At 41.8% G+C, this 505,000-nt stretch overlaps 7 protein-coding genes across 7 annotated transcripts; 4 read left to right on the top strand and 3 right to left on the bottom strand.

The window, feature by feature from the left end:
• The first annotated feature begins 22,234 nt into the window (after positions 1-22,234).
• Positions 22,235-56,169, top strand: LOC145412059 (uncharacterized). Its single transcript, XM_080281977.1, has 14 exons — positions 22,235-22,292; positions 43,655-43,881; positions 45,599-45,845; positions 47,242-47,438; positions 47,929-48,288; positions 48,463-48,648; positions 48,773-48,778; positions 48,814-48,918; positions 49,882-50,062; positions 51,251-51,429; positions 52,098-52,237; positions 53,975-54,069; positions 55,061-55,155; positions 55,780-56,169. The coding sequence occupies exons 1-14, from the start codon at positions 22,235-22,237 to the stop codon at positions 55,957-55,959; spliced, it is 2,256 nt and encodes a 751-aa protein (XP_080138103.1). The 3' UTR covers positions 55,960-56,169.
• A 15,532-nt stretch (positions 56,170-71,701) lies between these two features.
• On the bottom strand, positions 71,702-77,811 carry LOC145412204 (uncharacterized). The gene is made up of 4 exons (XM_080282129.1): positions 77,618-77,811; positions 77,118-77,305; positions 73,698-73,877; positions 71,702-72,007 (listed from the first exon to the last, which is right to left on the bottom strand). The coding sequence occupies exons 1-4, from the start codon at positions 77,664-77,666 to the stop codon at positions 71,702-71,704; spliced, it is 723 nt and encodes a 240-aa protein (XP_080138255.1). The 5' UTR covers positions 77,667-77,811.
• A 5,437-nt stretch (positions 77,812-83,248) lies between these two features.
• On the top strand, positions 83,249-93,393 carry LOC145412112 (dehydrogenase/reductase SDR family member 12-like). The gene is made up of 9 exons (XM_080282030.1): positions 83,249-83,344; positions 84,507-84,589; positions 84,864-84,997; positions 85,289-85,384; positions 87,825-87,949; positions 90,322-90,457; positions 90,917-91,033; positions 92,221-92,323; positions 93,238-93,393. The coding sequence occupies exons 1-9, from the start codon at positions 83,289-83,291 to the stop codon at positions 93,357-93,359; spliced, it is 972 nt and encodes a 323-aa protein (XP_080138156.1). The 5' UTR covers positions 83,249-83,288; the 3' UTR covers positions 93,360-93,393.
• A 4,067-nt stretch (positions 93,394-97,460) lies between these two features.
• On the bottom strand, positions 97,461-97,964 carry Alg13 (Alg13 UDP-N-acetylglucosaminyltransferase subunit). Its single transcript, XM_080281978.1, has one exon. It carries the CDS (start codon positions 97,962-97,964, stop codon positions 97,461-97,463), a length of 504 nt encoding a protein of 167 aa, XP_080138104.1.
• LOC145412046 (EF-hand calcium-binding domain-containing protein 7-like) lies at positions 97,834-109,279 on the bottom strand. Its single transcript, XM_080281963.1, has 2 exons — positions 107,639-109,279; positions 97,834-98,029 (listed from the first exon to the last, which is right to left on the bottom strand). Exons 1-2 carry the CDS (start codon positions 109,277-109,279, stop codon positions 97,982-97,984), a joined length of 1,689 nt encoding a protein of 562 aa, XP_080138089.1. The 3' UTR covers positions 97,834-97,981.
• An 18,715-nt stretch (positions 109,280-127,994) lies between these two features.
• Positions 127,995-169,788, top strand: ATP7 (copper-transporting ATPase 1). The gene is made up of 26 exons (XM_080282165.1): positions 127,995-128,369; positions 128,732-128,873; positions 129,931-130,081; positions 131,666-131,905; positions 133,661-133,814; positions 136,638-136,808; positions 137,475-137,638; positions 138,662-138,823; positions 139,111-139,225; positions 140,238-140,371; positions 142,529-142,762; positions 143,631-143,771; positions 145,525-145,722; positions 146,553-146,729; positions 147,598-147,789; positions 149,369-149,528; positions 150,803-150,989; positions 151,983-152,160; positions 154,872-154,992; positions 155,450-155,637; positions 156,396-156,554; positions 158,592-158,741; positions 159,241-159,311; positions 160,161-160,319; positions 168,420-168,533; positions 169,521-169,788. The coding sequence occupies exons 1-26, from the start codon at positions 128,012-128,014 to the stop codon at positions 169,615-169,617; spliced, it is 4,317 nt and encodes a 1,438-aa protein (XP_080138291.1). The 5' UTR covers positions 127,995-128,011; the 3' UTR covers positions 169,618-169,788.
• A 6,908-nt stretch (positions 169,789-176,696) lies between these two features.
• On the top strand, positions 176,697-374,845 carry Myo81F (unconventional myosin 81F). The gene is made up of 40 exons (XM_080282157.1): positions 176,697-176,801; positions 227,546-227,652; positions 306,984-307,046; positions 309,697-309,949; positions 310,317-310,507; positions 312,360-312,572; positions 313,610-313,887; positions 314,070-314,205; positions 315,485-315,610; positions 316,544-316,661; positions 319,051-319,172; positions 319,847-319,992; positions 321,886-322,098; positions 323,225-323,394; positions 323,667-323,803; positions 325,603-325,751; positions 328,304-328,339; positions 330,392-330,620; positions 331,615-331,830; positions 336,215-336,335; positions 337,551-337,726; positions 339,768-339,960; positions 341,505-341,662; positions 341,924-342,148; positions 345,763-345,929; positions 350,292-350,489; positions 351,885-352,077; positions 354,196-354,357; positions 355,152-355,417; positions 356,067-356,223; positions 356,737-356,873; positions 358,472-358,674; positions 359,993-360,124; positions 361,932-362,098; positions 364,416-364,623; positions 366,764-366,909; positions 369,953-370,072; positions 370,256-370,495; positions 371,796-371,999; positions 373,663-374,845. Exons 1-40 carry the CDS (start codon positions 176,777-176,779, stop codon positions 373,879-373,881), a joined length of 6,720 nt encoding a protein of 2,239 aa, XP_080138283.1. The 5' UTR covers positions 176,697-176,776; the 3' UTR covers positions 373,882-374,845.
• The last annotated feature ends 130,155 nt before the right edge of the window (positions 374,846-505,000 follow it).

Raw genomic sequence — 505,000 nt, forward strand, 5'->3', positions numbered from 1 at the left:
GTTTGTTTCTGCCAGTGGGAAATATTCAGATAGCTGCAAAAACATGAAAATTTGTGCCAAGTTAGAGTGAAATGAGCATTACCAGACTTCAGCACAATCATCATCTTTCTCTCCTTCAGTGCCAACATAATATGCAACTCACAGACAATACACTCCGCCCACAGTGTAATGCCTCCTGCCACACCACAACACACATTTACCACAGTGTAATGCCTCCTCCCACACAACACACTCATATTTACCACAGTGTAATGCCTCCTCCCACACCATAACACACATTTACCCCAGTGTAATGCCTCCTCCCACACCGCAACACACTCACATTTACCCCAGTGTAATGCCTCCTCCCACACCACACTACCACAAAACAATCACCACATGTACCACAGTGTAGGGCCTCCTCCTACACCACAACACACTCACCACACTACCACAATAGACAATCCTCCAACATACATCTTTGGGGATACCAGGATTTCTGTAGTCTGTCAAGTGGGATTACAAACCAAGATTTACTAATACATAGCAAATATTCTTCAAAACAGCTTAATCTTGATCTAATAGGTTTATCATCTATTGACAAAGGAATTAAATTTATCATGAGAATTTCTCTGCTTGAAGGGAAGGTGGGGGGAAAGACTGTCAATACAGGTGAAGGGTGGGTCAGAGGCCTGTAATGATTTTTGGCACTATGACACCAGGGTCTCTCTCTCTATTTTATTTCCTGATAGAAATATTTGAGGTGGGAGCAAAGAACAAAGAATGAACAAGCATTAAGGGGGGAGAACTATCAGTATTATGCCTAGTGAAGTGGACATCATCATCATCATTGTAACTAATTATTTTTCAATCATCATCATAACCATTTTCTTTCTTTTTCAAGCGGTCATCCCCTACTCATTATTTTTTTTACATAAGGATAAAATGCATTGAACCCATAAAGCAAAGAGGAAACCCAAGAGAGAGAGAGAGAGACTGGCCAACTGCAAGCCCAATAAAATGGCTCATACACTCACTCATTCACCATTCAAATTCCAAATCTTCAGCACACACACACACACACACAACCGTGGGGACATCAAACATCTTTGCTCACTCCAGCACTGATATTAAAACAGTCATTTACATACATTTTCTCTCTCTCTCTCTCTCTCTCTCTCTCTCTCCAGAATCACAAACCACCACAACCTAAGCTGACAGACACCAACACCAAAATAGAGCCAAAAACCATGAAAAATCAACAAAGTAAGAGAAATACCAACAGCATAGCCTAATGAATCATAACTACACATCACAGAAATAATCACCATCAACAGCAACTAAACAAAGTGGAAGCATCAAAGTGTGAGAAATATCAACACCATAATTAAGCAGTGAACAGCCTTGGCAATCCTACTCTCCCTTATAAAACGATAGTAATGTATAAACAATTGGCTGTCATGTTAGAAAGCTTACAACTTTATACAACATAGTTTGCCTAAATATTGCATACTGCACAAAATAATCTGCTCAACATATAATGTTGCAGATTTCTGAGATGCTATGGGTTAATAGATGATAGAGACCTGACAGGCAAAGTAGTTCTTGTACATGCTTAGGAAAATATGGCAAACGACTGATAATGAAGCAATATATCAAAACAGGTCAGTCCACTGGGGACCTCAGGATCTTTCCATATCTATCTATCTATCTATAGCCCGACGCCCTAATCCATATAATTATTAAATTTCAAACACCTGAAGATGACATTATAATGGCACATTTTCTTATGCTATTACAAATAAGAATAGACATATAAAGATAATATATTACAATTCAACACATACATAACTATAGCCAGTTTATTTCCATCTGACAAAACAAGGCAACTTTTATAAATTCAGTAATAAATCATTGGTGTTATTCAATAGGCCTTAATGATGAGGTAAGGATGAGTCTCCTAGGTTACTACGGTATTCAAATTAACTCTCAAGTCTGACTACACTTGGCCATAATCCAAGCTAAGAGGTGATGAATCTCTATGGCTACATAAAATTTGATAAGCCTTAGTGATGAAGCAGGGATGAGTCTCCTTGGTTACTATTCAAATTAACTCTCCGGTCTGACTACACTTGGCCATAATCCAAGCTAAGAGGTAATGAATCTCTGTCAGGTGGAAGCAAACTGACTACAGAATAAATCAACAGAAATATACAGGCACCAAAAAAACATACCCACATCAATATATAAACATACAGTCAGCCACAGGAAAAAAAAAAATATTAACAAAAAACTAAACCGTATTAACGACAAATGTTTGTATATATGGAGGGAAAAATCTCAACTCATTAATCGCTGACCTAAATTTAGGGAAACAACTGGGGATGTTTAATGAAGGGAATCAACTCAGAATGACTGTTATTCTTGGCTATAAATGACGGTAAACAACTCAGGATGCTCATTAACCTTCGACATAATTGGTCTTTAACTAAGGATGCTTGTTAGTTTTAAATTGTCAGTGCTATTTAGGGCAATACATTTTTCTTTTTAATGCAGAGGAGAAACTGAAGGCTGCAATAAAAAGCACACAAAAGAAAGCCAAATGCAAGATCTCTTACATCTGAAATTCCTGCACACATTGCATTTAAAATTGGTGGTCACAGGCAGAGGGAAAGACAGACTGGAGATGACAATTTCAAAGCTGACCTGTTGCCAATTAAAATCAACTAAAGAAGGACAAAAGTACATATTTTTTTCAGCATATTTTTTTCCTGTGGCAGACTGTGTAGTAAATCACTATGACATGGTAATAATAATAATAATAATGCAAAAACAACAAAATGGGCATAACAATATGCATACAAATATAACAACCAACAACAATACCTCAGGAAGGATAATATATGCAAAACATCAATTTTTAGTGGTTGGTAAAAAAGCACTATGGCTTTTTGCGAAGTCCTTTTATTTGCCACATTTATTTATGAACTTTTGGGCTGATAATACCTGCTGTTGTGGTGGTCCCAGGCTCATTTTAATAAGAATCAGAGTCAATGCTGGAGAAACTAAATACTGGAATTTAATGAAAAAGAGGCAAATATGAGATTTTCGATGAGTTAAGCTCCAAATTACCCTTATAAGTTCTAAAATTATCTGTACAAAACAGATTATCGTCTAATAATCTTTTTCAGACGTGTGTCTATCTTTCACGAGTCTACTTTGGAAAATGACATTCATATATCTTTAGCAAAATATCTCAGCTCATTCAAGAAGCTAGGTGATCAGCACACACAGATAAGCTACAAACAACTGATGCTGTTTTACTTAGGGAGCAAATACTGTATAGGCAAAAATACTGAAACTTATGCTATATTGCTTCTGAGAAGTGGTTTGGTTACAGCACTACTACAGAGGAATACAGGACCACAACAACAGCAGTCCACAATTTACTAAACCATAATACAGGGCTGCCCATATATATCTGGTGTGTTGTCGGCTCAGTCTGCGGGTATGGGGAATGCAGTTTGCTTTTTTTTTTTTTTTTTTTTTTTTTTTTTTTTTGCGACTTTATTCAATTATGCTCAGTTTAACTGGGGATTGAACTACCATCTTTCCTTTGTAAATGCTGGTTGAAACAAGACTAATATGTTGCTAGTCATGAAGAAGTGTTTTGGGAAGGATGTTGGGCCACAGTGCTATCTGATTCTGCCAGTGAGGTATGGGTAATGAATCTGCATAAGGACAAAAATCTCTTGTCTCCTTGTGTCATGCCTCTGTGTCATATATGTGTCATGCTTTTGTGTCATGTCTGTGTGTGCCATGTCCCTGTCTGTCATGTTTCTGCATGTCATGTCTCTGTGGCAGATCAATTTGTATATGGATGGAGCTATAAGGAGATAATAGGCAGGGATGTGAATATATTGGAGTGTATAATGACAGAGGGTAAGGTGTGGAAACTTCCTGAACTGTTGCTTGCGATGATACCGTATTGCGAGGATGAATGTGAACTGCAAGGCTTGGTGAATGAGTTTGGGGATGTACATAGGAAACGGAATCTAAAAGAGAATGTATATATATGAGTAAAGTTATGGTCTTTGAAAGAAGTCACAATATACACAGTGAGACTGGATGGTGAGGAAACAGATAATGAGTGTGCATCCAAGTACTTCAGTGTGATGAGTAAGGATGGATGGAAGTGCTTGAATGGGTACAGCAGGGTAGAATGGTTGCTGGTTCACTGAAAGCTGTGATAAAGAGTTGGAAAGTAAGCATGGAAGTGAGGCTTGGATCCTGTTGGATGGACCCAAGTCAAAAGTGAGAGCAGCGGCAATGAAGGAGTGTGTGGAGTTTTATGGACTGACAGATATACAAATGAGAAAGTAAAGATGCATTGTGGTGCTGTTTGAAGAAATACTTTGAGATAGTTTGGCCATGTAGAGGATGGAGAATGAGAGAGTGATTAGAAGAAGGTATGTGTACGACGTGGAAGGGGAGGGGAGGAGGGGAGACCATGGCTGAGATGGAAGAATGGAATGGAGGGACACGAGGGAGAGGGGTGTGAGTTAGAAAGGCAGTCAAATGGCAGATGACAGTGCAACATGGAGTTAATCTTACTGTGGCCTCCTCTTATGGGACTGATATGTCTGGCAATAGATATATAAAAGTCAGAGGAAGTTAAAAATTTCTGCTTACTGAAATGAGTGACCTTTAAGCAATTACTGAAGCAAATGCAAGAGGAGATATTTAATTACTTAATAAAAAAAAAAAACAATAGATGCAAACAAGCAATCACTATAAAGTAAGAAAGGATTATGGGAAACAGAATATGATGCAGGGTAGAGATGACAATGCTGACTGAGCCTTCCCCATATCAATCATCATCATCAATATAATAATCATTCATTATTATTAAAATCATCATTGCAATAATCATCATCACCATCTTAACCTCTTCTTCCCACCTAAGGATGGGGCAAGGTGTGGTTCAAAAGCCAACAACAAAACAGATGGGATCAGACATGCTATATACGAACCACCCAGTATTTTTTTGCATGTGGCATATAACCAGGACTTACTGCACCTGTTTGTGATGTACAGGCATGTGCAAAGGTATGCCAACAACAGTCTGCCAGCACTAACTTGTATGTCATATTTATCACTCTTCCCCAAATGACTAGAGAGTTACATTCCTTCTCTTGCTTATTTTACTGATGCTTGGAACAGACACCTTCATATGGTACTGATCAGATATTGAAGTTGTCACATACCTAACAGCCTTCAGTTCCTTTACAATGCCCCTAAAGGAGAATGAATGTGGACTACGAAAGAATGTAGTCCTTACCACATAAAATATTTCAAAACACCTTCTATTCCTACAGCCGGCAGAGACGTGTCTACATACTTTTGCTCATGCTCAGGACGGGAGTCTTGCTAAACATTTCACAGCCTATGGCTGCATACAGCTGGCCAGTTGTCTATAGCCTTAGTCGCTTTAATCGAATCTGTCGAATGACTATGATGAGTGACAAGCCGTGGCTTCTTGCTACCCACGATATAAGTTACTACACTTGGTGGTAACATACAACTAGACAGTCACATGGTGGTGTAAGGAGTTACGGCACTCCCATAAGGTATTACATCAGTCAGTAGCTAGTCCCAGATCTCTTGCAAAGGGGGGAAACAAAAAATTGGCGAATGAATGGGTGCCTGTGAATGTGTGGTCCAGCATCTCATAGATGTGAACAAAATGTGCAATGTCCAACTTGCAATATCCACTTAAGAGCGTATGCCCAATCCTTGAAGCATTGCCTGGGCCGTAAAAAATAAAAAAAACAACAACCGTGATTACAACCCCCTCATAGAGCATTCCGCCCCCTTGCTGTACAGCCACAACGTGGCTATTGCAAGCAAGGGCTGAGTGCATGTTTACTTATATAATCATCCACCTGTGTGCCACTTATCCTTCCAACATATGCATTGAGGACCCCACACAATGGTGGGTTGTGTGTGCTGTAAAGTGGTTGACCCAACCACCCAGTCAATCCTCAATCCCCCAAAACCCCACTAGTAGCAAAGGGACTTGGGGCCATGCTACACAACAGTAAAATGGCAACTAATTCAGCACAAAATTTTTAAAGTTTATTTTTACGATGCAGACTTTTCGTTCATTTACTGCTGGTGCAAAACTTTAATCTCCTCAGTCTGATTTGGCACTCATTTTTTTACATTTGTACTGGTACTTAGCATTCTAACTTCCACATAGGGGATCTGATAGGGCCGAGGTTCGTAAACAATGAGCAATGCTGACACTGGAGGGTCGATTGGTGTGGGCGATTGAAATGGAAACCACAGCAACAATATACATGAGTACCTGAAACAACTGTCCACTGTGCATCAATTACAATACAAACATCATAATAATCAATCAATTATCATATGCATAATTCACTTGGATGTCTTTTAGGTGGCTCAGGAGGCTTGCCAAGAAATAACGTTAGGAAATCACCACAGCCACAAAGAAGACAAGCCACTTTCACTGAACTAACACCAGACAGTGTTCAACTGAGAGAAATACTGTACCAGCAGTCAAAGGCATCAAAAATAACACAGGGAACATTGCTATCACAAATTTCTTGCAGTATATCTTTCTAGCTAACACTTATTGCAATCCATCTACTATGCATATCTGTGTAATGTTTATCTGTGTACTTGTCTATCTATCTATCAACTTGAAATATATAATGCAGAACTGAGGCAATAGCTTAGCAAAGAGACATGCTAATCATGCAGTGCAATGGAAAGGTTTCAACCTCTGCTACCGGCATACGGTACCTGGGGAGCTTGCTTATTGTGCTCTTTTTACTCTAACCTGGCATAAAATAAGCATCTCGGCAATAGTTTATCAAGCAGAATGCTAGTCATCAAGCAGTGCAATGGGAAGGATGTATACCTGTGGTACTGTGTTCTTCTACCACTGGGCTACATGAAAAAAGCTTGTGAAGGGACAAATCCTGGGCCAGTTAAGGTACAAGGTTATGATAACTGAGCACTGACTAAAAAAATAAATGTTAAAAATAAAGATCATTATTATCCTTAGACCACCTAGCATCACTCTCAGTTGAATAAAACCATCTGGTGTTAGATGCAAAAAAAACAGTTGCTCTCCCACTTATGAACATCTGAGATATGAACTAGTGTTGTTGTGATTAAAGACTTACCAGCTTGAGATTTTACTAGGCCTTCTAATTAGCACTGTTCTTATGTTCACGGCCTCATAGTGCCAGGGATTGATTCCTGGCACTGCAGCATCCTACCCTACCATCATCATCATTGTCGCTGTCAACAATTAGCAAGCAAAATGAGTACCTAGATTAAGTTAACTGGCACTGTACCAGTATACTCTAGTGCTGGAAAGATCTAATTATTGGGGCTAGCACTGCCACTAATCCTAATTATCATCATCATTAGGCATTAGCCTATCATTAGCTATCATCATTAGGCATTATCATCATTATCAGTCCTAACTCCTTTTCCCACCCAAGGATGAGTGAGGAATTCTCGAATTCTCAATGTAAATTTCGTAAGTAGGGGAGCAACTGTTATACTCTGTCCATCTCACCTTGGCTTAGTGATTTGGAAAGGATGCAGAGCCACAGTATTGCCATCCTTGTCTTACTCTGCTTTGGGAATTAGGCTGCCAAAGGGCAAAACTCTCTGCCAAGTCAAGGTGGGCAAACCAAAAATTTGTAACTCACATTTCAGAAGGGTGGTTGTTGCTGTTGTTGTGGTAGTAGTTGCATGTAGACAGTAAATGAAGATGGATGGATTAAGGGAACCTCTTCACAGCTGTCAGGGGTACTTCCCTAGAGGTTAGAAGCCACTGTGTAGTGAAAGACAAAACTGAGCCAGCTGCAGCATCCCCAGTACGGCATCAGCAGGGGCACCCCCAACACAGCAGCAGCAGCAGCACCTCCAGCATGGCAGCAGCAGCAGGAACAGCTGGACATCAGGACAGCAGCACAAGTAGCACAGGTGAACCCTGAAAATATGGCAAGCTTTTAGGAGACATTCTTAGGTCTGTTGATAATTTACCCCTCTATCTGTGGAGGAATTCAATACAGATCTTAATTCCCCAATAGTACTGGTGCTGGAGTGGCATTAATAGGATTGGGGGGGGGGGCTGCCTGATTATATTAACATTTCTTAATTCCATCTCTATCCCCCAACAGAAGAATGATGGACTACAGAAGGGCAACCCAGCCTGTAGTCCACTGGGTTAATGTTCTGATGAGCCTGGGGTTGCAACTACTAATACTACTAGTATACAAGACCTACGATGAACTGATCCAGTTTGTCATGTCTAACTTAATTCCCTGGTTACAGCCCCTCAAATACTTCCTTATTCCTAGAAATGAGGATGGAGGAGGTGGACTGCATCTGATGGGTAACTTCATGACTGCAGTCTACTGAGTTCCCATTTCAGATGAGCCTGGGGCCATAACTACTACAGCTTGGGAAAAAGTGGCAAGTCTAATGCACAGGGAGAAAAAAATATATAATAGGCTTCTATCTATTATAATAATAATTAATAATAATAATAATAATAACAACAACAACAACAACAACAACCTCCATCATCATCATCTAATCCTGTATTGCCCCACGAGGAGCGTAGGAGCCCAGGGCTAGGCAAGTTGGTCCTGACATTTAAGATGAGTGACCAGCCTCACTCATCCCTAAGTGGCATTACATGAGCAATAAAACAACAATAATAAAAATAATAAAAATAATAATGACAATACTAACAACAATGTCTAAACCCTGACAGTCTTAATCCTGCAGGGAAGGTGGGATGCTATGAACAAATGGTCTTAATGCTGCCCTGTCCTCTGCCATCATATTGCCCTTCCCCAAATTCACACCATACCAGTATATAATAAAGATAAAAATTTGTATGAAGAAAACCTTATGATAAAAATTTGTATGAAGAAAACCTTGGGGCATATTGTTTTTGGGCTTAGGCTACAAAGCCTCTCAGCACCTCTTCCTAGACAACTTGTTTTGTATTACATCACAGGTTTTTCTTGCATATTATTTACATCATTTTTAAGGTACAGGAAAGGTACAGGAATGATTTAGGAATGGGCAAGCTGGGCAGTTGCCCAGGCCTCCACATATTTCATTGAAAAAAATAAAAATAAAATAAAATAATAATAATAATAATAATAATTTTGGGAACTTATGTTGGTAGCCTGTTTTTGCAAACAGTTTAAAATGGCACTGATAGAAAATCAGCAAATCTCTAAATAATTTCAAACTGTACAGGCAGCTACAGGAGTTAGCCTGCTAGGGAACACAAGTTGTCAAATATATGCTTATAAACATAAACAAAATGTTGAAATTATTGTTTATTATTCTTCAAATGAATTGTGCAATGTTATCAATGGCCATATATACATATATACATTTTATATACCCTGTATACATATAAATTATATATATATATCATCATCATCATCCAGACCTCCTTTCCCACCCTAGGGCAGGGTGAGGAATAGCAATGTCCAGACAGCTCAAATTTGCCCAATCCAATGGGCCACGCTTCCATTCACTTATCATTCAAGTCCCCAGAATCCTGGCTATATTGTATATGCCAAAAACATTCACCATGTTCTGTAGCTTCACATACACATATTCGACTGAGTCGATCCGGATGCTGTCACGTTAAAAAGGGGTGCCAAATCCCTGATCATGTGCTTCTCACAATATTCATCCAGCCAGCTCGATCTCTTGTCAGTCTCCTAGCCTCACCGACTTCCATACCTCTCTTCCTCACACACTCAACCACCACTCCTCCACCTTCATCTTGACCTACCTCACCTCCTCCCTCCTTCAAATTAGCTCAGATATAACTTTTTCACCATTCTCCACATGACCATACCATCTCAGTATACTCTCTTCGATTCTGGTGTCCACAAACTTTCTCACGCCAAATCTTTAACATTATTTCCTATTCCATCCACTCTCTATAAATGTTGTTTATAGAAAATTCTGGGAATTTTATGAAACAGGAGTCCAAAATTATATCTTCAGTATGAAGAAACAAATAAGGATAGATATGGTTATAACACAGAATGTAAAAAATCAAGAGAAAAGAGATTTGTTGGGCAACTGATATGGAAGAAGCAACAGTGAGGAGGCACATAACAACTACAGTATAAACAGGCAAGAAATGGTTATACAAGGTTATGCAGGAAAACTAAAAAACAGTTTGAGGAAGACATAAATAATAGTAGTGATCAACTGAAACTGTTTTACAGCTACCACCAAAGCAAAACCAAAGTTAAAGATAAAATACAGTCCACCATGGATGAGGTGATAATCTACACTATGTATATCCAAAGAGGATAAGAGGATGATAGTTGTGAAGTACAGTAGTCCCTCATGTATCCAACATGACAGAGCCAAAGGCATGACCGGGTAGTAGCAACGTCTGGATAATGAACAATATCCCCTCTACTATACCTATATCCAACATATACCCAACTTCCAACCTATACCACACCTAGCCTTTTTTAACAGTACCTCTGCTTACTTTGGCAGTGTTTTCTGGTCATTCAGTCACATTTAGACATCACAACACACATAGGAATATCGAAAATCATTTTAAACACAAAGAAAACCATGAAAAAAAAAAAAAAAAATCCTGACTCCTATATCCAGATCCCACCTATACCCAACTTCCAACCCATACCTAGCCTTTTTGAGCAGTACCTCTGCTTACTTTGGCAGTATTTTCCGGTCATTCAGGCACATTTAGACATCAAAACACACACAGGAATATCGACAATCATTTTAAACACAAAGAAAACCATAAAAAAAAAATGAAAACCAAAAAACACCCTACCTAAACACTACTGTATGTACAGCACCCCTCTTAATTTTGGCACTGTTTTGCGTTCATTCTGCCATATTTCGACATCAAAACACACATAGGAATATCCAAAATAAATTTAATCAGCAAGGAAACTATGAAAAAATCCATTAAAAGCCAAAAAACACCCTACATATACACTAATGTACAGTACCCCTCATAATTTTGGCACTGTTTTCAGGTCAATCTGTGATATTTTCACATCAAAACACACATAGGAATATCCAAAATAAATTTAAACACCAAGAAAACTATGAAAAAAACCTAAAGTTCCCTGCCAAGAAAACTTTTGATTAGGGTACTTACCACCCAGTGCACAGCAGACAGGCTTCATAACCCACACACCTCCAGAAGGTGTACAGTACAGTTGACTCATGTGGTCTAGTGGCTAACCTTCGCATTTAGCAATGGTCAAAGAACTCCTCCTCCTCCCCCACCTGCTGGAGCTGAGCGATGAGTGGTGATGTGCAACACAGTGATGGTGGCCTACCCGCCTCAGGAGACTCCGAAGACAGCCGCAAACTTACGTTCAACGGAGACTCAAGGGCTGTCAATGTGTTCAGTTGTGGGTTCAATGGTGAAGGCAGGAAACGAGATAGTGGTGGTGGTGGTGGTGAGAATGGACTGGCACTCGTGGGGACTTGAAGGAGGAGTTGATCCTGGTCTGAAGACAGGACCGACGTTTCTGCTAGAGGATGACAGTGTCCCTGACTGCCTGTAGTTCCATCGCCAGGCTGTGTGGCGCAAACTCCTTGTCACAGTGCGGGCACTCAGCGTACTCCAGCACCTCCTCAAGACTCGCACGCAGGGCACTGAGATGCGGGAGTGATGGAGTTGTGGGGGGGCTATGAGTCAGGGTCCTCATCCTCGTCTTTGTCGGTGTTGCTGTCCTCTTTCGTGCCCGCAGAGGCGATCTCATCAGACTCTGTCTGATAACCAGGATCACCGTCATCATTGTCCAACCAATCCCTCATGTCGTCAACGTCCACCTGCTCTCCTGCTGTTTGAAGAAGGGGGTGGGAATGATCCACATCAAACCCCTCAAAGTCGTGCTTGGCTTCGATTCCCTGGAGGAGATGAGACCAACCACTTTCAAGGGTTTTCACGGAGACTTCCTTTCATGCATTCGCCCAGCTGAACACTGCAGACTTCAGGTCATAAAGCCGAAGATACTGCAAGGTCTGCTCCCCACGTGTCCTAGCTCCCACCCTCGTCCTGCAGCACCACCATCACCTCACTGAGGAACCTCCACCAGTACAGTCTCTTGGCGGCCATGATAACACTCTGGTCCATTGGTTGAATAAGAGCAGTTGTATTAAGTGGAAGAAACATGCACCTAATGCACCTGGCATCAGCAACCAAATACTTCTCAAACGGATGCGTGGGGGCATTGCCAAGGAGGAGTGCCTTCATCTTGTTGTGAGCGATACCAAGGACCTCTGTTTGATAACGGATAACCTCCTTGACGAAGTGTCTGTGGAGTCAGTCTCTGAAGATCTTAGCAGTAAACCAGGCCTTAACAGAATGATACCACACAACAGGCAGGCTATCCATCAATCCACAGAGACAACGTGGTTGTTTTGCACACCCAACAATAACGGGTTTGAGGCAGTGCATCCCGGTAGCATTAACACAATACAAAACAGACACATAGTTTGAATAACTTGCAACCAGGCAAAGTCTTCTCCTCCTCTGCCACTGTGTTGGTGAGCAATGAGCGGTAGAATAGATCAGTTTCATCACCATGACAGAACTTGTCCAAGAGCAAGGCCCTCGTCCTTAATCAGGTGATGCACTTTCCGGTGAAACTGGTCTACATCCTCCACTGCCGCGTCCATGGCCTCGCCATGTGTCTTATGGCCTGTAAGTCTATGGCGAAGCTTGAAGCGAAAGAGCCATCCTACAGAAACCTTGAAATCGTGCACGTCGTGCAAACTTTTCAGCTTCAGCCTTCACCTCAGTCCCACACACAAGCACACTGGCAGTATGTTGCTGGCAAAACCAGAACAATGTCAACTGGTCTATAATGGCGTGCCAGGCCTGGACCATGACCTTCCTGTTGCCCTATGTGTGCATTCGCCGAAGTCATGTCCGTACTGTGTAAGCTTGTCTCGTGACTTCTTTATATCAAACAACGTTGAACAAGCTAGACCATATTCCCGCAGTATGCGTCCTGTGGTCCAGCCCACGTCAACCTTGCTCATTATCTCACACTTCTCCAGGGTCAAAACCTTCCTCTTCCACTTCACAGATGGTGGTGGGGCCATTACTACACACATGAGAATGCACCAGAGGAGGGCCACAACCAGAAGAAGGTAGGGGACCACCACAAAAGCAACCGCATTCACAGCCATGCTTGCAAATGTGACCACTCATACAGTGATAATTGCGGGAACTGAGGTGCGGGTTTGGAGGCTGGCAAGCAGTACACCTCACGCTTGCCTCCAAGCACAGAGGAAGCAAAATGTGGCAAACCGACATCTGCGTACAAGGCTCACTTCCATTTGCCCGGGCAAGGGTTATCATGTGAAGACAACAGTGGATGACCAGTACATCACCGCCTCAGGAAGGGTATGACTAATGCGATCTGCCAGGTGACTCTGACCATTCAGCAGGGAAGCAGAGAGGCGCATGTGGTGGGGCGTTTCACACAAATCCCGGAGGCCAGGGGACTCCTGCCATTCGGTGTAGAGGCGGACAGGCCCTTTAACCGTACCCTACATTTGCTTGTAGTTCATGGTCTGTGTTACATGTGTGGTGGCCGTTGGGAAACAACTCCCGGTGACCAGGCAACTTTGGACGTTCGGTAGAGAGGTGGACGGACGCTGTTACCGAACATGTAACGGTACTCATGGTTTGTGGTCTGTGTTAGACACGCAGTGGCAGTTGAGAAAGACCAATCCCGGTGGCCGCACGACTTTGGACATTCAGTGGGAAAGGGTATGGACATTTTGACACTGCTTAAAGGTTATGGTTGGTATTACCCGGGTGCTGAAGGTTCATATGGAGTTATCAGGCCAGCATGCAACTTTGACCTTTCAGTACTGGGGCAGATAGACATTTTAGCTCAGGTTGCGGGTTAGGCCATATTTCCCGGGCATGCCTAGAGCCCAACAGTCACAATACCGAATGTTTGAACATGTCGGCCAGCCAGCGGAAGTTCTCGGGGACTTTACATCCGGATAATAGCAGGTAAATTTGGATAATGGTTTAACTGAGCCAAGGTCCAGCATCCGGATAATGAACACGTCTAGATACTGCACATCCAGATAAATAAAGGATTACTGCACTTAACAAAAAATTCCAATCAGTTTTTACAGAAAAAAGATTTGAGAGATAATAGGGAACATGCATGCCCACACATATTAACAGAAAAACGAATATCAGAGCAAAGGGTAAAGGAAGAGTTGGGCAAATTACACAAAGGTAAAACAAATGGTCCGGACGAGATTTCAGGTTAGGTGCTACATGAATGTGCAAAAGAGTTAAGCAGAGAGATATAGCTATTTAATATTCAAGGAATCCTTAAGTCAAGGTAAACTACATGATAACTGGAAGAAAGCAAACACTGTTCCCATATTCACCAATACCTCTTACTAGTGTTGTAAGGTACTAGAAAAGCTGAGAATAATTTGGATCAACCATCTGGAAAAAATATGATAACAAAGACAGTTAGGTTTTAGAAAGGGAAGATCATGTGTTACTCATCTATTAAGCAACTATGAGTTGCAGAAACACTAGAGGCTTGAAGCTAGATTATTCAGTCTTGTCATTAAAGGATAATCAGTCACTAGCCATTAACACCAGCTTTTTTTTTTTAGCCATTAAACACCATCAGCTTTTTTTTAAGCCATTAAACACCATACATACCGGTGTATATATATATATATATATAAGGAAGAAGGACCCAAAAGCCAGAAGCATTCAACCCTAGTCACCCCTAGATCACCTCTACATATTAGCCTGATCTGTTCTCTCCAATGCATTCACTTCGCTCTTGAAAATGACTAATGATAGAATATTAACTTGCCATAGAGAAGTGCTATGCTTTGCCAGCCAAAGTTGTTCTGCCGTCCACCATCCCCTTTTGAGGGTGAGGGAGGGGATTGTGGGGCGTTTATATAACCAGGCAGATCCACTGCGGTATATCAGTTTTAGAACAAGAAGGCGTCCCTGCTGCTGTTTGTATATTCTCCCCTCCTCTACAGGGGACCGGGCCCTATATTAGCCCGGTTTGGGCGTCCCTCTCCAGTATCAAATATATACGTACAGCCTTAAGAGGACGTAAGCTTACCTGCCATGGATACGCCTAGCATCTGCATCATCCATTGCTCCGAACATCAAACGAAAACACAGAGAAAAAATAGCACTAACATATTCCCCAGTACTCCTATAATATGTAAAAGTACTCACACCGTTTTAAAGGTACAAAAACATGGAAAAGTAAGTAAATACGAGAGACGTCATACCTCCAAACACATCACCAGCTACGGGGCCGATAGAGAGAATAGGGTGACAAGTTTAATAAAATCTTCAGTAATTTAATTATACATTAATAATTAAGATGTATTGTTGCATTTATTCGGGAAAATTTTGTCGACTTTTCAGCTAATTCTTTGTGCAATATATTAATGTCATAATGTACGGGTAAATTTATAATTAGCGAAAGAACCATGACCACTGCCGACCACTGTGCTCTATAACATTGAGGGGCTGTCTCCTCAGCGAGCGTGTGGCTTACAGTCACCATATTGAAACACCAGCTCTGGTTGCCTCCATCTTAGCTTGCTTTCCCTGTCTCAGTGCTGCTTCTATATATATCATAATAAAATATATATTTATATATAGATTATGATTTTTCTGCTTATCTCAACGAATTATATGGGTACATTAAATGTACTACATTTAGCCAAGAGTATGAATAAAACAACGTCATAGATTGCTGCAATGTAGAACAGACCTTTTTTCTTTTTTGTGTTTCTTTATGACATCCTTAACCTAATATCTGTTTCATTTTGTTGATAAAGATAAAACTGAGGTCGATGGAGAGAGCAAATATATGAAAATAATATATATTTCGCCAACATAAAGCATATAAGCGCAGTATATAAAGTAAGTGTCATTATCTATCTGTGTATCAATATCTATATGTCTATCCATATACTGTTTCTGTCTATCCATATCTGTCTACCTTTCTATTTATCTATATGTATACTACTATATATGTATTTACCTAATTAGATCTCTCTCTCTCTCTCTCTCTCTCTCTCTCTCTCTCTCTCTTTAGTGATCAGCACTGAGTTCTACAACTATATTATAACTCTCTCTCTCTCTCTCTCTCTCTCTCTCTCTCTCTCTCTCTCGTCTTTGAACACCTATTTTTGCACCATGGATTTTTTTTTATATATGCGATGCGAATATCCTGTATGTTGCACGAATGTAAACAAAAGTAATGTTTATCAGCAATCTTATAGAATTAGCAACAGGATACTATATATTTCTTACATTTGAAATGTAGTGCTATCTCTCTTCGAAGAATCCCTGTGCCCATTTTTGCATCCGAAAGCTGCACAGTGGACGATGGTACTGTATTTTCTCACCCCAATATTGTCATCTTCCATCCTCTCCACATGCCCAAACCATCTCAATCTATCCCGCCTCATCACAACACCAGTACATTCCAGTCCCATCCTTCCTCTCAACTCTTCATTCACAACTCTCACCCTCCACACCCATTTGTCATCCTCCATCCTCTCCAATTGCCAAAACCATCTCAGTCTACCCCTCCTCATCACAACACCAGTACCGTACATTCCAGTCCCATCCTTTCTCTCAACTCTTCATTCACAACTCTCACCCTCCACACCCATTTGTCATCCTCCATCCTCTCCAATTGCCAAAACCATCTCAGCCTACCCCTCCTCATCACAACACCAGTACTGTTCACTTCAGTCCCTCTCTTCCCTTCAACTCTTCATTCACATCTCTCACCCTCCATACCCAGTTGTCATCCTCCATCCTATTCACATGCCCATGTCTACCCCTCCTCATCACAGCACCACTACACTCCAGTCCCATCCTTCCTCTCAACTCTTCATTCACACCTCTTACCCTCCGCACCAAGTTGTCATCCTCTACTCGTATCCCGTGCACATGCCCAAACCATCTCAATCTACCCTTCCTCATCACAATATCAATACTCTCCAGTCCCATCCTCCCTGGGAACTCTTCATTCACATCTCACCCTCCACGTCGTATTGTCATCCTCTGTCCCCTCCACATACCCAAACCATCTTAATCTACTCTTCCTCATCGCAACATCATAACACGCCAGTCTCATCCTTCCTGTCAACTCATTTTTCACACCCACTTTCCACACCCAGTTGTCATCGCCCATCCCCTCCACATGCCCAAACCGTCTTAGTCTACCCCTCCTCATCACAACACCAATACACTCTAGTCACATTCTTCCTCTCAACTCTTCAGTCGCAAACCTAACCCTCCCCCCCCAGGTCTCCCATTCAAGGACGCAAGATTAAAACAAGGAGCCATCGTACTGAGGAGGTTAAAATATACTGCAACGTACCACTGACGGCGAAATAAAGGGGAGAAATTCACAGATGGCCTACACCCTCCCCGTTCCACAGTCATGATGCTTTGAAGTTTTTAAAATACCTGTACACTGGAAAATGCAACATACAAGCACACACACCTTCCCCATTCAACAGCTTGGTCGACACTGACTATGTAAAGTCCAGTTTCTAAAGACTTGGGGATCGCATTCTGCGTGGATTTGGACATGACGTAGCATCTCTTCCTCAGCGATTTACTTTACCTATTGCATCTTAAAATCCTCGATAAAAACCCTTACGGAGCCCATCATAAAGTCTCTCTCTCTCTCTCCCTCTCTCTCTCTCTCTCTCTCTCTTGGATCTAGCAACAAAGACCTTGACTAATTGCAGTTGGAAAATATCTCGTGTGAATAAACCCGTCTGCCATTACCCTGATTAAAATGAAAAATACGGCATGGGATTGAACAGGACGTGGAAAGGTTAGATCAATGCATACAGTAGTAGTAGTAGTAGTAGTAGTAGTTGTTGTTGTTGTTGTTGTAGCAATAGTAGCAATAGTATTAACAGTAGTACCGTGAGAACCAGTATCAATTAATTGCACCTCACATCCTCCTAGCCCAGTCACAACATGGTTTTAGGCCGCTACACTCTACAAACACTCTTTTTACAGACCTTACAGAGAGAGTTTCTAGATGGCATCAGTTCAGCTAGGCCACCACACAGAACACTCCTCGTCACACTAAACATTAGCAGAGCTTTTGATGCCATACCCCGCCACAACCTCACAAACAAAATATTCAACACAAACATGCACTATAACACAAAAAGATGGCTGGCAAACTATTTAGCAGGAAGATATGCACATGTAACATTTGCCGGTCAGTCATCGAACATCAGAAACTTCACAAACGGCGTCCCCCGATCTGTTTTGTCCCCTACTCTCTTTAACCTACTGTATACATGCACGACATACCCACACCCCACACACCACAAATACACATAGCTTCCTATACGGACGACATAACAATTACATGTACATACCTAAAAAGCAAACACACACACACAAAAATCAATACATCAGATTACTGGCATCCTCCATTTAATAAAATATCTGTAACAGTTAGTCTTCAACACCTGCAGGTTGAAGTTTGGGGGGAAGCAACTCAGGGGAAGCGAGTTCCAGAGAGTTGTAGGTCGGGGGAAGAAAAGAATTCTGATAGGCAGACGTTACACAGAGTGTACAGTGAGGTTGGATGGTGAGGATATGGAGAATGTGAGTGCATTCAGGTACTTGGGTAGTGTGATGATTAAGGATGGAACTTTGGGGGATGAAGTGCGTGAAAAAGTACAGCAGGGAAGGAAGGATGTTGGTTCACTGAAAGGAGTGATGAGAAATAGAGAGGTGAGTATGGAAGTTAAGAAGTCACTGCATGATAGTATTGGGATCCCTACCCTGACGTATGGAAGCGAGGCGTGGACCTTTCAAGAGGGGAACAAGTCAAGAGTGAGAGCAGTGGAAATGAGTTACTTCAGAGGAGCATGTGGGGTGATATGGAGGGACAGGTTGACGAATGAAGAAGTGAAGGAACGTTGTGGGGTGGATGTGGATGTGGTTGAGAAGATTACGAGAAATACACTGAGGTGGTTTGGACATGTGGAGAGAATGGAGAATGAAAGACTGATTAAGAGGGTGTATGTAGGTGAGGTGGAGGGAGGGAGAGGGAGGGGTAGACCGAGGATGAGGTGAAGGGATAGAGTTGAGAGGTATGTGAGGGAGGGAGGAGTGAGCTTGGGGGAGGGTAGTCAAATGGTGGGTGACAGAGCGACTTGGAGGCGTTTTGTCTGCGACTACCCTTTGCGGGATTAGGGCGTAGGGCTATAGACATATATATATATATATATATATATATATATATATATATATATATATATATATATATATATGTGTGTGTGTGTGTGTGTGTGTGTGTGTGTGTGTTGCGTAGTGCGTACAGTCTGTAGGTACAGTACCTAGTGGACAGAACTTCCTAAATCTAGTGGCTCCACATCGGTTACTTTGTGGCTGACCTTCCCATACGGCCTCCCTCATGCATCACCACATGCACTTCGCCATCCTTCCTCATAAACTGTAACTTTTTTTTTTTTCCTTGGACGATCTGTTCACTTTAGCACACCACTTTGCCGTCTTACTTCTCTAGGACACCGTGAAAGCACCAACACTGGCCTCGTCAGATTCTGGTCGCGCTGATTGTTATAATGCAATAATTAAGAGGATAAAGTACCCAGATCCGGGGGTGGGTAAGTCCGGTGATGGGAATGCCCATATCCGTCCTGGACCTGACGTCACACCCGCGTCATGCCCCGCCCCCCATTGTGACGTCCACACTCACAGCAACAGCCCTGACTTGGCAGAGGATGGAAGGAGGGTATGTAAGGACTAGGGAGGGAGGAAGAAGGGAGGCAGGAGATGCAGGAAGAAGAGAAGAGGGAAAGAAGAAGGATGGGACCATCTTTACTGATCTTCTTTAGCTCAAATTTTGCGTTAGAATGATTGTTTATAGGCTTTTTTTTCGTTCACTCATAAACCCAATAAACATAAGAGAAAAGGGAATGTGTCACACCAATGAACTGTTACGAAGGCTGGTTTGTCCAACTAAATTACTATGATTCTTGATTACTACCAACTCTAATGTCTGCCTGACTGGTACTGTGGGGCTGGGACAGGTTCAGTGAATATTTTAGACTCATATTCTAAGCGGCATTGGAGACTTCGTAGCACATTTTTCTTAGTGATTTATTCTGAACATTCCACCTCAGTATCCTGTATATTCTTGATGCAAACAATGTCAGTATAAAAGCGACATAAAAAAAACATATAAGAATATGTTAAGGCGTGATTTGCAAAGTAATTGACTAAGAAAACTGGCGCTGCAGAGCCTCCAGTGCCACCAACAGTACAGTCTTGTGTCCGGACAGAGTATTCAGTTTCTCTTGTTCTTGTTCACCTAGAAGTATAATTGGGGGACCTGCATGACAGCTGACTACTGAAGAGCGTATTTTAGGCTGAGATTAGAAGTAGCAAAAACTTATTGTCTGCCTAAAAGGCCTTTGTGCAGTCGGTAAGCATAAAATCTAAACCATCATACCCCAACCTGCTATCACCTAGAACAGAAAAAGGGATCTGGATTTGTAAATCAGCAGTTGCGGGACCAGGGAAATGTTTGTTGGACGCTTTCCTTGTCAGTTACGATTACTCTTGACCGAGCTGGAATCTGGGACAAGCAACATGTCGTGCCAGGGAAAGTGAAGCCAAAGTTGTGCCAGCTCTGCGCTCCACTTGCTTTCGTGTGTTCCAGAATGTTTTAGCTGATTATGCTCGCCTCCAGAAAAGTTTCTCTTCCTCCCAGACGCTTTACACTGAGATATCCCATTGGCTGGAGGAACTGTGACCTCCATTTTGGTTGGCCGCCTCCCCGATGACGTCAGGGAATGTCGGTTGCTGGATTGCGTGATGTTTACCCACGTTTATATATTAACTTCTGCCTTTAGATATTGAACAAGAGTAACTCTCACTATCCAAGCAAAACGTGGTCAGATTAGTGGTACTCATGCTGTGGCCGTAAGCGGCAAATATGGCGACAAATTAAGCGATGTAATAATATGAGCCGCGGCTGTAGCAAGAGTGTTGGCGGATCTGTGGGGCTATTCATAAACTCTCCAAAACATAAGTCGTGTTTCAGAGTACGTGGTTATATCTTTGTTTTCACTCGTACAGCTCCAAAATACTTCATAACTACGCCTGTAGTGAACGTTAAAGTGAATAATCCGTGTAAGAAAAGCGATTTCTCCTGATAACTTACTAATGCGGAGACTTGCTAATCGTAAGAAATGGTTAGGATCCTTTATAAATAGAAGCACAGGAGCCTTGAGAGCCTTGAAGAGTTCCTAGTACCTTGGGAGTCCTGCACCACTACGCCACATCGCCACACCTCGGCAGAGCTATGTGATCTATTCCATCTAACATCAAAACAGACACGTTGAGCTGAAGAACATGGATCTTTTAATCGCGCCGGATTAGAAAGGAGGATATATCAATGTGTTTTGTGTGAGGTGGATCGTTAGGTCATGGAGGATGGCCCACTGACACAGCCAAAACATACCCCCACGGAAGTGTGTACAGCAAGGCTTCGATGTCTCTCTTTTTTTTATGCTTATCTTTTACTATTAATTCATTAGTGAATTGAAGAAACAGTGACACTCAAAATTTCATCATCACGTATAAAGCTGACTTGCCAGTTTCTCAAATACATAAATCAGCAGATGTATGGAAAATATTACATTTTAGGGTATCCCTGACAAATAGCGAAGGCCTCCAATAGTGTGATTGCGTGCGTGTGTTTGTGCCCAGCAGTTGATGAGTGGCTGTGCTAAGGAATTGTGAGTGGAATCAATCAAGTGTGGAATACAAACCTTTGTAGATTTTAACCAAGTGCTGGGAGATAAAGTAACCAATGTGAAGTGAAACAGAAGTGACATTAAGTTCGGAGTATACGCTTTTCGAGAGATTTACCAAGTTGCTGGGAAGGGTGGCAGCCGAAGTGAAGTAGTGGAAGTGTGATTTTTACCAAGTCCTGGGAAGAGAGAAGCTAAAGTGAAGTAAAGTTTGTTGTTAGGCCATAATGGTGTAGTGCTGTGCGTTTCACCTGTTGCTGTGGTGGTGGTGGTGGTGAGAGAGGGATAGTGAGTCACCATGAAGCCCCCTGGCCCTCGCTACATCACCCTATGCTTCCTCTTCATCGTAGCCCAAGGTAGGTCCGCCCAAGGTCTGTATATAACACGCCATACGCGCCAACGCATACACTAGGAGAGAAAAAAATATGAGCTCTACTTGCATTCCAAATCTATACTGCATTGTGAATATAAGTTAAACAAGAGAAATTAGACTTCATACATTTATACCAGGTTAGTTACAATAGGGTTAAGATGCACACACACACAAAAAAAAAAGAAAGAAAGAAAGAAAAAACTATCTTCATTCCATATTTTATCCACTAAAATGGAAATACACTTATATAAAGCGCAACTATTCATGTTGCTATCGTATTACAGTAGTTAAAATGGGTCTAGAATACGCACACGCCATGAGATGAAAAAAAAAAAAAATAACACTCTAGGCCCTGTCTGCATTCCACATTCTCTTCTGCAAAACAAAAACAATATGTTATAGGAAAGGACTATATAAACTTCGACCAAGATAGTTAGGGGAGTTAATTATGATTGATTAGTACACTCAGCACAGCACAAGCGTGTGTGTGTGTGTGTGTGTGTGTGTGTGTGTGTGTGTGTGTGTGTGTGTGTGTGTGTGTGTGTGTGTGTGTGTGTGTGTGTGTGTGTGTGTGTGGAGTAGTGAAGTGCCCCTAACCCCATGCATAAGATGACGTCTTTCTATATTCTATTTTTCCTCAGAATAGAAGTGTGCACTAATAGTGAAAGAATTAGTGATGGCTGTGTCTAATTTATGCAGTTAAAATTAATCTTCTCTTAGCCAAATAAAATCGCCTAAAGATAACAAAAAGGAGGATAACTAAAGAGAGGAAGTTGTCAAAACCTACCTTTCACCGTCCTACCCATACACTCCCTCTCTCCCTTTTGAAAACCATTGTACATACTTCGGCCCTGCCATGTGTTTACAGGCTAACGACCCCTGCTTTACCTTATACGGCCGACACACCTCCCTCCCTGCCCTCCCTGTCCTCCTTTACCCTGCACCCAACCAGCTACCGCGTCTCGTTTTCAAGGCGAAGATTGGGACTTAGCAAAGGGTGATTGTCTGCCTTGATGACCTTCGTTCTCTTCACGGATAAATATAGATTTTCTTATTCTTCTCCTCCTCCTCCTTCTCCTCCTCCTCCTCCTTCTCCTCCTCCTCTTCCTTCTCCTCCTCCTCCTCCTTCTCCTCCTCCTCCTCCTCCTCCTCCTCCTCCTCCTCTGATGTTGCCTCCCACACGTCCCTCTTCACCCCATATCATAACTGGGGACCTGAGTGAAAACTGGATTGCTGCGTGTCGTATACCAGGGGGAGATTATGACGATTCGAATTCCTACCGTAATGACGCTTGTGTACGCGACAGGCATCATTTCTAGGCCTTCATCTCCTTCGTTGTAATATGCATCATCACTCTGTGGCTAATATTGGGAACCTGGATGTAACTTCAACTGTTGCGAGTCTTGTTCTACGGGAAGATTGTGACTCACCAAAAGCTGATTGCCATATGGATTCTCGTGCAGTCGATAGGCTTTTAATTATAGTCCTCCTTCTTCGGCCTCTTATTAGCATTCAGGCGGCTGTGACTCACTTTCAGCCGCATAAAATCCTCTGGCATAAGTTGGAACACGATACTAGAGTCGTCCCAACCATGAGAGGGTTAATGGTGACGATACTAACACACTCGGGCTGTTATGACTCCCTCCCCGCTGAACGTAATCATGTGACTTTAACTGGAGTGATATATACACCAGGAAAACGCGCCACCATCAGAAGGTTAACTGCTGGATTTCCGTTTTAGCTGGCATTTTTTTTTTCCCCCCCTGTCAAAGTAATCCACCTGCTGATTTTCCCCCTTTAGAACGATGGGTTTTCTCTCTCTCTCTCTCTCTCTCTCTCTCTCTCTCTCTCTCTCTGTCTCTCTCTCTCTCTCTCTCTCTCTCTCTCTCTCTCTCTCTCTCTCTCTTTCTTTCTCTCTCTCTCTCTCTCACATTTTCTGTATGTGGATAAAGGAAAGGAATGTTAAGAATCAACAGGGTGTCTAAATAGCCCCAGTAAGACGGTCAATGCAACTGTTAAAGGAAAAATAACCCCAAATAGTAAGGGGTATTATACAGTACAGTTTTGTCCTTTCTGTAACAGTTAATCAGAATGAACCATCCTTCCACCCACCTTCCTTCATCCCGTCTTCAACAACCCTCCCTCCCCCACACACACTCCACTTTTCCTTCCCATGCATCCTATTTTGCTTTCCTTTCATGGAGATTTTCTTCTGTCCTGGAGTATGTTATTTCTCCATCTTTCCACGTTTTCCCTATGTGTTCACCATTTACTTCCATTAATATATCTAATTACCTCCATCCTCAACTGCTGATTTTCTCCCTGCCTCCTTAGCAAAATAGCATATAGTTACCCACACCTCCTGTCCAACTCCCTCTCATACGAACCAGCACCCTGTGCACAATTCTCTCTGCTTTCCCTTCACAACAACCCCGTCCCGCCCTCCCCTTCCCTCCCGTCCCCAGCGAACCACTCCTTCCTCTCCCCATCTCCTCTCCAACCTCATCCTCCCTTCCTCATCTCCGCCAACTCAGCCAACCACTCCTTCCCCTCCCCATCTCCTGCCCAACCTCTCCCTCTCCTCCCCTTCCCATCTCCTACACAGCGATTCGCTCCGTCCCTTCCCCTGCCCAACCCTAGCCTCCAGACTACTTACTTATGCAAACCGTCTCCCCTTACCTTCATCCCTCCCTGTTTTCCCTATCTCCTCAGTCAACTCCTTCTCCAAGACTTCATTTAGTATAACCCGACTTTACACCTCCTTCCCAGCCCCCCCTCTCTCCTCCCTGCTTCTCTCCTTCCCCTCACCACCACAGCCCCTTCCTCAACCCCTCCCTTCCCTTTGGCTCCTCAACTCCTCCTACCCCTCTCTAGCCAACCCCTCCCTAGTCAACCCTCCCTAGCCAACCCTCCCTCAACGCTCCACTTAACACCTTCATCCTCCACACCCCTCCCTCCATCTGTCACAGCCCGTAATTTGAGGCGTATTATAATTCCGGTGAGTCATTCTTCCCAGGCGGGAGATTTCAACACTTCGGTAGTGATCCCAATTGAGGATGTGGGAAAGAACGGGATGTGGGGTGGAGCTGAAGGAGAAATAGGAGAACGAGGAAAAGGAGACAGGAATAACTAATAACAGGAGGGACAAAGAAGGAGAAAAGGGATGGTGTAAGGAGACTGGAATGTATTAAGGGGAAGGCAATGAGGTTAGACAGAGAAATGGTGAAAGAAGGGAAGAGGATATGTTGAAAGTGAGACTGGTTCACTCAGGAGTAGCCTGAGGCTAATCTCTCCCTTCCCCTCCCTCCCCTCTCTCTCTCTATTTAACCCATTGGAGCCCAGTGTCCGCAGTACTGGACAGAACCGGGAATTTTCAAATCTTGATAAAGTAGGGAACCCCCGGGTAGGGACCTATGAGCTTCGCGACTGGCGGAGGGCGGTACGCTTAGTACCCTCCCAGTGCAGTGCCTCCCCCAGCAGCTCTGGGATCCAATGATATATATATATATATATATATATAGATAGATAGATAGATAGATAGATAGATAGATATATAGATATAGATATAGATATAGATATAGATATGTATGTATAATCATCATCTATTCCCCTTCCCCCTCTTTTTTTTTTTTTTTTCTTTTTTTTTCACCCCTCAGAAGCGAGTGTCCCCCGGATTAGGCTACTCAATCTCAGGATTTTAGGGTGATTGTAACCATTCGCGCTCGCCGCTAAGTAACATTTTGTGGGCAAAAAACCACAACCCATCCTTTGATCTAACCCATTACTGGCCCCATTCAGTTGAAGCACCTTAATCCACGAGTTCTTCAGGGGTCAACTGGTTATATGATTACCACTCAGTGTAGTAAATGAGTTACTGGATCACATGAAATTATGTGGCTTGTCACTGCTGTAGTGCCACCTGAAGGCATCTTTAAATCAAATGAGTGGATGATGAATTCCCCCGCCTACTTTAATTCCATAATCAATATTCTTTTATAATTAGTGTAGGAAAGGTGTCGAACACAGCATAAGGAAGTAACACCCATACCAAACAACACCTTGATATGAGAGGGGAAAAAACAGGAATTATGTCTGCAGAATTACTGAGAAATTATGAAGCTGTTGAAAATGTTAAGGTGACTGAAAGTGGAACAGGAAAAGAACTGTGATAGGGATGAGTATACGTGTGTGGGTGTGTGTATAATTATTATATATATATATATTTATTTATTTACATGTATGAGGGGGGGAAAAACAAATAAGTGGAAGTTACAGCAGAAATTGGGCGAAAACACGGAATGATAAATGAAGGTGGGGAGAGAGAGAGAGAGAGAATAGGACCAGCGGCGAGGTGGAGAAAGTATGAAATATGCTGGAGAAAGCTGGAAAAGGTAGGAGAAGAGATTACGGAGTAGAAAAGGAAACACAGGAGGTAAGGAGAGAGGAGAGGAGAATAGAAGAGAATGAAAGAAGCTGAGATTAGGAATTTAAATGAGGAAAAATAAGAAAAACGACGTACTGCCTTGCTGCGGCAACGTATTCTTCATTATACATTGGATACCATCACGCAGTTTTATTGAAGTTGCGGAAGACCTCTGTATGTAGTCTCTTTCGTTAAAAAAAAAAAAAAAAAAAAAATCTCCTGAGCTGAATTAAATCGTTTGATATTGGCAAGAATATTCATCATAGGACGTCATCGAGGTGAAGCGATAAAAGATTAAGACTGTCACTAGAAAACTTTGTATTTTTAATCATATTCCTACCAAGCATTAAGTTTGACCACTGCATTGAAAGCTCTACAGAAAGCGGATGTTATATACTGTATACAAAAAACAGACCTAGTGACCTTAGACTAAAGTAATTTTTCTTTTCCTTTGTGAGCCAAGAGCAATATGATCAGAGTTGTAGAGAGAAAAAAATGGTGCCAAGGCAGTGAGATAAATATGCCGTCAAAGGGCGGGAGTTAGACAGGCTAGGAAAACAAGGAAATTATTTTACCAGAAGCGGATTTTGATGCTATCTGGCGTCTTCATAAAGCCTCACGAGTTTAACCACTTAATTTATCCCCTTCAGTCTGAAAACGTATGATGTATTTGGTTCTTACAATGTACGGACGATTTACTCAGGAGAAATGTTTTTAGCTGGAGGTAATAGATATTGCCGTTATTAACCCCTTCACTACTAAGGGACTCTCCAAGGATGAATGTGATCGTCAGGTGGTGGCAAGATTAAACTGAAAACATCTGTATATGTAACCGAGTTGAAGGGGTTATTGGTGTATTCTTACTACTTCCAAACGATATTATTCATTTTAGGAAAGACTTTCAGAAATGGAGAGGTTGCATGGTGGTATGGTCTTCTTTTACCCATTCCATTAGTACAGATTCTTTAGTTGATTATAGTCGCTTGGTAACAACAAGAATAAAATATTAAATACGGTTCATCATCAGGCTTAAAGGCATGCGTTTCAAAATTCTTTTTTTTCACTCATCATAATACAGCTACCAAGCACTTCAGTACCAAACTAGAGTGTCTAATAACGTGTGAAGTACTATAAATCAATGTGATGTGTTTATCATAAAAATAATGTGTTAAGATCATGTGTAATGCGGATCCAGAATGTGAAGAATGATGAGGGAAATACTACGATTAGGGTGAACGTCTATCCCCATGACTAGTGTGACCTCTTTAATTATTTTATTTTTCCTAACGCCAGATTTTTAGTTTGGGAAAATTTTTTAGAACTGGAGGGTTAGATATAGCCTTCAATAACCTCCTTGCTTCAATAAAAGGCATGTGACGTTAGATGCAACAAAATGAAGAAAGGCGTCCGCGTGGTGAAGGGTGGGGAAAGCGGAGGTGAAGCAAGGAAGAGAAAGGGGCGAAGAGTGAGAGTGAAGGGGAAGTGGAAATGGAAGAGATGAGGGAAGGAGAGAGGAGAGACAGTAGGAATAATAAAGAGGGAAATGAATATGAGGGGGAAGATGAGGGAAAGGAATGAAGATTGAAGAGATGAAAGAGGAAGAGAGTACAGGGAAAATAGAGGAATGAAAGTGAGGGGAAGAATATCGAGTTTGAAGAAGGAAAGTGAAGATGAGGGAGGGAAGGAACGAGAAAGATTTAGATCTTAAAAAAAAGGGGGGGGGGAAAGGAGGGGAAGAAAAGTGAAGGGAGGTTTTAAAAGAAGTGGTTTTTGGAACAATGGAGGGAGAAAAAAATGAGAGAGAGAGAGAGAGAGAGAGAGAGAGAGAGAGAGAGAGAGAGAGAGAGAGAGAGAGAGAGAAGACGGAAGGTGAGAGGGGAGGGAGATGCCAAAGAGAAAACAGAGGTGGCACTGAGAAGACGAACAAGGTTATTGAGGCTACGTCAAGATGTGAAGGGAGGGGGATGCAGGTGCAGGATGTTGGAGAAGAAGGTGGGCAACTTAAGAGGAGGAAAAAAAAAGATAAGAAAGAGAGAGAGAGAGAGAGAGAGAGAGTAAATATAATCGTCTGGCTGCACAAATCAAAGCCAAAATAAAAAAGCCCTTGACCAAGCCTACTGAGAGTACTACCGCAGATGTACACAACCTTTATAATCTGGGTCATTTTGCTTCTTGTACCCTAAGTCCAAAGTTCCTTCCTTGACTGAATATTGTGCTTTTATTTATTTATTTATTTATTTTTGCACGTGGGCAGTATGGTGGAGGGATGGTCGTAGATATGCAGACAGACATGATGAATTCTGCGTCATAACAAAAATTACCACATCCTATCCTGGGGTGTGGGGGGGGGGGAAGGTCAGGATGATCATGGTGATATCTGTATACCTGCTTGTTTCTCTGTGTAATTATGTGTATGTATGTATGTATGTGTCACTATAGCCTCATATCTCCGGATTTGGTATAGCTTTATGCTCATCTTAGATATGTGTTATTTTCTGTCTGAATGCAGAAAAGTATCATATCTTGTTAGTTAATACTTTCAGTGCGACTACCTTTTTTAATTCTTTCTAACACTTTCTTCTGGATGTATCGTAGTGAACTAGTTATATCAGTGTACATGAGATGAGAGCAAGCGGAAAATGGCAGCTTATTAACTCCCTCAGGCTCCTGTGACCTACACTTAGCTGAATCAAATCATCTGGCGTTAACTAGAACAGAATATTAGTGAGAGCTGTGCCGACCATGAGAGGGTTAATAATTTGAGAAAGGATCTCTGGTAGTGAAGCTGTGCAATGAATATGCAGACCCGACAGCAAACAGGACGCGGGTGCACCTTAACTTGTTTTAGTGTCGGAAAAGCCCGCCCGGGGAATGTCATCGGGGTTTGGGGAATGCCAGGAGAAACAGTGAGGTGAATGGAGGCGGCCTTATGCAAGACGCTATGTGGTGGAGCCGCCTCTGTGGTGTAATGTGGAAGGTGGAATGTGCAGATGTGGGACACTGGTGGATCCGGGTGAGGTAATGTAGCATCACCAACCCACTTATAGGATGCTCTGATGTAATGTACAGTTGAGGACAGGTTCGTCTATCACCTTTTCTGATTCTCACCCTCCTCTGCTGGTTAATATTCCTAAGCTGAAAAAGGTTTCGTATGTTTCTCTGTACATAGATGATTTTTCATTTTGCTGCTACCAGATGATTTGATTCAGCTTAAGAGAGATTTAGCTTAAGAGACTAATTTTGGATTATTTTCTGTCTGTAGTATCAGTTTACTGTCTTCTTCGATATTAGTTATGTTAGATGGAAGTTGACAGTGTTTGTTGGGCACATGGATTACAGGGGGTTGGAGTGAGTGTGTGAGTGAGTGAGGAGCGGCGTGTTGTGGCAGCGGTACTGGTATGTAATTAGTTTCCACTGACTGTGAAGCAATGCATGTCTGTTGGCTTGTCGCTCTGGATACTGATTTAATAAGGCTTGGCTTGGCCTCTTCAGTCCAAGAAAGAACAACAAACAACAGTGTGTTAAGGAATGTTTAAGTCTGGCCGCTTTTTCCACCACCTACCCCCGTATTTCACCTTTTGATTCTTAACAGAGAGATTTTGTAGGTGGTGGCGACCATGATCCACTCACTTGATGTAGCGCTGCCACTACTTCTTTCTTAGCCTTTATCATTCTTTTTCTGTGCCTGTCCTCCTCTCTTCCTATTTCTCCCATCTTTCCTGTCACTTCTTATTGCTTTTCTTTCCTTTACAGGTGGCATTACATTGAGTGACAAGCCAAATGGTTTCCTGTAAGCCAAGAAACCATTTACAACTACGGCCATGTTTAATCGCACACACAAATCATTATTTTTAACGATAGAAACGGGCGCATCAGTGGAAGTGGAATGGTGCTGAAAAACTGTTGACGTGACTGGAGGAGAAATGAGGCAGATTTAAGACGCTGTATAACTTCCTGCTAGGACCTATTAAACTGACAGGATAAATGAATTACTTGCGTGTTCTCTTCTTTTATCCGCCAGTTTTGATGTTTTCCTCTCGCCACAAGAGCGAAAAAACTAAGATTACGCCAGGCACGGGAAAGGGAAGCATGATTGCCGTTGTTATAACAGTATTTAATGATCAATTTCTTGAAGTCAATCGAGATAAATGAAAGTTAGAATCACCAGTCAGTGCAGTACTGAATCACTAGTGATCTTTGACACATATTTCTCAAAGGACAGCATTTCTATTTTGATCGTCTCCAGACAGTTTAGGAAGTTCAGAAGCGTTGTGATATTGATGTATATGTTCTGAAAAGCGTTTGGAGTACCCTGAGATTTTTTTTTTTTTTTTTTTGCGAGGAAGAAGGAACCAAAGGCCGCGAGCCCTCAATTTTTGTTCCTTCCAAGAGAAAAACAAAATACAAGAGGGAGCCATAGGGAAGCTAGTGGAGAGTTAGAAATTACCTGAAATATGTATGTCAGTGAGGTGGAGAGAGGAGGACAGGGAGACCGAGGATGAGGTGAAAGGATGGAATGATGTACATGAATGAGTGGTGTGGGATGCAGAAAGGGCTGCCTGATGGCAGAGGACAGGGCGACGTGAAGGCTATTTGTTCATGGCCACGCCCTCCAGAATTAAGGTGTCTAACTGAAGACAGACAGATTTCCATTCTTCATAATGGTGAATGTGACCGTAATGTAACTCATGGGACATCAATCCCTCACGGTGTACATTTTTTCTGCAAACAGCGCTCCACTAGAAACTCACTGAATGGTATGTTATGTCCTGTAGGGACGGCTCAGTCATCTGGTGTGGGCATAGATGTGGTAGAGAGAATAGGAAATGAATCAATGATGCAGGACAAACACTGATAATGCTGACTGAGCCGTCCAAGCAACACACAAGAAATTGCCTGGTGGAAAGGAAGAGGAACGTAGTACAGCAATTGTATGGGCCACTCTGCATTTCATTTTCCGTCACCATAGACTGTACTTGCCAGTATAATGTAAACCACGGCGGCCGTCACTGCCTCGTGGAGAAAAGGATTCAAACCAGTCCTCACAGCCAGCAAATCTCCAGAAAATGAGTGGTTATTATGACATGAATAACAACTCACTCTGGTATTTATAATTTTGCCTGTTATAGGCGTGGGGATACAAGTATAAAGAAGCAGTCTTTTACACAACTTAAACACAGGACTCTAAATAAATATGGTCCCTGGAGCACACACTTATCCCGGCGACCTTGGCTTCATCACCCAGACTGGCAATTGTGGCAGCCAGGAGACGGTGTAATGTCTTCCCGCCTTTACACACTCACCACCCAGCAAGGTCGAGTTCTGCTCACCCCTGTACCTACGTCTGCGTCATGCACGTAACCTCACTCACTACTTCTGCCAGTACTGGTTGCTTGAGTCTAAAACATAATAACTAAACGAACTACAACGATATTAGTATGTTGTAAGGAGCGTATATATTTAGACCTGTCACACTGTACTGGACAGTTGGTGACGAGTAACATAAAGAAATAATGACAAGCACTAGAATATAGCATTCCTACGCGTCAAGATTTTGAGGATGATGAGAATCACAAACGGACCGTCTCAAGATGAAAGTTTCGAATGAGCTTACCACGTGCCCTGTATACAGTAATTATTGTTAAAGTTATGGCCATTGTGGATTTTCTTAAGAAAACCACCGTAGTCACTTCCAGCCGAAAGAACAAGTTTTGCCCGTAGAGCAAACCCGAAGTGCCTGTGCTTGTTACTTTTCGTTTTGCGGTTGCTGCGTGTTGTGGGTGAGCAGAACAAGATGTTGTGAGTCTGTGAGTGCTGACAGTTACCCCTCATCCCCGACCCTTGACTCCCCTTCCACTCTTACCCTCCATCTGGCCAAGGACAAAACACTCCCAAGCCATAATGTTATATCGTGATTTCACGCTGCCGTGAACTATTCAGATGGAAGAATTATACACACGTATGTTAAAGCTGTGTATTCATTTGAATATATCTTCTACTCTAAATTATGAGCCTGGAGTTACCACGTTTTATTTGCCATCGCGTTTTATATCCTACTTCGTACATTTTCCTTCATCCTTCCCCTTTTTTCTTCCTTCCCGTAACGCTCCTTCCCTTCCTCCCACCCCTCTTTCCCTTCACCTTTACCTCTACACCTCCCCCATCTCCCGTTAATGCTCAGCTCATCCCCTCACTCTTCTACTTTCTCCTCTTTCTTTTTTCTACTCACTCTCTCACCTTTCTCCTCTCTCGTCATCGTCTTTTCTTTCACCACTACTTTCCTTCTCCTTTCTCCTCTTCCCTTCTTTTTCCCACTCCATCCCTCCCAGAGATGGATTTAAATATAACTGCATACTGTACATCCAAATAAAAAGGAAAAAGAAAAATATATCATTAAAAAGACACGAATTAAAAGTACTCAGATATGGTATAATCAAATGGACTGATCCAGCACAACAACTACGGTACAGATAATATGCTACCGGGTATATCCGAAGACAATATAAAACATATCTCTTATAAACACACTGCCAGACATGTTGCCTTTACGAGGGACTGTTGCCATCTGTTGCTCAACGCTGTTCATCATTATTTCCGTTCCAAACATCCTAGAACCACAAGAGGTCCCCCTGAGCTGAATAGTCTGGCAGAAGCAAGATGAAAACTTCATAGACGTAATGATACTGAAGGAGTTTACTCAGTGTGAGTGAGTTTTTCGCACAAAACTAGGTGAGATCGGATGTCCGCAGCTCAGTAACAGCAGATATGCAAGAGGACCTCATCAGAATCTCTGCAGTTGGACTTGCCCTGAAAGACTTCGACTCTCAGAATGCTGCTGTCAAGCTGACAGCACCTTCAGCTAAACCAAGGAAGCTGAAATACAAGGAATGGCCATATGAAGTGAACACTGAATATGAGGAGTATCGTAATGCACTGTCAGTAATCTTTATAGTTATGAAGTAGTATTTCATTTTCTTTTGTGTCCAATAAACAAATAAGTCAAGTCATATATTTATTTTTGTGTTGTCAAATAATGTAATAAGGTTTTGAAAATTAATTGACACGATTTTTTTTTGTTTAGTCCAGTTCCTGTAATGTTCAGATGGTGTAATATTTAATCACAGCTCTTATAAATTTGAGTTATGCATTACAAACACAGTAAGCAAAACTATTTGTGCACACTGTACTTACTTTCCATGTGAACCACAATTGTTTAAGTAAAAGTTAAAAATCTGTGTAAATTATAAAACGAAACTTCCCATACGAAGACTTTTATGATACCCTCTTTTTTTTTTTTTTTGCTAGTAAAATTTCTGAGGTACTAGGCAGTGGCTGGCACGACAAATAATTGATTTTCATGCTTAAACTTCTCTCTTCCTCTTTCATCTCCTCCTCCTTCATCAGTGGCGTCACCAGGGGTCAGATTTTGCGGGGGCTGTGGCCCTGGTGTAGGTAGAAGGGGGGGGGCGAGCGAAGCGAGCCTATGCAGCTGGGGGGTATGGGGGGGCGCTGTAAGCGCAGTTTTAGGGGAATTTTTGAGGCCTATAGATGAAGAAAAAGTAAAATAAGGTCTCACAGGCTATTAATAAGAAACTTATAGGACACATGAATATTGATGGGCCTAATACTAGGTATCAGTAAACCTTATGATATAATGTGTACAAGGTAATTGTATAAAGCTTTTTTGCAGATAAGTTTTTCTTAAACTGCTAGTATTATGTGGTATCATAACGGTTTCTTAGACTTACCATATTAAATTTGATAATTCAAAGAAGCTCAATGTATATAGATATAATTGCCAAGATTTATCTTCCATTACCGGTACTGTGATAGGAAAACAAAGCCATTCACTTTCCCACTCTGTACGTTTAGGACAATATATTTGCAACACTGAGAAATAGCCTAGGCCTAGCCAATTTAAAAATAAATCAATTAAAAAAAATCCGGGCCTAAGCTTCATAAAATGACTACTGAAAAAGTTTGATATAGGGCTACTTACATGTCTGAATGGGTTCAGCTTTGGGGTTATCTGGGGTTGCTTCTGGCACCTCATTCCCAATAACAGCCACTTCTTGGCACTCATCTGAGTCATCTTTGGAGGTGCAGGTGCGAAAGAATTTCCTTATGTCACCTTGTCCCTGAGGATTTTTAGGTGACCTTTTCATCACCTGAGTGGCTGATGGCTGATATCCGCAAATGTATTATTGTAGAATAGCCTATAAAAGGGAAATGACATTCAGTTCTGACAGTCGTGTCGACTGAACAAGTACTGCCGACTCTTTGTATAAAGTATAGGCTAGATCTCATATCCGTAAAAACAAAAATGAACAGGTAAAGTGGGGTGGCTAGCAATATGCCGGAACGTAGTAACGTCTATACAGCCACTGAAACAAATACATTCAAATAAAACCGAAAACAACACAAGATTTAGCCACATTTCACAGACACTTCTCATTGTAAACAAACATTCCGAGTTTCGATACTCTGAACATTCGAATTTGTGAAAAATTGTATAGATCAGATATTTTAGACTGCATAATCCAATTTTAAAGCTCCGTGATTAATATATACCATATTATATATTGTAAATCTATAATAAGTTTGATAAATTTAATACAATCTTGCATTCTTTGTGCAATAAATATATTTCAAAGAAAACCAAGCTTGGAAAAAGTATATGGGAATCTAATATATTATAACTATTATGATTTGAGTCATAGGTTTACGTAAATTGTGAATAACTTATCACATTATATAGCTATAAATAATAGTGTATTAAACTAATATGGATGCACGAATAAAAGTGGATTGGCGGTAGGGGGTTGGGGGAAAGCTAGGTGGGTCAATGCCGAGCTGTAAGCATACTATGTAAACTGGTGATTTTTTATTATTATTATTTTGGAAGGCTGCAATTTTTGGGGGGCTGAGTCCTTGATTTGGGGGGGCTAAGCCCCCCTAGCCCCCCCCCCTGGTGACGCCACTGTCCTTCATATCTTTCTCTCACTTTATCGTTTGCCTCTGTCTTCTCTTACCCTATCTCACCCCCCACTTTTCCCCTCCCCTCACTCCCTCCTTCCTCCCTGTCATACCCTTATCTTCCCTCATCTCTGTCTCCCTCCCTCTCCCTCATTTCCATTCTCTCCCCTCCCCTTGCTTCCCTCGTTTTCACTCCTCTCTCTCCTCCCTCTTCCCTCTTTCCTTCAACCCTCTCCCCCCTCCTATCATGACATGTGGAGAGAGAGGAAAAAGGAGGGAAGGGGAGGGGGAGTAAGAGAGAGAAGGGGGCTGGGGGGAGTTGGCCTGAAAAGCAGTGAAGCCTGAAGCAGTCACGCACGCACGCACACACACACACACACACACACACACACACACACACACACACACACACACACACACACACACACACACACACACACATTACATACCGTACATACATACGTCATGCATACATACATGCATAATATACATACATACTATTTATACATGTATACATACATATATATTGTAACATGTCCACGCATACTGTTGGGTTCACATTACCCCCCCCTCCTCTCTCTCTCTCTCTCTCTCTCTCTCTCTCTCTCTCTCTCTCTCTCTCTCTCTCTCTCTCTCTCTCTCTCTCTCTCTCTCTCTCTCTCTCTCTCTCTCTCTCTCTCAAATATATTGATATGCATTTGATTACACACATGGACTCTAACATCAGTACACTTTTCTTGCAGCTACACATACACACACACATACACACACACACACAAAACTCGTCACACCGGTACATACACAACAATTTCCTGTAGTCAAACACCCAGACTTTCTCCCGATAGTCCCGTTACTCCATGTGTGTGTGTGTGTGTGTGTGTGTGTGTGTGTGTGTGTGTGTGTGTAATGTGTTTGTTTCGAAACTGTGAGGTCGTTTGAAAAGTAATGTAATAGCTTCGTGGCTTGCATTGTTTCGTGTACTTACACTAATTAAGATATTTGCACTTCATGACTGTGATTTGGTTGTTTGTTTGTTTGTTTGTTTGTGTGTGTGTGCGTGTGTGTGTGTGTGTGTGTGTGTGTGTGTGTGTGTGTGTGTGTGTGTGTGTGTGTGTGTGTGTGTATGCGTCCTAACCACAGTTTTACCTTCGAGTCCTACTTGTCAGGTTACCGTGAGCTCCGTCTGGACTTATGGCTACATGACTTGATGTGACTAAGTAGTGTTTACCTTCAATAAGTGTACCTTCAGTTAAGTTACCAGCACCATCAACCACGGTATAATTCTGAGGTTGTCCATGGAACCATCTAGTCTGTGGTAACTTTGTTTCTGAACTCAACAGTCGCTGAGTCTTGAGTGGCATTGTCGTATATAATAATCAGTCCTACATATGTAGAAGTTAATACACTCAGAATAATCTATGGGGCTTTAGAACAATCTTCCAACGATGCACTAGCTGCGTTAGTGAAGTCATCGTAATCGTGATGCTTTTCAGTCAGTAATATGACCAACGACCAAGGATGAAGGTCAACTAGTCGTACCCCCCCCTTCCTTCACCGTCACACGCCCACCCCGCCTCAGTGCCTGCGATGTGGGTGCATCCATTTTGAGTTAGAATGTGCTTCTTATTAATAACAGCAACCCATTCTTAACGATGAACGTGTAAATCATCGTCTTGGACGCACTGTAACCGACATCCTTGCAACGCTGGTCAGACGCATAGCTTTCCTGATGAAGCATTATTCATTCCCATACTATATATTTCTGATTCCGCTTTCTCCCAGTTCATTGATACTAACTATTCCTTTACTTTATGCTCATATTCATCTGCCACTACTTAAGTAGTTGCTTTCACTTTTACTCTTTCACTTCAAGTCACCTCCATATTACTTTTCTTTCACACTCCTCTAAGTTTCACTCTGCTTATTGCATCCATATGATTAGACGATCCTCCCTACCCTGTTATTATTATTATTGCAATGATGATCATGAGTGGATTGTTAGTACTGGTATTACTTGCTACTGCGGTGAAGACCATACACGGAAGCAATTGAGGGTAATTGTGTAGGAGAGAGGCCGAGTCGTTCACCCCCGGGCCACTGTGTTATGAATGAGGAAGTGACTAGAGAAGGGGGTGGGGGTACAGCCACTGAGGTAACGCTGTGCTGGGTGAGTAGGGGGAGGGGGGGAGTGGGCTGCTCAAGGCCCATGCTAACAGTCTTCTCGCCGCCACCTCCGCCTCTTCCGCTGTCATCCCATATCAGGCTCTTCTTATCTGCTCGTGGTCCCTCCTCACTCACCTTCTTCATACTTTCTCATCTCTTATTCCACCGTCGCCACTAATTATATATATTTTTTAAGCTAAAAAGACTCTAGTACCTCTATAATAGGTTCATTTTTACCTGTCTCAAAGTTTTATTATCTTGTATGTTGCTGATATATTTTTATATCAACGATGCAATAATAGCATACAAAATATATTAAGGTACCAGATACCGAAATAAACTAGCAAATAAGATGTGTCTGGGGGGCACTTTTACCTAGGAAAATACGGCTGCTTGATCACCTACCCTCTTATTACCTTCTCAACCTCCCTTCCTCCATCGCCACTTATCTCTTACTCACCCACTCGCTTATCACCTGTTCCACCTCCTCTTACGCTATCGCCAAACAGATTATATATCAGTATTCAGTATCCATTATCAAGAAGTGAAACACGCGAAACTAGAACATATGTCACGAAGAACACAGGAAACTCAGAATTAAATGAAACTAATATTACACTAGAAGAAATAACGGAGTGAAACGTGCGAAACTAGAACATGGTTGGTAACAGAGGAGGAGAAAATAACCCAGAGAAACACGTCAGCGAGAACGTGACGACCGCACAGCAACTTTCAAATGAACTTTTTTAATGAATATTCCGGGCAGGCGGAGGTGAAGGAACTGAGAGAGAGAGAGAGAGAGAGAGAGTGTGTGTGTGTGTGTGCGTGCGTGTGCGTGTTTTAGAGAGCGGGGAGAGAGAGACGGCTGTGATGGAGGTAATGATGGGAGGAGGGTTAGATGAGACAAGATGGGGCTGGAGGGAGGGAGACCTACGTGACACTGGTATTTACTGTAATCTGTATTTTCTGGCTCATATACTGATAAGATATGATGATAAATTTGATCTAATCACATAATGGTAAAGATACAGACATCATGATGCTTTAAAAGTACATGCGATCAAAACAGTAACACCCAGAAAAGGTCTTAATTTTTATAGCGTATGCACCAGAAAATGTCTTAAACTTATAGTGTAATCAGTAGCAGCAGCAGCAGCAGTAGTAGTAGTAGTAGTAGCAGCAGTAGCAGCAGTGGTAGTAGTAGTAGCTGCAACCTCAGTCTCATCAGAATGTGAACCCGGTGGACTGCAGGCTGAAGCTGCACTCCTACTGCATTTCACCATATTCCTTTTGGGTATTGGGAGGGAGGTGAGGGACGTTTGTATAACCGGGGCTGCCGGGCAGTGGAGTCGACGTTGTACTGGTGCCACCACGCCCACCCCAGCACCGGAAGCAAGAGTAAAGCACTGTTGTATAAGCAGAGTCTATTGCACTTGGCAGTCTCTATTGCACTGGCTTTAGGAATAACAGTTTCGTGTGGAATGGTTGGCCTGTGAGTGGCGTCTAGAATTTTGGCTTGAATGATAAGTCAATGGATGTTTGGCCCTTTTTAGTGGAAACTCTATTTGACTGTTCTCCAGCTCTTATATTTCTTCGTTTCTGTTTTTCAATCCCTTTCCCTGTATGCAAACTGTTAGTGTGAAAGAAGGCAGATGGTGCTGGTGAGCAGTGATTAGTACTTAGCTAACTCTTCCGAAAATCACGACTTTTAAGTGTATCAGTGACGTGCAAATTATTAACTCCTTCAGTTCAACGACGTATCTCGTCATTTATTCTTAGTATCTACAGGCAGTTAATTCAGCAATGGAGAGAGTTTTTTGACTGGAGGGGGGAAATATAGCTTTATAATGTAACCTTTACTAGTAATCGCCTGGTAGCAGCAGGGGAAAAAAAGAAAAAGAGTACGTCATCGAATTGAAAACATAAGGCCGGTAGAGTTATTTGGGGCGAGCGAAAGAGAAGAGAAGCAAGAGAGGGTGTGAAGAGAAACTGCCGTTAGATTCCCGCCCGCCGCCCCGCCCTCACCACAACACAGCACTGGCCTCGCGACCTTGCATTTTCTCTCGAGGTCACTTTGAGCCGAGCATAACCTTGTCTTGCTCCCCGCGAAGTCACTGTGGTCAGAGTTTCCCCCTTTCTCTCCCACAAGGAGTGCAAAGGAATGCAAACAGGAACAGACTTAATGGTCCCTTGTTGCAGAAAAGGCAATGATTGTGATATGTAATTCTATGGACTGATAGTAAGGATAGCAAAGAAGGTAGGCTCTTCCCCCCCCCCCAGACCACCAAGCTCTCCAGCCAAATTCGGCAGGAAAAAGTGAGAAGGACTATCACGCAGCTAAAAAAAAAAAAAAAAATGAGCCATGGAAATTTCATAGGAAACATTGAAAAGAAAAAACTATATTCTGCACTACCTTATCTACAAAGGAAAAGTAACGTTGTTCAGTAACACTATTGCACTGCTACTACAGTCTCCATGACCTGCAGCAGAGGGAGATCAGTTAGTTCATTCATTCATTCATTGCCAGACGCCATGTATCCCAAACGGGGTGGCCAAGGGCTTAGAGTAAATTGTTTTACAGGGAGGGGCACTAATCCTTCACCAACCCCACTCGACACGTAGGGAGAACGTTAGTTGAATCTGCATATTATTCAGCCATGAATGCGCGTTTAACCTAGGAAGCCAGAAATTTATCCAAGTGAAATTTCAGTGTTATCAAAAGACTTGTGTTAATTTTCAAGAGATTAACCCCTTCACTCTGCTGACGTATTAGTTTATTCTTCCCACCTCCAGACGATTTTATTCAGCCTAGGGGAACTTATCTTTGTGAAGGGATGAATGAACGCCATTTCTACCTCCTTCAGTTAAATGTCACTCCCAAGCTGAATAAAATAGCCTGGAAGTAGCAGAAATAAAACGTAAGTTCTACGTCACTAGACTTCACGGGTAAAAAAAATGGACCCTTGGGTAAGTTGAGAAATGAAGTGCTGCCTCCCCTACACCTTATGAAAGGAGAACCCCGCCCCACCAAGCACGTACACACACACACACACACACACACACACACACACACACACACACACACAATGTGCTGGGCAGCCGGTACACAGGTCCCCATGAACAGGATCACGGCCACAGGTTTACGCACGAGGCTACAAAAACGGCACAGTTATGTAGCGTCAGTGAGTACGAACTAGTTTGGAGGCTGGACATGGAACATCACCGACAGCTTAGATTCTTCTATTCACATAGTTTTTTTTTTTCTTTTTTTTAATACAACAGTCGCGGCCGACTTACAGACTCCTCTGAATAAACTTTTCCAACATCAGAATAAATTTTTCATGAGTAGTTACGGTACAATTTTTCCCTGAACAATTTATGACACTGTGAAATTAAGACACAATGTATTATTATGACTGACATGTCTACTGGCGTCTCTTATGGCAAGGTTGTGGACATCATAACTGTACTCAGTTAAGTTCATACTGACATTTCTGCCTTTCAACATGGCTGTCGCATAAGTTCGTATGCAAATAAGCACAACATCCCCCTTTTAGACTCCCGAGATTATGGGTAGACCTGAGGCTGTAAGTGTTAAAGAAAATCCACCAGCCTCATTTCCAGTCATCATGCTCTATGTAACTGGACGACTGACTCCTTTGTGGTGAAGATGCCAAGTAAATTGTATATCTCTCCTCTGAATTATATACTTTTTTTACTTGGAGTCAACGGTTTAGAGTTTTGTATGCAGCCAGTCCCTACACTTCGAGGTGTACTGGCCCAAACCTAGGCTACCGTATTCCGTAACATTTAATGAAGAATAACCATTACAGACCCTTGGTGGTATTACTTCTGAAGACTGCAACGTGTGCGGGCAAAGCAGATGACTGTTACTATGAGTGTATAAAACCATTGAGGAGGAGGCTACCAGTATGTCGGAGTCCATTCTCGCTTACGTACCCTCAGCAGGACACTGGGACAAAACTCTCCTGTTCTTTTCGTCGCCACAGCAAAAACCCGATTGACAGGTGTACTGGACAGGACTAGCGGCACGTCGTTGGCAGCGTATCTGTGAAGGCTTCCTCGGCCCGCAGGCACAGCAGATGATGCACTGTGAATGGCATGCAGCGGAAATATTATCCCCACACATGCAACTGACAAGAGTAGAATTCCTGCTCTGTAACCAGATAATTGTTACCTTAACAATGCGATCCTGAACTGAAGTTACAGTAGCTGTTCAGCTAGAGGACGTTGTTTTCAATATATTCTTGCCTTTGTAATACGACTGTACTCGTTTTAGTAGAACATCCAAGCAGTGAAGGAGTTCACTTCGAAAAGTCTTTATAATCATCTGCTGGTAACAAGGACATAACGAAAAATACGTCTTCTGACTGAAGCAGTTAAGGAAACTTTTATGCCGAAAAGTCATGTTTTATTCAAAAGGAAAAAGGTAGACGCGATGAAGAAAAAAAAAATGAATAACTGTTGTTTGCTGCTTCCCGCTCTTCCTTTCATTGTTCCCGTGGCTGCCTTATTAACATACTGGTCTAGTCCCGGCTCACCTGCCACAGTCATCCTCACACACATTTTAAGAACAGTCACTTTAGTAGAATTTCCATGTTTGTTCGGGTGACGATGACGAGGGAAGCTGCATGGTCCATCGGTTGTGTCACGAGATTAGATGTACTCAGGTCACCTGTTGCTGTAGCTTCACAAATAAGTTTGTTCCTGCATAAATAATGCCATACCCATACACATATTGCTGTACCGTCACAAATAATTCCGTTCTCTCACAAATAATGCTAGACCCACACACATATTGCTGTACCTTCACAGATAATACCATGTCAACACAAAGAATGCAGTGCCCTCACACTTAGTACTGTAACCACACAAATAACTCTATGCCCGCACAAATAATGCTATACCAACACATATATTGCTATACCTTCATAAATAATGGTTCACAATTTTACTGGGCCGTCAATGCAGTTATGTCTTCTTTGAAACGATCGTAGGTGCTGGGTTCGATGTTTGCCGATGTAGTTATCCATCCTGTAATAGCTATGATAGGTACTGGGTGCGATATTTGCCAGTGTTGTTACCCACTCTGTCATAGCACTGATAGGTACTGGTTACAGTGCTTGACTAAGTTATTATTCACTCTGTCATAGCAATAATAGATACTGGGTGCTGTTTGTTGCCAATGCAGATATCCACTTTGTCACAGCATTCATAGGCATTTAGTGCAATGTATGCCAGTATAGTGATCCATCCTGACATAGTACTCCAAAGTGACTGATCCATAGAGCATGTGGATAAAATAGATGGTAGGGAAACAGAGAAATGAGCTTAAGTTCTTGATCTCTCTCTGGTTTGCTCGCTGAAGATGGGCTGTGTGTACTTTGAAAGGTGGGAGAAATAAAGAGCTTGAATTTCTATGGAGTCCGAAATAACAGAGAAGTACAGAACTTGGGACTACGAGTAGGTAGCAACGTTAGAAAAATAAAGAACTTGGGTTATTTCTTGTGTTTCCTCCTATTTTTTTACTCAGTTAACGTGTACAGTCCACTCTGTCATTCTTTACCCAGACCCTCTCCCTGTGACCCCTCTTGACCCCTTTCTGTGAGTTGTCTTAAATCCCCCTTGTGACTCCTCGACCACTCCCTGTGACGTCTTGACCCCTCCCTGTTAACCCTCTTGACCCGTGACCCCTTCCTGTGTGCCCTCTTGACCCTCCTTGTTACCAGCTCTTAACCCCTTCCTTCTTACTCCCCGTACAGGCGCGGTGGGCAACAACTCGCCACCACTTCTGAAGTCAAGCAAGAAATGGATCGTGGGGGAGGACGAGCCTGTGGGGTCAGTGGTCGAAAACTTGAGGGCCTTCGACAACGAGCACGACGATATTACTTTCACACTAGTACCCCGCCGACCTTCCGACATCATACATCACTACCTTACCATCGACTCATATAACAGGGTCGTCATCGCTAAGGAACTAACAGGCCTGGTTAGTGTGTGTGTGTGTGTGTGTGTGTGTGTGTGTGTGTGTGTGAGAGAGAGAGAGAGAGAGAGAGAGAGAGAGAGAGAAATTCCAAGCCAACACTACTCATTTATATCTCTTCATTCTTTGTGTCATTTACGTGTGTCACCTGATCTAATATTACTGTTGTGCGATACTTAACCTCTTCATTGCGATGAGGTCTTATGACCACGCCAATCCGATGACGTATTTTTATTATATTCGTGCTACCTCCAGATGATGATCTTCGACCTAGGAATGGCCTCTCTTTTATTGAACAGATTAATGAAAGCTATATCTAAACCTTCCACAGTAATAAGAAGTGTCTTGGAGGCCGAGTAAAGTTGCCTGGAGATAGCAAGAGAAAAATGATAAATACGTCATCGTTCTAAAGGAGTTAAACAAAAAAGTTCCTCAGGTATCCATCTTCATTATGGTATGAAACATTAAAAGAACATTCAGAATTGCTTTAAATTTTCATCCGACCTAATTATCACCCGGGTATCCTCCGTCCACTTTCATCTCGCCTAATACTGCTAATCCTTCATCTTAATGCTGAGCCGTAGCAGAAGGCTAACATTGTCCTATGATGTTAGTCATGAAAAAGTGGGGTAGAATGGATGTAGAGTCAAAATATTGTTTTACCCTGCCACTGAATACGAGAAATGGCCAAACTGTTGTCTTATTCTGCCACTGAGTTACGAGAAATAGGCAAGGTATTCTCTTACTATGCCACTGAGTTACGAAAACAGTGAAAGTATTGTCTTACTGCGCCGCTGAGTTATGAAAACTGTCAAAGTATTATCTTACCGTGTCACTGAGTTATGAGAAAGAAGGTGCAAAAGAATAGCCACCACCTCCAAGTAAAGATAGGCGAACTCAAGTCCAGTGGTAAGAGCGTGATTTTTTTTTTTTTTTTTAATAGGGAGCTTCAAGTCAGTTAAGTTCGGGTAATTTCAGATCCATTCAGGCTCATGTAGATCAAGTCAAGTGTCGTCGAGTCCACTGAGGTCCATTCAGGTCTCTCCGGGTCCAAGTAGCTTAGTTTATGTCCATTCCTTCACATCCTTGAAGTTCAGTCTTTTATCCAGCATCACAGTTCGTAAAACTATTTTCTGTCGCGCAAGGCGACGAAGTCTTATAGTTAATCAGTCATGCTGAAAGCCATGGAAGGGACATGCTGCGAAGTGCATGGTTTGATCACTTTAGTACAAATCCTCTTTAAATTATGTACTGTGCATCATCATCATCATCAACAACTTTTTCCCACCTACAGATAGGGTGAAGTAGCATCTAGAAACAAGACAACTGAAAATATGTAATTGGAAGAATTGCTATCAGCAGTATATGCAGTAAATTAGGTAACTCAATCATTCTCATATCATTCAACCTCTCAGAATTCTGGATCTGCCTCACAGACTTAACAATCAACTTTTGGGGGATATGGGGAGTTCATTTTTCTTGATAGATGCATTTCACTTAGGTCAGTTCACTTATCGTTAAGCTAAAAAAAAAAAAAAAAGGAGGGGAGGGGCATTGTCAAACCCGTACCATGTGTTCCTCTGTGCATAATTCACCCAGTCAACCCGATCCCCTGCCAGTTCCCGAGCTTCATCAACTTCCACTGATCTCTCCCTCTTTTTTTTTTTCTTTTCTTTTTTTTGCCACTTATCATACACACCCATCTTCTGGCCCCACCATACAGGCTGGTGAGAGCAAGACAGGGTACATGGTTGGCGTGCGGCTGGATGATGGACACACAGCTACCACTACAGAAGTGATGGTCTTGGTGGAAAAGCCAGGCCTGGTGGACAGTGATACCTCAGAGACCTTGGGCCCGCCTTTACCCCCTGGTTTCGGGCAGCCAGGCGGACTGATAGACCTGCCAGGAGGGTTTGGTCGTCACCCTCTAGTGCCCGCAATCAATTTACCACCACCCATACCTGACTCCCGTAAGTTCACACACTACCAACAGTTGACCAAAGAACTTATTGCCCTATCCAAATAAAGCACATAATTTTCACCGTAGTACAGGTATGTATTGTTTTTTTTCACCATTGTTGTCCAACATGTTATATGCTGTTCTTCCTTTTCTTCTTTCTTCTTCTTCTTCCTCTGTAGTAGATCGGACTCGAAGAGTAAGTTTACTCGGTGACAATTGCTGACCAAGTAACTTACAACCGTGTTATTATCGCCTTCACTCTGATGACGTATATTATAGTCTATTGTTACTATCTCCAGACGATTTTATTCATATTAAGGGAAAGCTTTTGAAGTGGGAGTGTTAGCTATAGCCTTGATTAACCCTTCCACTACTACAGGGTCTTCCAAAGTTGAATTAAATCATATACAGGTAGGAAAAATAAGAAAGTACTGTACAGCACCGAAATGAAGCGTATGAATGGAGTTCTTAAACTTTTTTTTTTTTTTTTTTGACACATTTATGACAATCTTGCATTTCGAATTTAGAGTAGTGATAAAATACAAAGCCTCTTCAATAGAATCATATCCGTACAACAAAGATTATTTAATCATGCATTGCTGTTTTTCATTATATGACTGTGAACTGTGTACACTTTTGCAGGGAAAAAATGGCTATGGAAAATAAATATGAGTGAATCCGAACTCGCTGCACCTCTCTCCTCTGGATCCTCCATTATCCACTATCAGTAGTTGACCAAGGAACTTACTGCCCTATGTAAATAATATGGGGTACAATTACGTCATTTTCATCCTAATGCAAATATAACTTTCACCACATCTATTGACATCCTCATCCTCCTACTTAACCCCTTGAATATGGTGGTGTTTTCTGGTGGTACCTGCTGGCATGAATCGGACAATTTTGTTCAGCTTGAGGACGATATTATAATCAAGAAGGCTATCGCTAACCCAGCACATCGAAAAGTCTTCCTTGGCCCCAATGAAATCGTCCGGAGGTAGCAAGAATTATGCGTACCGCAATGGTACGTCACTGGAGTGAAGTGGTTAATCCCTGAGCTCCAATGACATAAAACTGAATGTAGTGTTAGGTGATAGCCAAGAATGAAATGAAATACTGATAGTGCTCGATCAGACTGAAGTACTGAATCCCTTCACTGTGATTTTAATTCTTGCTGTTTCCAAACAGATTAACTAACCTCAGGAGAGCCTTTCCAGCTTTAGGGTTATATATAGCTCATTATAAGTGACTGAAGGTAGCAAGACTGAACTAACCGAATGTGTCATAGGGCTCATTGGGTGAAGGAAGACCAAGAGGAAGTAACAGATAGGCTAGTGGACAAGTGGTTAAATTTATATCTTAATCAAAATGCAATTTACCATCCATCCATCTCCTTTCTCCTCCAGCTGGGCCTCCCATGCTGCTCATGAACAGGACGTGGGTGGTGGCGAGTGACGCGGGTGTGGGTACAGTGGTGAGTAGGGTTGATGTGAGGGACCTGACTGGCGCAGGATACAACCTAACACTGCTCGACTCAGCCCATCTACTACATCTCGACCAGGCCTCAGGACAAGCCACCGTCGCCTCACCACTCACCGGCAAGGTATAGTAGGCACCAAATGCCCCCCTCCCCTTCCCTCTCTCTCTCTCTCTCTCTCTGTACAACAAATTCTCCTAAGCTGACGAGAACACGACTCATTGTGTCATTTGCTCTGTTTGGCTCTGAAAATATACTGATAGTTGTAGCCTACTTCATGGCATTTGTGGATGATGTTACTGTTAAGGGATATATAGCTATATAATTATATAGCCTTTCATTTTCTCATTGTTGGTATTTTTGTTGAAGACTTACACATGGATTCAGATGCTGCAAAACCGGTATTTATAATTCTGAATTGTGTTCCATTCAAATTTGTGTACGAGTATGCTGTATCACTTGCCTGAAGCACACACACACACACACACACACACACACACACACACACACGCAAATAGATAATTGAGTCACTATATAATGTAATGAAAGAAGATTAATACATTGGACTTGGGTGGGTTGAGAATGATGATGCAGAGTAATATGTGTTTTGGTGTAGGTGGGGAACTACAAAGTGATGGTGAGAGTGGACAGCCCTCACGGTGGCGTGTCCGAACCAGTGGTGGTCAGGGTGCTGCCTCCTACACCTGCACCATCACCACCAGTTACAGCCACCTCCACTCCGTCCCGTCCCGCCCCTCCATCTGGCGGGGGCAACAACCGGCAGGACCTGCGTGTGGTGGGCGGCAGCGGTGGTGATGGGGCGGGGGCGGGTGTTTCTACAACACCCACCCCGCCACAGGAGTCCGATGTCAACCTGACGGTGATCCCCATCGTGGTGGTTGCAGGACTGTCACCGCTGTTGGTACTCCTGTATTGTTGCTTCCGCCGCTACCGTCGCATCAACTCTAGCATCAAAGTTAGTCACATCCTGTTCCTTCATGTACTACCTACACTGACAGTAATAAATTAATAATGTTAATTGACCGAGATTGATTCTGGATATAATTTATGATAAAACTACGTATAGATAAAGTAAATCCTCTGAACCAGAGAATTCAGTGTTTGCTGATGTGTTATGACTGCAAAACAGAAGGCTTCCGTGGTATACAGCGAGAAGGGTGAGGAGGCTGCAGCCACGGAGATCAGAACTGAGGGAGGCAGCGAACGAAGGGACAGGAGCCAGAGGCGAGGCAGCAGCATTCTAAGTCTTGCTGCCCTTTGGCGACGTAGTGCATACAGCAACAAATATGAAGATGGTCTCAGGGGTAGTAAGAGTGTAAGTATAATTTATATTTCGATGGAATGTATAAATTGTTTTTCACTGTGTATAATGCTTGGCTTTAAGAAATTAAAAAAAATAATTGTATAATCTCAGTCAGTACAAATGGAGATGCTGTGAGAGAAGTGTGTATGATGGTGTGCGTATGTGGGGTTGTTTCAGCAGCGGCGTGTGAGTGAGGTGGCCTCCAGCACCACAGATGCCTGGGAGTTTCCACGACACCGTCTCAGAGTGATGAGCATCCTTGGAGAGGGCTGCTTCGGACAGGTGAGTGAAGGGAAGAGTGGCCGGTGGCACGGAAAGAGTTGGTGAGGAGAAAAAAATTTGGAACAAGCATATGAGGCCAATCCAGTTCGGTTCGTATTTGCAACGACTTGTCTTTGCATTAGCGCCTCGCTGATGGTTTGCTCTGAAGTTTTAGTTTGTCCCTATGTGGTAGTTGAATTCGGATTTTTTTTTTCTATTATGATGCACTCTTATGCTGTACAGAGGAGTTTATGCTTCCCTGAACACTTGTGAAGACATCTGGCATCTATGACCTTTGATTACAATAGAAGTACTAAAATTCCATAAATGAAGGGCGTCTCATAGTGTCCTAACTTACAAATACCTGTTCACGTCTTGTACATGTAATTGTTTTCAGTAACTATCGATACTTTTTTCACGTCTTTTATAACTGTCTTCAGTAACTTACCAACACCTTTTCACGCCCTGTATCACTTTTTTCAACAACTTAACAACACTTATACACGTCTTCATGTTTGCACCCTGCTCCCCATTCTCCCTTGAAAAAATAAAAATCGTGAACGCCCGAGTAAAGTAAGTTTTCGGTAGGTGATATCTTCCAAAATATCGCATTTCATTTATACATCTGGTACTGTAAATAGGATGAAATGGCAAATCAGCTTTATACTGTAGGTTGCAATGGAACTGTAACAGGCAATTCTTCTGTAAATTACTATAGACATAACCCTTGTTGTCCAATGACGATTTTTTTTTTTTGTTCTTGCTATCTCCAGACTCTGTTTGTTACTTTAGCATAGACTTTAAGAACTGGAGGCGTTAGATACAGCCTTCATTAATCCGTTAAATGAAGGCCCTTCTAAGCTGAATAAAATCATCTGGTAGTGATAAGAATAAAATAAAAAACACATAATCAAAATAAGTAATTAATAACAAAAGTGAACGCCAAACAAGACGACATACAAAGAGAATTCCTTTACACCGCAGGTGTGGCGGTGCGAGGCAATGGGTCTGGGTGGGCAGCGGTCCATGGTGGTGGCGGCCAAGACATTGAAGGAGTCTGCTGGGGAGAGGGAAAGACGGGACCTCCTTCAGGAGCTGAAAGTTCTCAAGAGCCTCGCTAGACACCCTAACGTGGTCTCGCTCCTTGGTTGCTGCACGGAAAAGGGTAAAGATCCAGGGACATGTTAGATGGGATAGGAGATTTAGCAGCACCTTTTCAGTGATATATTGTGCATATTATACTACAATATTGTAAATTATATTCATCTTTTAATTATCAGCGTATAGTGCATTACATTCATGGGGATATGACACACAAGACTACAGCAATAAACTGATTGGAAAGTTCTGGGCAGTCGTCCAAGTTAATGGCCCCCTAACTATTTTCCTTCTACAGTCTCTGTTAATACCGTATATTGCATTCCATCTTTATTATTCACATTAACTCTTTATAAGGCCCCATATTCTCTCTCGTAGCTCCCATACCATCTCTGTTAGTTTTCATCCCCTTTGTCTTAGCTGCCGTATCATATTGTTAGTATCCATTCCATCCATTTTAGCTTCGGTACTGTCTTGTAGTCTCCATCCCCGTTTTCTTACCTCCCTTACCTTATCTATTAGTAAACATTCCATCTCTTTTAACTTTCATACCGTCTGTGTTCGTATCCATTCCCTTTGTGTTAACACCCATACCGTGTCTGCTAGTTTCAATCTTCTCTTTCTTAGCTTCCATAATGTCTCTATTAGTTCTATACGCCCCTTTCTCTAGCTTCAGTACCAAATATGTTAGTTTCCATATACTCATCCATACCTCCTATACCGTTTCACTGACCGGTGATTTCCATCTTTTCGCCATTTGTTCCTTTAGCCTTCCTGCTAGTTCCCCTCCTTAGCCTCCCTCTCGTCCCGTCACAAAACCTATCTTCCCATCCTCTTGGTTACTTCCTTTGGTCACATTCCTTCTCTGTTAGTTCCCTGGGTCACGTCCCTTCTCTCTTACTTTCTTAACTCACATTTCTTCTCTGTTAGTTGCCATTTCTTTATTGCTATTTCCTTCAGAACCTCTGCTGGTTTCCGTCCCTGATCCTCCCTCCCCCACCGTCACATACCCAGCTGTCTCAACCCTTTTATTTATTCCTTAGCTCACATCCCTCCTCTGTTAGTTCCCATCTCTGCACTATTTTTTCATTTACCTTATCTGTGAGATCCCATCCTTGACGCTCCTTCGCTTCCTGCCACAGACCCCATCTTCCTTAGCTCCCCACCTTTTTGCTTGTGCTTCATTTACCCTTTGTGACTTAATTCTCATGCCTGACTCACCCCCTCCCTTCCCTTCCCCACCTCCCCACTTCAGACCCCATCTTCGTAATCCTGGAATACATGTCTGGTGGGAAGCTGCAGAGTTACCTCAGAGCGTCTAGAGGTGACGCCGCCTACAACAACCTGCACGGCACCTCCTCACTCACCCCACGCGACCTCACACTCTTTGCCTACCAGATCGCCAGGGGCATGGAGTTCCTTGCCTCCAATGGGGTGAGTGACAACAAGAACTGAAAATAGAGCTGCATGATTTATCTACGAATTGTGTCATCTGGGAAATGAGTCAGCTACTTAGTTATCATCCAAAAGATCCACTTGCGTCATCAAAACACCTTCACTATTACCATTACACTAGTCCTCACTGAGACAACCCTAGCATGTATTCTATACAGACAGAGGGTACCGACGCCGAAGTGGTGGCATGCGAAGGTATGTGGCACAGTAAAGGACTGCTAGGCCTTAGGGAACGGAGTGTCACGGCTGTACCCAGAGCTGGATAAATTTAACAGAAATTGTTTTCCAAACTTGCCGCAGTGTTTTTAGAACTGTGTTATTAATTGTTTATTAGTATTACAACTATTGTAAATAGAAGTAGACCATAAGTCTTGCGTTTATATTATCTGTCTGTCTTACATGTTATAGCTAGTCCACCATATCTTGGTTGAGTTTTTTTTTTTTTCAGCTTATTTCCCGGAGCTGGATGGCAGAAAAAGATAAAAGTATTGCTCCACGTCTCTTCCATAGCATTTCTTTGAGAGTGTTAACTTTATGCTACAGCTCAGTTTTCAAGGTGGAGAGATGGCAGTTTTAAGCCAAATTAGCGTGCATGAACTACAATCATCACATCGTATCATAAATTTTGCATTCTGTCCCTCTTGCAGATCATCCACCGTGACCTGGCAGCAAGGAACGTGCTGGTGGGTGAGGAGAAGGTGTGCAAGGTGGCTGACTTTGGGTTTGCCAGGGACGTCGCCAATAACCATGTCTACGAGAGGAAGAGCGATGGCCGTCTCCCTATAAGGTATGAAGGATAACAAAGATATATGGGGATGGAGGGGAGTAGGTAGAGGGGATGGGGAGGAGTAGGTAGATAAGATGTATGACACTTTTCAAAAGAAGATTGAAAATCTGAAACACATAAGTAAAAGCTTTATAACTCATTTTCCCCTGGGAGGATAGAATTTCCTTTCCTTCTTTTCAGTGTGACTGCCTGTTACTTGGAATTCACTCCACTGAATTACTTCATATGTCAAGGATTAGTATTAGCACAGTGCTGGTGTCAGCTCAGTAATGAATATGGGTACTTTAAAGATTGGTCTTTTTTTTTTCTTTCATAATTTAAAAAAAAAGAAAATCATATAAACATTTTTGCTTTAGTGACTCGAATGAGAACAATATTGTCGGGTGTTAGTTTCTGAAGCCGTTTGACCACTGCAGTTTCTTTTAGCTGAACAAAATCATCGTATGTTAGCCTGAATAAAACATCCAAGTGAAGCATACGCAGCAGAAGAGTTAAAGAACGTAATGGCAGAGTGAGAGGAGGGGGTGAAGGCGAGATGTATAGAGGAGAGATACTGAGGTTGTTGGTGGAGGGAAGGACAGATAAATGTAGTGGAAGTGACAGAGGGACGTGGAGTGATTGGCATGGGAATGTGGAGGAAGAGAGAAGAGTAATAATAGGAGGTATTGAGAGTGAGAAGAGATCGTGCACAGAGAGAGAGAGGGGGGGGGGGGATTCATGTGCTCTGAGGGATCGTTTTATTTATTTATTTATTTTTTCGGGGATTATCACGCCCCAGGCAGAGCAAACCACGAGCAAAAATTAGCCGGAAATCTCTTGCCAGCATTATGTTTGTGAACATTGATCGTCCCTCCCTGAACGTCACAGAGTATCCTTACTTATACTTTTGTGATAGAATAGTCACGGACAAATGTTTGCATATTACGAAGCTGTATCTACTTCACACTTAGAGCATGTCCAAAGTTATGGAATACAAGGTACAAAGTGCAAAGAAGTGCAAGCAACAACAGACCCACTACTCCTTTGAGGCGAGATGTTGTACAGCAGGTTATAATTAAAGTAACTATTCCGAGTCAGAAACAAGGATAACAAAGCAGAATGGCTCCATGACTTTCCTCCCTGTTGCACCGTATTAAAGCCGAACGACTGTGGGAAAGAAACATACCAAACATCTCTCAACGTAAGATTATTAAACAGTAGAGGAGAGTGAGAAATACCCATAGAAGAGACGAAATATTGACTAACTCTTGTCTCCGATTGTACGGTACATGTGGTCACTGTTTTATGTCAGGGACGTGTTCCAAAATATCACATTTTCCATTAATTTGGTGATGTAAACTGAAGGAAATGTGAAATCTGTTTAATAGGTACGGTACAGTATCAGTGAAGATGTATATGGCACTATTTTTGAAGTTTTCCAAAGAATTAACTGCAAAAAATTCATAAAAACTGTGGCATATAACGAGGATTTTCTGTACCACGGTGCTGGTAAGGGACGCCTTCACGAAGTGTCACTGATGTATCGCCGGGAGGAAGGGGGTCATTACCTGGCTATTTAAACATCCCTCAATTCCTTCCCTCTCCTCCGAAAGCAGGATTGGTAACTACGTTAAAACAGCAGCTTCAGCCTGCAACCAACTGAGTTCACATCCAGATGATCCTAGGGCCACAATAACAACTGCACCGTTCAGTCTACGTGTCCCACCTTTTAATCCCTCGCATTACAATTTCCCACAGATGGATGGCGCCCGAGTCCCTCTTCGATAACATCTTCACCACCAAGTCTGACGTGTGGAGCTTCGGCGTGCTGCTCTGGGAGATTGTCACTCTAGGTAGGGGCTCTTATGATGTCCTCTTCGTTAATTTCTTTCTTTTCTTTTTTTTAGTTAATTTTCCAACTAACCTTTATTTATTATACTTCATTTTGACACTGAGGTTGGAAGGAGAGCTGCAAAGTACATCATACTTCCTATATAATTTTTAACACATTTTTTTCCCTTCCTTTAGTTATTATGAATGTATGCATAAACTTAGGATTTCTTTTAATGTTAATAATTTTTAGAAATTGAGTATTAACGCTTTTATGATATATTATAGTGAGTTTTGATGCCATGTTTGATTAATCATGTATTTGAAAATACTGATATTTCTTAGCTGTAAATATGGTGATGATGATAACGGTAGAGGTGAAAATGATCATGGTCATTATACTGATCATGATGATGTGGAGAAAGAGGAGAAGGATAATGGTGTGATGAGGGTGAGTAGGAACACGATGAAGATAAAGATGATGATGATGATGATGAAGGTAACTATGGAAGTTTAATTTGCAAGTAAAATGCATTACATTTCCCAAAGTTCGCTTTTGGTACACTATCCTTTTATTGGCTAAGCATAAGTTCCATTTTTTCTCATACATGTGTAACAGGCTAGAGGACACATTAGAATCAAAGTCGCCTCGTGCCGCAACCATGGTCGATGTCAAACAGAACGCATATATTTGCAGGGATGATTGCTTTGAAGTCCGGTGTTTCTACGCCTATCGTTTGATGCCTTCGCATCCATCTCTTAACACTTTGGGGTTATGAAATATTTTTAAAGGCCTGAATCGTAACTGTGGGAAAGGCGTCTCGAGATACCATACCTAGGCATGTGCATAGTAAGTTTTAGGCCACTCGACCCAGAAATAAATTTGTGAGGCCAAAGCTACAAATGTTGGTTTAAAAAAAAAAAAAAATCAGCAAGAAGAAACATAGAAAAATTATTTTCTCTTCTGGAAACAGTGCTGATGACGATGATGATAATGATGATGATTTGTTGCAGGTTCGACTCCATACCCTGGTCACGGCGCCACGGAGGTCATGAAGAAGGTGAAGGAAGGGTACCGTCTTGAGAAACCTGACCACTGCCGCAGGGAGGTAAGTACATTCTCTCTCTCTCTCTCTCTCTCTCTCTCTCTCTCTCTCTCTCTCTCTATCTATCTATCTATCTATCTATCTATCTATCTATCTATCTCTCTCTCTCTTTCTCCAAAGCCAAAAAGAGAGGCAAATAATAAACATTAATAACTACTACAACAACAACGTCATAAACTATATAATTTACAACAGCACTTCTCTATCTCGTTCTCGGCCTCCCTCTCCTTCTTCATCCCGTCTGGGGCAATATAAGGGTGTTGACAAGGGCAATGATGTGGTGGCAATATATAAATGCTATAACCAACGAAGCTGTCGCAGGAGCACAAAAGTAATCAAAACTCCCCTCAGGGGCTGTCAGTCTGGACCAAACTTGGGGTATTAGCTGTTGGAGCCCCGGTGGTTGTGTGTGCAAAGTTTCATAAAGAAAAAAAAAATCGTCAAGGTCTGGAGTGTTGTCCCTTACATGCATGCAAACCATATGTTAATAGTATGAGTATGCTTGACACTACGCATCAGCATCATTTTGCCCATCCAGATACACAAGATCGTGTACTGCTGCTGGGTGCATACAAATTCTGTGTTAACAGTACTGATGAATAACACTTCATCATTTTTCCCATCCAGATATACAACATCATGTACTACTGCTGGGACAAGGACCAAAAGGAGCGTCCTTCCTTCAGTGAGCTGGTAGTGACGTTGGAGGGGTTGCTAATGTCGGAGGTAGAATACATTCAACTCGACCGATTCCCCGATCACACTTACTACAACTTTATCACCGAGAAGAGTGATGAACTCTTGTAGACCATTTCCCAGATATCTCAGGAGTGTGTTTGAGTGTATTTGGTATTAGTAATTTAAGGTCTTTTAACTGCCACAAAGGTCAGTAAGACATTTTTCCTTCTCAGACTTGGATAGGTTATGGTGAGTTTGCCTAACACGTGGGACAGCCAGTTACAGGTGGTTGCGGACAGAACTGTTGGCCAAAACTGTCTGGTACATTAAGTTTTCCCTCAGCCATGCAGATTCAGAGGATAAACCATAATCATATACACGTATCACAGAGAGTTTATATTTTTACACTGAAAGGCAGACTATGTCGTAGGCTGCCCAGATGTGTTTCAGTGATCAGCAGTGCAATCGAAAGATTATATATTTCTTTAAATGTCATTAAATCACTGGCGTTGGAAACTAAGGTTATGATGCAGAAGGTATGTGCCACAAATGCTCTTACTTTAATGGTGGTGTACATAGTTGTTATAGCGTTATGTTAACAAGACATGTGATGAAGGTGTGCAACTTAAAAGATTTTATAAGACATGGATGTGTTTCTATATTATGTGAATTTATACGGTATATATAGTATAGTTCTTTCATCATGACACTTATTAGTAACAAAGATTCAGATACTATTAAGCTTAATGTATAGTTTAAGTATATTCTCAGTCACTGTATATGATGGATATTTTTTAATGTTGGTAATTTGAGCTGAAGAAGGTCTCGATTCAACCCTGACTGCGTGTATGGTTTGGACAAAAACAGGTTTGTGTGCTTCTTGATACTCAAATATGGAAGGTGACTATGCTGATCTTGTGTTATGAAGTTAAATCTGCACAAACTGTTATCATGCCACTGGCGTGAATAAGAGATAAGAACGAATTTGAAAAGTATTATAAATGTTAATGTACTCTGCAACAATCTTGAATCAGGTTGTTGTCTTTAAGTATAAACGGCTATTTTTTTTTCTACTGGAATGGTAAAATCTAGGTATAAGCAGCGTGCTTCATTCTTTAAATATATATTTCAAATGAAAATACTTATATAATCCTCTCAGTTTCAAACCAGAGACGTGTATGATAATTACATTGTTGCTGTGTTCCATTAAAAGGTTTTAAGATTCTCCTGTCCCCTCAGAGAAACATGGATGATTTGTGAATCTCATGCGGACATTTACTAAATGCTGTATATAGCTGAGAATGAGATAATTTATATATTTCTTGGTGCTATGAAGTCATATACTCAAGGTCAGAGTCATTCAGTATCTTGACCCAGAAGCCTCGCACATCCAGTTATCTTTGAAAGCTCCTCTTCTCACTAAATATCCTGGAGCATCCCCTGTCTGTCATCTCCATCTTACTCACGTCGCCCCTCAGGTGTCTGAAGGCCGGCGTGTTGTGTCTGGCGACACTGCACTTTTAAGGTGGCTAGTTGTAGTCAAACTCAGGATGCCAGCAAACTTAATAGCTGCTTAACCGCCTCAACCATAGGACGTCTTCCTTATCGTATCCTACCCACCAGACATAAGATTTGATAGTTTAGAGGATCTCACTTCTAATGATGGGATTAATGAAGGCAATATCTAACCTCACCAGTTCCAAAAGCCTCTCCCAAGCTGAGTAAAACTGGTGATGATAGAAAGAATATAAAGAAAAATACGCCATCAAACTGAAGGGGTTAACTTGATTATGGCACTTCACATCCCCAACAAGAGCTAGTTAAAAAGTTAGTATCTGATACTAGTGCACCAGAACATAATCACACTGATGTGCTGCACAGATTTTTTGTATATTAGAATATAATATATATTTTGTCAAATCTCTATCAGTAATTATATGATTTATGAACTTTTCTATTAGTATATCACATTTACACAGTGAAGAGTCAGGACGTGGTTTTTGAGCAGTGACGTCACACAAGGACATAAATATTCCCAGCCACAGTCTGACCTATAATAATAATGCGATCTACGCATTTAGTGTCACATTTTGAATATTGCACTTTCACTGACAGTCACTTGTAAGAGAGCTATAGCAATTTTGTTGACTTAAAGAATAAATCAAGGTTTGTAATATCTTGATAATGAAATAATAAATAAAAAACTCATTACTCTTCCATCACTTTCGCATCAATAATACTCGTAATTATTGCATCCGGTAGGGACCATTGTGAGGCTTGCAGGATCGGTCATTGAATTAGTCATATACTGTATATATATATATATATATATATATATATATATATATATATATATATATATATATATATATATACTGTATATATATATATATATATATATATATTCTTTAAGTTTCAATATATTTTGAGTCAGTCTCTGCAACGCGAAGTTGCGGTGCTTTAGGCATCCTGCATTGTCAGTCTTTATACTGTCAAATATGTCAAGCAGATGTATTGAGAAATACGATTTTAAGTCTGGAGTACGTGAGCCATTAGGAGGTATAATATCACAGTAAGACGACAAAAATAATTCCAGAAGTGACTGGTTGGACAGGTAAATTCTGAAGCACCATCACTGCTCCAGCGCGTTTAACTATGAAATCGTGACCCACGTGTATGTAACTGGCCTAACAGTAGTGCTGGTTCTGGGTACAAGCAGTGCAAGCGACTGCTTGGGGGGCCTCCCCTCTGTCTCTAGGAGACCCCCAATAAAAAAATAAATTTTTACGGTATCACAAATTCTGTCCAGATCAAAATGTAGTGGAAAATAAATAATAATAATAATAATAATAATAATAGTAATAATAATAATAATAATAATGTCTGGTATAGACCTGACTACGAACCAAGGGCATTGGAAAAAAACAATTACGGACTGTTGATTTCAGATAAAAATAAGCTGTAAGTTGCTCCCGATTCTGTAATTTCAATCAATGCTTGAAACATACTTGCTATACAAAGCACAATAAAAGGTATAGGTCCGGTTTAGCGTTTATCCGGGCCTAGTCTAGGGGGTCCCCCAATACAGTATAATGCCACTTACAGTCCCCAGAAGATCAGAAAGGACACTACTTAACAGCCAGAGTGGAGTAGCACCTGCTGTACATACACATCTGTAGGCTATCTACCCTCACCATTCCCTAAAGCTGGCCGTGTAGTCTGGGCAGCAGGTTTAAGAATTTCCTTATAATTGATAACATTATAACTGAAGAAAGAAAGGCCTCAAGCCCTTTGACAATGTGCCACTTACTTAGGTTAAAGTTAGTCCCTTCAACCCGGTGATGCTTCGTCTGTTTTATTCTTTCCGCTAACTGACGATTTCCTTTATATTAGAATACCACCCAAATAATCGAGGGGTTAATTAAGGCTATATCTAACCTTTCCTGTTCGAAAACTCTCTTCCAGACTATATATAATCATCTGATTGTATGGAGAATAAAACAACGTACGTCATCGGAGTGAAGAGGTAGAAAACTCAGAAACCACATCCTCACCAGCAACCATTATAGAACTCAGTAGTGAAGCACCATATTTTTATACCCAGTAGTGGAGTACAGTTTATTTTTGATGTAGTGAGCGTTTTTTTTTTTTTTTGTAAAGACACCTAGGGATAATGGAAAATCTGGGTAAAGTAGACACTGGATAAGCAAAAAGAACGCTTTATAAAGATGCCTATACGACTTTATATGTAATGAATATATAAATAAAGGTGAGTATGAAGGCTTCCCTAAATGCACCATTGATGCATCTGGTCTTAGTCAAGTCCACTGTTTATAATTACTGCACGTTTACTTACATGCGTTCCTTGTTCGAGAAAAATTATAAAGCATATTCTATTTATTGCTTGTTTGTTTTTTGAGTCCATCCTCCTTTCCATAACCCAAGATTTTGTCCTCTTATACCTTGATGAATCATGGCCGATATTTGCCATGACGATATTGACTAGAGGTATGTATTATGTATATGAATAATGTAAACAGCTTTCTACATCACGTAGTGTTACTTAAAACTAAGTTTTCCATCATTGCCATTTAGTCAACATGTATCGTCCATTCGAAAGTTTTTCAGAATCCTAATTCCATTTTCTTTTTCTTTTCACTTTATCAGACTCTGGTACTATGCCTCCATTTGCTGCCATTACAACTTCGACCATTTCTTCATCTCCTAACGTTATTTACTTCCTTCCAAAGCAAATCCTTACTCTCTCTCTGAAGTTCCCCTATATTCTTTCGTCCAGCTTTCATATTCCCCCCCTTTTCAATTCCAGTACCTTTCTCTTGGCTCTTTCCATTTCCTCCAGTACTTTCCTCACTACTGTAGACTCTTTCCTTGCAGACAGTACCCTTACATTACCTTTTTCTCTTTAACCTGATTTTTTACTTATTCATTCCACTACTCACAACCCTTTCTCCTTCAGCATGCCCACTCTCCTCATACTGCACTGTTCCTCGAGCACACGTAAGCACAGCTTCCTTAGTGTTCTTGCATTCTACTTCCACCTCAAGTAATTCAGCATCTCTCACCCTAAACCACTCTTCTTTTATTCTTCTTGGTATTACATCATTAGAAAATTCTCTCACTTTTACCATATCTTTCCCACACAGATTCTTCCTTTTGACAGAGCCACTACATAGGTTCACAACTGCCTCAGTCATTAAGTGGTCTGATATCTAACCTGCTGTCCTCCAAGAAAAATCACATCAAGTAACCTTTTGTTCACACCCCTATCCTCCAACATTTAGTTCATCGAGTGTCCATTGTTTTTATAGTTATGAATGCACCTGTTTTTGTTTTTTTTAATCATGTTTTTCCGTTCATTAAGCCACTTTCTAGACACAGCTCTACATGTAGTTTTCCACTCTCATTTACCACAGGCATCTTACGTACCCTGTTAATGCCTTTAATTCCTCTTCTCACGCCCTTGCTCACAAATTCCTCACTATTCGCCCCTTCTGTTCAGAACTTCCCATACAATCCCTTTTTAATGACTCTTAGAATCCTCCCCTTTCCTCAACCTTTCCCCTCACTGCCTGATCAGTGTCCGCTGACCATCACCCACTTCCCATTTTTTGCTGTCTTCCTAACCCACATCAACACACTTACCGCTTTTCACTCACACAGCTGCAAGACTTCTTTCTCATCAGTACTGGAACCACCTCATATTCTTTCATTCACTCTTCATTCTCCCTCTGACTTCCTCAAGCACCTCTTCCTCTTTCCGTTTTAGTTTCGTTTTAGAGCCAGTACACATCCAGTCAGATGTATTCTGTGCCTGTGGGATGAAGTCGAGAATTTCATGCGCTTGAATGGTAAGGTAATGGAAATGTGGCACTTTTCAACGATCACTCTGTTGAAAGTTCTTCTTTCATGATTTCTCTTTCCTACATCCGGATCATTCCCATCCCGATGATCATGCGACCTGCTGTAGAGTTTGGGTGATGATAATTATTAAAAGTGCACTTAAATACACAGGGCAGGGTGAAGAATTAAGATACAGAACTTTGGCAATTCATTTTTAATCACATTGCAAAATTACATATGAAGGCTAGGGTACAGTACATATATCACATTGTGAGTGGGGTGGCACCCCTGCCCTCCTCACGGCTCTCTTCACATCCTTGCTTTCATTATCCCGTACCACACGCACCAAGGTTATAATCATTATCACTAGTTTTATCGCCCCAGTTACACTACTATTAACCCTTAGGTTCCGATGACGTATTGTTTTTAGTTTATTTTGCTACATCTAGATTCAGGAAGATATTGCTGACTTTGAAATCATTTGAAGTGACGAGATGAGAACAGAAACCCTTACCCATTCACAACCAGATTTCTCCCCTTAAACTAAGTAAAAGTGCTTTAAGGTAGAAAAAATGGAATTGAAATACGTTATCGGACTAAAGGAATTAAGATCATCTCGATAAAACCTCATACCAAAGTTGTCTCTATTTCACCACCTTAGTAAATACAATATGTGAAGGTGTTTCTTTTACGATACCATTCCTGACCACGTAGCTCTTCCTCTGTCTCCCTCCTTCCTTCAGACTTGACGACAAGCTCTACAATTTTTTGTGCTTCCTTTGTTCGTCACTCGGTACCTAAAGTCGACAGTTGCGTATCGTACTGAAAGAAACACTTGGATGCTTTCCTTAACATTCTTTCACACGCACGTAGGCTACCTCTGAGCATCAAAGTAGATCATTTTCATTCATAGGGTATAGTCAAAAATCTGAAGGGGTTTTGCAGCCAGGGTCTTTATATCACATGCAGAAGGATATGTGCACAAGAAATTATGTCTTAATAAAACCTGTCACCCAGTAAATATGAAGTCGTCAGACAACCCTTTTAATATAAAGCACGACGTTAGACACTTTTCAGCTGCTTTAATAGAGTGAAGTTCAGTGTACATGTGATGATAAAATCATTGCCTGGACAGTGGTCTGTCTTCACTAAAACTCTTCTCGATTTCTCATTTCTCGAGTGTTATTCCTTTAGTAGCATCCTATAGAAATAGGGCTGATAATACATAAAGTATGAACATTCTCATTACAAGCTGAAAAGAACTTGTCGACAAAAAGTAATGCATCTGCAAGAAAAGTGTTTTCTCGGTAACAGACGAATTTGAAATAAATAAAATGAAATATTTCACAGCCGAATATAGCTGGCGTTTTAACATTCCATTGTTCGTTCAGTACCTCAGCACTTCGCTCATAAATGGGTTATTTATTATGTTACAATTAACTTATTCTTTATATTAATTATCACAATCCACGGGCATGAGTACAATCATTAGAACCAGTAAATTCAATTCTCATATAGACCTATGTAGTGGACAAGCATTGCTTACAATTAAAATGAAAACCGGCTTCTTTATCATTCAGCCTGAGTGCACAGTTTTCTTTAAACAGTTTTCCACGTAGTTACTGATTTTTTTTTTTTTTTTTTTGTTGTAGGTGGGGGCGCCCACCATCCACTCACTCGATGTAGTGCTGCTCTCGGGTGTCTGCCCTTTCCTCTCCTCCATCTTTCTTTCCATTCATCCTCTTCTGTCTTACTTTTCTTCATTCTTTCCTTGTCTTTCTGCCTACGGGTGACTTTACACTCCCTCTTCTGTCTTTCTTTCCTTCATTCTTTCCTCTTCCTTCTGCCTGTGGGTGACTCTACACTGAGTGACAAGCCAAATGGTTTCCCGTACACCAGGAAACCATTTATACGCTGGGTGGTAACCATATAAACTAAATTTTGGCACCTGGTGGTTTAGTGGGTAATTATTGCACTCAGTCTGATTGAGCCGGTGAAGGTTTATATCCAAGGGATGGTTGGGGTTGATTGCTCATTTATTGCCACTCAGGAATGAGTGAGGTTGGTCACTCTCATCCTAAATGTCGGGACCAACTGCCTAGCCCCGGGCTTCTAAGCTCCTCATGGGGCAAAGTAGGATTGGATGATGGATGGATGGATGGATTTTTTTTTTTTTTTTATGTACCTCAAGGTTAGGGTAAACGTAACTCTCTTTTATTCGTACTTGACAGCATTTTGGTGAGATCATACAATCCAAAAGAGTTTAAATATTAATGCCTAGCATTGTGGCAGAGGCCGCGCCATCATCCAACGTGGCCTGAGTTCAGTCTCATGCAATTTATTCCAGTGCAGCAATATTACAGTAATTATAACCTGGGGAGTATGAGATGATACTCCGACACATAACCTTACATATAGGCCTAAGTCAACATCCTAGCCGTCCCTACATTTTTTTTATTCTAGTCAGAGATGAATGCTTATAGCAAAATTTATACGTAAACCAGGGCTTGACCTATGATAGGACGGGCAGGGGAGCGAACGTCTCAGAATAGTCATCGACAGGTGTAAGAACATTCAGTAGCAGAGAACATTAAGGACATCAAGTAGACATATTGTATAACTTCGCTCGGGCAAAACACACACACACACACACACACACACACACACACACACACACACACACACACACACACAAACACACAAACACACACACACACACACAGTAAAAGCTGACGATCACGACCATCAAAGTGATCCTGACCGACCCGGTGAATTACACACACACACACACACACACACACACACACACACACACACACACACACAGCTAAACTGGTGCAGAATTCTATAACAAGACACCGGTGAATATACACGTATTAGAATAATTGAAATTTTGCCTTGCTAAGTACACTAAAAAAAAAAAAAAAAAAAAAAAAAAAAAAGTTTTGCACGAACCATCACTTAGCTAATACTCTACTGTACAAGATGCAGTACATAAAGGCTGCATTAATATTAAGCTGTGGCCCCTAGAACAGCTTTCCCAAGAGCAGTTTACCAATGATTTTCCGACTGAGCATGTAAGTACTCAAGATAATGAATAACCTAATAAATGAGCATAACTTTACTGAACCACTTCACCCCAATCACGTATTTTGTTATTTTACTGTTACCTCTAGACGATTTTGTTCAGTTCAGGAAGGACCTCTGGCTTTTAAAGAGGTTATTGGTGGCCATAACCAACCCGTCCATTTGAAAATATATTCAGAATTATATAAAACAGTCTGGAGACAGCGGGGATAAACTGAACAAGGCTTCCTCGGACTGAACAGTCTGATTGTAACCAAAGTGAAAAAGTTATGAATTACAGAGGCTACGGTTCTTGGATAACCCTGCCAGCATTCCCTCGTACTATCACCATGGATAACTTTCACCATGGCCAGTGTAGGTTCAAGGCACTGATATATAACAAGATTATCAACCTCACGGACCCTCTCAGCCTAAGGAGAGAAAAACAATGCAGCACATACTCATTTTGGCAACGATGGTTTTGTTGTAACTACCACCAAACGGAAGTTACTGGTGCACTAAAACTCGGACCCGGATTCACAAATAAACTTACGATCAAGTGGTTAACGATGTCTGCTGTCACAAAGGACGTGAGTTTGATCCCAGGCTGGGGCAGGGAACAATCTCATTTGAATTTCGTTGAAACAGATTTTAATGTGGGTCCACAATACCCACTGTCATGTTACCCCCCTGTAATACCATCACACCAACCCTAGTATGTATTCAATATGGACGGTGAATATTAGTGCCAAAATGGTGACATGTGAAGGAGCGTGACACGTAAAAGGACTATTGGGCCTCAGTGAGCGGACTGTGAAGTCTGCGTCGGAGTCGGACACAAAAATATGCAAAATGAATAAATAAATAAGTAAAAGAACGAAACATAGGAAGAATCAGCACTCCTTTCTTCCTGCAAAACAAACAGCAGCTGGAGATAATTTCTCTCTAATCTGTATGACATGTTTTTGCAGAAAGAACGAGAGGCATGGGAAGATTCTTCACTCTCCCCGTCCTTCCTGAGAAAAAAAAAAATCATTGTTACTACAGAATTGATCGTAAGTTACATGGTGATTCTGGTCCCTGAAAGACAGCACTTACACGTAATTTGTTAATGTAACAATAATGAGTGGGTTTCAAGGTTGTATTCTCGTCTGGCGTGGAGGCATTCTATCACCTCTTTCTTAGCGAGTTGTCTGTCTGTCTTACCCTAACAGTCTCTTGTATGCCTTCGATATCCTCTTTAATATCGACGTAGACTGCAGTCAGCAATGTTTTTACGTACCAAATTCAGAACTATACTGGTGACGAAGAGATGCTAGAGAACCTGCTTAGCTGACGGGAATACGTGTCTCAAGCTTGTCTACACTAGTACTCATTTAACTCACACATTCACGCGTTCAGAGCAGTGCCGGATACCTACTGGCGAATGTGACAAATGTTGGGGCCCCACCTTTGAGACTTGTGCCAAAGGCTTCTTAACATGAGTATAACAGAAACAATTGCAAGAAATGTGTCTCGAAAATATTCGTAACAGTATATATATATTAACCTCTGCTGGTATTTTATAAAGAACTGCTTTACTTTAAGAAACACAGTGAATTAGTTTATTGTATGTACAATATTGCTAAATATACAGACTTCAGTAGTGACATGAAGGATAAGTACTGTATGTGAAGATACAGATACAGCTCTCTTATGGCGCTATTATTATGCACAATACTGTACAATGTTTGAAGTTAAACTGAGATTCCGCGGTGACGCTTCTTTCATGATACTGTATGCATTTCGCACTGCAGTTCAGGGATGTGCTCCAAAATATCACATCTTTTCCATACATTTGGTACTACAAAGTGGGTGAAACGCAAATCAGTTTTATGGGTAGCAACAGAAAAATAGACACTGTTTCCACAATTTACTCTGAATCTAAGAGCAAAAAAGAATGTAAAAAAGGAAAGAGGGAGGGGAATTCACAATTAGGGGTTACTACATTTTTTTTTAATTATTATTATTATTCAGGTCTTAAAATGTCTCTGCGGTTGACAGCCCCTTTAAGTCATAGGCCCCTTGCAAAAAAATGTGCCAAGGACCCCACAAATGTATAATCCGACACTGACTTAGTATTAGTTAAGAATCTAGATTTCAAAAGCACGTAGGTTAAATATGGGACTCAGCGTACATTTTCTTGGCTTTCAGCACTGACTACATTCCCCCCCTCCCTCTGCAGAGGAAGAACGTATTTACTATCAATATTAGCGCTTTCATTGTGCAGTTCTGTGTATTTAAGTAAGTACACGATGTCACTATTGTTACAAAGTTCATTTTTGGCATAGGAGCTGAATAACAATTACGTATTATTATACAAACGATCGATTTTCAAAGCAGTTATCATGGGAAGGAAGAATGATCATAATCACAACAGTTTCAATATTTTCTACTGCAGCTTCTATTGATATAGACGGACTTCAGGTTATGTGAGCAAGTATTCATTGACGTGCCTGCTATTCAACTCGTGACACTGGCCGGTACATTATCACAACAACCATTATCAGGGCACTGACACATTGCTTCGTTTGCTTACTCCAGATCTCCATCCCATGCTCCTCAGCTTCAGTAAATGGATACGTGAGCTATCATAAGAGGACTTCCTTTTTTTTTTTTTCCCAAAAGAATGTGTGTGCCTGTACCATCAATACCTATTAAATATATATATATATATATATATATATATATATATATATATATATATATATATATATATATATATATATATATATATATATATAATTCCTTACGTAACTTTTTCCATGCCCCTTTCTCTCCGTACGTAAAGTAGTGCAGAGAGTACTAATTGTGTGACTCCGTCTCCGTCCATACATCTCAAACACATCGAAACAAAGATATCTTGGTGTTCCTTCTACCTGTCATTGCCTATATTCACACAATTAGAGGACGGGCCGCCACTCCCAGAGTGAATCAAATCGTCTAGCATTAGCCAGATATACCGGAATAGATAGATAGATAGATAGATAGATGTATTTATGTATATATGTATGTATCTATATAGCCTATATATAAAGATACTTCAAATCCTGAAATGAGAACTGTACAATGGCCATTATCTGGATACAACACCCATCCACCACTCCATTTGACAGTGAAGCCTGGCAAGCACTTACTGTTTATTTATTTTGCCTCCCAGTATTTTTATCTAGATTCACTATATTCGTGCGGTATGTTTTTTATAGCCACATTTTGACGAAACTTAATTGATATCGTCTAATGTTCCACACCTGGATATACGTGGTAAAGCCATCCTCTCCAAACGTCGGAACGAGGCGGTCGCAGCGAGCTCTAAGATATCACCCTTTGAGAGCGTTATCTGCAATTTTTTTTTCATCGTCTTTGGCATCTTTACCAAGAATATGGTGTCTGAATTCAATAGATTACGCTTATAACCCGAAAGTAGAGATATCGACGCTAGAGCAAGAGTTGGGGAAGTCGGCAGGAATTTTCAAATACTTTTCATTTTACATTGTTAATACACGATTTATAATAATGATTTTAAAGAAAAACATATGTGATATGTAACAATGAAACAATCTTCGAATTAAATTTACTATGTTTAATATAGAGCAATATCACTTTTCAGTAACTAAGTGTGAGTTTTTAACAATTAGAGTTTTAAATTGCTAAAAATACAGTACCTCAAGAAATGACTACAGAACGACTTGCGAAACGAAATCTTCATAAAATCATTGTGTTTATGTAACAGCGAAGGTGGATTTCCAATATGTATTGCCTAATGAATTTTTCATTTCCTCTCATTTTCCCATCTTACAGACTTTGACTGAATTATTGTGAGAGTGGTGAATGCTCCCTTCATTCGCTCCTACCCCTAATAAATGTATGTGGGGGGTGGGGGGTGGGTGGATGGAGTTCGCAGTTTCTGTCTGTTTTTGTTGACGGCGGTATGTCAAGTGCCAAACTTATCACAAGAGTGTTTATTGACGCTTGTGGGTAGTGGTCGGACTTCTGAGGTAACTCACGCCTATAAACACTACATTGCCTTTCTTTTGAGTCTCTGCAGTCTCCTCAGTTTCCCATATAAGTATGTGAATATGAGTGTAAAAAGGAAGTCATCTTAAGACACATTTTTCATAGGCAGTCTGAAAATTGTTGTTCTGAAGCTGAAGCTGCAAATGGGAGGCATTGTCCAAGGCAAACACAAAACATTAATAAATCCTGCATTCCGTAAACTATAATCTGTCTGCTGTACATCCTATCTGAAGAGCAGAATATGTACCATACAGGGGGAAAAAAAAATCCATCATAAATGATGGAAAATTAGCACAAGCAGCTGTTTTTGCAACAATGAAAAAGATCCCTTAGTCAAAAGCTCTAATAACCCATTACAGTGCATTAAAGCTGTATAAACACCTTTTATTTTTTTCCTATTGGTGAACTGCCTGAAGCATTACGGTTTACAAACTGACTTCTAAAGTTACACGGCAGTAACAGCTTGGACACTTGGACACTCATAAGACTATGGTATTTCTACTTCGCAGATGACACTGATGAATGCACACAACAGTAATCTCTACTTACAATAACTCTTGACTAATACCCACCTACAGTACAGTACGTAGTGATCTACCTAAACTCGTCTGTTAAGCTTCCTCCTAATAGATAGCTCACGAACTGAAGGTAGGCTAATACTTTGCTGTATAAATCCAGTTTTGACCTTGCAGTCTAACTACTTCAATCTAAGTATGTCAGCGCAGTACCGTAATCTATCCACTATACCATGTTTGGCAATGACTCTTCTACTGGATTCAACCCCTTCACTACGGTGACGCATTTTCTATTTTGCCCTTGCTAGTACCAAACGATTATATTCTACTTCGGAAGAATCATCTAGTAGTAAAGAGGTTTTATTATATTTTTCTTACTTCAACCGTCTCTCCCAGATGTAATAAAATCACTTTCATGTAGCAAGAATGAATATAAAATACATCATCGAATTCAAGGGGTTAATAGTACTGCGTGGGCAAACATTAATGCAAACTAACATGAAGAACACGCCACTGAACTGTCTACTCCACACTTTACGTAACAAGAAGCAGAATACTGTCCGTCCCTTAAGCTTTGATCTTCACAGTCCAGTGATTACCCGATTATTTCTACTCCCCGGACTATCACTAGGCTTCTATGTACTCCAGTAGTACCACTAATACATACCCTGATCGGGCCAGTCCTCTAATAAAGGCTTCAGATATCAGGTCATGATGTCTAACAAATGATATGTCTCTGCTAAATGTTGGCTGCTAAATAGTAATTGTTTCGCTCTAAGCGTGATATGCTACTTCCACGACAATACAGTGTTTGATTTGTTATCCGCTACCAGTTGCCATACACGTAAGATTTCACCACATTTCATTGCCAGCCATCATGGAATCATACTGGGCTGAGATTCACAAACAAACTTACGATCCATCCCCTATCTTAACAGTAGCGTAGCCAGAAGGGGAGGGGGTCAAAGGATCAGATCACCCCCCCCCCTTTCTAAGCAAACCATATGCCACAACAGGAGTTCCAAAGGGAGACGGTTTATTCAGGTCTGATAGTCTGACCATATATATATATATATATATATATATATATATATATATATATATATATATATATATATATATATATATATGGAGCAAGAGTGGGGAACTTCTGCAAGCTCCTTTCTTGTCTCTCCAGCAAAACATACAATTAGAACAGGCAATGGATCGCAGATTTTTTTTTACATCTCACCTTTACTACATAATACTGCTGACACAAGGTACGAGAGATGGCATTTAACATTGTAAACATCTGTCTCTAAACAGCCTACACATGGCTAGGTTTGTAATATTTTTGGTGTAGCAGTAACATCTATAACTGTATATAAGTTGATTTGACGCTAAAGTTACGATAGCATCCTTCCTAGGATTATTTTAATAGTTGTCACTGTATGCGTGGCTAAGTGTAGTAGCCTACTTATATTCAAGTAACAGCACCTGATCAGCATTCTCCACGAGTCTACAAGGGTTAGTTCTACTGTTCTAGAGCTATGTCAACTGAGGTATTTCTTACTGAGCAAACTGAAGTGAACCATAATCAACATTTGCACTACAAACTAACACTCACATCTACAGCAAAGTGCTGGATCAATGTAACAATAATGTAAATAGAGATCATAAACATCTAAATCTTATAACAGATTGTGCATACGCTGTGCTTAATGTACAGAAGGATTGGAGGTAGCACACGTAACACAGGGTTGCAAAGCAGACTGTAGTTGCTTAGAAATAACTGGAATATTAGGAAAGTATTGACACTTGGTAAGAATCAGTGCACCAGTAGAGGGAAAAAGCTTTGTCTTATATACTGGTTGCTTTAATTACTGCTTGGGTTAACAATGTATTCGTCAACAAACGAATGTTCCACAAAACATACTATGATCTGAAAAACTTTAATACTTATAAATGCGGTGTCAGCTGAGGTGCTGTAAAGTTTAGGTTTGATAAGGAACATGTTCATAAAACTTATGTGAAGAATTGAGAATATAATGAAATTCTACTTATATTAGCTTGCATGTCAGCTGACAGCCATTGCTTTGAAAACTGTTTTCCATTATCTTACATAATCAGTATGACAATAGGCTAATACAACTACAAGAGGGAGAAAGTTGATTATCGAATGGCAGTATAAACTAACAGTTATAGCTTGCATAAGTTCTCTCCACACAGCCCAGAGTAATCATCTACAGTACTCTTGCCCTTCCTGGGGTGAAGCATCCACCCCGCTAACCCAGTACTTAACTACATAACAAACATAAACTATATAAAACTACATAACATGTATACACCATATGTAGGAAATGCGGTAATCATAAATTCACTCTTATGGAAAAGATGAGTTCAGCCACAAAATGTCTCTTAACAAAATACTGCATCTGGAAGTCCTTAGTTATAAAGACCAGGTAATTAACTTTGTTGCATTGTTAGTTAATAAGGTTTAATGTCCTCCCATGTCTAAAATGTATAAGTAATTTAACATCTGACAAAAACTTTACGCCAAAAGTACTTTTCTATCTGTCCAGTAACTAACATATTTATTACTAACATTTGCAATGTCGTCATGGCACAAAAATATTCACAGTTACAGATAAAAACTATGCATGCATAGTTTTACTCGTATATCCAGAAAAAAAAATGTACCTTACTTGCAGGTCACTACTCGTCCTACAATCACTATGCATTTGTGGAGAGGACTGTCAGTTCCATGATAACAATATCACTCATCCATGTATAAGGACTAACAAATGTTTCAAAGTTGTATATAAACAATGTATAATATAAAAGGGATTACTAAAGACATATGGTACACAAAAATATGTCTCTGCACCAAGACACTAATACAGTGACGCTCTGCGCATGAGCTTATCACTGGTGCGCAGGAGCTGGAGGGAAACACCGAGGTTGTAGTTCTTGAGCTCGCTGTTGAGCAGCGTCTTGAGGACCACACTAAGGTCACTGGCCAACCGATGCCGCTGCCGGTGCAAGTTTTCAGTCAGAAGGGAATTGAGGACCTTGCTGACCATGGCCCCACCGGTCAGTTGTGACAGTCGGCATCTCACCCCCTCCAGTACCAGGTCGCTATTCAGTTCCCGCACCTCCAGCCGACCACGGTACTCCTTCAGCTTGGCCCGCAACGTTACCTGCACCACACACACGCACACACACACATTCACACATTGTAGGAACAATCGAGGATAAAAGTTCTCTTAAATGCGTCACCTTATCTCATACTCCTCTGTTGATAAATATTCTTAAGCTGAGAGAATTAAGTTTGATATGTTTTTCTACCCACTGACGATTTTCTCTTTGATATGCTATGACAGGAAGGAAAATAACGAGCAAGGTGCTGTGGAGCAGTAGACTAATTTTGTCCCTGTCTGAACCTTCATCACCCAGTTACACGCTGCTGACACTTTCATCACACACCGAATAAGGGTTTGGCCATCTTTATTAAGATTCATACTTGCTTTTAAATACGAATACATATGTGGGTTCCTAAAATCGAGCATCAAAACTTGTTTAATGCGCAGCTGTTTTTGTTGCTCTAGTCTGGTCTGTCTGGCCGAGCAGACCCATCATCTACAAGCAACCAGCTGCCTTCTTGTGGCAGACAGAGCCTCGCCAAGGTCGGGACAGGGTCCGTCCACATGGAGAGGTGCAAGAAAAATGGAGGAGACATAGTCCCCCTTCAGGATGACATGCATATAGAAGATATGTATGAGAGTCTCAGCCTCCGCCTGGGGGTTTCGTGTAAGGCCAACTACCAGGCCTTGACCCCACGTCACTCCCATAGTAATACCTCGCAGTACTAACCACCTACTACCTCTTTGGCAGATTAACGGTTGCTATACCTTGTCCATGGGTAACCGGGACTATGCAGAGCAAGCGCGTCCATCTTCTCTGAGCCTGCACATGCTCCAACTGCACACCTCATTAAAGTACATTTTTTTTTTCCCACAGGTATGATAAGAAATCCTAAACTCATAGTGAAGAGGAAATATAGTTTCGCTATCACTGCCATCTTGGCTGTATTTAAAAACTCATAGTGAAGAGGAAATATAGTTTCACTATCACTGCCATCTTGGCTGTATTTAAATAAATAAGGTGAGCAAGATCCGCTAGCAGGAAAAGGAAATTAAGAACAGACATTTGAACAGGGTGCCCCTTGAAATGTGCCGTATATCTATTCAACTCATCACTGAAGTTTTCGAAGTCTCAGCTCCATCCCCCAGGCAACGTGATTATATATATATATATATATATATATATATATATATATATATATATATATATATATATATATATATATATATATATTCGAGGGAAACAACCTTAATGAGTAATCATTTTCATTGGCTAAATTATACGGGAGTTATTACTAAGTCCAGGACATGTATAACAAGTAACGAGATCACTAAGACACACGTCATTCTGCATATGACGAAACTGCTTGTACTGTAGGCCTATCTGTTAAACTTTCTACAATGTGTTCATAGTCTTCCGATATGTTAAAATTTCTACATTAAGAAACCGTCAGCCCTTCACCAAAGTTATATTTCATAAAATAACCTACTGTAGGCATGCAAGGAAGAATTATGTTATATATTGGAAGCACGCCTAACCCATTCATTCAAGATGTCTGCTCTAAACTTAGTAAAACAATCTAGCGGTAGCAAGATTGAAATTAAAATGTCATGGTAATGAAGAGGTTCATACATTATTCCTTTGAGATCGAGGAGTTACTCTTAAGTTAAATCGTCTGGCAAAAGCCTAGATAGAATACCTAAATGTATCTCATTCAGGGAGAAAAATCCAAAGAGAAGCACCTACCCTGGAGTTGCTGGTGGTGAGGTTGAAGGGTCCGCGGGCTGAGAGCGGGATGACCTTGACCAACTTGCCCTGCAGGTCGTATTGGCCGTCCAGCATGAGGGTGTCATAGCTCAGGCTGATGGTTACCGTCATCAACTGAAGGTTGACTCGCACGTCCTCGATGTTGAAATCAGACAGACCCTGTGATATGTCATTTCGTCAGCACCGTCAGAATCAATATCTTGATTACTGGCCAACGGCTTCCCCTACGGTGAGTTATGGTAAACTATTGCAAATACACATTACTTAAGTATATCGCTTTGAGTTGAAAACTCTTGAAATTATTGTTATGAAACTGTACTATGATATACTCTGGAAATCATTATCCATCCTGCGAAGTAAAATGACAATTTTCGGCAGCCCTCCCTATACCGTTGCGCGAGATTCAGCCTATGTGTGTGTGTGTGTGTGTGTGTGTGTGTGTGTGTGTGTGTGTGTGTGTGTGTGTGTGTGTGTGTGACTTCCTCCTAGGCTATCTGATAATCTGAATGAAACTTCCCAAGCGAGTTCCTCTGGTTACTTCAAAGGCATTCCACAATATGCAGGTTTCCAACCATGATTTTTAGGTGGGGTCAGCACCCCTTCTCCAAAATAAAAATTACCAGTAATAGTGAAAGAAGGGCAGATATGGCTTTGATATTTGAGTACGTGTTGTACAATGGACTCTCATCCATGATGCAGTATTTGGGGAGCGTGACATTCCCGGTGTTTCTTAGGGGCAACCCCCTTGCCAAAAATAACACGATCAGAAATTGGGGACAATGAGCACATGGACTTCACAGAAACTTCCGAGGTCAGTTCGGTGGTTCCTTGATAATGTCTTCACCATATAAAATTTTCCACCATTATTCTCAGGGAGGGTCCGCCCCTTCCCCTTCCAAAACTTATAGAAAATACAAAATAGGCGAAGGATGGCAGATATCGCGTTGGTATCTTAATATATGTAGTAAAATGGGTTTCCATCTGCTAACTACCACCACCACCACCACTGCCACCACCACCGCCACCACCACTACTACTGCTGCTGCTACAACTACTACTACTACTACTACTACTACTACTTCTAATACGCCCTAGTGAGTGCATCCTGGGATACCACCCTTTCACATATGCCACCACCCCGTTCGTGCGGTTTTTACATAAGGATATTAGTTTCTTTTATGCTGCAATAATATTATTTTGTTATTCTTGCAAATCGGCACGCATATCGCAGAGCTGAGTATGCGGTTTCCATGTTTTCCCTGAACACACTGGAGGAAACTGCACACCTGAAACTGTATTACGATAATCTATCACTGTAATTCTCAACTCAAATGCATTTTGTTTCGATACTCTTCGTCACGTCAGCGACACGCAAGCAAGATTGGTAGAAGGCCATTGTTTCCCTTGAGAAGAGTTTGTGTTAGTGCGAACCTTGCTCTTCTGCACTGTCTAAAAGTTTATCCGCCACTTTTAAAGGAGATAGCTTCTGAGAGACAACTCGCTGCCATCTCTCTCCTGTTCAGGTGGATGCTTATACTACAGGCTTACATTTGACAAGTTAATTGTAACACTGCTTTTCTCATACCATTTTCTTCCTTTCTACATCCTTGATATTCGGTATGGCGCTGTGGCATAGATATGTATGATCATCACAGTGGAACAGGGATTCTGTGGTTACACAGGTCCTGAATGGTCTGGTTCCTTGTTTGAAAACTTCCTGTAGCTTAATATTCCTCGCTTATACTTTTGTTTTCAACTGCCAAGCTAAACTGAATAATAAGAAAAATACGTAAAACAAAATGTTTCTGATAACAGAAAACGGCTATGGAGACTTGTTTATAGTGAAAAATTCTTAAGATTTAACGCAGGGTTCTGTTGCATTAGTGATCTGGTATGATAATGTCCCTCCAGTGATAGTAATAACAGAAATATCTTGAACTATAAATCTATTGCAACTGTCATTGCAAACGCGTCTGAATCCTTGTGCTCCAAGGCAGACTCCAAGAAATACATTAGAGAATTTAGCCACATCACAGATTCGTCCATAAACAGGTAGGCGAAGTTTACTGAATATACACAAATGAACAGAACGCCAGTCTCAAGGCTATTTTCTACAGATTTTGGTTTCACTAGGTTTGTCTGTTTGTTTGTCTGTCTGCCTGTCTGTTAACAACTTTACACGAAAACTACTGATGCGATTTTGACTATAATTACAGTGATGATGGGCTATGACCTTCTCATCACATGATTAAATTTTGGGTCAAACTGGGCCAAGGCCCAGACTGTAGGCCCCCCCCCAAAAAAAAAAAAAAAGTAAAAAACAATATTTTCTTCGCCGTAAGTCCTTTCAAATTCGTCATATCGACATGAAACCAACACCTAAAAGTGCATCTTTCAAATCTGCATCCTAAGCCTCGTTACATCAGGGGGGTCACCCCCACTTAGCGGTAGGGGGGTCAATGTCAGGTGTGTCTGGCCTAAAATTTCAAATGGGCATAAAATCATAAATTTTCACCCAATTTACTCCAAATTTGATATGTGACATCTTTGACTAGATATCCTGTTCTGTTCAAACGTCAGCACTAAAATGACTGCCGAGGACGGGTTGGCTGTGCCTAGGCACCGCTTCTTGTTTAAGTTGTGTATAATATTGCCTTTTAATACCTTTAGGTTCACCGATACCGCCATCAGACACTTCACAATCAAATCAGAGAGAACATTAACTTGACAAAATACGGAAAGCAATATGATCCACGAGAATAATTAACTGCTGTGGAGACTTTCGTTAAAAAAAAAAAAAAAAAGTATAGAAACGACTTCAACCCTCTCAGCCCCGCTCTCCCTCTCCCCCAACCCCTCCCGCATAACGACCCGTATAGCGTGTGCGATGTATTTATCTTTTTTATCACATACAGATAACACATTCATGACAGTACGTATTTACTCTTCCTCATCTTTATTGGTTGATTGATAAAAAGTTCATTACCTGCATAAGTAACGTATTGGTAGTACTTGATTCTTTCAGATAATGGGAAGGCAGGTAAAAAGTGTAGGGTACAGCAGGGACTGATTCAGCATTTGTTAAAAGAGGGACTTCTTTTTCCCTTTACCAATGACGATGCTCACGCAATTAAAATTCACAGTAAGGAAAAATATTTACAGCTTCATATTGTGAACACCCATAACCACAAAGCATCACTGATGATGTCAGAGTTAATCGAGAAGAAACCGAAAACATGCATGTGCACACATGTTTTTATGCTTAAGTCCTGTATATACTATTATACAACAAACGGAACTTCCTAGACTTCTCTAGATATGCCACTGTGCTGCAAAATAACTTGTATGGCCTTTTTGAACCTAAATGAAGTGTGCTGAAGTGGTGTGTGGCACTGTTACCGTGAGAGCCATGGTGTGGAGCCTAACGAGGAAGGTGAGGGCGGGGTGGTGATGGTTGATGAGCTGAGTGTCTAGGGGTAGAGGGTCCAGCACCAGGCTCACCCCGGCATCCTCGCCCTTCATGGTCTCCCTCAGCGATCCCAGGATCGACCTGATGGCCTCCTCGCCCGCTGCATTTACCACTCCACCTACATACACATGCACACACAAACATGAGAAACAAATGTGAAATATTAGATATTTTTATATCCCAACATCACGTGACTCTTGTGTTTGCTGACATTATTCAATTTACAATGACACGAAGAGAAAACGCGGTCAATGAAGTAAATATTTTCGCTTCTTAGACTGGGGTGGAAAGACAACAATGAGCTTTAGTAATCCTTTCTTGCTCTGACAGGTAACTTCGCCTCCAGTCAACAGTCGTGAGCTTCTAAGTGTATGCATACCATTAACATTACAATAGAGGCAAACGCAGTTCCAAAATGAGAGGCTCTTACCCTCCTCTTCACCCGAGTGTTCACTCATTACTGTTGTGTCCCGCACCATCACTGTCCACTAACACATGTTTACTTTCTGGCTCCCTGTGTGCCACACTCCTTCACCACACAGCTCACTCTACACTCCCGTCACTCCCTTCCGTGCCTGCCTGCAGCCTCATGATTGGTGAGTGTGGTGGCGGCCCTGCACACTCCAGCACACCCTTGCCACACCACTCCAGAGACAAGGGAAGGAGGCACGCTGCGCTCTTCAAGTTGTAAGCGTGAGTGGAGAGCTGGTGGGTGCTATATTGATCGGCGTGGCGGCACTACTGACAGCGTCAGGGCCAGAGGGGGACACGTGACCCCCTTAGTGTGCCACAGCTCCGCTCACTCGCACACCTGTGGCTCATTCACACAGTTGGCCACGTTAATTCCTTGGCTGTATGCTGTACCACAAGCAGTTATTCGTAGACTGTGTCATACTAATATAGTTTAGTTTTGTGCCTTGATGAGAAACTTTTTTTTTTTTTCAATATATTTCTACAATAGCCATTTGTATCATCAGTGACTCATTCACCCATCTGTCTTGCTAAATTCAGTTGCACCACCAGCAATTATTCGCAGACTGCAACATTTGCCAAAAAAGAATAATTTTCTACCGTGATGTGAAACACAGCCATTTTTCATCAGAATCCCTCTACCATAGCCACTGCTCTATAATAACCACAGATCTGTATCACCAATGACACAGTTACCATTATCATGGCTTTTATCATCCGTTTTGATAACACCAGCATGGAGTAATTATGATTCTCTCTCTCTCTCTCTCTTTCTCTCTCTCTCTATTATATATATATATATATATATATATATATATATATATATATATATATATATATATACAGTATGTATATCACAAGCACGCATGCGGGTAGGAGCGCCTATGAATGCAAATACTTGCTTGTCAGGTGTGGATTAAACCGAAGTCCTGTGAATACATTGGACCTTGGATTTACACTGAAAAAGCAGCTGGTGCGAAGCAGGTACACATTCACTTATGGTGGGAGCTGAATGAATCATACGAGTCCACATCAAATTTTCAGTAACTTTTTTGTACCTCACTTCTGGTAGTACGAAAAAAAGTAATAATAATCATTATAATAATAATATTAATAACAATAGTAATAATAATAATAATACGGATGGTCATTCTTGTAAGGTGGAGTCAGGACTCAGGGGGCTTGCACAGTGAGTGTGTTGTCCATTTTCACTGTGCTTTTATCGTGTCCTTGTTTTCTGGACCCTGTCTTACACGTTTTAAGTTGTTAAAATATATCGGTTGATATCTCTAGATTGTTTTACAAGAAACCGATTACATAATATTGGTTGGAACATGAAATATGCATAATTCTCTTTCACATTTAAGGATATTCCTTAAAATAAGAAGACTCTTTGGCCAAGATTTTACTTTGCGGGATTTATGCGAGCACGTGTTAGGCGGGCACAGGCATAGGCATAGACACTGTGAGTGTTGCGCTGGTGTAAGTTGTACAGAAACAGTCCTGAAGGTGCGGGGTGTTTGTGGGACAAATTTAAGTACCCGTACATGGATCTGGCACACACACACACACACACACACACACACACACACACACAGTGGTAGCGTTCTCGCTTGCCATCTGGCAGACGGGAGTTCGCGCCTCGCTCAGGCTGCGAAAAGTTTCACTGACGAAGTGGGCGGTTACTGTCCCCCTTGAGCAAGGGGACGGGTGTGTGTGTGTGTGTGTGTGTGTGTGTGTGTGTGTATGTGTGTGTGTGTGTGTGTGCAGGTCACAGCCTTGCCCTTAGATCGGACTATATGAGCTCTCAGCTCTTCCGGGAGGGTAAAAGCTGACGATCACGACCATCAAGTGATTCTGACCGACCCGGTGAATTACATACATAAATGCATAAGCATACACACGTGTGCGTGTTCATGTATGTACCGTATGTATGTATGTATGTACTGTATATATCTATGTATGTACTGTATGCTTTGAGGAGAAGCAAAAATGAAGTAAGGAAAAAAAAAAGATAATGTTTGTGTAAGAGATTCTTGACTTCGCTCCACTGGGAGGCTTTGCAAAAACTACTTGCGAAGCAACAAGATTAGTGTATTATATATATATATATATATATATATATATATATATGCAGGGAAGAATGAATCAAAGGCCACAAGCCCGCAAACCGTTCCTTCCAAGAAAAAAAGAAAAAAGAAAGAAAGAAAAAAAAAAAAGAGCCAAATTCAAGATCCGTTCATTTCGGGATGCCTTAACCCTTTAACCGCGGGCATTGTTTTGCTCCGACTGGCCTCTCCTGGGCGGGTTCCAGCCAAATGTAAACAAACCTTTAAACCTTAATAACTCTGCACAGAATAAAGCTAGAGCAAAAAATAAGGTACCATTAGAAAGTACTAACCTTCAGCTTTGCAATGATGTAGGTTTCATGACTTTGTGGACTTTCACAGGACGGGCAGTGCCGTTAGAAGTGAGGGGTGTAAAATCACTATTTTACGCCCCACACACCAGTACCAAATGCCTACCACTCTCTGATAATAGTACTATAAACATATATGAACACTGCACATACGATAAACACCCACTCTGTGTTCACTGAACTAGGTAAAAGGCACTGTAATCGCCCGCACGTCACTGCGGCATCACACGCTCACTGACGTTTGGTTAGCGGCGATGTTTTCATTATTTCTAACTTCTATTACTATTTTACATATAATCTGGGCAATATACATTATATTTACACTGCACTTATTACTATATTGCGTCACTGTCACATCACAGAATTACAGCAGTGCCGCAGATTTTCTTATTACCATATCACTTATATACTGGCCATATTTACATAATTTTCTAGGAAAAGTATCTCTTATTACTATATTATACAATTATTGGTAAAGCACGTCCAAGTCGCATAACAGAATCACAGCAGTGCTGCAGATTTTCCTATTACCATATCACTTATATACTGGCCATATTTACATAATTTTCTAGGTAAAATATCTCTTATTACTATATTATACAATTATTGGTAAAGCACGTCACTGTCGCATCACAGAATCACAGCAGTGCCGCAGATTTTCTTATTACAATATCACTTATTATACTGGTCAATATTTACATTGTTTTCTAGGCAAAATATCCCTTATTACTACATTATCCCTTATACAATTATTGGTAAAGCACGTCACTGTTGCATCACTGTATATCACTGTCACTGTCAGTATTTACTCAGAGAGTGGTACTCGGCAAAGCACGGAGTCACACACAGAGCGACTTGGCATTCCTGACACTGGTGTGTGCTCATTTTTCTCGCCCGAGGCCTCAGTGTGGTGTTATGACACACTCTGCAGCGGCCCTGTGACAACCTGCCGCTTGCGGTGAGAGGCAATTTCACAAGCTGGTGCCGGCTCATGTAATTGCGGCACTCAAGACGGTCAAGTTGTGTGTCAGAGTGTCGCCTCGGGACTAATGCCGTCACCTGACCAAATTGTGCAAACAGCTGCTGCACGACAGTCTTGGAGAACTGTCTCAGGGATGGTTGCCTTATGCCCCCGACCTGTGTCTTGTAGAGGAGGAAGGCGTTGAGCATGCACATATCGAGCAAGTGGAGGCAAGCTTTCCTGTACCATCGGGTGTTTCTCCTGAGACAGTCTATCTCGCCAATCATCATGTCCGACTTATCAACAAGTCTCATGTTGATATTATAGTCAATGACGCCATCGGGCTTCATGATTGACTCTCCCGTCCTGTAGCTGACCTTCCCAGTTCTCTGCAATTCCCCCTTGTGGATGGTGCTGAGCATATTCACGACCTTCTTGTCGTGCCACCTGATCGCCAGAAGCTTGTCAGACTTCTTCAGGTGCACATCTCCCTTGGATGAGGATGATGCTTCAGGGAAACTTGGCCACTCTTTCTTGTGGCTCCGTACAGTGCCAACAGTGTCGATGCCATGTTCAGCCAGGTATTTGGCGAGTTTCGGTGCTGTGTAGTATTTGTCTGTGTACAGCACATGATTCTCACCATAATACCTCTCCATCAGCACTTTTACTACGGAGCCAGAGAAGCCAAGGGGGTCTTTCCTGTCCACGTCCATTGTGATTACAGAGTAGATAACGAAATCAAGGATATACCCCGTCTCACAGTCACACAGCACAGAAAACTTTATCCCAGAGCGGTGGCGTTTGCTGGGGATGTACTGCATGAATTTGAGACGTCCTCTGAGTGTTTCTTCATTGCTAGTGTGGGGGTGTCCGGAGGTGTGATGTTATCGAAGAGGATCTGGCAATGCTTGTGTAGTGATTGTTTTGTACATATATTTGTATTGTGTGGATATCATAATATAATGACAGGGGTGTAGAGTATTTGCGCAGACTGCCGTGCCTCTCATGGCAAGATATTTTCTAACAGGAAAGACTTAATTGGGTTTCAAAGTGTGGGCTGTGGGAGTGAAATTGGTGCGGCCAATGATGATGCATAGACCATTATTCTGTATGGTGTTCTGGATGTTGCAGTGGGTGTTAGATAGGATGGGGATCCATGCCGGAGAGGCGTAGGAAATTACCTTACTGATGTAGGCTACTGTTTACAAAGTTGGGAGAGCGTTTCTCTTTGCTGCCTAGTCTGTTTCCGTAATAGCTCTCCCTGTACTGAATCTGGGGATGTACTGCCTCTTGATGTCTAATTGCATGTGGTCCTTGAAGGCGATTCCAGTGCCATATTTATCTGGAAGGACCTTAATGACGCATGTCTGTGGCAATGGTACAATGTTAAATGTAATTGTTACCGGTGATGAGTGTAGTGATGGGTGTGGCTGGAGCCATCGTCAGCTTTTTTTCTCAACCCATATCTTAAGAGTGTTGAGCTAGGTTGATACTGATACAGTGCGCAAGCTGTCTGCGATGTGGTGTGTGGTTGACAAGGTACCGGTAATGCCATCTGTATATGAATCAATGTTTGTGGGCGGTTGAGGTGTAGGAATGTGACCCATGTATGGGTTTAAAAGTGTAAATGAATGAATGGAGCACTGTGGCACTCCGTCAGGGAAGTTTCGTGTTGGCGATGGCAACATGTGCTTTCTACCAGAGAAGTAATTGCCAAGTCAGCATTTGGTGTTGTGGAGAACTCTTTAGAAAAGACAATTTAATCACAAAAAACAACTCCACCCAGTCTTAACCAAGGGCCGATTGACTTTGCAGCAGACCATACAAGGGCGGATGAGAGAGAGAGAGAAAGAGAGAGAGATGGAACAAAGCTGTATAAACGACGTTGACAACTAAACTCGACTCTATTTTAGTTAACCCAAATATTTCAATGTTTACATGGTTTTCTCTTACGAAAATAGTTTTCTTCGTTTTTCATTTCATTTATTTTCGTAAGGTATTTAAACCTTCCTTTCATATCGCCTTACATGTTTCGCATCCATTAAATTTTAAACTCATTTACTTCTTATAGAAACGTTTTGTGCCCTTGCAACAGTTTTGTATGTTTTGTAAGCGCACAAGCGCAGTGTTACGTGACTTACGTGACGTTTCATTCATCGGAAAGGAATGTTGTAGTGGTAGGTGCTCGTCGCACTGATAACGATAACATTGTTCGCGACTACGGTCAAGGAATTTGTGGTTTTGAGAGCGATGTCTATCTATAGGAACACCGTCTGGTTCTTGAAAGGATTAAGAGAATATACTAGGTAAGTGGAATAACGTAAAATCAGCTTTTTTGGACATGTGAAGAGAATGGAGAATGAAAGACTGACGAAGAGGGTGTATGTAGGTGAGGTGGAGGGAGGGAGAGGGAGAGGTAGACCGAGGATGAGGTGGAGAGATGGAGTTGAGAGGTATATGAGGGAGGGGGGGGGTGAGTTGGGGGAGGGTAGTCAAATGGTGGGTGACAGAGTGACTTGGAGGCGTTTTGTCTGCGGCCACCCTTTGCGGGATTAGGGCGTCGGGCTATAGATAGATAGATAGCTTTTATGTTTAATGTTCGGTTGAACGGTGGAAATTGTAAGAAAATGCAGTAAGTAAAACGCACACCGCGTATGAACATTTATTGTTCATCAACCCCAGCCAGTCTGGCCGAGCAGACTAATCAAATTTCAACCTCCAGCACCAGTAAGCAACCACCGCTGCAGGGCCGCCCCGTGCAGCGAATCGATGCTCCCAGCGGTTGACATTGCCTCGCTACGGCGAAGCGTGGGGATCAGTGTAGAAGTTTGGTTCCGGGATGAATGCCGCATTTGTCTCCATCCAGTTAATAGGGACGGACAGTTTGCCACATGGGACAACCACAAATTAAGAAATTAACATTTACCAGTTTTAGATTTTAAATGAAGGGTGCCTAATGGGAGGAGTGCTAGTTTGGGGTCGTGTGATACTTGCCTAAGCAGCTGCACCTCCTCAACTTTGAATTTGAAATTGGTTCAAAAATGGTTGATGAATGTGGTGGTTGTTCATATAATTACTATACTGGGTATTTGTGAAGAAATTTTTCCAAAAAGATTATGCAGCTGCCAAATTAATAAGAGAGCTATCTGTCCACCTATAGCCAGACGCCATAATCCTGTAAGGGATAGCCGTTTGTCTTAGTGGACACTGAATATACAGTATTCCCTTTCCAAATCCGAAAATCTTGTCTGAGATGCTTCACTCTAGGAAGCTTTTGCAGTTGCTTGGATATAAGAATAATATTGACACAATTATTGGACAGACTATAAGCTGAATGTATTGTCCTCTAGTACTGGCTCAGTTGAATGAACTGTGATAAAATGGTTAAAAGTTAAGTTTATGAAGCAAATGTTGCTGTAGTCAGTTACCATACTTATAAATTTCCGGTACCCGGTATATTAATTTCAGATCTGGTTACCAGTCAGCCAGCAAGGACTTCAAACCAAGTGACTTGGAGGTAGATTGTTCAGGCCTTCATTACATCATCACTGGTGAGCCATGTGTGATATTGTAGTTGTTATTGTTGTTACTGCACTTAGTTATTTTCCCAAATGGAAGTATCAGAAACACAAGGAAGGTGGGTTGGCGGAGGGTTAGTGCCCCTCCCCGTAAAACAATTTGTTACCTCTGTTTTCATGCAGCATACAAAAATTCTTCCATCCTTAGCATGTTACAATATGCCACTCTACTTCTGTCATTATTTCTTGTACTGTATATTGTTTTCCCTGACACTCAGCTTAATAGTAATACAGTACTCTACTGCAGGAGCCAATAGTGGGATTGGAAAATGTATTGCCACAGAAATTGCAAAACGTGGTGGAACTGTGCACATGGTATGCCGCAATCCCACCACTGCAGAGGAAGCGAAAAATGAAATAATTGAAACTTCAAGTAATCAGGTACCGTACTTGACTTTTCTGAACATAGTGACTACTACTATAAGTTATTACAGGTATTTATAAGATGTTATTACTGTGATACAATTACTGTGGTACAGTATTCTTACATGCTCTCTTATAGCTGTCATTCTGTATGCCTGTAATATCCTTTAATCGATCCATTTTATATGGATTCATCAATGAATTAAATACTGTATGTGTAAATCCTGTTTAATTTTATTGCTTAGTTGTGGTTTATTTTTACCTAGATAACATAGATGTGACAGTTACACTGCATATGTTGATTTTCAGAATGTATTGGTTCATATACTGGACATGTCAAACACCAGGGCTGTGTATAATTTTGCGAAGGACTTCTGTGAAAATAATGATACTCTTCATGCATTGGTGAGTACTGTGCATCAGTCTCCATGCTGCGAACAGCATGGGGTGCCGTTCCAAAGAGGTGTTATATATAATGTAGTGAGAGTTGAGGTGGGTGGAGATCCTCCGAAGGAGGTGTTAGAGAGGAATAATGTTCAGTGGGCTCTAGTCCTGCCTCGTTGCAACCAGACGAAACTGCAGCCACCAGTTGCGATACTGATCTGAAAGGGTTCTTCGACATTTTGTATTGTATGTAATGCTGACCTGACTCTTTAGCTGCAAGATGCAGGTGAGCTTACTTAATAAAATTAAAGGTATATTTCCTGACAGCTGCATGTGGGTATATTTCTAAGACCCTAAGATCATTTCCTGAGTATTGCTTCCTGGGAAAATAGTTATTTTCATTTTTCATCTCTGTGCATATCAAAATCTCATTAGAGTAATACTGTGTTTTATTTGTTAATGATTTTCTTTCATTTCTTTTGCTGGTAAAAACCATTAAGTATGGTATAGAAAAATGTTTGGTCATCAGTTACTCAGTATTACTGTGCTTTTTTTCATTTAAAAAACAAATAATCTTTATAAAACAGGTAAATGAGAAAGTTTGTTATGGAAATACAGTCATTGATGATACTGAAAAGGTATAAGCAAAAAAAAAAATAAAATAAAAATAATAATAATAATAAATTGCCCTGGATAATTGACTCTTTCTTGGAACTGGTAGGAGATTTAGATGCCTTGTCAAGTGGTTATATCTGATAGGTGATTTCAGAAACCTAAGTACTATACAGTACATTTCTGAAACTTTGTTTATGTCATTCCTAAATACAGGATCATAGATCATTCCAAATCTTGTTTTTTATTTTTTCACTTGGCTGCTACTGTCTTGGTCCAGGTCTTTGTTGCAGCCTATCATTGGAGTAGCCTAGTGGGATGCCTTTATTGACTCAGTTGCCCCTCTGGTCATTATCCTTGATTGTGAATACCAGTTGCTAAATATGAGACTAAAGGATAGACTAGAAGACAGTGCATTTTTTCTGACTGTGGGTCTGAGTGCCTGTAAGGTTGCTGTCATCAGTGTTGTGGAACATGTGCTAGAATGGGGGAAAGGTCACCAAGGAAATCTGATGTACAATTTTCAATACAGTAATGTTCAGTACGACCTGGTTAATTCAGGCTAATTTAGGGGAAAACCAGTCCATATTAATCTATAATGTGGATAAACCTGGTTCCAGAAGAAGGGAAGCACACACTAGCAGGCAGTTGAAAGAACAAGGCTTTGTAAGTAGAGGTTTGAACACTCTGGTACAGTACTGTAGGTAACCTTTTTTTTTTCTCTCTCTTCGTGGTTTTACTGTAATGCACACAGACATCACCAAAAATTACAGTTCTTTTAAATTTACCATACAGACAATGGAGAGGTTAGCAAAACAGCAGTTATGTAAATACCTCATATCTAAGATAAAGCATGCATGCATTGGCTTGTTTCAAATCAGATTTGTGTGTACAAAGCTAATGTTTAGTGGGTTTCATTTGTCCAGGTTACATGGATTCAAGTTGCATAGTACCGAAGGTTAAACTTGGGAAACAACTGTGTATACGTATTACATTTTTTTGTAGTATTTCTCAATCTCATGATGAGCCCACATGACTAGTCACTCGCCATTTGCCAGGCAGCTGTCATCTTCATCTCAGACAGAGGGTTTAGGCAGTTATTGTCACCAAATCCACATTTAACACAATAATTATTTATAAAAATTATTATTATTTGACACCAGAATTGAAGACAGTGTACTGAGTTGGTATAGTCATGTTGAGAGAATAGATAACAATAGAGTGATGAAAAAAGTATATCTGAGTGAATCTGAAGGAGGGAGGAGGCGAGCCAAGGAGAAGGTGGAGGGATATGGTGGATGAGCAAGTGATGAAGAGAGGTTTGGAAGTCGGTAAGGCTAGGAGACTGACAACAGATCAAGCTGGCTGGATGAATGTTGTGAGGAGAAGTGCATGATCAGGGATTTGGCTCCCCTTTTTAATGTGACCATCCAGATTGACTCTTATCAGATATGTCTATGTGAAGATACAGAACGTGGTGAATGTTTTTGACGTATCAGATAGAGCCAGAATTTCTGGAGCTTGAATGATGAGTGAATGGAAGGGCGGCTGTCTGTGCATTGCTACCCGGTACTCCTCACCCTTTCCAAGGGTGGGAAAGGAGGTCTGGATGATGATGATGATGATGATGATTGGTATAGTAAATAGAAACTGGCACATTTGCTGTATAGATAGCAATAGACCTTAAATAGTTATTTTTTTCTGTAAATTGCTGTGGATAAGGAAGAGAGAGAGAGAGATTACAGGAACTCTCTGTATTACATTTTGTTCAGCAAAAGAACTTTATAAAATAATGTTTTAATAAGAGCTTTCTTTATTACATTTTGTTGATATTGCCTGTCATTCACAGATTAACAATGCTGGATGCATGGTCAATACTCGAGAGGTGACTGAGGATGGCATAGAGAAGAACTTTGCCACAAATACCCTAGGAACATATGTCCTCACTTCCACCCTATTGCCTGCTCTGAAGAGGTGAAGTTTATGTTTTTAGGATTACAGTGCCAAGACTACATTCTAATTTGTTTTTATTTCTTCACAAATGCTGTGTTGTTTGCATAATATTTCTCACTTCATCATTATTTATTTCTCTCTCATCACATCTACCCTCACGCAACATGCGTCTAATGGCATCAACTCCACAAGACCTGCACAATGTACACTTTTTACAACAGTCAACATTAGTAAAGCATTTGGTGCCATCCATTGACATAAACAGTCTCCAAAATCTACAACAGAAGCATGGAGAATAACACCAAATGCAGGCTTGTCAACTACGTATATGGTAGATAGACACCTCTTACACTCCATTGCAAGTTATCATGAACATGAAACTTTTGTAACAGAGTTCCCCAGGGATCAGTACCTTCAACTACAGTTTTCAACCTACACATACATGATATTCCAACACGCTTATCATTCACAAACTGTACCACATAAATAGTTAACTGTCATATCCATAGCCGCATAACCTGGCGTGTGTCTTTATCTGTCACAGCAAATGGGGATTACTTTGTAAAAATCCGCCGGAACCCCTCAAATTTGAAATCTGCTTCATGCAGCGAGAGTCCCACCACCCAAACACTGCAGTATGTCTTGTCACCAAAACACTGCTTTTAATAGTGCCAAATCTGGCAGTTATCCTTCTAATTTGTTTTCTGTATGTACCTATCTCTAGTTTTCTTCTAGTGTTCAATATTAAATATGTATATCCTCCACTTCAATACATTCCATGCTCTATTTTTTCCTCATGTATCTTGTCCCAAAATGGATGACATGTTGGTCACCTCCCCCCTTCCCCCAAGGCTATTGCCCTGCCTCTCCCACCAGTCCTCCACTACTGTACCTCTGCGTGGCAGGTGTGCATACGGTGGAAGTCATCCTGTGTTTTGTCATCCCTGTCCTTTCTTAATGCTGTACTGGCCTCCTGCCTTTCTGTTAGCATGTGTCTCAGTGGCACATCTGCCTGCCATTCTCTGAAAGAAGGAGGTACAGTGCAATATTGCCTCCAGTGCCACTGGACCATCTGGAATTTACTTTATCAAGAAATTCTAAGGCTACTCTCTGGTGAGTTTATTTCCCTAATGTCTTCGGTCACAAAGGCTATATGCCCTGCTTGAAGAATAGTCCCAGATAACATAACGCACGTAACAGAGCACTGCACAACACGTGCCACACTAAGATGCAGATGTAACAGTAATGATGTAAGGAAATTGGGATGACCGTGTAGGTCAGTTGCTGCTCGGCCAGGCAGACCGACGATTAGCAACAACAACGAGAACAACTTATTCAGAATTAGTATGATAAACTAAACTTTGTTCTCTCACTACCAGAAATTTGGTCAGTTTCCTTCAGATGGAATGAAATCTAACCTTTGTTGCCCCATGAGGAGGCTAAGGGCCTGGACTTCATAGTCCAGACACCCACCATTTTAAAATGTCTGTACTGCAATGGGATATATCTGGTTTACAATGATGATGCTGTTGAAAATGATTATTGATAGCTACCATTGACAGTGGGAGGTACTACCAAGATGATGAAATGTGAATGCAAGCTTGGCAGCTGGCAATGCAGTCACCACTGTTAGGCAGGGAACATTCAGCCACAAGTACAGTCATTCAGTGATCTTTCATCTGAGTGACTATATGGAGAGTCGAAGTCCAAGCTGAGAGTCTCACATTTTTACAAATCATACCGGTATCACTTATCTCAAATTTCTTTCTTCCCAACAGCTTTCAATAACTGTGGGGAATTAATTAGTTGGTTTGGCACTTGGTTTAGCTTCCTGTCTATAAAACACATCAGCTGGACCATGGCCATCCCCAATACTTAGGAGGTAACTTTTGATTTTTATTATTATTTTTTTGTCCAACTGGGCATAGGCTTCACAGCCTGCTCCCAAGGCCCAGTAGTACTCCTGCATACCACACACCTCCACGTCACCATTTTCGTGCTAATATTCACCTTCCATATTGAATACATGCTAGGGCTGTTTCATGCAGGACTGATGTATTGGTATTAGTGGGGGTACTTGTATGACATGTTGGCAGGTCTTTTGGTAGATCAGTAAAGTCTGCTCTTATTAAATTCAAATCCTTAAACTGTTCCCTGCTTTAGTGGGAATTCGAACCTGGGTCCATTAGGACTGCCGGTGACCTCTCTATTGATTCAGCCACCGATGATGACACACACATTAGGTTTTTTAGATTGCATCCAGATTTTCATAATGTACAGTAGTTACCCTACTGTTTAGCTTTTCATTCCAGTTTCTTTTCAGTTACAGGTAATAGTGAAGTTGATTACAAACTAGTCAATTCTTTCAGCTAACTGTAATACTCTCTTTTCAGGACCGAGAAGTCACGTGTAATAATTGTAACCTCAGGAGGAATGCTGGTTCAGAAGCTAAACATAAATGATCTGCAGTTTGAGAATATGAAACCATTTGATGGGACAATGGCATATGCTCAGAACAAAAGGCAACAGGTATAATGCTGCACTGGCTTATGACTTATTAGCTTGTATGTTTTTAAGACTCATCTCAACACAAACTTAATATACAGTACAATAGTCCACATCCCTCACTGTTGCTGATGTCCCAAGTATGACAGTCAGTAATAAGAATTTGAGTCATCATTCTAGTCATACTGTATATTTTTCTTTTGGCTTTGGTACCATATACTCTTATCTAGAATCCTGAGTAGATGAAAAATATATTTTGTCACTGTAGGAATGGTTTCATAACAGACAGTGTGTATACAGTGTACATGGTATGGTATTGCTTATTCATTATTATTTAGGGTACAGTATTTTGAAAAAGCTTTGGATCTAGAGGTCAGTCAGCTCTATCATATAGCCCTTCCCCCAAAATTGTCTGTTAGAATGGGAGTTTCCTGTACTGTAATATGGATGACTGTTAAAATTTCACCATTTTATGCGGCACAGGTGGTGATGATTGAGCAGCTAGCAAAACAGCACCCTGAGATCCATTTCTCCTGCATGCACCCAGGCTGGGCTGACACTCCTGCTGTTCGCACTTCTATGCCAGAGTTTTACAATAAGGTTAGTGCCAGGGTTCACAAACAAGCTTGTATGGTTTATACATGATTGTACTGTCAATTCAGTGCTGTATTTTTGTAATACAAGAAAAAGGTTCAGGTATTGTCCATATTGGGTAAAATACTTTTCGCTTTATAACCAGTTACTATTTGTTACAAGTCATACACATCCAGGGTAACTGAGTGGCAGCCTGGAAATAGAGTAGGAAGGGGCACACAGAGGACTTGATAATGAGATGGGATTTGGAGATATGATGGGATTAGATGGAATAAACTGACAGTCATGTGGTCAGAGTGGAAAGAGATGAGAGAGGCAGTCATCCTGTTGATAGTGGATGATAATCATGATGTTTCTTGAAATTGACCATTGACAATATCAGCTGTTTACATGATGCTCTTATTTATTTTCAGTGCAAAAAAAACTCTTGGGTTGAGTTAATTTTACATTGGTGCATGTTGTGTGGGAGGTAGGAAAAGTGATGTAAACAACAACATTAGCCTAACTGGCCTGAGCTATCACAGACACAGTCTGTATAATTTTATGTTTGTTCATGTAAATCATATATTTTATATTTATCTTTTTTATATGGCAGTGGGGGTACTGCATTCCATATTTACAAACTTTGACTTTTAAAGGCATTTGTTCGAGCTTGTTTATTCTTATGCCGTCAATTGTAAAGCTACCATACACTTCACAACCAAACTGCAGCTAATATGAAAGTGAAAGAATACAAAAAACATACCATAAGACTTTCCATACTAGTAAACCACCCTGGCAGTTTACTTATATTGGAGGCTGGTAAAGATCTGTGATAAATACAGTAACTCAGTCAAAACATATTCAAGCAAGATCAGGCAAGATCAAGTGCCAGTTTCAAACTTGTGTTCAATGAAATGTGCTTAATTGTTGTTTGGGGTTGCTGGATGTTTGAGGACCAGCTAAGTGGATTTCTACTTTATATTTTGTATACTGTATAAAGTGAGATGATGACCTCCTACCCCCTGGAGTCTTTATCAGTGTGTAAGTATATTACTGAACATGGTTATACGTAGGGGAAAGAATGAAATATGTCATTGCCTACCTGTTATGTGTATTATTTTAGAATGTGGTCACCTCTGTTTTTAGTTCAGGCAACAGTTGTTGTAAGTTGAGATAAAATAAAAATGTTAAGACATAACCTTGTGTGTTAGATGAAGGAGCGACTGAGGAGTGCTGATGAAGGAGCAGATACTGCAGTTTGGCTAGCTGTATCTCCAGCTGCACTACTCCATCCCTCAGGACTCTTCTTCCAAGGTACCATGCACTCTTATGGTCATCCAGGATAGTGAAGGTGGTTCTGTAATTTATACTGGACATTTATCAGGCACTTCAGTATTGGCTTATATTTTTTTGTTAGTATCCAAATGGAACCTTCATATTGATATACTGTGGTGATCCTTGTTTGTCTAAACATTTAGTGCAGTATAGTTTATGTGTCTGTATGTGTGTGTGTGTGTGTGTGTGTCTATATATACAGTATATATATACAGATAGATAGATAGAGATAGATAGATGGATAGATACATAGATATAGATATACAGATAGATATTGACTAATGTGACAGCAACCGCTGCTGCGCTACACTTCAAACTAAGGCTGCTAATCAAACACTAACATCTCCTACGAACTCCGAACATACCGTACAGTACAGTGAATGAGTTGACCAAAGTTACCAGCTAATGAACATTACAGATTTTATATTAATAATTCGGTATTTCGCTTGGTTAGGATTATGCATAATTTTTCTAATTCATCCTAATTTCATAAAAGAAGGTCATGTTATATCTAATGCAATAGTAAGTTTCTAAAAGCGGGACAATTAAGATAATTTGCTCAAAAAGCGGGTCATTCTAGTCAATTAAAAAAGCGGGACGGACGTCCAAAAAGCGGGACTCTGGTCACCTTAGTGATAACCTTATAACCAAATAATGGGATGATGTGGAATGAACTATTGTCTCTCAACCTATCTAGAGCCAGATGCCATAATCCTTTAAGGGTTGGCCACAAACAAATCACCTCCATGTTGGGTGGAAATATGCAAATGTGGGATCCATCCAGGAACCAAACTTCCACACTCCTGACTGGGGCTACACAACAACAACAGCAACAACATTGATAACAAAATTGTTAATAAACTTATTGTTGATGAGCTGTTGATGGGTTACAGATAGGCAACCAGTATCAACCCATCTGCCTCTGGCCTCCACTCGATCTAGTTCTGGTGATGAAGAACGACTGATGACAGCACTGGATGGCTTGGTCAAAAAGTTTGCTGAAGAAATACTGTAATATAGAGGTATGTTTAAAAGTGTGTGTTACACGTGCTTTAACATGTACTATGTTATTATTTTATTACCAGTATTATCTTTTTGTGAAAGCTGTGTTAACGTATTGTATAGTAGCAGTTTCAAGAGTTGTGTTTGGCTGTGCACCTGCAAAATGCAAAATGGGGTTTTATGCTTGCCTGTCATATCTTTTATGCTATTTCTCATATACAAGTATCTGTGCATTTGCTGATGTACAATAACTGTCAGTTCCGCATTATCTACCCCCTTTGAGTTGTAGGAACCTGGTGCCAGGCTACTGTAGTCCAGTACATTTGAGGGTAGCTGACCAACCTGCTTCCCGTGATGGCAGTACATGATTGATATGCCTGTCATATCATGGGGATTAAACTAATGCACACAGCTAGATCATCACACCAACTGGAGCACTGCAACCACTTAGTCACCAAATATGGTGGTCCATACATAATGCTCTTCTCCCTGTTTGTTGAGTGATTTCTCATGTTGCAGGGACAGCTCAGTCAGCATTATCAGTGTCTATCCTGCATCATTTTTCGTTTCATACTCCCACTGCCACATTCACACCCCCACTAGGAGCCTGAACTGTCCCTGCAACACATATGATACTGCCGGATGGGATCCTATGAACATACTACCAGGTTAGTTCCTGTTGCAGTGCTAGCTACAAACCACCCTGTATACCTGTATTATGTTTTAGAGAAATATGCAACACTGGTAGCATAGCTTCCCGTTCAGGCTGATATTGCTCTTCATTTGTTCATTGCAGTAACCATTTCAGACAGTAAGTGAGACTCTGTTTCGATTATTTTTCTGAACAGCTGCCGGGAGGGTGAACACGTGCAGAGTACTTGCCTCAGGTGAGTTACAGCTAGGCATTATATCATCAAGGGAGAACGGAAATTCCATCAGCAAATGGTTCGTTGTTTGTGTATGTGGGGCTGTGGACATAAGCTTAGAAAAGCTGTATGATCCTTTGAATTAGGTCCCAAGTGAACTTTCTTCATGAGTTCCGAAATCTGCCTTGTACTGTTTTAGTTTAAATTTAATTTTCCTTGGTCCCAAAATCTTGTTTTTCACAGTCCAACTGTACTTGAAATTTGTTGAATGTATATTGTAAATTTTCAAGCAGAAAATAACTTGTAAAGTATTTTTAAGAATGAAGAGAAATAGCCAACAAGTTTTTATCTTTTCTATGTTCACGGTTCTTAATTTTTCATTGCACAAACACTTTCACTTCTGTGATAATGTCCTCAGGCTAGAAATAATGCTTTAGGTATATATGGTATACCACATAATTATTTTGTAATGGCACTGCTTTTAACCTTGTCAACTGATAAAGAATTTAACATTATAACTGTTGTATACACGAATCTTACTAGTAGACATAAGGTACTGTATGGCCATGTGTTTCTATCTGACCTGTCAGTGAAAAAGAATGCTGTAATAAAATTATGTTCATGAATGGCAGTGTTACGGATCTTCCTATTAGCGGCATCATCATTAGCCTTCCTTCCTTCACTTTGAATTCTTGATTTAATGGTCCAGAACTTACAGCCACACAGCATCCTTCAATCATCTCAGGGAAATTGCATTTCCCCGAGAGACATGAGTTCAACTAGCCAGGCTGCTATGTGGCTATTACCTCATCTCTGTTAGAGTATCAATGCAAATACATCATAAGAACAAATAAACTATGCCTTCATTGTAATGCAGCCCCTGGCTAGCATCATAGTACACATACTTACTTCATGCACCTCACCTCACAGCAGAAACAGTTCTTCAACATAACCTAAAGAAAAGATCTCTTGGAGTGCCTAGTTGAAGTGGCTGGTTTCCTGTAGTTCACTGGTTCATATCAGATGAGCCTTGGACCACTATTACAACATTAGTACCTCTTGGTAGGTATGATGTACTTTTTCAGTGCTTTGTTTCTGTTTGTGTTATTAACTCTTTCTGTACAATGAAATATTTTTTGTTATTCCTGTTACAGGCAACTTTCATTTCAAGACCAGGACTTGCTGGCAAAATGCTACTTCATGTAAAACAACTTAAGACATACCTTACTTGCATTTTGGGGTTTACAGAATTTTCAGTAAAACCAGGTATTAATAATAAAACAGATTAAAATGAAAAGCAGCCTACCCCCCCCCCCATGTCTACCAGTCATTCATTAAAAAATCAGGGAATATGTCATATTTCATTATTATTGTGATATTTTACCAAGTCAGACTGTGTATAATATTGCAGTAATGGCAGAATTTACCTTAATGTCCCTGAACATGGGGAAAAAATCAAGGAACATACAAGACTTTGAAGGTGTTGATTTGGTAGAAGAAATGAAAACTCCACACAATGTTTTTTCTTAAATCGTGTTATTTGAAGAAAAATGTGTATTGTAAACAAAAAGACTTTTTTTTACATTGAGCTATTTCCAAGACATGTAATTTCAACTTGCGTAAACCAAGAGGTATCTGTAACTACAGTACAGTATATGCAGATATATTTTATACAAGCAGTCATATCATCAATCAGTCATTGTAACCTTATAATGAAAAAAAAAAAAGAAAAAAAAAAAGACTGCTCTTAATGAATGCTCTCAGCCAATCAAGTGCCAGCTAAGAAGCTTAAGACTCATATCTTCTCAAATGAGATCAAATGGGCTTTAGTCCAATTTACTGTATCAAGTTTTGCTATGCAGTATAAATTCAGAAACACTAGAAATGTCCCTTTTGCCTGTATCTTTTTATTTATTTATTTTTAATACAGTAAACCCTTGCTCATGTGTTCTTGGCCCTAACAGATTTTGGATGTAATAGACATGTTCGTGCATTCTCTCCTCCACCAACACAGTGGACTAGCCCAGCTGCCTGAACAAAAGCAGTTGCAGTAGATAGTTTTAACATGAGATACTTCCCACCAGAGTTCACACTAAACTTATTTCACACTAAATGGAAATAATTTATTTTTGGATTTTGACTAAATCGTACTCTGATGTTCATTTTCCTTATCCAGTCTTGACTGGTATCCTCATTGTGATAGACTAATTTACTGGTGGTGCCTCTTTACCTAAACCAACACTCATTTCCCTTTTTAAAACATTACAGTAGACCCTTGCTTTACTGTACCATGCAAGACTGGTTATCAGATTTAACAGATACTTTGATGGGCACCCAGACAAATAGTTGGACATATCCGATGCCATCCAATAAATGGGAAAAGCCAAGCGGACCTACTTTCAAGTATAGATATGTCACGTTTCTGTGTCATTTTATATATAATCAACTACAGCAGTATGACCAAGGCAAATGTTGGAAGATTTGGATTTTGAAGGGATTAGACTGCAACGATAATATAAATTTTTCAGTGTCTGTCACAAAACTTTTAATGATAACATATGAAAGAGTAGCTACAAGTTGAAGTACATAGGTGTAACAATTATTAAGCAAACAGTTCTGACAGTTTTTGGAGATCAGAAGAAACTGTCATGACATTAAGCAAACAATTCAGGTTGACTGGCTATTGCAAATTTTTGAAAATCAATAAATTGCCATGACACCATGCAGTCAGCAAACAATGAGGTGAAAGAGGCTGGGTGGTGGAAGGGAGTAACAGCATCACAAGGCACGGATGTTACCAAAAATATACAAATAGCTGAAAATTTGCATATGAAATTAATTTCTGAACAATCATAATTAGGCTTCATGTCAGTTACGGTTGCCTGGTGGGCATTTGGAAATGTTGATCATTGTTTATTGGTTAAATCTGAGTTTGAGTACTCGATACAACAGATACAAATCATGATATTGTACTGTAATATGTATTTATCATAAACAATTATTCTCATCCAGACTGCATTATTTATACTTACTATGTAAGGTGTTACTGGACAGTAGATATACAGTAGTCTGATTCGTCACATTTTGTTTACAAGGATATTACAGTAGGCTTACCATGTGTTTTTGGCAAAGATAAACTTTCTACTATTTTACAGTTCACTTGACTCGGTATGCAAGTAATAACATAAAAAAATAAAAATAAAAAATAACCAAACACTAACATTAAGTAAGAGAAAAGAATGCTGTTGTTAAGGAGTGACATTAATGACTGAATCTAGGTATTGAGCTAGAAGCTTGGGTTGTCCTGGGATATATGGCCTAAGCTTTGATACATCCATGTGTGCAAGTGTGCTATGCAGGGTGTTAGGGTAGCAGCAGTAGCAGAATCCACAACTAGCCAGCTCCTCTGCTAATTCAGTTTGGTGGTTGCCCATGAGAGTATCATTAACCACTGCTACCAAAGGTTTTCCTGCCTCTAATGCCTCAAGACAGGACCCAGCCCCAGCATGGCTCACCACCAGGTCTGCATTACTGAAGTCCTCTGCAATGGATGGCTTCAAACGGAAGTAAGAGAGCATAACACCGCAGTGCTTATCATCGGGTGGAGTGAAGAGTCCCTGTCCAATCTGGAGTATGACTCTGGTGTATCCCTTGTCTCGCAGCACTGTCAGTGTGTCCTCTTCCACTACAGCTTGGATGAGAGAGTCAAACTGAGTGGTGCCAACCGTGACAAACACAGATTTCCCTGCCATGCTTGTGGTGTTTGTCCTTATTCTTCTCCCTCCGTTGGAGTATTTACACAAACAGCATCACAGACCTGAGGGGTGGTAAGAGACTGCTGTAAAAATATGCTTCACCTGCCGTCTTTAATTATAAATTAATTAGAAACTTCAAAATGTAGTCTAGGTGAATTCTACTCTAAAATCTTCCAGAACTTAAACTGCTTAGAGAATAATGTAACTCAGACTGTCTGAGAAGTACAATATATTCATTCAGTTTAAAGTTATCATATATAATTACAGTAAGATATATCAAGAATACATACTTCCTTTTTTTATGCAGTTGTATGAACTCTGATGGGGAAGCCATACATAGTATTCTTATTTCATTTTTTTCATCAGTTGTCAGCATCTAAGTAATGATACCACAGTTAAGGATAATACTGTAGTCAATGAAGGAACATCTTGATATTAACTTGATCTGGGGAGAGGGAGGGAGGTACTGTAATCCCTCTGTGCTGGTAATTTGAGTCTTTCATGTTTCATAAGAATTAGCCTGAACAGTACCCAAGAACCAAGTTCGCCTTTTCCTTAACTGGGCCATCATCTACAGTACTGTATGTAGGCCAACCATTATTTTTGTGACTACCACTTTGTGTAGATAAGTACTGTACTCCAGTGCTTCTAAACCTGCCTGCCATGTGCTTTCTATATGATATTTGTTCTTTGTGGTTTGTGCCCTGTGTTTTGATAATTATGGTGACTATTAGATGCTTATCCATTTATTTCTTTCATTAGATGCTCATTCATTTATTTGTAAAGCTGTGTTAATACAGTACAGAATATTGTTAGACTGCAGACTTACGCTTCTTGGGATTCACTACTCTCATCTTGATGTGTAAGACATGCATTCCTTTGGGCTCATAGCTTGATCATGACCTAGAACTGGGAGTTGCAATAGCTTTCTGAGTTTGGACCTGTCTTCTTTGTGTGGGTATGGGGGGGGGGGGATATGCACATGCATGTATGGACATGCATGTCTGCATTTGTTTAACCAGCTGATCAACTCTGAGCATAGATTTGACAGTCTGAGGCTGTGAGGCCTGGTAATCTTCGTTTGTTGCACTCACCTGCACACATCACCACTCTACAGTAGTCAGTTCTAACAAATTCAGATAATCAAACTGTTCCCTATCCCAGCCTGGGATTGACATGTCTTCATGGGCCCCTTCTCCTTTCTTTCTTTGTACCTCCAAGAACTAGAGCAGGAAATCCAGCCTGGGGACAGCATGGCAATGGAGGTGGAGGGTGTGAGGGTAGGATTGCCTATGGTTAAATATTAATGTCCCCTCTCCCCTTGTAGGTAGAAATGTGAATGTGTGGTGGTGGTGGGGGGGGTAGGGAAGGAAGAAAGGATGAGGGGGTTGTTGGATGTAGCCTTGCATCTCTCCCAGTTTCCACTGCAGTATTCAAGTAGCCTAGTTTTATTGCTAAACATGTTATGATATATAGTACAGTATTTACACTGCAGCAACCACATCTGGCACATTGCTTGGGTTAGCAGCCCTTGCCTTCTCACTGTCCTATGATTCAATGGATCTGCCACCAAAGTTGGTACGGCCTTTATCCACTGAGACACCCCAGGATAAAGTGTTTTGTCCAGGGGGTTATACCCTCAAGGGGGGCACCATCCAAATTATTATTATTTAAAATTTATTCACATTCAGTTTCTTCGGACTCCATTCTGTTTCCTCACCCCTTAAATAGCTCTAGGGCTTCACTATCATTCTCAGTAATCTGTAGTCACTGGCATACAAAAATTTCCTAGGCTGGCCAACTCCAAGATTAATATGATAATGCCTCAAGTACAGTGAGTGTTTCAAAACCTTAACCAAATAATCTGGCCATGGGAGGTAAAAACACAGACTTCATACTATTTAAAGGGTTAATAATGTTAAATGTTCTATTTTTGTTTCAGCTTTATCACTCATGAAATGAACCTCGTATAGAATGACATTCTCAAACATGCCGGTGGACCATTACTCTAGTAACTTCATACTGTACATTCTCACTCACAGTCCTATGTTGCAAGTGGTGATCAGTATGTGAGCTAGACAGTGTATTATACATCATGCAATTCCAAGGAACACATGGAAAACACAGGAAGGCAATAAAAGTCATATTATGTCTACATACTGTACTCTTAAATTACAGTAGGGCAGTTGACGACTGTGAATAGGTGTAAAATACAGTAAGCCTAATGTTACAGTAGTATGCCTAATGTTTAAGTAGTAACATAACAATGCTGATTTTATTTAATACATGCAGCTACTGTAGCTATGTTCAATAAAAATTGTTTGTGAGGGTATCAGTACTCACAAGAAACTCCATACAAGTGAGCTAAATAGAGTATATATAATGAAAGACAAATGCTGTTTAAAATAGCTTCCACTGCAAAACTTGAAAGGATCAGTAAGATGGGGACCCACTGTACTAAGGAACTGTGAAAAGAAACACAGTATGTAAAGAAGGGATTCAGGTTTATTCGATCTGTTACTTCCACAGGCATCCTCAGTATGGTAACACCCTTTTCTGAATAAGGTACTGGTATTTTTTACAACATATGCTAATTCCCTTGCCCATTACTGAACTGTATTACCATCATGTAGCTGCCATACAGTAGTTATATAGAATGGCTACTTTTGTTTTAATACATAAAACAACTGCTGACATTTCTTAGCTTATGAGAAAGTACATACGGTATCAAATGAATCCTGTACCTATTAAACTTAAAAGGGAGGGGGGAGGGGACTACAGTCTCTTTATGCAAGACAGGTATCAAAACACTGATGCATGTGTGAAGGGCTTAGGAGACAATGAATGAGCCAGGTCAAGTACAGACAATACCATGTACTGCAAATGGAAAACTTCCACTAAGGCTATCTAACTCTTTAGTCTCTCAACAATGAGGGTCAATTTCCAAGCTGTATGAGAGTAGCAAGTTTAATTTTCAAGATATCATTACAATGAAAGAGTTAATGGAAATTTCCTAGCCACCCCTCAAAGGCTTAAGGTGTCTGGCTATAGATATATAGACAGATTTCTAACCCCTTCATTATGATGACTTATTCTCATGCAGAACAAGATCACTTAGTGCCATCAAGCTAAAGAAGATCAACTGGTGAAAAAAAAAAAAAAAAAAATTGTCATGACACGACTGAGTGCAGGTCAGCTGTTGTGGGTGTTCTTGTATTTATGAGTGATCAGCATCTATGATGCAGCCGTTCTATATTTTATGCAACCCACACACCCTGGGAAGGTCTCACCTGAGTAAAAATGTCTTGCATAATCCAGAACAAAATAAAAGACATACATACTCTGGCTGTGGGGGCTATTGTTTATAACTTCCTCAGCTTGGGAATGTATCCCCAACCTCTATAAAATTATATGGAGTGAGCCAGGCTAAAACAGTAATACTGTAGTAATATTTCCAGTGTCAGGAGTCTCCCATCTGGCATGGCACCGCTCACTTGATGTAGTGCTGCCAGCTTCTTCATTCACATTCATCACTGTTTTCCTGTGTCTGCCCTCCTCTCTTTCCATTTCTCCCATATTTCCTGTCACTTATTACCCTTCTTTCCTTTTCAGGTAGCTTTACACTGAGTGACAAACCAAATGGTTTCCTGTAGTCCAGGAAACCATTTACAATATAACCAACCCACACATGTTCCCTACGTCAGCAAATGGGTTGGCAGAGGGTTAGTGCCCTTCCCCATAAAAATGCCACCCCTTACGGGGTTATGGCATCTGGCTATTGATAGCCTAGGTAGATAGATAGACAGATTAACCAATACACAATCTTTCAGTGATGCAATTGCAGCCGAAAGGTTAAGTACAAGTACTGGATCTGCTACAGTATCCCACATGCTATGGGTATTAGAACCATACTACCTTTGAGGACTTTCTGGGTTAGGTTGCTTGGAGGGATTTATATTTAAAATTTTCATTACACAGCAATGCAATGATGACCCTTTATTATCCAGTTCTCAATAATAATAATAATAATAAAGGTTGTCAAAATAATAATACTAATAATAAAATAATAATAATAATAATAAAATAATAAAAACATGTTCTGAAATATACTGGATAATAAGATATTCAGTTGCATATCCTTATCAGTCCTGGCATTCCTTGTTGCTGACGGACTTTGTGCTGGGCAATTTAAGATTTCATTACGAAATCGAAGGCAAGAAAGCACAAACCTCACTAAAGCACCTATTAAACAGTATGGCAAGATTAGCTATTGTGTATATATATATATATATACCCATCCATCCATCATCCAATTCTATGTTGCCCCATGAGAAGCGTAGAAGCCCTGGGCTAGGCAATTTGGTCCTGACATTTAAGATGAGAGTGACCAGCCTCACTCATCCCTGAGTGGCATTACATGAGCAATAACCCCAACCATCCCTTGGATATATACCTTCACTGGCTCAATCCGATTGGAACGCTGTAATTACCCACTAAACCTCCAGGCGCCTTAATTTGGTTATATGGTTACCACCCAGCATAGTAAATGGTTTCCTGGTGTACAGGAAACCATTAGGCTTGTCACTCAGTGTACAGTCACCCATAGGCAGAAGGGAGAGGAACGAATGAAGGAAAGACAAAAGAGGAAGTGTAATGTCACCCATACGCAGAAGGACGAGGAAAGAATGAAGTAAAGAAAGACAGAAGAGAAAGGAAGGAATGGAGAGAGGAGAGGAAAGGGCAGACATCTGAGAGCAGCACTACATTGAGTGAGTGGATGGTGAATGCCCCCACCTATATATATATATACATACATATATCAGAGTGAGTTAGAGGTGACAGCTCTATAAACTAGTACTGTAGCTTATTATCAAATACCCAGTGGCAGTAGGTGGTACAGTGCATTCTAGTGTGGTCTAGGGGATGCTGGTTAGGAACTGAATTACTTGTGCAAGATCTGCCTTTGTATAGGGATGTACTGCAACAGCATGCATTACATATGCCTTAACCTATCTTTAGGTACCAATACAGCAGCACAGCACTGCATAATATGCCAATTACTGATTACAGAAAATAACTTTTGACTTTCATGAACGGAACAACATTTAAATTAGTACATGCATTAACATACTGTAATGTAACAAACTACTACTAATACCAGCAGTACATATCAGTACGTACAGTATGTATAAACTGTATCTAGTCAGGTACAGTACATTGGAGCCAAAAAAAATTAAAAAAAGAAACTGAACCAGTACTTTGTTATATTCAGCTGATTTAGCAATGTACCCTGTAGTGTTATGGATATCAGGTAAGTTCCTTCTCTACTTTAGACACTACAACACAAAATTGTTGTGGGCTTCTATAATGCTGTACTATGCCTGCTTTACACTTGCCCAGCTACAGTACCAAAAAAAATAGATAATTGCTCCTCCAGTTGGACTGTATATTATATAACCTGGGTAAATATGAACATCTAATGACTGCAGTCTGTGCTGCAATTTAACAATTGTAGACAGTACACAGTAGGCGGCAATGATGTCACAGTATACATTGTGCAGTCAATATGTGGTACTCATGTGCAGTTGCAGTTCATAATCCTTTTCCATGTCTGTTGTTCAAAACTAATGAAGCTGTTTAAAAGCCTTTTCAATCCACGCTAATATCTCTGTACTACAGTACTGTAATCAACCTGGAGAAACCTTATTAGGTTTAGACATGGTTTTGAGATAGTTTTAATGAACTCACTGCAACCGTACATGAAACAAGAATCAAGTAATCTTTACAGGAGAATATTGGCAGTATAGTATCACTACAAAGTACTGATTAATACTGAAACGCCCATAAAAATAATTTTACTTGGCCAGTCTCTCTCAACAGAGCACAAAATATGACCTATAAAATTTGCACACAAAAACTGTATTACAATGTGCTAGTTTGCACTAGTATGTACAGTATAGTCGCATCCATGAATAGGGATACACTTCAACCTATGTTGTCTATTGTAGTACTCACTGCTGATGGGATATTGGACTGTTCCACTTATTACCAGGTGCACTGGTCATCACTGTACCTATGCTGTGGTGTATGTTACACCACAAAGTATCGCACCTCATTTCACCACACACGTGGTTTCCTTCCTTCATGGCTTTTTCCACACCTAGTTCTCGGAATCAGTATCGCTATTGGTGTTGCTACTGATAGAATTGAATTTCTCTTCCCTCCTCACCTGTAGTGGTGCTGAAACCAATCAAATTTGAATACTCTGGCAACCTAGGCCTACCGGTGCTCTGCCCCCTCATTAGGGGGCTTAAAAGCAAGCAGGCGACCTCACTCGCCCCACTTCTCTCCCTCTCCACTTCACCCAGCTACTACCTGCCTCTCCGTCTCTCCTGGTAAATCTGGCTACATGGTACAACTTTACACATAAAATTACACAAACACATCAGCCCAGCACTCTCGCTTCTCACAAATTTATTACTCATTTTTATTCTGTAACTATTTATCCAGGTAATCGATGGCCTTGTACTATTTTGAAATCATGCAGTAACTCTGTATTGTTCCAAGTCAATAATCACTGTCCTAGCTATTTCTTCCCAGCACAATTGCGTTTATCTATCCTTACCATTTGTCCTGGTGTAGCCCCCTGGTAAAAATATACCCATAACTACACACTACAGTGATGACTCTAACCTACCTAAAAGAAAATGCCACACCAGTAGGCTTAGGTCCCCTAAGTATTCAAATTTGATTGGTTTAGGCACCACTACAGGTGAGGAGGGAAGAAGAAGTTCAATTCTATTGGTAGTGGCACCAATAGCGATGGTGATTCTGAGAACTAGGTGTGGAAAAAGCCATGAAGGAAGGAAACCACGTGTGTAGGTGAAATGAGGAAAATAACCATGAGGGAAGGAAACCACGTGTGTGGTGATATGTGAGGTGCGATACTTTGTGGTGTAACATATGCCACATCTGGTAGTAACTTTAGCTTCATATCCCATCAACAGTGGGCACTACAGTGAAAAACATGGGATGATGTCTGTCACTACTCACAGACATGGCTGTACTGAATGTGTGTAAAAATGGTTTCAAGTATTTTTTACATCATTTTCTGAACACCATGGAATATAAATGACTACCTGATTTATAAAATAATGTACTGCACTAATATGAATAAGAAATAATGCTTTGATTGAGTTATGGTATGTTGCCTAAATACAAGTTATTACAATATCGCTACTCGTAATTGAATGTCACTGATTAACTACCACAATATACCTTATAAACTATAATATCTATGCATGGCACCACATGTGCAGTTATTTGAAACATAATCAAACAAGGAAGAATAGATACTGTCTGCAGCAGCATTATTGGTTACTCTCTTGGTTTAAAAGCATTTATGTGGCATCAGCCTATTAAAATGTGAATGTGAAACGTATGGCATGACTGACACGAGTGACATACCAGTAAGAGGAAATAGCAATTTTAAGGAATGAATGTAGGTTGCACAGACTGGCTAGGATAAGAATGAGATTCATGAAAGATGTGGCATATGGACATATACTACTACAAGGTATATATGTTATGTAGCTACTATACTGCAGCCAAAATGGTAGAAAAATTAGTCTAAAATGGTATGGTTGTACAGAATGGATACAGTATGGGCAAAGTGTTTGAAAGGGTCTGAAGGTAGAAAAAGGCACAACATGCTAAGACAGAATGATATACAGTACTAAATGAGTTAGCAAGGTATGGAAGTTGAAGCTAAGGAATGGACAAAGGTTCAAAACAGATATGCATATGATGGTCAACAAAATGGCAGTACCACAGGTGTAAAAGTATGTAAAGTAAGAATATGAAACACACTAACAACAAAAAAAAATGTGCAGATAGTATTGTAAGGGGAGTCAGGATTTCAAAGAATTGATCTGTGTGTGAATGACTGGCTCACTTCACTAGGCATACTGTTTGACAGTTATCCTGCTTGCATGCTTTCTCTTTGTTTCAGAGTAGCTATTATCTTGCTCAATTTCTGAGGTGGAAATTAGGGCTGGGATGATGATGGTGCAGCTATCTCCTACAGAAGGATATGTTTCTTTTAGCTAAAACATTACTGATAGTCATAATTTGGGGCATATGATTTGCTGTCACAAGTCATTATGCCTTGGATGAACAATGAATGCTTGACAGAGACCTTCCTCTATAGTGGCTGGTTGCATACCATACATTGGGTTACATTCACTTGTGTGATATGCTACAAATTTACTGCTGTACTGCAAAACAAACTCCATAACTCATGTTAGATGAATGCAGTACCATACTGTATAGATAAAACAGATATACAGTACAGTAGTACCAGCATTTAAATACAATTTAAAAGATACAGTACAAAGATTCCTACAGTACTGGTATTTGAAAAGTGAACCATGCAAACAAGCCTGTAGTTGTGGATACAGTAATTACACCTTTTATCTTGCAGTGTGGCAATACAGTACTGTACTAATGCAACAGCTACCACTTTTCTTGCAAGGAAAGGTTACAAGCATTGTAGCCTTCATTACAGTAAACTGGGGTGAATTCAGATGCTTTTTGCAACTTTTTGCTTGCTACATTTGTTTTATTGTCTCAAGCAGTTAAGCACTGTACGGTACCCTATGATGGGATGGTCCAGTGAGGTATAAAATCATTACCATAAAAATAAAATAACTACACTTGATTGTTTTTTGTATATAATTTTACATACATGGGTGTCCAAAATGATCCTGAACTTTGGGTGAAACTGAACACTTTGACAGAGGTTGGACATCTATATAATACAGCTATGGACAACCCATGTGCCATCCTCCAGTCTTCTCTGAGGTGAAATCAGACAATTTTTTTATTTAAAAAAAAAAAAAGCCAACTAGATGATTTCCTCTCTCTTTACTTGCTGCTCTTGTAGGCTATTACGAGCTAAGGCAGATATGAAATAGCTATCTTAGTGGTGGCTGATGCAGTGGATTATTATGCCATAAACACCACAAATTTTTTGCTAGCCTATTTATAATTTTTTTATAATATAAAGGTGCACAAATTCACCAAGGTTGCCTGAAAAGAACACATACTCATTAAATACCCAAGTAAGCATATCACATTGAAAAAAATACAGTAGTGTATTACTGGTAACAGTTTCTTCAGTTCCACCATCATTCGGTCTAAATAATTTCATAAATTAATTTCTTGCAAGTGCTCAAGACTGTTTCTGCAAGAGGATGTTTCACAATTAAAAGAATTTTATGAAAAACTATATGCTCCATATATTCCTCCTTCCATACTTAGATACTACTCGGTAATGAGATAGCTACTACCACGGCAACATTATAAAAACATCAGGAACATAGCTATGCAAACAGACTTTTGCTTGGTACTGAAATGGTATAGGATATTCTGTACCGTATTAAAACTTTTTATTTGAAAAAAAAAAAAAAAAAAAAAGCCAAATTTAAAACAATTATTCTGAATTTACCCCAGATCATGATAGTAAAGCTTCACAACATTAAAGGTATTATAGCATTTCAAAATGTTATGCAGGACAAACTTTTATCAGTTAAGCAACAGAAAACCGATCAATGAATGCTGTTATCAAAACTACATGTGATATATTACTTTACTAATGATTCAACACAAACCATATTCCAGTCCTCCCCCATTCTTAGTGGCAGCAGCTGGTGGGCAATGATAGCTGATTTCCCAGCCACTTCAACAGTCCAGTCCAAACTTGGCCTATTGGTAGTAACATTGGTACTTTGGCTGCAGTCAACTCGTACTGTTACCTTGCTGTGCGCTTTGTTCTGGATCACTATGCTCCCTCGGTGCTCCCCAACATATTCATACTTTATCAGATCAATCATGTTTTTTATCTTAACAGGTTCAGAGTTCTCCATGATTGAGCGTACCACTGCCTTATCCAACAGGAGTCCACCACTCTTCAGTCCAGACACCTGCAATGTTGGCTGACAGACTTGACTCAGGACACTAATTGTAAATGGAGCTGCCTGATCTTGTCGACCAATTCGATTGTACCCCATTGCCTCCAATGATACCCACAGATCATCCGAGTCCCCACCATTATCTTCTGCCTCAAGCTGATGAAGAGCCAGGAATCCATCCAGGGTTAACTCTCCATCCTTAACATCAAAATTACTCTGCACTACAGACCACTCATCATCTTGCACCTCCTCACCAGAAGTTCGCCAATTGTAAAGGTTGAATTCCTGACGACTGAGATGCCCATTGTCATCCAGATCTACCTGGTAGAATATTTCTTCAAGTACTAGTCGGAACTCAGGAGTAAGTTGGACTTTGCCAGTACCAGTACCTTCGACAAGATCTATGAAACCTTCTGGGTCATGGGCCCTCTCCCTCAAGCGGCACCCACTTGTGTATGGAATGACTACATAGCGTCCCTCTTTTAGCGTATCTCGCCAGAAATAGGACCCATCACTATCTTTCTGATCGGTAAAACCTATGTAATTGCGCATTCCTTCTGGAGACTCACGGAAGATATATGCCAGGGTGTCCACAGGGCCTCTCCCAGCCTCCTGCTTCATGTAGCTCTTTGGTTTCATCCGCACAACTGTTGGTCCCATACATGACACTTCCATACTGTACTGATGTGCCAGAACATTCTGTTTGTCTAAATAAAAACATCCCTTCAGGCTTGCTTCATTCCAACCATCTAAGTCTAATACAGAGGGAGTTGGTGACTTTTGGTTTTGGCCTTCTAATTTTGAAAATTTCTCTCTCTTCTTTCTTGTAAATGTCTTAGTATTGATTCGTTGAAAATTTGATCTTTCCTCCAGTTTCTGCAGACTCAGTTGTTTCATCTCATTAATGGTATGTAGAATTGCTTTACACAGCTTACTGCAATCAACCACTCCATCTGTCACCACGCATGCTTCCTGAAGGATATAGTTCACATCAGCTTCACTAAGATCATGAATATGGTCACCACTCACAACCATACTCTTAAAATCATTTTCTCCAACTTTCCCATCAGCTGTGCCAAAAACCTTCATAAAGAGAGTTTCTACATCATCAATGACAATTTCTGGAAGCTGCTCACTCAGTTTACAAAACTGTTCAAAGTTAATACTGCCACCAGTATCATCCTGCCACTCCATTGTCAGGAATGTTGGTGTTGGGTTCAGTCCAGCATATTGTAAAGCTCTCTTTAGATCCTCACAGCTGGTCAAGTCATCAGCCACTGTTGCCTTCACACAAAGGTATGCCGCAAGAAGTTCTTTCTGTCTGGATTCTTCTGCCTCCATCTTTTCAACTACTACTTAGAACTTGGCAGTAATAAAAGTTGAGTTATTCAGTATTCAATACACACTCTGAAACAGTTTCCAGGAATCAGCCCATACATATATTTCCTGTACTAGAATCTGCAACATCAAAATGCAACATTTCTCAATTTCTACTGAACGTTAAACTTGGGTATTGAACCATCAATAGATGAATACCGGGCAACCTAGACAACAGCTGATGTGTGGATACCGGTGTACCGGAAATAGCCTCTGGAGTATGCAGAGATCCACCTGGCATGTGTCAGGCAAAAACTCTGGTGCCAAATACATTGAACTCAAGCCTCGATCAATAATCTTGAAACTTGTTATTTCTGAGCTTGATTTCATTTACTTAAAGAAGAATATCAAGTAGATGAACATACCGATGAGTGACAAGATGACTGCTATATTCCAGATTAGGTAAAAATCTAGTCTTATTCTTCTCCTAGGCACTCGTCCACCTCCATCTGTCATTTTTTAGGGAGGTGGCGTAAACACAAGCAACGAGTTCGATTTTCATTGAACCTGTTTGAATTGAATTTGCACGAGGATAGAATGCACGTCAGTACATACAGGGGGATGTAAATAATATTCCAATGTCCAGTAATATATAAAGCCACGGAGGTATACCAGCAATGTAGATCGGCCCGACAAGCTGTGAAACGGCCATACACCGACTTCTTTTCCTAGAAAAAGAGTACATATTCACTAGTGCAACTTATAAAAAAAAAGGATAAACATAAATTGAATATATTCTAGGGTGGCGCAAGTAAAGCATCTCATGTCATCGTAGTCAAGCTTGTAGTAACACAATGCTTATTTGTCTAGTTTTTGTGATATTTTGCCTTGTAAAAATTAAATTATGCATTAGCAGTTTGCAAGACAAATATTTTATTCATTCATTCACTCATTAATTCACAGGTATTATGGTAAATGGGAAGAAAATCCTAAAGGAACGACAATTGTTTGTGTTGTCATTGACGTCACTGACAGTCCACAGTTGGTAGTTTTGTGACGGGCTGCGGCAAAATACAAGCAAAATGAAAAGTGAAAGAAGGTAATATGTATTTCCTGTTTTCAGTAATATGGAGCAAGGTTTTGAATACAGGAAATAAGCGATACTTAAATGAATGGTAAACAAGTATGCTAGAAATAATATTGACAACTGGGTGTATGAGATGGAGTTGTAAACATTGCTGTCAGCACAGCATTCATAAGAAATGTACTGCACAAAAATTGCTGATGATTGCCTCTCTTGGTTACGGTAGAGTGTAATTTCAATGGCCCATACTTCACTGTGATGTGTGTTTTACTACAGATATACACTAAAAAGGGAAACAAGTCACACTGGCCCATAGGTCTTCCGGACTTGGACACTCCGGTGCCATATGCACGGAGTGACTTTATGCTGGAAGTTACCGTTCCCTTCTCCATTAAGCCTAAATTAACCTGACCTAACTAAACCTAACCTTATCCTAGATGAACCTAACCTAAATAAACCTAAATTAAACTAATCTTAATTCACGAAATGACTAATTTCACAATCTGCCTGTAGCATAAATGTATATCTTTATTTATATACCATATATCGACCTATAGTTACCTACAGGTCGATAAGACATCCAACTGTTTTCCTGACACATGTATATCGTACTATGTTGTCGATAAATGGCACAAAATTTGAGATAACATGCGGATACTTTCAAAATAGAAGCTATACAGCCACTCGGCGCATGTGCACTGAGCAGAATGGTAACTTCCAGCATAAGTCACTCTGTGCATACAACACCAGCCCCTAGTTTTACCAGTCCTAGTCACTGTGGCCTCCCTGATAGGTTAGGGGGAGCGCGGTAGCTCGGTGGTAGGGTGTCAGACTCGTAATTGTGAGGTTGCGAGTTCGTGCCCCGCCCGGTGGCTGCCGTGCTGGGAGGGGTAGTGCTTTCCTGTAACCCTAGCAGGGCTATATGATCTGATGAGATCTAGCTCGGGGATTAATCCCTTATCCCTGATAGGTTAGGTTAGGCTAGGTCATATATTTCATCCGTGGTTTGTATACATGGGGGGCTGGTGTGACTTAGGTGGGAGGCCAGAGTGACTAGGGCCGGTAAAACTAGTGGCCAGAGTGACTTGAAATCTGGTAATTAAGATGCGCTGTCTGTTATGATAATTTTTTTTTTTTTTTTTTTTTTTTTTTTTAAATAAACCTGGCTCTTTTCCTTATAACACAATAAAAAATACTGTACATAAAGAAACATTACCTACAACAAAAATACCATACTCACATGACATACATTGGATTCAGTGTTGTTTTCTGTTTGAACCTACTTACACATCAGGGTATCTCTGTTTTCTTTTGTAATGAATGCACTGTCCTCTTTACGTTGTTATTTTCAAGGTATCTTTTATTCAGTCTGCCTATATACATAATCTGTCTGTCTATAGCCAGATGCCATACTCCTGTAAGGGGTGGCTGTTTTATAGGGACGGGCACTAACCCTCTGCCAACCCACTTGTTAACATGCAGGGAACCTATATGGGTTGGTTATATGATGACCACCCAGTGTTAGAAATGATTTCCTGGCTTACAGGAAAGTTTTAGTCTTGTCACTCAGTGTAAAATAATCTGAAAAGGAAAAAAAGGTAATAAAAAGTGACAGGAAAGATGGGAGAAATAGGAAACTAGGAGGGCAGACAGAAAAAAGAATGATAAAGGTGAAGGAAGAAGTAGGCAGCACTACATAGTGAGTGGATGATGGTTGCCACCACCTACCACCTGCGTTGCCTTATTTATATTTTTGCAAATGTGACTTTCTCTACTGTACCATGGAAATGAAGAGGAAACTATCTAGAGGAGTCTGACAGGGCAAATTTTTGTCCAGGAATGTGGTTACAGTATTCTGTCTATCTGTAGCCAGACACCATAATCCCGTAAGGGGTTGCCGTTTGTCCTTGAGTTAGTTGTTTTACAGGGAGGGGCACTAACCCTTCACTAACCAGTTGTTGACATGCAGAGAACATCTATGGGTTGGTTATATGGTTACCACCCAGCATTGTAAATGGTTTTCTGGTTTAACCTACAGGAAAACCATTAGGCTTGTCATTCAGTGTAAAGCCACCTGAAATGGAAAGAAGGGAGAAATAGGGAGAGAGGAGGACAGACACAGAAAAAAAATGATAAAGGCGAAAGAAGTAGGCAGCACTACATCAAGTGAGTGGATGATGGTCGCCACCACCTATGGTCCCATGACTACAGTATTTGAGTGGTTTAAAGTTGTAAAAGTGGCACCCCTGATAGCCATAATTAGAAATCAAGTCAGTTTAATGGAGCTTGGAGGTCAATTACCGTGGAAATGTGGAATGTGGAAAATATTAAAAATATATGGAGTGAATGAGAAGCTGTTGAACACTGTGAAGAGTATATATGAGGGCACTAGGGCTGCAGTGCATGGGGATGGTGAAGTGAGGGAATTTTTCTATCTGAATATTGAATTTAAACAGAGATTTCTCTTGTCTCTATGGTTGTTCAGTTTGTATATGAATGAAATTATAAAAGATATACAAGTTAGGACAATGGATGTTGGAATGGCCCAAATTGGAGAGGACAGTGTCAGGAAATTTTCTGTTCTATTGTTTGCTGATGATACTGATTGTTGAGTGAAGGGGAAGGGGCACTACCAGGCTTGATGAATAAGTCAAGGAGAGTATATAAGAAACAGAATGTAAGGAAGAGTAAAGTTGTGGTCATCGAGAGAAATGAAGTCACTGGATAGTGAGGAATTGGAAAATATGAGTGCATTTAAGTACTTGGGTAGTGTGATGTGTAAAGGTGAAAGTTTGGAGGATGAGGTGCCTGAAAGGCTACAGCAGGGAAGAAAGGTTGCTGGGTCTTTGAAAGCAGTGATAAGAAATATGGAGGTGAGCATGGAAGTAAAAAAGTGGCTGTATGACAGGATTGTGATCCTTACTTTAACATATGTGTAGTGACAGGTTGAGAGGCATTTCTGCATTTTAAAATATGGGCAGAGATTTGCCTTACGAGGTAGAGCCAAGATCCTGGAAGTTGAATGATATGAGAATAATTGTGCGTCAGTTCACATGATATGGTACATTATTAATATTTTCCCCAGTTTGGTCAGTCTCTTTCCTTGATTTTGGATTCTGCCAACCCAATCTTTAGATGGGATAAAAGGCCAGGGTTGAAGATATCGTAAATGTTTTTTTTTTTTTCCAAGAGTGAAATTGCTTCATGTTAAATCATTCATAATTATGATACATTTGCATGATTTTGATGTTACTGAAGAACGCTAATGATGACTAACAGCATTTGCAATTCATTTTGTAAGAAGTCAATTGAGGTTGGAGATTTATTCTGTTGAGTTCGGGTAGGTTTGGTTGGCAGTTTCATATTTTCCGTTATTTTATTATTTTATAGTGAATATTGTGACATTCGAAAATTTAAACAGGTTGAAAAAGTGATTTTTGCTAATCAACACCCTTCAAATAGCATTTTTGCCTCTTCCATATTCAGGGTACCCCTGGAGGAAAGAGCATAACTTTGGGAAATGATAGATTAAGGGATTCTAAGCAAAAATTATTATGAGCATATGTCCAAATCTCAACCTCCCACTGTTATCCCCTTTCTCTCCGGGACATCATATATATATATATATATATATATATATATATATATATATATATATATATAGTTATAGTTATAGTTATAGTTATAGTTATGCGAATGAAATTCTTCAGCAGTGGTGCGCACGGCACTCTCAATCCCCAGTGGCTAGTTGTCGGAAGTTACCAGCTTAAAATTTTCAGTCTCAATAATAAATATTCTTGTCGCTCTGTACTAAAGTTATGACAGAAACAAACACTGAATTTTTACTCTAAGTACTTACTTATAAGCAATTATCAAGCGTATGACTCGAGGATTTAACAATGAATTCTTTTCTGTGGAGTGGGGAATGGCAGGTTGGGTGAGCAGTGCACACGGCATTCACAGAGCAGTGTGAGGCTCTCGGACGAGGTCTCGTGGTCCCTGTCACCAACTGGACTTCTAGCACATAGTTACGTCACCGTTTTCTTTGATAGTGCGCATAGTTCCGTCCTCTTTTATTACTTTTTGGAGGGTACACTCCTGCGCAGTGAGTAGCGCACACTAAGACTTCAGTTTTCAGTTTAACCCCTTGAATCCAGTTACATCTTTTTCACTTTACTTCTTTCCGTCAACAGACGATTTTGTTCAGTTAGAAATATTTTTCAAACTGGAAGAGTTAGATTAAGGTGGGATGCTTTCATAACCAGATATAATCGTCTGGAGGTAATCTACTTCCAGACGCCTTAATCCCATAAGGGATGGCCATATAGAAATCGCCTCCACGTCGTCTTGACCTCTGTCACTTAGCTGCCCTCCCTCCAACTCACACTCCTCTCATATACTCTATCTTCATCCTTCCTGATTATCCTTGGCCTCCCCCCCCCACATTGCACACACACACACACACACACACACACACACACACACTTAGTTTCTCATTCTCCATCCTCCACAAGGCCAAACCGTCTCAGAACTTAACTCAGTCACATCAGACCAATACCACAACAGTCTTTTACTAATTCGTTTATCTGTCTCTCCATGTAACTCCACATTCTTCTTTCATAACGTCATTTGTACAGTAGGTGTTGATGCTACTATTCGTACTCCATACACATGTACTAAAATTGTAATATATTTTGAGGATGCAGTAGTTTCCACCCGACCCTGACCCTTTTCTGCTTCCGGTATTTCGTTAAGGACAGTATGAAACAGTATATATCTGTAATTACTTCAAGTAATGTAAACTGTTTTATGTGACATTGCAAAATTTAAATCCTAAAGCCTTATGAACAGTGAATACCGATGCATATGACTGGTGAATAAGCCTGGTCATCCAGTAGCGCTATAAAGCTCATTAAACCTTATAGGTATTATAATCTTTAGGCTTGGAGAGTGAAGTTCATGTACTACGTGATTAGCTTACCTGTATCGGACATAGATAGTAAGCACTCAAGATGGTCTCGAGATAAGGAAAGTGATGAGTATTTTCAACAGCGACGTTAGCGGTAGTTTCGGAGGTGACTTTCTAGAATACTGTGTGTACAGTACGGTAGCATTAGTGAGTATGTACGGATCTCGTTGGATGTTAAGACAGAAATAAGTTTGATTAAGGTGAAAATGATCGTAGTCCTCCCTGAGGAGTTATAAGTGGATTTCAAGAATTGTCATCGGTTAACTTGTAACCTGCTAAAAAAATGAATTTGGTTGTAAACTTGTATCCTGTACGGAGGTACAAATTTATCGGGACTAGTCAGCCGTAATGCTGTCACATTAACGATGGATGGTAGTAGTCATTAATGATGGGCACTGTCTTAAATATGTGTAATAAATGTTCAGCTTAGTTGAAACCGATAAGTAACAGCTTGAAGTAACTAATAACTGACATATGTGACAGTAGTATGGTAAATAATGTAGTACCGTCTAACATTATTTAGGTACAACACTAAAGCCTTGCAGCAACTCATGGAGGTACCGGTAGTCGTTAATAAAGGACCGTCAAAAATCTGAAGTGCAATAAATGCTGAACAACTGAAACGGAAGTAACTTACCTCGGGATAACTAATAATTATAGTAAAATGGAGTAAGAAAAAATATGGGGGGTAATGGGGTAAGAACAAATCACCTCCTTAATACTTATCTCTCCCAGCAATTAATATTTTGATCTTATCTGCAGTTAGCTTACCTTTATACAACGTATATTATTTGCATGTTATTAAGTTTAACTTACATATATACGCACAGGGTCCTTTTTACCAAAAAAAAAGGCCGAAAAAAAATTACCAAAACTTGTAAGAACTTTGATTTTTTTCTTCCCACAATAACCCTGGCACACTCAGGGGTGAGAAGGGATCACCCCACCCCCCTTGCCATCTTCATGTCTTGTCATACCTCCCCATACCCCTCCCTTCGGGGGTAGGGGGGATTTTTTGTTACCCCATTGGGATGTGCTTGGATGGGGTGAGAACATATCAGATTCACTTATTTTTTCTCACCCCATACCTGATAAGTTTTTACCCAAATGTGAGCATTTCTTGCCCCAAATTGAGTTTTTATTGCCCCATTTTGTAATCAATATTATTGTTACCACTAGGTTAGCGGTAGTGTGGTACCCTGGGGGGGGGGGTTGTACAGGAGGAGAGTGGTAGCGTGGGAGTGTTGGCTGTTTGTGTGGTGTCAGTGTCTGACCCTTGCTGACCCGTCAGCTAGGCGTGTCACCGCCTAGGAATACATGAGAGGGAGTAACTCCTGATGGAGTGGTCCAGGGTGACACTAGGGGCAGAGTAGCTGCTCAAGTCGTACTGATCAGGACGACTACCACTAACACTCCCTTAGAATCCCATTAGAACTGCCAGAAGCATAAGGTGATTTGAATGTTGAGGTGATTGTGAAAGGCGGTGAGAGGGAAGTGCGAATGAATGGATTTAGAAGGGAAGTTAGAGTGAGTGGAGGTAGAAGAGGAGTGCGAGTGAGTGGAGGTAGAAGGGAAGTGCGAGTGAATGGAGGCAGAAAGGAAGTGGGAGTGAATGGGGGCAGAAGGGAAGTGGGAGTGAATGGAAGTGGGAGGAATAAAAAGCACACCTGTGTAAGGAATAAAAAGCGCAGTTGTGCAAGGAATAAGGTTTTCTTCAATTGAATTAACCTTATCATTTTTTTTTATATATGATGTAAAATAAAAAAATATATATAATATTTTGTAAAAAAAAAAAAAATGTCCAGATGTTTATTTCAAAGTTGGTTTTTTACCAAATAAATGATGTTTTTTTTCCTTACCCCAGTATTTTTTTCTTCACCCCTTTTCCGGGAAAGAAAAAAATCACTAAAAAATATTGATATTAAATTTGTAATACGTCCTGGGCATAAATCCTGCTTATGTTCCCTTTACTATTGGATAATAATTAAAATGGAGAGGTTATAGAGAAAATATAAGAACAAAAAATTGCACAAATGAAAGTTTATGATTTTGTCCTTCTCTTACCCCATCTTACTATAACTTTTATGACAGTAGTAAGTATTGTAATACCGTACAACTTTAAAAGGGACAGGATAAATTAGCTTATAGCCGTAGCAGAACGAATAACATCTGGACCACTGAGGTAATCAAGACAGGGTACGGGAATAGCTGCTGTGTGGAGATCTTAGGTCAGTGGTGGTTCAGAAATTGTAAATATGTCGAGTTGCTCGTCAGTGTTCGAGCAATGGACTGCAGCTCGTAAGGATACGTATGCAGGTTTGACTTGTGTGAGACAGATTGAATTTTAAATTACCACGTTCGTATTGTAAGGCTCCCACAGCACACGGAAAGCTACTAATAGCTCTCCACCAGTCCTGTCCAAACCTCACTCTGTAGTCGCCATACCTTTAGTTAAGAAAATTCTCTCTCTCTCTCTCTCTCTCTCTCATGCATGCACGCCTGTGCGCGTGAGGTCATGTCATGTTATAGCTAGGGTGCAAAGCAAATTTGTGTCTGGTCGTTCATTGTTTTCAGGTGCAGTTATCTGTTCTGATAACCTGCACTGGCACTTGCACAGATAAGTGACTTTGTCATCTGATTTTGGGTTGCCACCGGCAGCTCCTGATAACCTCCGTTATCGTTATCAAGAATCCATCATCCATGTCCTTACACATGTAGCAGCTGTCAGTCATACCTTTGTGGAGACTGGGGAGAGTTTTTGACTGAGGATTGACATGATTTACATTAATGCTTCCCAAGATGTTCGCATAATTGGCAAAAAATGACGGGCGATAAAAGAGAAATACGGAAGCCAAATCTTGTTAATCAAAGGACAGATGGTTTATGAAAAAAAACATTCTGAAAACTCACTGATAATGTTTTTCTTGCTGCTCAGTTTATTAACAAAGAAGGGATGATTAACAGGCCGGATTATCCTCGTTGGGGGACCTAGACAAAGCCAGATATGGGGGCCTCATACCCAAGGTAGGAGTCCTCATAGATTTTAATGGCCATCATTGAATCTTGTATGATTCCAGGTGCCGTAATTTTGATTATTCATTTATTTATTTAAGTTTTATTTTTTTTTTCTTCTGCGTGAGGGCCCTTTCAAGAGTGGGGGCTCTACGCTTCAGCCTAGTAGCCTGGTGGCTAATCTGCCTCTGACTGTCAGTAAATTTTGTATGATGCCAACTGCTGTATGCTTTATAATTTCTGTATTTATTGATTGATTTTTTTTTTTTTAATGGGGTTCCCTTCAAGGGCGGGGGCCCTAGGCGTGTGCCTACTGTTCCTGTAGGGAAATCTGGCACTGCCTGTGCAATGAGGGTAACGGAGCTTAGCATAGTGCCACCACCTACAGAGTCTGTTCAGTATAAATACTGTGTGTGTGTGTGTGTGTGTGTGTGTGTGTGTGTGTGTGTGTTTAGTATACCAGAGTTATTTGTATAGGCTTCGGTATGTGTAAGCCTATGTGTAAGCCTCATGATGATTACACAGAGGTCAGCAATACCGATATCATTCACTCTACTTCTGCATTAGGCTTCAAAAATTATTACAGAGGGCACCCTCTCAGTAGATACACACGTATATAAACACCGTGTGAGGGATATAATGGTGATGGTACTAGTGATGGTTGTGGTGGTGGTGATGGCAGGGGTTTTGGTGGTGCTTGGGATTGCAGGCGGTTTTTCTGATCGTGATTATGGTTATAGTAGTAGTTGTGGTTAAAATGTAATGATTGCGGAGGTGGTAGTGGTGAGTGGTGGTGGTGGTGGTATCATGTGTGAGGTGTGATTGGTGATGGTGAGGGCATTAGTAGTGATGCAGGCTGTGGTGGTGGTGACATCATATACAGGAAATGTGTTTCCAGACAACGTAAATTATACAGTTTTCCCATAGAAGAATGCTCTAGGACCTCCCTAAAAGGGGCCTGGACACGGTATCAACGCTCTTATGGTCGTGCATGAGTTGTAGTAATTTGGTATTTTATTGTACATGTGTTTTATTTATAGATTATTTCATTTTAGTGTCTTGTTTTTATTTGCAGAACTGTATCTATTTTGGCTTTCATTTTGTATAATGTGGAACAGTCGGTCAAAAAAGTATCATGCAGAAGGTGTTCCATGTTATCCTAGATGATCATAGTTTGTGTTGTTCCAAGCTGATCAATCTGTTATTAATCTTGCCATCTGACCTACGCCTTTAACCTCTTTTACTGAAAAAGCAGTAAGCCAGTCCTTTTTTTTTTTAAGCTTGGTTCAGATCAGATGAAAACTAACTGTTTTAGATATTATGTTCATACACAGACACACGGGTCAGACTTCGCCCTGTACCCTTGACCATTAACTGTTTGTTTTCTTAATATAACCCTTCTTCTTTGCATGACCCTCGACACTTCTACAAGTTTAGTCTTAATCGGTTGAAAACTAAGAGGATCTTGCTACCGTATGTAAAAATTTGACCTAGTCTTGTGACCTTGAACTTTGACCTGTTGTTTTAAAAAGCAGTAGGTTAATCACTTGGTTTACCCCTCCACGAAATTTGGTTAAAATCCAATAAAAAATGGTCAAGTTATTCTATCCACACACACACACACACACACACACACACACACACACACACACACACACACACACACACACGTATGTGAACACTAGTAGTAAATGTGTTATATCGCTAACACTACCATTTGGTAACTATTAAGAAAGTGTGTGTGTGTGTGTGTGTGTGTGTGTGTGTGTGTGTGTGAGAGAGAGAGAGAGAGAGAGAGGGAGGATGTATACTCCCTCAGTCTGCTATGAAGTGGTGTTAGTGAAGGGTACATGGTTGTTGTGGATCTTCCTACGCTCTTGGTTGTGCACGTTGGTAAACATACCTGTTATGATGTCGGTAGTTGTGGTAGGTTGGTAAGAACTGTATTTTGGTAATACTGGCAATAGTACTGTTGGTTATGATTGTGGTTATTAGGCATATTGGCGGTGTTCATAGTTGATTAATTGGTACTGATGTTTTGGTTTTACGTGTTGATGGTTATGCAGAGTGTTTAAGTAGTACTGTAGTGGCAATACATGGACCATAGTTGGGAGTGGTAGTAATGAGTGGTAGTAATGCATTTTTTTTTTTTCCTATAGGCACGTCTTTCGACAACGGGAGTGGTTTGTTCCTATTCTCATAAGCCACAATGCCGTTACCAGTACCACACAATTTACATTACCCATCTTCACTGGTGTACTAATCCTTACTCGACCTCACCAGCAAACATTTTTGACCGTCCTGTCCTCTGCACTTTTTTCTACCCATCCCATAGATCAGATTTTAGTTTCATATATTTATTTATTTTATTTACTGTGTGTATTTAGTTATCTTCAACATCCCATTGACAACATTTCCCCCAGACACGTTCATCTTCACAGGGTGTACTAGACCCACCCTACCCAATCATCCACAACAGTTATCCCAAGCTGGTATCCTAGCCTGTCCCCCCAACACCTTTGTGCCCACCCCACCCATTTTTTGCTCTACCTTCGAATGTCAGTGATATAGCTTGAAGTTTCATCTTTCTTCTTACTGTATCGTCCGACTTACGCTCCCATCATTACACGGTAGCCAACGAATAACCTGCTTCACCCGCCATGCTTCACCGTCTCTTCCCACCTACCGGACTCATTTCTGTTTGAATATGACAAATAAATTTAAGAATGCAAATTTCGACAGCCATGAGATCGACAAGAATTACTGTTGGTCCCCATCATTAGCATGACCTGAATGGATTTGGAGCCTGAACAAACGTAATGACTGTAGTTTTATGGTTGAATGGTAGGGTGTAAGGTATTGTAATTATGCTATTAAAAGTATTGATGGAAATGGTTGCTGTGAATTAAAAACTTTCCATTTTAGTAAGGGTGGTGGTTTATACTGCGATTTAATGATACATAAATGTTGGCAATTAAGTTGTGTGGTCCAAGACTGTTTTTGGTGAAGTATTTTTCCTTCTACAAAATGGACAGGATTTATCTTTAAAAGTATTAAGTCTCTGATGAAGTCACTGGTAAGAACAAGCAACACTATAAGCAACGATTGTTCATTGTGTGTGTGTGTGTGTGTGTGTGTGTGTGTGTGTGTGTGTGTGTGTGTGTGTGTGTGTGTGTGTGTGTGTGTGTTTAAGAGAGAGAGAGAGAGAGAGAGACTTTAACATGGTGTATGTAATTGAGTTTGCGCGTGTCCATTTATGTGTGTGTGTGAGTTGAGTTCATATGACATTAATACTCCACCAGTATCAAGGCCATTGGTTGAACTGTTGCCGCCTCACTGCTCACAGATTAGCAGATAGAGATGTCTGGTTCGAGATGGTGTTATCATAGGGTGCGATATGGGTATCCGTTGTCTGGTACACCTCGAAAACGTAGAAGGTAGTGCTTGAAGGCGCAGATAAGCCCGGTATTTATGACTGTCAGTTGTAAGGCATCAGTGAGGATAGGAAATGGCAGTACAGTACTTCATTTCAGAGTGCAAGTAGAAAGGCCAGACCCTTTTTTATTTTTTTTACACGAGTTTTAATGATACTGTAATACACCGGGGGTTTGCCTTCCCCTTTGCGATTCATTTTAATAAGTCCTGCATTGTCTGGACCATCACAGTGTCCTCCACTTCTTTTTTTATCCTTAATCCTGAGTGAACAGTTACGTCGCAATGTGCAAGTATGCGTCGGTATTGCCCAGACTTGAAGTTGCTCACCACCAGGATTCTAGTAAATAACCAGTCATTTTGGTAACATTACTCGAAACATAATGAAATGGTGTTTGTGTCGTGCTGAACAAGGAAGTGTTGCTGACGTATTTTGCACTGTTGACGTGTCCAGTGTGTAGGCTGACAGACATGTGTTAAGTGATGACTTGGCGTGACTTGAGATATTTGTTAACTCTCTCTCTCTCTCTCTCTCTCTCTCTCTCTCTCTCTCTCTCTCTCTCTCTCTCTCTCTCTCAAGCATTTGTAATTACTTTGAGGATTTTGGAAATAGGACATCGATAGTCCTGTTGTGCACTCAAACTCATACATATGCAAGTACCATTATTTAAAGTCGAGATTGGTTATAACCTAGATTACTGTGGCATATAAGCCGGGGGGGGGGGGTGCAGGGAGGGGTACGCATGTCAGAGTACCGGTACCGGCGTCGTAAAGCAACATTGTCTTCCAGCATGATGTTTGTGTTTGTGTACCGTGTTCTAGTAACTTTTCCCTCACTACATCGTGTTTGTGTGTTTCTAATTAACTTATACTCAGCTACCAGAACCAGACTCTCAGGAAAACAAAGTCACTGAGGACAGAACGGAAATGTTTCTGAAGTGGCAGAGGGCCGCTTAGGCAAGATGTGAGGGAACTCGCTGGAGTGCCCCTACTTGTACCGGGATTCGATTATACCTGTCGAGCCGACGAGTCTTGAAAGATTAAGACATGACGCAGAAGACACAACTCATATGGTTACGTTGGTAAGACTCAGTTCACATGGTCACGTTAATGAGGTGATGCTCAGCAAAGCTTGGCCTCAGGCTAGAGTATCTTGTATTACATGCAGTGTTAGTGCACGGGGGATTCATTAGTGGTCTGTTGTACGTTGATATTGGGCTGTCCGAAATGTAGAACGTGATGGTGGTATATCAAATCAGGACAGCGTCATGTGATCACATTCTTCCATCATCCTCCCTTTCACCTCAATTTTTGTGTGGACCTCAATAGAGGGAGGCGGGGAGTGCGGCTGTCCCTAACTCAACCACTGCCCTCGAGAAATGGGACAGTGGCTCATCCCAGCCTGCTCCGCCACTGTCGTGACTCATGACGCAGTAGGTCACTGTACTACATCTAACTAGGAGTATATAATCAGAATTGACATATTACTGCATATTGTGCCGTACCGTTAAATATCGTCAGGTGTAGTCGATTGGTAACGGCAATGGCCGGGTATTTCAGCACTTTCAGCATATCATTTCATATCTTGTGAATTAGTATATTATATATATCTACTGATGTATATTATATGGAAGGGTTAATTATTCGTATTCGAGAAAGTCAGACAGGTAAATGTGTGTAATCACTGTCTTTCAGCTTGTTAATTACTGGGTATTGAATTCCGAATAGGAAACTTAACACATGATCGCATCACCAATATTATTTTATTAGGGCCAATACCAAACGATTTATTCAGCTGAAAGTGAGCCCTAATACTTGAAAAAGAGCTAGTAGTCACCATTAACCTTCTCACGATCGGGACAGCTCTAGTAGTCTTTTCAGTGTAAACTGTTATACTCAGCTGGGAGTGAGTCATACGACCCCGAGAGAGTTGTAGTAGTTTGTTCCACCTAACACCAGACGATTACCCGGTACAGCGAGAGTGAGTCATACAAGCCTGTGAGTTACAGTAGCCTTGAGTATTCCAGCTAACACAGACGATTATATTCGGCTGAGAAAGAACCCAGAGAAGCAGAGTGAGTTCTAGCACTTTCTTCTAATTAACGCCAGGCGATTATAATGATCTGAGAGCGAACTATACGCGACCTAGAGAGTATATTATAATTCAGCTTCTGCTTCAGTAGAAAACAGTAGCCTCACGTCTGGCTGCCCTTCAACCAGATACCGACACATTGTCTTCGTTGCACCCTGTGACTTCAGAGCACACACACACACACACACACACACACGTCTGCCCACGGCTAGGACCTTTAAGCACAATATTATCTTCGTCAGATGGATTGTTTGTTGGACTAGGTCTACGCGTCTACTAGCCTATACATTACACAGTCGCGTAATTTATACATAGACCTATACAAGAGAGAGAGAGAGAGAGAGAGAGAGAGAGAGAGAGATTCACTGCAGGAGTTCTGTTGCAAGCGACATTCAGAGGTCATGCTACTGGGTTGTGCGTCACACACACACACACACACACACACACACACACACACACACACACATTTATATCTGTCTGTCTGTCTATCTATCTATCTATCTGTCTGTCTGTCTATCTAAATATATCTGTCTACACACACACACACACACACACACACACACACACACACACACACACACACACACACACACACATTTTCATCTGTCTATCTATCTAAATATATGCCTATACACACACACACACACACACACACACACACATATACGAGTATGTAAGGCAAATGATGGGGATGACGCGCGCCGGGATTTTCAATTGATATATATCTCACCGAATTCTTGGACACCTCGCCTGGCCATCATCAGGGTAGAATCACTGGATCCTATCGAGGAGCATACACCCGCTGTTTTACTTAAGTTATGGATCTTAAGTTTACACAAATATGTTTTTCAATCTATGTCCGAAGCAACAGTAAATGTAGGGTCGTAAATGAAAAAATATAGATTATCATAAACCAGACATATAATTTGTCATAAACCGTAATAGTGCAGTCATAAAGAAAAATTACCAAACCATTATTCTTATAGCTTGAATTCAGAAAATCACGAGCAAAAAATGCACAAAACCAATAAAGAAATAATACACAAAAAGCACTGCACAAGGGGAAAAAAAATCGATGGGAAAACCCAAAACGCTAAGCTCACAAGAGACTTGTACTGAATAGGGCTCGTAAAGGAACTGATACAAGGACAACAAAGGGCAGGTCAGACAGTGACACCAAAACAAAGATTAATGTATATTTCAAGCAGAAAACAAACGCTATCAAACCACTAGGTATTGTTTGCAAGATTTAATTCTGGATTAAGCTATTTAATTAAGTCTTTATCCGAATAATGCATCCCCCTGTGTCCCCAAACTACCAATAGCTAATTTTAAAATCAATCTCTGTGAAACGGTGATCATTGTTTAGTGAGTGATTCCTAACAGAAGAGCAGGACATCTTATGCAAAAACTTGTCAGACTCACTGTTTTGTTCAGTCCACCCCCACTATTTTGATCCTTCCAACTCCACTATATTTTATCCTTCTAGCCCCATTATTTTGATCCATCCAGCTCCACTACTTTCGTCCATTCAAGCCCACTATTTTGACCCATTAAACTCCGCTATTCTTATCAATCCAATCCCATCATTCTGATCCATTCAACCCCACTGCTTTGATTCATTAAACTCCACTATTCTGTTCCGTCCAACCCACTTCTGATCCATCTAACCCCACTATTCTTGTCTTTTCTAACCCCATTTCTGATCCTACTAACCTCACTTGTATTCCTTCTAACGTTACTATTCTGTCCTATCTAACCCGGCCTCACGATTCTGATCCTTCTAACCCAACTATTCTAATCCTTCTAACCCAACTATTCTTATCCATCTAACCCTACTATTCTAGTCTTTCTTACCCCACTATTCTGATGCCTCTGCCACTCGTCTCATCCATTTAACCCCACTACTGTCATCCATCTATCCTGGTATAATCCTTCTAATCCCCCTGTTCTGATCCTTCTAATCCCCCTGTTCTGATCCTTCTAATCCCTCTGTTCTGATCCTTCTAATCCCACTGTTCTGATCCTTCTAATCCTACTGTTCTGATCCTTCTAATCCCACTGTTCTGATCCTTCTAATCCCACTGTTCTGATCCTTTTTATCTTGCTGGTTTGATCCTTGTAACCGCACTATTCTGATCCTTCTAATCCTACTGTTCTGATCCTTCAAACCCTGATGTTCTAATCCTTTTAATCACACTGGTCTAATCCTTTGAATTCCACTGTTCTGATCCTTCTAACCCCTCTGTTCTGATCCTTCTGATCCCATGTTCTGATCCTTCTAATCCCACTTCTGATCCTTCTAATCCCACTTCTGATCCTTCTAATCCCACTTCTGATCCTTCTAATCCCACTGTTCTGATCCTTCTAATCCCACTTCTGATCCTTCTAATCCCACTGTTCTGATCCTTCTAATCTCACTGTTCTCATCCTTGTAAACCCCCACTACTCTAATCCCCTTAATCCCACTGTTCTGGTAATTCTAACCTTACCTCTCTGATCCCTCTAACCACTCTAACCTTACCACCTTTCAGAATCATTACTGTATTTACTCCCCTCCCCCCCTCATACTATTTACTATCCCACCCACCCCAACAATTACCAGCCATCTCTTTTAGCCCTGCCTTATACCATCACTGTCTTGAGCCCCATCTCTTTCTTGCTTTTTGTACTCTTCCTCCATGCCCTAGACATGCCTTCACTTTTCATACACTCACTGTACTCACAACCCTATACATCTGTGCAATCTCTCTCTCTCTCTCTCTCTCTCTCTCTCTCACACGCCTTGCAGCCTGCCTCTTGTCTCACCTCATTGCCACCACTCACTCTGTACTATACTTTTTCTTCATTCTGCAAAGTTTTTCATTACTTTATGCCTTTGATATTGTGTTTCACCTACCTATAGGTAAATAAATCGTCATATGAAGGTAGCCCCTTCCCGGCCACCCAAACATCACTCTATCCCCAGTTGTGGAAGTGATCATCAGATTTATCACTTTGTACACTATAATTAACCTTTTATTTTTATGCTCAGTGATGTACCAATAGGTTGTATATGTACTACAGTGAATGTTATATATGGTCAGGACAGAGTAAAAATTTTTCAAGTGGGCCAAAGGGAGGACATAGAGAAAATACTGGGATTTCACCATGTCAGTTACCTTTATACAGTAAGGTATCATAAGTTTCTTTGATGCAACTTGTGGTAGGCTAGATGGTAGGTGGTTGCGACCATCAGCTCCTCGTTTGATGTCGTGTTGGCTACTCCTTCCTTCACCTATATCATTCTTTTTCTATCTTTGCCCTCCTCTCTACCCATTTCTCCAATCTCTCCTTTCGCCTTTTATTACTCTTCTTTGAATCTTTCCTCTTTGGGTGGCTTTACATTGAGTGACAAGGCTGATAATTTCCTGTAAGCCAGGAAATTATTTACACCGCTGCTTGGTACTACAACCAACTCATGTTCCCTACGTGTCAACAAGTGGGTTGGCAGAGGCTTAGTTCCCCTCCCTGTAAAATAGCTAACTTAAAGACAAACGGCCACCCCTTATGGGATTATGGCCTCTGGCTATAGATAGATAGAACTTGCGCATTTCAGTTTGTGTGGTAAACTTGTCAGTTACGTTACCCATGCAGATTGAGGGCGTGTATTATACACTCACTAATGTCTAATTATTTTGTCTTAAGAGAGACAGTAGCTGTAGCATTGCTCATTATACTTCAGTAATATTTATGGGTAGTACAGATACAGTAATTTATTCTTTTGATGTATTTGAATTAGGACTGAAAATTTTTTGTTATCCTGTAACATTCATACACTGATTGTATGTGGTATCATTGCTAAGGAATCAGAAGTATATAGCCAGATATCATAATGCAGTAATGTGATTTTGTTTTTTTTTGTTTTTTTTGTTTTACAGGTTTGTGAAGGACCCGGTGACAGTGTTGTGACTCAGGTTGTTTAGTGAGCCTTTTGTACAGTACCTTATCACTGGAGTACATCACATCCAGAAAAGCTGTAGGCACTGTTAATTCTAAGGAAAATGCAAATTGAAATAACTCTTCATGATATGGATATACAGTAGTAAGTACAGCTTGTAAAATTTACTCAGTGCTGTTTAGTATCTCTTTCAAGTTTGTAGTTCAAGGAACCCACGGAGTGAGACAATGGCAAGTGTAACATCAGTGATAAGCATAGAAGGCATGACATGTCAGTCGTGTGTACGCAACATCGAGGGAGTTGTGGGTGGCATGCCCGGAGTTGAAGAGGTGAAAATAGATCTGACCAGTAAAAAGGGCATGGTGGTTCACAATCCAGTCCAAGTTACGGGGGCTCAGCTGGCTGAAAGGATAGACGATATGGGGTTTGAGGCCACAGTAATAGAACAGAGGGAAGTACGAGTAACTGTGGAGGACCCAGGACAGAGCCCCAATACCAGCACAGACCAAGTGGAAGTAGCTAACCTACTGGGAGAACCAATCAATTGTGTCTGTGGTGACCAGCTTATTCAGATATCTGTCAAAGGTAAGATGTACAGGCATTCCCCACATTGTCAGGGATGGGTGTTGATATATGACTAGTTTTTCCATACCTTTGGTACAGATAAGTTGAATGAGACTTTCAAAACTACTGTATAGGCGGTATTTAAATTTCCATGTGCATTTTTCTAGGTAATTTACTAAGGACTTAATAGTACAACATGAGCATAAACAGAGGTGACTTAAAGCAAGGACTTAATTTACATGTAATAAATGGAAGGGAATAGAGTGTACAGATAGTTCAGTTTTCATATGAAGATTACAATACATTGAATAATAAATGATGAGCATACTGTACTGTATGTAATGTGTTTGTTGGAATAGAAAGATGACCTTGTTGCACTGCAGGGATGACGTGTAACTCGTGTGTGAAAAACATTGAGGGTCGGATAAGTGAACAGGAAGGGGTGCGGTCCATCAAGGTGTCTCTGGAACAGGAAACAGCCACACTGATTATTGACCCAACAACCACGTCTCCAGAAACAGTTAGGTGAGGTCAGCCTTTCCATCATAATTCACATCATTCACTGGCATGTAGTGTTGTACCCTTGGTATAATCTATTATAAATGGATACCGGTATATGTAAAACATTGTAACTCACCTCCAGAACGAACCCTGTAGTTGAGCTAAGCAGTCAGGAGTATCACCTAACCAGCTGTGATCCTGACTTTTAACCTGGACTGAAAAAAGTCTGTAAGGCAGTACAAGTGAGTTGTTACACACTTAAATTGTCAGAGGCCAAGATTACCAGTGACTGCACAAATGAGAAACTTCATATACTGCAGTAAATTTCAGTAATGTATGTGCATGTATGTGCAGTTCTGTATATTTGTACACACACACACACACACACACACACACACACACACACACACACACACACACACACACACACACACACACACACACACACACACACACACACACACACACACACACACATCGCTCGCTGGTGCAGTGGTAACGTTCCCGCTTGCCAATTGGTGGACGGGAGTTCGCGCCTCGCTTAGGTTGCGAAAAGTTTCACTGACGAAGTGGGTGGTTACTGTCCCCCTAGAGCAAGGGGACGGGTGTGTGCGTGTGTGAAGGTCACAGCCTTGCCCTTCGATTGGACTATATGAGCTCTCAGCTCCCTTCCGGGAGGGTAAAAAGCTGGCGATCACGACCATCAAGTGATCCTGACCGACCCGGTGAATTACACACACACACACACACACACACACACACACACACACACACACACACACACACAGACATACCAGGTGGTGCTGAAGACAGTTACAAAAACAGTTTTAGAGGTGAATCCAGCAATGGGATAGTTGCTGGGATTGCTGCATCAGCTCCCCAGGGGAGTATCTTGAAGATGTTGATGGTGATAAGAAATTTAGATAAGCCTATGTGTTCATATGGCAGAATTCATGGAATTTTTGAGTAGCATTGTGTGTGTGTGTGTGTGTGTGTGTGTGTGTGTGTGTGTGTGTGTGTGTGTACACTTTATTGTATATCAGCACACCTGCATATGATTTGAACTCTCATATCATTACAGAGCAGCCATAGAGGACATGGGGTTTGAGGCACAACTTGTGCAAAGTGGAACATCAAGTGTGAGTGTGGGTATTGAGGGCATGACATGTATGTCATGTGTCAATAATATCCAGAACACCGTTGGAGCTAAGCCAGGCATCCTTACCATCAAGGTTTGTTTTTAGCAACATCGTGCAGGGTAACTGCTTTCAGGAACCTTAGTATACTGTATTCTAATTAGATAATGTTATATATTTATTATGAGTCTGAACTTTCTGAAAATTTTCTTTTGTGAGACATTTGCAGTTTTTCCCTCTTGACAGCGATGTTGCTGGCACCCAAGGAAGCTGTCAGTTTCAGCCACAATACATCCAAACCTTCTCTTATGCCATTTTTTTGAACATGGAAAAAACAAGGATGTTAATGGAAAAAGAGTCTGTACCCACCTATTATAAAATGTAGAATTATGCTCTACCTGGGTATGACACGTATTTTGTAGTACAAATAGGAGTTGGACAGCTAGAGTAAATGATATTCCAGAGATAAAGTAAGAGGAAGACATTGGCAGAGAGGTGGATGGAAGGGTTGTTGTTGTTACAGTTGCTGTTGCTTAACCCCAGTCTGTCTGACTGAGCAGACCCATTGACCACAGGTAAGCATCTACTTTTATGGGAATGTCCTAGAGGTACAGTGCAGTACACGTATTGTGTGGAGAACTGGCAGCTCCTTGTGGTAGACAGTGCCTCACCAGGATTAGGCCAGGGTCCTTCTCACAGCAAGGTGTAGAGATATATGTGGAGGTTTGGCTCCCATGTGGACACCGTAGCTGCCCCACCCAGGATCACAGTGCCACCATGTGTAGGCTTCTCTTCAGTGCATGGGTGGTGGAGTGAAACAAACAATGTGTTTGGATGGAATGGAAGAGGGTGACAGCCAACTGATCGGAATGGAGAAATCTAGAAGACTTATTTTTTTTTCTTTTCTGTTTTTTGTGGATGGGTGCAGAGTGATGTGTTGAGGGAACTCTTCTTATTTTGCTATCATCCATCATGATCCTAACCCTATCCTCTTTGTTATGAATGAGATAGACCTCTTTGTTTCTGACTTTGCCTAGTGTATGTATCCTTTGTATCTTCCTCCAGATCCTTGTTTCCACAGCTTTCACTAATGAGTTTTAATACTCATGCCATACAAATATCTTGCACTTGGATGTTGTAGATAATAACACACCCTCATGCAAACCTGTAACAACTTATGTTCACTAAAGTTTTTTGTGATATAACTGACCACGTTCTTCTCTGAGTCACTCTTACTTTCCAGTTCCTTTTTGCACTTCCTATTCTTTTGTCACTAAGGTACTTAAAATCTTACACAATTCAGGTTTCTTTTCATTCACCAATGTGTCACATTTGTTAGTCACCACAAACTTAACTGTCTCACAACACTTATTTCATTTTCAGACATCACCCCACACAGACACATATGAAATTAATTAGTTTATAGATATGAACATTCAGAGACAAAAGGTCTCAATATCTCTTCTGCTTTTGCCTTTCCATTGCTGGCTAGTATTCCTTGGCTGAGAGAGGCTTGGTATGTTTCTCTGCTCGTGGATGATTCTGTTTGATGTAATGCATCAGAGAAGTGTGGTAATGATTACTGCAGGTGTGAAGTAGATGCAGTGGAATAATAGGTCAACTTTTGACCCTTACTGTTCATGACTGTACCGTATTGTATTTCCTTATACCTCCTTACAGGTTAGCTTAGATGAGAAGAAAGGGTTTGTGACGTTTGACCCTGGAGTGACAAGTGCAGAACAAGTACGAGATTACATTGATGATATGGGTTTCGAGGCCACACTACTAGATGCTTCTGAAACTGATTACCAAGTACATTCTGAGAAATGTGTGGTGGCTATTAAAGGCATGACCTGCTTATCATGTGTCCACAACATAGAGGGAACTATTGGGAAACGTGCCGGCATCCTTACAATCAAGGTAACTGTGTACAAGTGTTTTGATCATTGCAACAAGAGGCAGAAACTGAACAACAAGTTTTTTTTCATTACAGTGCAAAATGTATATACTTTTGTGCAATACCCCCAGTATCTCTGAATGAATACAGTATATTTGTACTGTTATTCTTTTGACTGTCAAAGCAAATTTTACAGTTTAACTCATGAAGTGAAGTACATTCTATTGTAGGTGGTTTTAATGTTCACCACCACAACTTGTAGGTTTTCTGCCTCATTCCATATCTGTCTGATAAACAGGCTTACAAATTTTGTATCCTTAATGACTAGAGGAGCTGGTATAGCGCCATATATACATCCCTGAACTGGGTTGCTTGAAATTACAAAACTAGTGGATAGACTATCCTCCATCTAAATCTGCTAACCAATGTTCTGAGATCTGCTGGACAATACAACTTGCTTGAAACCTGGTTAGCATGTTGGTTACTGAACTAATGGATAAATCTCATCTTGTTGGTAAATCTCAATGCTTCTAGTGGCGGTAATTTGTTTTGGCATATTTCGTATGTACGATGCATTGGCACTTGACACAATCAGCAGTTGGACATATGGAGAGCTTTTTTGATTTTGATATAGCTCATATTATTGATGATGTAGAAAATTAATGTGATTAAAGACAAGCATAATGGCAAATAAGAGAAAACTGAAATACCTGTAGCAGAGAGCTTGAACTTATGATGTGGACCAAGAATCCCCAAAGAGGAGTGAAAGAGAGGAATACATCATGGCTGAATTTTAGGTAGCTAGCACCCTTCCATCATCTAATCATCAATTGTCCCATCAGGAATATAGTTAGTTGGAAGAAGATCAGGGAGCTGTTGCCTCTCCTGACATTGAGAGGGCTCTCCCTCCCTGCTAAGGGATATTAGTATGCGGCGTCTATTAGGAGTGTAATGCTGTATGGCAGTGAAACCTGGGCAGTAGAGGAAAAGGATGTTCACAGGCTCAAACATACAGAAATGACAACGATTAGCTGGATGTTCAGTGCGTCCCTGAATGCGAGACCTGTGGGGGCTAGGTTTACGATGGTAGAGTGAGGAGGGAGAATGGGACTGGAGTGTATTGGTATTAGGATGAGGAGAGGTAGAGTGAGATGGTTTGGGCATGTAGAGAGGATGGGGAATGACAATTGGGTACAGAAAATGAGAAGTGTGAATGTTGGGGGTACAGTTGCGAAAGGCAGACTGAAAAAGACCTGGGATGAGGTCATAGATTGTGACCTCAGGGAAAAGAGACTGAATAGAGAAACTGCCAGAGATCAAGCAGCATGGAGAGCCGCCATTAAGTGACCAAGGCTGACACATGTAAGCTTGTTGGAGCCTCTATAAACAAAATGAAATGATACACTGTATAAATGTATGAATTCCTGTATATATATATATATATATATGTATATGTATATTGTATGTATGTATGTATGTACATATATCGGATTGTTTGTTCATTCGTTTGTATCATTTATAAAGGTTCCAACTTGCATGCATTGGCCTCGTTCACCTAATGGCAGCTATCCATGCAGCTCGATTCTGGCAGCATACATACAGTATATAAAATTGTGTATGTGTTTGTATGCTGTGTGCAGTTTAACGACAAAAATGATTCTGCAGCAGGTGTGGAGTATACATGTGAATGAACTTTATCTGGCAGATACAAAGCATGAATATGTGTGTGAAGAGTATACAGGTGTTCTGTGTAATCTCAAACAGCTTAAATTTGGCAGGTAAGCTTAGAGAAGGAGGAAGGAGTTGTGGAGTTCGACCCAGGGGTAGCGAGTCCTGAGCTCATTGCAGACATGATTGATGATATGGGCTTTGAAGCATCAGTCAGAACTAACAGCACTAAAAGCAAGGAGCCTCAGCTAACCACTAGCAAAGGTAAGAAGCATTTTACCACAGAATAAAAAATTAACTTTTATTCTTTTCTGATAACCAGTAAATAATACAGCACAATACCAAAGACTTTTGGCCCCAGAACATTCATAAAGCTGACCATCAAGAGGCAGACTGAAAAAGACTTGGGATGAAATCATAGGGTGTGACCTTAGGGTAAATAGACTGAAATGAGAGGCTGCTAAAGATCAAGCAGCATGGAGAGCCACCATTAGGTGACTGAGGCCAACGTACATAAGCATGTTGGAACCTTGATACACAAATGTATGAAGGTATTACATGTTGAGACAAAGAGATAAGGGAGCAGATGCAAGCAGAGGATATAGTTACTCCAGTAAAAAATTATAAATGGATGTAGGTATATAATGTCCTTTGTTGTAGTGCTACCCCTGGTCTGTCTGATCAAGCAGACCCATCAGCTGCAAGCAAACAGTTGCCCTTGCAGGGCTGTCCCATGCAGTAAATTATTGTTCCCAAGTGGCTGACAGTGCCATGTCACAGTGAGATGCAGGGATCAGTGTGTAGGTTTGGTTCCTGGTGGACACTGCATTTACATCTTGCCACCCAGTTAACAGGGGCACCATAGGAGGCTCCACATCACCCAGTTATTTGGCTATATGGTTACCATCCAGCATTATTACTTGTTTCCTGAAGTGCAGGAAACCATTTGGTGTATCACTTGGTACAGAGCCTCCTGAAATGGAAAGAAGAGTAATAAATAGTGGCAGAAATTCTCTGAGAAATAGGATGAGGGGAAGGACAGACACAAAATAGAATAATAAATAACAAAGTCTGTCCAAAAAGAAAATAGTGCACCAGGTAGCTGGCGTAGCATGATTGCGATGGAGGCCCTGTGTAGCAGTGACTTAAGCTGTAGTTTAACTCTAGCCGCATCATGCCTCGTCACCTAGCCATTGAGGTACTGTACTGTACACGCGCTTGAGTGAACGTGTGTTTAGTGCACTTGACAAATTTTCTATCATCTGAAATTGGAGACCTTTCAGGATGGATTTCAACTTTGGGGGGAGGAGGGGAGTCAGCAGAGGCCATATCCAGAGAGTAGGGGGGCTGGGGGACAAGAGTCATCCCATGCTTCGCCAAAAAGTCACGAATAAGGAGTGACGTGTGAGCAGGTGCACTTCCTTCACACTGCTTTGCTCAGGTGCTTCAGGACATACAAGTAAAACTGTTTATTGACTGTCTGACCATGTGGAAGAAACTCATGATGAACGATGCCCCTCGAATATAAAAAGACAATCAACATCATCTTCACAATTGAGTGACTCTGCCATGCTTTCTTTTGGCCACGGTGACAGTGTTTCAGCCCATTGTGACGACTGACATTTTGTTTCAACATCATAGACACTTATGTTTCATATCCTGTAATGACATTTTTCAGAAAGTAAAAGTTTTTCCTAATTTGAAACAGTTTCATGCAAACATGTTGCTCTTCATAATCCTTCATTGTTCATCTTGCATCAAATCACCAAGTGCACTAACCACATGCTCACTCAAGTGCGTGTGCCTCGATGACTATGTGACGTGGCGTGATGTGGCTAGCATTAGACTAAAGCTCAAAGTCGCCGCTATGCAGTGCTCCTGTCGTGATCACGTTATACCAGCTAGTTGGTGTGCCATTTAAAAAGTTCAGGTTCTTTTTGGACAAACCTTATATGAAGAAAGAAGTTAAGCCTACATTATGTGAGTAGGTGATGGGCACCCCCCCCCATCTACCACCATCATGTCCATTGTAGAATAGATAACAGCTTAACAGCCTGGGTAACTGAATAGCAGTTCAGAGTTGGAGTGAGAGGGAGATGCAGACAGAGAATGAAATTGAGAATGAAATTTATAGAAGAGCTAGGATTGGATAAAACAGGCTAATAGGAAATACAAGTAGGTTAGAGTGGAAGAAAATGAAAGAGATATTTATCCTTCAGTAGGATTAAGGTGTCTGACAATAGATAGATAAATAGTTAGATAGGCTAACTCTTGGTGTCAATGATGATTACAATAATAATGTACCTATAACATCAAGATGCTGCATAGCCCAACCCAATCTTGTACTCACTCCACTTAACCCTTCAAGAGTACTTTGGGAGCCACTTGCGCTCACCACCACAGATAGTCACTGTCCTGCATATGCCCCCATTTTGACTGCTTGTAGAGATTACAGGTTCAGTACAATGCTATTTTTTTGTTTCAACAGCTAGATTTTCGCCCTTTTGCAGTTTACTTTCCTTCGCTCTGTGGCAGATTAAGACAGTGCTAGAACTTTCCATTCTCTCCATAGGACTTGTTTGTGACTAGCACCACAGTTTAGTGTTAATGTGTTGTTACAAGGCCAAGTTAAAGTAAAAATATTTTAGTTACCTTGACACTCAGACTTAACATGGCTCTGCTGGGGACCAATCCCTTATTCAAACAGTGATTGTTGCATTGGAAGAGTTTAAGTTACAAACTTTACTCCTGGTTGCTATTATATCTTCCTTTGGAGGGAAAGTAAGTTTTTGGCTGTTGAAAAACCAATTATATATTTGTAGAGGTACCAGGGACTGTGTAAGCTTGTTGTAATGGAGATGGTCAGATGTAGATTTTGTACAGTATGTTATAATTTGCTTTTTTGTGTATTTTTATTGGAAGTAAATATTCACCAGTATATCCCATTACTTATCATGCCCATCAGCCTGCCAGTAGTATCCAGTCAGTGTATCGGATTTTAGCCTGGAAATATCTCGCCATTACATACGCCAGAAAATAGAATTGTGTACTGTAATGTCTGTAACACCTCTGTATACCTTTTTTCAGTCAAATCTTCCAGGTTACCATCTCGTGAGGGGAGTATAACAAGTTCATGGAAGGAGAATGCAGCTTTTGAGGGCGATGAAACAGATCTTGACAAATGCTTCCTTCGCATCACTGGCATGACCTGTGCCTCTTGTGTTGCTGCCATTGAGAAGCATGCAAAAAAAGTTCCTGGTAAGTCTTCATGAATAATGTATTAATAACCTTATGCTCTTTAACATCTCAGTTACCGGGGGGACTAGGTTTATGACTGAAGAGTTGAGAGGAAGGATGGGACTGAGTGCGTTGGTGTTGTGATGAGGAGTAGATTGAGATGCTTTGGGCATGTGGAGAGAATGAAGGATGACAGTTGGATATGGTAAGTGAGAAGTGTGAATGTTGGGGGTAGGGTTGCTAGAGGCAGACTGAAAAAGATCTGGGACAAGGCCATAGTGCGACCTCAGGGATAAGAGGCTGAAAAGCAAGGCTGGCAGAAATTGAGCAACATGGAGAACCTGCATTAGTTGACCAAGGCCAATGCAAGCAAGCATGTTGGAGCCCTTATAAACAGTATGATAAGATGGTATATCTATATATACTATCTTATCACACTGTTTATATATATATGTGTGTGTGTGTGTGTGTGTGTGTTTGTGCATGTGCGCATGTGTGTGTGTGTGTGTGTGTGTGTGTGTGTGTGTGTGTGTGTGTGTGCATGTGTGCGCTTGTGTATGTGTGTGTGCATGCGTGTGTGTCTTTCCTCAGAGAGGTCAGAGATTCTTACCATAGACATCTGTTGTGAATGTGGTATGTTTGGTCAGGATGAAGATGAAAATTTTTTAATCTGATAACCAACTGCAGGTGTGCACAGCATATTGGTGGCACTGATGGCTGCCAAGGCAGAGGTACGCTATGATCCAAGTGTGGTACTACCATCCCAGGTGGCTGCCAGCATCAGTGACCTAGGCTTTCCCACGACGGTACTTGATGAAGATGGTGCTGGACAGGGTGACATTGATCTTGAGGTACTGTATTGATGGATGCTTTTCAATGCTGTATCTTATTACTTCTGTTTCAGTACTTTCAGTGATTACTTGCAGTGCATTTATATTGTTGAATATTGACTAGCTGACCACCTAATCAACTGAATAATTACCATATCAGCTTATGAATCTATGGAGCATTTGTAAAAATACATAATGATGCCATGCTTTCTCTTGAGAAATCCACTTATTGAGTTGGCCGTGGTACAACTGATGTTTTCTTTGGACTGATAGTTAAACCAAGTTCCAAAAACAGCTGAGTATTTCCCAGCAATTGATGGAATCAGTTGGGAAAAAGAAATCAGTGATCAGTAAAAAAATTTGTTACAGTACCGGTACGAGATTCACAGCTTTGACTTTGACTGTTTATTTGTGGCAGAATGTTTCATGCCTAAGAGTGATGATTGCGTGGCTAATTCTCAAACTTGTTAGCACACTTCATAGTCATAATAGTATATTGATAGTTGTGCAGCATAAAAAAAAGTTGAATTTTTCGTACGGTAACCTGATATATAACAGGCATGGCAATAAGTGTTACTATATAGCTAATGTACAGTAAGAACAAAACAAAACTGCATCTGACTTAAGGAAATTTCCAACTTACAGATGTTCGGCTTAAGAAGGTGTTATTTTAAGTAAAAATTTGGATAATAGTCAGTCAGTAGCTGGGGATTTCCAGTGTAGTGTTTGCCTACATACATTGATGAACACATAGGTTATGGGGTATTTAATTAGATTAAATGTCTTTCATCAAAAAGTGTTCGATGAAATTTATAATTATGGTCAGACAATGCTTAAACTTCCACAGATTTCTGATAAAATGTGGAACTTTCACCATGTGATATTGTTATTTCACGTAGATGATCAGTTTTTCACTTGAAAAAGCAGACTTCAGTCCTTAATGTATGGCATTCATCATGGTTTGTGCTGTTTTTACATGTGCAGTACATTATTTTTTCCAGTGTCTGCAGTCAGTGATCCTATAATATATTTTTTTCCCCCCAGATATTAGGAATGACCTGCTCATCATGCGTTTATGCGATCGAGTCGAATGTCATGAAGTTAAAGGGTATGAAGTCAGCAGTGGTTGCCCTGGCCACGCAGCGTGGCAAGTTCCAATTTGATCCTGCAGTCACAGGTCCACGAGATATTATTGAATGCATCAATGTGAGTCCTTTTTGGGCAGGGAGGGGGCAGTAGGTATGTCCATAAAATGTTGAATACTTGAGACAGTGTTCAGTACTGTATCTGCTGCCTTGCAAATATTTCTTTTTGTGTAATTAGTCCTGTTTACAGACATACCTTAGAGAATCAAAAGATATTGTTAGGGTATCACAGTAGAATTATTCATTTTTCACTGAATATAAAATTAATAGCCTTGCCCCTTTTTTTAGTAGCTGTAATTATTACCGTACAGAGGTATATTGTACTTCATTTATCATAAACTTTTGCAGGGCCTTGGCTTTAGTGCCTCTCTACTGACAAAGGACAGTAGCAAGGGTAATTATCTGGATCACAAGAAAGAAATACAGAAATGGAGAAACTCATTCATAGTTTCTCTACTTTTTGGTAAGTTTGCCTTACAGGCTTTAGTTTTGTTTACTTACATTACACTCACTTTGAAAGACAGTAGTCAGTGCTTGCATGAGTCAGTCCATACAATTACATATATTCATCCGAAGCTGTTTAAACGTTTTTTTTTTTTTTTTTTTTTTTTTTTTTTAGCACCATTTGATATGAACTGCATTACTGAGTATTTTGATGAATTGTATACTGTTATGTATTCAAGACCATCACAAATTGGTATCTAGTTTGCCCTTACCACCATCTCCTTTATGGTGGCACCCACAGGAAATTGCTATTCAGCCGTCCGTTGCACTATGTTGGTATTAGAAATAGTCATTATTGCTACTTTGCACAATATTTGCATGTTGTAAGAGACATAGAGATTTGTTAAATGATGCAAATCATTTTTTAAGTTGGTAGTATATGAAGGAAGTATGTACTAGTACAGTATAATGAACATATACCACTTTGTTGTCATGATATAAAAAAAAAGGTGAGCTGCTGTATACCGTACTGAATGTTTTTGAAGTAATTTTTTCCACTTTCTTCTGCCTGTGGGTGACTTTACACTCCCTCCTCTGTCTTTCTTTCCTTCATTCTCTCCCCTTCCTTCTGCCTGTGGGTAACACTACACTGAGTGGCAAGCCAAATGGTTTCCTATACACCAGGAAACCATTTACTACGCAGGGTGGTAACCATATAACCAAATTTTGGCACCTGGTGGTTTAGTGGGTAATTAAGGCGCTCCAGTTGGATTGAGCCTGTGTAGGTGTATATCCAAGGGGTGGTTGGGATTTATTGGTCACCTAATGCCACTCAGGGATGAGTGAGGCTGGTCACTCTCATCTTAAATGTCAGGACCAACTTGCCTTACCCCGAGCTCCTGCGCTCCTCATGGGGCAACATAGGATTGGATGATGGATGGATTAGGATGTGTGAAATGAAACTGCAAATCTTCAGTATTACATACAGAAGTAAAATAAAGCTGATTTTTAATAGAAAGAATGTATGACAGGTGTTCCAGCCATGTTGGTGATGGTATACTTCATGGCAATGATGCAGCACATGACCCATGAACAGATGTGCTGTGTGCTGCCTGGATTATCCCTTGAGAACCTCCTCCTGTTCCTTCTTGCAACACCAGTCCAGGTCAGTACTGTATTTAATACACATCTTCTTAACCCCAGCTGGACTGATGAGGTAGTTTACCTCCCTCGAGTCTGGTTTTATAACCATTGTTCCAGCTTGACTCATACAAACCTCCATTGTGCCTCATATGAATTTTGCAGCTCGGCAAGGGTTAAAGGACACAGCTACAAGGCTACCTTAAAAATGCTTTAGGCATTGGTCAAGGACAATGGTCTGGCATTGCTCTAGCTAAATCCAAAATGTTCATTGTGTCTCACATGAGGTCTGCAGCTCAACAAAGGTTAAAGTACAGTGCAACTAGACTACCTCAGCACACTCTAGGCACTGGTGAAGGACAAGAGACTGACAATATTACTCCACTCAAATCCACCAACACTCTCCAACACCAGCAAATATGAGCACAGGCACACACCGAACTTCATACTAAAGTACCTGTGCCATACACATCCTTCACTTTAGGCAGTGGAAAGTAATTTTCTCCCCCACTCATCAAACAGTATATACATCAGATCAGTGATATCCTGTGCCTTACTGATGTGGGCCCCATCTTATCTAGCACCCACAACATCTTGCATGTTTTTGTAATCTGATAATTTTGTTAATTTCTTGATCTGCGTGTTGAAACTACAATATTCGCAGTAAAATGTTATAATGAAAAGGGACAAGACAAAATATAATAAGTAAAACAAAAATGACACAGAGAAAAACTAGTGTTGGACCCCTTTATTTTTTGCAGGCCAATGGTTACTTATAAGAGCAGTGTCATTTACCAAAATAAATTCAATAAAAATGTTATTTGAATATTATCATATAATACTTGAATGAAAAGAGGGGTTTAGTAATAAAATAAAAGTTCATTTTGATTTGCTTAAAAGAATTAAGTGGTAATTCTGCCAAGAATTACCTCTGTTCTCCAAAATACTGGATCTGACCCTGGGATATATGTGTGTGTGTGTGTGTGTGTGTGTGTGTGAGACCCTGGGATATATATATGTGTGTGTGTGTGTGACCCTGGGATATATATATGTATGTGTGCATGTGCGTTCGTGCGTGTGTGTGTGCGTGCATGCATGTATCAATCATCATCATCATCATCCAGACCTCCTTTCCCACCCTAGGGCAGGGTGAAGAGTGGCAATGTCCAGACAGCCCATATTTGCCTAATCCAATGGGCCATGCTTCCATTCACTCACCATTCAAGCCCCTGGAATCCTGGCTCTATCTGATACACCAAAAACATTCACCACATTCTGTAGCTTCACATAAACATGTGATAGAGTCAATCCGGATGCTGTCACGTTAAAAAGGGGTGCCAAATACCCGATCATGCGCTTCTCCTCACAATATTCATCCAGCCAGCTTGATCTCTTGTCAGTCACTTAGCCTCACCGACTTCTAAACCTCTCCTCCTCACACACACATCCACCATATCCCTCCACCTTCTCCTTGGCCTACCTCGACTCCTTCCTTCTTCAGATTCACTCAGGTATACCTTTTTCATGACTCTGTTGTTATCCATCCTCCCCACATAACCATATCATCTCAGTACACTCTCTTCGATTCTGATGTCCACTGACTTCCTCACTCCACATCTTTCATGAATCACATTGTTTCGTATCCTATCCGCTCTCTGTACTCCACATACCCATCAACTGCAGGGAAGCAGCTGCCTCTGCAGGGCCAACCCATGCAGTGAACCGAATTAGGAAATAAGAGGGCAGACACAGAAACAGATTGGTAAATGTGAAGGAAGTAGGCAGCAAGTGAGTGGATGATGGTCACGGTAGAATGGGAAAGTTACTTATTTATGTATTTATTTACTGTATTTACTTATTTTTTAATGCTGTGACACAGGATTGGTGATGTTTGTGTGAGGAATATCCTCCTGTATCTTGCTGCACTGTTTGATTTTTCTCCTTTAGTAGAAGTTTGTGTTTGAATTTTTAAATTTGTCACCAACAAAATATGTACAACTGCTTGTTGTTTGCAACTTGCATAAGTAACTCTGATGAATAAGTTCCTGCCTCTTCCAGTAAGTGTCTGCTCCTTCACACAGCTCACCAGATGGTGCCTCACGACCCACTGTTTAAATATGTTATCTTTGCATTTTGTATTTCACTGGAGTAAATAAACCTTAGCCAGATTTCCATTTTTCAGTTTATTGGAGGACGACACTTCTACATCCAAGCCTTCAAAGCTCTTCGACATAAAACTGCCAACATGGATGTACTGATCATGCTGGCTACCACTATCTCTTATGTGTACTCTTTGGGTGTGGTTGTGGCGGCAATGGCAATGCAGCAGTCAGCCAGCCCCATGACATTCTTTGATACTCCACCCATGCTTCTTGTATTTGTCTCTCTTGGACGTTGGTTAGAACATATTGCAAAGGTATAGTAATTGCTTCCACATTCATGCACTGATCTGGTATACTGTATATCAGATTGTAATAAGTTACACATTATTATTGTATTTGTTTGGCCATGTGGAGACGAAGGAGGGTGAGTGACTAACAAAGAGAGTGTATGTGAGTGAGGTGGAGGGGGGGAGATGGAGGGCGAGTGACTAACAAAGAGAGTGTATGTGAGTGAGGTGGAGGGGGAGACCAAGGATGAGATGGAGGGATGGAGTGGAGAGTTATATGAGAGAGGGGTGTGTGAGCTGGGAGCAGGACAGTGTAATGGCGAGGGACTGGGTGGCATGGAGGCGATTTGTTTGTGGCCACTCCTTACGGGATAGATAGACACTATTATTTTATGTAACTATAAATGATAATTGTCTTAGTTCTGTTGCTAGTATGTAAGACTGTTTTTAAATTTTTTTATGCATGGATCATGTAAATCACTCAGCACCATGAAAGTTTAGTAGTGACAGTACAGGAAGGATGTGCCATACCAGAACTCTGTACGTATACATCTTATGGATATGGGAGCATCTCTAGGAGTGTACCAGTCCATCTGTCTCTCACCAGCAGTACTGTATTCAGAAATGAGGCCCTTCATTCTTGTACACTTCAGCACTTCAACAAGGTCTCATGTTAGGGCCATGAAGCTGCCGCCTCATGCTAGTAAGTTTTAATGATTTCAGCAGTGCTGTACAGTTATATAAGGGACTGATACTTCCACATCTGTCTGGTACTTTTGTACATGCTTTTAAGTATTATATCATCACTTAAAAATAGGGATAGTAATATGAGGAATAGCTTGTAAGATATGCTGTATATATGCTGTATAAATTTTATCATCATATTTGTGATCAGGGTAAGACATCAGAGGCTTTGGCTAAGCTCATGTCCCTACAAGCAACAGAAGCAACGCTTGTTACCCTGGATGAGAACAGTGAGACAGTCTCTGAGAAGGTCATCGATGTACAGCTTATCCAAAGGGGCGATGTACTTAAGGTCAGAGCCAGTGTTCAGGTGAAATAAAGATCATCATCATCATCATCATCGTCGTCGTCACTGTTGTCATTGTCAATTCTTTTTTTTCCACCCTTGGATGAGAAAAGTTAGAGGCCAGAGAGCCCCTCCCACCCCCCCAAATATGCAGTATACAATAGATAGATAGATAGTAGATAGATAGATATACTATTCAAGTACTCAGACTCCTGACTCCATCTCAAAGACATACACTTTGGCACATATATGCTTTGTACACTTTTCAGCTAAAGTCAACAACTGTCACTTCTCTTTGAAAGAACAGGGATGCCAAACTCTTATCATACATTCCTCCATACCAGATTCTTTCAGCCAGCTCGATCCACCATCAGTTCCCAAGCCTCGCCACTCATCACTATCCTGCCTTGCTTTTGCACTTAGTAATTTACCGTATCTATCCACCTTCTGCATGGCCCACCATACCATCTCCTGCTGTCAAACTTGTCTTGATATACCCATTTCACCACTCTGTTGACACCCATTCTCTCCACTTGACCATACCATCTACCACTCTGTTGACACCCATTCTCTCCACTTGACCATACCATCTAAGTACTGTACACTCTTTTTGACTCAGGTGTCCACAGATTTCTTCACTGCACATCTTTCTCAAGTGACATTATTCCTCTTCCTGTCCACATTCTGCATTTCATACACATTTGTCAGTAGCCCCATTCCATTTCTCTTACACTTGACCTTTCATTTTCATGTCATACCATAGTCTCACATCCATATGTTAAAGTAGGCACCAAAACTCCTTCATGCCAGTATGGTGTCCCCTGTAAACTGAGAAGTAATTGATGTTGCCTGTATATATAAATTGAGTCATATGCCCTATGTGCTGTTATATGTACGAGTATTTATCACTGTAATGATGCAAAACTTCATATATTTTTTTTTAAGTTGCATACTGGTGTAATTGTGCATTCCATTGGTCAGTTACTGCTTAAGAGACACAGGCCAGAGAAGCAAAAAAAGGGAATCGCAATAGCCTGAAGGTGGTTTTGCAAAACTCTTCTGATAAGTAGAGTTCAGTATGTAAGATTAATGGCTGATTGATGTTGCACTTTTTGTGGCAGAAAAAATATGAGAATACAACAATTGAAAATTTCCATTCCTACATTCAGGTAGAAGGTGTCATTGAATATCTTTAACAAAATCATATACATTTAGAATAGATATAATATCCAGCTTTTGTCCACAACTGTTGACACATTTTTGTCTCATGGTAATTTTGAAATATGTTTTGACTTTCTTGAAAGTTTTAACAGGCTTTTCACAATCACTTGTGGTGATAGTATAGATATAAAAGTGATGGTTTTCATACAGTAACTGCTGCACCAAAGGGAGTGTCTGTCATCATGCAGATTTGCTGTTCATACATTAAGATGTCTCTCCAATCAATGACTAAGAGTTACAGAATGGTTGTTTGTAAACAGACTCATGGACATGTCTGTTTTATCAAAGGCAGTGAACATTTACCATGAAAGAATTATTGATACAAAGCAATGCGCAAACAAGTCTGACTAATGAATATGTATCCCTGCATTGATCTGGATCCGTGTTGGAGCAGATCTGTATTATATGAAGATAAATTCATCAGTAAATCAACTGTTTTGCTTCATATTTCAAAATTGTTGTCTTATATCTTTTAGTAACTATGGTAAGTAATGTAGCTACTGTACAGTGCACATAACAGTTTTTCAATGTTTTGCAGGTAAAACCTGGTGAAAAGATCCCAGTTGATGGACGCGTAATATCAGGTCAGAGTATGGCAGATGAGTCACTTATCACTGGAGAGTCAATGCCTGTTGCCAAAAAGCTAGGATCTCAGGTCATCGGAGGATCCATCAATCAAAATGGCATGATTATGATAAAAGCCACACACATTGGCAATGACACAACACTGTCACAGGTAGGTAACAGAGAGTTGTATTATGTGCTTAAAGCTTTACTTTGTTGGGAGATCCATCTGTAACCAGTACTGTAAGCACAGTTTGGAAGATTAATTTTGAATGAATATACAGTGATCCCATGGTTATAGTGGTTTTCATTATCACTGCAGGATGAAAATCCACACTTCTGCCTTTATACTGCATTTTTCAGCTCAGAAACATTGTTATTGCATGCCTAAGCTGAGTTAAGTCCAAGACTTCTAAACATTGGCACAGCACATCAGCCTATGACATCATCATCATCACACCCACGCACACATGCACATGCACACACACACATGCACACACACACACACACACACACACACACACACACACACACACACACACACACACACACACACACACAGATTCGTTGGCAAAGTTCACTGTATAACTGAGGCAAGAGTCACTGGCAGGGTTAATGTAAATGCTGACACTGTACAGCCAAAGCAAAAATCACCGGCATGGCTAATGGAGATGTACATAGAGCATAACCAAATCAAAAGCCAGACATAAGCAGCCCACAGACTCAATGGCAGGGTACCACTGAACTGCAGATAACACCCAGTGCACTTGTCATCCTGCATTGTTAACTTTTTTGCGTATGGTGGAGGTAAGAATTTCAAATGCTTCGGTGATAAGAATGGTTGTGTGGCCCATTTTACTGATCATTGTGTTGATAATTCTCCCAGTTTTGTACAGTGTAGACATGTGTGTTTTTCTGTATCATGATCTAATTTTTTTGTTGGTTATAGAGTTAGATTAATATTGATGATTTGTTCCTGATGAAACTTGCATTCCTTTCTAGATTGTGAAATTGGTTGAAGAAGCCCAAACATCAAAAGCGCCCATTCAACAACTTGCTGATAAGATTGCTGGCTACTTTGTGCCAATGGTGGTGACTGTTTCAACTCTCACACTTACTGGCTGGATTATAGTTGGATTTGTGAATATAGAGCTGGTTGACAAGGACTATGTTACAAAGGTAATACAGTGCAGTGCCAAAACTACTTAAAAAAAAAAAAAAACGATATATAGTGAGCTCATAGTAATATAGAGTCCTTGAGCTTTGAGCCTTTTAAAGGAGATTCCCCATTTTGCAGTTTTTAAGGTCATTTCAAAATATAAATCATGGTGCTGTTGAAGGGCCATTTAATGAAGGGATTTTGAGGAATCTGATCAGTCACTGATGTGCAGTAAAGTTTTTATTTAAGTAATTTGAATTAGAATTTGATGTGACATAGGAACTGATGGGGGATTGATTTGGTTGGATGAAACATACATGGAAAAATACATAAAGAGGGTTTGACACTTGTTTTTTTTTTTTTTTTTTTTTTTTGTTTTTAATGAATACACAGCTGCAGAATTACTGTCTGCCTAGTCACTGTTGTTGTTGATGTTGGGTAACCCTGGTCTGCCTGGGTGAGCAGACCCAACAATTGTAGGCATGCAACTGCCCCTGGAGGGCCATCCCATACTGTGAATCTTGCAGAACTTGACACTTGTATCATTTATGAGGGCTCCAAAATGCATGCATGACATCCAGCAAAACTCTTTAGAGTTAATGACGTACCCTTGCAGTTCATTATTCCACTCACACATCCATCCCTCATACTTGTATTTTGTGCTGGTGTTAGAGTTGCATGATAACTGTTCTGGAATATATTCACTTCGTTATTTTTCTGTTTGAAAATGTCCTATGCTCCTCATGGGACAGTGTAGGGTTGGATGATGGGTGGATGGATGAAAAAGCATAAAATACTGTAGGTTATTGCTTGGACATGAATGTACTGTAAATACTTTAATGTTATTTTCCTTTCATTTCTTTATTATTATAAACTCATGCTTTTCAGGAGAAGGAAGGATTCACACGTACTGAAATCATCCTGGAGTTTGCCTTCAGATGTGCCATAACAGTATTGGCAATAGCTTGCCCCTGTGCCCTGGGCTTGGCCACCCCTACTGCAGTCATGGTTGGCACTGGAGTTGGTGCCACTAATGGTATCCTCATCAAGGGAGCTGAGCCATTGGAGAACGCTCACAAGGTGCTGCATTCATGAGTTTCATAGATTGCTGAATGTCCCTGAGAATATTTAAGGAGTTACTCACCTCTCTGGATTTGGTTCCCGAAAGGCTGTATACTGTATCCATGTCATGCCTACATTAGGCTCCCGTATTGTAGAAGTACACAAGTCAAAATGAAAATCACACTAGTATTGATTAACATAATCAGCCAACTTGTTGTTGTGATTCTCCCCATTCTGAACCTCCTTGATAATAGTGTGCTTGTAATTAAGACATAGATCATCATAATCTGACCCAGTGTTGCCCCATGAGGAGTGTAGGAGCCAGGGGCTAGACAAGTTGGTCCTGACATTTAAGATTAGAGTAACCAGTCTCACTCATTCCTTATTAGCATTACATGGGCTATAAACCCCAGCCACCACTTGGACACACAGCTGCACAGGCTCCATCTGATTGGAGTGCCTTAATAACCCACTAAACCACCAAGTGCCATAATCTGGTTATATGGTCACCACCCAGTGTAGTTAATGGTTTCCTGGTGTACAGAAAACCATTTGGCTTGTCACTCAGTGTAGAGTCACCCATAGACAGAAGGAAGAGGAAAGAATGAAGGAAAGATATATATATGTATATGATCATCATAATCATCATCATCTGGACCTCTTTTCCCACTCTAGGGCAGGATGAGGAGTAGCAATATCCAGACAGCCCAAGTTTACCCAGTTTAATGGGCCAAACTTCCATTCACTTATCATTCAAGCCCTCAGAGTCCTGGCTCTATCTGATATGCCCAAAAATTTTCACCGCATTCTGTAGCTTCGCATAAACGTATCCGATAGAGTCAATGCAGATGCTGTCACGTTAAAATGGATATATATATATATATATATATATATATACTGTATATTATCATCATCATCATCATCAACTGGACTTCCTTTCCCACCCTAGGGCAGGGTGAAGAGTAGCAGTGTCCAGACAGCCCAAATTTCCCCGGTCCAATGGGCCGCACTTCCATTCGCTAACCATTCAAACCCCTAGAATCCTGGCTCTATCTGATACCCAAAAACATTCACCACGTTCTGTAGCTTCACACAAACATATCCAATAGAGTCAATCCAGACGCTGTCACGTTAAAAGGGGGTGCTAAATCTCTGATCATGCGCTTCTCCTCACAATATTCATCCAGCCAGCTTGATCTCTTGTCAGTCCTCTGGCCTCACCGACTTCCAAACCTCTCTTCCTCGCACACTCATCCACCATATCCCTCCACCCTCTCCATGGCCTACCTCGCCTCCTCCCTCCTTCAGATTTGCTCAGATGTGTACATATATATATATATATATATATATATATACACATATACATACAGAGTATTTCTCTAAGTGAATGGATTAATCCTGAATTAGGATGATCTTCAGGGATATGTGTCATTAAATTTTCTAACACTGTACTGAATATGTATCACCAAACTAATATTTAGTGTTATACTTGATATAACTGCTGGCACCATACCTGCTTAAAATTATTAACTATTGATATAATATCTGATTATTAATTGTTGTCACACTTCATGATGGAATCTGTATTGTGGCACAGGTGAAAACGATTGTGTTTGACAAGACTGGAACCATCACTAGGGGGGCACCTACACTGGCCAAAATTTCCTTGTTTGTGGATGAGACTGTATGCACCCTTGCCCAGTTCATGGCTATTATCGGGGTGGCCGAAAACAACAGTGAACATCCAATTGCTACAGGTATGATGAAGGTTGAGACTTGTGAGTAACACTGAGACAGTTTGTGTGCTTGCACTTGGGTGATTTGTTATTGCATGGCAGCTTAAAAACAAGACAGTAAAGAACTGTTCAAGATGAGCAGGTGCTATAAGTTGTGTGAGGTTGAGATTGAATTTTGACTTCAAGTACTCCTGACTGAAGAATTTAATACCTTATGGTTTGTCACTGAATTTTTTTTTTTTTTTTTTTTTTTTTTTCCCCAAATCAACAGTCTCATTTGAAGGTACTCACCTGAAGCAAGAAAAATGTGGAAATTATTGAATTTTATATGAAACTAGAGGTTCCTGGATGAATTTTAACCCTTAGCCGGTGGTGGAACTATTTATAGACTGTGTAAAATTGACTGAAAAATTGCAGGGAAAATATGTATGTAGATGGTACCCCAGAAATTGTCCCCTGTAAATCCTAGCAGAAACTATATATAGATGGTAATGTGTAAGTGCCCTGGAGCCTCAGATATCCCTATCTGGCAACCTACACGTAGCGGGCGGCCTGTATAAGGGTACACATCTGGTGGCTCAATCAGTCTGTTGTCAGCTCTTAGAGGGGGTCAGCACCCTTATGTTTCTCCTGTAAAACTCCATTTATGCTTTGCTTTTGATATTTGGATGTCGTACTCAGAATCATGTACCACAGGAGGAACAAACCCATTAGAGGTTAGGGTAGGTTAGCAACAATTTAGTGAGGGAGGGTGGAGGGAAACCACATCCAAGTCACAAGTCCTGGACACAGCTTTGCCTGTGGGTGTGAGTGACTCCATTTATCCTACTTTTACAGATATGAACAAGAGATGCTAACAAAATTAAGGTTTTAGTATTGTAAGCATCTTTGCTGTGCTAATGAAATATAATAACTGTTCCACATTGCGTTAGAGTCTATATATAGAACATGTGGTAGAGTCTTTATACAGATTATGTTAAAACTTTGCATAATGCGGTGTAACTATATTTATGTTTCAGTCCTGTGGTCGGGAGCATCTTTATAAAAATGATTTAAATGTTTTTAGGTGCTTCTCACCAACTGCTGCCACCAGCTAAGGGTTAAATATGTTTTTACCACTCTTGTTTTCTTTGGGTTAGAACAGTAAACCTCGGAGCAAAAAATCAAAGTCTGTTGGAAGTGAAGTGAAGTAAGAGCTGAACACAAGCTATTGTGGTGTTAATTTAAGCACTGAGTGTGTAAAAGGATATAGATTCAAGGTATTATTTTCTTATATGTAATATGTATCATGACAGCCATCTCGAAATTCTGCCGGCAAGCCCTGGGCAACCTACATGGTCAGTGTGAAGGGTTCAAGGCAGTGTCAGGGTTTGGACTTCAGTGTACCATCACAGGCATTAATCACATCATTGAGGCTGCCAGATCCTCACAGATGCTTCTCAACGTCAAGAATCTCACTGTCAGCTACATTAATGAATATGGGTTAGTTATTTATGCATATGCAACTTTTCCCAAGTGATTTGGTCATGGAGTTATGTTTTTGTACCTGTACTGTATTTACAAATGTGGAGATTCAAGTGTATTATGTCAGGACAGTACTCAAATTATTTGTTTTGGTGACATATTAGGCATGAGTAGTTAACCTTTAAACTGAAGGAAACATAAAACCAGACATGCACTGTATGGGCAAAAAAGTTTTGTGTGTGTGTGTGTGTGTGTGTGTGTGTGTGTGTGTGTGTGTGCATGTGTGTGTGTGCATGTGTGTGTGTGTGTACTTATTCTGTATTATTTTATTTTTTAATTTTTCAATAAATAGAGGATGTGATGAGGTATAGTCATCCCCAGTTTTTCACTGTTTTGACTTTACTGATTTCATAGAATTGTTCACGAGTAAATCATCGCAAGCTCGTTAAGTCAATTGAATCTCAGACGATTTAACAAAATTTGTTGTTAAATAATCTGATAACAAGTAGTCTAATGTTTGATGATGTTTTGAGGCACTACTTAGTGTTTTATGGCAGTCACTTAGCTGAATGACTGCAAAGGCTCACTGAGACAGGTATCTCAATATCTGCAAAAAATGAGTTTGTGTGTGTGTGTTTACCTGGTTGTAATATACAGGATTTGAGCTAAACTTATGTTGTCCCATCTCCAAATATTATATTATCCAGTCTACTTTTAAACATTCATGGATGTTCTTTGCTTACACTACCTACTCTTTCAAGCTATTCCAGATATTGGTACTTTTGTTTGGGAAACTAAATTTTTTCACATCATTTAAACATGTACTCTTCATCAGTTTATATTCGTGTCCTCTTGTCCTTCCATCATCATTCACAAACAGGTCTTCTCTGTCCACCTTTTCTAGTTTTCTGGCTCCTTTAAACATTGTAATCAAATGTTCTCTCTCTTTATCTCTCACTGAGTGCTGTGAATGTTGAAGGGTACCAAAATATATTATAACTTTTATTTCAGCTTGACTGATGTACTGGATCAGCCACAGCAGAAGCGTGAGGATATGTTTCTAATAGGAGAGGTTCTCGTTGACTTCTCTAATGTACCCAGCAAAAATGTTGATGGCATCACCAGCTCCTTCTTTCCATCTTCATCTCCAGAGAGCAATAATGACAAGCAGTTGAAAGAGCCTTATCAGGTATTTAAACCTACACAGGTAACTGTCCGCCAGCAGTATTTAGCTCATTAATGGAGCAAAATGCCTCAAATATATGTATAAATTTTTAAAATCTTAGCCAGGGACATCCTTATGCTTTCAGATTTATCAGTTAATTGTTCCATTTCTTGTAGACTGACCTCGTCATCAACATCATACTCTCGACATGCATTGCTTCCTCCTTGGAACTTCCACAACAGGGAATGCATTAGACAGAAACTCTTCCAGACTAATTTGTTGTCATATACCTGTCTTGCTTTGTCACTCTTCTACCTCTTCTATGTTTCACTCACTAGTGTTCTCTTCAGCGCTTCTTCCATATCATGTATGGTTTTTCTTTCTCTTCCAGCATTATCGTTAATCTTCCTGTCAGAGAATTTCTTTAGTACCCTGTCAATATACGTTCTTTGAATATTCAGTATTTGTTCATCTCTATCCTATCGCTCATTCTTCCATTTACCACCATCATCACCTTCATCATCTGGACCTCCTTTCCCACCCTAGGGCAGGGTGAGAAGTAGCAATGTCCAGATAGCCCAAATTTGTCCAGTCCAATGGGACATGCTTCCATTCACTCATCATGCAAGCCCCTGGAATCCAGGCTGTATCAGATATGCCAAAAACATTCACCACGTTCTGTAGCTTCACATAAACGTATCTGATAGAGTCAATCCAGACGCTGTCACGTTAAAAGGGGGCGCCAAATCCCTGATCATGCACTTCTCCTCACAATATTCATTCAGCCAGCTTGATCTCTTGTCAGTCCACTAGCCTCACCGACTTCCAAACCCCTCTTCCTCGTGCACTCATCCACATGTCCCTCCACCATCTCCTTGACCTACCTCGCCTCCTCCCTCCTTCAGATATACTTTTTTCACCACTCTTTTGTTATCCATTCTCTCCACAGAACCATACCATGTTAGTACACTCTCCTCAATTCTGCTGTCCACAGTTTTACCCACTCCACATCTTTCATGAATCATTATTTTGTATCCTATCCACTCTCTGTACTCCAAATACATTCCTCAGCAGTCCCATCTCCACTGCTTTCACTCTTGACTTTTCATTTTCATGCCACATCATCGTCTCACAGCTATATGTTAAAGTTGGCACTAACACTCCTTCATGTAAGCTTCGTGCAGCAGCAACACTCAAGCCTCTGTTTCTTATCAAGGCCTTCATTGCACCAGGTACCTTCCTTCCTTGTGTCGCTGTACTTTCCACTTCTTCCATTTCAGATGCTTCTAAATTTCACTGTTACTGCACTTAAACCAATCATGTTGCTTATGCCTTCTGCTGTTCTGAAAAGTGTACAGGCTGGGAAGTTCCTTATCACTCTTCGCTCATTTCATTCTGAAAACAAAAATCAGTATTCATTTATTTTAAGATGCCTGGATACATTGCATTAACATATCAATGAGGTCATAGGCAGAGGCAAAGACAGGTTTAAGAAAAGAGTTTCCAAGTTGATTAGTTGTGTACAATACATGAAGGACTGGTGCTGGTTAACTCAAGCAATATATTTAGGCAAAAAGGGGTGAGAGTGTGTAGCTAGAGAGATACAGCATGCCTGTTGTAATGAGGGAGGGTTGCAAGCAGAGAGTTCAGAAGGACAGTGAGCATTGGAATAACAGTGGTGAGGTGGAGTCAGCTGCAAAGGAACATTGGTTCACTGCACGGCACAGCCCTGTAGGAGTGGTTGCCTACTTGCATTGATGTTTGCTTGGCTAGACAGACTGGGGTAGAACAACTGTATCTGGAAATCTGTGTACCCATATTTCAGAATGTCCTCTTCCACTGACATATACAGGTTTTGCTGTTTTCATTAAATATAATGCATACCGTATGTATTTTCAACATGCAGAGAAACTTAGCTTAAGGAAGTTGTAGCAGAAAAACTGTGGCACTTACTGATTTTAAAATTTATACACAGATACTTCATCACATTCTCTGTGAGCTAGTATGACCAAGAGAATGAATTCAAGAAATTTATAAAATCACCATAAGGTGGTTGATCTCCTCAAGTAATGGTTTACGGGTTAAGCTAGATGTACCAGAATGTCCTCTTCATGTTCTCAGAGAAGAGTTTATTGGTAAATATAAGAAACTGTGTACTTTTCAGTACAGTACATGTTTTAGGCATTACTGTTTAGTTTTACAAAATTGATTAAATTATAGTAATTCTTGGTGATAGGTGGGGACGTTCATCATCCACTCACTTGATGTAGTGCAGCACTCAGGTGAGTGCCCTTTCCTCTCTTCTCTCCTTCCTTTTCTGTTGTCCTTTCCTTCATTCTTTCCTTTTCCCCCCTGTCTGCGTGTGACTCTACATTGAGTGACAAGCCAAATGGTTTCCTGTACACCAGGAAATCATGTACCACGCTGAGTGGTAACATTATAAGCAAATTATGGTGCCTGGTGGCTTAGTGAATAATTATGGCACTCCAATCAGATTGAACCTGGACAGGTTTATATCCAAGGGATGGTTGAGGGTTTATTGCTCATGTATTGCCACTCAAGGATGAATGAGGCTGGCCACTCTCATCTTAAATGTCGGAACCAACTTGCCTAGCCTCAGGTATCTATGATCCTCATCGGGCAACACAGGATTGAATGATGAATGAGTAAATGAATGAATGACATAGTAATCCAGTTGTAGCAAATAAATGAACCAATTTATTTTTTATCCAAAGGTTTTCATTGGCAATCGTGAATGGATGAGCCAGAATGGGGTAAATGTACCAAAGAAAGTGGATGAGCAGATGAAAGAACAAGAGGAACTGGGGCGGACAGCTGTTCTTGCAGCCGTCAATGGTAAGTCCTGATGTTATTAATAAATCCATATAGCTCAGATATTCATCTGTCAGTGTCAAGCCTCCTCATCGCAGAGTTTGGTAGGTACAGTAATGAGTATCCACATGAATAGAGTGTCCAGTTTACAGTATCATACTGATGCATTTGGAAGTCAGTCATTTTTGGCAACCTGAGTACAGTAGGCTCAACCATAATGCACTTTCCCATGGTACTGATTGCCTATAACATGGTAAACTGTTGGTCAGTTTTAAACTTTATCACAGGGGTACATACACCGCAGTGTGGGATGCAAACCCAAATATGGCATTTCTGGCTCTGAACGGACGTACTCCTTTTCACTTATACATTTTTCCACCTCTGTTCAGGATAGTTTCATGTTATCTGAATAATTTCCATTCATTTTTCTTCCAAGATCATCCTTTATCATTTACCTCCTTTTTCCTCTTTTTCATTCCAGGCAAACTACTTGGTATGTTGTCTGTGGCTGACACAATCAAACCTGAGGCAGCGTTAACAGTATATGCCCTCAAAAAGCGAGGCCTCAGTGTCATTCTCCTCACTGGAGACAACCAGAAAACTGCTGCTGCTATCGCCAGACAAGTTGGCATCACTCGAGTCTTTGCTGAGGTTCTACCTTCACATAAGGTATATTTGTACTTACTCAGTAAAGTTGATAATTATAATACTTTATAAGTAAAGTATTGTATGTGCAATTTATTATTGACTATGAATTATTGTGCCCTTGATGTTTTCCAGTAATTCTGCACACAAATACTGAGTAAATAACTTTGCAAACTTTGGTCACCTATAGTCATTGGTCATTATATTCTGTACATCTCTGGATCATTAATTAAGTAGTACTGCATGCGTCTGTGGGCTTGAATGGTGAGTTAATGTGTATACCCCATATATATATATATATATATATATATATATATATATATATATACAGGCCTTGATGATTATAATTCTGAATGAAGAATTGAGTTGAAGGATGTGACTTGAATGTATTAGTGTTGCATCGAGCAGAGATAGATTGAGTTGAGAGGAAGGATGCAACTTGAATGTATTAGTGTTGTTTTGAGAAGGGGTAGATTGAATTTGTTTGGGCATGTGGAGAGGAGGGATGACGATCAGCTGGTTGCAGAGGGTGAGAGGTGTGAGTGGCTAGAGGCAGACTGGATATTACCTGGGATGAGGTCAAAGAGTTTGACATCAGGGATAAGGGACTGACCAGAGAGGCTGCTGGATCGAGCAGCATGGAGAACTGCCATTAGGTGACCAAGGTTGATGCATGCAAGCATGTTGGAGCTTTTATACCATAAATGTATGAAGTATTGGCACTTTTGAGAAGCAAATGTTCAACCATTATTATTACTATAATATTATAATTATGTTTGCAGGTGAAAAAGGTTAAACAGCTACAGGAAGCAGGGCAGAAGGTTGCTATGGTGGGAGATGGAGTAAATGACTCCCCTGCTTTGGCCCAGGCTGATGTAGGCATTGCTATTTCCTCAGGGACTGATGTTGCTGTTGAGGCTGCAGATGTTGTACTTATTAGGGTAAGCCCTAGGTTTTTGCTTTACTAATTACAGAAAAAAAAAAAAATCTTTTGATATGGTGCTGCAAAGAATATTCTGGAAAATCAAATATACCAGAGTATTGCACATTTCCCAAGTTACCTATTGCTGTCAATGTGATTTGTTTTTTGTAATATAATTTTGCTGCCCCTAGATTATTTATTCAGTCCAGGGGAGACTTTGTGCAAGAGGGAGGAGGTGTTCACTGTACTGTACAATATTCTGTACGGTATACAGTGGGTCCCTGAGTTTAGCGTTTGCTTAATTCTGGCCATACCACGCCAAACTCAATTATCGCCTAACTCGTGATATATGTTTACATGTAGATAGCAATGTTCCTTCTGACTCGCGACAATATCCACTCATATTTACCTCTTAGTCCAAGTTATTCTCTCATATAAAATATAAGCAGTCTGCTGGACAACATATAATTTTGGCGGTTTAGACTCGATAAACACCATTTGTAACACCCAGAAGAAGATATTTTCATGCATTAAAAGCGTCATGGCCACCATCCTGCTTCACTCCACCAGTTCCTTCTAACTCGTGGCAATATCCCATTTGCCTTTTAACTTTTCTTGAATGCCACTATAAGTAATTTATTGGATAACAGTAAAATATATACAAGGTTTGGAAACAATAAGGCAAACCCTAATTTACGTTACCCCTAGATGTGATACCGCGAAATAGTGATGGGGATAGAAATACCACCCTACCCTGGCTATCATAGGCCTCCCCTGGATCTTGCGATGGATTTTATTTATTTATTTATTTTTACCGATTTTAATTATATTTTAGGCTTAAATTTTGTGTTTAGGTTGATTTATAAACTATTTTTAGACTCAGATTATGTGTTTTAGTCATAGGTGGAGTGAACCCTGTTATTTGGAGTACGGATTCCCGCCCACCAGGCGAAGTACAAAACAGTGTGGACAGCCAGGCGACTCAACAAGGAATACAGTATTTCTTGTTTGACCGTTGAACATCTAACCTATCATGGAATACATAGCAATATTCATAAATAAATATCAGTAATTGAGAAAACCTTAAAGAGTATATATTTCATGCATTGATGAAAACTGTGACGTTGTTAATCGTGTGTTTACATTCAGGCTGTTCAAGGAAAAATGCTTTGAAAATACAAAGGAATTTCTAAATAAATGTTGGGAAATTTGAGAGAAGAAAATAAAGGAGCTCAGCAACCAGAACAGTGACAAAAATGACATAAAGAGGGTCCTATGAAAAGGCTAACTGGATCACATCGTCAATCGCATTCCCCCCAAAAAACATCACCAATTCTCAGTCACAACAGTTCACACCCTAGACGATTGTGCATCATTCATACATTCCTTTTATGCATAGCAGATGTTTGTTTAACTATCCTGGGACCGTCTGATGATGACATTGTGTACAATGCTGCTGCTTCTTCTCTAACGAGTTTGAATACGAGTCAGAGATCGCATTCTCTAGTGATCTTGACTGGGTACAAGTAAGACGGACTGGTTTGGGGCATAGGTTAGCTTCTTTTACAGCTGTCAGGCCATTTAGATTGCTTATAAACTTGTTTTTGGACTCAGTTGGGTGGGTTAAGGACTTGGTCGGGGGGGGGAAACCCAAGGCTCAAGAACGCATCTCAAAACTTTACGTGTTAAATCTACCCCGAGATACGATACCCTGCCTAGCAATGGGTTTTTACGTACGTAGCTACATTGTTAAATCAGAGTTTGCCTGTACTCATAATTAAAAAAATGTTTTCTTACAAATTCAATAATAACCATTCCGACTCACTTGACTCGGTGTGACGAAATACCGAACCAACAGTCATTTGCCAAATTGGCACTTTTAATTGGAAAATATATTAATTTTTCTTCACCACAGAGGTTCATACACATCATATTATCTTAAATCCGGTTAAAAATTATGCTAAATATAAATTAATAAAAAAATTAGGTTTCAGCTGTTTGTCTCCAAATTTGCTCTAGCTATTCTGCTGTATCTAATATGTAAAATTTTCTCTAGAATGACCTTGTTGATGTGGTAGCATGCCTGGACCTTTCCAAGAAAACAGTGCGTCGGATTCACCTCAACTTCATCTTTGCCTCCATTTACAACATAGTTGGCATCCCAGTGGCTGCAGGAGTTTTTAGACCTTTAGGCTTTGTTCTCCAGGTAAGTAGACTAGCTTCCTCTTATGTTTATTAGCTAATATTATCAGCTGTAAAGATATATAGCATAAGATATTACCTGTATCTCTAATTGTTTTCAGGTTATTCAGCCTTATATTCATAAATAATTGAGTAATGTTATTTGTATAGTGTATAATCTATTGTAACATTGGTACTTCCAGTACAGTACGTCTTCATTTTGCAATGTGGCAATGTTTGAAAAAATATATCACATAACAGTGTATTGCATATTAGTCAACTACAGCATGGATTCAGTCGTATTGTTTCATATCATATTGTATTGTATCATATCGTTTATAAAGGCTCCAATATGCTTGCATGTGTTGGTCTTGGTTGCCTGATAGCTGCTCCCCATGCTGCTCAGTCTTCAGATACATGGCATAATTGCATGGAGAAACAGCAGATATATATACCTGTATATACTTCATAAAATATAAATGAAAACTGAAAGTTATGTAACTGATTGTTGAATATTTTTTCAGCCCTGGATGGGTTCAGCAGCCATGGCCATGAGCTCTGTCTCTGTGGTCTTGTCATCTCTCCTCCTGAAACTGTGAGTGTTTATTGTTACCGTATCTGTTGTTTGCATCTTTGAATATTTCATTTTAAAATTTAAGTTTCAGATGTCTGCTTTTGCATAAAATTTACTTTTAACACATCCTTAAAGTCATACATAGTATATACCAGTTTGTGTGTGTGTATGTGTGTGTGTGTGTGTGTGTGTGTGTGTGTGTGTGTGTGTGTGTGTGTGTGTGTGTGTGTATATATATATATATAATATTTTGGTAGGTGGGGGCGCTCACCATTCACTCACCTGATGTAGTGCTGCTCTTGGATGCCTGCCCTTTCCTCCCCTCCTTCCTTCTTTCCTTCCTTCCTCTTGTGTCTTCTTTTCCTTCCTCTTCTGTCTTCTCTTCCTTCCTCTTCTGTCTTCTCTTCCTCCCTCTTCTGTCTTCTTTCCTTCCTTCCTCTTCTGTCTTCTTTCCTTCCTTCTTTCCTCTTCTTTCAGTCTACAGTGCCTCGTTTTGGCGAAGCACTGTCAGTTGCACGAGAACATCGATTTACTGTATAGGACAGCTCTGCAGGGGCAGTAGCCTGCCTGTGGTTTGAATGGTCTGCTCAGTCAGACAGACTAGGGTAGCACAAGAACAACAAAAACAACAGTATGAAAGCTTCCATCTGCAATTTTATTTTTTTCAAAATAATCAGCAGTTTTTATAATGTATGTATACGGTACTGTAATGCTTAAGTCTGTACATTTCTAGTTCCCACCAAACAGACACGGATGCAGTGTAATGATGATGATGCATTTTTTGTATCATTTGAGTTGCCATTCCGTGACTGGATAATGGCATTACACACATGAAAAGATACAGATGATTTATAGACTGTGATGCCATAGGTACCACAAACCAACACGTGATACGTTAGCAACACTGGACTACCACAAGGAACAGGAAGCCAGAGTTGGTAGTCTCCTTGATGATGATGACAACATCTCTATCCACCGTGGCCTTGATGATATCCCTGCCCCACCCACACCTTCATCTACACTTTCCAGGTATGTTTTCCATATTTCAAGAATAAATTGTTCCCTTGAAAGTCTGATTATAATCGTATAGTGCTTGTTACCCTATGGTACTGAACCCATTGACCACCTCAGATATATGAGACTTCTTTTTACTTGTTATTTAGTCAACATCCTTTTTACAGTTTGTAAGTACAAATTGCCCGTAATGTATATAAATGCTATAATTTGTGTTGCATTCTATGTAGCTAAGCTTGTTCCATTGTATTGTATGAGAGATTTTTCAGTGCTAATGTCAGCAGCAGTTAACAAAAGTTAGGATGAAACATGCTTATGTTGATGGTCAGAGTGCTAAGACCATTCTTATAAAACCAAGTATTAGTCCTTTGCTTTGTCTGCCAACTGAATACAGTGATATTTTTATGTGGTAAATACACTCCCCAGATACTCATTACCTTCTAACAAATGATGATTTTTTCAAGAATTGACCATCAGAATTTTTGATGATTAATATTTTTGATGATTAATATGTACTGTACATATTAGACTAAACTCTAATACCCAGTATATAAATTTTAGACTAAACTGATTACAGTTGTGCTAGTTTTTCTGTAATTATCATTATATTTGTAATTTACAGTCATCAGCTCTAATGCATGCTGCCATTATATGATATTGAATGAAATTGCTGACACGCAAAGTACACTACATCTGGCGTCATCACTTGCCGTGTGTGGTTTAGTTTCATGAATATAATGGCTGGTGAGCCCTCAGACTAAGTTTGGACTCTCTATCAGTAGACTTGCTCCCTGAATGATGTAAGCTAGTAGGTTGTGTCTTGTGATTGCCAAGATATTATGCTGGTGCATCATGTTGACCAGGCTGAGAGGATGGAGGTATTGTGCATTGACCAGGCCACAGAGTTACTTTAAGACTGTACAAGGTACTCATACTGGTAGCCCAAATTATTGTTTCTCCATCATAAAATTTTAGACTGTATTTGGCCCAAAGTTATATTGCCATTATGGGTACTCAAGGTCAGTGTGGTGAGATACAGGCATGAAGAGAAACATAAATTTGTTGTGGCATAATGTAGTTTTAAATGGGGTATCAGCAATGTGGTGAGATATGAGTTGGTTGCCATGGTAGCATACAGGTACCTGACCATGTCAGAGGTATAAATGTCCACTGCACATTAGAAATAACATTAACATGACATCTTGTTTTTACCAAAATGTTGCTTAATTAATGAGCTGACTGTACTTGTTGAAGTAATACATTATGGTAGTGTGCTGTCTCATGATTAAAACTACTGGTAATTACCAACAGTATTGGCATAGATAATTAATTTTTAAAGCATGTTTTGTCCTAAGTCTCAGTTATTATATGATTACAGTATATTGTTGTAGAATTAGTACTTGTGATTTATTATTATTATTATTTTTTTTTATGTAACCTAAATATTCAGATTCAGATACAGAGTTTAGGTGTAATAGATGTTCCTGAACAATCAGAATAACGATGATGATTACATGTAGCAGTAACTTGGAGGCTATAATGAGTCAGCATGTATTCAGAGTAGTCTGCACTGTAGAACTTAGAGGTATGCATGTTTTGCCATATTGCTCCACTTTCCCTTTGTAACGACCTCTGCATTACCTTTGAGACTTGTGTTGAAAGTCACTTCCACGAAGTTAACTTAACCTCACTTATCACCATAAAACTACTATAAAGTGGCAAGCAACCACCCCTTAGGAGTAATTGGGTTCTGAAGTCTGTGGATGTCAGGATATGGCAGATAGTTCTGTACAGATCATTTTTGATTTTTAAAACATCTTCTTGTCTGCAGATATTATTACAAGTTTCCTTGCCACAGCACAAGTGCATGCACAACCCTTTAATGCACTAAAACTGGCTTGCACTCTTTTATCCAGGTACTATTTTTCACATGAAAGAATAATCCTCTAGGCATGTCTGGTAGCACTGACTTGTACTCTCTTATGAGCCAAACAAAACACAAATATATGAATGTAAAATACAGTTTTTTCATCAGATCCTATCCCTTGATCCCAGCAAAAAGATGGAGTGAGGTTGTTGCACCAGGTTCATCTGGGTGTGAACCCAGTGGACTACAGACTTAAGTTTCCTTTCTGTATTACAGAATTTGGGAGTTAGGGTGTTTAGGCATACAGTATTTGTATAACTGGGCATTCCCACTGCCTGATTATATCAGTGCTACCATTGATGAATATATATATATATATATATATATATATATATATATATATATATATATATATATATATATATATATATATATATATATATATATATATATATATATATATATATATATATATATATATATATATATATCATCATCCATCATCCAATCCTACATTGTCCAATGAGGAGCGTAGGAGCCCAGGGCTAAGCAGTTGGTCCTGACATTTAAGATGAGAGTGACCAGCCTCACTCATCCCTGAGTAGCATTACATGAGCAGTCAACCCCAACCACCCCTTGGATATAAATCTTCACCGGCTCAATCCGATTGGAGCACAATAAACTAAACCACCAGGCGCCAAAATTTGGTTATATGGTTACCGTCCACCATAGTACATGTAAATGGTTTCCTGGTGCTTCACTGAAAACAACTATGCATGGTGACAAGAGTCAAAATAAAAGAAGACAGTGCACAACGGCCAAAACTTACGAGAGGCAAAATACGACCACACAGATTGGTGACCAGACACTTATGAAAGCAGCAGCTGGGAGGTGCATGAATGCTTCAGCTGATGGATCATTTCAGCTTTAACATTTCATATTTTTTAACGTTGACATGAACTTTGTAATTATGTAGTCAAGAATCCAGTGGCAAGTAATTGTTCATTTGGTAATACAGTACTGGTATATTGAAACGGAGGTAGTGGAAATAGTAAGCCATAATTTTGTACAGAGTGTTTTCATATTCAAAGGAAAGAGTAAGAAGAGAGAGAGAGAGAGAGAGAAAAAAAAAACATTATTGTCTGCACTGTCACCGATCACCATTAGCACCATTAGAAGTTCATTTAAATATAGAGGAGTTCAATTTTGCAAGGTTTTTGCAGTACCAAGTGATGTCTAAATTTGAGAATCTACTTCATATCAATCTATATATTATATAGTGTGTGTGTGTGTGTGTGTGTGTGTGTGTGTGTGTGTGTGAGAGAGAGAGAGAGAGTTTGAAGGTAGGAGGAGGCATGGAGGAACACAAGAAAGATGGCTGGATATAGTAAGTTAATGTGTGAGAAAGTGGGTTATGAAAGTTCTGGAAGCAAAAAAACAGAAATGGATGGATGAAGTATGTATGAAGGTGCACATGAAGACAATTGCACCCCATTTTTTCAGTTTGCTGGTTGAAAATTGACCCTAATCCATAATCATTGTGAAATTCAAAAAAAAAAAAAAAAAAAAAAAAAAAGGCTAAGAAACAAACCTATGTTGCTGGTTTTACCTGTGAGAAGGAGTGTAGAATTCTGAGAACTTCATTGATGAATGAATGGATGTGTGACTCATTTCACTGGGAACTGTTGATAGTTCTACTTTAATGCTCCCTCCCCCGCCCTTTTCTTTTTTTCCTGTAAGCCCTTACTCCAGTTTTAGTGGAAAATAGGATTGGAATGATGATGTTGATGTTGTTGAAATGTAATGTTCAATGTGTTATTTGTAAAAATGGATTATTATTGTAATTCTGCTTTATTAATCGGAAAACTGTTGTGAATCTTAGCAAATTCATTGCAGTAGCAGCTTAGGATGTGACGATGAGACTGGTATAACCAGTATTTAAGTAGCTAAGTCATTTTCCAAAATTTTCCAGAATTCTCTGATATACATGAAATTATGAAGACTTTTTAAAAATTCACTCCTCATGAGCTTCTGTGAAAGTAAATAATTTTACACTCAGTTACATTATATAAATAACAAGAGAAGTACTGTATATGAACTCATGTAAACCCAAATACAAACCACAGCAATAATAAACACCCAAACAGGTATGTGTTCATGCATGCGGAATCAGTCAGACATTGATATTTGTTGCAGTTGTGGTTTTTCGGAATATCTCACCAAGAAACAGTACAAAGTAAATGAACCAAATGAAATCACCATGGTTGTTAATGTTGTGTTACAAGGATGTCTTTTGGGGAGGAATATATGAGATAAATTATTATTAGTCAGTGCCTACAAGACTTAATCCTGTTGCTTGACTTCTTAGTTTGTGTAAAAATTGCTGTAGTGTACTAGAAACATTACTAGACAGCTTGTGTCTATAATATTTATGTTCTCAATTACTGAAAGCCACATTTTTCTTTAATTAATGCATTTTTTATTGTAAGGTGAGTACATTTAAATTATTTGCATGACTATAAAATTATGCATTGAATAGCATGTGATAGTGCATGAGACAGCTTGATTGTAGCTGAAGTGACATCATAAGCATCTTGCTCGGAGATGATGATGGCAGGCATGAGGTTTTTAAACCATTCATATTGAGTAATGGCTTGCATTTTGTCTGTGTTTGTATGTTTGTTTGTTTGTTTTGTATTCATTAATTTATCAGCACTTTGTCAGTCAGTCACCAAGTAAGCAATCCCTTAGTGAAAAAGCCTACTGACAATATGTCATCACATATCGGTACACTGATGAAAGTTAGAAGTTAAGACTATTCCCATCCCATTCATTACATCCACAGTGGCTTGATTAACAGTGCAGTATAATCAGCTAGATATCACTGATGTACTCTGTGGCTGCCTTTTTTTTTTTGACCCTGGGCAAAGGCTTCAGTGCCTATTCCCAAGTCCCAGTAGTCCTCCTTGGGGCCCAGTAGTCCTCCTACATCTCCACAGGTCACAGCTTCGGCGCTAACACCCACCATCCATATTGAATACATGCTAGGGCTGTCTCATACAGGACTGGTGTACTGGTATTAGCGGGGTTACTTTTATGACATGTCGGCGGGTCATCCGGTAGATCAGAAAAGTCTGCTATTTATGAAATTCAGATCCTTAACTGTTCCCTGCCCCAGCCGGCATTCGAACCTGGGTCCATGAGGACTGCTATTGTTATGTGTATGCATTTTTTTTTGTTTTTTTCATTAAGAATTTTGTCTTGGTAGCCACTGATTTTTTCCTGTGAAATTTTGACTTGAAACAGAATTTTTTAAGAATTCAGCAGTGTGCCTTTCCATCATATATGCCAACCCAAAGAAAATATATTGTTATAGGCAATTTACTTATTTATTTAGCTATATTCCCTGTTTTCGATAAGGGGTAAGGTGTTGCCCCTGGGTAGAGAATGTAGGTTTAGAGTGTGTAGCACTTTATGACCAGATGCCCTTCCTGATGTCTACCATTGAGACCTTGGGTGGACTTGAACCTCCGACCCTTTGGCCAGAGTGGAGTGCTCTAACCCACTGAACCACAGTTGCTACATTCTACAGCAACAAAATTATCAGTGCATTTAGCTTATACCCATAGGTAAAGGAAATTTACTGATAAAAGGATACATATGAATGAATTTAGATGAGGTGTGGAAAACCAAGAAAAGATATTATGGTATGCTAAGTGACTGTGTAAGAAGGTAAGGTATAGAAATGGGGGAAGTAAATTTATGAAATACAGAAATGGACTGATAAATTAGCACAGTATTTGGAGATGCACATAACAAGAATTGCAACTTCATTAACTTGACAGTTGATGGAATGGTCTGTACCTCCCAGATGTCATGAAAGGAACTTAATTCAAATAAAGCACTAAGTGCTAAAGGCATTAGCCTTTGGAGTGGTATAAAGAATACTGAAAGCTTGCATGATAAGTGAGTGGATATTGTGCTTATGCTGGTGTGACTTCGAGTTAGGATGATAAGTATATAATATAACGTGACTGGAAAGAATGAAAAAAGGAGAGTAAGGTCTGCCATAAACATAAACAAAAGGCAAATTACAAGACCCATAGAGCAAAGAAATGAGCAAAGAGAGAGATTTTGGGATGTTTCAGAAATGGGGATTAAATACCAGTACTGTATATACAGGGTAAATTCTCACCTTAAATGTCAGGACCAACCTGCCTAGCCCAGGGCTTCTATGCGCGTAATGGGGCGGCATAGAATTGAGTGATGGATGGATGGATGAAATACAAAAGATGACCAACACAGACAATATATACTGTAGTTGGGGAAAAAATTGCATTATAGAATGATTATGAGGAGATGTCTTTTTTATATAGAATTTGAACAGAGCTGGGATGATCCAGTAATAATTAAACTAATAGGGGGTCAGCTGTTTGGCCGCAGAAAACGGAGTCAAGCAGGCAGTAACTAAAACAAAAAATGGTAAAGCAGCAAGCCCATCTGGTATTGTGGCCAGACTATTTAAGGCTTCTGATCAGCCAGATAGTGAACTTTTCCCATATCTAGTAAACACAGTACTGTAGTATTTGGCTGTGAAATAGTGTTGAGTGTAGTGCATGACCACTTGGATTGCACACAGTGCATGTGTTGGTGGTGATCCCTGTATTTTGTTTCATTCTTATCTCATTTTACTTGCACATAATTCTAGCTATGGCTTCCAAGAAAGATGACTGCTAATCCCATGTGCAGTATAAAGAAAAGAACAGTGTTTCAAATTGCCGATGTTTGCATCATCAGAAGAATGGTTCAAGTGAAGACCAACAGGACAGATTTCCTGGATATATCATCCATTTTGTTTTGCTGAAAGATTGAATAATTATTTTTGTATTGATCGATTATTGTGTATGCCTGTTTGTATGTATTTAGTGGGTCTAAATTGTAAAGGGGAAAATTTGGGTTTACAAGTGGGGTGCCAATATCCCTTTTTATTTCCCTTTCTGTATTCAGGCTCTTAATCAAACAGCACACTTTTATCTGTGCGGGTGGAGTATATTGTGTTAACAATTTATTGAAGGTGTAGCCAGTCCTGAAGTTTATTTCAGTTCAGACTGATTATGTCTGTTTAGAATGGGATGTGAAAAGAAAAAGTTTTTTATTCAAAATTTGTAACTTGTGAAATTTTGAGATTTAACAAATCATACACCTCTTAATATTGATTTAAAAAACTATTAATCTGCAGTGGTTTTCATTTAGAGATGCTGCAAACCCCTCAGTGTTATGTATACCTTTTCAGTGTTCCGTGTGAGAGGTATGGCTTTTGGGATGTTTGTCTTTTGTTTGCATGTCATTCATCACACAGCCAACACACCCTTGAAGTTCGATCACCAACTATGCAATGCCATTGTTTCCCACTAGTATGTCTATGTCAAGTATGGGTGGCTTTGATCTTGGGAATATATCAATCGACTGATGCATAGTAGAGAATTGGAGAAGGATATTTCATGTACATGCAGTATGAATATTGTATGATCTGAGTAAATACTGTGTACAGTATATATTGAAATTGGATGTGTGTGTGTGTGTGTGTGTGTGTGTGTGTGTGTGTGTGTGTGTGTGTGTGTAATTCACCGGGTCGGTCAGGATCACTTGATGGTCGTGATCGTCAGCTTTTACCCTCCCGGAAGGGAGCTGAGAGCTTATATAGTCCGATCTAAGGGCAAGGCTGTGACCTTCACACACGCATACACCCATCCCCTTGCTTGAGGGGGACAGTGACCACCCACTTCGTCGGTGAAACTTTTCGCAACCTGAGCAAGGCGTGAACTCCAGTCTACCAGATGGCAAGCGAGAACGTTACCACTGCCCCAGCGAGCAGTGTGTGTGTGTGTGTGTGTGTGTGTGTGTGTGTGTGTGTGTGTGTGTGTGTGTGTGTGTGTGTGTGTGTGCATGCATGCATACCAAATCATTAAGCACTGGCAACATGATGACTCTATAGCCTCTCTGTTTTTAAATGTTGCTGCATAAATAGATTATATACAGGCATCCTTTCATTTGTAGTGATACACAGATTACTTATTTTTAAAGTAAATGATGCAACAACTGCCCTTTACCTAGATGACAGAATTTGCTTTTAGTGTTATTTTAGAGTATTGTACAGTATGGCAGATTACAGTGCCAACTTTGAACTATGGTGAGTAAAGGTGAAAATATAGCTGCCTTGCTGGCTGAGCCTGGCTTGCCTTCCCCAGAGTGAAAAAGAATCTGCAGGGCCTATACAGGTCACCCAAGCAAGAATGTGAGTGTGCAGGCATGAGGTACGGTGGAAAGTGTACCTGCAGCTATACCCAGACCCTCAAAGCCAGGTACCACATGTTGCTTACTCTGTTGCCACATACCCCCAAACTTCTTCTTACAAATACAGTAGACTATTATTGCTGTAAGGTGTCAATATACAGAAGTGTAGTATCAGAATTACTGTACAGTATTGAATGATTTAATCCATTTATGTTTGACAGATTGAATTTTGTATAATAATAATAATAATAATGATGATGATAGTCCTTTGTGGTATGTTTCTGATTCTGTCCTTGTTAGTTTATGTGAAGGACTGTGATTACATATGAATAATATTACTGTCCTCCAGACCATATAATTCATTTGGTACTGAAATAATTAGCTTTATAGACATTATCTGTTTAAGCAATTGTTATGATTAACTTTCATTTTCATTTTACTAGCACTGCTTACTTATTAATGCAACTAATCCAGTAATTCTTTATGAATAACATTACAGCTTACAACTTGCAGATTCACTAAGCAGTTGCCTGCACCCAATAGGAATGCAAAAATTTGTAGCACACATGGCAACATTGCAGGTTCAACGCCATGACTGGGGTGAGCTTGGGAGGTGAGAGTGATGGAGAGATGGAGGAGCTGTTGCCTAGAGTAGGAGAAGGGGGGATGTATGAGGATAGTTATGTTATGGTTGGTGGAGGTAGAGATGAGGGACCCACCCTTGTTCCATCCGAGTCACTGGTGGTACATCTCTGAATTCACCTCTTTGCACCTGCATGCTTGGACACTTAATGCATTTATTCACTTGCTTGTAAGTGCATGACTGTTTCTTGCCACCTGATATTACTGTTTGCTTCCTCTGAAGCACTTTATCACTTTTTCTGCACTAGTTTTAATCTTAGAAGCTTTCCATTGAATCTGCTTGCATTACTAATGGAACTTTGGCTATTTGCTTTCATGAAAACTTTTATTATTTGGAAATCTAGCTTTGCTTGCTAATTATAAAAATAAATGTATCATAAACTAATTTGTGTGATATTCCCACCTTGTGACAGGATATTCGGGTCTCTGCGAGGAGTAAGGCAAGGCCACCTTCCAGTTCCCACCGATGATGATGACACGGAAGTAGAACTGAAGTTTATTTCCACATGAACCTTCTTCATCACACCAAGTGTCTCTGGTCATCATAGCCAAGTGTCTCGTGTCTTCATATTAGTATGCTCGTTTGTACTGCAGGTTCTGTGAAATGAGTAAAGGATATATGATATGTTCATGTTATACAGTTTTTATACAGTGTTCACTGATAAAAATTTACAACAGTGTATATCTTGCAGTAACTTGTCTCTTTTTCTTGTTGGTGACAGTGCACACTTGTACAGTAATACTGTATACCAAGTGTGTGAATCATCTGTACAACTATGCACACTCTATCATAGAATGTATGGTGCCTTCTGATGTTATGCATGTATATTGCAATTAGTGTTGGGAATAGCAGCACTTCAAGTAGTGACACTACATAGCAGAGGTACTTTTTTTTTGGTAGTGAGTAGTCATAGTGCACTGCTTTTTAGCAAGAGTAGCAAAACTATAGTGATGCTACATTTCTGAGGTATGTCAAACACTACTTGTTACTTTCATTTGTGTTCTGTTAGACACAGATTGGACAAGTCAGAGTCAGGTGTGCACTAAATACTAGTGGGCAAGCAGTAGGGTTGCTATCTGGTTTTATTCATAACCAAGAAGTGACAAATTTGGTAGTGAAAAATTTACATAATGAAACAGCATGATTTACTGACAACCTTAAATTTACTAATGAGTGTGTAGGTGTTTGTGTTGTTCATAATCTTTCATCATTTGAGGTACTGCTATATATTTCCTGTCGATATTATTACCGATTACGGTAAATCATAACCAGTCTCCTGCTGTTTATTGCACTTTTAACATGGTAAACTTAGATTTGGTAATGAAGAGACTAATTTGGTATTAATTTGCATGAGGCTTAGTTATTTTTTTTGATATGCATATTCTTTCTGTTTATGAAATTTAAATACACTGTACAAGTAAAGGCACTAAGAGATTGCGACACCTGTGCATACCAGAGGGTCAAATAGTTGACTTCGACTTGTGACCATTGCCTTCAACAGATTACGCTCAAGATCAGTAGCTTCATTCCTGCCTAACCCTTAACCATTCCACAAGATTGGTTCAGATCAGATGCAATCTGTTTGAGTTTCTTTTGTGTAGTGATCTTTGTCTTCTACCTATCCTTGTGACATTGAGATTTGCCCAATTGTTCTCAGAATTGAAGTTTCATCCTGTGTTTGAAATGTGCCAGTGTGCTTGGGGGGAGGGGGTTATCACTTTCGACAGTGGTGGCCCTCCAAACAGGGAAAGGAAGGGGCGGAAGTGAGCAGACTGACTCTCGTATGGAGGGATGCTGTAATTCACCTCTGGTAAATATTTTTTAAATCAGGCCAATTTGTGCTCATATGGATTGGGTAATGGATACCAGAGCTTTATTTAAAAGCTGTGGATGCAATATTCCTATTGTAAGACATTTTTAAAAACTAAATATTTATATATGTGCTTTAAGGAAGCATATTTCTAAATTTCCCTTTGAAGCAGATTAAATAATATTCATTATTGAAGTATGCATATTTCATGTTTCAATAAAACTACAGTATACCAAATAATGAAGAATGGGTTTCTAAAAATCATCATTGTGGTAGGTGGGGGCGCTCACCATCCACTCGATGTAGTGCTGCTCTCGGGCGTCTGCCCTTTTCTCTCCTCTCTCCATTCCTTTCTTCCTCTTCTGTCTTTCTTTACTTTATTCTTTCCTCGTCCTTCTGCCTACGGGTGACTTTACACTCTTCTTTTGTCTTTCTTTCTTTCATTCTTTCCTCTTCCCTCTGCCTATGGGTGACACTACACTGAGTGACAAGCCTAATGGTTTCCTGTACACCATGAAACCATTTACTACGCTGGGTGATAACTATATAACCAAATTATGGCACCTTGTGGTTTAATGGGTAATTACAGCACTCCAATTGGATTGAGCCAGTGAAGGTTTATATCCAAGGGATGGTTGGGGTTATTGCTCATGTAATGTCACTCAGGGATGAGTGAGGCTGGTCACTCTCATCATAAATGTCAGGACCAAATTGACTAGCCCCGGGTTTCTATGCTTCTCATGGGGCAACGTAGAATTGGATGATGGATGGATGGATGGATAGGGTTTGGATGTTTCATGCATAACAGTGCTGATTGTGGCCAGTTACCAAACTTGTAGCAACACTTCACTCATATGGTATGGATAGACAGTGGCCAACCATCTGTTGAGGGGTAGTGAGATAAGACAACTTAATGACATATGTAAAGAGGAAAATAGAGTTATTATGTAGACTTATAATAGGAAAGGTAACAGAATTGTATGGAATGGTAGTAGAAATGCTAAAAATTAGGGAATGAAGAAATGGCAAATGTCATGTATAGGACGTGTTAAAGGGTGTTAGAGAGGGGTTTACCAGAAGAGGGCAATTTTGTGTTACTGTAGAAGAGAATGTTAACTAAGGATTATTTTAAAGTTATTGAAGAATTCCTGATCATTCCATTAATCTTTTAAATTCTGAGAACTTCATAATTCCCCTCCCCCCCCCCCCAATGCCACAGTGTTATGAGTTTTTTAGTCTTTGAATTTTTAGTTTTTTGGTTTAGAATTTCTTGTGAGGGTTATTCACACTAAGTTTCAACAATGTAAATCCTGTTATCCACCAAAATGGGTTCTTCCAGCTCATTCTTATAGTGCAAGGGCAGTAGTACTGACAAACCGGGAACTTCCATGTTTGAAATCGTTCTTCAGTATTTATCTTTGCTTAAATGTGTTGAAAGGTATTTAGAACAGCAGATAAAAGAAAATGAAGAGGTGTTTATGACTGGGAACATAATAGTGGTGATTTTCTTTATAATGTGTACTTTTCTCTTGTTTCTGAGTTTTACCAAAGTACATAATGCAAATACAGTTTTCAGCCATTTGAATCACAAGTATACACTGATGAACAACTTGTTATTTGTTGAAAGTTAAGTGTGAATGAGGATCAGACATACCACTTGTATTTATTCTCTGTGTTATACTGGTACTGTTTACTTACACATTGTATTTTAGGCATTCACATGCTTCCAATAATTATACTATATACTGCAAAAGATTAAATATTATGCTTACTTTATGTACTGGTATACTTATTAGATTAGAGAGGTGTAAGTCTGTCACACTGTCCTATTGTTTGTGTTATCAGAGAAGTGGCAAGCCTTTCAATGTCCTGTAGTTTGTTTAATTTTTTTTCAATGTCCTATGGTGCTAAATAGTGCTGTAATAAGCTCTTGATACTATACTGTACATGAATTTCAGAGATGAGTGCATTATGTATCATTCCAACTAGCCACTGTACTATCTGTAACAAACTTTGTACCGTAAGACTCAGTGACTTTAATATGCCCAAAGTACTTAATTCGTAAGATATGGTCTTTTTTTGTGCTAGTTACACAGGTTGAGTGAACAAAAAAATGTATATTTTATTAAGAAATTTCACAGAAACTATAGTTATAAAGTGTGTATTAGAATAGGAAATGAATGAAGGTATTTTTGTATGTCTAGAATAATGTATATGACTGGCAGAGTTCATAATGGATTATGGAGGAAAAGTGGTTTCACATTTCTTAATTTATACAGTACAGCAATTCCACATTTAGCTCTGTAGGTGTGTTACTCTAAACTGTTAGAAATGGCTTTACAAGCAGGTGATGCTCCAGCAAGAAATATTATCTTTTCAATTATTTTAAAAATCATACAAACAGAGACAAACCAGTATGAAACTGTAAATTATGTGATCAGCCCTACCTTTATGTATGAAATGTTCAAGTCCGAAAGTAATCTTAATATCTGATGCGTTGAGATATTGCTAGTGTATAGGCTAAGGTAATTGTTTAAGTCCTGATTATTTCAATCTTGATCATTCACTGTACATCCTGATCACTTAGTGAATAATGGAGTGTTATTAGAAAAGTTTTCCTTTACATTATTGACATGCAGTGTAAATGTTGTCAAATTAAAGCAGGTTAATTGAGGGATTACTGTACATTTTAAGTATGAGAACTGGTATTTGTAAGCAGTTTTATAAATTATACAAATTAAAACAAGTTTCATATGAATTCTATTTGTGTGTGTGTGTGTGTGTGTGTGTGTGTGTGTGTGTGTGTGTGTGTGTGTGTGTGTGCACCCATTGTATACATGTTACAGAAACCTCAGGGCTACATGGAATATGAGAGATGATGAAAAATGAGAAACCAGTACTGTGGAGTTTGAGAGATGTTATTGCAAAATGATAGACAACGGTAGTAAACTTGCCATGTGGAATATGAGAGCTGTTAATGAAAAATGACAAGATGGAGGTAGTATATGTTTTCATTTGTCTAATAACACCAACTGTGATGATATATGACAAGCCAACAAATAACCATGGGACATGACTTAAAACACCTAATGGAGAAGGCTCCCCTAAAGTAAGATAGATATGATCATGTCTTTCTGTGGAGAGTAATCTAGGATTAAGTGGTCATAGTCCCCAGTCAAGGAAAACCTGTCTACAACTCCAGATCCCAGAATTTGCGAACCTCACAAATGGTGGCTATCAGTGGCATGCTTCTTGGTAGTGGCTGTCAAAATGAGAACTAACATCTGACAGGATATCGAAGAAGGCTGGCCTCAGGTAAAAGTAAGACAGGGAATCCTGCAATAAGTCACAGTGGGTCCTTGTTTTATGCATGCTGAGGTTGCAAGAATACTGTACAGTATTTGTTACACAGCAGGCTGAAGTTATAACATCATGGTTGTGTAGAAAAAGACACTTGCTGCACAATTAAAAATCACCATCCAAAAAAAAAAAAAAAACTGTTTCTGTCTTCCACTCCACAGCTGTTGTTGATCAGTCCCATTCAGTCTGGCCAAACAGACCTATCAGCCACAGGCAAGCAACTGCCCTTGCAGGGCCATTTCGTGCATTGAACTAATGTTCCCTTGCAGTTAATGATGCCTCGGCACAGTGAAGCACGGGGAAGAGTGTGGAGGTTTGGTTCCTGGGTGGATGCCACATTTGTATCTTCAGTTAACAGGGGGGACGATATTTGGCTCCATTTCACCCCATGATCTAGTTGTCTGGTTAACACCCAGCATTGTAAATGGTTTTCTGAGGTACAAGAGTTTCCAGTCTTGTCACTCTGTGTAGAGCCAACTGAAGTGGAAGGAAGAGTAAAACCCTTGCTATACTGAATCCAGTTAACCAGAACTTCGGCTATGTTGGCCTCTTAAATCTTCCACCCCCTTCTGCATTTAATTTCACCTACAGGTTATGCACACTCAGTCGTGGCTGAAAACTGAGATCAAGATTCATACATCCATACTGTCATCCTCTTCCACCAGAATGTTATTGTGATCCAACCTCTTACCTTTAAAAAGGGATGGTGTAGGAGCCTACGATCGAATTTCCAGTAAAGTATAAGCAACGAAGGGAACTGATATTTACAGAAGAAAAGGTGATTATAACAACAGTTGCTTTAATGTAGGCCTATTTTTCCCAGCATAAATATGGTGTACGAAACAAAAAAAAGTTAATTTTTTTAAGGATATGATTATCACACACCCAAGATGACGCTTCTAAACAAAACGGCATTTTCATACCTACTCAGAGCATCTATTTGGACCTAACCTTCAGACCAAACTAACATCTCTTGGTTCTAATCTTGGCATCCTTCTGATGGAAAAGAGAATTGAGAAACCGACCCAAAGCTAACCAAACAGCAAAAACCATTTTCTAACGACTAAAGAATACTGTACTGAGATGTTCAGGTGTTATATTGGGACTGCTTGGTTTAATATGATTAATTAGGATAGATCGTTAGGTTGGTTTAATCAGATTAACTAGATATGCTAAAGCCAGGTTATTCCACTTGATGTAGGCTGCTTTCATCATCTTTATCATTCTTTTTCTGTCAGCCTTCCTCTCTTCCTAAGTCTTCCATCTTTCCTGTCACTTCTTATTACGCTCCTTTCATCTTCAGGCGGCATTACATTGAGTGACAAGCCTAATGGTTTCCTGTAAGCCAGGATACCATTTGCAATGACGGGGGATAACCACAACCAACCCATACTGTACGTGTTCCGTACATAAGGGAGTTGGCGGATGATTAGTGCCCCTCCCTGTAAATAACGGTCACCTCTTGCGGAATTATGGCGTCTGGCTTTAGATAGGTTATTTTACGACACTTCCTGGCCATCACTATTCAAATTACATGTTTCCTACAAAAAATTTCATTAAAATTGATATGACCTACGTAAAAAATAATCATAAACATACATATCATGTTAAAAACCATTAGCCTATGGGAACAAAAAAAAAAAAAAAAGAGAGACCACAATCGAAGTCATATTTTGAAGTGTTTTCTCACTATTTGCCAACATTTTGCTCTTATAACACATCCGCTGTAAATGACCCCGGGAGGGGCTAACGACCCCCCAAAGTTTAGGGGTAGGCTAAATATGAAAATTGAGGCAACAGTTAAGTATAAGGGTAAATAACTACGAAAAGATGGCCGCAGTAAAGCTAAGGATCGTAAACGAACGCCAGACAATCTTTTAATGCAATACATTGTAACGGCTTGTGCTGAAGATTTAACATCAAGGTGACTGATGTTCTGCGGGACGCCTTCCGGTACCTGTGTGCTGTAGGCGACTAATCTAAGAAAGACGCATCTGAACTTCACAAATCTAGATAATCCGCAATACCCATGATAGAGCTAATGCACCACATATGTAATGTGCACATATCGCAAGAAGGATGAATGCGAGTGATATAAAGTTAACGTTTATGACGTCACCCTTTGAGGCAAATTGACTAAAAACGTCCTAGGTGGCAACTTGGAACCTTTTCTCACTTTTCTGATCATACTATTCTTGTACAAGATATTATATACTTTGTAGAGTGCTTAGCAGATGTTGATATATGACAGTTAATGATAAGCAATGTTTTACGTTTTACAGTTATTTACATTTACTAAATGGAATAATCGACAACTGCAGTGTAAACATTAGGGAAAGAGCAACCGCCCGGGCTCAGTCTCTCAGTGATGGCCCAGCTGTGTGAGAGTGTGGTAGTGTGTGGCGTTCGCCCAGAGTGAATTGCTTATCTTTCGTTTTATTTTTTTTTACAATGATATTCGGAAATATTTATTAGTGAGGATTCCATAATTACTTACCATGGAGCGTATCTTCGGGGCCAATGGTAAGCATGCTTATTTTGTTTCATGTGAGTGCTTGCTTTGGTGTAAGGGAACATAAGGGGAGGTCCTGAGCTTCATCGATTTTTGAGGGGACAAGCGAGCTCTCCTGCCCTGCCCCGATTTTCCCCTTGGTTCTGGCCCCTTGAAGACAGTATACTGTATGTTATATTAGTTGCAGCTTGCATGACGCCTGGACTGATCATCCCAGAAGCATAGGTCGTAATTATTTGTAAAACGCAGTGATGAGGCTAGTCGACAGCATTGTATGAATATCCTTTGTTATACCTCCAGTGATAGAATATAGAATCCTGTGTAGGTTGCTGAATAATATAGCCGTATTTAGGTTAATGAAGTTTTTTCTTCGTAGGAAACTTCAGCACCCATTAACAAGAATATATACCGGTAGCATCTGTATTAACATGCTTTAAAGTATTTGTGTAAATTTTAGAGCTCATGTAACCAATCTTCAGTTATTTTGACTAGTTCAGTACGATTTAATAACAGCTTCATTGTAGCTTATCAAGGCGTTGTCTGAAAAAAAAAAAAAAAAAAAACGCGTCCGAGATGATAGGTAACGTATTTTTGTATCGGGCTAATTAATAGCCTGTTGACCAGATTTAATCGCTACCTGTATAAATCTTAACGGTTTTAATAATAATAATAATAATAATGATGATGATGATGATGCTACGTGATAACAGTAAAATCCATACCTTAACATAATGGACTTAATCCGCGAGCTGTCAGATTGAATATTGGCATTGGCCTTTATACTGTTATGTATATATATATTATGATTTTCGTATCATTTCTTCAGCAACTCCGTAACTCTCGTTTCTATTACTGTTTCACCCCTTCCCCCCTTTTTCCCTCTTGATGGTGAAACAAATTCATTTGAATACTTGGCGGTGGCCATTATATATATTCGCATCGTTTCGTAAAACAATCGTCTCACCTCTGGTATCTACTGCATTCCCCCCCCCCCTCATTTTTTTTTTCCCCATGATGGTGAAGTAAGTTCATAGCTGTGAAAACATAAATCAATGAGAAAGGTAATCGAGTGAGGGCTGCAATGATTTTGTGTCACCTACCGTTATAATTTATCGGTGAAATTATTACCAGTCCGCCTATCTCGAGTGATATTGGTAGAAACAGTGATGAAATGCCCCAAGGTAAGGTATTATATAATTTTCTAACAATGAACTTTGATGGAGAAACCTGCATTGACTAAGGGACTTGGTTTTGTATATAGTTTCTAGTATACCGGTAGGCTACCATAGGAAGCCATACTTCATGGATCACATTTACAGTTTCTAAATTTTAAGTAAAATAAAGATTTACGTTTCATGATCCCAGTAATAAAGGTTCCGTGCATTTTGGGAGTTCATTGAAGCATGCAGCCTTTTTACAGTTCTGTTAACGTTGATAGATGTCCATTACTTAATGTTACTAAGATGAATGCGATGGCTTAATGAAAATGTTTAAGAATAAAGAGGGTGATCATGCAACTAGGTAAAACGATTAGGTGATGTAAATAGAATACCAGTAATGTAATCTCGAAGAACGCCAGTTAAGAATGATATTAAGTATCAAAGGAGGCGAAAAACAATTTTAAGACAACTGCCTTAAAGGTAGACAGCACAACTGATTGTAATACAGGATACCATATGATACTTTAGGTTCTATACCGTAGCTGCTGGATATAAGCGAGCCATAATAGGCCTATACAGACAGCCCAGAATACCATACTGTACAATTGCCTTCACTTATAGGTACTGGGAAGAGTGTGAGAGCGGCAACAAGGTAATCGATGTACTGTACACTTGTGCTTTGTTACCCAGCGCGGTGCAGCGGCGGCAGCCACTGGGGGCGCATTGTCCCGTTTGTCACAATTGAAGAAAGCATAGCAGATCTTCTTTAGCAATTTATTTTTCATATCACACTTTTTAGTGCACCTACATGTGACCGGTACGTATGCAAGTAATGTATAAAGACTAATTACGAACAAAGACATCGAATTGAAGGGGTTATTTATTACAGTCGATTTGGCAGGAGCTCATGATTTCCGTTATTTCATCCTGTTTGATACTGTAAGCTTGTTTAGACCACTGCGAAGATACCCCACATACTGCTCTTTCAAGCCAAAATAATTATATATATTCACAATGCCTAACTGACTGCAATTTTTCTTAGCGTTTGCAGTATAGGTGGTCGGTTTAACATTGCCTCGACTTTCATTATTTAAGTCTCAAATGATCCTGATTAGCCTAGTCCGTTTGTTTTCATCTGCCAAAGATCTGTAACCTTTTAAGGTTCGTTTGGTGGCCAAGTGTAGTCAGGTTCATGGGTTGATTTGACAGGAAACTAAGGAGACTCATTCCTGCCTCATAGCCTAACTAAGGTTCATGGAATTTTATGCAACCACCACCTACTATTCAAGTTGTGAGAGTGGTTCAGTTCCCTCGGATGAAAACATTTAATTTTACCGGTACCGGTAATTGTTGTAACCGAATACATAGCGTAAGCCATGAAAAATACGGTAGTTTGTTTTTAAAGCTTCCTCCCCACGTTTCATGAGACTCCTTTCCATTCGTCTCCCTTCTGTGATTTCTACTCCTTTCCACTTCACTGTCATAAATCTCTGCCCCTTCCACCATAGTCCTATCGTCCGCTCCTCGCGTCACGTCTAGTGGGGCAAACCTTTCCCTTCACATCACTCCTGCCCTCTTCATCACCTGGCCTCATCCTCTTCGCTCCACTCCTTCACCCTCTTTCGTAATGATTCTCTCTCTCTCTCTCTCTCTCTCTCTCTCTCTCTCTCTCTCTCTCTCTCTCTCTCCCTGCCTCACCTCTCTTCCCCTCGCCCGTCAACTTTATGGAGCCAACTGGAAAATTTCATGAAATCAGACCTGAACTGGTGCGTAGCCGACGCTCTCTCTCTCTCTCTCTCTCTCTCTCTCTCTCTCTCTCTCTCTCTCTCTCATACGGCATTCTAACTACCGGGAGACAATTTTACACTGCTGAGGGTAAGTTATAGTAGCCTTAGAAAGGATGATAGGCTAGAGTCTCCTAGCCTGACGACAATACGGCTAAAATATCCACACCAGTAGTCCCTTTGTGCTATGTCAGTGCGTGGGGGTGGCCGGATATCGAATGTCTATAACATGAGAGCTGTTATCACGTTCCAGCAAAACTCTACGGTCCCGACACGCCACGTTTCCTCGCATCGCCAGTCATTGTGCAGAAAGGTATGGTACGGTGGCAGGGAGAAATAGACAGAGGAGGAGAATGGTGCAATGTCAGAGGAGGATGAAGTAGACTGGAGAAATGATTGGTGCAGTGACAGGAGGGTGAAGTAGACAGGGGAAATGAATGGTGAAGTGACAGGAGGGTGAAGTAGACAGGGGAAATGATTGGTGCAGTGACAGGAGGGTGAAGTAGACTGGAGAAATGATTGGTGCAGTGACAGGAGGGTGAAGTAGACAGGGGAAATGATTGGTGCAGTGACAGGAGGGTGAAGTAGACAGGGGAAATGATTGGTGCAGTGACAGGAGGGTGAAGTAGACAGGGGAAATGAATGGTGCAGTGACAGGAGGGTGAAGTAGACAGGGGAAATGAATGGTGAAGTGGCCAGGGAAATGAATGGAACAGTGACAGAGGAGGGTAAAGTAGAGGGGAGCAGTGACGGGAGGAGAACGGTGCAGTGACGGAAAGGTGAAGTAGATTGGGAATTAAAGTGAAGTGGTGACAGGGAGGTGCAGTGACTTCGTGAGAGAATGGGACGATGACAGGGGAGAGGAAAATTAAATACCGGTATTCGCAGAAAGAGAAATAGATACATGCAGTGTCACTGGTATGGAAACTAGGTGAGAGAAAATGCATATGGATAAAGCAGTGACTGGATAGGATGACAGGGGAGGATAAACAGGTTGAGGCTGTGGCAGGGAACAAACGTAGACAGTGAAAGGGACAGGAAGTAACAGAGGTAGTGACGGGGGAGAGATATGAACAGAGGTAGTAACAGGAAAGGGAAGAAAAAACAGAGAGGAGGAAAAACAGACAGGGAGTGACGGGAGGGGAAAATATAGATAATGACAGGGGAGGAGAAAATAGACGGGTGGATAGCATAACACGGACAGTAACGGAGGAGAGAAAAGACAGGGAGAGCGATACGGGAAAGAAAAGAACATTGTTGTAGTGGCAGGGAAGGAAAATAGGCATGGGTAGTGGCAGGGAGGAGAAATTAGACAGGGGCAATGGCAAGAGGGGGGAAATAGACTGGCAGTGACTAGGGAGGAGAGAAGAAACAGGAGCAGTGAACGTCGTGGGACATTGACGCTAAAATCTATATTAAGCGTAATTTGCTGTTATACTGGTGTTCGAAGTTAACGCTCTCATCGTATTTACCGTTCAACATGGAGTTGTAAAGAAACCTTGGCCACGTGCCTGCACACTGTCTGTGGCATAATCCCTGGAGATGTATTCTCATAGGATTATGGGCTCTCTGGCACTTCATCCTTGCGATTATCTTGAATATTTCACTGTAGTGTTCTCATTTATGCTATTTATACCCTTTTAATACCGACATAATGCCTAAGTGAAATGCAAAAGAATAAAAACGCGCCTTATGCAGAATCTTTTCTCAGTAGTGCCAGTGAGCCTTCTAAGCTAACAAAAATATAACCATAAGACCCTTCTTTGTTGGCTGTTTCCTCACATCCCTGGACACTACCGCTCCCAACAGTCTAGCCAACATTTTTCTTCCTCCTCCCTCCGTAACCTCTACACATGCTCACTGTTTGGTATGCTTGTCTCAGTTCTGTTCCCGTGTGCGGTATGGTGGGTACCAGAGCTGCGAATTTTAATGAAACGTAATTTAAATGTCAGGATGCTGAGCTGTGAGTAGAAACCAAACAGCTGACGCTCGAAGTACCAATATTTTCGTTGAAACATTGCAATTTGCGAATGTCTGTAAGATCGGTAGATACCGCAATGATTATTGTGTTTATATGACGATATTGCTGTATATCGCATGATGTGAAATGAAGCTCTTTTTGCTTTCTCCAGCGGCTGTATGATAGCGAGTTGTGTTACATGTCATTGTCAACACAAGTCACTTAGACTATACTTTTCCCAGTTTAACGTGGCGTAAAACTGCAATATTTATTATGGAAGCTAAAAGGTTACAAGAGTTGAACGTTATATTATGGTTCTAGTTACGAAGAAGTACAGTGGAAAGTACGTAGAGCCCTAGTAATATTTTGTTCTGCCACTGAGCCGCAGGAAATAAGCTGCAAAAGGACAAAGATCTCTGCCAGGTTAAGTTGAACGAATCATGCAGTACTTGGGTGTTGTATCGCATGTTTGGCTGTCACTCCAATATTATTTCCCCCCCCCCCATGTCATTGTTGATACTGTTGATTTTTATTAATAATCATATGATCGATTGGATACCACATTTGGGGTGGCGTTATGGTGGTGGGGGGGAGGGGAAGTGCTGGCAGTCATGTCTCAAATGACCAACCTGTAGCGCGAGGGATTTGTGGGGGGATGATCAGGAGGAGGTAAGGGTGGGAGGGTCCAGGGGGTAGAGGGAAGAGGGGGAGGGGGTTAGATGGAAGCTGGGGAAAGGAGAGTAGGGCAGAGGGGTCAGGAAGGGAGATGAGGGGAGAGGGTGGGGTCAGGGGGTGGTCAGGATATTATAGTAGAGGGGATCATGAGGAACGTGAGAATAGGAGAAAGGTTAGGAGTCAGGGGAGAAGATGAGAGAAAGAAGGGGCAATGTGAGAGTAGCAGGGTCGGAGTGGGGTGAAGGGGGAGCTGAGAGTAGAAGAGTGGGGACGGGGGGGGGGGTGAGAGTAGGAAAGGGGAAAGAGAACAGTACTGAGAGTGGGAGAGGTGGCAATAACGTCTGCATCCCCCACCACACTCCGGGTTCTTTGTTTAGCAAGGCGCACGTGGCCACCCCCTCACTCCCCCTTACTCGCTCACCCTCCACCATTCTATATGTTCTTCCCCAGCTGTCTCGCCTCTGCTGTCCCCCACCGCCCAATCCCTCCTCCATCCACCCTTACACACACACACACACACACACACACACACACACACACACACACACACACACACACACACACACACACACACACACACACACACACACACACACACACACACACACACACACACTCTCTCTCTCTCTCTCTCTCCTTATTTTTTTTAATCTGTTATTTTTACACACCACTTTATTTTGCCATCCTCACCGTCTTCCTTCCGTCTTCCTTCCGTCTTCCTTCCCTCCACAGTTTCATCCTTTCTCCATCTTCTCTCCTTCCTGCTTAAACCTTCAGTACCAGGGAACTTAGCTATATGTATATATAAAAAAAAAAAAACATTGCATCCTGTAAACAAGTCTCGATGGACACGAACTGATATCAGAAGTCGGTTTGTTTGGTCGTATTCTTCACCTTAATATTCTGCCTTGGTGGGCGTCAAGTCTTTTCGTTTTTCGTGTATCATATTTCAGTTTCCCTTCTACCAGGGTTTCTGTTGTGTGATTCCTTTACCTTCAAATTTCTCTTTTCTCTCATCAGTTCCTCTTTTTAACTTACTTGATATTCCTCTCCTTTCACATTCCCTAATTTCTCCTCTCCATTCTCCGTTTAGTATTACTCCCCTTTCCTCACATTCCCTCAGCAGCCATAATCGTCTCTCTCACGGTTTATCCTCCTCGTATTCTCCAGTTTCTCTAATGTCATTCTCTCCCTCACGGCCCATCCATCAGAATAATCCCCACCACCCTTATCCATACTCTCCCTTTCCTCCTCTCCTTCTCCCACACCCCACCCTTCGTTCCCAGTTATCTTCTTTCCACCTCTGTCTTTCCTTCTTACCCATTAATCTTCCTCCCACAATCCTTCCCCTTTCCCATGTACCGTATCTCCCCTGCCTCCCCATTTAGCCTAGCCAGTCTCCCCTTCTTAATAACTGATACGTAATTTTCACCCATAATCTTCCCTCTCCATTTAACCCCCATTCATTTCCTTTTATCATCTCACACAATCCCTCCTCCTCGTTATTTCCTTCCCCTCCCCATTTTATTCCCCATTCTGATTTGTCATTTATTCTCTCTCTCTCTCTCTCTCACTCAAATAGACTATTTCCCTGACACTCCCCCTTAACATGCCATTCCCATTCCTCCTCTAAATTCCCTTCCTTTTCTCTCTCTTGCTCTGGGACATCCTTCCCTGTCGTTCTCCTTTTCTAACATTTTCTCATACTCGTGGGTTAAAAAATTAGTTTAATTAGTTTTGCCCTAGCAGATGGTAGGCTACCTTATGTTACAGGCCAATAGGCCTCCTAGGCTGTATGTTATAGGTACATACCCGGTACTTCCTTTTTATTCCTATCCTCGTCCCTCCTCTCTGGACATAATACTGACGATCTCTCTCCATTAGCCGTCTCCTACCTTGGTGCCGTAGGTCCTCCCCATTCCTCGTGGGCTAGTTCCCTACATTCCTCCTCCCAGTAGTTCCCCCCCAACCTCCCATCATCAATACCTCCTCATCCTCTCCTCCCCCCAAGTTCCTGTTTATTCCTGCCTCTCCCTACCCCCCACCTCGCCAGCGGTTCCTCCTCAGTTAATCCGTGCCCCTGACGTGATGGCGGTGGTGGCTTGGGGTACCAGGAAGTGTCATTTGGCCGTCGTGTTGGCTGTCTTAGCCGGTCTGTGAGGCATAGGCTATGGAGGAAAGGAAGGCCAGGAGAGGATTTCGCTTGGGATGTTTTGGATACATTTTCTAAGGAGTTTATATCCATTCAGTATTGTGGACACAAAAATTGCACCTCGTAATCCAAGTGTGGCTTTACTAGCTTTGAGATCGATATAGGCCTAGCCTAATAGTTGTGTAGGGTTGCATTATTTTGGTTCTCATTTCAGTCTGCTACACATCTAGAAATAAAACCTATGATCTTATGCAAATATATTTTTTCATACACTACCATTCTTCTCTTCTTTTCAGGCTAGCCTAGTCTTCTGTAAAGAAAAACCACGATCTTATTTGTATTGTTTCATACAGTAATGTGTGTGTGTGTGTGTGTGTGTGTGTGTGTGTGTGTGTGTGTGTGTGTGTGTGTGTGCTTAGCATTGTTCGTAGATTTTTGTAGCACTCATTTACTGGTAGGCTATTGATTTATATATATATATATATATATATATATATATATATATATATATATATATATATATAAACCACATTTGTGTATGTACAATAAACATCAGGGACTTTTTGTTGAGTTAATGACCCGCTATATTTTTGTGCCATCAGCACGGCTATGTAGGGTATATCGTACCGTACAGCTGGTGAGTCTAAAATCTGTCTGTCAATCAGTACCGTGTAACATTACATCTTCGTAGTCTTTACCATGTAATAAACATCACGGGACCAAGGGCTAAGACCTGAGGCTCTCCGATACTTGATAGTCCACGAGTCTGACTTATATTAACTCATTCCTTCATTGTAGCCAAGAGTCTGCCCATTTAAAGAAATCCTTGATTATAATGAGCGCTTTCACTATTGAAATCAAGATCCATACAAACCAAGATCGAGACCAATAGTATTAGCTTCATGTCCATTCACGAGGAGGCATATCAAATGGTCGGAAAAGAAAGTAAGTTATTTGTCTTTAATTAATTTGATATTTTAGTACCGGTACCATGTCAGATAACGCAGCTGGATAGATTAATTGGATGAACGCGACTAAACTTGGATAAAAGGGTCGATGACGAGACAAGAAGTTAGCCTAATTGGAAGGGACTGAGAAGACTGAGGAACTGGATAATGTGGATAGAGAGGCGGGGAAGAATGGCCCGGTCAGTTACGCCAGTTTAATCCTCTTCCCTCCACTTAATACGATTGCCGTACTTCCTTTTCTCCTATAATTTTTACTCTTCTTTCATTATTTTTGAATTAAACATTTCCTCATTTTCACATTTATTCTCTTTTATGCCTACAGTACTTCCTTTCCTTTCATCCAGTTAGCGTATGCGACACTGGCACCTCCAGTTCAAATTCTCCATTTCTTCTCTTCCTCCATGATTTCTGGATTTCTGGTTTTTGCATCTTCCGTCTCATTCTTCCTCCTTACCCTTTTGTTTTAACAAATTCCAACACCTTACCCATCTCTCATTTAGTTCGTCATTCAGTTTTCATTTCGACTTCATCCTTTTTTTTTGTGTGTGTGTGTGTGTCAATGTTTTCATCATTTCAACCATCACTCATTTTATTTCAGCCATCATCCCATTTCTTCTCTCCTCATCCATTTCTATTCTCGACCAACTTTCATATTTATGACTGTAACCCTCTCACTGTCGCAACTCCTATCACTCACATTTGGTTGACGGTTACAGGAACCTGAGAATTATACTGGTGCTGTTAACATTCTCATCTTTGGGACAACTTCTCCGGTACACCCTATTCAATTCAAGCTAACGTAAGAGGATTGTAATAACCTAGAAGTGAGTCACAGGAGCCTGAGAGTTATTCTTTCCTCCTCCCCCCTCCCCTCTCTTTCTCCCGACACTCCAGTCAGTCACCTACCAGCACGACCCGCAATTAACACCCTCATCGCCGCAACTTGAGCCGCTCGTGTAATTGGTTTCTTCACAAGTCATTGTTCGCCCGGGGTTGAATTTGTCACTTATTTATGCATTGTTCTGTGTCTACCTCTTTCGCTGTCTTTCTTTCTGTCCTCAGTGCACAGTACCGCTCGCGCGCGCGTGCGTGTGTGTGTGCGTGTGTGTGTGTGTGTGTGTGTGTGTGTGTGTGTGTGTGTGTGTGTGTGTGTGTGTGTGTGTGTGTGTGTGTGTGCGCGCGGGGGGGGGGTGTTAATCCGCAGCACACGGAGGCCGGGTCACACAGCAGCTGTCAGTGTGTGGTGAAGGCAGGACAGTTCACCCCCGCACCTCTATTGCGGCAGCTTAGTACATACAAGTGGCGGTGGTGGACGGGAGGGGAGGGATGGTAACATTAGATCTTTACTGCCTTGCCCTCCTTCCCTCCCTCCCTTTTTTCTTTCATCTCTCCTTTCTTCTTCCTTCCCTCCTTTTCTTCACTTCTCTTTTTCTTGCCCTCCTTCCCTTCCTGTTCTTGTTCTTCTCTTCTCTCTTACATGCCCTACTTCCTCTTCTCCTTTATTCTTCTCTTGTCTCCCACCTTGTCTTCCTTTCGTTTCGCTTTCCCTCCCCCCGGCCTTCGTTAGCGTTCTTCTTCCTTCCCCTCCTTCATTCCCTCCTCTCCATCTTCCCTTCTGTCGTCCTTGCCCTCTTCCTATCCCTTCTATTTTTTTTCCCATTTCTTCATGCTCGTCCCGATCGTCGTTTATACATCGCATCTTCTCTTCATTCCTTCTTCTTATTTACTTTCTTGTTGCTCCTTCCATTCTTCCCTTCGCCCTTTCTTGCATATTTTACTTCCGTTCCTCTTTTTCTTCTTCTTATGCCTTCCTTTATTTTTTCGCCTTCCCTCTGTCTTTTCCCCTTTCCTTTTTTTCTCTTCCTCACTTTCCCAGGAGCCAGCTGTTCTCCTTTCGTTTCTCCTTTCTTCCTGCCCCCCTCCTTGATGCTTCCTTTAGCCCTCCTTCATACTTCCTTTAGGTCTCTTCCTTCCTTCTTTAGCTATCTCCTTCTTCCATCATCCTTCCCTCTTCCCTTCCTTCATATATCCTCTCTCCCTCATTTCTCCCTCTATCTTTTCCATCCTTCCTCCGTTCATCTTTCTTCTTCCCTCTTCTTCATACTTCCTCCTTCCCTCAGCTGTCTTCCCTCTCCTCATCCCACTGCTTCTTCTTCCCCCTTCTTTTCTCCAATCCATTATGTCACCCACCCTCCTGTCAGCATCCCTTTCAGTTTTCCCTGTCTTTCTCTCCACTATCCCTCCATTCTTCCGTCTCTCACGTCCCTTCAATCTTTATTTATTTCTTTTCATTTTTTTTTTTAAATTCCTGGCCTCCATCTTGTCTCTGAAGTCCCCTGTCTTCCTTCTTTCCTTCCTGTCATTTGATCCTCATCCTTTCTCCCTACCTCCTCTTTCGCATACCTGTTCCTCTCTTCCCCCTACCTCCTTTCCATTTTTCTTCCTCCTCTCACCATCCTTTCCTCCTCCCAGTTTTACCTTCCTCTTCGCTGTCAGGCACGTTCCTCCTCCCCCCTCGCGTCCCTTCCCATTCATTCTTCCTCTGTCCCACGTTCGTCTTTCCAAACCCCTTCTCTCATCAGCCTGTAACCCATCCTGTCCACATCCTTCTCATAACGGTGCCTTCTCCTCAGTTCGATGACACATTCTGTACCGTATTTCGTTCCTAGCTCCTGACGATATTATTCATCTTAGGACAGGTCTTTTGTAGTGAAGGGGTTAATGAACGACATATCTGACTCCTCCATTTAGAAAAATACCGGTATCTCGAAAGTTAAATGCAGTCGTCCGGTTTTTTTTCTTTCTTTCTTTCCCGTCGGTGGTTGCATTCTGCTTAAGAGAATTTTTAAACTGAAGGGGTTCGATGAAGCCATAGTTAACTCCTTCACTACCATTGCGATCTCGTTATTATTATTATTATTATTATTATTATTATTATTATTATTATTATTATTATTATCGCTTTGCCTCATTCTTCCATTTCTTCTCTCTTCCTGGTTCTGTAGTTGTTCGTTCATCTTCCAGCTCTCTTCCTAATTTCTTCCACCCTATCACATCATCACTTTTCACCAGTGAGCCTACTGTATGGTTTCATCACCCCCCCCCCTCTCTCTCTCTCTCTCTCTCTCTCTCTCTCTCTCTCTCTCTCTCTCTCTCTCTCTCTCTCTCTCTTTCTCTCGCTCAATCTATCACTCTATCTATCTGTTTCCTTTCCTCCCCTCACCACATTCTTCCCTCCCGTCTTCCGCGTTAGCCAGTATCAACAAATAAAGGGGACTGGCTAAAGCTTCTGCGGTTCACTCGTTTACATCATGGAATGGGACCTGTTAGTCAGTCATTATCAGTTAAGTGGCTAGTCAGTCGGTTTTGTGAATGATTTTGTTGGTCAGTCAGTCAGTCAGTCAGCCAGTCAATTAGTTATTTAATTAGTTACCGGTAGTTAATCAGTCAGTCAGTCAGTAAATTTTGTCATTATCAGTCAATAAGCTAATTTACCTACTCATTCACTTCTGTGTATCAGTGAGTCAATTGGTCAGGCATTCACTATTATGTTCCAGTTGGCTATCAGTCAGACGGTAAGTCACTCGGTTTGATGTATCGGTGAGTTAGTTGGTGATAGTCAGTTTAATAAATCAGTAAGTTAGCTGGCCTGTCTGTTAGTTTTAAGTATAATTCATTTAGTCAGTCAGAGGTATGTATCAGTCAGTCAGTTTCATGTATCAGCAAGTAAATCAGTTTTAACTCTGTTTCAGTTCGGATATGAGTTAGAGTGTAGCATCATCAGTCATTGAGTCAGTCAGTTTGCACAGGGAAAATCTGTTCATTCATTCCCTATCATCCAAAGCAACCACTATAGCTTATTTTCCCCCAGTAATCAGTGTCAGCGTTAAAAGGTTTAGAGAGAGAGAAAAAATAGACAAATGTTGGCGCTTCCCATTTCTGCCAGCGCGTTTCATTTTACGGTTGATTTCTGACAGGGTGATATATTGGGAAATGGGGGTCCGGTTTGGTATATGATTAACGTGGATGGAATGATTTGCTGTTGAAAAAGAAAGGAATGAAGGAATAGGTGAAAGGGAAAAGCAGGAAGGATTGAAGGAACATGTTATAGAGAAAAGAAGAAAGACGAACAGATGATGCGTGTTGTGAAGGAAGGAATATTCAGTATGGAAGCAGTAACGCAAACAATGTAGCTATTATGGAATAAGAAAAAGGTTACAGGAAGTCATAACCCTTACGGAAAAATAAGGATCGAAGGTGAAGATAAACGAGAAGAATATTTGGTATGCAAAAATGAAAGAACCGAAGACCGTAAGCCTAGAAGAATAAAAGGTGTATGAAAAGTTTAATGAATGGCGCTCATTTTTACACATCTCTTTACTGCAGAGGGTACTTTACAATACATGAGTCGGAGGAAGGAAGGGAAGACGCGAAAGGATGAAAGGAGTGGAAGAAGAGTAGACATACGGTACAAGAGACTACTGGGGGAAGTGTTAGGGGGTATAGAAAAAGAATTCGGAGGGAGTAGAGGGTGGTGAGGAGAGGGGAGGGGGAAAGGGATCAGGGACGAAATGGAAGGAGAAAGGAGGGAGGAGTGAGGTGAGAACCATGACTGAGGACGAGTGTGAAGGACAACAAGAAAGTACACAGAGAAGGGGAAAGAGAAGAAAGAGTGAAGAATTTGGGGGAACATGATAAAAATAGGTGAGATAGAGGCAAGCTGACTAGATAGATATACGGTAGTAGCCTACAGAGATAGTAAGGAAGTAAACAGCTAAATGAGACAGAACAAATCAACACTTAGAGGGTGAATAAAGGATGTGGACGGAGAGAGAAGAGGGATAAAGATTTTATATGGAACCTCACAAGCCTCTGTTCCTTTCATGGGCTTTGAGAGGGTGAAGTGGCGAGGAAAAAGAACAGAAATGAATGAAATTATTCGAACAGCGCCTTTGAACTGTGTGAGCGAGTTTTATTTTTGTTTTCGAAACGCTGTATCTGATGGAATTTTGTGTATTTTATCTCTCGCTTCTCTCCATGGGTTTTCTTTTGTAAATTTTGTGATCTAACTCATTCACCTTGATGACACCTTTTTTTTTTCTTTTTTTTTAATAATCTTAATCAGGCTGCCACCAATCGATTTTATTCATCTTTGGGAGAGCCTAAAATATTTAAAGTGTTAATGAAGTCTCCATTTATCCGTAACTCCTCTAGATCGAAAAGTCTCCAATACGCATCATAAAATTGTCTGGAGATTGTAAGAATGAAATTAAAAGGTCGTCCTGTGAGTGAAGAGTTAAAGTTTTAATTTAATATTTCTGAGGTTTCCATATCACCTCTTCATTAGTTTTGTCAGTTTTCACCTGTATTCACCTTCCTTTTTAAGCTTTCCTTTTAGCCTCCCATTTTCCTGCTATTCCTTTTTACGGTTCTCTTCTCACCCCATTGTTTTCGCTTACCCGTCTCCTACAGCTCTGTCGTTTGTTCCCGTTTCATTTCTTCTGCATCCCCCTTCCTCTCCTCCCGCCGTACTTCCATTTACTCCTCACATTTTTCTGTCTCTCCTCCCTCCTTTCATTTCCACTTTTCCTCTTCCCTTCATCGTAATTTTCGTCTGTACCGGTACCTCTTTTCCTCCGTCTTGACCCTCTCTCTCCACTTCATAACACTTGGAACTCGCTCTTTACCTTATTCTCTCATTACCTCCCACCTTTACTGTGTTCCACCAAATTTTCTCTGCGCCCTTCCCCCGTACCTTCATGTTTTGCTTCTTGTTTCCCCTCTGTACAGTACCTATACTCAGTTTTTTTAATCGAGGCGAAGATGCACTTGAAAGATTGGTGATTATTGGCTGAATGCAACATTACTTCATACTCTAGCATTATTAACTGAGAACAAGTATCTGAGAGGGAAATTTGGGTTAGTAAATATTTTTTTGGACATGTTGCATTCAGCCAATCATCATCAACCTGTCAGGTGCATCTTCGCCTCAGTAAAAAAAAACGGAGTATAGGCCTACCTCCTATTCACTTGTGGTTCATCTCTCTTTGCCTCTCTCTCTTACCCTGTACATCTTCAGCTCCCTTTTTCTTTTCTTTTCTATTTCATATCTTCTGTACCTTTTCCCTCTCACTTCTTCCATTCTCTTTTTCTCCCTCTCTCTTTCTACCTTCCTCAACCCCCTCTTATTTTACCCCCCCCCTCTTTACCTTCCTCTCTCCCTCTTTCTCATCCCTATTTTTCTCCCCCCACCCCCTCTGTCCCTCCTATCTCCCCGTGATTATCTTTCCCCTCTTCCTAATTAACCTGTGCAGTGGTGTTGGGCGGGCTGGGGCTGGTTATGCAACTCCTGGGCGTGTTGGGAGTGATCGGTCGTGTTTGGGGCTGTTGGTCATCCTGGGAACTCTTAGGCTGGCTGGGGTGTAATGATTGGGTCATAGGCGTGCGTGGGACTGATGGATAGGGGTGGGATGATTATATATAACTCTTGGGCGTGTTAGGGGTCATTGAGTGGGGCTGGGTTTATTGGTTGATTTGAACGTGCTGGTGAGTGTTGGGTGGGACGTGATAAAATCGTTGGACGGGGCGTACATAGAACTGACTGTTAGATGTGGGGCTGTTGAGGAACTGTTGGCCAGGACGCAGGCTGGGGGATGGGACGTATTTAGGATAGAAGAAAAAACTCCAGCAAGCGGAACAATGCTGGTCCCGCCCAAGGCAAAAGGCCCAGGTATCTCTGAACATAAGAGGTACAGTCTTGAAGAGGAAGGGACCGTCGGGGGTGGAGAAAGACTGGGGTAAGGTGAAACGGACGTATTTAGGAACTGTTGGACGAAGCAGGGCATGTTTAGGAACAGTTGGGCAGGGTGTGGTGGGGTTGGATGTGTTTAGGGACTGTTGGGCGGGCGGGGCGGGGTTGGGTGTGTTTAGGGACTGTTGCCAGGTGAGTGGGGCGGGGTGGGGTGTGTTTAGGGACTGTTGCCGGGTGGGTGGGGCGGGGTGGGGTGTGTTTAGGGACTGTTGCCGGGTGGGTGGGGCGGGGTGGGGTGTGTTTAGGGACTGTTGCCGGGTGGGTGGGGCGGGGTGCGGTGTGTTTAGGGACTGTTGGGCGGGCGGGGTGGGGCGGGGCGTGCAGGGTGCCAGTTTGCAATCAGCAGTTAATTTCCCGTGCTGCGCCTCACTTTAATTCGGGGGGCGGGGGGGAGCGGGTTTTGGCGAGAGGGTTGGGTGGGGGTGTGGTGGGACTGGTGGGGTTAAAGGTTCAGGGGGAGAAGGGGGAATGGATGAAGGGGGGGTGGGAGAAGCGGAAACAGATGGGCGGAGAGAGGGAGGTGGAGTGAAAGGATGAGGGGAGAGAGACTCGGGGAAGGGGGAATAGGATATGAGAGAGAGCTGGGCGAAGGGAGGATGCGCAAGAGAAGAGGAAGTTGGCGAGGGGAAGGAGAGGCAAAGAAGAGTGGAGAAGCTATGGGGAAATGATGAGGCAAAGGTGAGAGGGCGCAATGGAAGATGGAGGGGGGAGAGAACTTAAGGAGTGGAGGCAGAGGAGGGGGCAAGTGTGGAGTAAGGGACTAACGGAAGAGGAGGAGCGACAGAAGAGGGAGTGGAGGGAGTATGGGAGAGGAGGGAGCAAACATGGAGAGGGGTTGAGGGGAGAGGGACAAGGGAAGATAGGAGGGGGGATTCAGGGAATGAGGGGAGAAGAAGAAACAAAATTGTGGAGAGGGAAGAGTGGGAGTTGAGGTAATTAGGCCTTAGGGGAGAGGAGGGAGCAAACTTGCAGAGGGGAAGAGCGGACAAGAGAGGGGAGGGTGGGACGATGGAAAGAGGAGGAAAACTGAGAGTATTATTGCAGCGGAGGAAACGAATATGGAGAGAAGAAAGATGAGAGCGAGGAGAAATATAAAAGAGAAATAGGGCGAGGAAATGGATCTTTTTCATCATTATCATCATCTTTCCCTACATCTTCATTTCATTTTCGGATGGGTGTGTCATCATAACCACAATTTGCGTCACCATCATTATCCAGCAACAGTAAAAACAGCAACAGCCAACACTGCATCAGGTGCATAATGATGATGGATGCGCTGGTATTTTTGAGCTGTTTTTGTGCGAACTTGCCGTCATTCACGAGCATCAGTTCGTTAATCACCGAACTAGCGTGCGTTGGGCTCCGGTATTTTTTTAATGAATTGGGGCTGGAATGCTATTAGGGGTGGGTGAGTGCGGGTAGCTTGTGGAGTGTGGGTGGAACAGGGGGTTCGTGGGAATGTTTGAGTGGGTTGTGGGTGTGTTTGAGTGGGTTGTGGGTGTGTTTGAGTGGATTGTTGGTGAGTTTGAGTGCGGTGTGTGTGTGTGTGTGTGTGTGTGTGTGTGTGTGTGTGTGTGTGTGTGTGTGTGTGTGTGTGTGTGTGTGTGTGTGTGTTTGGTTGGTTGGTTGTCTGGTCACAAGTTAGGCTATATATCCTGATGGAACGGTGGATAAAGGGTGTTGTTATGTGGAGTGGTTCGTGAGCTGTTTAGGTTACTGAAAAACATTCGTGCTAAATCTAGGGATGTGAATATTGTGATGAGGGGCAGATTAATGGAGTGGCCATAGAGTGTGAGGCAGGTGTATTGTGCGGGATTTGTGGTGAGGTAAGGTAGGGGAGTTGCGAGATGTGAGTTGGAAGTGATTTGAGATGAGTTGTGGAAATGAGGCTTAGAGGCGTTCTCCATAAGCCCCCTTACGTACAATGTCGACTAGTATTTTTACTCCTGTTACTGCCAGACGATTTTTCTCCCAATAATAAACCCAGCACAGGTGATGGATTAAAAGAGACAAAGTGGAGAAGCCGGATAAAAGATGTAATAAAGAAAAGAGGAGTAAGAGGGAAGTGCAGTGTGGGATGAAAGAGAAATAAATGGATGGCGGAGCAAGATTTAAAAAAAAAACGCAGAAAGAGAAAAATTGGACTTAGCTCCTGTCGTCCGAGGGTTTTTATATTTAATTTTTCCTCTCTCCAGGTGACTTGATTAAACTTTGCGGAAACCTGTTGCAGGCATGGGTTTAGAAACAGTCTCCCTTAAACTCCTCCATGAAAAGTTTCCCAGAGTTGAATATCATAGCTGGTCATGTAGAGGCAAGAATTAAAGAAAAAGACGTGGTTGGATTGAAAGGATTAATGATGCTGGAGAGAGAAGAAGATACCTCAGCTTGAAAAGCAGTAAGATGGAAACACACACACACACACACACACACACACACACACACACACACACACACACACACACACACACACACACACACACACACACACACACACACACACACAGAGAGACGATTCAAGTAACATATGCGAGAAATATGGTTCCAGAGGCATAGGCTAATATGTAGATGAGGAAGAAGCGTTGGCGAAAGGGAGAAAAGGAAGTAGATCCATGGGAGTGGAGGAAGTGAAGACAGGGAGAGTATAGCAAGGGAGAGGAGAAAGGAATGAGACTGGAAAGAAAATCGGTAAGAGTAGTATAGAGAGAAGTTGTTAGAAAGACGTCTGACAAAGAGGAACTGAAGAAAGAGACACAAGGAAGTAGCTGCATGGGAAGCGAGGAAGCGAAATTTAGATGGATAAAGCTAGGGAGAGACGTAACCCAAGAACGAGGACGGAGGGAAAGCGACGAGCATGGACGAGCGATGTTGCTTGAAGGACAGACGACGCAGCAAAGTTGATGGAAAAGGGAAATGCAAGAAGGTAATGGAAACTCAGGAAGTAACGAGGAGAACAAGGCAAGGGAAAGGAGAAAACAACAGTGAGGTCAAAGGGAAAGTGGCAGGCATAGAATAGATTGATGTTGCTTGGAAGACTGCGAGAAAAATGCTGGTTGTGAATCTCGACCATAAAAGGAAAAGGAGAAAGGGGTACGAGAGGCGGGATGAAGAAAGGAACTGAGGAGGGAGGGGGAGAAAGAGAAAAGCTGAGAAATGGAGAGAGAAAGAAGGAAAAGAGGAGGAAGAGGAGGAGGGAGAGGAGTCGGAAGGAGTAAAAGGGAGGATGCGATAAAAAAAGTAAAAAGAGGCGGGACGAAGACAGGGACTGAGTAGAAGAGGGAAAGGAAGGGAGAGAGAAACCGAGGAATTGAGAGAGGATGAGGGGGAAGGAGAGAGAGAGAGAAAAAAAAAAAAAGGGAAAGAGGAAGGATACCATAAAAGGAGAATAAAGAGGCAGGGGATGCAGGGGGGAGGAAGAGACGGGTGGAACGGGGAAGGGAAGGGCAAGAGAAACAGACGAGTGGAGAGGAGGGATAAGATGGGGGAAGAATTCGAGGACTGGGAGGGAAAATTGTAACATAGGACTGAAGATGAAGAGAAAGAGGCTATGAGGAGAATGTACGAGCTTAATGACGGATGGAGAGAGAGAGAGAGAGACGAAGAGGGAAAGAGTTATGGGAGGAGGAGGAGAAGGGGAGGGCAACTCGGCTCATGCATATACAAAGTTGATGGCCCGTGGTCTGCTGGGGGTGGGTGGGGCGGGGAATATAAGGAAGGAAAGAAGGAAGGAGTGAAGAATGGGTTGAAGGAAATAGAATGTGAAGGAAAGGGGTACATAGAGGATTTACAGGAAGTAGGATGTGAAGGAGAAGGGTACATTTAGATTTTGAAGGAAGTAGGATGTCGAGGAAAGAGGTACTGAGATGATTTGTAGGAAACAGGATGTGAAGGCGAAGAGTACATGAAGAATTTAAAGGAAGTAGGATGTGAAAGAGAAGGTTGTGTTTAGGAGTATGAAGGAATGAAGGAGAGATGCATGGGAGAAAAACACAGAAATTTGAAATGAGAAACAGGGAAGATAGCTCAAAGGAAGCATGGTATGAAGGTGATGGGTTTGTGCAGGAAGGAAAGACGGAGGGAGTGAAGGATGATTGGAAGGAAGTAGAGTCTGAAGGAGATTCCCTAATATAGTCTAAGTCGGACAAAAAAAGGTTGAATCTTCACAGTAAATACAGTTTTATTTCAGCATATTTGTGGTTATAATTCTTCCACATAATGAAATGGAAGGATAACCTGTAGGAAATCAGATATAAAGGAGAGAGGTACTGTACACACGGTAAGAAGGAAGTTTAAACGCGTGGACCGAAGAAAGATGGGCAAGAGCCAAGAAGGAAAGGGAATGCATGAGTGGAAAAAATTGACGAAGGGAATGCGTCAAGGAGATATGAGTAAAGAAGAGGAAGTTACTTGAGGCTTACAGTACTTTTGAGAAGAAACGAGGAAACTGCAAATGAGACAAAAAATAAATAAATAGGTGAATCGTAACAGGAGGTATAAGAAGAGATAAAAATGAGAAGAAAGGAAGACGTAAAATAGATACCAGTACTTGTATGTGGATAAAATAAGTGAAGAAATAAATGCATGGGTGAGTCTAACCAGATAACATAAAAGAAAAAGAAAACGAGAAAAGAGGAAAAGAAATGGGGAAATGAATGGCTAAGCTGCGTGTGTGGATACAATGTACTCGATAGGCTTTATGCTCCAGTGCCCCCGGGTACAGAAGCAACTCAAACGTTACTTCCATCATTCTCCCCCACCTCCCCCTCTTCTTCCCATCATTATTGGTGCTTTACTTCGTCCCCATTCCTCTCCCCTCCCCATCTCCGCCGTCATCATCACCCACACCACTTCCTTCCCCTCCTCACTCCACCCCTTGCGTTTCTTCCCTCCTCCCCCTCTGCCTACCCCGTCCTGTCCACCGTTCCAATCTTCACCGTTCTTCCACACCTCCACCACCACCACCACCACCACCATCATCATCATCATCATCATCATCATCATCATCATCATTCTCTCTCTCTCTCTCTCTCTCTCTCTCTCTCTCTCTCTCTCTCTCTCTCTCTCTCCCCGTTTATTTCGTTTCTTTCATCAACTTTTTCTTTCTCCCTACTCCAATGTCTCGAGACCTCTTTTCCTTCGCCCACTCTGTCCTCCTTCCCCTTGTGACTGCTCTCTTCTTTCTTCGCCAGTCCTCTACCAACCATCCTGCCATTTTCAGTGCTCATGTTTCCTCTTTCCCCCCACCAGCCATCTTGGTGTCATTTGGCCTTCTGGTTCTTGTGTCTTTCTCTGCCTTTGTGTTATAGTCGTGTCTGTCTTCATTTTCTTTAGCTACGGTATTATTAACTTTTAGCTGTTGTGTGTGTGTTTTTCTGTCAAGAAACGGAAATAATTCTTGGCTGTGGCTATATTCGTTTTGTGTATTTTTTTTATTCCATGTTAGTTTATACAGAGAGAGAGAGAGAGAGAGAGAGAGAGCTACGTCTGGCAGTGAAGGTGTTATGAAAGTAAAAACATTTGCTTGAAGTGTTTCTCATAGTGGGGGACCAATTTGTGATGTGTTCCCCTTCACTTTCTCTGCCTCGGGATGGGTCGAGTGGGAGGGTTGGTGTGTAGGTACGTGCCCAGCCCACTCTCCTTACCACCTGACACAGCTGCTCTCTTTAGCTTCAACACCTGGACTCATCCCACCTCTCTCTCTCTCTCTCTCTCTCTCTCTCTCTCTCTCTTCGATTGGATGCCTTCACGTGGTGGCGATGATATAACTAGGCGGCTTCCCTGCCCGGTTATGCAAACATTTCCCAACTCCATCCCCAGTTCCCGAAGAGAGGAAGGTGGACCGCAGAATAATGACTTCATGAGAGAATTGGGGAAAGGAAAACAGGCAGGAAATACGAGGAGGAGGAGGAAGGTGGGGCAGTAGTAAGGAGGAGGGTATTGGGTAGGGATAGGGAGGAGGGAAATAAAGGGAGGAAGAAAATGTGGAAGGAGGAGGAAATTGGAGAATGACATGGTGAGGGAAATTCAAGGAGGATCATGATGGGAAAGGGACAAGTAGGAGGGAAGTGGAAAGGGAAGGAGAGACGTATCACGATGAAGGAATGAGGGACAGGGGCAAGCAGGAGGGAAATAGGAAATGGAGGGAGATACAAGGAGGAAGATGGGCAAGGTGTAAGGTAGAGTTGTTAGGTGGGGCAGAACAGGTTTAAGGGAAGGCTGTGTGTGACCTTTGCCGGTTTTTGTATCATCTGTACCACACTTCATTTTGTATTCAGGACATGCACGCGTTCACCGTAAGCTTCTTAGGACAGTCTACAAGTTTATGTAATATACGGCATGTTGAAGATGATCTCGTTCTGATCACAAGTAAAGTACTGTAGTTCTTTGTAACTTATTTCGTAACTTCACTAAGAATACTGAGATTTATTCACAAATGCTCTAGTATTATTAACAGTTATGCACCGAATGACTAAGAATGCCTCTATATTTATAGGCTTTCAAAATATAAAGAGGATTTAACCATTTGCGATCTAAGGTATATATGCAAAGCTATCAACTTATTATGTTTAACTACATAATTAATGCGTAATTCTCCCTCTGAATCGCAAGGTAGTAACACTGTCAGCCTCCTATGACTCACTCCCACATGAACAAAATTGTCTGGTAGTAACAGGAAGAGAATAATGTAATTATCCTGACCCCGAGAAGGCTAATGGTGGCGGTAAATTATCAGCCTACTTGACTCACACTGAGCTGAGTTAAATCGTCCGGTGGAAGCTAGAATGAAAGAGGATTATAGAGCTCACAGTGTAGACTCAATTGAACGCCAATTCCCTAATAATTATTCTTACTAGTCGAGTGCATTTCATTTTAAAATATTCACTCATCAGCTACGTACCCCCTTGTTGTTTTGCAGGCAGATTCTGATCCAGGACTGCTCCAGGCTTTAGCACTTTTTTTTTTTTTTTCCATTATTGGTGGCCGTGTCCTTGGCAGGTCACTTTGCAGATCTCTTGTCTTTCACATGCACAGCCGTGAGAAGAAACCCTGTCCCTCCTTCCACACAAATGTGCCCACGTTAGTCTGGTGATTTTTATCATTTGTCACGAGAAAACGCCTCGGATAATGACCGTTGGATGTCTTCGCAAATCACCCATAGGCTACACGCTGTACACAGTGAAAAGCACTATAACCTTATAAAATGTATAAAATAAAACATGCTATGCGTCACACTGGCTACCCAAAACACACTGTTGTCCTGGCATAGAGACCCAGGTGACTGCCCTGGTGACGTCAAAGGTCAAAGCGACCAGTCATATAATGACCTGCGCAAAACCTACCTTAGTTTGGTCCAGAGACGAGCACACTGAGTCTTTACGCTGTGATCGAGCTTGTCCCGACCTTGGGAATGTAGACGACTGCAACGTGTGCCCGTATCCTCCCTTCATGTTATTTCTTGCTGCCTTCCTTGCCATTGTTCCTGTAATGTATTACCATCTGAAATACTCCTTACCCATTTTTTACCTTCAGTTTGTAATAATACCTGTCAGGTTTTAAGATCATATTAATCAGGTACTGTCATGGCTTCCAGGTATGACAACCAGTTTTGTTCCTTCATATTTTTATCAGTGTTAATTAATTAAGATAATCATTAGTATATATATTTAACTGTTAACACTCATGCCAGGGACAACTCTGGTAGTCTATTACAGCTAGTATTAGATGATTTAATTCAGCTGAGTGTGAGTATGTGAACCTAAGGTGTTAATACTGGTTCAATTAACCCTCCCATGATCGAGATAGCACAAGTTTTCTATTTGAAATATTACCAGACGATTTCGTTCATCACTGAAGGAGGCACAAGAGACTATAAGTGTAACAGTTAACTTATTTCTGTTTATAGCGCTTCACCGTACACAGGACTGTAGTATTTTTAGCCACCATTAATTAACTGGAACTGTTTTTTATTATATTCAACTGATATTCTTTGTTTTATTTACTTCCTGATTGTTCCTTCCCTTGGGTTTCATATATTCTGTTTGTTTGTATCTGATATTTGTTGATGTACCGGGTGGCAGTGTTTCGACTTTCATCTGCCTCGCTTTCTCTTCGCCATCAGTGAAATTCAGAAACCGGTTCATGGGTTGTTTTTTTTTATTTCAGACTTTTTACGCTGTAGTCTAGATTCGATATTTGTTGGAGATATGCATTGTGTGTGTGTGTGTGTGTGTGTGTGTGTGTGTGTGTGTGATATAGGTGAGGCTTACATTCTCTCTCTCTCTCTCTCTCTCTCTCTCTCTCTCTCTCGTCGAATGAGCGAACTCCTCCCTTCATATGTGTCCACTAGGGAATATTTCATTTATGTCGCGCATTCTCTCTCTCTCTCTCTCTCTCTCTCTCTCTCTCTCTCTCTCACACACACACACACACACACACACACACATATTTATATATATGAGAGAGAGAGAGAGAGAGAGAGAGAGAGACTGACAAATAGATAGGAAGATAGATAGGTTAATTGACTGACAGGTGGAAGATAGATAAATAAATATGGATGGTGATGAAGAGGTTAAAAACATTATCTGTTGTCTATACTGGCGCGATTTCGAGCCTTGGTTGGGTTAGGGAGGAATTTGCATATTTTAAATTTGCTAATGTCAAACTTCACTGATCTGCCATAAACCCTTCGAGATGTTATTAAACACTCCCGTAAATGTCATTACATCAGTCCTGAATTACCGCCGTAGTGATGACGCCGAGGTTTAGCCTATGACGCTTACGAGCTCTTCTGGGCCTCAGGGGACGGGCTGTCAAATCCGTGGCGAGGATAATGAATGATAATATGATAACGCAGGAGGGTAGTTGCTTTGCGAATAAGCTTTTCTCACCGGAGAATGATTGGTATATCATATAGCTGTACCTGACGAAAACAACGACATTAAACCTTTGAAATAATGTATCTCTGTTCTTCCCGGTACCCTGTTGGGTTAAGGCACTCTAGCCGGGTGTTGACCATAAGGGTTTAAGTTCAAGAATTCACTCCTATGCAGTGTCTAACTTGAATATTGGAAGAAAGAAATAAGTACGTTTTCGGATTTAAGAGTTCAAGTTACGCTTCCAACTTCGGCATTGCAACATATGTTTTGAATGTATTAACGACAGTTGTTTCTGCACGTTGAGTATATTGCTATTAATAATTCTTCGATATCAGGAGCAAGAGAGGGCATGTGTATACTTTGTAAACATACTGATGGAACTTGAATGAGTAGACAAGCCTTCTCTCTTCTCATCTTTACTGTGTGGGACAAGAGCCACGGCCGTGTAAACAGTCAAGTGCAGGTTTATGTGTTTACTTTTTAACACGGCAATGTCTGTGCGTCAGCTAATGCTTATTTTTGGTAATGCAGTAGTAAACTCATGAAAGACTTTTACTGCTCTAGAATTTCCCTCATCTGCCGAAAGTCTGATGGTTATATGCTTAATAAAATACGCATCCACAGTGACGCAAGGGTTGTTTCATAAAACACTTTACTTAGTAGCTACAGTACACCCATAAAGTGAAATATTTATTTAATAGTGATCATATTCGAAAGTAACCAACGCTGCCTTGTAGATGCAGAGTTTTGCCGACATAGCATAGCAGATTTAACGCGAGACATGTTATATATACTGTACGCCGACTGGTGATGAAAATTTAAATGAATCAAATCTCCCTAAATAAATTCCTAAAAAGTAGTGTTCTTTGGTTGCACTTTGTACAAAGAAGTTGCATTTACAGAGCCGTCATTCATCTAACTTTAAAGTAATGACGATTATTGCCTGCTACTGAGCAACATTATTATAGGCGGTATAGTTTGTTCATGCATTTGTCCGACAAGAGGTCACTTCTTGCCATCCGCCCCCCTCTTGCTCATTCCTTTCATAAGCCTGTTTGAAAGTGACACGGAGGTCTTTACCACAGTTTAATATAATTTTATTGGACGTTTCAGTTACCTGATGGAGTAAAATGTCGTGACTGGTAGGTTAAAGATGAAGATATGAAGTAAAAGTCAGCATTTTATATTGAACGGGACACCATATGTTTGTATGTCATTGTATTTCAACCCTTTCGAGCAGAGATCAGGTACCGCCTACAGAGGCTTTGATACTACGAGTCAAAGGTAAAGGTCAGATGGCATCCCTGAATGAAACATATATATAAATATCACTCGGATCTTTTGTTCAGATGTGTTAGCTACCACTAGTGAGCCGTTACATTTTACTCCAAAAGGAATGAGAGACCTTTGTGTAGGCAGTTTTGAGAAGATGAAATATAGGGTAGCTAAAATGTTCGTTATATTTGTTCCGCCTGTTTATATGCTTAAGTTTTTCTCATTTTCCTTAAATTGCTTCCACTAATTTATTCTTTCGTTTCCAGTTTGTCAGCATTTTCGCCTCCCTCCCACTTTGATACGTTAGATTAGTTTGGTTGACTTTTTAATTTTTTTTTTACTCGTGGAGATCCAAAGATTCCTTGCTGAATTCAGTATAGAAGAGGAAAGTAATTCTTTATGCTTTTAGCTGATTACGTCCAGCATTTTCCCTCTTGTTTAGTGTGATAATTATTGTCACATTAAAAAATATATATATATTCAAAGCAGCCCAGGAAAATATGAAAGAAATCAAACAGGAAATATGGTCAGAAAAGCTAACATTAACGTTTACCAGAATATAGTTACCATCCATACTGTATATCTGTTATTTGTTACGTATTGGCATTTATCCCGGTAGTTTATCACCTTTTTCTCTTTGTGACCTAACTTGCCCGATGCTGTGTGACGTGGGGGAGTGTCGGGTTGTGTCGCCCTCAAACATTCAGTCTCCTGTGGGGGTGGGTGGGAGGAGGTTGAAGGGTGGGGGAGCTTAGCAGGGGTACTAGAGTGCAGTGAGGGGGGTGGCAGTGGAGAGGAGGGATAGACGAGGCTACTGAAAGGCTGGTGCGATACATTGACTCTTTCTTTCTACATTCCCCCCTCCACCTCTGAATCCTCTTTCCCCTTTCACCCCTCCTGCAGCCCCCACCCCTATCCACCCCAAGCAAGGTTAGGTCAAAAGGTCACGGGCTGGGTCAGAGGAAGGGAAGAGAGGGAGAGAGAGAGAGAGTTTAAAGGACCTATCTGTGGAAGTGGGTGTGGCTGTAGGGGGCGCCTGATGGTAGACTAGATGGGGTATAGGGCATAGGTTTACCAGCTGTATTCTAGTTGACATAGGGAACTTCGTAGCATATCATTTCTAGCGATTCATTTTACTTTATACTCCCCCTTATTATTCTCCTGTATGGTGTCTGGGTTTTTGATATTGACAGTTTGCGTCAGTAACGTACATGAAGACATTAAGGTGTAAAAAGCAAAAGAAAGTAGCTGAGGAAGACATTTTATGAAGTCTCACAATCCGTCGAGAATACGGCCCAGATGTTTGTATTGAATGAGATTGTTTGAATTCATTGTACTGAGCACTCTGTGGATTAATATTCCTCCTACTTTTATGCGTTACTTTTTGTAATATTTCTGTATCCTGCCCCCTCGTAATGTGAAATTGGATGATGATGCGTGTGGGTGGCTTGTGTGTAGGTGTGACTGTTTTTGTGGATGTGTTGTTTAGAGGGGAGAGCTTGGTAACGTGAGGGTGACTTTGCGTGCGGGCGTGTTTGCTGGTATGTGCGTGTTTTGGGGTCAGTATCGTGTGTGTGTGTGTGTGTGTGTGTGTGTGATGTGTTTCTGCAATCTCTTTTAACGACGACTCTTGTGTTTTACTGCACTAAAAACACCAATTTTCTGCACTGAAACGAATCGGTGGTAGGCAAAAGCATTGTAACCGATACTGTACTTGAATTATCATGCCTAGTCCATTTTGTACCATACGAGTGCGATGCTGGCACCACACATTTTTTTTATTTAATTTATGTACCGGTATACTGATATATAACTATTGTTGCTATTAATAATAATGATAATAATATTTTGTATTTATAATAAGATAATAATAATAATAATAATAACAACCGCGGGAGGGGGGGGGGCAGCCCTATTCGGTCCCTAGCCAGGATATGGGAGGGTCGGCGTCAGGAAGGGCATCCGGCCGTAAAACCCCGTCAAAACCATCGCGTCGCGGCGACAGTACTAATAATTTTTAATGATGTTCTGCCTTCAGGTGGCTGTACATTTAAGTGACAAATAGTTTCCTGCACTCCAGAAAACCACTTACCACATTAAGTGGTAGCTAACCATAGGAAAATTAATTGACGCCTGGTCGTTTGGTAGGTTAAGGCGCTTCAACCTTTGTGGCCCATGAGGGTTTGAATCTGAGGGTTGGTTTGGGTTTTTTTGCTCACATATTGCCATTCAGGGGTCAACGAGGCTGGTCACCCTCGCTCTGAATGTCGGGAGCCAAGGCGCTTTACCTTCAGTCGAGGCAGAAAAGGATTGGGAGGTCCGGATGATCGTGATGATGATGATGATTATATTTTTGATCGAAATGAAAATCAGGATGATTATTAATACCTTCTTATATAGCGATATACTGGTAACCTGTTATTAGTGATTATTATTGTTATTGTCCGTAAATACCGCTGATGTTATTTCTTTGTTGTGTTTGATACAGTATATGGCTCAATCACGGTTAATTTCCAATGTTATTCCTCTCAGCTGGAAGAGCATTAGTGTGTAAATATGGGTCCAGTCGTCCCTATGTAAACAGCGCTCTCGGGGGACGCAGCCTGTTTTAAAAGTCAAGTTGTGGTGGTGATGGTGGTGGTGGTGGTGGTAATGGTTATGGGTGTGTTGGTAATGACGGTAGCTAGTTGTGGTGGTGATGGTGGTGGTTGAGTTGGCAGTGGTGGTGAATATGGTGGTAATGTGGTGGTTACGGTGGTGGTTGTCATAGTAAGGATGGTGACTATGGTGTCACGGTATGGTTGTGATTGTTGTGGTGGTATGGTGTTATGGTACTGGTTATTATGGTAGTGGTTATAGGCTAATGTGCTTCATAGTAATGATAATAGTGATAATCATAATGATGGCAATTGGGATGCTGGTAATTGTGGTGGTGGTGGTGGTGGTGGTCTTGTGGTTGTTATGGTGAGGTGGTGGAGGTGGTAAGGGTGATGTTGACTACTGGAGATTGAAATGTTTGTAAATATTGTGGTAACTTGTGGGGGTCGTAGTTATGGTTGTGGTGCTGGTGATGTGATGGTGCTGGTGTGGTAGTAGATAGCATGATGGAGATGGTGATGTGATGGTGATGGTGTGGTAGAAGATGGGATGTGGTGTGATGATGATGTGATGGCGTTGGTGTGGGAGAATATAGGATGTGATGTGATGCTGCTGCTATGGTAGTAGATAACATGATGGAGGTGGTGACGTGACGGTGCTGGTGTGGTAGTAGATAGGATGGTGATGTGACGGTGAATGTGTGTGTGTGTGTGTGTGTGTGTGTGTGTGTGTGTGTGTGTGTGTGTGTGTGTGTGTGTGTGTGTGTGTGTGTGTGTGTGTGTGTTCTACAAAGATAAATGGTTGCAGTAGAAATGGTGGTAACGTGATGGTGGTGGTGTGGTACAGTGTTGGTGGTGGTTGTAATGGTGGTGGTGATGTGAGGAAGAGGCATAACGGTGCTGACATAATGGCAGTGGTGGTGGTGGTGATGACGGCAGTAACTCTGAAGGTAACAGTAATGGTGGCGAGACATGGTACTTGCGATGGGTCTGGTTCACGTGAAATCTATAACTTGCGTCCGTAGTGTCGTAGTGTAGCTGTGTCCTTTTGTTTGTCTGTCTGTCCAAGATCTGTGGCTACTTCTGGGTCATATTTTAAATAGCTTAGCCCATAGAGATTTGGTGGCATCTCTTCGTTAGCGATTTAGTTTGCATTAGCTGGGATGACTGGGAAGGAAAGAGTGTGAATAGAAGTTTATATACCGTCTCTGTACTTTATTTTCCCCCGTTTTAAGGCTGCTTCACTGTGCTTATTTCAGTTCAATTACAGGACCCCGAACTGTAACTGAAAGCATTTAGTCAGTCGTGAACACACATTATTGCGTCTGTGCCCTGAAGGTGAAATGTACAGGATTAATCCCCGAGGAATATTTTACGAAATTTACAAAAGCACGTAGAATATGCCCGACAGTCCACCTTACTTTGACGGATATATTCATCACAGTTGGGCTTAGAACAGTGTTGTGGCATGAGATCCCTTCAGTAGCATGTTTTCGTGATTAGGACTATATTCTAATGTTAAGTTCGTGTTACAGCTCAGTAGTGAAAGTTGAGTGATGTCGGTTTTAGGTCAAGTTAAAGTGGACAGAGTATAGTCGGTTTGATTCTGTTTATTAATGCATATTTAATTCAGCTTTTGTCTCGGGTATCTTACTGTGCTCATGTGATATATATGCGTTTTCATTTAAGTGCATTGGTATTTGATGTATCTGTTTGTCTGTGTCAGATAGCCTAGTTAGTTGATAGCTACTGTAAATGTTTATGTCTTCATCTGTTTGTATGCATGTAGTTTGTCTGTGGTATATCGTTATGAATATCGGTTTATATGTTTGTTTGACCTTATCCCCCTGCCTCACCTCCCATACTTCCCTGTCACCTTACCCCTTATTCTCCTATCACCCCACCTTATTCCCCTGTCACACCTCCTTATTCCCCTATCACACCCCTTTATTCCCTTATTCCCCTGTCACCCCACCTTATTCCCCTATCACACCCTACCCCTTATTTCCTTAGCACATCCCTCCTCCCCTTCAGTTACGGGCTTGGTGTGTTTACTTTGCCCCTCCCTTTCCCCCCAGTCCCCCTTCCCCGTCAAGAGCCATCAGTCAGCTCGCTGTGAGCTTATTTGACCCCACTATCACCTCGTTATCAGGGGGTTGCCGGGGGTGGGAGGTTGAAAGCAGCGGATAAGAATCGATGGGGAATAGACTGGTTCGCGTGGGAAGGGATTTTGGTTGATGGAGAAGATTAGCCTAGACTAAACGAGATGGGCATTAGATGGGATGGAAGAATTTAATTTGGATGATTCGGAGGGAGAGCGTGTGAATCCAAGTTTATATGGTTTATTTATCCTTGTTTTAAGTCTGGCTCACTGTGCACATTTCAGATCAGTTACAGAAGAGTAAGTTAAGAATTTAGTGAGCCGTGGATACATTATTTTGTGCGTCTGTGCCATGCTGCTTAAACGGGAAGGGTTTTGTTAGAAAGTGAAAGGATTTGAATTCGAATGGAAGGGATATGCAGTGAAAGGGTAAGTGATTAGTCTATGGGAGCGGAGTGATTTGAATTGGAAGGGAAAAACTGTGGATCAGAGAGATTACCTTCATCCTCCATCAGTTTCCTTCAGTTTTATTCATTTCTCCCCTTTCTACCTTACAAAGAGATCTGAATGCAACTGATGGAGGATTTAGTGGAGAAGGTAAAGGTATGAGGAAAAAGAAGAAAGATGAAGCAGAAGCAATAGGAATAAGGAATAGTATGGTGAAGTGAATATGAGAGAGAGAGAGAGAGAGAGAGAGAGAGAGAGAAATAACTATGTAATGACGTGAATGGAGTGTTTGTGTAACGTTATACCAGAAACATGACGGAGACGCAAAGAATGTTCTGCAGTGGAATGTGTGTGTGTGTGTGTGTGTGTGTGTGTGTGAGAGAGAGAGAGAGAGAGAGAGAGAGTATTGTTTGGGCAAGAGTAGCGCACCACAACAGAAGGTCGATTCACCCACCTTTCATTTCGTACCCACACCACGCCGTCTGACCACCTTTCTTTCTCTTTCACTCTGTTTTTTAGTCTCCAGGTTTATCTCTTCGCTTAATAAGAATCAAGAATTCTTTGTTTTGGTTTGTTTATTTTTTTTTTTCGTTCCTATTTCCACAGGTTCTCTCTCTCTCTCTCTCTCTCTCTCTCTCTCTCACACACACACACACACACACACACACACACACACATTCTTTTTTTTCTTACTCCCCACTGATTTCTCCCTGCCCCTTTCCAACCTCTCCTCCAACCTTCCTTACCTACTAGCCCTTCTTACACGTTAACTTGCCTTACCTCTATCTGCCTTCTCACCCTCTTCTGCCTCCCCATCCATCATCTGCCTACCCATCGCTCTCTTCCTTCATCGACCTGCTCCCCCTTCCCCATATATTCCTGCTTCCATACCTCCCTCGCCCTACCCACTCGCTCTCTACCACCTCAACACTCATCAGCTTCCCCATTTTCTGTCTCGTCGCGCTCTTCTGCCTACACACCCATTCCTCCCTCCCCACCTCCTCTGCCTATCCACTTCCTCCATCCCTGCCTTTTCCACCCTGCCTGTCTCTCTCTGTCTCTCTGTTCGCCTCGCACCTGTCTCTCCACTCCTTCTACCTCCCCACTAACCTTACCCACCCGCCTCGCACCTGCCTTCCCTCTCACCGTCTGCTTTACCCCTGCCTCCTTCCCCCTCTCCGGCTTGCCCGCCTCGCACCTGCCTACCCTCCTGACTACCACCTGCCCATCGTCGCGTGCCCACCCTCCCAGTCTGTCTTCCTGCCTGTCTGCCCATTATTGGTACCTCTACGTCTTCCTTTCCTCCTACCGTCTGCCTGTACGTCTACCCGCCTTTGTATCATCAACCTTTACCAGCCTTCCCATCCTCTGCCCCTACCAGCCTTCCAATCCTCTGCCTCTGCCTGCCTCCTGCAAGTTTCCCTCATCTCACACCATTCCTCACCACTCCTACTTACCTACCTTTTCTGCCAGACTGCACTTAGCTTATACTAATACTGTTGCATCTGATATACCCGCCAACCTTCCTACATAACACGTATCTCTCCTTTCACCCTCTTCCATACCACATTAATAATTTCAACCAGACTACGATCATATAGCCGGTAACCCTCTTTTCTTACCTTGTTTTTTTATGCAGGGAAGAAGGAACCAAAGGCCAGGAGCCCTATATGCCTGTTTACCGCCCTTGCATCTTAATCAAATTAATTTCCTATCACCTTCCCCACCACACCTGCCTTCCGTTCCGTTCCGTACCTTCTGACCTTTTTTCCTTTAACCAGGTTACCGCCCACGTCCCCATTTTTTAACAGTTTTTTTTCCTTGGCACCAACCCACTTAGCTCCTTCAACACATGCTTTTTTTTTCTTCTTAGACTGGCTTCCTTCAAGTGGTCTGATACAGGTAAAAAGAAACCTTACGGACCGAAGAAACTAGATACTGCCTCCATTAATATTCCAAAACTAACCCACTTACACGTCAACCCATTTCCCAGCAATACCCTTCGCCTATCTGTACCGTACCACACCAGCCCTACCCACCTACCTGTCTACCTGCTCGTCTGACTTCCTACCTACTCACCTATGTATCTAGCCTACCTACCCTCTTACCTACCTCACGCCATACCTCCCTCCCTTCCTACCTACCTGTCTTTGTTTTACTGACCTGACGATAAAAAACTTATGGCTTGTTCAGTGAAACTTGAGAGAAGCCTTAACTGTTCTGCTGTCAATAACGACGTGTGATTTTATTCAGGATAAGTTTCACGTCGTCTTTTAACGCCCACACTGTCTGGGATCACCTGGTTAGAATAGACAGTATGCGGACTTATTCTCTTTAGTCTTTAGCGGTGTCATGTGGAGAGGCACTGGAAATAATCTACTCATGTTACTATTTATTCTGAGGATGAAGGACGGAGTTAGTGACTGGATCGAAAGACAAGCGAATCTAATGCATCCTCTTATTTATGTTGCAGTCGTTTATTTCCAGCACTTTTGATAAATGTCGCCACCACCTTCTTATTTCTCTCTCTCTCTCTCTCTCTCTCTCTCTCTCTCTCTCTCTCTCTCTCTCTCTCTCTCTCTCTCTCGTTTATTTCTTTTCTTTTTTTATTATCCTCTCTCCTTCCGTCCCATCCACCTCATTCTGTCATTCTCCAAGGCTCTTTTTGTTCACTGTTTCCGCCCATCTTCACTCGTCACGTTGCTTATTCTACTGTTTCCTTTCTTCCCCTTTCCTCCTCCTCCTCCTCCTCCTCCTCCCCCCCTTTTTTTTTTTTCCTTTCACTGATTTTCCTCCTGTCCATCCACGTATTCTTGCCCCAGCTCTTCTCTTCCTCCTATCTTTTCTCATTTCTCTTCTTTGTCCTTTCGTTCTTCTACACTCTCCATTCTCTCTCCTTTATTTTCTCTCTTTTTTTTTTCTCCTATTGTTTCTCCTTCCATTGCCTTCTGTCCTCATTCCATCCGCCTTTTCTCCTCTTCTCCTCCCCTCCATGTTCGACCCTGACCTTTCCTTTTCCTCTAGCCGATTTTCCTTCTGCGTTCCCGTCCGCCTCCTCTGCCTCTCTCAGTCACAGATCCCTTACCCTCATTTTCATCTACCCCTCCTCTTCCCCCACTTCTCTTTCCTTTCCCCTCCGTGTCTCGTAACCCTTTTCTACCTCCACTTCCCCCTCTCCTCTCCCTCTCATATTCCCTCACTTCATCCCCCTCCTCTCCCCTCCCTTTCATACTTTCCTCTTCTCCCCCACTTCCCCGTCCTCTCCTCTCTCCCTCATATTCCCATTCTTCCCCACTTCCTCCCTCTCTCCCCTCCCTCTCATACTTCCCTTCTCCCCCCACTTCCCCCTCCCGCCCCACCTCGCGGTCTGGGTGTTTCCTGGCATTATTTCCCAAGTTTTTGCCTAATTTAGATGGGGGAGGAGGGAGTGGAGGGGAGAGGGGGGGAGAGGCAAGAGGAGTATGAAATATAAAAGTGTCCAGGTAAAAGCAGAAATCATCAAGCCAAATTGTTATAGGAAAAGCTTTATTTCTTGTCTCTAATTCTGTGATTTCATGATGACAGCAGTAAAGCAGAAGGGGTTTGAGGACAGGAACGGGAGAGGAAGGGGATGGAGAGAGAAAGACGGGGAGGAAAAGGTAGAGAAAGGGACCGGGGGGGGAGGAGTGGATAGGAGAGCTTGGGGAATGAACAGGAGAGGAAAAGGATGGAGAGAGAGAGGGAGAGAGAGTTGAGAATGAGAGGAGGAAATGCAGGGAAAACCAAGAGGTCATCGTTGGAGAAAGAAAAGTTGATATTTAGGGGAGGAATGGAAAAAACGGAGGAAACTAGAGAATAAAAGGGGAAGAAGAGAAAATTATATGTGGAAATAAAGGAGAGAAGGGGACATAGGAATAGAGAAAGCTGAGGAGGAAAGAAGAAAAGACTGAGATGGGATGAGAGGGGAGGGAAAAGGGCAAACTCTGAAACGGAGATGGGGAGATAGTCATACGTGAAGGAGGGAGGGAAGAAAAGACCTGAGATAGATGAGAGAGGAGGTGAGATGGCAAAATCTGAGTGATGAGTTGGAGATGAGGGAAAAAAAATAAATAAACAGAAGGAAGGAAGGAGGGAAAGACTAAGGTAGAATGAGGGAGGAGGGGAAATAAAGGGGATAAGTTGGAAATAGGATATAAGAATAGATACGAGGAAATGAGGAAGGAATTGTTAAGAAAGAATAATAATGGAGGAGAAATAATAAAATATTAGGGAGGCGTGAGTTGGGAGGGGGATCATGGCAGGGGTTAAAGAGAGAGAGAGAGAGAGAGAGGTGGGTGAGGGGTGGCGTCATCAGTGTGCAAGGTACGGTAATATAATTTTCACAGCGAGGGGGTGAGGGTGGGGGGATGGTGCCCGTGATGAGGGGAGGGGTGTAGGGGAAAGGGAAATTGGAGAGGAGAAAGATTATGGAGGATGAGAGAGAGAGAGAGAGAGGGATGTGGAGAGATTATTTGGAGGGGAAAGAAATGTGGAGGAATTTTAGAGCGGGAAGGGAGGAGGTGTAGAAGGATTTTGTGGTGAGAGAAGGAATGTGGAGGGATTTTTAAGGGGGTTAGAGATGTGGAGGGATTTTATGGAGGGAAGGGAGATGTGGAGGGATTTTTGAGGGGGGAAGAAATGTGGAGGGATTTTATGGAGGGAAAGGAAGATATGTGGAGGGATTTTTAAGGGAGGGAAGATGTGGAGGGATTTTATGGGGGGAGAAGTGACATGTATGGATTTTAGGGAGGGAAAGGAAGCAGTGTTAAGAGGAAAATATGCGGAGGAGTTTTAGAGAGAGAGGAAGGGGAATAGGAGGGGTACAGGTAAATGGAAATTGGTGAATGTAGAGAGAGTGAAGAATAATAGAAAGAGTGAGGAATAATAATTAGAGATAGGAAACGTAGAGTAACCCAAGGGAAGCATTAGCGGGGAGGAAGAAAGGAAGACTGTGATATACGAGAGGAAGAGAGTACACAAGATAGAGGAAGTGATGAAAGACAGGAAGAGGGGGTGGAGAAAGGAGAGGGTGGAGGGTAGAGAGGAGAACAGATATATAAGGAGGGAGCGTGTGTGAGGAGAATGAGGAAGCATGGTAGGAAATGAGGGATTAGAGAGAATGAGACGGAGGATGAGAGGGAAGGAAAGAGGGATGTGCAGTGGAGAGGAGTTGGCGGAAGGAAAGAGAGGAGTTAGGAACCTTGGAATGAAATAAGAGAGTAGAGAGAGATGAGGGGGGGAGGGTTGAGGATGGCGTGAAAAGTTAGTGGAGGAGAAATAGAAGAGTGGGCCATGGAGGGCAAGGAAAGAAATATAGGGATGAGAAGAAAGTGGGTGATGTAGAGGAGGGTAGGTGAAGAGAGGAGAGAGATAGAGACGGGGGAGGGGGAAGAGGGAAATGTAGAGGAAGGAAGAATGAGTGGGGAGAGAATGAGAGAGCGAGAGGGGAGTCAGCAGAGGAGGTGAAGAGTGGGTGAGGAGGAAGGAAGAGGTTGAGCGGAGAGAGGAAGGGGAGGAAAGAGATGAGTACGATTTTGCTGAGAAGAGAGACGATGTGTGAGAAGGAAAGAACGGGAGAAGTGGGAGAGAAAGGAGTGTGGGTGGGGAGAGAGAGAGAGTGGGAGAGATTAGGGTGGGAAGATTGCATTGGGTACCGGGTGGAAAATGTAAATGAGACAAGAGTGAGGTCAGGACGTGTGGGAGGTGGCAGGGGGAGAGAGAGAGAGAGAGTAAATTCGTGGAAATTTTATCGTTCAATAAGGGCAAGTGTAAAATAAACGAGAAAATGGAAAGACAAATGATGGCGAGGGAAGTGAAGGATATGGAAAAGTTGACCTTGATGAAACCTGCGGACGAAGAGAAATGAAAGAGAAATAGAGGAAAGGACGAGGAAAAGCGGAGAGATAAATGGAGGAAGGAAAAAAGTGTATGTAGATGGTAGAAATATTAAAGAGAAAAAGCTGGGGGTGGGAGGGAACGGGAGGGAAAGAAGATTCGGAGGGGTGAACCAAAAGAAGAAATGGGCGAAGGATAAAATATAGGGAAATTATGGAGGTAAGTAGAGAAAGCTTCAGGTGACAAAATAGGAAGGGAAAGTATAAGAAGCAGCAGAGAGGTGACCTGGAAGAAGAAATAGGCGAGGAAAAAAGATGAAGCCAGGAAGATTACAGGAAAGGTGTGGTTGAGGAAGTGTAGCGGAGGTGACGAGGTGACGCAAAACTGGATCCTTTAAGTGCCCCTAATGAAGATAACAAATTAGAGTTTAATTTGAGATGAATGAGCAAGAAATTATTGGCAAAAAAAAAAAAGAAAGAGGAGTTAAGAAGTAAGCAAATTCGCAAAGAAACTATATGCCTAAAATTAAAACGTGCTTTTATTAGAAGCCATACACAACCTTAATCACTCTCAGCTTCATAATAACCCGTAGTTGTGATGTTAGTACTGACGCGGAGGTGCTAACGAAAGATTAATAGTATCAGGAGGAATTGTGTGTGTGTGTGTGTGTGTGTGTGTGTGTGTGTGATACGTTTTTATATCGTGGTGGTAGTGTTGATGGCCATGTTGATGATGTGTGTTGATTATGTTGCCTTGTGTTCCGGAGTGCTCTAGATACCGGTATTATTATTGCCTCATGGTCACCACCTTAAACCCCGTGTCTATGATGACGTTTCAGTTTAATTCAGCCTCGCTTCCTTCAGCTGATGCTTTTTTTTTTTTTTAATAGTTTAGCAAAGGAAGGGCCCCTGACAGTGAAGGGGTTTAGGAAAGCCATATCTAACACCGCCATTTCGAAAAACGTCTCCTAATAAGAATAAAATCATGAGATAACGTGGGTAATCTGAGAGAGAGAGAGAGAGAGAGAGAGAGAGAGAGAGAACACCTTTATAGGGAAGGGGGTTGATGTATTTTTTTTTTAATCCCTTCAGTTTATAGAGTTCACCCTTGAGCTGAATCTGTTTGTCTTTTTGTATTAGGAAGTGATAGTATTAGATTTCCATTGTCGTCCTCTAACTTTTGCTCCAACAATTTTGTGAGATGACGCACCTTCATTGAGGCCTTGGACTGGATATTTACAACCCCTCAAGTATACACCTCGGTTCTCCAATACACCTTCTCTGCGATGGCCATAAAACTAACAAGGACATTCGACGCTTTCCTGTTTTCCATGAGGTGTAAATAATTGAGAACGTCTGCGAATGGTGCAGGGAAAGGGTTTGCCATAAAAGAATGTGCATGGGAGAAATGGGAGTAATGATAAGTTTAATCATCATCATCATCATTACTGCTCGAGTCGATGACGGTATCTCAGGGGTGCAATGCTGGATCGGACCATTTTTCACCTGAGAGAGAGGATATCCACAGTAGTTCTCTCACATTAACTTGACCCTGAGTTTCGTCCTTTTGTGCTGCATATTTCACGTGGGTCAGTGGAAGGAAAAGAAAGTGACACGGTTCTACATCCATATCATAGTCTTTCTTCTTGACCAGCATCATATTCTTGCGCTAATGTACGGATACAACTCAGCCTTCTAGGAGGGATGGCAATTTTAGGTTATGTTAGTATAAAAAGAGTATAGTAACAGTAAAGCTCTCCCACTTCTCTGTTTGCCTCTACCCATCACACTCATTTGTTTTTCGTGTTGGATAGAGGAACAACATGTAGCTATCATAACACAAGGAGAATGTCGACGCTCTTCCGTGTCATCTCCCAGTGTTACGAAGAAGATTACACTGCACTGGACTAGGCTATTATCCTTGTCGGGTCAAGGGAAAAGCGGCCCTAGGTTCTCCTCTCACATGGTCCGGCTGTTCCCTTGTGTGTGTGTGTGTGTGTGTGTGTGTGTGTGTATCGTGGGGAGGGGGGATGGAGTCACGCAGTGGTTGGGAGAGTGTAGTGCTCCCATACTAGCTCCACGGTCTCCACCCACACACACACTCCTTCCACGCACTCCACTCTTACACTCACGGCACTCACATAATCACTCCACCCACCTACACACACACACACACACACACACACACACACACACACACACACACACACACACACACACACACACACACACACACACACACACACACACACACACACACACACACACACACACACACACACACACACACACACACCATTTAAACTCTCATTCCACCCATACACTCACTTTTTCCCACACACATACACTCATTCATACACTCATTTCCCCTACACAGTTACCCTACTTAAACAGTTAATTCCTCCATACAGTACACTCACTCCACTCGCACATTCACATCATCCACACACTTCACTTATACACTCACTCTTCTCCACGCCCCACCCCACCCCCCACATCTACCCACACTTCACTTCCCTTCATGCGTTTCACGTTATTATTTGATCTCTTTTTATCCAACTCTTCCCTGCCTCCACCCTTCCCTTCCACTCTGTACTTCATCCACATCATTCCACCCCTTCCAAGCTGCCCTGCACGTTGTACTTAGCGTTATTATACCACTTAGCACCACTTCTTCTCCACCCAGTGCAAACATCCACCGTATTTTTCATGTCGCTGTTCCACTCACTGTCATTTTTCAACTCTACCGTACTTCATGCAACACGATCCACCGGTTACCCCACCCCTCCTACCTGCACTCCATTCCATCCTTTTATACACTCCAGTTCCTCCCATTCATCCCACTCCGTCTTACCGCCTTTACACCTCACGTTTCAATCTTTCCACCCACTGCTATCCACCTTTGCACCCGGTTGCCTGTCTTCCTCGCCCTTACCACGTCACATAGTTAGTTACATCCTTACCCCCAACCTCCTCCTTCGCCTCCCCAGAACGATGGCGTCTTTTCATTTTGCACTAACTATATCCAGAAAGTTTCATTCACCTCTGTTATTGCAGGGGTTTGAAGCAGACTGTTCATTCCATTTTATTCAGCAACTTTTTAAACTTTTCATTTGCTACGCCCAGACGATTTAATTCTAAGTTGGATGCCTCGTTGTGCAGGAGTTAGACATCCTGACCCCCCTGCGTCTCTGGAAGGTGTGTTTTGCGTCCCTCTCCCTGCCTGGGCGTGCAATTATTGGAGACCTTTAAAATATGCATCCTCGGTGGTCGCTGGCGTAGCAAGGAGCACGGAAGCACCCAAGGACTTGCAGAAAGTGGGGGGCTGATGGAGGAGGAAGATAAAGAAGAGGAGGAGGAGGAGGAGGAGGAGGAACAAGAAGAAGAAGAAGAAGAAGTAGAAGAAGAGGAGGAGGAGGGAGAAGTATGTGAGCGATGGGGAAATATGAAATTGAAGCAGAAATGAGGAGCAGAGAGAGTGGTGAATAAGAGGAGGGAGAAGAGTATAGTAGACAGGAAGAATGAAACTGAATCGAAAAAGAGAAGGAAGAGGAAGGAGATCAGTAGGAGGGAATGAGCAAAAGCAAAAAATTTGAGAGAATTAGAGAGTTGAAAATAGGAATGCTACTGGAAGGGTTATTGGTAAAAGAAGCTGAGGAAGGAATATATAGGAGGGGGAAAGATTGAAGTACCGGTATCGTATAAAGTAAGGGGATAATTAGGTTGGTAGATAGATAGATAGACAGACATACAGGTAGATAGATAGATAGATAGATAGAGAGAGAGAGAGAGAGTGAGTGAGTGAGTGAGTGTGTTAATAGTGAGTGAAGGCTCTTTCCGTGGTTGTATCGGGCGGAAGAGGCGAATTTTATATGGCCTTCCTCCCTGCGGATATGTTTGTGTTTTTATAAGTCTGGTCCGTCCTTCCGTCCGTGCAGCCGTCCGTATCATCCTTCCGCATGTTGTTGTTGTGGTAGTGGTGGTGGTGGGCCTTTCCTCCCACGCTCCACGCAACGTCGATTCCTTAGGTCGTGGGTCTGCCTGCGTTGGTTTTGTCGTGTGGCATTTGATCATCTTCCGCTCAGTGGTTGGTTGAAGGTTCCGTCATGCTCGACATCCATAGCTTTTTCTTGTCATACTGTACTCAGCCATGACTGTACTGTTCCCCCTGCTCACTCACACGCGAACGCATGCTAACGTGGCCACTCCCCCTCTACCCCACACATGGACGTATGCATTATACTGGTAGGCCTGTCTAGTGTATGAATATATCCCGGTATGCACGGTGAGTTAACTAGAGTGTGTCATTTATATACTCTCATATTTACTGACGCAACATGTCATTTTTATATTACATTACTTATTTGACATGTGGTGTACGATCCTCTAATACTGAATGTTGTACCTGTCAGTAATGATTCTGGCCAGGTACCGTTAAGCCCCTAGCACACTTCTCTTTTTTCTTCTATTTTTTTTTTCTAATAATAGGAGATGGAGGCAGTGGGGTGTACATCAACGATAATGGATGATGAGAGGAAACCTGAGCGTCATTACTGGGTGCGGCGTTCACACAGGTGTGAAGTAGCTATTTGTTATCGCCACACCACACCAGCTACTAAGGAGAAGAACAAGAAGAAAATAAAAGAACAAGAAGAAGACTTTTAACGTTTATCAGCTGTGCTAGGGTCATCAATATAGACATTTAAGGCTGAATCTTCCCCCTGACTGACATGCAGTCGTCCCTTTTACTCAGGGGAATCGAGCCCAGAACCTGTCTGTTGTGGTCTGAATGTGCTTTAGATTATACACCCGCCACCATCAACACCCAGGAGCATAAAAAGCGGTGGATCGTGGTGCGGGAGGGAGAAAGGACTCGGGGCGTTGTTACACTGAGGTCAGGCTGCAATTTGTCCGATCATGTAGGCCGGGTCAAAAAATAAAACACACACACACACACCATTCCATAAGGCGACGCTCTGGCATTCTGTTTTTTTCTGTCATCCACATTATATTGGACACTGGAAAATTGATTGCAAGAACGTAGACAAGAACACGGTATGCTCTTCCAACCTCTTCTCCAACCCACACGATGGGACAGCTTGCGTCAGAATATGTCAGGTTCCAACAATCGTGGGACGAGACCTTCGTGGCGAAAGGGGCTGTGGGGGGAGGGGAGGCTGTAGTGGTGTAAGTGATGCTTCAGCTAATAAACTTTGGGAATTTCTCACGTAGCGCCCCGGTTGGCGTGTCACGTCATCAATAACACAGTGTAGTCGGAGGCAAGTTCGCATAGTATTTCATATCTACAGCTCTCCGTTTTTGGGCTCACATTCCTAAGCTGAGAGAGACTTCATACGTTCCTCTGCTCATAGGTAATGTTTCCCTGATATACGTCGGGGATTAAAGTGACGGACATACCCGAAGTGTGAAATAGGGGATAGTGGAACGGTAGTCGAACTTTTGTTTCTGACCGTATATGATTGCGGCCCAGGCTGGACGCGGTAATAATAGTACCGTAACTCAACACACTGGCTCTGACAAGGGAGAGAAAGCTGCCCGTCACATTCTCATGGTAGGCAGTTTTTCTTGTGATCGACATACTTTCACAACTTGGAAATCGCTGTAATCTATCCACCCTCTCCTGCAGGTCGGCTTGAGAAGCATGTCAAAAAGTTTCTCTCCATCAAGGATTTAGCGTATAGTTGCTGTGTACAGTAGCCTACCGTGTACTGTGACCGCTACCACCCTGACTGTGCCGTAGCAGTACTCATCTAAATTAAATGTTGACATGAAGCCACTTACTTCACAAGGGCTGATAATGAAAGTGCGGCAGGCAGAGTGATGACTGTCTGAGGTCCTTATCACAGTCGTATCCTGAGGCTTGTACTGTACAGGAACGCCAGCTATAGCACAGCTGTATGTGTGAGGCGCTGCACAGAAGCTGACGGAGGGAGAGATTGTGTTTGAGACATTATGAAAACCGATATCGGTGATGAACGAAACTATGGAAATTGCAAAAAGTAACTTTGAAACGCTGTAAGAAAAAATTCAGCCGACGTCTAGAATATAGTACATCATTCACTGCACATGAGGTAAATTGTTGAGCAAAAAATATATGGGAATTTCCTAAGAGAGGAGTACATGGTAAGGGTGACAATTAATTCACTCACATGAGTTAAATAAAAAAAATTGCAACAAGAACATTCCGCCGCTCATTGTCATGCAGCTGGAACCACCGCTTGCCCGGTTAATAAACAAATTATTTACTCAGAGATTAGACTCGCCCTGGACACGCCCTCTGACGCTCATGCAAACACAGGCTCACTGGCTAGCTGGGCCGTGTCGAGAGTGAAATCAGCATTCTGGTGGTATGTGAGGGGGGAGGTGGAGGGGGAGAATTTTAATGCTTTGAACACTATGCCTGGCTGGCTTAATTGGTAAATACACATGAAGCTGATCCTACCTTTTGAATATATTATATGAAGTATATTACGTGTATGTGTGTGTGTGTGTGTGTGTGTGTGTGTGTGTGTGTGTGTGTGTGTGTGTGTGTGTTCTGGAACTAAATACTTGTTGACTGAATTTGGTGGCAAGTTTCTGCCATAAGGTTTTTATTTCGTGCATTCCGTTAGCCCTTATTTTCCAGCATCCACTTTTGTATTCTGTTGGCCTAAGTAGAAGACAAGCAACAAAATAGCGTTACTGTGTGTCATCGGATAATTTTTTTTTTTTTTTCTCTCACTCTGGAGTATTCGTTAATATGTATCTGCTCTCCACATATCCTAACCGTTTCACCGTTCTTTAACCTCCTCCCTCTTATACCATGTTATTTCTGTCATTTTTCTCGACGCACCATCATTTTTCTTTTTCCCCCGCTTTGTTAGTTAACGTCATCACTACCGTTTTTCAATATATTCCCTTTATTTCCTGGCCTCGTATTAATTCTTGCTGGTATATTCCCCCCGTCTTTACCTCACGTTTTTATATCATCCCACTTTTACCACTTCTTCCTCGCGTCTTTTTTCGTCCTTCATTTTTTTCTTTTCCACTTCCTCTTCCACGCTCCTCACCGCACTTCCTTAGGGTGCGGCCACATCTGCTCGCAGCGAGTCATCCGAGAAGAAGATAATGATGAAAAAGCAAAGCCCAGGGTAATGGCGATGCATTAAAAGAATCTCAACCTAGGACGGAACCCTGTGGCTCTTTTCCTCGTGTTGATCGCGTGTGTGAGGCTAGAATGTTTGCGTCCTTATACAGTCTTGAACCCCATTCCATGTTTTTCATTTTCATCATCATTTTCTCTGCATCGCTTTTCTGTTTCTTCAGTTCCTCTTTCCTTCTCACTGCTTCCCTTCTTATGTCTTCCCTTTCGGCCGCAGCCCCTTCCTTTATTTTCCTCTTCCTTCACCCCAACCCCCCATCCATCCAGTCACTTCATTTCATTTCCCCATCCTTCACTTCCTTTTGCACCGCCAAAGCTCCTTCATTGTTCCCTTCCTTCACGTCCTTTCTCAAAACTTTTCCATTCCTTTTTCCTGTTTTTTTCCTCCTCACACTCAGTTCCATTTTTCCTTCCCTCACCTCCCTTTTGTCCAACACTCCATTCCCTCTTCGTCAACTCCCATTTCTCCGCGCTGGCCTTTTCTTTGTCTTCTTCTTTTTTTTTCCTCACTTTGTCACACAGTCGGACCGTCCCCTTTAACCTCATATATTTCGCTTTTACCTCCCTTCACCTCCATTTTCCCCTCGCAGTCTCATCCTTTCCACCCTCACATATTCCGTTCCCGGCCCCACCCTGTCGTACTTTCTCTCCATCTCTTTAAAGCACCTCGCCCACTTGCTGCTTCCCCTTTCCACCCACAGTGAACAGAGTGGGAGGATGTGGGCGTTGTGGGGGGATGATTAAGGGGGCAAGGGGGGGGGAGAGCGGTGATAGAGGGGTAGAGTCATGTGGGGGGGGGTGGAAGGGGGATGCTTTTGACCGTTCCTGCCTTGTCTGAGTCTTATCTGTTCATCTCTGTGGTATTCCGGGCGATGGCAGGGCAGGAGTGACTTGGAACGGGGGGGAGGGGGATAGACAGGGTGGGAGGGAGAAGTGGGTGGACGAGATGGAGTGGGAAAGGAAAGGGCTGGACAGACTGGGGGGGGTGGAGGAGGCGGGCCTATTGGGGTGGGGAGGGGAGGAAAGGTTATAGACTTGAGTGAAGTGATTGCCCGGTGGGAGGGAAAGGTGTACAGTTAGACATTTTTGGGTGGGAGGGGGAGGACAAGCAGGGGAGGAGGGAGGGGTAGGGTGGGGGATGGGGGTGGGTAGCCTGCGACGGGGTATGGCAGGAAAGATGGGTGGAATGGATTTGCTAGGTTGGGAGAGGGGAGAGGAGAGCAGGAATCGAGGCTGGGGTAGGAGAGGAGGGAGGGAGGGAGGGAGGGAGGGAATGGACAAGATCTTGGGAACGAGTTGGGGGAGAAGAGGTGAACACTGGACATGTCTGGGTGGGAGAGGGAGGAGGAAGAGGTAGAAAGGCTGGGAGGAGAAGGGAGGGTAGAGCAAGGGGAAGACTACAGAGGTGTAAGGGAGATAGGAATGACATTCAAGGAAGTAGAGAGAAAAGGGGAAGAAGCAAAACAAAGAATAAGTGATGGGGGAGGGTGCAGGAGAGAGCAGGGGAGGGGTGGTAAACGGGGAATCAAAATGGAAGAAGGGTTGGGGAGGGGAAAGAAAACTGGGGGTGAGGGGGAGAAAAACGAGGAGAGAAGGAGGTACAGGCAAGCGGAAGAAGGGTTGGGGGAATGAGAAGAGCAAGGAGAAAGGGTGGATGAAGGTATATATAAAAGAAAGGAGGGATGATGGGACGGAGCAGAGAAAGAAGGAGTGATGGAGGAAGATTAAAGCAAGTAGGGCTGATGGGAAGGGGAGGCAGTAGAAGGGATGGAGAAAAAAGAAGGACAAGGAGGAGGAAGAAGGCGGCCTATGATAATGTCTATAGACTGAACGAGAATCATGAAGGTAGACGGTCATTTTAGCTAGCTACCCTAAGGCTCAGTTATCCCCCAGAACACGACCTGCAGTAATCGGTTTACATTCAGGACTCCAGTTATACTTCTGAGTGAACAGGAAGAAGAAGACCGAGTAAAACTTTTCGATTACACGCGTCATTAAGGCAGACAATCAGCTTTTTGCAGCATCCCAGTCTCCACCTAGAGTAGACACGCAACGATCGTACTATACTTCGAGATCCCCAGTTATATTGCTGGTTGAATTGGAAAAGGAGGGGGGATGAGGAGGAGAGGAAAGGGAAAGCAAGGGCTGTAAGGGGAAATGTTGAGGGGAAGTTAACCCCTTCAATTCGCTGTCGTATTTTCTGTTTTATTCTTGCTATCTCCGGAATATTTCATTTTGCACGTACAGGATGCCTAGTGGTGAAGAGACTAATTATTACCATGTCTTCCATCCCTAGTTCGAAAAGTCTGTACTATAAACAATAAAAACCTATGCAAGCAGCGAGAATGCAATTAAGAACGACGTAATCGGAGCGAGGAGGTTAACCATATTTGTCACCTACGTCACCAGCCAGCGTCATCATCAACATCTTTCCCGTTAACACTTTTTGAATGACATTTAAGTTAACGGTATCTTATTTGATTTCAGAAAAACCTCTCATACTGAAATATTAAGTATTATCTCCATTAAATATGCCAGTTCATGTAACGGAGTTCATTTTTTTTTTCCGCCGTTTCCCTTATTTTTTTTTTTTTTTCCCCGTCCAGATCGATATCGTGCTGAAAAATTAAATTCCCGTTTTTTCTCCTTGCCGGGTAAGGTTCAGGAAATGTCACCAGCCCACCTCATGAAGACTCCCGTAAATTATGTGTCAGAAAATGTCACACAGACTTGTTTCTTTTTCGTATACACTATTGTTTTTTTCATATTTATGTCAGTGATGCGTTAGATTGTGGCAGTGTTTTAATATGAACTGGTAGGTGTACAAGAAATATTATTTGATGTATATGCTCATTTTATTTTTCATACTGACGTCACTCATATACTGGAATGTGGTCTGTTTTAGCATTTGATAACGTAATATATTCGTTACAATAATTTTAGAGATGTTTTCGTCACTGGTGTGGTAAAATGGCACTGTTTTAAGGTGAATTGGTAAAGTAAAAGAAATATTTCCTGCTACACATTTTTTTTAAATATATATACGGCACGTCATTGTGGTGTTAGAAAGGGCACTGCTTTAACACGGACTGATACGGTGAATGAAATATTATTTCTGTCCACGTCACTGTTCCGGTAAGAGAGGACGTTTGGATTATCGAATGCAGTGAACGTTCAAGGTCAGATAATGTGTTCTCTCTCTCTCTCTCTCTCTCTCTCTCTCCATATTTTCAGAGGAAACCTACGTCACATCGCCGCTATGTCAACTGGTAATAAGTGTCGCCATTAATTGCAGAAATAAATGTGTTGGCGGTTCCGCGTCATACACTATTATACTCGTACGTGTGAGCTAAAAAAGTTTTCGCATTGAGGCTCAAATTGAGTGATGAATATTGTTGTTTGAATGAAGAGTAATGAGATATAATTGCACCTGATAGCACTGACGTCAGGGGATCACGTCGTTAATCTTCATATTGTTTATTGAACTCACCTGACGTTTATAGCTAGAACTTGTGAAAAATATATTGTTAATACCAGTAATAATTTTTTTTTTTAAGCCGTTGAGAAGGCAGGAATTTACATTTTTGAAAGAACCGTAAAAAAGGTTGATGCTTTCGCAGCCTCCCTACAGATATTTTTTTTTTTTTTTTTTTTTTTTTTTTTTTTTTTTTTTTGTGGACAATAAAAAGTTTTGCACGTGTGGAAGTCACGCGAGACATGGAGAGGATCGTAAGTTTTTGTTTTTTGTTTTTTATCGCCTATTTGCTACCAGGAGAATAGGTTCTCGCTTACGAGGGCACCTTGGTAGTAAAGGCATCATTGAGGACTGAAGCTAACATCTTCAATTCAAAAGGTAATTCCTAAGTCGTGTCCACACCAAACGCTTGCTGGCACGGCCAGATACTATAGTGTAACCCATACAAGGGGCCACACTGGACGAAGGCGGGTGCTGGCGAGAACTTCCGTGGTTTACAGTGATGCAGAACACCCAGCCACACCAGCAAGCATTTGGTGTGGACGCGCCTAAGGTGAAACAAGTGAGGAGGTAGCGAGGATGAAAATCAAGACATCATAGTAGTGAAGGAGCGACACAGGAGAGGTTGTTAGTGATACAGACCAGTTATTTAGAGATGTAACTATTCATTTGTGAGGAAACAGTTCAAGTTAGGTGAAATAAGTGCAGTATATGTATAGTATTTACAGTGGTTGTCGAATAGTTGTGTAGATACAGTTACGGTAGGTGTTTATGGACGGCAGCACAGAGGCCAAGTGTAGGACTGTATTTTAGTAGACGACAGAGGCAAGATACGGGGCTGTGGGAGCTGTGGGTGCTGTGTTGGTGTGTAATTGTGTAAAGGCGTGGGAGGCAATGAGGAGGGTGGCCGCACCATACATACTGAGGCCGCTGTATTGGACGCTGTGTGGAAGAGGAGAGTTTATGGGGGCGGCTATTTATACAAGTCTGGCTTTTTTTTTTTTTTTTTTTTTTCCTTGTGCATTTTTTGTTTTAGGATATATATTTGAATGGATTTGTGAGCTTGTTTTGTATTAATCGGAAATAAAAGATAGTAGCTATTTTGCTGAATTTGAATCTCTCTCTCTCTCTCTCTCTCTCTCTCTCTCTCTCTCTCTCTCTCTCTCTCTCTCTCTCTCTCTCTCTCTCTCTCTTGTCATCATCATCATCATCATCACCGGCACTAGCTATACCCTCCGAACTCTAACCTTTCCTACCACCACTACCATCATCATTCCTGTCCTCATCACTGACCACAGCATCACCAGGCATTCTCAGTTTTGCCATCTTCACCACGCCGTTCACCACTATCACTGTCACCACAATCCTGTTATTTTCACCACACACTGTTTTCATTAGCATTACCACTCGCCACCACCATCACCACCACTTTCACCACCATTTCCATCATCAGCACCACTGTTACCTCCATCTCCTTTGCTGTTACCACAAATATCACCACCATCGCTACCACCGTCATCACTATCTCCACCACCCACCATCATCACCGCCGGCATCATCACTATCTCCACCACCACCACCACCACCACCACCACCATAACTTTTCCGGCCTCCCCCGCTTCCCATTCGGTTCCCCCCCCCCCATGTGCCCAGAGCAGGAACGGTGCATGTATAAATAACGATGCTGCGGTTATGCCCCCCGCGCCTCGTTAGTGATGCTGTGTTGCTGTGGCCCCTGGCATGCCGCTGGTCACGCGTTGTTAGATTACACCACTAATAATAATAATAATAATAATAGGGTAATAATAGTAATAGTAATCGTCATCATCATTATCATTATCACAATCCTCTTCATAATCATCGTCATCATCCTCGTGTGTAGGTTTGAGGGTAATGAAGTGTGGTGCGGTGGAGGAGTCAGTGATGTAGCCTGACAGTGTACAAGATGGAGACGATATATCTCATGGATGATGCCATTGGCCACAACGGAACCTCTCGTGAACACTGTGATAGAAGCATGATCCCCCTTCTCCCAGTCCCCAAACTCCCTTGGTATATTCTTCTCCCTCCCCAACACCTACCAACACCCAGCACCTTCCGTCCCTCCATAATAATCTCTTCAGTACTTTCATTCCCCCAACACATCCTCCAACAGCACTTTCCTTCCCCCAGCACTTTTTCCCCCCAACACCTTCCCCTCTCTTCTCCAACTCCTTTGCTCCCCAACACCTTCCCGTCCCCAACTCTTTCTCTTCCCAACACCATTCCCCCCCCCCCGACAGTTTCCCCCTCCTTCACCTTCCCTCCCCATCCCTTTCTGGCACTATCCCTCCCCCAACACCTCCTCCTCCTCCTCCCCTGACGCGTTCTCTTTCCAGTGTCTTTCCTCCCCGGCACCTCCCCTCCCCTGGAACCTTCCCTCACCTTCAGTGTCAACTAGAGAAAAAAGAAAGGGGGGGAGGGGGGTCTCTTAACTCTCAGTAGGCGTCGGGGATGTTCATTGCAGTATTCATAACATCAAAATTATCTCAGCCTCGCAGAGTTTGAATATTGCTGGTTTAATATTCCTCAGTATACATCAGGTCAATATGTACTCCTCCTTGGCACATTGAGTAGGCTGAGTTAGTGCTGGGGGGATGGAATGGAGGGTAGGTGGGGGGAAAAGGGGAGTTCATTCTGCGTAGATGACAGTGGGGAGTTGGTGGGTGTTGAAGGTGTGAGGTCCAGCCATGTTCCAGCCGCACCCTCACACACACACACTACCTCACCTTCCTTCCCCCTGCCGCACCTTCCTTCCTTCCCTCCTTCGCCACCTCCTTCATTCCCTCTGCTGCACTTTCCTTCTTCACAGCCTTCCTTTACCTACCGGTACCTCCTTCCTTCCCTGCCTCCCATCCCTCGACTTCACCTTCCTTCCTTACCTCCTTCTTATCACTCATCTCCATACGCCCAGTACATTTCACTCTCATTGGGTGTGTAGGTATCTTCTGCGTGGACTAAAATGTCGTGGTGAAGTGGTCAATAGGTGGAGAAACACACACACACACACACACACACACACACACACGGTTTTCTTACTTTTTTCCCTGAAAAATCGATGGTTAAACTATCGTGTGTGTTATATAGAGATGCATTAAAAATCAGATACCGTACCTTACCGGTATATTATTACCTTCACAGGTTTCCAGTGCGACACAAATGATAAGGTGCACAAGTCTTATTCAGGTTACTGTAGTTTTTTTTTTTTTTTAAGTCTTGCTAATGACTGATGAGTGTTAAACTAATATGATCCTGACAGTGGATGAAACATTGGATTTCTAATGTAGCCTTAAGATTGTCAGATCTACTACTGTTAACACTAGAATTTTTGATGCAGTTATATTAACACTAAATAAAACCGTGCATGACTGATATAGGCACTCCAGGCACTCCATGTACTGATATATGTGTGTTTGTGTTGCAGGGAGTCGGGCGGAGGATGGCGTGCCGGACATGACGGTGCTCTCCGACATCGACGAGACAGCCATCAACCACAATCTTCGCGTCAGATACCTACACGATCGCATCTATGTATCCTTTCTTGCCAAAACACATCGCACTTTGAGCGACAACTAGAATGACCCTGTCGTTTTTAAATGATGCATTTTTCCCCTGTAATATTCGTATCACATGACGCTAAAGGATTGCAGAGAAATTTAGCGTAATTTGCAAAGAAAGTACAGTAGCCATATAAGGGACTGCCTAGGGTAGGAGCGGGTGATCGATGATGATGAAATGGGTGAAAGTTTATTTAATTTTTTGTATTATCTTTTATTAACCCATGTACTTTCCTAGGAGGGTGCTAACTGTAAGTGACGCATAATTTGCCTGGCTACTTTCAAATCTAATATTTTTATTCATTCTCTGTTATCTTGAAATATATTTTGCTGGAGTGATGGGCCTTATATCCATGAACACTGGTGCATCTTCCATGCATGTTTATATTGTATAGGGTAAATTTATCCTTGCATCATCATCACTGACACTATTGGCATCTTTGTTCAGAGACTCTTAGCATCTCCTGGTTCGTTTATAAAACTGTACATTCCGTATGAATATTCCAGAGGTGAAATCAGCTGGAACCATTTATCATAAGTGATTCAAAGATATTTTGCCCTTTTTAAATTCCTGTAAATAACTGAAAACTGCAGTTATGGGATATCAGTAAATTAGCCAGAGGATAGATACACTGCTAGTTCTGTAATTAGGGACAGTACGGCAGGGTCTTAGTATAGATGAAAACGAATGGCGCATATGAACTTAAGGTGAGTCTAATTTTATCTAAAGTATTTTTGACCGAAAGTTTCCCAGCTTTCTATTGATAATTGCGTTTATGTGCTGTTTGACTTCAAATTTTATTAAATTGTGACACAAGATGAAAGTGTCTGAGTAAAACAGCACTTCCGGTGAAACTCGTAATACTGGGGCTTATTTGATATATTTCCTATTATTGTAGACGTTGTGTGTGCTCAGCTGGAACTAACCGTACCGGCATACCTCTGTGGTTACCAGTGATAATCCAAGAAAACAGGCTACAGAGGTGTCGTTCATTGGTTGCCCAAATCATCTCCTTCTACCTCTCCTTCTCATATACTCGTGTGTGTGTGTGTGTGTGTGTGTGTGTGTGTGTGTGTGTGGTGTTAGTGACAGGCCCCATTCCCAGCTGTGTCCCAGCCTAGCCATGCACTTACACGCAGAAGCAAGGGCACCGTGCACTAAAACACACACACACACACACACACACACACACACACACACACACACACACTCTCTCTCTCTCTCTCTCTCTCTCTCTCTCTCTCTCTCATTTACCTGCACCATCCTTCACTTCATTACTTAACTCGCACACCTGTGCAGCATCAGCCCGGATTTATGCCACTAAATTTTAACATAGATCATAATACTGTATACGTGTCCTAAAATAAAACTTTGATACGACTGTACAAACGCAGATGAGAAATATAACTGCTGTTTGTGTGGCTGGAACATGTTGTGTAGACTGAGGTGTTTGTGATTCGTTGGTGTCTATGGTAATGTGTGTGTGTGTGTGTGTGTGTGTGTGTGTGTGTGCTGTTTTAATATACTGATGTGTGTGTGTCCGCCGTGCGTGTGAATGTGGATTATATTGTCCTATACTTATGCTTACATATGCGTGCTTGTGTGTGTGTGTGCATGTTAGTCTAAATTGAATTGCTTTGTTATGCAGCTAAATGTGCTTCTGGCGTATTGTTATTCATTTATTTTATTTTAGTTTATCGCTATTATTTTTCCTTTCGAGTTTAAGTGTTTTTATTGGTAAGCAGACAGGGGGTGCCTGATAGTAGGTGAGAGTTTGAGGAAGGAATTTGGTTTTGGAGATAGAGAAAATTAGATAGATATAGTTGGAGAGAGAGAGAGAGAGAGAGAGTAATGGGAAAGAAGACTCATATATGAAAGGTGCAGCAGCAAGACAGTGAATGCGAGAGTGTGTATGAGAGTGAGGCAGAGATAAAGAATGAGAGGGAATAGGTGTGATGGAGAGGGGTATGAGTGAGGGAAAAGGGTAAATGCAAGGGAAAGAGTAAGAATAAGTTAGTGGATGCGTGTGAGTGAGTGAGTGAGAAGAGAAAGAGGGAGAGAGGGGATGGGGAGTGAGAGGCTGTGAATAAGAGGAAGGGGAAGTGAGGCAGACAGAGAGTGAGGAATAGAAAAAAATTAGAAATGGGGGAAGGTAACAGTGAGGGAGTTATGATAAGAGCAAAGACAGTGTGGATGTATGAAGGGGGCAGGATAATCAGTGAGGGAAATGGGAGGAATCGCAAGGAAATAGAGGAATAAGCAGAATGAGTGAAGGGGAACGATAAGAGTGTGGAAGACGGAGGAAAGTGAAGCAGAGAGAGGCAGGAGGGTGACGGAGAGGCAATGAGAGTGAGGAGGGGTAAAAATGGGAGTGAGGGGGCGGTGGGAAAAAAAAAGGGGGGGATTTGGGGGGGTATGGGGGGAGAATTTAAAGCTTAGTTGGTGAAGCCTGAAAAAGCTTGGTTGGGTGGGAAGGGCGTCTGTGTGTGTATGTGTGTTTGTCTGTGTGTGTGTGTGTGTGTGTGTGTGTGTGTGTGTGTGTGTGTCTGTGTGTCTGTGTGTGAGTGAGAGAGAGAGAGTAGCTTACCCTCTCACCCTTATCAGCCTACCTTGAAGCACCAGGCATCCACCTTCACTACTGGTTTACTGCACTCATCCATCCCATCATCCACCTCCCACTGCCATCCACCAACCTCTCAACACTCCTCCTATCATCATCCCCTTCTTATCCACCAGCCTCTTCATCTACCCCCTGCCAACACCCATCCACCCCCTACCTTCCCCCACGCACCTCCCCATCTACCTCTTTCTACCATCCACCCAGTTGCTGCCACCGCCCACCTCATGCCGCCTCCCACCCACCTCAGCCTCCTCTTCCCACAACCCATCGATCTGCCTTTTCTTTCCTCTTCCACGTTCTCTCTTTCCTGCAGCTTCTTATCTACCTATCTATTCCATTTCTCTCATCGTCCCGTCCACCTACGAAGCCCATTACACATCCACTTTTCATCATTCCACGTTTATAACTACCATAATCCTTCTTCTACCAGTCCCTTTTACTCCATCCCTTCTTTCAGCTTTTATATTCTCCTTCCTTCCACCCATCATTCCTCCGTCCATGTACATTCCATCATTCCACCTTATTAGCCACTGCCTTCCACCTTCCACATAAAACTATCTTTCCATTACGTCATTGTTATATATGCCATAATCCACCATCCACCTATCATCCACCCGTGCACCAGCCGCTGTGATCAACCGCGATATTTTTCCGTCTTGCCATTCCTGAGACGCACATCTTTAACAGGAGTCTCGTGGCCAGATTAAGAAAGGAGCCAGGTACATCACAGGAGAGAGAGAGAGAGAGAGAGAGAGAGAGAGAGAGAGAGAGAGATTTATCCCCATTATACAGGTGCGTATCTAACATCGCTTCCCTTCACACATATAGAAGTAACTACTGTATATAGAGAGATGTAAGTACAGCATATCACAGCAATCCCTATAAGTGCTGTGTTGGCGCCTGTCTAACCTCTTTCTGGATATGTGTGTCTGCCTGCCTGTATGTCCGGAGGCCGCATATATACCAGGTGTGCTAATCATGGTGAAAATAAATAGGTGTGCCCGTATTTACCCACGGATAAAGTCATTAATACTCTGGTGGAAATGCGTCAAAGGACAAGGATATGCATAGCGGAAGGAAGTGCTGGATGAGTGTCTTCGTAATGTACTCACTTTCTTTCTTTCTTTTTCTTTTTTAAGTCGTCAGGAAGCACACAACACGCAAACCATCCTCAGAGCATTATTATCCTCCTCTTTTTCCAGACGGTTGGGATGGGGAAGAGAGGTAATGTGGAGGTGAAGAGGAAACGAATACAGACGTGGGTAGAGAAGTGGGTGGTGATTATAAGTAAGATATGGAGAGGATATGAGAAGAGTGGCAGAGATAAAGGGAAGGGCACAGAAGTAGGGACCGATAGCAGAGAGGGATGGAGTGTGGTGAGGGGGGTGAGAGGAGAGATAGTGATATGGGAAAAGAAGTGGGTGGTGATATAAGTGACTGGTATGGAAACGGTGAGGGGAGTGTGGCAGAGATAAGGGGAAGGGCAGAGAAGTAGGTGCTGATAGTGGGAAGGGGAGAGGATGAACTGGTGAGAGAGAGAGAGAGAGAGAAATATCAATACCCAACCTCTCTCTCTCTCTCTCTCTCTCTCTCTCTCTCTCTCTCTCTCATTCACCAAGCAACTTTCATCTCGGGTCACATGTCCAGTGGGAGTTCTTTCTCTTTTCGTTTTATTTTTTGTTTTTCTTCTCTCTCTCTTTACTCCCTTTGCCTCCCACCCTCTCTCTCTCCCTCCCTTTTATATCCCTTTGCCTTCCTCGCACCCTCCCCTTGCCACCCTCTCTGACTCATTTTATATTTCCCTTCCCCCTCTGTTCTCTCTCTCTCTCTCTCTCTCTCTCTCTCTCTCTCTCTCTAGCAGCAGACCCAGCGTAATAACTCTGCAATTACCCGACACCACCTTATTATCTTGTAATCTCCTAATTATTCCCAATGTCCAGCGGTTAGCAAGTCAGCCATAATTAACAGTTAAGCTACTTTGTGAATGAAGGCGTAACTTGGCGTGGGCAAAATTGTCTGATCATAATCTTCATCATCACCGTCGTCGTCGTATTCGTCATCGTCTTTTTCCTCCTCCTCCTCCTCCTCATCATCATCATCATCATCATCATCGTCATCGTCGTCGTCGTCGTCGAACTTCGTCAGTACCACCGCCAACGAAGTTAAAGGAGGTTATGTGTTCGCCTCTGTTTGTCTTTTTGTCCACACGATATCTCTAATAGTTCACACTAAATTTCAATGAGGTATTGTGGAAGGGTGGGCCGTGGACCAAGAAAGAATTGATTAAATTTTGAGGCAGAGCCGATTCCGGATCCGAAATCCTGCAATGGCACTGGTGGAGATATGCGCCGTCTGAGTGCTTTCAAGTTGTGTTATTGTTTTTTTTTTGCTGTCTGTCTGTCTCTGTCTCTCTCTCTCTATCTCTCTCTCTCTCTCTCTCTCTCTCTCTCTCTCTCTCTCTCTCTCTCTCTCTCCCCTCTTTGTCCCCTCCTCTCCCTTCTCTCATCCCCGCCCCCCACAGCGCCCCTTCTCTCCCTCTCTCACTCCTTCCATTCTTCTCTTGTAGTACACTCTTACAAACTCACTCCCCCTCTCCCCCCTTCTTCTTTCACAAACTCTTACTACCGACCTCCATTTCCTCCTCCTCTCACCAGCACTCGCGTTTCTCCCTCCTCCACCTTTCCCTCTCTTTTCTCCATTCCATCGTGCATCACCTTTACCTTCTGTTATCACTCTCAGTTTCCTACCCACCTCTTCCATTCTCTTCTCCCTCCATTCCCTCATTCCATGCATTCCTCCCTCCAGTTCTCATATTTCATTCTCCTCTCGGTTTCTAATATTCATACTCTCTATAACCCCTCCTCCATTTTCCCTCTCATCTGTTACCCTTCCCCCTCTTTCTCTTTCCCTTATCCTCTATTCGTCCCTCCTCTTGCTTCCCTCGTCCCCCCTTTCTTTCCTGTCTTCCTCTCCTAGTTTCCTCTTTCCCATTCGCCTCATCTACTCCCCTCCCCCTCTAGCCCCCTCACCTCTCATCCCACTCTCCTCCATCCCCTTTCACTGCACAACTTTTGTCCCCAGCTCCCCACTCAGAGCGTGTTGGTCCCTTGAGTGGTCCAGACTTAGAAAGCTGTTCGTTCTGTTTTGTGTGTGTGTGTGTGTGTGTGTGTGTGTGAGTGAGAGAGAGAGAGAATTAGATCTAGTTCTCAACTCGTGTGAAGAGTTTATTGTAGGTGGATGTAGCCTTTGGTAGATTATTTCTCAAAACGTATAGGGAAAGACATAGGGAAAAGAAAAATCATGGAAAGGTAAGACAAAAAAATAGAAACTTGGATCAGGGAGAAGGTTGGAGGTGAGGAACACAAGTAGAGGAAAACATAGTACCATATTTTGTCTCCCGGTACAAGGGGGAGAGGAAGAGAGAGAAGAGGTGTGTGTGTTTGTGTGAACATAGGGGGAAGGGGTGTAGAAGGGATGGCGTCTGCTCTTAGGGACTTGTCACCCCTCTATATATAACTCCTGTAGATGCCGACTCCCCACTTGTCTAAGGGCGTTGCGGTTCCGGATACAGTATTTACAAGTGAAGCTACGTACAGTATTTGTAAGTGAAGGTACGTACAGTATTTATAAGTGAAGGTACGTACAGTATTTATAAGTAAAGGTACGGTACGTCTTTGGTCTTGATTGCATTGCGCTGGGATGTTGAACTGGAAGAACTTATACCCGCCCACCATATCGGTTAAAGAAAAATCACAATAAGCACCGCTTTAAATTTCCAGCGATACGTCATCTTCATTTGCCCCATTGTCATTATGATCACCGTCTTCGTCGTTATCAGTGTAGCCTTACTCCCTACATCATCTTTATCATCATCACCGTTTTCGTCGTTGTCGGCATCATTCTCATTCCTTTATAGTTATTCTCCTCTTCCTCCTCCTCATCATCATCATCATCATCATCATCGGCAGCATCAGTTCATCGCGGAACCAAACCATCTCCAGACCAAATTGTTACTGACACTCCTTTATGATCTCATCCCTTCAGCTGGTTCTCCACCTGTCCCATCCTTCCACTTCATTTCTTGCCTGTTACGCTGTTATTTCACCTACAGAATGATAAATATTACACAGTTTAACACATTCACTACGAGAGATTTTCCCTGACCTGAAAAAAATGGTTTGGTGCTGGCAGGAGGCTATTATTAAAAGTAAGTTGAGGAACGGAAGAGAAAAATACAAACTTAAAAGGGCGGATTTGACGGAGATAAATGAGAGAGTGTGGACAGGGACAGTTTAAGTGGATGGTGAGGGAGAATTAGGGGAAGGAGAACTTAGAAGCGAAGGGCTGAAGAAAGTTAAAAAGAGTCAGAGGGGCAATAACGAAAGTGACAGATGCAGGAATGTAATTAAAAAAAAGTAAAGAAGCAAATTGGTGAAAGATGGGTGGTAGATGAAGTGAAGGAAGGAGAGAAGGCAGATAGAGAAGGCAAGAATGAATGAAGGAAGGAAGGAGAGGAGCTGAGAGGAAGGCTGTAAAGAAGAAGAAAAGCATTGGAGGGAAGGAAGAAGAGGGAAATGTAATGAAGGAAAATAGGGAAGAGGAAGAGAAAGGATTGGAGGAAAAAAAGTGAAGTGAATGGGGGAAAGATGAATTAACATTTATAAAGACCTGAAGGAAATTTACGAAGGAAGGAAAGCAAGAGAGCAGGAAGGTAGAACATATCTAATGAAGGTAGTGTAGTATGAAGGAATATTGCGAAGGAAGAAGCCCAAGAAAAATTGAAAAAGGAAGGAAGGAAGGAAGGAAAGCCTTAAGAGAGCTTTTATGATAGGAAGGAGGTAAATAGAGGAGGAACGACCAGAAAAAGGAAGGAAGGAAAGGATGAGTGGCCTACGTGAGGCAGGGTGGTGGCAGCTGTGAGATACAACTGAAATAAACTTACCTTATTGGTTTTTCCCCATGCCTCTCAGCCTCTTCCGGTCTCTCTCTCTCTCTCTCTCTCTCTCTCTCACAGGATTTCCTTTTTGACTCCCTAGTCCTCCCTGGCATTCCACTTTAAAACTAGTCCTTCCTAGTTTCCCTTTTCCGACGCTCTGAAGTGTTATCTGGTTTTCTTTTCTTGACACTCTCGTCCTGCCAAGTTTTCCTCTCCAGATTCTTTCTCTCTTATCCATTCTCGCCCCCTGCCCTCCCCCGCCACTGGAGCACAGGTTTTGCCGCGATATTATGACCTTCATGTGAGGTCAGGGTAGCGACGTTGAGTTCACACCCCCTTCTCTTCTCAGCTGACCTGTTCGTAGTCATACAGGTGTGCTTGGAATAAGAAAGAAAATAATAGTGTTTTGCCATTCACTAGGCGATTTATTTTATTTTAGAGAACACTGTAGTGAACCTTTCATTAACTAGAATAAAATCCCCTGGAGACAGCAAGAACAGAATATAAAAAGTTCTCGGAATGAAGGGGTGGTACAGAAGGAGACACAGTGTGACAGGGCTATCGTTTCGTTTTGGTGCTTAATTTGAGGAGTGTACAGTATTGTAAAATGTGTGTGAAATTAGATTGTCAGTTCCCGCGCAGAGACACCACAATTGGAGAATGCTTGGGTGCGATGTACGTGTCAGATAAATTTGCACTGGACATGAACACGAACAGACATTTGAGATATCATGAAAGTACATCAGTATGTCATTTTCTTTCCTGGATGTCATGCGATACGGAAGTGAATATCATCGGTCGGAGGTCAGCATCAGTATACCTTCCTCTACAGTACATTTCTCGATGCATTAGTTGAGTAAATTGTTGTCTAGGGAGTAAAGGTGCAGGGGCGACGGCTGGGAGAAGGATGGATGGATGTAGCTTTGTGTGTGTGTGTGTGTGTGTGTGTGTGTGTGTGTGTGTGTGTACTGACCTCAGTTTCGGAGGATGCTTTGTCGTGAGTATGAATCCCCTGACTGCAGCTAAGTTTGGTAGGTGGACGCTTACCAGCTAACACCGTACCTCACCAGTGGGGTAACCAAACCTAAACCATGCCATTGTCCTCTGCTATATGAGTATATCCTTTGTGGCTACAACGTATACGGTACCCCGCCCTCCTAACGTAAGCTAAAGTACATTATACCACACGTTATACCACTGCCCACTATCACTGTCGTCTGTTTCAATGTTTGTGCCTTGTAGCATATTTATGAGTATCCTACCCTCCTTCTGACCCTACTTTGACTTTACGCTTGTATTTGTAGACTTGAATCGCCTGTGTAGGTCCTACGATTGCTTAACATATGGTTAGGTTGGATGTGGAATGTGTAGGTACTGCCCAGGTATTTTAACTGTGTAGTACTATTTTCACGGCCACTAGGGTCATGTCTTGGTTGTTTGGGCTTCGGTTGAGTATGTGGTGGTATGTTTGGATAAATGTTGTTCGTGTTTCAACGTCAAATGCCTTGGATTCCAAGGGATGTATATATAAAGAATCTTAATCAGTTTACAAGAGAAACCGGTCGTTATATCATTTACCGTTTTATTTTATCGCATTTTTGTCTTTTTTTTACATTAATATTCACTCCTGGTTTGACTGTAAGGCATCTGGTAGCTGTATGAGTGAAGCTAACCGTACGTACAAGAAATCTTACACAGCTAAGCCAAAGAAAATTTGTGGATACGACTCCTCGTGTTGTTTTCCTGCTCAGATAATGATGGAAGGGTGGGGTTGGAGGGGTGGGAAGAGGGGGTAGGCGGGTTGGAAGTGGAGAGCGGAAGGAGAGACAAAAGAGAGCGGAAGGATGGAGAGAAGTCAGGGAGGGAGAAATAGACGGGGCAGGAGGAAAAGGAGGAAGGGCTGATGATAAGAAAAGGGTTAAGCTGGAGAGAAACTGGTATTAGAAGCGAGAGAGAGAGAGAGAGAGAGAGAGAGAGAGAGAGAAATGGAGAAGGAAACGGGTAAGAACAGAATTTTATCCAAATGAATACAGGTACGTGAAAACAGGGATGATACAGAGGTAGAAGTACAAATCTCCTGAAGAATAAAATTATTGAAATAAGGGGAAAGGATAAAGGGAAGGGCGAAAACAGGGGGTGGACAAAAAATAATAAAAAAAACCCGAAGATGTACAGATGGGAAACAGAGACATAATGTAAGAAACGTTGAGTGAGACAGAGGTTAATACAGAAAGAGTCTAACTTTAGCCAAACGCGTGGATCCTTTGACCGCCATTATATCCTTAGCGTGCGTCCAAGGAATAACACACAGCCCTCCTCTTGATGCTCTCCCCTCGCCTTATTACAGCCTAACTCACAGCCATTCCTCACGCACCCTGCCTTCTCCTGTGCATAAGTTGGCGCGTAAAATATCCCAGTTATTTATTGCCATGTCCGGCTGGGTAATTCCGGGTAATTCTAGATGTCTTGGTTCAGCAGCGCAGCGTAATATATATTTTTTTCGTCAGTAACTTGAATAGAATTTTGTTACTTAAATGAGGTATAATCCAGTATTGGTATGCCATTCACTACGATAGCATCCTTAATTTTATATATATATATATATATATATATATATATATATATAGCACACTTGCTACTGCCGGATGCTTTATTAATCTTAAGTGAAATTCTTTGAATCAGAGGGGTTAGATGTAGACTAAACTCCCATAACTCGTTCATTACGAATGGACTTCCCATAGTTTAGTAAATTCATGTGGTTTGCAGCTAGAATGAAATACATGTGGCATCCAGGAGTAGGAGTAAACACTTAGCAGGCCACTTCTGTTGGGGCCCAAATAACCAAGTAACCCTAGAATGGTTTGTTTCGGCGGGGTTATTATATTCGTTGGGCCTAACAATTATCCTCTTTGGTTGGTGGCTTAATTAGAGGTTTGTTAGCGTAATTGAGTTTCTGTAATCCGATAATCATGTATGTTAGGCGAGCCGTCTTCTACTCTGGTTCGAATTTTACTCTTAATTTGAATCTCCAGCATACCGCCAAGGGGACTGTACCCTCAGTTCACCAGAGCTCCTTGGGGCATTGTTGGTCTCACTGAATGGCACCTAGATTATTGAGAGAGAGAGAGAGAGAGAGACCTTAATTTTTATCCTATCCCCCTCGTCGCTTTGTTTACGGCGCCTTGTATATTAATTCGGCCTTTTTTTCCTCCCTTCCTCTGGGCGGACAATGGGCGTCATATGCAGGAACAGACGACCTCATCACACGCCAAACGGACACACTCGTCATCATCACTATTATCACTTCCATCTTCCCGGCATCACACGCTTGTCACTCAAAAATCAGCCAGCATTTTTTCTTTCTTCATCATTTTTTCTTCCCGCTGTTTCCCTTTTCTTTTCCCCTTGTATTTGTTCATTTTTTTTTTTATTTTTATCATTCATCATCATCATCATCATCATCATCATCAGTTCTTCCATCACCCCGCCACTCAGCACTATAAATTAATAAATATGCATAATTGTATATAAACTGCTTTTTATTACCTCATTCTTTTTACTTCAGGAATAATAGAGAAGCACGTTCACTACTTTCTTGTTGTCGTTGCTGTCGTTGTTGTCTTTGGAAGAAGTTTTGAAGTAAACCATTGCCTCGTCCACACAGACTAACTTCAATCTTCACAGGGCATCTTACCCCCACCCCTCTCCGCTACCCACCACCGTCACCGCCCATCCCTCCAGCCCCTCTCCACCTTATTTCCTACCCTCCTGGCCCCAAACTTTTAAGGGTCATCAATTTTTGTGGATTTATGAGTGTGGTTATGTATTTGTTTTATTGTCTTTCGTTCATCCCTGTGTTTAGGTGTTCACTGATATATGATAATAAAGGCATGGTTCGTATGTAATGCCTTTGGCTCACTGTTCTTTTGACCTGAAGGCTGGGGAAGGGAAAACACACACACACACACACACACACAATTATGGAGTTTCCGAGACACTGTTTTCAGGAGAGCCAACCAATTTACATGGAATTTGGCATAGGGTCCTGTGATTAGGTGGGGGGAGACCGATTGCATTCACGTATACCTCTTGACTGTCTTGTTATTCTTTATTTATTCCATTTAGGCCGAGGACGCGTTTTTTTTTTTTCTTTTAGTTTATTCTGTCTACCTCCAAACATCTTTATTTGTCTATTTGGGAGATGCTTTTTAGTGAAGAAATTACTGAAGGCTGTGTATCAAACCCTTCCAGCCCGAAGAACCCGTCCCGTGCTGAGTATGCTTTGTGGAGGGTGGTAGAATATAGTGAACAATACGCCAACGTGTGAAATGGACTAAATCCGCGTGTTTTCAAAGTGGCGCACTCGTAATTTGGTGTTAAAGTACTGGAATTGTGTGTGTGTGTGTGTGTGTGTGTGTGTGTGTGTGTGTGTGTGTGTGTAGTATCCTTTTCTTTATTCATCAAGATTTTCCTCTTCCTCCTCCTCCTCCTCCTCCTCCTCCCCGGTAGTAGTTGTAGTAGTAGTCGTAGTATCATTATTATCATAACTGTTATTACTAGTACTGTAGTACAACAAGTGTTGTTATTTATTTCTTTTACCTCCTCCTCCTCCTCCTCCTCCTCCTCCTCCTCCTCCTCCTCCTCCTTTTCTTCTTCTTCTTCTTCTTCATCATCATCATCATCATCATTATCATCATCTTTTTCCACATCCGCCCCTTCCTTTTCTGTCTCTCCCCTTCTGCGTCAGTATTGGGGAGTGCCACACCCTAGCAGTGCCGGTGGCCCCTTTACTCGCCGGCATTCTCCCCCCCCCCCCCTCTCTCTCTCTCTCTCTCTCTCTGATGCTGTTTTTTCTCGTATCCTCTTTTAATTAAGCTGTTCAGTAAATATTTTCCTCTTGTCACTTTTCATTCTTCCTGTTTCGCACAAGTTCTTCATAGACTTCATATACCAGTGATATTTGATTTCCCCTCTGAAATCAAGTTCCTCGCCTCTTTTTTTATCCCTCTCTTTCTCGTCTTTGTCTTCCACCTGTGTCTCTTGCATTATTATCATTTGTCTTTGTGTTCCTTCATTTTCGCCTTTCCTGGTTTAGCATCTTTTCTTGTCCCATTTTTCGTCTTCGTCCTTCCCTCCTGCGTCTTTGCCCTTCCTTTCTATCCTCCCTGTGTTTCCATCTTTAATTTCATGTCTCATCTTTCTTTGTCAGTTCCCCCTTCTTCCCTTATCTTTACTCTCTTGCCTTTTCCCTCCGCTGCATCGGCCTCTCCCCTCTGCATCCCTTTCCCATCCATCTTCCCTCCTTCCCTTCCCCACTCATCCCTTCCCCACCACGCCTCCCTTCTCCTCCCTCACCCCTGCCTTCTCCTCCATTCGTCTCTTGGCTTGGTATCTCTCCATTCCACTCTCCTGCCTCCTCCTCCTTATCTCTTCCCCTCCTTCCTGTCTCTCACCAACAACTCCTCCTCTCTTCTTCCCACTTAACGTTCTCCTTTCATCCATGCTTTATTTTTATCTGTCTCCTCTGAAAATCTGTTCCTTTCCCTCGTCTCCCATCACCACCATTTTTGTATGCATACACACACACACACACACACACACACACACACACACATATGTGTGTGTGTGTGTGTGTGTGTGTGTGTGTGAGAGAGAGAGAGAGAGAGAGAGAAGATGATGATGATGATGATGATGGTGATGATGATGATATTACCCTTAATACCCTTATTCTGTCAAGTCATTTTTCCTCTCATCTCTCGCATCCACAAACTCTTTTCTCTCATTTCTGTCCTCTCATCGTCTCTCATTTAGCCTCGTCCCAGCTCTTGCCTCCATTCTCGTCCCCTCGTCTGCCGCCAGCCAGTCTCCACCACGCACCAAATTTCCCCATCATGGCGTCTGCTGTTCACTCTCCATTCCCACCAATCTCATTAATTTACCTGTATTGCTGTTTATTTAGTCACCATATCATTAATGTCCTGTATCTCACTTTCCTTTAGTTAATTCACCACACCGACCAAGTTCATTAACTTACCAGCATTTCTGCCAGTTTAGCGAGCATATCATTAATGTCCCGTTTCCTTCAGTAACTTGCGTCAGTTCGTGCTTGGTTTCCTGATGGCATCAGCAGCTGGTCTTCATTGGCGTCAGAATCATGTCCTGCATCACGAGCCTTAGTTTGGGGAGCGACCAAAACTCGCACAGTTCTAAACAAGTGCATAAAGAGGATGTGGGACCTTTTTTTTTTTTTTTTTTTCTAAACTGTTGGGTAACGAGCACTGCAAGGTTGGACGCAATACGTGTATGGTAAAGCAGCCATCCGTCATTTTCACTTTTTGTGTCGCTTGCATCTCACAGCTTCATGGAAATGTTTGTTTCATATTTTCCAGGTAGAAAGCTGCATTAACAGTACGGTATCTGGGGGAAAATTCTGTATGCACAATATCCTTCCATGTCAAAAAAAAAAAAAAAAAAAAAAAAAAAAAAAGGACCAGCACGAGCTTCACCTGCGATCTTGACTATTGAGCTTCGGGGGATCTTTGATGATATTCCTATCTTCCATTGACAGCTGTGTTATTTGGTCACCGGATCATAACTGTCATCCCTGCATTCATTCCCTGTTATGACCTTGGGTAGTTAGAAGGGTCCATTCGATGCACATCGGTCAGTCAGGCTGGACGAAGAAGTGACACATCCCTCCTTTTAATAATCTGTAGAGGTGCATGGAACAAAATTTGCATCAAATCGCGATGGTGGATGAGTCGTATACCAAATCTTGCCCTTGCCACGGTGCACTGGTGCGTGGCATCCTGTTGTCCAGCGATACATGCCAGCCAATAGAGTGGCTAATACACGACAAGCTGTGACGCGAATCACTGGACCCGCATTACAGATTGGTGAGGTCATTTTCAAAACATACTGTCTGTATGTTGACTACAGTTTGTATGAGTACTGGGGTTCATACATGTTGCATTTGTGTGTGTGTGTGTGTGTGTGTGTGTGTGTGTGTGTGTGTGTGTGTAAATTCAGGTACATTATGTGTTTGCATTCACTGTATATGACTGTGATACACATACGATTGCATTTACGTATCATATATACGCTGGCATTTGTGTGTGTGCGGGGGACGGGGGGAGTTGCTTTTTATCCTCTCCCTGACACTCAACAACCGGAAGAGGTGTTATGTGTGGGTGGGTTGGAGGTTGTATCGTTATGGAGCCATCATTATACTGAGGTGGAGCTCACAATCCGGGTTGCATATCAGTGGGCTTTGGGTGTGGTGTGGTTTATTAGTAATAGTAGTAGTAGTAGTAGTTTTAGTAGTAGAATTATTGTTGTTGTAATTGATATGATTACTGATGCAACCCTTATTCTCTTTATTATTAGCTATTATTATTATTATTATTATTATTATTATTATTATTATTATTATTATTATTATTTAGTATTCTTTTTCCTTTACTTTGTGTTGTTTTTCATTATCATACTTTTATTTTTCTATCCACATCACTCTCTCTCTTCATTCTCAGCTCTTGAGATTCCATGAGTGTGTGTGTGTTTGTGTGTGTGTGTGTGTGAGAGAGAGAGAGAGAGAGAGAGAGAGAACTTAGGAAAGTGTGTGAAGACTCACAGGGGGTGACAGAGTGTGATAGAGTGCGGGAAAGTTGTGTGGTGGAAGTGATAGACGCAGTGAGGGGGACGGACGGGTAGGTAGATAGATTGATAGATAATTTAAGGTAGATAGGTAGGTGGAGAGACTAGATGGATGAGTGAAAGACAGGATGTATAAGAGAGAGAGAGAGAGAGAGAGAGAGAGAGAGAGAGAGAGAGAGAGAGAGAGAGAGAGAGAGAGAGAGAGAGAGAGAATTGAAATGTTCGTGTAATTAGTACGATTGAGTGGTAATTTGTAAGTTGAAATTCCTGGGAAATGTGAGTGGGTTTCGGTGAGTGGAAATTGTGTCAGTGTATTAGACCTCATAGCATTGAATGAACAGTATTAAATTTAAGTGGAAAAATTGTAGAAGTGAGAGGGCATACCTGAAAGTAAGCGAATGAGAGGGAACAACAATAGATAGTGAGAGAGGATGAGTGAAAAGCAGGGTTGGAATAGGTGAGAGTGAGTGAATATTGGTGTTGTAATAATTCAGAACACGTGAATAGCAGTGTAGGAATGAGTGATAATGAATAACGATACATTTAGAAGGAAGGACTTGAAAGGATGCGAAATGGGATGCGTGAAACTGAGTGGGAGGTCCATGAAGAGTGAGAGGGAACGATTATTATGTAGGAATGAGTAAGAATGAATAGCAACGAATTTATGGGGAAAATACTTTGAGATGCAGCCAAAAGAGATGCCTTTAACCTGTCTAGTGGAAAGGTTGTAATGAATAAGAGAGCGTGAATAATATGTAGAACTGAGTGAGAATGAAGAGGAACAGATTCACGCGGAAATATATGAGAAGCTGCCGTGATGAATAAGGAAGAAGGGATAATTTTGTGGAATGGACAAGAATGAAGAGGAAGAGTCGTGTGAAAATATAAAAGTCAAATGGAGTTTCTGAAGCTGAGTGATTGGAAGGATGGTGGTGGGTAAGAGAAAACACCTTTACTTGTGGAAATAAAAGGAGCAATTAATTTAGGTAGAAATGTTGAAGAAGCGAGATGGAAGTGAGGAAGATGGAAGGCCGTAATGAATGAATGAATGAGAGATAGATAGATAGATAGAGAGAGAGAGAGAGGATTGTTAAGATAAAAATGAGTGTGTGAGAGTCAGTGTCTTAGAATGTGATAATGTTATTGGAAGGAGAGAGTGAGTTAGAGTGAGAGTGTGAGGTGAGAGTGAGGCAGCACCCTGGTTGGGCTCTTGATCTGAGAACTATCGTCTTTAACTTGGCCCGCCCAGCCTATATGCCACCTGCCCTCTCTCTACCTCACTCTCTCTCTCTCTTTCCTTGCTCTCTCTTCATTTTCTTCTTCTCTCTGTCTGTCTGTCTCTCTCTCTCTTTTTCCTTGCTTTCTGTTTCTGCAGTTCCTGACCTTCCATCGTCTCAGTTTTTCTCTGCCTTCTGTCTATATCTCCCCTCCTCTCTCTCTGTCATTTTTCTCTCCTTTCCCTCGTCCTATTCCACTCCCTCGCCCCTTTCCTCCCCCTCCGCCTACCCCTCCCTTCAGCTTCACTCTGTCTTTGCCCTCTTTCTCCTGGTACCTCTTTTCTGCTTTGCTCTCACCTTTTCCTCCACTCTTCCTCTTTCCTGACGCTCTCAACGTCATTTTCGTAATGCAGTTTAACTTTTTCTGTCCTGCCTCTCTCTTCACTTCTTTTATTCTCTCGCTTTCTATACTCTCGCTGTCTCATCTCAGTTTTGTTTCTCTGTTCTGTGCACTTTCAGCCTCTCCATCTGTTCACATCTCTCTCTCTCTCTCTCTCTCTCTCTCTCTCTCTCTCTCTCTCTCTCTCTCTCTCTCTCTCTCTCTCTCTCTCTCTCTCTCTCTCTCCTTGTTATCCTTCGCCACTTTCTGCCTGTGCCGCTCTTCAATCTGTTTCTATATTTCCTCACACTCAAACTTTTACCTCACTTCAAAGCCTTTCCATTCCCCCGCCCGTCATCTCCTCCTCCTCCTCCTCCTCCTCCTCCTCCTCCTCCTCCTCCTCCTCTTCCTCCTCCTCCACCTTTCATTCTCCCCCTCCATTTTTGTTTTCATTTCTCTTCACCTCTTCTTCTCCTGTCTTTTCATTATCCTTTCTCCCGTTCCACTCTGCTTCCCTTCCTCCTACTTTCCTGTCTTCATCGTCTTTAATTCCCAGTTAGTATACAGTACCTCTCACCTTCCCTATTTACGTCTTTCCTCCACTTCAGCAGCCATCACCCCTTCTCCGTGTCTCTTCCCTTTTAACCCCACCTTTTTACCTCTTCTGAGTCTCCCCATAGATTTTCTCTCACTAAGTTTTCTCAATCGCTGCTCGTTATTTCATACTCTACTTGCCTCTTCTCTACCCCACAGCCTTGCCGCCAACCTATCTGCCTTCCTCTCTTCCTGTTCACTCATCCTCTCTACTCAAGCCTCTTCACATATCTTCTCATCTTCACCTTTTCTCCTCGTTACCTCACTCTTTACCTGCCTCTTGTTTTTCAGTTTTGCCTTCTCATCTCCTTAGCTCTCTGCCTCTTCTTGTTCACTCAGCTTCTCTTCCCAGGCCTCTCCATAGATCTCTCCTCCCTGCCTCACACTTGGTCTGCCTCTTCTCTACCTCTCAACCTTGCCTTTTCCGTATCTCCCCTTCTCCATCTGCCACTTCAGCTTTACCTCATATCAACCTCAACCCATTCCCCGTCTCATTGTCGTCTTAGTTTCTGTCTACCAGTCTCCCTCATCCCTCACTCCTCCTTGCATCTTTTTATTCATTTCAACCTTTCACCTTCACCACCTCCGTATCATCCTTCCCCTCATCCCGCTTCGTCTCTTAATATTTCTCGCCCCATGTTATATCTTTCTCAACCTGTCAGCTTTTTATTCATACTGCCTCTGAACTTCATCCCCCGTTTGCTGTATTCCACTTTTTTTTTTTTTTTTTTTTTTTTTCCATCGTGTCTCTCCCTGCCTCACATTTTCCCTGCCTCTTGACTTCCAGTAAATCCCATGTCTCAACTCCTCGTGTGTTTTATTCATTTTATCTCTTAATTTCACCCCATGCTTTTTCTGCTCTCACTAGACCTTTTTCCCTCGCTCAACTTCACCTTCTGCCCTGCCTCCCGACCTCCAGTAAGCCCCATTTCTCGACCTGGACACGTTTCTTCAGGTATTTGCACCTGAATATTTCCTCAAGGCTTGGATGTTTACGCTCTGAATATTCTACTCCCTTAAAGTAAAATATGAAGTGCCGCTGCAAATATCCCTTTGCGGTTCACAGTTCGGATTTTCCCCTGGGGTTTGTTCATGTTTAATTTTAGTCTCATTTTTAAATATATAAATACTGGCATTGTGCTTGGGAAATTTAATAATGCCTGAATAGCCCGTAATTTACCTCCTTCTCGCTGGTGATGTATTTTATGATTTGTTCTTGCCATTTTCAGTTGGTTTTATTAATTTTAGGAGAGTTGTCGAACCTCTTCATGCCCAAGGTGTTCTCGTAATCTTAATACTGTAAAATAGTGTGGTAGTCGCAAGAAGGGAATGACAGGTATCAGGTGTGTAATTACGTATTATTTTTTTACAGATCCCATTCATACCTTTGACCCCCCACCCCCCGCAAAGAAAAAAAAATCAAGATAATTAATTCCAGGAAACTATCACAGCCTCCGGAAACATGAGTGTACTGAGCAGGACGAGGGCGTGTTCCGCTTTATATAGGCCAGGGTAGCAGGTGTGACGTCACAGTGCCGCTTTTACGTCACAACACCGCCCGCGCCTCAGTTGCTCTACATTTGGCTGAAGTTATTGATTCATTATTTACTTTTAGTATGATACGTATCGCTGCACAAATACTGATGCCGTATTAACTCAGCCTAAAACACAGAGTAATGTAAACTTTAGATACGATAGCTTGTGTGTGTGTTAACCCCCTTCACTGCAAGAGGTTTTTTTTAGTTAAAAAAAGGTTAATCGGTTGCAGGGATATACTCAAAGGACGACGACGCCACCTAACAGAAAGACTGATGGAGATGTGGTAGTCAGAGAATTGCTGGGACTGGATGAAACAAGATAACAATTGAGAAAAAAGAATGGTGAAAAATAGAAGAGGTATTCGTCCTGTCGCTGACAGACTTGCTGTTGTGTGGGTGTGGGTGTGGATGTGTAAATAAATTTTATACATACATACATACTTACGTTATATATATATATATATATATATATATATATATATATATATATATATATATATATATATACCGGTATATGTATATATCCTCCCGCATTTACCCATGCATTCACTTACTCCAAATTTTAAAATTTCAATTAGTTAACTACCGTAATTCATTCATTCATTCCATTCCTTCCCCTCCTCGTAACTCTCTCTCTCTCTCTCTCTCTCTCTCTCTCTCTCTCATTTATTCAATCCTACATATATTCAGGGTTCTAAGAATGAGTTATTTTGGGGTGTTCCGTGTTCATTATGTACGAGTATTGATTTCTGTTCTGGTTTGTCACTCCATCCTCTTTATTCAGTTCTGGAGGAGGAGGAGGAGGAGGAGAGAGTTATAAAGCGGAGGAGGAAAGAGGGGGAAGAGGAGAAGAGTGAAGAGAAAGAAAAGACAGGAGAAGGAGGAAAACGAATAAAAGGATACGAAACGAAAAGACAGTAATAATGTTTAAGAGGAGAAGGTTAATTATGAAAACTGGAGGAGGAGGAAGAGTAGAACGAAATGAAACGAGGAGGAAGAGGAAAATGTATCGATAAAAGAGGAGGAAGGATGGGAGGGAAAAGAATACAGAGGAGGAGGAGGAAGAAGAAGGAATACATTAAGAAAGAGGAGAAAAGGTAGAAGGAAAAGAACTTAAGAGTGAGGAAGAAGACAAAATAGTGGAGGAGGAGAGAGGAAGACGCAGACTCGTACACCTCCAGGAGTCGAGTACTGTGTTAAGACAAAAGCAGAGAGAGAGAGGGAGAGTAGGCGAGAGGGAGGTACTGATCGTGGCTGGGTACTGAGACGCTGCATCTTTCTTTGTCACCCCTTCCCCCGCCCCCCCCCTCTCTCTCTCTCTCTCTCTCTCTCTCTCTCTCTCTCTCTCTCTCTCTCTCTCTCTCTCTCTCTCTCTCTCTCTCTCTCTCTCTCTCTCTCTCTCTCTCTCTCTCTCTCTCTCTCTCTCTCTCTCTCTCGTATACTGTTATTATTGTTATTATTATGTACGATATATGAGTCTTCCATTTACGTCAACCCGGTACCATGAAGTTGTTGATATGTAGCTAATAATTAATGATATGATGGTATTGTGATTTTAATATATACATGTATTTTATTCAAGTTCTTATTCATTTTTCATATCTTCGTTTTTATCCTTCCGTAATCAGATACTGTATTCTGATTTACGGTGCGACGTCATCCTTCCTGGTTATATATGGTTATTTCCTGCAGTGTTGGCAATTAAGTCACTCCGTAGGGAACGAAGGCCACTGGAGCTCACTTTCCGAGAGAGAGAGAGAGAGAGAGAGAGAGAGAGAGAAAGAGAGTCCAAATATTGTGTGGTAACATAAGGGCTCTTCAGGAGGATCAGTTAGTGTCGTAACTGCTGCTTTACACTTTTTTCAGTTTATAGTACTGTAGTTTGCTCTAATTATTATTATTATTATTATTAGTAGTAGTAGTAGTAGTAATAGTAGAAAAAGTAGTAGTAGTGGTGGTAGTAGTAGTATCGTAGTAGTAGTAGTAGTTATCGTGTATCGTTTATTTGCATGTAGTGTATGTTTTTATAAGTAGCGGTATACATTGTTGTTTTTGGCTCAGTTTTGCACGAGGGACACACAGTAATTGAGGCCACAAACACACATACCATGACTGGTGTGTTTATAAAGTGTACTGTATGTGCTTTCTCATTAACCAGCACACGTATCACCCATTTACCCCTCCATTTACCTCGCGGGTCACTCATCTAAACACATTTCGTCATTCAGTCCCCATTCCTAAGGTGGAGTACATTTAAAATTTTCTCTGCTTATTGTGACTCATCTTTTACAGACCTGAGGATGGTACGAAATTAATATACTGGGAAGATAAAATTTGCATAGCGTATTGAATGTCATGTTTCAAGGTCCAGGGTAAGAGTTGCAGTGCACTATTAACACAGCCTTAAATTCATACTCTCTCTCTCTCTCTGTCTCTCTCATACACACACACCCTTATACATATTCACACCATGACTCACACACACCCTCACATTCACCCTCACACGCAGAAAGAACTTGTAGCGCCTGCACCGTCTCCCTAATTACAACATGTGGTCTTTGTAATCACTCGTTGCTGTGTGTTAATGTGTGCTAATTGTAGTGTTTAGGGTAATGAGAGAGACGTTCGTTGTTAGCGGTGGCTTTGTTTGGTTTAGGCTACGTTGTATCCTTTTCCCTTGTCCCCTCTCATCATACTTTCATCTAGATCCATCCATCCACCAATTTCTTTGTCACCCTAATCTCCCTAATCCCTCTCCACGCCATTTCAGACTGCAGTCCGTACCTCTCATCCATAGCTGTCCATCCATTTCTCTTCCTCTCTCCTTATCTGCTCCCTTCTCCGTCTCCTCATATCCCTCTGTACCTCTCTTTCGTAAGTATCCACTCATTTAATACATTTAAGTTCCTACCCACCTTTTTTTTTCAGTTTCCCTCAGTCCCCCTCCACCACAGTACACCTCTCATATTAGGTTCTAGTGGCCGCTTTTGTTTTGTTTTGGTTACGTTGTATTTTTCTCCCTTGTCCCTCTTAATGGCCACTCAACACCCTCTGTACTCACCGTGCACCCCTATTCACCCACTTCACTTTATATCTACTCACCCTTTCCTCTTTCACTCTCTCCAGTGCTTGCTCTTATCCCTTCATACATTTATCCAAATCTTTCATTCATGCCTTAGTATCCGCCCACTTTTCTTGCGTCCTTTTTCACCTCCAGTTCAGTATACTCACCCTGCCGTTCCTTCCCCTTCTTTTCCTCTCCCTTCTTTCTCTCACCCTTCTCTTCCTCACCCTCCTCCCATCCCAGTCTCATTCCCTGATCCGCCTTACCTAATCTTGCCCTTCCCCCATTCGGATCCTTCATCCTCCCTCTCCCCTCTTTCAGTCTTCCTTCTCATCTAGCTATCAGCCATTCACTACCCACTCTTTGACATTTACCACCTCTCGTCCTGATTTCTATTCCTCCCTTCCACCCTATTTGATCCTCCCTCCCTGTTCCTACCTTCCTTCCTCCCTAACCAGGTCTTCCCTCCCTCTTCCCATCGTCCACGCACTCTCATATCCGCCTTGATCCCCGTCTCCCTCCTCCCAATACCATGCTTTTGTCATAGCCATCAAATATTCAGTGTTCTGCACAGACTTACAGACTTAATCTTCCCACTCTCATCCCACTCGCTCACCTCCCCCTTTTCTCACACACACACACACACACACACACACACACACACACACACACACACACACACACACACACACACACACACACACACACACACACACACACACACACACACACACACACACACACACACACACACACACATGCTATCCTTTTACATGTCTGTATTTGTTTTTCTCCCGGATACACTCCTGCTGTTGCTACCACTCCCCCTCTCCCCTCCCAGCGTCCACTCTGTGCCGCCCACTTCGTTCAGATCCTCGCGCCTCCTACCGGTATTTGCACGCACGCACGCACGCACGCACGCACGCACGCACGCACGCACACACACACACACACACACACACACACACACACACACACACACACACACACACACACACACACACACACACACACACACACACACACACACACACACACATTTGCCTCACTCCCACGTTAAGTGGTTGAGGTCTGCTTGCGCCAATAAAACATGGACACAGTATTATTTGCCTTCCACCGCCCCTGCCCCCTTCACCTCCCACACACAGCCCGTTCAGCTCGACCTCTGCTTTAACCCATAATGTCAGAGGAGGTCGTGTGGGTATTGCGGGAGGCTGCGGCCCACTCACATAAATGGTGGCGCTGTGAGACGGCCCGACGGGGAGGAATTTTTAGCCCACATTGAAGATCAGCCCAAAGTTAACTCCTGCACTCTTGCTGCCGCATTTTGTTTTATTCTTGCAATTTTCCGACGGTGTTATTGAGATTAGTACGCGGACTTTTTGACCTAGAGGGGTTATATACGGTCTTCATCAACACCCTCACCACAAGGGTCCTCTCTTAAACTCAGTAAAATAATCTAGCAACAAACTGAATAGGTAAATAAAGATGTCATGGGAGTGAGAGGGTTAATGGTGGTTTGCATGAGACGCGGCAACCGGGAGGAATTTTTAGCTCACATTGCATATCAAGCCACACTTAAACGGGAGACAAGGCCTGGGAAAGAGTTGTCTTGTTTGCTTCCTGTTCTCAGCAGATTGGAGCCCTGTCGACGTCTTACTGCAGTTATTGTGACCAGAAGAGGTTTTCCGTGTGTAGTGGTTGAGTTTTCCCTCGTGGCATTTCCCCCACTGTATTATTTAGCTTAGGAGATACTTATCAGACAGGAGAGGTCACTACTGAGGTTTTTCTTAAGCTTAATAAAACCAGGTGGTAGCATAAGACATATAACAGAAATGACGTATTTTGGCGTATAGGGTAAAGTAGTAATGTGTAGTTCAGGATCCCTACAATTCCCATCACACTCTATATTTTTGAAGGAATTTAGTGCATTTTCGCACATAAATATATACAATTTATCATCGCCAAGGAGCAGTAGACTACCACCAATAATTCCTTTGATGAAAACTGCAGTATAAATTATTTGGTGTCACAGGTATTCTGGTATCCTCGGGTACAGAAGGAGAGAATCTTGGTACGTTTCCCTGGCCATAGCTGATTCTCTTTGATCTGATGCTTACGGGAGGGAAGTGACTGACATGCGCTAAGTATGAAGTCGACTCATTGGAGTAGTGTTGGTTGTGAGACGCCAGAATGTAGGTTTCTCAGGAGAGTGTTCATGTCGGAGATGGAAGTGGTAATGACTAGTGCTGGGAAAGTTTCATCATGATATTATTGTTCATTATATTTTACTGTAACCTCTTCACTGCGAATGTTTATTTTAATCGTGCTAGTGTTGAATGTAATTTCCATTGGAGAATGATTTCAAACTCGGAGGTTGGGGATGACTCTCATTGCTCGGGGACTCTTCCAAGCTGAGTAAATTGCATGGTAGTTGCAAATAGTACTTACGTGGTGAGACAAGTAGCCCTTTCATGGTCAGAACAGTTCTAGTATTCTGTTCCAGGTGACACCAGACTATGTTATTCAGCTGATTGAGTCACAGGAGGGTAAAAGAGTTAACATTTGGGATGGGATCGCTTACATTCCCTTGGCTTACATGTCGTTTCCTGTCGCCTCTTGGTCTGGAATGTATAGGGGTTGTCCGCCATGCACGTCCTCTCACATATCACTCTCCTCCCCACTCCCCTCCCACAGACGCGCACACAACCCCAAGCGCACACACACACACACACACACACACACACACACACACACACACACACACACACACACACACACACACACACACACACACACACACACACACACACACACACACACACACACACACACACACACACACACACACACACACACACACACACACACACACACACACACACACACACACACACACACACACACACACACACACACACACACACACACACACACACACACACACACACACACACACACACACACACACACACACACACACACACACACACACACACACACACACACACACACACACACACACACACACACACACACACACACACACACACACACACACACACACACACACACACACACACACACACACACACACACACACACACACACACACACACACACACACACACACACACACACACACACACACACACACACACACACACACACACACACACACACACACACACACACACACACACACACACACACACACACACACACACACACACACACACACACACACACACACTTGTTATTCACTCATTCTTTCCCAGCCCTTTCCACGCCCTAACCCTTTCCCCCTCCATTCCTAACCTTCCCCTTTCCTAACCCTTCCCTCTCCCTAACCCTTTTCCCCCCCTTCCTAACCCTTTACCCCATTACCCTTTTCACATTCATAAGCCCACCATTCCAACAGCACCTTCCCCTCGCGTGTCCTGGCTGCTTTGCATCTGGCTGTACCCATCTTTGTTCATTCACCCTACCTTTCCTTCTCGTTCAACATCTTTTTTTTGCATATTTGCTTTGAGTCTTCCTAGTTTGATCTACGTAAAACCTCTCTCTCTTCTTTATTTTGAGCCATATCTCGATGCTTGCTTGTATAATGAAAGTCTTTCTCGATTCTTTCATTCATCTTTCCCCTTTTCCATTTCATTTAAACTTTTTCCCCTCTTTCTCGTTTTATTTATTTAAGTTATTCCCCTCGGTCCGTTTGTCAATATCATAAAAATTCGCTCCCACGTCTCTCATTTATCTTTCCCCTTTGCTTCCCTGCCTGCCTACCTTCATGGCCGCGAGTCTGCTGCCTGCCTGCCTATCTATCTGGCTCTCTCTCTGTCAGTCTGGCTGCCTTCCTGCTTACTTGCCTGTCAGCTCTCATGTGTGCCTACCTCTTTGCCAGCCCTCCCTCCCTCCCCCCCCCAACACCCGGCAATGAGGTGTAACAGAGGACCAGTTTGAGTGCCTCCCTCCCCCCCATGGGACCCCCACTGTCACTTAGCATGTCCTGCGTCCGTGTCTAGGCTACGGTGCACCTCACGGATCTTGTGCAATATTTTCGTCAGCTTAAGTGTCCCAGCAACTGTTCCGTGCTAAATTATTTTCTGTATCCTCTATGTTAACATAATCTTCTCTCATTAATATTGTCTGTTTTTGTTTATTAAAGATAGTTATAAAAAGTATGCAAGAAAAATCAATAAGAAAGAGGTGCTTGAAAGTTTAGGATCTTAACGGTAATGCGACCCGGTGTGTGTATGTGTTCTTCTGTGTTTGTATGTGCACTCGTATGTGTACCTGTGCGTATGGGTTTATTTGCGTTTGTCTGGATGTACAGTTGAGCTCTGAAGTTCCTGATACAGAAGCTTGTACTATCAACATTCATATAGACACACAGGGAATGTTTAAGTATTATAGTGTGACCAATATTGTTAGACAGTCCTGGGCCATTCATTGAAATGCACTTTACCACATTTCATATCTGTTGTCCTGTCGTAATCAAGGTACCACACTTCCACGAACGTTTGACATCAACTGTTTATGTGTAAAATAACTTGGGTTGACATCATCACTGTTTAATTTATTTGTATGTAATGACGAGCGTGCGTTTGCCAATCCTGTTTTCACCAAACGTTATGATGGTGGATGAAAAAACACATACCATTACTTTAAACATAACTTAATAATTTAGTGTTCAGTACCCAGGTAAGAAGAGCACTTACGGCCTTCTAAAGTTTTCTTATATACACTTTCTTTGAGGTAGAAGGAGTAACGCTGTCGCTGCTTCATTATCTGTGTGAGGTGATGAGGCGGGAACGAGGAGGGTGGAGTGGGTGAAAGGCTATGAAGGCGCCTTTATGAGAGAGTGGCTGGGTCAGGGGTACTGTCAGACGGAGACGTGCAAGGTGAGACGGGGGTGCACTGAGGAATGTCATAGTCAGGGGGCCAGGGATTATGTGCGAGACATAAGAGTGGCGATGAGTAAAGAGTCGTGCTGAGAAGTGAGTGCAGGGGATCAGTGAGTCATCCTACCAAAGGGAAATTACCCACCCTCCCCCCCAGTTACCCCATAGCCCTTAGACCTCGGCAGGTTTCCTAGTGGTGGGTAAAATCGTGTGGCATTAATCAGAGTAAAATAAATAAGTCATCACTTGACATAAAAGGGGTACCTCTAGAATTCAGTGGTCCTTTTTATGTCTCCGCCCAGCTGTGGTGGAGGAGGCATTAAGTGATTGATCTGACCGTGTGTGGGTGTGTGCGTGCGTCTGTGCGTCCGTAACCCATGTGGGCGCGATATCTTCTGAAACCTTTGACGGATTTCCACCAGACTTTTGTCATTAATGCAGCATGAGAAGATGATGACCTGATTTGGTCAGCTAGATCAAGGGATCAAAGGTCAAGGTTATATGGGGTCGACTTAGTTTTGGGCTCAATATCTCCTGAACCCCTCGACGGATTTCGATCAAAGTTTTGTCAGTGACAGTATGAAGGGACGATGAGCTGATTGAGTCAGCAAAGTCAAGGGATCAAAGGTCAGGGTCATATGGGGCCGGTTTAGTTTATTTTTAGTCTCAGTTCAACCCACAATGAACCCTGTCATTGAGGTTGTATGACGAGTCCGTTCACAAGGATTGGTAGAGGCATACTGAGCGACGCTTTGCGAAGATTGCGTCGACAGTTCGGGGCCTGGTTCTCGGCGTTTCATTTACTTTATTCTTGCCGTCCTAAACTACATTATTCAGTTCATGAGAGACATTTCGAACAAGGGTTTCATATAGCCCTCAGTAACCCCTGCAATACGAGAGGCCTTTCTGTTTTTTTTATTTTAAGTTTCATAAATCATCTGGAGGTAGCTGTAATAAACCGTAATCTGTATTGAAGGGTTTAATGGGAGTAGTTTCTTGTCCATTAGATCACTGGTGGTTTCCTGGCGGTGAGCAAAATCGTCTGGTGTTAGAAGGATGAGAAAGGAGAAGAATGGAGGGAGCAAGAAAAATTATAAGAAAGGGTAGAAAAATGGAGGAAGTGGAAAACCAGGAGAAAGCAAAGAGAAAGGAGAGAAAAACAAGTGAGAAAGAAGAAAAGAAAAGACAGAGAAAGGAAGGAAAGACGTGAGTGATAAAGATGATAAGAACAGAACGAGAGAGAAGTGAGAAGACTATGATGAAATGAGAGGAATGATGGGAGGAAGGAAGAAGAGATAGAGAAGATAGGTTAGAAAAGATGAAGGAGGGAACGATAAGAAGAATGGAAAAGAAAGAAAGAATTAGGAAGTAATGGGAGAAGAAAGGCTAAAGGGAGAAGGGAAAGACAGATAGGACGAAAAAAGAGAGGGAAAGATAGATGGCTACAGGAGAAAGAAGTAGGAAGTAAGAGACAAGAAAGGATATAATCAAAAGAGGGAAGGACGGAGGAAAAAAACAGTGAAATATAGGAAGGAGGGAGGCGCAAGGAAGGAGGAGGAAGAATATGAGAAAAGAAAAATTGGATGTAATAAAGTTAGGTAGATGAAGAGGAAGAAAATAAAGGAAATAACTGAATTAAAGGAGAAAGGGGAGTGAATGAAAGCTGTGCTCAGTGTCCTTCGAACCGCTTGTGATATAGCCCCCTTAATGACTTGCCTCTCAGCCATCATCAGCAACTTCCCTCCACTCATGCAATCAGGAGGGTGAAGGGGGGTGGCAGAGCAAGAGAGGAGGGGAGGGGGCTGGAAGAGGGGAGAGAAGGGGGGGTTGGAAGAGCGAAAGAGAGGGGGGGTTTGGAAGCGCGAAAGGGGGAGGAGGATGGAGGTAGAGAGATGAGCAGAAGAGGTGGACGAGATATGTGGGAAGGGAATTGAGAAGTAAGGAAGAGAGAGAGAGAGAGCATAGCCGAGGTGTGGAAAGGAATGGAAGAGAATGTGAATATGGAGAAGAGGGCAGGACGAAGGAAGAAAAGAGACAGTGTAGGAACGGAGCAGACAGAAATGAAAGGAAGAGGGAAAAGAAGAGATAAGGAAAGGAGAAGAGAGGAGGAGGAGAAGGAAGGGAAAAGAAAACATGGCAGGAGAAGAAAGAAATGGAACGGAGAAGGGAAGGGAAAGGAAGAGGGAAGATTAAGAATTAGGAAACGGAGAGAAGAGACAGAAAAAGAAAAGAGAAGAATTGAAATAGATGGAGGAAGAAAGAGGAACAGGGAAAGAGGAGGAAAAGAAAGGAGAAGGAAAGGTAGTCGGGAAATAGAGAGAAATTGGGGGGAAAAAACGAGAGTAGAGGGAAAGCTGGAAAGGGGGGGAAAAAATAGAAAGTAGAGAGGTTGAGGGAAGAATAGATAAAAAAGTGAAAGAGGAAACAGTCAGGAAAAGTAGGCGTGATAGCGAAGAGAAGGTATAGACCGTAAAGGAAATATAAAGCTCACTGACATGCGGTGAGCAGTCCGAATGTTCTAGAACAGTTGGAGTTGTAGGGGACAAGAAAGGGAAAGTAAGGAAAAGGAGAGGGAAAATATACCGAAAGGGAAGATGAGAAGAGTAAGAGTGAGGAATAAGAAAAGAGCAAGGGCCTAGTAGAATGCATAAAAATCCAAGAGTTATGTTACCGAGAACTGAATGTGCCGGCGTGCATCAAAAATTCACTCCTCTCGTTTCTTTGTGTGGCCGTACTTAGGCACAAAGAGGCACTGATACCTCCCAATCGATGCTCACTTGTCATTTTCTTTTGGCCATTGAGAGTCCCTCACTTGGATCATTATCAGGCCACTTCCCGCCCGTCATTGTTGGCTAATATCGACCACCGAAGGGGCCCATAAGCTGCCATCAAGTGCGGCAATTGAGCCCATTGTTTTGGTTGCGCTTGGTGGTCTGGTGTTTAGAGCGTCCCAGTCAGAATGACGGCCTTGGTCGTAGCGCATCATAAATTGGCTGATTATTCCATTCATTCTCCCCAAGGAAAGTTGTGAAAAGTTAAAGTAGCTGAATAAAATATATGTGAAGAAGTTAATTTCTTTTTTCTGAACGTGAGAATGAATGCTACCAATGCACACACAAATTGCCCTATAGGCGGAAATCGCTGTGGACTGATTGGATATCTCATTTACACACTGGTCAGTCAACACCGAGACTTAAGCAGAGTCTGTTGTGTGTGTGTGTGTGTGTGTGTGTGTGTGTGTGTGTGTGTGTGTGTGTGTGTGTGTGTGTGTGTGTGTGTGCGTGCGTGTTTGTGTGTGAGGGAACAAAGTGGAGAGGCGAGGAGATTCTGAGGGTACTGGAGGGACGGGAGGGTGCTGAGGAGGCCTTTGTTGTCACGACCCACAGAGAGGAGGCTGCCTGCACTTATGCGCTCTCTTCGCTCCTCCTTATCATCACCAACATCATCGGCGTTTTAGGTCTCATCCGTGGTAGGGGGGTGATGGGTGCCTTTTCAGTGATGCCAGTAAGAGATGCTGGTCATTGTCACACTGCCAGGCGTACGGTGTGTGTGTGTGTGTGTGTGTGTGTGTGTGTGTGTGTGTGTGTGTGTGTGTGTGTGTGTGTGTTTATGATCACCTCTTTTTCGTAACTATGATTTGTTTTTGGAGGAAGGACAAAAAGTGTAAAAATCTTCTCGTGCTTCTTGTTCTATCTTCAATCACAGATCTTTGACACAAGGGGCACATTGTAGTCAGCGTTTGCAGGATGAAGGAAAGGAGCCAGTGTCTGTTATTCTTCCCTCAAATCAAAATTTAAAGCTAGGAGAAGGAGTTGATCTTAAATATGTTGGGGAATCCCACCCGGGGTTTATTTCTTAAAAACAAGTCTACGTATCAGATAGATATGTACCAGTCCAATCCGTTCATCCACAGGACATGTTTTATATATCTCGTAATGTTGCGGCGATTTTATTATTCCATAGATTGAATAAAATGCTTTAGAAGACTCATATTCATCATCCAGATCTCATTTTCCGCCCTGAGGTGGAGTCCAGAGAGCCAGAAAACTTGATGAAATGAGATACTAACCAAAGTTTGTACATTTGGGTGAACCATACTCCCATCCACTAGTCATTCAAGCCTCCGGAATCCTGGCTTCACCGGATAGGTCTACAGTCATTCCACACGTTGTTGTGCATTCATCCATCTGACAGAGTGAGTCCCACGACTGTCAGGTTAAAAGGGATTCCAAAAATATATAATACTTCATCGGAGTGAAGGGGTTAATATGATAATTCACTGAAATCAGATGTGATATGAATGAGATTAGTCAGTAGCTGTAGAGATAATTGTGCTCATGTACAGAATCTCCAGTACGATGTGATAGGTGAGACACTTCCATAGTATCCTTCCGTGTTTTAAGTATATCTCATCAGAGTAACGTAGCTTAATGCAGTCTATGTAGCCTACGCCATTTTTAAGTCGCTCCCTTCCCCCGTCGCTCGCACATTAAATTTATAGCCCCATTTATTGATTTATTCGTGTTTCTTCTCTCTCTCTCTCTCTCTCTCTCTCTCTCTCTCTCACACACACACACACACACACACACACACACACACACACACACACACACACACACTCGAGCTTGCGCACGCGCTCGCGGCACATTTTCAGTCATTCCAAATGTATATCTACCCTTTTGCCAGTTGTGTGGGAGGAGAGAGATGCGAGCAGGGAAGTCTGAGGGTTTGTTGGTGTACTTAGTGCTGTGTGTAAACGGCGGAGAATATTGAGAGAGAGAGAGAGAGAGAGAGAGAGAGAGAGAGAGAGAGAGAGAGAGGGAGGGAGGGAGGGAGAGAGGAAGGGAAGTTATAAAGAGGAATGGAAGGGGAGGAGGGAAGTGAAGAGTTTACAGTGAAGCCAGAAGCAGGAAGAGAAGAGAGGAGAATGCAATAACCGAGGAGAGAGAGAGAGAGAGAGAGGGCGTTACTAATAAGGAACTCAATTGCAGGGTCGGAATCGATACCAGAATTCCCAATAGTAACATCTGCGTACGTTTCAGCTCCTCCCTCTTCCCTCCTCTCTTCTTCTCACTCATTTTCCTCTCTTCCCTTTCTTCTCCGTTTCCTCTCTCTCGTGTGTGTGTGTGTGTGTGTGTGTGTGTGTGTGTGTGTGTGTGTGTGTGTGTGTGTGTGTGTGTGTGTGTGTGTCTTCCCAAGTTCTCCTTTTTTTTTTCTCCCTTCACCGTGACATTTTCCGCCCCTTTCACTTCTTCATTGATTTCCCTCACATTCCACCCTGCTTTCACCACCATCCCCCTTTCTCCTTACATTTCCCTTTTTCCTCTTACCTTTTTCTTCCTAATTCCGCGTCCTTTTTACCTTCTTTTCATCTGTCTTTTTGATGTTATTTTATTTTTCTATATCTTTTCTTCTTTGTTTTTATTTGTTTTTCGTTTATTCATTCTTTTCATTTGTGTCCACCTTGTTGTAGTAATTTCTCTATAATTTCTGACATCTCTCTTTTCTCCTTTTCTCCGATTTTTTTCTTGCTCTGTTCACTGCCTTCTCTTTTTCTCTAATTTAGCGTTTGTCATCACTTCTAATTTCTGTTTTTCCCAGTGTTCTTCCATTTCTTTCGCTTTCCTTCCGTCTTCGCATTCAGTTGTTTTCATAAGTTACGTATCCGTTTTCCAATCAGACATTTTCGTCATTTCCTTCTGATGCCGTTATCCTTTCTGATATAGATATTCGTCACATCCTTCAGTGCATTTTATTATTACTTTCGTTCTTCGTTTGTGCCTTTGTTTCCTCTTCATTTCATCTTCCACCTCTGTCTGTCTTCCCCCCTCCCTTTTCCGTGCATATTTTATCATCATTTAATTCCGTGTATGACTGTCTTTTATATTCTTCTTCCATGTTTTCTCTCCATTTTTATCTGTTTCATCATCCGTGTTACATCATTATATGTGGTTCTATTTTTCTCCATTGTTAATTTCTACTTCAGTCGAATTTTATGTCCCAGGAACAAAGCGGTACTCTTTACCGTCCCCTCTAGTCTCCTTTATCTCTTTCTCTCCTCCAAGTTCAGTCGTTTATCGCCAGTCTTTCCTTTCTTCGTGGTCCGGACAATTACCTCAGAATTTTAACTCTAATGGGATGGTGTGCTGCAGGCGGGACCCGAGTTGTGAAGTTTGTTGTGGTGGCTGGTAGGTGTGGTGGTTGGTGGTAGTTACGGCTGATCGTTGGTGACGTGCGCGGTGGTAGAATTTTTGTGGGAAATGTGGTGGTAGTTGTGGTGGTTATGGTTGTGGTAATGGGTTTCTTGTGGGAGTTGTGGTGGTAATGGTTGTTATTGGTAGTTGTGGTTGATCGTTGTGGTAGTAACTGGTTGCTGGTGGAGATGTTTGTGGTAGTTTTGGTGGTGATTGTTGTGGTAGTATGTGATTTTTTTTTATGTAATGCTCTCTTATGGTGTTGTGGTTGTGTGGATAGTTGTTAGTGGTTATAATCGTGGCAGTGTGTATAGTGTGTGGTGGTGATGGCTGTGGTCGTAGAATGTGTGTGTGTGTGTGTGTGTGTGTGTGTGTGTGTGTGTGTGTGTGTGTGTGTGTGTGTGTGTGTGTGTGTTTTATGGTGTTTTTGGTTGTGTTAAAGTGGGTTGTAGTTGGTGGCTATGTTTGTAATTGTGAATAGTTATAATGGCTATGGTGGTGGTGGTGACTTCCAGTGATTTTATAGTTACGGTGATGGTTGTAAATGTAACTACTGTATGGTGATGTAAATGTAGCTATGGTGATGGTAGTGTCATGGTGAAGGTGGTAGGGACTGTGATAAAGGTATAATGCATTTGTTCTAACCAGACGAAGATTCACACCAAACCACTTTAAGCTCAGTTCATTGTTAGATGTTGTCATAATGTAGGATGTATTAGACTAGTAACGAAGGAGATTCAGTGATACAAAACAAGTAAGGCACAGCAGATTCTTGTAGCCTTGATTTAGTATAGGTAATTAAGCAGTGTGAGTGGCCCAGTACGATCAGATGAAAACAGATTGTACATAATGAATGTGATGGCAGTAATGATGATGTTTGTTTTGGTGGTGGCTGTGGGTATGGTAGATGAGTGTTTTGGTGCTCGTGAACAGAAGGGTGGAGTGGTTGGTAAGGGTGTGGTGCCGGCAGTTGTAATTGCGCTTGCCTTTGTTCTGTCGTTGTGATTGTCAGATAACGGGTTTTCCTATTTTCAGTGGTATATAATTGTCTGATAGTGCTGTGTATGGTGGTGAGTATAGTGCAGGTTTTAGAATTATGGTTTTGGTGGTACTGGTGATGGTTGTAGTCGTAGTGGCGGTGGTTGTAGCGCTAGTGATGATAGTTGTTGTGGTAGTGATTATGGTTGTTGTGGTTGAAATAATTGCTGTGGTTGTGTATGTGGCTATGACCAGGATTACACAGCTGAATTTTCATATACGCCAGGCCAGGATCAGACACAGCCATGATCCCTGGGGCTAAGCAGCAAATTAATGTGTATTTGGTGTTTCTTCTGTCCACCATTTATTTCACTGATTTTGGGCCATCACGAGACAATATCAGAGGGGTTTTTCAGGCTGTTATTACGCTCACCATAAAATTTCATTCTCTTTTTACCCTGGAAATATCCTGCATCCTGACACAGGTCATTACTAATTGAAACCGCTCACATATTAATGAATTTTTTAATGATTAGTTTTGTTGCTAAACAGTTCCTATTTCTGATTTATCCCTATATCATGTGTGTGTGTACAATAAATACTCAGTGATTGATTTACCCCTGATGTGCTCAAATCAAATCCAGAAGCACCATAACTGATTATTGTATTCATATCCATCACGGAGGAAGGACGTCGTGTTCTGGATAGCGTACGCGGCTTTCTAGCACGTCTTTTTTAACTGTTATTTTACATAGTACACCTTTATATTCTTTTGTTATATCGACACAGATGGCGTAAATAACATAGAAGAGAATATTAGCGTGCCATATACAAACTGGTAAGGAAGAGGTGCTACAATTCCTCTTATGTTGATGGGAATACGATCCACAGCAGGTAGGGCTTCCACACCACACTGAATAATAGTTTTACCTCTGTTTGAAAACTTATACAAAAATGTGTAACTTATATCTTAGGCCACATCACATATTTATAAACATTATTTAAAAATAGTGTAATATCTAAGTAAATATACATCATTGGGAATATGTTACTGTAAAATTTTACATTTCAAATCTAAAAAACATGAAAACTTAAGTGAGTTATCCATGGGCCTGTCTCATTTATACTGAAACGGTAATTTAGACCCGTAGCAAACTCCCTGGACGTAGTTTGTGTAGGCTACCGTGGTTATGGTGGTGGTGGAAATACCACCAGTAGTAGTAATAATATTAAAAACAGTGTCTGTAGAAATAGAAGTATTTACAGAATGGAAGGCTCGAAATTCTTTAGTTGTTAAATTTAAAAGTTTTCTGTGTGGAGTTGCAGTGACATCAGTTACAACAGTAGTGATGGCTATGGGAATGAAGATATACCGTAACATTTGTTATTTCCGATACACTTCGTAGTATCGAGATTAAGTCTTAGGGAAATGGGGGAATGTGGGGAGGAAGTGTGGCAGATGGGTAGAAAGAGGGGGATGAAGTCTTACAGGAATGACTGTAGGGGATGCTATTGTGCTATTGTATCCCATTGTCAATTCATCATGGCTTAGTCCGTCCTTCTGTTCGTCCTTGTTTCCGTAGCAAAGTGGAATTATATTTAAGAATAAGGAAGTGCATGGATGTCCTCCTTTTACGATTCCGAGTACTGGACACGATTATCCAGTAGCATGTCTGTGTAGGTATGAATCCCTCATAGAAGTAACTTGTAGCCCACATATCCAGATATTTCTCAGAATTTAATTTAATGGTTATCAGTTGTAGTAGAATCCAAGGGATGTAAATTACTAGTCTTTTTTGCTCTAGCTACTGTAACTCCGTCACTACAAGAGGACATTCCTAATCTTTGTAGAATACGATTGAAAAGGAGGCCGAACCACTGAAAGGTAAAAAACGTAAATCTTTAATCTTGCCTCATGCGTCCAGGTTTGAGCTGCCTTTATGTGTTGTGGCCAAGATTCATTGTCCTTGGTCGTGGGCAGCTGTGAACTCTGTACTTGTAACGTGGCACGCTGTGTGATCAGTTTACATCCCTCGCTGGAGAATTAGGCCAATTAGGAACTTGTTTGTTATTCAAGTGGTAAGCCTTCCTCCTGCCCCATTATATATATGTGTTTGTTACCCACAACATATGTTCACCGCCTCACAGCCATTTTTTTTATTCGTTTCCTTTTCTCTCACTTCAGTTTTCCATCTCCATTTCTTCAGCTAGCTCTGTTTTCATGTGTTCATCATCATTATGATCACCCCTTTCCCTGTTCCTTCTTCCCTTCCCCTCCTCACTTCATCATCATGACCATTATCACCATTATCATCTTCAGCATCATCGTCATCATACCCATTTCTCATACATTCTCTCTTTTCCCGTCCCTTCCTTCTCCTCCTCCATCAGCAGTATCATCACCACCATCACCTCCACCATCAAGACCATCTCACCCTTTCCCTCTCCCACACCAGCCCTCACAGATCGAAGTCCCTTTAAACGATTGCACGCCACCTTCCCCACGCAATTCCCCAGGACTGTTCCCTCACCCTCAAGCATTCCTCCCTGCACTTCTCCCTTCCTCTTTCGACACACCCGAGCCTTTCCCTTACCCCTTCCCCTCCCTTCTCTAGGCACCACAGCTTTTCCCGTCTCCCTTCCCTCTCCCTGCGCACATCAGCTTTCCCATCCCTTCCCATCTTTTCTCTTCCCTTCCCTTCCCTTCCATTCCCTTTGTACTGTCCTCCCCTGCCTATTTTTTTTTTTCAATACTCCTCCCTCTTGTCACCTTATCTATCTGTGCACCTTCCAATCACCAGTCGATATCTCCCTATTTCTTTCCCCTCCCCTTCACTCCACCAATCTCCCCCATTCCATCCATTCTATTCCTTTTCCTCCCCTCCCCTCCCCTCCCCGTCACCTTGCCTATCTCTGCATCTTCCGATCACCGCCGATATCCCTATTTCTCTCTCCTTTTCCCTCTCACCATTTTGATCTAAACGCCCTTCTTCCCCTGTACGCCTTCCTTCATTTTGGTTTCATGTCTACTTTTTCTCTCATACTTCTCCTTTATCTATTTCCATTATTTACCTCTACATCTATTTTCATTTCCATCATGTTTAATATATTCTTCTTTCATCCCTTTACGCCTTTCTCTCTGCCGCTCCCTTTGTCATCATCTCTCTATTTTCTTCTTTAGAATTCTTTTATTATCTGTTTCCATTATCGACTTTAATTCCCTTTTCAGTACCTCCTTCCATTAATTATTTTCCCGTCTTCCATGTACGATATTCTCTCCGTGATTTCTCCTGCTTCAGATTCTTTTTCTTCTTCTATATATATTCTTCAGCCGTACTCATTATGTATCTGTTCGCCTTCAACATTTTTTTTCCATACGCCTCTCTGTGACACCATCTTCCACATCAATCTTCTCCATTTCCTTTTTTACACTTCCGTTCTCGTTTCTTCCTTCTACCTTTTAGCTTATTTATTATTAGTCATTATTCTAAGTACCTCCAGCTAAGTGAGATCGTCTAGTGGGAACAAGAATAAAGTACAAAGAATAAAATACAAAGTGACGTGATCGTAATTCAAACACTCCACGGGGTCTCTCTTTAGTCGGGTATTTTCGTCTGGCCATCACTAGAGAAAAACCAAAACGTCATGGTACTGAAAGGATTAACTCGCTCGTCCACTCCCTGTCTTACATCAACTCTCCCTCGCTCCATTATCTCCCCTCACTCTTCTCCCTCTCTCCCTGCTGTACCCGCCCTCCCAATCCCCCCTCTTCTCCCTCACTCTCCCCCACCGTACCCTTTCCTTTCATTCTCCCTCCCTTTACCGTCACTTTCTTCCTTCCCTTCCTTCTTTCCCGCTCCCCTCCCTTTCACGCTTCATGCCCCTCATCCCCTCCTTCCTTCTATCTCTCCTCCCTCTCCTCTCTCTCCCATGATTCTCCCTTGCCTTTCTCTCCTCCTCCCCTCACTCTTTCTCTCCCGTCACACCCCCTTCTCTCTGCCCTCCCCCTACCCCTCATTCGTGTGCCTACCTACATTTATTTCAATTCGCCCTTCATTCCCTCCCCATAAATCTACATTCTCTCTCTCTCTCTCTCTCTCTCTCTTTCTCTCTCTCTCTCTCTCTCTCTCTCTCTCTCTCTCTCTCTCTCTCTCTCTCTCTCTCTCTCTCTCTCTCTCTCTCTCTCTCTCTCTCTCTCTCTCTCTCTCTCTCTCTCTCTCTCTTTTCCCCTTCCCTCCCTTTTCCCTCCCCTTCCCCTCCCCCTCCTTTTCTCCCCTCCCCCTTCGAATGCCAATAAATGCTAATCCTCTCATGAATTATTGCGTGTTTGTGATGGTACAGAGGGAGGGGAGGGGAGGGAAGGGAAGGGGAGGGGAGGGAAAGGAGGAGAAGAGAAGAGATGAGAAGAGAAGAGAAGGGAAGGGAAGGGAAGGGGAAAGTATGAGGGGATCAGAGAACTAGAGGGGAGAGTGTGAGTGAAGGAAGGAGTGAAGGAGGGGAGAGGATGAACCGGGAAAGAAAAAAGGAAGAGAGGGAAGAGGAGAAGGAGAGAAAGAGTCAATAGGAGGAGTCAGGGCAAAAGAAGAAAGCGAAAAGAGGAAAGGAGGAGATGAGAGGAGGAAAGAGAGAAGAAATGAGGAGAAGTGAGAAAAGGAGGCGAGAGAGAATGAAAGGAAGTACAGAGGACAGCAAACAGCAACAGATCTAATGGTCCTTTCGAAGTTGTAGAAGGAGAAAGAGGAGAAAGGAGGGAGGAGAGGAGAGTAAACGAGGAGATAGGAAGGGAGGAGGAAGGAGAGAGGAAAGGAGGAGGCATTTACCTTCCTTAATCCCCCACTTACCTCACTTTCCCTAATCCTCTTCTTGTCTTCAGTAATCCCTTTCCATTTCATTCAACGTTTTCCACTGTGACACTTCTTCGTCATTTTTCTCATTTTCTGCATAGCTACGTCTCTCTCTCTCTCTCTCTCTCTCTCTCTCTCTCTCTCTCTCTCTCTCTCTCTCTCTCTTTTATTATCTAATTTATTATTTTTAGCGTACATAAACAACAGATACATACTGTGAAAACACACACACACACACACACACACACACACACACACACACACACACACACACACACACACACACACACACACACACACACACACAAGCAAACCGAAGCATAGAGCCAGACACATATTTGACTGATAATATTATAGACTCTCAGTCATGGTGGTGGATGATGTGATGGTGGTGGCGGTGTGATGGTGATAGTGGTGGCGTTGCTATGGTGCTGCTGTAGTGAGAGAGGAGATTTATGGTGCTTAATTTTGTGAGGTGTTATATATATGGTGTTTAGAAGATTAGGATCCTGTGATAAGGTAGAGAATTGAGTTTAGATGATCATGATGGTATTTGTGTTACGGCAGTGGTTTAATTGTACTGATAGTGTGATGTGTTTTGTAACTCGAGTTAAGTTTAATTAGTTGTGTCTGTCTTACTCAGTGTGTTATGAGGTGGGTAATGTTGTGCTGAACGGATGTGAGAGTGATAAATGATACAGTAATTTTTGATAGTCTTTTTCTCTCTTTCTTTCTTTTTTTCTTTTTTTTTTAAGTGGGGGTGCTAGTGGTGCGTGGTAATGGCAGTGGTAGTCGTGGTTTGGATAAAAAGACCCAGATGATTGAGTTGAGATGAACTCTGATTGATGGTAGCAGCTGAATGTAGAGGAGAGTGGCTGGGTGGTGGAGAGGTGGTAGATGGTGGTGGTGATGGCGGTGGAGAGGTGGTAGATGGTTGTGGTAATGATGGTGGAGAGGTGGTAAATGGTGGTGGAGATATGGTTGTTGTGGTTCTGTGGTTATGGGCAGATTTAGTCGTGGTAGGAATGTAGTTGTACGAAAGAGGAGGTGGTTCTTGTACTATGAAAGTTGTAGTGATGGGAGGAGTGGACAGGATAAGGTTGTTGTGGTTGTGGGTAGTGTGGGTTGGCATAAATCGTGGTAGAAATAGTAATGACGATGATAGTGATGATGGAGTGGGAGATATGGTCTGGGGATAGGCAATGGTTCTGGTATGGTACAGAAGAGGTAATAGTTGTATTGGTAGTGGAGATGGTCGTTGTGGTTACGGTAGCTATGGAGTGGTATAATCGTTGCAGGAATAAATGGTGGTGGTGGTGGTGGTTTTGGAGGGATTGTGTGGTACTAGATGTGGTGGTAATACCGAAGATGGCAGTGGTTGTGGTAGTAATAATAATGATGATGGTGGTGGTCTGGTTGTGAGTGTTGTAGTGCATCTGGTCAAGATATCAAACCCTCCCCCCTCCCCTTTCCCCTTCCCCACATCTCCTGATCTCATGCTTAAATTAACTCCCTCCTCCTCCTCCTCCTTTCGTTGTCTTAGGTCTGCTTTCTTACAATCAGCAGTGAACTGTTGTCAGGATCATATTATCGCTTAATATTTCGCCTTTTCTGCTTCTTAATTTTTCTCTGCAGGTCAGTTCCTAAGCTGGTAGGCTTGGTATGTTTCCTTTGAGTAAATGACTGTGATTTGTTGCATCAGGGGGAAAGTGATGCACTTGCCTTAGCTGTAGACGTAGCGGAATAGCAGGCATTCTTTTGTCCTCGATTGTACAACTAGACTTCGAGAGTGAAGTGTTGTTTCAGGGTGCGCTGTTGTTGTTGTTGTTGTTATATTAGTATCTTTATCTTATCTGTTGTATTACTCCAGTGTTGTTTTCGTTACTGAATACATTTTTTGTTGTATTGCTTCGACGACTTAGTTCTCATTTATTTTTTGTTACTTTCAGAGGATTTTTCGCAGCTTAGGAGTAACTTTTCAAACTGGAAGAATTAGATATGGCCTTCATGTACCCCTTCAGTCCTGTGGGTTTCTTCTGAGCTGAATAAAATCGTCTGATAGTAGCAAGAATAACCAGTAAATATAAAGCCCGTTTCTTTAGGGCCGGCAGTCGTCCTGGGTGGCACTCACCTTCACACGTCACCACTTGGGCACCAGTGGATCCCGGAATACACGCAAGAACCGTGTCATTCAGGTTTGGTGCACTGGTATAAGCGGAGGTGTTTTATCAGTGGGCCTTATGCAAAATCAGTAAATTTAATTCATCAGACTTCCTCCAGCCCCATTCTGGAATCGAACTAACGTCATTTCGGACAGCAGACGACCTCTCTCACCACTCGCTGAACTGTAGGGGTCGTATTCTGGTGGGTTTAGGAGGCTCATTAGCACTTATTCCCCCCCTCCCTTTCCTTTTTTTTTTAACGATGAACAACGAAAGAAAAAATTGAGGGAAGAGAACGAACGATATATAATAAAGTAAGAGGAACTAGTGAAATGAGATAATCAAATAAGAGGAACTAGTGAAATGAGGTAATAAAGTAAGAGGAACTAGGGGAATGAGGTAATAAAGAAGGAGAGTCTAGAGGAATGGGGGTGGGTGGTGGTGCAATACACTTAGTGCTTGAATGGATGAGTAAAACGTGTTAATGGCCCACAACGGAAGAGATAAAACGGCGCGAAGGAAAGCAACACTTGGGGTGGTCGCAGCTTCCCTTTTCCTGTTTTCCTTTCTCTGCCCTTCCTTCCTTCCATCCTTCCTCCCTCCCTTCCTTCCCTCCTATCTTGCGTACTTGTTTTGCTTTCCTTCTTTTTGGGTCGTCTTATGAATCATGCGTCGCCCCTCACCGAAAAGTTTATGAAGTGAGAAACAAACATAACCAGCAACCTAAATAATTGATTGGATCATTATATTATCCAATACCAAACACCTGACAGACTTCTCCGCTGATTACAGGTAGACAATTTTTCACTTACTTATGACCATACTCTTAGCAATCAGTCACCATGTTAACACGTTCACCTCAGTTATGTAATTTCTGTTTTGTTGTTTCTACCTCTTGGCTGTTGTAGTAAGCTTAGAACAGACGTCTCAGGGTGAAGGCGTTTTTGAAGATTGCCTCTGACTCTTTGACTCTGGTGTGTCTTTCCTAAGCTGAGTGTTATTGTCTTTGTAAGGTGAAATATACAGAATAAGTCGCTGTGTAAAGGGTGGTACGAAGCCATGTGTGCAGCCAAATATACTGTCCTAAATGTGTCAAGGTGTGGAGTGCCCCTCGTCTCTCAAGTCACCTAATTATGCAGGCAGATTTTATTCGGTCTTTATTTTTTGTAATCTGATCTACATTGTTGGTTTAATTAGGGTGTGCTTTATCACGGTGAGGCAGGGTGTGGATAGTGTGAGGAGGGTGTGAGAGAGATCTGTGAGGTGTCTGAAATGAAATGTGCGAGGAGAGTGCGAGAGGAACGTGAGGAGTGTGTGAGATGATGCTGGAAGAGGAGGGTGTCAAGAGAATGTGAAGTGTCTGAGAGGTGATGATGTATATATATAAAGAGTGTGAGGTAGTATAAGATGATGATGTTTGAGCAGCATAACAGAGGAATGTGAGGAATATGTGTGATGATGTTGAATGAGGAGGGTGTCTGGGGAATGCTGAGAGTCTGTGATTTGTTGCATGAGAAAAATGTGAAATATCTGAGATGGTGATGTGTAAGGAGAATGCAATAGGAATGGAATGAGTCATTTAGATGAAGTTGTATGAGGAGGATGTGGGAGGGATGTGAATAGTGTGAGATGAAATTGTAAGAGAAGGGTGCCAGAGAGGTGTTGTTTATCTATGGGGTGAGGTTGAATGAGGAACTGTGAGAGGAGTTTGTGTGATGATAGGAGGGTGTGAGAGGGATGTGAGGAGACTGAGAAAAGGATGTGAAATGAGTGAGGAATGTGTGCAGGGAGAGTGTGAGGAGGGTGCAAGAAAAAAGTGTGAGGGAAGGGTGAAAAGTATTACGATGAGAGAACAAAGAGGGCCGTGAGAAGAGTGCAAAAGTAGAGTGTGGAGTGGAGGGTTTGTGAGGTGCTTTGTTGTGTGTGTGTATGTGTGTGTGTGTGTGTGTGTGTGTGTGTGTGTGTGTGTGTGTTTGTGTGTGTGTGTGTGTGTGTGTTTGTGTGTGTGTGTGTGTGTGTATGTGTGTGTGTGTGTGTGTGTGTGTGTGTGTGTGTGTGTGTGTGTGTGTGTGTGTGTGTGTGTTTGTGTGTGTGTTGTGAGGAGGTGGGAAGAGTTTGGGAATGGGTTTGGGAGGAGATGAGAAGTGAGCATGAAAATACGGTGGGAGAGAGTGTGAGAAGGGTGTTTGGGGAGGTGGAAAGTGAACATGAAAAAAGGGTTTGTGAGGAGGTGAGAACTGAGTGAAAACAGGGTGTGAGGAGGAAGGTGTGACGTGGGTACAAAAACAGTGTGAGGAGGTATGTGAAAAACGGGGTGTGTAGGGAGATGAAAAGGGGGTGTGAAGAAAGGGTATGTGAGTAGTGGATGTGAATAAGGTGTTTGTGTGAGGAAGTGAGAACTGAGTGTGAAGAAGGACGTGTGAGGTGAGAAGGAGGTGTGAATTGGATGCGAAAATAAAATGTGAGAGAAGAAAATAAGGGAGAGTGCTGGAGGAGAACATGACTGGAGTTTGTAAGGGGAGAGTTAAAAAGTTTATGAGGTAAGAGTACGCGAGTAGGGTGCAAGGAAAGCAGTGAAAGTGGAAGAGGTGTCAGGAGAGAATGAAGTGTGTGAGGTTAGGGTACAGATAAAGGAATGAAGAGAAAGTGGAGAGACTGGAACAGGAGGGAGCGAGAGGTAGAGTGAGAGAAGACAGAGAGATGGAAATGAAAGAGTAGAGGACTAAAGTAGGATATGAGGTGTCGGGAGAGAGTAAGGATAATGTGAGTTGGGTACAAGTGCAGGCTGTGAGAAAAGACTGGGGAGATACTGGGAAGACGGGGAGTAGTGTGAGAGGTGGGGAATTAGCCTAGAGATGTAAAGAGTAGAATAGAAAAGGAGTGTGTTGGTTAGACAATGTACGAGAGAAGGGAACAAGAGGCGGGTGTGAGGAGAAAGTGAAATGTTGATGAACAGGCGAGAGAGGAGGATTGGAAGGGTAGATGTGAAGAAAATGTAAGAAGGGTGCGAGGTATAGATGTGAAGAGGAAGTATGGATGATGCGACAGTTAAATGTACGGAGAGTAAGTCGAGTGCTTGAGTTTAATGTGAGGATATGAAGTATGCGAGGATAGTGAGGAAAGTGAGCGTTAGTTGTGAAGAAAGTAATGGGTTCGTATTAAATGTGGGGAGGGTAAGGAAGATGCGAATATAAGTGTGAGGTCGGAGGAGGGGAGTGCGAGAGTAAGGTGTGAGGTGAGAAAGGTTAGTACCAGAGGAAGGGAAGAGAAGCCGAGAAGAGACAGAAGCAAGAGAATAGTGAGGAGGGTGCGTTAGGAAATACAGGTGCGAGGAGAGAAGGATAGTACTAGAGACGAGGAAGAAGAGTGCGAGAGGAGAGCAAGAAAAGTGCGAGAGGAGAGCAAGAGTGCGAGAGAAGAATGGAGATGGTGCGTGAGGGAAGGTAGGGTTGGTGGCGAGAGGGGTTGTAGCAAGTCACGCCCCCCTGTCAGCAGCTGGGGCACAGCAGGGGGCAGGGGCAGGGGGTGGGGTGATGGTGGGAAAGACAGGGAAGCACCGGTACTTCTAATAACGCAGAGAGTGAGAGAGAGAGAGAGAGAGAGAGAGGAGTAATAATAACGATGGAGAAAGTGCAAGCAAGGTTGTAGAGAGGAGGGTTTGGAAGGAATGATGAGAGGAAGAAGAAAGTAGGTGGAAAGGATGCAGCAATGAGGAAGTAGACGGAAAAATGAAAAAAAAGAATGGAATGGAGAAGAAAAGAAAAAAAATGGAAGCGGGGAGAAATGGTGATAAGAGAAAAGAATGGAAGATGAAGAGGTGGAAAGTAAGAGAGGAAGGATGAGAGTGGGAAATGAAGGAAAAGGAAGAAGAAAATAAAATGAGGGGAAAGGATGGACAAAACATAAAGAAATGGCCTATTGGTAAAAGTAAAGGAAATTGGAGAGGGAAGAGGACGTAGAGGGAAGAAGTGGCAAATAGAATGAAGAGGAGGATGGGGAGACGTGGAGGAAAGCAGGGGGTGAATATGATGGTGGGAAAAGGAGGCGGGGAGAGAAATGGATGTGGTTATTTGAGAGAGAGAGGGAGAGAGAGAGGGGGGGAGGGGGGCAGGGAGGGAAAGGGAAACAGGAAGAACGGAATATATAAAAAGGAAAAATGTCAGACGGGTTTATAAGCTGAAAGGATGAGGAGATGAAGATGATGACTAAGGGTGTAAGAAAAGGATATGAAAGAGGGAGTGAAGGAAGAGGGAGGAGAGAAGGAAAGAAGGGGAGGAGAATGTGTAAAACGGGAAATGTCAGGCGAGTTTATAAGCAGAAAGGAGTGACAGCGGGAAGAGGGAAGAAGGGAAAAGGAAGGAGGGCAAGAAAAGAGGGGAGGGAGAGGGAGAGGAAGAATTTATGGAGGAGGAAGAAAATTGCTCTATTACGGAAGGGAAGGAACTTTTATGGAAAATGGAGTATATGAGGCAAGCGGGATGAGAGAGAGAGAGAGAGAGAGAGAGGGCTATTGCTGAGGAAAGAACATGAAGTGAAGGAAGAAAAATATGGAAGTGAACGGAAGGAGTAGAAGAGAATAAAAGAGAGAGAGATAGGAGAGGAAGAGAAAAGTGTAGAGAGAGTTTCTGGGAGGAAGGAGGGAGGGAGAGAAATCTTTAAGACGAAGGAGGGATGGAGGAAACAGCGAGAGCATCGAGGAAGAGGTGAAAGGAGGGAGGGAGAGAAAATTGCTTAGTAAATCGAGGTTGAAGGAAGGAGGGAGAACATCAAGAAGGAAGGGGGGAATGGAGAAGGGACGGAGGGAAACTGAAAAGAATTAGGATGGAGGATAGAAAGGAATATCAAGACAAGAAGGGAGGGGGGGAGGGAGAAGGAAAGGGAAAAATTACTAAAGGAGTTGAAGGAAGGAGGTAGAGCATCAAGGAGGAAGGAAGAGGTGGAGGAGGGAGGGAGAAGTGAAGGAGTGAGGGGTAGCATGAAGTAGGGGGGGTCAGCAACGTGGAGCTGAATGAGTCACACATACACACACACAGACGCACGCCGGGTGCTAGTAACGGGGTCGGCGTGGCTGGGGTCACTGTAGCGAGGTACCGATCAGCTGGGACCCGACCACAACCAAGAACAAAACACACCCTGCCTTGGCGTATGTATATATTCCAACCAATGCACTCAGGCCACGGTGCTCCTGTATTTGACCAATCTAGGTTTACGAATGGTTGAGTATTTAAGTGCAATTGTTGTAGGTGTGGAATGCGGTGTAACCAACGCGTGTACTATGCCAGTCATGGTTTCTTTGTTGTATCCCAAGCCTCCATCATCCCATTCGGTCAGTGTTCCTTCCGGGCCCAGCCGCACTATGACTCGCACGAGCGCCAGACATATGCCGCCACAACCAAACCCTGTGACGGGGAAATCAGCTCAGTTCTGGAAATCAGTTTTCCAAACTTTGCCAACACCAAGTTGGGTTATCATGGTGGTGAGGGAGGTGCAGCGTGTGAGGCGACGGGGACGGTGGCTGTGGCGCCTGCCGAAACTCCATTGGGCTGGGGATGCGATTATTGGATAAGTTAGTGGAGGGTGTGGTGGTGACAATATCAGCCTGGATGTGGTTCAACCTCCACCATTATGGCCACTGTTTTCAGATCGCTTACTACTTGTATATAGATCATATCAACCCATTTTGGCGCTCCTATACATGTAAAGCGTACCACTTCTCCAGTGACAAGATTGTATTCCTTACCCTTCAGGACCCTTACAGCTCAACTTGAACGAGCTCAGCTGCTTGGCCATGTCGAGCGCGTGCAGGCCGGCCGCTACAGTACATAAATACATTCATACATACAAGATGTCCCAGTTGACCACCATCCCAACCACAATCATGACACTAGGGCACCATGAGGCAGGGCCACTGAGGCCTGGCGTGACGGGACCTGGCCCGCGCTTGAAATATGGCCCTCGTAACCATTACACGCACTCGTTAGGCGGAGGGGCCAGGAATTAAATAGGGGAGGGGCAGAGAGCTGGGGAGCAGAGTCAGAGGGAGTTGCAGGGGTGGGAAAGGTCACTATTTTAAGGATACAAGACCACAGGGGAGAGGACAGGGGAACTGGATTAACACTCGCCTAAATATAATCGTCTGGCGCCAGCTGGAAAGAGTGCCAGAGTTGTTTCGACCTGAGAGAATTAATGGGGAAAATATTAATGCTCTCCGTTTCCTCTGACTCACTGGAAAAAGAAATCTTCTAGTCGTTAGCTGGTACTGAGTGCTAGAACTGTCCCACGCATGTGGAAGTTAATGGTGGCAGTATAAACTCTCGACCTCTTGTCACTCAGTCTCAGCAAAAAATCTTGTGGCGTCAAGTGGAATAGAATATTACCCGACCATGAGGGAGTTGCAGGGGAAGATGGGGGCGAAGCCAGACTTACAAATGGGAGGAGGGGATACGAAATAGTGATGTGAGGAGAGGAGAGCAGAAATTACGGGAGAGGAAGGCAGCAGGGAGAGATGAGCAGGGAACAGCACTTAAAAGATGACAGTATAAAGTCCTGTTTAATTAAGGTGAGATTGGGAAGTAATGTGAGGAAAGAGTTACAGAAAGAAAGGAAGGGGAGTAAGGATATAAGGATAAACTTCGAGTATAGAATAATGGATAAAGAATATAAGAAGAGAGGATAACTGCAGTAAGCCGGTTGGCCTATGCTAGGCAGCTCGTAGAAGAGTAACTGAACTACTAGAATGAGATAAGGATAGCAAAGAAGAGAAAAGCCAAAGAGAATAAGCCTCCAAATATAAGCATTTAAAAGAGGGGAAGGGAAAGAGATAAAACACGGGAAATGTCTGGTAGAGAAAATTTAGAGCGAAAATTTGTGAGATAAATGAGCGAAGAGATAAAGCAAGTTGGAGATATTCAGCAGAGTTAAGTCCTGTCACAATCAGAAGTTCGCGGATAATTCCCTTCCTGTTGAGCCAGTGTCAGGTGTTGCAAAAGAAAAATCTGGATATGGGAGAGAGAGAGTGATTTGAAATACACAGCAGAAAAGTATGAGCAGGAAGGATAATATATGACTTTCAGAGAGGAATGATAAATATTTCTAAACGAAATGCTGGCTGGGGATGGTCGATGAACTATTACGCACCGTGGTACACTACATAATCGTACATCTAAATTATGGATCAGATTTTTCTTTTTCCTTAGTGAGTAACATTGAACCAAGAATTATATAGTGGGTTGTGTTGCAGACGTTGAGTTATACATTATGCCAAGAGGGAGACACTGGATAAAGAGCCATATTCTCTTCGTGGCACCCCAAATTCAACGATTTATTTTGCATAGGCTTATATTGCACTCAGGCTCCCATGTCTCACACACCTGAATGAAATAAACCTTGTGTTTGCTGAAATATAATGCTAGAATAATCCAGACCGTGCGATGGTTCAGGTAACATGCAAGATAAATAGCTTAGGAAGAAGTGCTACGAGGTTCCCCCTGCCAACAAGAATTCTACAGAAAAGGCGGAAAGTGATATAAGGTGCGCCTTGGGGAACAGATAAGAAATTAGGCTGAAGAGGTGATTACACGCCTGTTATGGTTCCCTGGGATGGTGTGGTGTTGATTGTGGTTATAGAGTCGCTCCCCGGTGAATAGGGGAAGTGGAGCAGCTAAGGAGGTGAAACATCAGAATTCATGGATTATTATTGTTGTTGTTGTTGTTATTATTATTATTATTATTATTATTTTCTACTGCTTCTGCTACTACTACTACTACTAGTATTAGAGGTTGTAGTATTAGTGGTGGTGGTAGTAGTAGTAGTATTTATAGATTACTAGTGTCTCAACTACTACTGCTACTGTTAATAGTATTGGTAATGCTGCATTATACTGATTTATTGATTATGAATTATCACATCCCTATATATCAGACTCGTAGTTCCTTCCAGGTGGATGATGCACCAAATATTTACCTCTCTCAGTCACAGGAATATCTAGTATTTATGAAGGTAACAGAAGCCACTAACCCCGCACATCTCTCAAGGCCTTGTAGGCAACAGAGAACCACTTCGATGGGCTGCCGTGTTCATAAACATTCTTGAGCCTAAATTATGTTCAAGATTATTTATACCTTCACCTTCTCTCATACAACTCCCAGCATTTAACAACCAAACTAATGTAAATATTAAAGTGAGAATTACGATAAAGCAGAATTGTCCTTGGTAATTATGAGCTATTCTGGACACGTAAAAATTGATAAGCTCTTTTATGAATACTTTCCGGGATGTTTGTGTTCCTGTGTACGAGCGACCTTGTTCCACGCCCATGACAGCTGAGGAGGATCAGTAGGGGCTGGTTTTGTTTCTTTGTACTCGAGCGTAGGACTTGAGGGATTAGAGATTGTATACGTCTTAAAATGCGGGGCTGAATGGATGATGGATTTAGGATAGAGACTGGTGAAATTTTGTATGGGTATAATTTTTTCTTCGGATTTGGGTTCTCGTAAAACTACAGAAAAGGGCATAATGTCTTTGTATTTAATTTGGAGGGTAGATGGATGGATGGATGAAAGCGATGAACAGAGAGAGAGAGAAAGGATGGATTTTATCATGAGATAGAGGGGAACCCCACTGATTACCTGTCACACCTGCTACTAATTGTGATAGTAGTGGTGAAGTAATGTTGGTAGATGTGATAGTAATGGTGGTAGCGGTGGTTGAGTAATGTTGATAATTTGATAGCAGTGGTGGAGTAATGTTGGTAGATATGATAGTGATGGTGGTAGCGGTGGTTGTGTAATGTTCGTAATTTGGTAGTAGTGGTGGTGGCAGTGGCTGATTTATGCTGAGAGTTACAGCAGTGGTGGCGGCGGTGGTTATGTTGATAGTAGTTGTGGTAGTAGTGGTAGCGGCGGCTGTGACTGAGTGATTTTGGTACTTCTGGTTGAATAATATTGGTAGTTGATACTGAATAATGATGCTGGTAATTGTGGTAGCAGGTATGGTAGTTCGTTGATACCTGTCGCACCGTGCTTGTAATTGTTGTTTGATATTGGTTTTAACTGTGCTGTTAGTTAAGTGAGGATGTTGAATGACTACTGGCTGGTACAGGTAGATATGCTAGTGGGCTATATGTAGAACCGTAGTGCCTGTAATGATGCTTATGGCTGATGTTGGTGAAAGACATGGTAACAGTAATGGTTCCGTGAAAAGGGAGTTGTCACGGAGGAAGCTGTTCTGTTACGAAATTTCCTAAGTGATAGTATAAAACACACACACACACACACACACACACACACACACACACACACACACACACACACACACACACACACACACACACACACACACACACACACACACACATGTATACTGTATAATTGTGTGCCAGTGTGTCTGTCTTTGCTCTCTCTTGCGGTTGGGATTATTATACTGGGCGGGGTTGGAAGCCTGAGAGTGGGATGGTGTGTGAAGGTGTTTGGATGTGGGTTAGTGCTGTAGGGTCAGAGAGAGAGAGCTGTGTGTGTGTGTGTGTGTGTGTGTGTGTGTGTGTGTGTGTGTGTGTGTGTGTGTGTGTGTGTGGCTAAAACCGTGTTGCTGAACTGTAAAAATTTAAGTGAAAATCCAGGATGTCCGCCGTTCTCATTATTCTTTTACAACTGGGTATTTGGATCTGTATGTAGAAATAGATGCTTGCTGCTGTGTGAATGTGGCTGTTTCCCTTTAGAGATATTTTCAGAAGCAGTGTTAAAAATATCGGTATGCTGATGTTTCGGGAAAGTCCCTGTTTCTATTCCAAGGTATTTATTTCCGGCTTGTGTGAGAAATACTGGTGGCGACATTGGTTGAGTCAGTGTGTTCCCGGTACTGAGAGTGAGATACCCAGAACGAGATCTTCCCCGCCCACCCACCCACCCACCCACCCGGTCACGCCATCCCTACCTCTCCTCTTCCTCGACCCTCTTCGCTCTCCTGCATCCTTTCCTTTTATTTCCCTCGCTTACTATCCTCCTCTTGTCTCTTTGCTTTTTTTCTTCACCCATTCTCTCCTCCTCCTCCTCTTCCTTCTGTTCATTTGCATCTTTCCTTCAACCTGTTCTCTTCTCCTCCTCCTCCTCATCATCATCATCATCTTCATCGTCAGACACACTTTCTCGCTCTACCCTCGCCCTCTTTCCCCTTCTCTTGCGCCTGTGACTCACCACCGTTGACTAACCCCCGCCTGCCTCCCCGATACGCCGCATGCCCCAGTCGTACACGCCTTCCTTGTTCATACATTCACTTAGCTTGCTCAGGCGTTCTGGGGGGGGGGGGGGCCTTCATTTCCTCTTGCTCATAAATTCTCTTGGTGTCTCCTCTGTGCTTCTTAGTGTGTATTTAGTCTCATCATTTTTTTTTTCTTATTTACTCTCATTCTCTTTGTTTTCCTGTTATTGATTCTTATGCTGTCTGCCGTGTGTTCGCCGTTTTTTTAGTCTTTTACTGATTATTATTATTATTATTATTATTATTATTATTATTATTATTATTTCGGTGCTTAAGACTGTCTGCTTTCCTCCTGCTTATAAATTCTCTTCATCGTCTGTGTTGTATACCGGCTACTGGCTTCAGAGTCAGGTTCTCGTCAGTCCCATTTATTATCAAGCGTTCGTTTCTCGGTCTTAAACTTTCCTTGATTACTCATCCATTATTCGTGTCCTTCGATGACGACCTTTGTCTTTTATTTATGCTCTTTCCAGAGGATATTGCTCACCCTAGGGAGACCTCTGGTAGTTTATCTTCAGCCCGAGGACGTCATAGTTTTATTATCACCAGATTTTTTTTATTTTGCTGAGGAGAGATCTTTTTAACTGGAAGTGTAAGATACAGCCTTCGTGAACTCCTGGGTGAAAGGTGTTTGCTGGGTTGAATGATATCGTGTGAGTGTAGAAAGAATAAACTTGGCTAATAATGGGTACGTCGCTTAGTGAAGGGGGTTGATGAGTAAGACTGATGACCAGGGAGGGCAAATTTAGATAAGTATGTAAAATTGCTATAATTTTCCATTGTGTAAGATGGATGTAATAAAGTGGAAGTGAAGGCGGGTGTGCTAGCCCATTTATATTTATTAACTCGCGCCTTATTAACTGATTCGCTGATACGGGTACGCTTTAATGAAGTTCTATATATTCTTTATGGATCTGTGGCTCTTATTACCGTACCATTTTCATAGCCTTTCTTCGTGGTTCATTATTTTCGCCCTATTCCTTTGCAGTTTTGTAATTAATATATGAAGGTACTTGTAAATATTCACTAAATGGTCTTACACATTTTCGTATTAATACAATTACATATTCTTGATCACTGCTCATTATTGCAGTTTTTATTACCGTAATTTTCATGACAGTTCTTACTTACTGTTAGTTCTACCAGGTCTTATTCCTTCGTTTTATATTTTCTAGAGTCTGACATTAGTAAAAACTCTCGTTCACTATTTATGATCGATTCTGTTTTCTCTGCTTATTTACCAGCTGCTCCTGTACATACTGCACTTTATAATTAGGCCTACTCATTCTTTCAGTTCTCCTTCACTCATTACTCATCCATGCAACATAGGCACCATGCATAAGTGATTCTGTTCTCATTAGCTGTTTATTCAGACTCCTGTAACTCACTCATAGCCGAAAAAAACAGATTGGCGCCAGCTGGGATTGAGTACTAGGCTTACTCCGACCATGAGGGGGTTAATGGTGACAATAATAGCCGTCTCAGGCGCCAGTGAATCACTCCCATCAGAATAATATCGCCTGGTGGTAACTACAATCGAATACTAGAGTTGTTCCCACCATGAGAGGGTTTAGACACCCCCATATTCATTGCTTGTTTTTAGAATTCTTAGTGACTTGTCTGTTTATATCCTGAAATTTGACACATTACTCATCCATGCAACTTATTCATCATTCCCCAACTTCCCCCTCACACTGACTGACTGACTGACTGGCATTGTGAGTCATGTGGTCGTCAAGGTCGTACGTGACTCAGAGACCTTGGTGGGGATTGTGGTCGTCGTGGTAGTTGGTTAGGGGTGGTGGTGGTGGTGGTGAGTGGTGTGGTTACTGCTGCAGACAAAAGTGCGGTGGTGAAGGCGTGGTTGTTACCGTCGTGGTGAGGGTGTGGTGGTGTCTGGAAGCTTCCCGTGTGGTTGTGGTGGTAGTTGTGATAGTGGTGGTGAGGGTGTTGTTGTCACAGGTGTGGTGATGAGGATGAAGTAGTAATTGTAGATGTGGTGATGAGGATGTGGTAGATCATGTAGTTATGGTAATGAGGGTGTAGTTGTTATTGTGTGGGTTAGTGTGATTGTGTCGTGATGGTTGCAGTAGTGTTGGTCTGGTTATTGTGGTAGTTGCGGTTGTGGTAATGAGCTACAGTTGAGAGTATAATGGTTAAATACTGTAGTACTGATATGATAATGTGGCAAATGTGGTAGTTTTGAAAGTGGTGTTTTGGTTGTTTTGGTGGATACTAATGGTTCAGGGGATTCTGGTGGCGATGGTATTTTCAGGTTACCATAGCAGTTTTGGTTGGAAGAGTGGTGGTTGTAGTGGTAAAGTAGTAGGCCTAGCTTGTAGTAGGATGGTCGTAGGCTGTATGCAGAACCGATAAGGATGTTGGTATATCTAGGAGTGATAAGACGAGAAAGGCAATTATTGCGGTAATGATAAGAGTGGTAGTAGATTCAGTAACACACACACACACACACACACACACACACACACACACACACACACACACACACACACACACACCTTGCCGTTTCCCACCACTAAGTACTTCCTCTCGCACCCTTTCTCTCCCCTGCAGCACTTTTTTTTTTTTTCCACACCTTTCCTTCCCCCTCTCTTCCTACCGCCCTCCCATCTCTTACATATCACACCTTCTTCATTGCATTCCACTTCGCTTCACCCGCATTCTGTCCCCTCCTTCCTTCTCTCTCTCTCAAATTTTTTCACACCGTTTTATTTCATCCACGTTTCTTGCATTTTATCCCTTCCCGACCCTCCGTTCAGCTCCACCTCCTCACCATTTTGTCTCCCTTTCCTAGTTACCATTCCTCTTCCCACACCTATGTTCCTCCCACTCTTTTATTCACATATCCCCTATTGCTATTTATCTCTCCCCCTCCCTCACCCCACGTCTTTCTTTGCATAGTCTTCCCTCTCCCCCTCCCTCACCCCGCATATCTCTCGCTCTTGTCCCTACATATTTCTCCCCCTCTTCCTACATGTGCGATATCTTCCCATCCCTCACCTCACGTATCTCATGAGTCCCCCTCCCTCACCCCACTTATCTCTCCCCCTCCCTCATCCCACATATCTCTCCCCCTCCTTCTCCATACCTAACTTCCTTCCTTCACCCCACATACCTTCCCCTCTTTCACCCCACTTATCTCTCTCCCTGCCTCAACCCAATTACCTTGCTCCCTTCCTCATTGTTACACCTTCCATTACTTAATTTTCCCTCTCCTCCCTCACCTTACTTAACTCCTCCCCTCCATCACCGTTCATCTTTCTTTTGCTTAGTCTTACCTCTCTCTCTCTCTCTCTATCTCTCTCTGTCTCTCTCTCTCTCTCTCTCTCTCTCTCTCTCTCTCTCTCTCTCTCTCTCTTCCTGGATAGTCTTATTTCTCCCCTTCTCACAGCTTAACCCCCTCCATCTCTCCCCTACCCCTCTTTTTCCCTCCCTCCCTTACCCCGCTTCTCCCTTCCTCAACTTCACCCCAACCCGTCTTTCCTCCTTCTCCACCACTTCCCCTTTACCCCCTCCCCTCCTCCTCATAATCCCCGCCAGCCCTCCCCTCCATAAAAATTCACCCCTCCCCTCGCTGAATAATTCCTGGGTGCTGGCGGTCCCTCCCTTAGCCTGTTTCCTCCACTCCTGTGGCGAAGGGAGGGTGGGGGGTCGCGCACGCACGCACACACACACACACACACACACACACACACACACACACACACACACACACACACACACACACACACACACACACACACACACACACACACACACACACACACACACACACACACACACACACACACACACACACACACACAGGAATGTTTATCCGGTTGACCATATTAATGCAAAGACGCCTCCTTTAAGACTTTAGTATATCACAACTTATATAGAATAAACGAAGTGCCAGAGCAACATATGTAATGGAATAGAGTACAGATAAAATGGAAGTGAAAGACACGCGCCAAATAAATAATAAATCAATGAATAAAACGCACACACGTGAAGTACATTACAAAGAGCCTAAGCAAGCAGGCTATCACAACGACATAAACCAAACAGCCTAAAGGAAAGGGGACTGAAATTCAGCACCACCAGAGTAACACACACACACACACACAAAAGGAAAACTCGTATGTCAGCACACGTCAGACTCTCATTTTTAAGTTAAGTACTGCAAAAAGCTTCAGTAAACCAGTGTGTTTGAACCTGGTCGCCATTATCGTCTTTTACGCTGCTTCCATCTCGGCCGTTTCAATCCCTTCAGTACCATGGCGTCGTCTTGATCTCATTCAACTCACTGGAGCGGTCCTAGGAAATATCTCTTAGGTGTGGGGTTAGGATCCTGTTTTAATATATATATACTGTTAATATTAATTTAAGCCGCCAACTTTATCGTCAAGGGCTCAGGTGTCGCGGGGTGGAACACCTGCGTCAGCTGAAATTATTGTTATTGTGGCGTGAGGTCTGACGTCACTTCCGCCACCTTCCCGCGCTTTTTCCAAACTGGCGATTCAGCACTTCTTCCCCGTGACGCAGGGTCAGGGCACAGGGGAGGGGAAGAGAAACACCGAGAAATGAGAGGAAGGCAGAAAGAAGACTGAGAGACGTGAGTAAGGTAGGAAGTGGGAGAGAGGAAAGAGGAAGAAGAGGGAGAAATAAGGGTGAGGCGAAGGAAGTAGAAGAGAGGAAAGTAGGAAGTGGATGAGCGAGGGGGAGGCAAGAAGTGGAGGAGCGAGGAAAGTGTTAAAAAGGAAGGCCGAGAGGCGAGAGGGAGTTGGAAGTGAAGGAGAGAGAAAAAAACCGCTGACGAGAGAGGGTACGAAACAGAGAGGAGGAAAGAAAGGTAGGAGAAAAAGAAGAATCGAGAATAAGGCAGACTGAGATGGAAGAGAGAAAGGCATAATATGTACCTTAGTATGTATATTTATGGTATGTAGAACTGAAAGGTGAGAGGAACTTCTCCGGTGAAAACAGATAAAGTGAACAGATTAGAAAAAAGTGAGAAGGTGGTGGGAGGGAGATGTGAGGAGAGGGAGGGAAGAGAGGAATGAAGAACGAGACGGAGGATGGAAGGATGAAGCTATAGGGAGTGAGAAGGAAGTTTGTATAAGGGGTTGGGACAAACAAAGCAATATATAGCTGGGAAAGAGAGACAAGGAGAAGAAAGAGGAAGCAGAAGAGGAAATGTATTAAGGTATTCAGTATCCTAGCCATTTCCTGTTACTGCTAGCCTAAGAATAAGAGTGATTACAGCGCTGGCTATAATGGGGGAGTCGACTGTCGATGCGTTGTGTGAAGGTGTAGAGGGGAGGGGTGGGCAGGAAATTGTGGTGGTGAGGAGATTTAAAAGGGAGGGGAAAGGGGAGAGCTTGTCTTTGGTTGCTCTTAATACTTCCTAACACATGCATTTTTTTCTTCTGCCTCCTCACCCCTGTGTCACTTTCATTTCCTGCAGTCTATCTGCTGGCTTTACGATCTTTATCTTCGACTCATATAAAAGATACCATAGTCATAGTCTTCTGTAACATACATTTTCTAAAGGTGCACTAGGTCTGTTGGTGTTTACTTTCCATGCTGTTCAGCCTTCATCTTCCTCATTTTTCTTCCGTCTCCTCCTTCCTCCTGTGTCATTCTCACTTCTTGTTTTCTCTGTGTGTCCTCTCAATTTATTTTTCTTCCTTTTCTTTTTATTTCTCCTTCATTTAATTCCTTTTCCATCACTTTTTCTACCCCTTTTTCCTCACTCTTCTTCCACCATCACTTTACCATCTCTTTCATCTTTTCAAATCCCTTCTGTCTGCATCTTCCATGCTCTGTTGCGCTTTTCACCTCTTCTTTTTCTCCATTCCCACCTCTTACCTCTCTCATTTGCTTTCTGTATACCTCCCACTCTCTCCTCCGTCACTCCCCTTTCACTGTCCTTAGCTCTTCTTGCATATATCATCACCCTCTTTTCCTTCCCCGAGTAATATATATCCTAATTTCTTTTCTTTCTCATCCCAGTCTGTTCCTTCCTACTCTCTCTCTCTTCCCCTCTCAGTCACATTCTTACCTTTCCATTTCTATCCCTATCCATCCCATCCTGTCCCTATTCATTTCCTCTGTCACTTCTTTCATTTGTATCCATTCCTTTTCCTCACCTCCTCAACATCCGTTTCCCCATCTTCATCACCACTTCCTCATTGCTTCTTTCCGTTCCATCGTCTCTCCCCCTCGCATCCCCGTCACCCATTTTCCTCACCTCTCCGTTGCTCCTTCCCGTTTCCTTCATTCCGTTCAAATACTTTCCCCTCTTTCCTTCATTTCCCCTCTTCTTTCAGATTACATTTCCCTCATACATCATCCTCACTTCCTATTTCCCATTTCTTCTCCCACACTCTTTTCAGTCTTTTTTTTTTCCGTTCCATCTTCAGTTCTTTTTCTCAGTTTTTCCTTTTCCCTTTTCCCCGATCCTCCGCCCTCACCGCCTCTTCATGCCTTCATCTGACAGTGGACGCGAAGTGAGGCAGATGGGGGCGGAAAGCGATGATGGAGATAAGAGGGAGATTAAAGAGATGAGAGATTAGTAGGGTAGGGGGAACTAGAAGAGAGAGAGAGAGAGAGAGGGAGAGAGAGAGAGCGCGTGTGCTTGGAAAGAGATTATAATGCTTGGAAAAATGGAAGTAGAATGGGTTTGGGGGAGAGCGAGCAAGCAGGGGTAGTTGAGAGAGAGAGAGAGAGAGAGGAATTATTGCTTGGAAAAAGGGAAGTGCATATCAAGTGATGCTGAGCAGGTGTGAGGGGAAGATTAGTAAGCGAGAAGGGGAGATAAATTTTATATCTATATATATGTATGTATGTTCCGAGAGAAAAGAATTTAACTTTGAGAAATTATTTATGAGAGAATTGGTAGTATAAATGCTATATCAACATGGTCAAAATTCCACTGTTACGGAAGTAAAGAGAGAGAGAGAGAGAAATAGCTACGGAGTGTTAAGGGATGAATGAGGAGAAAGGTTAGGGAGGAGGGGGTTGGGGAGACAAAACAGAGGTGGGTGGGGTGAGGTGGGGTTAGTGGTCACAGATGAACATAGTTACCAAGGCGTGACGACATCCGGACACCATCCCACCCTTCCCCCCCTCACCCTCCTCTCTCTCTCTCTCTCTCTCTCCACACACACACACACACACACACACACACACACACACACACACACACACACACACACACACACACAAAACATCCTCTCCTTTTCCCCATCCTTGTGTTCACCCATCCAAGACCTCCCACCCTATCTAACTAGCTCTACATCCAGCCATTAGCGCTCCCTAACTACTGCCATTGAGGAGACATCGTTTACCGTGGCCTTACTCACTACAGCACACACAAGCAAGCATGTACTTAACCCACGAAGCCCTTGTAACACCTCCAGCCTTACGATTGTGTTGAACTAACGAAGAACATGTGGCAGTGAATTGCTTAACCACTTCAACAAGACTGCATCATTTATATTTTGTTTGTGATATCTAAGACCATTTTGTTTAATTTAGGGGACTTCTAAGTGGGGGGGTTAGAGCTAGATTTCGTTAACGTTTCCTTCACCCTCTTAAGCTGAATGAAACAGTCTTGTAGCAGCATAAATAAAGCGAATGGACTGAACAGATTAACTACTCTACTTCATTGACGTCTGTGTCATTTTAGTCACCACCAGATGATTTTATTCAGTTGGGGAATAATTTTTAGCATCTAGGGAAGGGGTTCATGGTGATTGTGTCTGAGTCTTCTGTTTTGAGAGAGTCCTTTAACCAGAGCCAAATCATCTCGAGACATCACGAATATGTCAGGAATGATGCCCGTGTATAGTCAAGCTGTGAAATCATGAGCAACTCGACGATTTTTCAGGATTCCAATAAGAGGTGAAAGTATAACCCTTCTTCTTGTCATGTACGAGAGATTCTGTTTTCACGCCGCTTTTTATTATGACAGTCGTTAGCATCGTTGTCCTGTGATGAGATTAATTTCACCCTTCCCCATCTTCTTTACTCCGTTCTTTCGGCACTTGTTCAGTTCCACCATGGCAGGTTTATGAGTGTCATCCTTTCGATTTTGTCTGTCTCTTAATTCCCTCTCAGCTATTTTGTCTGTCTCTTAATTCCCTCTCAGCTATTTTGTCTGTCTCTTAAATCCCTCTCAGCTATTTTGTCTGTCTCTTAATTCCCTCTCAGCTATTTTGTCTGTCTCTTAAATCCCTCTCAGCTATTTTGTCTGTCTCTTAATTCCCTCTCGGCTGTTTTGTCCGTCTCATAATTCCCTTTCAGATATTTACATTAGTTGACACTGTACCCATTCATTTGTTTTTTTAATCTTTCTTTTCTGTTTCATTACACTCTTTGAATAACACAGTCTCATATCCGGCGTGACCCTTTCTTTCTCTCTTGTTTTCTGTGGTAATTGTCTGTTTTTCTTGATAAATCATAAGCGTATTTTGTACTCTATATTTCATGTAATTCTTTGTTACTTCTTCATCCGTAATTACCGTTATTTGTATCTATCTTAATTCTTTATGAACTTAAGTGCTGTCATGAGAGAGAGAGAGAGAGAGAGAGAGAGAGAGAGAGAGAGTCTTCTTAGATGTGGCAACTCACCATCTTATCTTTACCCTTATCCTTTAAACTGTGGTCCCGTGATGAGGAATTCCCCAGGGCTCCATGCTGGCTCCCTCGGCGTTTGTCTTGTTATTGTGGCTGATTCTTGTGGCTGGGAGTTGGGGGATAAGCTGGAAGATTTATTGATGCCAGATGGAAGCACCGCGTTGTGTGTGTGTGTGTGTGTGTGTGTGTGTGTGTGTGTGTGTGTGTGTGTGTGTGGTGAACGTCTGGGAATGTGGGGAAGTGTGTGGTTTGAGACGTGTGCTGTTGTTAGTGTGGAGGGATTAGTTGATTATCTTACGTGGTTGTACTGTATCTTCTACTACTACACAACTACTGGTATATCGTTTTGTACACATGTCATGCTCACATTATGCTGTTCAACAGTTTGCGTCATAAAGTTCATCCGTTGCCTTTAGCTAATATTTTCTTTGATGTCGGAGAAGTGTGTTGTTAATTTCCAGTTTGTTTTTTCTTTTCGCTTCATGTAAGAACTCTACGGGTGCAGCCCACCTCTTCTCGCTGCCTGTCATACTGTGTACCTCTCATCCCCGTCTAACCGTATCTCCGATCTCCCATTCCCTATTCCATCACCCTCCCTGTCGTGTCTGGTGGCGAGAGAATTAAAGCGAGGAGAAGGGAGGAGGAGAGAGGGAGGAGGGGAGGGAGGGAGGGAAGGAGAGGAAAAGAGAGAGGTCGGGAAAGGGTGGACGATAGCTTGAGGGCACAAACCTCACATCTGCCACACACCTTCTCTGCCACACACGCCCACCCAGCCACACACCTGCATCTGCCCACACACCTGACTTACTTGCACTTCAACGGAGATCTTTTGCTTTATGCCGTCGAAATTGGACGCAATTTGAGTTAGTCAGAGTTGCAGTCTTTCCCGATAGAGATCTTGGGCTTTATTCATAAACTTTCTTGAGCCTATTTATGTATCAGATCGCTCGTTTATATTTTTATTTCACATTTATAACTATTTAACAGTTCACATTCTAGCCAGAGTAGCCGTAAATTAAAATACAGGAAAAAGCATAACCGTTCGCGATAGTAAGTGATTGTTATGAAGACTTGTTTATCCTGCCGCATGGTTAAGATTCTTGGTAAATGCGAGCCTTGACCACTGGCGGGGGGTGGCTTGAGGCAGATGGGGGAGGGGGAGGGGGAGGGCGAGGAGTGGGGGTGAGAGATGAGGTGAAGGCAAGGGCTTGGGTGGGAGCGAGATTATGAGTGAGGGCGAGGGATGAGGTGAGGAAGAGGGTAGAAGATGGATGAGGACAAGGGTTGGGGTGAGAGGGAAGGCTGGGGATGAGGGCGAGGGATGAGGTGAGAGCAAGGGACCGGGTGCGGCTAAGGGTGAGGGCGGGGGGTGGGGTGAGGGAGAGGTCTGTGGGAAGAAGTTTAGCGAGGCATTCCGGACCCTGTTGACTGAACGCCTGTGGCCCTCGTCCTTGGGGAAGTTTGGTGAAGTATTTAAAGGTCTGAGGGGAGTAATGGGGGGGGGGGGCAAGTGGTTGAAGGGCGGGGTGGATTTTTCGTGGGTTGAGCATTGACTCCTAAAATTCGTGACAAAAGTTAGCCTAATATTTTGTCTCCTGCTTCTCAGTTTCTCCTGCTGACAATTTCCGATTCTCGCTTTTTTCTTCTGGCTAAATATCCTTAAGCTGAGATAACCTGACGTTTCCCTAGGCGTCGATAGTGCTCTTTGCTATGAAAAATCAGGGAGAAAAGTGCCATACATGAAAGTTTGTAAATGTGGATGAGGTAGAGGAGGAGAAAAAGGAGAAAAGATCAATAAAACAATAAATAGGGTAAAGAAAAAGATTCTGAATTAGAGTAAGAATGCAAGAACGAGGATAGAATATGAAGAAGGAAAGGAAAGATTACAAAGGAGGAAGAGGAGGTGAGGTAGAGGCGAGACATTTCCGGCTAAGCTCATAGGAAGTGGGGGAAGAGGGAGGGTGAGTGGGAGAAAAGAGGAGGGGGCGGGAGGGAGTGGTAGAAAGTAAGGGAACGGGGAGAAGAGAGGGGGAGGTGGAACAAGAGGTGTGAAGAGGAGAGGGAAAGGGCAGGAGTTTAGTGGTAGGTAGAAGAGAGGGGTGAAGGCAATATGAAGAAATGAGGGGAAGGGAAAAAGGAAGAGTAGTAGTTGGAGAAAGGATGGAAGCGAAGGGAGAAAGAGCAGGAGATAGGAAGGGGGTAGTGAGGAGGAAGTGAATGGAGGTGAGAGAAGAAAAAGAAAAGATTGGGGAAGAGGGGAAGTAGGGTGATGAAGGGAGAAAGAGTAATGGGGGAGGGGGAGAATGAGTGGGGGTGGGGGGAGGGGAAGAAAGAATGGGGGTGGGGAGGAAGGAGAGGATGTGTGTGGCGTACCTGTGGTTAGTATGGAATGGAGGAAGTTTTTCGCAATAAGTGATTCAACATTTCGTTATTTTCATCCCTGGAATGTTGTGTAGTCAGATCGAAATTTCTTACTGGAGCCTTACGATGTTGTGTGTGTGTGTGTGTGTGTGTGTGTGTGTGAGAGAGAGAGAGAGAGAGAGAGATTAACCTGCTAAAGAAAACGGAAGAGAAAACGGAATGGGAGACTCATAGTACCATCTTCTTTGAGGGTAATTTTTCAACAGCCTTTTAAACACTCATAATTACACAGGAAGCGAGAAAGACGAGGCTTCTTAGTTTTATGAAGAGACGTGAGGTAAGGAGGACTAGAGGAGAGGAGAGGACTTTAGAGAGAGGGGAAGGAAAGGAAAGATAAGGATGGAAGAGACAACAAGGTTGAGAACTAAAGCTGAGAGAGGAGTTGAAAAATTGGAAAAGGAGAGGAAAAGAGATTAGTAAGGATGAAAGCACTTGGGGAGGGAATGGAAAGGAAATGGGAGAATAAAGAAGTGAGGAGAGCGGCGAAGAGAAGAGCTGAAGAGAAAGACAAGGGTAGGGAAGGGAAGAGAAGAGGAGATAGATGGAAAACGAGAGGAGAGAAAAAGGAGGCAAGAGAGGAGAGTGGAGAAGGGAAAAAGAGAGGAGAGTGAAGAAGGAAACAGAGAGGAGAGCAAAGACGGGACAGGAGAGGAGGAAGAAGGGAACAGAGGGAAGAGAGAATGGAAAAAGGAGAAAATAGAAGGGAAAGCAGAAAGAGAGGGAGTGTAAGATAAAGGAGAGAAGGGGTTAGAAACAGAGGAAATGGGTAGTAACTCTTTTTTACAGATTCATTTTGCTGTTTTCACCTTAACGTTCTCTTGTATGTCAATTATGTCGCCTTAGTATCGACATAGTTTGCATCAGTAACGTAAAAGAGGATATTGTGGTGTAATCTGTGGAGCAAATCGCCAAGGAAAGCTGTTACGAAATCGCCTGAGCCACTTAGAATGGTTCACTGTGCTCATCCTACAGGCGTTTAGCAGCAGCAGGGATCACCGTAACCTGACCCCCAACCCTTCCCCTCATCCCCACCACCACTACTGCCACTGCCTCTTCTTTAACCCTTTCACAGTGACAGGTCTCCCATACCCAGTACAATCGTCTTAAGGTTATTTTTAACTTCAGATATTACTTTAGCTTCTATCCCACCGCAGCCATCCCTCACATAACCACAACCACTGTTTCACGCATCGCTATTACTACCACCACCACCACCAGCACAACTACCACCACCACCAGCACAACTACCACCACCACCACCGGCAGCAGCACAACTTCCACCACCACCACCACCACTTCCACCACCACCTCCACCAACTCACTCCCCTGCTATTAGCCAGGTAGAAAGTCTCAGATTAGGTTCGGTATCAATTTCATGGAATATTGAAAGATAATTAGAGATGTTACCGTTCTATTCATTCGCTCCTCCTCCTCCTCCTCCTCCTCCTCCTCATCATCATCATCATCATCATCATCATCATCATTATCATCATCATTATCATCATCATCATCATCATGTATTTCATCTCTTTTCTTCTTTTCGTCATCACCATCATCGTCATCAATCATCATCATCTTTTTCACCCGTTTCTTTTTGTTCTCCACCACCACCACCACCACCATCACCCCTGTTCCCTCGCCTCCCCTTGCCCTCGGCAATATCGGAGACGCTAGGGGAATATCGAGTGTCTGTCGTGACAAATGTCAGTAATACTGATGGTATTAGCAGGAGAGCCACAGGGACCTGTTATGTCACTCATTGGGGCGATGATACTACTACTACTACTACTACCACTACTACTACTACTACTACTACTACTACTACTACCACTACTACTACTACTACTACTACTACTACTACCGTACTGCTGCTATTGCTGCTAATAATAATAATAATAATAATAATTATTATTATTATTATTATTATGAACAGTTGGACAGTTTCCGGTAGTTAATATTTGCTTTAATATAAATAATTTCTTATGATTTAGGATGTAAAATAATGTGTTGAAACCTACGTAAAAAAGGAAAAAAATATGATACCAGTATCTGAAAATTTATTTTTCTAACGAACCTGACGGATGCATATTATTTTTTCATTATTTTTATAATTCTCTCTCTCTCTCTCTCTCTCTCTCTCTCTCTCTCTCTCTCTCTCCTTGAACGATGGTATTTTTCCCCTTTTCCTCAAAGATCGTCTTATTTTTTCTCCCCCTCCTGTCCAAGTTCTGATCCCGACGCCGCGTCCTTTGTTCCCTGCCGTCTTCGAATTCGACGGGGCCCAGCACATCCCGTCTTATTTATGGTGGCAGATACAGCACGGGGGGAGACATTTATACCCTCCCCTTACCGACCCCTCCCGCCTCGTATGGTCCACGACGAAGTTAATATGACAGTCGTGTTTGCGTCTGTGTGCCTGAGTTTTATTATTATGTCTAAGGTAACGGTGTGGCATGTTTTAGTTAGGTGCTTAAGTGAGTATACTATATATATATATATAATAGATCTTTTGTGCTTCTATCAGTTTGAAAGTATGTGAAATATGTGGGTGTATTTTTTTTAGGACTGATTTTTAAATAAGGATGAGATTATCTTTGTATGTACACGATACCCGAGTTTTGTAAATATGTCCAAGATGTGATTGTACTCTGTAAAGGTCTCATACCGAGATGAATCTGTCTATTTTGCAGATAGGCACCTGTCTTTACCAGTTTTGTAAATACGTGAATAGAGAGGTAGATATACCGTATTTGGTCGAGAACTGAAATCGATTGTTCAGAAATTAGTTTGTATTGTGTTTTGCGATTTGGAGACAGGATTGATATGTATTCTTCCACCGCAGACGGAAGAATGTAGAAAATGGGAGTGTTTTTAAATGTCAGGATGAGGATATGAATTTTTCTGTTCTGTATGGAAGATGGAAAAGATGTTAAAATTTCCAGTATAGAGGAAAACATAAAGACGGTATGGCAACGTCGGCTACCATAACTTTTTCTCAGCCGGGCCTTCCTTTCTCCCCGCCTCTACCATAAGCCTTCTTCGTCTCCCTCTCTCTTATTGCCCATCCTCCTCCCATTCTCTTGTAGTTCCCATCTTTATCTTTAGTGGGAGTCTTGTTACCTGTATTTATATGTGGTTTCCTGATGTGTGTGTGTGTGTGTGTGTGTGTGTGTGTGTGTGTGTGTGTGTGTGTGAGAGAGAGAGAGAGAGAGAGAGAGAGAGAGAATAATTTCATTTCCGAAAATAAAGTGTAGGGTAATTTGTTAGAGATAGTGTCCTAATATCGTCATTTGATTGATAGGCGACGTGGAGGGTAAAATATTTCTTTCCCTCGTGTCTCCGTTTCCTTCCTGGGGCCAAGATGGAGGCGGATTTTATTTTTTTAAGGAAAAGTTTGTAGAATATTTAGGAGCTGAGAGAGTGAGAGAGAGAGAGAGAGAGAGAGAGAGAGATGACGAAGGGCAGCCTAAACCAGCTCTCCCCTCTGGTTAATTTGATCAGAATAGCCTAACGACCAGGGCAGAAACAATAGTCCCTCCATGTTACATAAGGTGGCCCATAGCCCCTCATTCCACCCCTTTACCTATTCTCCTTCATTATTTTTCTTACTTCTTTACGTAACACATAAGATTCATGTTTTCCTCTATTTAGGTGTTTCTTCATCTTGTCTTCAGGATATTTTCGAACATTTCTCGTCCCCTTTTCCTTCATATGTTCATTTTCCTAGTGTTCGTCGTCTCATTCTCTCGTTTTTTTCATTTTTCTTCTATCTCTTTGTATATCTTCATTCTGTTGTCAGGTTTTCGTATTTTCATCTTTCTCCGTCATTCACCTATTCATTTTCCTAGTGACTTTTTAGGATCTCTGTATATTTTCCTTATTCTTTTTCATCTCTTCACTTTTCCAGCATGTTTCTTCATTTTCCCTCTTCCTTATTTAGTTTTCCTTTTTTTTCCTTTACCATGCATCTTTCTGCGTTTCCTCCTCTTTCTAGCATCTTTTTCGTTTTCGTAGTATTTGTCTCTTTTTCCTTTTCCATCCATCTTTCTTCCATCTTCCTTTTTGTAGTATTTTAACCCCCTTTCCATTCTGCATCTTATTTCTTCGTTTCCTTCAACTGTTCCGTTCCTCTTCCTCCTTTAGTACTGTTTTTACTGTTATTAATCGACCCTTTCCGTCTACCCAGCGTCGTTCCTATTCATCTTTCTTTAGTTTCTCAGCTCTTCCCTTGCTGTTTTCTGCCACCACGTCCTTACACCGTTGTGCTGTTGAGAAATTGTTCAGACTATTAAGATTATCTGATATTGGCCAAAATAATCACCTAAGAGTGTTAAAAAAAAAAAAAAAAGATTATTCGAGATTTTTCTTAACTCATTGGCAGCTAAGATTTACTCATGACTCGCATGAACCATATTAAAAATTATGTTTTTTTTTTATTATTGTTTTTATGCCCGTTACCTCTAGAAAATTTTATCCAGATTAGGAGGGACCTTTCGTAGCGAAGATGTCACTGTTAGTCTGCGTTAAACCACAGCATAACGTAAGTGCATCCCAGGCAGGAGAGAGAGAAAGAGAGAGAGAGAGAGAGAGAGGATTTTATTAAACTTCGAAGAGTCCCATAGATTCATAGGAGTTAATGAAGGCTGTATCAAACCCCTTCAGTACGTGACGTGTATCTTAATGTGAGTGAAATCGTCTGAAGATTGATATAATACTTCATTGGGTTGAAAGGGTTAAAAGCAGAAGGGTGAAAGGGTTGTGGGTGAAAGGGTGGAGGGTGAAAGTCTGTGGGGGTGGGGGAGGAGGAGGAGTGAAGAGAGGGAGAGGTCATACCCAAACCACGCTCCGTTGACCAAGACAAACAAGGCTGGAGTCATACCCCATCTCACACACACACACACACACACACACACACACACACACACACACACACACACACACACACACACACCTGCATGAGCATGACGATGAGTCAAGAGGTGAAGAGGCGATGGCGTGGGAACCAGGGCGAGGAGGAGTGGATAGAGAGAAACTGGAGGGAAAAGAAGAGCGAAAAAAAAAAAAAAAGGAGGGAAAAGAAAGCTGATAATATGCTGATAGAAATTTAAAGATAATGATGGGAGATGGAAGCAAGCGCGCGCGCGCGCACGCACACACGCACACACACACACACACACACACACACACACACACACACACACACACACACACACACACACACACACACACACACACACACACACACACACACACACACACACACACACACACACACACACACACACACACACACACGGGGAAGTAGACGGAAGAAGTGAAAAAAAAAATAGTGAATGAAATGAACCGGAAGGGAGGAGAGGAAGTGTAGGAAATGGGAAGGGAGGAGAGACTGGAACGAGAGAACGAAGAGGTAGGGTGCTAAAGGAAAAAGATGCGAGGGTCCTAAAGAAGGGGAGGAAGGAAAGAGGATCAAAGAAGAGAATGAAAGGGAAGTCGAGAAGAGGTAAAGCAGGAAAGGTGTGAAGGAGAGGAGGAAGGCGAAGAATGGAAAGGGATCAGGAAGAAGAAGTGACAAGAAAGAAGGAGCATAAAGATGGGAAGGAAGGAAAGAATATGAAGGGAGGGAATGGAATGAGAAGGGAGAAAAGTTGAAGCAGGAAAGGAAAGGTGTAAAAAGGAAGAACAGGAGGAAGACGAAAGGTGAGAAGGGGAAGGAATGGAAAAGAGATGACAAGAAGATAGGAGCATGAAAAGGGGAAGGAGAGGAGATGAAGGGAGTGGAAGAGAAGGGAAAAGAGGGGGATGGGGGTTGAGCTGAGGAGAACGTGAGTAAGAAGAAAAGAAGGAGGGGTGGGAAAGGAAAAAGATGGAGAAGAGGTGACAAGAATGAAGAGGAGGGGGCAAGGGTGAGAGGTCAGTCACGTTCATGACGGGTGTGGTGGAGAGGAGGGGAAAAAGGTGGTGTTAAAAAATAAGAAATTTATGAAAAAAATACATAGCCAGCTGTCAGATTAATCACATGCAAGGGATGGAAGATTTTATGGATGATAAGGATGTATGAACACCGATATGGGAGAGTGTTTGTCTTGTGTGTAGAAGAGTGAGGTGTAGATGATAAAGTTGGTAGGAGAGGGTGTTTTGTCAGGAGAGTGTGTGTAGAGTTAGTGGGAGAGAGTGTAAGATAGTGTTTAGATGAGTGTGTGTTTATGACTTTGTTGGTAGTGTTTGAGTGTGTGTGTATGATTGTGTCGGAAGGAAGGGGTGTGTAATGCTGTGTATGATACTGTTGGTTGGAGATGATGTTTTGTTGAGAGAGTGTGTGTATAGTTATAATAGTCAGAAAAACTGTGTATGGTAGTGTTAGAAGGAGACGGTGTGTAGGCAGTGTTGAGAGGAGAGAGAGAGAGAGAGAGAGAGAGAATCTTCCCCCCCTGCCCCCATCCTGTGTGGTGGTGCTGTGGGTTTGGTGTTATGGCTCACGTGTGTTTATTGACACCTCCTGATGACCTGATGACAACACCCTCCTCAACACACACTACACGGCCTACACCCCCTCCTCAACATACACTACACTGCCTACACCCCCTTCTCAACATACACTACATTGCCTACACCCCCTTCTAAACATACACTACACTGCCTACACCCCCTCCCTCAACGCACACTACACTGCCTACACCCCCTCCTCAACATACACTACACTGCCTAAACCCCCTCCTCAACACACTACACTGCCGACACCCCCTCCTCAACGCACACTACACTGCCTACACCCCTTTCCCAGTACACAACACTGCCTACACCCCTTTCCCAGTACACACTACACTGCCTACACCCCTTTCCCAGTACACACTACACTGCCTACACCCTTTTCTCAACACGCACTACATTACATTGCACTACCTGCACCGCCTCCTATCTCTACAGTAATTCTCACCCACCCACCCCATCCCACACCACTCACTTCAGTCACACTTCATCTCTCCACCTTAGTCCCATCCACTCCTACCCACTTCATTGCACTCCACCCCATCCCACCCACTTCATTTCCACTCCACCCGATCCCACCCACTTCATTTCCACAAAACTCCACCTCACACCACCCACTTCAGTCCCACACCCCTCATCCCATCCCACCCCAGTCCACCACACTCCTCCCAAACCAGCCCCAACCCACCCACGCCAGTATCTCATCATCATCATCATCATAATCCATTATTATTATTATTATTATTATTATTATTATTACTACTGATACAATGACGTTTTTGAACTGGCATTAATTTCTCGTGGTCTGGGCTCGGGATCGTGATTATATTTTGAGTGGCAGAGGAGGATTCGTGGCACCTCTTCCTTATCGATTTATTTTGCATATTACACGTTGACATTCTCTTGTATGTTGCTTGTATGGTTTCATTATAAACACAATTTGCTTAAAAGCATACGAAATGATATTGCATTGTAATATGCAGAATAACACGTTAGGATAAAGATGTTGCGAAATCTCCAAAGCCACTTAGAAAAAGGCGCTAAGTGGTGTGGTGTGGTGTTATGTTAGTGCGCGTCCACACGTGTGCTCGAACAAGTGCCGGCAACATGTATGCAACACAATAACGAACACGCTGCAAACATGTTGGGAACAGCAGCGTCCAGATCATGTTGGCAACATCATAATGAAGTCTCAGCTGCCTGGTATGGACACTCATATCCCATCGTCTCTGCTGCCAGTGTTCGAAGCTGCACTGAAACATGTTTGCATACATCTGTCCAAATACTGCTGCATACATGTACTCAAACATGTTGCCAAACCGAGTTGACAACATTTGTTCGAGGGCACGTGTGGACGCGCCCTTATGTGGTGTGACTCGTTCTGGTTGTATCCGGTCTGGTTTTTGGTGTTCTGGTATTATCTGGCATGATGCTGTTTTTTGTTGATAATGTGAGCGGAGGTTCAGAACCCTGCTTATCATGGGAGTGGGGTGGCCTTTGATAATTATGTCCTGTGTCCTGTCCCAGTTGTTGTGTCATAGTAGGTGTGTGTGTGTGTGTGTGTGTGTGTGTGTGTGTGTGTGTGTGTGTGTGTGTGTGTGTGTGTGTGTGTGTGTGTGTGTGTGTGCTTCACCATATTGATCTACTCAGCTTCAGGACAAGCATACATTCACTCGTAGGTATTTACCATGGCCACCACCAGACGATGTCATTCACTTTCGTGAACACCTAGCAGTTAAATGATTAACTATATCCCATCGGTCTACCTCCAAAATTGAGGAACAAGAAAAAAAAAAAGAATTGTACGGTAGGTGTAATTATGGTAATGCTGGTCATGCTGATGGTTGAGGAGAGAGATGATGCCTTGCGTAGAAAATGTGAATATTGTTGCAGATGTATTTGAGGTGGTAGCTGTCATTGTGTAGAAGTCGTGAATGTTGTAGTGTTAGTTGTGGTAGCCATACACAAGTTTACTAGGTATGGTAATGGATGCAGTTCTGCCTATGAGACTGGGAACTCTTTTGGTGGGAAGGTCGTGAATGATGATTGTGAGAAAGAGTGTTGGCTGTAATGGAACTGAGTGGGAAGAGATATTTTTGTGGGGGAGTGCAGTCGTACATTATTCGTATTATTATTGTGCGAAGATCTGCTGTATCCAGCACATTCACATCATTGTTCTTGTTACACCCTTCACACGCATTGTTCAGTCACGCCATCCTCCTGCTCATACGTTATCACATCTCAATCACACCACACCACTGGACCGTTAGATTGATTGGTAAGGTGGATGACTGGAAATCGTAATGGTGCCAAGATCAAATCCCCCAAATACCTGTTGTGATTTCATCCAGATCCCGCCGAAATGATAGGCCAGGCCTCAGTCAACTGCACCTCGCCGGCTAAAGAATAATTCTGAGAATCGTAGGCTAAAAAATATGATTGCAGTAGACTTCATCTGATGTATAGATGGTATGCATAGAACACAACCGACACAGCACTGAAATACAGAGGAGTGTATGACTTCAATTCATTTGGTGTATTAAATGATGAGCGGTGCTGAGTAAAGACAAGAAGTAAAAGAAAAGAAAAGAAAGTAAAGATATGGTGTCACGCTGTAAGCTTCTGTAATTATCGTCTTGTAAAACACACGTTGTTGGGTCTTATCAGTGGTATTGATCAACGTTTGTGGACAAAGGGTTGTAAGTCCTCTCAGTAAAGGCAGTCGTTAAAACACTATAATCATCTTCTTTCATACTGCAAGGGAAGTTTGGTGTAGCGGCATTGTCGATGGCCTCAAAGTAGCTCTCTGGCTTTATGCTGATGACCAAGCCAGTCACGCAGTAACTGAAGAATATATCCAACTTTACTAAACTGTATTTGAGGAATGGTGAAAGACTAAGATCTGCTTTGATTACAGAAAAAAGTGATACTGATAGTGAACAAAAGCATTGCTTACGTATACAGCAGGTATATATTATGTATTATGCACTGAAAGAGAAAACATCATTATTTAATCAGCCTTCTCCAGCTACTTCCCTGAATCTGGACGTAATTGCCAGGCGTGTGGTTAAAGTCTGCTAAGAATCAGAGAAGAATGTAAGTGCATGAAGTAAGAGACAAGGAGGTTTGGCCAGCTCACTGTTTACTCAGCCGTTGGAGTTCACTTGTGCAATCCATCCTAGTTATTGATGCTGCCATTTAAGTTCAGAAGCCTCACTCACTAGCTCCTGCAGTGAGGCAGTACAGTCTGCTGGCGTGAGGTACAACACTGAAGAGTGAACATTGCATAAAAAGTGGGGCAATCGGGGAACCTGGGATGGTCATACTCTACTCATTTTCAGTGCGCCTCTTGCACAAACCACTTTGTCAGATTGTATCAGGGCCAACTCCCGCGTTCACAAAGCTTTCCACTGGTGTCATTGACTAGTTTTATTTTATTTCTGTAACAGCTTCAAGAGCACAGTCCATTTTTATAATACTGTATTCAAAAGAAAGTTACTACTACTACTACTACTGCTACTATTATTACTACTACTACTAGCCTTGGTTCATGTAGAAGGTTTAAAGGCTTACACGGGAACTCTGTTGTTGGTTGCAGTATATACTTGATGCAGTCTTGTAGCAGAGGAGAAAATGAAAGCTTTATTGAATTCGGTCCTTATGTGCAAGAATTAGAGAGGAAGAAAATGCATTTAGTTTCGTACGGACCAGAATCCCCTTAATCTTGACGACATATTTTCTGTATCAAATTCAGGGCAGAATACCTCAAAACCTCCTATTATGAGCCGATACAAAGCTCTGCAGTTATGGGAGGCAGTCAGCAGCGGTAACCTTGTGCAGCGTGGGTGGCTTTACCTTACAAAATATCATGTAACTATTTAAACGATCGGCACAGTTAGAGTTACTGTAAATTGGGACTAATATATACTGTAAATTGTGTAGTGTTAGATAATAGAGTATAGTTTAGCTTATACAGTACCGCTTGTGTGTTCTTGTTTCAGTGCCGTGGATTGATTCTGTGTGTGTGTGTGTGTGTGTGTGTGTGTGTGTGTGTGTGTGTGTGTGGGTGGGTGGGTCTCCATCGATTCTACAAGGGAGTGATAAATTTTACAGTAGCTGCGTGGCTCAGCTGGGGACATGATGAAATGGTGGTAGTAAAGCCCGTAGAGTTCGCCACTTAAACAAAGCAGCAATTGCTTTGATAATTTGGTTTTGATAATTTATTGTTTAGATAATGTTGTGTTTAGAAAATTTCGAGTATTGACAATTTTGTAGTGGAGGTTGAAAGTATGAGACTGTATACTACAGTATATGTGCGCAGAGGGAGAGAGAAAGTATGTGAATATACATGTGGAAGTGGAGTGTTCGTGTGTGTGTGTGTGTGTGTGTGTGTGTGTGTGTGTGTGTGTGTGTGTGTGTGTGTGTAGCCTCGGGAATGTCTGGTTGAGGCGTGGGTCCCTGGCGCCAGGAGAAAGAGAGAGAGAAAAAAAAATGGGTGACGGAGGGAGGAGAGGCGTGGGGGATGGAGAGGGGAAGATAGTGGATGCAAAGGAGGAAGGGAGGCTGACTCATGCCTTACTCATTCCCCCCCGTCATGCAAGACTCATATGATACTTCCACCCTGACTCCTGAACTCTTAAACAATATCGTCTGTCGTAGTGGGGTTAATACTGTCTTTTATCTTCCTTACTACCCAGTTTCCCCCTTTTATTCAGTCGGTTCCTCATCTTCCGTCGCTTGCTCGTAAATTCTTGTTATTTTCCTCTTTCCCTTCATCCAACAACTGCCTTTTTCATTTTTCCCATCTCAGCTCATCGTCTTTCGTTTCCCCCACTGTTCCCATCCAAACTTCCACTCCTCCCGTTGTCCCAAGCCCCACTTCCCTCCTCCCCTGTCCCCACCTCAACTCCCCAGCCTGCCTCTGTCCCCACTCACACTCTCCTTCCTTCCTCTGAGCAACTCAACAATCACTTCCTCCCATACTGTGCTTCACTTAACACTTCCCACCCCCACTGTCCCTGCTTCACTTACCCATCTCCATCTACTGCCGTTGTCCAAACTCCCCCTCCCATACCCACCTCAGTTTCCCCTCTCATACCCACCTCAGTTTCCCCTCCCATACCCATATCCCTACTACAACTTCCCCTTCCTGTATCCCCTCCTCAGCCCCCCTCACCTCCCATCGCCCCTCGTTAACTTCTCATTCTTTCTTATCCCATCCCTCCTCTATCACCACCTCAACTTCCCCTACCTCGCATATCTGCATTCCTACTTCATTTTCCTCATCATTGGTTCGGCTTTCCACCTTCCCACAATTCCTGCCTCTGCTGTCTCTTCTCCATCTCTCATCTCGACTCTGCTGCCACTCCTCACTCTTCTTTGTAAAGCTAGGGACCTGTAGGTGAATCGACTATTACCGCCGATACTCTTGAGGAAGACTGGGACTTAGAAAAATTATCGCCTCAGTGATTCATGCAGTTGATAAGCGTAAGTTTAAGGACTCTTCCTCCTCTTCTGCGTCTTCCTTATTATTGCTGTCAGTTCCCTTCGTCCTCTTGAACTCACCTTCCTGCCCCTTATTCTAAAGTCACCCCTTTCCTCTACCTTTTCCTTCCTCACCTCCTCTTCCCTTACTGTCCCCTTTTCACCTCCACTTCATTTGATGTTACCTTTTCACATCGCCCTTTTAGTCTGTTCCTTTTTCAACGCCCCCTCCTCCCTCTCCTCTGTTTCACATCCACGTCCTTCCCTTCCCCCTCCCCCTCCCATTCATCACCTATTCCTTTTTCATCTCCTCTTCCTCCCCTGTTCATTCTTCAGCTTCCCTTCCGTTCCGTAATCCTGATCCCACTTAATGTAACCCTTTCCTCTTACCTTTTTGTACCTCACCTCCTCTTCCACCCCTATTCATGTTCCCTTCCTTCCTTCCATAATCCGGTTTAACCCCTTCCTTCTCCCTTTCCAACTTCCACCTCTCCTTCACTCCCTGTTCATACTTCAATTCCTGCTCCCCCTACTATTTCCACTCTCCTCCCTCCCCTCATTTGTATATTACTTCCCTATCCTTCGTTTCCTTATTTCTACGTAATCCCCTTCATCAGTAAGTGACTCGTAAGGTGAATAAAATCATGTAGTTGTAGCAGGAATAAGCTAGAAAAAAAATTAATAGGAGTGAAGGAGATAATTGTCTTTCCCCCCTCCCTCAGTTCCTACCTCAACTCCCCTTCTCCATCCCTGTTTCAATCTCCTCTTCCACTCTAGCCCCCCACCCTACTCCCGCCTCATCTACCCCCTCTCTTCATTTTCCAGTCCCCCCACTTCCTTCCTGCCGCCGATAATTGCATTACCCCTCATTTTCAACCATATCATCGCTCCTTCCCCCCTCCACCCACCCACTGCGCCTTCTCTCATATTACTCCTCCTCCTCCTCCTCCTCCTCCTCCTCCTCCTCCTCCTCCTCCTCCTCCTCCCATATCAACTCTCATTCCCTTCACTTTCAACCGTGTATGTACTTTCCTTTTACCTTCCACCAGTATTTAAGTTACCGTAGCTTCTCCTCACATCATATTTCCTGTTCTTATCAAGTTTTCCTTCCCTGCAGTCAGTCTTTTCTCCAGTTACGTATGCTTTCTTCCATCATTCACTTTGCTACATTCACTGTTTTCCCTCTTTCTCTACCTATACAAATACTTCCTTGCTCACACCTTTTTCTTCCTTTACCTGTCCATCTTCCACTCCTGCACTCTTTTACCGGTCCACTCTCATCTCTTGCACTCTTTTACCAGTCCACTCTTATCTCTTGCACTCTTTTACCAGTCCACTCTCATCTCTTGCACTCTTTTACCAGTCCACTCTTATCTCTTGCACTCTTTTACCAGTCCACTCTCATCTCTTGCACTCTTTTACCAGTCCACTCTTATCTCTTGGACTTCTTTTATTTTGCCAGTCCACTCCCTGCTTTTGCACTTTATTTCCTCGTCAGTCCTCCCCTCACACACTTCTTTCACCAGTCCACATCCACTTACTTTCTCGCTTCCTTCTTTCCCTCACCCTCCCTCCCCATTCAGTTATTTCCACTTCACACACACACACACACACACACACACACACACACACACACACACACACACACACACACACACACACACACACACCTTTTTCTCTTCCTTCCCTCACCATCCCTCCTTCCCTCTTCGTTTTCTTCTTTATTTTCCTTCACCCCCTCTTCCCCTTCCCACCTTCCCACGTTCTTTTTCACTTCCCGTATCGCCCACCTCTCCACTCATTCATTTTCCTCTCTCCCATCCCTCTTTCTTCAATTATACGCTTTCCCCCTTCCCCTCTCACACTCTCCACTCATCAGCTTTTCTATATTCTCTTCCACTTTCCCCACTCATATGTTTTCCTCTCTCCCCTCCAGCCTTCGCCCTCTCCGTTCCCACACCCTCCCACTTTACAACCTTTTTTTTTTTTTTCTCCCCATATTAACCCTCTCCCCACAGTTCTTCCCCTTCTTCCCTTACCAACCATCCTTCATACACGCGCATCCTTCCTTCCCTTCCCTCACCATTATCCCACTCTCCTCACCATTCCCCCTCCCTTCTGACAGTTTTCTTCTTCTCACTATTTTTTTTCCCCTCACCACCTTCCTCCCCCCTCACCATTGCCCTTTCGCTCTTTACTCCCTGCTATCCCCTCACCCACGATCTCTCCCCTCCCTCTTCCTCCCAAGCTTGTATGTTTTATCCCCTCCCCGCTGCATCTTGTTTCCAGGCGTCCCCACACTTCCTGCTTCACTTCTCTCCGTCCTTCTCTTTTAATCTCCCACTTTGTCTTTTCCCCTTTGCTCTTCTCTTCTCTTCCGATTCATCTTCTACTCTTTTTCCTGCACCTACTGGTCCAGTCTTTTTTCTCAACATCCTGCTTCACTTCGTCTCCTCCACTTGCTGCTACACTTCTCGTCTCTTTCCACTAGTTTCTCCACTCCTTTCCATCCCTTTTTTCGCCCCACGCTTCCCGTCTACTTCCTGCTTTTCCTCTCCCTTCCCTCCGATATTCTGTCCTCCTTCTGTTTGCTCCAGTTCCCTCGTCCTCCTACCCTCCTCTCCCCATTCTGCCCCGCCCCATGCGCAACGCGATCGTCATTCGAACCGCGCCGATTGCAAGAGCAGGACGCGGGAAAATCAAACGCACACAGGATCATAATAAAAAGCAACCCACCTGTGTTTTATGGTCCATGGGAGACTGAATTGCAGAGTGAAAGTAAATTTAAAGTTCTTGCAAGTGCAGTAAAAGAGGTGGGCATTTAAGATCGCTTCCCACTTTTATATTCCACACGGGAGCAAACTACAAACCTCCCCATAACGTACCGAAGTTGAAGAGGTGTACAGCTAAGAGGAAGGTTAAATGTCTTTCCTTTTTCAGACGTGGTGTACTCTTGTGTATGATTGATGAGCGTAAGGTGAGACGGGAGGAGGAGGGACGACAAATTGAAAGGGAGTACAGAAGTGGAGAGAGAGAGAGAGAGAGAGACGAGTAGGCCATTTGTAAGAGGGATGGAAAGAAAGGAAATAGGAAAGGAGGAGGAGGAGGAGTGGGAGTCAAAAGTAAGGAAAGCAGTTGGTATGAGAGAGAAAAAGATACGGTAGGAAATTGGGAAAGAAGGGGATGAGTGGGAATGAAGAGGAAGGATATGCTTGGTAAGAGGGTTGAATAAAGAGGGAGACTGGAGGTAAGGAGAGCAAGGATGGCAATGTTAAAGAGAAATGGAGAGAAAGAATGAACAGGCAGTGTGTAATCAGTAAAAGGGATGGGAAGAGAAGAAATTGGGAAGGAGGAAGAGGAGAGAAATACAGTAATCAGTAATAGGGGTAGAAAGAGAGAGGGAAGAGGCCGTCTAGGGGAAGGCATGTAATCGATAAGAAGGATGGGAAGAGGGGGAGTGAGGGGAAAGGGGGAGAGGAGAAAAAGGCTAGAGGAAGGGGTGAAATCAATAAGAGGGATGGGGGGGAAAGTGTGTCAGTGGAAATGATAGAAAAGAGAGGGTATCAGAGGAAGGGGAATGAGAAGAAGACACGGGTAAGGAGGAGAAAAAAAAAAAGGGAAACCGGTAATATAGTCCAAAAGGAAGGAGGGAGTTAAGCTGGTAAAAGCTGAGAAATGGAGGGAGTAAGAAAATGAGGAAGAACGAAAAGAGAAACTGAAAAATACAAAAAGGAGGGAGGAGTAAGGAAGTGGGGGAAATAAGGCAAGTGTGTATTGATTTCAAAGTACACTAAATTGTTGAAATGGAAGAACTGCACCCACATACTGTATGTTAAAGTTGTTTATACAAAAGGTACAACAGTTTCGGCCGACTACATGTATGTATAATTCTACCAAAAGAATTTTGAGAAAAGAGTAATGAAAGTGTGAGAGGAGTGGAAAGTTGAGGGGGTGGGGGGAGGCGACCCAGGTGTTTAAAGTTAGGAGAAACGAAATTGTAAGTTGAATGGAAATATTTAAAAAAATAGTCAGTGTTTCAAGATGGAAGTGAAAGTATTGGAAGGAGATAAAGTAAAAATATTGACGGAGAGAGAGGCATGAAAGAGAAACAAGGGGGAAGGAGAGTAAAGGGTACCACTGCCGAAGTTGGGACGGTATGTGAGTAGAAGGAAGAAGTAGACAATAAGAACGAGCGAAGGGTAAAGCAGGAAAGGGAGAAGTGAAGGAAAAGAGCGGGTTCTGCGGAAGTGAGGTAGGTAGATGAGTGGAAGGGAAGAGGAAAGGGCATGAAGGTAATGTAAAATGAGGAAGGAAGAGAGGGTGGTCCTGGGAATGTCAGATGAGTAAGGAGAGAAGGTCGGTATATGAGAAGAGGATGGGGAGGTAGAGGACAGGAGAGGAAACGAAAGGAAAGAAAAGGATGGAGGAATGGAATGGGAGGAAGGCATAATGAGTGGAAGGAAAAGTGAGAGGGAAGGGAAACGAAAGAGGAGGGGGAGAGAGAGAAAGAAGGGGGAAAGGAGATGAGAAGAGAGAAGAGGGGGAAAGGGAAAGAAAAGAAAGGGAAAGGAATGGAATGGGAGGAGGAAAGAGTGAATGAAAGGAAAAGTGAGAGGAAAAAACAAAGGAAAGAAAAAGGTAGAGGAGTACAATTGAAAACAAACAGCAACCTAGCGATTCGGTGAGGTAACCACTTTGCTACGATGTGTTTTTTTAAAATTCCATCTACCTTTGTACGACTTTATCCAACTAAGGAGAGACTTTTCAAACTTTTTTTAGTAGTGTGTGTGTGTGTGTGTGTGTGTGTGTGTGTGTGTGTGTCCTAATAATAATACTTTCACATGTGTCAAGAACTTTCACGTCACTGTTCATACTCTTTCATTCATCCCAGTGCATTGTAACCATTGTTTCCTTAACATCAGCACTCAGACCTACACTGGCAGCATCCTCGTCGCAGTTAATCCCTACAAAGAACTCGAAATTTATGGAAATGTGAGTACTGTGTAGTGTAAGTTCACAATTTCGTAATTTATTATTAATGTCAGATTTACCTCTCATTGCTATCTTAATTACACCTTAACCATGTAACAGTGTGTCATAGGTTAACAGAGATTTGACCAGGGTGGGGTTGGGGTAGTTAAAAAGGGGATTACAGTGGTTGCAAAGTTAGCTTGGGCAAAACATTTCCAATCGTCATATTGTATTATTTAGAAGACTGCAGTGGTGGGTGGTGGCGACCATCATCCACTCACATGATGTAGTGCTGCCTACTTCTTCCTTAGCCTTTATCATTTTTTTTCTGTTCCTGCCCTCCTATCTTCCTATTTCTCCCATCTTTCCTGTCACTACTTATTGCTTTTCTTTCTGTTACAGGTGGCTTTACATTGAGTGACAAGCCATTTGGTTTCCTGTAACCCAAGAAACCATTTACAACGCTGGGTGGTAACCACATAACCAAACCATACATGCTCCCTACGTGTCAAGTGGGTTGGTGGAGGGTTAGTGCCCCTCCCTGTAAAACAAATAACTCAGAGTCAAATGGCCATCCCGTACGGGATTATGGCGTCTGGCAAAAGAAAGAAAGAAGAAGAAGAAACTGTATGGCTCTGGTTTACTGAAACTGATATTTACTTTGTTTTGTTCATAAAGTTGAGTTACAGCTGATACATTACTTTTTTATCATAGATAGATAGATAGATAGAGATAAACAGATAGATAGATAGATAAAGATATCTGTGTGTGTGTGTGTGTGTGTGTGTGTGTCCTACAGCAATATCATATCGCTCAGATCTCTTTGGGAAATTACTAACGTCAGTCTTTGGACCGGGGGAAGGGGGAGACTTCATCATCCTGCCCCTTAGACTCTGATCGACTTACCCTCCCTTCTTCCCCTGCCCCACTGTTCCGCCGCCAGTGTGTGCTTTCCTCATGGTAACCGCATTAGGTCAGTTTATCGTAGGAAGTCATTAGTATTATCAGCCGCCAATCTTCATTAGTGCTTGGCTGGTCTGGCCTGAATCCCGACATCAGTCATCATTACCTGACGTATCTTAGAGAAATTAAAGGAACACAAGAAGAGTAGCACTAAGTGGATGAATGGATACGAAAACAGTGTTGCCTTGTTTTTCAGTAGATAAGATTCGCGTGAGGACGGTGAAGTTTCCTGATACCCCTGGGCGTACGAGGATTTAAGTTATGGGATTGAGTTCCACAAACTTAAACAAGCACACAGGAATACATAGGAAGTACAGATAACAGGAGGCCTATTACACCGTAGAGGTTATCGGCTGGGGGGGGGGAGGAGGACTAATTCCTTTTAAGATTTAACCAGCGTGTGCAATAAAGGGTTGGAAGAAGAAAGGCTCTCTTTATACTAATTGGCTGTTGCATATACCGGAAAAAAAAAAACAGGAAAAAGGAAAACACTATGATTGTTTGAAAGAACAAACATGAAAATTTCTATTTAAGAAGAGACAGAAAAGGAAGGAGAAGAAACAGTGGCGTAGCTGGGATCTTATTTCTTGCTGAATGAATGTGGGAAAGTAAAAAGCGAAACCTAAAGGTGAAAGTAGCAAAAAGCATTCAAGGATTAAGTTAATTTGTTTGGGATATCTGGTATATCTGGGCGAATTTGAGGAGGGAGGAGGCGAGGTAGGCCAAGGAGAAGGTGGAGGGACATTGTGGATGAGTGTGTGAGGAAGAGAGGTATGGAAATCGGTGAGGCTAGGGGACTGACAAGATCCCGAACTGGCTGGATGAATGTTGAGAAGTGCATGATCAGGGATTTGGCACCCCCTTTTATCGTGACAGCGTTCGGATTGACTCTGTCGAATATGTTTATGTGAAGCTACAGAATGTGGTGAAAGAGTTTAGAGGATCAGATATAACGAGGATTGCTGGAGCTTGAATGATGAGTGAATGGAAGTGTGGCCCATTGGAGTGGGCAAACTTGGGCTGTCTGGACGTTGCTACTCCTCACTCTGCCCTAGGGTGGGAAAGGAGGTCCAGATGATGATGATGATGATGGTATATACAGTACACACACACACACACACACACACACACACACACACACACACACACACACACACACACACACACACACTGTATATATATCATCATCATCATCAGCCATTTGAGTATCCACTGCAGGACCGGCCTATCCCAACCGAAGTTGGGACGATACAGCCAATGTATCTCTACCAAGTGGCTTAGGCTGTCTGGCAGAAATTGTATGTATGGTGAAAAGTGTTTGTAAGTGTAATTGTAGTGTTGGAGTGGCTTTGGATGTGTAGGTAGTCTGTGAACCAAGTGTAATCGGCCCGCACAAGCTGACTGGGTGCAAGCATACTTTATAGTAAGCGACACTGGTTCAACCACGGCACCCCTTGTGTCTGCCAATGGAGCACATGGCCAGGTGAACACTCTCAAAGTTTATTACCTTGGCAGGGCGCGAACCCTGGTTCACCCGTGTACTAAACACACACTCTGCCACTGTACCACAGAGGTGTATATATATATACACACAGTTGTTAGTTTTTGTGTTACTCAGTTCAGTTATGTGTTTGTTTGTGATGTATGTTAGTGACTGACTAATAGTTATATAAATATATAAAAGTAAACCATTGGATATGTGTTGCAGGAAGCTATTGTCCAGTATCAAGGCAAGAAGCTGCTGGAGGAAGAACCACATGTATTCGCCATCTCTGAGTCCTCCTTTGTGGCATTACAACGGCTTGACCAAAATCAGTCATGTGTCATCTCAGGAGAATCTGGTGCAGGCAAAACAGAGACCACCAAGTTTATCCTGCAGTACCTGTGCTCCGTCACCTCAGGTGTCTCAACCTGGGTGGAACAACAGATTATTGAGGCTAATACCATTCTTGAGGCCTTTGGTGAGTTGATCATTGCCTCCCCACCGCCCTTTTTATTTTAATGAGAAGTAGGAGATTTTTTTTTCCACATGTATTATTTAATTGTAAGGCAATGCATAAATAGTATGGTGTATCTGAAATAGGGTGTATATATATATATATATATATATATATATATATATATATATATATATATATTGTCTGTTTCTTTATCTGCCTATGACCTCCAGGCTTTAAAATGCACTATGTCCAGGTATCTTGAAGTTAACAAATCTTTACTTGCTTTTGTTCAGCTTTCTTTAGAATGGACAAGTTTTATAGATTCAGAGTCTTTTGTTCTTTCTTGATGTGGACTTAAGAAACTTAGATTTTTTTTTTTTTTTTTTAGGTAATGCCAAAACAGTGAGAAATGACAACTCTAGTCGATTTGGGAAGTTCATGCAGGTGTGCTTTGATACATCATGGCACATCAAAGGTTGTGTGATGCAAGACTACCTGCTGGAGCAATCCCGCATCACCTTCCAGGGTCCACAGGAACGCAACTACCATGTATTCTACCAGCTGGTGGCTGCAGCACAGGTCAGATCAGCATTCCAGCCTATGGCATGATGCAAGAATGACAGTAGATTTTTTTTTTTTTTTTTTTTTTTTTTTTTTTTTTTTTTTAAACACTTTGGTATATTATTCATGCTATTATCTGATTATCTTTAAGTAATGATAAAGCCTTACCAGTCTTTGGGTTAAAAAGCATCCTAATTTCTTTTTTCTGTTATGCATAGTTGCTTTGTTCCTTGCTAGTTAGCCCCCTTCAGTTCAGTGCTGTCTCTTTTTAGTTTTCGTCATGCTACCGTCAGACAGTTTTATTTACTATCCTGGGGAGATCTCTTGTATGAAAGGTATTAACGAAGAATATGCATAACTTCACCACACCTTGAAGCTGATGGTAGTAGTAAGAATGAACTAAAAACTACATTGAAGTGGCTGAAAGGTTAAGCCATTCATCCCTTACCTGCTTATCCACTTCCCCAGTATACTGAAATACGTTCAGTGTTATGTAGTTACAAATACAGATATTGCAAGTCACTTTTTTATTGATTCTTGGTACAGAATATCTAATATAGTCCACGGTAATCCTGGACCTGTATGTGTGTATGTGTGTTTGTGTGTGTAATTCACCGGGTCGGTCAGGATCACTTGATGGTCGTGTGTGTGTGTATGTGTGTGTGTGTGTGTGTGTGTGTGTGTGTGTGTCTGTGGTGCAGCCAAAACTACAAAAAGGATTTTGATGAATCAAGGTAGTTGGAATTGGATCCCAGATGGGCCCGTTTCTATTTCATGTTGATTGATTTTTTCTGAAGGAGTGTTTTGGCCCAGAATAAAAGTCCCATTGGTGTTATAATATGTGCACATGGAAGAGGCGGTGGAGCACTTCTGCAGCATTTCATACGTCTTTGCAGAGAGAGAGAGAGAAAGGAAGTGGGGGTTGTTCATCTACACTTCAATTTCTGTTGCTTCATTGATGCTACAAACAGACAGTTTTCATTCAGCAGGGGGGAGGCGGTGGTTCAATCGGTAGAGAGGTGGCGTGGGTTCCTACCGGACCCAGGTTCAAATCCGCGCAGGGGCAGGGAACAGTTTAAGGATTTGAATTTCATGTAAAGCAGACTTTACCGATCTACCACAAGACCCACCGACATGTCGTAAAAATACCCCCGCTAATACCAATACACCAGTCTTGTATGAGACAGCCCTAGCATGTATTCAACATGGACGGTGGGTGTTAGCGCCGAAGTGGTGACGTGTAGAGGTGTGTGGAATGTAGGAGGATTACTGGGCCTTGAGAGCAGGCTGTGAAGCCTATGACCAGAGTCGAGCACATAAAAAAAAAGAAAAAAAAAAAAAAAGAAAATGGTGGTATCTGTGGTGGTAGTGAAGGTAGCTGTGATGGTGGTGGTGGTAGCAGCTGTGATGATGGTGATGGTAGTTGTGAAGACCATGGTATTAGCCAGGATGATGATGATGGTGGTAGCTATGATGATGATGATGGTGGTGGTGGTAGCTGTGATGATGATGGTGGTGATGGTGGTAGCTGTGAGGGAGATGGTGGTGGTAGCTGTGATGGTGGTTATAGCCGTGATGATGATGGTGGTGGTGGTGGTGGTGGTAGCTGTAGTGTTGGTGGTGGTAGCTATGATGATGATGGTGGTGGTGGTAGCTTTGGTGTTGGCGATGGTGGTGGTGGTGTTGATAGTAGCAGTGATGATAGTGGTGGTGGTTGTGGTGATTGTGTTAGCTGTTATGGTGATGATGGTGGGTAGATGTGGTGGTGGTGGTACTGTTCAGAAATGGCACTACATTGAGTGAGTGGATGGTGAGCACTCCCACCAACCACTAAATACTCAATTTTACAAACTCCATTTCTTTACCCCAGAATAACAAGGAGCTAGCAGATCAGTTCCACTTGCATCCAGCCAAGTTCTACACGTACCTGAACCAGTCTGGCTGCATTACCATTGATGGAATAGATGATGCAGCAAAGTTTGATGGCTTGCGGTTGGCCTTCAATGTCCTTCATGTCCCACCTGATATCTGTGAAGGGATCTATGGTACCCTAGCAGCCATACTCTGGCTTGGCAACTTAGAGGTAAGATCATCCTTTTATTGCTTTAACATGCATACGTTTGTACTGTATAGTACATGTACAGTACTGTATTATTTGTAAAAAGCTTATTTGCAATTTTTATGTACACCGTTACTTTGAGACTTTAATTTAATTGTTCAGTATTCTAAACTTGTGATTTGCTAGAAAGTGTTCTAACTACCGTAAGAACTGGGAATAAATAGAAGAGAGTGTATGAGTGAGGTGGAGAAGGAAATATGGAAGAAGAGACCAAAGATGAGGTGGAGTGTTGGAGTGGAGAGATATTTGAGTAAGGCTGATGAGAGTTGGAGGGAATGTAGGCTGATGACAGGAGTGGATGCATGGAAACAATATGTTGGATGGCTGTCCCCTTTGGTATTGGGGAATATGGCTGTAGACTGATAGATAAATGGAATGTAACACAGTAAGTTAATTACTATGTACTCTACAGTACATTTTTTCTGTGTCAGGGAAATCCATATTTTGTATATCCAGTAAACTCTCATTATAACAAACCTTCATTTACCAAATTTTAGATGTGACGAACACTTTGAGCCAGGTGAAGTCTCATATACTATACTGAACAAGGTTTAGTACAGTATGTATGTTGGATGTGGCTTGAACAACAGCATCAGTCCACTTCTGTCTGGCATCGTATAAGTGCTTCTGCCACCACTTAGCCATTTACATAGTTAATGTATTAATTTACTGTAGCTGTACTATAATTTATTTTCTAATTTAAACTTTTAGTGAGTTTTCGTGCAATATATATGTGTTACTGTATATGTGTGTATACAGTACTAAGTTTTACAGAAAACTTAGGCAAAGTATGTGAATGAACTACTATAGATTATGTAACAACTCAGTGTTTGTAAATTTAGATGATTGTCAAATGTAGGATTTAATTGACTTTCTGTTTTATGATCCACTATTCCTCCAGTTAATTTGTTATATAGACGGTTCACCTTCTCAGTTTGTATGAAGATTCCTATGCTCAGGGAAATAACTGCAGAGTAAATTAATACATTACAACTCTGCAGTTTGTGGACATAGATGGTGAAAACTGTGAACTGACAAGCAGCGACAAGGATGTGCTGAAGATCTTGTCAGGGCTGCTGGGACTGACAGAGGAGGACTTGATTACTATCTTCCTTCAGCGGCAGATCAACATCCGTGGCAACATAACTCATATTCCCCTCAAGCATGCTGAGGCACGTGAAAATAGGCATGCAATGGCCAAAGCACTCTACTCTCGCACCTTTGCATGGCTTGTTGACCACATCAACAAGTGTACTAATCCTGGTCAAGATCAGACAAGGTGAATCCCTGTTTTTCATAATTCCCATTTCATATTGTGATATACTGCCTGCCTGAAAGTTTGTGCAGATTTTTAAAAAAAATCTTCGTTTGTACTGCTGTATAGTAGATGAGCAAGTTATATATTTTATTTTGTAAATCATGCCTGAAGTTTTCTAGTGTATTTTATTACTTTTTGGACAGATTCCTTGGTGTGTTGGACATATTTGGATTTGAGAACTTCGCTGTTAACTCTTTTGAACAACTCTGCATCAATTACACCAATGAGAAGCTACACAAATTCTTCAATCATTATGTCTTTGCCCTCGAACAAGAAATTGTGAGTCTCAACACATCTATATGCATCACAACTTCAGTATATTATAATCTGTTTTGCATAATTCATTTATAGGATGTACTGTAGATTGGTATGTGCAGTACACCTTTATTGTTAGAAATGAGAGAAGAAAATATTCTGTGTGATTATTCCCCATAACTATTTTGTTAAAAGCGATTTGAAGGGGCAGAATGTGAATCAGGAAACTATCCTCTTTGTATTACATCCCTATGGGGATGTAGCAGCTCCACTGCCCAGCATTTGTGTTACAAGAAGCCCTGTACCTCTTATGACAGAGAAGGAGAGATAGTACCAGGGGCATCGATGCTCCTCTGAAAAGAGATAGAAAAAACCTTGCTTTGGGATATTAATCATATTTGTACTTTGGAAATATGATTAGGGTGATGGTTGGATATGTATACAGCTGAATTGCCAGTTCTCCAGGTTTTACAGTCCAGTATCAGTTTTATGTAAAATCATCATCACACATTCCTGTAATGCCCAGTGAGGAGTGTAGGAGCCTAGGGCTAGGCAAGTTGGTCCTGACATTTAAGATGAGAGTGACCAACCTCACTCATCCTTGAGCGGGATTACGTGAGCAATAAACCCCAACCAACCACCCTTTGGATATAAACCTGCACCTGCTCAGTCCGATTGGAGGACCTTAATTATCCACTAAACACCAGGCGCCAAAATTTGGTTATATGGTTACCATCCAGCATAGTAAATGGTTCCCTGGTGTACAGGAAACCATTTGGCATATCATGCATGTAAAAACTCATGGAAAACTCTTCCAACATATAATGAGAACTACCTGTGTACTGTAGAAGTGAAGCTAGTGGGAGAATTTGGAAAGGAAGATCAAGGCCAAGAGAGGGAGGGAGGCTTAAAATGGTAGGAGAGAGTTGTTGTAAGTGGTGACAGGAAAACTTGGAAGTGTTTTTGTTGTTAGTAATCTGCATGATCCCTGGAATTAAGCAGTGACAGTTGACAGATAAATAGTATAGATAGTTATACAGTATATGGAATAGTACATTACAGTGGTCAAAAACCCAGTCTCATTATAAGTTACCTATTTTTTACAGTATTATCTATCAGGTTCACAGTAAATTACTGATAGTACAGTTTACAGCACCATTTGTTTGGAAAACGGTAATATTTTTGTAGGAAAAAATTTGTGATATTTTGAAATTCATCCTTGGCATATAATGATTACTGCCTGTAGAGTATTGTGATAATGGTTATGATGTATTGTGGCACTGTGATCTTTTTCTTCCAACAGTACCGTCAAGAGGAGATAAAGTTTTCACATATCACCTTCACGGACAACACTGAATGCCTGGAATTGCTAGAAAAGCCACCTCGTTGCATTCTCAGACTGCTCTCAGAAGAGTGTCGCATGCCCAAGGTTAGTTCCCAGAGCTCAAGGTAGGGAAGGAGTGAAGTATCTACAATTTTTTGGCTGTAAGTTTAAAACTTAAATTGCAAAGGGGAAGACAAGTCCTTTTTTTTTTTTTTTTTTTTTTTTTTTTTTTTTTTTTTGAGATTATCTGAAGTGCTAAATGAAAACAAAACTTGTCTGGCTTCTCTGTTGTTGTTGTTGTTTTTGTTGATGAACCCCAGTCTGTCTGGCAGAACATCCATCAATCACGGGCAAGCAACTGCCCCTGCAGCACCATCCTGTGCAGTGAATCAGTGTTCCATGTGGGTTGACAGTGCCTCGCCAAAGCGAGACGTGGGGAAAAGTATGGAGAGTTAGTTCCTGGCTGGATGCCACCTTTGCATCTCCATCCAGTCAACAGGAGCACCATGATAGCCTTCACTTCATCCAGTGATCTGGTTATATAGTTACCACCCTGCAGTGTGAAAGGAAACCAATAGACTTGTCACTCAGTGCATAGCCAAGTGAAGTGGAAGGAAGAGTATTAAAAAGTTACAGGAAGAAAAGGGAGGAGTATGAAGAGAGAAGGGTAGACACAGAATGATAAAGGTGAAGGAAGAAATAGGGAACATTACATCTAATGATTGGATGCTGGACACCACTGCGTACCATTGGTGTCTGTGTATTATTGCTAACTGCACTCTAAAATGGTGTACAGGCTGATCACAATTAATAAGCGTACATATTCCGTGAATGGCTTGCCTTCCCCAGGGTGATTTTTGTTTTAAGTAGTCAGTACAGCAGATAGTGTATTTCTTCTGTATAAATTTTGTGCACAGTAATATAAAATTTTGTTATATACAGTACTGCATACTACCATATGAGACCCACTTGAATATTTTATGTAGTACAGTAACCAGATGCATAATTAATACTAATGACATTATCTGTATTATACAGGGTGCAGACAAGACATATTTAACCAAGCTTCACCAGGAGTTTGAGACTCATCCTAACTACATAAAAGGGGAGGATCGCAGGCGCTGGGAAGTCGAATTTGGCATAAACCATTATGCAGGTGTGGCTCTGTCCTTAGTAACTGAAATAGATATCTGGTTGGTTTCCATATGTAGTTTCTGTGATACAGTACCAGGCTTGTTTATACTGTATATTGCCTGATGCTGCTTTATAAACCAAAACCTAAATGCCTTCGTAAAAGTGGTGGACAGTGTTGGAGAGAGACACCCTTGCACATTGGCACTGATAAAACCAGGCATCAGAGCTGCCCAGGTATATGAGTGTCCCTTAACTCCTTCCCTATCCCCCTGAAGAAGAATTGGTGGGCTATTAGTGAAGGTCAGCTTCAGCCTGCTGTCCACTGGTTTCAAGTCCAGATGGACCTGAGACCATGATAACAAAGTAATGGACATATGTTGATACCATACATACATTTCAAAAGGTGTTATTCCATGCCTGCTTGGATAAAGATGCTGTATATAAAACTCCTGGTGCAGCAAGGGGCAAATGGACCATCTCAGCCAAAAATGAGTTACCTATGGTATGGTGTGAGGCTCTCCAAGGCATCAGCTTCTGTATCCAAGTGGATATTTGGCCAAAAGAACAATGGCAATAAGATCTATTAGCCATTGAAAAAGAATGGTCAACAGGACCTTGACAGGTCTAATCAGAGGGCCATTTCAGTGCGGAAACAGACTATCATCATCACATAGGGTGAGCAGCGAACTATATTATAACAAAATGAACTCTGTTTGTGCTGTAAGTATCATCTCTTTATAAAAACAAAGCTAATTATCGTTAGTTGGAGGTTCAAAAACTTTGACACAGTTTTCAGGCACTTTTTATGTTTTGTCTTTTCGCCCCTTGTCTCACCAGGGGGCTGTTATACAAATTAGGATGTATGGCGTATAAATAACAGTATATCCTTTGAAAGGTGAGAAGTTTTAATGTCTAATGTTACTTCCTGTATGTAATTAAGAGGACAGGAATATTTGTAGATCACAACAGTTAACATACGAAGTAAAAATGAGCCACAGCGAAGAGATGTTTTGTGGGATATGAATTGAATTTCATGACGGAGCCTACATACCTGTAGTTTTAGGAGGATGAAATAGGGCTGTGGTTGCGAACTTTCTCAGTAGTCTGCTATAGAGCCCTGCACATATGCAGATGAATGTACAGTAGTATTTAGAAGCTCCAAACAGAGTAGTCTGCATTCATCTGGAAATCCAGTTTAATCTGTATGTCAGCTTTGCAAAACCAGTTGACTGAGCAGTTTGTGATGATTTGTAACTTAATTTTTGTGTGCACTTGTGTGGGTGTGTACTCAGCAGCCCCAATACAAGTAGCCAGAGTTTAATAGTTGAACCTGTTTGATTTGTGTGGAAAGTCTGGCAACACTTGGCAGAGTATAGTGGGCTTGCCCATAATGTCATTCATTTACAGTATAGTGTGCGTAGCTGTTGGTCAGGTTCTAAACTTTTCAAGAATGCACTTACAATGAATATAATGCAGAGCACAGACCCAAATATGCCTTATACCTTCACCTCCCTCCTGTCTCACTCCTCCCTTCTCCCTCACATCAAGCCTGTCTGCCATCACAGTTCATTTTAAGTATAGGGTACTTAGTGACAGAGTGTGTTTAAGCATGTGTTGATCAGTGAGAAGTTAGGCTTCTTAATGAATGTTTGATACTGTTATGGCCATTATAGAGAAGGTTAAAGCAGACTTAAGGGGTTCTTTAGTGGTGATACCGGGGAAGGTGGCGACCAGTCCTTTTTCTTTTTTTTCCATTGGGCTTTTTGTTTTTTATAATGCCATTTTCCATAATACTCAGCATGATGACCAATTTGCTTCAATATAGGCAAATCCACTGTACTTTTATGAGATAGTTCATCTCAAGCATAGATGCTTATTCAGGAGCTCAAAACAAAGTTCTGTAAACTGTGTTCACTAGAAGTTCCTATTTTGTGTATGCATTAGGTTTGTGATAACTGACTCAGTACATAATAGTTTATAGGATAATTAATGTAAAATACACTTGACAGATTTTACCTTTTATTTTTGAGGCTATGGTGGAGGGTACATGTGGTACCGCTGTGTAACATGGGTGAAGTGAAGCAGCTGGTGGGTTCATGCAGGAGCTAAACCTCCTTAAATTTCCCTGCACCTTGCCATGGGGAAGGACCATGGTCCAACTATGGTGAGGCACTGTTTGCCACAAGGGAGTGTTGGTTCCTTACGTAGTGTACTGTTTATATTGTACTGTACCTGTAAGACGATCCACGGAATTAGTTGCTTACCTGTGATAAATGGGACTGCTTGGCCAGACAGACTATGGTTAGGCAGGAACAACAACAACAATAACTTCTTATTTATGAGATGAATGTGTGCTGTTCATTTGCATTAGAAATCAGATAATGTATAGGCTAAAGTAAAATTTCTTGCAGGCAAAGTGATATATACGGTACAAGGATTCGTGGACAAGAATAGGGATGCACAGCAAGATGTCTTCTTTGAGCTGATGAACAAGTCCGAAAACAAATTCATAGCTGATCTCACTAGGTTTCAGGTAATATGCGTACTGAATATGAAGTTTATCATATTTATCTGTACTATGAGAGTCACTTCTGTTTACTGTATTCTTCAAATGTAGTGCCTGTATTCAAGCTCTTCAGCCGGAAGACTTTAGTCCTAAGATAAATAATGTTATCTGCCATTACCCATCTGCCAAATTGAAGAAAAGTATCCAGTATTTGCCAGAAGTAAGGTTTTTCCTAACTCTAGACTACCTCTTTGGAGACACCCTAAGAAGTGACTTTTTAGTTCTATTATGACTATACCTAGATATTTTGAATCATCATGGGAGGGGTCATCCCAGATTCGAGATTTGAGAGAGGATGCATTGCTTCTTGTCTCTAGTTAAAATGCTATTCAAGACATAACTGTCTCCCCCCAGGGTCACTGATGTCTCCTCATTCAAAATAAACTCTTTTTGACATGCTTCACAGAGCATGACAGGAGCCAACTTAAATTGGATTCATCAGTATTATGTTCACATCTGTGTGAGTCAGGGGCTGCAAAAACAGTGCTTTTGACCTTACTGTATGTACTTACTGTATGTATGATAAGCATTTATCATGTTACTTGTAAGTACAGCACAGTTATATCATTTATCTTTTGCTTAAGGTACTGAAACCATATCCATTTAATAAAGATTTTTTCTTTTCTTGGTGATCATTGTAGGACTTGCTGGGCTGCACCATTGCAAGGATGGGCACCATACACAGTACCATCTCCCGGGGCACGTCTAAAGGCAAACCCACCGTCTCAGATGCCTTCCGCAACCAGCTCCAGGCCCTTGTTGATGTGCTGCAGGCAACAAACCCATGGTGAGGCCAGCTGAAATTGTGGTGTTTTGTAGGATGACCTACCAAAATTTCTGTGTGCTACTGTAATAAATGGAGTAGAAAGAGGCATGAGAGAAAATAAGAAAAGTTTAACTGTATGATTACTTCAACTGCTGTAAGGTATTTTGTTATATTGAAATTTTCTTTTCCACAGTGTGAAAAACTTCATGCTTTTTACAGTCGCACCAATGCCAAGTACAAATAAGATATTTTAGCAACAAAGTACCGTACCGTCAGGTACAATATTCTTCAGTGCATTTTTGTATACTGGTCGTTCCTTTGTTATCTGTTTGCAGTTTCCCTACTTCAGGATACCATAAGGGCAACCTAGTTTGTACTTTATATGATGTACAGGGTACATGGACTTGTTTTCTTCTACAGGAAAATAGTTATATGAGTGTTATTACACAGAAGAAAGATAAAAATAGTGTCATAGAAGCATACTATGCAGGTCAGGTTGTGATTAGAAACCTTCCAAAATTATAACCTTGTCATTGCAACATTGTACAGGGCCATCATTTAGCCACAGCTCCAACTGTGTTTAGTGGGAAGTGCGAGTAACAGCTCAGGCTGTGCCCTTGGTAACTTCACTTTGGATTTTCATGCCACAGTTGAGAGCAACATGTTTGCATCTCACTGAGTAGCAGGAACCCTCCACACATCACAGTGCCACCCCACTGTGTCCCAGTTTCACTCTTGGTGCAATAGAGGGTGGTAACACATCATCCTCATCTGCTAGATCCTGTTGAAGACTGATTTTTTTTTTCTCTTCCTTTTCACACATGCCCTATATGTATATCTAGTGATACAACCTTTTTATAGTTGTTGTTTGTACCTTGGGGTGGATCCTATGATGGGTAATTGTATGCTTCATGACTTAACTTTGTAGCATCTTGTTCCAAACTGTTTCTCTGTATAATCACTGGATGACAGTTAGAAGTTGGAATCATTGTGGTGATGTTGCAAATTTTCACCATATGATTTTTAAAACGAGTGAGCTTATCTCCGACCCAGTTGCATCTTAATTTATCACAAAGCAGAGGATACCTTTACTGTTGTTGTTGTTGTTGTTGCAACCTCAGGCTCATCTTGTGAACCCAGTGGACCACAGGAAATTGACGACTTTTACTGGTTGCTCCCATAGGTCTTTTGTTGAGGTTATGTTGAAGGTTGAAGGACTGTCTGTGTTGTAATAGTATGGTGCATGTGGTGAATAAGTGTGTTGTGGTGTGGTGGGCTGCATTGCAGTGTGGACAGAGTGGACTGTTTGTAAGTACTGTATTGCTGATGTCGCAGTAGGGAAGAGTGGTGGCCACATTGCAGTCTGGCTAGGTGTACTCATATCTCTTGATACTCGTACTTGTATTAAGTAATAAGAGAAGTGGGTTTTACTGCTCTCTTCTTCCAATTTTGTTTGTTTAAAATTATTTTTGAATTTGAAAGGAGTGGTATTTGTGACTTTTGATATACTGTACTTGATTATTCCCTACATTTTTTTGTTAATTTCAATTGAAGCATGCTGTATAATGAATGCAGGATGAAGAGAAGGTGCATCTGATGAATAATTATGTTGTTAAGCAAATAGAATTTTTTGCAGATAATCCTGCATGTACTTTGATTAGATTATACTGTATGTGTGTGATTGCAGTATCACTTTTTACTGCCATCAAGGAGATTGTGTATTTGGAAGTGTTTCTGTTTGTCTTTCTTTCTGTTAGCAGTTTGATGGACAAACTGTTGGATAATTGTGTCAGATTTGAAATAATGAATGAAGACTATCAGAGGAAGAAGTTATTAAATTGTAAACAGTAGATCTGAAACCTTAATGGAAGTTTGCACTCTCCAGATGTTCTTGTTATTGATGTAATTTTGCAGGTATGTACGCTGTATCAAACCTAACAAAAGCAAAGCAGCAAACTCATATGATGAAGCAATGGTGTTGGACCAGCTTCGCTACCTGGGCATGAACGATATCATCCGCATTCGCAAGGAGGGTTTCCCCATCCACATGACCTTCCAGGATTTCATTGCCCGGTACTTCTGTCTCAACAAGCGGAGGAGATACCCAGATCACAAACAGCATGTCTGGTGAGCAGTAGAATGTTATGGTCTCTCATGTGTTGGGTAAATGCTTACCATCATCTGTCATTTCTTTTTTAACTGAAATAGCATGTGAAGTCAGCTGCCTGATCTATATTGGAACAGAAAGCCCTACTGAGATAATACAGAAGTTATTTACATTCATACATACTTTAACAACCATAGGTAAATTATAAGTTAATAATCTCTCTCTCTCACATATATATATATATATATATATATATATATATATATATCTTTTATCATATTGTTTATAATGACTCCAACATGCTAGCGTACATTGGCCTTCGTTTGCTCTATGCAGTGTGTAATATTTCTCATCGAAATTGTTTTTATGAGCATAAATCATATGTTACTGTCTTTGCAATTGTTTGTAGCATAATATCAGGGTGAAAAAACTGAAAAGGCAAACCTCTGACTATTTTTTTGCACTCTGAGTAATAACTAAGGATTTGAATACATAACCTTAACCTTGTTGCTCAAAATTTAGCTTAGTGGCATTATGCAATATTTTTAGTAAGGAAATATTTAGAGACTGAATTTTATGAGCTTTCTTATGGTGGTTACACCTTTTTGTTAAGACCAGTATTTCCCAAGAAAATAGCTGGCAACTAGTTTAGAAGCTTGTGGAATATCTCCCACTACCTCAGGAGGGGTACAGAGCTGCTTATTGTTATATTTTATTAAAGTTTCTTCCAGGCATGACATATCAAGTATGAAGCAGAGCCTTTGAAAACTTTTCCCATGACAGACATTAAGAATATTTATGGTAACATTGTACTGTAATGCACCCTCCTCCGTGTGGGGTTCAAGCCCACCTCACCACTGCAGGTCTAGTAGATCTGTGGCCATCACATAATTATGACATTTTTCCTTTTTGATCCACACACCTTGACCTGTTACAGGGTGGTTGATAGTGAATTTAAGCTCTTCCACTCACAATGGTTGACAAATGGTATACATATTAATGGCAGGTTCATGATCATCTTGTATGGAAAGTGACACATGATGAAATTCACATTAATATGCATGTTGGGATTGTAAACATTGTTTAAATAAAATTGCTTTACTCCCCAGTGATTATTTGTTCAGGTTAAAACTGTGTTTCCCTCAGTGACATCATGAAAACTATGAACCTGCCAGTGAAGGAGTGGCAAGTGGGGAACACAAAGGTATTTATCCGTCAGAAGGTGTATGAACCACTGGAGGATAAACGCTACTCATCTCGTCTTGCTGCAGCCATCAGGATACAAACTCTCTACCGCATGCATAGGCACAGGAAAGGTATGCGTGTTTTAGTAGCAGTTTGGTGTATGTCATAGACAAATACTGTACCCAGTTTCTGACATTCACAGTATAGGGCCAGAATGCCATGGTGGTAGTTATTAACAAACAAATCCTTTGTTAAGCAATACAGTAAAGCTTCACTGTGCTGGAATAGTTGGGGAAAATGTAGTCTGATAAGTGTGATACATTATGAGTAAGACATTAAAAGCAATTTTGTAGCTGGCATTTTCCTCATCATCATCTTAACTTTGCTTTTCCTCCTCCCACAGAGTACAAAAGGATATATTCTGCATGCCATATCATCCAAAACTATTACCGAGGCTGGAAGCTGCGACTGCAGTTCCTTAGGAAGAGAAGAGCTGTCATCATTATTCAGTCTAATGTGCGAGGCATGTTTGCACGTGAGGTAGAGTATCTTTGTTTGATTTGAATAATTTATTGTATGACATCTTAAGTCTCTGAGGCTCCTCTGCCTCACCCACCTGTATTAAATTGTTTGGCATCAGCTGCAGTATTATACTGGAGTTGTCCCAACTGTGAGAGGCTTAATACAGTTTCAAAATGTCATTATCAGGTTTGTTTGGACTCATAAATTTGAAACCGTCAAACTTATGGTTTAACCAATACCTCACATTGACCACTGGCATGTCACTAGGAAGTTTAGGTTAAAATAATAAGGGAATACATTTATGTGTCATTTTCCCTGTTTGAAATCAGTACACCCTATAAATGACTCTGTAAATTCAGAGTTAGGAACACCTATACTTTTTCCTTCCATTGCATTTCCCTTCAACAAGTTACTGTCATTGCCACTTACTTTGTTGTAAAATACACTAAACAGCTGTGATATCTTAATCTGGCTGAATGAAATTTCCTGGCGGTAGCCAGAGTAAAATCTTTTAAGTGTTCCAGTCATCATTTAGTGGTTTGAATGAATTAGGTTTCAATTTTTTATGAGTTAAGTGATTCACTCAACTGATTGAAATTACCTAGAGGTAGTCAGAATAAAATTTTTAACTGTTGCTGCTGTCTCTATGAAATAAATAAAAGTGAACTGGGCTGAATGTGGACCTGCAACAACATCTTATGGTATCTTTCTTTTTAATGGACTGTAACATGATAATTACCACCTCTCATTATATGATTAGGTTGTGTTTAGGAAAACCAAGTTTCATATAGAAATACTGTATGGTAAATCAAGCCCATTATAACACAGGTTCAGTGGGGGATATGTCAGACGGCCAGCTAGGGTTACTATTGTATGACTTTCTTTACCTGACCCTGTCCAAGTCCAGATCCAACCTGTGGCAAGTCCGTAGTCACGTAAAACTCCACAATGCATGCTGCCACCATTAACCATTAGAGTTGGATCATTGAGCTGAAAGCATGATGGAATCATACTATTGTCAACACTTGCACGCAGTCTAACTACTGTTGTTAGAGGACTGGGTGCTTTTATATTACATCACTATCACTCAATAATTATCACTTTAAAATAAAAATATTAACTGCCATCCAAAACTGTAATGAACAGAACATTCTGAGAATAATTATCAGTAATGATAAGCAATACTTTGAACTAGGATAATGCAGTCGTTTTGTTTAGGTGACTAGCTGTTTGATAGGGCATTACTGCTCTCATATTTGACTCAGGTTTTGTAACTTTAGCCCCTGCAATTGTTTCATTTATCGTCTAATTTATAAAGGCTCCAGCATGTATACATGAGTCAGCCTTGGTCATCTAATGGCAGCTCTCTATGCTGTTTAATCTCTGGCAGCCAGATAAGTGTGATTGGAGCATGTCAGAAGGGGTGTAGCTAGGATTTTTAAATGAGTTGGTCATAGGGTGATCATGCACCATTATGGGATTGCCCAAGGAGAACCCTTCTAGAGGTAATTCCCTAGAAATCTGGGGTAGCCACTAGGGTGGTCAAACATATTTTAGGGGTGGCCCTTGCCTCCCTGACCACCACTCTGGCCACGCCAGTGCCTACCAACTGTTCTGTCTAGTTCATTCCTGCTATCTGCAAATGCTTTTATTTAGCTATTCACACTGGGTGGGGCTCAGTATAGCTGTCATTTACCTCATGACTATTAGGACATGTTTCATAGGCTGTATCTGGTACTGTAGTAGCAGGAATAAAATAAGAATATTATATTATCATATTGTTAATAATTACCAGTATTTCTTTTAAATCTCACCAGGTTGCTAATGCCTTACGAGAGATGAAGCGCATTGAGGAGGAGCAGAGGCGGCGTGAGAGGTTGGAGGAGGAAAGACGGCAGCGAGAGGAGGAAGCAGCCAGGCTGGCTCAGGATGAGGAGAAGAAAAAGGAGCTGGAGGAGGCACAACGGTATATTGGATTATTACAGTGTTTATGGCTGGTCAGGTTTCTGGAGCCTTAAGTATACCAGATAGCACTGGTAGTTGTTTTTGCTGTGGCTCCAGGCTTTTCTGAATGTTAACCTGGTGAGCTCCCAGCTGAAGTTGCCCTTTTCCTGCAATCCACCATAATCTTTTTGAAGGACAGGGAGGGAGTTGAGGGACACGTGTATAACTGAAGGCATCTCTTTTGAGCACCAGATAGTCTGACTAATCACATTGCTCATATAATTTGTGATAGACATCATTGGATGATATAATGGTTAAGAATTTTGAGGATTAAAGTGCATTGTGCACCCATGAAGGACAGTTAAGTCATAATACAAGACATTATTGGTACAGGAATTTGAAATGAATTAGTGAGATTTGAAATACAGCTGAGCTATATAATCAGTGTTGTCCATAGTTTCATATAAATTCATGTAGCCATATACCATCATCATCAGCAGCAGCAGCAGCAGCAGCAGTAACAACAACAACTTCGTCATTGCCATCGTCATCATCATCATCGTCATCGTCATTTTTGTCATCATCATCAGCATTATCATCATCATCATCGTCATCATCCTCATCCTTGTTGTCATCGTTGTCATCATCATGACCTTAATTTCCCACTTATGAATGGGATTGAGATAGGATCCAGAAAACAAGGAGAGAAAACACAAAAGAGGGAGCACTATCAATATCATGTCCAGTCAAATTGGCCAGATGCTCATTCAGATATCATTTAAGTCCCTGAATCCTGACTGCACTGCACAGGCCTAACCATCTGCATATACTATATTTCTTTCTTTTCTTTTAAGTATGCACTTCACCCACACTTGCCAAATATTGTCAGTTCATCACCAGCCAAGATCAAAAGGCCTGCCATACCTTTGCCATAAACTTTTCCATACATAATTCATTCAACCAACTTGATCCCATTACAATTCCCAAACCTTATCAGCTTCCATACTGTTCTTTCTCATACACTCATATACCATATCTATTGACCTTCTCAGTGTACCATACCTGCTCCCATCTTCATATTCACTCATATTCACTGTACCTCTTTCACCTCCCTGTTTACAGCTGTTCTCTCCATATTACCATACCATCTTAGTTCAGTTCACTTTTTTCTACTTTGCTATGAACAGACTTCCATACTCTGCAGCTTTTGCATTCACATTTTTTATTACTATCCACTTAATGTACTCAACTCATTTTGCTCAGTAATCCCATTTCCATTGCTCTTACTCTTGACATTTCACTGTCATGCTGTACTAAATTCTCATACCTACAGTATACGTTAATGTAGGCACCAGCGTACTTTCATGCAGTCCAGCTTGCATCCTACACACTCAGATCTCTGAATATTATCAGTGACTTGCACTGGCCACTTTATTTCCTTGTGTTACTTTACCTTCCACTTCCTTTGCACATTTACCTCTTTTATGTTACAACACTTGAGTACTTAAACTCCCTTGCCAATTCAAATCATTTGCCATTCACCAGCTTATCACAGTAAGAGTTACCTTCTCTCTCAACAACTATCAGTTTACTCAGGTCTACTCTTACGTGGAAAGCACAATGCTCACATATATTAATACTTTATAATGACATTTTACTTCTATCTATCTATCTATGTATTGCCAGACGCCATAATCCCATAAGGGGTGGCCATTTGACTTTGAGTTATTTGTTTTACGGGGAGGGGCATTAACCCTCCACCAACCCACTTGTTGACACATAGGGAGCACATTTGGCTTGGTTATATGGTTACCACCCAGCATTGTAAATGGTTTCCTGGCTTACAGGAAACCATTTGGCTTATCACTCAATGTAAAGCCACCTGTAAAGTAAAGAAAAGCAATAAGAAGTGACAGGGAAGATGGGAGAAACAGGAGAAGTGGAGGGCAGACACAGAAAAAGAATGATAATGGCTAAGGAAGAAGTAGGCAGCACTACATCAAGTGAGTGGATGATGGTCGCCACCACCTACCACTCACATTTTACTTATTATGGTATATGCAGTACATTTTATGCTGTTTATCAGTGAACATGTAATGTTTGTGGGTGATACTGTATTCCATTTGATACTGAAGCATGCTAAAGGCTACTAAGTATACCATACAAAATTGTGCATGTTCATTATTAGTTGTCATAGCAGGATATGGATAATAATGCTTACAAAGTATATTGCACTGTAATCAAAAATCCCATTTGGGGCTTGCTGATACTGCTGTTTGGGAAACCACTGAGCCAGTCTTGCATCTTTATAGCATTGTTTTGTATTGCCTGCTGAAAAAAAAAATGAATTAATAGGATTATTTAAATCTTTCAGATCACTGGGAAGTCTCTTTCTTATTTTATTTTTGTTGTGGAATTTTTATCTTAAAAATTTTTCTGCAGTGGTATGCATTGTTCTCGACATTTTGTTTAAATTCATATATTCATCGCATTTGTCATTCTTGTCTTGTATTACTGATCATGGATTCTTGGGCCTTGTGTTTTGCTTGATCTGCTTTCTGCTTTTCTTTCAAGCCAACAATATGACGGTCTAGCAGCAGTTGGTGAAGGGTGAGTATGCATTTGTTTGTCACTTACGCCTTTCTCATTAACAGCAACCACTTACAGTAAATAAAGTGCTGTAATTCTAGTCATTGGCAGTTTGATTTTATTTATGCATGTTTTATGTAGCATAAGTACAAATTATTTTTTGAAAATATATTGTAATATTTAATAGTGGAATGTAAAGCCTATTAGTTTGATTTGTATAATATTGTTTTCATAAGAGCAGTGTTTTCTCATATTCTGCACTTCAGTTTTGTTACCGTGACTAATTATTAGCCATATCTGATGTATTATGGGACGGACATCATACAACATGCTTTATTTATTTAACTAAAATATCAGTAAACTATTCATTTATGTAATATAGAACTTATTATGTGTCATTATTTTTAAATGATGACATTATATCTCCAAGCGTATCATGACATTTGAAATGTAGATTAATGTTTACTTACTTTTTAATGTATGCATGATAGTTCAGCATTCTTTTGTAACTATTGCAATTCTTCTGCCTCGTATAGTATAACTTTTGCATATTTATTCTTTCATTTGTGGGTAGTTATATCATATCATTTAACAAGACTGCAGCATGCTTGGATGTGTTGATCTTGGTTAACTAATGACAACTCTTTGCACTGCTCAGCCTGTGGCAGCCTCCCTATTCAGTCCCTTATCCCTGAGGTTACACTCTATGATCTCGTCCCAGGTCTTTTTTGGTCTGCCTCTCACATCCCTACCCTCAGTGTTCACACCTCTCACCTTCCACACCCAATTGTCATCCTCCATCCTCTCAACATGCCCAAGCCATGTCAGTCTACCCTTCTTCATCACAGCTTAAATGCATTCAAGTCCCTTCCTTCCTTTCAGCTCTTCATTTGCAATTGTAGCCTTGAAGGATACACTACACATCTATCTAATCACTGTCATTTCTGTTAGCTTGAGTCTGCAAAAATCCTCTTCCTTTATGGCCCAGGTCTCACTATGTCAGGATAGGTGACAACTCCCTGAACTTCCTCCAACCACTCCTTACCCTAGCTACAGAGCTAGAGCAAGGAGTATGTTGGTATTAGACTGCTGGATTGGTTGACCTGTTGATGGGTATTGGGAGAGAAAATTTTTTCACTTCTGTAATCTGAAACTTGTGTTTCAGTAACCCTGGCAGGTGCACCAATTGAACTAGTTGGTCAGAATGTGTGATTTCTTTTATTTAAAAACAAGTAGATTACATTTTTGTATTTTACTTCCCCAATGATGCAGAATAGGGATGCCGTTATGTGTTGGCACCATTATGACAGAGCTGCTCCTCTGCCTAGTTATGCAAATGTCCATGAGCTCCCTTCCTATCTCCTAAAAGGTGTATTGTGGACTGCCAGAGAAAGGCTACTTCAGCCAGCAGTCCACTGGGTTCACACTGAGATGAGCCTGGGGTTGAACCACCACCACCACCACCACTACTACTACTACTACTACTACTACTACTACTACTACATCTACTACTACTACTACTATAACTACCACTGCTACTGTATCAACATTACCACCACTACTACTACTACTACCACCACCACCACCACCACCACCACCACCACCACCACCACCACTATTACTACTACTGCTACTACTACTACTACTACTATCACTACCACCACTACTACAGCCTCCATCACTACTACTTCTACTATTACCACTACTTCTGGTATTACTACCATACTCCTATTATTACTTCTACTACTACTGCTACTACCACTTCTACTATTACTACCACTCCTACTATCACCACTACTACTATTACTACTACTACTACTATTATTACTACTACTACTGCCACTATCACCACCACCACCACCATTACTTTAACTACTACTGTACTGCTGCTGCTATTACTACAATTACAACTACAACTATTACTACTACTACTGCTGCCACTGCCACTAGTACCACTGTACTATTACTACTACTTCTTTTTATTTTGGGGCAAAATGAGATAAAATGGTAATTATGATGATGATAATGATGAAATTTGTCATTTTCATACTGTTGCTCTTTTCTTTACTGCAGAAAAGTGGAGGAGGAAATGGCAACGCTGTCCAACATAGCAGAGACTGTAAACACCCGGCTAGCCTGCTCTGGGGCAGCTCACCCAGATGATGCCTCCCAGAGCAGTCGTGAAAATGTTGATCTGGACAATCTTTTTTCCTTTCTCTCAAACATGGATTCAGAGCATCCACATGTACTGGATGAAATCTCTAGACAAATGGATGAACTAGTTGATAATGTAGATGAGGAGGTGAGTAACTGAGGAAGGCATTATGGTTGACTAGTGCATGATATGAGGCAGATTACAAACTTAGGACCAAACTTTACTCTTGTTGACTTAAGAGGCTTTGTAACATTGATTCCTTGGTGGTATGCCCGGAGAGACATGAGCACACCTAGCCAGCCTGCAATGTGGCCACCATCCTTCCCTGCAACACAGAATACAACTCAAAACAGTCCTCTGCCCACACAGTAGTGCAGCCTCTCACACCATAACATACTCACCTCATGTACCACACTATCATGACACATACAGTCTTTCAATGCAGCCTGAACAAAAGACCTCTGGGAGCAACCAGTCAAAGTTGTCAATTTCTTGTAGTCCACTGGTTTCATTAGAATCTTGGGTTGCAGCAGCAACAGCAACAAAGTGGGGGGAGTGTTTTTGTTGTCCAAAATCTGTCATTGTAAGACCCGTAAGAGTGTTTTGTCTAGGGATGTGTTGCCTCTTTCTCTTGTATGTGGTTCCTTAATGTGTTTCCAGTGTCATATGTCATTCCAAGGCACTAGTGAGTTTTGTAAGCTAATGAGTGTACAGTACCGAAGCATAAGCATTGTAGGTGACTTTGTGTGAGAAGAAGGATGATGAGGAATTTGCTGCTATATATAGACTGTCTTTTGTTTTTTATGGAGTGAGGTGCAAATGCTAGAGCCAAGAGGGGGGAAAGCTGAGCATACCTAGAAACCTTCAGGTCTACATCTGAATAAGCTAATACTATGTATTTGTTTTTTGGTCTGTCAAAGTGAATTGAGAAATATGGGTAAGTAAAAGTGACTAAGGTAGGGGAAGGTAAAGGTAGAGGTTTTGGTAAGGTGAAAGAAAGAAACAAAAGATAAAGTAACAGCGGAGGCATCTATTTACTCACTCATACTGAAGTAATGTAAGCAGCTAGATTGATGACTGTTGAGAAATAAAAGTTTGACCATAGTATTTACACATATAATAAATGAATTCAATTTCCCAGATTGAGGCGCTGAGTCGAGAGGAGACTCTACCACCTCCACCTCAGCCTGATACCATGGACTTATCCATACTACCCCCTCCTCCTGGTGACCTGACCCTTCCTCCACCTCCACCTTCAGATGCACCTTTGTCTCCAGAAAGCACAGGAGATAAGCTGCATCGTGTATCCAGAGAAAGTGGAGATGGCGAGGAGGCCCCCTTGCCACCACCACCTCAGGTATGATAATCCTCATCACAATGAATGTATTATTATATTTTAGTGGTAAGTGGGGGAACTCACCATCCACTCACCTGATATAATGTTACTCTTTGGTGGCTACCCTTTCCTCTCTTCCTTCCTTCTTTCATTCCTTCCTCTTCTGTCTTTCTTTCCTTCATTCTTTCCCCTTCCTTCTGTCTACAGGTGACTCTACACTGAGTGACAAGCCAAATGGTTTTGTGTACACCAGGAAACCATTTACTACGCTGGGTGGTTTAACCAAATTATGATGACCGGTGATTTAATGGGTAATTAAGGCACTCCAATCGTATTTAGCCATTGCAGGAGGTATATCTAAGGGGTAGTTGGGTTTTATTACTCACAATGCCACTCAGGGATGAGTGAGGCTAGTCACTTTCATCGTAAATGTTAGGACCAACTTGCCTAGCCCCAGGCTCTTGCACTTCTCATGAGGCAACGTATTATTAGATGATGAATGAATGAATGAAATTATTTTATATCTCATTGACCATCATCATCCATGCTGTGGTTCCTCATGGGATTCCCTCACTCTTGACAGAACTGTCTCACAACTGTTTTGTCCTCACATGTTTATATAATTTACTCAGTGGCCCCTTGTTTATTTAGCTCTTCTATCTTCTCTATTGCTTACTATTCTGTTTCACTTTATTCTTCCACATCTCATCTTCTACTATCAACTAGCCCTCAGTCTCTTTGTCAGGAACTATCTGTGACTCTCCTCCCAGCAACTTTTTTCCTGTTATACATCAGTGATCTACACAGCCATTCATCTAATCCTATGTTTTGGTGATACTGTCCTTTACTGTTCCACCTGTTGCTTGCAGTGTCCATCTCAACAGTCAGTACCGTACAGCATTCACATAATGAGGCTGGAATGAGCATAGCTTGGTTTTTCTAATATTTTTAAGGTGGCAACAGAAATTTTGTTGTTTTTAATCACTTTAGACCTTATTCCTTTCCTATTTGTACTTGGTGCATTCTTCCATATTACAACACTCTTACTTTCAATAACAAAGCTCAGTTCATATCCTCACATCATCCTCAGTATACGTAAGTCTCTGTATGCAAGTATTTATGCAAAACAAATACAGTTTGATACTGTGTGTTGAACTGTTATAAGGGGATGTTAAATACCAAAAGATAAAGTAATCTGCAGTTCTTTTTAATCTGAAATTATGTATGTGAAAATGAAAGAGAATATGAGTATGAGTGTGTGATTGAGAAAGGGATTGAGAATAAGTAAAAGTGTGTGAGTGAATGAGTAAATGTGAGTGAGTGCTTGGCATGAGTGAGAGAATAAACGAGAGAGAGAGAGAGAGAGAGAGAGAGAGAGAGAGAGAGACGGAGAGTAAGTTGAGTGAGGAAAAGTCCTATTGTAGGAAGAGTGTATGAAAGAATTAGCACTGAGAAAGCAAGGAATAAATAAAAAAGCCTGACTAGTTATGATCAGGCTGGGTTCAGGAGTGGCATGGGATATATTAATTTTGTTTCATTTCACCTAATGGTGGCTGTTCATGCTGCTGTCTCTCTGGCAGCCTCCCTATTCAGTCCCTTATCTCTGAGGTTAGACAGGGTGATGAAGAAATAAGTCGGGGAGTGAATGATAAAAATGGTATACTGTTGGTGGAGAAGGGAGAAAAAGTGAGCAGTTAAGGAGAACACTTTAAGGAATTGTTGAACATAGAGAATGAAAGTAATATGAATATAAGTGGCTGGGGAATGGCTGGGAGGAGGAAGGTGAGAAGACAGGAAGGAATCAGTAGGATGGAAGTAGTGGAAGCAATAAAGAATGTCAAGATGGGGAAAGCCCCAGGAATTGATGAAATGTGTGGTGAAATGCTGAAGCATGGGGGAGAGATAGTAGTAGAATGGATGTGGCAGATGTGCAGATTGGCCTGGGAGGAAGTTAGAGTCCCAGAGGATTGGAAGTCAGGCATAAGTATTCCCCCATACAAAGGAAAATGGGAAAAAGAAATGTATGGTTATCACTGGGGCATTTGTCTTCTTAGTGTAATAGGAAAAGTATATGGTAGGATACTTATTGACCGCGTTAGGGAAATAACAGAGGAATTAGCAGGAGAAAAGCAGGGAGGTTTTGGGAAGGTAAGAGGTTGTGTAGATCAAATATTCATTCGTAGGTCTTTTGTGGAAAAGTTTGTAGAGAAGGGAAAGAAGTTGTATGCAGCCTTCATGGATTTGGAGAAAGTATATGACAGGGTGGATAGACAAGGAATATGGAAAGTATTAAAGATATATGGAGTAAATGGGAAGTTATCGAATGCCATGAAGAGTATGTATGAGGGTGCTAAGGCTGCAGTGCATGTGGATGGTGAACTGAGTGAATTCTTCTACCTGAATGTTGGATTGAAACAGGAATGTGTCATGTCCCCATGGTTGTTCAATCTGTATATGGATGGGGCTATAAAGGAGATACATGGCAGGGCCGTGGATGTTGGAGTGACCCTAATAAGAGAGGGCAGTGTTTGGAAACTCCCTGTACTGTTGTTTGCAGATGATGCTGTATTGTTAAGTAAAGAAGAAGGGGAGCTGCAAGGCTTGGTGAATGAGTTTGGGAGTGTGTGTAAGAAATGGAATCTAAGGGTGAATGTAGGGAAGAGTAAAGTTATGGTCTTTGAGAGAAGTGAAGTCACTGAATGTACAGTGAGGCTGTGGACAGGGCGACATGGAGGCAGTTTGTTTGTGGCCACCCCTTACGGGATTGAGGCATCTGGCAATAGATAGAAGATAGATAGATCTTAGAGGTCACATTCTATGACCTCATCTCAGGTCTTTTTTAGTTTGCCTCTTGTAACCCAACTCTCAGTGTGCATACTTCTCACCTTCCACATACAACTGTCATAATTTCTCCTCTTGACTTCCCCAAGCCATCTCAATCTATCCCTCCTCATCACAACTCCAATTCATTCCAGTTCCATTCTTCCTCTCAGCTCTTCCTTCGCAATCCTAGCCCTCCTCCCCCAGGTCTTGAATTCAAGGATGCACTGCACATCCATCTAGTCATTGTCATTTCTGTATGTTTGAGCCTGCGAATATTCTCTTCCTTTACCGCCCAGATCTCTGTACCATACAGCTTTACACTCCTAACACATGCTGCATACAAAAATCCCATAACATGGAGGGAGAGCCCTCTCAGTGTTAGGAGAGGGGACAACTCCCTGAACTTCTTCCACTCACTGTTTGCACTAGCCAGACAGTTAGCTCCAAAAGTCAGGAGCTAGAGCAGTGGAAATGGGATTATTGACAAATGGTTCTGAAGTGCAAAGAGTGGATATAAGAAATAATGTGATTAGTGAAAGATGTGGAATAAGGAAGTCTGTGGACGATAGAGATGAAGAGTGTGATTGGATAGTATGGTCACATGGAGAGAATAGATATAAATAGCTTGATGAAAAGATATATAGTATGTGAATGAGTTTTAAGGTGGGAGGAGGCATGATAGGCCAAGAAAAAGGTGGATAGATATGGAAAATGAGTGTGAGAGATGGTGAGGCAGTTGGATGAATTTTGTCTGCGGTGCACGATGAAGGTTTGGCACCCCTTTTAGCTCAGTACTTGTTGAATTAACTCTGTCTGATAGGTAATATGAAACTTGTATATATGACAGGTAGTATTAAATATGTATGTGTGGATAGCTTTGCCTCAGATGTTGAGTTAATATTATGGAGATACTGAATACTGGTATATGTGCATGAATGTTAGACCCATTTCATTGGGTGTGTTGTAGATTTACTTCCTCTATGTTTTTCTTTTTTTCTTGCTCTCAAGACCCTAACTCATCCTGTTTTGGGTGGGAAGAAGTTTGGATGATGATGATGGTGATGATGATGATGATGATGGGTGAGAGAGTGTGAAAATGAATCAATGAGAGTAGTGGAGATTGGATGTGTGAAAGTGAATTATTGTGTGAAAAGTTAGTGAGGGAACATGAGAATGAAAGAGTGAGGGAGAGTATGGAAATGAGAGTGAGAAAGTGAGGGAGAGTTGGGAATGAGAGTGAGGGTGAGAAAGAGGAATGTAAGGTGAGAGTTGGTGTGTGCATGTGAAAGTTTGGGAGTGAGTGAAAGTAAACTTGAGAGAGTGTAAAAATATAGAAAAAGTGAAAGGAAGTTTGAGTGAAGAACTGTGAAAGTGACATATGAGTCTACATGTGTGAGACTAAGAGTGAGAGTGTGAGAGAGTGAGTGAGAATGAGGAAGTGAATATGAGGGAGAGCATGAGGGAGAGTTTGAGAGCGAGTAAGTTTGGAAAATATGAAAGTATGGTGGGGGAGCAGACCTTCAAGAATAAAAAATTCTTCATGCTTTATTTGCATTGTTAATAAATGCCTTTTTTTTTATAGATGAATGGGTTCCACGAAGAAGTGAAAACAAAAGAGCCAATATACGAAACTGTTCCTGTAGGGTTAGCAGGGTCCCAGGGACGACGAGAACCCAACTATGTTTCAGGACCTCCACCACCTGGTAAGACACTGGAAGTTAATCTGTTGTCACAGTTTTCTCTCAAAGTAGTGTTCAGTAGCCATGGTGCATTAAGATATATGGCCATGCTTCTTCATTCGTTTGCTTGTAAAATAACCATGTAGAGTGTAAAATAAGCCATGCACAGTAAACTCTCAGTCATCTGTCTTTGCAGTGTCTGGCCTAACACAATACAGTATCCAGCACATTTTGTTCAAGCTGTTCATTCTCATCTCAAATGTCAGGCCCAACTTGCCTAGCCCCGGGTTCCTACATTCCTCATGGGACAACATAGGATTGGATAATGAATGAATAGATGGATGGATGTATTAATACATTGTCCAACAAAATTAGGCAATATCCTGCCCAGAAACAGGAAGCAATCGGCAGTACTATGCACTTTCCGGTAGTGATGTGTATCATCTGACTCAGACACGGGACACAATTGGCGTGTGGGCAGACCCTGTAACGCACTAACCAATCACAGTGCATTGCAGGAGTGGCCCACCTGGTGCGCCGAGCCTACCGTTGGTTTCTCAGTCTCTCCAATGGACGCCATACAGTGAGGACATATCTGTGCGCTCTGCTCTTGTGACCCACACGATGGAAACCCTAGTGCTATGACTTAGTCTGTGGCCTCCCGGGCTTCATTCATTGCTTTAGTGCTTTGACTGATTTTGTGGCCCTTCATTGTTCTGTGTCTTAGTGCTCTGACTACTGTATAGTGAAGACGTATCTGTGTGTATCTACCCTCCATCAATGCAAGCACTAGGTGAGTATAGTATTATTATGATTATATTATACACTGTATTACTGTACTATATGTACTGTATCAGTACCGGTACTGTATTGTATTTTATGCTTGATTTTAATCTTTTTCTCATGGTTAATATTGTAGGAAAGTTTTTAGGATAGAGTTTCAAGATGGATAGTGACACATTTTCTGGCCCGACATCGAATGGACAACTGATTGGGGGTACCTATGCGGTATCCTGCATGGAGCTTGGCTGAATTACGCTGGATAATTGAGAGTTTACTGTAATAGAATTATTTAATCTGTGATGAGGTTAATGGTGACAGTATTAACACACACAGGTTCACACTATGTAACTCACTTAACAGAAAAAATCATCTGGTATTAGGTAGAGCAGAATACTAGATTTGCCTCAACCATGAGAGAATTGATTTTATGGTACACTGCATGTTTTTCCTTGGCAGGCCCCCCTCCTGCTCCACCTGAAGATAGTGTGGAGCTGCGGCGAGGACGTGAGAGCAGCAAGCACCGTGAAACATCAAGTGAGCGGCGGCGGCGACCTTCAGGACAGAAGAGACCTGCCCGTTCTCCTTCTGCTCGCAGTCCTGGGCCTTCAAGACCCAGCACCAGGAGTCCTGCAGTAAGTACAGTACTCAGATAGCTGCTAGGGTTTCATATAACAGAATTTTTACCTTTTATTCAAATACCATCACATTATTAATACTTAGGTCTTCTGTTGCCAGGTAGCCAGCAGGTGACACTGTAATGGTGTTTGTGATATTTTTTGCATCTGCTGTAAATAAATACTTCTGATCCCTTTTCCCATGTTGGGTTCTGTGTGGTTACATTGTACACAAATGCTGATGATACTCAGTAAAGCACTGGATAAGAGGGAAGTGTATTAGTGTCTGCAACTAAAATTGTGGTTGAAAAGATTAGGAGAAATACACTGAGGTGGTTTGGACATGTGGAGAGAATGGAGAATGAAAGACTGACTAAGAGGGTGTATGTAGGTGAGGTGGAGGGAGGGAGAGGGAGGGGTAGACCAAGGATGAGGTGGAGGGATGGAGTTGAGAGGTATATGAGGGAGGGGGGGGGTGAGTTGGGGGGAGGGGAGTCAAATGGTGGGTGACAGATTGACTTGGAGGCGTTTTGTCTGCGGCCACCCTTTGCGGGATTAGGGCGTCGGGCTATAGATAGATAGATAGATAGAACTAAAATTGTGTAAAATATACCCAGGAACTCAAGTTGAAGTATGCATAGTGTGTAAGTGAATAATGATACATCAGTGGATAGGGCTTATCTTGCACCTGAAAAGTGATTGCAGTATACAGGAATGAAAAAAAGTCGTCAGTAAGTGTGATGACTTTGCCATGTTTGTGCGTGTTAAACTTCCATAGGTGACTGGAAGATTTTCAATCGTGTTATGATATCAGGGGTAATAGGAGATTTGCTTAATTGCATAACAGCCATAAAAAGGAGGGGGGGAGGGGAGGGAGGGAGAGAAGTTGATTCTTTGTGGTTAGCTGATAGAAAGGAGTGATAGCTTTGCCTTGTATAAATGGGTTTGAACCTCCCAGAGGTGACTGAAGATTTTTTAATCATATTGTACTATGTACCAGAGACTTAGAATGATCTTCTACACTTAAATAAATTGAGCAACAGTGTGGTAGGATAGCTTCTGGCCCAGCACCACAAAGAGAATAATATAGGATTGACTCATATAATTTTCATATATACTGCATATTGTCTGTAGCCCTATACTGCAAATAGTTATTATGGTGTTGAATATGCAGTTTTGATCACTTCAGATCAAGGAATACAAGCATTTACTAAATTTTATGCAGAACTAAATTTTACCCTCCTGTTGCATATGAGTGCTTTGTCCTTCAGGGGACAGGTCTTTGTGTTGGAAGCGAAAAGATAAAGGATGGCCGTTTGTGTTGTTTACTGATTTAGTCCATTTCCAGATGCCTGGTGATCTAGTGAGTTAGACACTCCATTCAGATGTGGCTATAAGGGTCTTATTCCAAGGGATGATTAGGGTTTATTGCTTACATAATGCTATTCTGGGATGAGCAGCTGATCACTTTCGCCTTATATGTCTGAAGTGAGTAGCATAGCCTGTGGCCTCTGCACTTCCGATGGGGTATACAGTACTGGATTGGGTGATGGTTGGATGGTTGAAATTGTACTACCTAGATCTTTAAGGTCCTGGATTGTGAATTCAACCCGTGTGTGCCATACTTTAAGGTAATGGTTTTTATTATTATTATTATTTTATTTATTTATTTTTTTTTTAAATCTTCACACCCCATCAGTTCTTGATATATTCTTGCATCTCTTATCAGAAATCAATTCTAGATACAGTACTGCATATATACATCATTTGACGTCAGTTCTAACTACAGCCAAGATAACACAGTGGCACAGTAGTGTTGTATGGTAGTTTGACTTTAATAGATTAGAATTATAGCTAACATTGGAGATACATTCAGTGGCAATGAATTTTAATTTAACAGACCTGTAACTGAACTGGCTGGGATGTTCTGCATCTCCACAGGATGCACACATCACAAGTGTGACTTAACAGAACTTGAATGTTTGTCTTACTCTCCCATATGCTGTTGATTTGCTGAAATTTGAGCTTTCTTCTTTCTCTACTTCTCTTGTCTCTGCAGCCTCGATCAGGAAGTCGTAACAATGGTGTGATAGAAGACCCAGAGCGAGTGGAGCGGCGTAAGCAGCGAGTGGAGCGCAAACTGCATGAACTAGAGGAGATGGAAGAAAACAAAGAGAATGAAAACCAGAATCACTTTGACATGATTGAGTTTGCAGAAAAATTCTTCAATAACCATGAGAGATCTCCTGAAGGTAGGTATGTCTATAATACTGGCAAATGATATGAGAATTGGCACTATAAAGGTCTATATGATATCCCATGTGTATAACCATAGGACATCCACTCTATATACAATTTTTGCATGCATTGTCTCTTCATTTACAATTAGTATCCCTTTGAAAAAATCCATCGTATAATTATTTATCATATGTCGAGTCATTTATAACGTAGGTGCAGTGGGGATACATTTTTTGCCAAGAGCCACCCACTGAACAGAATTTTAAAACAAGTTGCCAGCATACCTAAGCTGGTACTGTAGTTATTTCTCCTCACTGCACATAACCTGCTGCTTACCATCAAAAATAAACCTAAAAGATTAGTTTCCAACTCACATAAGCTGGTACAGTGGTTATTTCACTACACTGCACTTCACTTGCTGCTTGAACTCCAACATCACACTATTGTTTCATCACTGCACTTGATAGTGACCAAGTTCAAAGTCCATTTAGAGAAAGTAAATTATTGTAAGCTTGCATGTCGGCAGTCATACAGTATGCTTGCTGTAGTGCTCATTACCATGCCCATTATATATTGTGGTACAAAAAATTATACCTATCTTATACTGCATGGTTAACTACCTATATTCACATTGGAAGTATGAGAAAAAGCAAAGTTTGTCACCCTCTTGGCTCTGACATTTGATGGTTGTCTTGTGTGTGTGTCAGTGTGCATAGTGGGCTTTTCATCTTACAGCAGGAATGATGCACTGAAAGCAGAGTGGTGTCCTAACTTATTTCACATATTTAAAGCAGTTTATTGATTACTGGGAGGTCAGATAATGGGGGTGTGCTATACAGGTATTTATCGTACTTCCAACCCAGTAGAAAATAAAACCCCTCTGTGAAAGAAACAAGGTGATCAATTTTGTCATTTTAGAGTTAGAGGGGTCTAAGAAAGAAGAAGAATTTGAAGAAATCAAGATTTTTGTTGATTGTTGTTTAGCATGTTAACATTATGTTTAGCAACTTTAGAAGATGTTTTAGACAGAGACAAGCATGGATATTAAGGCTAAATGCATCAAAAATTTAGTACATCCATTTTGGGGAGATACGAAGGATTGTATTTGTTAAGGTTTATGGGCACAGCAGTGCCGTCCCTACATAGAGTGTCTTCTAACACTGATCATTTTCCATAGCAGGAGCTACTGGCTTCATAATTTATGAAGCATGTGATGCAGCTGTCTGGTCTTTCCTTGTCAGTGCTAACTGCAGTATGTAACATGGGTTCGGGGATCTATCTATTTATCTATTGCCTGATGCCATAATCCCGAAAGGGGTGGCCATTTGACTTTGAGTTATTTGTTTTACGGGGAGGGGCACTAACCCTCCAACAACCCACTTGTTGACATGTAGGGAGAATATAATAACCTCAGGTGTTCCATAACTGTAAAAAAACACAAAAAATTAGAGGCTTGTATTTCCCTTCATGACTTGAGTTTTAAGCATTGATTCTAGTGTACTTAAGCATAATACTCTCAGACTTGACCTTTATCAGCATATTTCTTTTGCCAAACCAGGTACCATTATGTCAACATTAACCCGAAAACGTTCATCAAATGCTGAGTTCCTGCCAAAGTATGAGCTGATTACTTACTCCCGATCATCCATCATCCCCACTTCTCATGTTCACTTATATGATCCTGAGAACATCAACCTTGCCTGCACCATCTTCAGGGTTTGTACCTCTCATGTTTATGTATGATCTGGAGAGTTATGATGCAAAGCCATTTGACTTTTGGTGTGTTTTTTTAATTTCTTTGATGTTTGATTAAATTAATGTAAATTTTTCATTACATTCCATAAATTGAAGAGTAAGATGTAAATTTACCATTTTTCTACCACTGCTTTTGCCAGTATGTTTATACTAAAAAATTACTATTAATACATTGAATTTTGATTATTACTCTTACAATTTTGAATAATTTTACCTTGCTAGGATCTGTGCAAGTACTGTCGAGGTGAACTGAAGCCTGAACAGGAGATAAGTACAATCCAGAGCATCATAAGTCATGGCTTGGAGCGGGAAGAGCTACGGTGTGAGATCTATGTCCAGTGTATGCGGCAGGTCACCAACAACCCAAACCCTGAATCTCTAGAACGGCTTTGGCTGATGCTGTGCCTTTGTGTTGTGGCATTCCAGCCAGGCAAGAATTTGCATAAGGTCAGTGGGTTGGAGTTATTCACTATGAATGTCAGCATAGTGCCTCAGAACCATTCAATTCTTTCTCTCTCTCTCTCTCTCTCTCTCTCTCTCTTTTTTTACTCTTCTTTGTGCTGATCTCAACAGTACTAATATTAAAACAAGTATCCCATTGCATGATTTGGGTAGGATCCAAAAACTGCTAATGACAATAGGCAGGTAAGAGATATCAACAAGCACTTTGTGAAATAGATTGATATGTGTGAAGAGGTTAGTAAAAAGAAAAAAAGAAAAGTAGATGTAAACTATTTAAAAGATAAGAAACTGTTTTGGAAAGAGGTGCAAATATAAAGAAATAAACATGGAAAAAGTGTGAAAATCAGAGGAGTAGGAATGGGAGTTTAGTAAGTAGCAGATGGAAAGAATGTTTTCAAAGCAGTGATTGGGAATGATGAAACTTGAACTGTGGTGAACATGACTGATCATGACAATACAGTACATAGAAACTAAATGTGATGCCAGAGTACTGTATGTGGCACTGACAGGAGTGAAGAATGTTGTAAGAAGGTCACAGAATCGGAATGCAGCAGATGTTAATGATGATTATGCACAGATTATAACATTAATTGGAGAGAGTGGAATGAAAAGTTTATTGGAAACATCCCAGTAAGCTTGGATGAATGGAGATGCACCAGAGGAATGGAACAAGACTGTGATTGTGCTCTTGTACAAAAATAAAGATAAATGCAGTGACTGCAGAATTCATTGTGGGATAACTTTGCTTAATTTGTTGTTGTTGAGTAACCCTGGTCTCTCTGACCAAGCAGACTCATCAACTGCCGGCAAGATACCACTCCTGCAGGGTCATCCTTTGTAGGAACCTTGTCATAATAAGGCATGGGGAAGAGTGTGAAAGTTTGGTCCCTGGATGGACACTGCATTTACTTCTTGCCATCCAATTAACAGGGACACAATAGCAGGCTCCACAGCTCCCCATTACAGTGCTTTGTTACATGCGTACCTCCCAGTGTTGTAAATGGGTTCCTTGATTACAGGAAACCATTAAACTTATTGCTCTGTATAGAGCCACCTGAAGTGGAAAGAGTAATAGAGTGACAGGAAGGATGGGAAAAATAAGAATAAGAATGAGAAAGGTGAAGGATGAAGTATGCAGCACTACATCAAGTGATTGGATGATGGTCACCACAACCCACCACCTACTTAATGTTGTAGAAAAGGAATATGGAAGCATATTCAGAGAGAAGGTAAGGAGTGTTGTTGTTGTTGCCCAACCTCAATCCTCCTGATTGAGCAGATCTGTCAGCAGGAGGTAAGCAACTGTCCCTATGACATTGTTCGTAGGTATCCTACATTGTTGATGTTATGTCTGTGTCTTAGAGTGGCATGAGCTGTGCAGTGCTCTGTCAATTATCTTACACTGTATGGGCCTAATCTACAAGCTGGGCACGTGTCATCTGTGATTCCACCCAACCCAAATCTAAGCTGGTAGCTGGGGAGTGCTGGGTGATGTACTGTTCTAAGCCTAGCTTGGGAAACTCAGTCATCTCTGTTTAAGGTTACCTCCATGTCAAGAGGAGGAACTTGTTGTATGGTTTTATGATCAGTGTGTTGTATTGCCCTGTGCGTGAAGTGAGTACATTATGTAGGTGCTCTTTTATTGCTAGTGTTGGAATATCTAGAGGTGGAATATTCTTGTAGAGAGTTTTATTATGTTTGTGTGGGGATTGTTTTATGTGCCTAGATGTGTTGTATGTCTCAGTCATATAATGGCAGGGGTAGTGTGTATTGGAACAGGCTGCTGCATAGAACTGAGTGCCCCTCATGTCTGGCAGTCATGCAGTATGAAAATTTTGATGCCAGAACAGTGGTGCTTGGATGGAATGTACTGTAAAAATGCAAAATGCCCTCTGACCAAGACTGAGGACTTACGATTGCTTTCTGAAATGGCATTAAGGATGACATAAAATTGTCCTTGATCATGCTTAAGATGTAATGTAGCTTCCAGACAGGGCTGGGAGCATAAAAGTGATCATTGTCAATGGAAACTGTAGAGGACACTCTACTCAAGACCCAATCCGTGGCCAAATATCTTCCAAAACCTGATGTGGAGATCAAGTCATCAGTGAGCCAGTAGACATTGATTACGTGCTTCTTCACATGGACTGTCAACGTGATCAGATCCATGAACATGCATTCGTCAGCCATTTTCGCAGGAGCTCATTGCCACATTTTTATGTTGGTGGTCCCCTGGCACTGTCTTCATGCAATTCCTGAAAACTGTTAGTCTTCTTATGAATAAGAGCGGTGGCAGGGTAGTCAGATATTGTGAGGAAATAGTCTAGAGTCTCCCATTCCACATTGTTTGGAAATATTGGCTGTATACCACCACCAGTGATCAAATTTGGGCACATCTGGGTCAAAATTTGCATCACCTTGCCACACAAATGCATCCAAGACACTTTATGACTGTGGTTTATCCTTGATTTCATTTTCACTTGTTTCAGGGCTGGTTGCAGCATATGAACACTTCCCTTTGCTTGCATGTGGTGGGTGGGCAGTGCAGTGTGGTGTGGTAAGAATGATGTGTGGTGTGTGTCATCAATATAATATATCTATCAGCACCCCCTCAACACTGTTATTCAGTCCACACCCACACTCATAGTGCTGGTGCTCCTTAATAGGCACAGAGTTGCTGGATTAGGGAGGAGTGAGGGAGACTGAACAAGAGCAACACAACTCACTGGGTTACTGACTGTGTATGTTGCCTGCCACACTTTGACATGCAACAGAGCATAAGTGAAATTTTTTCTTTCCAAATATTAGGGATGGCTATTCAAGACTGGTAATTCCCTCTGTGATGGCAAACCAATTGAAATTTATGCTCGCTTCAGTTTATGACACTCAGCATTTGCTCCAAAGTAGGTTGATGTCATCAGTAAATGACACCCAGCCAGGAGGGGTAACTTGGTAGCCAACAGATTGACCATTTGGCAGGTGTATGTAAAATGGATCTATGAAAATACTGTACTAAAAAAAATATATGGAGATGGTAATGGATTTGAGGGAGAACTAGGTTTCCAAAGACTTGAATATTATATGAATGATTTTGTGGCCATATTTTCACTGGGTATCATATTATTAGTTTTTTTGGTTAATCTTTAATTGTTTCTGGATCCTGTCTCATCCCATGGTCATTAGGGACACGATGGTGATGATTCATACTTTCAGAACTCTCTGTTCTATTCAGTAATATACTGTATTGGCATATTGCAGAATCATTCTAGGGACTGTTGTCAAAATGAAAACAACATTAATAAAAAAAATTAAATAGCTGAAACAGTTGTCACAGGGATCTCCTTGAAAGCCTTGTTAATTGAGTCTTATTAAATTTCCATTCTTTTGTACCTGAGCATCTAAATTCGTGTACCATATTTCGGCCTGTCATATCATTTTCTATTTTCAGTAACTGTTAAACATCACTATTTGACCACTTAAGTTATTGTAAGTTACTGTACTTTAATTGCAGCCGTTAAGTTTAAACAACAATTTCTGTTTTCATAAAGGTTTGAAATTGTATTGTAAATGCAACTTTTTTTCTTTTTTTTTCCCCCCAGTATTTTGTGAGTTTCCTGCAAAAGAATTTGAGCTTGGAAGGAAAGTTACGACAGTATGTTCAGTGGTGCTTGGAAAACTGCAAGAACACAAAAGTCTCATGCAGACAATTACCACCATCTTCAGTGGAGATTGCAGCCATGAAGAAACTGGGTACCATTGTGTGCAGGTAAGTTTAAATGAGTGCCATTCCATACCTTCACGGTATACTGTATGAGATACAAAGAATTATATTAATTGTACAGTACAGTATATTGATCCTGAAAGATATTCAAGCTTGGAATGAGTATCTCTGTATTTTTATTATAATTATTATATGGTGCCTGGTTAGTGGATAATTAAGGCACTCCAATTAGATTGAGCAAGTGAAGGTCTATTTCCAAAGGGTGTGTTGGGTTTATTGATCACTTAATGCCACTCAGGGATGAGTGAGGGTGGTCACTCTCATCTTAAATATCAGGACGATCTTGCTTACCCCCAGGCTCGAACACTCCTCATGGGGCAACACAGGATTAAATGATGATATGAGATGAGATTATTATTATTATTATCATCATCATTATTATTATTATTATTATTATTATTATTATTATCCATCCATCCATCATCTAACCCTACGTTGCCCCATGAGGAGCGTAGGAGCCTGGGGCTAGGAAAGTTGGTCCTGGCATTTAAGATGAGAGTGAATTATTATATATATATATATATATATATATATATATATATATATATATATATACAGGAAAAGCAATACCAGTGTTGCAACGAACAGCATATTTATCATGTCCAGACGTTTCGACATATTTATCTATGTCATCTTCAGTGGATCTAAAAAGATGACCTTTTTCATCTTTTTAGATCCACTGAAGATGACATAGATGAATATGTCAAAATGTCTGGACATAATAAATATGCTGTTCGTTGCAACACTGGTATATATATATATATAGATTATCCTTTAATTGTGACAGGATATATGTAATGTCATTTACATTATTAATGTATATTAGAAAGTGATCATCCTACCACATTAGATGAAACAAGAAACATACATTATGCATACATCCATTTATCATTTAGTCCTTTATTCCCACGTGATGAGCATGGGCCTGGAGATAGGCTACTTTGTCCACCTGAACTGTATGGCAAGAGTGACCAGTTACTCCTCCCTGAATGGCATCATGTGAGCAATAAACCCAGTTACCCTGTTAGATGTAAACCCTAATGGGCCACATCCTGTTAAAGTGCCTAAACCTACTTAACCACCAGGCATCTGTATGGTTATGTGGTTACTACCAAAAGGAGTAAATGGATTCCTTGGCTACCATTTGGCTTATCACTCAGTGGAGAGTTACCCGAAGGTCACATTGCATCAAGTGAGTTGATTTTGGGCACCCCCACCTGCCTCATACATACATACTGTATATAATATTCATACATTCATTCATTCATTGCCAGACGCCATGTATCCCAAACGGGGTAGCCAAGGCCTATTTTCAGAAATAGTCTTCCAAGCTTGTGTGGGTCATTCTTGTTCACTTGATGGCTGCTTTCTAGGTTAAACTGGCTTTTGTAGCATTCAGATTCATTCATTCCTCTGATCTTAGTATGCCTCCTCATGACACCTCACATTGTCCTTGATCTGCCCACAGGGGTTTTCCTTCCATGCTGAGGTACGTACATTGCTTCACCCAGTTACACCCACTTAATTATTATCTCTACATGTCCAAGCCCCAATTTTTTTTTTTTTTTTTTTTTTTTTTTTTTTTTTTTAATGTGTCCAACTATGAGCAGAGGCTTGATAGTCTGTTCTCTGTGACCCATCAGTTCTCCTGCATGCCACAGTCTTACACATGTTGCCACGTTGGCAGTAATACCTACCATCCATACTAAATATGTGCTAATGCTGTCTCATTCAGGACTGGTGTAATGGTACAGTGGGGTGTTTTTTGAGTTTCTTGTAAGAGTAATAATATCTGTTGTAACAAACTGCAGGAAATCAGACTATTTCCTGTCCCAGCCTGGGATCAAACTCATGTCCTTTAGGACAGCAACTAATTTCTCAGGCCATTTGACCATCACTTCCCCCAGCACACCCATACACATGACATCACTAATGTCATTAACCTGCCCCGTCCCGACTGATTTTCCACCACTGCCCCCCCCTCCCCCATCCTGACTAATTTGGGGAAAAATTTGGGGGGGCTCAAACCTCCGCTTTTGGTGAGAAACATCGAAAATTCATAGAGAAATCGCTCACCTGAGGTTTAAAATACAGGATACAGGTAGCAGTACCCCTTACCTTACTGTGTTTTCTATCAGGCTGGCTCCAAAGAAAACGAGTTCTGTGGGAGGGTAACTATTCCACACCACTCATAAACGGTATTTATTTATTTATTTGGTATGATTTTATACGTAGTACAAGAGTATATTGGTTTTCACACAGTAATATAGGCAATATAAGCATTGTTTCACTCACCAAACACATCAAAATACCTGATCTTTTTTGGTGACATTACCTGATCATCATTTCTGACTGTTTCTTCCTCTAATGCTATGTAAACTTTGTCCTCCACCTTTTCATCGATTGGGGAATCACTCTGGCATTAAATTTCGTACCGTGGCACGACATGTTTTTATTGGCGAGGACACTGGTAACAGGTGAATTGCCAAGACAGTGGTGTGGGGGGGGGAGGTCATGCAGGGTAAGGCATTGACCCTGCCTGGCATCTTGTAGAGGAAGGTGTCCCGTGTATACATACCAAAAATCATGCACAAAATTTGAAAATTGTGCAAATTAGGGACCTTGCAATTGCTGCGTGTTTATATACATCAACGGGAGTCACAGTGACAAAACGTGTGGACGTATATACGTCAACGGGAGTTGGCGGGTTAATACACATTGTTCAGGAATAATTTTATTTGTTCACTAATGTCAAAAATGCACATTGCTCAAGAATCCTTTTATCTGTTCACTAATATCATTAATACACATTCTCAAGAATCCTTTTATTTGTTCTGTCCATCATTGTTTCAATACATTTTCATCTCATTCTCATTTCAGAACAGATGCTGAAATCATCAAACATCTGCCTTCTAAACTATGCACAGTTCAGTACCATTGAATATGACATTTTTTTCTTGAAATGCACTCAGTTTCTTCTTCATGTGGCAATAAAGAATTCATTGTTGATAGGGATATGAACCCAAATTTCTTCTTCCCACTTTTTACTAAGGCATTTTGGTTATCTTCAACACCATCTTCTGCACTGATCATTTCCCCCAAATATGATAACTCATCAGCACACTCTAGTACTACATCCTTTACGGTAATCTCCTCCAGCCTTTGTTGGATCACATGATCTCTCTTGCATATGTCAAAATCTTAAATGGCTGCACCTGTATATATATATATATATATATATATATATATATATATATATATATATATATATATATCTTTTTTGACATATGTCCTCCAGGGACCCTCCATTATTTTTCTCACCTTTGGCACTCAAACATACCTTTTTATATCATTCATAGTGCTCATACCAACTCTTCCATCCTGATCTCCCCTCACATACACACAATGACTGCTTGGCGTATTTTCTGCCACTCCCTCCCCGTAGTCTCTAAGCCATTTCTTTCTTTCTTTCCACTCTTCGCTCATTACAAGGTGCATATGGGGTAATCAGAACCACTATCACCTTCTCAGACTTAAATTTGATTTACATTCATTTTGAATTTCTACATCAATAATTATTGATTCATCTCTGTTTTTCATCATTTACCAGCAACCTGGTCATTTCTTTTTCCCTTTTACACATTCCCATAGATGAACCTTACATACTACATTTTGCTGTTTGTTCAGTGTAGTCCTTCTCATCTTTGTCTTGCATAGCACCATTACAGTGCTCCTTCCTTTCATATATCCGTTCACTTTATGTTATCTGTTACATTTGTCACTCATATCTTGCACATATCACACAACTGCACAAACTAGCCTAGTTTTACTAGACTTTGGCTGGTGTGGGACCCTGATTAAAAGCCATCTGGACCATTTTCTGATAGAATTTTTTTGGGGTAGGATTATGGGAATTTCTGGTTTTCACCAACCTTTCTCTTGTAGCCAAATCAACATTCAGGGAATATAGGGGTGTTATTACCTCAAACCTTAGAGCTGCCACTGGTTTTATGGTTAATTACTCAAGTGTAGCAAGTGTAGTAAATAGTGTCCTGGTACAGAATCACCCATATGACCTTCCACTCAGTGTAGTCACCTGTAAGTAGCATTTCAACAGGTGAGTGGATGGCTTAAAGAATTATTGTATTCTTTACCAGTTATGGCAAATGCTGTCCAAAGCCCCGATGTGAGTGGCTGTCAAGAATCTACCATTTAACCCACATCTTTAAAAGTTGAAACTTCAAGATATTGTGCGTTGTTTGATATTTTGGGAACAGTAATTAGTTGATACTGATTTCTTTGTGCTTTTTTTTTCTTTCTTTCATGAGAACTATATTCACCCTCCAGATTTTTCTTCCTTGACGGACGGACAAAAGCCATTGATGTGCATCCTCGGGACACTGCTGGAGATGCCATGCAGAAGCTGGCTGATCGTCTAGGCCTTGCTAGTTTAGAGGGCTGGGCCATATATGAATCAGGGTCTGATGGAGACAAGCACGTCAAGAGCCATGAATATTTATATGATGTCATATCATCTTGGGAAACGTGAGTTTACATCCTCTCTGAAGTATTTTCATGGGTTGGTGTAGATTTTAAAAGATATCTATACCATAACCAAATAAGAATTGTTTTGTGTGAATTCCAGAGTATGTTGATATGTATTGGAAATTCTTTATTTCAAAATTCCATTTTTACATATCATCTTTTCATTAAACTGATCATTCAGATGAATGTATGAATACTGACATGGAAGATAAGACAGACATCAGAGTGTCTGGTAGATGGTGGACAGTTTGTTTCCAGAATTATATGAGATGTTTGAATCAGATTATAACATTAAAGCATATGATGGAGAATGTATGTGAGAAGGACTGTAAGATAATGGTACCAGTAGGAGATCTAGAAAAAATATGTATTATGGAGAACAGAGAGGGTTTATGAAAGGCTTCTATGTATGTGTGGTGTAGAAAGAAAGTTGATAAATATTGTAAAGAGGTGTAATGATTGTTATGAGGGTATGTAGGGTAAATTAATATTCAGGAGAGTGGTTTTGCTTGTGAGATGGAGCCAGAATTAAAGGGTTTGAGTGATGTGTGAATAAATGGATGATCCATTACACTGAGCATGCTTTTTAATGGTTCTCCTGATTTTCTTTCTTTCTTTCATTCTTTCTATCCTCTTTCTTTGTTTGTGGATTGTTTCTCACCTCATTTCTTAGTTTGGATTTAGGGTTGCCTGATGAGGATGACAACACTGTACTTCTCTGTATAAAGAATTTTTCACACCTATGAGGCAGAATGGTATTATTTTTGGCAACTCGTCATATGCAGTTGTTTGAGATTCAGCCTGTCTGTGTTTGTGCATCTGTCTACGTATCCATGCCTTAACTCTTTGTAGGCTGTGTAATGGATCTGAGTGAAACTTTCCAGTTGGGTTCATTTGGTTGTTCCGAAGGTCTTCCACTAAATAAAATTTTTCAACCTTGATTTTTAGGGGAGTCAGGACCTCTCACCATATTTAAAATTCTCAGAAATAGTGAAAAGAGAGCAGATATATATGGCTTTGATATCTTAATACATGTTGTACAATGGACGCTCATCTACAATGCGATATTTAGGGAGCTTGAACCTCCCCCAGTAATTCTTGGGGAGCCAGCCTCCCAAAATTAAAAACAATCAGGAATAGGGGAACATGAGCACTGATTTTGAAAATCAGAGATTCTCCATCAGAAATCAGACAGTAAGTTCCATTAATATTCCATGAGACCTGTTTACTTTAGGTTGATTGAAGAATATTATTGGAATTGTGTTTTGTCAGAGTTTTAATTATATACTGAATGCTTTGAACATACTGTGTATTATTTCAGCTTTTAACAGTATCATTGCTTCTTCAGTGTGAATTGTGCTTTGTTAATCGCAGGCATAAATACTGATTCCTCAGAAAACAACAGAAGGCTGCTGGGTCTGGCAGCCAACATGGAACTAGTGGAAAGCGGTCGTCGGGCCAGTCAGTCAGTGCTGGAGAAAATCGGTTTGTATTTCGCAAGCGCCTCTTCCGTACTCCTCGTGAGATACCCAGTGATCCTGTGCAGGTCAACCTTCTCTATGCGCAAGCTGTCTACAGTGTTGTTAGGGTGAGAATGAGAGTTTTGTGTAGTATTTCTTATGCATACAGCCATTATTACCAACCTGTCCCTTTGTTAATTATCTCATATCCAAAAACTTCATCCACAGTAGTAACTCTGCCCTGACTCTGTAGGAGTTTTTCCTTTGCCCTCACTCATTTAAAAAAAATTTAACACTACTTTCCCATATCTTTCTGTAATCCCCCTTTAAGAGAGTTGAGTATGACTGTACAGTATTATAATGAAAACCATTACTGGTGCTTGTGAGTTGTATCCGGAGATGATGTGTAGCAGAGAGTGCAGATAACTGTTTGTGGACAATATGACAGAAAGTTTGGATGAATGGCACTGTACCCATGGAGTGGAAAAAGGCAGTGAAATTAAAGATCACTCAAGTGAATGAGCATAATTTTTGTCTACCAAGTGTTAAGAAGGTTATGTAAAAGAATAGTGATAACTGAAGATGAGAAATAAATCAGAAGGTCAATTGACTGATGATCACCGTAGTTTTGGAATGATTAAGAATGTTTTGTTTCATTCATAAAGGCTCCAGCATGCTTGCATGCATTGGCCTTGGTCACCTAAAGGCAGCCCTCCACAATGCTCAATCTCTGGCAGTCTCCCTAGTCAGTCCCCTATCCCTGAGGTCACACTGTATGGCCTTGTCCCAGTGTAATGACCAAACTGAAACTTAACAAAGTAATCATTGGTCTGGCCGAGACTTGATCCTGAGCCCTTGCGCTTCATAGGCGCGCACATTACCTCTGAGCCAAAGAGAGGATCCCTACTTTTCCTCTAAGCAATGTGGGCTTTTATACACCACATCACACCAGGTCTTTTTTTGGTCTGCTCCTTGCGACCATACCCACAACATTTCCATCCCCTCACCTTCTACATCCAGATGCCTTCTTCCATCCTCTCAACATGCCCAGGCCATCTTAGTTTATCTCCTCTCATCACAGTACAAGTACATTCAAATCCCATCCTTCCTCTCAACTCTTCAGTTGCTGTCCTAACTCCCCAAGGTCTCTCATTCAAAGATGCACCCCACATTCATCCATTCATTTTCAATTCTGTACATATGATCTTATGAATATCCTTTTCGTTTACCCCCCATCCATCCAGTCATTATCATTTCAGTACATTTGATGTCATGAATATCCCCTTCCTTTACTGCCTAGGTCTCCCTACCATACAGCATTACAGTCCTAACACGTGCCACATACGAGGATCCCTTGGCATGGTGGGAGAGCCCTCTTAGTGTTAAGTGGCATCAGCTCCGTGGACTTATTCCAACCACTTCTCACTCTAGCCACAGAGCTAGCTCCAGCTCCATCTCTAGCACATAACATGTCTCCCAAGTAACAAAACTCTTCCTCACACTCAGGAGACTCACAGTCAAGATCAGTCCTTTTATGCCTGACAATCTCCATATGCTCTTCCTGACACACCGCACACGTGAAATTAGCATAATCTTGCAGTCTGCCTCTAATACCACCACATCTCTTATTTACCCACTTATCACAGACAGTTCACAAGATGGAATTACTTCCCACATCTTTGTGGCAAACTGCAATATTGGCATGATTGATGAATACACATACTGTTGATGATATTAAGAAGAAACATATACAGTTCAACCGCTCATATCCTAACATCCGATTTCCCGAAACCTCCACTTTCCAAAAGAAGTTTTCATGCAGTAGGGAGGTGTTGATATTGCATGTCCCCACACAATGAATGCTAATTTGAAGATAAAGTTTATTTCCGAACAGACATAACATGTCATAATATAATACTAATGCAAGGTACAGTACATCATTGCGTAATTTTACATTACTGTTCATGGCACTGTAGGCTATTTTAAATACAGTATCTCAGGACAGTGCCAGTGATAGAAAATAGAGGTGTATGTGTAATGGGAGTGGAGATTAGAATGACAAGGAAGAAAGGTTGCCAGGACAATGAAGGTCATAAAAAAAAGAAAATAAATAAACAGATTTCTTAAGAGAGGAGTGCATTGCATATAACTTTGTTCATCATCACCATCAGGATCAGTTGTTGTCACCAGTTTTATCATCTCAGCACCGCTATATGATTAAGAATTTCTGTTCCCTTTTGTGCCAGACGGATGACTTCCCAATCAATGAGAAAGTGGCACTGCAGCTTGCTGGTCTCCAAGCACAAGTTGCTCTTGGTGATCCTCAAGATGGCAAGACAGAATTTTATGCTGATGTCCAGTCATATCTACCTAACCGCATTGCTCATACAAGGAAGCAGGGAGAATGGGTAAGTGGCTATGCAGGTTAGAAGGATGTGTTTTGTTGCTACAGAATATGACCTTAATCACTAGAGTTGTCATCCATAGTGTGCTTGAAAAATTTTATTTTTATAATAGCCAAACCTATATTAACCCCCATGAAGGTGTAGGAACCTGTAGTGGTTAAGTACAATTAACCCATATTGTACAATAATGCCTTTCTTGTTTTATTTGTTTTACTGTCCACTTTAACTTTTGCCATAACTTGGCTATCTCTTAAACTTGAATGCTGAACTGTAGTGAGAGATTGATGCTAGAAGACTATGCTGATCGCCAGAGAAGTGCTAGGAAAGGATGTAGAGCTGTAATGTTGTAGTATTCTGACATTAAACAGTAGGAAATAAAGTTGCAAAAGGACAAAATGCTCCTCCGAATTTAAGTGAATGAATTGTAATGTTGTTTTAAATCAGAATGAAAGCATTGTTGCAGATTGATACCTTATCTTTGGCTATTGGTTTCTGAGAAACTCAGATTTGTTATGCCTTAGAGCTCTAATGCATACAGGTAAATATAACAAAGGATATGTACCCTCTTGAAATGTGCTTTTTCAGTACTCTTATGTTTATCCCTTTATGTAAAATTCACAGGAAGAACTTTCAAATACCTTACAGTTTAATACATTAGGGAACAGCTTATGTCATATGTGCGTATATACTAGGCACTGAATGACCACATCGGTCCTAGCAACAAGCCTTTGTGTCAAAATTTTATCACTCACTCACTCTTATATGCATATAAATTGATTATGCTCTTTCTTATGCAGGTGCCCATTCTGGCACAAGCTCACCGCCAGTATGGAACAGGCAAGACAGATATCGTGGCGAAAGTTTGGTACCTGACATGTGTAATGCAGTTTCCCCTCTATGGCACTACCATGTTTCCTGTATCATACCGTGGCTACTGGTCTTATGGCAATACTCTCATTCTTGGTGTGAATTGTGATGGCATTGCTATGATCAAACCTGATGACAAGTATATCCTCTATGAATATCGATACTGCGATATTGAATCTATCTTCTTAGACCCAAGGTAAATTTTATCATACATTTGGTAATTGTAATTTTTATTCCTTCAGAGTTTTGGTTCTAGGAACCTCAGTAGAGGTATGCCAAAATTTCTTTTATCATTCAAAGACATCAGACAGTGCATTGTTTATACTAGATATAGGATATGCAGATGTTTTTAAGAAGCGAGGACTATGCAGTGAACCAGTTGGCCCATGCTAGGCAGCTCCTAAAAGAGTAACTGAACTACCAGAATAAGACAATGATAGCAAAGGTGATTCATGGCTTGGGATGATGTCATGCATGGGGACCTTTGAGGTAGGAGTTTGAGAGGAAAAATGGCTGAAGATCATGGCATGGAGAGGTCCAGTTTGATGAAATGACCTACACACGATGGCATGATCCAGTGATCATCAAACAAAGCTGAACAGAATATATATAATGGCACATTCAATGCTGTCTTTATGTATAATTTAGACGGTATTAGATGGATGCATTATTGTGAAGCCTGCTTACATAGGTGATTATTAAAATATTCCACATACACTGTATGGGCTTATGAGTTTATAATGTTAGAAAATATTTTATTTTCAGGATTTCTTTTTATTACAGTGCACAATAAAGCCATGAGTATGCAGTAAGATAAGTATCACTGACTTATATATTACTTTCAGTGACAACTTTATCACCATCAACCTCCTACGCACACTTCCAGACCCTCATAAATGTTTTGTATTTGAAACAAAGGAAAAGCAAGAGATTGGCTTCCTGATTGCAAGTTACTCACCTTTATTAGCATCATGGATTAAGGATATGGATTCAAATAAGAAGGTATGATTTGTATACTGGAGTAGAGCACAGCATTTATAGTTCAGGAACAGGTGGTAAATAAACAGATGTAAATACCTGTACTGGTATATGTAAGGAATTGAACATTGTGTTGTTATGTGCCAATACTCTCACTTGTAAGAAAATATTGTTTCAATATTGAAATAATCTAGTACTTTAAGCAACAGGTGATGACAAAAGAGATGTGTAAACATGGTAACTCTTAGCTGTTGAATGCCTCAGGTAGATTCCATAACTGACTTATCGTATGTGATCAGTTTCCTCACAACTATTATTGCATATGAAACTCTGAAATCATATGATGTAAATTTATTTTTTGTAGTGTTATGGTCAAAGAAATGATTAAGTGTTATTGCACTGTACGTATTAAGCAGACAAGTCTATATTCTGGTATCATCATGTTTTACTATCATGTTGTAACATCTACTGTTATCTTTCAACTCTTGACAGCTTGAAGTACTGTATTATTTCAAACATTATGCATATTTGTTGTAGGTAAAGCAGGTTACGGGAGAGGATCGGGTACGTCTCTACTACAACTTGGTTCATTCTCGCCGCCAAATTATTGATGCCAACATGCTCAGGAAGCCACAGGAACAGAGTGGCAACTTCATTGTCAGCACCCTCAGAAGGTCAGGATGGGAGTGGGCACTAGCTATTCCTATGGTTCATCCACCTTAACTTGTCAAAGGTTTTTGTCCTTCTGCAGCTTATTTCACATAGGTCATTGGTGTAATGTGACAGTACTGCAGATGTACGACTTTCCATAACACTTCTTTATGACCAATGTCATATTCTAGCGTTAACCTCTTGTTACAGCTCAGCATTCAAGATGGAGGGATAGAAATTTTAGGCCAAGTGAAGTAAGACAATGTATAAGAGCATTTTTATTCTCTTCATTAATAGGAATGCCATATATCACACATTGCATTATTTATGGGCAATATAACATTGAAAATTAGTGTAAGAAAGACACTGAGGGAACAGTTGTGGAAATAGAAGCTATGTGCATTCTGTGCATTCTCTCTTTAATAACATAATGCATTTATGTGTCGTTGGACATGAACCAGGACAGTCCTAACATAGTTGATAATGACTGCTTTCAAGAGAGCATGAATAAAAAAAAAAAAAAAAAAAAAAATACATTCACACATCATCTAATCCTGTGTTGCCCCATGAGGAGCATAGGAGCTCAGAGCATAGCAGATTGGTCCTGGCATTAAAGGTGAGAGTGACCAGCCACACTCATCCCTGAGTGGCATTACATGAGCAGTAAACCCCAACCCCCCCTTGGATATGAACCAACACAGGCTTAATCCAGTTGGAGCGCTGTAATTACTCACTAAACCACCAGGCGCCTTAGTTTGGTTATTTGGTCACCACCTAGCATAGTAAATGGTTTCCTGGTGTACAGGAAACCATTTGGCTTGTCGCTCAGTGTAGAGTCACTCGTAGACAGAAGGAAGAGGAAAGAAACAATGGAAAGGACATAAGAGGAAAGAAGGAAGACAGAGAGGTAAGGGCAGCCACCCGAGAGCAGCACTACATGAGTGAATAAAGATAAAAAATATTTGAATTACTGTATGTAGCCCATGTTTCACTGAAAATAACTATCCTTGGTGACAAAAGCCTAAAAAAAAAAGATAATGCATGACAACTAAAAATTATGAGAGGCAAAGACATTATATGACCACGCAAATCAGTGATCAGACATTGACGAAAGCAGTAGCTGGGAGGTGCCTGTATGCCCCAGCTGATGGACTGATTTCAGCTTTAATATTTTATATTTTTTAACATTGCCACAACATGACTTAAGATGTTATTAAGAATCCACCAGCAAGTAATTATTCATTTGGTAATACAGTATCAGTATATTGAACGGGAGGTAGTGGAAATAGTAAGCTATAATTTTTCTCAGATCATTTTCATGTTCAAAGGAAAGAATAAGAAAAGATTAAAGAGCAAAAAAACATTATGTTGTTCCTTTGTGATGTCATTGATCACCATCAGCACCAACTTGTTTTTCTCCATAAGAATTCCATTTAAATTTGGACGACTGAATTTTTGCAAGGTTTTTACAGTACCAAATGGTGCAAAGATTTGAGGATCGCTGGAATTACATTTACCCCCTTTGGTGTACAACACAGTGATCATTCATGCTGCCATGATAGTACAGTATGGTACATCATCTTTTTGTGAACTACTCAGTAATTACATTGATCTTACTCAGATTAAATAAGCAAAAACTGGACAAACTAAGACAAGACTACGGAGAGAATGCAGAAACGTATAAGGGCTTCCACCATCTGTATTGGGCTTTCTCCAAGTCAGCTCTCACACAGACCCTTACCAAGATTGCTACTCCAGAAGTGGAGCAACAGGCACTACAAATTTCTCGTGCCATACTTACGTATGCTGGCCTTGACCCAACTGGTAAGTTTCTAGTAATTTAGATACATACAGAACTGAACATCACAAAAATATCTTAAGATTTCTAATGGAATTTATTTAAAGTCATAACCAACTCAGACATAATCATAAGCAGAGCAGAAATTCATATAGCCATTAATTTATTGTGTTTAATATTTAACATAATGCAATAGTAATAGAATACAGTGACCCCTCCAGTTACGTGGCTAACATATCATTGGACATTTCCTCGGAAATTAAATTGTACAAATGGTGCCACAGAAACCTATGTTATAAGGCGAATTGGTAAGGTGAAATCCAAAAATTTTCCCAAAGTCCTTTTTTTTGGCCTTTTTGAAAAATTTTGACCCCATGGCCCCCGAGATCATACCTACTACTGTATTTATAGTAAGCATGCAACCTCTAGGAACATCACTTGGCAAAAAAAGGGTTAAATTAGAGTGTCCAAAATGGTAAATTGGTGGTGATCACTTACCATGACAGGAGTTGGAGCAATGCTTGGGTTTTGGGGAGGGGTGTATCCGAGGCTGAGGGGCTAGAGGAGAGGGAACGAGCAGTGCATCTTACCCCTCAATTTCTGGGATTTTCCCATGCAAACCAGATTCTTTGCGACATAAGAGGAGTCAGGGTAGGGGTCATCTCTCTGCATAAATGGTGAAAGTTGCAAATGGAACCCATGTAATTGGAGGGGTCACTGTACTTAGGGATGCTTAACCTGTAAACTGCAGCATTAGGATTTTTCACCATACCCATAATATGCTCTTTTTCTTCTTCTTCTTCTAGTGTGTCAGAAACAAGTTTTACTCCCTTAATATGAAAAACAACATGTTTCAGTATTGGTATGTGTATTATGAAGTCAGTTGCTGTCTGACTACAGTCATAGTTAAGTTCCTGGGTTTGAGTCCAATGTCAAAAAATTTTAATTTTTCATTTTCATCACTGAGATGGCTTAGCATGAGGAGATGGAAGAGCATACTTTTAAGTATTGTATTCAGAATTTTAGATCAGTATCTACAATAGTCCAGTCAGGGCAAGTGTTTGTAGATTCAAATTTCAGGGAGGACTGCATAAAAAAATACAGCATGAGTAGGAGAGGAAAGATAAGTAGGGATAGTGATGGAAAAAAGTTCCAGATGTCATCACATGATCCATTTAAAGTCATTAGTCAATCATCAGTGCCAAAGCAGAGCTTGGAAAATGATATATTTACCCATACTAAGGTGCTGTAAGTTGCAGTTGCCTACAGGGCATCAAATGATGTAAATTACAGTTCTTGAGTTAAACTGTTAAACCATCTTTATTATATGTGCTGAATCTACAGCTGAGACAGCTGCAACAAGTGATGACCAGCAACTGACAGTGGTGCAAAGTGTAGTAGAGCAGTGCATGAAGCGGGATGCACTTCTCACCGAGACTTATCTTCAACTCATCAAGCAAACCACTGACCACCCTGGTATGTGAATGTAAGAGTTTTGTATTATATGACTGTGTTGAGAAAACAGTCTTTATTATAGACATTTCTGATACAGAAAATCATACTTTATCATACTTTAGGATATCCAGTATATAAAGTAGGTAAATGTTGTAGTAACTAAATGTACATGACAAAAAAAGTCAATGTTAAAAGGAACAGGAACTTCTTTCATTCCTTCCTCTTATATCCATTCTAGTCTCTGTTTCCTCTTCCTTCTGTCTATGGTGACTCCTCACTGAGTGACAAGCCAAATGGTTTCCTGTACACCAGGAAACCATTTACTACGCTGGGTGGTAATCATATAACCAAATTATGGCACCTGGTGGTTTAGTGGGTAATTAAGGTGCTCCAATCAGATTGAGCCTGTGCAGGTTTATATACAAGAGGTGGTTGGGGTTTATTGCTAACGTAATGCCACTCAGGGATGAGTGAGGCTGGTCACTCATCTTAAATGCCAGGACCAACTTTCCTATCCCTGGGCTTCTACGCTCCTCATGGGTCAACGTAGGATTAGATGATGAATGAATGGATGGATGGATATATATATATATATATATATATATATATATATATATATATATATATATATGTCTATATTTATATTTATATATGTTTATATATAGATATATTTTCATATACAGTATATGAATAGGTAAGTTAAAGAGGTGAAAGAGAGGATAGCAGCTACAGTAGCAAAATTGAAGTTAAATAGTAATGAATATACGTATGTATGGTATATGAATAGAGAAGTCAAAGAGATGAAAGAGAAGACAGCAGCTGTAGTAGCAAAACTAAAGTTAAATGGTAGTGAATGGATCATTTAACCTGCTTGAATGCTGATGATGCTGTTTTGATGGCAGAAAGTGAGTGATTTGCTAATAGTTGTGAATTAATTTGGTAGAGTTAGCAGAAGAAGAGCTCAAAAGTTAATGTTTGTCGGCAGAGTTTGTTTGTGAGGTGATGACATAATGTGTTACTGTAAATGAATGTATAAGAGAACAGAGTACTGAAACTGAATGAAGAGAATTGACAAAAACTAAATATAGGTGGATGAAGTACAGCAGAACCATGGTAGGTGGGAATATATGGGGATGTAGCTTATGTAATACATTAAGAGTTACTTATCAGGGCACTTTTCATTTGGTTGCCTCCTACCACACTCAGACAACACTAAAACATTATCAGCACAGATACTACATAGGTACAGATAACTACTGATTTTGATAAAGTAACACTTTCCATCACTGCAGGTGAGGCTTAACACTTCTGATGACATTGTAGTATGTAACAGAGGCGTGGATGATGACTCAGTTCAACAATTTTTACCTGTCAAAATATTCTAGAATATATATTTTTAATTTTCAAAGCTTTGTCATTGTGACTCATATAATACTAAGACTTACCAAATGCCAATTTATCGAGATTGTACTGCATGTGTGGAGATGTACCTGTTAAGTGTTGGACAAGGTTATTTACCATGATATTCAATGAAGTGGTTGCCTGAGCTCCTTAATAAGAAGTCACACATGATATGGAAGAATTCTGCCAGCAGGATGAAGCTGAAGATTTCAAAGTTATGAAAGATGAGTCAGTGCTGTTATGACTCAGTTTGCATGGCACTTTTAGTAGTTCTTCAGCTTTAGCATTTGCCTTTTCTTATTTCTAGTTCCTGCTTAACTTCAGTCAGTAGAAAGATACATAGTTTGGATGATAATGGTGGTGCTGTCAATAAATATGACAAAATGTTCTACAAACCAAACTATAACCATGTGTTACTTTCCCTCAGATCCTAACTCTCGTGTTAATTTGCGGCACTGGTCTTTGCTGACCCTCTTCTGCTCAGTAATTCCACCCACTGACAAGGCTGTAAGGAAATACCTCCGAGCTCATCTTCAGCGCTGTGCTGCTGACTATGTATCTGAGGAGGGCAAATATGCACGCTATGCAGAGAAGGTGAGACTTGATTATAGACAGCTAGAGACATTATTTAACCTCATCATTCTGTTGATGTAGTATATTTATATATAACTTTATGTATTCCTCTTCACCCATTTAATACAAAATTATTAGCTCAGGTATACAATGGTAGTAATTACAGTATTTTGCCTTATTTAACCTATATATTTAAACTGTATCGCCAAAGCAAAATCCTGTTCTCCTGTAGACTGAAATAAGATGAGTATTTTCAGCCATTATAGTAAATCCATCTTCATGTTTTGGCCTGTTATATATACTATATATATTTCAAATTGCCTCATGTACAAATTGTCACCACACTGCTGGATAATACAGAGTGAAATCCCTACCCAGTTGTAATGGAGCCAATCCGACAATAACCCCAGTCGGACCTGCTTATTGTACTTATGATTTATGTAGCCACATGGAGCTAGAATTCCTTACACACTGAGAGGGAGCAAGAACCTTATGTGGCCGTGTTCTTACGGTCATTGATTTGTGGAATAGGGTGCGGCTATGCCTATGAGTCCGTTCACACATACCCTCAGTGGCATTGTTCCCAGGACCCACAGGAGCCTTACCTCGGGATTGTCCTCATCTGTTATCCTCAAGAATGGGTCATATAGTGACCTGTGCATGGGCGGTCCGAGTCAGATCTCTCTATGTTCATATAATTCTTGATTGGGAGTGCAGTAGCTCTCCCCGTAATGCAGTTCCCAAAAGCATGAATTTGTTAAAAGTCAGCAGAACAAATTTCACTTGGTCATTCCAAATATAGGAAAGTTTCATCATTGATTGAATCTTAAGAGGGCAGAGTATTTCTTTGTGTGTGTAATTCCATTATCTCTTATTAGTTTTTTACAGTATTGCTATCATGCTTTGTTTCTTCCTGTAATGCTGCAACTTGTTTATCATTATAAAAGTACAATGCTGGAAATATTACTGTAAGAAACAGAAGAACAAACAGAGTACCTCACAGAATGAACCAATGTGACAGGCAGAGATAGAAAGGGAATCCAGTCAGATTGAGCCTATGCAGGTTTATATCCAAGGGATGGTTGGGGTTTATTGCTCACAAGGATGAGTGAGGCTGGTCACTCTCATCTTAAATGTCAGAACTAACTTGCCTTGCCCCAGGCTCCTGCGCTTCTCATGGGGCAACACTGGATCAGATGTTGGACATATATATATATGTACTGTATATATAGAGAGATATCTATCTATCTATCTATCTGTCTATCTATATAACATAAATTCTCAGTTATCCATCCTCGCAATATCCGGCCCAAAGCATTATCCGGTGCTGCTGGCTCGCCTCTATTAATGCAAAATCTTGCGAAATTATGCAATATCCTGTGCCGAAACGGTACATAACCATCAGTTTTATGCAATATTTGGCATTGAGGTGCCAACTGGCACTGTATTACTGTAGTTTATCATTACTTTTTTGTATTTTGTGCTTAATTTTCATCTTTCACTCACGGGAAAATTTTTAGGATAGAAAGTTGAGATGGATAATAATGCAGCATCCTGCTCATTGCTGAGTATTGAGCCAGATGCAGTGTCAGGCATAGGGCCTGGCTGAATTACATTGGATAATTGAGGGTTTACTGTATATATATATCATCATCATCATCATCATCTAATCCTGTGTTGCCCCATGAGGAGCGTTGAAGCCCGGGACTAGGCAAGTTGGTCCTGACGTTTAAGATGAAGGTGACCAGCCTCACTCATCCCTAAGTGGCATTACACGAGCAATAAACCCCAACCACCCCATGGATATTAACCTGCACAGGCTTAGTCCAATTGGAGTGCTTCAATTACCCACTAAACCACCAGGTGCCATAATTTGGTTATATAGTTACCACCCAGCATAGTGCATGGTTTCCTGGTGTACAGAAAACCGTTTGGTTTGTTACTCAGTGTAGAGTCACCCATAGACAAAAGGAAGTGGAAAGAATGAAGGAAAGAAAAACAGAAGAGGAAGGAAAGAAAGGAAGGAAGAGAGGAAAGGGTAGTCACCCGAGAGCAGCACTACATCAAATGAGTGGACGGTGAGCGGCCCCACCTACAACCAATATACCTGTGTGTATATATATATATATATATATATATATATATGTCATAAGACAGTCTGCATTCTGCATAAGATGATGATCATAATAATGTACATCTTGCAAACATTGTACATTTGATATTGCTGGATTAATTCATACATTATCAACATAGCATAATTATCAGTGGGTAAGTTATAGTATATACTCTTCTATTGCTTATAGTTGATACTTTTTAAAATATTTCTGTGGAATTCTAGTGCTTGGTGAAGGCGTTGAATAACCGACGACGGCAGTGGGCACCCTCCAAGCAGGAAATTCTCTGCACAATCAACCGTCGGCCTATATATGCCCGTTTTCACTTCATGGATGGACAGTTCCATTCCCTGGAGTTTGATGCCTCATCCACTGCTTTAGATGTTGTTGAACTCATCAGGCACAAAATTGGCCTTAAGAGTACTGCGAAAGGTAATATTAATTCAAAGGTAAAAGGAGAAATTTAATTCAAAGGTGAAAGGGAACTGCTTTTGGACATTATTTTCCTGTATAGTAAGTCCTCATCATTTTTTATGCTCTTCTCTTGCTCTTAAGCCTATTATAAATTATGGAAAAACTGCATATCAGAGTTCCATTGCTACCAATAAATTTGATTTGCCAGTCTCACCAGATTTACCCTTATTTATAACAAGGACTATCTATATTGTATCTATCTCTTGATGATTGATGATGCTGGATGGGAACACCCTCATGAAGTGGCACCTGTATAGCTAGCAGCTCTGCCACCTATTATACAAACATCTTTCAGCTCTTTCCCTGTCCCATGAAAGGAAGATGGTGGACTGCCAGAGAAGGGCAGCTTCAGCCTGTGGTCCATAGGGCTCACATTTCAGATAAACCTGGGGACATAAGTACAGTACAAATACTCTACTGCTTCCAAATACCATCAGTTACAAGTGACAAATATTCATCAAACTGTTCATACTGCTGCACTGTCCTCGTCCCATCACTGAAGATTATCCTTCCCTATATACTCCTTTATTTTATTGACTTTTTATTGAGGTAGCATGGGTTTGTGCAGAAGTGTCAGAACAGGTTTCTGTGCATGTAAACACAGGCGGTCATATTGGCTCTAACAGGTGACATTTGGCTTGTGTGTGTTTGGGTGCATGTGGAAGGCTTCTCATTTGCCACATTCATCATTACAGCGGGAGTGATGTATCAAATGCAGGGAGAAGGTCCTAACTTATTTCACATCATTATAATGATTTATCATTTACCAGGAGATTGGATAATGGGGGTTGTGCTGTATTCTTAGTTTTCTAGAATATAATAACTAGTCTGTATACATATCACACTTATAATTCATGTTTTTATTTTCCAGTTACATTTTCAAAATGGGTTATGGAAGTTAAGAAGCCACTGCATGATAGTATTGTGATCCCTACCCTGACTTATGGAAGTGAGGCTTTGACCTTGCTAAGGGGGAACAAGTCAAGACTGAGAGCAGTGGAAATGAGTTAACTGAGAGGAGCATGTAGAGTGACATGGAGGGACAGGTTGATGAATGAAGAAGTGAAGAAACGTTGTGGGGTGGATGTGGATGTGGTTGAGAAAATTAGGAGAAATACACTGAGGTGGTTTGGACATGTGGAGAGAATGGAGAATGACTGACTGACTAAGAGGGTGTATGTGGGTGAAGTGGAGGAAGGGAGAGGGAGGGGAAGACCAAGGATGAGGTGGAGGGATGGAGTTGAGAGGTATATGAGGGAGGGGGGAGTGAGTTGGGGAGAGGGCAGTCAAATGGTGGGTGTCAGAGCGACTTGGAGACGTTTTGTCTGAGGCCACCCTTTGAGGGATTAGGGTGTCGGGCTATAGATAGATAGATAGATAGAGATTTTCAAAATTCATGTCAGACAGGCTACATTTCTTAGTCTTAGACGCCATTCCCATTTGCAATATATTTCTAACATTTCTGATAATTTTAACCATAAGAAAATTAGCATTTAATGAATTGTGATTAATTTCCGTAAAACCTTAGTGTTGCTACTGAGTTCAGACAATAACAACACTATCTTGCCATTACTAGTTTTATCATCATTGTCATCATCATCATCACCATTATTATCATCATCATCATCATCATCATCATCATCATCATCATAACTATTCTTTCTGACAAATTAGCTGGGTATGGCATTTTTTATGTATAGGAGACTTTTCTTACAGTCTGCCACCTCTCTGGAGGGAGGCAGGGACACTCCAGGATATTCTGACTTTTCATTGTAATACTGTACTATTTTTTCTTTCACAGATGTTAGTGCCATCATGCAGAGGTGTGAGACAATCAATAATTGTAATTTTGTGTTAGATATGTGAGCAGATATTGTCATTAGGACATGTACAATTAGTCAGCGAGTTTTCATTGAGCTGATAAACTAAATGATCACCTGTCTTGAGTAGAGTCATATGAGTCCTGTTTTCAGATGTTGAAGGAGAATAGGGAGAAAAGTATGACAATAGAAAAACACCGCATTGAAGAAAGTACTAAGTTCAGCATACTCAAACTATAATATTGAAAGAACAACTTTTTACTTTCCTCAACCCACAGGGTATGCAATCTATGAGATGTTGGGTACAACAGAGAGGTGCATACTGGGTGAGGAGGTCCTGGCAGATGTGATGTCTCGCTGGGAACGCTACCGTCAGTCTTCAGCTGCCACACAACACCATAACCACCATATTTTCCTCTTTAAGGTTTGAACTCACCACAAAACTTCATTAACCCATAAAATACAGTAAAAGATGAAAGCTTCAAAGGAAAGTAGAGGATTGTTGGATTTTGACTTCAGACCCAAGTTTTCAAATTGCATCTGTAAATACCTGTACTGTAGTATATCAAACTTTCACAGAAGCAGACTCCTGGAGACTCAGGGGGTGGAGAGGAAGAGGGAAGGGGTTTCAGCAAGCTTAGTGTTCAGATAGAGGGAATGAAGGAATGTTCCAAAACAGTGAGAGATTCCTCTCCATTCTTCTCACAAAATCCCATCCCTCAACATGACTGTAGTACAGAGACACCATTCACCACTTTGATTTAGCATTTCTTTTTCTTGGGTAATTGAGAGATGAAGAGAAACAAACAAGAAGATAACTAAAAGAAAATAGGATATTATGGTAAAACTTTGGAAAGTGTGCAGTGTTACAAGCAGGATGTGGTTCGAAGGAAAATGCATATGAGATTTAATAGACCTGCCCTCCCTCCTTCTCCTCCACAACCTGAGTTGGTGGTAATGTATTGCTTTTGGAAATTTGACATAATTTTTGTTTCACAATGGTCTTTGAGAGTTTTTCAGTCATTCTGTTAGAACAGAAGGTGAAAGTGAAATTTTATAACTTTGCATTCAAGTACAGTAGATTACAAGAATGCGAGGTGCAATTCAGAAGTTCCCAGACTGTGTTTTGCATGCTAAAAAGCTGTATTATGGCTCAGGCTGCTAAGTGGAGATAAACACACTTGTCATGAGGCAGCATACCTGATGACTTAGTACATACTGTTTATATATATATTTTTAATGCTTTTGTTTTGGCAGTTTTCTGCCATTTTTATGAGAAGAGAGATGGGAGACTTGAAGAAGCAGCATATATACATCATGTTTTGCGTCAGATGCTGCTGCAAAGGTTATTAATAAGTTGCTAATAATCCTCATGGGTGGACTGATTTACTTTTTTTTTTTTTTTTTTTTTTTTTTTTTTTTGAGGGCCTACCAGAATATTTGTTATTATCAGGGAATGTTAACCATTCCTTTTTAGAGGGCAAAGGTTTCTCTCACCTTAATACTCCTCTGGCAATAGCCAGTAAGTATGAGTAGGTACCTCCCCTCTAAAAAGTTAAAATAGGCTTTAAACCAAGAAAAGGTAGATGTTTCCATCAGCTGAAGAAAATCATTTGGTGGTAGTCAGAATGAGATACTTAATTCATATGATGGTAGTCAGAATAAAATATTTAAATCATTTGGTGGTAGTCAGAATAAGATACTTAAGGTTTGCCAGCTCTCCAGATGTTTAACCCCTCTGTGGCCGCTGGCGTCGAATGATGTTTAACTGATAAATGGCTGCAGGCGTCGTTTGAGTGCGGCCTATAAAAAACTGCAAAAATTTTTGGGAAGTGAGAGAACATTCTGAACGTCATCACACTGACCTACACTACATTCCCATACACCTCATCAAGCAGTTCAGAGCCTGCTGCTGTGATGAGTGGATTTTCGATTTTTTCGCTCCTGGCCATGCCTAAACAAGCACAACTACAACCATTATCTCGACCCAGGCAGAATATACCATCTATGTCCTCTCTTGCAAAACACACACAACCACCTGTTTACGATTATGAAGTAATACAGGCACATACAAAAAAGACATGATAATAAGTGAAAAATACATTTTTGTCTTGGTATCTTTACCTATTTGCTCAGGATTGCTGTAACGGTTTGGATCATTAGATGCAGTGCAACTTGTAGAAAACTGAAAACTTTCGGGAAGTGACCAAAAATCTGTGACATGAGACTGACCTTGACTTCACCCTCTCACACATCATGTCAGTTCACCACCTGCTGTCATGGTGAGTGGGTGTACGATTTTTTTGCTCGTGGCCATACCTAAAAACACATAGTTACACCCATTATCTCGACCCAGACAGAAAATACAATCTTCTTCCTCTCTTGCAAAATACACACAACCACCCTTTTTACAAGACAGCAACATATATTGAGAAAATAACAAGGTAAAATGATAAAGATGAACAGAAAATGATAGAGAAAGCTGATCATGTTATTACGGAAAAAATACGTTTTCCCCCGTCTGTAAACGTATTTATTTCTGCTTTATATCCTCTTCCTTCTGCCTGCGGGTGACTACACTGAGTGACAAGCCAATTGTTTTCCTATACACCAGGAAACCATTTACTACGCGGGGTGGTAATCATTTAACCAAATTTTGGCGCCTGGTGGTTTAGTGAATAATTATTGCTCTCCATTCGGGTTGAGCCGGTGAAGGTTTATATCCTAGGGGTGGTTGGGGTTGATTGCTCATGTAATGCCACTCAGGGATGAGTGAGGCTGGTCACTCTCATCTTAAATGTCGGGACCAACTGCTTAGCCCTGAACTCCTACACTCCTCGTGGGGCAATGTAGGACCGGATGAGGGATGGATGGATGGACCTGTATTCGTAATAATTAGACTTATTCGTAGTTCTGAAACTGCATTACGATTCTATTTTTAGCCATACTCATGGTGTGGGAGCTCGAAGTTGCCACTCAACTTCCATAATGCTAATTGGATCTGACCCTCCACTTTATTCTCCCATGGCAGAGTCTAGCCTTGGAGGATGTGCAGTTTTCTCTTTTAGGACTGAAAATTCAACTCCTTCGCTCCCTTTTCCAAGCATGGGCACAACGATTACTTAAAAAATAACTCTGAAGTATCATAAACGTATTTTATATCAAAAAGATGAAAAAGTATTCATAAAAATTTTTTTTTTCAAGCTATTCCTAACAGATTATGTACTGAAATCATTTGATATCATCGTATCTCATATATGCACAACATTTCAGCACCATTCGCATTGTTTGGGAGGTAAAAAAAAAATAACAACACCTGCCCGGTGACCTGTAATATCCCCACCTGCTTCACTTGCAACCAGTTTTACCTGTACCATAGGTTATGCTACCTGTGCTAAACCTTCACTGCTTCTTAACATGTGTCATAACTCCTCACATCCACCCTATTCTCCCCTCTCAACAACCAGAAACACCTTCTGTTGGAGTCATGGATGGACCTGAGTGATGCTGTGGAGAAGGAGCTGCTGTACTTCCAGGTTCTCTACACACTTAGAGCAGACAAATTCCCTGTTACACAAACAGAAGCTGTGAGTTATTTATCATTGCTACATATTATACTCATAGATTTTAAAGATTTTTTTGTCTGTTGAATGTATAATTATAATGAAAATATATTTTACAATATATTTTTCATTCATGTTCCAAGTACCATCATGTTAGGTAAATTACAAATAAAGATTATTTTTCTGTCTTATTCCCTGTATATCCAGGTCATGCTATGCTCTTTGAGGGCACAAATAGAGCTAGGGAACTTCAGTGGAGCAAATATGGATTATGGGGAGGTGATCGCACACACACTGTCTCCGCGGTTGCTGAACAAGGTGACCCATGAAGCAGTGGCCATGCATCACCAATCACTTTTCAACACAGACCCACAAGAGGCCAAGCAGGCATTCCTCAACCTTATCAAATCATGGCCTCTTCACAGAGCGACCATATTTGATGTTACGGTAGGTTTGGTGATGTATTTTTATTGGGAATAAATATACTTCTTTGCTTGTATTAAGTTACAAGTAAATTGATAGTTGGTTGGTGTACATAGGACAACAAAAAGAAGCTATGACTTGAGGACAAAAATAGAAATGTAAAGGGACAAAGTTTGTCTTTTCAGAACAATCAGTAATTAACCTCTTCATTCCAGTGGCATATTTTTCTTCTAGTTCTTGCAACAGTCAGATCAGCTTGATAGATACTTCAAACTGGAGGGGTTACCATAGATATAGAGTTCATTAACTCTTTTCAGTACTAGAAGTTTTCCTTAGTTGAGCAGAATCATTTGCATGTAGCAAGAATAAGGTGTAAGGAAACTTTACAGGTCAAAACAACAGTGAACCACATGCAAGCTGGAACTGTGACAGAGATGATCCGATGCATTGTGTGTTAAGGCTTGCATGCCATGGCATCACCACACACCAGATCTGAAACATCAGGGTGATTTTCCACCAAGCTTAGATTATGTAACTTTGGTTAGAAACCTTGTAAGTTTATTGGGTGTCACATTTTTTATCTCTGTGTAACTTAAATTCATGTCTCACTCTGAACCCCGTAACTCGGGGGGCCACTTCACATCTTAATTGTGCCTTTCAGCAGCTATTGGGAAGTAATCAGCTGGCTTTAGCAGCTAATTTAGCTCCCACCCCAAAGATAACATGCTGCTGTACCATGGTCAAACTCAGTATGAGGACTTCTTTAGAAGAAATGTAGCATCATTTGATTTTATTTGATTTCAAGTGGTGTGGAATATGAAACCTCTTCCTCCTCCTCCTGTCCAACGTCACAGGGTCTGCTACTGCTACGCTTCAACCCTCTGTTTAGTCAATATTGTCCACTTCTTTCTGCTTTGCACACATTTTTGTGTGTGTGTGTGTGTGTGTGTGTGTGTGTGTGTGAACCCAGTACTGTTTCTTTTATTCCTATATTCATTCAACTTTTGGTATACACATCAAAGTATAAACAAATATTTGAATGTTTTGTATGTCCAGCTGTGGAGTTCATTCTCAAATGTAACTTTTATGACAGTGCTTCCACTGTTGAACAAGGTTGACCCATGTAAGCTTGAAACAGTGCCTTTTAAAGTTAGGAAGAAAGCAGTAATCATAATTGTTGATACCAAAGCTGTGGTGAACAAAATTTACAACTTATCTGAACATTTTCTTACTGATCATAATCATATACTGAATATATATCCTTAAGCTAAGGAAGAATAGTACTGAATAAAAGTTCATTCATATTTTCCATCTCTTCCCACAGCAATCCTTCACTTCCAACTGGCCAAAAGTGCTATGGCTAGCCATAGATGAAAATGGGGTGCATCTCTTAGAGCATCGGTCTCGTAATGTACTTTGCACCTATGAATACGACTATATCCTCAACTATTCTGCTTCAATCACTGCTCTCATGATCATCACGGGTTCCACAAGGAAGCAGAGTAAGATCATCCTTAATACTACTCAGGTAAGAAATAGTACCTAACTAAGCTTATTTATCTACGTCACTGATAGTACAGTACTAAAGCTATTTAGATAATGCTTGATATGCTTGTGATGGGCTGTGTAGTAGCCACAGCTATGAAATTCAGGGATCAGTTTCCTCTAATATATAATTTGTATTTTTAATTTCTATTGTAACCAGTGCTGGTTCTAGTCATCTGGATGCCCTGAACAGGACTATATTTTGGCCCTTGCTCCTGGCCCCCCAAAATGCTAGACTGGTCCCAGACTTTTTAGAGTGCCTTATATATCAAGTATATTTGAATTATTGCTTAAAACTTTGGAATTGGGAGCTAATAATACCTTATTTCAATGGATTTTTTTTTTTTTTTTTTTTTTTTTTTTTTTTTTGTGAATAGTCAGAGTCCGCAGTTGCTTTTTTCAGTGACTGTGGTTTATCAAACACATTTGTAAATATTATTATTCCACTACATTTTTATCTGAGCAGAATTTCAGATGTAATAAAACATATGTGTTTTTATTTGCATGAGGCACCAGGAGTCAGAAGGGGCTCCAATCAGTCATTTGTATCACTTGTACCCAGAACCGGCACTGATTGTCATGTGCGGCACTGAAGGATGCATAAATTGATCCTTTCTTGATCTCTACACACAAGCAGTGTGGTAATTGAGTGACCCACTTGACCTGTTACAAAATCAAGAATAGAGGTTCCATAACTCCAGTGGACTTTTAGGGAAAACAAAATTGCACTATGGGAGATGCAAATGGCACCCATAAGAAAGGTCCAGATCATGAGACTACCAACAGAGCTTACCTTCCTCCCCATCTTTGCCCCCTTTGCGGTCACTGTTGATGTCTAAAAATTGTCTGTCTCACCTTGTGTGATACTACATGCATCTGAAAGTTATCCTTCACATGGTTAGTTATTTGTTTCCAGATTTCACCAGAGCACATATGTTGGTTGTGCATTGTTCAGAATTCTCCATCTTGTGAAGTTTACACCGCTATCTGAATCCTTCCTCTCTTAAATATAAAACTTATGTGTGGACCACTTCCATTCTTTCCCCTGTTGAAAATCTGGAGGTGCTAATTTTTTCTGTGAAGTCGTCATCACATAGTTTCTCATTATTCTGAGGTAGCTGCACAGTGTACTACAAAAGACTTGTAAGAGAAAATTTGGAAGTGGCTTTGGTACAGGGTTAGCACAGTTGTGAAGAAGCTGTCAGGAAGCTGGGATTTGCAGTTTTGGGTCTTTATTGAAGATTGCAATTGCAACACATTAAATAGTGTTGTTATGTTTGTTGCTTGTTGTAAAATGTAGGCAATTGATGGACAAAGGTATCATTAGGGGAATGTGTTATGGTAATGTCCCCTCAGTATGTGAGGCCTTCATCCTCATAATAAATGTGTGGCAGTAGAGTGCACACCATGGACTCTGGTGCCACCTTTGCAACCTGAGTAGGTGAATGTATCCAACACTGTTGCTTTGGGAGAGGATTGCTGCATCAGGGTCCTTTCCGTTGCCCACCTTCTTATTTATTTTTGACTTAATATGAAGAGTCATTTAAGAAATGTTTGTCATAGTATGAGATTTTGCAGGTGTCACAATTGTGGACAATGGTCTACCCATTACAGGAATTAATTTGAGCTTCTTACATCCTCCTCAGGCATTCATGATTGCCACACTGATCAAGGACTATACAGAAGTACTACGTGAGACTCTCAGTGGTGGCCGTGGATCTCTAGGTCCTCCACCATCTGGGCTTATGGCACCCCCTCCTCCTCCCCCACACATGATTCCCCCAGAGGATGTCCCGCCCCCCCGCCCCCGCCATGCCCGACCGCCCAGCAGCCCTGTGGCTCGGCCCCCTACACTGACTGAGTAGAATGTGGTGTAGTGGTTTATTAGTTCATTGCCAGATATCCAGTTTGAAGACATTGGCAGTGCTAGTGAAAAATGACAATGTTCCATAGGAAAATGTAACTGGTCTTTAGTTGAAGACACATAACTGCAAGTGGAAGGGAAAATAATGTTTGTATGAAAATAACTCAACCCAGGCAGGAATAAGTAGTGCCAGAAAATGAAATAATAAATAAGATAAAGATACGAAACTATCGTGGTGTATATGTTACCAGTATATAAATGCAAGTCATTGCACTGGGCTGTTGTCAGAGTTAGGTACTGTACTATATGAAGAGCACTTAACAAGTTGATGCTGTTGCCATATCTTTCGATTCCTGTATATTATTCAGAGTATTATCAGGATACCTATGAAATGCATTTATAGATTCTCATTGACATTTCATTGTGCATTTGTACTGTATATTTATCAGATTATATGATGTCAAAAGGAGTCTCAAATAATTTATTTCCCTGCCTCAAGTTGCTTCACCCTTTGAGGTGGAGAAAGTGATGTATTCGTATCCCTCCCCAAACCCAGCATCACCTGATCCTTCACTTCCATATATAAACTTGCTCAAGAGCTTAACAAGCATAGTGATGCTTGTAAGGAGTGCCGTGGGGCCACAAACAGAGCCACAAGATGGTGTTGTGGCAATTACTTGGCTCATGCTAGTGGGAAAAAAAAAAAATGCTTCTCTGTGTGAATGTGCATCTGGGTGCCGAGTATTCCATAATAATTATAATGTATCCTGAAGTTCATTCACATTATTTAATTCTTGTACAAATAATTTGTTATTACTGAATTCGTAAAGTATACTTTTGTATTGGATAGATATGTACTTTTAAAGCAAATTAACCACAAATAATGAACTTACTTTTATTGCCTTGAAACCTTGAGGATGTTGTATATTTATCATATTAACTGCTTCCTGTATACCAGTACTATGTGTTTTTTTCCTATGTATTTAAAACTTATTTGTGTATAATCTTTACCAATATGAAATTTTAGATATTTCTGGTGCTACCTGTTTGTTGACTAATCTCTACCTATGATATAGGATTTGTTTGGGTAATCCTCTTCATCCTTAATGAGTTAGTAAGAGCTTACAGATCTATATATCTTTGATTTCTTTTTACTGGAAAAAAAGTTGTCCTAGTTTATTGTAGGATGAGTCTGTGAGTTCTTGTTATTCAGGTCTGTGTGTGTCACACTGTGTGAGAACAGCTGTGTTGTGGCAATGAGTTCTGTTTTGTTGGTATACTTATTATTCTCTCCTTCAAGTAAGTGCAGTACAGTACAGTCTATGTATAGGTGGCTCTGCCTTTACTGCCTATCAAAATGTAAATAAGTTTCCAATTTATTGATTCAGGTAAATATTGTTGTTGATGGCAATGAGATGGTTAATGACCCTACAGTTTCAGCCCAGTTCATGCTAGTCGTTATGTAACTGTCCTCTCAGTTGAAGATATTAATAGAATAAGTATAGAAATAAGATCAGTTCATTGAACAGTGATGCCTAGCTTGGTCATCCTTATCTTTGAAGGGCACATGTAAGTTAAAAAAAATTGTGGTAGGTAAGATTCTTGATCAAAATTGAATACTGTGCATGTTGCTCTAGCGGGTGGAATATGTATATGCTGTAATGGGAGAAATGTGTATAATGTATGAAACAGTCTGTCATTGTTTATTCATCTGCAGAGTGTACAAAAATTAATTACAAACTGGATATTTCTCTCCTGTCAAGAATGGTAACATAGTAACAGTTTCATTTTTGACTTAGTGTCAGAATAACACTTCCAACAGCCATACAGATGAAAATATCAGACTGGATCTCATATTATTATTATTATTATTGTTATTATTATTATTATTATTAGTTTACTGGGGAGACTTTTTTTTTTATATCATGCTGTATTGTACAGTCATTATTCAAAATACAGAGGCTTTAACTTTTTGCTCATTCACTATGAATTTATTACCGGTACTGTGTGGGGGTGCTGTTTGTATAGAAAAGGTAATTATGTATATATATATATATATATATATATATATAATTACAGGTACAGTACTCAGTAGTCAGGGTGTGAAGCTTGGAGCTTTGATTACAGCAGTGGAGAAACTGACATTAGGTGTTGTTCCATCCATGTAACCCAAGTTTAAATTTATGCCACAAAAGGGAAAAAGTAGCCAAAAAGACCCATAACAAAAAATTGCAAAAGTAAACACACGAATCCATTTGTTAATCGACGGCTAACTATACATGACGTGTGCTTGCATCAGCGATGAGGTAGCCATTAGTGAAAGGTTGCTTGTACGTATGATAGTCATTGCTCAGTGGTAAGTGAGGTGGCTGTTTGCTGACAAATAATCTTTTCTGATGTTTGTGTCTGTGTATTTACTGAGTCATCTCCAGTTACATGAGTACCCTGGCCAGTTGTAGCTTTGAACAGTGTTGGCATGGACCTATACATACTAAGACATTACTTTCTCTTTCCTGACAAAACACAGATGGAATGATCTGCTTATCATCCATACATCTTTTATCAAAATGCTCCAGAATGCCTTAATGTCTAGTGATGCTTCCTGTTCAGTATTTGTGAAAACTTACTGTGTATATACAGTAAATATATAAATATAAATAAATATATATATATATTGAGCATTTACTACAGTATTCTGGTGTAATGTTGCATTGCATTAACAGGCATGTGCAATACCTTACTCCTCTCATGCATTTTGTACTTACTGTTTTTACCAAAGACTCTCTCACTGAGAATGAAAGTTTGTGAATGTGTATAGTTTTTATTTTTTTTTATTTTTTATTTTTTTTTAACGAAGAGGTATGTACAGTTGTTTATTGTAATATTTTGAATACAACAGAACTTGGTTGGAGTGATCTCACATTTGCAGTGAAAAAAGACAAAACAAAAAATGCTTCCAACTTTGGGTTTGTCAAAATCATGACCAAGTGATGTGTGATGTTTATATTTACTCAGTACTGCATCTGCTTGGTGTGATAAAAGTCAAAAGCATAAGAAAGTTCACAAAAAAAAACTCTTGAATAAGTCATAAAACTAAAGATACAAAAGATGATAAATGTATTGCCAATGGATGTCTCATGGTAATGTCTTGTCAAGTGATAAGTGTAACTGAAGTTCAGCTGTTTCTTGTCTTAAGGACTATAGTTATTTACCCCTATTGTTTTCCTTCATCAGGATTCTCTGACATGGCTGATTACCTTGTCTGTTGTAATTACTGTATCACTTGCTTTTAAGATTTGTAAAATTTCATAATGGTTGAATTATTCTTTGGAATTAATTTGATTTGTTCCTTTCCTTACTTTTTTGGTGCAGATTGTCACAGATGAGAGTGTGTGTCATGTCCTTTAAAGAAAGCACCATTATTGATGATAGTGTGAAACTCTTAATTAGCTTTTATAAACAAGGTCAACGATATGTCAGATGTTATTTCTACACAAATATATAACAACAATTGTACTTTGGCATTTCTTTTATATACCAAGTACAGTAAAGTCCCGATTATACGACAGTCTTTCAACTTGAAAATGAAACTATCTGAAAGTTTTGCTAATTAATTCTCAATTCAATTTATTGAAGAACTCTGAGATCCAACTGAATTTCAAACTTGGCAGGCTCTGTTCGTGCCATCCGCGATAGTTTACGATGCTTCCGTTTGGATGTGCCCTGCTTTGTCTTGTGTATTAAGTGATAAATATCATGATGACTCCTCCCAAAGTGGTGGAAATAAAAGGAAAAGAGTTTTACTGTATATTATATGTACAGTATATTATATGATATTACATGTACAACTTCTGTGATGATGGGGATGAATGTTCGTAAGTACAGGCATGTACAGTACTGTGTATTATTATGTTCTTTTATACATAAAAATCAATTACTTGAAGTTTTGAAAGTCCCATGATTGTTATATAATCGAGACTGTACTGTAATACCCTTTTACTGGGGATTTGGTGTAATTACAGGTAAGAATGGTTTCCAGTCAGTATTGTTTCGCAACTCCTTCAATCCGATTTTTTTTTTTTTTTTGGTAATTTCTGTCTCCAGACAATTTTATTAATCTTAGGGTATATTTTATTTATCTGAGGGATTAGGTATATCTTCTGTTAACCCCATACCATAGTGGTAGGTGGTGGCGACCATCATCCACTCACTTGATGTAGTGCTGCCTAGTTCTTCCTTCATGTTTACCATTCTTTCTCTGTGTCTGCCCTTATTTTCTTCTTAAGTCTCTCATGTTTCCTATCAATTCATTATAACTTTTCATTTTCAGGTGGCTCTACATTGACTGACAAGCCTAATGGTTTCATGCGATCCAGGAAATCATTTGCAATGCTGGGTGGTAACCATATAACCAACTCATGCGTGTTCCCTGCGTATCAAGTTAGTTGGCGGAGGGTTTGTGCCCCTTCTTGTAAAGCAAATAACTCAAACGGCTACCCCTTACGGAATTGTGGCATCTGGCTATACAATAGATAGGTAGTATGGCACAGGTGCTCCTTGTCAAGGAAACGCCAACGACTTAGTGTTGAAGTGATTATTGAACGGAATTAAAAATGTACTGGCATGTGTTGAAGTGATTACTGAACGGAATTAAAAATGTACTGGCATCTGGAAAACCTGGGGAAATGTGTGAGAGCAAGATGAGCCAAAACCAGAGATGAAGGAAACTTAAGGGTAATGACGATGAAGGAAAATGACTGGCGGGACAAAGAAATGAGTGAAAAGTGATCATAAATAGGGTGTAGGTCCGTAGGAGAAAGTCTCGTTATCATCTAAACAGTAGAAATCGTGTGGAAAAATACATTTTCAGACCGAAGGGTCAAAGAAACTATTTTTAATACAGTATATGTATGGAACAAAAATATTTTCAGTAAGAATAGTCCCAGGAACAACGGTGACAGAGATAAAACACAGGAACAACATAAACAACAAAACAACAGCAGCAAAAACAGCAACTACGATTATGAAACGCAGAAGGATGATACCTAATGCACTAAAAAGGCTGCAAGAACAACAGTGAGGACAAAAACAGCAACAACGACAGCATAACAACTTCTACATAATTAACAATAATAACAGCATTATAAAAGATAGAAATTAAGCAATAAGACAGTTCTCGTGGTGGATGCTGCGGAGCAGAGTGTGGAGGTTGCGTCATGGATCTAGCAGCGCGGAACGAAGATGATTGTTTCTGGCCGGGACTTAACAGATCAGTTTTAAATCACATCACAGGATCTCAGTCAGCGTGTATCACCCGAGGTTGGTGTATCTGTGCTGTTCCACTTGTCTCCCAGGTATATATTTTTCTCTCCTTGTATCACCCGTCATGCTTTGGAACCTCACTGAATTTTGCTGTTTTATGAGTTTTGCCGTATTTCCAATTTGACATACTTTGTGTTTTGCCATACTATGAAACTCTCTTGCCTAGAAAGTCGTGATGGAATTAAAGTGTGAGGAAGTGTGTAGGGTGGAAGGAAAGAAGTGAGTGAGAGAAGTTAAATGCTTTGCCCCTACACAAATAAGCTCATATCGACGAGATGCGCAGAGAAACACCTTGTAGCTGCTTGAGGTAGGAACAATTCAGCATTGTTACTTTTTAAATTACCCTTGTTATTACGCCCACACACTTGGTTTGTCTGTCTGCAAGATCATGGAATTTATTGGAGGAACTGCACCAATATTAGCTGAGAATCCTCAAAGAAACAACTGTAATTGGTAATTCGGCTCCATCGTCAAAACATGGATGATACCCCGTCAAGACAATTCGCACCCTTGACGATTCCCCGCAATATATATAATTAATACCAATTAATTTTCATGGTGAACTATCAAGGTCTATATGTTCATTCAGTGGTTTAGGCTTTGGATATTACAAGCTACACATTTTGCCAATAACTGTTTCTGCCCCGCTGTTGACGACTCTGAATTATATTCTGGCGTTACCCACAGCTGTCCTCATTATTTTTTATTCTTTTGGTAATACAATATCCTGGATATGTTTTCACATAGATTCACATAGATGATGTCCTGGAAAAGGCTATTACGCCTGTGACTCCAGCTCAACAACCCCGTCTTTACTTGGACAATGGCTTCCCGTGATGGATGTTGTGCCCTGTAGCAAATGTCTATTCTTGGCCTTTCCAAAATGTCTAGATTTGCCTCAAAAATTTTTACTGTCTTGGCCCCTATTACCCATTCTGGCAGGCTGTTCCACTTGTTATAAAACGACTTTGAAGAGATAAAAGTGTATTATCCATCTATAATAACAACAGCCAATATCTTGCGTGTGATAGTCGCCATAGCGGACGCAACCGTGGGGAAAGCCATACGGAGTTTACGGGATGAAGTGAAAGTTATCGTATATCGACTGATTTACGTTTCAGTATATTTATATTTTTTCCGCTGATACCAACCATTTGGTCACATTTCATATTATTAAAAACAAACCACTATCGCTTTTATAACTCATATAACTCAAAAAATAATATACTTGCTAAATAAATTGATATGCAAATAAACGACGGGGAATCGTCCAGATGGCGCATTGTCTTGTGTGACAGCGAATCGTGCTGACGGCGCGGGAAATTCGTCATCCAACGGGCGCGGCGATTCCGACTCTGTTGTAACGAGTTAATTATCTCAAGGTGAGTAATTTTGGTATACATGCAACACAGATAGTTAACTGATGAATTCTGACTGCAAGAAATGATTGAAAAAAACAAAATATACCTATTTGGGGGTATTTAACGAGGTCGCCTGCAGCAATGTTTACCAACGATCTCCTACTGCGTTGGTGTATCGAGAACAGAACCGTGTCAAGACAATGGGAAACAGTGAATTAACCAAATGTAACCTAGCGAGAATTAACCAAACGTAACCTAGCCAGACCCAGCTTGCCCAGACGCATTTGACAGCCAGCTTTCAAATTTTAAAACGTGGCTTAGAACATCAGAAATGGCCAGCTGGTGGTAGACGTCGGCGGAATATTTACGCATTCTAAATCCTCGTTTATAACTTTCAGAGATAAGTATAAAAGTGCCCAGTAGCTGTGGTAATCCAGGAAAAAAACAAGTAACCTATGAAAGAGTCATTTCCATAGAAAATGTGGGAAGGCAGCACCCGTGTGGTAAAGAATTAAATTTTTGGCCGATAAAGTCGTAAGCAAAGTCAACGTAAGAGTTCTGATCCAATTTTGACCAGACTTGATTTAAGGGTTGAGGAACATGAAAGGATGAAATGGTTCAGTTTTGAATACCATCGGTCATAATTATGTAAGCGTCGCAGAAAGTCAGATATTCGCGACTCGCTAACTAAAGCCCTGTCCACACGAGCGGGCAATGCCCGCGGGCACAAGCGAGCAGTTTGCCTGTTGACGGGCTCACCGCTTGTTCCCGCGGGCAAATGCGTAAATACTGTATATATATATATATATATATATATATATGAGACACTGTCATATGTATATTTTGCACACATGGTAGGTAGGCTAAGTTGATGCAACATACTGCACTTACGGTATAGCTACGTCTGACCTATGCGTGTAGGCTGTACATCTATCTATCTATCTATCTATCTACATAATACACGAGTGTCATGGACATCGAGTGACAGAGTACGGTAGTTATTGATGGCATAATTATAATTCATTTCGCTCATCAAATCCCAGTATTATATTATTCGGATTACAGGGACTAGGAGCAAAATGGATGCTACTGGAAACAGTATATAGACTCATACAAACACCCGTCATTCTTTACCAAATATTAATTTAATTAAATCATTTTAACTGATGCTCGGATTTAGAAGACATTGAAAATATGGTGCGCTCACTCAAACTAAACGGGAAACTGGACTTTATGAACAGTGAGTTAAAGGTGATTCTGGCTTGAATGTTGTTGTGGGGTTGGTTATGATGTGGGGTTCTGTAGGGTTTGGCAGGTTTGTGTGGGTTTGACGTTTGTAGGTTTTGTGGACTGACTTCGTAGGGTTTGGTGGGTTGGTATGAGTTTGGTGGGTTGTGTTGGTTTGGTGGGCTGGTGTGGATTTGGTGGGCTGGTGGGCGTATGGTGGGTTTAATGAGTTGGTAACCTACTGACATGAGCATAAGTGGCCTGTCGTGGGGTGATGTGATTTTCGGGTGTTGATGTTATGTGTTTTGAGTATGGAGGATTCGTCTGATTTTTTTTTTTTTTTTTTTTTTTTTCTGATAGAGCTTCCTAGTGCTGAAGAATAACATTAAGTGTCGTTGAGAAATCAGTGATAGGATTAGTAGAATACTTATTTACCCATTGACTGGCCTTTTTTCTTTTTTTTTCCTGTGCTGAATAAAATAGTTTGGCATTAACCAGAATAAGTTGCCAAAGACTGTCAGTATCGGTGGAAAAAAAAGAAAAAGAAAATCGATGAAAGGGTCAGTGAGATCATTTTTAGTGAGGTTCTATTTATACCTTTGGCTGACGGATTTTTCATTGCTGATTTAATTGTCTGACCAGAATGAGTCCAATAGCTCAAGTCTGACATTGTCCGTGAAAAATCGGTGATGTCAAGAGATGATAGGAGTTCTGGTGAAATGTGCTGACTAGTGTAAGTGTGTGGAGCTGAGTATGGGTCTGATCAGTTGATGTAGGAATGGGCGAGTTAGGTAGCCTGCTTTGAACTGACGCTTTCACACTATGATGACGTATTACTTTAGTTGATTCGTGATACCTCCAGATTTTGCCTAACTTTGGAAAAACCTCTCGTATTGAAGGGGTTAATGAAAGCTACATCTAACCCATCAGTTCAAAACGTTCATTCTTAGGTGAATAAAATCGTCTGAAGATAGCAATGCTGAAATATAAAATACGACATTAGACTGAAAGGGTTACAGTTGAGAGTGGTGGCTTGATGTGGGTAAGGTTTGGGCCTTTATGCTGAAGTGGCTGAAGTTAAAAGGTGAAGAGTCTGATGGAAAGGAAGGAGGTTTGGTGGAGTGGGTGGAGAGGCTGTAGTGGAGGAGATTTTTAGTGGAGGTGGCCTTCTGGTGGTGATGGTCAGGCTAACAACTTGCATTGGATGGAGAATGTAAAATGAAGTGGTTGAGGAATTTGGGGAAGCATACACTGAGAAATGGTGGAGGATATTAGATAGAACATATACATTTTGAAGTGACGGAATGCAAATGGGAATTTCTTGTGGACTAGACATAGAATCTGAATTGAACTGCTGAAGGGTTCGTAGTACAGCGGTGGAAGAAATTGGGGGAGTATGTACTGTGGAGTGGAAGATAGGGTGATGGAGTGGAAGTGGATCTGCATTGTAAAGTGAGGCAGAGAGTACAGATGGGATGGAGTGGATATGTCTGGGGTGGAGAGAGCGAACGAGTACTTAGGGAAAAGGTGGAAGGGTTACGAGTGTTTGAGGATCTGGATTGGTTGAGTGGTGGGGTGACCTGTGGTGGAATGATGGGGGAACTTATGATGGGGTGGTGAGAGAATTTGTGGTGGGAGGACTTGTGGTGGGGTGGTGGGAGGACTTGTGGTGGGATGGTAAGAGGACTTGTGGTGTGGTGTTGGGAAGACTTGTGGTGTGGTGTTGGGAGGACTTGTGGTGTGATGGTGGGAGGACTTGTAGTGGAGTGGTGGAGGGACTTGTGGTAAAGTGGTGGTGGTGGGGACATGCGGTAATGTGGTGAGACCAAATTTGAAGAAAATTACCAAAACTTTACGGTATTTAGTCACTGCGTTATATATGGCGGCTGGAATTCGGTCATCTCTGGTGAAATCCTCACCAAGAAATACTAGGCTTCTGTACATCCGCATAGTTGCTTAAAAACAAAACAAAACAAGACGCCTCTCCTTGCCAGCGGCGGGCGATAAAAACTTGGGTCAAAACTCCTTTAGAAAATTTCAGTCGACATGAAATTCAAACAGGCCTGTGACCTAATCACAACTACCCTGGCACGTTTCATCGGAATCGCTTTTTCCATTTTCGGTTGCACTACGCACACACACACACACACACACACACACACACACACACACACACACACACACACACACACACAGCAGAATTATAGCATATTAGATTTTCTTGCTACAGTTTCACTCTGCACACTTTTACTGTACTATAATTCACTCATTTTTAATTATTGCTATTTTGTGCCATATTCGTCTGACGTTATCAGCTTACCCCCCCCCCTCTCTCTCTCTCTCTCTCTCTCTCTCTCTCTCTCAGTTAAATACAACCGTTTAGCCTGTAGGTGAAAAAAATATTAAAAACAATATTTGTCGTTCCGGCCATAAGAGCATTAAAGGCCATGCTGGTAATACTTTCAGGCTCGTGTGACTCGCTCTCAGCTGAATTAAATCACCTGGTATTAGCTGAGCAAAATAAAATACCAGAAAAACACACCATTCTTTCTCTTCCAGACTCGATTAAAGCAGTCCCTCTCACCCACCCACCCACTATTCGTTTCCCCCACCTTTTCGTTTTTAACCGTTCCCACCAGGTATTCCTGTTTTATTGTCCCGTTATATTTTCCTGTATTCCTTAATCCTGTCTTACTCCGTACACTCCCATTACTGTATTTTTCGCTCCTTTGCTGTATATACATTGAAGTTACCACGGCATAGTTTTATTCAACTTTGAGAGGACCTCTGAGTGTGACAGAGATAATGAAGGATATATCTAACCCATACAATTCGACAAATTACTCAAGTTGATTTTTTCTGGGGGGGGGGTGCAGAAAAAATATTTACAAGGCGTCATGGTAGTGTAGGATTAAGTTAATTTGATCCTTCACAGCTTTCCCCCCACCCTGTTCCGGGTAAACATTTTTTTTTTTTTTTTCCCTGCCCAGTGTTATTTTTCCCGCCCAGTACAGCTTAATCATTTCCTCTCACCCACCCACTCACCCACTCACTAGTTGTTTTTCAATTGTTTTTTACCGTTCTCACCACTCGACTCATTATTTTACGATTACAGGTTTTGTGTTCTCTCTCTCTCTCTCTCTCACTCACTCACTCACTCACTCATTATTCCATTTATCTATCCGCTCATTATCAAACTGCATCATTCACTCAATCCAACTCTTCCTCTCCCTCTTCTACACTCATATCACACACTTCAGAGCCACACTGCTCATACTCCTCTGCCCATCCTGTTTCTCACACATTCATCTTACCTCTCGGAATCACACTTACTCTCACACTTTTCAGCTCATTTTTTTCCTCTCCCACACTCTTCACATTACTGGGAATCAATCATTAATTCAAAATTATCCATGTCACTCACCTTTTTAACATCTCTTCCTCATCAATCACACTTCCCTTATGCTCCCCCCCTCTCTCCCTCCGCCCAGGCAATGCCATTCACGTCCACCGCTCACACCACTCATTCACTTCCCCTGCCATCTGCCCTTTTCTCGTCTCTTCTCATCTTAACGTTTCTTTCCTCAATCATTCTCTTCTTTCCTTCCCTCACCCCGCATCCACCACCATTTCTTCAGACCTACGCCTCTTCCATATCTCTCTTCCTTCCCCTTCTTCTTACACTTTTCCTTTACCCTTCCCTCCAATGTGTTTCTTCTGTCTTCCTCATACAATCTCCTCCAGTTTATTCTCCCACCTCTCATCTCTTCTCTCTCACATATCTCTCTCCTCCTCCCCCCTCTCTTCCCTCTCTCATATGTCTCTCCTTCTCCTCCCCACTTCCTTCTCTTATATCTCTCCTCCTCCTCCCCTCTTCCCTCTTTCATCGCTCTGCTCCCCTCTCCTCTACCCTCCCCTCCCGCCTTACTAGCCCTCATCTCTCTCTACCTCTCCCCCTTACGTCATTTCTTTCCTCTCCTCTCTCCCCTCATCCTTCTCCTCTCCTTTTCTCATTCCTTCTTACATTTCTTTCCCTCAAGACTGCTTTCTTTTTGCCTGTCACTCCATCTCCTCCCCGACCTCCCCGCGTGTTTTTCATTTTTACCATCTCTTCCCCTCGTTTCCACCTCTCCTTCCCCGTTTCTCTTCTCTTTCCGCATTCCCACACGTCTCTTCTCTCCTTCCTCTTCTCTTACCTCCCCCCTCTTCTCTCCTTCTCCCGTCTTACCTCTCTGCTCCTCCATCCTCGTGTCCCGTTCGAGGCAATAGACTGAATCGAGCATTACCTTCCTCCACTTTCCTCATTACCGTCTCAGCTCTCCTTATCTTCTTTCTTGCCTCTCCGACGCTTCTTTCTTCTTTGCCTGCTGTTCTTCTTTGTTTGTTCATATGTTTCTCTCCCTCTCTCTCTCTCTCTCTCTCTCTCTCTTGCCGGACGCCTTCACTTCCTGTCCTCCTCTTCATCTCCTTCTTCCGCATCTCTCCTCTCCTCCCTTCCAGCCCCAGGCCTCTGCCACCCCTCTTCTATCCCTTTGCCTCCCATTCCTTCTTTCTCCTTTTGCCTCCCTCCCGCCCCCCCTTTCTCCTTCACCTCCCACCTCCATTTCCCTCCTGCCACACGTCTTCCCTTCCCTTCACCTCCCCATCTCCATCTTCTTCCCGTCCTGTCATCCATCCCCAACTCTCGACCTCCGCAGTTCTTTTCCTTCATATCCCGTATTCCCTTCTTTCTCCTCCTTGATCCTAAGCCCTCAAGCACCTCTATTATTTCCCCTTCATCTCTCCCTTTCTCTTCTTTTTCCTCCACCTCCGTCCCTCTTATTTCCCCTTAATTCCCTCCTTCCCTTCCGTCATCCCAAGCCTTCAACCACCCCTGACCTTTCCCATTATCCCCCCCCCCTGCCTCTCCGTCCCTCCCCCCTTCTTTCTTCCTTACCTCTTCCCCTTTCCCCCAACATTCCCTTCCCTCCCCACCCTCCTTCCCACAGCAGCAAAAGACTGATGCTGGCAATATCAGGGGCTGGTGACTGGTGACTAATGGACGCCTCTATGTAAATATATCACTGCGAAAATTATTGGCGGCCGCGATACATTTTGCTCCCTGTGTGTGTGTGTGTGTGTGTGTGTGTGTGTGTGTGTGTGTGTGTGTGTGTGTGTGTGTGTGTGTGATCGTCGTCGTCGTGTTCATCACACTTCCAGCATTATTTACTGGTGTCCGTTTTGTTTTCTGTGTGTGTGTGTGTGTGTGTGTGTGTGTGTGTGTGTGTGTGTGTGTGTGTTTAAAGTAATAATAATAATAAAAATAATAACAATAATAATAATAATAGTAATAATAATAATAATAATAATATGTTATAATATTAATATTATCTAATAATAATAATAATAATAATAATAGTAAAATATTAATAAAATAATAACAATAATAATGGGTTTATTAGTAACTTAGCTGCCTTTGGGCCGAAAATATACAAGAATATGATAAAAGAACGTCACCAAAACCACCCCGCCCTTAACACACCTGAACTTGTCTAATAATATTCACGGGGTTCAATTTGGCATCTTCATATACACCAGTGGTAATAGAACCCCCCCACCCCCACCCCCACCCCCCTGGATAAACGACCCAGGTTCTCAAGGTGGGCCAATGTCGGGTCATCACAACTGCCAATTTCCGGACGACTACGACCAGCGCCACGACCCAATTAACTGAGACCCACGACACTGTTTATATTCTCATCCCCTCCCCTCTACCCCTACAACCCCCCAGCCTCCCCATTCCGTCCCCTTCCTTTATGTCTCCTCTCCCCTCCTCCCCTCTCATGATTTCTCTCTGTGCCCCAATCGTACTCCTCCACTACGTTTCCCGCCACTTTTCTTCCTATTTCTCCCACTCGCCTCCCCTTCCTTCTTTGTTTTTCTTCCCTCCATTAGCTTTTCCCTACACTTCCTCCTTCCGTATCTTTCCTCTTTTATTACCCCGTCCTTCTCTCCTTTACGTCTCTCTCCCCTCCCCTTTTCCTCATTACTTCCTCCTCACCTCCTGCTCCCTCCCCCTTCCCCCCTGTATGCGTGCCTGTATCCGTTCTCAGAGAGAGAGAGAGAGAGAATAATGAAAAGGTACAAAGTAGTCGACGTGAATGAGGAGCTGTAAGAATAACGAGAAAGCTATAACAAAATGTAAACACCACCCTGAAAAACATTAAAAAAAAAAATAAGTAAATGATAAAAAACTAAAATTAAGTGTTGAAAGTTTTAGTAATGTCCTCCATCTCCTCACTACGGTACAACACAAAAAACGGGAAAGGTGATAACGAAGTAAATAAAAAAAAAAATGAAAACAGGCGAGGAAACTCTATACTCTCAATATAGGTCCACAACTCAGACGAGATGACCAGCACTCACTGTGACTCTCCCTGCCCCTCTTATAACCCCCATCTTCCCTCTCCCCTCCTGCCTTTCCCTCCCACACCTCCCCACTCTTCCCTCTCCCTCTTCCGTTCCACGACCCCTGCATCTCTTCCTTACCTCCGTCTTCCCCTACCCTTTCTTCACCCTCCCTTCTCCTTTCCTTACCCCTTCTATAACTCACTTCCACAACTTACATTCCTCCCACGTTCCCGACCACTTGCCTTCTCCTCCATTTCCCCCACCACTTGCCTCTCCCTTAATTCCCCCGTCACTTACCTCCCCTTTATTTCCTCCACCACCTACCGTCCCCTCACTTCCACCACCACCTACCTCCCCCTTACTTTTCCTCACCACTTACCTCCCCTCTGCCTCCCTGTCCTTCCGATTCCTCCCCTCAACCCTCCGTGCCCAGACCCTGTGAGTGTAGTGTCCTGATAAGCGAGTCTCTTTACCAGCTCCAGTGAAGGGTGGCAGTGGCATATGACTCAATCAACAGTTTTTATGTATTAGCAGCAGTTGAATCCCTCAGCAAAACTGTAATTAATCTGCGTCATAGCAACTTTGCTGTTGTGATGAATTCAGCTTGCTGAATTCTGTTAAGAAAAAAATTTACCCTCGCATCCAAGACTGAAATAATGATGATGCTGACGCAGGCTCCTGTGTCCGAAAAATTGATTGAGTAAAGCTTACTCTTGACCATACCCAGATAAACACAGCTCCAGTTTCATTATAATTCCCGGTAGATACAGTAAGGAAATAGGAGTTTTTTGACCGTATTGAAAGTTCGGTATTGGCGATGGCTTTCATCAACAGTTGCTGCGTAAATATGATGTTAGCAAGACTATTATACTGTACCCAGGTGCCACAACACCACTGATAGTGGTGGCGCCTGTTTACACTGAGACTGGCAGTGACTTCTTAAAGCAGTTTGTCCCATCATGTTGGTTGGAATGCAGACACCACGTTTCATTGAGCCATTTTCAGGACATTTCGTTCCTCAGTGTCACTCTGTTTGACGATGATGACACTTTGCCTAGAATGTAGCCTAACGAAATTCGGTAATGTTCTTCCAGTTTTATCTTGGCCTACATGATCAGAAATTTGCGTCAGATTATCCGTATCGAGAATAGCGTTGGAGATTCAGTAGCACCTCTTCCTTAGCGATTTATTCTTCCCCTTTTTATTATTGATCTTTTTTGTTATTAGTGAAACCTGTGTCGATAGTATAAGGGTATAAATGACGAGAATGTTAAGGTGTAATATGAAAAATAAATCGCTAAGGAAGAGGTACCAAGAGCCTCCTGTGCTGCCTAGAATACGTCCCATTCTGACCTCAGTGTGAACAGCCCTAGCTTAGAATTTTGAACCCTTTCGCTACTAGACATTCCAGTTTCTAATAGTGGCATCCAGAGAGAGAGAGAGAGAGAGAGAGAGAGAGAGAGAGAGAGAGAGAATAATAATGTAGGCTGTGAGTTAGTGTTAGAGTCAGCCGATGGTAAGTAGGTGATAAGAGGAAGGCATGAATATTAACCCCTCTCATAAAATATCATCATTTATCTTGACTTATTGCAACCGTCAGATCAGTTTATGCTGATTAGAACGGGCCCAGTGTAGTGAAGAGGTTTTTATCAAGGTCCTTTAACTCGTTCCGTACGATAAATTCTCTGTACGTTTTATTCTTTGTTTCGCCAGACGATTTTATTCTATTCAGGACACTTTCATAGTAAAGCTTTGACTGAAAACCTTGATTAAGAGTAAGTAAAGCAAACAGGAAAGAAAGAACTTCGTTGCTGATAGATATGTTTGGGAGTAAGCAAAAATTTTTCGTTCCTGTTAAGTAAGGAAATACGAGAATAGCAATGGGAGAAAATGATAGCCAACAAGTAAGAAGAGAAGCTGTCCAGTTGATTCTCCAAAAAGGTATGATTAGGTAAATGTATCCATTGTGGAAACACAGAAAAACCCACGGAAACTCCCAAGGCAGGCCAAGTAGGAGCAAACTCAGACAAAATAATAATAACAATAACCATAAAGATGCAGTGCGAGGGAGCAGTGAGTGAAGAAAAGTAAAGAAAACGTAGGGGGTCCTCCTCCTCCTGCTCCTGCTCCTGCTCCTCCTCCTCCTCCTCCTCCTCCTCCTCCTCCTTCTCCTCCTCCTCCTCCTTCTCCTCCTCCTCCTCCTCCTCCTCCTCCTCCTCCTCCTCCTGGCGGTTCTGAAAACGCTCATTACGGGGTTGAGGACCAACCACAGAGATCAGCAAGGACGGTAAATGGAGGAGGCCCAGGTTTTATACAAGCCGCGAGGGAACTAAGTCGAGGCGGAGAGAGAGAGAGAGAGAGAGAGAGAGAGAGAGAGAGAGAGAGAGAGAGAGAGAGAGAGAGAACTCCAATTAAGAAGATGCGAGAGAAAAGGGGAATAGGGAAAAAGATCTGAATGACTAAGATAGGGGAAGAAAGAGAAAGGAGGGTGAAGGGGAAAAAAATACGCGACAGGTATGTGATTGAAGGAGAAAATAGGTGAATTGAGGGAAGAGGAAAGAACACCACTGGAAGAGAAGGAGGAGGAAGAGAAGAAGGGAGGGAGAGGAAGAGAAGAAGGAGGAGGAGGGAGTGAAATGAGGGAGAGAAGACAGGAAGAGGAGTGGAGGGGTAGGGAGTGAAGGAAGGGGAAGGAATGAAGGAGGGAAGGGAGTGAAGAAAGGGGAGGGAAAGAAGGTGGGGGAGGCAAAAAGGGGAGAGTGAGGGAAGGGATCGAAGTGATTTAGGAGAGTAGAGAAGGGATAGGAAGGGGAGGATGCGGAAGAGGTGAAGGAGGAGGGGAGGGAGAAGAGAGGAACTGAATGAAAGAAATGGGGGAAGAGAAAAGGAAGAATAAGATGAAGAAAGTGATGACAGTAGACTGGGAGGAGGAAAATGCTGAAGGAAGGGGAGGAAGTGCTGAGGGTAAAAGGAGCGGAGGAGGAGGAGGAGGAAGTAGCCTACTGGAGGAGGTGGTAAAAGCTCTTGATAATGGAGAGTGACATTTGAGAGGCACGGAGAGGGACGAGTGAGCTGGGAGGTACTGTGGTAACGATGGTAGTCCTGGAATGTAGTGGTAGTCGGTACAGTACTTTTTAGTGGTGGTAGGCACTGTTGATGACATCATTCAGAATTTAAAAAAAAAAAAAAAAAAAGTAAATCCCTGTGCTGAAGAGGTTAAAGTGAAAATGACGTTCTCAGGTTGACGAGCATAAAAGTAGAGAAAAATGTGGAATATGTGAAAGGAAAATCAGACTGCATTTGACTGCGCCCCGACCTTGTTTTCAAAACCGAATTGCCCGTGCGTCGTTCGATCCTTAACCTTTCAATCAAATTTGATCGAAATTGGATCAGAATTGCTCGAGTCGATCTTTCCCGGTGACCATGACCTTTGACCTATTGCTCTCAAACTCGATTTATTTATCTTTGTCGTTAGCAGACCCTCAACATTTCCCCCAGTTTGGCCCGGATGGGATCAAAACTTTTGTATGTTATTTTGCTCTCACACCAACAGACTTACAAACAGAATGACATTGACACCGTGCAATACTTCACACCCAGCGCATTGTCGTGGGCGGGGGTGTAATGAGTGAGTGCAGTGTTGTTCAGTTTTTGCTGTACGCCACCCACACACCCAGGCTACACGATATCCAACACACCACCATTTTTCAAGCCAGATATTTTTACCGTTATGCAGTGTGTGTGTGTGTGTGTGTGTGTGTGTGTGTGTGTGTGTGTGTGTGTGTGTGTGTGTGTGTGTGTGTGTGTGAAGCAAACTAACTAATAAAGAATGAACCTCCGATATTGATATTTGATAATGAGTAACTTATTCTTTACATATCCTGTAGTGAAGGTGATAATTAACCACTTCACTTCTAAGGTGAGTGATGAAGCTGGAGGGCGTAGGGATAACTTCATTTATTCCTTCTGGTCGACCACGTAATTTCGTTGTGTTCTTGCTGCTGCTGACGATTTTCTTAAGCTCTGTGAACACCTCTTGTGCTGAAGGTGTTAATGATGTCGAAGCCTAACCAGTTCGAAGTCTCTCCTAAGCTGAATGACAATGTGTGGCGAGAGAGAGAGAGGATAGGATACAAATGACGTCATGGTGGCTAAGTGTTATGCCTTTTAATACGATAACGCCGTTTATAACCTGTTCCTGTGTATATGGATTATTATTTAAGTGGAGGGGTTAGGTAGTTTCACCTTCTCTATAATTAAATAATACATACGGTACTGTTTATATAGGAAAAGTGTTGAAGGAAATAACCACTAATCCGTTGCAATAAATTTTTACCAAAGATGTAATAATATTGTGAACGTATTTTTACTTTTACCAGGCCAGACATAGAAGTAAATAGTTAAAACAGAAAAGTGAGAGGGAGAGAGTCGGATGCCATAACTGGTGAAATTAAAAACCGTTTCGGACAGAATGTTAATAAAACAAGAGTTACGATATCTGTGCCTCTCTTCTTATGTCGAGTGTATATTTCTCGCCTCTAGTTGGACGTATATTTATTTTTGGAGAGTGGCTTATCGCGTATTCGTAACGGCACTGTGTTATCAGGGACATTTTTGGAAGGTCATATTTAATCTTTTATGGCGTGTGATTTTAATATCCTTGCAGATTAATTTAGCATTTCTCCTATTTTACCAACTTTGACATTTTCATCGCCCGACATTTATCAGCGGGAATTTACTGATATATTTGTCACGTATTTGTTCGTCATTAACCTTTGTGTGTGTGTGTGTGTGTGTGTGTGTGTGTGTGTGTGTGTGTGTGTGTGTGTGTGTGTGTGTGTGTGTATTTTTCTGTGCTAAACACCCAGAGTGTAAAAAAAGAAAAGAAAAGAAAAACCAAGGGACATGTAACAGAATAGCTGCCCCTAAAATGTAGTCGGGCAGAAGAATGTAGAAAGCAGTGTAGTTAAACAAACAAACAAAAAAAACAATGTAAGGGAAAGAAGCACAGAGAGAGAGAGAGAGAGAGAGAGAGAGAGAGAGAGAGAGAGAGAGAGAGAGCAGGCATACAAAGATAATCCTGTTCCTGACATAGGTAAAAAAATATATATAAATCATACTAAAGAAATAGAGTAAAAAGATAGGATAGTGTGCGTTAATGTGAGCGTGGGGGGACAAAGTAACCCTTGTAGCTATTATGTTACAGCCTTGAGTCAAGTCGCTTAATTTAATCTACCTCTCCAGCCCTGCCCTCTCCCTCCCTCACCCTCTCTCTTTACTTTACCTCCCTTACACCCAAACTCATCCTTTTTAATGTACTTCTCCAGCCCCCGCCTCTTTAATCTGCCTCTGTACCTCCACTCCCCTCTCTCACCCCATCCCTGAAATCTACCTGTCGAATCCACCCCCACACCAGACCCCCTCCATCCTACCAACTCCCCTCGTCTTCTGTGTTTGGTAGGGTGTTGGTGTGTAGAGGGATTTTTTTTCTTGAGTTATTTGTGTTTTTGCTGTATACTGATAAATATTACCTGCTCCTAATTATTTAAATTGTGTACTTATTAAATATGTATTCCCTCCCTCTTTTAGTTATATATTTGCGTAGTGGTATGAAAGGTGAATGGATGTGAGTGTTTGAAAGTTAGGTAGATACCGTAAGAGTAAAGTGATGGTCAGTGCTGAAAAGTAGGACGTATCACTATTGTGTATGTAAATGGAGAGAGATTTAAATTGGTGGAAGAGTCTGCTTACAATCGGGCGCAAACCTCAGCCTAATATTGCACCTCTTTTTCTTCTAATCATTAATTTGTTGGCTAATTTTCTTAAGCAGAGAGAGAGTAGCTCTGTTTTGTTGCGCATATGATGTAGTACAAATAAACCTTTAGTGTTAAGATGACGTAGAGGAATAAATGAACTGTCGTCCTTGATTTTACCCCGCTACTGTGGTATAACAGGGAGGTAAATAAATGTCGGGTGGGATAGTGAGACAGGTTACAGCTTGGATTCTTTATGTGTCTAACCTGTCACTGTCTCCCACCCAACGTTTCCACTCTTTTCTAACCTTGGTACCGTAATTTCCTGTTCGTATTTCTAGATCATCCCCTCCCTCCCCCATGCCTTGAATCAGTGGGAAATAGTTTGTACTCATAAGGTTGATGATGATGATGATGATGATGATGCTGTGCGGATAAGTGTTGTTAAGATAACGTGTTGAGATTATCTAGACATTCAGATCGACTGGAGAGAGGAACAAAAAAATTGCCTTACTGCATGTAATTTTTTTTTTATGTTGTTGCCAACTGTTTAGATATTAAAGAATAGAAGCAGATTACAAGCAAACGTTCATTGTTACGATTTAATATGCAAATTATGTTGCCCCAGATGCTAGGATGCTTAATATATCACTTAGTATACGTCCCAGTGTGTGAATTGTGAGACACGAACTGGGGGGAAAGGGTTAGAGACCTGGGAGCAGTGCGGAAGTGTGCGTTGATGGACAGCTTGTTAAAAAGAGATAAATTGAAACCCATATATATCCTTGCCCTCGTTGATTCCACGTCAAACACAATGTGACTGTTTGTTAAAGCTGTCATCTGCTGGCTGAGCTTAACGAGCTGGTGTGTTTATTGCTCTGGATATCACGCCCGGACTTTTATTGTTGTTCGCTTGTACGTAGTGGCTTAGTTAATATTTTTTAGTTGTTGAATTCATTTTGAGAATAATAGTCACATAAGCATAGTAAATTCTCTCTCTTATACTGGTACACACACACACACACACACACACACACACACACACACACACACACACACACACACACACACACACACACACACACACACAGAGCATGTATAGGTATTCAATATATGTTTATTACTGAGGCTGCATCAGGTGAGCGGGTGACCTTGACGAGATAAGAGAATTTTTACTATTCATTTGACTCAATTTTTTTTTAAATGGGCGGTAATTGTAAATGGTGGGAGAGTGGATGGGAAGTAAATGATGTGACGTCCCTTGTGTCAAGTGGTGTAGCCGGTGCAGACCAGTGTTAAGCTGTGATGGGTGCAGGTGGGGCAGAGCTGGGGGGAGGAGGGTGGAAGGAGAGGGTTGAGTGGGCAAAGAGAGAGAGAGAGAGAGAGAGAGAGAGAGAGTGTTGGAAAAAGATGGACAGGAAGAAGCTGAAAAATAATTGAAGGAAGAAAAAGTAGCAAGGGGAAAAGGAAAAACTCAAGACCACAGGAAAAGGGTAGAGGGAGTATAGATTATTCTAAACGCCTTCACCAAGAGCGATACTAAATAAAATCGTGTACCAGTAACAAGATGAAAATGTAGAAAACAACATCATACTGAAGAGGATAGAGAACCACAGCTGAATAAAATGGCGTGGCAGTAGGAAGAGGAAAATAAAGTCGGATTATTGTACCGAAGAAGTGGATAGAAGGCAAAAATTTGTTCCTAAAATCAACTTTGAAAAAATATTACCATTTCACTACAAATGGTCTTGCCTTTAGCTGAATGAAATAGCATGGCGGTAGTAAGAATAAAGTAAGAATCACATCGCGCTTAAGCAAAAAGTAGAGATTAACCCGAAACTTCTCCTCCGCAGGTACTGAATACAATTGTCTGTCATAATTACAGATAAAAGGAGATGATATCGAATTCAATGAGACAGAAAACTGAGTAAAACTAGGAAGAACAGAGTAAATAAAATGCTGTTGTAATGAGGGGGAGAACACACTTTAAAATATTGTTTATTCTTTCATACTCAGGACAACTCTAGTGTGCCATTACTTCTAACGTTAGACAATTTTTTTTTTTTCAGATGAGTGTGTCACGGGAATTTGGGAATTAATATCGGTACTGCTAACCCTGTCACGGTCGAGACAACTCTAGTATTCCATTCCGAGTAAGGTAAGGTGGTTTTATTTAGCCGAAAGTGAGGCGTAGAACCCAGAAATGTTAAACTCAAAGCCTGCTTGAAAACTCATGGTGTTCCTTTATTTTTATAGAAAGCGTGTAGCCCAGAAGTTTTACCATTCTTATTTCTCCGTGAAAATTGATGGAAGTGTGAAGAAGGTGATGAATTACATAGAGAGAGAGAGAGAGAGAGAGAGAGAATCACTTGCTGCCACTGTATTTATATTTATTTACTGGTGCATTATTGCCTGGTTTCTTGACTTCCTCTTCCTTTATTGACATTTTCCACTTTAATTATCTCTATTTTTTTTTTTTATTCTTCGCTCTTTTTCTATAGACTAATTTCATATTTTTACATTGAGTATTTACCTACTAATTATTCTCTCTCTCTCTCTCTCTCTCTCTCTCTCTCTCTCTCTCTTTCTCTCTCCGTTATTCCCGTCTATCCTTGTTCCGTATTATTTCTTCCTCACCTCATTAAATTATACGGAATGTCTTTTAAATCTTCCTCATTTTTCATTTTCCTCTTTTTCTCTCATTTTCGATCACTTTTTGGCGCATTCTCCAGGCTTCCTCGTCTTTCCTTTATATTTCTCTTTTCGTATTAATTTTCCAGTTTTTCTTTTATGTTCAGATCATTTTCGTTTCCCAGCTTGGAAGGAGGGTGGAAAGGGAAATAAAACAGAGGCTGAGTAATAAAGAAAAAGAAATGATTAGATTAAGGTGGAGTAGTTAGTAGTTTGAGTAAGGAATAATAACTAAATGAAAGATACTTATTTAAAGATAACGATGAAAATTAAAGTTTGAAGATAGAGGAACGGGTTAAAACAACAGGAAAGTAAATAAATGAGTCAGGGAAATATAGTTAACATGAAAGAGGAATGAAAGAAGAAGAGTGAGGAGAAAAGGGCGCGAGTCAGGCAGCAAGGGAGAGAAGAGAGGAATCAAGCAGAAAGAGAGGGAAGGATGATTGAAGATGGGCGGGAAGGGGGAAGAGAAGGAGAGGAGAAAGCGTGAAGGAAGGAAGCCAGATGCAAGGAGAGAAATGTAAGAGAGTTCAAACTGGAAAAATGAAAGCGGAAAGGAAACGGAGAGGGGGAGATAAGCAAGAAGGAAGCATGAAGGAAGGAAGAAAGGAATTAAGTAAAAGTACGCAAGACGGAAAAAAAAAAACGAAGGAAAAAGGAAGGGAGGGAGTAAATAGGTGGGAAAGAAGACAAGAATCAGGAATGCAGGAAGAAAGGAAATCAGCAAGAAGGAAAGAAGAAGTGAAGGAAGGAACAAACGAGAAGAAAGAAAGAAACAGAGTGGAAGAAAGCAAGAAAGTAGGAAGGAATGGAGGAAATGGCAGAAAAGAAGGAGAGAAATGAGCAGAAAGGAAGGAAAGTAATAAGCAGGGAGTAAGGAAGAAAGCAGGGAAGGAGCAAACAGTCCCATTAGGCGTCAGCGTGGAGTGCAATTAAAGGAAGGACAGACCCACCACCACCACGGTACCACCACAACCAGTCACCTCTAGGGCAACACCACCACCACCACCACGATACCACCACAACCAGTCACCTCTAGGGCAACACCACCACCACCACCACGATACCGCTACAACCACTGCCACTTCTAGGGCAACACCACCACCACCACCACCACCGCCACCACCTTGATGCCACCACAACCACTGTCACCTCTAGGGCAACCACCCCTTCAATCACCACCATCACGATCACCATCACTACCAAAGCGACATCCACCACAACCACCATTACCACCATCAACACGACAACCTCAGTCACCATTGGCACCACCATCACTCAGGGAATCGTATCTTTATCTGTATCCGTTCATTTTAGTTCCACTGCGGAATTCGTCTTTGGGGTAGTGATAGCCAGAAATCACCCGCCCCCACGCTGGCGAAGTACAAACGGGAAATATTGTCAATAAAAAGAGTGAAGCATGTAAAAGTGAAACCTGGGAGCGCCGTTTTGTTGCAGTGGCCGTGTTTGTGTGTATCAGAGGCTGTATGCGTCATAGGCAGAATCTAGTGTGAATATACGAGTAATATATCTAAAGATGATTTTGTTTTCAGTTCAGCGGAGACTGGTACTGAAGGGGTTGTTGAAGGTTAATGACTCTATTGCCCTTCATGTTGGGAAAGAATAAACTAATGACGTCCTTGGTCAAGTGGTTAAAAGGCGTCATCGGGCTGAAGTAGTTAAAACAGAAGTAATCTTTTGTAAGTGTTTAATTACAGCTTGACCTTTAAATTCAGTGAGGAGTGCCCGAGACAAACACCCTTGTCCATTCTTGGAGAGAGAGAGAGAGAGAGAGAGAGAGAGAGAGGAGGGGGGAATATTAGAAACATAGAGGAAAACTGGGGAGGCACAGGTGTAAGAAAATGGAGGGTGAAAGATGAACAAAAAAAAAAAAAAAATAGAGGAGGCAAACTGTTTTCGATTTTCCGTGTTATTCATCTCCTTCCTGCCTATGTTCACGTTGCGATATTAGTTTTGCATCTACCTCCCTCCTTCGAACACACACACACACACACACACACACACACACACACACACACACACACACACACACACACACACACACACACACAGCCGCAAGCATCCGGGCGATGGAGTGTGATGCAAATTGAGGCGGGTGAATGGTCTGGTGGCGACATTACCATTAAAATTCAATACATTATCACACGGGAAAAATTCTTCCCAAAACTCAGACCACTTGAGAGACGACGACGAGGAGGAGGGGAAGGAGGAGAGAGGAAAAGAAGAGGAGGAGGAAGAGGCGGAATGAAGAGGTGGAAGAGGATGATGAGAGGGAGGGAAGAGGATGGAAAGGACGAAAAAAGAGGAAAGAGGCAGGTTGGGAGCAAAGGATAATGTCTTGGAGAGGGTTCATTAGGGTGAAGAGAAGTGAGGAGAAGTGGAGAAATAAAAAATCCCCAGAGAGGAGAGGAGAGTTGAGGAAGAAGGAGAGAGAAGGATGGAATGCAGAAGAGGGACGGAAGAAAGGAGAAGGAAGAGAGAAAATGAGAGAATGTAAAAGGAAGGGTGCAATAGGGAAAAGCTAGAGGGGAGAAGGGAGGTAAAGATGAGTGAAGGGCAAGAGACAACTACATAATCATCACCATAATCATCTTAAGTTTCTCATGTTACATGGGATGGGGAGATCTAAGGCAGAGCTCATTAATTTCGTTGGGGCTATGAATCAGGAACGAAAGTGAGTTTCATTCACAATTTCTCCTCTTCCTGTGCCATGCGAAGTAGGAGGCTGCTCTTAACATCAATCTGGACGGGCGGGTCACCAGATCTCTTTGCCGATAGTCTATAAAGAAAGGAAATTTTACCCTCTGCCCTCGTTGAGTTTCCATGAGCTGAATATAACGTCCATAAGCTAGAACATAATATTTTTTTTTATTCTCAGCTCAAACGTTAATCGTGAAAGCTTTCAAGATGTTAAGTGTTGTTCGTGTCGTGAGGAGTGTAAAATCTGACTTTAGCCGAAATCAATGTAAGTGATTCGTAACTAAGATGACAGCCTCAGAACCCTGATCCCCACACATGAACCACTTTTATTTTCATTCGTATAATGTTACTGCTGTGGACGCTTAGTTTTATACGTACAGGTATTGTGGAAAGGTAACACCAGACGACGGCATTAAGCAGCAGTCAGAGGGATAACGCGTAGCACAGGGAGTATGTAAGCTGTATATATTTCCCTTTATTTCCTCTCCCCTCTCTCTGTGGGATGGTCGCACATCGTCTCAGGGATTAGGGGGAGGGGAAATAAAGATAATGGAAAATTAAGAAAGGAAAGGGATAGAGAGTGAACGAGGACGAGAGTTGAGGGAAGGGGGGAAAGAAGAGGGAGACGAAAGAAATAGGGGAGGGAGAAAAGATTAGAGGGGAAAATGGCATGGATCGGTAGAGAGGATGAGAAAGGAGATGAGGAAGGTGGAGAGATAGTAGACTAGAGTAGAAAGGAGAGAGAGAGAGAGAGAGAGAGAGAGAGAGAAAGAAAGAGAGAGAGAGAGAGAGAAATGGTCGAAGGACACAAAAATTGAAGATGGGACGATAATGGTAAGAAGACGGGGGTAATGATGGGAAAAATGAGAGAATTAGGGAGGTAAGAAGGCGTAGTGGAGGAGGAGGATAAAAGACAATGGTTGGAGAGAGAGAGAGAGAGAGAGAGAGAGAGAGAGAGAGAGAGAGAGAGAGAGAGAGAGAGAGAGAGAGAGAGATTTTTGAAGAGGAGGAAGGGAGGAGGAGGAGGAGGAAACATAAAAAACGGCTTGAGAAGGAGTTAGGAGGAAGAGAGGAGGGAGGGCATATAGACGAGGAGATGAGAGGATGGTGAAGATAAAATTTGACTAAGTGGTGTAAGAAGCCGCTCTCCACATCATGACCTGGACGCAAGAACCCGCCTCCCCGCATCATAACCCCGAGATAAGAACCTAGTTGGGTATTTACCAACCCTCATTTATCACACCCACCACGCCCCCCTCCCTCCCTTACCCCCACTTTCCTCTTGTTCATCTTCCCCTCCCCAGCTTTTTACCCTCGTCTTCCCATCTCCTTTGCGCCTCCCTTTCATCTTCCTCCTCTTATTATACTGATCATTATCGCCCATCTAGCTAGGCCATAATGTAATTGCCTGCATGTGTGTGTGTGTGTGTGTGTGTGTGTGTGTGTGTGTGTGTGTGTGTGTGTGTGTGTGTCTGTCTGTCTGTCTGTCTGTCAGTTACCAAAATACCTCAACCTCAAAATCAAGAGGGCAAATTGTATCCAAACTTTGTGGACAGTATCACGGGATATTCGGCATGTTGATTTAATAATTTTGGCGAAGCGACGATGATATACATGCGATTGCTAGAGGATTACTGATCTGTTTTTTTTTTTAGCGATGGCAGGCAGTATGTGTTCGTGGGCAATTGCTTTGACTGCCCTTCCCTCTATCCTCTCTATTCTTATTCGTCGACTCTTTCCCCTCTTCCCCTTCCCCTTTTCCTCTTGGTTTTCCTTCTCTTTTCCTGCATTTTCTTAGTGTCCTTTTCTCTACGTCGTCTTTCGCTTCTTCTGCCCTTTTCCCTCTCCATTTCCTTCTCCATCTTTATCTTCGTCCTCTTTTTCCATAACTATTCCTCGTTTCGCTTCTTCGTTCTTCTCCCCCTCCTCTCTCTCTCTCTCTCCCCACACTTTTTCTTTTTTCCATTCTTTTTTAATCATTACTCATCGTACAGGTAGCATCTTTTTCTTACCTTCTTCCTCTTCTCCCCTCGTCCTCGAATTCACTCTTGTCTTGTCCGACCCTGTGTGTTAGAGGAGTTAAATTAGCAAGCTTAAAATTATTGCTCGCCTATTTAGTACGGTGGCTTACTGTTAATAGTATTCTTGCTACTACTCGGCGATGTCAACAAACTTCAGTTAGAGATGTCTAATAGTGAAAGGGTTAATGGAGGCCACCGGTATACTTAACCTCTTCAGTTCGAAAAAAAACAAAAAAACTCCTGAGCTTAATACAGTATTTGGAGATGATAACATTAAAATAGAAATAAAGTCCTTTGACTGACGGGGCAAAGAACATATTTTTAGATAGCCAGTACTGTATATATTTTAGTGGATGATCACGCATGGTGTATATTACATCCCCTCTCCCCCTCCCCCCAAAAAAAAATATAATCGGCGTGCTGGAAAAGTAGGTTGAGTGCTTTTTACGATGCGTGATAAAGGTACACGATATTTTGTGAAAACATTTTACAGGCATTAACTACTTTATAAGGTAAAGAATTTTTTGTTTTAAACTTGCTATCCTCACTCAGTTTTATCGGCTTCTCGTAGTGGAGAGGTTCTATCTATTTATCTATTGCCAGACGCCTCAATCCCGTTCGGGGTGGCCACAAACAAATCGCCTCCACGTCGCCCTGTCCCCCGCCATTTCACTGCCCTGCTCCCCGAAGTGGAAGGGGTTCTTAATCAAAATAAAATCCTTGTGTTGTAGTGGGAAGAAAAAAAAAAATGGATAATATGGACATCTTAGTGAAGTGGTTAAAACTGGAAACTAGAGTGATAGGAAATGCGTTGACCATTTCAGTCCGAAGATGTCTTTCTGTTTCTTATTTACTGCCACTAGGCGAATTTATTCATCTTTAGAAGGTCCTCATAATGAAGACACAGCGTCCACCCCGTCAGTACAGTGTCAGCATTCAACATTATATTCTATGTTAATATTACCTAGTCCAGGGGAGAGTTATGTTGTGAAGGGGTTTACCAGCAGATCAACATTTGTGTGAATATTGGCACAAACAAATGCAAAACAAAGCGAGGTTGAATAATAGGCAACAAGCATTTATGGTCGATGATAAAATTACTCATATTTTTGTGCAATTTTTCACCTGATATTAAAAGTGGATAATCAGCTGATGGTAGAGGTGGATTTAGGTTGTGTTGCGGGACATAACGAGGGTGGGCGGATGGGAGTGGGTGGGGTGGGGTGGAATGGACTAGGATGTTGTAGGGTGGTGGTGTTGGGCGGTTCTAGTACAGTCAGGGAGTATGGGCGGTGTGTGAGGCATGACACTGACGGTGGCAACAAATTTCTCTTAGAAGGTCAGTACTAGTGGTGTGGAAAATTGATCGGGTGAATGGGGGGGATGGGTGGCGATGGTGGCAGTTGATGTGGTGGGAAGGGAGTAAGGACTGTGAAATGTATGCATTGTACTCAGAGTTGGGCGTTTTGGACGGGGGACGTTTTACATAAAATTCGAGAAGAAGACGAAGGAGAAAAAGACGAAAAAGAAGAGGAAAACGGAGAAGAAGAGGAAGAAGGAGAAGACGACGACGACGAAGAGGAGCAAGTTGGAGATATAAGAATAAGGAGAAGAAGACGTGACTCTCGCATACCAGTCTTCTCGCGGGGCAGGTAAAGAGAAAGGAAAAGAAATAAACAAGAGGAGGCTGGTGTAATCGGTGCGTGTGTTGGTGATATATGATAAAATTACGCTCTGTTTTGTGGAATTTTTAACCGGTAGCTATTAAAAGTGGACAACAAGCCGATGAGAGGTGAAATTATGTTGCAGTGTTGAAAATAACGATGGGGCACGATTATCTACAGTACAGTGTTTCAGTTAATATCACACTCTCTGACAAAGGGCGGGGAAATCTGATAGTGGAGAGTTTGTGCGTAATTATTTAATGGGAAAATGTGCAATGCGTCGGTATTGTTTTTGCGAGTGTGTGTGTGTGTGTGTGTGTGTGTGTGTGTGTGTGTGTGTGTGTTTTACTTGAGAGTCTCACGAGTATTATAAGATACATGTTTTGTGTGTGAATCTTTAAACCTGCGAGACGGAGCCGAGAATCTTGAAGGCTTGAATGATGAGTGATTAAATATAAATGTACGAGGTGGATGGAAGAGGAGGAGATCGGTGAAGCAAGGGGTGCTGGTTGAAAAGAGAGGAGGTTCATGGAAGAGAGAGAGAGAGAGAGAGAGAGAGAGAGAGAGGGCGAAGGGGACTGGCGCAAATAAACACACGTTCATAAACAGTATTGTGTTGTAATAGCACCATATCGGCTTCCAACATATTTTCGGCGGTCCGGGCAGTGGTGGAGAAATGTTTAAATGTTGACACGGGTTTGGGGGTATATATATATTTTGCCTGAAAGTGTTATAAAATGATCGTTCCTGTGTTCTCAACGACCCACCAGCACGCGTAGGGATTTAGCGCCTCTGACATAACCCGCTCAGGATGAACATGTACTTTTCTGATGACTTTGAGCCTTATTTATAGTTTTTAATTCGTTGATCCTTTTTCGGGGAAGTTTTGAGGATCTTACTTTGGATGAGGAACTTTTTTTTACCGATTATTATGTGTGTCTAATGCTTGTTTAAAATTTATTAATGGCTTATGGGTTTTTTTTTATAGTTATATTTATGATGTCCTTTCTTATTGTTTCGAGGATGTCTTCATTGTTTCTTTCTTTTTTTTTTTTTTTGTAAGAGGATCACTTGTGTTTTGTTTTTTTTTTTTTTTTTTTTAACTCGAGGATGTCTGTTTTTCGTTTTTTGATCCAAAATGCCTTTTCCTTTTTTTTTTTCTGTTCAATGATTTTTTTTTTTGCTGATTTTCCTTAAGACAGGTCGCAGGAATTGAAAGACTCTCTCTCTCTCTCTCTCTCTCTCTCTCTCTCTCTCTCTCTCTCTCTCTCTCTCTCTCTCTCGCTCTCGCTCTCTCTCTCTCTCTCTCTCTCTCTCTCTCTCTCTCTCTCATACGCACATACATACACACACACACAGTTGGCCCAATTCCTCCCTACACACACATTCATATCATACCTACAGTAGCTTATCCATCTCGTATAGGCAGCCAGACATCCAACTTTCGTGCCCTGACGAGTTAAGGAATGATGTGTGGGGCATGAAAGATTTTGCTTCCCAACAACGCAGTAATATGATGGAAGAGAAGGCATGAGATATTGATACTTTGATAAGTGGAGGAAGTTTGGTCTGGTGTGTGTGTGTGTGTGTGTAACGAATAATGCGGAGTTAAAGAATTATTCCCCAGCTGGCTTGCAATTATGTGCCTCAATTATCCTCGAGTGAGCCATCTGATATTTGATTCATACAGATTAAGTTAAATCGCTTCCCTGTTCTCATTATTTTTCCTCAGTGGCAAACCTGATGTATGACCAATTTTGTTCATAAATCATAATCCTGCCCAGTCACTTTCTCTGCCAGTTGACTGCTACATAATTGAAACCCTTGACTACATCATATTATTATACTGTAGTTTATTCTTGCTTCCTCCAGACGATCTTATTCAACTCCGAAATGATGTTTAGTGATGGGGGTGTTGAGGGCTCTATGTAAACTTCCGGTCAGAAATGTCGCTCATAAGCAAATAATTTTCTATACCACGTTTATACCAACCCGGCAAAAATCCCTAACCCCTTCAGCTCGGTGAATGTCCCTGTGTAGTCAGACTGGAGGATCAGTGTAACTGGTAACCAAGGAGATCTATTCCTACCACATACCAAAGGCGGCTCATCGAATGCCATACAAGAACGACGCATTATGTAAGTAGTGCAAGTGGCCCGGTTCCGTCAGATGAAAACAGGCCACGAATATTAGCAAACCAACTGGAGAATAGAAAATAAGTTACATTTTTTGCATGATGGGTGTTAACTGGGGTCAGGCCGAACTGTTTCCCCCCCTCACTATATGTGCAGTTTTACGATGTGTGGGTTCCGTCATTCCTTTGAGAGAGAGAGAGAGAGAGAGAGAGAGAGAGAGAGATTGCGATATAGCTGGAAGGACTTGATGAAGACGAGAAACAGAAACAAAGATGAAAGGAAGCCAGAAAGGGATGACTGACACGTGGAGGAGTGTGTAAGGGTGAAGAGAGAAAAAAGAAAGTGAGAAAATTGAAAGCCAGAGGGATGAGAGGAAAGTAAAGAAAGGAGAGATGGATGGTGGGGGAAGAGGCAGGAAAAGAGCAAGGAGGGGAATGAGAGAGAGAGGAGGACCAAGGAGGAGGAAAATGAGGGAAGGAAGGAGGAAAGGAGCAGGAAGGTATAAAGTGAGAGAGGGAAGGAGAGTGAGGGAGGGAAGAAAAGACCAAGTAGGAGGAACCTAAGGGAGGGAGAGCGAGAGGAAGGAGGAGAAATGGAGATGAGAAAGAGAAAATGATCGAGGTATGAAAATGAAACAGGAAGGAGCAACGACAGTCCTACCGTTCCCCTTATCACAACTCCCTCTGCCTAGGAGTTAATGAAGAGGTAATGAGGGTAATTATGGTGGTTAATGGCCATAGTTTGAGGCTGAGGGAGGCTTAGGGAAATATAGGGCAGGGGAAATGAGGTTGCTGCGACGGGAGACGGGGAGGGAGGAGGCTGTAAGATAGGAGAGAGAGAGAGAGAGAGGAGGGTGTAAGATAGGGAAAGACAGAGAGAGAGAGAGAGAGCTGATTCCAGAAAGTGGTGTGTGTGTGTGTGTGTGTGTTGATCATTTGAACATTTGTAAGATTTAGCATTAGCCTACTGTGGTAACTTAAATTTTACTGGTATTTAAGTCAGTCTGAAACTTTATTTATCAAAATTCCTTTGTGTCAGACCAGGACAACAGAACCGCATAGTTTTGGTGAGACAGGTGAGGTGAGGCCATGTTTTTTATCACCACAACATCGCCTGTAACTTGCTGGAAGATGAACCTTATTTGTGTTTACTTGGAAAGATTAGTTACGGCTGAAGATGTAAAGTTTTTAAGTATTAAGGGGAAAATTGAGCATTGATGACGGGATGAAAAGTTTGTTTATGGAGATATGGAAAAATACAAAAATGTTTTCCAGGATAATTCCAGGGTAAACTTAAAACTTTACCTAACCTCCTTATTTCGATGGCGTATGTTTCATTTTTATCCCTTGGGCTTCTGTAACTCGCTCTCACCTTTAAATAAAAAAGTGACGTAAGCTGAAATTTAACTGAGGTGTCCGGATCGTGGGCGTTTACGATGTCGATAGTAACTTTCTCACTCAGGCTGCTTTGGCTCAGCTGATTTGGGTCGTCTGGCGTTACCTGGCACAAAATAATTAAAAAAAACGTGAAAGTGAAAGGATAAATGAAGCTTCTACTTGGTTGTATATCTGAACAATTATATATTGCTATGTAGTGAAGGAAATAACAAAAACTATAATTATTTTTAGCTATGTAGTGAAGGGATTAACAAAAGCTACGATGATATTTAGCCATGTAGTGAAGGAAGTAACAAAAGCAACGGTGATATTTAGCTTTGAACTGAAGGAATTAACAAAAATATGATTTTTTTTTTTTTTAGCTCTGTAGTGAAGGAATTAACAAAGGCTATATAAAACCCCCTTGATCTCGAAGTGTCTCCCGTTAGTCCAAGAAAGTCCTTGTAAGATTATTTTTTTCCGCTCCTAGTAATAACGGAATTAACTAAGGATATAACTGACCCCCTTCAGCTCTAATAGTCTCCCCTGAGCTGAATAAAATCGAGTAAAAAAAGAAAAAAGAAAGAAATGACGCCCCGGTAGTGAAGGATTAATATTTCAAGACAGTATATATTTATTTTATTTAATTACATATTTTCGCCATTTTTTTTTTTTCAATGTAGTACGTTTTCGATCTGGAGGAATTAGGTGTATGAGAGGGTGTTTCGGATTTAAATAAAGCAGTGTTGCTTATTATCGTTTGAATTCTTGCTACTTGCCCGCCATTACACAGCTTAGGAAAGAATCAGCAAATTGGAGGGGTTAGGCTAATCCTCAACTAACCCTTTCAGTATAAAGTCTCTCTGTAGCTGTGAAACATCCCCTGGTAATAGCAGGATTGAAATATATATCGTATCCTCAGGCTGAAGGGGTTTTTAAAAATGTATCCTTCAGTAAGGTTAAGAAAAAAAAATTGTATCGTCCAGTAGAACATATGGAGAATAATGGACGGGCAGAAAGCTGATGTGTGTGAGAGAGAGAGAGAGAGAGAGAGAGAGAGAGAGAGAGAGAGAGAGAGAGAAAGAGAGAGAGAGAGAGAAGATATTGGAAGAGAAATACACAAAGCTGAATATAAAGCAGGCAGGCGTTACCTAAACCTAAACGACATCTTAGGATGAAAAGTGTAACGAAACATTTGAGTGGTTAATAAAGTAAGAAGGAAAAGCAATTGATGGGTAAGTGAGAAAGAGGTGGAAACTGGAAACTATCTGTCAGTCTATCTATAGCCAGACGCCTTAATCCCGTAAGGGTTGGCCACAAACAAATCGCCTCCATGTCGTCCTGTCCCCTGCCATATCGCTGCCATAAATTAAAAGTCCAAAGTTAAGTGAATTGTCTGAGGTGAGCTGGAACGGAATGACGTCCTTGGGCTGAAGAGGCCAAGAGAAAGAACGAAGTAATGTAGAAAATACAGAAAGTAATGAGAACAGAGACTGAGCCAGCGAAAGAGGGAAAAATCGAAAGCGAATTGAAAAGACAACGTTTTTAAAAAGATAAACGAAAAACAGAGGAAAAGTATCAAGAAAAATCAAGGTCTCGTATTTCGTTTTTGGACTTAATTTTCTGCGGTTCTCGAATTCCTTCATGATATATTTTCGGATCTAAATAACATGGCTTTAGGCAGGGTACGGTGGGTGGTATGCGTGAGAGAGAGAGAGAGAGAGAGAGAGAGAGAGTGAGGGAGGGGGGCGTTATGTTTGAGAGAGTGAGTGAGTGAGAAAATGAGAGCCAGCGACAACAATAAATCATCAGCTTACGCCACCCCACAATTTGACGCTTTTTTAATACACTCCAGAGACCTTCCCGATAAATGAATCGAGACACATTATTATTTATTGTGTGTGTGTGTGTGTGTGTGTGTGTGTGTGTAAAACAGGCATGTATTTCTCTCTCTCTCTCTCTCACACACACACACACACACACACACACACACACACACACACACACACACACGTAAAAGACAGGAAGGCTGCACAAAAAACATGGAATGCTAACAGGAGGAGTTTTTGGCCTTGTCTGTTAACGATTGAATAAATACCGGTCACTTTCTGCACGAATTACTGAATACCATGGGCAGCCAATTTAGCTCAAGGTTATACATTTTCCAGGCTTGTTTTTGAACCTTTTCTGTGCAGGAGTTCTGTCCAGGGTGAAAATAATCGTTCTGCGGTATTAAGAATCAAGCACAAAAGACGGCTTGCTGGTGGTGGTGGTGAATTGGTGGTGAGAGGATAACATGGCAGTGGAAATAATGATGGTGATGCATGCAGCGTTGTTGATGGCAGTGGTGATGGTGATGATGCTCGCAGTGGTGATTGTTGTAGGAGCGATGGTAGAGGTTCTGATGATGAACTTTCGAATTCTTGCTACTCCTATACATTTCCTCTCAGCCAAGGAGGACTCACACATATTTGAAGGGAATAAGAAAAGTACCTCAACTCCTATCACAGAACTGATTATTCCTTTAAGGCAGAGGTGGACTATTGATGCCCTGTTTATCAATGTAACTTTGGCAGTGAAATCGTTTGTGGGAACAGGAGCAGTTTGATGGATGGATAGGCAGATTAATATCGTTGGTGAAGGAGTGGGTGATTAGAGTTTGATGCTTTGGACTGATTGATGGAGCACTGTTATAGTTGCTGAGGGAGGTGGGGGGGGAAGGGAAGAGGAACAAGTCATGCAGTCGTAAAAAGTGGATAATACAACATGATCCGGCGAGGCGAGAGAGAGAGAGAGAGAGATAGAGTGAGTGTGAAAGTAATTGTGACTGACAGACAGACGGACCGACTGGAAATGAAAATGTGTGGACGTGAGAGTCGCGTGGGTTGGGAGTGAGAAGGTGAAAAAAGTTAAGTGGGCGAGGTTGTAAGTAACAGGGAAAGGTGCGGAAGGTACCAAAATGAAGAAGGTGCAATAGGAAGGATGTGAGAAAATGAGAAAGTGGGGAAGAGGTGTGATAAGGAAAGAAACTGACTTTTTGAAAATGAGAGTCAAGTAGGATGGTTGTGAGAAAGTGAGGTTATATATGTGAGGAAAATATCAGGTGGGGAGGGTGTGAGCCAGTGAGGTAAATAATGCGTGGAGAGAGAGAGAGACAGAGAGAGAGAGCGCGTTCCAGTAATCCACACACTTTTTGCCTGAGCGCGGAGTTAATAAGGAGAGAAAAACCTCATCATTTGCGAGTTCGTAATTTACCAGCGTCCTGATTTACAATTACGCCAGGCGACGAGTCAGTTACCGACCTGGCTTTGTGTAAATAACCTAAATGATTTTATATGTTACTGCGCTTATTTTATATATATATATATATATATATATATATATATATATATATATATAATGGTGTCCTGAGTGCACACTGCTGCTACATTTACCAAAATGCACCAGCCACTGTACCAGGTAACAGTGCTGGCAGTTGTACATGTTGTTACTTCTCGTGTCGGAAAATGCGGAATATCGGAGTGAATTAATGTAGATTTCAGTAGTTAACATGTAAATATATGCAGATGGATGTGGCATCAAGTTAAAAGCACATCAACATGTATACGCCTCTCATTTCTGTCTTCCACGTCCTCTCAAATACCCACCTTTCAACATTACTCACAACTTACCCCATCCGTCGCTAGCCCCATGATTCAACCTGACTGGGGGTTGGGGGCGCTAAAGTGAGAAGGGGGGAGGGGGAGGCGATAAGGGGAAGTTTCCTGCCTAACTGATAAGAAGCGGGAGATTTAAGAGGTGAGGCGAGGTGATAAAAACCTTAGTTTCTTCTTCTTCCTCTTACCTCCTCCTCTTCCTTCATCCCCTTGCCCCTTCCTCTTCTTATGCTGCCGTCTTCATCTTATCCCTTCTTCCTCATCCTTCCTCTTTCTATTTTTACTTCCTCATCGTAACCTCTCTCCTCCTTCCTGTTCTTATATCTTCCTTTCTGCTTCTTCCTACTCCTTGTGTTCTTTCTCGTCCTCTTCTTGTTCTTTTTCCTGTTACCCTTCATATTTTTCCTCTTATTCTTCTTGTTCTTCCTCTTACTCCTCATGTTCGTCTTCTTCTCACTCCTCTTGTTCTTCCTCTTACTCCTCTTGTTCTTCTGTGCCTCTTCGCTTCCGTCTTCTTAGGCATACACCATCCCTCGTTTCCCTTTTAACTCCTCACCATCTTTCTCTTACCCGTTTTCCTTCCTCCTCCTCCTCTTCCTCCTTCTCCTACCATTCCGTACGTTTCTTCTTCCTCTTTGCATTCAGCCTGTTCTTCCTTCTTCCTCCTTCTCCCTCTTTTTTCATATATATTTTTTTCCTTTCTTCGTCGTCTGAATTTTGTTCGTGTTTATGTTTTGCATTCTGCCTGTTCTCCTTCCTTCTTCCTCCTTCTCCTTCTTTTTTCATATATATATTTTTCCTCTCTTCGTCCTCTGAATTTTGTTCGTGTTTATGTTTTCCCACAGCCTCGTCTTTCTTCATGCTTCCCGTAATTTTATTTTTTTGGTATCCTACTATGTTCATGTTCTTTGTCAATATTAGGCCTCCCCTCCTCCATTCTTTCTTCTCGCTGTACTTAGTTTTCTTTCTGTGTCCCCTTCCTCCCTGCCATGTTCTCATATCCACCATTTTTGTGTCATGTATTCTTCTGATATTTGGCGGTCCATTCTTCATTTTCGTTTTCTGATATTCCACAACTGTTCTTCCTCCTTTCCTGTTTATTCTCTTCTCTTTATTTCCATTGTCATTTTACAGTATATCATTGTTATTGCCTTTCTTATTCCTTCTTTCTCTCATTTCCTGATTGTTTATAACTCTGCCTCATTCCCTCTTTTTCTTCTCTGCCACCCCTTCTTTTTTATACATATTTTCTCACATCCATACCGTGTCTTGCATGCACTTTTTTTTATTTTTTTCTCGCATATATCCCACTCCTCTCGCACACTGTCCCCTTCCTCTCTCTCTCTCTCTCTCTTTTTCATTCCTCCTTTTTCTTCTTTCCCATAGTTTCTTATTCACTTTTTTCTTTTTTCTTCTCTCATTTCCTGGTTTTATCGAGCCCATTCTGATTCCCTGTATTTCTTCCTCTTCAATTAATCTTTCTGTTAATGTATCTTTCACCACCCCACCTTCACCTCTTGTCACATGCACATCCTTGTCTCACATTTTCCTTTCTTTCCCTTCTACCTCGTCTCCTTTCTCTTCCGCCATCTTACATACTGTACCTATTCTTTTGATTTTTGTCTATCGCTTTCTCTCTTCTTCTGTTCCTGCTTCTCCCTTCTTTCTCTCTCTTTCTGTTTTTCTCTTTCTGTTTGATCTTCCTTGTCCATCTCACCTTTAATCTTCGTCTCTCTCTTTCTCTCTTCTGTTTCTGCTTCTCCCTTCGTTTACTCTCTATTTTTCTTTCTCCGTTTCATTTTCCTTCTCTCTCTCTCTCTCTCTTCTCTCTCTCTCTCTCTCTCTCTCTCTCTCTCTCTCTCTCTCTCTCTCTCTCTCCATTCTTTCCTTTTCCTTTATCCTTTCCATTTCCCCTCCCCTCACCCTTCCTTCTTCCATACCCCTTATCCTTTCCTTTTCCCATTCCGTTCCTCTTTTTTTCCCCTTATTTTTCCTATTTTCCTTACTCTTTCCTTTACCATTTCTCTTTCCTTTTCTCCCTATTCCTTTTCCCTCCTCGCCCCCTCCCCCTTTCCTTTAACTCCTTCTCCTCCTTCACCTCCTCCAGGAATATCGATATTCCAGCGTTTCCAGTTCAGATCATGCTGACTGAGAGAGAGAGAGAGAGAGAGAGAGAGAGAGAGAGAGAGAGAGAATTACATATATGAAACAGGAAAACTGTTGCATAAATTTTTGAAAACTGTTTTTCCGTGTTTTACATAAACGTGTATGAACTTATTTTTTTTTTTTTTTTGCGTAAGAAATTTATATCGGTATGGGAAAGCATTTTACCAGTGTGTTCTTCACCTTTCCCTCCTCCATTAACTCCATTTTTGCTTACCCCAGTCATCAGGCGGGCGACGTCGCTTACTGGTGTATTTGGCAAGAGAGTATTGAAAGTGAAGGCATAAGGCGATTAAGGAGGTAGTTAGGGTGGATGGGTAACGAGGTGGCTAAGTTAGTGTTATGGCGGGGTCAGGGGACCGGTTTATTGGTTAATAGTAGCGTAATGGGGTTTATTTATATTGGGGCGCGCCGCACCGCGTAAGTAAAGGGAGACCTGCTCCGGATATCAATGTTCTGCTACATTAACCCTGCAACCTTGTTCTGCAGAATTGTGTCGATGTCGCAGCCCACAGTTAGAACAGATTCTTGGTTTTATTTCATTAAATTATGGTGCTTCTATTGAGTTGTTAGTAGGCTGTCTCTAAAATAAGTGAATTTTTCCTTTTAACTAACAGGCAACTTTTATTTCAGTAAACTTTGATTTTAACGTTAGTAGACATAATATGAACCTAGAAAAATATTAAAAGTGGGGTCCCCGGCCTACCAGACCTCACCACCTTCTGGACGCGAGTGACGGAAGTTACTGGCAGGCCCATCAGAACACAGCTGGAGGAATATTGGAAGAGTAGCAGTGATTTCTGATGGCGGAAACGTTCACTTCGGGGTCTCTTCTGTTCCTTAAACGTTTTCAGTTATAGCTCTCTTCCTTTCTCTTAAAATCGTCCAAATAAAATTCTCTGCCTTTCTCTTAGAGCGTTCATTTACAGCTCTCTTCCTTCCTGTAATGACGTTAAGATAAAGCTCCCATCGGATCCGTGAAAGCGCTCAGTTAAAGCTCTTTTCTTTTCTCTGTAGGCAAGGTCGAATTATGCGTATCCTTCAGGCAAACGAAGTAACTAATTTCGATTCGATAATCTATACTAAGGCCATAATTATTGTAAAAAAAAAAAAGTTAGGCCAAGGCCTCTCTCTCTCTCTCTCTCTCTCTCTCTCTCTCTCTCTCTCTCTCTCTCTCTCTCAGGTGAAGACGCTGAACACAATACCTCGTTAACGTCAATCCAGCTGTGTGTGTGTGTGTGTGTGTGTGTGTGTGTGTGTGTGTGTGTGTGTGTGTGTGTGTGTGTGTGTATTGTATTGAAATATGATTTATATTAAGATCCACAGTTTCATACAATATCATAATTATATTGAGGATAATTGTATCTGTATAATGTCCTCAGCTTCAAGTCTTGTCCACCAGCCAATATTATTCGTGGGACAGAGGTTAACTAACAGACAGATGTATTTACCGAGTGAAATACTGAAGCAGGAGAATAGTGAGTGAGTGAATGGCCGACGGAATAACTGAGAAAAAAGTGAGATGTTGGTGTTCATAAATGCTGGAAGAGTTGGTGAATAAAGTGTGAGGTTCGATTCCCACCTTCGAATATGAGTCACACCGGAGTAATGAAGGTCTGGGGTCAAGGTCATTGGGATGCTGTGTAATCAAAAGGCAGTGGTGCGCGTTGGGAAAAGTTGTGTGTGTGTGTGTGTGTGTGTGTAATCGTGTTGCGTGTACGTGTGTGCTAGAAAAATAGAAAGAAGAGTGGAGGGAGAAGAGAAGAGGGAATAATAATAGGAAGGGAAATGTAATGGGGAAATGTGGAAAAAGAAGAGACGAATGCAGGAAAGATGAGATATTGAGAGGGAAGCAGCGTGGCAGAAACTTAAAAATAATATATGAATTTTATGCTGGGTATAATAATTGGCTCGGAGCAAGACTAAAATTATTTATTAAAAAGTCGCCATACTTAAGGAATGGAGTACCAAGATCGATGAGTAAAAAGGAATGAAGGGGGGAAAGAGGAAGAGAAGAGAGAATGGGAGAGGAGAGAAAAATATCGACGGGGGAGAGGAAAGATGATTGATGGAAGGAAAAGAGGAAGGAGTGAGAAAAAGACAAAATGTGGAGTATGAAGATGGATTAGGCGGAGAATGAACGAGACGGAAAACTGCCTAACTTGATCCCCCCCCTTCACACACACACACACACACACACACACACACACACACACACACACACACACACACACACACACTTGAAGGTGGGGTTGTGTGTATTTTGAGGCATTAAGCCCATGAATACAGCAGTGCTTTCATTTTTTGTGTGCTGCCGGACGATTTTTTATTCATAAGCAGGGGAGAGCCACCCATTCCTGAAGGGACTGAAATCTGTATAAAAACGTCCCAAGGTTAAAAGATTAAGGATTCTATTATATTCATGTTATATATTAATATGAGAATTTCGAAGGTTGGAAATATTCTACTAGGTATTCGATTTATTATACCGTAGTGTTTCTCTTTTTTGGATCCTGCACATCCATTTTACCCCTTCCAACCATCGACGGATTTTTAGATACTCTTACGACAAACAGACAGCTCTATATTCTCCTGGGGTGTCTGTTGAGCTGGAGAGGTTAAATATAACATATACCCCTTCTGCAGGAAATCATCCAAGACGTTTTGAAAATCGTACTGAGATATCAGAAATAAATTAGTAAAGCACGTCACTTTGTTAATTCATATTTTGCCTGAAGTCATCATTGTTCCTCATGCAAATACTCGTTGAGGAAAAAAATTATAGTTTCACCCTGTAAAATTTCTTTTGCATTAATAGCAGAGAAAATAACCAAGTTGAATTTTTAGTCATGTGCACATTATTTAATACCGTAACACACAGCCTTTGATGTACGAATCTTTTTATATTTGGGAAAGAAATTCTTTGTGAATGAAATTTTTCGTACTTATTTGTACGACATGAGAAAGAAAAATTTACTTATAGCTGCATAAAAGCAAAAATACATGCTTCGTTGATGAATTTTTATCGATAAATTTTCACAGTATCAGAAGTAGATTTGTTCCACTGCACGGTAACATATTAGACACATTTGCGTATTGTTAGAAAGAGAGAGAAAGTGAGGTGAGGAGTATTGACAGAGAGATGTAACTCTACCCTATTAACTTGCTCAGATTGAAGACTCTCATTTATATTCTTGCTATTTCCTGGTAGCTTGTTTTAGTTCAGGGTAGACTTTTCGAATTGGAGAGGTTAGCTGCAGCCCACAGTAACCCCTACATGACAGGAAGAGGTTACTGAAGGGGTTTTGAAGTTGACCGAAATCGTCTGGAGGCAGCCACTATAAAATGTATGTCACCGAACTGAAATAAAATGGAGAAATCTGCAGTGTGGAAAAAATTTCGTACATATACATTTGCATACTATTAGCAATGGGGAAAATTTTGGTGTAATTGAGAGAGAGAGAGAGAGAGAGAGAGAGAGAGAGAGAGAGAGAACAGACAGTGCTACCTGACCCTTACTGTCACAAGAAGCAGACAACCCGTGGGAGGCCGCCTGCGGAGAGGAGGAGGAAGAGAAGGAATAAGAGGAAGAGGAGGAGGAGGAGGAGGAGTTAATGAAGAGTCGGAATGGAACAAAAGAGAGAAGGCTGAGTAAAAGACGGACCAAGAGCAGAGTAGCAGGAGCCGGAGAAGGATGAGAAGATGATTTTAATCAGAAGAGGATGTGAAGATTGTAACATGAGGATTATATGGGGAGGAGAATATGTAGGCTAGGTTGGACCATTCCGAAAAGGGCTGGAAAGCACTCCTTGAAATAATCTCGCCTTCCATTTCTCTGTTTCTTCCTCTCACATGCTGTCTTTACTCCCACGATATCTTTCACTCGTCGCACCACGCAGATCATTATTTTTCAGTACATCTCTGCTTTACACCCCCCATCTCCTTCTCCATCCCTGGTCCTTTCTATCATCTCTCATATTGTCTTTCTATTACTTGGATTTCTTTCTTCTTTTTTTTTATTTATTAATGTCATCTGGTATAAACCGTTCTTCTCTTTTTTTTATCTGTTCTTATATATTTGTCTTCGTATATATCAACTCCACTCCATATATTTCTTCTCCTCTTCTCCTTACAAATGGTTAGTTTTTCCTAAATACGTTTGCTGTAAACCCATCCTCCTTTTCCCATCCATGTTTCTTTCTCTCCTCTCATATGCATTTGCTACTACCAACTTTTCTCATCCACTTCTCTTTACAATCTCAGTTATACAAGTACACGTGTGATCCAAACCTTTAGTCTGTTTTTAGTCTTTTTTTTCTATCCTCTCATGCTGTTTCCTTACATTTCCTTTACCTCTTCTTTATTAAAAAAAACAAAAACATTATTCCTATACGGGTTTGCTCTAAATTCTTCCTCTCTTTTTTTCCATCTCCAATTCTCTCTATTTTCTCATAATCATCGCTCTACTTCCAACTTATCTTTTCTGCCTTCCTCCACGCGAGTCAATACTTCCTACACACGCCTGGAATTCCGTACCAATCAAGCCTGGTTCCATCCCTCTTGACTGTTGCTGAATATTTTAGCGAGATCTGCCGTGCGTCTGGCAGTACTATGAGACGGGGTATGGGATCAAGCACTCCACCGTACCCATGTCGATTTTTTTTCCTCTGTGTGTGTGTGTGTGTGTGTGTGTGTGTGTGTGTGTGTGTGTGTGTGTGTGTGTGTGTGTTTCTGCATAATTCCTCTCTTGCTTTCCTCTTTGATTTATACTCTTATCCACTGAGTCTGTCTGTCTTGTCACCAACTTAGCTACTTCTGGTATGTGATGCGTTTTTCAGTTGTTAATAATAATAATATTAATAATAATAATAATAATAATAATAATGATATTATTATTATTATTATTATTATTATTATTATTATTATTATTATTATTATTATTATCATACCTGTTTACTTGTGCATACGAATGTCCTCTTTTCTCCTTTCTCTTCTCTTGCCCTGATATCGTCCACTATCGCTCTCCCCACATATTGTCTCCCTGCTGTGCCCTTCATCCCATCCAATGTTCTTTCATCACACGTGCTTCTTTCCCACTTGCAGACGCTGTTCACCCAACCTCTACGTTGTGATGACGCAATATTTTATCCTCTTAATGTTTACAACCTCACAGCCTTTGAATCGACTGCGGATAGACCCATCGTCCTCAAGGGGTTACTGAAGGCCTCTGTAGTTCGGGTAATCCTTCCTAAGCAAAATAAAATCGTCTGGTATAGTACGAACTGAAAGGGTTAGTGAAGACAGTTTTAACAGACAGGCTTCTATGAATATAAGTGAATATGAGCAACTATTATTAGAGCAAATAACACAGCTAAGGGGTCTTATTTCTTTTTTTTTTCCCAGGTTATACCAGGGTTTAATTTTCCTCCCTCTCCTACTACTGTGCTCTTATTTTCATAGTAATTGCCACCTGCTACTTCCCACTCTCCCAGCGTCCTCTCATATTGTACATTTTATTTTGGCTGCGTGCATTCTCTTTCTTATTCAATTTCTTAGCCCCCCCCTCTCTCTCTCTCTCTCTCTCTCTCTCTCTCTCTCTCATTGCGTTTCGCGTATTTTTATAATTACTTTTTCTTGTAACTCTTCCCTAGCGTCCACTCCCACACTCTTCCACCAACCCGTGAGCAGTTTGAGCATTTGGGGTGAGGAGAAGAGAGGAGAGGGGAGAGGAGAGGAGAGGAGAGGAGAGGAGAGGTGTTACATAAATAGCCGTCAAAAATTACTGGCTTCCCTTCCTCTTTGCCGTTGAAGTTTAAACATCGGTGTGAACAGTTTGAATTTTTGGTAATTATCCAAATATGTTCCTTCATTGCAATTATTCAGCTTGTGTGGATGAATGATGGGCTGAATAAATGCTTGAAAAAAAATTGTAACAAGCGTATTGGAGTCTCATTGTTTCGTAAAGATGAAGGTAATTTCAGATGCAGATGTGATTGCATATCGCTGCCGTGCCGCGTATGAGAGTAAACGAATTGAATTGGGATGATAACAATCAAAAATTGCCGGAAAATAATTGAAATGTGGCTGGAGACAAAGGGACCACGAGAAGACGAGGACAGGTGTACACTTTTGAACGAGAATGAAACTAGATGAAACGATTAGGGAACACTGAAAATGACACTATAGAACACTAAATTAGGTTGGAAATCATGTTGCTGCTGTTGGTGCCGCATTAGCAGTAGATTGTGATAATAATATTATTTATCATCATGAATAATTCCCGTGACAGCATTAAAGATATAACGATGATGAAAATAGTTACAAAAGTGATTACGAGCACAAAGATGGCACTGATGTTGACGATAATGGTGAGGCATGTAACAGACGAAGATATCTGCTTATGGCGTTGATACAGAGGAGCATGATTATTGTTGTAGTTATAACGTTTTTATCACAGGCAAGACATTCAACTCTTTCAATTCTCTTAGTAGATTAATTCGTGCTGTCATAGACGATTTTATTCAGCACAAACGAGACATCGAACCAGCTTCACTGTTAGGGCATTCTCCTCAGAGGAATAAAATCGTCTGGAAATAGAGGGGATGGAAAGAAAAAGACATCCTGAGTTTGAAGTGGTCAAGACACACCTTTGGATAAAAAACATTAAAACAGCAGACCCCCCACCCCCACCCAGAACACAGCCAAACGGCGATTACACCTGAATATCTGACGCAACAATGATATCCCTTGGTCGTTCGGATGTTGAAACTGAAAAATGGTGTTCCGGGCAAGATTAATTTCTGACCTCGACTTGTGTTATTTTTGTGTGTGTTCGGAGTTGGATATTGCTGATTAAAACTGGTTGTGTATTCATTGCTCGGGAATAATTCAGAGATGATAATGCGGCGGAAATTATTGATAGCCTTATCTTATCACGTGGTTCTGGATTATAGGGGACAGGGTGATGATGATGATGATGATGATGATGATGATGATGATGATGATGATGATGATGATGGGGGTGATGGTGTTTATTGTTATTGTTACTATTATGCTGCTGCTGCTGACGATGATGATGATAATGATGATGATGATTATGCTGCTGCTGCTGATGATGATAATGATGATGATGATGATGATTATTATTATTATTGTATGTTGTTGTTATTGCTATCGCTGTTGTTATCTGTGTTTTGTTATTGATATATTTATTCTTTAGTTTTGCAGTAGTCTTTGCCTTAGGTTTGTTAAACTTTTTTGTGGTCAATAGTTCCAGAGTTATTTACGTTAATGATTTCAATTTTATGAAACTTTAATTCTAACCCTTTCAACTCCAAGGATAAATTTGTAAGGGGGTAGCTGGAACAATATACAAAGGTGTCCTCGTACTGAAGGGGTTAGCATCATCCCAAAAACATGAGATAAAAAAAAAAAACTGTATATTTTCTTCATCCTGTTGTTATAGCATTGTTTGTGAAGTGTTTAGTAGGTGTATACAGCAATATTAGTCGCAGTTTAAGCCCAAGAGCGTCTGTAAATATTTTCCTTGATCTTCTTTACGGATGATAGTGGTTTTTAACTCTGACACTATAATGACGCAAACGTACCGTCAAGTGCACTGCTCTCTATAATTGTTTTCTCTCTCTCTCTCTCTCTCTTTCTCTTTCTCTTTCTCTCTCTCTCTCTCTCTCTTTCTCTTTCTCTCTCTCTCTCTCTCTCTCTCTTTCGTTATGAACATGCCTGTCGCAGGGAACATGCCCACCATCTCATATTAATTGGTCGGCTTCATTCTGGACCGTCTGGCGTCTGTTAGAGAGAGAGACAGAGACAGAGAGAGACAGACAGACAGACAGACAGACAGAGACAGAGAGAGAGAGGACTATTATTAGCAGCAGTTGTCATGGCGACTGACGATAAGTGAATGCCGATGCTAATGAAAGATACGTTGGGAGGCATGACCATTATTTCTCCTCACTGTACCCATTCTTGTGACTGAGGTTGTTGTTGTGGAAGGTGAATGAGTCTCTTTCCTCGGGCTAATTAGATCTGACTCACCTGTCATCAGATGTATTGAACTGCGGACTCGTCACTCTTGTTATGAATATTGATGTTATTAATTTATCTCAGGACTCTTAACTAGAAAGTGTTAGAGTGAAATATTTATTCATCCTGTTGCCTCTAGGAAACTACCACCGTTTATCACAGATTTTAGGAGGAAAAAAATGAAAACTAGGAATGGCCATCTAGTCACCAGGATAGACTAATAACATTTTGACCTTAATATGTAAGATTTTATGTAATATGTGCAGCCTCATGACAGAGAACGGGGTGATGTTCTTGGATGAGGCAGCAGGCTAGAGATTGACAGATAGAACTAAAGTGTGTTAACTCACCCGGGGTCACAAGAAAGATGCTTGTATTGATTGATAATATCCTCATGTATTTTGTGTGTGTGTGTGTGTGTGTGTGTGTGTGTGTGTGTGTCCCTTCTTTACTAGTCCTTGCCATCTCCAGACACTTTAATTTGGCTGAGGAGAAACTTTTGGAACTGTCAGTGTAATTTTAGCCTTTATTAATCATTTAGTATTATAGATCTTTCTTAAGGTAAAGAAAAGTACCTGGAGATTATATGAATGAAATATGTCATCATAACTGAAGAGGTTAAAAGAGTACCCAAGTTATGAAGGGAGTAAGGAAGGTTGTATGTAACTCCTAGTTCAAAAAGTCGTTTGTTTGTATTATGCGTATTTTTATGATTCGATCCTGCCTTAATCTGGTAAATTTTATGACTTTTTTACATACTTAGAGCTGACCTGTCATTCAGAAATTTTTCATGTAGGTCGTAGAGGTCAAGGCAATTACATCACCGTTGAATGAAAAGGTTTGGTTCTTCAAGGGAAATACTTTGAGAGCAACGCCAAACCCCATGTTGTGCCTTTCAGGGGGGACAACTTTACCTCATAAAACCAGGGTCTCAGTCATAACTAATGCCTCCTGTTTTTCATTACAGGTGTCGTGCGTAAAACATGAAGGGTCGTCCATCTAGCTTATTACGGTCGACTCCAACACCTACCACAACAATGAAAAGTAAGTCTCTCTTTCCTTCCCCCCTCTTATCTGTCACCAGGATATTGCCTTACTCCCCATTTCCACATCACACGGAGTAAAGGAGAAAAAATATCTAGGTCATGGTATAATTTAAGACATACTTTACCAATCTGTCTCCTGAACTCCGTAATTTGTGGGGCGGCCGATGTGTTGTGTTGTGGAGGAATGTTTATTGCGTCCATAATCCCTTTAATATGTCGCGACCGTGGCATAGCAATTACGTATAGAACAATATAACCTAAACTGTGGATATTTATGTCTGACAGTTTGAGCTGGAATAGTGTATTTGTTCAGATCAGTGGTTATCTGGTGTGCTTGAAACATTTTATTAATATTTTTTCGTGTGGTATGTCCTTAGGTAAATAAAATGGCCAAGGAAGCACCGAAAATGAATCTTAATATATAACATGAGCCAGGATACTCTTACTGATAAGTGGTAAGTTGTGGTTATCTTGTATGTTTGTCGATTCCAAAGTATGTTTATAATTTTGTAGTACAGTTTATATATCCTCGAGGAGTTAAAGGTTTTCATTCCTGCTTTTTTTTTTTTCCCATTATCAGCATAAATACTTCCCGTTATTACCCCATTGCCACCCCATTATCCTCCCGGCACCTCAGTCACATTCCTGCTTTTTATTTTGTAACCTGCAACTCCTAACTTTCACTTCTAATCCCTATTTCCCCTATTTATGTAACCTTCCAGTACTTTTGTCTCGCATTTCTTCCCTCCTACTCCTTCCTGGTACCTTCCTCTCCCAGGTACTGTACTGCACCTCCCCCTCCCTCATACCTCCCCCTCCCCAAACATCCGCCTTCCTTCCCCTCATTAAACCTTCCCTCTCCCCCTCACCTCTCAGAACCTCCCTCCTTCGTCTCATTATCTAAGCCTCCCCCTCCCCTCTGCCGTTGCACGTGTGTAACCCGTGCCTGTGTCCACAGATACAGGCTGAAGTTCGTGGAGCCCAACAACTGGCAGCTGGTGATAGAGGGTGCTAAGGAGAGTGACAGGGAGGACTACGAGTGTCAGGAGTCATCACACTCGCTCACCACACGCACCGTCTACCTCTCAGTCTATGGTCAGTGGAGTGCTGAGTTATATTAAGACACCAAGGCAGCACGCCCCATGCTTTATATTCCCAGGATGATCGCGCGTACTCTATTGAACACTAACTTAGCCTAACTCAAACAGCCTAAACTAAACTAACCTAAGTCAAGGTGACAAAATGGGGTGTTTCAGGAAGGTGCGGGCATGGAAATGGCTCTTTAGAAGTGTGTGTGTGTGTGTGTGTGTGTGTGTGTGAGAGAGAGAGAGAGAGAGAGAGAGAGAGAGAGACCAAGTACAACCCACATTTCCCTATGGATGAAGTATAGTTCAAATAAACTTGCTTCTCTTATGAAAAACCTTACCAGGAAGAATTCTGCTAAGTACTGATAGGTACACATAATCTGTTGCGACCAAAAAAAAAAAAAAAAAAAAAAAAAGGAAGAAGCATCAGCCGAGAAACTAAACAATAAACCAGAGAGGACGAAGGTGAAAGCAGAATTCCGGAGCGGATTATGAACGCGCTGGAATATGATAAATCCGTTTCTCTTGTGGAGACTTGTCAGGAAGAATTCAGCAATGTCTGAGCCTGCTTTTCTTGTGGGGAAATTTATAAGGGAGAACTCGGTAACATGCACACGAAACCCTTGGAAGCAGAGAAGGTATGTAGGGGAGAAGAGCACGAAGAAGGAAACAGTACCTATATTTACAATCCCCAGTAACATGCACACAAAACCCTTGGCAGCAGAGAAGGTATGCAGCGGAGAAGAGAACGAAGAAAGAAACAGTACCCACAATTGTATTTCCCAGAAGTGCCGGAATGTAGCTGATATAAAGTGTAATTTTGGAGTAACTTGCAGGGAGAATTCAGTCCTAAAGACGCTGAATTCCCTGCGTCTTGAAGCAAAGGGAAGGTAAGCAGTGGCCATATGTGGGAGAAAAAGACGAGGAAAGTCAGCCTCGGCGAGCATATTTTCCAGGCCCTAAAATATTATAAATCTGCCTCTGTTTATCAAAGAAAGAAATAAGAAAAAATTGAATTACATGCACACATTTCCCAGGGCGGCGGAGAGAGTATGCTGGAGAGACGACAACGAAGGGAAAACAGAATCCGCAAATCTTTCCCAAAAGTGTTAGAATTATACCAACATACTGAAACTGTATTTATTGTGAGGAGTCCGACCTGACCTGAACTTTGGCATGAACAGAGACGCAATATATCTGAACATTTTTGCAGCGAGATATTCTGTCCCTGTTCATACCTCAAGTCTTGCCGAAGCTGCTGTGTAATTCTTCCAGTCGAACAGTTTACGTCACTGCCATATGTGCCCGAGCAGAGCAAATCTGTTTCTGTAACTTATCAGGAAAAGTGCTTGTCGCTCAACAAACAGAGAAAGCTGTAGAAAAGATAAGCAAGAGGAAACGAAGTGGGAAGCAACATTCATATATACTGGATTCCTTTAATGGTCGAATACTAATCATGCTTCTGTGGTGGGAACTCATATCGGAGAATTCACCTAAGTACAATGAATATTTTGCGACTCGAAGAACAGAAAAGGCGGCAGTGAAGATAAACTGGAGAGAACCAAGGTTAAAATAGAACACGGAAATGTAATGTCCAGAACATCTCGAATAAGAGCACTATACAGTAACCTGCATCGCTTGTAAAAAAAATCGAGTTGAAGACAGTAAAGGGAAGATAACGAAAGTTGATGCTAAAACCACAAAAGAATTTTGCACAGTTGTTCACATGTAGTTATAACACTTTTGTTGTAGGAAAAAATTGCCATTATCGGGCGAGAACTTAGTATCTAAACGAAATATTCCTAATCGAAATAAAACAGAAATAATTAGGCCGAATAACAGCAATCGTTAATTAACGCGAATAAAAGGGAACCCATTAATTATGAAAAAGGGTAGTGTAAAATAGATTCCGCAAAAAAAAAAATCTATAATAATTCGAATGCAAATATAAACTTACTTTTGTTTTTTAAAAATCAGGGAGAATTAATTTATGTACACAAAAACTCCCCAGATGCTATTAATTTGTCGCAAAATTCACTGCCCCCCAAAATACATTTACAAGTGAACTGAAAAATTCCCTCAGGTTATTAAAAACCACCAGACCCCAAGTAACCCTCTGGTTGAGAAAAATAAAACTGAAATAAAAATGGATTAACCACGTCATCCAAAAATGTGCTGCCTGGGTCAGTGACTAAAAATAAATGAAAAATAAAAGCTGATACCATCGGGAAAGGAAACGCCATTCGTTCTGTATTTATTTATTAACTTTTTAATGGAAGGTGCGGAGGTTTGCAGGAGAGGAGGGACGTTTCTGGATGGGGGGTGTTGAGGGTGGATGGAGGGGGTGTTGTGGGGGGTATGGAGGGGGTAGTGGAGTAATCTGCTTTGGAGTGTTTATGTGCTGGAGGTGATTTTATTTTTGGAACGTCGGCAATTCCCTGGTCGCGTGACCTTTTTCTTTGCCCTTTGCCCTTGTCGTTTGGCTAGTTGTTGTCAAAATCGGATTAGTGTTCTTTATCCTTGCCTGACCCTCAACCTTTGTACCAAGTTTAATCCAGATTGAACGAAAACTGTTTGAGTTAACCGTGCTCTGTGACCTTGACTCTTGATATACTATTTCCAAAATGAGAACTCTTCATTCTTGTCTTACCTTCATCCCTTCCACCAAGTTTGGTCCAGGTCGAATAAAAATTGTTTGAGCTGTAGGGTCATACATTTCACCTTGCTTATGACCATGGCCTTCATTTGTTTTTAAACTCCAATCGCTTCATGCTATTCCTATCTGTAGCCCCTCCACCAAGTTTAGTTTAATAGGATCAACATAATATAAAGCTGCCCTTCCCTTATGACCTTGGCCGTCGGTCCACTGTTCTCGAATACTGTTAGTTCCTGAGACGACTGTCACCCTTTCCACCAAGTTTGGTCTAAATCGAATCAAAACTTTTGCTATTTTGTTCACACACACACACACACACACACACACACACACACACACACACACACACACACACACACACACACACACACACACACACACACACACACACACACACGTTGAATAAAACCATCCACCTCTTGCTATGGCGAGCACTGGTGTTAATATAAATGACTGTGCCGGGATGACAGGGAAGTGGCGATAATGTGTTTGAAACAAGGAGTCTGCTAAATGTAATTAAATCTAAATAAATAAATAAAGAATAAATAAATAAATGAATCTTTGTGAACAGAAGGAGGAGTGAGAACGTTTAATATTTTACAGCCGAATCGAAAAAAAAAAAATCGAAAGAAGAAACATGCCAATGAGGAATAAGAGAACTATATATTTTTAAGCCGACTCAAAAACAATATAGAAATGAAAGATAAAGTGAGAGAATCATAAAAGTTCGTAATGTAAAATAAGCGGGTGGATGAATATAGACAGATCAGTTCTTAAAAGTGAATCGGTGAAACTGTGAAAAAGGGAAGAATGATGAAGAATCGGTGTAGGAATGTGAATACTCAGGTTTTTCCTCTGCTTTCTTTTCCTTTTATTTTTCTGTACTGATGTTGAAATGGCAGAGTCCAGTTGAAGATCCGCGTTTCAATTTTCTCGGGTAAACAGTGAAATGAGGTCGTGGATTTTTACGTCAATTGTCACTGGTCGCAAACTGGTCTAGTCGAGTGGAGGAACTGAGTCAACTTCCTGTGTATTTGTTATTATTATTATTATTATTATTATTATTATTATTGCTATTATTATTATTATTGTGTTTATTGTTTCACCTCATCCATTATTTCCATTAATATTGACTATAGTGTGTACAAGGCCATTGTAAAACTAATATTCCTGCCTAAGCGTTAATTATATAGTTTAGATATCAAAGAATATACATAACATCCATGTATATTGGCACTAGTTGGTAGAGGGCCATTATAAAGCTGATCCACCCTAATGAGACAGGTAACGTTCATAATCTCCACGTATATTGGCAAAGGTAAATACAAGGCCTATTTAAAAGTGATATTCCTCCCTAACCCCTAACCCTGTTGTGTAAGGTAACGTAATACGGTAATGGTGGTGTGAATTGACTATCTGGAGCCTTAATATGTAATGAGGAGGCAGGGGTAGAGAGACGGGATATTGAGCGAGGCGTGGCTGTCGAGGAATGATTTAGAGGTCATTACGATGCTTATTGGGAATGGTGTGGAAGTTTAATAGGAGGGTAAAGGGTATAATCACACACACACACACACACACACACACACACACACACACACACACACACACACACACACACACACACACAAGTTGACTAAAAGTGTAAGGTAAGTTCCCCCCAAATAAATAAATACTACTACTACTACTTATAGGTAAATAGTTGAGATAGGTAGTATATTATCACATGGGAGTACACAGTTACCCACAGATGTCAAGAAACGTTGATTGATGGCGGAGATGTAAGTTCAGTTTAAGTATTATATATATTTATCTGTTCCTCTCCCCTGCCCTTTTTATTTCTCCTTTTTGATCATCATCTCTCCTCTCAGCTTTTTCTCTCTTCTCTTTATAGTCTGTCCCTTGTCTCTGATTCTTCGTCATTTTTCCCTTTCCTTCTCATTCTGCTTCTTTTTGTCGTTGTTTCTGACCCCCAACCTGTGTCTGTGTTTACTTTCAAACGCGCATTGAGAAATCAGGTAGACTTATATTTATCATCCAGCATTTTTCGATCATTTTCCAAGCGTTGTGAATTCTACATATTATTAATTTTGCCGTGTCAGATCTCTTGATTTTTGACCACTTTTTCGCCCTTTTTTTAACGATATAATTTTGTTTTTATGCATGGTCGCTTGGTTGCAGACAGCCCTCAAAAATTAAAAAAACTCTATGATTTTTTTTTTCTTGTTTCTGTTGATGTCAGTATAATATCGCAAAAATGTGCAGGTAATTTTTAGCTTCTTTCCTTTTTTCAATGGCTTTTGCTAAAACAGGAATCTGGTAAAGTTTGGACCTTACGAGTCTCTGTCGGTAGTGGATTTGCGTTTTCTTCTCATTTGTTTTATGACGTTTGCCTCCTTTTCCTTGACTTTTCGTCTCTGTTGCTCATTTTTCTTTTCCTCTGCGTTCCTCCTTCACTTCTTCCTCCATCTCCTTTTTCTTACCTTTTGTTTTCCTTAGTGTTTTAGCCTCCCTGTCTTGGTTTCTTTCTCAACAGTCGTCTTTTCCATGAGCCCTTTTCTGCTTTTCTCTCCGTCTCGATTTCTCACCCTTTTGTTTTCTCAGTCTTCTGTTTTTACCTTCTTCCTCCTCTCGCTTCTCACCCTCCTGCTTTTTCTTCATCGTTTCCTGTTCATTACTGTATTCTTCCTTAGACATTATCCTACGTCTCTTCTCCGCATTATTATTATTTTTTTTTTAAGTGCTGCTTGAAGAGAAAAACTTGTCTCCTGTGGCAAAAATAAACTGAAGTTGTATGTATAAGGAATCCCAATCAGTTTTTACGATACACCTGTTTCCTCAGTAGTTAATTATTACATCGTTTTGTTTTTCCACTTTTTTTCTTTAGTTTTCGCTTTTCCATATCAAAGGTATATGAAAGCATTCTTATGGAGGAAATAACGCTAGGCTTGTTTATGAATAGAGACCTTGCACTAATGTAACGCAACCTTGGAACGTCACTCTACAGACTCTACCCTTTTTCATGGGTCGTAAATGTCTCTCAATAGATAGATAAATAGATAGATGTCTGATTTTGTTCTGTCTGTCTATCCAGGTGTGTGTGTGTGTGTGTGTGTGTGTGTGTGTGTGTGTGTGTGTGTGTGTGTGTGTGTGTGTGTTATGTATGTATGTATGTATGTATTTATGTATGTTTGTATGTATGTATGTTTTTTTCGGTGCTTCCTCTGACACATACCTCATACTTCCTTCTTTCTCAACGCCTCTTTTCTTCTTCCTCCCCTCCCTCATCGTCTCTCCTTCATCCTTCCCTCCCGTTATTCTTCCCTCCGTCCTTAATCAACCTTATTCCTTAATTTTCACAGCATCCTTTTCTTCCTCTAATTTACATTCCTGTCCACATTCCTCCTCTCTCCATCCCCTTCCTTCCTCCATTCACTCGACAATTCTCTCCTCTCTTCCTCCATCATTTATAACCTGATCTTCCCTCATCCTCACAGTTGCATCCCATTATCTCCTGGCCATTATTTTCGCTCTTCCATTCCTCCTTCCTCTACTTCCCTCCTCCGCTTTACTTCCACTTATCTTACCCTTCCTTTCCTCATCCTCATATAATCTTATCATCCTCTCCCCTCAGCACCTTATCCTTCTGGCATATTTCTCCCGCGCACTATTTGCTTCTCTCCTGCATCGTTCCCACCACCTTGTTGCTCCTTCCCTTCCTTCATCATCTGCAGTTAACCTTTTTATTTCTTACCTTTACTACTGCATCCTTCCATTTTAATCTTTCTTCTTCATGCTTTCATCTTTCCCCCCTTTTAATACCCCCCTCTCTTTACTTTTCCTCCTCTTACTTCTTCCTTCCCTTCTTCGGTTACCTATCTTTCCTCCCCCACACTTCTTTTTCTCAATCCCTTCATCATCTCCTCCTCCCCTCCCTCCCTCCCTTATTTAACTCTGTTCTCCTTCACCCTCACCACTTCATCCTACTTTTCCTCCTCTCCGTTCTCACCTCTTCATATTCTCTTCCTTTCCTCCGTCTCTGTCGCTGGTCCATCTTTCTTCCATCTTCCTTTCACTTTCTTCGTCCATCATCCACCTCACCTATCCCTCCCCCCATCATCCACATTTACTGTTAACTTCTCTCACCCTCGGCACAAGCACCACCACCACCTCATCGTACTTATCTCACATGTTTTTTTTTCCTTATTCAGCATTTTCGAGCCTAACTCAGAGAGAGTCAAAGCGCCGATGTGTGCCTCTCGTGACAGGTTATTAGACGAAGTAAACAGCCCCGAGCCGAGTAGGGACAGTGGGTGGGGTAGATGAGAGAGAGAGAGAGAGAGAGAGAGAGAGAGAGAGAGAGAGAGAGAGAGAGAGACTGGAAGGAGGAAAGGTGGTGATGGAACAGATGTGGGTTTGTATGCTGTGTGTGTGTGTGTGTGTGTGTGTGTGTGTGTGTGTGTGTGTGTGTGTGTGTGTGTGTGTGTGTGTGTGTGCGTGCCTGCGCGCCTTGGGAGAAATTGATAGGGGAAGGGTTAAAAGTGGAGGTTTGTGGGAAGGAAGGAGGGTGTATGCTAGGACATGTATAGGAGGTCTGAAGGTGTGTGCGTGTATCGGTAAATTAAGGGTGAAATATGGAAGTCAGGAGAGAGGGAGGCTGCGGAAAATGTATGGTAGGGGAAGGGGGAAGGAAGGGGTGGGGAAAGGAGATGCAGATGATGTGGATAAGGTGGTGATGAAGTGTTTAAGGAAGGGGCGGAGGAAGGAGATGCAGATGATGTGGATAAGGTGGTGGTGGAGTGGATAGAACAACGGGCAGCTGTCCAAAAAGACGAGAAATTGATCCCAAACTGAGGCAGGGAATAGTTAGTGGATGTGAATTTCGTAAAAAGAAAATTCCTGTATCACAAGAACAACGACATATCATAGCACAGCTCATATAAAAACATCAGCCATTTTTGAGACAGCCATAGTATGTCTTCAGTATGGACGGTGGTTATTACTGCCAGAGTGGTGATATGTGAAGATGTGTGTGAAGGACTGCTGGGCCTCAAGAAACGAACTGTGTATTCTATTCCCCTGGATCGGAAACGTATAAAAAAAGCGCGTTTGAGGTGTATTGTAGTGAGAATGGAGAGAGATGTGGCCAAACAGGAATGGATATTGAGAGTTTACAATTATGAAAGGTGGTCTTTGTGTGATGTTTGATTTTGAGAAGGGAAAATGAGTACGAGAAAAAAAGAAAGAAAGCAAGACTGAAGTAAAGAAGTGAGGAAAGAGAAAGCGTAAAGTAAGGGGAAGTGAATACGAGGAGAAAATCGCACTGAGAAATAAAAGATAAAGATTAGTGAGGGAAGTACAGGGAAATGTCTTAACAAGTGGGAGGCAAGATAAAGGTCACTGAGAGAGGTGATTGAACGGGAGAGAACTTAAGCTCGTGAGAAAAGCTGTGAGTAAAAGGAAACTCAAAAAGAAACCTTTAATTTTTTGGTAAAAGTATAGAAGCGAGGACTGTGTTAAGGTGTAAAGTTAAGATTAATTAGGTGAGTAGATTCAGGAAAATTCTGCGATGAGCCACTACGTTAGGTGGGTGAGAAATGGGTTATCGTGGACAGGGCAAGATTTTTGGAAGAAAGTTTGAGGAGTGTAGGGAGAAAATTGTGGAACAGGGGTAGAGAGTTACGAGAGGGGGAGTGGTGAGAGAGCTTGGAGTTTAAATTGTTTGTGTGTGTGTGTGTGTGTGTGTGTGTGTGTGTGTGTGTGTGTGTGTGTGTGTGTGTGTGTGTGTGTGAGAGAGAGAGAGAGAGAGAGAGAGAGAGAGAGAGAAGCATATTCTTCTCTAAGGACGCTTACTACACCACTTCCTTAGGTATACTGTATTTAATTTTTTTTCGTTAATATTGTCATGTAATCAGTATCATATTAATATCCGTGTAGTTTACGTAAGTATAAGATAAAATATTAACTTAGAAATATATGGTCTAGGTGCTGGGTAGCCTACTGTGACCAGGAAATTACGACACTGAAACCGAGACAGGAAGAGAAGAAGGAAGTGGGGAGAGGGGGAGAGGGGGAAGGGATAGAGAGTAGGGAAGGAGAAGGGGGAGGGAGAGGAGGGCGAACAGGCGAGAGGGAAAAGAGGAGGGAGCAAGGGGGAGAGAAGTGAGAGGCGGAAAGAGATAGAGAGTAGGGATGGAGATTGGGAAGGAGAGAGGGCAAACCGGGGGAGAGAGAGAGAGAAGGGGGAGGGGAGAGGGAGAGGTGGAGAGGAGAGAAGAGGGAGAGGAAAGAGTTTGGGAAGTGTTAATCTACTGATGATTTGTGAGAGTGGGAGGGTCGGGGAGAGGCGAGGAAAATGAAAACAAGTCGGGAAAAGGAGAATGATAAATATTGGGAGGAGAGGATGAAGCTACTAATGGGTGGAGGGAGACTGAGGAGGAGGTGGAGGAGGGGTAAAGAAGTGGTTGGAGGGAAAGAGATGAATAAGATGAGAGAAATAGAGAATGATGTGGTTGCCAGCTTCTGTTTAAAAAAAAAAAAATCAAACCTGGAAGAATAAGAGGTAATAGCAAAGGCAGTTATTTTAGGTGGTTGAAAAATTGTTTGAAATACCATACAGTAGGTTCGACTGAAAGCAGAAAGTAATAATGTCCTTTATTGTAGCAGTTTATAGGTACACGTACAGAGATAAAAAGTAAATGTAGTGATAGATCGCCCCCAGAAGAATAGGTAATCTGTGCCTTAAAACTAAACGCAATATAATTATAGGAGTGGCAGGTGTGAGGCTCTGTACACCTGCTAGCTTAGTAACGGGGGGTGCAAGGACGGCTCATTTTGTACCCCCTGTCATTGTAGGGGTGTTGAGGGGCGACCTTCGTTCTGTTAGTTAGCGAGACGTGCCGTGCTATGTCGTCTGATGCAGGTGGATGGTTGAGGAATGTCTTGAGCCCATTTTGTGTAATGATGTAGCACACTTCCTTTCTTTTCACATCCAGCATATTTTTTCCACTATCATTGTCTCCACTATTATTATTATTATTATTATTATTATTATTATTATTATTATTATTATTATTACCTGGGCATGGGATCTGTGTCGGTCGGGACGCACTAATCATGCAGGATTGCCACGAGGTAGGGACGATCTTTGACTTGAGGAGCAGTAGGAGTAACCAAGAAGTATAGTTTTCTCAGTTAATTCCTCGTACCTACATATACCTGTTCCCTTCCTTCAGTGCCCCGGCTTGAGATCTACGACGGTCGGGGCGAGTTGATCACGGAAAAGTACTACGAAGTTTGGTCGAGCATTGACCTGAGGTGCCAGGCCTACCACGTCAACAGGGACGCTGTGGTGTGGTCCAGGGGTGGCGCGCCTGCCTACCACGCACCCGACACCGGCATTAGGTTAGTGACCCCTCTGGCATCTGTCTTCTTTGGCCTCATCTCGTCCGCTTTTCTTTTGTTTGACACAGGATTAGATAAGTCCCCCAGTCCTACCCTCTCACACACGTTTTGCCACTCACTCGCGCACTCAAGCAAGCAAGCAAGCATTCAGCCACACACACACACACACACACACACACACACACACACACACACACACACACACACACACACACACGACTGACCTCCGCAGCTACTTTTTTCTTGTTTGGGCAGTAACCAACACGAGCCTACTGGGAAACTCTCTAAAACTCATAATAGTAATTTTTCCACAGCTGAACGCCGCCGCTGACTACATGCTTTTTTTTGTGTGTGAGGGTGGTGTGGGGGGGAGGATTTGGCGGAACCTAACTAAAACAAAACACCATGATATCAGTTAACGTGGGTACTGATAAAAGCTCTGTCCCCTCTAGGTTGGGGAAAAGGTAAAAACAAAGCAGTTATCTGTATACGGGTATGGGTGGGGGAGACGGGATTTCGTGGTGACTTTTTAAACTGAATACCTTAGTTTGGTAGTTGTAAGAATAATCTGTGTACGTCGCCATAGCAAAGAGGTTAAACGAGAACTTTGCCCAGGTTGCGAGTTCGGGGGAGCTGCGGTTATCAACGTGAGTCTGAGATGTAAAGAAAAATTATATGTACTCTTATCACCTACATCTTTACCTTAAGCGGTAAATGACGTGAGCTGAATGATACCTCTTGGGGTAAAAAATGGACCAATGTTTTACGAGAAAAGGTTCGAAAAACAGGATGAATGTAGCAGAGAAGAAGATTTTAAGGTGGATATGTGGCGTGGCAAAGAGAGAGAAGACAGATCAGGAACGAGTACATGTGAAGATTACAGAAGATTTAAAGAAAGCCTGGAGAGAAGTTTGTCATGGAACGGCAAGAGTTCGTTGACCGACATGTGCTGGAAATGGAATACCGGGAAGATGCGGAAGTCTCAAAGATGATACAGAGTAATTGCGTGAGGCATAATGCGGGGGAGAAGGATCTAACAGAGTAAATTACGAGTATCAGATTCTGGTGGGGGAACAACGACCCTGCATAAACGCGGATCAGTCTGAGCAGGACTTCTTGAAATGTCCTGAAGAAAGCCAGAGTTTCTTCTCCCGTTAGTTTTTCCCGATTTTGTGTTTTTATTTATGGCATTATATTACGTGTTTGGAATATTTTGATTTATAGGACGGCTCGGCATTCTTAGCCGTATTTCTTTTTCTTAATATTTTTATTCCGTCTTCTCCCGTTCGTAGTCTCTTCCTTCCTCCCTCCACTCGTCTTTCCCTCCCTTCCTCTCTGTACTTTCGTCCCTCGCACTAAGCAGTTTGTTATCAAATAAATGTGCTGGTAATTTATTCCTTAAATGAATACTGATGAGGGATAAGGGGGAGAGGAAGGGAGGGAGAGGGAGAGAAGGGAGCAAGGAGGAAGCGAGGTTGCGAGGGGGGAGGGGAGAGGAAGGAGCGAGAAAAGAGGAAGGGAATCATATCGTTGTGAGCACGATATCTCCTGAACCCCTCGACGGATTTCGGCCAAACTTTTGTCAGTGATACAGTATGAAGGGACGATGAGATGATTAGATCAGCAAGGTCATGGAGGTTGTATGGCGAGTCCGTGTGCAAGGCTTGGTGCAGGCATACTGAGCGGTGCTTCGGGTCGACAGCCCAGGCCGGAGTTCTTGTCGTTCAATTTTAGTCTCAGTTGTTAATATTTATGTTGTTTTTGTTAGTTTTGGTGAATCTTACGTGTCGTTAGGTATTATTGTTAGTTGTTCCTAGCGGTTTTTATTTTGTTTATTTTGTTGGTTAGTAATTTAGTTTTTATTTATATGCTCTTACTGGTGTGGCAATTGTTGATATTTATTGTCAGTTGTTAGCATTTTTTTTTATTTAGGGTTCGGACCGTAATAGGTGGCAGACATTAAAAGTGTGCCCTGGGAGTATGTCCTTTCTCATGATTGCACATATCCTCACTCTCACGTAAACATCAAGACTTGGATTTTCACATGCAGAACTTCCTACAGAATTCCCTGGTAAAGAAACATGCTGTCTGAAGTGATATAAGTGTTCAGGAGAGTAAATAACGTGTTTTGAGCACCTTAATTATGATGACAAGTAATAAAGCAATTTCCAGGGTTATTGATATCCACGTGAAACATTGTAGGATAACGTAATTCGGCTGCGTTCGTCAGACCTGAATATTTTTTTTTAATGTTTACGTTACCGTATGTTCTCTGCGTAATAAATAATCTCGTCAGTGAAATGTAAAGTTGCTAATACGATACTAAAATCGCAAGTGTCATTAATAATATGCTGGGGAGGGCTAGGATAGATAATTGTGGGCAGCATTCCACCACCTCCAGCAGCAGCGTCGCCTTGGTGGGTGATTATAACCAAAAGCTAATTAGAGCGCAGCAGGCCGGGAGATGATGCTCCTAATGTGATTGTGGTGAGACTGTCATAGGCTCAGCTGAGGTGGTTGTGTCTGTAATTACACACCTGTGCACGGTACTCTTATTGTCGTTGTTTGAGAGCTGATATGAGGACAGCATTTGACATCGTGCTGAACCAATACATTCAGAATATTCAGAGTACAGTACATATAGCATACCTTTGCAAGTAGCTTAAGTGAGTCTTTGTCTTCCATCTTCTCCCACCTTTATATGGGTCGATGGAGTGCACCTCTCAGAAATGGATATACCAGATTTCATGATGAACTAATGTATTGGGTATTAATAATCTTCAGTACACTGTCATCTCATAATGTAATTTTGTATACTCATGACGATGCTATTTAGCGGATGAGCAACCCTGAGAAGGGGATGGACAGATATTTTTTTGAAATTTAGTTTCTAAGTTTGCTTAGGCCGCAGCGTAATTATCACTACCGTACCACGCAGTACCAGTACATTTCACTGTAAATGATAATAGATTTTTTTTTCTGCCTGTCATGCAGTCTTTTATTGCTCCATTAGGATCGTAAAGGTCTGGGGTTAGGCTAAGCTAGACTATTTATTCCCCGCATTTAAAGAACTATGAGCAGTCGGTTGTCTCGCTTCGGAGTAGTTTGTATCTCAGCTTCCAGCCAATTTTGATTACGGTGTTGTTAAAAATTCAGGAGTCCCATTTCCGTTGTTCATTGGTAGTACGAGATTATGTGCTCTCCTCTTGGTGATGTTCAGCAGGGGACTGAGCGTGAAACAGAGGTGGCGACATGGCAATATGTTTTCTCCGTCAGTTTGTAGATGCCGCCCTTTCCCTTAAACACAGCCCACACCTGGTCTAACTGTTTTAGGGAATAAATAATGTAATGAAGGCCATGGGTATGTCAGCGTAATACATCCACGCTCCACTGGGTTTGGAGGCAAACTGTGAGTGTGAGCTGGGCTGTGACGGGCTAAGCTGGCTTCCAGGTCGCCAACGGCAGGCAGGGTAGCCACCTGCCGCCAATTTTGGCGTTTTTCGCCAAATATTACGTACCAGATTTTGGCATATACCAAAAACATATTCATTTTCAATGCATTTCGTACGGTGAATCCTTGAAAATGCCAACACTGGACTGTGTAAATGCCACTAATTTGTCAGAGCACGTGGCAGTCCTGGCCGCCATTGCCCTCTACAGGCAACGTTATGTGCAGATTGGGACGATTTTTCACCAGGTGTGTCCTGACTCTACCTGAACCATGGTCACTAATTTCGTACTGATGACATATATAATCCCGGACACACACAGCGTAGCTAACACAGCATTTTATCATTGACATGGAACTGATCTCACTACAGACACCTCCTCCTGATTCATACTTGGCCGACACGAGCAAGGGTATGTAATGGCTGTCACACTGCCTTCGAGGAGATTTGGTCATGTAGTAGTCCTCGTACGAACTAATACAGATAAGCTTAAAAAGGCTTAGCGTATATGTAGTCCGTGTGCTTGGGATCTTCGAGCACTCAAAATATGCAGTAACCATATCGTGCGTAAAAACACTGATGAAAAGAATGTTATGTACGTCTTAAAGAGTTTGGTGTATGGACCAGAGTGCATCAGACCTCACAGTACAGGAAGTGTGCCTTTCAGTTACATTCTGAATAAGTATGCTGTAGTTTAGTATCAGTTTATCTCAAGTTTTTATATAAGTTGTACTGATATCCAACATAATTGCTTATTGTGGATTCAACTTCCATTCTTATCTTTTCTGTTTTTATCACTTTACCATAACGTTTAGAAAATCGGTAGATCTATTGTAGTGTGTGTGTGTGTGTGTGTGTGTGTGTGTGTGTGTGTGTGTGTGTGTGTGTGTGTGTGTGTGTGTCTGTGTCTGTGTCTGTGTCTGTGTCTGTGTGTGTGTGTGTGTGTGTTTCAGTCCCCTTCCCTTTCTCCATTCCATTTCTCCTCGCCATGCTTCTGTAGTTTGTGTAATTCTTCTCACTATTTTCTTTCTTTCTCTTCTCTTTCCACACATACTGTACCTGATGACCAAGAAATGACAAAAATTACGTTATAGTGTTAATGGTGTAACTTTAATTGTTTCCAGTCTCGGTGAAAACTTAATTAGGTATTACAAGAAAATCTCTCCAATTATTCGTGTGGGCAGGATATCATTAGGGAATTACCACAAATTTCATTAGTTGGTAATTATCCGAAGCGTCAAAAAGTTTCGTTTGTTTTATCATGGCGTGAGAGGCCAAGGTTAGTCAGCTGCCTCTTTTGGTTTACCTTTTTTCGCTTGTGAACAGCTCATTTTGAGGCTGTCAGCGGGTATTGGCAGCCAGTAGAGATGCAAGAGGTAATGGGAAGGGGAAGGCAGGAACGGGAGGGGAGGAGGGAGCAAAGTTTGCCAAGTGCTTCATCTTCTTGCATTGCTCTGCTGGCTAATATTCCTGATCTGATCGAGAGGCTTGGTATGTTTCTCTGTTCATGTATGGTGCACATTAATATGGTGCATCAGGGAGGAAAGTGATGGGCATAGTTTGGTATGAAGTAGACGCAGTGGAGTAGCTAGAGAACTTTTATCCTTGGCTGTATATACCTGTATATACCTGGTGCACACGAATGCAAATATCCGAACCGTATGGTATGTGGGTACTTTTTCTTTCCCAGGGAGGTGTGGGTACGATTAGCCTGTCAGAGTTAGGCTTGGTTAGGGTAGATTAGGTTAGGTTAGGTTAGGTTAGATAGCTTAGCTTTCTTGAGGGTCACTGGTGTGTGACGTAGGAACAGTAAACTTCTGAATAGAAAACTTACTGCGCGGCGCTGAATTGACTCACAGTACGGAAACTTACTACCTGGACCTCCTATTGTCCAGTCTAAAGTTACTGCTTATTGTAAGGCGTAAGTACTCGCCTTCATAATTTTGTCTTGCTTGTCAAACTCTGGCAAACGGAATAAGAAAAGAAGAAACTGAGTGTGATAATTTTTCATTTCTCTTCCCAGCATTCACCATCCTGTCTCCAAGAATCCGTAGTGCCTTTTTACACTGTGGGTGTTAAATATTCCTCAGCTAAATCTTTACTCGTACCTTTTCTTAGTTATTAATATGGAGTGCTGTTGCTTGAGTAGGAAGAGGCGGTGTTTCTTTGTTTATATTTTCAAGTAATACATTCTGGTTAAACTTTTCAGTACAATAACATCTTTTTTGGTTTGTGGTCGGGGTGCCTACAGACCATATATTATTATTTTGTGGTAGACTTCCGTTAGTGAAGGGGTGAGTGAAAGATATATCTGATCATTTAAGCCGGATAAAATCTCTCTCCACCAAGTTTGGTCTAAATCAAATGAAAATGATAAGTTGACATTGCCATGTTACCCTGACGTTCGGTATTCCCTGTCCGCTTGACCTCACCTATTGTTTTCAAAACCGAATCGCGCCGTTGTTGCCCTACCCTCATCTGTTCCACCAAGTCTGGGTCAAATCGATTGATACTTGTTTAAGTTGACCTTGGCATGTGACCTTGACTTTTGACCTATTTTTCTCAGTCAACACCTTGGTTGACCTTCACCTTTACCTTGAGTTTGGTTAAAGTCAGATGAAGACCATTGGTTAAAATTAGATTAAAACTATTTGGTTCACACACACACACACACACACACACACACACACACACACACACACACACACACACACACACACACGTCGAACATAACCTGTCTAGGTACGCGAGAACAGGTGAAATAACAGCAAAATATAAGAACAACAACAGCTGTAAGAACAACAACAGTACCTTGCCAGTAGCAGCAACAGCAACGACAGCAATGACAGTAACAGCAATAGCAACAACAACGACGGTAAAACTGAAGCAGTATGACAGTGTCAGTGGTGGATGCCCGAATGTGGTGGTTGCGTCATGGGTCTGGCAGCGCGCGACAAAGATGGTGGTATCTGGCTGGGACTTCACAGCATCTCAGTTAGTGTGCTGCGGCCCAGAGTGCTGGGTGTATTTGTTCTTGCTCTAGCAACACAGCCACGTATTTTCCTCCGTTATATACCCGTTGTCATGCATTGTGGAGTTACGGGGAGTTAAACTTTACTGTATGTTTGTGCCGTTTTAAAAGATATGCCGTACTATTCTTAGTTTGACATTGTGCTAGTAGTATTAAAATTTGTTTTGCAACTTTTCCCGAATTCAGTTGTCTAGAAAGTTGTGGTGGAATCAGGGTGTGAGGGAAGTGTGTAGGGTGAAAGGAGGGAAGTGAGGAGTGTGCGAGTGAAGGTGCATAGGAGTTGTCCCAAGAAATAAGTTCTTCGTCCCATCCTCAGCAAGTTTGCCATTGAGAAACGTCCTGCAGCTGCATAAGGTAGGAATAATTGTCTCGTCAATTCCTGTGTTAAGTTCCTCTTGTTATTAGCCTACTACGGAGAGCTTATGAATACAGTCATTAAAATCCATATAGTGTTTTGTCATTTGAAACAGAGATTGGCTAATCTCAACTGTGTGAAATGAATGTGAACTTTTTCGCTTTTTTTTTTTTTTAATCACACTCGTGCATTTGTTTGAGCACTGGGTATGTTAGTGTGTTCATGTACCTTATATCTGTGGGTAGATACAAGACAGACATAGAAAGACACAAGAGGATATACTGAAGGAAAACACAAGAAGGCTGAAGAAGATATACGACATAGAAAGTGTGAGGACAGGACTGTTATTGATTCTAATTCATATCACTCTTCAGATCCTAGTAATACGGTAGATTATTCCGATCACGGAGACCAAGAGCAAAATGGAGGCCATAGGAAATAGTATACAGACACAGAAACACCCCTGTCGCCCTTGAGCTAGAATTAAACTAATGAAATAATTGCAATTCAGGGTGGGATTCCGAAGACAATGAGCGAATATTTGGCGCTCAGTCCGACAAAACGGTAAACTAAGTCTTGTGGACAAAGAGTTCAAGGGTGATTTTGGCTCAGCTCCTGTAGTGGGGGTGGGTAATGTGGGGTTGGGACTTTTGTGTGGAGGATGATTTTCTGTGGATTTGGTGGGCTGGTTTGGGTTTGGTGGGTTGGTGTGGGTTTGATGGGTTGGTGGTTTATATTGGCTTGGGTAGGTTGAATATTGAAGTTTTTTTTTTTTTAAATGGATTTGGATTTAGTTGGAATATAATCGTCTGAGGCCCAGACGATTATATTCGGTGACAAATTTCCACCAGGCATAGAGTTAAACCTGAAAGCAATCTTCAAAAAAAAAAAAAAAATACACCAATCGACCAGACTGTCTTACCCACCAAACGCATACCAGCTCAAACCCACAGCAATCAAACCCAAAGCATCCCACCAGAACTACACGCACTGGGGTCAGCCAGAAATACCATCCCTACGTCAGACAATATCGACGAAAAATCAGTGAGAGCGTCAGAGGTGTGTTTCATCCTTTGATTGGCGAGGATATCCCTTTGCCGAACAGAAGCTATTGTACTGTAGTCAGAATAGGCTGCTGTACCAAAGAGTCACACTTCTTTGATTGGAAAAGGTTTTATGTTGCCAATTAAAATCATGTGCTCATAAATATGTACCTGAGTTTAATACTGTTGATGAAATATCAGTGACAGCGTATATAAATGAACTGATACGAGTTTGGTGGCCTGGGATGACTGTTGTTGGTTTGGTGGAATGGTTGGATTGGTTAAGTCTTATGGGTGGAGACTGGGTGTGTAAGTTGATGCAGAAAATAAGAATATAGTAGCATTATTGGGGTTTACGGTAGAGAATGTTGACCTGATGTGGGTAAGGCTTTGTGATGAAGTGGGTGAGGTTAAGAGGTGAAGGGTCTGGTGGAAAGGAGGGAGGTGTGGTGGAGTGGGGAGGAGTTTGCGATGGAGTGGGTGGAGAGGCTGTAGTGGAGGACCTTTGTTGGTCTCATTGGCGGAGTTTTGATGGTGATGGTGAGGTAGACGACTGGCAACGACTGGAGAGTTTAAAAAGTATTGATTGGTAAAATGCAGACAGGAATGGAGTGCACAGTGATGATGATGATGATGATGATGATGAGTAAGGCCTATATTGTGGAGTGATGGAGTAGGGATGGATCTGTCTTGAGTGGATGGAAGAAAAACAATTGATAGAGAGCCCGAAGTGGAGTAGTGGAAGATATGTGGAGGAGCATTGAAACTGTGTAGTCATGGAGTGGGAATAGAGCTGTTCTGTGGAGTGGATGCAAAATCTGTTATGAATTGACTGAAGTCCAAAGTGGAGTAGTGAATGAAGTATGGAGGAGTATAATATTGTGGAATGATGGAGAGGGAGTAATGGAGTGGAGATGTACATTTCTTGTGAAGTGGATGAAGAAATTAAAGTAGTGAAGTGAGAGAAATTTGTAGGATCATCTGCTGTAGTGGTGGACAGTGTCATGGTCTTGGTGATCTGTTTTGTTGAGTGAATTGTGAATCTGAATTGTAACTTGGAGGGCTTGATGTGGAGTGGTGGAAGGATTTGGGAGGGGGGGGAGTACGCACACACACACACACACACACACACACACACACACTGAAGTAATGGGGAGTGTGATGGAGTGAGCTATATGGTCCGTTGGATGTAGGTCGGGGAATCACTTTTTTTTTTCTTTTTTAATGAAGTGCGTGTGGCAGGGGCAGGAATGGTGGGAATTTGTGTTGGAGAGAGTTTTGTATGAAGCAGCAAGTGACAAAGTGGTGGAGATCTTTGGTGTAGTGAGTAAGGTACCGCTATGTGGGGAAGATAGTTTTATAGAGCTTGTGGTGGAGTGTTGGTGGGCGTGTGGTGAAGTGGTAGGGGGCTTGTGGGGAAAAGGTGGTGGAACAAATGTTGGTGGAGTTGTGGTGGAGGGGCCGGCTTGTATGGGATTACCACTGGAACGCCTGGCTTAACTGATTGGCCTATGGAGGAGCTTAAATGATCTTCAGTGTGTCGTCGTTGTGGTGATGGTGGTGGCGATTATTGTTGCTGTGGTGGTGGTGAGGATACTAGGTGAGTGTGGGAGTTTTGTGGTAGTGATTATTGATGCCGATGTTGGGAAAGGTAAGGGGCCAGTTTAGCTATTTTTTCACGTAGGTCAAGAGATAACAGTGGTTGACCCTGACAGTTTATTTCTGCATCTATGACATGTTTTTTTTATACCGGTATGATATTGCTGCTGAGAGTAAAAGGTTGTTGTTGTTGTTTTTTTCTACAGGCTTATCCGAACGTGAGCCCGGATGGCTGTAAGCTGGAGATGTCTTTTTGCTTCCCTCCATCCCACGACAGTATCATTTTTAAGTAGAGTTTTACCCGTTTTTTAGCGATATCCTTGTCATTTTTATATCTTTTTCCATTTATATAGAGATTTTTGTGTGGAACGACATTACGGTATACAGTTAAAAAAAGTATGCCTAGTTTTCCACTGCGTCAGCGTCACGCTTGAGGCATATCCGTCACTTTCCTCGCTAACGCATCATATCTAAGAGAATAATCTGTGGGCAGAAAAGCTTGCAGGACCAAGCCTCTCTCAAGTTAGGAATATAAGCCAGCAAAGGAAAACAAGAAGTACGAGAGGTGACCTGTTGGCACATTTTTGTCCCATATTGTACCAAGAAATACTGAATAATTCTGGGGACATTGTACCTATAATTTCACTATCATTTAATGTAACCGCTCTACTGTACTTAGTAGTAGCGACGCCACCATAATTAATATGATTGATGGCTACTAATTCTGCGAGATGTCATTTGCCGTAATTGATATCTTTGACACCGTCGATACAGCTGGCACCACTACCAGTGTAACTACGAAACATTTCAAAAGTTGTTCACTAACGAGAATTGTACGTTAATGCGTGTTACCTCTGCTATACCAGCCTGTGCTACTTTTAGAATTGTTGATACGGGCACAGCAATACCTCTGGGCCTGTATGTTTTATCCCTGTCAACAGTCCATCTTCAGTCTTTCAATTCTAAGAAGATATGTGTGAAAGACAGGTAAATATTTTAATGGGGAGAATAACTGTGGCTGTGCTTGTGAAGGTATTATAATGCCAGTGGGGAATATAGTTTTCATTTAGGCTGTTCCGTAGTCATTGTAGTTATGGTGGTGCTTCTGTTGATCTGTATCTGTATTTGGATTTAGTTTGTAAAAGGTCCACCGCAGGATCGAACCTCAGAGGTAAGGTGGTAGCCAAGATAACCATTTCTCATGCTGGGCGGGTACGAGTCAGGGTATGTTTTATGCAGTGAGAGAGATGCACGTGAAAATATAAGTGTTCCAATGACTGTATCAGAGTCTGTATTAGCCTTTGTCATGGGTATGAATCGAGATATAGTACTGTACCGTGCGATAATGTTGACTAAGTAATTTTTGTAATTGTTTTACTTGTTACATGTTTGCTGGTGTGAGTAAGGATGGATATAATAGTGATGGTACGTTTAATGTAGTTCCCTGATTACTAATTGATACCGAAGTATGACAAGGGAATTGACTTCCTCATTTGCGAAACGAAAAATAATGTACTCAGAAGTCAGCTGCATTAAGAAGATAACTTGGCCTTCAGTGTACGGTATATTAGATGAATGCATGAATCAGTTATACGCTCCTCGGCCAGTCGTAGCTTGAGTCCAGTATAAGACTCTGAAATAGGGAGCATGTCATCACACACACCGGATTCAAGAGGAAGCAAGGGTAGGAAAGATGGGATGTTGGGTGATTCTGAGGGTTAATTGAAGGGGAGGGAGAGGAGGGCAGCGGGAAAGTTACAGAATGGAAGTGATATAAACGTTGGTGTGGATAATTGTGTGCTCTTCCTCAACACACGGATCATTGACACAGAGATAATGGTGTGAGGGGCACTACCACACAATTTAATATTATCACTGCCATGGCGTGTTATATTTTATTCTTTAGTTTAATATTGCTTTCACTGACTCATGCAGTGTTTGAGTGGGAAAGAAGTGGGAGAAATATCATGCCTCGCCCAATCTGTGCAGTAGGAAGAAAACGTTGTATTGTTGAATTGGTTGACTATTGACTATGCTGAATGTAAGGCAAGTTTTCACTCAGAAAAGCATCTGAAGTAATTGTTAACCCCTTAAATGCGGGAAAGACCATTAATCGAATCTCTTCGGTTAAGTAGTACCGTAGCTATTAAATTCAAAGAGTGAAACGTTGTTTCTGTTAACACTTGTACTTCAAAGATTTTTTTTTTTTAATGCTGGCTCCCCTAAGGCAATATTTTTTCAGCTCACGAAGGTCGTCTTGATTTCAAGGAATTGATACTATCTCCTTTAACCTAACTGCTGCAGTTCGGCAGAGCTTGTCTGTGCTGGAGGTAGCTACCAAGAGATAAAAAAGAACGTCATCGTTGTGAAATGGTGCGATAGGCCATCCCTGAACTGAATAAAATCTTTTCAACATCTAGAGTAAAATGTGACACGGTATCGTAGTGTATGACACAACAGGTCTTTCATGGACTGAGTGAAATTGTCATGAGGCTGCGGTAGAGAGTAGACATGGTAGTGAGAGTCGAGACCTCTCTGTTAACTTGTCCATATCGCTATACAATGCACCTTTATTCCCATCTGAGACCTCCTTCTCCCTCACCAGGACATTAACCTCTTTAATATATATTTATTCATATAAGGGTAGACTTTTCGAACTGGAGAGGTTAGATACAGCCTCCATGAACCTCTCCACAACCTGCGGCCGCTGTTGGCATGAATAAATTTGTCTGAGGAGAGCAACGGTAGAAAATGTAATGCGTGATAGAAAAAGGGTAAAAGAGACCTCCACACTGACCTTCTCCATACCGGCGCACAGGACACCTTTATTCTCGTTCTAGCTTACCCCCTCCCCCCCCGAATCCATCCTCCACCCCACATACCTCATGACTCAAACCCTTTCATTGCGAGGAACACTGTTATTCAACGATTTTATTAAATTTACTATGGACTTCGTTTAGAGAAGGGATAAATGGAGGTTGTAGCAATTTCGGCCCTTCGAGTTCTGAAACTGTCTCCTAATTTAAATACTCTTAGACTCGTAGGAAGAGAGCAAATATGAACATAAAAAAGTCATCGTATGGAAAGGATGAATGTTGCCTTCCACGTTGACCAGGACCTTTCCCAAACAATTACGCAGGACAGCTGAATTTGAAAAGTATCCTACCTGAGTAAATTTGCCCAATTTATAGTGCAAATGAAATAAAAAGGTCTGATAGATTTGGGAGTTAGCTATTGAAGGATTTATCTGATCCATCCAGCTTGTAGTCTCCTGTACTGAATAACATCGTCTCAAGGTAACTAGAGAAATATACAACAGACATCCTGATCGTGAAATGGTAAAAGAACTCCGCACTGACCTCCTCCCTACCGTCACACAGGACACCTTTACTTGTATCCCCATCTCAGCTCACCCCCACCCCTCCACCCCATCCCACTCCGCCCTCCACCACCATAATCATAACACTGACTCTTCAACAGCTGTCGCCCTTCCGCTTTAGCCTACTATCCATCCATCCATCCACCGCGCATCCCGGCCTTTCATTTCTAGCTTCCCTTCCCCCCAACATCCAACACATTTTCCTAATTTCTGTCTACTTTTTTAGATCATCCTGCCACTACAGATTGTCCTCTGTTTTTACCCTACTGTCTTTCCACCTTTACCCACATCCTTCCACTGATCCACCACGTACGTTATGAATGCATATCTCCTTAAATTGTGTTCTTTTTCTCTTTTGAACTCCGTTTAGTACAGGTAACATCCTTCCACTTCAGGTCACATCCACCTCCTGTCCTTCCCCGTTAACCCACCATCTGTCCTTTCACCTTATGGCCTGTCCTTTCACATTATGTCTCCTTTCCTTCTCCACAGCAGTACTCCTTCAATTACATCTTTCAACAACAAACCACCATTTATACTTTCATGCATCAGCATCACGTATTGCCCCACTTTGTACCATCTTCCATTATAAGCCATCCTACACCGTGTACATACTTTGCAGATTACATATTATTAATCAGATTCTGGCCATAGACAACCTGTTTCCTGAGGCCCGTCAATTTTCCTACGCACATTAGATGGCGTCTCACACCATCACTACAACCACTTCTACTCAAATGCTGACTAAATGCTCGGACTGTCTTATTCAGGACTGGTGTAACCTAATGATACTTTCGTGAAGGTATTTTATGGTAGTCGGTAGCTCCGTCTGGAAGATCATTTAAGTCAGTTGTATCAGAATTCAAATCTAATTGTTTCCTGCCCTGTCCATCTTATCAGTGTTCAATTTCTCTGCCGCCTGACCACCAGCTACTCGATCTTTCCACAGTATTCCACTCTCCACCATGTACAGTATCTCTTATTGCATGCCAGCCTCCATCACGTAACGTACTGTACTATTCCACATCATCCCTCCACTTCAAGCTACCCTCCACCTCACATATCCTCCTCCACTCAGTACCGTTTTCTTTACAAGTCACGCTATGCAACGTATGTATCCTGTTCCCACCACGTTGTATGCTACTATAGATTATCCCTCCATATTCTAAAATCCTTCCATATCCAGACTCTGTCCACCATTCTCCAACACTTACAGTACCATTTACTCCACAAGCCATCGAAACATGCATCCTTTCACATTACGCCACCCTCCACTACGTACTGTGTCTTCCATATTATCCCCACAGTTGATCCTGTCTTTCCACAACCAGCCACCTTCCACCATAAACTCCGCGTTGTATTTCCACCATGTTTCACTTGCTATCAGTTACCAGTTCACTTGTAATTAACACTCTCAGGCACTTGTAATTAACACTCTCAGGCACTCTCAGGGGCAGTAAAATCGTGTGGCGTGAGGTGGGGAAGAATCCTGGTTTTCCAGATCTTGAGAAGTTAATGGCATCTGGCTTCTAGGTCTCACTCAGCTGAATACACAGTCCTTTAGCGTTAATACAATTTTCTTTCAAAACAGATGTGGGGGTCAGCGGTTCCGGTATTAACACACTCAGGCTGCAGTGTTCATTTTAAGCTGAATAATATTGTCTAGCGTTAGCTGAAATTGGCTAAAATAAACGACAGAAGTCTCGACCATGAGAGGTTAATCAAAACATCCAATTTTCGCTCAATCATTACTCAGTCTTTCATCTGCTTCTCCCTGCAATATATGCAGTAATAATCCGTATGAATTCCATTTACTGCTTTCATTTCACGTCATCCAGTATTGCAAAAAAAAAAAAAGTCATTACATATTGTGTAGCAAAAATGTGTGTCGCAAAAGTATGGGGCATATTGCTGTCACATTTTGCAATTTTCGAAGTGTTTTTGTATATGGTTTTATGAATCGTATTTAAAATGGCTTTGGAGCTATTGTGACACCTCTTCCTCAGTGAATAATTTTTGCGCCTTACATTTCCGTTTCTTTTTGTGTTATTCATTCATTTTAAATAGATATCCAGACGATTTAAATTGCATACAAGAAACAGCAGTGCGTAATAAGCTGAATAAACGTTAATGAACAAATGCAACGAACCCCCTATGCAGGTTGGACTACGGCTCTGCATTCCATTCCCCAGAACTGGTAGCATAAAGAATAATGAAAAAAAATTGCACATCAGCAAAATTCATTTATTAGAATATTATATTTTGCCGGCAGGAAAATCCTTGAACTTGAGAGGATTATATGAGAAAAGTTCAAATAGATCTGCCTTCAATATGTTTTTCCGCCCTGTGACGTCAATACTTACGCTAGCTTTGGTGTGAGATGCAGGTCAGTGCGTTAGGAGATTGTACAAGGGACGAATGATGGATGGGTAGGTAGGTAGACATGACTATACGGAAATAGAAAGAATAATTGGTAGGTAGGTAGGTAGGTAAGTTACAAGGACGTTTGATGTGTAGGTAGTCAGGTGAAAGATTGGTATACAGGTAGGCAAGGTGGTAGATAGCATTAAAATTCCATGGAGCTTCACACTGCGTGGTTGATATTCAAAAATCATTTATTCACATCCTCGCCACCTGCGCCTCAGCGGAATAAAGTATGAAAGGAAGTAGCGTAAAACGATAACTGGGGACTCGTGTGTGTGTGTGTGTGTGTGTGTGTGTGTGTGTGTGTGTGAGAGGGAGAGAGAGAGAGAGAGAGAGAGAGTTAACATCTTTGTAATATAACGTAGTTTATTTCTAGTTTACCGTCTTCCTCAGTTCCCAGTAACAAAACCTTTATTATTAACCTTTTTGTCTCGTCTACAATTTTCTATCCATGCACTCTTTTATACTCTATTTTCGTGGCTCCTTTTCTTTACTTCAGTTTTTAATCGACCATTATATGTTCGGGTTTACATGGCCTAACTCATTTGTCTTAGAACTAATCTCCCTCTCTTACCTCTGATCTCCTCCTCACGTCTGACCATCTTTCTCCAAGCTCTTTTCTTTATCATACCCTTGCTTAACCTTATCTAGGGTTTAATATCCTTCATCTTGGCCTTAATATCGTCTCAGATCGTCTCCATTCTCAACCGTGAGCGCTTTTCTCCCGTCCCTAAATTCCTCATCCAGTAATTCCTGATGTCATTTCTGTTAGGTCTGTTCTCTTTTCATTATTCTTGCGTCTGCTTTCAAAAAATCCTAATCGCCCTATCCATTTCTCTAGTCACCTTCCTCTAAACTATAAATTTCTTTATATTTTCTTTGATATTGTCTACACTAACCTTCTATCTTCTCAAATCTCGTTTTTTCTCAGCCAGTGTTTCCATTTTCTTTTCTGGTTTCACTTAGCTCAGTCGTAATCTCCTTTCTCCTGTGTCTGATATATTCTCTCAACTCGATCATTCTCTCTCTCTCTCTCTCTCTCTCTCTCTCTCTCTCTCTCTCTCTCTCTCTCTCTCTCTCGCTAATAAACCATATCCATAACCATCAATAAAGCTGCTTCTCACGCCACGTATTTCTGCATCCCGTCAGCCAGACCGCGCCGCATGAGAGAGAGAGAGAGAGAGAGAGTGTTTGTGTGTTTTCTTGTGAGAGGAACGCGTATTATGTGGAATTTTCGTTTGAGTATTTTATGGAAGATAAATACGATAAATAGCTTAGGCTAATTGTAATTTTCCAGAACGTTTTGTTAATGCCGTGTTATGTTTGGGTGTATTGCATGGAAACGCGTGCGAAAGTCTGTTCCCAACGTTGTTTTATAGGGCACTGTGTCGAGTATTACACGGGCGGGTAGTCAGAGTTAGCGAATTACTGTGGGGCTGTATTGTGTTGTAGTATTTAGAGATATTTGGGTCACTGGTATCCGAGTGCATTAACACTACCTGCTTCTTATCACTCATTCTATACCTTAAATTAGTCTAGAGGACGATGAGAGAGTTAATGGTGGCAGTATTGACACTCTCAGCCTCCTGTACTAACTCAGCTTAATGAAGGCTTCTGGCGTTACCTGGAAATTGTAGAGAGTTTTGCAGTAGTGAGGGTGTAGGCATTGTTGTGTAGGTGTATGGTATTATACGGTCCAGTATTTCGAGTTAGTAAATTACTGTGTGGGCCTATTGTGCTGCAGTGTGTTGTGTGTAAAGTTATTTTGGCTCACTTCTGTCGAAATGCATTAATGTAGGAATGAGGTCATAAGAGGCATGTAATGTGAAAAGGGTTGTTGTGTTGTGAAGTTATGGTAATGGCAGATTTGTGTAGCCGTTAGGTTTTGGAGTTGATCTGTGTTGTGTGATAGTGAAACTGTTGGGAGTGGATAACAGTGAGAATGATTGTGTTACGTAGTAGTGCAGGTAGTGGTATGAAATATCTAAATAGTGTTATGTAAGACAAGTTGTAAGATGTATTGTATGAGGTGATGTTGTGAGGGGTGCTTAGTAGAAGTCAGGTTTTGAGAACTTGTTTGTAAGGGTAAAATCATTGCAGGTGCTCTTGTGCTATGAAGGACCAGCGAGGTTTGTCTTTCGCGTAAAATTCTGGGTACAGCTCACCTTTTGAAGTTTTCTGTTAAGTTGTGGCTGTGTGTGTGTGTGTGTGTGTGTGTGTGTGTGTGTGTGTGTGTGTGTGTGTGTGTGTGTGTGTATGTATTAGAATGTTAAAATGTTCCGTTACGTCATGAAAATAGCCATAGTGATATAAATGACCTCGTTTACATGGTCACGTTAAATAGTGATATGGAATGCTGCTCACTTCATCCCGAGATAATTAAACACAGGTAATAAAACACCACAGCATTACTTGCGTGCAGCGTCCTTGAAACTTAGTGACCGTGTAGTAATTCCATCTCATGTGGTTTAATATGGGAGAGTGTCATTAATGTTTCAAGTACTAAAAATGTAGTATTATTTAGGGTAATGTACACTTCCTTTAATTACCTGTTATTATTTTGTATGCTCCAAGATCTGTGTTGGGACTATACTGAAGACTGGAGGCAATATCGTGAAGGTAAAGGGAAGGTGATAGTGTGAGGTGTGGTGATACGTGTCCAGATATTGTTTCGCGTGCCACCTCGCCCTTGTCGTTGTGGCCGATTATTATTTGTGGTGAACCTCTCGCTCATTGTTATGTTGTGCATTAGGACGGTCACACACACACACACACACACACACACACACACACACACACACACACACACACACACACACACACACACACACACACACACACACACACACACACACACACACACACACACACACACACACACACACACACACACACACACACACACACACACACACAGAGCAGGACACCAGATACACAACCCCAACAGTGCACCAGTATTTACCGACACTGCATCCCCACACCATAATGCCCCAGTGCCGTCAATATGCAGCCATACAGCCACCGCTATTTGGTCGCTGCACCACGCCCGTGTTCTGCCCCATTGGACAAATATACCGGAGGCAGTTGGTGTATGTCACGCCAGTAATATGGACCGCTCACGTGGACAGACACCTACCCACAATGTTACCTTTTCTGGATTTTTCCCCCGTTTATACTCGATGAGCATAATTTGTGGGCCAACTCTTGCGTAGGTTTATATCTACCCGAAACCAGCAAAATCCAGTCCCATATGACTCCATTCGAGTCGTGGGGACCCAAGGCTTAGAGTACAGTAGAGAATGGTATGAATTTTTAAATGGACATCCACCCACATTTTTACAGTGTAACTACTCACAACTTATTTGGGTTTTAATGCCACCTTCGAGGATCCCGAGGCTAGGCTAATACAGGCCTGCACATATGATGGTAGATGACGAGCATTACATGATCGGAAGCCACCATAACACCATTAACTCCATGCGGCAATTATCACTTCACCACGGCACACATCACCACGCCACATTCATCTCACCACTCACCTCGCCTCACCTCACTAACCACGCCATCACATTGCCCTAAACAGACCGCATCACATTTGTTACTTCGGCCTGTTTCATCAGCACTTAACGCCACGCCACGCCACGCCACCACGTCAGAGAATATTCCACGAGCACCAAGGCCCCCATCAAGGGCACGGGAAAAATAGTGAAGTGACACTGAGTAGGACGGAAGTGAGTCTCTGTCTTTGAATGCAGTGTCCCTGTGATGCGTCTGCCCTTGGGGAGCCTGGCCAATTACAGTGATTTGTGGTTAATGAGTGGTTGAGAGAGAGAGAGAGAGAGAGAGAGAGAGAGAGAGAGAGAGAGAGAGAGAGAGAGAGAGAGAGAGAATTATGCCCTAGTTTGTTAATTTTCTTGCCAACAGAGTAAAAGTATTGGACTAGTGTGGACAGTACTGTGTTTTGCTGGCTTGCTAATTAACTCCCAGGCGTGTATGTGCAGGTAAGTGATGAGAGAGAGAGAGAGAGAGAGAGAGAGAGAGAGAGAGAGAGAGAGAGAGAGAGAGAGAGAAAGTCTCCTCTTAAGTTTAGGAAAAATATTAGTCAGAAGAGAAGGCTTAAAAAAATAATTTAACAGTAGGAAGAGCTGAAAGAAAGAGCAAGAGAAAAGCAAGAAGGACAAAGTGTAAAATATAAATCACACGAAAATATTACGTGGACAACGGTAACACTCTTCCAGCGCTGTCTTTTTCCTTTCATCTCTATCCCTCTTCATTCTTTCTCTATATTTTTTCTGCAGCATCTCTCCCTGGTTATTCTTTATCTACTTTTTTCGGTGTTAATTCGCTCTTTTCATGTTTCTCCACATTTTTTTTTCTATGATATTTCCCTCTCATTCGTTCTCTACATTTTTACTACGGGTGTGTTATCTCCTCTACATTGGTTTTGTGATATCTCTTCCTCTTCATTCCTTCTGTACATTTCCTCCATCAGATCTCTCCCTCTCCATTCTGTTTCTACATTTCTTCTGTCATGTGTCTTGCTGTTCATCCAGTATCTATAAGTATTGCATCATGTACAGCATTTCCCTCTCAGTATGCATACCGGTACTCACGGACGCACGCACGCTGGCAGGTACGGACGCAGGCAGGCAGGGAATGCTGTGGCTGAGCATATGATGTAATGCTCTCATAACTCCTTCTTTCGCCACCCGTCTCACGCACCCACTTCAGCTCCTTCCTCGACGTACTTCTTTTTCATCTCTTATTCACACAGCACTGATTACGTTTCCCAAATCCTACCTTCTCAGTGTTGCCTCTTCATGTTCTTTCGCCTTCACACGGTTCATCTCTTATATGCTTTCCGTTCTTTACATCATTTATTAACATTCTTATTCCTCCACACTCCCCGTTTCACCTTCTTCCTCTCTTCTTAGCATTTCTGTTCACCGTTACTCATACTTGTTATGTCACATGTTTCATTACTCCATTCATCTTTCTTTGCTTTTCCTCTTCGTAATCTTTCGTGCCGTCTTGACACACCTAATTCCCTCTTTCATTTCTCCTTTCTCTTTACTCTTTGCTCACAGATATTATTAAATCATTTCGTTATTGGTTCTTTAGTACATCCTTTTATCATTTTCTTAAGCATATTCTTTCGTCCTTCCTTAAGACCGTTCACTCCTACGTCCCTTCATCTCTACTTCTTTACTGTTTCATATCTTATTCTCTTTTATGTCCTTATTTTTTCCTCGCAGCTTTTCCTCCAGTCTTTCATCTCATCACCTCGTTGCTTTTATCAGTCTTTCACGGATATGTATTGTTTCATCACACTTCTCACCTTTTCCTCCCCTTTTTATCCACTCCTTCATCTGTCCTTCACATTCCTTCATCCAGCATCCCTCGCTCCTTCCCTCATAATCTTCCTCTTCTCTCCTTCACGGTACTTTCATCATCGTTCCACATGTCTCGTAGATTATTCGCTTTCCCTGTTTGTCTTTAGGTTAAAGCAAAATGTATCACTTAGGAACGCGTGTTACAAATATCAACGAGATCGCACTCCATATCCCTCTGTAAGGATATGGGAGAACCGTATAGAAAGATATTGATGTGAGATGGGAGGGAGCAGCGTGTTATGGAACCGTATATTAAAGAACTGTAGCCATTCGTCCATTGCACCAAGGACATCATATTTCTGTTCTCGCTAGCTCCAGACGATTAAAGTCAACACTCTAGAGGTATTGCGAAGTAGAGGGGTTAGATACTGACTTCATTAACCCCTACACTTCAGACGGTTCTCAGAGGTAAATAAAATCGATCGGTAGCATAAAGAAAAAAGGTTTCGTCGTAATCGGGTATAAGGCTGTGAGGGAAAACTTCGTGGCATCTCGCTAATGTCGAAAGATATGAGGGATGGTCGTGTCCTGGAGCCATATTTCCTGGAATTGTCGTTGTATAAGCCATTTCATAATTCTCCGCCTCCCCAAACTATGATATTTCTCAGTCACACTCCTTCCTTCCGTCTTGCCTATCCTCCTCCCCTTTTCTTTTTAAATATCGCCCTTTCTTTTGCATTTTAAGGCTCTATTTCTTCCATTTCTTTTCTTCTCGTTCGTTCCTGCCATCCTTCCTTCCGTCCTTTTACTGCCTTTCCTTTAGATTGACATCTTTCTAAAGTGATCTCTCTCTCTCTCTCTCTCTCTCTCTCTCTCTCTCCCCTGTCAATCCATCTCATTTATTTTCTCTCGACTCTCCTCCATTTATCTGTATTTCGTTGATTACTTCCGGGCTCTTTCCTTCTATCATTTCCCCCTCAGTTCCTCCTTTTATTATCATTATTTGTTGCCCTGGACCTCTCTTTCCTTTACTCATTTCTTTAGCTCCTCTCTCTTTCCCCATTTCCTTCATTTCCCCATCTTCCTTTTTTTCCTTTATTCCTGTGACCTCTTTTTTTCCCCCCATCTTCCCTCCTGCAGTTCATCTGGTCTCCCAATCCTCCTTGCTTTCCCTGTTTAGCCTACTCCCTGTGGATTTCTCCCTCCTCCCCCTTTTTTTCCCCTTTCTCCTTCCTCCCCCCATTTTCCTTTTTCTCCCTCCTCTCCCCTTTTTCCTTTTTCTTCCTCCTTTTTTTTTTTCCTTTACTTCCCCCGTTTTTTCTTTTTCTCCCCTTTTTCCTTTTCTCCCTTTTATCTTTCCTTTTCTCCCTTTCATCATTCCATTTCGACCTTTTATGTATTTATCCGTGTTTTTGTGCGATCTTTACTTTCTTTTTACTCTTGCCTTTCTTCCTTTATTCTTGTCCTCTTTATTCCTCTGGGTTGTCCCCCTGTTTTCTTTTCTTCCTTATTCTTCCCGTATTTATTGTCTTTCTTGTTTCTTTCTTTCTTCCCTCTGTCTTTTATTTTTTTCCGTATTCTCGCCGACTCTCCAGTTCTCACTCCCTCCATCATCATTTGTTACGGAGTCCTTTTGTCTTCTGTCGCTTCTTGACCGTCATTTCCTCTCTTTCAATCATCAAAATATCCTCCTTCTTCTGGTTTCTTCTTTCAACCCCTTTCACGCTCGTAGCCCTTCTTCTTCTTCATCTTTCATCATCGTCTTTCAATTTGTTCACACTCGTAAGCCTTTTTCTTTCATCACCTTATTCTTTCATTTCATTCATGATGTTAAACCTTCTCCTTTCACCACTATAATCTTTCAGTACATTCACGATCACTACTTTCGTCATTCACCTCTGTTTTTCATTTATTTCACGCCAACAAGCCCTTTTCTTTCACTGTCGTCTTTTATCACTTCTTTCACGCTCACAGACCTCCTTCTTCCTGCCTCTCTCACCCACCTTACCTTCTCTTTCACGTTACTTTTTCTACACCACCGTGTCTCAACTTCCCTGGCTATAGCTAACTTTCCCTCCTACCAGCATAATGTGACTACGAAATTCGCCTCTCCCATGACCGTCACTGCTATTGTTACATTCTGTGTGTGTGTGTGTGTGTGTGTGTGTGTGTGTGTGTGTGTGTGTGTGTGTGTGTGTGTGTGTGTGTGTGTCCTTCCCTCCATTACGTCATCGTACCATCTTCCTTTCTTCCGCTGGACCTTCATTCTTTCGACCTTTTTTTTTTCATTTTCTCCTTCAGTCCATCAGCTTGCTTCTCTCCCCATCCATTCATGTCCTGATTCTACCTTCCTTTTTCTTTCTTCCCTTCTTCCATCTACCCTTTTTTTTTTTTTTTTCCAGTTCTCTCTCTCCCTTTTCTCTTTTGTCTTCCCTCCCTCCTTACCTTGACTCTTTTCCCTCCCTCTTTTCTCTCGCTCCCTTTTTCCCTCTCCCTTCCCTCCCTTCCCTCTGAATTGCTCTCTTCCCTCCGTTCTCCCGTTTTCCTCTATTGTCATCTTTCTCTTTTCTCCCTCTTCTCCATTCTCTCCCTCATTTCCTCCATCTTCCTTCTCTCTTCTCCCTCTCTCTTTCCTTCCATCATCCTCCCCTTCACTGTATATCTTGTCTAACGTTTCCTTGACCTTCATTAAGCCGCTTTTCTTTCACTTATTGTCTGTGTTCAATATCATCCCCTCATAGTTCTTCCTTTACTCTTCATCCCCCTCCTTCCTTCCACTATTTCTGTAGTTTTCCTTCCTTCCATGTTCTTTCTTGCCTCTTACCCTCCTTCCTTCCTTCCCTTCACTGTTTTCTCTTCCATTTCTTCAACCGGTCTTCTTCCCTTCTTACTGTTCCATTCCTTCACTCTTTTTTTCCTCCGCTATTCCTTTCCTCTTCTCGTCCCTTCGCCCTCTTCTTTCCTTCCACTCCTGTTTCTTGCTCTTTTCCCTCCTTCCAATTTACTCCATTTTACCTTCCTTCCACCTTCTTCCTTCTTTTCTATCGTCCATTCTTCCTCCCTTTTTCATCCCATCCTCCCTATTCCTTCCTTTCCATATTCCTTTCTTCCACCTTCTTCTTTCCTTTCGATCTTCCTTTCTTCCTCCCTTTTTATCTTCCTTTCTTCCTCCCTTTTTCTTCCCTTCCTCTCACTTCCTTCCTTTCTTCCTCTCTCTTATTCTCCCTCACCGTATTTCCCGCCTTTACCGTCTCCTTGGTATTCACGGTGTCGTATTCTTCCTTTTATTTTATTCGTCCTCATTCCATACCATCAGCGTCTGCCATTCCCTTCACCTTCTTCCTCAGTTTCTTCCACTTTTCTTGCCTTCTGCCAGGCCTCCTTCACCGTCTCCTGCATCCCTTCATCCTGTTTACATCCTGTGCATTTTCTTTTCCCTCTGATACCTTCCATTTCCGCTTTATTAATTCCCTTATCCTTTCAGTACCTTTTCTTTTCACTCTACTACCTTTTTCCCTCCACGACCTCTCCTTTTCCCTCCACTGCCTTCCCTTTTCCCTCCACTACCTCCTCTTTTTCCTCCACTACCCTCCCATTTCCCTCAACCATCTTCTTCTTGTTCTCCCCACTCACTTATTCCCCTCCAGTCTCCTTCGCTTCCTTCTTCCTTCCTTCCTTTGGCAAACTTGCATGGAGTGGGGCCATAACAACCTCCACACTGCGATAGTTTTGTCCTTCACCTCGCCTACTACCCTCCCCTACCCTACCATACCCCCCCTGCCCAACCATACCCCCCTTCCATACCATACCCCCCCCTGCCCTAGCCCAGTTGTTCCTCTCCTCAGTTGTAGTTTTCTTCTTCTGTTTTTTGTTTTTTTTTGTTTTTTTTTATCTTCCTTCCCTCTCCCCCTCCCAATCGTGCTTCTCCTCTTAGTCTTCCTGCTTTGTTATCCTTGTCTTGAACTCACAGAATATAGTGTTAGTTATAGCCTATCCTGTAACAAATTGCCATAAAAAACATTAGATCCGTTGCTGATTGTTTTCTGTTGTGCCTTACTCTTTCTTCCGCTTTCCCTCTCCCTCTCCTCTCTCTTCCCCCCTTTTCCCAGTCCTTCTCTTCTCCACCTCCATCGGCTCTCTTCTCTTGTTACTCGTCATTTCACTCTCCCCTCCATTCCTTCTCTGTCTTAGCCCCTCCGCTGTCATATTTCATCTTCCGCCTCTTACTACCAATCTTTCTTCCCCATTCTGCCTCACACTTCTCCTCCGTCTTCAACTTTTTCCTCCTACATGTCGCCGTATTCCTTCCCACCCGTCGTATTCTCCCTTTTTCATCCTTCTTCCTTTCCCCCCATTCTTTCCTTCCATCATCCCCTTCGCTTATCTCCTTCCCTTCCCATCTGCCATACTCCTCTCCTCCCTTTTTTATTTCACCTCGCTTTTGCCTCTCCTTTCCTCCCCATTTATATCCCCCTCACCTCTCCCATTTCCCATTTTCTTCCGTCTGCCTTCCTCTCCTTTCTTCTCCCTCACCCTCTCTTTAAGTCTCACCTTTTACACATTCTGCGTGTTCGGTATCTATTATTTTCTGGACTTGTTTCTCATCTCCTCATCTTCTTTTTTTTTAATTCACATCACTAACCCCTCTTGTCTTTATTCCTCTCTGTTTTTCCCTCATACTCTTCCCTATCCTCTCCTCCTTGTGTCATCTGTTTTCTTTTCATGTCTTGTTTTTTCGTAGCTTCGTCTCCGCTCTGTCACCCTGTCTCCCACGCCCATTTTATGCAGTCATTCTGTGTTCTTCTAAAGCTTCCTCCCACTTTCTCCTTTCATCTTCTTCCTCATTGCTAGTTATCTCTGAGTTGCCTTGATTTGCCTCTTCAGTCAACTCTCGTCCCATTTTTCAGTCCCTTTCATTTAGTTTTTCCTGCATTTCATTCCCTCTTTTCTCATTTCCCATTCTTTCCTCCAGTTTTCCCTGCCCAGTCTTAGGCCTGGTATTTTTCCTCTCATTTTTGTTTATTTTTTCTCTTATTCATTCTTTTTCGTTCCATTTTTCTTTCGTTACCTCCCATTCTCCCTTCGTTTCTCTCCTTTTCCTCTCGCTTTCCATCCTCTGCTTCCTTTTGTCCCACTGTTTTCCTCCAATTTCCCCCCCGCTTTCTTTCCTGCCCATTCTCCGTCGCTTGCTGTTCCATGTCGCCTGGCTGGACAAAGGTTAACCCCCGTCTCATTTTCCTTAACCACCCAGGAGTGAAGTTCCAGGCGACAGTGGCTATGTCTTAGTTAGCAGAGGGAGGGGAAGTGGGTCGGAAGAGGAGGGGAAGGGAGAGAAAGAGGGGAAGGGAAATGGGACAGGTGAGTAGGACAGAGGAAGAGGGGAAGGGAAATGAGACAGGTGAGTAGGACAGAGGAAGAGGGGAAGGGAAATGGGACAGGTGGATGAGTGGGACAGAGGAAGAGGGGAAGTTAGGGGGAGGGAGGAAGGAGGAGTTACAGAGGGAGATGTTGGAGAGAAAGAGGGGATATGTTGCGGAGAGAGGAAGGGGAAGCGGGGTCGAGAAAAGATGTAGGGGAAAGAGAGGAGAGAGGGAGGTGGAAAAGAAGGTAGAGGTGTGGGATTCGATAATAATGAGATAGATAGATAGGTAGCTATAGACGGAGAGAGTGTGGGGGGGGGGGAATAGAAGCAGGTGTAGGAAAATGAGGTTTGTGAAGGGAGAGAGTAAAAGAGAGAGGGTGAAGATATATATATATTTTTTTTTTAAAGGGAAAGTGAGCAACAGAAAAGAAGTAGAAGGTGAGGAAGAAGAGGAGGAGGATGGATATAAGTAGACAGGAAGGGGAGAAGGATATAAGGTGGAAGGGAAGAAGGATATAAGGCGGAAGGGGAGGAGGTTTATGAGTGAGAAGGAAGATAAAAGAGATGAGTGCAGTAAGGGAGAAGGGTCCATGAGGGTAGGAGGAATGTTCAAGATGAGATTATGCCTATCAAGGAAGATTAAGCCTGTGATGGAAGGGGGAATGTGTACAGGGAAGATATGTCTGGGGGAAGATTAGTTATGCAGTGAGGGTGGATACATGAAGGAAGAGTAACACCTTTAGCCCGAGGACGTGTTCTGCATTTTATTCTTGCTTGCTCAGACGATTTGACTCATCTTGGGAGAAGCTTTTCTTACTGGTGGGATCTACAAGATAGAGCCTTCATTAACTCCTTCACTACTGTGATGTTTCATAACTGAATTAACTCATCAGGAAGTAAAGACAATATACCAAGAGATTTTTTTTTCCTGTTTCAAGGAGTATATTCTGTCATAAAAATGAGGTATTCAAGAAAGATGATTAGCTGTTTCTAGAACAGTAGGGGAGGGAATCTTCCCTCCGCCATTTTTTTCATTGCGCGTTGCGCTCTTGAGAAATATTTTCCATATTTTCCATATTCTCTGAGGCTCAGCAGTCCCACATATTATGTTTACCTGTTCACATGCCACTAGTTTGGCGGCAATTACCCACCGTCCAATGACCCACCGTTAATGCTAGAGCTGTTGTAATGGTATTAGGCGGGGTGTTTGGTGGAAGATCATAAAGCCTGTTTTGGAGAAATTCAAATAATCAGACTGTTCCTGCTCCAGCCTGAGATCAAACTCTCGCCCACTTTGCACCACAAACCACATCTCATCTTCCGCTATGAAGACTGTGTGTGTGTGTGTGTGTGTGTGTGTGTGTGTGTGTGTGTGTGTGTGTGTGTGTGTGTGTGTGTGTGTGTGTGTGTCGGGGTGGGAAAGCAGGGTGATTGGGGATTGGTAGGCCTAATTAGGACATTTATCCCTGATACTGTGTTTGGCTTCCTATCTGTTTGTACATAAATGGCCAATTAACGTATGTGTTTATTCCTTTAGGGATAAAAGGCCAGAGTAGGTAATTGTTTGTTATGGATTGTTATTCAGTTAATTAATGTCACGTGATGATCAGTCGTTTGCGAAAAATAAAAAGTGCGTTTGCTGATCGCGTACAGGTATTATTGTGCAGCCAGGGATAAATTATGTACTATTTCACTACATCTGCTTTACACTCAGGCCATGTCCGTCGCTTCCTTCCGTGACGCATCATGTCTCTCGGCCGGGACACCTGCTAAGTGTATTATTAGCCAGCAGAATAGGTGATTTTTTTTTAAATCATCAGAGTGAAAGGGTTTTAAGTGCTATCATGCAGTAGCTACGCCTCAAGACCGATCACACAAGCTAGTATTCCAGAAGATTTACATACATGCATACTTACATACTCGATAATGTATCCTAAACTGTGGGCATAAACAACAGTCACTTCTCGAGGTCTAGCAATTCTGGTACATACTCAGACACCTTCATAATGATGGCAGGTACACACCTAAGGCAGTTTATATTCCACCCACATAAATTTCTCGTAGGGGAACTTGGCAGTATTAGGAGCAGAAAGTTGGCTGTTGGTGGAGGAAGCGAGTTTGTGGCGACTTAATGGCCGGCCGAGGCGAACTTGTCTTTACCGCAACGAGGAAATGGCCGGCTTTGGTGTGCCGGTGTGTGGGGGAAATAGTCAGCAAAATGGCAGATTAAATTCCTGTCTGGATGCTGATGTGATAGAAGATGAATAGTTGGGAGGGGCGGAGAAAGGCGAGAGTGGGGGAGAAACGGGGGAGATGTCTGGGTGATACAGTATGAAAAGCTGGGGAGCTAGAGGAATGGAGGAGGAGGGAGGAGATGAGGAGAGGGGAAGGAGAGGAAAAGATAGATTGGGGAAATGGAAGAGGGAGCAAGAGGATGAAGAATGTGGAAGAAGAGAAGAAGAAGAAGATAGAGAGCGGGTGAAGACGTACAGGTGTGATAAACAAAGATAATAGTCAGTTTCGCTGTGATGAGGACGGTGGGAAAGACCAATGTAAAATGGAAAAGTGGATGATTTAGGGGATACAGAGGGGAAGACGATAAGGGGAAGGGAAGACGGATAGGTAGAGGGGAGAAGAAGAAGAGGTCGAATGGAAGAGAGAAAGAGGGGGCTAGAGGATAAAGTGGAGGGAAAGAAGGATGAAAAGAAGAGGAGGGGACGGAGAGGAGGCTGGAGAGTGTGTGGAACAAAGATACGGCCAGCGCTGGTGGTATTAGTAGTAGTAGTAGTAAGGTATTGTATTTGTCCTCCAAATATCCTGCAAACTTTAGTCAGGTAAGTGAAATAAATAATCTTCCATTGATGAGTTCTTGGTCCATCCTGTGTAATGGAGGGAGAGCACCACTGACCGTGCATTGCTGAGCCACCGGAATTTGCCGCGTGATTGTGGATATAACTCCGTGTTCCTTATGACTCCCAGGGTGTGTAACAACGCCCACTGGCTCCACGCTGTCTCTTCACTCTCTCTTCGTTTGCCCTTCTTCCTCTTCGTCGTCCCCTATTCCTCTCTCTGCTCTTTTCGTTTGCCTTGCCTCTCTCTTTGATGATCTTTTCCTCTGCTTCCTCTGTTTGGCATTTTCTTTACTTCCTTTGTCTTCTTCTGTTTATATTTTTCTTTCTCCTCTTTTCCCCATTTTCTTTTTCATTGGTCAGGGCTTCCATTTCTTTTTTACCTCTTGTGTTCCCTCTTCTGTAACTGTTTCTTATTTGCAGTTGTCTTTTTTATTGTCCTTTTACGTTCACTCATCTTCAGCTTTTTGCTTTCTTCCCTTCTTTTTTTTTGCTGCGTGTTTTTATGATCCTCTGTGTGTGTAACTGGGCCCACGGGTTCTGAACTGCCCCATCAATTTCTCCCTTCCTCCTTATTTTCTTTTATCCTTTTAGTTTTTATTCGTCTTTGCCTCTTTCTTTTTCTGTGTTTTTTCGGAGTCTTCTCTTACCCTTTCCTCTCTCTCTCTCTCTCTCTCTGCTCTCATTTACCCACTCTTTTGCTTTACTGTCGCGTTTTCCCCGCCTTGCACGTCTAAGGTATGGTTCTTCGCTTCTTTGCTCTTATTCTCTTCTTCCTGTTTCCTAGAGCGTCCTTTTCCTCGGCTTTCTCTTCCTCTTTTGCCTCTGTCCCATCACTTTCGCCCTTCTCCAATCCCAGGTTTAATTTTCCCCTTCATTTGCTATTCTGACTCTTACTGTTTTTCTTTTGTGGTCATTTCTTCCTCTTAAAATCTTTCCCTTTCGTTTTCCTCCCTCCTGTTTCTTTGTCTTTTCTTTCTTTACTCTGGTTTCTTCTTTTTTCTAATTGACCTTTTTTGTTTCCTCGCTCACGTGATGTTTCAAATTCTTTTTTTGCATTTTTTTTTAGTTTCCTCTTTTTTACATATGCCTTTTGCACTTAATTTTTCTCCTCCCGTTCTTATGGTACAGTTACTTTTCTTTCAGGTTCTTTTCCACTCATTCCTCTTCCGCCCCTGTTTCTTCATGCAATTCACTCTCTTCTCTTTCCCATGATTCTGTTATTTGTCTCTGCTTACCTACCCACCCGATCCGTGTATGAGTCTGTGTATTCCCGCACGTCTGTATATTTGCCAGGTGTGTGTGGGGCCTTTTCCTGCTGTGTATATTTCTGTGGGCCATATTCCGTGTCCTCCTTCCTCATGACCAGTGATCCGTCCTCCTGCCCACTCCCACGTATCTTGCCACACCACCACTTTGATGTCTTCTTTCCTTCCTCTCTTTCTTGCTCCTCTCATCCTACATTTTCCCCAATTCTTCCTCGTGTCTCGTCCTTGTTTTACCTCCTGTCTCCTTTTCACTGACTTTCTGCCCCCCCCCTCTATCTCTCTTGTTTTGTCTCTCTCTTTGCAGCAGATTCTGTTACTTCAGCTTTTTTTTTCCCTCTTTCTCCAACCATCTCTCATGGTCATATGCATCCCCTTATCACATCTTCCCCCTGTTTCATTTTTTTCTTTTCACTTTTCCTCTGTCTTTTTTTTTTTGTCACCTTGTGTCTACCTCCTGTAGTATCTTCTTCCTCTCTTCCTCTTCTTGCCCATCAGTCATGTCACTTCTCTTTACTCTTTTCCTCCTAATTCATGGTCCTGTTTTGCGCGCTCGTTTCTTCCTCGCATCGCTTCCATTACCTCGTCGAGCCTGCTATTATTTTCTCCCCTGTTACAATTGTCCCCTCTTGCTTTTCTTCTTTATGTTTTTCCTCCTGTCCCTTCCTCCATGTCACCCTCGTGTTTCATTAGCGTCTCTGACTCTTTTATTCTCCTGCTTATTCTCTTAGCACTGTTTTTATTCGCTTTCCTTGTATAACTTCCATGTCTTTATTGTATTATTGAACGAGTCGCCATATTTTGTTGTTGAACGCTCACCCGTCTTTATATTTGCATACCCGTATCCTCATTATCTTACCTCTGTTCTCATAGTCCCGTTGTTAAGATTTTTACTGATTATTTTATCCTCATGCCATTTTTTTTTATCTTTCATGTCTTCATTTTCGTACCGTAATCGTTGTTCTCTTGTTCTTTTTTTACTGATATTCCTTGATCCATGGTCTCCCATTTTCTTATTCGTTTAATAAGCTGTTTGCCGTAATAATGACATGATTTCAGAAACTAGAAGTCCATGCTTAGCCACTGGGGTTATGTGGACTGACACGTAACCTGGAGGCTGCAAGCAGGGCCTCAATCAGGGCTGCCAACATAGTCAGCGACTACACACAGTTGATTTATGATGATACAGTTATTACACATTGATACAACGATACGGTATGTGAGAACAGTGCTGTAATAGTGATGTGGGCTATCTAAGTTATTGGAAAGCCGGAAATAGCGTGAAATATAGAGTACGTAAGTGTAATCGTAACAATTGGTGACCATGGTAGTCCGCGCAGGTTGTTTTGCGCACGTCCGCCAGGCACTTAGCTAAGGGCATCGCTTACCTGGGAAGTTCTGTGCGGTTGTATTCCTCTTATTCAGTGATTTTAAGGCGAATTGTGATTATCCGTGAGTGTTTTCCTGGCGTCTACGTGTCGGAGAGAATGCGAAGAGGACGGAGGAAGAGAAAGAGGGGCCGAGGAGGAGGAAAATAACAAGAAAATGAAGGAAAACGGCGTACTTGAATGAGGTGAGTGTCGAGGTGTTACCCTCATTGGCCGTGTTGCCCTAGACTCCTAGAGGATCGTGATACTGTATGCGCGCTGTCTCTAAAAATTTTCTTTCGGCTCTGGGGAGTCTTTTCGAATGGAGGCACATGTGTAGCCTTTAATAATCCCCTTTGCGGCGGGAGTTCGTCCCTGATGTGTATAAATTAATAATCTGGTGATCGTGTGAATTGGACAATCTCATCGTCTCAGCTTCTTGATCTGATGGCGTCCTTTATGGCATATTCCTGTTATTTGCACACGATATCATTCAGTCTAAGAAAAGCCACCTAGTTGCAGAGGGTAAGTTTTTTCTTCCTTTATGCAAAGAAAGAACCAGAGGCTAGGGGGCCGCACTTCTTAAGAAAAACAGCAAAGAAGGCGGAAAAAGACCAATTCGAGATTTCTGGGCACAATGCATTTAAAATACTTGGGATCGTAAGCAGAGGGAAATTTGACAGAGGAAGATACTTCAAGAGTTGAACTGTTGCATACATAAATGACAAAGTTAGCTCCTCCTCCTCTTCCTCCTCCTCCCCCTCCTCTTCTCTCTTCTTTACCCCCTCGGTTCTTTCCTTTCCCCCAGTCTCCCACGGCAGCAAAAGACTGGTGCTGGCAATATCAGGGGCTGGTGACTAATGGACGCCTCCATCTAAATAAATCACCTGGGAAATTATTGGCTGCTGCGATCCGTTTTGCCAGCTTCTTGTGTGTGTGTTTATGTGTGTGTGTGTGTGTGTTTATGTGTGTGTGTGTGTGTGTCTGTGTGTGTGTGTGAGTCGTCTAGTTCGTCACACTGCAGCTGTATTCATTGGTCTTCATCTTGGTCCCTGTTTATGTTGGTGTGGTTATGTTCATTTTGGCTGAAATTTGCCGTATTCTGTGTGTGTGTGTGTGTGTGTGTGTGTGTGTGTGTGTGTGTGTGTGTGTGTGTGTGTGTGTGTAGTCCTGTTCGTCGCACCGTCAGCTTTATTGTGGACATCCTAATCGGCTTGTGTGTATGGAGCAGGCTGTATTGTTGTTATATACAGAATACCGAAAAGGGGTGCCGATAAATGTCTTAGATACCAGTTTCTTTTACACCACGTTGCCATTTTTGTGTGAAGATTTTTTTTTTCTTTTCCTGATGCATTTTGTAGTTATCGCTTGTTTTTTATTGGCATTTTTTGTTTATTGTTTCTGTTTGTGCTTCGTCTTTTGTGTAATCTTTCCTGCTGTTATTATTTTTCGGTGTTTCTTAATAGAAGGCATATTGCTTGTTGTGTTGGATGTTCATCAGTACCGCAGGAGGAGAAAGGTTATGCTCTAACTGCAGTGCTTTGTTGATCCTCTTGCATCGTAAACGCAGAATACAGCGTAAGTCACTGTACTCAGGAAGCAGGATTTGTTCTTTGTATGTACTTTTGTAATACATGCAAGCGTACAACACACACACACACACACACACACACACACACACACACACACACACACACACACACAGGACGAGGGGAGGACCATAAGTATCACAACCAAACGCACCTTCAAGCAGTCACTCGTGCAGGGGGGAGGGACAGGGGGAGGAGGGGAGTAATGAGGAAAAGGGGAAGAAAAGGAGTGATGGGGTTGGGAAAGGGGGAGGGGAAGAGAGTGAGGGGATAAGTAATGGAGAGAGGAAGGAGGGAGATGGGAGTAAGGAGAAAAGAAATGGAGGGAGGAAATTAGTAGGGAGGAGAGTTAGGACTAGTGGAAAGGGGGAATGGGGTGGGGAAGGAGAGGAGGGGTAGGACGAGAAAAGTTATGGGAGGGGGATGGAGGGCAGATGAGAAGGGTGAGGGAAGAGAGAAGTAATAGTGGAAGGGTTGGGGGGAAGGGGAGGGGATGAGAATATAAACAGTGTCGTCAGTCTCAGTTAATTGGGTCGTGCCGCTGGTCGTAGTCGTCTCGAAATTGGCAGCTGTGATGACCTGACATTGGCCCACCTTGAGAACCTGGGTCGTCTGTCCAGGGGGGGGAGGTAGAGGAAGCCCTGTTTCCACTGGTGTATATGATGATGGCAAAGTGGGTCTCGTGAATATTATTTGACAAGTTCCAACTGTGTCTGGTTGGATGTTTGGTAGCTTTAATCCCCTGAGCCCAAGGACGTCTTTCGTGGTTTGTTCTCGCTGCAGCCAGTCACGTAGGCAGTGAGAATGACAGTTTGTGGAAGACAGAATAAGACCTGACCAGTTGTTTATATGAAAGCTAGAGTACAGGTTAACTCGTCCATTGAAGAGTTGGACAGAAAAGAGGATGACAGGGAGAGGGAGAGACTGGGAAGTAAGCCAGTTGTTGTTTTGCAGATGTTGCAGCTTTGTTCACAGACTCTGAAAGTATAATACAACAGTGGGTGTCTCGGCTGAAAGAGCGTATGATGGAAGGCGAGTGAGAACACTGTAGATTTATATAAAAGTGTATGATGGTAAGATGTAGCAGAGACAGAGCAAGATGATATGAGAGTAAACCTAAAGGGGAAAGACATGGAGGAAATACAATGTTTTTTGTATTTACGGTTGGACACAGCAGCAGGTGGAACTGATGTGCATTAAGGAAACTAGTGGATGTTAGAAATGGCAGAAGTATTTGTGGCATTGATGAGCATTTTAGAGGAGAGATCAGTGTCTGTTTAGACGAAGATGGGTGTGTGTGAAGGTAGACGGGCGTATTGTTAAAATTAAGTGTTTGTAGATGTTAGGAAGCCTTGAATATTTGTTGATCATATATTGAACTGGTGCATTTCTTACATTAGGTTACCCTGCATCCCACAGTGAGTGTAGTTAGTTGTGGTCAACAGTTATTCAGAAGTCCCAATTCCCAGACTTGTTAAAATATCATCATATGTTGGAAAAAGAGCGTCACACTCTCAGTTTTAAAACGTCCCTTCGTGATATATATATATATATATATATATATATATATATATATATATATATATTGTAAGGTGTGTGTGTTTGAAAATTGAATGTCGAAGCAGGAAAAAGAAAACCTGCAGTAATGTCCTCCATGCCTTCACTAGCCGGCAGCGCAAAAAACGAAAAAGTAAAAAAAAAAAAAAAAAAAAAGAAGTAATCCTAAGAAAGACAGAAAGTCGGAGAAAATCCTACCTTCTCAACATACGTCCATAGCTCAGAGGAAATGACCAGCATTCCCCATCACTATCACCTGCCCCTCCCTTCCTCCCTTCTGTCTGTCCTTCACCTCCTGCCTTTCCCGCACCTCTCCTTCAGTTACTTTCTCCCCCACTTCAGTTACCTCACTCTCCGCATCCTCTCTCTCTCTCTCTCTCTCTCTCTCTCTCTCCTCGTCATCTTCACTTCTTTTACTCGATTCCTCCCTTACCGTCTCCACCTCTCTATCCCCCCTTTCCCACGCTCCCTTTCGTCGCCCCTTCCCTTTCTCCACCACTCCTTCCCATCTCTTTCCTTGTCCCCTCCCTTTCCTCCCCTTCCATTTCTTGACCCTGTGAGTGGCCTGTCCCGATAAACCAGTCATTTTTCCAGCTCCAGTGAGGTACGGCTCAGTTAAGTTTTTATTAGCAGAACTGAAACCTTCATGGGAAAAAAAAAGTAAAATGGTCTCCGTCACAAGCGGAAACTGGGGATAAATGACTTCGGTTCTTGAAATTCCAAAGTGCTTATCCCTCGTGTCCAGGACTGAAATGATGGTGCTGGTGACACGGGTTCTTATAAACTGGAAAAAAAAAAAAAATGATTCAGTCTTCGCCACATTCACATAAACACACCTCGAGGATCTTTATACCTCCCGTTAGATATAGAATTTACTTAGAGTCTTCATGACCTTACAGGGCGACTTCTTGCAGCCCTTTGATTGCTTGGGACTTCCATTTGCAGATTAACTTATGTAGCAGTGGCATGAGTAACGTAATTAATTGCCGCAACACCAGTGATGAGGTCAGGGCCTTTTTGCGTAGACTGCCCGGTGGTGCAGGTTGGAATGCAAGCTGGACAGAAAACCACGTCTCGTTGGACCTCTCTCAGGACATTCCGTTTCTCACTGTCACCCACTTTGGCTGGCGGTGAGAAACGATTTGCCCAGATCGTGGCCTAGTGGAACATGGTATTTGTCCAGTTTTTACCTTGGCCTGCGCAATCAGGGACTTTGTGACTGACTAGCCGTATTTCAAATTGTTTTTTGGATTTCGTTGCACCTCAGCGATTTTTTCTTCACGTTACACGTCAATATCCTCTTGCATGTTACTGGTGAACACTGTGTTAATAACTTGCAATAAGATGTTAAGGTGTAATGTACAAAATAAACAGATTAAGAATAGTTATTACGAAGCCACATAAGCTACCTAGAATACGCCTGTGTTCAGTTCCGGCCTCAGTGTAATCAGGCGTTTAGAGAGATAGCATTTAAGTCTTTGTCTGTTAGAGATTTCCAGTGTTAATAAAAGTCTCCTCTGTTAGCTAAAATATACCGGTATCTCTGCTGCGACAATATAATTACAAATGTTAAAGCCATGGCGATAGCAGATCAACACGACTTGTGGGTCTGAACAGTATTTCCATCCTGATTAAGCCAGGATTTAGATCCATTTTGTAGTAAGTAGTAGAATTAGCTAAAAGTCTTAGTGACACCCCCTACCCGTGGTTTTAGAAATAATTACGGCATTTGTGTTCCATTAGTCAGGTTTGTGACTCCATTCAGATCAGCCTACGAGTAATTTATAGTTGTTGCTCTGTCACCATCGGCTAATCCCTTCATTACGATGCTTTTTTTTTTTTTTTTACTCAGATTACGTAAGACGATTGTGTTCAGGTTGTTCAGGTCAGGAAGAATCTCTTGTAGTGATGGATAGATGATGGCTGTATCCGACCCCTCCATTTCGAAAAATAGCTACTGTATGTTTTGAGAGTTATGAAATCATCTGGAGATGTCAACAAGAAAAGAAAATACATCACCTGAATGACCTCACCTCTTTTACCTGTGGCTTCGTAGCGATTATATTTCCTACTGTAATAATGAAAATGAAAATGAATGGGCTAGTTTAATTCTAAGCCTAGATGCATTGTACTTGTATCCCCTGCCGCTCGTAGCCCAACCGTCTCTAGGTGGCGTCGTCTGTAGTATATTATTGCTGCAAATACCAGACAGTTTTTTATACTTGAGTAATTCATGGAAACTTGAAAGAAATCACAGTCACCACTAACCCTCCCATGGCAGGTACAGTTCTGGGGTTTTATTCCAGCCAACGCCAGAAGACTTTATTCAGCCAAGACTGATACACAGGAGCCTAAAAGAGTTAAGATTCGTTTTCTTTAATGTAGAGGTGATAGCTAAAAGACAGTATCGCCGTCCCCCCTCCTTCATATTATCCTTGTAAGACTTAGGAGCTAGAGACAGGGCCACCGTAGTCCAGAACCTGCCTACCTCACAAATGGCATTAACTTTTTTTCTATCCGATGTCATAATATCTCTTCTTCCACTGGTAACTCCATTCAGCTTACGATAGACTTGGAAATGGAATGGGTGGATATCGCCTTCATTAACCCCTTCACAATCACAGGCTCTTCCTAAGCAGAATACAATCATCTGGGGTACAAAAGAATAAATTAATAAGACTAATAAGATAAATAAGACAGGTAAGATTAATAAAGACATCACCAGGACACATGGTCTTCCCTCATACTGATGTCCCAAACCACTTGACCACCAAGCGTTTATTCAGGCAGGTCATGGAAGGTTGGATGGTTGATAGTGATGACCTGTCTGGCGATTGGGAGGCTTCCATGTTATATTGTATCTCTTTACGGATAAACCTATAACACTGATGGTTGACGCTGTTCGTAATGCCAGGGGAAGTGTGTCGTTCCTGTAATGTTGCATCTGTGTGTGTGTGTGTGTGTGTGTGAGAGAGAGAGAGAGAGAGAGAGAGAGAGAGAGAGAGAGAGAGTGTGAGAGAGAGAGACCGCTGATTATTGAACATCATAGCATCTAGCCTTAATAATCCGGTTTAATAAATCAGTCTCTCATCCTGTCATCGTCGCTTTGTGATACAAGAGTCGTTATTTCCTATTCTGGTTGGCTGTATCGTATTAACTTCTAAGGAAACACATGATTGTAATAACTGGTTATAAATATGTATTTTACCACTTGGAAAAAAATTCTGCTTAAAGAAGTTATAATTATCATGAGGTTGCTATGAGTTAATTAAATACAAGTGTTCCATATTTTTCTGTAATAAGTAGTGTAATAATTAGGTTGTTAGCATCAGAGAATTATTCACCTTGTGATAGTAAATTAGAGTCAGGTGATAATATTTTTGTGTGAAGAATTTTCCTGCACACCATCTTTTCCTGAAATAGACATTATGCTCAGTGAATAGGCACCCATGAATGGAGAACAAACATGAGATAAATACTTTGACGTGGAATATAAACAGTATAAATATATATATATAGATAGATAGATATAGATATTTATATAGGCTATATACACACTGTATTTTGTAAATTCAATCAAAGCATGTCTCGTCTTCAGTGCCATTATGATTATGTCACACAAAATGACAATTGCCTAACAACTGTGCATTTTATTTTACCGAGATGTCAATCAGAGTCATGTCAACTCGAAAATTGTCAGTTTAGAGTTGTAATAGTCATTTTCCCCATGAAGGGTGCCATTTCTTGTGAAAAGTTAATAAAGATAACTGATCAGTATAGTTACAGTGCTAATCTATCGGATATATGGTGTATTCGTGAGTCAGATGTACTTCGTCCATCTTATCGTGGCAGAGATTTTCGGTTTTACTGCTTACTTCACGTAGCTCGATAAGAGACAGTGGCACTACTGCTCTGCATCCGTTCCCTTGCGCTTCTTCGAGCATCATATTCTGGTGTTTTGTTTGTAGTTATTAATCGTCATTCAAGATGGAGATGTGAACTTTAGGCAAAGGTGATGTGGACAGAGTACTTGTATAATGTAAGTGAAAAGTAGTGTGATGCAACCGTCGACTTTAAGGGAAATCGATTCCATTCCACTCTTGCCTCAGTTTCATTTTTTTTTTTTCCCCTCCGGCAGACGGTCAGCATATAAAATCTTAAAGGAGTGTGTGTGTGTGTGTGTGTGTGTGTGTGTGTGTGTGTATTCAGTTTATCGTCACTGACCTTTATTTCTACCGAAGGATGAGGTTAGTTTAAGCATCGCGGAATACTGGTTATAACGTGATGATAGTTTATATTATTATTTTGCATTCGTTTTCCAGTTTCTCGGCTCTGTCCACCTTATTTATATGTGTGGAGAGAAGATTTGGCTGCTGGTTGTGATGTATGATTTTAATTATTATTATTATTTTTTTTTTACAAACCCAAGCCTGACAGTACGGTAGCCTATACAAAAGGTCTCTTTTTCAGAAGAAGATGAACAGTGGAAAACTAGACTCAAGATCCGCTGAATCGTACATGTTGTGATGTGGGCATTTTATTGCAATTGTTCATAATGACCTTTAAATTTATATTGACTTACAAAAGCAGATTAACGATGTCATTATCGGCTTACTGGGCAACAAAATAAACAGGTATTTCAAAGAATTTCGATGTCCTTTTCTGACACTAGCCCCGTGTCAGTTCATAATTTGCAAACAAAGCAACAGAACCGCATTAACAAACTCGTGGTTCCTCTCATTCATTCACCTTGTGTCTGGGCCGCCTGGTGGTCTAGTGGTGAAAGACGCCTGCTTGAGTGACGTCTTTGCACCCATAAGTCTGAAACTCTGGGAGGCGGCTGCAGGTTTGTCGACCATGTAATTATATCGTCGTACACTATCACCCACCAGCTCAAGGACGTAATTTTTTTTTATTTCACCTGCGCTGCTACCAGACGATTTTACTTAGCTTAGAAGAGATCCAAAGTAGTGAGTTGGCTAATGAGGCTTTAATCTAACTCCAACAGTTCGAAAAGCCAATCCGGTGCAAAACAAAATCGCTTGGAATTAGAATTAAATATAAAAAAAACGTCGTCGAGGTGAACGGGTTAATATTTTGGACTAGGGTGGCCTCGCCTTGAAGCTGTGTACCTGGAGGGGGAAATATGAGAATGGCTGTTACGTGTAGCGATGTTCGTTATATTAAAACCCGCGTACCTTCTCGGAACGTGGAGCTAACCGCATTGTTTTTGACTGGGTTACCATATCGCTGCAGGCTGTTATTACACAAGGCAGTGGTTCCATTCCCCTGTGGGTCGTCATTTTGTAGGTTGTGGTCCAGTCGTTACAGCCTAGTTCCGGACGCAGTTATGAATACATTTGGAGTTAACGCCTCAATATAGAACTGGTACTTTAGTTGGTCCCGTAATAATAATGGGAGATATTAGTGGTGGTTCGCTAGGTGACACTTAATGGTGGTGGTGGGTGGCGTTCAGCGCTTTGAAATACGAGAATGTGGCCGCGAGTTGCCTGGACTGGACTAAGTTAAGTGGCGGCTTATAAATTGTGGAGTGTCGGAGAGGCGGGGTGGTGGTCGTGGGGAGGGGTCGGGGTGAAGGGGGGGGGGAGGAAAAGGGTAAAGTAAGGAGAATGACAAAGAGAGCTGTGAATTATTAAAGTGTGTTAACTACCTGGAGAAGAGAGTAGGGAAGGAGAGGAGAGGAGGGAAAGGGTAAAGTAATGGGAATGTGTGAGCGAGGTGTGAGGTGATAAAAAAGTACCGCACCTGGAAAAGGGAGTAGCATAAGGTAGGATGAGGACGAAACAGGTAAATAAGAGGAGAGAGAGAGCAGGTTAGGAGATGAGCGTAATAGGTGGAGGAGAAAAAAAAGGTAGAGTGAGTAAGATGAGATGGAGGATACAGAGTGTGAGAGAGAGATGAAGGGTAAAGTTTAACTGCTTCAGTTGGTGGACGTTTTTTATATTGGTCGGGCCAAACTCAAACAGGTACTGGAGAGGGATGCCTTCACATGATGTCGCTGATATAACCGGGCGGTGGAATTGCCCAGTTATACAAACACCCTTCATCTCCCTCCCCATCCCCTGAGAAGAATGTAGTGTGCTCTAGGAAAGGGGCGGCTTCAGTTTGCAGTTAAGTGGATACATATGCAGATGAACAGAGCCTACAACAATTACAACTATTACTGCTGCTGCAACAACGAAAACCAAACTGAAGAACTTGAGAGTATGGAGGCGGGATGGAGTAAGCTGAGAAAGAGTTTGTGAAGTACGGGGTGAGGGAAAGGATCATTTCCACATAGGGATAGTTTAATAGCGAAGCAGGGAACGAGGTAGGAGAGGGGAACAGAGTAAGGTGTGAAGGAAGGAGGAGAGGGAAGGGATAGTCTTGAGGCAGATGCAATATGGAAGCGAGGAGGAAGGGGGAGGGGAGGGGAAGAACACCATGCATTGCAGTGTATTGCGGAGAATGGCGAGATTATGAAACCCTGGTCTTACTCGACGGTTGAGCGAGTGTGTCTGTATAACGTATATTCCTGGCATGAAGACATTTATCACTGGTCGTCCAGAGCAGTGTAGAGTTTACCCGTGAATATTTTGAGAGCCGCGTGTGTATGCATTTCACCCCAGTTTATTCCACCCCACCACGGTGCCTGTGAACATGGGAGATAATGGAGAGAGGCAGACTGACATGGAATATAGAGGGACATGTGAGAGGGACCTGGAAATTACTCGTCCTCCCTGTCCCGCACGTACCTTTTTAGTGTCATATGTTTTCATCTAAGTATACTGTGTCACAACAATGGCTTTTTCGGATGTTAGAGTCTGTGTTCTTAGTAGTACTTTACCTCTGCCTCCTATCCATGTCCCATTTGGTTACTTTTTCATTTTATATATTCAAATACTACTTAAGGTCAAACATTAATGACTATTCCTGATGATGGTAATGAGTGCTTGATATTGGATGCTGATTTGTGGGTTAGTGAGGTAGGTTATTATGAATGGATATTTATGCTCCATCTCATGCACTTAATTTTATGACTGTTTTCGTGTATTTGCTTCTGGGTATTATTGTCCGATAATTACTCCGCAGTGCTGATGTGTGTTTGGTTGAGATTGCTTTGTGTGGGTTTTGAGGTATTGTTAATGAATATGCAGCCGGGTGAAGATATGTTTCCCTGGGCAGTTCCACGGGGGAGGTTCAAAGGAAGAGGCAGGTCCTTTGTGGTGTGTTAGAATTTGTAATATACATTTCCTGTCTGGCGCTGAGGGCCTTCATCATGACTACATCCTCCCTCGTCCACGCCGCCCCTCACGTCACCTCCCCTCACCTCACCTCACCTCACCTCTCCCTGCTGAGATGCCTTGATGCACTTGCTTCATATTCTTCAGTTCCTTTTCCTCATGCACTATACTGTACTTCACAGATTTAAACTCTTATATACCTCACCTCATCTACAGTAGATGTCTTGCCTCACTATCCTTTTGTAACTCGCATTCCTTGTCTCATCTGACATCACCTCACGTTACTCCTCCGATACCCTTCGACACCTGTGAAAATACTCATATTCCTCATTTTCTTTGCCTCGCCTCACCTCACCTCGTTCTCACCTTGTTCCCCACTTCCCATGCTTCGCTCACTCTGTCTCGGGCAAATAGCCTGCATCCCTAGACTCATACTTCTGACATCCCTTGCCTCACCTCACCTCATCTTACATCGCCTCACCTCACTGAGATACGTCATTTCATTGACCTCGTGTTCCTCACTTGCCATACATATTTCATTTCAAACTTCTCATCTCGGGTACACATCACCTCATTTCCCTCATCTCACTTCATAAATCTTGCCTCACTTCATTCGCAACACCTCATGCATACTGTCACCTTAGTGAGTTTGTTCTCCTCATTGTTTAGTTTGACATGAATCACCTCACGTACACTGATTCATATTTTCAGCCTCATAAAACTTGTCACTCGTTTTTTAATTACTTCATTCATCAAAGGCCTTGCATGCTTGCCTCATCTTTACTAGGGAGTTTGTTTTGTCTTGGCTCGGGTTGTTTGTCTGTCCACCTGTCTGTCGTAGCGGCATAATGGAAATTGATTTGATGATTATTACACCTGATATGGAATAATAATCGAGAACCATCAGAGGAACAAGAGATTAAATTTTTGGCTGAAATGTCAAAGGTCAAGGTTAGAAGGGGCGATAGTGCAGCTGAGGCGGAAGTGTGGCTCTAAGCTCTCGTGGTTTCAAGTACGTTCATTCATTCATATTCGTTCGTTCATATTTATTCATCTTTTTCATCTTCCTTCATATTTTCGTCTTCATTCTTTTTTATTGACCTTCAGTCTTTCATTCATTTACTTTCGTTCTTTCATTTACTCACTTTTATCCATTTACCTGAGACACACACATCTCGTCGTACACAAGCCACCTCTCACATCATACACCAGTCATCCCTTGCCTCCTACACTCCCATCATCTCACTGGCTGCTTCTCTATTTTTAACCTTAATTGAGCTGGAGTTGTGCCTGCGATTGCATGCAACACCTTTGTCTTCACTCGTCCGGCTGACATGCGCTTCTCAACAAGGCTTGAGTGGAGAACGTTAAATGGCAACCGATTTTGATATTTGTAAACTGCTCTCGATGTTGGCTTTTCCTGTAAATTGGCTAAGATCTTTGAAAAATACGGGCTCTGTGTGTCCACTCTTAGAAGGATTACAACACTCATGTTCCGAAATTATCTTCTCAGCAGTTCACTTTGCTGAGCAGGCCGCTCCTCCTGTCGGTGAAGTTTGCAGCGCTGGGGGCCAGGCAACATTTCAGGAGTTGGGGAGGGGAGAGTTATAGCCAGAAATAAAAACGCTAATGTACCTGGGCCCGGATTTTGCAAGAGTTCTTTGGAGGAGGGTGGGGAGCTGGAAGTTAAATACCGTGGGGAAGGACGAGTTGGTCTGTGTACGAGGGTGATATAGTGGCCCCACAAACCATATATATGGCCAAAGTTACGGTGGCAAGTTTATTAGGGGCGGACCAGTGTTTGGTTCGGGGCGAATTAAGGGGTTACCGAAAAATTCATGATAACAGATGGACCTGCCCCTCCAGGAGTTTGATTTGGTTCTACTATGGCACTGAGTTCTTGGTGTGGGTGGATTAAATAGCACTTGTCTTTCCAGTTTACAGCGAGTGTTGGTCTGAGAGGTATTTCGTTTAGCCTAGCCTCGTCTCGTGCTGTTGGCTGAAACTATCGTGTACATTGGAAGAATTTGATTAAAAAGTGCGGAATCGGATAGAAGGGGTAAAAATATTCTGGACTACATTAGGTTCTTGGATTTCTTAACTTCTAAAGGGGATGATATGAGACCGACCGACTCTTACCGTTTTTACTTGATGTATGAGACGTCGATAAAAACGGTCCGCATCTCTTTCCAAGGCGCCAGGGATGCTTCACGAAGGTAATATATATATGTTTTTTTTGACTAACCTGCTCAAACTCTGTAGACTTCCGTTCTTTCTGGGTGGCGAGAAAAAATTACCTCCTGGATTTTTTTTTTCTCACCCCAGGATTCTTGGTAATCTTAATGCATATGCGATTTATTCAGTTTCAGGGTGATTTACTAGGATTCCCCTCCGATTTCTTATGTGTATTCTTATCCCCGTTTGTGGTGATGTGGCTGCTGTGGTGAATGTGGTAGCGTGGGTAGTGTGTTCCATTTATTTACAATCTTGTTGAAGAATTTTTTATTACTTGATTTGACTGGAATTGTTTGCCGATGTATTTATAAACTTTACTTCTCGTGTAATTTGACTGATTTCCAGTGAAGTGTTTATGGACTACCGTATTGTCATGTCTTTTAAGAGTTATGTGTACTTAGATCTCGAAGTCTGCGCTTTAATGAGATAAACAGTTCTAAACCCTCCTTGTATGGACTGTTCCTTAATGTGGAAGTAATTTTTGTTACTCTTCTCTGTATTCCTTCATATTTCTCTACCTTTTTCTTGTAATATGTTGATCAAAACCGAACACAACCCAAGATGTGGATGCACAATGGAAGTGTAAAAGGTATGGACATTACTCCCTAGTTTGAAGTCTTACGCTTTGGCTACAGATCCACTAGTTTGTTCGCTTTTTTAGGTTTATCGCTTCCGTGCACTGTTGGCTTGTTTTTTTTTTAAAATAATTTGTTTTTATTACTGTATTTCTAAATCCTTGTCTTGGTTTACACTGACGGGTTGTTATTCGTAGTTTAGCAAACTTTGTCATTTTTACTCCCAGTACGTATAACTTTACACTTCTCTGTATTTGCCCCAATGAACAGTTTATCAAGGTCTCATTTAATCATTTTTTTTGTTCACGGGTGTCTGCTCTGTTACCGATTTTTGTAACATTAACTAACATGAATTAATTACAACACAGACCTTCTTAAGCATCATAATTAAAAATTAGAAACATATTAGTATGAGACCCGAAACAGAACCTTGTAGCACTCCACTGGATCATGCTCATCTGATCCCTGAGAGTATAATAAGAGGAGGGTGGAATTGATATGGTCGTGCATGAAATTGAAACCCCGACGGCTCCAAGACAGATGTGTGCCGTAAGGGATTTATGACTAGGGGAGACATTAGACGCGCGCCCAAGTACCGAGCTGTTCCGATAAATCACTCTCGAAATGATGGATCTCCAGACGCCAGACATTAATAGCCCTCTGCGTCTCCCACCACCCAATACATATTTATGGTTTGCGGCTCCCACCACTCGGGGACGTATACAGATTTTTTTTCCTCTCTCCTGAGCGACATAGCCTTGAGGTGAGTGGTAAAAAGGGAAAGATGTAAATATGCTGTCAATCTTAAATGGTACCCCGAGAATGTCAAGGTGAAAAAAAAAATGAAGGTAAAAACTGTAGAGAAGACGTAAAGTTCAAAATGTGATGCGGCGAAAGGGACCACGAAAACGCATAGGTAAAAATATAATAAATTTTAAAATACCTCCACAAAAAAAAAAGAAACTGATCTTAATGTGGTTAAGTGTGGCTGCCCTCAAGTGCTGAGTGAATTGAGTCCTGCTTGCCATGTTGACTGGCCTACCACATTGCACGGCTCTCTATTTTTGGTTTGTTTTCGCCTACCCAAACTCGGATTCTGGCGGTTTGAGTGATACGTGAATGATTATATATACCGTATTGAGAGTTTTCCCGGTTTTGTTCTTTATCATCCCTTGTCTCTAGATCCTGCCTTCCCCTGTCCTTGGATGGGAAAAATTTCAGGTGTTGGTGATGCACCGGTAGCATAAGGAATGGAAATTAAGAATATGCATTTTTCCTTGCATGGGCACTGGAATAGCGTCTCTGGTGCACAGTCTGAGGTTTAAAGGTCAGAAGGTGAGGCCAAGTGCTTTTAAATAATGCATCAGGTTTCTTTGGCCGCCACTGCTGTATATAAGCATGACGGATGAGGATGCATTAGCCGCCCACCTCCATCTCCCTCAAAACTGAGATGGAATATATTATCAGGTTTTTGCAGGATTATACATTGAGAGTGCTGTTATGCTTTGGAGGCTGTTATTTTTTATGCTAATGGTATTAACACTTTCCCTTTCGAATGAATCTTGTATCTCCGTTTGTTTATGGTTGCTGTCTTCAGACGGTATTATTCAGTCTAGGACAGACCTGTCGAGCCGGAGGGGTTAGATATAGTCGTATTTGATTATTTCATTGTTCGAAGTTCGTACCAAAGTTGAATAACAATAATATGGGAGCAGCAAAAATTTCATAATCTGTTTTTGCTAACTAAAAGTGATTTTTTTTTAAGGTTAAGTTCAGGGGAAACCTGGTTATGGGTGATGAGCGAAAGTTAGATGCATATTCAAGTTTTCCAGTTTGAGAAGTCTCTTCAGAGTTGAATTAGGTCTGCCAGAACTGGCAAAAATATAATGTAAACACGACCGGCGTGAGAGTGTTAAAGCCTTCAGCGCAGGAACTTTTTTCGCTTTTTCCTGATGTTACCGCCAGACTTATCAGCTTAGGAAAGACACCCTCTGGTTCGTGGGCTTGGAAACAGCCTCCATTAATTCCTTCATTACGAGAGGCCTCTTCTAAGAAAAAAAGCTCGTCGAGAGGTGGCAGGAGTAAAACAGAGGATATCGTAGTGAAAGGATGGAGGATATTTTACAAGTAGGACGTGTATTAGTCAACTTAAAGGCTTCCCAGCACCTCTTTGTTACCATTTTATTTCTACAAATCCCCCCCCATTTGTTTTTTATTTAAACCAATCATGTAATTTTGATAAGGCATAGAAGAAACAGAAGAGAGTATTAAAGTGATATGACTAAAGCAGATTGGTAAAGAAGAGGTGTTATAAAGCCTCTAAGTCGACGAGTATACGGACATGGGAGTTCTTTCTTGTTGGCTTTAACGATTACATTGTTGGGGATATTGGGGAGGTTGTGTGTATAGATATAAGGGAAGGAAGGGGGGTGGGAGTGGAGAATGAGGAAGAAGATAAGGGTGGCAGAGGAAGGTGAAGGATAGCAGAAGAAGGAGAGAATGTGAGAAGTTAGGGTGAGGGTAGCAGAGGAATGGTAAGGGATAGCAAGAGAATGGGAGGATAAGGGGGGAGAAGGAAAGGGTGGCAAAGGAAAGGTGATGGATAGCAAAGGGATGGGAGGATAAGGGGGGAGAAGATAAGGGTGGTGGGAGGAATGGTGAAGGACAGCAAAAGGAGGGAAGGGTGAGGATGGGACAGGTAAGGGGGAAAGGTAAACAAAAGAAGGGTGGAGAATGAGAGTGATCGAAGAAGGGGAGAAGGGGGAAGTTAGTGGGGGCTGGGAGAGGGGAAGTAAGGGAAGAGATGATGGGTGGCGAAGAGAGGGGAGAACAGAAAAGATAGGGGAGGTGTGGTAGTAAGCGGGACCCTCAGAGTTCCAGGACGCTTAGGAGAAAAACACCTAGAGTCAGATGTGTTTTTAATGTATTTTTCTCGCAGCCACTTTCGTCTCATTCTGTGTGTGTGTGTATGTGTGTGTGTGTGTGTGTGTGTGTGTGTGTTTGTGTGTGTGTGTGTGTGTGTGTGTGTGTGTGTGTGTGTGTGTGTGTGTCATGAAGTGTATTGTAGTGTTTTTTTGATTTTCTCTATGAATGTGAAGGTTAATATAATTTTTACGGTATTATTTGTATTTACTTCTTTATTATATTGGTATTTGATGATTAACATGTCTTATGATGTACTTTTACGTGTTAGTGTGCAGCGGTATACTGTTTCTGTTCGTAAAAGGTTTTCCGGGGGAGTTGTGTCTGGCTGGCCTGTGATAATACTGCACGTGAATAAGGAATCATGTAGCCTATGCAAGATTGATAGTCGTTGAGTGGAAGACAGGGTTGATCTCCAAGGACAAGCTCCATGTTTGATGATTGTTAAAGTGAATAGTGTGTTCATTAATTGTTGTCTTTCTGTTTGTGTTTCATAGATACTGGTACCGATGAGTCGTACAGAGTATCGGTAAATGTCATCATAGTGATCTTTTGTAGAAGCAGTTATCTTAAGAGAACTAGCAATGACCCACTTGATACGAACTGGTCAAGAAGCGTACTCCCAACAAGAGTTATCATGTCATTCTTCGTGGATCCTCTTTCGTGCCACCGTGCAAATACTGTGAATCTTGGTGGGAGTCATTGTTTGTAAATAACACCTCCTTTTTTGAGAGGTCATAATTCATGGCTTTAGTGTCTTGACAGCGGGACTGTTCATATTTCACACCTCTGATTTGATCATTTTTATTTACCCTTTCTCTGCAGTCGGTACACTTGGCTGTAATTGTGCAAGCGAACACCAAATGCTTGTGTTCAACTTAAGAGAAATTCTAGCTGTCAAAATCTCTTGTGACCCATTCACTGCTGCCGACAAACCTGGGAATCAATTAGGCTAACACCAGTCAGGTAGTCAAAGAGTTAGAGTTAAGTGTCAAGTGGCTGTCTTACTACACGGGCATTGACCTATAACAGATGAAATAGACAAAGACGCATTTTCTTGGAATAACGTTGGTAGAGCTGCATCGTGGGTGACGGAGGGATTATTAAACCAATATCCGGCCAGACTGATGTTCGGTAAATATTAAATGAAGCCTCCTGGGCGTCTGGCTGACCCTGTTGCCATGCACACTTTAATAAGAAAATATATTGAAAGTCAAAATATCTGAGAGGATTCGCATTTCAAGCAATTTCGGCTGGGGCCAGGTGCTTCCCTCACCCTTAACACTCCCCAACCGAACTCCTCCCATCCCCTCCCTTGCCTTCCTTATCCCTCCCCCCAACCTGCAGCTCCCTCACACCCTTGCATCTTCACTCCCTTTGCTCGCGCCTCCCTCCCTCATATACCCCTCTTGTCATTTTACCGGCATATCTCTGTAGGTCATCTCTCTCCTTACCCAGACCTTCCCTTACATGCATTTCTCTCCACTTCACCCATATCTCCCTCTCATTCACATCTCCTCCCTGACCCATATCTCCTCCCTTACCCATACCTCCTCCCTTACCCATACCTCCTCCCTTACCCATACCTCCTCCCTTGCCCACATCTGATCCCCTACCTACATCTCTCCTCCTCACTCTGATCTCACTCCTCATCCACGTCTTTCCCCCCACCCACATTTTCTCCCACCCATAACTCTCCCCTCACCCCCTATCTCTCCCCATCACCTACATCTCTCTCCTCTCACACACCTCTCCCCATCTACCCCTTCCCACCCCCTCTGTATTATATCCTCCTTTTTCTCTTAAGCTCCCCCCACCCCGCTCCGCCCCTTTATCTGGTTTCGGCTCAGACATTTGCCTATAATCAAAGTTTGCCAATCCAGGCGATTTAAGTGGGGGAGGGGGGGAAAGGAGGCAAGGGAGAAGGGAAGAGAGAATGGAAGGGAAGGGGAGGGGAGGGGAGATGGGGCAAGGGAGAAGGAAAGAGGATGGGAGAGGAGGGCAGGGGAGGGGAGGGGAGATGGGAAAAAGATTTGTGTCAGGGAGGAGAAGGGTGAGGAGGATTGGGAGTGAAAGATGGGAGAGAAAGGGAGGGGATTTAAGGGAGAAGGAAAGGATTACTGGGAATGAGGGAGGGAAAGAACATGCAGACGTGGACGGAAGAAGAACTGGGGATGGGGGATCGGAGGGAAGGGGATGGGGAGCAGGACTGGGAGTGAGGGAGCGAGGGAGGATACGGGAGGGGTGAGGAGGGGAAGAGGGACTAGAGGTGGGGAAAGGAAAGGGAGACTAGAAGTGAAGGAGGGGAGGGGAAGGAGTGAAGAGGAGGGGGAAAGACTGGGAGTGAGGTAGGGGACGGGAAAATTGAGGAGAACGTGGGATGAAAGAGGGGAGAGAGGAGGGGGAGAAGCGGTGCAACATTGGGATAGAGGAGGAAGAAGCGGATATTAGAAGAAGTGAGATGAGGAGTAGAAGGAGAGAAAGGAGGACAAAGAAGTAAAGAAGGGGAAGAAGAAGGAGAAACGTGGCGTAGAAAAGAGAGGAGAGGATGGTAAAGGAGAGTCTGTGAGAGAGAGAGAGAGAGAGAGAGAGAGAGAGAGACAGACAGACAGACAGACAGACAGACAGAGACAGAGAGAGAGAGAGAGAGAGAGAGAGAGAGGCATAGTCAGCAAAGATAAGTTTATATAGACAAGATCCTTCGCAACAAAACGAAAAAGTTGTACCATTCATCTGGATCCCTTTTCGTCTTTCCAATGGTGGTCTCTGTCTTGTGTGCAGGGTTGTGTACTATTTATTTGCCTCTTCTAAATTGGGAATATCGAAATCCTGACAAAAAAGGAGAGGACTTACCTGTATTTTTCTAAAGTTGAAGAAGACTCATGCTATTTCCTTTCACCCTAACTTGGCCCAGATTCTCATTTTTTTGTAACATAACTCGCGTGGCTCAGTGACAGAAAAAGACGATGTTACGGCTCTACATCCCCATAACACTTCTTCGTGACTAACATCATATTCTGGTATTAATCTCTTGCTACGCCTCAGTGTATGAATTGGAGAGCCGTCAGTTTTAGGCTAAGATAGAGTAAAAATAGTATAGTTGTTCTTACCGCCACCTGACGATATCATTCAGTATAACTAGGACCTCTTGTGTGGAAGGGGTTAATCGAGGTTTTATATGACCTAGCCAGTACAAAAAATATCTCCGGAAATGACCTCTAATCGTCTGGGTATGTCAAGGGTGAACTAAAATACAGGTCATCAGAGTGAAGTGGTGAATTGAAGTAAGGGTTAGTCAAGAAGGAAAAGAGAAGAGGGGAAGGAGAAGAACGGGGTGACGTTGAGGGAAGAGAAAAGAAGGAAAGGAGATGAAAATAAGAAAGGGGAGGAGGGGAGGGTTTCTAAGATGACTAGAAAAGAGGGAAGACAGGAGGGGAAAGAGAGGGAAGAGGAGGAGTTGGGGGGAGGTAATATGAGGGGTGTGGGGTGGTGGCGGCGGATATGAAGCGTTCCCAGGTATTGTAAACTGGTTAACTTTGGCCTTATTAACCTGGGGAGAGAGTTGGAAAGGAGGAGGGGGCCTGACCATATCTTGGAAACAAACCTCGTCCACTCCACCACCCATTGTAATACTGGCATTATCCTCATCCATTTACCTTTTCTGCCACCATTTTTTTTTGCTTCCCATCCAGTCGCCATATATCTCTTAAATTCCTCTCTCCCGCTTTCCTTTTCTCGCCTTACTGGTTCTCCTTCCCTGCAGTCCCATCTACCAATTAATCACTTTTCCTTCCACATCCATTGCAGTTTCGCATAGTATATCAGTCCCTTCATTTTTTTTCTCTTTGCTTTCTACTCTTCTGCTGCTGTATAAAATAGAGAGAGAGAGAGAGAGAGAGAGGGGGGGGAGAAGTAGTCCCTTCACTTCGATTACTGAGTGTTCATTATATTGTTTCTACTACCACATGATTTTACTTAACATGGACAGACTTCGAGTTGTGAAGGGATTAACGTTGACGATATCTAACTTGTCCGGTTCCACAACTATCCTGAACAAGTCTGTGTGGTGGTAGCAAGAAATTAGAAAGTCATCGGACTGAGAGAGTTAATGTAATATGAAGTGGATTATTGTAAACTTTAAACTGGCATCTGCTTGACCTCCACACGTCGCTTCCCCCCCCCCTTTCATTTACGTTTATGGTCTGCATGTATTAATTTAAACGGCGCTGTAATTAGGTCGTTTATGCTAATCTGGCCTGTTAAATTCCTCGTAATTATGGTGGACACTTGTCATAATTTTACAGCTTAGACATATTACTCTACAGTGAGCCATTGGGGCAGCCGTCATTTACCATTATGATGACAGCTGTACCCGAATTATTGTGACATTCGCGCGAAAAAACGGTAATGAACCTATATATCCCGAGGGCGTCGTTTTTACTTAATTCGTGAGCTACTGGAATGCAAGAGGACAGCGTTGTTTTGTTGCTGGTCCTAGAACTTTGAAGTATACCATCGCGTCGCCCATACTGGCCAACCTACAAGGCCCCAAATTCACAGGGTGTAAAGCCTCGGTCCTGCCCCGTCACCCACCACCATCCCGCCCATCTCACACGCCCTGCCCTTGCTCTGTTTCACCCCTGCATCGAACGAGAAGGGCAGTCTGTTCTCATGCCAGTCCCTCCTCATACATTGCACATATTCACAGGGAAGACTCGTCCCTCCCTGCTTTACCATCCACAACCAGTCCATGATGCCTTTTCCACCCATCCCATCCATTTTCTACCCCTCACACAGACTTCATAAAAATCCGTTCTGTCTACCTACGCCGCCCCTCATATAATGGCCAGTTTCACACGATGTAGCCATGAATATATAATAATCCATTCTATCTACATGCGCCGCCCCTGTAATGGCCATCTTCACACAATGTAGCCATCGCATCCTGTCACACCACTCACCACCATATTACCTCATCCCATCTACCCCATCCACGCCGTTCCTCCCAACCCATTTATTTTTGCACACCCAGCTCTGACTTGCATTTACCATCCTACCTGCAACACTCGTCTTCACAGCATACACATCCCTCGGCATGCTCCACCCATCACCATCCTAGCCCATCCTGCCTCATCCTGTCCACCCACCCCACTCATTTCTGCTCTGATGTGGGGGTTACCTAAACAGTGGCTGCCATAAATACCATCTGACTTACAACGCCCATAATCATAATATAATTCCCCCACTGTGCCGTTCCTCCCTCCCCTCACCGTTGTATCAGCCAGTCCGTCCACTCGTCCCCGCCTACCCAGCGTTCCCCATCCAAGGTCTAATGATCTTACTTGTCTGAAGCTGGCAGAAGTGAAATAAAACCTTCCGTGGAATGAGGGGTTACGCTGTTTTATCTTACACTAAACCCTCCCCTCCCTTTGCTTCTTCAGTTTGACGCTTGTGAATGCCATGCTCCCCTTATCAACTCATTCCTCTATTTTCGTCTCCATTTCACGCCTTGTATACTTATTACCAAATATCGCCACCGTCTGTGTTATCACCATTTGAGTCTCTAATCCATTTATCATCATATAGCGCCTCTGTCCTCTTTCTCTCTCTCTCTTTTTTTTTTTTTGGTTTATACTAATTTAAAACCTTCTATAAACCATCTCCACCCCATTGCATCTCTTCAGTTTTTTATTTCACCTTTTTTAGACTTTTATTAACCTTACCCACTCCCTAAAAATGTGTCTGACCTCTTTTAACCATTTGCGAACCCTTCCCCTCAATTTCTATCCCTGTTTCACGCCTCCCAGTTCGCTTTCCTCATAAGGCCTGTCACGATTTAGAGCCAATCTCAGTTTAACCCTTCCCACCCCTTTGCATCTCTGCTCTACCGTAACTCCCCTTCTTCCTTCCACCCCCTCCTCCCAATCCCTCCTGTTTTTTACCTCAGAGCCTGCAAATTCTCTCGTTTTAACTCTTCCCGCCCCCATCCCCTTTTCATCCTTCCTCTTCTGTAAATTCTCCCCTCTCCCTACCTCCCTTCCAGCTTCCCTTACCTCCCTTCCCTTCCACCTCTCCTTGACGTCCTACCCTCTCTCTCCTTCTCGTCTCCCTCATCCTCTCTCCCTTTCCAACTCCCTTTCTTCCTAGTCTGTATCTCGTCCACTCCATTCTTTCCCCTCCCCTTCCTCTCTCCTCGCACTTTTCCCCACCCTTTCCTCCTTTTCCCCCTCCCACTGTTATCCCCCTTCATCCCTTTCGTTTGTTCCTTTCCCCCTCCCCCTTTATCCTCTCCCACTTTCTCAATTCTCCTCATCCTCATCTCTCTCCCGTCTCCTCTGCGCTACTTTCCTCACTGGGAGGGGGGCCCTCGGGTCGCCTCCAGCTGCCTCTGCCAATCTGTTCCCATTGCCAATCCCATTCCCGTGGGTAGTGGCCCGTGGCGGCGCGGGGCGTGTCTCACCGATGGACCCACCCACGCTAACTTGAACACCCGCCCACTGGATACGCTGTTCTCGTGTTCCCCGTTCCACATTGTTGCACGGGTTGTGGTTGTAGAAGCTTGTACTGGTTGTGGTTGTGTGTGAATTTTATTGTGGCTGTAGAAGCTGGTGCAGAAGGTTTTTGGTGTGGGTTATGGGTTTGTGGTTGTGGGAGTGATTGAAGTGGTTGTGTGTGAGTGGTTGGTGCAGTTGGTTGTGGTTGTAAGTGGTTGTGTAAGAGTGGTTGTGGTTGTAGCGGTGGCTGTGTTTGTAGACGGCTGGGAATGGATTGATGTAGGCAGTGGTTATCGTGGTGAGAGGCGTTCGTGGAATTGTGTACACCTGGCTGAGAGGTTTGTGGAACTGGCTGTGGATGGAAGCTCGGTGTAATGATCATGCTTCGAGTATGTATATGCTGCTAATGTTCTTGGGTGTTCTTACATGTGGTTGTGGTTGTACAGGGTTTTAGGAATTGTTGTTAGGGAAATAGAAAGGGTAGTTTGAGATTGGGGTTGCAGTTGTGTGGGGGAGCCTATGGTTGTTGTGGGAGGCGTTTGTGAAATTGAGTACCGCTGTGGCTGCAATCGCGGCAAAATGAACATGTCGTGGTCATGTGCACGAGTTATGTTGCTGCTGTTTCCGAGTTTTCAGGATAGTTGTACTGACTGTGGTTGTGGAAGTAGAGGGGTCGACTTGTGTTTTTGAGGTTGTGTTATAGAGGGGGTTGTTCGTTTGAGCTGAGGGTTGTGGGTCTGGCTTGTGATTGGTGTACTTGTGGGCGAGGTTATGGAATTGGTTATGGTTGGAAGCACGGTTAAATGGCACTGTTTGGGGGTATGTCTAGTGCTCGCCAGTGTTTGAGCTTACTGTATGGGTTGTAGTTGTAGTTGCGGGTGGGTGTGGAGGCCGCTGTGGTTGTAGGAGTGCTTGATGTGGTTTGCGATGAGGGTTGTGGTTGTTGTTCCTGGAGGGGAGATTTATGGAATTGGCTAGACTGTTGCTGGAATCGCAGTAAAAATAAGATGCTTTGGTGTGTTGGGTGTTCTGTGTTTCAGGTTGTTGTAATGGTTGTGGGTTGGGGATGGAGTGGCTTGGGTTACGGGTTGGTGCTGTGAGAGGGACATGTGGAATTACATATAGTCGTGGGAGAAGTTTGTGAGATTGCTCATTATACTTATTTCACCTTAACTTGACGTAAAATTGTCATCTTTCCATTTTCGAATGTTGAGTTTTATCAATAGATTTAGAATATGACGCAAGCCACAATGAAGTGCTACGGAAAGTATACAAAGTTTCTCACGCAGTACATAATCTTGAGGTAACCATGAAATTACAAAGACCTCATACTGAAGGGGTTAAGGTTATCGCCCTGCCTCCCCTTTCAGACCTAAGGCAGTATGAATTATAGTGGCGTGTTTACCTTCACATTAGGCCTACCACAGCACCTAGGCAGCCGATCCAGCGTGTGTGGTACCAGATATTTGAGGCGTAAATAATAATATGTGGATGTATGAGTCGAATGGGTAAGAGTTTGTGACGCCCTGATCCCCCCCCCCCTCTCTCTCTCTCTCTCTCTCTCTCTCTCTCTCTCTCTCTCTCCTTTCTTGCAGTCTTCAGCTTGTGTTGTCTCTTCTCATTTTTCTCCTCACACCTCTCTTCCTTATTGTTTCCATCTTCACTACCCTTTGTATTTCCTTTTGTCCTTTCATTTCTCTTCTTCATTCTTCTCCGTGCAATCTTTATGTTCAATTCCTTTCATGTGTCGTTTTTTTTTGCTCATTATTGGTGCTTCCTCTTCAGTACCTTGCATTGTCGTCCCATAATTCATTTCGCGTTGTCTTTGAGCACTTTCCTAATAATCCATCTTTCTGTAGTATTTTTCTTCATTTTCCTTCGTCTGTTCTGTCCCGATGTTCATTTCTCTCTCTCTCTCTCTCTCTCTCTCTCTCTGTTTGATCATCTTTCTCTTTCTTCATACTTAGTTTTTCTTTCTTGTCTTTAATTTTTCCTCCTACCTCCCTTTTCTCAGTTTATTTTATCCTCGTCTTTGTTGAGTTTATTGCATCTTGTCTCGCACATCGCATACCTCTTCTGCTCACTTCTTCACCAGTATTTCCTCCAAGTATTGTATCTCTCCTCGTCCTTTGTCGTATCAACCTTATCACTTCTCTCCCTGCCCTTCCTTCCCACGTACCATCTTCTTTCTCTTTATTTATCCCTGCATTCTCTCCCTTTTTCTCGTCTTTCTTCCTTCTTTCCTCTCCAGTTTCTCCTTTTTCATCTTCCTCCTCTGCATCCATCCTTCCACTTTCCTTCTGCTTAAATTAATTCCGTCCTCCTCTCTCTAATTCACTTCCGTAATTGCTCTCCTCTTCCCTCAATATTCCGTCTAGATATCGTCATTCTCTTCCTTCATATGTCTTCCAGTCTTCCTTCTCTCCTCTCCTTTCTCTTTGCCCTCCTATTAAACCCCTTTCCTTTCTTCTCAGTTTCTTCTCACATTTTCATCTTTCTTCCCTTTCACCTTTCCCATTTTGCCCTCTCCTTTCCTTTTCTTAGCTCTGGTCTTTCTCGTAAGTTTTGTCTGTCATTTTTCTGTCTCAGATTTATTCCATCCTCCCCTGTCTCATCCCACCTTCCCCATTTCCTCTTTCTGCCCTTCTTTATTTCCTTTCTTTCATTTTCACGTTATTCCTTCGGGCTCTTCAGTCTGCTCCATCATTGTCTTCATCTTTCCATACCTCCGTTGCCTTCCTCCTTTCCAGAATACCTTCGCAATAACTGCAATAACCTGGATGATACATTAGCCCCATATCCCAGGGTATTGGATAAGTAACCCGCCACAGACTCAAAGGCTAAGTTACGGAGATGAGCATCGCGACTAAGCTCCTCATGGCGTCTGCCCGCCTATACCGTTTGCATTCTTTGTCTCTTTGCATGTATACCACCAGTGCAAGAGTCTTTGCAACCTTGTAGAGGTGTGGGAACTTACTCCAACGAAACTATTTGATATCAGCAATCTGGTACCTTCGGAGAACTGTGTTTGGAAGGCACTAATTAGCAGAACCCCCCCCCCTCCCACAACAGCCGTAGCAAGCCGGTGGGGGTAAATTCAATTGCTCAAGACTAACGCAGAAACCAGCAGGCCAACAAAAGGCTTCTGGGCGTATGACCTAGCAGGGAGAGCACATCTGTGGTCTTTCCCTCCTGCCTTCCAGATTGGTTACCCATCCAACCTCCTTTAGGCTAGTCTTAAAAAAAAGGGGGGGGAAGGGGGCTTGGCAAACGTCTCCTCCTTCAGACTCCCTACCCGCTTTCCTACTCCCTGCTTGCCTCCACTCGCCTCCTTCCTCCCTTTCCCTCTATTCTACCCCCTTCTCCCTCCCTCTTTGCCTGCAGTCTTACCCTCTTGCTATCAGATTCCCTCCTTTTTTGTTTTGCCTGCTTTGTATCCAGTTGTCCCTTCCTTTCTCTCTAATCCCTTCCTCCTTCCCTTCAATTCCTCCTCTGCTTGAGTCCAGTAATCTCCCTCACTATCTTCCTCCCTCTTTCCATCCCCCCTTCCCCTCTCTGCCTGTCACCCATACTTGTTTCCAATCATCTTCCTTCCCTCCCTGTCTGCAGTCTTCCCCACCTGTCTCCCAAACCCCCTCTTCCCTTCCTCGCTCCCTCTTTGCCTTTCAGATTCTCTCCCTGCCTCCCCCCCTTGCCTCTGATAATCCCCATCCCTGGCTCCGTACCTCTCTGCTTGTAATTGTCCCAGCTTGCCCTCCAGATACCAGATTCCTCCCATCCCTTCCTCCCACAGCCCTACACCTCCCCTTTTCACTGCTGCTTGGCCTGCTTGCCTCCCTCCTGCCTGCCTAACCCCCACCCCCGCTGCCTGCCTGCCCATCAGCATAATTACTCTCCAGCCCTTGAGTGTCTGGCGTCCCACGCAACACACCACCATTCTTTCCATATCAGCTTGACTCACCCCACCTATCTTTTTTTTCTCCTCTCATCTCCTTTCCTCTCTACTTCTTGCTTTTTTCCTCTCTTTCTCTTGGTTCCTGTCTATCTTGCTGCTTCTGGCTTTCATTTATTTTGTTTTCGGTTTCTGTAAGTGTCTGCCCATGCCTTCTTGTTTGTCTGCCTTGAAGTCTGCCCGATTTGTTGACTGCCAGTTACTTGGTTTCTATCTTTATGTCTGTGCTTGTCTGTCTTGCTCAACCTCTCCCTTGTCTGTGTGTCACTTTGTCGTAATGTCTTAACTGTGTGGGTTGCCTACTTAAGATTGTTTCTCTGTGATCATGTGTTGGGCTGTCAGTGTCAGGCACTCTGTCTTTTAAGAAGTTCGCCAGACTGAAACACCATATGGGGCTTCGTTAGAGTGAAGCACAGTGCGTGTGAAAATCCTGAGGGAGCTACAGTAAAGCACCACCATACGGAGCTCCGCTAGAGTGAAGCACTTTGCATGTAAAAATCCTGAGGGTGTGACTGACTGACCGGGCCATTCCTAGAGATGCTCCTGCATTAAGAAATACGTCGCTGGATTCGGGCGACTTGGAAATGCAACGTAAAGCCGTGCCACCTCTGTCCTCGTCTCCCTAAGCCCCGTCCACCTCGTTTCTAATTGGCTGCTGGTTTGTTGTCAGGCGATGCAGCATATTATGAAACATCATTAGGTGGCTTACTCTTTATTTTTCATTCTTAATATTTTCTCGTTATGTTTTGTTGTCAGGGAGTTGTATATTTCTTTTTCAAAATCATCAACAACATCCTCGCTTATCTGCAAGATTTTTATTGAAATATTGAAAATGTGTTGTTGTAATAGGGAGGCTGTGATGTCGTGGGAACAGAAATCTTATCAGTCAAGACCCCGTAGTCCGTAGTAGGGAGTTCAGTCACGTCTTAGCCTATGTGTGGATGGGATGCTGTGCTCGCGGATTAATTACAGTCGCTTCAGAGTGCTTATCTAACTTCAAATGTACGATTTTTCCTAACGCAACGCGAGGAAACGTAAGACAGATCGTTGCAAAGGATAATGGTGTGTGGAAGTACGAACATATGTGTGTGAAATATTAATGGAGAAGTTTCATGTAGGGATTCGCCTGGCAGTTTGAGTGATCTCCACATAAGATACATAAAAAAAAAAAAAAAATGCTGGCCTCGAAAGGTCGCACCACATAATTTTTGGAAGTCACTGCTTACTGTCTTCTTTTTATCATAATGAAGCGAATCAGTATTTAAGTTCGAAACTACTTACAGTATGTGCAGTATATGTCCATGTGGTCCTATCCCTGTGCTTACGTATGTCGATATGTGTCTGTCCGTGTATCGCTGTCCGTATATCCTGTGTGCCCGTGTGTGTGTGTGTGTGTGTGTGTGTGTGCAGGCTGGCGTGCGTGCTTGCACGTATGCATACATATTTGTATGTAAACCCGCGCGTGCGGGGGTTGGGGTTGGGGGGAGGATCGGTAGTGTGTACAGTATTGTGTGTGATTGGCTTGATCAGTGTGTGGTTGGCTTGATAGTGTGTAGTGTGTGGTTGGCGGGGCAGGGTGGAGTGTATGGTTGGCTAGGTAGTGCGTCGTGTGTGGTTGGCGGGGGTAGGGTGTGGTTGGGTATGGTTGGCTGGGTAGGGTGTAGTGTGTAGGGTGTGGTTGACTGGATAGGATATAGGGTGTAGGTGACTGGATAGGAACTGGTAGCTCTAGGCATGGCACTGCTCCAGATGCACGTAATATGCCCATTGTTTCCAATATTTGTCATTTATCCCCGTATTATGGCTGTGCGTAGGCCCTAAAAATGGTTTCAAAAGTGTTCGTTCTGCGTTACCAAAGATATGGAGCATGTTTTTTGATGATTTATTTATTTATTTTTGTTTATTTTACCATCATAATCTAATATCAAATCGTCCCATACAAACAGGAAGGGAGTGGGGTTAAACTACTCAGCCCCGACTTGTAATTCGAATGTGCTTGATCGCTCCAGAGTGGTATTAAACGAACAAGAAACTGCAACCAGAGAGAGAGAGAGAGAGAGAGAGAGAGAGAGAGAGAGAGAGAGAGTGGAGGCTGCGAAGTGGTGGTCTGTGCTAAGTAGTACCCTTGTAACAGTGTCGTATTTGGTGTCATCTGGTACAAAATAAATTAATAGAAGTCTTGTTCCAAAGTGTCGCTTAGTTCCACGTTTTTTTTTATAATTTTTAAACCAATTTCGTATTTAGCGTCATGTAGTGCGTAATGAATTAGCAAAAAATGTTGAAAAGACTAATCTGGTTTTGCGTGATTTATAGAACACATGTAACCCTCATACTGTGCTTCGTGCTCTATACCGGTAGTTCAGAGGGAGAAATGAGATTGTAGTATAGTGTATCTGGTGTCATATAGTATCATGTGGTGGTGTATTGCATCGTTAATACATAATGCAACGCTGTATCATGTTGTAAAGGGGTCTGCTATGTTATTGTGGTATCTTGTCTCTGAAAAAGACGACTCCACTACCACATAACTACACATATTTCACTGAAAATGCTATCTTACGTCATGTAAATGTTTCTGTGTGGCATGTGTAAAATGATGCCATGCAGTATGGTGTAATGTAGTGTGATGTAAAGCAGTAAGGATAACGTGGTGGTGCCGTGCCTGCCACTGTGCTGGGCTGTATCGGGAAACTATACGGCAGCGTTAGAGGAGACGAGCAAATCAGGCCTTTGTGGCCAGAGTTATGACCGGCAACGGCGTGTTAACACAGATGGAATGGCACCCTCACCTGGCACTGGGGCTACCAAACAAATCGCATAAAGTGTGTTTGTCATATGATTGTAAACAATTTTTTATATGTATATACGAAGCATTTGTAAAGATTACACAGTGCTATGAGTATCTTACTGGTATTGTGATATTGTTGTATATACTCTTAGTTAGACCGATGACAAAATATGTTCATTCTCACGACACCCGGATACGACGACATTTCAAGTGATATTTGGTGCGTAGAGGAAGACACCAAAAAGACAAGAAGAAACGAAAAAGGTGAAGGAGAGACGGAGGAAGAAAAATATGGGGAGTTTTATATCGGGACAGGGAAATAATTGAAAAAAAAAAATGAGGACAAATCTTCATAAGGAAAGGAAACATGTGAGGAATATAAGAAAGTCAACAAATAGCGTACAGTAACAAATAAAGGAAACCTAGCTGATAAACGGGCGATAATGGACCCATATAACAAATTAATGGGAAAGTATGAAATGGATGGCAGATAAATGGGTAACAAATGAGGCACTGAACGAATTAAGGAGCTACATAAAAACAGAAAGATAATTTAGAAGATAAATGAATAGGTTATAAAGAAGACACGAATAATAGAAATGGTTGATGAAGGTAACACAGACGACAGCTAAAATGGTGGAAAAGTAATAGGAAATAAAGGAGATAAGAATAACAAGTACTAAGATAAATAAACCAGAAATGCCGAAGGTGTGTAAAGAAAACCGTATTTTGGACAGGGAAGACGAAGACGTGATTGGAAGAAATGTTGAGGGAGAAGGAATAGAGTAAGGAGAGAGAGAGAGAGAGAGAGAGAGAGAGAGAGAAGAGGACCCAGTAGAGGAAGAATGGGAGTAAATGCGACGAGAAAGCTGGCGAGACAAAAGAGCCAGGCGCAAGAAAAGAATAAATTTGAGGACAGACTCGAGTGGAATTTCGAGGAGCTACGAGGAGGAAGGTGAAGTAGTCCTTATATTGAGGATGGAAAGAAAGAGGGACAGTTGTAATAATGGGGATGGAGAGACAAAGAAGAAGGGAGAGAAGGGTAAAAGAAGAGGGATAATGAGGAAGGTAAAGAGAGAGGATGATAATGGAACGAGAGAGAGACGGCGTAATAGAAAGAAGGAAGAGGGAGAGAGAGGATGAGAGCTCGGATAGGTACTTACACCGTCGAATGAATGACAAGAGAGAGAGAGAGAGAGAGAGAGAGAGAGAGAGAGAGACTGCAGTTGTTAGAGATGAGGGGTTTTCTGATCGAATTATTTACGTTGTCATGTTTTGTATGTGTTTATGTTGTGTATGTGTCTGCGTTGTGAATGTAATAATTGTGCTGTATAGCTTGTGCGCTTGTGTTGTGTGTGTTTGTGTGTATACCGGTGCATGATTGTGTTGTGCTTGTAATGCGTGTGTGAATGATGTGTGTGTGTGATTGTTTTGTGTAAAGTACGTGATTATGTTTTGCATGAAACCTGTGTTGTGTGTAACCTGTGTTGTGTGTGTGACTGACCGTACGTGATCATGTTTATTATGTGACTGTGTTTTGTAGCCTATATTTTCATGCTGTGTGTATGAATACTGTATGTGATTGTGTTCAGTGAGAGTTTTATTGTGTGTATGTGCTTTGTGCGTTGTGTTTGTCCTCTTAGACACACACACACACACACACACACACACACACACACACACACACACACACACACACACACACACACACACACACACACACACACACACACACACACACACATTGGGTGAAGTATATAACCAGAGCCGCTTGGTGTTCGTGTATGATACCTGGACCGTGACACAAGCTCGGAAGATAAGCCATGTTGCCCCAAAAGTTCGTATCTGACACTGAAAATATTGGAGGCAAGGAGCATTGTATTATATATTTTCTTACAGTTCTGTGGGAATATGTATTGTATAGATAGATAGAGATAGAGACTGACTTTGATGGATAGATTGATAAAAAGATAGATAGGTACGGCAGTAAAGAAAGAGACGAACGAATGAAAAATACATTCTATCTAAACTTGTCAGCAGCTCGGCTTGTGATCCGCCTCCCTCCCCAGCGTCCCAGGAATTCCATGGCCCCTTTTGTAACTTCAAAATTCTGAGGTTGGACTCCAGTGGACACGTGGCTCTCAGTCCTCCACCTCCACCTTTCTCTCGACCCTCATTCCTCCTCTCTTTTCTGTCACCCACGCCTCTGTCCATCCTTTTCTTCGCCGTCACCATCTTCTACCCTGGCGTCCTCTCCTTGTCCGTCTCTCCACCTCCTCCCTCCTCTCCTCCTCCCTCTTCCATCATCCGCTCCTTCCTCCACGTTTTCCTCTCACTCCTTCACTGCTCTCCACTCCTTTGTCCACTCGAGAGGGGCGTCCAAGTCACCTTTTCTTTCCTCCCCTCTCCCATTCAAAGTTTGTCGTTCACAGTTTTCGTTCGAGTGGGGGAAGAGTAATATTCCGGTGTAAAGTTGGTGTAGGATAGTTCTTATGCCCGCCAGGACTTTGATGGTGCGATATTGCAGTTCTGATGCTGTGATAGTCGCTAGAGAAATGCTGCGCTGATCCCTTTCATGGATGTTGGACAAACTTTAGCCAGAGGAAATATGTTCATCTCACCCATGCATCTAGAACATATTCCAGTGAGAGAAAGCCTGCGTTCACTCAGTCATGCGAGGAGGACAAGTTCTAGTAAGAGAATAATTGTGTTCACTTCATGTAGTCGTGTAGGACTGTTTCTGGTGAGTGTAAGTGTGTGTCCATATTGTCTATGCAGGTTGGACAGACTCTCCATTGTTATAACGTGTGCCAAGTTATTCATGCAGACAGGATAAATTGTACTGGAGAAAATCTTTAGCCATGTCGGTATCTCAGTTATCTTTGGAAAACGGCAAACAATGAACCCCACAAAGCATTTTTTTTTTTTTTTTTGAAATATTCTAACCCATCTTTTGTATCATATCTCACAAGCATTTATTTGGCATGTTAATACCATTTCATCGTGAGTATTGAAAAATTCTAAATGAGGAGAAATATTATCATACTACAATAAACATATACAATTTAAACTTACTTCGCCAGCCTCATAAATATGATTTACAATTTCACTGGGAAAGATCCGAGTAATTTGAATGAAATTTTACTGCGTACCCGATGCAGTATTCCAGAATTTACTGGACCCATACAAAGGGTTAAGGGACAAGGCGTTTTTTATTGCAATGTTTCCTTACTACTAAATTTTACGATATTGTTTACCTTCCATTTACCAGCCTTTGTGTCTGAACCTAGCGTCCTTATTCCCCGTTTTCTATCTTCCAGGGGGACACTGAATTACCCTTTACAATGCCTCTCACTTTTCTCATAACATTATGTCACTGAGCTTCATGTCTGTGGCCTTGATTCTTTGTCCCCTCCCCCCCCTCTCTCTCTCTCTCTCTCTCTCTTTCTCTCTCTCTCGTTCAGTCCTGTCTCACCCATCCCTTTTATCTTATCTTGAATCAGGCACAGCCTTACCTTTCCAATCATTTCATTTCATTTTACGTCTCTCTCTCTCTCTCTCTCTCTCTCTCTCTCTCTCTCTCTCTCACCTTCTTACCCACCCCCCTTCTTTCCCGGTAAAGGATATGTTATAATCCGTCCACACAATTGTAGTGAACTGCAAAACTTTGAAACGACCAGTCTAAGCTCTGCAGGGATAGCCTAAATCTGTGAAATATTTGATGCTCTTGGGTTTGAAATAGTTGCGACACCAAGTCTCATGCAGCGTTCCTACATAAAGCGAATCCATAGTTTTGACAGGTTTTATCGGTGAGTGCTTCCAAAAGGTGCCTTGCTGGTTGCCTTTGGTTTGTGGTCGATTTCCTGTCACCCGAGGAAACTGAATCACTCCTACAATTTTAATAGTCCTGGCTGCATGATACCAATGAGTCTTTGGGAAAACGTAGAAATAAGTTTTCGTGGTTACTAGCAACAGTACCCTCCAGTCTGACAATACTTGGCCATCAGCTGACGTGAAATGTTTTAGGGATCATTGTTAGGTAAGAACAAAGGCGTCCGTCACAGTGTCACGTCAGTATTGCAGGCTGGGTCACATCGTGCTTGTTTGCCTTGAACGTTGGTATTGGTGGTGTAGCCAGTCTGAGCGCCTACAAACTTGCATACACATGTGCCGGGGACGGTTGTGTTGTTTGTGAGATGACAATCATTGCTGTTGCTTGCACTGGGTCTGCAACAACAAGGTGCCTGAACTGCTTCCCACCAGGCCAGACAAGCGTACGACAGTGTGCAGCGGATTTGTGGTTATACTTCCTACACCTTTACCCTTTCAGTTCCAGGACCAATCTTGCTAAATTCGCATGATTTTTTTTTAGCTTAAAAGAGAGTTTCGTGGTGCCGGACTCAGCGATCCTCACGAGAAGAAAGTATTGTGGATGCAGCAAGAATAACATAAATATTATCATTGTTATGAAAGAGTTAACTTCGCTTAAATTTTCTTCATTTTGCAGATAATTTACCAGAAAATACTACGGCTGTACATTCCTTCTCCTTACTGTTTTTTTTTTTTTTTACTAGCACCATATCTTCCTCCTCCTCCTCCTTCTCCTCCTCCTCCTCCTCCTCCTCCTCCTCCCGGATCACTCGGTCTAATCCAACCCTTTTTTGAGATCCGGATAAAACAAAATTAAGAAATGTTGTAAAAGTAAAATTGAGTTTCGTTCTTTCATCATTTTCCTCTTCACATTTTCTCGCTTTTTAGTGATCTTTTTTTTTCGGCATTTCTCAGCTGTCTTCATTTTTATTTTTTGCTATTTCTGCTCGCCTTTTTTTTTATATAACTATTTTATATTCTTTTTTTTCGATATTTCTCAGCTTTTCTGTCATTTTCGTTTGCCTTCTTTTTGTTCTCACTTTTCCCCCTTTTATTTTTCGCGCCTATTCATCTTGTATTTCGTCGTTCCTTTTCTCTTCCCGTCTCATATTGCCTCCATTCTGCTCCCATTTTTCTCTCCCATTTTCTCTTGCCTTTTCTTCTTCTCTTTTCATTTGTCTTCCTTTCCTCCTTCCCGCTCCTATTCATCTCTTTTGTTCCCTTTAATTTCTCCTTTCCTGCGTATCTTCCATCTTCCCTGTCCTTTTCCTTGCCTATATTTTTTCCTCCCTCTCTCCCTCCTCTCATTTTCCTTCTCGTTCTCTTCCTCCTTCTCTTCCATTAATTTTCTTTCCACTTCGTCCTCCAACCTACCAGTCAACCTTTTTGTGTGTCCCCTCCATTCTTTCCCCATTTTTCCCACTTCCTTTCTTCCTCGAAATGATGATAAGGCAGTTGAAAAATTTATATTAATGGAAAACGTTAAAGGCCGATGAAGCAAAGCCGTTTATCATACGGAATAAACTGCTTCTTGCTTTGGTAGACACTAACACTCAACTAACATTTAACATTCGCATGGATTAGTATTTGTCTTCTAATCCCCACGTTTCTTGCCCTGAAACACTTCAATCGCATGGAGGACAGAACCACAGAATAGCGTTGTTATATACCTAATATCAAATTTGTTCCTTTTCCTTACAGGTTACGATATTATAGAATGTGTTTTCTATATCCCCTTTCCTTTGAAATGCTGTGCTGGTCGGTGGTGCGTCTATTTCCACCAGGGATAGGTAGGAGGAATTGGTGAGTGTGGGGGACCTCCCTGGGTTTGTGCTCTTGTGTTTGTCTCAGTGACTGGATACCCGAGTTGTAAATCTGCCGTAGAACAAAATCCATCCCAAAAAGATCAGTAGGTCACCGGGTTTGTTTTCCTCCACCTCCTCCTCCTCCTCTTTCTTTCCTTCCTTCCTCCGTTTCTCATCTTCCCAAGTGTGGAGATTTCGCCCCGAGTCAATGTCGTGCCTCTTGCAGCCCGGGGAGGATTTCGACCCTCACAGCGTTTCGGCTTAATCTTGTATCAAACGCGACTCCACCCGAAAAAAATACGTGTGCTAGATTCTTTTTTTTTTTTATTGTGTCAGACTGGATTATATTTTTGACAGCACCTCTCGTATTTCGTCCATTTTCTATATATTCTCTCGCGTTTTTGTCTCTGCCTGTCTGTCTGTCTACCTACCTGCTTTCTGCCAACCTGTTTTCTCTCTCTCTCTCTCTCTCTCTCTCTCATAAATCTTGTAAGGGTGAAACTGGCTGCATGATTATAATTGTGTTTGAAAGAATTACACAAGTTTTTATTATATTTTGCACTAACGAATTGTGTGTGTGTTTTTTTTTCAGGTATGTTGATGGAGGTGGAGGCTCTCAGGCAGACGTCACCTGAGCACGTGAGTTGATATGATGATGATGATATGATGATATTATTAGGTTAGGGTCAAATAGGGATCAGGGTTATAAAGGTACCAGGATCTGCAGGGTCAAGATGAGGTGAGGGTCGTGTAAAATACGAATGAGGTATAAGTCATTGATGTCACCGGGAAGTTAAAGATAAAACAGAAGTCGAGGGCAAAATGGGAAAGTAATGTAATGCCCGAGCGGCCCATGTAGGCAGCTCTAAGTTCATGACGAGAAGGACTTGGTAAATAATGGATCATGGGTGGGTCATAAATGTTTCGCTTGTCCAATATCATCATCGTGAGTTACGTGACAGTGTTAAGTTGCCTTATATACACACTCATATTTTAAAAGTTAATAGACTTTGATGTTTTTACCTTCACCGTCTGACACCAGGTTGGCAAGATCGGCGTTTGTGTACATTGTTTTGAGAGCTGTTGTTTGTCCTTCTTCGTGGAGAAAGTTTTGAATATATACGACACAATGTCCACACTGACCAACCTACAGTACAGTGTTCAATTTCACAGGGAGTATTAGCCCCGCCCTGTCCCATCATCCACCACCATCCCTGCCCATCCTGCCCTACCCCCTCCACTGACCCCACCTTTTTCTACACCCTCTGCGCATCAGACTTTTAGGAGAAATCCTTGCCCATCTCGCACTCAGCCTCTCACGCAACGCCCTTCTTCACAGACAGTAGTCATTCCACCGTGCCCCACAACCCACTCCCATTCCATTTCAATAGTCATTCCACTGTGCTCCACCACCCGCCCACCCACTACATTTCGCCCACCCTAACCTAGCAGTTTTATGTCCACCCATTGAAGTTCATATTTTCCTCGGCTTGTGTTCACCCAAGTTTATTATCTGTTAAAATTTTATTCTCCAGAGGTTAGTTCTGCCACCTTATCTCCTGAAATTTTTACTCTTCCTGGTTTATGTTCGTTCAGGTTTATGCTGGAGTTTTAAGACGTGCCATACGTCTTCGTCCAACCCTTGAGTTTGCTTTACTTTCTCCCCATTATCTTGTGTCCTTGGGCCGTAGTCTCGTCACACTGCAGGCGTCTAGCACCTCTTCCTCAGCGATTTCTTCTCGTGGATGGTATTATTGTCATTTTTTTTAACATCAGCATTTGCAAATCACATGCAGCAATACAACACAAACTCGGAACAGCTCTAGTATTTTATTCCAGTTAACACCAGACGATTTTATCCAGTTGAGGGTGAGTCATAGGTGCCCGGGAGTTCATGATGCCATCCTAAACCCTTGCATGATCGGAAAAACTCTAGTATTCTGTTCCAGTCATCGCCAAACAGTATTTATCGGCTGAGTGAAATGTCTTGTTTTGCATTTTGCAGCGTTCTACTCCTGTCATTATCTTTTCCGTATGGACATGCATTACACACACACACACACACACACACACACACACACACACACACACACACACACACACACACACACACACACACACACACACACACACACACACACACACACACACACACACACACACACACACACACACACACACACACACCTATTCTCTGTACTTCATGTATACTCTTATTTGCTCTCTCCTTCCCTGCCTTCCTCCTAACTTCCCCTTTTCTTCCATTCCTCCTTCCTTGCCGTCCTCCTTCCCTCCCTGCCTTCATTTTTCCCTCCCTGTTTTCCTCCTTCCTTTCTGCCTTCCTCCTTCCATTTTGCCATCCTCCTTCCTTCCTGCCATTCTCCTTCCATGTCTTCCTCCTTCTTTCCCTGCCTTCCTCCTGCTTTCCTTGGCTTCCTACTTTCCTGCTTTCCTTCTTCCAGCCCAGCCTTCCTCGTAGTTTTCTTATCCTTCTGCTTTCCCTGCCTTCCTCCTCTCTTCCCTGTCATCCCTTCTTTTCGCCTCCCTTCGCTGCCTTCCTCCCTTTCTGACCTTCTTCCTACCTTCCCTGCCTTCCTGCACTTACGCTACCCTCCTCCTCCCCTCCTTACCTTTGACCTCCCTTCTCAGTCGTCCTCCTACCTTCCCTGTCTTCTTCCGTCTGTCCTTCCCAGCTTCCCTCCTTCTCTCTGCTTCTTCCTCCTAACCTTGACAGTAGTGGGTGCCGGGACCGCCATTAATGCAAACTACTGTGATGTTGGCCTTAAACTCTCACCCTCTCTCGCCTCTCTCCTCCTCTTTCTGTTCTCTCTTCCTCTCTCAGTTCTCTCTCCCTCTTTCAGTTCTCTCTGCCTCTCTCACTTCTCTCTTCCTCTCTCACTTCTCTCACCTTGTACATGTTTCCTCTTCTCTCCAGGTTTTCTCTTTACATCTTTTTCATTTCTGTTCTCTTTTATGTACCCGTCTCTTACTTCCTTTTTCTTGTACCGGTACGTCTTTTTAATCCTCTCTCTCTCTCTCTCTCTCTCTCTCTCGTGTGTGTGTTTGAGAGGGGGGGGGCGCTCTTTGTTATGCAAAGATACGTGGCACGTTGAACATGTATATGCGTACAGATATCTATCAGGCGTATGTATATTGTATATATAGTACCAAACTTAATGTGTTTATACGAAAGAACTCTGAGGAGGAATTTAATGGCGGTTACTAGCAGGAAGTATGTTAGGCATTTTCAGCGAATCATTAAATATTCTAATCTTACAACACGGTTCTTTAACTGTTATGGATTTCTGTCGTCAGGCTAAGAGAGTAAGTGAAATATCTTGTGTGTGAAATCTTTAGTTGCGGTAATTGCCTTCATAAACTTTCCCCTGCACAAGTACGCAATTTTAGAGTTTGTGGAATCTGAGCCAAAGAAGCGGACTGTTTACCCAGCCGGAGTTCAACTTCTGAAGTTGAACATAAAAAAAAAAATAAAAGGCAACTCCTTTTCGTGGCAACGTTTTTTTTCCGGCGTGTGTGTGCTCCGTCAGCGCCCCCGCCTTCATTCCTCTGGTATCAGAAAATGTCTTCCTATTTTTTTGGTGTGTTTTATTCCCCTGTGAAATATCGTGATTTATGGTGGGCAGCTTTCCGATTGCTTATATATTTGTTTCTTGTAATTGTTTTGATAAATTTATAACACAAATTTGAAATGTTTCGTTTTATGTCCGTAGGCTTATACTGAGCATATTAACAGAGGCTCTTTTAGTCTTAGCTGAATAAAATCGTCTGTTTCTAGCTAGAATACATAACAGTACTAGAGTTGTTCTGACCATGAAGGGGTTTAATGGTGGCAGTAATAACACCCGGGTTGCTTTGACTCACAAAAAAAAAAAAAAAAAAGTTTGACGTAAGCTATAATGAATTGCAAGATAAGACGAGGCCGTGAGAGTTAAATGGTACCTCGTCCAAATTCTTTTCATTGTCAGTTGACCCTGACGGAGATGCCAGGGTGTTTTTCATATTCCTTCAGATATAGTTATGTTTTGTAATCCACTTAAGATTTGATCCCCACCAGGCACCGTATGTGTTTGTATAGGAACTGAACATTGTATTATACACTGACCACGTATTATTATCTTCATTCTCACGTCCTTTCATATTACATTCATCATTATATCCACTGTTGCCTCTTCCAGCACTGAATACTATTATCTGCACCCTCACAGCAACCTGGGTGCTCTGAACGGCGATTTGCGTGCGTGTGTTAATTGTAATTCACTTTATCGCCGATACATTATTTTTTACGGATATTGCTCATATGATTTATAGTACCCTCTCAGTTATACCCGTATAGTGGGAAAGAGAGTTAATATGTTGATGATGTACAAGTATTACTCCTCATAGTTTCCGCGCATGATAAGAAGGACTTGGTTAACAACATTATTATATACCATGTTATTTGTGAGGCAGGTTTCTTTTTGGGCAGCTCAGCATTTTGTTGGAATAATGTTGGACCCTGACACTGCAGAATTACAAGCAGCAGTAAGATATTTTTCCCTTTGCGTGGAATCCTTGCTTTTCAGAAAAACCTTACTGTAAAACTTAGCGACTCGTGAAATTTAGATATACTGCAGGGAGAAGGAGGAAAAACTGTAGCCTTGGAAGAAATGCAAGGCATATTCGTTGGACGGGTTTACGAGTTTGTTAATATGCGGTTTGGGGGAGCGAGGAGCCGCTGGGGAGGAATTTGCACACCAAGGAGGACCCACTGATGTGAGGAGGCGAACGTGCCAATATCACCGCGGCTCATGTTTTGCCTCCACACACGCTTCTCACAATTGCACATTGTTTAAATAGGCTGGAGATCAGGCTGGCGGAGATTTCGTCCTTTTATTTTACTTAGCACACAGTTTACGGCTGCACAGTCTTTCCATAAAATTTCCTCATGAATATAGCTCTTGTATCGTAACTGCGATGAACCAAGATGACAAGATGTGACGGTAAGAAAGTATGCTTCAGGCGCACTCGGCACCTCCTACTCTAATTCTGTGTTGTATTTAAGACTACTCCACGTATTGGAGGTTCGAGTACCATTTTAGCTATTTTAATGTTTTACCAGCGGTCGTTATCAAACTCTTCGATACTCAGTAGCCCACGGCATTTTTTTTTTCTTTCTTTCCTCCTTTTTAAGGGTACTTGACATAGCCATTTTCTGTTTTAAGTATCCGTTAAGCATTTTCATATGCTTTGACAAAGATTTGTGGCTCTGGTTTTTCACGAAGTTTTTGTTACATGCCTGACCGTTTTTTTTTTTTTTTTTTTTTTTCCCCCGTAGATATATTGACTAAGCCTGGTCCCCATCTATTCCCACGTGACACAAATTACCAGCCCTGCTCACCATTTTTCACCTCAACTTCCGGAACATAATTACCTTTTAACCCGTTCAGGTGATGTTGGTTTTTGTTTGTTGTTGCCACTACCAGATGATTTATTGTTTGCTGTCCCCACCTTCCTTTTTGTTGTCCGTCTCATGATCGCGCTTTTTTTTTTTTTTTTTTTTTTTTTTTTTCACCTGCCAGCGCCAGATTATTTTGTTCACTTATCCGAGAGGTTTAATGGTCCTCCCCCTGTATTCTCTCTTCATCTCATATTCTCCCCTCCCTCTCAGCTCGTACCGCATTTTCTCCCTTCCACTGCAACCCTCCTACCTTTACTCTGCCTCACCTGTTTCGTTTCTCAGTCTTCATTAATTATTCTCCTTTCGATTGTATGTATGGTGGCTGTCGACCTGCGCACGCTTGACAAGTGTGGGCAGCTCTCCTATAACAGCCGTAGCCATGTATAAAGCTCCTAATGGGCAAAATGTGTAAGGCCGAGAAACAACTTTGTCACTGATGAAGTTACCTTCCTCCACCTGGT

The sequence above is a fragment of the Coenobita brevimanus genome, chromosome 92 (genome assembly GCF_032717465.1).
Source record: "Coenobita brevimanus isolate Jiangsu-jjx chromosome 92, ASM3271746v2, whole genome shotgun sequence".
Taxonomy (NCBI): Eukaryota; Metazoa; Arthropoda; class Malacostraca; order Decapoda; family Coenobitidae; genus Coenobita; species Coenobita brevimanus.

Coding starts and splice junctions, on each gene's coding strand:
- ATP7 (XM_080282165.1), top strand. CDS start 128,012: ATGGCAAGTGTAACATCAGTGATAAGCATAGAAGGCATGACATGTCAG. Junction 128,370..128,731: donor TATTCAGATATCTGTCAAAG/GTAAGATGTACA, acceptor GTTGCACTGCAG/GGATGACGTGTAACTCGTGT. Junction 131,906..133,660: donor CCGGCATCCTTACAATCAAG/GTAACTGTGTAC, acceptor TAAATTTGGCAG/GTAAGCTTAGAGAAGGAGGA.
- LOC145412204 (XM_080282129.1), bottom strand. CDS start 77,666: ATGGTGCGGGACACAACAGTAATGAGTGAACACTCGGGTGAAGAGGAG. Junction 73,878..77,117: donor TCCACACCATGGCTCTCACG/GTAACAGTGCCA, acceptor GACATATCACAG/GGTCTGTCTGATTTCAACAT. Junction 72,008..73,697: donor TCACCACCAGCAACTCCAGG/GTAGGTGCTTCT, acceptor TGTGTGGTGCAG/GTAACGTTGCGGGCCAAGCT.
- LOC145412046 (XM_080281963.1), bottom strand. CDS start 109,279: ATGGAGGCAGAAGAATCCAGACAGAAAGAACTTCTTGCGGCATACCTT. Junction 98,030..107,638: donor TGGGGGAGGACTGGAATATG/GTTTGTGTTGAA, acceptor ACCACCCCTCAG/GTCTGTGATGCTGTTTGTGT.
- LOC145412059 (XM_080281977.1), top strand. CDS start 22,235: ATGAAGCCCCCTGGCCCTCGCTACATCACCCTATGCTTCCTCTTCATC. Junction 45,846..47,241: donor ACCACCCATACCTGACTCCC/GTAAGTTCACAC, acceptor TTTCTCCTCCAG/CTGGGCCTCCCATGCTGCTC. Junction 47,439..47,928: donor CCTCACCACTCACCGGCAAG/GTATAGTAGGCA, acceptor GTTTTGGTGTAG/GTGGGGAACTACAAAGTGAT.
- Myo81F (XM_080282157.1), top strand. CDS start 176,777: ATGGAGCGTATCTTCGGGGCCAATG. Junction 325,752..328,303: donor GAGCTGGAGGAGGCACAACG/GTATATTGGATT, acceptor TTTTCTTTCAAG/CCAACAATATGACGGTCTAG. Junction 354,358..355,151: donor CAAGGAAGCAGGGAGAATGG/GTAAGTGGCTAT, acceptor TTTCTTATGCAG/GTGCCCATTCTGGCACAAGC.
- LOC145412112 (XM_080282030.1), top strand. CDS start 83,289: ATGTCTATCTATAGGAACACCGTCTGGTTCTTGAAAGGATTAAGAGAA. Junction 90,458..90,916: donor CTCAGAACAAAAGGCAACAG/GTATAATGCTGC, acceptor TATGCGGCACAG/GTGGTGATGATTGAGCAGCT. Junction 91,034..92,220: donor TGCCAGAGTTTTACAATAAG/GTTAGTGCCAGG, acceptor CTTGTGTGTTAG/ATGAAGGAGCGACTGAGGAG.
- Alg13 (XM_080281978.1), bottom strand. CDS start 97,964: ATGGCAGGGAAATCTGTGTTTGTCACGGTTGGCACCACTCAGTTTGAC.